General features: G+C 39.9%; 1 protein-coding gene and 1 non-coding gene across 2 annotated transcripts; both read right to left on the bottom strand.

Moving 5' to 3' along the window:
* Nucleotides 1-57,453: 57,453 nt before the first annotated feature.
* Nucleotides 57,454-391,741, bottom strand: LOC126470820 (rho GTPase-activating protein 100F). Its single transcript, XM_050098831.1, has 17 exons — nt 391,736-391,741; nt 351,053-351,187; nt 289,539-289,721; nt 289,135-289,414; nt 287,498-287,666; nt 281,185-281,461; nt 277,571-277,923; nt 268,196-268,479; nt 260,213-260,391; nt 244,587-244,812; nt 242,145-242,318; nt 240,333-240,535; nt 194,342-194,708; nt 152,886-153,005; nt 134,772-134,932; nt 96,222-96,417; nt 57,454-58,192 (listed from the first exon to the last, which is right to left on the bottom strand). Exons 1-17 carry the CDS (start codon nt 391,739-391,741, stop codon nt 57,561-57,563), a joined length of 3,945 nt encoding a protein of 1,314 aa, XP_049954788.1. The 3' UTR covers nt 57,454-57,560.
* Trnat-agu (transfer RNA threonine (anticodon AGU)) lies at nt 220,649-220,721 on the bottom strand. The gene has a single exon. It is a non-coding gene; the product is annotated as a tRNA-Thr (tRNA).
* Nucleotides 391,742-474,438: the final 82,697 nt, after the last annotated feature.

Genomic DNA, 474,438 nt, shown 5'->3' with positions numbered 1-474,438 from the left:
TGATTTGCAGGAGTCAACTAAAATGAAGAATTCTGTCAACAGAAATAAAATACCTGTGTCAACTCCTGTGACAAGTCCAGGGTGCATATATGAAAATATCAGAGCTCAGTCTTTTCTAGACTGACTTAATTAAAATCAAAGTCTCTTTGTGTTGTGTACACAGTTCCGCGTAGTCAGCGCATACACAACTTTCCCACTAGAGCGTGCCCCGCTAAGCACAACAGTGCAGGTGCAGCACTCGCCCCTCTCTGCACTACGAGATGGCGCTGCCGTAGAGACGGACCAAATTCTGCTTCCGCCGATCCGCGTATTAATATGTAACGCAGCCAATGAGATTGCTGCTAACGTAGAAACTTTTCTCCTTGCGGATGACACTCGCGCAGTGATATATGAACGTGCAAGGTATTAAAACAAGTGTACAGACCTCCGATTAGTCAGTCTGCATTTGTCTGTACCAGTCTATAGTCAAGTTTCAGTCTGTGCCTAATAAGATTACCATATTCCTGTACATAGCCATGGAGATAAATGTATAGACACTTTTGTCAAGTATCAGAGCTATATGTGAGAATAATATTAACGTACCAATACCAAAGGAACTTCAGATTGTCAATTGTAAATAGCATCCAGAACCAAGTTAAGTAATTTTTATGCTTGTTATTATTTTAATAAATGTGTGTGAAAATTAATCAAGTTCTGTTTAAAGTTGGTCACCATCAATCTGTTACTCTAAGCGTGCAAGTGGCATTTCTATCGTCTGACCTAACGGCAGAAGATAAACACGCCACGATAAGACCACGAGACACATTGCTGACACTCGCCTACTTCGTTAGAGCGACAAGTCAAATAATCTGATGGTGTGTGTACTGAAGGTCTTACAGTACAGTACAGTTGTTGGTTACTTACACCACAATGATACATGCATGCTATACGAGATCTGTTCAGAAAATTCTGGAACATTAATAATTTTGTGCCAACGATATGTCGGAGCAAAATGCAGTTGGTATTCCTGCACTCACCTGTGTTTAATGTGTAACTGACAGAAGTTTTATCATTGTACATCGGTTACTTATTGTTCAGTGCTGTGTTGAGTAGAACATTGGTTGCCAGTTTGCAAATTTTGAGGTGGCGGAGTTAGAGGAGCAACACATCTGCATTAAATTTAGTGTAAAACTCAAGAAAACCCTTACAGAAACACACCAAATGATGCAGGAAGCTTGTGGTCACAAGTGCTGAAGTTGTACTCGGTGTTCATATGGTCAGAAAGTTAAAGATGTCACTCGTTTAGGACACCCTGTGACGTCTACAGGTGACACTTGTGTCAGAAACGTCAATGATACTGTGCATGCCAATTGAAGACTGACTGTTAGAGATATTGAAGAAGAATGTAACATTTCAGTTGGATCATGTCATGAAATCCTGACACAGCATCTTGGAATGCATCGTGTTGCCACCAACATCAACCAACAGCTCATGAATCACGACCAGAAAGAACTTTGCCTCGCCATCTGTGAAGAGCTTTCGGATTGTGCAGATGAGAATGAGATGATTCTTAAGAGAATCATAACTGGTGATGAGACTTGAGTCTATGGTTATTATGTTGAGACCAAGGTTCAATCCTTACAGTGCATTGGGAAAGGTTATCCAAGACCAAAAAAGCTCCTCAGGTCAAATGTCAAACCCATGCTTGTAGTTTTCTTTGGCTTTAAAGGATTAGTTCATCATGAATTCATTTCACACAGACAAACTGTTAATCAATGGTACTATCAGGACATGTTGCTACACCTGGAAGAAAATGTGAGAAAGAAACAGCCTGAAATGTTGCGAGATGATTCATTGCTCTTGCATCCCGATAATGCACGCACACATTCAGCCCTGTTGGTGCATTACTATTGCACAAAAAATGAAATCACTGTGCTGTCTCCTCCTCCTCCTCCTCCTCCTCCTCCTCCTCCTCCTCCGTACTCTCCAGACCTGGCCCCTGCAGACTCTTTTTATTTCCAGAGTTGAAAACCCCATTGAAAGGATGAAGATTTGCAATAATAGATGAGACAAAAGAAAATTCTCATGATCCAGAAAGAGGCATACCAAGACTGCTTCTAGAAGTGGACACGGAATTGGGAGCTGTGTATCAATCATGGAGGAGAGTATTTGAAAGGAGACCATGCACAATAAGTGAAAGGCAAGCACAGAAAATAATGTGGACGAAGTTCTGGAATTTTTTGAACAGGCCTCATATATCAATCAACAAATTGAACGTAGCCCAAATAAATGGTTTGAGGTGTGTGACCAATATGCACCAAGTTATAGCTCAAATAAAATAAATTTTTAATTGACAGAAGTGGCAAGCAGCAGTGCTGCTGGTGTGCAGTAAGCTATAATTGACAACATTCTACTTGTACTTGAACGTGGGGACAGAGTCATCATATGGTAATTGAGAAAAATCTGTGATTGACTTATGGCTGGTCCTTTCCACATGACTCTGTGAAATACTAATGACCATGATATTTTAATTTACATATTCGAAAATGCGATGGAAATTCAGTTTGGACCGAATTCATGCATGTAAAGAGAACATACTATTTATGCCAGCAACTGTACAGGTCAGTACAGGACAAACAGGCCTTATGTCAGCAGTAGAAGAGATGTTGAAATAATTAAAATCTTGTGGCTCTCTGACTATCATGGTATAACTATAGACACTAGGTAGGATGTTATGTTTGCTTAAATATTTGCGTCTGATATTGCTTTTGATCAGTAAAGAAAGAGACAGGAAACAGTGGATTAGGGTTGGAAGAATTAATGCAGGAACTAACAAGGCTGCAGAGTTATCACCCATACCTCCAAACCCTCCAACATCTCACAATACAGCTGTATCATTTGCAAATATTCATGTAACTGTCGCCAATTAGAATGCTTGTAGCAAAATTACAATATTTATGAGACAGCAAAAAAAAATTTTTTTTGCAACAGAAATTCACAGAGCAGAAATAATGCAATACCTCTCAAATGGTTGAGTCGTGGGTATAAAATAGCAGTACTGAGAAACGATCTGCAAAACAAGATGAGAGAGAAAATTTGACCAGAAAGCAGTAGGCATCAAAGAGCAAGAAAAGGCAACTGAATTCATAAAAACATTTGAAATGTAAACTTTTCAATTTAGTCTCAGTTTAGTTGGGCTCATATTTCACCTACGGCCTACCTAACAAGAAATACAACACTACATCAGCATGTTACGTGTTACAATTTATTGTACACACATATGATAAAGAAGGTTTCACACATGTTACCCTCATATTTTAATGCAATACTGTACTCGTCTCTCTCTGCAGGGAGTTTCAGATTCTGTTAGACACCTCTGGATCACATTGTAAATCTTGAGAAGACTCTGTAAGAGTTTGCTTCTCCATTTCTTCAACATTAGCGCTGTGCACTTCCCTTTTGTAATGACCCCAGATGAAAAAACCAAAGGATTGAGGTGATGTGATTTTAGTGGCCAAGATACAGCCTGGTCGACCTATTGTGGACCAAATAGGTGCATTAGATGTTTTACATAATCAGCAAAATATACTAGTGCCACATCTTGCACATACCATATTGCCCAATGTCACCAGTAGGAACTTTCTGTACTTATCCAAAGCATTTGATTGTCTGAACCATGACATTATGTTACAGAAATTATTGAATGTCAAAAATGGAACAGCATATGAGTGGTTTAAGTCCTATCTACAGAACAGGAAGCAAATGTTTCTTTGTATGGTTTAAATGATTTAAGGAAGTTGCCCACTTCATCTAATTAGGGCGAAATTACATTAGGTGTTCCACAGGGTTCGATCATGGCTTCCCTTCTGTTCTTGATATACGTGAATTACCTCCCTTCTTATCTGAAACAAGAAGCTAAACTGACACTGTTTGCAATGATACAAGCATCATTATTAGTCCAGTAAAAGAAACTCCAAAAGAAAATGATACAAATAATGTCTTTGGAAAAGTTATTATTTGGTTTTCTGCGAATGAGTTTGCTCTGAACTTTGAAAAAGCACAGTGCATGCAGTTTCCTATGGTAAGGAATACAGTTCCTTCAATAAATACAACACATCAACAAAGACAGTAGCCAGGGTTGAGCATACTAAGTTTTTGGGTGTACATATAGATGAGAATCTTAATTGGGGAATTCATATTTTGGATCTTCTAAAGTGACTAGGTTCAGCAACTTTTGCAATCAGAATAATTGCTAATTTTGAGGATATAGAAATTAGCAAGCTAACATACTTTGCATACCTTCACTATCTGAAGTCGTAATATTTTGGGGTAACTCAACTTTTAGGCAAATACTATTCACCACTCAAAAGAAAGTGGTTAGAATAACGTGTGGGGCTCATAGTCACACATCTTGTAGGCGTCTGTTTAAAAGGTTAGGAATTTTTACAACAGCTGCACAGTACATTTACTCTGTAATGACATTTTGTTCTCAACAATATGTACCAGTTTAAAACCAACAGTGACATTCATTATTATAATACCAGAAGAAAAAAAAGACTTTCACTATCCTCTACTTAACCTATCTTTGGCTTAGAAAAGGGTAAAATATGCTGCTGTAAAAGTTTTCAACAAATTACCAGATGAAATAAGATGTCTGACAGACAGCAGTAATAGTTTCAAAAAATAAATTAAAATCATATCTCCATGACAACTCCTATACCATAGATGAATTCTTGAATAGGAATAAATAAATCTATAGGTATAATATATGCATTTTGTGCTATTTAAGGGAATGGGTAGGTAATAAAAATTTTAAACTTTTTTCTTTTTTTTAAATAAACTTCATTCACGTGTGCATTTCTTATGCACTTGACACATTCCATATCATATCTATATCATATTGTTAGATTGATCAGTGGAGCACGTAACTGACAAATCCTGAGCCAAACGTGATATTCTATCGCAAATAGATGGAGGACTTAATCAAAAAGTTTAGGTTGCTGATACATTTGTGCTAGTTATGATAAAACTATACCTTGTAGGGGTGGGACTAAAACATGGAAACACTGTGAGAAATTTATGCTTTAACATAAATGCGGATGTTAGCCAAGCCTGCAGGTTATGCTGTTGCATTTGACCAAGAATTACATCTGTGCAATGTCCTCAATACGTTGAAAGTTTCAGTCATGGTAAGAACAGTGTTCTGTGTAAATTTTGAGTTAATTCAAATGTGAGTAAATTGTTGGTGCTTGTACAATGCGTACATCTGTAACCGAGGGAGCTGAAGTGTTTGGTGTTCCAAGAGACACTGATGAAGATTTATACTGCATACAAGAAAATCAGAAATACATCATTCACTAATTCACAGTGTGGACAAAAGCATGCGTTAAGTAATCATGATGGTTGGTCATTGAAGAGGATTGTGATGAAAAAAATAAGAGGACGACAGCTGCAAAAGTTGCTGAGAACTGAATGTAGCTCTTGCAAACCCTGCCAGCACCAATACAACATGAAGCGAGCTCCATAAGCTGGGAATTGCAGGTGAGCAGGAATCCCAAAACCACTTATCAGTGATGCAAATGCCTGTAACAAAAGCATGGTGCTGAAGCCATAAACCCTGGAGTAAGGAGACATGGAGGAAGTTAAGTGAGTTTGGTTTCACATGGTTTTCAACTTCTGGCTGAGTTTATATCTCAAGAGTGAAATGTGGCAGGGGTTCAATGATGATTTGCACAGAAATGCAAATGGGCTGCATTGTTAATTCTACAAGGTTGCATTACTGCCAAGGTTTATGTGACCATTATGGCTTATCAGGTCCATCCCATGGTACAATGTTCGTTCCCAGGGCTGATGCTGTTTTACAGGATGACAGCTCACATCATCCAGGATTGGTTTTGTGAGCATGAGGGTAAATTGTCACATCTTCTCTGCCACCATAGTCACCAGATCTCAATATTATTGAGCCCTTGTGGTCTGTTTTGGTGGAAGAGTGGTACAAGATTCCATTGAGAACTGTGCAGGACCTGTATTTACGCATTCCAATATGATTGGAAGCCGTTTTGAATGCAAGTGGGGTTTCTGCACTGTATTAGGCATAGTAAAGTCTTTTTGTTTATTGTGTTTGCATATTTTTGTCCAATATACACATAAAATGATACCTTGCTTGTTTTCTTTTCATATACAACAGGAAAATTCACTCAAGAAAACTGATTACAAGGGGAGACAATGACTGGACAGGCATACCTTCAGGAGGTGAATTACCAGTAGTACCCATAGACACATTGAAAAGTGAAAGAGTGGTACGTAGAGGAAGAGAGAGAGAGAGAGAGAGAGAGAGAGAGCGAGCTTCAGTGGTGTGATGTGTGGAACTTAAATAATTGCAACAAGATAAAATGACAGACACCACTGTCCTGTCTTCAGGAGAAGAGGTCCCAAGGATTTCTACCCAGCAGTACCAAATGTGAGCAGAGACATAACATACATATGGTTAGAGTGTTTACCTCTGTGCTTGAAGCCCATCAGTCTGTGCAGGGCTGTTGTAGCCCTCACTACTTAATTGTGAAGCTATTAAGACTCACCCAATGTATACAACAGTAAAGTTGCCCGATAGCATCCCAGATGTGTTCCGCTGGGTTCAGATAAGGTAAATTTAATGGCCAAGACATCAACACGAGTTCACTGTCATGCTCTTCAAACTACTGTAGCATGGTTCTAGCCTTGCAAAATGGACAGTTAGCCTGCTGGAAAATGCTATCACAGTTGGGGAAGGCATCAAACATGATGGAATGCAGTTGGTTCGCAATAATTATTATGTTGCCCACAGCTGTCATTGTGCCGTAGATTGCTACCACAAGTCACATGGCAGACCAGGTGAAAGACCCCCTTAGCATTATACAACCTGTACTGGCCTGCTTTTGTGATGTGGTGTATTTTTCAAGCCACCATTTGCCCGGATGATGGTATACCTGGGCAGGGCCGTGGACCTGTTATAATAAGAAACTTGATTCATCTAACCAGGCAACATGTTTCCATTAATCCACAGACAAATCTAGATGATGCTGTGCCAACTGCTATCATAACTGATGATGTCATTGGGGCAGCTTGGGAACACACAGTGGTTATCAGATGCAGAGCCTGATGTTCAACAATGTGTGCTGAATGGTGTGCTCCAAAACATTTATGCCTGCACCAGAATTATACTCTATTGTCAGACCATTTTGTTTCCCTGTTACAAACAAAACAATTATTAAATGGTTCAAATGGCTCTGAGAACTATGGGACTTAACTTCTGAGGTTATCAGTCCCCTAGAACTTAGAACTACTTAAACCTAACTAACCTAGGGACATCACACACATCCATGCCCGAGGCAGGATTCGAACCTGCGACCATAGCTGTCGCGTGGTTCCAGACTGTAGCGCCTAGAAACGCTCGGCCACTCCGGCCGGCCAATTATTAAAGTGAAATCTTGCATGTCCACCTGATAGACCAGCTCCAAAAAAGTACATTACGAAATTCAGTTTTAACAATATGCCCTTCAGATTTTGTGATATTGGTAAGCAATTTTTCATCACATGTTCATTGCCCGTATATTTTTTTATAACATGGAAACAATCCAACAGTTGTAAAGGTCGTTGTTTTTTCCTGGAATTGTGAAATTTATTTATTGTAGTATGTAATTCATGTCAGGCCATTGTTTAAGCAAATCACCTGAGACGATGAATAAATTTTAGTATTTGGAGGTGGTATAGGAAAAGGTGAAAATTTGTTTCCCATGTAGGCGGTGCATCATTCTATTTAACTGTGCTGCAGTGACCCAAAACAGTACTAAGATACAAGTTCTTCAGGGAAGTATCTCAGTATGAGAGTATTCTTAAAACTGTTATTATGTTTGTTGACAGAGTTTGCATCAGAAGAGGTGCATATCCCATGGCACACAAGACCATTCGACATTAGGGGAAAGTAAGGAATACAGAGATCCAAATGAAATCTGGAAATCTTACAGTAAAGAGCTCAAATATCATCCCCAGAACGATAGATTATACTTTCATGTCTAGTAACAGTGGGTGGTTTATCTAGAAAATTAACTATAGAAGCTTAACTTCCATTTTACTGAGTGGTGTCTCAAAATAAATTTACATCCTATAATGGCACTAGTTACAATGCAGACTAGCTGCCATAGAATTGCATGCAGTGGTAACAACACAACAATACACCCCAACACAAACACTCACATGTAGACTGAACCCATCTTCCAAACCACAGGTGCTGGCACCTGAAGTTCATCTAGAAGGTCATTATCAGTATCCTAAAAAGCAGCTCATTTGTAAATTAGTGCCACAGTTAGTGTATCTTGGGAGTGAGACTAGCTCTGTAGTATCTGTAAAAGGCTAGGTTTTTTGTTTCTAATTTTTTCAGCTACAGTGTGAAAGATATTCATTGATTTATAAGGGTGACTTTATCAGTTTATTCTGATCTGTTCCATTACTAATATTGTTTTAGTTTTGTGTGCCTATTTGGTACAGATTTTATGAAGTCCCACATAATTTTTAATTTATTATTTGAAATACTAATTTTATGTGCATAAAGCATTCTTTGGTTGTCCTGCTTTTATAATTTTAAGATTTTATAAACTCTCTTCTAGTTTAATTGCACTGCTTGGTTTGTACTATACCTTTGTTATTTGCAAAGCTACCTTTTCCTAGTACATGATGATCACACAGGTTTCCATTATTTTTATTTATTTATTTCAGTTTTGTTTTTAACAATCTCTGGGAGAAAATGAATTAAAAAGAAGAATATTTCACATACTGGGAGGTTGTGGGATACTACTGTTCATAGGATCCATTAACTACTCAGTGAATGGCATTAATTGTAACCTAAGAATTTCCACAAATTGCAGTGATATGTATGAGGAATAGGTGTCAGGGAGAGATTTTCATCCTATATGAAATATTCAGTGATTCTACTTTCAGATTTTCTTTTACGTGGACCATTCTGGCCCATTAGGTAGTGACTAGCCATTGTGTTATCACTGGCCAACAACATCATTTGAATGTGGAATGGAGGCAAACAGGCTCAGCACACCGTTGTCCCAGTTATCGTCAGTTTCCCAGACTTTGGAGCCACTGCTTCTCACTCAAGTAGCTTCACAGTTGGCATTACTTGGTTGAATGCCTATAGTTCCAGTCCTCTCACCAAAGAAAGAACATTGACAGTTATGGAAACTGAATCTGGGTCTTTGCATACCAGAGAGAGATGCTGGTCACTAAGCAACAGAAGCAGAATAGAAAAATACAGAGAGATAAATTTCATAAAATGTAAAATTTTAATAGATGTTTACCACATTATCGGTGAGCTACAACTGGAATCAGTCATCTTATACACTGAAGCGCAAAATAAACTGGTGTAGGCATGCTTATTCAAATAAAGAGGTGTGTATACAGGCATAATACAGCAGTGCAGTCGGCAATGCCTATAAAAGACATGTGTCTGGCTCAGTTATTAAATCAGTCACTGCTGCTACGATGGCAGATTATCAAGATTTAAGTGAGTTTGAACATGGTCCTATAGTTTGCGTACAAGTGATGGGACACAGGATCTACAAGGTAGCGATGAAGTGGGAATTTTCCCATACCACCATTTCATTAGTGTACCGTGAATAGCAGGAATCCGGTGAAACATCAAATCTCCAACATCACTGTGGATGGAAAAAGATCCTGTCAGAATGGTACCAATGATGAAAGAGAATCGTTCAACATGACAGAAGTGCATCCGTTCCACAAATTGCTGTAAATTTCAGTGCTGGGCCATCAACAAGTGTCAGCGTGCGAACTATTCAACGAAAAATCATGGATATGGGCTTTCGGAGACAAAGACTCACTTGTCTACCCCTGATGGCTGGGCGATACAAAGCTTTATGCCACACCTGGGCCTGTCAACACCAACATTGGGCTGTTGATGACTGGAAACATGTTGCCTGGTCAGACGAGCCTTGTTTCAAATTGTACGAAGCAGATGGATGTTTACAGCTATGCAGGTAACCTCATGAATCCATGGACCCTGTATGTCAGCAGGGGAGAGTTTAAGCTGGTGGACGATCTGTAATGGTGTGGAGTGTGTGCAGCTGGAGTGATATGGGACTCCCGATACATATAGATCTGACTCTGACAGGTGACATGTACGTAAACATCCTGTCTGATCACCTGCATCTGTTCATGTCCATTGTGCATTCTGACAGTCTTTGGAAATTCCAGCGGGACAATGCAACACCCCATATGTCCAGAATTGCTGCAGAATGGCTCCAGGAACACTCTTCTGAGTTTAAACACTTCTGCTGGCCGCCAAACTCCCCAGACATGAACATAATTGAGCATATCTGGGATGCCTTGCAACATTCTGTTCAGAAGAGATCTCCACCCCCTCATACTCTTATGGATTTTTGGACAGCCCTGCAGGATTCATGATGTCAATTCCCTCCAGCACTACTTCAGACATTAGTCGAGTCTATGCCACGTTGTGTTGTGGCACTTTTGCATGCTCAAGGGCGCTGCACAATATTAGGTAGGTGTATCAGTTTCTTTGTGTCTTCAGGGTACAAATACTTACCACTAACATGTTGTAGCTCCCTGAAAAATAGAACAATGTCATTGGTTAAGATGGTAAGTGGCAGGTTTTAGTTCACAGAAAAGTATTGGGAAAAATGGAGTATAAAATCCACTTATATGACCTATACTGGATGAGGCTGAAGTGTGTGGGCTTCAAATAAGATTTGGCAAACATTGGACATCCAGCATATACAACATAGGGTCGCGTGAATAGTAATAGAATTTTATGATTTGTGAGTGTCACAAATATTCCAAAAAACCTGTGAGAAGGGGAATTCGATTTCAGTGATCAGTGTGGGATTCTCCTACACACCTGTATGTCAACAGGTACAATAACAACACATCATCAGTACATAATGTAGAAAAATACAGTGGTAAAGGCACTGGACTCATGTGCAGTCTACATCCAGCCATGATGGTGTAGGTATCTTCTCCAAATCACTTCGGAAAACCCCCGAGATGATCTCTACAGACAGTCTGTAGCTTGATTCATGCCTCAGGCATGGATGTGTGTGATGTCCTTAGGTTAGTTAGGTTTAAGTAGTTCTAAGTTCTAGGGGACTGATGACCTTAGAAGTTACGTCCCATAGTGCTCAGAGCCATTTGAACCATTTTTGTAAAGCTGACCGTGTGCCCTATTTCTAATATAGACAGATAATGACAAAGATACTGATGGAATATTAAATCTGTCAGGCACAGACAAGTCAATAAGTTAACATGCACTCTTGACAAAATAGTGAAGCACCCGGAATGGGGGCTGGAAATGAAATGAAACTTCACGGGTTGAGAGGGTATGATCACAGTATCATATCATATTTACAAATAAATTGGCTGTATAAGCTTACTTGTCACTAAGGATGTTGCATTCTCTTTGGCGTGGAAGCATGTGCTATTTCTGTTGGGAAGGGTGTCACAAAGTTGTGGTATCCTCCTGAGGCATGTTGGCCCGTCAACTATTGTAACTGGTCCCGCAGATGCTCTACCTATGACAGATCTTGTGGCTTCGGGGAATACCTCAATATCACATACACAGTTCTTAGAGACACAGGCCATGTGTGGGTGAGCATTGTCTTGTTGGAAAAAAATATATCTGACACCATCACATAAGAGGTAACACATTAGGGCGTAGGATGTTTGTGACATACCATTGCGCATTCAGATTTCCATCAGTCACTACCATCCATGGCCAGCTGTGAAGCAGGTATCATTCTGCGGATACTAGGGCATGTAGGAATTTATAGAAATGAACAAGATGACCAGACAGCCAAGGAAGTCTACAGAAACATGGCATGACTCCCCGCATGATAATGACAGGAGTTACACCATTCAACCTCTCCAGGACGTTGGAAGAATGGAACCTACAATATCTCCGTGTACAAGTGGTCAAGGCGCATGCAAGAATAACAGCAGTCAAATAGACTGGTAATAACAACTTGTATATTCTTAATATAATTTACAAGAAGACGTAACACTACAGGTTACTGTCCAGCTCTGGTGTAAGTTATAGGTAGAGTTAACACTAACATGTAATTTCGTGGAAGATGCATAATAAAAACACTAACACAGTCAGGCATTACACGAAGCCTAGGTGTGCAAGTCGGGTCTAGCTAGATGTACTCCACCTTTGATAACCTGGCCCTTCTCGTAGCATCTATATAACAGGCTTTCCTGTCCAGGCATAACTTAATAGGTATATTTTTTGACATTGTGAAGACCTATTGTACTACTTGCAGTCGCAAAGTCCATGGGCAGCTCCACGAATGGGGCTTTTGAGGATGTCTTCCCTTTCACCATGCTATTTTAAATATTGAGTCAGTGGTGTCTCCTCTGACCACTTTGAACAAGAGAATTATGTTCCTCACGATAGTGTTTTAAATGAATGATATTTCTCAGTGCTATTAATACTATGACATAGATAGTTAAAAGTGCTGTCCAGTGTTCTTTGTTTGTTGACAACTTCTCCATCTCTTGCTCCTCCTCTGGAGTTGCAATAATTTATTTGTGGCAAAAGATTATTAGACAGTTTGAGGAAAGGGTGAAGAAGAGAGGTTTTAATTTCTAAACTGAGAAGTCTGTGGATGTTGTTCTTTAATAATTCATGTTCTGTTTGTAACTTTCCTAAGTTAAAGGTGAGGGACACAGTTCTCAATTTTAAAGACCTGTTGAGGTTTGTGTGCGTCAAATTTGATTCTAAGCTCACATCATTGCCACAAATCAGGGATCTGAAAATATGGTTCCTAGGACTGAACCAGCCAGCTCCAGTTTTACAGAGCTTTTGTGTGATCCTGACCTGATTATGTATGCAGAGAGAATGGGTCTGGAAGACTATCTGATTTAAAAATGTTTGACTTGGTGCACCATGAAGCAATTAGGCTGGATACTGGGGATTTAGAATCAGCCCCATACTGAGCCTGTGTGCTGGGGCTGGTGAGCCACTACTTACCATCAGGCAGCAGCTCTCATGGTGTGACAAGCCTGTAAAACAATATTCACACCATAGAAATCTGCATACAATACTATTACTCAGACACCAATGGAAAGGCTTTTTCATTGCTGACATTGAATAATTTGACCCTGTAAGATACGTGTGGAGGATTGCATTTTAGAATGAGGTGTGGCTGGTTTTAACATTTTACTCTGCAGCTGACAGATTTTAAGAATGACTGCATTCCAGATTTTATGTTCCAGTACCTACTTTATAACATATTAGATAGGCATCATGGTTTTAAAGTAGGTACACTGATGGTTCAGAACAAATGGGCTCCCTTGGCTGTGTGTCCCCCAACTGTGTTTTCAGGATTCACCTTCCCCATGAATACACTGTCTTTACCACAGAGCTCCATGTTAAAGCAATGATCTTCAGAGCAAACAGTTTCTTATCTGCTCTGATTCCTTTAGTGCCCTACAATCATTGCAGCAAATGTTTCCAGCACAGAAAATGCTCCAGTTAATACAATACCAACTGTTCTTTCTTCAACAGCTGTGAAGCAGGTATCATTCTGCTGGATACTAGGGCATGTGGGAATTTATAGAAATGAACAAGATGACCAGACAGCCAAGGAAGTCTACAGAAACATGACATGACACAATGTGCAGTTCCCCTGCAGGTTGTCATTTTGCTGATGAGTCAAAGAGCCATGGAATTACAGGAGAAGGAGTGACATCAGTGAGGGACAATGAAATGCACTCAGTGAAGTGAACTATCCAGCCATGACATTCCTCATATTGGTCACACCTGTATGATGAAGTAACCCTGGCCCACCTCCAAAATGGGAGCTCTCCTTTAATGAATGGCTTCATACTCCAATGATGCCTGTGACATACAAATCACTATATGACACATTTTAACTGCATATGCTTTATATTGTGATGAGAGGTCCAAAGCAAAGTTGGGTGGGGATTTGGCACCTATTTTAACTGATGATGAGATGAATGGGGTAAGACTTTAAAATTTTTTTGAAGTCCTGAAATCCAGCCTAACCTTTTACACTCATGATTTTAATGTTTGAAGAGTGTCTGGCTTATTCTTTTAATTCCAGCAGGTGACCAGTCACAGCTATCTGGTATACTACAGGGTTATTACAAATGATTGAAGCTATTTCACAGCTCTACAATAACTTTATTATTTGAGATATTTTCACAATGCTTTGCACACACATACAAAAACTCAAAAAGTTTTTTTAGGCATTCACAAATGTTTGATATGTGCCCCTTTAGTGATTCGGCAGACATCAAGCCGATAATCAAGTTCCTCCCACACTCGGCGCAGCATGTCCCCATCAATGAGTTCAAAAGCATCGTTGATGCGAGCTCGCAGTTCTGGCACGTTTCTTGGTAGAGGAGGTTTAAACACTGAATCTTTCACATAACCCCACAGAAAGAAATCACATGGGGTTAAGTCGGGAGAGCGTGGAGGCCATGACATGAATTGCTGATCATGATCTCCACCACGACCGATCCATCGGTTTTCCAATCTCCTGTTTAAGAAATGCCGAACATCATGATGGAAGTGCGGTGGAGCACCATCCTGTTGAAAGATGAAGTCGGCGCTGTCGGTCTCCAGTTGTGGCATGAGCCAATTTTCCAGCATGTCCAGATACACGTGCCCTGTAACGTTTTTTTCGCAGAAGAAAAAGGGGCCCGTAAACTTTAAACCGTGAGATTGCACAAAACACGTTAACTTTTGGTGAATTGCGAATTTGCTGCACAAATGCGTGAGGATTCTCTACTGCCCAGATTTGCACATTGTGTCTGTTCACTTCACCATTAAGAAAAAATGTTGCTTCATCACTGAAAACAAGTTTTGCACTGAACGCATCCTCTTCCATGAGCTGTTGCAACCGCGCCGAAAATTCAAAGCGTTTGACTTTGTCATCGGGTGTCAGGGCTTGTAGAAATTGTAAAAGGTAAGGCTTCTGCTTTAGCCTTTTCCGTAAGATTTTCCAAACCGTCGGCTGTGGTACGTTTAGCTCCCTGCTTGCTTTATTCGTCGACTTCCGCGGGCTACGCATGAAACTTGCCTGCACGCGTTCAACCGTTTCTTCGCTCACTGCAGGCTGACCCGTTGATTTCCCCTTACAGAGGCATCCAGAAGCTTTAAACTGCGCATACCATCGCCGAATGGAGTTAGCAGTTGGTGGATCTTTGTTGAACTTCGTCCTGAAGTGTCGTTGCACTGTTATGACTGACTGATGTGAGTGCATTTCAAGCACGACATACGCTTTCTCGGCTCCTTTCGCCATTTTGTCTCACTGCGCTCTCGAGCACTCTGGCGGCAGAAACCTGAAGAAACTTTATGAGTTTTTCTACGTATCTGTAGTGTGTCGTGACCATATGTCAATGAATGGAGCTACAGTGAATTTATGAAATCGCTTCAATCATTTGTAATAGGCCTGTATATTATTTATTTCCATTGGTTTTTCCTTTTTTAAAAAGTTTTTGCTCTGGCAACATACATTAGTTTCTTAGGATTTGTGTTTAGTATGGGCACTAAAGACCTTTCTGTTATTCACCCACAGCAGCATATCATCAAGAATTGTCATAGGACAGAATCAGATAATTGTTAGTCTATATCACTGATGTCAAGCTCTAGTAGAATTACAGAACATACACATGTGTGCAAAACTTAAGGACCAAAGTAACCGTCACATGATGTGTCACTGCCAAGTGACATAGCTTGACAAAACTGGGACCATACGTAGGAGTAATTGCAACAGTATAATACGGTACAGTACACTAAAGTACAGCACAGATGGTAACTGAAAGAAATATGCCAAGAGATGAACAGAAATGTTGCTTGTATGCAGGAACAATAATTACAGTAAATTCTCTGCATTTCATGATGGTTGCCCAGGCCTTACAAATGGCAGGACTTGGTTTTTAACAGGGTGAATGATTCCCATGAGCAGTAACAAATGCTCTGTAATGTGCTCCCATGGTGGCCACAAGGCTGGTAAGAAGTTCTTGTGATAGGGTGTTCCATTCCTCTATTGGTGCAGTTGACAACTGTTGGATAGTCATTATGCATGCAGTCGTGGTGCAATATGCCTCCCTAATGCATCCCACATATGCTTGATGGGATTTAAGTTGGGGGAACAGACTGGCCTGGCCATTCACTGGGTATTATCTCATTCCAGGAGCTCCTCCACTTGTGCTGTTCAGTGTGGTCACACATTGTCATCCATAAATATGAAGCCAGGGCTGAATACATCCTTCAAAAGATGTGGAGTACAGTGTCACAAGAACATTGACTAGTGCATGTACTGTGTTCAAAGATTTGGAGGTCAGTACACACAAGCAACGTAACTGAACTGCCAAATCAATCATTTTTGACAATGTTCATGAGTGCATTGTGTGTTTCCACAGCTCACCATATGAGGATATGTTTAACATTGTTGAGCATGTAAAATGTAAACTTTCATGGTCAGAAATGTCACAGTTAATAAAATGTTCCACTTTAGAAACCGACATTTCATTGGATTTTAAAGTGAAATCCATTTGACCACGGTATAGTAGCCTGGAACATTTTATTAATTGTTGTACATGATCATTCTGATGATGCGGGTGTTATGATGTGGTGAGGAATAATGTCATATTGGAAGAAATGCTTGAAATGTGCAGGTGGACGAGCTCTTGGAACAAGAGGATATTTGGCAAATGGAATAGCCTACCTATTCCCCTGACTTAAATTCCATCAGCACATGTAGGATGTGTTGGGAGACATATTGCAGCATGTCTGCATGCACCGATGACCATCCAGCAGTTGTCAACCATGCTGATAGAGAATGGAACTCCCTATCACAAGAACTCCTTACCAAGCTTGTGACCAGTATGGAAGTACACTGCTGAGCATGCATTGCCATTTGTGGTGATCACCCACACCCTTTTAAGAACCACATCCCACTGTTTGTAATGTCCAGGAGAACATCATGAACTGTGGAGACTTCAGTGTAATTATTATCTTTGAATAAAAACATCAGTTCTATTTGTTTCTTTGTGTATTTCTTTCATTTACCTTCTGTACATACTGTTGCAGTTCTTTCTATGTCTGGTCCAAGTTTCATTGAGCTATGTTACTTGGCAGGGACACATCATGCAAAAGTTACTTTTGTCATCACGTTTTGCACACTAGTGACTTTTATGCTAACGTAATATGATTTTTTGGAAACTGAAAAGCTTCTCTATAAAGATCAGCATGGACTTCACAAACAGAGATCTTGCAAATTTACCCTCACATTGAAGGAATCTGATACAGTTCTGCACTGTCATTTGTCTATAAGAAGGTAACAGCACCAGAAGACTAGAAAATAGTAGGAAAACTTGTGTAAGATCAATAATTGGTGCAGGGACTGGGAGTTGACCCGTCACCATGAATAGATATAATGTACTGTGCATATATAGACAAAGAAATTTAATACTGTTCAATTACATTAATGGCATTAAATCACTGGAAACAGTGACCATTGTAAAATACCCATGCATAACCATTCACAGTGATCAACAGTGGAATGATCATGTAAAATAAATTGTAGGAAAAGCAGATACTAGGCTCAGATTCATTGGAACAGTCTTAAGGAAATGTAATTCGTCCGTAAAAGAAATGGCTTATAAAACACTTGTTTGTCCAATTGTTGAATATTGCTAAGCAACATGAGACCTTTATCAGATTGAATTAATAGAAAAGAACCATGAAAGACTGGAGTGTTTCATCAGAGGATTGTTTAGTCAGTGCAAGAGCATTATGAAGATGCCCAACAAACATCAATGGCAAATGCTACAAGAGAGGCATTGTGCAGAATGGAGAGGTTCACTATTGAAATCCTGAGAGTGTACATTCTGAGAAGATATGGGAAACTTGTTACTTCCTTCCACATGTTGCATGAAGTGACAATAATAGGAAAATTGAAGAAATTAGAGCTAATGTGGAGATTTACCAATAATCATTCTTCCCATGCCCCTTTTGTGAATTGAACAGGGAGAAGAGGAAATTTTGTGATACCAGAAGTATCTTCCACCACACACCATAAAGTGGTTTGCAGTGTATAGATGTAGACATAGTTGTAGATCAATTTCTTCTTCTTGGCAGAAGCTTCACTAAAACATCTAAGAAAATAATTTTCTTTATACATGGTCCAGTCATATTAATATGACCACCATCTGCATTCAGTGTCAATGTTCAATAACCACTCAAAGCCACCAGGTGGTAGCAATAGTAGTGGAGGGTATATCAAGTGTGTTGGGTGATGTGGAAAACAGTGCAGTTGTAATGCAGAAATGGAGCAATTGGCATCCAAAAGGGCATAGTAATTGGCTTTTGGGCCAAGAGCAGAAACATTTCTGACATGGCTAAGTCTGTTAATTGTTCACATGCTACTGTCGTTAAAGTATACTGTGCATGGCAAAATGGCACTCTCCAAAACTGGCACTGAGGCAACTGTGGTGTACCTTGGGCCATAGATGGCAAGGGTGAATGATCACTGCAGAGATGTGTGTGGGCAAACAGACATCCAACTGTTGAGCAACTGATTGCCAAGATGAACCAAGGGCTACCGTATTGACAATTTCTCCTCAACGACCTTTCAGCAAACGTTGCTGTGTATGGGCCTCCACAGCAGGTGCCTGGTTCATGCACCCTAAGTGACTGCTGTTCATTGGCAATGAAGGCTGGAATTTCCACACAAGTACCACAACAGGACATCCACTGGGTGCTGACAGATGGAATTTTCATATGAATCATGTTTGTGCTCCCTTTGATAGATGGCCATTGGTGTGTACAGTGTGAAAAATCTAAAGTAAACACTGAGGAAGATTTGTGGTCAGTTGAATGTTTTTGTGACATTACTTGGGTGATCTCATCATTCTGCAAGCCACAATTGATCAACACAAGTAGGTGTCTACCCTTGGGGACCATGTTCACCCCTACATGTAGTTTGTTTTTCCTCAGCATGATAGCATCTACCAGCAGGACAATTCAATATGTCACACAGCTTGCCGTGTAAGTGCATGGTTCAAAGAGCATCAGTATGGGTTTACCATACTCTCATGGCCATCAAGCTCCCTGGATTTAAATACAATTGAGAATCTGTCAGACTATATATATCCATGGGGGTGTTCACACCATGGATCCTCCACCAAGAAACCTAGCATAACTGGCCACAGCACTGGAATCAGCATGCCTCCACATCTCTGTAGGTGCCTTCCAGAACTTCATTGACTCTCTTTCTGCACATGTTGCAGTGGTCTGCACTACAAAAAGTGGTTATTCAGGCTTTTGACAGGCTGTGAACAGTGTATTTGTATCCCTTGCTAATGTAAGAGTCATCATCTCCATGTTTCATAACTGATTTGCAGTCAGTAGATGATAAGCTATAGCCATCAATACTGAGTATTTATATTTCAGTGGCCACTGGAGGTTCTGAAATACATAATAGTTAGTTATACTGTTAATACACTCCTGGAAATGGAAAAAAGAACACATTGACACCGGTGTGTCAGACCCACCATACTTGCTCCGGACACTGCGAGAGGGCTGTACAAGCAATGATCACACGCACGGCACAGCGGACACACCAGGAACCTCGGTGTTGGCCGTCGAATGGCGCTAGCTGCGCAGCATTTGTGCACCGCCGCCGTCAGTGTCGGCCAGTTTGCTGTGGCATACGGAGCTCCATCGCAGTCTTTAACACTGGTAGCATGCCGCGACAGCGTGGACGTGAACCGTATGTGCAGTTGACGGACTTTGAGCGAGGGTGTATAGTGGGCATGCGGGAGGCCGGGTGGACGTACCGCCGAATTGCTCAACACGTGGGGCGTGAGGTCTCCACAATACATCGATGTTGTCGCCAGTGGTCGGCGGAAGGTGCACGTGCCCGTCGACCTGGGACCGGACCGCAGCGACGCACGGATGCACGCCAAGACCGTAGGATCCTACGCAGTGCCGTAGGGGACCGCACCGCCACTTCCCAGCAAATTAGGGACACTGTTGCTCCTGGGGTATCGGGGAGGACCATTCGCAACCGTCTCCATGAAGCTGGGCTACGGCCCCGCACAGCATTAGGCCGTCTTCCGCTCACGCCCCAACATCGTGCAGCCCGCCTCCAGTGGTGACGTGACAGGCGTGAATGGAGGGACGAATGGAGACGTGTCGTCTTCAGCGATGAGAGTCGCTTCTGCCTTGGTGCCAATGATGGTCGTATGCGTGTTTGGCGCCATGCAGGTGAGCGCCACAATCAGGACTGCATACGACCGAGGCACACAGGGCCAACACCCGGCATCATGGTGTGGGGAGCGATCTCCTACACTGGCCGTACACCACTGGTGATCGTCAAGGGGACACTGAATAGTGCACGGTACATCCAAACCGTCATCGAACCCATCGTTCTACCATTCCTAGACCGGCAAGGGAACTTGCTGTTCCAACAGGACAATGCACGTCCGCATGTATCCCGTGCCACCCAACGTGCTCTAGAAGGTGTAAGTCAACTACCCTGGCCAGCAAGATCTCCGGATCTGTCCCCCATTGAGCATGTTTGGGACTGGATGAAGCGTCGTCTCACGCGGTTTGCACGTCCAGCACGAACGCTGGTCCAACTGAGGCGCCAGGTGGAAATGGCATGGCAAGCCGTTCCACAGGACTACATCCAGCATCTCTACAATCGTCTCCATGGGAGAATAGCAGCCTGCATTGCTGCGAAAGGTGGATATACACTGTACTAGTGCCGACATTGTGCATGCTCTGTTGCCTGTGTCTATGTGCCTGTGGTTCTGTCAGTGTGATCATGTGATGTATCTGACCCCAGGAATGTGTCAATAAAGTTTCCCCTTCCTGGGACAATGAATTCACGGTGTTCTTATTTCAATTTCCAGGAGTGTATATGTTGTCATTCTTTCTCAGTTGATACTTCAATGGCATTTATCATGGCCTGCTGTTGTGGCTGAGCGGTTCTAGGCACTTCAGTCTGGAACCGCGCGACCGCTACGGTCACAGGTTCGAATCCTGCCTCGTGCATGGATGTGTGTGATGTCCTTAGGTTAGTTAGGTTTAAGTAGTTCTAAGTTCTAGGGGACTGATGACCTTAGATTTTAAGTCCCATAGTGCTCAGAGCCATTTGAACCGTTTATCATGCAGATTCGAAACTTCTACTTGTCTGTTGCAACAGTAATAAAAAAATCACTTGGGAGGAAAGCAAACTTTATTCTTATCATATAATTACCATTATTTAGTTAACAGTTTATTCATTCACAGTGGTATTACACACACACACACACACACACACACACACACACACACACACACACACCATGCTCTCTTCTTCTTCTTCTTCTTCTTCTCTCTCTCTCTCTCTCTCTCTCTCTCACTCACTCACTCACTCTCACCCCCCACCCCTCTCCCCTGCAAGCCACAAGCCACCCTCTCCCTCCTCTCTGTAGAGTGATGTCAAACCATCAAAATATGACAATATGCCTGCCTCTCCATGCATTCCTCATGCATCGCCTGCTGAACTCAGATCATGGGTGTACATTTTTCCAATAACATGTTCCAATAATGTACTATGAAAGTGTGCTATGCCATAGCTAAGGATGGAGTACACATAGAAATAGTATATAACAGTGAGGCACTTGCTGTTACACTCTGGTGTCAGAATTCTTAAGGGCATCACATGCTGATGACATTCTTTTTGCTAACACCTTTATTCCACTTCAACATGTGGGGAAGTAAGTATAGCCCTCCCTAGTCCACTCTCTGGTATTACTAAGGTGGTCTATATTTGGTCCACGCTGCCAAATATGATTTTGATTACAGGAGCAAGTGCACCCTCATCTATATTATGACTAATGATATTTTGTTCATTGCACAATTATTTGAAATTTATCATAAAAAAATGGTTCAAATGGCTCTGAGCACTATGGGACTTAACATCTATGGTCATCAGTCCCCTAGAACTTAGAACTACTTAAACCTAACTAACCTAAGGACATCACACACATCCATGCCCGAGGCAGGATTCGAACCTGCAACCGTAGCAGTCGCATGGCTCCGGACTGAGCGCCTAGAACCGCTAGACCACCGCGGCCGGCGTAAATTTATCACAAATGCTTTTATTATAACCTTATTGTTGATGAATTCTGGTGGCTGGAAAAAGACAACATGTGGTGAAATTTCTTTCCACTTACCAGTTTTGAAACTATAATGTGTTGTACAATTTAAAAATTAATGATGTGGTGTGGTTCTTGACTACTGTATGATAAGTACTTCAGCTAAACTTCACATTTGAAGGATATTTTCAGGGCACGCAGGAGTTCACATCATTTCTTTCAAAGATTCTGTTTGTTTTATCTTACACTATAGAGTGATAGTCTTTGCTGGAGTTCACTCAAGAAAATATCCCCTTGCTGTAGAAAATTTTGAGGTAACTGCAGAGTCCCAAACAGCAAGGCAATGATCAGTTTCAATCATCAGAATGGGTATGATTTCTAGAGTCAGCTGAAAACATGAGTTGTTTGGAGCTGGGTGTTCCCTATATCATCAGCACCTATGGGTGAAACCTGACCCTGTGAACTGCAAGTGAAGAAATTGTGTTCATTAGTCAACATAATGATCTTGTCTTTCTACACTGTGCCTAAAATGTGGCAGAACTTCAATACATTCTCATTGTGTTTAGCAAGGGACTTTGATTTCTGAATAGTGTTGTAGCAGTTGAATGTAGTAATCCAAACTTCCCATTGACTGTATTCCATAATGCTTTCTATGTTCCATACTCCATGTCAAGTTGATTATTTCTTGTGTGATGAGCAGATTTAGATTGTAATACTTTTTTGATGAACTCAAATTTAGGGAAGGCAACTGTTATGATTAAACTTCACTGATGGCAGTTTTTGGGGTAACATATCGACATTTCTTAAAGTGTGATGATAGTGAACCAACTCTGAAGCGCAATTATTAGGAATGAACATTAGGTTGTTTCAATTTAAAAACAATTACAGTGTATGTAAGAGGCTTGGTCATAGTGAATCTGTCTGTATCATTTATAGAGCAGAAGCAAATTTCAGGGAAGAAATGTGTTGAAACATTTGGTAAACATTATACAGCTAATGTGATGGAGAAGTTGCAGTTTTCATGGAAATCTCATGAAAGAAGTCTGCAGCAGGGGTCATACAGGGACACTGGCTTTCTCCCAGTGTTTTTCAGGTGTCATTTCAACTGTATATACTGCACCTATAGAGTGGGAAGCAAGTGTCATCTCATAGCTGGCCAATCTGGGAGAGGACTGAGCACAGACAGACTGCTTCTGAATATTGGACATAAAATACTGTGACAAGTAACCAGTTTATTTAAATAAATTGCTTAGTTAAATCCTGTCATTGCACCCCTGCCAGCTAATATACCTAAAAATTTTGTATCTGTTACACAAACTAAATAATTATCATGTGCAATGAATGTGGCATCATTATGGTCCCTCTTCAAAGTCAAATTCATGCTGTTTGTTTCATTTATTTATTTCCAGTATTTATTTAATGCTTATTGACTGACTGTAAAGATCTTTGAATGTTTGATTTGTTCTCTCTAGCAAAAGTTATGATGTTTTATCTGTAGTTACAATTTTTTTCTGCAAAGAGAATTTTTCTCTGTGCCTATCATTCTGTAAAAAGATATCAAGGTCTATCAAGAACAGTAAAAGTCCTAAGATGCTGCCTTAACTAACCCCTATATTACCATATTTTGTTTGATGGCCATACTATTTCTGCCCCCTGTAACCTGTTTTTCAGATGTGACCAGAGCCAGTCATTTATTACTATTCTTATTGCCAATGTTGCTATGTTTTCATTAGAATTTTATAGTCTACATTGTCAAAGACTTTTGGTACATCTTACAAATACGCCTGTTAAGCAGTTACCTTTGTCTAGTGTATGAAGTGAAAATGGCTACAACAATAAATGTTCAGTGCAGATCTGAGTGTTTAAGAACTTCAGCATGAAGGAAGAAACTCATTATTGACACAAATTATTTGTGGCAGTGAAGTGGGTTCCTTTTATCATGACTTAGAAATATCAGTCAATGGAATGTCATGATCAGTCACTATCCAGCTAAAAATGTTCTAGGCACAAGTGACCGAAAAACACATGGCAGCTCTCTTCTATGACAGAAATGATCTACTACTTCCCAATTTTTGCCTTATGTAGCCTACTGTAGTTATCTGTGGAGACTTCAAAATAAATCTCATAAATGAAAGTGGTTAAAAAGATCTTTCCTTTAACGCCTTACGTGGGATTAATATATGTACTCACATATATGAACCTACAAGAATAACAAATAATACAAAAACTATGATAGACAACATATTTTGTAATGTAGAATCTGCAGAAGTAGAAATAACAAATTCAAATTTAGGGATATTACACCTCACTGTCTTGTCCTAAAACTTCCTTCAGTACTGATACCAGTGACAAAACAAAAGCAAATTTGATCTGTAAATGAAATATTTCTTCACAGGAAAGAGTATGCACCTAGTTTTCAGGTCCATAAAGCAGATGTTCACCATTCTCCCACCATTCAGTGCATATGCCATCATCTCCTCATTCTATTCTGGAACCTTGTGGCTGTGGGACACTTACAGCTGGAGAAAATGCAGTAAGTCACTGTTGTATGTTTTTCATGCAACATTTGTATAGTTTTGATTGAATGTTATGTGAACCTAAATCTGTGTAAAAATTAGATAAAACTCGTTCATGGAAATAGTAGTTGTAAGCTTCCAGTATCTCCCTTGATCTCCATGACTTTAATTGGGTGTGTTATCTGTAGATTGCCAAAAAAGAAAATAGCAGAATGGGGTAATAGTACACAGGTCTAATGGGGTAGAAGTTCACAGGACATACTTTCACCCCATCAAGAAACTATTTGCAAACCTGTACTCTGTAACCTGTAATTTGTTGTGCAGTCCCTTCAGGTGTATTCAAGCATTTTTGTTGATGTTTGTTTATTTTAGATGTCTCATTATTCACCTTAGAGAGTCTGAATTAATTTTTCTTTCCTGTAATTTTTCTTTCATTGGCTAGGGATTTTTTCAAACATTCCTACCTCTCAAACATGTTTCAAATATAATAACATCTTCCACAGTGGCGTTTCTTCTTTCCAGAAACCGACTAAGAACGTCAACTTCATGGTACAAAAACTTCTTCATTGGAGGAAGAACAAGTAATAGTGCAACACTGCATTTCTCTTAACAAACATATTTGTGACCTTACACTCAGATCATTATGACATCTAGTTTTTGAATTTACAAAAAATGAAGAGTTCTTAGTTCATTTTTTCATGTTTTTATTTGTAAGTACTTTTATTTTCTTCAATTTGGGGTAAAAGTATTTACTGTGTACTCTTACACATGCCCACTTACTTTGCAGGATAACTTTTATTACTCATGTAAAAATAATTAGATGGCAATGAGACTTTTATGCAATGTTATTAAGATGTTAAACTATGTGTTGCATTTGTAGTTGATATAATATTGCTTCAAGTCTTTTAAAAAAGTATTTAGTAAAGTTAAAAATGTGTATTTTTACCCTCACCTATCGAATCATCACTAACAAATAGCGGTAATGCTTATAATGCCTGTTTCTAAAGTTTCATAGCATATTTTGAGGTGTGCATTCTAAAGATGATGTCAAGAATCATATCAATGGTAACACAAAATTCAGTTCCTGGATAACACCTATAGAACTTCAATTTATAGAATATGTTACAAATTACAAGAAGGTGCATACAAAAACACTGTGAAGGCAAAAATTTTGAATTATAATAGCTTAAAAAGCCAGTCTGATACCAAATCAACAGCTATATGGGAAACACTGAAAGGTGAAACAAGAAAGAGATGTGAAGATAAGGAAATAATTCTTGAGAATATAGACAGTTTTTGTATTAAAAAATAAGATGTGACTAGAAACTTACTGATATACTAGAACTGTGTGCCATACTGGGGCTCGAAAATGAGACTTCTGTTTTTCACAGGCAATTGCTCTACAGACTGAGTTATACAATCACAGTTCACAAGCGGACCATTCTCCTTTATTTCTGTCAGTACCACATCTCACACCTTCCAACCTTCACAGAAGTACTATGGCATACCTTGTGGGACTAGCATTCTGGAACACAATGTTAAGATAAGTAATAATTTATTTAACTGTGTGTCTAATAATCAGTGTTCAGTCCTATGTCAGAATGTACAAGGTTTATTTAATAAGTTGGGTGAACTTGAAGTTTTGTTAAGTGGCAGTTTTAACCAAGTATCTGTTGTATGTGTCAGTGAACACTGGTTACAAAACTCTCAAATATGTACAGCAGCCCTTCCTAAATTTAAAATCATAAACAGTTTTGGCAGAAAAAAGTACAGATGTGGAGGTGTTTGTATTTATGTTAGAGACAATTTTAATTCTAAAGAAGTAAAATTAAACAAAGTAAAGTGTATAGAAAAAGAATTTGAATACTGTCTCTGTGAACTGACTGACTGTGTTTTGGTAATTGTCTGTATATATAGGTCACCTTCTGGGAATAGTCTTTTGTTTTTAAAAAAAGTCTTGAAGATCTAATGAATGAATTGAGACTTAGGTCAAAATCAACAATTGTACTGGGTGATTTCAACATCAATTTTAGAAGTAATAGTAATGCACATAAGGATCAATTGCTAAATCTCTTCACCTCATATAATTTACAAGCTATAGTAACTGATATCACCAGGTATGGAGACGGGTGTGAGACAACAATTGATCAGGTGTTTATTAACAAAGAGACCTGTAGTTATGAGGTTGAAATAACAGATACTGGTTTCTCTGACGACAATGGCAATCAAGCTCTTAATAAAAAATATGGTTAGGAAAAAGCATGGCAATGGAAACTATATAGAAACAAGATATATTAATAAAAGTAGGCTTTGGAAGTTTCATAGCATGTTGCATAGTGTTGAACGGGGCAGAGACCCAAACAAAACTGTAGACTCTAAATATGAGTCATTTTTCTCTGATTATAAATACTGTTTTGATGTCAACTTTTCCCTCAAGAAAGCAAAAATCTCTCTCAAATCTAATTCATAGTTAACTGCAGGAATTACAAAATCTGCAGGTACTCTTAGAAATCTGAGTTGGCATTCAAAGCGTAATGCAGCTTTAAAACCATATCTTAGATACTACAGAAAAGTTATTCATGCAGCAATAAAACCAAATCAATTTGGAAATTGGTAAATCCAAAGTGACAAACGATAATCTTATCATAAAAAAGGGAGGAAAAGTTGTTGAAGACCCTCGATGTGTTGCCAATATGTTCAATGACTACTACATTAACAGTGCTCAAAATCTTATCCAGAACCTGGGGAACTCAAAAGGTAGTAAGTCAAAAGTTCCAGCAAATGAAAAGACAATGTTTTTGTACCCAGTTACGCATTCAGAAGTAAGAAATGCAATTAATAAGCTGAAAAATAAAATGTCCTGATAAGGCCATAAAATATAGTGCAAACAAAATAATAATTGAACTAGTTGATATTATTAATACATCATTGAAAACTGGTGAATTCCCTTCTCCACTTAAAAAATCTATAGTAAAACCACTTTATAAAAAAGACTGTCCATATACCATACAAAATTATAGACCATTGACACAACTTTCAGGTTTTGCTAAAATAATTGAGAGGATTATGTACGAGAGACTGTTGAGTTTCCTAAACAAATGCAAAATTCTAACCAATGCACAGAATGGATTCAGGAAAAACAGGTCTACAGAAACAGCTGTATATCACGTCTTGGAACAGGTTTTAACTGCAATGGATAATGAGGACTTAAATTGTGGAATATTTTTAGATCAATCCAAGGCATTTGACGTCATCAGCCATGATATTTTGCTAGAGAAACTGTATTGCTATGGAGTACATGGAAAGTCATACAGCTGGTTTCAATCGTATCTGTGCAGCGGATATCAAAGTGTTGAAATAATACATAATGGCACAAAATATTACTCAACATATCTGAAAGTCATCTGTGGTGTACTCCAGGGTTCTGTTCTAGGCCCTCTGCTCTTCTTAGTTTTTATTAACGATTTTCCTAACCATCTAACAAGAGCAGAATCAGTACTTTTCGCAGATGATACGAGCCTTTTTATTAAGGGGGTTAGTGAAGCTGACCTACAAGAAAAAATAGCTTCAACAATGAATGAGGCAACTGAATGGCTCAGGGACAATTACTTAATTATAAATGACAAAAAACCACTTGGATGAACTTTAGACACATAAGGAACAAAGTAAAAAATAATATAAGAGTAGAAATTGGGAAATGTCTGATAGAACAAACTTATTTTACAAAGTTTTTAGGTGTATGGCTGGACAATAATTTGAGATGGGAAAAACATGTTGAACTATTGAATAAAAAACTTAGTAAATACTGTTATATATTAATAAAACTTAAAGAAAACTGCAATTTGGAAACAGTACTATGTGCCTACTACTCTTACATTCATAGTAATCTAAGATATGGTATTATATTTTGGGGGAATACAGGTTTCGGGAAAAGTTGTTTTAAGCTCCAAAAGAAAGCTATTCGTATTCTGAAGGCTATTGCCTACAGAGATCCATGTAGAGGACTCTTTAAGGAGTTGAAAATTTTGACCCTCCCTAGTTTATTCCTCTATGAATCAGTATGTTTCCTAAAGTCAAATCAAGTATTCTCTTCTCTAAACAGTGAAGTACACGACTATCAGACCAGAAACAGGCACGATTTCCATAGAAACATACATTCAAAATCCCTGTACCAAAATAGTGTGATGTATCTACCCAAAATAATGTTCAATGCCTTACCAAAAGAAATAAAAAGCATACAAAACTTACATATATTTAAAAAAGAATTAAAGAGGCTACTATTAGGTCAGAGTTTCTATAACGTTGATGAATTTCTTTGCTGTCTAAACAGATAGTGCCCATCTTTTGATTTTTCTCCATAATCCTTCATTTTTTTCCAACTTGCATGTAAATAGAAGACAAAATATGTGAAGTTTAATTAAGAAAAATATTAAAGTGTAATTAAGAAAATGTTATTCCCCTTAATGGATTTTTCTTGTAATTTTTTTCTCATCTTTCATGTAAAAAGAAGACAAAATATGTAAAGTATAACTAACAAAATGCTATTTCCCTTAATTGTTAAAAATATAAATCGTGCTCTCTCTCTCTCTCTCTCTCTCTCTCTCTCTATCTCTCTCTCTCTCACTCTCTTTCTATATGACAATTCCTATATCATGTATATGATAAAATGGATGATGATAAATTGAATTGTAGAGTTCACTGATTATTTAAATTTTTTCATAAATGCATCTAATGTATAAAGTTTGAAATCCACTAACTGAGAAAAACCTAAATGCCTGAAAGCTGCTTGTAGGGTGAGGGTAGCTCCCACTAATGAATGTAAAATGATACTAAGCTTGAAACCAAAAATGTTAGCAAGTGTGAATGAAGCATTTCCAATAAGGCTGAAAATCTGAAAAGGGATGCTATTCCTAAAAAATAGTGAAAAGTTCAACGTTATAAAGTACTGAAACTTGTTACTCATTATGACACTCTCCAAAACAGTTGTGACAAAATAAGGCCCCAAATCAACAAATACACTGCCTGACAAGAAAAGTTGAGCACAGAGAACACATTGTCAGATGTCAATGTAACTTGGTACACTTACACAACAGCAACAGGTAAGTAAATGAATTGCAGTTTGCTATGACAGATAGATTGACCACCAGAGTGCATTAGTGTTGTTCATATTTAGTGCTGTTACCAGGTCTGGTATGCTAAATATAGGGCATGAACAGAAACGGATGTTGAATGATCACTGTGAAAGACACAAAGAAGCCAGATATTCAGTTCCTGCCAGAGATTGGAAGAGACCTCAGTGTCAGTCTCCATTTTTCCAGCATGGATGAATCATGCAAAACCCAGTTTTTGAGGTATTTGGATTTGATATTGTCCCGATTTTGGCATGGGAACACGAGGGCAAGCATACTCGTCATCAAGGTGCCAGTCAACCAAATCTGACGAGCACAAGGGAGGACTGCCTTACTGTGCATCAGCACATTGTAATTCCTTCACAGCTGTGTCCACAGCTCATGGTCTAGTGGCTAGTGTTGCTGCCTCTGGATCATGGGTCCCGGGTTCGATTCCCAGCCGGGATGGGGATTTTCTCTCCCCAGGGACTGGGTGTTTGTGTTGTTCTCATCTTTTTCATCATCATTTGTGACAGTGGCTAGATTGGACTGTGTAAAAATTGGACTGTGTAAAAATTGGACTGTGTAAAAATTGGAACTTTGTAAAAATTGGAACTTTGTAAAAATTGGAACTTTGTAAAAATTGGAACTTTGTACGGGTGCTGATGACTGCGCAGTTGAGCGCCCCCCAAACCAAACATCATCATTGTCATCATCATAATAATCATTAACAGCTGTGCCTGTTATCCAAAAACAAATAATGCACTCCCTGCAAAATTCCGTGTCATACCACCCCATCGGTCAGAGACTAGCAGCAACCATATTAGGGAATTACTGCTCTGTGCATAGACTGCTGATACCACAGTTACATAATTGACTGTGTTTATAGTGGTATCATGACTGGGAAGCATGAACTACTGATGAATGAAGTCACATTATATGCAGCAATGAATCATGCTTCTGTGCCTCACAGGATGACTGTAGTCGATGAGTATGGCAGTAACCTGGGAAGAGGTCCTATTCTTCCATTGTTTTGGAGAGGCACAATGGTGTTACTCCTGGTGTCATGGTGTGAGGTGCCATCTACTATGACTTTAGGTCATGCCTGGTAGTGATTGAGGGAACTCTGCCAGCACAACACTATGTCACAAATATCCTGTGTATACATTTGTTATTTCTTATGTGACACTATCATGGCAACCTTCTCTAATAGGCCAGTGCTCATCCATACCTGGAATATGTCTCTATGATGTTCCCTTGACCAGCAAGATCTCCAAGTCTCTCCCCAACAGAACATGTGTGCAACCAGCTTGGACATCAGCTCCATCCCTGTGCAAGTATCCAGAATGTCAAGGACCACTTACGAAAGTCATGGGACAACTTACATTAGGAGAGGACCAAATTAGTGCATGCATCCAGATCAAAGAGGATGCAACATCATACTGATAAGAAGGTTTATACTGCCAAGTTCTTTTTATATTTGACTTAGTTTTCTAATCACTGAAATAAAATCACATATCTCTTAACCAATGAAGTTTCATTCTGTTTCCAAATCCTTTTCTGGGTGCCTCACTTTTACCATGCAGTGTATCCAAATGACTATAAGCTGGTGAAAAGTAACCAAATGGCTTTATCACTTAAAAGTGTAGCAACAACACCAACGTGCTACACTGATCTAATAGTAAGATGTCTATGAAATGAAAAAAGTATAGTACTGTAGTGAGAGACATTTACTCCTCTCTAAAGCATTTGATACTCTTAACCTCTACATCTACATCTATACTCTGCAAACCACCGTGAGGTGCATGGCAGAGGGCACATCCCGTTGTACCAGTTATTAGGGTTTCTTCCTGTTCCATTCACATATGGAACATGGGAAGAATGATTGTTAGACTGCCTATGTGCATGCAGTAATTATTCTAATCTTATCCTCATAATCCCTATGTGAGCAATACATAGGGGGTTGTAGTATATCCCTAGAGTAATCATTTAAAGTCAGTTCTTGAAACTTTGTTAGTAGAAGTTTATGTCTGTCTGCAAGAGTCTGCCAGTTCAATTCCTTGAGTATTTCTGTGATACTCTCCTGCAGATTAAACAAACTTGTGACCATTCATGTTGCCCTGCTCTGTATACATTTAATTCCCCTGTTCGTCCTATCTGGTATGGGTGCCACACACTTGAGCAGTATTCTAGAACAAGTCGCACAACTGATTTGTAAGCAATCTCTTTTGTAGACTGATTGCACTTCCCCAGTATTCTACCAATAAACCAAAGTCTACACCCTGCTTTACCCACACTATTATTCTCATAAAAAAATATAAAATACTTTGTTTCCACAAGATTGGCAACATATAGTGTAGATCATAGCTATGAAACTGGATACAGATTGTAGAACTAATGTTATCATGCTCTTATCACAAAATCACTTTAGTATCAGAAGCAATGAAAATTGTAATAGTAATACTAAAAAGCAAGGTTCCAAATCTCATATTATTTCTCAGTTATACAGGGTGGTCCGTTGATAGTGACCGGGCCAAATATCTCACGAAATAATCATCATGCGAAAAAACTACAAATAATGAAACATGTCTAGCTTGAAGGGGGAAACCAGATGGCACTATGTTTGGCCCACTAGATGATGCTGCCATAGGTCAAACGGATATCAACTGTGTGGTTTCTTTTTTTTTAAATAGGAATCCACATTTTTTATTACATATTCGTGTAGTATGTAAAGAAATATGAATGTTTTAGTTGGACCATTTTTTTCACTTTGTGACAGATGGCGCAGTAATAGTCACAAACATATAAGTATGTGGTATCATGTAACATTCCGCCAGTGCGGACCGTATTTGCTTCGTGATACATTACCCATGTTAAAATGGACCGTTTACCAATTGCGTAAAAGGCTGATATCGTGTTGATGTATGGCTATTGTGATCAAAATGCCCAATGGGCGTGTGCTATGTATGCTGCTCGGTATCATGGACGATGTCATCCAAGTGTCCGGACTGTTCGCCGGATAGTTACGTTATGTAAGGAAACAGGAAGTGCTCAGCCACATGTGAAACGTCAACCACGACCTGCAACAAATGATGATGTCCAAGTAGGTGTTTTAGCTGCTGTCACGGCTAATCCGCACAGCAGTAGCAGACAAATTGCTCAAGTATCGGGAATGTCAAAAACGTCGGTGTTGAGAATGCTACATCAACATCGATTGCACCCGTACCATATTTCTATCCACCAGGAATCGCATGGTGATGACTTTGAACATCATGTACAGTTCCACCACTGGGCACAAGAGAAATTGTGGGACGATGACAGATTTGTAGCACACGTTCTATTTAGCGACGAAGCGTAATTCACCAATAGCGGTAACGTAAACCGGTATAATATGCACTATTGGGAAACGATGGCTGTGACAAATGGAACATCAGCAACCTTGGCGGGTTAATGTATGGTGCGGCATTATGGAAGGAAGGATAATTGGCCCCCATTTTATCGATGGCAATCTAAATGGTGCAATGTATGCTGATTTCCTACGTAATGTTCTACCGATGTTCCACTGCATGACAGAATGGCGATGTACTTCCAACATGATGGAAGTCTGTACATAGCGTGCGTGTGGCTGAAGCGGTATTGAATAGCATATTTCATTATGTGGATACCATGAGCCACACGTTCACCGGATCTTTCTTTCTGTGGGGAAAGTTGAAGGATATTTGCTATCGTGATCCACCAACAACGCCTGACAACATGCATCAACGCATTGTCGCATTGTTAATACATGTGCGAACATTACGGAAGCCGAACTACTCGCTGTTCAGAGGAATGTCATTACATGTACTGCCAAATGCATTGAGGTTCACGGATATCATTTTGAGCATTTATTGCATTAATGTGGTATTTATAGGTAATCATGCTGTAACAGCATGTGTTCTTAGAAATGATAAGTTCACAAAGGTACATATATCACATTGGAACAACCAAAATAAAATGTTCAAACGTACCTACTTTCTGTATTTTAATTTAAAAACTTACCTGTTACCAACTGTTCATCGTAAGTTGTGAGCCATAAGTTTGTGACTATTACAGCGCCATCTATCACTAAGCGAAAAAAGTAGTCCAGCTAAAACATTCATATTTCTTTACATACTGCATGAATAACTAATAAAAAATGGGGGTCCTACTTAAACAACGAAGTTGATATCCGTTTGACCTATGGCAGTGCCATCTAGCGGGCCAACCATAGTGCCATCTGGTTTTCCCGTTCAAGCTGGACAAGTTTTCTTCTTTGTAGTTTTTTCGTTTGATGCTTATTTCGTGATATATTTGGCCCGGTCACGATCAATGGACCACCCTGTATAAATGAAATACACACTACATGTAATGCTGCCAGAGTAAGGTTATTTTTTACAGATAACATTAGAATGATGACAAATGCTCATAAGTAATTCTTGTATACATCTACTGACAAAGTCCACAAGTGTGGTCACTCTCGGTTCATTGCTAACAGGTTGATATTAATTATAGTTAAAGCAAATTACATGCAGTTTCTGAAAGTAAGTCAAAACAGAATTAAGACTCTTGTGATGCATGACAAATTTTTAGAGAAAGTAGAACCAACAAAGCTGCTAAGGATTCGTGTTGCTGAAACTTAAATTGTGATGACCATGTGATGAAACTATCACATAGACATAATTCAGCTTGTTTTTCTCAAAGAATTTTCTGAAATGTCTGCACAACAGAAATGGCCATGAGGCACACCTTTCCATGTATGGATTAATTATTTGGGGTACCACCACTTGCTATTAAGAAGTTTTTTTTTATTATTATGATTATTATTATTACAGAACAGAGCTGTCTGATTAATAACACACAGTGCTCCACAGACACGTTGTAGATCCCTATTCAGATAGATAAAAATAGTAATAGTAACGTCACTATATATATATTAGAGGGAAACATTCCACGTAGGAAAAATATATATAAAAACAAAGATGCTGTAACTTACCAAACGAGAAAGCGTTGGTATGTTGATAGAGACAATAAAAAACACGCAAACACAAACACAATTTTCAAGCTTTCACAACCCAAGGTTGCTTCATCAGGAAAGAGGGAAGGAGAGGGAAAGACGAAAGGATGTGGGTTTTAAGGAAGAGGGTAAGAAGTCATTCTAATCCCAATATCACAATTATCATGGCCAACTTTGAAGATTTTCAGACAATATACATCATAGGTGCAGCACCCAAACACTCCTTCGTATACAGAAAGGAAAAGGAACTCGATGCAAAAGTATGTGAGCATATTGGTTTTAAGAATTAAAATGTTTTGCAGTGTATGTCAAATTGTAAGCAATTAAAAAAAAATATTCAAGAAATGTTTTTACTCTGCAATTATGTAGGTCCGCTGACTTTTGCTACATTTTTTTACATCAAGACAAAACTGAAAATTCTGTGCTATTTATCATTTCAGGTTTTTAATGTGTTTACACATCTAACAAGCAACAGTTGTCTGATGTAAAATGTTTATTGGTAGAGAATCATTGCTATCTATACAAAGAATTTGCTGTTAGGAAGTACAAAGCAGAACAGACTATGAATTCATTAGGGCAGCAGCATATACATGTATTGTATTATTTTGTATGATTTTCATGTAGCTGTATATTAGTTTTTGGTTGAATTGCACTATTATTGTAATGAATTTACACAGAACTGCATATACATTTGGACAACATCCATACAGTATTTACAGTATACAGATGGATAAAGAAGTAAATAAAAAATCATTTTGGAAAGCTTTGAATATACACTATTTCAATGATTAACATATACACAGACATAAGTTGTTGACATGAGCTCAACTGTTGAGAGCACTCTAGCAACATTTTATGTCAGTTATGTGTTGAGCAGTGAAATATTGACATGAGCTCAAACTTGTCACACAACTGTGATTACAAGACCAAGAGTAATCAAGTTGCACAACAATAATGTACTCTATAAATACATTTTTACAATAAATGAAGACACAGACTAGTTACTGTACCAAAAATCTGATATGTGTAAAATACAAGAAATACTGTGTGGACCTGTCCAGATAGCCATGCATGTTAAAGTACCAATTGCAGGATCGGGAGTTGCAACAGCCCCGGATCGAATCTGCCCTCTGGATCGAATCTGCCTGGAAGACTGATTATGAGGGTTGAAGTGCTGGCCAACCAGAATGTGGTTTTTAGCCTGTTTCCTCCACCCCATTCGGTGAATACTGGGCTGGTACCAAAGTCCTGGCTGAGTTACTTGCTTTGTAAACATTTAGAAAAATTTCACACTCTTTCAAATGAATAGCACTACACTCAGTCAGTTGGGGTACACTTATTCTGTCCTGGGGGACAATGGGGTAGTGAAAGGAAGGGCATCCAACCACCCTTCAAATTAAACAAGTCACACCTATTTAATAATGACCATTTTGATTCCATGCCAATGCAGGTCTAAGTCACAAGAAAATGGATAGTAATAAGTACTGTATTTATGTTACCCATCTATGGAATGCTGTTTGATATGCAAGAAAAGAAAAGAAAAGAAAAATAACTAAAAATTCAATCTTAGTGGTAGAAAAGTGCTGCAAATAATTTGGGAAACATAAATAAAGTGTTTTACAATCCTAAATCATTTATTGCTTTGCATGGACCTTGCAGAAAAAAGAGAAAATATGTCTGCTTCTTTGGTCTGTTTTGATCCATCAAGCATAACTTCTTTGGCATTTGTTCTGCACAAAGTACTAACAAATGTTACTGATTTTAACTTCCTGCCAAAGCTGAATTATTAAAATTGGTCCCCAAGTATGTGCATCTTGTACCCTCAGAGTTTTTTCCAATTACCTATACTATATGTGGCAGTCTTCTTCTTCTTCTTCTTCTTCTTCTTCTTCTTCTTCTTCTTCTTTTTTTTTTTTGAGGGCCATATTATTTCAAGCATGTCTTTCAATGAGTGAACTCCAATAATTTTTATTTTTAATTTATACCTGCAATTATTTTTTTAGTGAATATGTAAGATTTTGGGCACAGGATATATTGATATATTTTTATTGATAATGTCATAAAGTAAAGTGTGAGTAGTTTAGATATGACTTTGTATCATGTGTATTGAGCATGACTTTAACCAACAGACATTAGTGGTTTGCTAAATCTCTATTCATACTATTTTCATTTGTGTTAAATAGTTTTTATATCTGTTTTATGGTCTTTATTGTTTTTCTCATTCAACACAACCATTTAAAAACTCCATTAGGAAATCCTTACATGTGCCAGTATCTCTGATTTTACATTGTATCCTTGCATGTCACATTTCTTTTGATTTTCAATTGCAGCTTATTGTGCAGTGTTCCACAGATTTCGGATTGAACATTTCACAATTTATACTATGCATCTTATTAGCTCCAATCAAACAAACAATTGTAACTAATCAGGAAGTTTCAGAACAGCACAAAATCAGCTGATAAGTCCAAGTTCAGTTATTTGAGCTTGCTTAAGTCTGTGGCTAAGCCTCTATGATGTTCTTTCTTTCAGGAGAACTTGTTAAGTCAAGTGTGAAGGAGAGAAGATTCTGTAATGTTTGGAAGATGAGAATATAATACTGGCAGTATTGTAACAGTGAAGATGGATCATATGTCATTCCAGGATAACTTAATCAGTAATATTATTGCCCACAAAAGACAAACTTCCAGGTTTGAATCCTGATCTAAAAAAATTTTTCATTCTCAGAAAACTTCACATTCTGTTAGTGTAATCCATTTTACTATAATGGAGCATGTTTTTGGTTGTGTATTAGTTGTGGTTGATTTCCTGCTTAGATACTTTTATGAAACTTATAAAGTCTTAAAAAATATGTCCAATCAATAAAATAAATGAACTACAAGAATAATATTTCATTCCAGATAAATGAGAGAAATCTTGACACTTTGAAATACAATTTTGTACTGTTTATTTCAACATAATACTCACAGTTCATTACTAGTACTCTATAAAACAAGCTTTGATGGGAAAGAAGCAGGGCACACAAGATTTGTACCAGAAAATAGAAATTTATACTAAATTAATTGTATTTGCTACACAATTTAATTTGTGCATGTGTATTGCCACAACAAGCTAACTGCTAATGGTGTTTGAATCAGACAAATCATTAGTGGCACAAATTATTTGAAAAAATGAGGATGCTTCAGAGAGTCAAATTTGTCTTTTCTCCTTTGAAACAGACCGATTTCTTTAGTAGCACAAAGAAATCGGTACAAACTTAAATAACAACATTTAATTTAAGAAAATAAATGCCACATTTCAATGTTCTGATTAAATTAATTACCATGAAATTTAATACAATCTATTATTTAGTTAGTGAGGATCAAAGAAATAGTAACAAAGATTGAAGACTTTTTTTTGAAAATTTGGGATATAAAATGATAAGTTACATGTTGTTTCATATCATCATACAACATGCATGCTTGTATGCATAGACTCACATATACACACACAGTCATGCTTACATTAGAGGTAAGTTAAGTATTACATAATTTTATACATACTGTATCCACATTCATTCAGTTCAGCATTTTTACATCTCATGTAAAACAGGAAATATACAACATATGTTACAGGCAAATGATCTTGGTTCATTTAGCACCATTTATAAGTAGCATGCCATATAGTTTTGCCAATAATTGTTTATCTGAAACACTTGTTATAAATATCAATTCTACAATAGTGGAAGAAGTCAAGGAAGTAACTTATGATACATTTGTAGCCTCATGGAGGTGGGAGTATACTGCAGCTAGAATACCTTAGTATTAATCTAATACTGAAATATTTATGTTGGACACATGAATTTACCAATGTGAAATTTGTAATGTGTGACAGTTATCATACTGCAGTTAACACATATTACAGGAGCCTACTATGGGAGCTGCAGTTATCCATACATTCTCAGAAGTACTTTACAGGAGATATGAAGATAAATGCAAGATGAATAAACTACAAATTAAAAATTAATTTGCTTGTTACCTATCCAAGCAATCTCTAAATGATTTTTAGCTATACAAACTAAGACAAGAAAGAAAAATGTGAGGGAGGAGAAGACATGACTGTCAATAATGCAGTAACTGGTGCATTATTGAAATCAGAACCACTCCAATGATTTCACCAACATGATATTGTCAAAGAAATGAAAAGTAAAAGTAGCTGTACATTTTCAGAGTGCTGAATACCATTTGCACAAAAAACTGTATTAAAGCAAAGATGTATAATGTAAGTGGTCATTCTGCTTAAATGGATATGTTATACTGGTGATATATATATATATCTACAAAATTTGTCTATGATACTTCATAAAAATTTCATTGTTTGCCTAAATGTTATGATGTGTTAGTTACAAAATGAAACTTATACATTGTAACAGCCATGTAATGCACCAAGTTACAGTATGAAGCAATGATCCATTATTACTGCTAATATGGAAATTCAACAAATTTGCTTCTGTTTACTATTTTTCCTATTATAACTTTCAGGATACTGGATGTAAATTTCATATGGCAGTGATGTTGCATGTGTACTTTCCAGAACACTTATTTCACCAGCCTTTAATACTGTCCTCTTTACTACCATTAATAATTGGCATTACTGAAACATGTTTTTCTTAGAGACTAAACACTGCACACTTCTTTCAGTAGTTGAAAGACGTATTTGCTGCTGTGTAGATGTACTTTTAGAGTTAACATTTTGTTATTTAATATAAAAAGGCATCTGAGATGCAACAAAAATCAAATTAATTTACCCTGTTGCCTTGTATATGATACATGTTTTGTATTGCCATTTAAGATTTTGACCATATAAATGTCATATTCATATGCCACCACACTCAAACATTCATTTTATTTTTTAAGCAAAAGGAAATGTGTTGTGTAATATCAAACTATTAATATATATCTCTCGATTGTAAGTAAATGGAATGGCAACTTTCATAATATATTTTAGAGATACTAACATCAATGTCATTTCTAAGCATCAATGTTGCTTGAATATGACCATATTACAGTTATTTCTTGTTTGGCTTGTAGGTAATGTAAGTATTCACTTTTTTAAATGGACACAAGCTGTAATTAATACAGTCATATTTGCTCATATGTCAGTGTCCAAAAATTTGTTGAAGGTTGCTGGAATGCTTTAGTGGAACCTCTAACTACTGGTTGCTGAAGTTAATAATCATTTGATGTTTTTAATGTGTTTACAATCAATTTTATTTTTGTGCATATCTCCTTGTACTGTTTCAAAGAATGTTGTAATATATTACACAACATTTGATAGTAGAGAGTTACATCTGAATAATGGAAAAAAACATTAGTTTGGTATTTCATGACTCTCAAATGTCTGGAAAAATGAAGAAAATTGAAATTGGAAAGAAAAAAAAGTTTTCAAGACTGTGTTCCTTCTTTTTGGCTATAAGAAATGGAAATAGTCCACCACAGGAAGTACTAGAAGAACAACAATTTCTGGGGAGGAGAGGTGATGAGAAGAGAGGGGAGTTAGGAGGGAATGGGGGTTAAATTCAGTGATGGTGGAGATGTCAGAAAACTGCTATAGTTCGTTCATACAACAAGACAGTTTAGCACCCTTAAGTCGTTTTTGTAAATTATGTCATATATCTAACTGACCTATAGCTGATGTTAATGTTCTTGTACTTCTTCACCAAATAAAAACTTCACAAATATTGTTTATTCTTGCACTGTGGTGAGCAGAAGTACATTTTCTTAAATGATGAATTTATTACAATAGGATATGGTAATGATGACATGGTTCAAACTGCCACTTTTTCACAAAGGCTGTGGGTGAATGTTGATACATTTTGCTTTCTTTTCTGACAATTTGGATATGACAAAGAAATTAATTAGTGCCATATCATACTCACATGCTGTATTTGTGGATTGAACATATTTTACTTCAAAATTAATGTATATAAATGAGTTGGTCATGAAGAAAATAATGCATTTTGGTTAGATAAATGGCCTTTACAGGAAAGTGAACTCAGTGACATGGATGAGTGAATATGCTATATTCTAAGAGTGGTAGTTTCCTCAAAATAAAGGTTAGTTAATGTCACTAATGATTAGGAAACAGTGAGAATAGTTGCAAGTTTCAATAGATTGATAAGTGTAACTAGAAATCAGGGATAGTTCAAGAGATACGAAAAAATATACAGCTACTACAGAAGTATAAATATGTGTATGGTATGGAACATTTTGCAATATTTCATGAAGTAAATGATAATTGGAAATGTAATGTGAAAATATGTGAACATTTGTAATGTTAATATGTAGAAAAACTATCATGGAAAAAGCAAGTGTTTTCCTTTTACACTCACTATTCAGACTGTTTCAGTTTGCAATACTAATAAATATTGAATGAAGAGCAGCTTACCAGAAGAGTTACATATTTATGGTAGCTACCTTTATTAACTCTTTGTAGATGTAAACAAAAAAAGTTTTCCCTTGCAGTGATACTCAAGAATGAAGGACGGAAAAAATGGAGCACGAGACAGTGAGGAGAGATGTGATGTGGATACTACTTCTTTGAAAATGATTTATAATTTGACCAGTGTAACATAAACATATGAAGAGACTGTTTTAGCATTCTGTAATTATAATGGACCACTAAAAAGGAGAGAATATTTGAGAAGTGGTAAAATCTGAACTTGACTTAAAATTTATGCCTTAGACTCCAACATCACCTCAAATGAAGCAGTTAATTGTATAAAGTGGATGGGTGATTCTGTGACTAAAAAAATCTACAAGTAGATTGTTTTATGAATTGAATGGGTAAGGTAAATGGATAATGGGTAAGTATGAACCAAGTGCAAAAATGAAAAAGAAGGTGAAAATAGTGTATTCTAGTCAGAAAAAAGTGATAATGATGTACTACATAACATTTCTAGAACTGCATCCACTGACACTGAATCCGCAAAATGTTGTAAATAAACAATATACTTGTGTAAAAAATATTGTGGTTAGAAAAACCTTAAAGTAACAAGCATATATTAATATTTATGGCAAGACTAAACATGGCAAGAAAGAAAGTAATACTCTCAAATGTTATGGGTAAAAAACCTGCGGAGTTTGACTCTAGGTCAAAAACTGTGTTTCAGATGTGTACCATGTACAAGGACCAAGATGTGTATACCTTCAGAGAAATATTAAGTCAGCCAATAAATTATCCCTATTTAGATGACTTTTTTTTATTGTGAATAGCAGTCATAATCACTTGCCTCTAGAAAGCTATTTCATTTAACATTTGTAATTTTCATTTATTTGTGGGCACAGATGAGAGCCTGGCAAACAGAATTATTTAGTAATGTGCTAAAACAATGTGTAAACAACTGTAGGAAAATTGTTTGCCAGTAATGCATAAAGATTAAACCATGTTAAATATTGATAAGTACAAAGGAAACAAGACAGTTCATATGAAATACTAAGGTGGAGATTTACCCTAACAAAGGAACAGAACACCTACAAGATTCCAGATTGATATCTATTGGCTCTACATTAATGGAAAAGCATATTTGCTCTGCTGATAATTGGTGAAAAAATTGCTCTATGAGTTATGTAATAGTCTAATCAAGAAATGTTTTGCGAGGTGAAACTCTGGAAAAAAGCAAATAAAATAATTTTTAACCATGGAAAAATTGTTCATAATTATATGATTCAGATAAACTAGAGTTCCTCATTTAAAATAAAACCATACTGGTAGTACTTGCGAGACACGGACCTTGTTGGACAGAAGCAAAAGTTGAAAGACCATAACTAGAATATAATGTCTGGGATGGTATCTGTTCATATTTTAGCCTTATTTCATGACTTTAATTTCTTCAATTTTAACCTTATTCTTCACAGGTGATCTCCATACACAAATTTTTATAATACACTATTGATCAAGGTGAGTCATGATACATAATTTACCATTTATCAGCAATGCTTGTTTTAATATCGTAGAATAATGAGACCACAGTATGTGCTAAAAATAATAAATGAGTTTCCCTGAGACAGATTTTATGTAATTAAATTGTGGCTTTACAGTTCCAGTTAGGACAGTTTAATGTAATATGAGCAGGGAAAAATTAGAAATTCATAATATTTTATATTTAACATCATCATTAAAAGTGTTTGCACATTACTGAATCTGATGTTAATCCACCCAACATCATAGCTTTCTTTGCACAACAGAAACCACTTGTGTGATTTTTATCATCAGTACCATTATAGTTAATATTCTGCATTATGAAAGAAGCAGTATATTATATGCGTATTGCATATTATTTGTATATGAGTTTAGGACCACTTTTACATACATCAAACAATAATGCACATTACGTGCTTGTACAATGATTCATCAGTTCATTTTTTATATTTTTCATTAATTATTGAATAATTGCTCACCTCATTCTCAAAGGCACTTACATTTGTAAGACTATTCAAACAAGAAATTGAGAATACCACACTGAAGTTGTGAACCTCAGAAACTTTATCAAGCACAAGCAGTTTACTTTTCATAGTTTTGCATGTACACAGTACATGTCATATACATGGATAAAATATGCTCAACTCTGCAGTTATTTCTGTAATTTAGGATAGAGCACACAACTGGCCATATCTTCATATTATAGCACAATTACAGTTGTAATTACTGGCCAAGTTCTTTTAAAATCACACACTACAGTAAGTTTAAGAGGAAACATCTACTGATACCTGTTATAAAGTCATGAAGCACAATAGTGTTCTATCTGTTGCTCCTTGAGTTTTAACACTGAAACACTTTTGTAACACTACTAATAATATAATAAATAATGGAGAGAGTAAAGGTAGCCACTCACTTCATAGTTGAAGCTTTGAATGGCAGCTAGGCACATAAACAACATTGTTCACAAGCTCAGCAACATTTTCAGTCTTATTTACATGCCTGTTAAACACCCAACACTTAAGCTATATGGTGAGTGATTAACTTTGTTCCTCCCATTATTTCTATTTCACCCAGGACTATACAGTATCATATTAATAATAAAATAAGGCAGTTTTCTCTACACCACTTTATTCCCTCAAGCTCTGTTGAACTACTTATCAAAAAGTAAGATATTTTCTTTACAATCTTGATTTGCAATAGTTATTGACTATTATGATTCTGTACTACAATAATCTAACGAAACTGAAACATTTCTCTTATATCTATTGTGTTCCAGCTTTTTAGTTTTTTTTTTTTTTGTTTTTTTTTTTTTTTTTGTTTTTTTTGTAACAGACTCCCATATTATCTTCCTTTCTTGATCATCTGCTTGTTATGAAGGGCTGTTTGTTTGGAAATGTTTATGATACAGTTGTTATAAATGAGTTAATGTCAACAGTTTTTTTAATAAGTCTGAATATTTAATTACTGTGTCATTATGCTGGAGAAATAAATAAAAAAGTAACTGAGATACCATAAATAAGGATAAATAAGGGAGGTGTAAAAATTTTGGTGCATGCCACTGCATGCTCTCAGTATAAACTCTTATTGTGGGATATATTCCCTTTTAATCTACAATAAATAATTGACAATTCTGATGAAAAGAGGATGACATCTTTCTAATATCTGTACCACTATTAAACTGAACTCATAACATTCAATAAAATAATATCATTGTTGCTGAAATTTTCTCTAAAAAACATGAATATAATATTCATATTCCCAGTTTTTGTTGCTAGACATTTGTGCATTTCATAACAGCAACAGATTTAGAAAATTAGGAACTTTGGAAACCACTGATCATATAGCACCATAAGCGAAATCTTTTCTAATATTTTGATTTTCCCTAAAAATTAAAATATTCAGTAACATAGAAAAGCCATATTTGACCAAATGGGATATAGTAATGCTTTCACAGTCTCACTTGCCTCTACTTACACTGATACTTTTATGTTCCTTCCATGAGAAGGTGTGTAAATATTTTGTGCTGTATGAATGAAGTATAGTGATTAAAGTGAACTACAGCTTTTCAATGTACTACTCTCAAATACAGAACAGCTTCTGAATGCATTCATTGCAATATACATGTGAAGAAGAAAAGTTCAGAACTCAAGTGAAGGAAGTATATAGTATTGATATTATGGTTTTGGCAAATGTGTTACTTCCTACTTTAATTCTGTGTTGCCTTGAATTATCTTCTTTCTTGGTCACACCAATTATAATGCCTAACCCAAATAAAGTGAAAGCTGTAGGCAGTTAATTTGTTTTGCTACTAACAACAGGCACAGACTTGAGGAGGCTAGAATTCTTAACTATAAAGCATTGTTTTAGTGTTAGATAGTCTTGTTAATAAAACTGACTGCTGCTACATGCACACTGTACAGTTTTTGAAGGGACAGAAATTCATGAGAATACTGTCGCATCACATTATCTAATTGGCAAAGTCACAAGAAATGAACATGGCAGAATATTTGATAAATAAATTACAACAAATTGACCATACTAAAACTACTCAATAGAATTTGTTGTAGTTATTTTTCCATGAGAACTGGATAAACAAGGACTAATAACTAAATTCCAGTGGTGTCCTATTTCATGTTGAAATGGATAGGCTGCGTTTGTCTTTGTGGAAAAAAAGTATATAATGTAAAAGCCATGGTTTCAATCATTGACTGTCAGTTCAAGAAACCTGACTGCTGCTGCCATAAACCCAATCCTTATTTATTTACTTCCAACATGTGACAAAACATGCATAAGCTTACCTTATAACATTATACATATACTTTCACATGTGAATTAATATCACAAATTCTTAGTTAATAGCACATAGTCTTGAGTTCCACAGGTACATTTAATATCAATAAAAAAACTAGTAGTACAGCACTTTTAGATTTTATTTTTACTTGAATCCATGATTCATTTCTGGGTCATATGTACACTTGATGATAAACCATTTCTTGAAATCTCTCTTAAATTTTTCGCCCTCTGACTTTTCATTTTGCCTTTCAACTCCTCAGTACCTTATATCTAATTTTCCTTTGCACCCTTACACTTCAAATACTTAGTCTTCAGCTGATTCCTTTCTTCAAAAGGCACTCTTTTCTGTTCTCATGTTACACAAGCAGGTTATGCTTTTTCCTAACTGAATGATTACCTCCATGATTAATTCTGTCTTATTTCTACAATCATAGTTCCAGCTGCTCTGCTATACTCTTGGCCCACTAAAGTCATTGAAATTACTATGGAGGTGTGCAGAATCATAACTGCATCCCTTCCCAACCCATCAAGTGTCTTAATTGATTAGTGGAAAATGCTACAGAAATTTTTAGCTGACAAATGTAACACTTTGATGTACATAACAGACTATCTGAGAAACTTCCTTATTTTATTATTTTGTCATTTATGTAAATAATTTGTAACAGGATACATAATACATAATGTTTCCGAGTATTTTTGTGTACTGATATAAAATCTGTCGACATATTGCAAATATGGCAATAGATTACGAAATTATAGAATTTGAAATAAGAAGAAACTTAAGTTTCTTAACTTTTTTCCTTATTTTTCATAAATTAAATTATTTTTTGTATTGACAATTGGTTTTTGTGGAAACTCAATGTTCACTGGCACTAATTCTTATGACTCACTCCATATATACTAATTAGTGGAAGCAAAATAAAATTAAAATATTGGGGTATTACATTATAACTACAAAAGTTTCAGACCATAATCACTCTGAAAGAAGTATAAATAGCCAGAGAAAATCACTTTCTTTTACTCAGTATGTAACAGAAATAATGGAAAGCTGATAGGTGTGTGTGTGTGTGTGTGTGTGTGTGTGTGTGTGTGTGTGTGTGTGTGTGTGTGTGTGTGTGTGTGTGTGTGTGTGTATCTGTAAGAGGAAGGGGGCAAGGGGTTTCTCCTTGTCATTTGAGCATGGAATTTTTAGTGACATTCTTTTCCCTGTATCAAAATGTCCTATATTATGTGCCTTTAATATGCAAAACAAAGTCTTATTTACAGATTCACTACTTTCTTTTTTAAAATAAAAAATTCAGTCTCCCAGCTCCAGAAGACAGAAAAATAATTTTGTTTATTCATATGTACTTGAGTAAGTAAGCCATTTTTTTTGTCTAATTAGTAATTGAGATAATATTAGTAATTATAATAATCATAATAATATGGACAAGTTTATTTGTTGTTCGTGATAAACTTTCCACATGCCAACAGAACACAATACATACAGTTTCTATAAAGAATGGATTTATTTTCAGCTCCCATATTAAAATCCAAGTATACTGCTGATCAGATTACAACATTTCCATGCAAAATGTTAAGTTTAACACATTTCTGTAACTGATGACTGCATTTTTCCTTCTTCTAATGATTTGCTTTGGTTTCTAACAACTATGTGACAACAACAGTGTGAGAGGTTGAGGCTTAAGTGGAAGAACGAATGCAACAACTAATATTATGGACATTAGCAAAATGACAGAATGCTTCCACACAAAATACACATGAAAGCACATGAAATTAGAAATCTAGGTGATAAGCAGTAAAGACAAAGTGCATACTTTTAAACAACCTGCTTAAAGTCTGCTAATAAGCTGTTACCTATTTCACAAATGAGGATAAATTGTGAATTTTAGAAGGTAAAATGAAAGTTATGAATGATGGCAGGTTCCACTTCTGCCACAGGTGATGAATTTCAAATGGAGATGATAACACATTGTCTAACTTTCTTGTACTAGTATCACATACATTGTTTACCTACTTATGTAATTGTACAGATATGGTTAAAGATAATGAAAACAGATCAGTACAGAGCTACATAATTCACTGTCACTAGAATTTGCTGTATCTAAGAGAATCATTTCATATGTGGGCATTAATTTCAAAATTATTTTACTGTGCTGCAAAGTGAGCCCTCATATTTTTCAATGGAAATCAAGGGTTTTGCAATTGCAATTATAAATAATGAAATCTGCATATAAAGAATCCCTAATACTTCATAGGTAGTGGAAATTAATAGCTGTACAGAACATTATTTTCTTACCTACGCAACCTGAAAGGACGTAGGGAAATCAGAGACAAAAATAAAAGAATGATACATTGCAAAAATGATTTCTTTGGGGAATATGGGAAGGACTCAACAGCTCAACAGATATCTATGGAGGATCACCTGGAAATTGTCTGTAACTGAAAGAATTTGCGTATGATGCAAAAAATGAACAGAACTGGGGAAGCAAACGAAGACCACATTATAAGGTCATGTAAAGGCCACTTCTCCTAGAAGTGAAATACTATACTGAAAAAATACATATTTAAACGGTAGGTATTGGAAGTGGTGCAATACATGACTGTAACAGGGACATGTCTTGTGAGTTGAAAATATATTTTCTAAATGTTATTGATAGAGTGTTAATGTTGAAAGACTGAAGTTTTATGCAGAACGTTATTACTTACACTGCTAATGCACAAATTGCTTTCATGTAATTGCATTTCTAATAGGTCAGTGAGTATACATGTGGATCCAGAAAGACTGGAATATCATGAACATGAATAGGTAACTGACAGAAAGCCGAATAAAATATGCAGAGAAATTCAGAAGTATGTCCAACAAAATGAAGATTAAAGAAGACTGTTGTCAGTTGTTTGCTATTTGATGCAGATGCTGGGAAAGTGCTGACTTTTCCTAGAAGTTTAAAAAAATTCACAGAACAGTATACTGCAAAGTCAGGGGGGTCTACGAGATGACAGCCATAAAAGTAAATTTCAGCAAATCAAGGGAGGTTCTGTGAAATTTCCCTTTTTGTTTTATGCAAACATAGAGAACAAAACAATTGGTGGTGGAGAATAGTGTGAGGGTGCACAAAATAAATTATAGGAATCAACAATTCCAGTATAACACATTAATAATAGCAGGAAGAGAAAATTAAGTGTTAAACACTAGATGTAGTAAGAATATTTCAAATGAGAAAAAAAGATGTCAATGATTCTAATGATAATGAGGTTAAAGTATCTCAAAGCCTAAACTGTAAGAAAATTTGAAGTTTTACAAGTATTATTTAACATTATGGAGTATAACTAAATTCAGTGAGAAAGTGAATGATATAAGGAAGTTAAACGATATACAGAAAATTGGTATTGCATAATTTCTTGGCAATGACACTGTTGGTATACATATCACTAGCAAACCCATAAATCTCTCTCTCTCTTCATGTATCCCACTTCTGTGTGTGATGATATCGCCCATGTCCTGAACACAGTTTTAGTAAAATGTCATTTTCTTTTTATACTTCTGCTTAGAGTTCACCTATTTGAAGTTAAGTGGCCCTAATTATAAATATTAATTGTGAAATTTGAATTCTGATTCAGTAATGTAATTTTAAGGAAAAACTGATGCTATTCACTCATTCGCTCTGAAACTAAATGCTGTTAATGATAAATATAATACTAGTTCCCTGTTACTGATGGATTCTTGATTTGGTCTTTCTGCCTTAAATAACCAAATCAACCAATTTATTACTTCAAGCTCATTCAGAAAACAATGTTAAAAGATGAGTAAGAATCTCCGAAAGTTATAGTCGGATTTTTCAACAAGTAGACAAAAATGCAACAGAATGCAATTATAATGCCCATATCTACTTCATATTCTGATGAAAGCAACAAGTTTTTTATTAAAATGAATTTTGTGTATTGAAGTAATGAATAAATAGTAGGAAAAATTAACCTTAGATTTCATCTATGACTCCGATTTTAACAAAGTTCATATGATATAAGAGAACAAGATCTCAGTTTCCACAATTTATTTGTTGAACAGTTACGTGAACATATGGGAAATAATAGAAAAATAAACGACACAGGTAGTTTTTGATGAGGACAAAAACATTCTAAACATGTGGAGTATAAGTATCTCCTCTCAAAACTAATTAAAATATTGATATATAATGAACATCATTTGAATTAATAAAGAAAGAAAGGATATTATGGAACCACTACAGTAAGATAGTCATGACAGGGAACAGCACTTGCAGCTTTGCTAAACACTGGGAGATCTCGAGTGTAGACAGATCAGATAAAAACAGAAATACCAGAAAGGAGATGACTGCCAATGATTTACATATAAATTTGAAAGAATATTGAACACTGTAATCAGTGATACGTTCTTAGGTCTACGCAGAATCAAAGAATAAAGACTGTGAACTTTTTCACAAAAGGGACTAGGGAACATCCTCTGAAACTGAAGATGAATTGCACTCATAGATCCAGAAGGGGTCAGCAAATTTAAATCATGCTGTTAATAAAGGTAAAACAATTTAAATGAACTTTTATTTATTGGAGGATAAAGACAATGAATTGGACTTTATAGCTTTCGTATGAAAGAAAACACTGGGAACAAAACAGCAACCACTAAGAAAACCATAGGAAACTACAAGTTAGTGACTGAAGGAAGGAAACAGTGCTCTTCACTCCAACAGTAAATACTCATCAGTAAATATGATTAATGATAAAATGTAATAATTCAGTCACTGTGTTACATTTGATGCTGCCTGGTGAGGTCAAAGGTGATGAACAGTCAAACAATACTTGATTAATATATATTATAGTTACATATCCACAGTGTGGATCAGTACTAATAGAAAACTGCTTTTAATTTCTTAAATAGGAATTAAAATTGTTGTTTAATATATAACAAACTCTTTTCCTGGTGATTATTAGGTTGATACATGTATCTTTAAGTTTTCCTCATTTCTTTTAATAACAGGAATCTTTGTGCTTTTTTTTTTTTTACAAGGTTGTTCCTATGGGAGGCAAAGGAAGCAACTCTTTGTTATTTTTAATAACAATCACTTTTAAAATTTATGATTGTGTTGTGTTAAATACAATTTGAACCTTCACAATCTGCCCATTCTCTCTCTTGTTTATCATCTCTACCACACTTATTCTCAAAATTTTTGAAAAAGAAAAGTGTTACATGACCAAAATATTCTCAGTTATTGCAAAAAAAAAAAAAAAAAAGAAAGAAAGTAAGCACTCCAGATGTAATAAAATTTTAGTTGAGGGCTACATATCTGTGACAGTTTTTTACAGTTTACATAATTAGTTATCTATTCCACTGATATAATGAACTATGTGCTTCACTAACAAACACTCTAACTTTTGATGGACTTGCATTTTCTGAGGAATTCACATTGAGTTAATGATTTAGTATTCTGGAATGAAGCACTGCAGAAAAAGAATTGTGGCTCTGGGGACATACAGACTTTTAACACTGTCCCAAGATGAATATTTTTGAACCAAGTTTCTACAGTCATGTAGGATTATTCTATGTTTTCAAATTTGAACAGTATCACAAATTGAGTTCAGGTAAAGTGTGTGATCCATTAATTGCGGGATATGCTAGAGAGTTTAATGTATGATTCTTATGCCCTTATTATGAAAGAACCTAATGTATATCACATGAGGTCATCAGTATGCACTGGAAAGAAGTTTCACACTGGCCTGTATCTTACATATCACTATTTAAAAAGTAATATAATTTCAGTATTGAAATGATTAGTAATCATGTCATTATTATGTGTTGTTATTTTTCTGTAATGATCTTGGTGCTATTAGACATTACAATAAGTAAAAGTAAAATAAACAAATAACCTCTGGTTAAGTGTGCAGTAAAACTCTCATTTTGTCAAATATGACTTTATGTTAACATTTCATTTCATAATGTAGAAACAAATGCAACAAATGTACATTTATAAACAGTTAAACAGACTATAGTTAAAATTTTATGCTGCTTACAGTTTCAAATTAGCTGGAATTTGAACACACACATGTGAATTTGAAGTTGTGATTCTAATGTGAATAAAAGGGATGCATAATTTCCATCAACTGTTCACTAGAAAATGAATACAATATTCGTAAACACATGGCACAGAATGTTTATCAAAATGTATGACAACAATGTTTAGCAACAGGTGATGGACAGATCATATAACTTGAGGTTAATTTTAGTAGATTAGTTGAAATGCTATCTTTCTGCTTGAAATATTCATGTACACACTTAATGAACAATGAAAACTGTTATACTCTGCTGTGTCACTACTCAGATTTCTTAGCAGCTTTTTGCAAAATTTAGTAGGCAAAATGAAATCAGCATCTTTTCACAGCAACAAATATAAACATTCCACTGAAGACACTAAGCAAATAGGAGAAAACCAAATAGAAAACTTCAGGTAGCAGGTTCTTTTTGTTTAAAACTGCAGATAAAAAGAAATAATAAGTGTGATTTGAAATGGATTTGTATGTACTTTTCTTGATTATATGATAGTGGCTTAGCCAAGCATCTCCCACCAGCCATCATTCTGTCTCCACCCCCACCTTCCATCTGATACCACAAGATGCAAAATGTTTATTATATCTCAATAAACTTCACAAACATAATTTACCTTTCATTGGTCTGATTTCAATTGACTACTGTTTTCCCTCATAAAGCTGAATTGTCTGTAAAGGTGACTGAGACAGCAACAGACAAAAGTGAGAAGGATGGTATGTACTGATTTGATAGAACGTATGTATATAAAAGATAGACACTACAGGAAGTAATAAAATGGGCTAAGCTGATGATAAAATAAGTAACCCTTCCCAATCAATGTGACACTTAAAATACTGATCTGCATTGTTGTGACACTGTCCCAGTTCCCCAATTAAAATAACAATACTTTTACCTATTTTAAGTATACTTTGTAGTTATCATTCTGTGTTTATGGTTAGAAAATACAGCTTGAATGCAGCCAATTAATGAAAAACTGCTCCAGTTGCTTAATTAGACCTTCTATTAAATTTACAAAACTGGTTTGGCCTTTATATTGGGCCATTATTAAGTGTCTCTGAAAGTTATACTGTAGAGAAGCAATGTGAAATGAATGTTGACATAGCTTCTCTACAGTGTTACTTAAAGATACACTTGATAATGGCCAAATAAAAGGGCTAAAACCAGTCATGTGGATTCAATAAAATTCTAATTAAGCAACTGGAGTGATTTTTCATTAATTCAACAACAGTTTTGGAATCAGCATCATCTAAAAAAGAGGAAACTAATAATAAAACCACAACTGTCATCAACTGCAATTTCTCTCCATGCAAGAATTAAATCAACTCTGTGCATCCAGTTTCATTTTGTGCAGTTACATTTAAGTAGAAAACTACATTACAGGAATTGTGTGGAAAACAGTGTATCTGTTTCATTGAAAACATGATGTATGATTCATGTATACTTTATATGTATTTACTGATCTTTGCCAATAACAAGAAATCAGAAATAAAAATAGATCATTTATGAAAAATTTATAAATTGAGTTCTAGCAGACACTGAGTCATAACTGCAAGAACTCATTTCATATTTCAGTACCACTATCTGCATTTTGTACATATATATGTTATAAACTTCCTTGTTGACACTCTTCTTTAGAGTTACCAATTTTTTCCTCGTATAGGTCCTTACCTATGCACAGACTGTATGTGTGTTTTGTATAAACATTATGAATTCTATTCTGTAAATGCCTACACATTACCTATTTAAATTCACAGATAATAACTATTAATAGTGCTGATTTTGGTAGAATACCAAATGTTTCAGTCTCAAAGAAGCTGTGTTTTTCACAAGAATCTAGCACACAAATATCATACTGGTTTATTGGTGTGTTTTCTTGACGTGAACTCTTTCTCATTACTAAAATTTTCTGGCTTACTAAAATAAGCAATCAATTCCACAAATGCAAACTCAGGAAATGTTACTAATATTATACAGAAGCTTGTGATTACTATTTATGCTCCCATACATCCCTGCCCTTCTTAACCCCTCCATAGCCAGTGAAGAGGAGTCATGTACTTTGCAGCACATATAACTTTTATCAGTGCAGTTAGTGATGAAGGTTTGCCTACTTTAAAATACCACATGTACTCAATAACTTTGTCTGGCTGTAAGTGCTCTAGTTTTGTTATTGTGTTACTCCATTACAGGACTGGAAACAGCCAGACACAAAAAATACAGTTATTTTCAATCTAGCTCACTACTTAATATTTATTCATGTCAAAATCAGATAAAAGCTGCAATTTTACATCTAAATATAATTTCAGATGACATGTGAGCATAACACCACAACAGTGAACTGTGAAAGAAGTAAAAATATCAGTATTTCACAGACAGAAATAGTAATATTTAAAATAAAATCTGACAAAAACTTTTTTAACCTAATGGAAGAATTAATGGAAGATAGTTCTAAGCAGGTGATAATCTGGAAATCAGTATTATACTTCACAAAACTTAGCAACACCTTTTAAAGCATTGCAAAAAAAGTAAAACTTTTAGAGCAATGGGGAAGATTTGGGTTAACTTCTCAAAACATTCAGTTTGGTGAGTAAGCAGCTCAAATAGTGTGTGTGAATGAATATCAAGCAGTGTCTTAATTGAACATTAGTTTAGTGAAACACAGTTGGATGTGTATCACAAATGTGGCCTTTATCCTGACTGAAGTTACAGTTACTAATTACTATGGCTCTGTGCCACAACCAAGAGAGTAAATATTTTGAAAGTTGTAAACGACCAGAACATGCCTTTTGTCCATAATTATTGCTTTCTGAAAAACTGTTCTTAGTTTTATGAAAAAACAACTGTTATTTTAAATATTCAGTTTCATAATTGTTTCTAATGTTATCAATGTAAATATAAAACATACACAGATAAAAAATGTACAAACAGTAATAAAAATCATATTTATTGTGCAACCAGCCAGTTAACTTGCCAGTACTTTATTTTTCAAAACAATATTAGTGTCTGTTAGTGGTATGCCTCTGATGTCATATGTGATATACTATTTGTTAACTCTCTATAATATGAAAGAAAGGCTCATTGTCATTCATAATAGACCACTCGGTAACCAAGCATTTATGTGGTGTAACTTTTAATCAGGCATGGCTCATAGTTTAAAGGCTGTGACATGGAATCGCTCCAAAAAATATTTTACAATACATTTTATTATTGATGCATTATTGAATTCAGATTAAGAAGAAGCATTTTGAATATTATCCTTATGGGTTTAATTAATCACAGTCAAAATTTTTAGAGCTGTTGATACTGAGTGATGTTTAGGAAATAGTTTTTAAAATTAGTCTTAAAGCTGTACCATGAAATGCTGGTTAGCTCAATCTAGCAGAAGTTTGGAAGTGTGGCTTTTATGGAGTACGTCTCTTGTGGGATTCTAGAAGGCACAACTAGGGGAGACTAAAGGACTCTTATCACAATCTCCACATGATTTTCATATTCCACTGCTTGCATTGAAAGCAAATCAACAGAGTGACTAAAATTTCACTCTTGAACTCTATATCTGTCACTTTCTGTCATGCTTTGATGCATTTCTAAGAGATGTTTAATATCATAGTTTTGATAGTGTTTGGGATACTTCTTTATTTCTTGTATTGGTGACTCTATCCCCTTTATTAAAAGGATGTAAGGTTTATAAATGTTCATTAGTGAACAAGTGTTTCATAAATGATTAGATGAAATCAGGGTGTAAAATATGTGTTCTTACTTTCAGTTACTAAGAAGAGCCTTGCTTGCTAACAGCATTTATTTGATAAAGTGTGCTTTACCTGCCTGTTTCTTTCTGTTTCTTAGGGTACATTTTGAGAGTTTTCATTTTGAGACATAATTGCAGGATATATATACATATGGGACTGTCTGATACAATGAAGCTGAGTACATTATTAGCAGATTCGCAGCCTTTGTTAATACAGATACCAAGAGCCACCTCTGATTTTAATAGAATAAATTAGGAATACTATCAACACTTGGTGAGCTTGTGGGGAGAGTATGTTGCCAAATATGTAAGATGATTAGCTCATACATATGCCTGTATTGTAGCATTGATTAATAAAAATATGACTTTTAGGAAGAAAAGATTACACATTTTGGACAGCATAATTTATGAGTAGGAGAATATCTACTGGGCAATGTCTATAATGCTTTCAGCTATACTCTGTAGTCAGTAATAACAGCCAAGGCCAAATTCTTTAATTTAAACTATGTGGAATATAAGCCAAATAGAAAAGATGAGAAAACTGAAAATATAGAGAGGTGCTAGGCTTTTTAGTCTCTGAAATGACATAAAAGTCGGAAAAAGCTGACAAGCAGGTACCAATAATTTCACAGGCAACAATAATTGTGAATGGTGAATGGGATTATAAACAAATTATATATCACATGTGAAATCTGAAATTGTGTGAAATGTATCTTTGTGTGTGACTTACTCATTTTTTCCATTCTCAAAGTATTATGCAAAGTAAGTGACTGGTTACAAAATAAATCACTCTTACTAATGAGTGCCAAATAACAAATATGTGCATAATAATAAGTCCAGCAGTTTAACTGCATTATACACCACCCAATAATGTCAAGAAGTTGGTGCTCATGGAAGTAGACAAGTAACTGAAATAATTTTCAATCAGAACAAGACAGAGAGCACTCATACCATAATTATCCAGTTTAAACAATATTTTTATGAAAAGATTTACTTAAACAAATTATTAAATTAAACTTTTCCAGATAACATAAATTTTTCCAGAATTTTAACGTAGTACATAAAGGAGTTACCCAAAAATTTACTTCCATGTGCATTTAATTCGATGTACATAAATATGAATGGAAATAAATTTGTAAGATGTTTTCTCATTCTACTGCAGAATGTAAATTATACATACACATAATATTATTTACATAATTCAACTCATTGAAAACAGTAGTAATTGATTGGATGCAATAAAACACTGAAACCATTTAATGCCACAAATTTTCAACTAATTATACAACATTCAAATTTTGTACAGCTAATAAATGTCAGTGTGTTGCATTCAAGCCACATTCTAGCTGGCAAGCAGATATTCATATATTATAATTTATGGTGTGATAAATACTTGTTTTTGAACTAGAATTGCTTTTAATCTTACCACAGTCCTACATAACACATACACACATTAAACATTCAATTATATACCAATAAAATTGTCCATCTCCTCAGTATTTATATTTCCTTACTTAATAATACATTATGGCAGTTTTCATTTGGTCTTTTAAACACTTAAAACTGACAGGCATTATTTATTTTGTGATAACACATGCCTGTCAGCTTCATTAAATTAGTTATGTACAAAAGTATATTCCAACTAAGTTGATTATAGGATTGATAATGAGCTGAACAGTAAACAGTAATTGCCCCTTCACTGCAGACTGTACAACATATGAACCATTAAATCCGCTATATGGAACCAGTTGAACTAACATGTTTAACAAATGTTCCAGTAACTCAATAATTTTATACATAAAATGTCATTTATGAAATAAATATTTTGAGTTAGTAACACAAAAATAGTGTTTGTTCTGCAGATAGCTGTAAATGGCATTGTCAGTCATTTTGATGCATTTTAGTAAAATATGGCATTGTCTGTAATGCAATGAACCATGTTTCACATGAATTACACTAGTATGCAAATATGTACAAATGAATTGATTTAATACAAATAAAAACATTACATAGAAAACAGCTTTAATTACTAAATGAGCATTGTGAATCAATTGTACACCCTGTCCTCTTTACATGTACATTGTGTATTAGAATAAATGTGTACATAAGAACAGTTTTATCTTTCAGACATACTCAATTTCTCTCATTTCTTGCTCTGCTATTCTTCTTCCACTCGTGTGGCACGAATATCTTCGATACACGTGCCATCTTCATCATCGCCATCTTCTTCTTTAACTTCATCACTCCCTTCTTCATCCGCCTCTCTTCCTCCTTCTTTTCTGGAATCTTCTGTTGTTGTGGAAGATGTAGGTGTCTGAATTTGATGTTGCTGTTGGTCTTCTGTTAAATTTCCAAGAGATTCTCCCACCACACTCCTGCCTGCAGGAGTGAGCAAGCTGTCAGCACCTACCAGACTTCCTGGGAATCCTCCAGACTTCTTCACAGAGGAGCTTTTCCGCAACGTGCTCGTCCGTTGCTGAAGTGTTAATGGTGGCACCGCCTTCTTCACCTCTGATTCAGGTGATGGTGAAGGTGACGATTCCTCACTTGTCGGAGAGTCTGGTGATGAGACGATTACTACTTGCTGTTGTGGATGAGATGTCTCTGGAGGTTTCCTTCCTCTTGAGACTGTCGTAGCTCGCACTCCACGACCGAGGGACCACAGGCCCCCTCCTGCTGAAGAAGTGACTGCTGGGGCTGCTTTTATCACTGGCTGGAGACGTGATGGAGGCAGAGATGATGCTTGGGAGGATGCCAGCAGATGAGGTGAAGGCGCAAAGACCTCCCGAACTGTCTGTGGAAATAATTACTGATGATCTTGTACCAACAATAACAACTCTACAAAAATGTATTTATTTAAGAATTAGTGTGGTACATGCAATGCAATGTGAATGATGGCAGATTTTAAGCCATAATGTATGTTAATGCTGTTTCCAGTCAACTGTCTGAATATTGATCTTTTCTTGAATAAATCCTTACTTTTCTCTTAAAGTTACTATTGAAATAAGTGTGATCTTTCCTCCCTTATCATTTCATTTTGTAGTCTTACTTCCTGCTTGTCAGTATATAAGTGTTTTAAATTGCTCAGAGTGTGGGGAAAATATTAGTTACAGTTTTGAGAGTACTGATTCCTTACATAGTCTTGTAATGAAAAGTTGCTGACATAAATGTGAAAATAATATTTTTTTAACTGTCTGGTACAATAAAACATAGTCTGAATAAATGTTTTTGGATCAGTAATGAGGTTGCAGCCATGTGTAAAATAAGGAATTTTGAACAAAAGGAAACAACTGAAGTATATGTTATATCAGTCTAGTGAAAGATAACTGACAATAAGCAGTATTTTCTCACATTATGAAACACAAAAAATTAGTGCATCTGTTGTTCGAGAGCCATAATGACTGCAAATATTTTTATGTAATCAGTTCATCAAATGTAGTTGCTTGTGGCTCGTACTTTAAATACAGTAGTTTCTCCACTGACATAAAGGTTCACTGAACTGTATGTAGGGTTCACTTGACGTGTGTGTGTGTGTGTGTGTGTGTGTGTGTGTGTGTGTGTGTGTGTCTTCCTACTAGAAGAAGAGCAAAAGGTTGAAAGCTAGTGTTAACTGTTTTCTGTTTAGTGTTTCTGTGTGCCACACACCAATCCTCTTTTGGTAAATTGTTGTGTTTCCCTTATTTTATGAATTTTCCCATCTAGGAATTTCGCATAAACATTCCATCTGCAGGTAAAGTCCTTTTTAATCAAACTTTCATAACGTCTACCCAAACATGAAAAAAATTAGAAACGAAATTCAGTCGCCTATTTTTTAAAAATTATGAGGTGTGTTGCTAAAATACACTGGCTTAGGGATTATGATTGTCATGTGTCAAATACTGATAGTCCAGATGAAGAGATCTGTTGTTGGCACTGCTTTGCATGTATTGAAATTTGCAGCATCCAGAAATTTTTGTGATCAGGTTACCTTCCATTCAGAAGGCTGTTGCACGCAGTGACTGTTATATTGACTTGTAAATAATAGATTTCAGCTATCAGTCGTCCTTTTTAAATGCCATTGGCAGATCTAGATTTCAGCTAGAAACTAGACATTCTCAATGCACTATCATTTTGGATCAATGCATGTAAAGCCTGTTGGTTGGGCTTCATCCACAGTTAATTGAATACAAAAATGAAAGTGCATTGAGAATGGCTAGTTTCTAGCTGAAATCTAGAGCTGCCAATAACATTCAAAAAGGATGACTGATAGCTAAAAATCTATTATTTACAAGTCAATTTTTGTGATGTTTAAGATAGCATGAAAAAAAAGTAATGTTTCTCCTTGTGGTAATGTATATTTATAATTTTTATAGTCAATTTTCAGTTTGTCAAATTCATGATTAAAAGTGTCACATGTCTATAAAGACATGACCATGCAGTGCTTTAGTGAGCAGTTTTCCTGTTTTTGTGGTCTTCACCCCCAAGACTAGTTTGATGCAGCTCTTCATACTAGTCTGTTCTGTGACAGCGTCCTAATCTCTGCATAACTACTGAAACCTACATCCATTTGAATCTGCTTCGTCTCTCTTTGCAATTTTTACCCCCCACACTTCCTTCTGTTAGCAAACTGACAATTCCTTAATGCCTCAGAATATATTCTATCAACAAATCCCATCTTTTTAGTCAGATTGCGCCACAGATTTCTTCTTTCTCCCATTTGATTCAGTACCTCCTCATCAGTTATTTGATCTAGTCACATAATCTTCAGAATTCTTCTGTAGCATCACACTTCAAAAGCTTCCATTCTACTCTTGTCTAAACTGCTTATTGCTTACAATGCACTTCCATACATGGCTGCATTGAGTACAAATATCTTCAAAAAAGACTTACTAAGACTTAAATTTATATTCAGTGTTAGCAAATTTGTCTTTTCAGAACAATTTTTTTCTGTTGCCAGGCACATTTTATATATCTTGCAAGTCCTTTGCCATCTCTGATAGAATTACAGTGTCATTGGAAATTTCAATTTTTATTTCTTCTCCCTGAACTATAATTCCCTTTCCAAATTTCTCCTTGGCATCTTTTACTTCTTGTTCAGTGTACAAACTGAGTTACACTGGATATAGGCTACAAACCTGTCTCACTCCTTTTTCAATCACTGCTTCCCTTTGTGTCCTACTCCTATTATAACTGCAAGTTTCCATATAAATTGTAGATAACCTTGGGCTCCCTCTATTTTACCCATAAAAATCTTTTGGTAAATCTACAAATGCTATAAATATAGATTTGCTTTTTTTAAGTCTGTCTTCCAAAATACACTGTAGGGTCAGTGGCCTCATGCTTTCCTACATTTGTCCAGAAGCCAAAATGACCTTCCCCAAGATTGGTTATTACCAGTTTTTCCACTCTGCTGTAAACAAATCGTGTCAATATTGTGTAACCATAACTTATTAAACTTAAGGTTTGTAATATTCACACCTGTAAGTGCCTGTCTTCTGAGGAATAGGAATTGCTACATTCTTCTCAAAGTATGAAGGTATTTCACTCTTTTGGTATATTTGCATGCATGGTAGAATAATTTTGTCATTGCTGGGTCTCCCAGTGATCTTAATAGTTCAAGGCAATGTCACCTACTCCAGCGGACTCATTTTGACTTACATTTTTCATAGTCCTCTCAAATTCTTCTCACAGTACCATATCTTCCACCTCATTTTCATTTACATCTTTTTCTGTTTCTGTAACATCATTGTCAAGTCTGCTTCTCTTATATAAGTCCTCTATGACTTCCTTCCAGCATTCTCTTCTTTGCTTAATACAAGCTTGCCTTCTGAACCCTTAGCACTCACACATGTGCTTCATCTTTCTCCAATAGTCTCTTTAATTTTCCTATAGGGAGATTCTATCTTTCCTCTCATTACACCTGTTTCTAAATCCTTGCATTTGTCTGTGAGCCATTCCTGCTTTAGCAAATTTGAACTTTCTGCCAGTATCATTTTTACACATTTGTATTGCCTGTTACCTGCTTCATTTTCTGCATTTTTATATCTTTGCCTTTTGCCAGTTAGATTCAATATCTTGTGCATTATCCAAGGATCTGCTGCCTTCACTATTTCATCTCTTAATACTACTCATTCATCATCTATTGTATCCCTTACTGTTGTTTCAATCAGACATACCATAATACTCTCTTTGAAACTCTGCAATATTAGGTACTTTCAAGTTATCCAGCTACCAATTCCTCAATTTCCTACTTTTCTGAAATTTATTCAGTTGTAATCTGCAGTTCATAAGTAATAAATTGTGGATAGAGTCCACATCAGTGCATGAAAATGTTGTGCAGTTTAAAATCTGGGTTTAAAATCTGTGTCTTAACAAGATGTAATCTATTGGAAACATTCTGGTGTCTCCAGGTCTCTTCCATGAATAAACCTCCTTTTACGATTTTCAAACCAAGTATTAGCAGTGATTAAATTGTGCTCAGTGCATGATTCTATCAACCACCATCCCCTGTCATTCCTCTCCCGCAGTCCATGTTGTCCTTCTTATCCTTTTCTGACTACTGAATTCTAGTCCTTCATTACAATCAAATTAAATTAAAAAGTTGTATTTGTTGAAGATTGTATAAATTATAATTTCATATTTTACCATCTATGAAATGATATCTGTGTTACTGTGTAATCTGTCTTTCTTTGAAGTTCCTAGTTGTTGTTGTTATTGTGTTTGTGTTGCAAAGAGTAACTTGATGTTGGTTTAACAACACCGAAAAAATCTTTGTTTAAGCAGCATATTTTCTAGCTATTTTAATTCCTGACATGGTAACAGATGTGCGATGTTCTGATACACATTGATTTGATGAATAATTGAGAGATATAGTTCAATAAAGTGTCATAAGAGAAGGGGAATTCAAGTAAACAACCTGTGATTTTATACCACATTATTGTGGGCAACTTACGAAGTCATACATATCTTTGCATGTTTGAAAGAGGACACAGAATAAGAAAAACACTCCACTTGGTGGAGTGGACAAGACAAAAATCATGACTGAATAAAAAACAAAAAACTGAAAAATTAATTGGTGGGAAACCTGAAGGTTATTTTGAGATGTGACACTGTTTGTGACGTGATAAGTGGTATTCTAATCAAACCAGAAACAAAAATTGAAGGTTATGTTGCAAAATTAGCTACTTGACTGGAAGCAAATTCCAAAATGAAAAAATGTCTCATTTTGTCACTAGATACAAAACCGTTACTCTGTGTTACCACATGTGAACCTGCAAAAGATGTATGGGAAAACTTGCACTAAATCTATGATAGTTAATCTGAAGGAAATATCAATGTGTCATGATATAAGTTTCATAATACTGAATGGGAATGGTCAGGTGGTATGCAAGGTCATTTAGCAAAATTTTATGACTTCCTGGCAAAGATATCTTTGCTAAATAAACCATTAGGTGCAACTGATTTGTATGCATATTTTCTTCAGGCAGTGCCAAAAGAATTCGATCACATTTATGTGACTTGGTATGATATTCCACTAGAATACAAAACATAGCATAAACTGCAGAAAATATGTCTGAATTATGAGTTGCAAACACAAGGAAGAAATTAAGCAAGTTTAGCAACTGAATTTTTTTCAAAATCCAAGGGATGTATATCAGCACAGCAACAGGGCAGAAATAAAATGGTTAGTGTGGAAATAGGGCAAAACTGAAGCAAACAAGATGTGAACAAGTGTTTTTCCTATGGTAAAAATGAGCACATTTTGAAAGACTGCAACAGAGGTTTAGTGTGTTTTAAATGCAGAGGTATAGGTAATCTACCCAGGAACTGTCTTAGTTGTGGTGGTTATTGAATGTTATCATTTGTGAAAATACCATCAGAAGTAATTCTAAGAAAGGTGTTGCCTGAGATATCTGATTCAAAATTTAGATATATCAGTGTGTGATAAATGGTACACTGATAGTGGTGCAACACATCACACAAAAAAACCCACTGAGATGGTCTGTTTCATACAGTCCTTTTGATAAACCAAATAACCTGCACATCAAATCATTTGGAAGTGGCCATGTTGATGTCAAAACTTTTGATGGAAAAAGGGAGACTAGATGATATTTTTAAGATGTGTGGTACTATCCAGATGGTACTTGTAATTATTGTCTATCAGAAAGGATGGAGAAAAAGATATTGATCAAACTATTAAAAATGTTGGTAAAATACTGGTATTTTACAGTGACAACATATCAATTGCTGTTGCCCTAACTGAAAGCATCAGTAGCTGCTTTACAATCTGAGCCACCTGGATCCTTCCATCCACCACCAGTTTATCTGAACTAAGCAGATCAGAGTTATCCTTACAACACATCCTCCACTCCCGTGATAGTCCTAGTCTCAATCTCAGGTAACCCACTGCCCTTACACCCTCCACCCAACAGTTTCCCTTACCTCTGGCCTTTCACCCCTGCCAAATTCATGTCCCCAAATTGCCTTCAGCGTGTGCTGCTTCTGCTCAGCCACTACAGTTGTGCCAGTCTGTATACCTGCCACCCTTCCCTCCCACATTTCTAGCCAGAAACCTCTGAGCTGCTGGCCAGCCAACCGCAGTGCCTCTCCCTGTCTCCCGTCTACCTCACCCTCTATCTACCACACCAAATACAACCCACACCACAACTAGTCTGCCTGACAAGAAACAGTATTCACCCTGTTAGTTGAGCTGGTATCATGTAGGGGGTGTAGGCATATGTGTGTGTGTGTGTGTGTGTGTGTGTGTGTGTGTGTGTGTGTTGGTATTTTACTATAGCTTGCCAAAGAATAACTGCAAAAGCTAGCAATTTTCTTTCCTTTGTATGAGCCTATTAACAACTCAATACTTCTGCTTTTTGGTGAGTAGTCTCCTTTGACCCAAACGTATTTACATTCTACAAGAACTTTCCTACAACACTGAAAGCAAGAATGAACTTTATTATTTGGTAGTGAAAGTAATCCAGCAAGAAAAATCTTTTGTTGCAAAAGGAGCTCCTGATACTCTTCAAATGTGGCATGAAAAATTTGGATACCAGAGTAAATGCCGTGTACAATCAGTGTTGACAGTGAATGGTGTTGCTGTAAAAGTTGATGGTGAATTTTATGAAGGTTGTATGCTAGGTAAACATCAGCTAGTTTTTGGTAACTGAGTCTATAAATCAACTAGCACAGAAGAATTAGCCTCAGACAATTTCTGTGGTCCAGTAGAACAAAAGTGTTTAACTGACTATCAATATTTTATGTTTTTAAGGATATTTCTGGTTTTAGGGTGACATATCTTTCAAGGCAAAAAGATGATGTTAGACAGAAGTTACCAACATTTATTGAGATAGTGAAAACACAAGCTCAACTGAATATTAAAGAATTACGAACACATAGTGGCGAAGAGTTTGATAACTGTGATGTAAAAAAGTGTGGTGGGTCAGTTGGGTTGAAACATTCTTTGATTATATCATATAAAAGACAGCCAAATAGAGTTGTTGAACACAAGAACAGATTATCTGTGTGATGGTTCATTCATGCCTTCAGTCAGCAAGGCATATTCCAAAAAGCATTGTGGGATGAAGCTGTACTTGCTGCAGTTCATACTCTTAACCAAACTGGTCCAAAAAAGATGAAAGGGAAAACACCAATTGAATTATTTTTGAGAAAGGGGTATCAATTTTGTCATCTGAAAGTATCTGGGACAGAATGCTTTGTCCAGACTGCAGAACAGAAATGGAAGAAGTTTGCTGCCAAATCTTTGAAAGGCTATATAGCTGGCTATGATGACTGTGTAAACCTTCCAGACAGGTATTCACTTATTGTCGGCTGAGCTGTGAGATTCGGGAATGAAATATTACAACAACCTTTGAAGAGTGATGTTTCCAAATTAGATGACATCTAAACTATGAATGCCTTTACACGAGCCACATCATGTAATCTGAGTGATGAGGATACCTTAGAAGAAAATACTAAGGGACTGGATTATCATGCTCATGATGGAGTGACTGAAGGTGCAAAAGACCTTTCCTTAAATGGAGTTGAAAATATAGATGGACAATGAGTTTTGAAAAATACAGAAATGATTAGAAGGCCAATACATAACCAAGATGAATTTGAGCAAATGAAGATGATGATCCTGAGGGATATTCTGAAAGACTTTAATGAAGCAGTGACGTCTTCAGATGCAGAAAGTTGGTAAGCTGCAATGGATTAAGAAGTGCATTCACATCAAAAGTTTACTACCTAGAAACTAGTTGATTTATCAGCCAGAAGGAGAACTATTAGTAATCAATGGGTGTTTGCAACAAAGTAAAATAATAACAATGATATTGTCTGCTACAATGCATGATTCGTAGCAAAAGGTTGTAGTCCCAGGCCAAGAGTCGATTTTTGTGAAAAATTTATTCCCATAATTAGGTAATGAGGGTTACAGTATGATGATGGTACAGTTCATGTGTGCAGATTGCTTCAAAGCTTATATGGATTGAAGGAAGCAGAACAAATGTTGGTACTGCCTTAAGAAATCAAATTTATGGCACAGCAGAGCTGATCCACGTATGTATTTTAATGAAAATTTAATCCTTTTATTTCATGTGGATGATGGATTCGTGATGGAATGGTTCATAGTTGCACAAAATAATTACAAGAAAAGTTTGATATTATGGTCAGTAAAGTGTGAAGATTAATCAAACTGCATATGCAAAAAGTGTGTTGGTAAGATATGGTATGACTGGTACGATTCCATTATCTTAACTGTTTGAACCTGAATGAATACATGATGATTCACTGCCAAATGCTGATACTGGCACTAACCAAGAGATTATTAATGGCCTCACATATTTAACACTGGGAACGTGACTAGATATAACATATGCTGCTTCAAGAGCAGGAGATTCACCTGCTGAAGTGCACCTTACATTGGTTTAACAAATTCTTCATTATCTGTTCAGTTTAGAAAAAAGAAGAGTTCTGCTACAGAAGCTTCTAGTGGCACTGATCATGCAGGTGAAAAATTGATTAGAATGTTCTAAACATACTGAAACACTTTATCACTATGCACAACAGTTAGTCATTGAGAAAAAGATCAATATAAAATATGTTTGAGCACAAGATCAGGCAACAGACATTTTTACTAAGGATTTGCCAGTGAAGATATTATCAAGAATAAACTTTGATTGGAATGACTTTTGTTAAATCTCTGATCAGTAATAAAATATGAACATTGCTGGAGAGTGTTGCAAATTGTATAAATTACAATTTAATATTTTATTATATATGTGACATCTGTGTTATTGTGTAATTTTGTCTTTCTTTGAAGTAGTTGTTGTTGCATTTGTCTTGGCAAGAGTAGCACGATGTTGATTTTAGAACACTGAAAAAATCTGTAAGCAGAACATTAGTTATGTGTTTTAATTCCTGACAGTATTCAACGATCTTCATTGGCAGCCAATAAGTTATTGACACAGTTTCTCATCATATAATTGTGGCAGAAGCCTTGAAAAGTGAGGAGAAATACAGATTTGTTTTGAAAAAGACAATGGCCAATGGCCTGAATGTAGTACAGCTGTTTTATTGTTCTTAGTGAGTAACAACAAGGGGGCTAGGTTTTCTATTCATGTGTCAGCCTTCCATATTTTGAACATTATTCAGTGGAATATTTTCCTTTTCAAATTTAAGAAAAAAGTCTTCCAAAGAAAACTGATTTTCTGACATAAATGATGTCAAAGAAAATGTTGCACATGTATTTTTGTTGTTCTGGAATTCTGTGTTGTAATTTCAAATTTTTCAGCAACTGTGTCATCCTGTTAGACAATTCATACAAATATCACAAGGTAGAAAAATTCTCTGATAATTCTTGGAAAAAAGTTATTTAATATTGCATTTATGAACTCCTCGTGTGCCCTTAGCAGTCATTCAGTTACATGTCACTCACATTTCCTAGAATTTGCTGGTTTGTTTGTAAACTTCCATTGCCATGTGTTTTTGATGTGATAGGCATTGTATTAAAAAATTTAGGGAACAAAAAATATTAAAAAGTAATGTAAGAAATTGACATTTTTTCATTACAACAGTGGACTTCACAAGGTATGAACAATATCAAGAACATTTTGAAAATTAAAAATATACACACACCCAACATAATGAAAGTATGGTACACCACTTGAAGTCTCTAGATGCCCTATACTTTCAATCCAAAATATGCCAGCTAACTGTGTTCTTTTACCATAATTACAGTGTTTAATCTTCAGGAGAGCTTTCTCTTGTGACTCGCCGATCATTCAAAGTGCCGCCGTGCAATTATGCGCGTCCTGTACATGTGGCGCTGTCTGACAGCCATGCAGAAGCTGCGCCACCTAAGCTGCCAGCCAGCCAGCGGCCACTAGACTTGGACTCAGTGCTCATTTGAATGTCACCATGTTCACATGTCGTGCTTTGTCAACTTGCTCAGTGACTTACAGGTATTGTGTCGTTTTGAAATATATGTGTTCAACTTGAAGTTATAACAATTGGCGACGAGGTAGTGGATTTTTCCTTTTCATCGTTGACCCGCCGGTTTGCATGGCTACTGTAGAGCAACTATTGCAATGTCTCAGTGAACAGCAAACGCTTCTAACATCGGCAATTCGTGATTTCATCGCGGCATCAAATGCGGGCCGTTTCTCATTGTTGTCTATACCTCCTTTTCCTCCTTACGATGAGACGGCGGAAGATTGGTCTGATTACGAAAAATGTCTTCAACAGTACTTCTTGGCAGTTCATGTCACGGACAAACAAACATGTAAGTCTGTGTTCCTTTCATGGATTTCACCTCAAATGTATCGGTTGTCGTCGCAATTGGCCCCTTTGAAAGATCCTGCGTCTTTGTCCTTTGCTGAAATTTGCTCACTTCTGCCCGTCTATTTTCAAAAGCAAACGCATGTGGTAGCCTCTCGTGTTGCCTTTTATTGTTGTCAAAAACAACTGCATCAATCCTATTGCGCTTGGGCTGCTGAACTTCATGGCCTCAGTCAAAAGTGTCAATTTGTTACTGACGTTCACAAAGAATCCTATGCCGATTCCATGGTACGGGATGCTATTATCTGCTCGGCACCCGACAAAGAAGTTAGGCAATGTGCCCTTCAGTTGGCAAATCCGACTCTAGATGAAGTCCTCTCCATCGTGCAGTCTTTTAAAATTTCTCGCGCCACTTTGGCACAAATAGAGGCATGGGGTGACGTTGGGGAAATACAACCTCTGTGCGCTGTTGATGACGCGTGCGGTGTGTCCCCACCGACCAGTACGCTCCCACGCGCAGCCTCGGCCTAGCCGTAAACAACTATCTAAGAAACTGCAGCAAAACCCCCGGCAACTTCCTTCATGTCCGCGGTGTTTAACGAAACAAACACGCGAGGATTGTCCCCAACATTGGGCCATGTGTGTCAATTGCAAAAAGAAGGGTCATGTGTCTTCTGTTTGCAAATCCGATCGCATCCATGATGTTCATGAACATGACACTGATTCTGCTTCTGTGTTGTCTGTCAATTGCACTTCTTCCCTTTCAGGGAAGTTATTCCTCACTGTCCAAATCCTTGATAGGGATGCTCACATGCAGGTGGATACTGGTTCTGCTGCCACTATCATTAATTCTCAGACGTATCTTCAGTTGAGTTCTCCACTCCTATCACCTGTCACTCGGCAACTACGGACGTACAATACACAGAAGATTTCTCTCTTGGGACAATTTAATGCTGAGGTTTCTTACAATTCCGTCGTTCGCACTGTTCCCATATTTGTGGTCGACCAGGGTAATGCAGAGAATCTTTTGTTTCGATGCCTTTCACGTTTTTGGGTTCTCCATAGATGACTCTGTCAATATCATCTCTGATGCTATTCCTTATGCTCAATTGGATTCCTTGTCGACGACATTTTCGTCCCTTTTTTCTCCTGGGTTAGGCCGCGAAAATGACTTTGAATCTCATATCATGCTCAATACCCACTGCTCGACCTAAGTTTTTTCGGGCTCGGCCCATTCCTGTGGCCCTTTGTGATCGGGTAAAACAGGAGCTGGATCGTCTCACTACTTCAGGGGTCTTGCTTCCTCTCACCTCCAGTGAGAGGTCCTCTCCTGTCATTGTTGTTGCTAAGCCAAATGGTGATATTCGTCTCTGTGGTGATTTTAAAGCCACTGTAAATGCTCAATCCCTCACTGACACTTACCCTATGCCCCGACCTGAAGAATTGTTTACTAAACTTGCTGGACGCCAGTATTTTTCTAAAATTGATCTTTCAGAAGCTTATCATCAACTTCCTCTCGACGCTGCTTCCTGGCAGTTTCTGGTCCTTAACACGCCTTTCAGCCTCTATCAATACCAACGTTTACGATTCAGGGTTGTCAGCGCCCCTGCTCTCTTTCAGCGATTTTTGGAACAATTATTGCTGCCTGCCCCTGGGTGTATCAATCACATGGACGACATTGTTGCCACAGGCTCCACCACTGACGAACATCTTCAGAATCTCCGCACACTTTTTCATGTCTTACAGACTGCCGGTCTTAAGTGTAATCTTCAGAAATCGCAGTTTTTTTCAGGCATCTATCACGTACTTCGGGGTCCAGCTCTCTTGGGATGGTATTCGTCCGCTTCAGCAAACTGTCACTGCGATCAATGCCATTCCTCGCCCTACATCCATTAAGGAACTGCAGGCTTTCTTGTGGAAAATAGCATACTATCACAGGTTTTTACCGTCTGTGGCTTCGGTGGCTCAGCCGTTGCATCGCCTGTTGCATAAAAATGTGTCTTTTCACTGGTCCGTGTCATGCGATGCAGCTTTCCAAAAATTGAAGACAATGCTGAAACAGGCCCCGTGCCTGGCTACATTTCAACCTGGCCAACATCTCATTCTTGCCACGGACGCCTCTCAATACGGGGTTGGTGCAGTCCTTGCGCACCGTTTTTCTGACGGTTCTCAACAACCCATTGCTCATGCCTCCAAAATGCTCACGGATGCCCAACAAAAGAATTCTCAAATTGAAAAGGAAGCTTTGGCCATTATTTATGCTCTTCATAAGTTTGGAGTTTTTCTCTATGGATCCAAATTTCATCTTGTTACGGATTACAAACCACTTGTTTCCTTGTTTCATCCATCAACGTCACTGCCTGACAAGGCTGCACACCACCTCCAGTGTTGGGCTGTTTACTTGTCTCGTTTCAATTATGAGATTCATTTCCGGCCGACGGCTCAACATGCGAATGCTGATGCTCTGTCTCGCCTTCCCATGGGTCCTGATCTGGCATTCGATAGGGACGAACTTTTGTGTTTACACCTGGATGTTTCCGAGCAGCAGGTTGTGGACGGATTCCCCATCACCGGGGACCGGCTGGCGGCTGCTACGGGTTCTGACCCTACCCTCTCCCACGTTTTACGCTGTATTCAGAAGGGTTGGCCAGATCGTCTGTCCACTAAAAGTTCTGATCCGTTGTGCAACTACTATGCTTTGCACTATGGCTAGGGATGGTGTTATCCTCCTTTCCACCGACAATGCTTCTCCGCGAGTTGTGGTACCTGCGTCTTTGCGTGCTTCGGTCTTGTGCCTTCTTCACCGAGGGCACTGGGGTGTGTCTCGCACAAAATCTCTGGCGCGCTGTCATGTGTACTGGCCTGGCATCGACTCTGAAATAGCACACATGGTCGCTGCCTGCGGCCCTTGTGCATCACAGGCCGCCGCCCCGAAGTCATCTTTGTCACCGTGGCCTTCGCCTGAGACGCCCTGCTGACTTTGCGGGACCTTTTTTAGGTACTTATTGGCTACTCGTAATTGACGCCTACTCTAACTTTCCTTTCATTGTCTGTTGTATGTTGCCTACCACCGCGGCAACCACAAATGATCTCGCCCGCATTTTTTCTTTGGAAGGCCTTCCCTCTACTCTTGTTACTGATAATTGTCCGCAATTTGCCTCTTCCGAATTTGCGGATTTTTGTGCTCGTCACGGCATCATGCATGTCACGGCCCCTCCGTTCCATCCACAATCAAACGGTGAGGCCGAACGACTGGTCCGCACATTTAAGGCTCAGATGAGGAAACTCCTGACTTCTTCTGCTGCTGCTGATGATGATGCACTTCTCCAATTTCTGGCTTCTTACCGTTTCACACCCATGGGCAACCACAGCCCAGCTGAGCTCTTACATGGCCGACAGCCCCGCATGCTACTTCATCTTCTGCGGCCTTCCACCTCACGGCCGTGGGTGCCTTCGCTTGGCCGGTTCACCACCGATGACCTTGTATGGGTATGGGGAAATGGCAGGCAGCCAAAATGGAATCCGGGCTGCATCTTACGACACCGTGGCTGACACCTGTATGAAATCCAGATGGACATGGGTGTTGTAGTGTGTCATTCGGACCAGCTTCAGCCTTGTGTGCTGGCAACGCCTGTTCTGAATGCCGCTACACCACCTTCGGCTCTACCTGATGCTCGGGATCTTGGCATCTCTCATTGCTCACAACGCAGCCCTCTCACCATCATCTCAGTGCCAGTACAAGAACGGACGCCACCAGGAGACGTGCTCATTCAGGAACCAGGTGACCATCTCGCCTCCTCCTCCTACGGAAACTGACACATTGCCCATGTCTCCTTTTATATCAACCGGACTTGCCGCAATGGGCAGATTGGTGCACGGGGCCCCAGCAGATTCGACCCCTACGTCTCCTGTCATCTCGACCCATTATCATCGGGGACACTTCCGTCCATATGGGAAGCCTCCTCCTCGAGACTTTACAGCCAGTCAAACAACACCTATGGACATTAGCAATCTACAGGCCACCTCCATCAAGACCAGTGCAAAAATTTCAAAGGAGGGAAAAGTGTTGTGACTTGCCGATCATTCAAAGTGCCGCCGCGCAATTATGCGTGTCCTCTACATGTGGCGCTGTCTGACAACCATGCAGCAGCTGCGCCACCTAAGCGGCCAGCCAGCCAGGGGCCGCTAGACTTGGACTCAGTGCTCTTTTGAATGTCACCGTGTTCACATGTCGTGCTTTGTCAACTTGCTCAGTGACTTACATGTATTGTGTCGTTTTGAAATATATGTGTTCAACTTGACGTTATAACACTTTCTCATTCACATTGATACAAAGAAAGTGGAATTTGTCTCAATTCTTCATGAAGCATAGTAGTAATGGTCGCCAATTTTTATGCAAATTTAACTGGAACACAACTGGTACTTCCCATTGGAAGGCTTTGTAAGTGGGATAATCCAGCAAACACACTTGAGTTTGTTAGATACAACAATCCATGTTTTGTGAGCAGGGACATTATCACACAGATACAGAAGTCAGCTGACTACAAGTTGTTCCTTCACACATGCAGGCACCTTTCCTTCATAAAGTATGAGAGCTGTGTGTGCACGTGTATCTGTTAAGTGTAGATGACTATAATAGTGTGTGTGTGTGGGGGGTTGTATTCACTTTGGAGATGATGACAGAAGGGAAAGGGTGAATCCCAGTGCCAGCGCATAGCCTCTTGAAGAGCACCAAGGGGGCCACTGAGCTTAATGTCCACACGTAATGTATGGATTACAGCCAACAGGATCACATGCCCTCACTCCACGAGACACTGCAAAGAGAACTGGAATTTAATCCAGGAAGTTGGTGCAAAGACCAGTGATCATAACACCACCACCTCTCCCATCCCCTCTGTTGTAAAGGAAAAGGGAAAATTGTCAACAGTGTGTGCTGTACCTGGATCGTCACCAATCCCACTACTGTCATGCCCGAGAGTGCTTAACATCAGTGATCTGATAACAGCTGGTGTATCCACCTCAGTATGGCCACTGACAGTTTTCTTATCATAAACTCCTTTATAATATTAATAAAACATGGGAAGTAATTCAAGGATTATTTGAAGATGTAGATACAAAATTGGCAAAATTGTTAGGATTTCATATAGTTTTCAGATGAATCTGGGAGGAAAATATTAGCCATGTCTCCAGGAAAATTGAGTATTTTATCTCATGTGGAAACTGACAGATACAAGCACTGATGAATATCTGAAGAAAGCATACTTTGGTCTTTTCAACTCACACATTTTCTAAGGCATACTTGTATGGTGACATTCCTGTCAGATAAATGAAAATCTGAAAAAAATAGAATAATGAAAACTGTGAATTCCAAGGAACATTGCTATCTCCTCTTGATAAAAACTGAAGATACTGACTGTTGTACACCTTTATACCCATCCTGTGGCATCCCCTTGTAGCACAGCCACCAACCATACACATGTAAAACAAGTTTCCACAGTTTTGGCTCACTAAAGATGCTTCCTCTGGAACTCAGACAAAAATAATCCACTGAAACACACAAATACACTGGGTTCTTTACAACCATACCTCCAGGAGCCACCATGGTGCTGTATGGCCCCAGCCTCACCACCAGAGCAAGGATTGTAGCCGCAACCAGCACTGCTATTTACATCTACATTTATACGCCGCAAGCCACCCAACGGTGTGTGATGGAGGCACTTTATGTGCCACTGTCATTACCTCCCTTTCCTGTTCCAGTCGTGTATGGTTCGCAGGAAGAATGACTGCCAGAAAGCCTCCGTGCACGCTCGAATCTCTCTACTTTTACATTCATGATCTCCTCAGGAAGTATAAGTAGGGGGAAGCGATATATTCGATACCTCTTCCAGAAACGCACCCTCTTGAAACCTGGACAGCAAGCTACACCACAATGCAGAGTGCCTCTCTTGCACAGTCCGCCACTTGAGTTTGCTAAACATCTCCGTAACGCTATCACGTTTACCAAATAACCCTGTGCCGAAATGCGCCGCTCTTCTTTGGATCTTCTCCATCTCCTCTGTCAACCCGACCTGGTACAGATTCCACACTGATGAGCAATACTCAAGTATAGGTCAAACGAGTGTTTTGTAAGCCACCTCCTTTGTTGATGGACTACATTTTCTAAGGACTCTCCCAATGAGTCTCAACCTGGCACCCGCCTTACCAACAATTAATTTTATATGATCATTCCACTTCAATTCGTTCTGTACGCATACTCCCAGATATTTTACAGAAGTAACTGCTACCAGTGTTTGTTCTACTATCATATAATCATACAATAAAGGATCCTTCTTTCGAAGTATTCACAATATATTACATTACATTCTGCTATCGGGGCACTACGCCACTTATAGGGGTTAAGTGCTTTCTCTGGTATTCTTCTGCCAGATGGGTACTTAGGTCACCCCCTGACTACTCTGCAGTCAGTTCACACTCATGGCTTTATGCCAACTGCACCCAGTAGTTCCTCAATCAGAGTTCTTTTACAAATCGCACACTATGCTCTGGGCTGTACGCTAGCTGTGCCTAGTGGTCCATATGTCAGAGTTATTTCACCAAGCACATTCTATGCTTAGTGCTCTATGCTGGCTGCATCTAACAGCCCATCCACTGCAAGACTGCAATGGATGGATCACTAGATGCATCTGGCATAGCTCAGCTCAGCTCACACTACAATGGCAATGTAAATCAGCATATGCACCATTCTTGTTCCTGCAGTGGGGACAAGATTCAAAGTTCACAAAATTTAGTCACAGTCTGCACCTCCAAGATCAAAGATTCAATGTTGTCTTTCTAGCTACAACGGCTATGAGGTTCACAGTTTTAGTCCCAGACTGCAACACCATGGATCAAAGATTCAACATTCTCATAACCTACAATGATGATAAGGATAATGTTCTGTTTAAGACTCCACTGATGTAATAACTGCTTCACTGGTCCACAGGCATCACATCAGATAATGTTGTGAAAGCTCCACAATACTTTGAGACAGCTGCTTGTCATCTTCAGGTGCTTACTGTTGCTGCAGTGGCTCACCAATATATCCTCTGGCTTGCTAGAAGAGCAAAGGCACCAAGGGGATGGGGCCATAATGTCATTGTAGATGAATCATAGAGAACAACAAAATCCAGTGCTCCCTGCCATAGAAATGTGCCATGATCTTTGCATGCATGACACGGTAAAAGTGCAGCCACAAATCTCAGTCCATCGTGCACATTGACGGTGTGTTGGCACCCAATTTAAGTGTCCAGAGTCTGATTCCTCATCTGTGTTGATTCAGATTTGTTTGCTGTGGCCAGTTCAATGCGCAAGTTGCTGAAGTGGTATCACCTCAAAAGACTTGCACCAGGCTATCAGGTCTACCTGCCAGGAGGCCCCTGCCACACAACATTTCAAAATCATTGTGGCCAATGATGACTTAGCACCACCAGTGCTGGTTCCCTTGCCTTGCTAACCTAAAATGCCATGTCTCTATTAACCAGGTCATTACTTATACATATTTTGACCACCTCTTTAATGATGGAGTCCCAGTATGTGCAGGCAGCCGAGAGAATTGTTGTTTCTCTGTAGTTCATATTATGTTTCATGTCAAGGCAGTGTTGAGCAACAGCAGACTTTTCTGGCTGATCCAATCTTGTGTGATGTCTATGTTCAGTGCATCTATCTTTAACAGTGTGATATGTCTGCCCAATGTATGATTTCCCACAGTGGCACAGGATTGTGTAGTGTTGGCAGAAGAGCCAACACTGTGTTGTTAGAGGAGGCCGAAATGCACGCGTTTAATTACACGCTGACTGGCGTGAGGTCTGGAACAGTTAAGGGAATTAATAGTAGCAAATAAAGTACGTAGTTGATGTAATGCTTAACTTTAATCCACAACTGGTGTACATCGCTCTTGACGGTACATGTTATAACCTCAATATCTATTGATAATGGCGCCTTGCTAGGTCGTAGCAAATGACGTAGCTGAAGGCTATGCTAACTATCGTCTCGGCAAATGAGAGCGTATTTGTCAGTGTAGCATCGCTAGCAAAGTCGGCTGTACAACTGGGGCGAGTGCTAGTAAGTCTCTAGACCTGCCGTGTGGTGGTGCTCGGTCTGCAATCACTGACAGTGGCGACACGAGGGTCCGACGTATACTACCGGACCGCGACCGATTTAAAGGCTACCACCTAGCAAGTGTGGTGTCTGGCGGTGACACCACAGATTGTATATGCCCCTGATCTCCTTAGGCCCAGGTTTTCTTTAACAGAACTCAGCATTATTTGCACTCATGCTGGAAGGCATAAGACACATTTTATTTGATGTTTTGTGAAGTTCTCTGTTTCTTCTGACTGTTGTTGAAGTTTAGTGCATGCAGGTTGAAATGCATGTTGAAGTTTAGTGCGTGCAGGTTTAAATGCATTTTGAATCTGCCCATTAAGGATTTTATCAGTGCTGTTGAACAAGGTGTCTTGAACCTTCCCAGTAAGGCTGCTAAAGAAATAAGGCAACAGACTTGCAGGACCATAACTAGGATGCCCACACTAAAATAGAACATCAACACTTAAGAAAGAAAAGTGTTCCATTCCTTACCAGAAGACACAGAAATAGTAATTTTACTTGCTGACAAGAGTACTGTTGTTCTGCGTGCAACATCTTATTTTGGCAAGATGCTGGATTTACTACAGGACCTATTGTATCATCATCTCCAGAAGGATCCAACTGATGCAGTACAATGAAAGATATCTGCCCTCCTCAAATCCAGCCAATGTCCTGAACATCTTGAAAAGAGCTTAAGAGCACAAGTGCAAATTCCACCATGACTTTATGGGCTACTTAAGATACACAAGGAAAGGGCTCCACTTTGCTATATTCGAAACTCAGAATATTTTATACAGTGACTGAAGACTTTGCATCTTGAACCAGCTAACATATTAGTGAGTTTTGATGTGGTCTCTTTGTTCACACGAGTACCTATCGTAGTTTGACTACAACTTACAGTAATTAAGTTGGAGGAGGGCACCTTACATCTATTCAAATACATGCTTACCTCAACTTACATTTTACTTAATGAACAATGTTTTTAGCGTACTGTTGGCGTTGCTATTGGCAGCCTTTTGTCTCCCATGGAAGACTTTGAGGAAAAAGCACTTTAGTCACAGTTTTGAAATCTAAATGTTTTTGGAGATATGTAAACAACATCTTTGTAGTAAGGCCACATGGGGCAGCAAAGCTTCCTACATTTGTGGAACACCTTAACTCCCTCCATCCGAGCATGTGTTTCACCATGGAAGTGGAGAAAAATGGAGACCTCTCGTTTTTAGATGACTTGGTTTGCAGAAAAGAATGTGGTTCCTTATTTGAAGTGTGTTCTGTAAACCAGCTCACACGGACCTATATTTATTAGCTACCAGCTACCATCACCCATGTCAACACAGTGGTGTATTACGGACTGTCATTCATAGGACTAGAGTTATCTCGAATCCAGGGAGCTTATCAGAGGAGCTTAGCCATCTTCACTCTGTGTTTGTATAGAATAAGTACTCTGATAAACAGATTCAAAATGCATTTCCACCTGCATGCACTAAGCCTCAAGAACAGCCAGAAGAAACAGAGAACTCCATGAGGACGGATTTTCTACCCTGTGTTGATGGCATGCCCTTTAAGATCTGCAGGCTGTTCAAGAAACATAAAATAAGATGTGTATTTTGCCCTACAGCATGAGTGATATGATGCTGGATTCTGTTAAAGACAACCTAGGTCTAAGGAGATAAGGGATATTTAGAATCCTGTGCCAGTGTGGGAAATCATAAATTGGCCAGATATGTCACACTGCTAAAGATAGATGTGCTGAATATAGATATCACACCAGACTGGGTCAGTCATAAAATTCTCCTGTTGCTGAACATTGTCATGACACTGGACATGGCAAGAACTATGAAGAAACAATTATCCTCTCATCTACCTCCATGTACTGGGACTCCATCATTAAAGAAGTGGTTGAAATATGTATAAGTAATGACCTGATTAATAGAGACATGGCATTTTAGCTTAGCAAGGCAAGGGAACCGGCACTGGTGGTACTAAGGCACCATTGGTCACAGAGTAATGAATCCAAATCAACACAGATGGGGAATCGGAGTCAGAACACTTAAACTGCCTGCCAACACACCGCCCACATGCATGCTAGGCCATGATTTGCAGCTGTGCTTTTCCCAAATTACACATGTGAATATCGTGCCCCACTTATCTGGCAGGGCGGCTGGTGGCCGAGCGGTTCTGGCGCTACAGTCTGGAACTGCGTGACCGCTACGGTCGCAGGTTCGAATCCTGCCTCGGGCATGGATGTGTGTGTTGTCCTTAGGTTAGTTAGGTTTAAGTAGTTCTAAGTTCTAGGGGACTTATGACCTCAGCAGTTGAGTCCCATAGTGCTCCGAGCCATTTGAACCATCTCTGGCAGGGCACACTGGATGTCATTTTCCTCTATGATTCATCACAATGACATCACAGCCTCACCCCTTGGTGCCTGCACTTTTCTAGTGAGCCAATGCAGAAACATGTCAGTAGGCACCTGGACATGATGGGCAGTTGTCTCATTGAAATATTGTGCAGCTTGCACAAAATTATGTGACATGACACCCATGAATCACTGAAGCAGGATAAATGTTTGCACCGTCCTTGTCCTATACTAAAAGACAATGAGGATGCTGCAAAATTTAGTCTGCAGCACCTAGGTTTGAAGATTCAATGTTCCCAGCCTACCTACCGTAATGATGAGGATACTTGGTGTGAGTGTTACATTCCCAAAGTGATTTCCATTCACACTGCCAGAATTTTAAGCTTTGTGATTGCTCAGAGTAGTCTTCCATACCTGTGAACTACTTTGGACTGTTGTTGATTTTTGCCTCATATTTGTGCTCTCTTTTCAGTATCTCCCTGCTTATTCTGGTGCTCATGCTTATTGCATTGTTCAGTTCCTTAACACAGGTGCAGACCTTGCTACCCTGCCCTATGTCCACTTATGGGACCTATTCGGTCCTTATTCTGGCAATTTTTGTGCTGCAGTGCACACTCTACATTTTATGACATCTTCCTCTACACCTATCTATCCTCCTCCTCACAGTCTCAGTGCTCATCAACAAATTACACATTCCTCAGCACTGGCGATGCCACTCTTCAACACTTTACACATACTGTGATGTCACCCGCACCACTCCTCGAAACCTTACATATTTTGCAGCATTCCCTCAACACCTTATACACATACTTAAAGCCTTCAGCACTTCTGCAACCTCATGGCCTTTCCCCACCCTCCAAGTGCAGCATCTCCAAGTACTCATTAACTCATGTTCTCCCACTATTTTCTTTCACCCTTCCATTGTTCCAATGACATCTTTTCATAGTACCAGCCCCATCCATGGCACTCTTGCTGCACCCATCTGCACCATTGCTGGGACCACTGCCTCTGGCACCATCACCTCAAGCGTCATTTACTCCAGCCACACCATTGATGCCAACCTCATCATCAACTCTAGCTGCACTATTGACTCCAGAAGCAACATAGCCTTCCAACAGTGACATCACCTCTAGCAGTGACATCACCTCTAATGGCTACATCACCTCCAATGGCCCCATCATCTCCAGTGGCACCATCGCCTCAGTGGCACCATCACCTCAGTGACACCATCACCTCCAGTGGCACCGTTGCCTCAATGTGGCACCATCAACTCCAACAGAATAATTACTTCCAGCAGCACCATCACCTCTCTCATCACACCCGAGACCATACATGTTTCTGGTCTTGCTCTCGGGCAAACACATCTCTGACTAGGCCTGCCCTCGACCCACCCTTGTCCGATCCCTTCTGCATCATTCCGTGAGATTTCACATGTTCTTCATCCCACTCTCCTTCCTCCCACATAAGCCACACACCTCATGTGTTTGTACTGATTTCAGATGAGTGACATTGCAAAACACAATGATGACCCACACCCTGAGTCAACCCCCATTTGGTTGCTTTTCCAGGATTCCTCACACCGGTAGTAATGTGTGCCTCTTCAGGGTCCTCTTGCATCATGCAGGGCTGCGGCTGTTCCTCATCTGGACACCCTACTCAGGCCATCAGCAGGACTTCCCTAGCTCTCCAGTTGTACACTCCTGGGACTTTTGATGCAAACTGGGGCTACATTGGCTTCTGTCTCTGTTGCCACCTTTGATGACCACATCTACCTTCCAAGATGATGACTCTGTATGTCTCCCTTTTTCAGGTTTGCTCCTACCAGTACTCATCCAAGACAGATCCACCTTTCACACCCACATTAAAGCCAACTACCACTAGCCAGCACTCCCTGGGATTCAGGGCTCGACCGTAGCAAGCAGTCATCCCAGGGCTACCTTCCTGATTTTGGTGGGCCTCCTCCCTTCAGCAGCCATGTCTTCTTTTAGATGGATATGTCATCTCTTTCCTCAAGAGGGGGATGGGTTGGGAGGGATGCTGCATCCCCTGTTGACACAGCCACTAACCATACAACTGTGTACCACACGTTGCCACAGATCCAGGCCACTGATGACATTTCCTCTGGAGCTCAGATGATAGCAAACTGCATCAACACACAAATATGCCAGGTTGTGTAGAATCAAACCTCCACCAGCTGCCATGATACTACATGGCAAGAGCCCCATTGTCAGATGCAGAATCATTGTTGCAAGCAGTGCTGCCATTGTAGCACTAGCTCGTTTTCACGAGTTGGGTTCCTTCCACCGGGTGAATATTTAGGTCACCACCCGTCCACGCTGCTGTCAGTTCACACTCTGGACTGTGCTTAACAGTCACTCAATTGGAGTTCTTTTGTTAAGCACACTCTAAGCTTCGGGCTCTGTGCCAGTTGTGTCTGGCAGCCCTTCCATTGAAGACCACTGCAGTTACAATTTCATGGGACTTTGTCCCTGACTTGCCTCTGCACATATCACCTCATGGGCCACTACCACCACAGACATCATTCACCCATGAACATCCCCACAAATCAGTGATTACCAGCTATGACAATCCAGTGCAATGTCAGTGCTTACCTGCTAGAATATTCCAGAGCTTCGTTGATTAACTGTACTCAACCAAGTAGCCCTGAATCTCATCTCAAGAACTATTATTGTATTTTGTTTATTAGACTCAAAAAAGTTCTATTGTATTAGTTATCTGGGCACATCAATTGTAGTGTGTTGTTCCCCTCAATCACAAACACTACACCTGTTGTTCTTGTTGTTGTGCTTTTCAGTCTGAAGACTGATTTGATGAAGCTCTCCTTGCTACTCTATTCTGTGCAAGCCTCTTCATCTCTGAATAAATGCAATTTACATTCTTCTGAATTCATTTCTTGGTCTCCCTTTATGATTTTTACCCTCAACATTTCCCTACAGTACTAAATTGGCGATCCACTGATGTCTCGGAAAGTCAGGTTGTGCCACAGATTTCTTTTCTCCCCAGTGCTATTCAGTAGCTCCTCATTAGTTACATAATCTACCCATATAGTCTTCAGGATTCTTCTGTAGTACCAAGTTTCAAAAGCCTCTATTCTCTTCTTGTCTAAACTGTTTATCATCCATGTTTCAGTCCCATACATGGCTACACTCCATACAAATACTTTCAGAAAAGACTTCCTACCACTTAAATCTATATTTGATGTTAACAAATTTCTCTTCTTAAGAAAAGCTTTTCTTGTCATTGCCAGCCTGTATTTTATATCCTCTCTACTTTGGCCATCATCAGTAATTTTGCTGCCCATACAGCAAAACTCATCAACCATTTAAGTACCTTGTTTCTTAATCTAATTCCCTCAGCATCATCTGATTCAATCTGACTACATTCCATTAAACTTGTGTTGCTTTTGTTGCTGTTCACCTTATAACCTCCTTTCAAGACAGTCTCCATTCCATTCAATTGCTCTTCTAAGTCCTTTGCTCTCTCAGACAGAATTACAATGTCACTGGATAACTTCTTTGGATTCCTTTACTACTTGCTCAATGCAGAGATTGAATAACACTGATTATAGGCTACAACCTTGTATCACACCCTTCTGAACCATTTCTTCCCTTTCAGTGCCTTAGACTCTTATAACTGCCATCTTGTTTCTGTAAAAGTTGTATATAACATTTTTCTCCCTTTGTTTTACTCCTGTTACCTTCAGAATTTCAAAGAGAGTATTCCTGTGAACACTAGCAAAAGCTTTCTCTAAGTCTACAAATGCTATAAATGTAGGTTTACCTTTACCTACCTTCTAAGATAAGTCGTAGGGTCAGTATTATCTCACATGTTAATACTTTTCTCCAGAATACCAACTGATCTTCCCTGAAATTGGCTTTACCAGTTTTTTCCATTCTTCTGTAAAAATTTATGTTAGTATTTTTCAACTGTGACTTAATAAACTGGCAGTTCAGTAATATTCACACATGTCAGCAACTGCATTGGAATTATTACATTCTTCTTGGAGTCTGAGGGTATTTCACCTATCTTATACATCTTACACACCAGATGGAAGGGTTTGGTCATGGTTGGCTGTCCCAAGGCTATCAGCAAATCTGAAAGAATATTGTCAACTAATGGGGCCTCGTTTTCACTTGGATCTTTCAGTGCTCTGTCAAATTCTTCTCACAGTATCATATCTCCCATCGCATCTTCTCTACAGCCTCTTCCATTTCTGAAATATTGCCTTCAAGTTCATCTTCACTGTATAGACTCACTACACACTCTTTCCACCTCCCAGCTTTCCCTTTTTTTGCTTAGAGCTGGTTTTCCATCTGAGCTCTTGATATTCACACACCTGCTTTCCTTTTCTCCAGAGATCTCTTTAATTTTGCTGCATGCAGTATGTATCTTTCCCATAATGAAATATGCTTCTAAATCATTACATTTGTCTTGTACCCATTCCCACTTGTCCATTATGCACTTGCTGTCAGTCTACTTTTTTTTTATGTGTTTGAATTCCCTTCTGCATGCTTCAGTTGCTGCACTTTTATATTTGCTCCTTCATCAATTAAATTTGACATTGTCTGTGTTAGCCAAGGATTTCTGCTAAGTCTTGTTGTTTTACCTATTTGAGCCTCTGCTGGCTTCAGTATTTTATCTCTCAATGCTACACATTCATCTTCTTCTGTATTAATTTCCCTCCTTCTATTCAACCTTTGCTTAATGCTCCTTCTGAAACTCTCAACAAGTCCTGTTTTTTTTCAACTTATACAGGTTCCAACTCCTTAATTTCCTACCTTTTTGCTATTTCTTCAGTTTTAATCTACAGTTCATAACCAAGGAATTGTAGTCAGAGTCCACATCTGCCCCTGGAAATGTCTTACAATTTAAAGTCTGGTTCAGAAATCTCTGTGTTACCATTATATCATCAGTCTGAAACCTTTCAGTGTCTTCAGGGCTCTTTGATGTATACAACCTTCTTTCATGATCCTTAAACTGTGTTAGTGATGATTAAATTATGTACCGGGTGATCAAAAAGTCAGTATAAATTTGAAAACTGAATAAATCATGGATTAATGTAGATAGAGAGGTACAAATTGATACACATGCATGGAATGACATGGGGTTTTATTATAACAAAAAAAAAAAAAAAAAAAAAAAAGTTCACAAAATGTCCGACAGACAGCACTGGACAGCAAAACATCAGTGACAGCGCATGACAATCCTGTATAAAACGAGCTGTAATGAGAGAGAGAATCAGATGTGCCAGCAGTTGCAGCATGTTGACGTTACCTGAAAAGGCACTTATAGTGAAGCTGTATTATCAGAATGGGGAATGTGCTAGTTCAGCGTTACAATCCTATCGCCATAAGAAGGGGATTCGAATGGGTAGAGGCCCATTGACAAATGCAGCTGTGGTGAGAATGATTTCGAAGTTCGAAGCCATGGGTTGTTTAGACGATAGACCCTGTAGTGGCTGACCGAGCACAAGGCGTAATGCTGCTGAGACAGTTCAGGAAGAAATGGAGACTGTAGCGGGTTCGTCTATGCACAGGAAAGTCAGCGCTTGTGCAGTTGCATGTCGCACCGGCATTCCATACACTACTGTTTGTTTGGCACTGAGGCGTACCCTCCGATGCTATCCATACAAAATCCATCAGCATCATGAACTGTTACCTGGCGATTTAGTGAAGCAGAGGGCATTTGCGGTGTGGGCATTTCAAAAGATGGCGGAAGATGACGACTGGTTGAGTAACGTGTTGTGGACCGACGAAGCTCATTTCACACTCTGAGGGTCTGTCAATGCCCACAACTGCAGAAGTTGGGCTACCGAAAATCCTAGAACTGTCGTGGAAACTCCATTGCACGACGAGAAAGTCACGGTATGGGTTGCATTTACCACATCTACCGTTATCGGGCCTTTTTTCTTTGAGGAAATGCGTGATTCTAGTTTTGTAACTGCTACCGTGCCGGATGAGAGGTACACCGATATGTTACAGAATCGCATCGTCCCCAGCCTAGCTGATAAACACCTGCTGGAACATACGATGTTTATGCAGGATGGTGCTCCACCCCATATTGCTAGATGCGTGAAAGATCTCTTGCTTGTGTCATTTGGTGATGATCGTGTGCTCAGCTGCCACTTTCGTCATGCTTGGCCTCCCAGGTCCCCAGACCTCAGTCTGTGCGATTATTGGCTTTGGGGTTACCTGAAGTCTCAAGTGTATCATGATCGACCGACATCTCTAGGGATACTGAAAGACAACATCCGATGCCAATGCCTCACCATAACTCTGGACATGCTTTACAGTGCTGTTCACAACATTATTCCTCGACTACAGCTATTGTTGAGGAATAATGGTGGACATATTGAGCATTTCCTGTAAAGAACATCATCTTTACTTTGTCTTACTTTGTTATGCTAATTATTGCTATTCTGATCAGATGAAGCACCATCTGTCAGACATTTTTTGAACTTCTGTATTTTTTTTTTGTTCTAATAAAACCCCATGTCATTCCAAGCATGTGTGTCAATTTGTACCTTTCTATCTACATTATTCCATGATTTATTCAGTTTTCAAATTTATACTGACCCTTTGATCACCCGGTATGTGCAAAATTCTATCAACCAGCTCCCTCTTTCATTCCTTTCCCACCAGTCCATATTCACCTCTAGTTTTTCTTCTATTTTGCATGCTAAAAACATTTGCTTGGTTTGATGAGTTGCCCCAGAATATGATCCCGTATGACATAATAGAATGAAAGTAAGTAAAGCATGCAAGTTTTTTATATTTATATCTCCTATATCTGACATCATTCTCAGTGCAAATACAGATTTGTTTAGGTGCTTCAGCAATTCTGTGGTATGCCCTTCCCAACTGAATTTATTATCAAGCAGAAATTTAACACCATAAACCTCTTTTATCTGCATGTCTTCATGTGTTATACATATGCTGGAAGGAAATCTCTTACAGCTTCTGAACTGCATATGGTGAGTCTTTTCAAAGTCTAATGGCAGTGAATTATCTTTAAAACATCTATTAATATCTTCAAAAATTTGATTAGCAGCTATTTCTAAATCTGCACTTGACTTGCTACTTTTGCAATGTTTGTATCATTTGCAAACAAAACAAGCTTAGCATGTGACAATGTGACGGACAAGGTGACATTAATGTATACAAGAAAAAGAAATGGACCCAAGATGGAAACTTGAGGAACACCACATGTAATTCATTCCCAGTCAGATGATGACTGACTGCTCAGGTATTTTGAAATGACACTCTTTATTTCCTATTGATTACATAAGACTCGAACCATTTTGAAACATTGCCTGTGACACCACAACATTCTAAGTTACTTAAGAGAATGTTGTGACTCAGACAGTCAAAGGCTTTTGACAGGTCACAGAAAATGCCAGTAGCCTTCAATTTATTATCTAATGAATTAAGTACATTCTCACTGTAAGTATAAATAGCTTTCTCTGTTTCAGATCCCTCAAGAAACTCAAACTGTGACACGGACAATATATTATTTGCAGTCACTTGCCTAAGGAGATGCTTGAACACAACCTTTTCAAATATTTTTGAAAAAGCCAGCAAAAGTGAAACTGGTCAATAGTTTGATGGTATCTCTTTATCCTCCTCCTTGTAAAGAGGCTTAACTTCAGCATATTTGATTACACAAATAACTGAAGACAGAACTCAACTGACATGAGCATTCTTTGAGTAACTTCCTTGATTTATTATCATAACCACACAAGCTACTTCCTTGGGAGACGTGAGTGTAATTTCTATTTTGCTGAAATTTTATTTTAAGACTGGTCGCAGATATTCCATTGCACTGTTCACTGAACCTGATAACTCCAATCTGTCACTAACAGAAACAAAGTACTTGTTTAAGAGGTTTGTAATGCTACATGCACTTGTTAGCAATGTCTCATTAATTTTTAGAGCTATCTGTTCCTCTTCCTTTTTGGCCCCACCTGTCTCTGTCTTCACTATATCCCATTCAGTTTTTATTTTGTTGCCTGATGTAATTATCTTTTTCTCATTATAAAGCAGCTTTTATTTCTGGATTACTTTCTTCAATATTTTGCAGTATTCTTTGTAATGCATTACAGTGCTAACAACAGAGCTGCACCGAGCGAGGTGGCACAGTGGTTAGACACTGGACTCGCATTCGGAAGGACGACGGTTCAATCCCGCGTCCGGCCATCCTGATTTAGGTTTTCCGTGATTTCCCTAAATCACTCCATGCAAATGCCGGGATGGTTCCTCTGAAAGGGCATGGCCGACTTCCTTCCCAATCCCTCCCTAATCTGATGAGACCAATGACCACGCTGTCTGGTCTCCTTCCCCAAACCAACCAACCAACCAACAGAGCTGCTCCGAGATAGTAACAGTCTCCTTTGTCCCACATGATATCTGTATTCCTTATGTAATCCACAGTTTAATTTTTGACTTCTGTTTGATTTGAGTTACCTTTAGGGGAAAACAGTTTTCAAAAGTGGAAGTAACTTTATTAATGAATGATTTGTATTTTCCATTTGAGTCAGAAGTATTGTAAACATCTATCCAATTCTTGTCTTTGAGCAGTCTCCTAAAATTCTCAATTTTTGACTGGTTTATTACCCTCATGAACTCAGATTTAATAGACTTTTTTATCCTCACAAGTTTCAACATTTAACACAAGATGCTGCATGTCATGATCAGCTATTCCATTTACTATTGGTTTTGTGATTTTTTTTTTCTAGATTTGGGTACAAAGATGTTATCAGTAGCTGTCTCAGAGCATTTATATATCCTAGTTGCAAAGTTCACTGAAGGAACTAAATTGAATGACAGTGTTACTGATTGCAATAACTGTTCATTGGCAGAGCTTTTCAATAAATCCGCATTAAAATCACCAGCAAGCACTACTTCCTTGTTTTTTGCCATAAGATGGGACAACAGAGCTTCCAGATTTTTTATGAAGAGGTTAAAGCTTCCTGAAGGTACTCTCTATATACTTACTATTATAAACGACTTACTATGAAATACTGCTTCTGTTGCACAATCATCTGAGCACTGCTCTGAGCAAAAGTTATTAATATCATTATTCTTGAAATCAAAAGAGTTTCTGACAAATGTGGCAACTCTTCCTTTCTCCTTATTTTCTCTACTGAAGTAAGAAGCTAACTTGAATCCTGTAACATTTAACATATCTATAACGGTGGTCACATGATGTTCAGAAAGGCAGATTATATCAACTGGTTTGCTCAACTCTAAGTCTTCAACACAATTAAGCAACTCATTAAGCTTACCTCTTATTCCTCAAATATTCTGATCCAATATGGATAACTGATTTTGTGCACTTGCTGAATTACCACTGGATGAAACTAATTTTTGTTCCAATTTTTGAATATCTGTCGTTAGAATCAAAGACTGCCTGTATGAATTGTGTACATTAAAATTTGCTTTCTGAATGCCTGTTTTTATCAATGTTAATGTCAGTTTCAGCCTGTCTCTGCATATCTTTTATTTCTGCCCTCCCGACTCTAAAAAACTACTGTTCTGTTACTTGTAACCACTGACACTTTACCACTTGTGATAGTGCCTCCTACTTAAGTTATTTGCTATTAGCCCAGGCAGTTTTCCCTTCCCCTTCCTGTTGAGGTGAAGGCCATGCCTAGTATAGTCCCACCTGCTGATAGAGTCAACAGGAACCACTCCGATTTGAGATCCCATAGCTGATCCAAGCAGCCATCCCACCTCTAAATTAACTGTCCTAACAGAAGACTTTAAATGAGGCTGGTCATGTGACTCAGAACAGATACAAGCCCAGCACCAGTATGTACTGTTTCTGAAGCTATCTTTACAAGGTCACTCTCAACTGAATAATTAGGGTTCCTGTCAATGCTGATGTCTGTCTCACCCACAATTACCACAGTCTCTTCCTTTGTTAAGTCTTTGCAAGGTGAACCTACATCCTCTATCACCTTACCCAGACTTGCACCAGGTTTAAAAAAATTTGTGACCCTGTGACCTGAGGCTAGTTCATCCTGCAAGAGTTGGCCAACACCTCTAACATGTGAACCACCTAACAACAAATTTTTTTCTTCTTTACAATTTTTCTGACTTTTTACTTCTCAAACACTTTTTGAAAGTTGGTGTGCCCTTTCTACTGCTACATCTACTTGTGGCACATCAGTTTCCAATTGTGACAACAGATGAAACCTGTTTTCAACATTGACAACAACACTGTCTGTGAAAGCCCTATTCCTATTTCTTCTATAACCTGCTGTCACTCCCCACCTCTCTTTTCCCTACTCCCCCGTTAACCGTTCCAGATCTTGTTTTGCTTTATCTAGTTTCATCTGAAGGGCAGCAGTCTTCTCCTTCTGTTCTACTATCTTCCTATCTCTACAGCAAATTCGACACAACCAATGAGCCTTGTTTAATTCCCGAATTCCTACACCACTACAGTCACTCATATGAAAGAAACTGCAAGAACCCTCAGACCAAATCCTGCAACTAACAATCCTACAGCAAGTCTTATACCTCTCACGAATGAGAATCAAATTTTAGCTTTAATCTAAGTTGAACAAGAATAATTTCTTAGACTACTCAGTTAATATATTAAATTTCTTAGAAAGTTTAAGCCCAAGGTTCAGACACTAATTCAAAACTTCCAGAGAAACAGAAATGATTATACCTGTATTGTTTATGTGATGAAATAAAAAGTAAACAAAGAACTGAGCCTACACTATATAAACTTTTCACTTATTTTGGAACTTTTCACTTTGAATACTTACTAGAGAATCAAATGGAATCATGTAACTTACTGTATGCAATAATGTAAACAAATCCTAGTCCAAAATTCACACTTATGAAATGTTTTCTTTTTCCAGAAAACACGCAAAAAAAGTGAAACGTTCAATTGATAGCTACAATAGGTATTAATTTACTTATTTATGATATAATAGTGCCTCAATTAATTGTTATTACACCATTACACACTTGTCTTTATGAGAGCCCTGAATGTACACAACACATCAACCAAAGATGCTACACACATGGACAGATAGGGGATCCCACTTCAACTCACTACTCAGACAATGCACAATAACGAAACAAGGTTATGACACAGCAGTCACAAAACCTTTGTTGAATGATGTGTTTGATTTGTTGTGCCTTGTCTCTGTAATCATCAACCATGATCACTTTATCAAAGAAGAAATCTGAATTCAAATTAGATAAAAAATAAGCATTTATTAGTTTTGTACGTCAGTTTCAATATTAGCAACTAACCAGCCAAAAGTATAGATTACAGGTGACATTTTGTTTGATGATGGCACTACATGAGTTAAGAGAGTAATGCTCACTATGTTATAGAGTTCTCTAAATTAATATTCAGCTCAGTACTACAGGGTGATTATAATTAAAGTTAAACTTCCAAAATTCTGTAGAAATAACACCCTGTATATTGCAAACTTGCTGTAGTCAGAAAGGTAGACAATACACACAGCATAATGGATAACAGCAATCAAGTGATTTATGAAAATGCTAAAGCATCCATTCCAAAGTCATAAGGTAACCCTTAGTGGAGTGTTGAGATCCATTTAACAGTCAGGGGTTGGTTGATAACTGTACAAAAATTCTTACAATGTCCATCACATGACAACCTCTCAGACCTATTTATGACAAAAGCAAAAGGCATTTATTAAGGTAATGGCAAGAATTCTTAACATCATTAGCTATTCACACCAATAATGAAAATATGGTAGTCAGTGAAGAGGATTCATATTGAAGACAGGGTATCTTCTGAAATAGACATAATTGCTGATGATGTTCTGGTAATAATGACACAAAATAATGACCACGTAATATACAATCACAAGCACAGACTAATATCCAATGTTCAGTCATGACTGCATGCTATCCTTTTCACTATTTGGGATTTAGAAGGAACTTTGTGGGTCACAAAACAGCACCATGGTCAGATGAAATACAACATGGAAGGTTGAGGTATATACATTCTACAGCCAATGCATGGAGTGAGTGAAGCCATACAAGGACTGTACAATTACAAATTGTTGTCATATCGCTCATTTCACCAGATGCTTCAGCCAAACATTTATGCAATCAGTCAACTGTTACTTAGCAGGACCAGTTAATTAATTACTTCACATTCCTTGTTCTGTAACTCATATTATTAAGGAAAGCCTTCAGGATTTGGAATGAGTCAAGCTATAGGCCTACATTAACAGGTACAAGAAGTCATTGCAGTCTACGTTTTTATGGAATACTAACAAGCAATTTAAACTAGATCTACTCTACCCGCATTGTTAAATATCACAATTACTTCCAGAATATTAAGCTTTACATGTGTTATAAATCAGGAAATGTATTTTAGTAGAAAATGAACTACTGAAAAAAACAACCCTTCTCAGCTTAGGTGCTGTTTTCAGCTACTAATTGATACAAGACTGACGAAAAATCAAGACACTTTCATAAGACTTTTTGACACAGAAAATGTGTTCAGCAATTTAAAATGGTGCAAGATATTCAAAATACTGAAAAAAATATGGGTAAGATATAGGGAAATATGTACAAGAACCAAGGGGAATAGTAACACTGGAAAACCAAGGATGAAGTGCTCAGATTAAAAAGGGTGTATGACAGGGATGTAGCCTTTCCCCCCTACAATTCAATCTATACATCAAATAAGCAATGACAGAAATAAAAGAAAGGTTGAAGTGTGGGATTAAAATACAGGGTGAAAGGATATGAGTTACAAGATTCACTGAAGACATTGCTATTCTCAATTAAAGTGAAGATGAATTACAGCATCTTTTGAATGGAATGAACAGTGTAATGAGAACAGAATATGAACTGAGAGTAAATTGAAGAGAGATGAAAGTGATGAGAAGTAGCAGAATTGAGAGAAGCTAGATGCTTAACAGCAGAATTAGGGATCATAAAGTAGACAAAATTAGGGAATTCTGCTATTTAGGCAGAAAAAAGTCTATGCTGGAGCAAGGAGGACATAGAGAGCAGATTTAACACTGGTAGAAAGTGTATTCCTGGCCCAGAGGAGCTACTAGTATCAAACATAGGATTTAATTTGTGGAAAAAATTTCTCAGAATGGATGTTTAGAGCACAGCATTATATGGTAATGAAACATGAACTGTGGGAAAACTGGAAAAGAAGAGAATCATAGCATTTGAGAAGTGATGCTACAGAAGAACATTTAAAGTTATGTAGACTGATAAGGTAAGGAATGAGGAGGTTCTCAACAGAATTGGCGAAGAAAAGACTATATGGAAAAGAATGATAAGAAGAAGGGACAGGATGAAAGGACATCTGTTAAGACATTAGGGAATAACTTGAATGGTATTTGAGGCATCTGCAGAGGGTAAAAACTGTAGAGGAAGACAGAGATTGGAATACATCCAGCAAATAATTGAGGACATAGGTTGCAATTGCTACTCTGAGATGAAAAGGTTGACACAGGAGATGGATTCATGGCAGGCTGCATTAAACCAGCCAGAAGATTGATGATTCTTCACTAATCTCAGAGAATGCTATCTGTTGTCTATATAGTGGAACAGCTAAAATCTATTTAGTATGAATATTAATGTTACCCAAAATTTTTATTTCCAGGTCCAAATATTCTGTTAAATTATAGAATGGGTGGCTAATAATACACACTTTTACTTTAGTTTTCTATATTTCAGATTTTGTTGTTCCTACCTGACATCTACCACTAATCTGTTCAAGACCCTTGCACCAGAATACAAAACTCCTGCCTTATCCCTAGGCAAGTAAACATACACAATATCGAGATTATTTTGATTGATTTTTTTATTATTTATTTTTATTACCTTTTGAATTTCACAAGTCTTCCCACATTCATGCTTATTATTAATTGCTAATACTATTAGGAAGTAGATGTACTGGAACAGCGTTTTCGGAATTCCAGGGTCCTGTAAGAGCTTTCTACAAGATATTTGAATTTCTACCTTGCACAATATTGTTACTGCATGCTTCTCTAAAATATGTACTGTTGTGACCTTAGCTGTATTTCCACAGAGGATTATGCAATAGAAAAGTAAAGTATAAAGATGTAGACTTTTGATTAATGTATTTTTGTTATTTGTTTGTTATGTATTCTACTACATGTATAATGTCTTTTTTCACTTTTCTTCTGGTTTTATGTTATTATTTTCCCTCCATTTCCATTGTAAGTTAACTGTACTTTCCCGTGTTACATGTGTTCTATGTAATTTACATCCGTATATATGTGGTACTGCATATTCCATTTTTAATTCATATATTCTTTAAATTGTTTAGATCCTCTTGTTCATAAAATGATTGACAGAATATGTAGAGAAATAAAATGTAAAAGTGAAAGTATGTAAAATACACTACTGATCCCATTTATTGGAATACAAGGAGAGGGAGCGGAAGAATGGATCATTTTGGTTGACATACACATGTGCTGTTTGTTATGCATCAGAGTACCTAGGAATTACACACATGAACTTTCATTTAGTAAGTAGCCATTGAGCTCTACTTCTGGTATCTGTAAGCCTCTTATATTTGTCTGAATTTTCTCAGTGTGAGTATATATGAGATGAAAAGTATGCTGTTTTCTGTGAATCAGTTGTAAGATTGTTCACTGATCCGGTAAGTTAATAAATGACATCCTGTGCAACTAAACAAATTTCAGCATGACTGTACTGAAGGTACCTTCATTATCTGCTGTTAATCCCCCTAAAGATTCCTCAGATTTCATGGGATTTACTAGCATGATTAATCAAGTCCAGTAATTCATGTCATGGTATTTTATTTCCTTGTTTAATTATTCTATTGCACTTATCTTCACTTTCAGAAAGGTCATGAAGGTTGTCTGCAATTTATCTGTAAGTAAACTTTTCCAGTAGCACCCCTCAGCACTGATCACACTCTAAGAGTCATTGCTCCTCCCTTTCCTGAGATGGCCTGATGGTTTTGGCAGCCTGCTGGATCATGCTTGTTATGTGATCCACCTAGTTTCAGGTGCTACGTCTGCTGTACTTTTAGTTTGGTGGCTAGCTTTAGGGCTGCTCCGTCAATTAGACAAAGTTTGAGGGGAAGGTGGTCACTCCAACAGAGGTCATCATTAGCTTCTCACTTAATAGTATTCATATTTTCCTTGTGAGCTTCATATTCCTTGGAACAGGTGTCTCATATGGCTCAAAACTGGCTTTTGTAAAAATTGACGAATTAATCTTTCTTGGTTTAGATGCTGTAATTCGTTTATGGATTCTACAGAGATCCAAACTCCACTGTAAAGTGGAAGCCACCTTATTAGTACCTACAGTTTTCCGTCCCCTTTGTTTTCTATTAAGATGAGATGCCAACAATACACTAGTCACCAAAAGTTAAGCATAATCAAGAAATGAGATAATATTTGCATAATAGGATACATTAAGGGTTACAGGACAAGGTGAAAATTAATAGTGTCGAAAAACTTATAGTTTTTAGTCTTTAAAACAGGTAAAAAGTAAAGTTTTGACATTGAAGTTACACAGTTAAAAATAATGAATTAATGACAGTACAACAAATACTGGAAGAAATGGTTTCCCTAAACTGCCACACATGCTCACCAGTAACATGGCATGCTGCATGAAGTGATCCAATATCTCAATCTTATTTGAAAAAGCTGTGCTAATGTCTGGCAGAGTCCTCTTTGGTGGCAGAGATGCTATAAAACTGTATAAGATGAGTCAATATCTTACTGTATCCTGTTAACATTCATGAAAAGAAAAAAAAACTGTGCTGATGGCTGGAAGAGTCCTACATAGTAACAAAGATGCTGCAACTCATCTTCCCAATTAACCCTAAAAATATTCCATGGGACTAAGACCTGCAGACACAGCTGACCAGTCCATGTGTTGGGATACATTCAATTCATCTGCAAGAAATTCACTCACTGGAGTAATTCGATGATTCATGGACATTAAGTATGGACCACCTGCAGCTGTGAGAAATATCACATGTGGTTGCATTATGTTGTCTTTGTGCCTCCATCAGTTAACAGTAAGCCTCTGACATAAAATTAAGATATTAATTTCTGTACACGATTCTTCATGATACCTTGCTGCACAAACACCCCAACAACATTAAACTGGCCTCTTTGTAAGACATTTCTGATGCTGTATCAGCTACTGCTTTCCATTGAGATATTATCTGTCATGATACTGATTCTGAAAACTGAAGCAGGACTTTTCTATGAAGAGAAAATTCCTCCTGTAATTCAAGGCCCAATCTTGGTATTTCTGATTCAACAAAAAATGAGCCCATCTGTACAGTGTCACAAGGGAGACATGCACTATTAGATGTCTGGCATAGAAACCAATTGCTAATTCCCTCCAACGCACAATTTCATGGAACATCACAAATCCTGATGTTCCTGTAAGCTCTGTAGATAATTCTCTTGATATGACTGGATTTTGTTTTGCAGTTAAAGCCAGACACTGGCACTCCTGTAGAACGGTAACATTACATATGTAATGGACACCTATTTCTATCTTTGAATCATGTAGTTATTCAAAGTTGGGATTACTCCTTACTATACCCAGAGTGATTACAGTACACTACTGACTCACTAAGGATATCCGTCCCAACAACCCTTACCCCTACTACAATGAGATTTGGAATTTAATTCAGTATAGACTTCAATAATCAGCGATTTTTGGCCATATTCTTGTAATGAAATTTTTTCCACCTTCAGGATTAAAACTGGGTAGCTCTGCTCACTTTATGTGTAAGATAATAAATAATAAGTTAATATTTCAGCATTCAATAATCTCTGCCATTCCAGGTTTTGAGAAAAATGCAAAATTTAATTCAAAGAAATCATGGAGAATACACTTCATTTGATTCAAGCTCTAATTATTAACTTTACAGATTGCTTTCATTTAACTCATAGACTGACAAAATGCATCTCAAATTGTGGAAAAGAGTAAATGCTTAAGTGAAAAAAAGTTAATTGAGCTTAAAGTATAAATAAGAATTTAGGCTACTGCAAATATAATAAAATGTATACTACTGCAGGATAACAGACAGGTTTTCATTTTGCCTTGTTGCATTATTAACAAAGAAATGTAATTCATCACAGATTTAATTTAAATTATTATTTAAGAATGTGGATAAGTTTACATACATTATCACACCACAACTCAAAATATTTGTTTTCAACAGCAAATAATTGTACATAATTAATTAATAACATAGTGATAATGTCAGTAGTTATTTAAAGTTATAAATGTATAATGCAATACATGTACACCCAAAATATGTCTTCTATACAAAAAACTGATGTAAAGCTAAATTACCCTTGTTAATAAGTACCCAATGCCCATATATTGCAATTTGTTGGTCAGTTATTTACATGACACAATATAAATCTAAGACTGCCACTGAAATTAATCTTTTTGGCCAAGAAATAATGTATTGATTTTCACACAATGATTGCCATTAAGTAATGCCCAATAGTTCAATGAAAATTTTATTTTATAACAACATGCACTATAGCTCAGTAGTATACATTACCTGACTTGCTTGGCCAAATCTCCAGCAGATATCGTAGAACATTAATTGGTTGATTGAAGTCAAGTTCTCGCCCTTCTTCTGATTGTAGCATCAAAACAGGACCAAAGCAAATTGCTAAGTTCTGAGGAGACATTTTATTACGCTCTGACTGTGACACCACTAATGCCAGGTGATCCATCAAGAAAATCAGAGTGCACTGCAATCAACATAACAGTAATACATTATTATTATGCTAGTTATAATAATATTATCAGTTATATTACCACTACTACTGCTGTTACTGCTGCTGCTGCTACTACTACTACTACTACTACTACTACTACTACCACCACCGATATTTGTAATAGTAATAACCACAATAATAATAACTGGCATAATAAAAATTCATAGTGGTTGTGACGAAGCAAGCTGGGATAATTTTACTTCCCCTCTTGTTTTGCCATCTGCCTCCTTAAATTCGTTTTTTTCACTTTTAGCTATTTACCATTAACATATGTGAATATAATCTGCATTTTCATAAAAGAGAAAGGTTGGCCCTCAGTTTGAAAGAATATAACAACAGATCTAATTTTGTGCTTAGTTTCATGTATGTAATTGATTTTATAACTTATTTTCACTATTCCTAGTTAGTATGTTTAATTATAGGGCAAAATCAGTAATTTTTTGTAAATTAAATTCTATTGTTGATGTATAAACAGATATAAATTCTGTACTAATTATTAGTATCTGGAAGACAAAATGCTAGTAATTTTAAAGTATCTATTTGTCTCTATTCGAAAACACGTTAATTCCAAAGTAATTAACAGTTTTGTCCAAAGTATTGTTTGTGTACTTATATTTGTTAATTTCATGATTTAAACAAATAATTTGGCCTAATTCTTGCAGCAGAAGAAAGTGTTAAAAAGAACCAATGTTTTGATGTATTCAGTTAATTTAATGAGTTAAGTTTTAATTGTAATTTCTGAAAATTTAACTTCGAATAATGTGTAGTTTCGGCCCCTATTATTGTGAGGATATATAGCGGCCTGAATTTTGGTCACGAGACAGTCAGTCCACGGCAAAGTTTCAGATGAGAAACCTGTGTTGGTTAGAACAACAACAATGCTTCAACTTAACTGTGAAATAAGTGTTACACAATTAGGCCATGTGATAAGATAATGACAGTGTCTGCTCCATATGTACCTTTTTCTTCTTCAAGAAATGTGAACTATGTGGTTCGGCTTTTACTGCTCTTAGATATTCAACAGTAAACTATTGTAGCAGTATGTGGATATTTACCTGCTAACTATTAATGAGGCTTATGGGAAGTTAGAACAATAGTGCACTGGCCATATTAAAAGTGTGTATTGGGGGTTGTGAAAAGTGAAAGTAAACTGATGTAAAATGCAACTGTGCCTCTGTTGGCTACATCATTTACAGTAGACAGTAGTTGCACTTTCACCCTCTAATTTTTCAGCCAGTACGTAGACACTGAGGGCAATCAACGAAGAGATAAACAAAGCAGGCAAGCACCATCACAATGTAACACATAATAACAAAAAATACAATGAAATACGGTTAGAACCATCACAACAAAATACTAACATTTCCACATGAAATCATGGCTGCACACATCTCCTGTACCTATCTTGAACTCAGTATTAAAAACTCAGGCTAATTAAAGAAATAAAAAAACTTACAAGAAATAAAAATCTGGGCATTTTGCTATGTATTTGCACAGAATGGTTAAGTAGGTATTTCATGCTGGAGATATGTGTATGGTAACATAATGATTCACGTCAGTGATTTAAAATAACTCTTGGTATAAGAAACAAAGAAATTTTAAAAAATAATCAGATAGCCGAAAAGAAAGTGGATTTTATGCAAGCAACTCGAAACACAATTAACATACCGCTTTTAAGAAAGAATCTCCTAAATGAAACTACAAAATGATAAAGGTATGAAAAGACATAGTTATCAGGTCGAAGCAGTCTAATATTAACCAAAACTGAGAGAAATCCAGGTGAGGAAGAGGACGAGAGCAGGAGCATCTAGTACCCAACTTTTATTGCATTTGGAATTTTTTTTTTTTTTTTTTTTTTTTTTATTCATGTAGCTCTGCTTTAGTTCAAGCATATATTTTTTCCATGTTTATGTGGTTAACAACAAGATGAGTAAACATAACAGACATGTAAGTTTGAAGGCTTCCACAAACAGCATCAATGTGAATAAAATCATTGCAGATATAAGGCCCCTACTTTATGAAAGAACTAAAACAATGAACATACCGACATTTTGACTGACTGTGCAGCAGTTCTGAAGAGTCACATTGATGAGAACTGCTGCAAAGTCAGCCAATATATAAGTATTTCAGTTATTTTAGTGTTTCATAATGATGTGACCTAATATGCAAAATGATTTTATTAAAAATAACTGACATGCATAATTCCTGGGGATAAAAACCTGAATGTTATTTCTTTGGGGTACTCGCTATGACACAAAAGACTCAGACAATATATAATCAGAAACGGGAAATTTCATACTATGTTACTCACACATTTAGTTCCATGTGGAACGAGTTAGTACAAAAAATTAACATAATAAAAGTTAATTATCCATAAAATCAAATTTACATATAATCTATGCATATGACAAGCTGCTGAGTATATAATATCATAATCTATAATATACCTCAGCATACCTCAGAAATTTGCTTTAATTTTTCCAGGAATTCCCTGGTTGAATAGGAGGAGAGAAATATGAGGAAATTCTTTAATGCAGATTGGAAAGTGTGAGGATTACTTTTAATATTAGCTTACTGAAAACGGATGCAGCAGAATGCTGTACTCCTTTCTGCACAAGAGTCAAGGAGGTTTGATCCAAGTGCAAATTGAATTTCTGCCTAGTATTAACTCAGTGAGAATAAGCGCATACAACAAAGAACTATAGAGAACTGTATATTGACAGGAGAGTGTGAGAATTCCTAGATTCTTGAACAGGAGACAACAAAAGGTTTGTGAACTTACACCACATATTGCCCAAACTGCATGTTCCTGAGCCAAAAGTGGACACAGTTACCCCAGAAAATAATGTTGTATGTCATAAGTGAATGAAAACAAGCAAAGTAGCCACATTTACATGTTTTACAATCACTTTTTGCAGATATTGATCTAATGGTAAACATAGCAACATTCAGTTTTTGAAACCAATCCTGAAAATGGGCTTTCCATGACAGCCCACCATATATCTGTACACCTAAGAGTTTGGATAGTTCAGATTCACAAATTATATGCCAATTCTCTGTAACCAGAATGTCAATTTTAGTTCAATTATATGTTATAAACTGTAAAAACTGAGTCTTGATATCTTGTTCTATGATGCATACAATATCCTTCTACACCAAACTAGTGTCATCTGCAAATGTAAATATTTTAGAAACACCCAATATGTTAGAATGTATACAATATTTGTCTGAGAACTGGCCCCTGGGGCACCCATCACTTAATCATGCCCCAATCAGATTGCATCTCACAGCCATTCCCATTTCTGAGGAGAATGACATTTTTCTGTCTGCTTTTAAAGTATAAGGAGAAGAAATTTTGAGCTACTCTTTTTACTCAATAATGGACCAACTTCTGCAAAAATATTTTTGTCATCAACACAATCAAAAGCCTCAGTTAAATCAAAGATAACTTCCTAAGTTCACAACTTTTTGTTTAATCTGTCCACTGCCTCACAGTTGTTGTTGTGGACTTCAGTCCTGAGACTGGTTTGATGCAGCTCTCCATGCTACTCTATCCTGTGCAAGCTTCTTCATCTCCCAGTACCTACTGCAGCCTACATCCTTTTGAATCTGCTTAGTGTATTCATCTCTTGGTCTCCCTCTTCGATTTTTACCCTCCACACTGCCCTCCAATACTAAATTGGTGATCCCTCGATGTCTCAGAACATGTCGTACCAACCGATCCCTTCTTTTAGTCAAGTTGTGCAACAAGTTCCTCTTCTCCCCAGTTCTATTCAATACCTCCTTATTAGTTATGTGATCTACCCATCTAATCTTCAGCATTCTTCTGTAGCACCACATTTCGAAAGCTTCTATTCTCTTCTTGTCCAAACTATTTATCATCCATGTTTCACTTCCGTACATGGCTACATTCCATACAAATACTTTCAGAAACGACTTCCTGGCATTTAAATCTATACTTGATGTTAACAAATTTTTCTTCTTCAGAAACGCTTTCCTTGCCATTGCCAGTCTACATTTTATATCCTCTCTACTTCGACCATCATCAGTCATATTGCTCCCCAAATAGCAAAACTCCTTTACTACTTTAAGTGTCTCATTTCCTAATCTAATTCCCTCAACATCACCCGACTTAATTTGACTACATTCCAATATCCTCATTTTGCTTTTGTTGATGTTCATCTTATACCCTCCTTTCAAGACACTGTCCATTCCGTTCAACTGCTCTTCCAAGTCCTTTGCTGTCTCTGACAGAATTACAATGTCATCGGCGAACCTCAAAGTTTTTATTTCTTCTCTATGCATTTTAATACCTATTCCGAACTTTTCTTTTGTTTCCTTTACTGCTTGCTCATTAAACAGATTGAATAACATCGGGGATAGACTACAACCCTGTCTCACTCCCTTCCCAACCACTGCTCCCCTTTCATACCCCTGGACTCTTATAACTGCCATCTGGTTTCTGTACAAATTGTAAATAGCCTTTAGCTCCCTGTATTTTACCCCTGCCATCTTCAGAATTTGAAAGAGTGTATTCCAATCAGCATTGTCAAAAGCTTTCTCTAAGTATACAAATGCTAGAAACGTAGGTTTGCCTTTCCTTAATATTTCTTCTGAGATAAGTCGTAGGGCCAGTGTTGCCTCACATGTTCCAACATTTCTACGGAATCCAAACTGATCTTCCCCGAGGTCGGCTTCTACCAGTTTTTCCATTCGTCTGTAAAGAATGCGCGTTAGTATTTTGCAGCTGTGACTTATTAAACTGATAGTTCAGTAATTTGCACATCTGTCTACACATGCTTTCTTGGGATTGGAATTATTATATTCTTCTTGAAGTCTGAGGGTATTTTGCCTGTCTCGTACACCTTGCTCACCAGATGGTAGAGTAGTGTCAGGACTGGCTCTCCCAAGGCCGTCAGTAGTTCTAATGGAATGTTGTCTACTCCGGGGGTCTTGTTTCGACTCAGGTCCTTCAGTGCTCTGTCAAACTCTTCACCCAGTATCATATCTCCCATTTCATCTTCATCTACATCCTCTTCCATTTCCATAATATTGTCCTCAAATACACCGCCCTTGTACAGACCCTCTATATACTCCTTCCACCTTTCTGCTTTCCCTTCTTTGCTTAGAACTGGGTTTCCATCAAAGCTCTTGATATTCATGTAAGTGGTTCTCCTTTCTACAAAGGTCTCTTTAATTTTCGTGGAGGCAGTATCTATCTTACCCCTAGTGAGATAAGCCTCTACATCCTTACATTTGTCCTCTAGCCATCCCTGCTTAGTCATATTGCACTTCCTGTCGATCTCATTTTTGAGACGTTTGTATTCCTTTTTGCCTGCTTCATTTACTGCAGTTTTATATTTTCTCCTTTCATCAATTAAATTCAATATTTCTTCTGTTACCCAAGAATTTCTACTAGCCTTCATCTTTTTACCTACTTGATCCTCTGCTGCCTTCACTACTTCATCCCTCAGAGCTACCCATTCTTCTTCTACTGTATTTCTTTCCACCATTCCTGTCAATTGTTCCCTTATGCTCTCCCTGAAACTCTGTAGAACCTCTGGTTTAGTCAGTTTATACAGGTCCCATCTCCTTAAATTCCCACCTTTTTGCAGTTTCTTCAGTTTTAATCTACAGTTCATAACCAATAGATTGTGGTCAGAGTCCACATCTGCCACTGGAAATGTCTTACAATTTAAAACCTGTTTCCTGAATTTCTGTCTGACCATTAGATAATCTATCTGAGACCTTCGAGTATCTCCAGGCGTCTTTGATGTATACAACCTTCTTTTATGATTATTGAACCAAGTGTTAGCTGTGACTAAGTTATGCTCTGCGCAAAATTCTACCAGGCGGCTTCCTGTTTGATTCCTTACTCCCATTCCATATTCACCTACTATGTTTCCTTTTCCTACTATTGAGTTCCAGTCACCCATGACTATTAAATTTTCGTCTCCCTTCACTATCTGACTAATTTATTTTATCTCATCATACATTTCATCAATTTCTTCATCACAGAGAAAATGGAATATAGAATTTTCAGTTGTACAGCCACTTCTAAAACCAAACTGTATGTTTGACAGCAAATTATGTCATCTGAAATGATCTGTTACTCTTATATATTCATGTATCATGATTGAATAAATTTTGCTAACCACGATGGCATAGAAATAGGAGTAAAATTGTATACACCATCCCTTTCTACTATTTTATAAAGTGATTTTACTATGGACTACTTTAATTGTTCAGGAAACTGAGCCTTCCCAAAGAAAAACTACAGATGAGCTAAGTTCAAGGCTAACATATGCAATACAGTGTATTAGTGTCCTATTGAATAGCCCGTTGTATACATGAGAGGCCTTAATATTCAACAATTTAATTATTGATTCAATATCCCTCTTGTCAGTATTACATATGTGTACTTCAGAAAACAGACTTGGAAGGGCATTTTCTAAGAGAGTTCTATGATTCCCTGCAGAAACTGACTTTTGTTTATTTCATCTTCTGTATTTAGAAAGTGATTGTTAAATCTATAAATATGTCTGACTTACTACTATGTATATATCCTAGATTCTGTGCTGTGGGCCTGATGCTTCTTTTATGTCTGCCCATTAAGTTTTAATTTTACCCTGAGAATTAGCTATTTTATTGACATACTACATGCTTCTTGCCTTCTAATGAGATTTTTAAGCACCTTACAGTGCTTTGTTCTGTGCAATATCCTTATCCATTTAGTCAACCACCCAGGGTGTATGTTAGTGCTTGTACCCTGTTTTAATTATACTAATGGAAAGAAGGCTTTTGAAGAGTATGAGAAATATGTTGAGAAAACCAATATATTTATCATCTATATTATATGTTATCAGCCTACAAACATTCTGTCACTCTTATTCTTCAATGTTTCAAAAAGTCACTGTTGCCCCTTGATTAACATTTCTAAATAGTTTGTAGTTATATTTAACATGTATGTTAGTATGAATTTGTTTTACAGTTAAAATTTGTGCATCATGGTCTGAAAAGCCATTTACCCTTTTACTAAAGGAATGTTCCTCTAGTAATGAAGAATGAACAAAAATGTTGTCTATAGTTGTGTTATTGTTCTCCTGCACTCTGGTTGGAAAGAATACAGCCTGCATTAAACAATATGAAGGAGGAGATCTTGCAACATTATTTTTGTTGTACAGTCACTTACAAAATTAATATAAAATCACCATATACAACTGACTTTTGGTACTTTCTATACAGTGAACCAAGCTCTCTCTAGCTACAACAGCAATGTCCCAGTGGACATATAGATAACTATAATTAGAAGTTTACTTTCACTACATTCAACTGCTCCTGCACAACATTTAATGACCTGCACTACATAGTTGATCTTTTGAAAGTTTGATGACAATGCATTGGCAAGAAACTATTTTTTTCAACAGAAAAAATTTTCAGCATACCTTTCTAAAACTCATCTTGAATTGCTATTTATTTTTGTACCATTTGGAAACAAGGTTAGCTTAGTACCTGATAATGTAACTGATAAAAGTTCATTAACACACCCAAGAGAAAGCAACAACCCTTGCAGCGAACACATGAAATTACTTTTTAACTGGATGACAAACAATGACTTGATTCACAGGCCTTTTGCATTGATACTTATTGTTTCCTAGTAGTGACATATGACTTGGATCAATATGAAACACTGTCTGTGTTGTAACTCACACAACCAAACACTTCTGATGAGTCATGGAAAATAGCATCTGCTTGTGCTTGGTAACCTAATTAATGAAGTACAGCCACTCTCAATATTAGAACCATCCAGAAATCTAAACTATTCTTTGAACAGTACTTGTGGTCAGATTGTTGAGAAGCTGTTTATGAATAACCTTTTTTAAAATATTGTAAATACTTGGAAAAGTGAAGCTGGACAGAATTTTGATGGTATTTCTACACTAAAGAGCCAAAGAAACTGGTACACTTGTCTAACAACATGTAGGGCCCCCTTGAGCATGCAGAAGTGCCGAAACATGATGTGGCATGGCCTCGACTAATGTCTATTAAGTAGCACTGTAAGGAACTGACACCTCGAATCCTGCAGGGCTGTCAACAACTTTGTTTAGTCATGCCAAGTCACTGCAGAGTCTGTGATATAGCTCTTTTTGGTTTTTTAACTTTTTAAGAGTCTCATTATATCCTTCCAGATACTCACTACTTTCCCCATGTTTATCTAGGCTGTCTCCTACAATATGTTTATATCCCATAGTGTTCATAATAAAGGTTCTGGAAGAGTGAATACACATATAGATGCTACAGATAAGAGAAAAATTAACAAATGTGGGGCATTATTGAGAGGCAAAAGTATAAAACAGGGCACAGATGGCCGGCCAGAGTGGCCGAGCGGTTCTAGGTGCTACAGTCTGGAACCGCGCGACCGCTACGGTCACAGGTTCGAATCCTGCCTCAGGCATGGATGCGTGTGATGTCCTTAGGTTAGTTAGGTTTAAGTAGTTCTAAGTTCTAGGGGACTGATGACCTCAGAGGTTAAGTCACATAGTGCTCAGAGCCATTTGAACCAGGGTACAGATGGATTGTGTAAATAAAAAATAAAACACTTTCAAAGAATTTGAAGATATATTTGCAGAAATAGAGTGGTTGAAAGAATCATTTTAGTGGTGTATGATGATATGGCACAAACTATGATGGACTATTGTGAAACTTATTAAAATTCTTAGACTGGACTCCAGAAGCTGAAGATGTTATTGAAACATTACTAAAGAAGTTACTTTCTAGAATGTAATGTTACATGTTAATAATTATTAAGGAGGGAAATGAGTTAGTAAATGTGTGATGGTGGTGATGAAATGATTTAGGGCAGTTGGCACTGGGGCCTTTAGCACCCATTTTAAAGAGAGTTGGGAAACATATGGAGCACTGAACACTCAGAAAGAGAAGCTTATGTGGGATAACGTGACAGCAGAGAGTATTCACATGCAATGTACTGAACTGGTGTGGAGGAAAATATGACGGAAAAGATTATTCTAAGGATGATCTTGAATGTCAGCATGCTGGAGATAATGATTCTGAAAATGGTTCAAATATGAACACACTGTCTTGCCCAGCTTATATAAAACCAACCCAACACAGGTGCTAATGGGATGTAAAGCTGGCAGTGCTAATCACTCACAATGGTAAATACATACAACCACTTCTCAGAGTGACAGTGTGTACTCCAATAAGGCCTCTATCTTATTCTATACTAATACTGTTTACAAAAAACCATGTGTGTTTTTGTTCTTTTAAAGTTGCAACACACAGTGTTTTCATAATGAGAAGGACAATCAAACAATTTAAAATCAGAGATGGTAAAATAGTCTATATTGAACTGATTGAAAGACCAAATTTGCAATAGCTGTTTATTATGTTTTCACCATATGGTGACCAGTTTCATACCCTGGAGGTATATCTTCAGGTCATATAAAACTAACACTTCATGTGCCACGAATTTCAAGGTGCTAGTGCACATAAAAACATGTCACTCCTTGGTAAACCTTGGATGTAACAGCAGATGGTTATCTAATCTGAACCATGCATGATCATTAGTACATCTCCAAAACACAGTCAAAAGACAACTCTGGACAGCACATGACAATTCATGGGATGAAACAATTGTCGAATCCCATGGAGGAAACAAAGAATTAAAAGACACACATAGTGTGAAGCTAGCACTGTAATGTGTAGCTCTCTTTGATGTCTGCCAATATTTTAGTACGTTGATGACTTCCAAGGCTTGTGTATCTTTTAATTCTTTGTTTCCCCTGTGTATTTTGATGATGGTTTCATCCTATCGTACATGGATTGTCATGTGGTGTCTGGAGTTGTCTTTTGACTGTTTTTTTGGAGATGTGTTACTGATCATGCATTGTTTTGATTGGAAGCCCATCTGCCATTTTACCGAGAAGTGACATGTTTTTATGTGTACTTGCACCTTGGAATTTGTGCAATATGAAGTATTAGTTTTATTTCACTTGAAGGCATACCTTCAGGGTATGAAACCAGTTGTCAAACAGCGAAAACACACTAAACAGACAATGTGGATTGGGACTTTCACTCACATTAATATAGACTATTTTACCATGTCTGATTTTAAAGTGTTTGATTGTCCTTCACATTATGTACAATTTTTTAGCTGTGGTTGGCCAACCTATAGGATTATTCACAGTGTTTATTTTACAATGATTTGGAACAGTAGAATGCTGGGTACGTACAGTTTTGAAAAGTGAGCACAGTTTTATTTTACTCTACATTCATCCTCACATCCATCAACATTTATTTAGTTTAATCTGGTAGTATACACAACTTTCATGGACATATGATCCCTGTGGATAGTGAATTTGTACACAAACCCTCAACTCTTAATGCTCACTCAACTTACACACAGTGTTCTGTGCTATCCTCCAAGATCTTGTTAGGTAGCTCCCATGGTAGAGGTGTTGGCTAACTACTGCAGGAAAATCTAGGTCCATAGTACCAGGTCACAAACTTTTTCAAGCCTAGTGCAGATCTGGGTCAGGTAACAGAGGATGTAGGTTCTTTATGCAAGGATTTCACAAAGGAGGATGCCGTGGTTATAATGGGTGGTCCAGGAAATAGCATTGACAGAGACTCTGAATATTCAATAGAGAGTGACCTGGTGAAGATAGCATCAGCAACGAAGCATATGAGTGTGGGATTTGTGTCTGTGTTGAGATGCCATGATCGGCCTCATTTGAACTCTTCCGTCGGGAGGGTGAACTTGGAGTTGGAGTGGCTGCTTAGACTGGATATAGGGTCCCATACTAGTTTGATTCCTGTGGATGCTATCGATAGGTCGGACTACACTAGGCATGGCCTTCACCTCAGAAGGAAAGGTAAGGGAAAACTGTCTGGGTTGATTGCAGAAAACTTAAGGGGGGACACTGTCACAAAAGGTAAAATACCAGTGGTCACAGGTGTCAGAGGGATGCCTTTTTTAGGACAGGGAAGGGGGAAAGAAAACGAGTTTTAAGGGAGATTGGCAGACACACTCAGTTTGAGAAAACAAATGAACAGGAGTCAGATTTTAGCATACAGCCTCCATTTAAACAATGTTTAACAGAAAGTAATCAGAAACTGCCAGTTCATCTTCGCCAAAGCAGTTATAATCCCATTAGTATGCAGTATCAGTTATCTTTATTACAGCAGAACATTCCGGGACTCTGAAATAAAGTTGATGAACTACTCATTTGTATTGATGAAATGAATTCATCTAACCAAATTGACATAATCTGCCTCTCTGAACATCAAATGATCACTAGTATAGATATGTTAGACATTTTAGGATTTAAGCTAGCTTCCTACTTCTGCAGAGTAGATATGGATGGAGGAGGAGTTGCCACATTTATTAAAAACTGCCATAAATTCAAGAACATTGACATTAATAAATACTGTTTAGAGCAGCATCTAGAAGCATGTGCAACGGAAGTAGAGTTCCATAACAGATCCTATATAATAGTACCTATTTACCGAGCACATGCAGGAAATTATAATCTATTCATAAATCATCTAGAAGCTCTTTTGGGTTATTTAGCAGGAAGAAACAAAGAAATTTTGATTGCTGGTGACTTTAATACAGATTTTCTAATGCAATCTTCCAGTAAACATTTACTGCAGTTAGTAATGTTGTCTTTCAATCTAACTCACACTGTAAACTTTCCAATTAGGATCAATAAATACTCAAGGACAGCCATTGATAACATTTTTATAGACAAATCAAAGGAACAAAATTTTATCATAAAACCTGTAATAAATGGACTATTAGATTCTGACATGCAGCTCCTTGCTTTAGATGTAAATTCTAAGCAGATTATCAAGACTGCTAAATCCGAGTACAGGAGAGTAGTCAATCAACCAAAAATTGAGTGTTTTAGAAAACTGCTCAAAGATATGAACTGGAAAGATGTTTATAATGCTCATGACATGAATGAAAAGTACAACACATTCATGAACAAAGTCAGTACCATGTTTCAAAACTGATTTCCTCTAAAAGTTACTCAAATTAAACAGAAGTCTATAATAAAACCATGGATTACACAAGGAATAAAGATTTCCTGTAAGACAAAAAGGGAAATGTATCTGTCGACCAAAAATAGCTCCAATGCTGATGATTTAGCTAAATACAAGGAATACTGTAAAATATTTGAAAAAGTAATTCAGACAGCTAAACAGATACACGAGAAGAAAATAGCAATGTCAGGGAACAAATTAAAAACAATATGGAATATAGTGAAAGAGGAGACTGGTAGAACCAGAAAGGAACAGGAGCAAACAGCGTTAAGGGTAGATGACACATTAGTCCCCCCCCCCCCATGAACCATGGACCTTGCCGTTGGTGGGGTGGCTTGCGTGCCTCAGCGATACAGATGACCGTACCGTAGATGCAACCACAATGGAGGGGTATCTGTTGAGAGGCCAGACAAAAGTGTGGTTCCTGAAGAGGGGTAACAGCCTTTTTCAGTAGTTGCAGGGGCAACAGTCTGGATGATTGACTGATCTGGCCTTGTAACACTAACCAAAACGGCCTTGCTGTGCTGGTACTGCAAACGGCTGAAATCAAGGGGAAACTACAGCCGTAATTTTTCCCGAGGGCATGCAGCTTTACTGTATGGTTATATGATGATGGCGTCCTCTTGGGTAAAATATTCTGGAGGTAAAATAGTCCCCCATTCGGATCTCCGAGCGGGGACTACTCAAGAGGACGTCGTTATCAGGAGAAAGAAAACTGGCGTTCTATGGATCGGAGTGTAGAATGTCAGATCACTTAATCGGGCAGGTAGGTTAGAAAATTTAAAAAGAGAAATGGATAGTGGTAATTAGAGAAGTTTGGTGGGAGGAAGAACAAGACTTCTGGTCAGGTAACTACAGGGTCATAAACACAAAATCAAATAGGGGTAATGCAGGAATAAGTTTAATAATGAAAAGGAAAATAGGAATGCGGGTAAGCTACTACAAACAGCATAATGAACGCATCATTGTGACCAAGATAGATATGAAGCCCATGCCTACCACAGTAGTACAAGTTTATATGCCAACTAGCTCCGCAGACAAGGAAGAGATTGATGAAATGTATGATGAGATAAAATAAATTAGTCAGATAGTGAAGGGAGATGAAAATTTAATAGTCATGGGTAACTGGAACTCGATTGTAGGAAAAGGAAACATAGTAGGTGAATATGGAATGGGAGTAAGGAATGAAAGTGGAAGCCGCCTGGTAGAATTTTGTGCAGAGCATAATTTAATCATAGCTAACACTTGGTTCAAGAATCATAAAAGAAGGTTGCATACATGGAAGAATCCTGGAGATACTCAAAGGTATCAGATAGATTATATAATGGTAAGACAGAGATTTAGGAACCAGGTTTTAAATTGTAAGACATTTCCAGGGGCAGATGTGGGCTCTGACCACAATCTATTGGTTATGAACTGTAGATTAAAACTGAAGAAACTTCAAAAAGGTGGGAATTTAAGGAGATGGGACCTGTATAAACTGACTAAACCAGAGGTTCTACAGAGTTTCAGGGAGAGCATAAGGGAACAATTGACAGGAATGGTGGAAAGAAATACAGTAGAAGAAGAATGGGTAGCTCTGAGGGATGAAGTAGTGAAGGCAGCAGAGGATCAAGTAGGTAAAAAGATGAAGGCTAGTAGAAATCCTTGGGTAACAGAAGAAATATTGAATTTAATTGATGAAAGGAGAAAATATAAAACTGCAGTAAATGAAGCAGGCAAAAAGGAATACAAACGTCTCAAAAATGAGATCGACAGAAAGTGCAAAATGGCTAAGCAGGGATGGCTAGAGGACAAATGTAACGATGTAGAGGCTTATCTCACTAGGGGTAAGATAGATACTGCCTCCACGAAAATTAAAGAGACCTTTGTAGAAAGGAGAACCACTTGCATGAATATCAAGAGCTTTGATGGAAACCCAGTTCTAAGCAAAGAAGGGAAAGCAGAAAGGTGGAAGGAGTATATAGAGGGTCTGTACAAGGGTGGTGTACTTGAGGACAATATTATGGAAATGGAAGAGGATGTAGATGAAGATGAAATGGGAGATATGATACTGGGTGAAGAGTTTGACAGAGCACTGAAGGACCTGAGTTGAAACAAGGCCCCCGGAGTAGGTAACATTCCATTAGAACTACTGATGGCCTTGGGAGAGCCGGTCCTGAGAAAACTCTACCATCTGGTGAGCAAGATGTAAGAGGCAGGTGAAATACCCTCAGACTTCAAGAAGAATATTATAATTCCAATCCCAAAGAAAGCAGGTGTTGAAAGATGTGAAACTTACCGAACTATCAGTTTAATAAGTCACAGCTGCAAAATACTAACGCGCATTCTTTACAGACGAATAGAAAAACTGGTAGAAGCCGACCTCGGGGAAGATCAGTTTGGATTCCGTAGAAATGTTGGAACACATGAGGCAATACTGACCTTACGACTTAGCTTAGAAGAAAGATTAAGGAAAGGCAAACCTACGTTTCTAGCATTTGTAGACTTAGAGAAAGCTGTTGACAATGCTGACTGGAATACTCTCTTTCAAATTCTAAAGGTGGCAGGGGTAAAATACAGGGAACGAAAGGCTATTTACAATTTGTACAGAAACCAGATGGCAGTTATAAGAGTCGAGGGGCATGAAAGGGAAGCAGTGGTTGGGAAGGGAGTGAGACAGGTTTGTAGCCTATCCCCGATGTTATTCAATCTGTATATTGAGCAAGCAGTAAAGAAAACAAAAGAAAAATTCGGAGTAGGTATTTAAATCCATGGAGAAGAAATAAAAACTTTGAGGTTCATTGATGACATTGTAATTCAGTCAGAGACAGCAAAGGACTAGGAAGAGCAGTTGAACGGAATGGACAGTGTCTTGAAAGGAGGATGTAAGATGAACATCAACAAAAGTAAAATGAGGATAATGGAATGTAGTCGAATTAAGTTGGGTGATGCTAAGGGAATTAGATTAGGAAATGAGACACTTAAAGTAGTAAAGGAGTTTTGGTATTTGGGGAGTAAAATAACTGATGATGGTCAAAGTAGAGAGGATATCAAATGTAGACTGGCAATGGCAAGGAAAGCGTTTCTGTAGAAGAGAAGTCTGTTAGCATTGAGTATAGATTTAAGTGTCAGGAAGTCATTTCTGAAAGTATTTGTATGGAGTGTAGCCATGTATGGAAGTGAAACATGGACGATAAATAGTTTGGACAAGAAGAGAATAGAAGCTTTCGAAATGTGGTGCTACAGAAGAATGCTGAAGATTAGATGGGTAGATCACATAACTAATGAGGAGGTAGTGAATAGAATTGGGGAGAAGATGAGTTTGTGGCACAACTTGACAAAAAGAAGGGACCGGTTGGTAGGACATGTTCTGAGGCATCAAGGGATCACAAATTTAGCATTGGAGGACAGCATGGAGGGTAAAAATCATAGAGGTAGACCAAGAGATGAATAAACTAAGCAGATTCAGAAGGATGTAGGTTGCAGTAAGTACTGGGAGATGAAGAAGTTTGCACAGGATAGAGTAGCATGGAGAGCTGCATCAAACCAGTCTTAGGACTGAAGACCACAACAACAACAACAACACATCAGTAACCAATGGGCATAGTGTGGCAAATCTATTTAACAAGTACTTTATATCCGTTACTGATAGAATGGGATTGTCAGGATCAGTAAATAATGCCCCTGAATATCTGAAACTAGCCTTTACAAATAGCTTCAGGAGCATGAATATGTCACTCACTTCACCAAAAGAAATAACTTTCATAATAAAATCTTTAAAAACAAAGTATTCTAGTGGTTATGATGAAATATCAACAAAGTTAATTAAGGCATGTTCTTGTGAGTTTAGTACAATTCTAAGTTACTTGTGTACCCAGTTAATTATAACTGGGACATTTCCTGACTGGCTAAAATATGCAGATGTTAAGCCTCTATTCAAGAAAGGGGATAAAGAGATACCATCAAACCACAGACCAATTTCACATTTGCCAGCATTCTCAAAAATTTTCGAAAAAGTAATGTACAGGCAGCTTCTCAACCATCTGACCACAAATTACATATTATCAAGAACACAGTTTGGATTTCTGAAGGGTTCTGATATCGAGAAGGCTATTTACACCTCCAGTGAAAATGTATTTAATTCATTAAATAACAAATTACAAGCAGCAGGTATTTTCTGTGATTTGTCAAAGGCATTTGATTGTGTGAACCAAAACACCCTTTTAAATAAATTAGAATTGTATGGTGTCACGGGCAGTGCTGCAAAATGGTTCAAGTCATACCTCGCTAACAGGAAACAAAGGGTGTCAGTGCAAGGGACTAGTGAATTAAGTCATCATCAGAATGGGAAGAAATTACATGTGGTGTCCCACAAGGATCCATCTTAGGGCCATTGATTTTTCTTGGTACATTAATGATCTCTCATCAGTTACACTGCCTGAAGCAGAGTTTGTTTTGTTTGCAGATGACACAAGTATTGCAATAAATAGTATGTCGAGTGTAGTTCTAGAAATATCTGCTAATGATATTTTCATGGATATTAATAAATGGTTTAAAACCAACTCACTGACATTAAACTTCGAAATGACTCACTATATGCAATTCAGAACCTGTAAGAGGTTTCTACCCAGCATGTGCATAAAGTATGAAGAAGAGCAGAGAGAAGAGGTTGACAGTCTTAAATTCCTGGGATTAAAACTTGATAATAAATTCAGTTGGGAGGAGCACACCACAGAACTGCAGAAACGATTTAACAAATCTGTATTTGCAATTCGAGTGTTAGCTGACATTGGCTACATAAAAATGAAAAAGCTTGCATACTTTTCCTACTTTCATTCCATAATGTCATATGGTATAATATTTTGGGGTAACTCTTCTAGTCAAACAAAAGTTTTCAGAGTCCAAAAGTGTGTAATATGTATTATTTGTGGAGTAAATTCACGGACGTCCTGTAGAAACCTCTTCAAAGAACTGGGTATACTAACTACTGCCTCTCAGTATATTTGCTCCTTAATGAAATTTGTCCTAAATAATATATCTCTTTTTCCAACAAACAGCTCAGTTCATACATACAATACCACGAACAAAAATGATCTGCACAAGGACTTAAAAGTACTTACTTTAGTTCAAAAAGGGGTCCACTACTCAGGAACACTCATCTTCAATAATATGCCAGCAAACATAAAAAAATTAGTTAAAATAAAGATCAGTTTAAAAGGAGCCTGAAAGACTTACTAGTTGCCAACTCCTTCTACTCCATTGATGAATTTTTTAATAGAAACAAATGATGTATTGTATATATTCATACTATTAGTATTGTTATTTCAGCTTAAAAAAAAGTAAAAATAAAAAATAAAAAACAAATTTGACATGTTCCACATCCATGAGGATTTCCTCAGCACGGATCTATGGAATGAAAAACTAATCTAATCTAATCTCATAAAATGTGGCAACAAGCTCAACTACACAGCTGCTGTTTCAGCATGGGTCAAGAATTTCTCATACAAAGAGTTGTATGGCATTGTTGGTTGAGAGACTACAAGGGGCGGAGATTCATCCACATAATTCGAAAGTAGAGATGTGCAGACTCGTTCATTCTTGGGAACTAGTTCACTGGTGATCGATCCTTTTTGGGAACCATTCATTTTTACTTGTTCACTGTTCCTTTGTATGGGGTATATGGTTCTTATGAAAAATTGAACATTAGTAGCATAGCTGACTGAAGGATGGAAGGCGCAAAGGGGGGGGCACTTGCCTCCCCCCTGGAGTACAAGGTTTTTATTCATTACAGAATTCTCACACACTTGTAGAAGTAATTTCCATGATTCTGCAAAACCTCTTGTTTAGCCAACTGTAGCATTATGTGGCTGATCGCAGTGAAATGACATAAGGTGGTGCACGAAAAACTGGCCCCGAGTAGAGATTGCTTGCCAATTATGCATGATTTGTTGACCGCTATGAGCAGAATAGATAAACATGTTATAATTAGGCTGTAAAGAAATAATAAATAAGCTAATGCAAAAAACAAGTTCGAAACGGTAGATGAAGATTGGTGGGTGACAGTGAGCAGTCTAGTACTCAGGCCAAATTTTTGTGTGCCACTCTGTACCACTGAAATAATATTGCAGAAGTTATATTCTCTTTGCAGACCAGACACTTGATTATGGAGGGTGGGCTTTGTTTGGTTATAAGTAGGTCTGCCTTCCATAACAATGAACATGGTGTTTTACCCTGTATCAAAAAAAGACGGAAATTGGCCACTTGGGTGTGCCGTGCCGACTTCCTTTGCATGTTTAATAACAAAAAGCTTGCCTTTTTATAAGTATGGTTCCTGCTGTTTATTGAAATACTGAAGTAAGCTGATGTGCCCTTTTGTTACCTGAAAAGATGTATGTATTACATACAATGGGATTTTTATGTAATTTACATAATTATAAAATACATTTTAATTACCGGCCGTGGACACTGAACAGAATACGAAAAGAATCAGAAGTCCAGAGTTCAAGAAAGGTTTGAAATAGATACAGAATTGGCATCCACAATGAGCAAAATGAACAACAACTCAATACTGAACTAACTAGGAACAGTCGGCAGTGGAACTGTGATGAATGGCCACGCGAAGGACAAGTCCAGCCGAGGGAGATAGAGACAGAGACAGGATCAGGACTGAGGCTGCAATGAGACCGGCTGACATGCCATTGTGGGAATAAGACCGACCGTTTCCCATTCCCGGGAACTATAAGTGGAAAGCCACGACCGAAGGGAACTATGAAAGACCATTCCTTAGAATTCGTTCCTTGCTTCTTCCGTTCATCTTGGTGAACCATTCCTTTAGTTAGTGCGTGAATGACCGATCTCTATTGGAAAGGCTTTTCCCTTCTTTTCCATGTGGCATATTACAGTTGTGTTTTAAGTGAATCTGTTGAGTATAGGTGACTTTATTTGGTGTAATTATAAAATACATTTTAATTACCGGTGTAATTAGGTGTAATGCAGGCTGCTCCATCTACAGTGCCCACCCTTAAGTAGGTGGACACCTGTAGACAACAGTGATCAGGGGTAGGGAATCAGTTGATATGTGGGCAGTCAGACAGCTAGGCCATAGCCTACACAATCATACTGTCCTGGCCAGGTGCCCATGGGCAGGATTGGCCACATGTCTCATGCACATGCAGAAAGTGTCCAATAGTACTCCTGGTGGACCTGCACCTGCACGTGGATGTGATGATGGGCACTTATAGGCACTTGTTCCCCAGGGGGCAGCATTGTTAGATATAATGTAATATTTGTGTTGTATGGTGATGACAGAAGGGGGAGAGTAAAATATGGTGCTGACACACAGCGTATTCCTCTCGAGTAGGATCAAGGGAACCAGGAGGATTAGTGTCCCATCTGACAGATGGATCACTTTTTACTTCATGAGACCCTGGATAGGTTTAGAGTTTAACCCAAAATATTAGTGCAAAGTCCGGTGTTCAAAAACATTATGCCACAACCTCTCCTTCCAATGCTGGGCAAATATTAGCAGTGAAAATTTCTTACACCTTCTGGATTCAAACTGGCTAACTCTCAGTTAAGCAACCACCACTGCCCAGCCATGCCTTAGAGACCTCAGCTAGGGAACAGTTTCTCAAAGTATGGCATTAGCAGTTAATGCCACTGCAACAGCAGCAACAGTAATAGATGGAGCCGACACAACCTCATCTTCTAAAGCAACCATCCTTGCAATCTACATTCAAAATGTTTGACAACATGTAATAGCAGTGTGACACTTTCCTGCCTCATTTTATGTTACACTGTAAGGCAAATAGTGCCAGCAAGCCTAGTTAAAAATGTTCTCTCTTACTGTCTTCCAGTAGTACTTTACACAAAATATTGCAAAAGCAACACAATCTGGTAGATATGGGAGTAAAATAGAATTTTTTGTGAGTTAAAAAAAAAAAAAAAGGTGGTTCAAATGGCTCTGAGCACTATGGGACTGAACTTCGGGTCATCAGTCCCCTAGAACTTAGAACTACTTAAACCTAACTAACCGAAGGACATCACACACATCCATGCCAGGGGCAGGATTCAAATCTGTGGCTGTAGCGGTCGCACAGTTCCAGACTGTAGCGCCTAGAACCACTCGGCCACTCCGGCCGGCACTTTGTGATTTACAGTTCTTCGAGCAGGCGTTTTGTTCAATGCATGCTCTGTGTACCAGCCAGGTGGAAATTTAATCACCACCACTAGTGGTGAGGTCAGTCCTATGTGGCATGGGTCACCAACCTACAAGGCCTCAGCAGAAGTGAACAGTTTTTGGAAGGAATGCAGGTTTCATTCATGGAATCACTGATCAAGGGCATTAGTATTCAGTTAACTTTGGATCATGCAATGTGGTCATAATGATAGACACATTAAATTCCAGTCTTGAAGATGCAGTGATGATTTGACTTACTATTGTCTGTGCAGTAGGAATCAAATGAAGGTAATGATGAATAGAAATGTGATTCAAGGTTTGTCAAGGATATTATTAGACAAAAGCAGGACTGAAACATGTACGAAAAACAATGTGTATGGAAACTATACAATGTTTAAACTAAACTTTGAGCAGTCATTTCCAGAAATAGTGGTGAGGTCAGTCCTATGTGGCATGGGTCTCAGCAGAAGTGAACAGTTTTTGGAAGGAATGCAGGTTTCATTCATGGAATCACTGATCAAGGGCATTAGTATTCAGTTAACTTTGGATCATGCAATGTGGTCATAATGATAGACACATTAAATTCCAGTCTTGAAGATGCAGTGATGATTTGACTTACTATTGTCTGTGCAGTAGGAATCAAATGAAGGTAATGATGAATAGAAATGTGATTCAAGATTTGTCAAGGATATTATTAGACAAAAGCAGGACTGAAACATATACAAAAAACAATGTGGACAGAAACTATACAATGTTTAAACTAAACTGTAAGCAGTCATTTCCAGAAATATCCACATTAACAGCAAAGCCCAGGAGAAGCAAGTGGATAACAGCAGGTATAAGAAGGTCCTCGGCAACAATCAAATATCACAGTTTCACAAGAAAAACCTGTAGTGAGCCAGAGTTCCTAAACTATTGTCAAAGATACAAAAAGTTTTATAGGAAGCTGTTGCTTGCCATAGAAAAGTCAGCAAATGACATAACAGTACTGATTGCTAAAAATAAAAGCAAATCAGTCTGAAAGGTTGTAAAACAAAAAACAGGAACAGAATCACAATAACTTACAGGTAAAGACAAGGGTCAGTTTCATTTCATTTATTTATTCATTTATCTGTAAATGAAATTAGGCCTACCCTTGTCTTTTACCTGTAAGTATGATTGATAAATGATGGATAGAAACTAGTAAAATTTGTGAATGAATATTTTTCAAGTATAGGAGAGAAACTATAACAAAAACTTGCAAAATGGAAATGTTGTTCCAGTAGAAAATCATGTGGCAAGTGATAGGCAGTATACAAACTTCATTGACTGATGTAATAAATGAGTCTTTCCAGAGCATCTGAAACAGGCAATACTTGGGCCTTTGTGCAACAGTGATGATGCAGAAGATATAGAAAACCAAAAGTCCATTCCTCTGCTGTCATCAGTTTCAAAAATAATAGATTCCAGACAGACTAATGAGTTACTTGAATAAATATAACCTCTTCACTGAAGGACAGCTTGGTTTCTGTTGTAGTAGGAGTAGAGAATCAGCCACAGTAGTGTTAACAATAGTAGTACTTGATGCACAAGACAAGGTTGAATGTGTCACAAGTAGATTTTTATATCTACAAAAAACCTTTGATGCCGCTGACCATAAAATTCTACTAAAAGAGATAGAATCATTAGGCATAAGAGGAATTGCCAGTGATTAGCTCAAATAATATTTGAAAAACAGGGTAGAAAGGGTAGAGAAAACACAGGCTTCAAGTAAAGGAAAATTTTTAGTGACACACTTATCACATCCTATGCTGTTTAATGTAAGTGTCTATCAGGACATCATGACAGGACCAATACTGTTTTTGATATACAATGCATCAGTTACTGGAAAAAAAATTCTCTTTGATGGCAACATCAACATTTTAATTGCGGATAAAACACCAGAGCTCTCAGCCAAAAAAAATTGGTCATCATACTGTAAAACGAAACTGAACATAAGAGGGAAAATAATTCTGCAAAAATTAAATGTGAATTAAAATTTCATACATGGTACAGAAAGTTGTCAGCATACTATGCCATTTGAATCCCATCACCGGAATGTAACAGACACTTCCCTACAATTACATAATATTCCTATATGCACTCCATCTTGAGCTATGGAATCATTTTTGGGGATCCCATATATAAAACATGGGAATAGTGTTCAAACTACAGAAGAGGGCCATTAGAATAACAACTAAATATAATAACCATGAGACCTTTAAAGTTCTGTATAAACAGCTGAGGATTCAAAATGCATCACATGAGTATATTTACCAATCTGTTGTGCACATCAAGAAGACCATCAACAGTTAACTAACAAACTGCAACATTTGTGGTCATGGAACAAGAGCCAGACTAAGCTTACATGTAACAAGAGGAAACAAACAAGTTGGCCAAACAGAGCACACTCAACCCAAATGTGGCAGAGTTTGGTTCAAATGGCTCTGAGCACTACGGGACTTAACATCTGAAGTCATCAGTCTCCTAGAACTTAGAACTACTGAAACCTAACTAACCTAAGGACAACACACACATCCATTAGATTAGATTAGATTAGTTTAGATTAGATTAGATTAATATTAGTTCCATGGATCATGAATACGATATTTCGTAATGATGTGGAACGAGTCAAATTTTCCAATACATGACATAATTAAGTTAATTTAACAACATACTTAAGTTAATATAACAACTTTTCCATTTTTTGTGTTTTTTATTTTTATTTTTTTTTTATTTTTTTAATATTCTTTTTTTTTATTTATATCTAAAAATTCCTCTATGGAGTAGAAGGAGTTGTCATTCAGAATTTCTTCTTAAATACTTGTTGGTTATCTGTCACACTTTTGATACTATTTGGTAAGTGACCAAAGACTTTAGTGCCAGTATAATTCACCCCTTTCTGTGCCAAAGTTAGATTTAATCTTGAATAGTGAAGATAATCCTTTCTCCTAGTATTGTAGTTATGCACACTGCTATTACTTTTGAATTGGGTTTGGTTGTTAATAACAAATTTCATAAGAGAGTACATATACTGAGAAGCTACTGTGAATATCCCTAGATCCTTAAATAAATGTCTGCAGGATGATCTTGGGTGGACTCCAGCTATTATTCTGATTACACACTTTTGTGCAATAAATACTTTATTCCTCAGTGATGAATTACCCCAAAATATGATGCCATATGAAAGCAACGAGTGAAAATAGCCGTAGTAAGCTAATTTACTAAGATGTTTATCACCAAAATTTGCAATGACCCTTATTGCATAAGTAGCTGAACTCAAACGTTTCAGCAGATCATCAATGTGTTTCTTCCAATTTAATCTCTCATCAATGGACACACCTAAAAATTTGGAATATTCTACCTTAGCTATATGCTTCTGATTAAGGTCTATATTTATTAATGGCATCATACCATTTGCTGTACGGAACTGTATGTACTGTCTCTTATCAAAATTCAGTGAGAGTCCGTTTACAAGGAACCACTTAGTAATTATCTGAAAGACAGTATTGACAATTTCATCAGTTAATTCTTGTTTGTCAGGTGTGATTACTATACTTGTATCATCAGCAAAGAGAAGTAACTTTGCCTCTTCATGAATATAGAATGGCAAGTCATTAATATATATTAAGAACAACAAAGGACCCAAGACTGACCCTTGTGGAACCACATTCTTGATAGTTCCCCAGTTTGAGGAATGTGCTGATCTTTGCATATTATGAGAACTACTTATTTCAACTTTCTGCGCTCTTCCAGTTAGGTATGAATTAAACCATTTGTGCACTGCCCCACAATACGTGAGCTTGTCTAGCAGAATTTCATGATTTACACAATCAAAAGCCTTTGAGAGATCACAAAAAATCCCAATGGGTGGTGTTCGATTATTCAGATCATTAAAAATTTGATTGGTGAAAGCATAATTGGCATTTTCTGTTGAAAAACCTTTCTGGAAACCAAACTGACATTTTGTTAGTACTTCATTGTTACAGATATGTGAAGCTACTCTTGAATACATTACTTTCTCAAAAATTTTGGATAAAGCTGTTAGAAGGGAGATTGGACGGTAATTGTTGACATCAGATCTATCCCCCTTTTTATGCAAAGGTATAACAATAGCATATTTCAGTCTATCAGGGAAAATGCCCTGTTCCATAGAGCTATTACACAGGTGGCTGAGAATCTTACTTATCAAGGTAGGATTCAAACCTGCAACCGTAGCGGTCGTGCGGTTCCAGACTGAAGTGCCTAGAACCGCTCGGCCACACCGGCTGGTGGCAGAGTTTGTTTCACAGCAGAAAGCATGAGAGAGCAGTGGATCAAGATATGTGGATCATTCAACATCAAGTTACGCAGAGGTCTGCCTTTTCTTTGATGCCAAGCTACATTCCATTTCATTTGGGAGGCTGTGAGACTATAGAGTCCCTGTGAATGAACTTTGTAAATAACTGAATATTCCACTCTGCTTCAGGGTGGGTGTATGGATGTGATTTTGGGATTGAATATGATATATAAAAGATGTTCAGAATGCAGTATTATAACAACCGTATAGTTTCATATCCATTCGTCAAATGACTGCGGAGATATACTTAAATCTTTTTTCCGTTGTGCATTGAAACTTCATTTCTCTGTTCTTTAAATGTCTTTGGATGTTTAAAGTTTATTTAAAATGACTTTCCAATGACAGTATGGTACAGAAGTACTGAAAGTCAAATCTGTTTCTCTTAGTTTGAAAATTTAATTTTTCATTTTTATAAAATTGATTTCACTATAATTATAATAATTATTGCTACTATAGTACCAAAAAGACTGTGTAATTCATTTTATGGGAAAAGTACAAAATAATCTTTATAAAATACTCAGTTATTGTAAGGGTGTGTCTTATTCTGATAGAATCTCAGAACTTAATTTATATTAGCACTGCCACAATTGTGCAAACTTTGAAAATTAATACTAAGTGACAATTTAAGTAAAATTAACTGGTCTTGGAATTGCAGTGAAAATTTGAGATCATACAAAATGTCATTAGATTATGAAGGAAGATACAATCATTTATTCATTTATATGAGCTTGAAAGAGAAGGTAAACTTATGTTAAATTTTTATTTATGTACTTACATTTAAGAGGCCATAACAGTTTGTTGTATCATTTAGGTGAAGAGGTATTTACTTTACAATTATTGGTAGCTATAAATCTTTATTTCACTTTTTTGGTACTAGTTGAAATTTTATGCATTTTAAGATTCATACACAGTGTGCCCTTCGAGTCGAGGGGCATAAAAAAGAAGCAGCGGTTGGGAAGGGAGTGAGACAGCGTTGTAGCCTATCTCTGATGTTATTCAGTCTATATATTGAGCAAGCAGTAAAGGAAACGAAAGAAAAATTTGGAGTAGGAATTAAAATCCATGGAGAAGAAATAAAAACTTTGAAGTTTGCCGATGAGATTGTAATTCTGTCAGAGACAGCAAAGGACCTGGAAGAGCAGTTGAACAGAATGGACAGTGTCTTGAAAGGCGGATATAAGACAAATATCAATCAAAGCAAAATGAGGACAATGGAATGTAGTTGAATTAAATTAGGTGATGCTGAGCAAATTAGGTTAGGAAATGAGACACTTAAAGTAGTAGATGAGTTTTGCTATTTGAAAGTAGTACACGAGTTTTGTTACTAGAGCAGCCAAGTAGAATGGATATAAGATGCTAACTGCCTACTGAATGAAAATCATTTTCGAAAAAGAATAAGTTCTTAACATCTAATACTAATTTAAGTGTGTAAATTGAAGGTTGAGGGGAGAGAAAGGAAAGGGAAGGGAAGGGAAGGGAAGGGAAGGGAAGGGAAGGGAAGGGAAGAGAAGGGAAGGGAAGGGAAGGGAAGGGAAGGGAAGGGAAGAGACTACTGATGTCAGCTGCATCAGGACTTCACGTGGAATCAGCAGTGCCAAGTGGAATTTGGGAATGTGGATCAGCAAGAGGTGTGCTGAGACAGTCACACAATTGCAATAAACACTGTGGCCAGATGGTGCAGCAGCAGCAAATGAAACTGGCTGCCACACATTTTAACTCATTACTGCTGATTCGACATAAAGTCCCAGTGCAGTTGACATCAATAGTCCCTTCCCTTTTCTTTCCTTTCTCTCCACTCAACCTTTAGTTTACGTAATATGTATCACATCGACAGATCCCATATGGTGTCTGTTCTTTCAGACATGTCCAAAAGAACAGACACCTTGTATTCTTATAATAAATTTAATTGTTACAAAGTCTGGGGTGTAGCCTTGTGTAGTGCAAACTTCTGCCACCAATTTATCCGGATGACCAAATGTAGTGGGAAGAGGTAGAAGGCACCGTATTAAGACTCATCTCAGCTTTCCAAGTGATTTATTGTTTCCAGCTACAGTGCTGTGTTCCCCTCGGTCTGTGTCACCGGGTCCCACATTGCTGAGGACACCACTTCACTGTCTGCAAAACAGCTTGGCACAGAATGGCTGCCTCAGTGACCCATGCATGCACTGTGTGTCAGCCTTGTATGCCAGTGTAGTTACAGCATCGTCAGGATGCTGGCAGCTGACTCAGTGGTCTGTGTCTTTGTCGACTCAGCGTCACTCGGTGTGAGCAGCAGGCAGCCAGCTCTGCACTTCTCGCCAGTGTGGCTGAGATCCCTGCGATCTGGTGTCTGAATTTGCGGCCCTCGCCTTGGGATGTCTCCGGCGTGCACATGTCCCTAACTCAACACTGATTGTGTGACTAATTTCATCCTTAACTTACATTATATGAACTGGTGCAATAAACATGACTTTCCTGACCCATCACTGTTGATAACAAAAAATTTAAACAGGAAATCATACAACTGACATCGTTCAACACATACTTCTTATGGCTTTGCCGTAAAATTTACTCCGACGCATTTATTTCTCCAGAACTGCGTTTGATTTCTCCTCCAACAACACTTCACATACGTCAAACGCTACACTTCCCTTTTCAGTGACCTGAGGACAGGGATCACCATCACCCTTCCTCCCTCTTGAAAAGGACTGCTGTCCACAGCAGGCTATATTTGAAAATTCATACAACATATGAAAATACGATGCCTAATTCCTCTATGCAAACCCAATGATAAATGACACAAAAAAAAAAAAAAAAAACTATAAATACTCTACTACTTTCTGGTTCGCAAAGTATATGGTACTTCATGCTGTACTCTATCTTCCTCGTTTTCTCTGTGCTTAGTACCTCTCTTCACTCTGTCTTTCCTTGTCTTTCCTTCCTGTGACATGCCTGGAATCACATCCGGGCAACCCTTAAATGGCTGTAACCACCCAATGTGTACTATCGTTGTTTTAGTTGGCAGCTGAAGCTAACATTAATGAGGGATGTGGTTCCAATAACTTGGTATGGCCCTTGATACCTTGTGAGGAACGTCTTCGTTTTCCCTTTTTGCCTATAGGGCCTGGACAGCATTACCCATTGCCCCACTCTATACTGCAGTAAACTTACTTTCGACTTTACTGCATCTTCCTGCCTTTCCAAAGCCTTTGCATTTGCCTTTTGTATCCATTTCCAAACATCCTGAACTGCCCTTGCGAATTGATGTACAGATTCACCGGTCCTTCCTTTCTGTAGCCTCACCATATCAAACGATGACAGCATTTTTCGCCCATACACTACCTCATATGGAGACAAACTGTTATTCATATGGACTTTTGCATTGTATGCACATACAATATGCTTCAAATACTCATCCCACTGATGATGATGAGAATCCACATAAAATCTCAGCATCTTCCCGATTGTCCTGTGTACCTGTTCTGTCCTTCCGTTGGCCTATGGACACAACGCACTCGTCCTCAACTTCCTTACATTCAACAATTTACACAGTTCCTTCATTAAACCCAACATGAAGTTGGTCAGTAATTACTGTCTCCAGTACACCAAACCTCAAATTCCATTTGTTTACTAATGCTTGCGTGACCAATGCTGCCTGCCGATTTGGCATAGCCACCATCTCCACATTCCTCAAAAAATGGTCTATTATTGTCAGAATGAATCTGGTCCCCGATGGTGTTCACCTGAAAGGTCCTAAGACATCAGTCCCCAACATAGAAAATGGACATGTTGCTCCCAGCAATCATTGTAGCAGTATCTGTTTCCAACTCAAATCTGCTCTCTGCACACATGGTATACAATCCTTGACATACTGATCCACATCTCCTTTCCTACTTCTCCACCAATACCTCTCTGCCACTCTCCTATTTGTCACTCCACACCATCCATGACCAGATAACACGTGATCATGTGCTTCCTTTAAAACCTCATCCCTCAAATTCACTGGCACTATTACCCTTGGCCCTAACTTCGTTTCCCTGCATAGAAGACCGTCGTACATATTAAATTGGGGCTGTGTCCGATACAGTTTACAATCGTCCGCGTCCTGTAATTCTTGCCATACTGCTAGGTCAGAACCTATGACTTCTACTTTTGCCACCTTCCTACTTAGTGCATCCACATTACCGTGCTTCTTCCCAGGTTTGTGCACCACCTTGCAGTCGAATTCACTAAGCCTCATGGTCCATCTAGCGAGTCTAGTTGACGGATCCTTCAACCCCAACAACCACTTCGATGCAGCATGATCTGTCCCTACCCAAAATCTACTCCCATATAAATAACATTTAAAATATGTGATTCCATAGATTATGCTAAGCATCTCAAGAACTGGACTTGATGTTAACACTTCTTTCAGTTTGTCAAACGCTTTCTGACACTCTTCTGTCCATTCAAATTTCATACCCTTCTGTAACAATCGCGTCAACAGCTGTGCTAAATCTGCAAAACCCTTCACAAACTTTCAATAGAAATTGCAAATTCCAATGAATGACTGCACTTCCTTAACTGTTTTCAGTTCCCAAAAATCCCTTACAGCCTGTACCAACCTCAGATCTGTTCACACTCCACCCTTACTGATAATAAGATCCAAATATTTTACTTCTTCTAATTCAAAATGACACTTCTCCAGGCTCAACGTCAAACAAGCTGCTCTTAACCTCATAAAGACTTCCCTTAACCACTGTCTATGTTGCTCCATACTACTTGAAAACACTATAATATCATCCAAATAGACCAGACACTGCCGTGGTTTCAAACCCCTCAAGACACTGTCTAGCAACCTCTGAAACGTTTCCGGGGTGCTTTTCAAACCGAATGGCATTCTAATGTACTGGTAATGGCCTCCAGGAGTAGCAAAAGCAGTTTTTGGATGATCCTCTGGAGCCACCTCTAACTGATGATAACCACTTGTCAAATCCATCGTAGAAAAGTACTGGTGCTGCCCTAAGTGATCCAAAGTCTCTGATATGTTTGAAATGGTATATGCATCCTTTACTGTCTTATTATTGAGGTATTGGTAGTCACAGTAAAACCTGTATTTCTTGGTTCCATCCATAGATTTTTTAGGCACTATGACAATGCCCGCTCCCTAGCAACTATTACTATGCTCTATAATACCATCTGCAAGCTGTTGATCAATGAAATCCTCCACAATCAGCTGCAAATACCTCAGTATTCTGTATGGTTTATGGTAAACAGGTGCTTCATTCCCTGTTGGTATCCTATGTTGAACTAATGGAGTTGCTCGTAACGACCCTTCTGGAAAAAAACAAATCTTTAAATTCCCACAATAATTCTTCCATATGCTTTCTTTCTCCTCCTTTAAAATGTTTAATTTTGTCGTACAATGCAGTTCTGTCAGCAGTTAGCGGTGATCGCTTCGCCTACCTCTTGAACACCAGTCTTCATCATCTGGCACTCACTACACTAAATATACACACTAGGCAGAGATCAGAACCAACCAACACACAGAAGAAACCCACAAAACTAGCATGGCAACACAGGCTACAGATCAGAATAGAAAAACTGAGAAAAGACATCGGACAGCTAACACAATTTATAAGAAATGAAATGTCAGAAAAAAAAACGAAAAAGGTCTCACAACATGAAGTGATAGAGCAATTAGATGAAAAGAAGCAGAAATTACAAGCATTGGCCAAACGACTTAGAAGATACAAAAAAAGTGAAAAGAGAAGGAAACAAAACCAAACATTCAACACAAACCAAAAGAAATTTCACCAGACAATAGATAACACACACATTAAAATAGACAATCCACCAAACATAACAGACATGGAACACTTCTGGAGCAACATATGGTCAAACCCTGTACAACATAACAGGCATGCACGGCGGATACAAGCAGAAACAGATACATACAAGATGATACCACAAATGCCTGAAGTGATAATTTTGCAACATGAAGTCACCCAAGCAATTAATTCTACTCACAATTGGAAAGCCCCTGGAAATGATAAAATAGCAAATTTCTGGCTAAAGAAATTCACCTCAACACATTCATATCTAACTAAATTATTTAACAGTTACATTGCAGACCCATACACATTCCCTGATACACTTACACATGGAATAACTTATCTGAAACCTAAAGATCAAGCAGACACAGCAAACCCAGCTAAATATCGCCCCATAACATGCCTACCAACAATATACAAAATATTAACTTCAGTCATTACACAGAAATTAATGACACATACAACACAGAACAAAATTATAAATGAAGAACAAAAAGCCTGTTGCAAAGGAGCACGAGGATGTAAAGAGCAACTGATAATAGATGCAGAGGTGACAAACTAAACAAAGGTCGCTACACTATGCATACATTGATTGCCAAAAAGCTTTTGATAGTGTACCCCACTCATGGTTACTACAAATATTGGAAATATACAAAGTAGATCCTAAATTGATACAGTTCCTAAACATAGTAATGAAAAATTGGAAAACCACACTTAATATCCAAACAAATTCAAACAATATCACATCACAGCCAATACAGATTAAGCGTGGAATATACCAAGGAGACTCATTAAGTCCTTTCTGGTTCTCCCCTGCTCTGAACCCACTATCCAACATGCTAAATAATACAAATTATGGATACACTATTACTGGAACATACCCACACAAAATCACACATTTGCTATACATGGATGATCTAAAACTACTGGCAGCAACAAATCAACAACTCAACCAATTACTAAAGATAACAGGAGTATTCAGCAATGATATAAATATGGCTTTTGGAATAGACAAATGTAAGAAAAATAGCATAGTCAAGGGAAAACACACTAAACAAGAAGATTACATATTGGATAACCACAGCGACTGCATAGAAGCGATGGAAAAAACAGATGCCTATAAATATCTAGGATACAGACAAAAAATAGGAATAGATAATACAAATATTAAAGAAGAACTAAAAGAAAAATACCAGACAAAGACTAACAAAAATACTGAAAACAGAATTGACAGCAAGAAACAAGACAAAAGCTATAAATACTTATGCTATACCAATATTGACCTACTCATTTGGAGTAGTGAAATGGAGTAACACAGACCTAGAAGCACTCAATACACTTACACGATCACAATGCCACAAATATAGAATACATCACATACATTCAGCAACTGAAAGATTCACATTAAGCAAAAAGGAAGGAGGAAGGGGATTTATCGACATAAAAAAACCTACATTATGGACAGGTAGACAATTTAAGAAAATTCTTTCTAGAACGAGCAGAAACTAGCAAAATACACAAAGCAATCACTCATATAAATACATCAGCTACACCACTGCAATTTCATAACCACTTCTACAACCCTTTAGATCACATAACATCAACAGATACGAAGAAAGTAAATTGGAAAAAGAAAACACTACATGGCAAGCACCCGTATCATCTAACACAGCCACACATCGATCAAGACGCATCCAACACATGGCTAAGAAAAGGCAATATATACAGTGAGACGGAAGGGATTTCATGATTGCAATACAGGATCAAACAATAAACACCAGATATTACAGCAAGCATATTATTAAAGATCCCAATACCACAACAGATAAATGCAGACTTTGCAAACAACAAATAGAAACAGTAGATCACAACACAAGCGGATGTACAATACTAGCAAATACAGAATACCCCAGAAGACATGACAATGTAGCAAAAATAATACATCAACAGCTTGCCTTACAACATAAACTTATAAAACAACATGTTCCCTCATACAAGTATGCACCACAAAATGTACTGGAGAACGATGAATACAAATTATACTGGAACAGAACCATTATAACAGATAAAAGAACACCACAGTGTGATTGGGAGTAGTTGTTATACTTGCATTTGCAGTGCTTGTTTATGTGTGTTTTGTTGTGTTTATTAAAGATGATAAAACATAAAGGCATTTTCAAGAAACAACAATTTAGAGCAAACAAGTCTAGAAAGCTTTCTGTACAAGAGGTTATGTCACCTGGCAATGATGTTTCTAATTGTAATTCTTCAACAAGTGCATCATCAAAGAAGCTCTCACCATTTCAAGAGAGTTACAATGAATTTACTGTAAGTGACAAGGGGCACAGTAACATTATTATAAATTTGAGAATATTAGCAGATGTAATTTCTAAATTTGTACAATGTAGACAGTGTGGTGAGTCACAGAGTGTGAAAATTTGTGAGAGCACCAGTGGGAGAAAAGGCCTACCAATTGCTTTGGATTTAATTTGCACTAAATGCTCAGCTGTGATTTCGTTTATGAGTTCTTCAAAACCAGATTCAAGTGGCCCTTATGACATCAATACTAGATTAGTTTAGGCCTTATGATCCATTGCCAAGGTCATGGCTGCAGGGAGAACATTTTGTTCAGTGATGAACTTACATCAACCACCAAATAAATTTGAAAAACTGACTGCAATATTAAAGAAAGCTGTATGTGAGGTCACTGAGGAAAGCATGAAACTGGCTGATAGGGAAGCAGTGGAAGAAAATGATGGATGTTCAGATATTGCAGCTGCACTTGATGGAAGTTAGCAGAAAAGATGACATACTTCTCTGAATGGAGTAGTGACTGCCACAAGTGTAGACACCAGTAAAGTGTAAAATGTGGAGATAATGTCTAAATATGGCAAATGTTGTAAAGTCAGTGAACATAAAGAACACAGCTGTGTGGCTAATTTTAGAGGAACAAGTGGTTGTATGGAAGTTCGTGGAGTACAACAAATATTTCATCGCTCCGTAGAAACAAGAGGCTTACGGTACACTAAATATTTGGGCGATGGTGATAGTAAGGCATACAACAATGTGGTGAACTCTAAACCATATGGAGATGCCATTATTAGCAAAATAGAATGTATAGGCCATGTTCAAAAACGTTTGGGAACAAGGCTGAGAAAACTAACTGTTGATATGAGAGGAAAAAAATTAGAAGATGGAAAATTGTTGACCGGACAGGGTCGGTTAACTAAAACTGAAATAGAAAACTTGCAGGTATACTATGGGCAGGCAATAAGGAGAAATAAAGAAAATCTGGAGGCAATGAAGAGAGATGTTTGGGCCATATTCTTCCATAAATCCTCTACTGACGATAAGCCATGTCATGGATTGTGTCCATCAGGAGAAAATTCGTGGTGCAAATACAATAGGGCTCAGGCAACTGGAGAATCTTATGCTCACCAGCATTCTCTTCCTGCTCCTGTTATTACAGCAATTAAACCTATTTTCAGAGACTTGGCTCGTCCTGACCTTCTAAGCAAATGCCTGCATGGGCAGACACAGAAACCAAATGAATGTTCAACAGCATAATTTGGAACCGCCTTCCTAAAACTGTATTTTTAGGCATGCATACAATGAAACTAGGAGTTCATGATGCTGTTATTACATTCAATTATGGTAATTTTGGAAAGTGTTGGGTACTGAAAAAGCTGGGAATTAATCCTGGTGAAAATATGATCAATGGGCTGCAACATTGTGATAAAATGAGGATAGCTGATGTAGACAAGTCTGCATTTAATATGGCCAAGAAAGCAAGGCAAACATCCAGGAAGGTGAAAAAAAGCTGGAAGACCTGCTAGAGACCAAAGAAGGGCCATCATATGCAGCAGGACAGTTTTAATTAACTATAAGTAACAAATTTCAAAAGTTTTTTTCTTTAAAGTCAATTTTCTGCAAACTAAAATTTTCAATACATATGCCTCATTACATCAGAAACTATCATAGATAAATGAATGAAATTTTCAGAGACTCTGCATAACATAAAAAACCACCTCTGGTACTACAGTCATTAATATTTACGCATTACAAAGTTCACAAAAAAATATTTTCAGCAGAAAAAACTTAATATTTCTTGTTAATAAATTTAAAAAAGTAAAGTAGATTTTAGTACAGTTGGCGCTATTAGCATCATGTAACATATAGAAAAATATTAAGGTCCTGCATCAAATAGTTTTTTTTTTCAGAAATGGGTCAAATACTTGCCTAAATTAACATGGGTTAGATAGGCAGAGTGTGGTCCCCTTAAATAATTCATACTACAAAGTCAAGGATTATTTAGGTAACATAGGATGGGGCATGGTAAAAACTGACATTATTTAATAATAATCAGTTGTCATTCTACAGTAAACTATCATACTTTAATGATTCTCACTGTAAAATCTTACGTCTTGGATCTGTGATGGACAATTCTAACCTCTTTTCATTTTCTTGCTCAATATTTCATTTTGTTGTGGTGACATGATGACTCAGCTTTTTCAGATGGACCAAGGGTGCTACACAGAGAATTCAGCAGCATGGTGGAAGTATCATTGAGGTCCTGACACCAGCTCTCTCTCTCTCTCTCTCTCTCTCTCTCTCTCTGTCTTCATGTCTGTGTGTGTGTGTGTGTGTGTGTGTGTGTGTGGAGCTGTGCAGTCCAGTGTATTGTACAATGAGTTTGTTTGTAATGTGGGCAGTTACCAGGGATGTCATATAAATGAATGGTGTAAAAATTAGAATTATTTTTTAAGCAGGGCTGTTCATGAAGTGGGCCAAAAATGTCAATATTCAATTTACTTTTTGTTTATTGGTACACCTCTCGGATAGTAAGTTCCCAACGTTTCAGTGATGAAATCACATCTGAAGTGCCTTAAAAATATGTAAATGTGTGATGTGACCTTTGTGCTACACTCACTTTTTTGAAGCAACACATCAGTACTATCTCAGTGAACAATGATCTTGTGAATTAGACTCAAAGGAGAGGATTACATATTGTACATTTTCATGCCCACTTACAAGTTTCTGGCCAATCCTAAATTTCTAAAAAAGTGTGTTCATGACAAAACCCAGATTCCAAATGAGTCTCTAAATTCACTCATTTGGAAATGATGCCCTAAAACCACATTTTCATCTGCTACAGCTGTCACAATTGCAGCTTATGATGCAGTTTCTGTATTTAATCATGGGAATGTAGGGATGATGAAGGTATTAGAGAGTATGGGCTTTAAGATCGGAAATTTCACTCAAGACATCTTGAGAAAAGTAGATTTACAGTACCTCTCTGCAGCTGAAAAGTCAGTTAAAGACCTGTTACAGGAAAGAAGGTGAAAACTAGAAGCCTTGAAGGGAAAGAGTGCCCTGAGTACAAATCTGGGGCCTTCTGAAGAGGTGACAAGAAAAAAACGCTGGGTTAAACTTTGAATTGCATTTCCTGAAAATATTGTTTTTTAAATTTTGATACCCTTTTTTCTGCATTCGTGAAGGTTAGAATATTGAAATTTTGTACACTTATTTCTACAAAACCAAATTCATGTCTCAAGAGCAGATTTTGAAATACCAAGTGTAAGCTGAATATGGTGGAAAGTACTTGGAATTTTGCATGAATTTTATATTATACTCACAGATTTATAATTAACATCCAAGAAGATTAACCAGAGAAAATTTTGTAGAAATATTTTCAACAGTTTCTGGGAGAAAGGTATACACACAATTTTTTGAATTTTTTTTAAATTCCATAAAAAGCTTAAATACATATATTGTAAACAGAAAAGAAAATGTTTCTTGTGACTAGAAGGAGTAGTGATCCAGAAACAGTGAGACATTATAAAAACTACTGCACTGTATTAAGAAAAGTTATTAAAAATTCCAGAAGTATGTGCATCATGTGTGAGATTAGCACATCTGATAATAAAATTAAAATAATTTGGAATATTGTTAAAAAGGAAATAGGGCGATGAAGACCAGAGGAAGACTGTATTTCTATCAAACTCAATGAAAAGTTTGTTAACAGAAAGTCAGAAGTAGAAAACATTTTTAATAATCAGTTTTTAAGTGTTGTAGAGAAAATAAGATCCAGCTATTCATTAGCAAATGCAAGGCAGTATATGGAAGAGGCAATATCTACCCAATTTGATAAAATTGAAATTCAACCTGCCTCTCTTACTGAAATTAGGAAACTAATAAATTCACTCAAAAGTAAAAGTGCACATCAAATTGATGGCATTTCCAACAGAATACTAAAAGCTTGTTCCCAACAGATAAGTAGCATTCTCAGCCACATATGTAGTAGCTCACTGAAACAGGTCATTTTTCCAGATACACTGAAATATGCTCTTATTAAACCATTTGATAAAAAAGGGGATAGATCTGATGCTAACAATTACCATCCAGTCTCACTTCTGACAGCTTTATCCATAATTCTTGAAAAAGTAACATGTTCAAGAGCAGCATCACATATTTGTAAAAATGAAGTGCTAACAAAATGTCAATTTGGTTTTCCGAAAGGCTTTTCAACAGAAAATGCTATGTATGATTTCACAGATTAAATGCTTTGAATAACCGAACATCACGCATTGGGATATTTTGTGATCTCTCAAAGGCATTTGATTGTGTGAATCATGAAAGTCTTCTAGATAAGCTTAAGTATTGTAGTATGAGTGGGGCACTGCACAGATAGTTTAATCCATATTTAACTGGAGGAGCAGAAGGTCGAAATTAAAAGTACAGATAATCTAAAAACATCAGCAGAGTCCTCGAGCTGTGGAGGTACCAAGAATGGTTAGCCACAGGGTTCAGACTTGGGTCCTGTATCATTCTTAATATATATTAATGACTTTAGAAATTGATCACTATATATGCAGCTGATACATCTGATGTCTACTATGCAGACAGTGAGCCCAGCCTTGTTGAAGAGACACATAACTTTATTGAAAAGGCAAGAGCTCACTTTGAAAGAGAGAACTTAAAAGTAAACATAGAAAAAACTAATATTATTCATTTTAAACCAAGTTGACCAAACAGACAAAATACTGTGATTGATTACATTCTACCAAAAACCTGTAGAGATTGTAAATTCTTTGGTTTATGCATAAATGATCGATTTTCATGGCAGCAGCATGGTTTTGGTAATTATGTAAAATACAAAGAGTTAGAGAACATATAAAATAAACTATAACTGATGTTTGGTAAGGCCTTGTTTTGCATGTGACTACTGAACAGTCCCTCTTTATAGAACAAACAATTATTGGTTCTTGACATATGGACACATGGGATGGCTACCTTTTCCTCTACTGGTACACTTAACAGACAAATCTGTTTCAGCAAAGGGCAATTTAATACCATAATGGTTACTTTATGTGCAGTAAATATGAACTCAACTTTACACTACTGAAAAGAAAGTGATGAGCAGACTGAGTGGTCTTCACATTCATCAGAAACTGGCCAAGTGTGATTGACTCATGCTCTAAGGGGTCTGTACAAACTTAATTATTTATATGGATAGTTCATATGTAGGTTTTGAAGAATGAGTTTGCAAGTATCAAAATATGTGACATAAATGGATGTATCTTTTCATTGCATTGACTTGAAGCTTAAATTTTTTATACTACCAAGGGAACATAGACCGTAGTATCTGACATAAATATCAACTTGATAGCTCTACCATTTCTAGAAAAAAGTATCTTCATGGACAGACAACTAAGTGATCCCATAATAGTTCTGTTTTTACCGACTGAGGAATTGAACCCTAAAAATCGTGACTGAATTTCACCTTGTGGGCTATCTAACAGTCAGAATTTAAGGCACAAACATGTGGAGCTTTCAAGACCAATGTCTGTACATGCCTTTTTTATCTTCATTGCATTTTACTCTTTTTAAGTCATATTATTGAATTAATCATGTGAAAAAATTGTGGATTTCTCAAGCATGTACTTACCCTGTTCACTTTTGGGAGGCAATCCAAAATTGAAAACATAAGCTTTGCATTTCCTTCTGGATCATCAGGTAGACACACACTTAAAGCATCAACCATCATTTGATATAAACATTTTGTGAAAAGTGGCTCAGGAAGTTCACGTAGATAGTCTTTAAGAACACCTGTAAGGAAATGGTTTCATCAGTATAAATATATTGCAATTGATATAGAATATATATGTGATATGTTGCACCCTATCGCAAAATAATAATAAAAAAAATTTAAAAAATTATTTTGTCTGAATACAGAGTGCAAAATAAAACCGTTTGCTGATTGATCCATTTTTCAACACTCATTATATGAATTGAAACCTGACCAATTATGAGTATTTATGGGTTTCTTACTTCCAGAACTTAAATGTTTATTAATTTTTTGCTGCCTGTTGGCAAAGAGAAACTGGAGAGGGTGAAACAGATTTTCAACTAAAAAGTTAAAAATCAACTATAGACAACAGAACTATAATATAAAGAATATGACATTCAGAAATCATATAACGATCTGATTACTTCAATATTGTGACCTATTTGCACTTTTTAAAACGTGTTTCTGGTTCATTAATCAGATTTACAGAAAAGTCGTAAACTGCAATCACTGGAAAATGTCTGGTAATCTGCTCCTTTATGATTGTAACAGTATATTTATATCAGCCATATTACACTAAGGAATGAGTTCTAAAATCACAAATGACTGTGAGGAATACATGGTGTCATACATTCACTCATTCACAGATTGTTTTCCATATATCCCATCATAAAACAGAACCATCAGGTATGTGGCATGAGCCAAGTTATATGTTTACAGGTAGAGGCAGCCATTGCACATTACTTCTGTTAAGTATTTTAAAAAACAATTACAACTAGTGCTAATTTACTCACATCTTTAATCATGGGAATTACTTCTAGATACCTTTCTTCATTTACTGCATTATAAATTAGTATATTTCTGTGAAGATTTTGAGCTGATTTTTTTCCTCTATAAGGGGATAGCAACCTCTTGCTAGAGTAATCAAGTGGTGATGCTACCACTTCTAGGCCACCTGACTTGACAGATTTTCTGGGTTTTCTCCCATAGCTAATAAGCTTCAGATATGAGGCACCAGGGACCTACCTTTCACCTCCTCCCATTGGCTACACTCCATAGGAGAACATTGTCCAGGGACCTTGTGGCTTTCACCTTTGAGGACATGGCAGTGGGATAAGTTGGTAGAGCCAAAAAGGAATTGCAGAGGTATTTCTCAAGGTTTTAATATGATGACCCCTGTTAAGATATTACATATATTATCAGAAAAGCACCTACTGTTTTCATCAGTTGCATCATAAGAAGTGTTTATGAAACTTTACTGACTCTGAGGTCTGCTATTTACTGGAAAAATTAAAATCTGCTTAACACAAAAATTTATGTTAACCTGAATTTATATCCCAGAATCCAAATACTCCCGTCAGTTACAGAATGAATGGCTGACAAAGTATGCTTTACTTTATTTTTTAATATCTCATATTTCCAGTTTTCACCCTCATGTCTGGTTGTAAGCTGTCACAGGAAATTATTTTTACTTCTAGCAGTATGATTGTGAATTTCACAGTGTATCTTACATTCACTAGGGATTAAATGTGAGAGACAGTTCTAAATAGAGGGCAGTTTGGACTGAGCTTTTTTTGTTCACTTATTTAAATCCTGGTGCCACCTTGATTCGTTTTCCATCTGGATGCCTAGAAATTTCACATATGGAATTTTATTTACAGTATCCATATTTATGTCTACTTTTGGTACCTGTAAGTAAATAATGAAAGGAGTAAAAGTTGGGTTGAGTTATTGACTGGTCTCCTGGCATATAAACAAGATTAAAAACATTCCAAGTTTATGGATGATGTATTTTATCACAACTACCTAATATAGATATCATACCTACATTGTACAGGTGCTGTATCTCAACTAACGTGAGGGGTTGTGTCAGGTGGAGTTGGTGAGAACGGAAAGGAGGCTGTGACAGGGTAAGAGCAAAGGATGACTAATGGTTGTGAGGAAGAGGCAACAAGGGGCTGTGGTGAGCTTGCCATGGTGCAAGCACACACTGAAGAGTGACAGATTGGGAGACAGAACAAAGGAAGTGGAAGAAGACTGCAGAGGTGTGTGTGTGTGTGTGTGTGTGTGTGTGTGTGTGTGTGTGTGTGTGTGTGTGTGTGTGTGTGTGTGTGGAGTGAGTTAAGTGGAGAAGGGAGTGGGGAGAGGGGTGCATGAAGACAGATGTGGAGGTGCGTGTGGGGCAGGGGTCAGTGAAGATCAAGGATGTGTTATAAGAAAAGTCCTTAATTCCCTTCAATGTAACTTAGAGAAACTGGTGTTGGTAATTGGGGGGAGGGGGAGAAGGGTTGAATAAGATCTCACATGTTTTGAAACAGCCACAGAACTCAAGTAAGAATACTGTAGTCAGTAGTGTTCTGCCACTGTGTGGTCAACACTGCTCTTGGTCACAGTTGGGTGGCAGCCATTCATTTCATTTAGGTGGACAGCTAGTCAATGTTTATGCACACATAACTGAATGTGTAAGGTTACAGCAGAGCTGATATATGATCTGACTGACTCATAGCTGCCCTGTGCCCAGTGGTATAAGGTATGCCTGTGATGGGACAGAATGATACTGGATAATGATGAGGATATTCGTTTGCAGCTAGTTTTTGAGCATGGTTGGGCACTTACTGGCATATGTGGATATGGTTGGAATGATCTGTTTTGCAGGCTAGTTTTCAAGGGGATCACCTGTCTGTGAAGCTCTTAATAAGACCTTCAACATGATGCCAAAGGATTACTAGTCACTACGATGTGCTGCCCATGGGTGGCCATACAATATTGTAAGGACTTTTTATCATAGAAGGGTTAACAGTTATCAAAAGGGTGGCACTGCTGATGGTTAGTGGGCTTGTTATGGGTAAAAGTTTTAATAGAGCAATTGGAGATGTGTAACTTCATATCCAGGAAAGTAACATGAAGGGTTGAAGGAGATCAGGTGAAGTGGATGAGAGAGAAGGTGTTGAGACTGAGGACAGATGGGATGAACTGAACTGGACTATGGCTTTAGGATACTGAGTGGCTTGGAAAGGTTCCTCTAGATGGCCCACCAATAAGTTTCCATGTAACACTGCCAGGTGAGAGCCCATGGCTGTGGGAGGCCATGCATGTGGGAGTTGTGTATGTATGAACGTGAATGTGTTTTTATAAATTTAAAGGAGGACTTTGATACCTTAATCTACTTGTAAATGTACCTGTCTGCTGCTCAGTGATGTGATGTTGTGGGTCTAGAGTTGGTATGTTATTGGGAGAAGTAGTGTTCGACTGTGGCAGTGCCTTGGGAATGAGGATATTGGTGTACAGGGTAACAAATTAAAACTGACTTCCAAAAGAAGGTCACAATAATTTGCTTTAAAAATAATTTTTTTTTAAAAAGTATGTAACTATCACATAGATTGCAAGCAGTTATTCAGCATGGCATTTATTCATAGAGTTGTTTGATGTCCTTCAGAGGGATATTGTGAAAAGTTCTGTCCAGTTGCCACCTTAGACTCTCAGAATCCTGGGATGGTTGGAGGGTCCTGTCCACAATGCTCCAAATGATCTCAGTTTGGGAGAGATACAGAGATCTTGTTGGCCAAGGTAAGTTTAGCAACCAGGAAGACAAATGGCATAGAAACTCTTGTCGGTTGCAGGCAGGCATTATCTTGCTGAAACGTAAGCCCAGGATAGCTTGCCATGAAAGGAAGCAAAATGGGGCATTAAATATTGTCACTGTGCCACTGTGCTGTAAGGCTGCTGTGGATGACAACCAAAGAAGTATGGCTATAAAAAGAAATGGCACCCCAGACCATCATTCATGGTTGTTGGGCTGTATGGAGGGCGATAGTCATGTTGGTACCCTACCACTGTCCAGGTTGTCTCCAGACATGTCTTTGGTCTGGAATCTCTCTGGCTGAAGCAGAATTGTCTTTAATGATGAGACCCCCTTCACACAGAGCCCTGATGACCATTGAAGATGTCTCTGGAGATGCCCCAGACAGCAGTGGGTTACCAACCTGACTGTCACCCTTCATAAGGCCCAACAGCCAGGAATGATGATCTGGGCGCCATTTCTTTTCATATCAGGACTGCTTTGGTTGCCATATGTGGCAGCCTTACAGAACAGCAGTACAATAATGATATTCTATGTGGTGTTTTGTTGCCCTTCATGACAAGCTATCCTGGGTTTAAATTTCAGCAACATAATGCCTCCTGAACATAGTGAGAGTTTCTACATCGCGCAGTCATGGTTACCAAATCCTAACTTAGCCAGCAATATCACCAGATCTATCACCAGCTGAGAATGTTAGGAGCATTATGGGCAGGGCCCTCAGCCATCTCAGGATTTTGGTGATCTAACATGGCAATTGGACACAATTTAGCACGATATCCCTCAGGGTGACATCCATCAACTCTGTCAATTAATGCCTAGCTGAATACATAAACACCAAAGGTGCAACAATGCATTACTGACTTGCTCAGTTTGTGAAGCTCTTTTCTCTTGAATAAAATATCCAATTGCTCTGAAATTGCAATTATTTGTTTTTCTGTAAATGTAAATCACATTTCCTGATTTTCATCTCATTCAGATAAACCCTACCTGATGTGCCCCTTTTTTGTCTGAGAGTGTAATAATTAAAGAAAAACTTATAAATGTTCAGCAAGTAACCATATTTACAAGTTAATTTGTGATGTGAATATAAAATGACTTGTTCCACGTCATTTTGATTTATCATGCAAAAAATGATCCATGGAACTTGAAACTAACAAACTGACCGTGAGATAGACTGTGAGATAGGAGATAGGAGAAATTAATAAACTCATACACAATCCTAGCAAGAGTTTGTTGACAGATTTGGAAAGTGAGGAAGACAGCATTCCCTTCAAGGATATGGAAGGAGTGGTAAAATTTTGGTGAAGCAAAAATCCAAGCAACATGGGCATAAAAGAGGACTGACCAGATTAACGCTTATTAAGTGTGAAGCATGACGGAGGGATGCAATCCCCTTATGCAGATGGTCAGCATTTTTAGTCTATCATGGGCATTTTGTTGGTTGGTTAGCATGTGTGGTTTCCATCTTAGCTTGTGGTGAAGATCTCTTCTGAGGTATCTTAGTGTGAGAGTTGAGTGGATAGGATGGTTGTAGATGGTCCTTTACGGAGAGATCATGTGAGGGAAGCTGTGGATGAGTCATTGTAATAATTATTGTCTGTGTCTTGAAAGTTTGATTTTAAGGAGACACTTAATGCACAAATAGGTAAACTGGTTAAGTCAGAGTTGAAAGGATCAGTGGAGTTTCTGGAGCATTCAGTACACCAAAAGGTAGGCAATATTATTGATGTATTGCAATGGATTGGGAGATGTGAAAACTAGTGTTGTTTGTTATTACGTAGAATGGATGGTTGGTTGGAAAAGATGTAATAAAGTAAACAGAGTTTATTTTAGGTAAATACAACTTAAGTCTGAAATTGAGACCGTAATGCCAACACAGCCATATGCTTTCTCAAGTCAAAGACCACAAAGATGCAAATCTATGATAATTGAGTTGGTGGGATGGGAGATGGATAACATACAAGAGCTGGTAGTCAAAGAAAAAGTTGGAATGAAAGCCACACAGGTTGATAGTGAGAGGTAGTTGCTAGTTTTGGTACTAATGTATGCTTAGGAGAGGATAGATTTGAAGACCTTACTAACATTGCTATGAGGCTGATAGTTGATAGGAGGAGCTGTCACTGGCAGAATCGTTGAGTTTAGCAAAATGTAGGATATAGGAAATTTCCCACACCTAAAGATAGTAGCTTGTGTGAAGGATTGGGTTATAAATATTGACAAGAATTTCTAGGAAGGATTGTGGGCATTCTCTTACATACTGATAGGTAATACAGTCATGACCAGGAGGTACATTTCATTTTTCATATAATGTTTGTATTATGTCTTGTGATGTGTTTGGTCTTTAAATATGTCTGCTTGTGTCTGTATATGTGTGGATGGATATGTGTGTGTGTGCGAGTGTATACCCGTCCTTTTTCCCCCTCAGGTAAGTCTTTCCGCTCCCGGGATTGGAATGACTCCTTACCCTCTCCCTTAAAACCCACATCCTTTCGTCTTTCCCTCTCCTTCCCTCTTTCCTGATGAGGCAACAGTTTGTTGCGAAAGCTTGAATTTTGTGTGTATGTTTGTGTTTGTTTGTGTGTCTTTCGACCTGCCAGCGCTTTCGTTTGGTAAGTCACATCATCTTTGTTTTTTGATAAAGATATGTTTGTGGTATGATACCAGAGTGCCTGAGTGACTTTCAATTAAAATGTCTCCTCTGGATAGGAATATACATAATGGATGTACAAGTGCAGGTTGTAGACATGTGTTTGATGATGTATGGAAGTTTAGGTCAGGCCATGAGTCATGTCAGACAGCCTAACCAAGGTTAGAGCAAAGTCTACAAAGAAGCCATGGATTACTCAAGGAATAGGGGTATCCTGTGAAACAAAAAGAAAACTGTATCTGTCAATCCGAAACAGTTCTGATGTTGATGCTATAGCACATTACAAGAAATACTGCAAAATATTGAAGACTGTTATATGGACATCAAAGCATATGTATAACAAGGAAAAGATAGTCATATCAGATAACAAAATAAAGACAATATAGGATATAGTGAAGGAGGAGAGCAGTAGAACCAGATGTGAAAAGGGACAAATAGCATTAAGAGTAAATGATACATTGGTGACAGACATCTATGGTGTTGCAGAACTTTTTAACAAACATTTTATAACTGTTACTGAAAAGATGGGGTTGTCAGGTTCTGTAGATGCTGCTATGGAATACCTCAGACCAGACATTTCAAGTAACTTCCATAATATGAATTTGACCCTCACTACCCCAGCAGAAATAATGTCCATCATAAAATCTTTAAAATCAAAAACATCTAGTGGGTATGATGAAAATTAAAGAATGTGAGTCTGAGTTAAGTAACATATTAAACTATCTGTGTAACCAGTCATTTATCAGTGGAATATTTCTTGAATTGTTGAAATATGCTGAAGTTAAGCCACTGTTTAAGGAGGGAGATAAAGAAATAGCATCAAATTTCCATCCAAATTCACTTTTGCCAGCATTCTCAAAAATTTTAGAAAAATTAATGTGCAATAGGCTTTATAACCATCTTATCTCAAATAACATACTGTCAAAGTCACAGTTCGGATTTCTAAAGGGTTCTGATATTGAGAAGGCTATTTACACTTACAGTGAAAATGTGCTTAATTCACTAGACAAAAAATTGCAGGCAGCTGGTATATTTTGTGATCTGTCGAAGGCATTTGACTATGTATATCACAATATCCTTTTAAGTAAATAAGAATATTATGGTGCAACAGGAAATGCTGCAGAATGGTTCAAATCTTATATCTCTGGCAGGAAACAAAAGGTGTTATTAGGAAAGAGACATGTATTAAGCTATCAGGCATCATCCAAGTGGAAACTGATGATACAAACTTTGCAATAAATAGCAAATCAAGTGTAGTCTTAGAAAGATCGGCTAATAAAATATTTGTGGACATTAATCACTGGTTCCTAGGCAATTCTTTGTCAATAAACTTTGAAAAAACACACTACATGCATTTCAGAACTTGTAAGGGGTGTCCCACGAGTATATGCCTAACATACGATGACAAGCAGATAGAAGATGTGGACAGTGTTAAATTCTTGGGATTACAGCTTGATAATAAATTCAACTGGGAAGAGCACACCACAGAACTGCTGAAGCGTCTTAACAGATCTCTATTTGTAATGCGAATTGTGTCAGACGTAGGGGATATAAAAATGAAAAAGCTGGCATACTATGCTTACTTTCATTCCATAATGTAATATGGGATTATTTTTTGGGGTAATTCACCAAGTCAAGCTAAAGTTTTCTGGGCACAAAAATGTGCAGTAAGAGTTATATGTGGTGTGAACTCAAGAACATCCAGCAGAAGCCTGTTTAGGGAACTAGGGATACTAACTACTGCTTCCCAATATATTTATCCCTTAATGAAAATTGTCATTAAAAATATATCACTTTTTCAAACAAACAACTCAATTCATGGAGTCAATACTAGAAATACGAATAATCTTCACAAGGATTTAAAGTCACTTACTCTTGTACAAAAAGGTGTGCACATTTTCAATAACTTGTCAGCAGCAATAAAAAGCTTAACAACCAATGAAATTCAGTTTAAGGGAAGCCTAAAGGATTTATTGGTGGCCAACTACTTCTACTCCATTGATGAATTTCTCAGTAGACCATATATATAACTCCTACACAATTTCAGTACAGTAATGTATTCATTCTAAATAAGTGTGTGTGTGTGTGTGTGTGTGTAAGTACAATCTAACTTCTGCACCATTTCAGTGCAGTAATGTGTTCATTGTAAATAAGTATTATAGTAGTTCTATCACATGTTTATTACCTTATAAATGAAAAAAAACCTTTTTTACTTTAAATTCAGTGCATTAGTGTTTGTAAAATGATTCTTTCATATAGTGTTTATTAAAAAAAAATGACGATCATTCTACTTGGGACCTGTGGAATGGTACATTAGCTTATTTGTTTGAGTTGTAAATATTTGTCATGTATTATTGTTTTTCTGACATGCTCTACATCCTGGAGGACCTCCTCACTATGGATCAATTGGGATGAAAGTAAATGTAATCTAATCTAATCTAAACAGTAAGACGACCACTTGCAATAAGCAGAAATTCTGGGTTTGAGTCCCAGCCCAACACAAATTTTTGTTGTTGACATTTCATTATACAGCTGATAGTTGGTTGTCCATATTTGCTACTGAGAATACATTTCATGTATGTGTGTATTGTGTGGTCAATGTATTAAAACTTAAGAGCAAAAGGTGCAACAATGGCATCATGGATTTTAGAAAATAAGGAATAATCAAACTAAGGGTCATCATCAGGGACTGGAACAATATCTGAGAGATAGGATGCAAAGTCTTTAGCTTTATTTAGGTTGTTAGGAAATGCATGATTGTTGCATGGGATTGGGTAGTATACTCGAAGAATGTTACCAGTGGGGTGATTGAAGGCTTTCTAGCACATAGAAGAGTTTAAGGGGAGTGTAGTGTTCAGGTTGCAGCATACTCAGTGCATTTTGTTGCATTTAGTATACTTTGATCAATCAATTGAACTCATAGACAAGATGTAGAGCTCAAAAGGCTTTATGGAGCAATAAAGATAAATGGGTTTGAATGGGATGTGGGAAGATAAGTGATCTGATAAAGTCTGTTCGAAGAAGGAAGATGCATTAAGGATTTCATCACAGTGTTCATTGGATAAAGGATGGCTTCCAATTTGAGAGTAGTATTGGATAAGTTTCAGATTGGTATTGAGGCTGGAAATGTGTGGATGTGAGGCATTCTGTATGGCCCAGTTACTAGAACATAACATCACAAAAGATATGAAATGGAATGAGCATATAAGGTCAGTAGTAGGGAAGATGAGCATTAACTTCATTTTATTGGGAGAATTCCAGGAATGTGTAGCTCATCTGTAAAGGAAACTGTGTATAGAACACTAGTACGACACATTCTTGAGTAATGCTTGAGTGTAAGGGATTCTCACCAGGTTGGGTTAAAAGGAGACATCAAAGTAATTCAGAGGTGTGCAGCTAGATTTGTTACTGGTAGGTTTGATCAACATGCAAGTGTTAAAAAGAGCTTCATGAACTCAAATGGGACTACCTTAATTGAAGGCAATGTTCTTTTCACAAAACACTACTGACATAATTTAGAGAACAGGCATTTGTGGCTGACTGCAGAATGGTTTTACCACTACCAATGTACATTTTGTATAAGGGCGATGAAGACAAGAAAAGAGAAACTAGACTTGTATGGAGGCATATAACCAATTGTTTTCCCTTGCTCCATTTGTGAGTGCAACAGGAAAGGGAATGACTAGTAGTGATACAAGGTACCCTCCGCCATGCACCATATTATGGCTTGTAGTGTATGTATGTAGATGTAGTTGTAGATAAGTATTCACTTTCAATAGGATCAAGGACATCTACACTGATGTTCCCAACGAAGTTACAGGATGTTGGGACAACATCAGGAATGGGTATGCTGTCTGAATTCACCAACTATGAAGCTCATACTTATATAGAGAATGCCACATCTTCTACTGTGGCAGAGAAGTCTCCTTTGAGATCAACACAACCCTACCTGTTGGTTTCTTCTTGGTGATAATAGTGTAATCACACAACTGTCAACCTTCAAATATATTGGGTTTATTTAGAGTGAAGTTAACAGTTTGGAGTTCTCAACACATTTAAGAAGTCACACCACAGATAGCAGGTCCTCTGGCAGAAAGAAGCAGTACTACACCTCATGAAAGTGCACAGTTTGCAGTAAACTGAAGAGCCAAAGAAACTGGTACACCTGCCTAATATCGTGTAGGGCCCCCGCGAGCAAGCAGAAGTACCACAACATGATGTGGCATGGACTTGTCTAATGCCTCAAGTAATGCTGGAAGGAACTGACACCATGAATCCTGCAGGGCTGTCCATGAATCTGTAAGAGTACGAAGGGGTGGAGATCTCTTCTGAACAGCATGTTGCAAGGCATCCCAGATATGCGCAATAATGGTCATGTCCAGGGGGTTTGGTGGCCAGTGAAAGTGTTTAAACTCAGAAGAGTGTTCCTGGAGTCACTCTGTACCAGTGCTGGACGTGTGGGGTGTCACATTGTCCTGCCAGAGGCCAAAGTCCATCTGAAAGCACAATGGACATGAATCGATGCAGGTGAGCAGACAGGATGCTTATGTATGTGTCACATGTTGGTGTTGTATCTAGACCTACTAGGGGTCCCATATCACTCCATTTGCTCCCCACTCCATTATAGAGCCTCCACCAGCTTGAACAATCCCTTGCTGATGTGCAGGGTCCATCGATTCACGAGGTTGTCACCATACCTGTACATGTCCATCCACTCGAAACAATTTGAAACAAGACTTGTCTGACCAGCCAACATGTTTCCAGTCATCAACAGTCCAATGTTGCTGTTGATGGGCCCAGACAAGGCGTAAAGCTTTGTGTTGTGCAGTCATCAAGGGTAAACAAGTGGGCCTTCAGCTCTGAAAGCCCATATCAATGATGATTTGTTGAATGGTTCACATGCTGACACTTGTTGATCACCCAGCATTGAAATCTGAAGCAATTTGCAGAAGGGTTACACTTCCGTCATGTTTAATGATTATCTTCAGTCATCATAGGTTCTGTTCTTGCAGGATATTTTTCCGACCGCAGCGATGTTGGAGATTTGATGTTTTACTGGATTCCTGACATTCGCGGTACACTCATGAAATGGTCATATTGGAAAATCCCCACTTCTTTGCTACCTCGGAGATGCTGCGTCCCATTGCGCTGACTATAACATCATGTTCAAACTCACTTAAATCTTGATAACCTGCCATTGTGGCAGCATTAATTGATCTAACAACTTTGCCAGACACTTGTTGTCTCATATAGGTGTTGCAAGCCGCAGTGCCATATTCTGCCTGTTTATGTATATTTGTATCTGAATACACATGCCTATACCAGTTTCTTTGGCATTTCAGTGTATGATATGTACATTCTCACAAAGTACTTCCATAATGTCTTGGAGGATATTTAAATTAATGTCTTTTCATTAAAACATATTTCAATGATGAATTCACCAATGATTCCACATCATGCATTTACATTCCATTGTTGCTCAAATTTGACTCATAGGAATCAGTGACAATTTGCTACTATATCTGTAAATTTATGTATCCTTAGAATGTGAACTTAGCTATGTCAGCAAGAGAAGGATGTTGATAATTCAGGAGAAAGTGGAGAATATGCTGTAAGATGACATCATTGAACCCTCAGAGAGTTCTTGGTCCTCATGTGGTCCTCTTGAAGAAAAAGAATGGCACATGGCACTTCTGGCATATTTATTGATGAGTGGACAAAATCATGGAAAAAGACGTCTACCCATTGCTCTCATCACAGACACTCTAGACTGCTTGAACTGTGCTAAGTATTTCTCAACTATGGACATGTAGCAGGCTACTGGCAAATCAAAGTTGACAAGGATGACCTGGAAAGGCTTCCTTAATAACATATGTTAGCACTCATGAGTTGAAAGTTGCGCTGTCTGGACTATGGAACACCCCAGACACCTCCGAGTATGTTATGGACAACTTGCTTTGGCACCTTAAATGGACCCTGTGCCTTTGTTGTGTGGATGACACTGTCATTTTTTTCGAAGACCTCTGACAACTGTGTTAAGCCGCATTTACACTGGCTACGGGACCACATGACAATTGGATTTTTTTAATTTGTTATACTTATGATAGGTGAAGTTCAGAATTCATATATCAATTACCCACATCAGTTAGATACAATGTTCACAATTTCTCAAGAAAATTGCCATTTAAGTTTTCCAACCACCTTTAATATGCTACAGTAAGATCAGTTTTCTCATGAGTAGTGTGTCTTCACAATAGAGTGCTCAATTATCAAGTAGAGGGCTTAGGTCTGATTCCCAGTAGATTCAAATTTTCCAAAAATGGTGTGTGTTCGACAAGCATTTCCATGAGGCATAAAATACATAAACATGGAAAAACACGGGTAGCGCTTGAAGATGGTAGCTGCTGGTTGAGTCTTGTTTAGGTCATTATTTTATTTTATTTTATTTTCAATTCAGTTCAAAAAGCTACATCATTTAAATATAAAATACTTCAAAACTATGCTAATTAACACATATTTAATGGTCTTCTTATTTCTGATTATGTATCCTACACAAAAATCCAGTTTTCATTCCAGATATAAACAATTAATTACTGCTCTTTTATAAAAGATTGTCAATCAACTTTGTTTAAAACAACATTACAAATTAAATTTTTAATGTACTTTATGCCACACAGAAATGCTTGCAGAACATGCATCTTTGCTGAAAAATTTAAATCTATGAGGAAATAAATTCAGGTCCCCCCCAATAGCATGGGAGCACTCCACTACAGAGCTACAATGGTTGTCAAAGTTTGTCCTTAATTTAGTGTAGAAAAGATAGTCAGAAAACTTCAATGTCGACTTTCTTGAGAATATTTTAGAGTTGTGTCGAACTTTTTTGGATGATTGATATTTGAGTTCTGAACTTAATGTACCATAAATATAAAAATTATATAACAATCCAATTGCTGTGTGCTCTCTTTGTGAGTATAAAAATGTGTTTCCGTTCACAACATTGTTTGAGAAATTTTTCCATCAAAGTTAGAAACATGTTGGCAATGATGTTTGTTGTTCATGTGCCTGTCTACACTAGTGGCAACATTTCTATGTTATTTATTCACGTAATCTACTATGATGAACTGGCACCAAACTATTCATATTGTGTATTAGCATCAAAATCTTTGCTATGATAGGTGAAGAGCAAGAATTAATGATGTGTGGTGCTGCATTAATAATATTCAACGAAATAAGTAGATGAAGAAAAAAATGTAGTGGTCATTGGTTCAACCCCCCTTCCCCTCAAAATGATGAAAAGAAAAAAAGTTTGTTGCTTGTCGCATTTTTACTGTATAATTATAGGAGTACTTCAGTATCACACATAACATTTTAATGTATTATTTTTTTTACTACTGATTCTATTCACAACACAGTTTGCAGAAAGTATCCACATATACAATTGAATGTGCCTGCAAAATTATATCACTGTGTGACTCATAGTTCAGGTCTGGGCCCACGAGAAAAATAGGTCATGGTGGGTATGTCACAGCATGTGACACTGCAGGTTTTACAAGAGCCAGCAGCCATCTCTGATGGTGAATGAGTAACTATTAAGATGAGTTTAATAATTCTTGACTGTGTGCTTCAATGCATGCAAGCTCTTGATAGCACATGACAAAGTTAAGACCTTTAGTGGGTACCATTTAAATAACATACTGATTTCCCATGGGCCCTGCTTGGATCCAAGCATTCACAAAGTATGGCAGACAAGCCAACTAGTGTGATGTCAAAAGTTTGTTGCAGGGCACATAATTTTTGCAGGCCACAGTTCAGATGTGACATCATAGACATTTAGAAGCATGAAAACTTTGCTTTTGCTTAAAATGCAGTGCTAATTACACAAATTATATGCAATAATTGTTTGATAATGGAAGCACTATGCATCTTCCAACAAATTTCAAGCATAATTTCAAACCTTTTCTAAACTTTTTCTTGCTTACATGCTTAAAGTCAAATATTTAACACATTACCAGTATAGTAACTCATTTGTAAAGTAATCAGATGTTTGAAGAGAGATTGAGTCTTTAAAGAATCAAAGGTTTACTGGCACCATAGATGATGTGGCGGGAATGACATACAGCGTGAGCTGAATCTGGAAGATGATTCTGATGTTCATAACTTCACTAGGATGTCACCATCCAGTTTTGAAATTCTAATGAGTATTATAGGGCCATTTATTAAAAAAAAGACATAAATTTCAGAAAAGCAATTCATGTGAGGTATGCTGTTACTCTTCAGATCTGGCAACAGGATATGAAGGATGCCTATCAAAACTTGCATCTTTATACTAAATATCAAAGCCAGCCATATCTCAAACAGTTCCTGCAGTTTGTGAAGTAGGTCAGAAAATAAACAAACACTAGCCCTGCAAAGCAGCATTTCATGGGTAATAGACCAGAAATAGTATTTCTCTGTTCTGTACCAACACAGTCACTGAACACTGTTTTTGTGCTCCCAACCTGTTAAGAACATTGGTAGCCCAGCATTAGCCATGAACAATGTTGGGAACATTGCTGCAGTACATGTTTTGAACTTAGTGTAAAGGCACCTTTAAGGTGTATTCATGTTGTAGGCCTCCACCTAAATCCAAAAAAGTGTCTCTTTGTTGCACAAGAAATGAAAATTTTGGGGCACCCAATTAATGGTGATGGTGTCCATTTTGATCCAGATAAAATAAGAGCAGTCACAGATTATCTGAACCCTAGGTGCAGTTGTGATGTGAGAAGTTTTCTTGGGAAGTGCTCACACTGCTGATGACTTATAAAGGACTACTGCAAGGGGGCACATGTGTTGCAAGAACTAATGCACAGGGTCACCAAATTTTCCTGGAACAAGATCCAACAAGGATCTTTCCTTGTCCTTAAGGAGGCACTAACATCTTCTCCAGATCTAGCACTGTGTGATGAGAATGCCAAGACAGAACTTCACTCCACAGATGAGGTTATGGGATGAATGCAGCTCTAGTGCTAATTCAGAAAGTGCTGAAATGATGGCAGCTTACACATCATATTACTCTCCAAGTCTGAGCTGAAATATTCTACAACTGGGAAAGAATACATTGCAGTTGTTTAGGCCATCAGGAGATTCTAACCACATTTATTTGGCAAACTATTCACTATTATGATGGACCATAGATCTCTATATCGGATGATGTAGCCCAACGACTGCATCATTTTTGGAGTGCAATGTCACAGTGGTATACAAAAGTGGACATAAACACAAGGATGCCAACTGCTTTTCAAGGAATCCTTCAGTGGAACACAGTAGTGTGGATGAAATCCCAGTCATTACTGCAGTAAATGATATTGCTACTAAACGGAGAGAAGATCCAACACTACTGAAAACCATAGAGGGCCTGGAGGAGGAGGATGCAACCAAAGAAGAATTCCAGTTAAGAAACAGAACATGGTATAAAGGAATTATGATCTGATAGGGTGGAAATGGTTGTTCATCATCCCAGCTCAACTACAACCGACTATCCTGAAGTCTTTCCATGATGTTCCAATATCTGGTCACCTGGGATTTGTGACGATTCTAGACAGAATCAGATGCAGTTATCAAGGCTGAGTTACCTACTGATCTGTTAGAGACTATGTGCGTCACTGTAAAGAATGCCAGCAGTGGAAGCATATGTTAGAGCTACCGCCATGAGATTTGGTACCAATTATGCCTGCAGCAGTGGTATTGCACTGAATTGGAATTGACCTCTTGGTGAGGTGCCTGAAATCAACAAACAGGAATCACTGACTATCTCATCTGATACATAGTTACCAAAGGTGCTCCAACCACCAAAACTCCAAAAATTGGAAGGTTACTTGTAGAAGACATCATTTTGAAGCACAAAGCACCATGTGTAATGATTTCTGATCATGGAAAAGTTTTCCAATCAATATTGGTATCAGAGGTAACTACAAGTTGCAACATTAGCTACAGTATGACAACTGCCTGCTAAACAAGATAAGTGACATTACATAACACTTTAATAGAACATTAGCAGATAAGAGTCTTGATGTAATCAACGGTGGGATACAAAACTGCCCAGCATGACACTTGTGTATAAGACGATGAAGCAAGACACTACACACATCACATCATTCCTTCTGCTTCACAGCTGTGATGCTCTAACAACAGTGGATACACTGTTCACATTTCAACCAGATGATACTCAGGATGACTACATGAAACACTTAATCATCAGAGCTGAAGAAGCAAAGAGCTGGCTCACATACTTACCCTGGATACCTGAGAGGAGGACCTACAGTGCTGTAACACGATGCACCAGCCAGTGAAACACATATCAAGAGATCTGGTATAGATTTTTATGCCTGTGCAAAAAGTAGGACTATCAAAAAGTTACTGAAATGCTACTTTGTGCTGTATCATCTCTTTCATCACTTGTCTGACTTCACAGTTGAAGTTGAGAAGTATAAACCTTCACTGAGAAGACAAAAGTGCAGAGACAGCAACAATGTCCTCCTTATGGAGTCGTACTACAATCCTTAGGCACTCATCAATGAATAGGACTTCCCGTTTGAGGCAACTGAAGACCCACGCATAGATCACAAAGCTTCAGTATGAGGGGCCTTTGAGTGCTGCCATACGAAGGACCATTGACATAATCTAGATTCAATGTGCTGCAGTTGGCTCCACTGAGTACTTCTGAAACAGCAAGTCATCATTTCTCCAGGAGAAGGAGCAATGCTGTGAGTTGTCCTGCATGCAGCATGGCATAGCCTTTAACATTGCTGGTTCATTTGCTGTGGGTTGCCAGTTCAAACACAACCACCAGTAATTATTTTTTATTTAGTGTGTATCACTGCTGGAATGTTCTCAGAATTTATTGTTTGTGTATTATGGAATATTCAATATTTATATAAATAGCAATAGTCTCCATCCAGGAGTGAGATCTATTACGTCTGTAGGTTGGTGTCTACAATAAATATGCTTTCAGCACTAATGTCGAAAATTCACTAATGACCCGGTTTTCAGATTTGGACTCAATTGTGGTTACAACATGACAATATGGCAGTGAAGGCAAAGGAAACAAAATTAAGATGAAAATTTTAGAAAAATTAAGTAATTTTACAATTCTATTGATTTTCCAATGGCTAGTTAATACAAAACTGTTTAAAAAGGCTTATTAGTTAGGAATAAAATTTTGGATACCCAAGAGTGGAAATTATGCTTCCCTCAGCAACATGCTGACAAGTAACTGATTGTTTACACAGAAGTTACAGGACTTATGAACCCAGAAAAATAATTGCAAAATTATGGAAAACAGTGATGTTAAAAAACTTATGGAGCAAGATGTGAGAAAGATTAGTGGCTTTCGATAAAAGACAGGGGGTTAGAGCTTTAATAGTTCCCATAGAGAGCATAGTGCATTCTACATTATCTAGAACACCATGAGAGTTAGTAGCTGTTGACTTATGATGTCATTTGCTTATTCAAACAGGAATTGAAAACATGTTTGTAGAATACTGAATAACTTTTAAACATTTGTAAAATTGCAACCTATAAAAAGAGCTAATACAAAAACAGTAGTAGAGAAGCTACAACAAAACTGTTTTCCAGAGGTGAGGTTTCTTAAAGGGCACTATATCCATTAATAGTACACAATTTGTTTATGAGACATTTATGTAGTGCTTGTGTATCCATAAAAAAAAAATAAATAAATAAATAAAAAATAAAAACTTCTAACTGACTATTTATAAAAGTAACTTCTTACCTGTAATGACATTAATATCAGGAACATTGTCAGGTGACAGATCTACTGTTCTGGCATTGCGTTCAAATGCTTCTCTGAGTATTCTCTTCTTACTAGCTGAACCACATAATCTGTACAAGCCTGTATTGCAAAAGGGATGGAAAATGAATTGAAGGCAAGAAAAAAACAGGTAATTACTCATAAATGATTAATTACACAACTCATTCTGGTTACATATTTAAGATTAATATTTTTGCAGACTCTACTAAATGTTATATTTTTTTGTTACTACAGCACTTTATATTTTAGGACTGTGTTAAACTGTACTCATTATATGTAGTGCCATGTAGACAAGTCTCATTGTATAAATTAAAGTTTTCTTTTTTAATTTAAAGAAGGGAATTAAATAAAGTTTGTTGTGATGAATTAATGGAATGATTAATCAATAATTACTTGCAAATGAGGAAAAATAAGCTGATGATTATCAAATGACTGAGTTGGCATTACTCTTTTTGCATTCTCCCTCTTTTCTGAACATTCATGATATGTTTGTAGTGAATATTATGTAATACATTCCTCTTTATTTCTTTGGTATTAACCATTGGGACATAATTTTCTTTGGTCTGTAGTAGTGTATAAAAACTTTCACATTAATTTTATTGTGAATATTTACAGGACTGTTAAGGATAGTGTCACATAAAAGTGGAATATTCTAAACCAACAAATAAAGGAAAGATAATGTCATGGACTATACATTCAAGAATGAAAAGGTACATAATTTGAAATGCATAACAAAATGTAATACCCAAATGTTGATTATTATCATGAGGTTTTCTAAACCTGCCTATGTGGAACCACATACTTTATTTACTGAGTTATTTATATGTCCACAGATTGAGTTATAATATTTTCTAGAGCTCTGGAACCTAGCTAGTTTTGTGAACTACCTTTATTTTTCTAAATTTTACTCATTTACTTCTTTTTCTGCTGGGAATTACCATGTTTCTTCATCGGAAGTTTTGAAGTCAGTGACCAGCTATCCATAAGTACTGGCCAAATAAGAAGTATGCTGTCTTTCATTATATATTACTGTCTTAAAATGATTATGAAAATAATGGGATCTTTTTTAAATAAGCATCTTCATGAGCTGATACTGCTGAGAAGCCATGAATTTTACCTGATGTTTGTCACATTGTACCCAACCACACATTACATATGTGTCTGTATAATTGAAGACATATATATGACAAAATACTGCATCTGGACATGTTCAAAAGAACAGACACCATGCCTTCATATAATTAAATCTGTCAGTTTAACTGTTACTCTTCAAGCATAAATTATGACGAAGATTATGTGGACACCTTATTGGAGACAGTAGAACTCCAATTTACATAGTTACTATAATGGCAAAGTTTAATGAACAAATTCAGTCATTTGTGTTGCAGTACCACAATTGCTATCCCATTACAAATCACAAAACTGTTAGATGCTATACCATATGATGTTTTGTACAAAACTCAAAACATGAATAACATATTTCAATTCAGCTTTGACTCACTACAGTTAGAACAATCATGTTTCCAAAGCCACTTCCATTATTTTGAAAACCCTCCATATTTACACTATCAGCCCAGGTAACACTACTAATTTGTTTGTCACTGAACATTAGAATTAACACACATATAATTCTTAATAAGGTGACAAAGGGAGCCCAAGACATTTACCACATAAAGAGTCTGTCATTTACTATAATGCCATCATCATCTTCAGTTCAGATTCCTACTAAATTGAGGTTTCAGCATTTTCTCAATATTTGCTTATGCTTCACATGAACTTTCTTAGTAATTATTTCATCAAGTGATGCTTTCTTTTTTTCTACGGAACCAGACAGAAAACAATGATGTAAGAGTGGCTGTAGATAGATGGGTTACCCAACTAGCTCAAATAGATTCAAAGCATCATTTATCATATAGATTGTGACAGAAGACCACTGGCTGACTGAATGAGTCAGACTTAGACATAACTGGACAAGTGATTGAGTATTAGCCATAGTTCTGTTCATTAACTGAGGAAACATTTTTCTAATAATATGTTTAGTATCAACAAAGACAGTCAAGAACTATAATGTGTACTAATGGCAGATATTTGTTGCTATGTACATTAAGGAATAAGAGTGTACCCTTGCGCCAATATGTTCCAAATTATTGTGTTTATTCACGAATATGGTCTACTGAACAACCTCCTGTCCTACCTTCAGCTAATGTAATGGTAATATTAGCAATGACGCCTACTGTTCAAAGAAGGTTTCATAATGGTAGAACATATGAGTGCCAGTCTGTACTGGTCACAGCACATTACTGTAAGAAGCATTTCAGGGGGCATGCCAATTTGTACATGGAATGCAAAGAACTATTCAATTCATAGATGACTTCCAGTTAACTTGCAAAGTAGTAGCTGATGTGTACTGTTTTGTCAAGATATCAGCATTGGTTATCATCTAGCAAATATCCACAAAAAGGATATCTTTAAATAAGTTAGTGTCTGTGCATGCAATGATATATATTTTGTGGATGCACAGACAACTATGTCATTACAAGTGACATTCTGACTCTGCTGGTCTGCAGAAATAAAATCATTGATGCTTATATATATCAGTGATAATTTCTTCCTGAAAGATGGCAACAAAGAAAAGATCTTACAGACAAATAACATCATCACTATCAAATCTTTCAGTTTATATGGTGGACAGCAAAATTTGTTGATGCTCCCTTCATGAGGCATGTTTCTGCTCAGATGCTTCCCATATCAAAAGCAACTTGGAAAAAAAAAAAAAAAAAAAAAAAAAAAAAAAAAAAAAAAAAAAAAAAAAAAAAAAAAAAAGTGTTATAAGTTTTAACATTAATTTTTTGTTAGTAGCTGTGTTTTCGTGGTACATTTATGCTGTGTTATGTTCTAACTTTAGCTAAGATAAATTATATTTTTTAGTTATAATTATTTTTGTGTCTTTTCCTTGATCTACATAATTTCTTTTGAAGCCAGCCTATCTAGTCCAATACTACATCACAAAATTGATGCTACAAAAGGCAAGTGGTGCAAAGAACTGCATGAAATAGCGTAAGTGTGTATTCCTACCATTTTGTTGCATATCGATGGGAAGGTAACGAAATTATTAAAATTGTTCAACAAATATAGTGAAGGCCATGTGGAGTGTTGTTAAAAAAAGACTGATGAAAGCAGAGCATCATGTAAAAATATACCATTACCACAACAAAATAAAAAAGTAACTGAGCCCTTAGAAGTATCTAACACATTTAACAACTTTTTCATACGTGTTCCAAATAACATGATAAAATAAAACACAAACATAAAATATATAAAATAAGCACACATGGAAGGCCAATGTACATCAGTACTGTCATACATCATGAAGTAGCAAAAGCAATAAAAAAGGATTAAAAATCTTTAACTCTGGAGGTATTGATGATGTCTCTGCAACAACCTTAAAGAAGAGTGCTTTAAAACTAGGGGAACCACTTATACACTTATGTGACCTCTCACTTCAAGCAGGCACTTTCCCTGGTATATTCAAAACATCCAAGATAATTCCAGTATACAAAAATGTCTCGTTTCTGTAGCTAAAACACAAGTCCTGTAAATGATGTTGAAAATAAAGACAAAACTTTAATGTGGGAGAAAAAGCCATGAAGGCCACATTTGTATGGCCAGAGGATTGCAATGTGGGAGGCCTATAAAAATAAGTTATTTGACAAGATTTATGAGGCAAAGCCCTTAGATGATAAAAGGAGGAATGAGGTGACAGAATCTATGAGGCAATTTCCTTAGATATTAAAGGATAAATAAGGTGACAGAATTAATGAAGCGAAGGCCTGATTCAGTAAAGGATATAAGATGGCTGAATTAATGAAGAAAGGTCCTTAGGCAATAAAAGATCAATAACTGAAACAGAGAGCAAATGTTGTAAGAGAGAAGGTAAGAGAGGCTTATGGTGGGGACTAAACTATTGCATGAAAACCCAGAGAAAGGTTTAGCACATATTCTGCAGCAATATGGGGAATGGCTTTCTATCCCCTCCATTCAGCTTCAGAAAGATTTCTCAAGAAGAATTAACCAAGTTAGACAATAACTTGGTGTGAAGCCCCTTGAATTACACCATGTCATTGACAGGCAGGGTCAAAGGGAAAGCAAAATGAAACTTACTAGCCTAGTACCCGGAGAGAGAGAAGTTGGTGAGCAGATGTTGGCAAAAGTCAGATATTAGACAGCACGAATCAGAGTTACAGGCTGGAGTTCGATAGCTACAAGGCTCTGTTGATCTGAGATTTATGCAAGAATTTCTGTAATCAGATGGAACAGTGCTAAGTGCTAACAGTCTTGTGTAAAGAACTTGGTTTTAGTGTGGAGGCACCTCTTTTATGAAAGTCACTTTATAATTTTAACTTCATAATAAACTTAGAAGTCACTTGTATCTCCTGAGTTGCTTAGTTCTCCTTGTCATCTTCCAATCACCAATGTACACCTCAGGGAATTTAAATCACTTCAGTCAATTGCCTGGGTTTCTTTTAGCATAGAACCTTGTCACTGGAATCCCTTGCAAAAATCATGCTCAGAATGTGACATAATAAGTTAGGTGCCTACTGTAGGCTTGGTCACGTGATTTGGAAATGACAGGCTTTGTTGCAGTGACTGTAGCACCGGCAGGAAGTTGTTGCAACTCACAATTTTCTCAAGTAATGGAGGATAGGATAACAGCAGCCAGTAATTGCAACAAAAATAGGTGCATGTAGGCACCATTCTGAGTAGGCACCCGAAATGCCTCCTGATCAAGCAGTGCACTATGCTGATTGCAAGCTGCACCAAGAACAGCAAGTGGTGACCATCACTGGAGACAGCCAGACATCCCAGGTTGAGATGCTGGGTGTCAAAATTTTGCAGCAACAGTAACCAGTAACAGTGAATCTGAGAGCTAGAGCAGCTGCCACATTGTAAGTGACATGGTTGATTCAGTCCAAGAGGTACAGCGGCAGACGCATCACAACATGTAGCAATGCAGTTCAATGTGACTTTTCCCAATGTGACACAGCAACAAGGTAAATTAAAAGTGTAACTTTTTAGAATAATTTGTCTAGATTATTTGATCTGGTCAAAATGGCTCCAACTATTAAAGTAAGCTCTTCAGCTAGTGGTAGAATAAGTGCCTCAGAAACTTTGTGTATTAAACAAAAATATTTTGATGGTAACAAGTGGGACCTGTGGGAATTTATCAAAAATATTGCTTCTGCATTTGAACTAGTGAAACAAGATGAAAACAAAATTTTACAAAAATTTTTAAAAGCAAGAATCACTGAAGAAGTGAGGTCAAGGTTACAACTGCAGTAAAGGACAGGTACTTGGGATGAAGGAAACAGGTACTAGAAGAGAACTCCTCTAACAAGAGAACTATTGACTGTTATCTATGTAAGAAATTTCAAGCTAGGTAAGTGCCAGGGAAACCAGATGAAATGTGGACATAAAGGGTTGATGAAATGCAAAGGGACTGCAGAGAAGCTGTTGGCAGGGTGGCTAGCAGAGGAAGTCTGAGGGGAGTGCTGAGTGCAGTTAATGGAAGTAATGGCTGTAGATTCTAGCACATTTAAAGGGAACTGTAGGAATACCAACAGATTAAGTACATGGAAATGCCCTCAATGTAATCTGCTAAGTAAATGTGGACTGTGTACAAGAGCAAAAAAGGTAATGCTCTTTAAATGTATGAATACAGGGCAAAACATCAGAGATAGCTGTGAAGGTGCATCACATGCACAGAGAAAGTGCAGAGTGCCAGTGCCAAGTAGAACTGGGAAAATTCAGGAAAACCAAGAGCTGACAATGACACAAAGTCATGCCATTGTCACATTAAATAAGCCCACAAATTATGTAATAGACCGAGCCACAAAATGATGTATTAGTGTTGAGCTGTGTAGAATTAAGAAATAAATTGTGTTATTGATAAAACATGGGTGCAGTTATGCCTACTAAAGAAAATGAGTATTCCTGTTGACTGTACAGCTAGAGTAAATGAAGCAGAAAGGCTTTGGCTGAATGGCATCACCAGCAAAGTGGTAAGTACAATTTTTACAGTGAAAGTACACCTAAATGTGAAAGGTGCCGGGTATTGCACATATAATTTTCATGTTTATGGGTCAGGGTAAGGAAATTCCATAAAATGGGTTGGTTGGTACAGAGTTTCTAACACAGGATAAGACTAAGTTAGATTAATTATGTGGGAAAAGTGGTAAGAATAGTTAGTAGTAGAAGAGAAACAAAAGATTATGGTTTTGAAACTGATCAGGATTTCAGTGGGAAAGTAGGGAAAGATAATGTTGTTAAAAGTGGATGGTAATTTACTGTGACATAGTGAATGGCAATGAAATTGTTATCTCAAAACAGGAGCCTGTACATGGGATGCAGCAACAGAGTCATTAGTGAGAGTGTGAAATGGCAGGTGTATAGTGACAGCAATGAATTTATTGAAGGACAGTATTCAGTTGAGGAATATCAAATTAGTGATGGATGAATTAGAGTGGCTGGTGAAAATACACAAAACAAAGTACTTCTTGATGCAACCATAGCATCAAACATTGGTGGATGGTAAGGACAGAGAAAAAATTGTGTTCTGTTGAAACTACCACCATTATGAGTATGAGCAAATGAAATGAGGCCCTGGATAATTCCAGTGGCTGATGAGCATGCTTGTGGCAGATTTACAAGGGCTTAATGTTTCGTTTTTCTAGGTGGTACAGTGTAATATGGAAGGAACCAGCAGGAGCATTATGAGGAGCTCTGCGAAATCCTCCATATGCTGTAAGAGTGTAATTTAAAGCTGCAACTGGAAAAGTACATTCTTATGGAAGGAAGTGATTTGGCCACTGCATTACAGACAAGGAAATTACACCATACAGCCAAGAACAACAAATAACTAAAATGGTTTTTAGGCTTAACTGGTTACTACCAAAGATTTATTGCTAAATTTAGCAAAATTGTGAAGCCACTTCACAAAATGTTAAGGAAATGAGCGGAATGTGAATAACATGAAAGAAAAATAATACTTCCAAGAAACTGAAGGAGAAATTTGTTAATCCACCACTACTTCAGTATCTGGACTTTGAAAAGATATTCATAGCAATGATACATGCAAGTAATGAAGTTTTGGGAAGTTTTGTCAAAAGGCTATGGAGCTGGTGAGGAAATGCAGTCACAGCATACACTTTGATGAACAAGGTGGAATAAAACTATAATATCACAGAAAAGGTACTGTTGGCTTTAAGAATTCAGTGGTAACAGACAATAAACTGTCAGTATGAATCTTCAACATAAATGAGCCACGTTTGAGACTCCTGAAGAGGTGACTGAATCATGAAAAGTACGATTATGAGGTAATCTACTAACTAAGCAGATCTGAATGGCAATGCAGATGCTCTTAGTAGAATAATGCTCAGAGAACAGGAACAAAGAGATGAGAAACAGATAGTCTGCAAAAATAATGATGCAACAACAGAGGAGAGTTTGTAGCAAAAGCAAGCAGGGTGAGTAATCCCATGAGTGTATAACAAGCACAAGTAGAAAGGAAAACAGACAGCAAAAAGGAAATTAATCTCCAAGAGAAGGAGAACATATTAAGAGAGATGTGTGATACTCCACTGGGAGACACCAAGAAATGTGTAGGATTCTCAAGAGAATAAAGTCATATAAACACTGGTGCAGATTTAAGCATTACATTTTGTAACTGTGGATAAAAGTCCTTGGGATAAGTGGATACCACATCCAATTTATGTGTTTAATATCACACCACATGACAAGAGAGAGTACAGACCATTGCAATTACTGTATAAAAGAAAAGCACATACACCAGGAATACTGCGACAAGAGCCGACGTGGGTAATTTAAGATTATGAAACATATGTGAATAGATTAAGAGTAAGAATGCAGGAAGCACGCTGAATAGCTCAAGAGTTGATATTAAAGAATAAGGAAACCAGTAAAGAACAATATGATACAAAACAGAATCCAAAGGAATTTAAGATGGGTGACAAAGTACTGCTCTTCGATGAGACATAACATGTGGCAGATATAGAACTCCAGATTCACAGTGTCAAGGGCCACATGAAGTAGTAAACAAAGATACTCTGAATGTAGTAACAAATATTAAAAGAAACAAAGTAATCAAGGTACATGCAAACATATTTTAACAATAATTTTAATTTGAGGTATGGCACATGCAGGAAGAACATCACTACTACTAGTAACAACAGTGCTACATGCAAGCTCCAATGTAGCATAAATAACAATGAATTTTGAAGAAACTAAAATACATAAGTCTTCAGGACTGTATTATAATAATCTATTGGAAGCTGAAACTTACAATACTAACTGTAGTATTGTAGCATATGCAAATTTAGATTATATAACCAAATGCTTTCAGAATGCTGGAAAATTAGCAGAGTAGAGATACACTGAAAGAACTGAATATAGAATTAATAGAGTGTCACCTGTTACACAAAAAAGTACATGACACACACAGAAAGTCACACAGCTACAGTGACTGGTACACCAGCTGATGAGCTATCATATAAGAAGGGAGAGAGGTCTGTTTAACTTTGTTGAGAAGGTATGTAAAATACTATATGGGATCCTAGATGGATCTGGTGTTTTAGAGGGTGGACAAAAATATGAAAACACCAAAAACACAACATATTACCATGTATAATACAGTGTGGGAAACCTGTTGACATTTAAAACAGCTTCCAGTCATCTTGGTACGGATAAATACAGATTCTCTAAAATTTTCAAGGGAATCTTGTATAATTCTTCCTGCAAAATAGTGGCAAGTTCAGATAATGATGATGGAAGTGGACAGCAATCATGCAACCTTCTCTTGAAAGTAGACCATAAAGGCTCAATAATATTTGTATCTGATGACTGTGGTGACCAGAGCAGATGTGACAATTCATCCTCACACCCACACAACCAGTCCTGGATGATGGAAGCTGTGTGAATAGGGATCCTGTCATCTTGTAACACAGAATCACTTTTGGGTAACATACATATACCATGAGATGTACCTGATCAGCCAAAATGGCCACATAACTCTTGGCAGTAATGTTACCTTGCAGGTAACCATGGAGCTCATGGATTACTAGAAAAATATGGTTGTCCAAATCATCACTGAACTCCACCACATTTCATTCTTGGGATGAAAACTCAGTTAGGTGGTGGAAATGGAGTGAAATAAGACTCTTCTGACCAAATGATATTCTTCCTTTGCTCCATAGCCCAGGTTTTAAGGCTTCTGCACTATGCTGCATCACTGTTGAATGGATTTGGAATTCCAGCTCACCCTGCATTTCCCAGCCTATGAAGCTCCCTTCATGTTGTTTTGGAGCTGATAGGGTTTGCAAGTTCAGAATTCAGTTCAGCAGTAAATTCTCCAGCTCTCATCCTCTTATTTTTTGTAACAGTCCTCTTCAGTGACCACAGACTTTCATCAACATTGTGACTTAGTGGATGATGTTTTTCTGCTTTCCTTGTATGAAATATAAATCATTAATATGGTGCCTCTTGAAACACCAAACACATTGGCTCCATTGGTTACAGAAGCTCCCACCATATGAGTACCAACAATCTGCCCACATTCAAATGCACCAAGCTCTGACATAATACACTAACAATTACACAGAACACAGTTCTGAACATGACTTACAAATGCAACATATTGAGGACATTGCACAGGTGTTTTTCAGTGTCAGATACAACAGTGCAACCCACAGGCTTAGCTAGCATCTCCATTTAAGTTCAAGCACATATTTTTCATGGTGTTTTAATATTTTTGTCCACTTCCTGTATGTATTATAAAGAACGCATGAAGGCTATGGAAAGGTATGCAGGAGGACTTTCAAGATTAACTACTGAACAAGTGGCAGCAGTAAGAGCCACAATATCCATGTAAAATAGAGGAATAAGTGCAATAAAAGAAAGTGAAAACATTGCAAAGTCAGGAATGGAAAGATTGAAAAGATTCATTAAGTAATATTCTAAGGAAACAGACATGGAATTCAAAAGGACTGCAACATTTGTAACAATATGCAAACAAGTGTTGCAACTGTCCGATGTATCTGGGGAAATAGAAGCAGAATCTGAGGAAATAATAAATGCCATTGTTAACACACAAAAGGTAATATTGCAGCCACACATAATAAATCCCATACAAATTTTTAAGATTTCTAAGTTTTGTAAAAGATGATGTGAAAGACATGATGTTTCCTGATCCTCTAGCCGAATCATCAGGATACCTCTTCTTAAAGTTAACTGATGTAAATCCAGTAATATCTGGAAGTATATTATGTTATGTAATAAAGGTTCCTTCAGTTGATAATAATATGTTAAACTTGTGTAGAATGTTCCCACCCACAAAGAGCTTCCTCAATCAAAAGGAAAGTATATATACTGATGGATAATAATTAGTACACCTGGAAACAATACATTGATTCTGATACAATGATGAATATGCCACCTGGGGTACAGTAAATGTCCTGATAATGGTTTCAATGTTGTCTATGAACAGATAGCATAGTCATAATAGCTACCAGTGTGCCATCTGTGTCTGCCCTTTAATACAGATTGCTCACAGCTAGAAGGCTCAGTGTGGTGCAAATATGTCAAGCAAGCAGGTAACCTTGCCATGGAGATGCACTCATGCTTCTTACAGCGAACTGAACAAGTTTGAAAGGGGTCAAAATGTGGCCTTCTGAGTGATGAGATGGTCCTTTCAGAGAACTGCCACAAAAGTTGGATGTGCTGCATCAGCTGTGCAGTGATGCTGGTATCAGTGGATATGTGAACATTGTACACCTATAGATGAGGTTCTAGATGTACATGCACCATAGACACCTACCAGAGTCATTGTGTTGTTAGGGCAACAGTGGCAGATAGTACAACTACCACAGCACAGATAAGAGGGCTTGTGAGCCTAGGCGTGTCAACAGAAGCTGTTGCAAACCTGTTATTAGCAGTGGTATTATGGGAACACACACCTCTAGCCTGTCCCCCACTCACACTAAAGCACTGATGTGCACAGCTCAACTGGTGCTGTTAGAGTACCTCTTGGAAGATGGAATGGCAGGTCATGGTCTTCAGCAATAAAAGCAGATTCTGACTGCATGCAAGTGATGGTAGTTTGCATGTATGACGTAGACCTGTTAAGTGCTGTCTCATAAAGTGCATTCATCCAAGACACTCTGGCCCCATCCAAGGCCTTCTGGTGTGGGATGCAATAAGCTACAACTCTTGTTTATATATGGTGTTTCTTGAGGGGGTGGTAACCACTGCTTGGTATGTGCAGAGTGTTGGTAGACATATAATTTTGCCATTCTTGCTACATTAAGGTGATGTGTTGTTCCAGCAGGATAAAACTCACCCATACATTGTGGATAAAACTCAACATGCTCTGCAAGACATGCAGCAACATCCCTGGTCACCATGGTCTCCAAAATTGTCTCCAATCAAGCATATGTGGGATATGAAGTGGCTCGTGCGACTAGCCAACAAACAACTCTTACAGAATTACATGAACATATCGAGCAGGTATGGCATAACATATCCCAAGATAGTATTTGCCATCTGTATGAAGGACAAGATGCCAGAGTCAGTGCCTGCACTGCCACCGGTGGAGGCTAAACCACATACTGACACAGGTGTTTCAACATGGTGTGATACCTGGTACCTCAGAACCGCTTGTGCTGTTGATCTGTAAATGTAATCATTGCACGTATTCACTAGGCACTGTTGCAACAATGAATCTTGAATGAATGGGAAATCTCTAAAAGAGTGTACTAATTTTTTTTCTCGAAGCGTTTTTCTCTTTTTTTTTGTCAGGTTGAGAAATAATTTTTCCTAACTGATGAAGCAAAAACACAGTATTTTTCCCCTTTATTGTTATTTCATCCCTCCTTGCCCCAAGTAGGTGGGGGTGGGGGGGTGGGGGTGGGGTGGGGTGGGGTGGGGTCTAGCAGCAGTATAAATAACTCACTCTTCAGTGAGTAGAACTTAACATTAACTTAGATGCCAAAAACAAAAAAAGGAGACACAAGTACTATGAATTTAAAATAATTGAAAATGTGACATTAATGGGAGAAATATAAAATACATAATGCTCTCTTCATGAATTGTATAGAAACATGATAAAAATGTGGACAGACAGCACAGTTAAAAATACTGGAGAAATACTTGAACACTTAACACTTGAATAAATACTGGAAAAACACTGAACACAACAGAAGATACACTGGCTACTAAAAATGGAGCAATGTGCACTTCCACTACAACTGGTAAAGGACTGCCCTGGGACAGTGTATTTTAGATGAAAAGAAGTGTGGATAAGAATGGAGATAGCGGAGTACTGGTGATGAGGATGGCAAACTGGGAAGAGGTGGTGACAGACAGGTGGCTGTGGGGGACAAGTAGACAGGGGAAACTGGTATTTGGAGCTGTAGATTGGAGAGTAAGAGGGGGTGGGGGTGGCAGGGAAGGGGAAGAGGATGAAGTGTGGTAGGGTGAGATGAGGAAGGAATCCTGGGAGTGGGATAGGATAGGATGGGTTCAGAGTTGGTAGCTCGGGAATATGTCGAGGCGGAGGGTGGAGTTTCTGGTCTGGAATAGGGTCACAGTTGAAATCTCTTTGGGAGAGGATGTGGAGGGTGTGCAGGTGAAGAGTTGATGGTATGTGTAGGTACAGGCATGACAGCACACTAGGATTGGAAAGGAGAGGGAACACAATATGGATGGTGTAGGTTATTCAGAGGTGTTCCCTGTGAGCAAGGAGAGGTGGGAATTTGATGAGTTGGTAAGGTATCCCTGTGGAGTAAAGTAAGTGCATGTGGAAAGCAAGGAAGAGAGCATGGCGTTCAAGGATCTGGAGGGACTTACAGAAGTTAGGAGAGCTGCAGATCCATCTAATATTTGCATAGCAAAGGATGGGGCACATCAGGGACTTGTACATGTGAAGGACTGTGGAGTGGTGTAGTCCAGATGCTCAGTGAGTTAGTAGTTTTAGGAGTTTTAATATTGATGTGTCGACAGAAGTGCCGACACAGTGTGGTTTGAGGGGACTGCAATGCATGCTATAAGCTCACGAAGGATGGCGTGAGGTCTGAAACAGGATACGTAATGAATGCTATAAAGAAAAGTACATAGCTGCTGGAATACTTAAGTTTAATCCATCCTTGTTGTACATCGCTATTGACGATACAATTGAGACTCTGTAGTTTCAGGCAATAAACTACTAATGGCGCCTTGCTAGGTCGTAGCCATTGACTTAGCTGAAGGCTATTCTAACTATCTGCTCTGCAAATGAGCGAGGCTTCGTCAGTGTGCATCGCTAGCTACGTCATCCGTACAACTGGGGCGAGTGCTAGTCCGTCTCTCGAGACCTGCTGTGTGGTGGCGCTCGGTCTGCGATCACTGACAGTGGTGACACGCGGGTCCGACATGTACTAATGGACCGCGGCCGATTTAAAGCTACCACCTAGCAAGTGTGGTGTCTGGCGGTGACACCACAAATATATTGTGGGCTTTCTGTTGGATGGTTAGCAGCTGAGGGTTCTGCTTAGACTGATGACCAAAGGTTAGTCCAAGGTATTTTAATGTGTTAGTTAGCTGGATGGAACGGTCGTAAATGGTGAGATAGAAATCATGGAGACAGAAGGTGTGGGTGTTGCATCCTACAATTACTGTCAGTATTTTGGTGGGAGAAATTGGTTGCACCAGGAGGTAAACTGACAGATGTGGATTTGGAGGGACTGCTAGGATTTCTGGTAGGACAGAGGGTGAGGAAATTGATTTAATCCAATTCAATTCAATTCATCAGCATACTGAAGAAGGTGGATGGGAGGAAGTGGTTTGGGCATATTGGCAGTGTATAAGAAGTAAGGGAGTGGGGAGAGAATGGAACCTTGGGGCACTCTGGCAGTGGGGTGGGAGGTACAGGAACTGGTTGGTTCAAATGGCTCTGAGCACTATGGGACTTAACATCTATGGTCATCAGTCCCCTAGAACTTAGAACTACTTAAACCTAACTAACCTAAGGACATCACACAACACCCAGTCATCACGAGACAGCAGGAACTAGTGTTGTTAACAATGACACATGATGGGTGATTGAAGAGGAAGGATGTAATGATATGGACATAATTGATCACAAGAGCGTAAGTCTGGAATTGGAAAGGCAGACTGGAATGCCTTACGTGGTTGTATGCTTTCTCTAGATCAAGCGAGACAAATATGGTAGATTTATGGTTGTTAAGCTGTTGGGGATAGGAGATGTGTGAGGTTCAGGAGTTGATCATCAGCAAAAAGGGAGACAGTATGTAAAACTATCAGCTAAACACTTAATCTGTAAAGAATTAAATAAGAAAAGATGGCTGTGCAGACAAACATTTGCAGTCTTCTCAACTTTTTCTCAGGAAGGGCATGAAGCAAAATTGCTTTAGCCACTATATGAAATTCTAAATGATAATGTAAAATGATGGTAACTTTAAATCAGATTGTGGTGACTGCCATCTGTAATTGCCAAGCACAGCCAACCACAACACCATGAAATTACAGTGCAGGCTGAAATGCAGTGCAGTTAGGTTACATAGCCAAGCCATGAGCTTACAGTGTCTGTTACAGTATGGCACTGTTAGTGTGCAAATGAGACAGCTGAAATAAAAGCACAAATACAGAACCATAATGACATAGTTTGCAAGTGTGGCATCGAATTCCTACCAACTGTAGTGTTGTCCTACTATGTGTCCGATTTAGGAGACCAGCGTGATTATGAAGCAGGGAAATCAGATGCGTTCCATCCACTGCAACCATGCGGGACTGGTATAATACTACACACACACAGATGCACAAGACACTATCCTTGCTCCTTTGTTGATGGTTTCTATGTCGCATACAATGATAAGGCCCACTTCCCTATGCTTTGTGTACACACTTGTTTGTCTGTGTAGTCTGCTTGTGTCATCGAGATTTTCTTCTGTGTGTTATCTGTGCATCAACTAGTCTTTCATTCATGTGTTATTTGTTTCATACAGTATTTGATCCATGTGTTATTTCTGTCATTGAGTCTTTCTTCCAGAATCATCACTGCCACCATCTCCATCTCGCTGCTGCCGACGTCATGTGTTTGTTGCCTCCACCTTATCACATCTGATGTAACTGCTTCCATCCCTATCACATCAGAGACATTCTCATAATTCGCAGCTCCGCCACAGCTCATCACCATCATCCCAATGCTACTCCAGCAGCCACTCACCCCACTCACCAATCCTCACCACTGTTCACCATGATCGATCATCCCACAACAACTATCATCTATACCTCTCCTTCTCTTGCTCTCACCATAGCTACATGGAGCACATCCTCTTACCCATCCCCCCTACATCTATCCTCCCCCACCTACAGTATCCTACCCTATCACAGCATGCATCTCTCTTCATCTTCAGCTCCCCCTATATTTTCTCTTTCAGTCACAACTTATCATCTGCCACAAGTGCAACAGCCTACTGACCAACACTTGCCTCAGATGGCATCACCTCATCCAGCCTCACTGTACCAACCAACGCACGTTGTACTGAAGGAACAGTACAACTCTCAGGTGACCCTTCACAACATAACATTCAACCACCCCCACCCCTTCCCCCACAACCATCCTCCTCTCTAACAGGCAGTAAAAAACCAACAAAATGCCTAAACACCAACATCAGTCTCACTCACTCAAAAAAAAAAAAAAAAACTGATCCCAATGACACCCAGCCACAACTCTTCCCCCTCCAATATCTTCCCCTACCATCCACACCTCCATCCTCTCCTACCCACATCCAAAATTCCTCAAATCCAACTCCCTCACCCTCAAAATCAAGAAATACCTATCAAGTTTCCACATACAACAAATTCCCTAGAAAAGATTGTATTACTTAAGTCCCCAAATCCTAACCTCTGCAGAGACCTTCTCTTCAAAATTCCTCGCATCACCTTTGGTCCTAAGGCCTCCTTAACACCCCTTACTACCCCATGCCAAACAACCCCAACCCCCCTGCCATCATCCCACCCTCACCGGCATGATCACCAAAGTCGACCTTGAAATCACAGATGAGGAACTGGAATTTGAACTGAACAACAACCTGAATTCATAAGATCAAAAAGCCCTTCAGATCAACAGTGATTGTGTTTCCACTCACCTCATCCATGTCTTTACTGAATCCATCCGCACCATAGACTCTCTCCTTAAAGATCGAGCCCTGATTTACAAAACCACCATAAAGTCAAATCTCCAAAATCCAGTCCTCAGTCCTATTGCTGCCAAAAGCATTTCTGCTTCAGTGATCCCCTAACCACAGATTGTAGACACCCACCCATTTGTCTACATTGCAAAGACTCCCATTTCCTTAAACAGCGTTCTAACCTTGCTTCCCTTCCTATCTGCAACACCTGCAATGACTCCCACCCTACCTATTCCACAAAATGCAAAGCCAAGCCTCAATCATCTAAACCTGATCTCCCTGCCCCAATCAATTCCACTGATACCCCCATTCATTCCAACAATTCCCTCCCCCAATCCTCATGGCTGAAGCCATCAACAAATTCACAAGGTTTGTCTTCCAAAACATTCATCCATTTCAACGTCCACACACCCTTCAACAAATCTTGCTTGCTGCTCACTCTGTCCTCCATCTCAACATACAAGACATCTACCACCACAACCAGATCCACTTCCTCTGCACCCACCTCGACACCCTAGTCTAAGCTCTGTCTAGTCCTCAACCACACACACCACTCTTATTCCTTATAATAGCATGACAGCACTACAAAATCCTGTACCACAATATCTGCTCCCTACCCACCAATAAACATCTTCTAATGCATACCCTGTCCCAACTCAATGTCTGCAGTTGGCCACCTCAAGAACATCCATGCTCGGCCACAACGTTTATACAATACTTCCACCAAAAACTGCATCCTTACCCTTTTTTTCCAAACCTTAACCATTATCTGTGCCACCATCTACATATGAGCTAATCACCCTATCCCTATGACTTCCTCACCCACATGTACCTTACCTTTTCCACCTATATTATTGCCGCTGACCTCAACATCCATAGTAGATACCCTGCAGGTCTCCAGTGGTGATGTTAGTTTACTAACTCCCGGTAAGGTGATATTATTTCCTTCCCAAACCACACCTGTCCTGAAAGCAACACCACCTCAGATGTCGTCCTAGCATCTACCAAACTCCTTGGATGCCTCAGTGCAGAAATCCTCAATCTGATTGGAAGTGACTACAACCTGTACTTCTCATCATTGCCTACGCAAAACACCATCCCCAACTCCATCAGAGAGTTATCCAGGACTATTCTCATACCAACTGGAATGCCTCCAGGGAATCCACAAAAACCCAGATTGAAAACCACCTCCTGACCTTCCAACAATCTGATGATATCCCTCATGCCACATCATTCCTGCAGTAGACTTTGTCAAATACCATATACACCCACTTTCCTACCAAGACCACACATCCTCATCATCCCACCTCCCTCCACAAGCCCTACTCCTCCTCCAGAATCCTGTCACATGTACCACTCCTTCCTGCAAACTCGGGACTGGGATACACTCACACACCACTGGCAAATAGAGTGACACATCAGGTATTTATTAAATGCAAAAAAGAAAAGAAAGACGCTGGGTTTAGCACGAGGTATGCTGGAGACTCAACACTACACTCCTCATAAACTCTTCCAAGTACTGGAAAGTTTTCCATTGACTCACTGACAATAACCCCATATCTCACTACCTGATCCTCCAAAACCACGATCCCTTACCTGACAACTGGAGCATAGTTCACCACTTTGCATCCTATTCCTCTGACATGTTTTCTATTCCTGATGTCCGTCAATTTAGTTACTCATTGTTCCCTACCATCCACAAACATACTAATACTGCTGTCCCACTCCTATCTCCCAGGTTCCAGTATTTGTACAACATACCAAAAACAGAATTAAATACACCAATCACAGGGTGTGAGATAAAACAAGTACTTCACATAAAATGTAATACATTTCCTGGTCATGACCGCATCACCTGTAGACACCTTAAAGAATGCCCCCTCTCCTTTCTAGTTACCCTTGCAGCCATTTATAACACTATTGTCTCCACAGGTTACTATCTTGAGCTGTGGAAAACCTCCAAAATCCTACTTTTCCTCAACTGCTCGAGCTTAACCACTGATACCTTCTCCTACCACCCCATCAGCCTCATTTCAGTGTTCAGCAAAGTCATCAAATCCATCCTCACCCAACACAGCCATCAACACTTGAACCAACACCACCTTCTTCCTGTTAACCAGTGTGGCTTCTGTCCCAGTTTCTCCTCCGATGATCAGCTATTGCACCTCACCCATCTCCTGTCTCTGTTGTCTAAGGAAGGTAATGGCCTTCAAGTTGTTGATGATCTTAGTGATCCAGGAATCTGGTCAGATATTATGAATGATAATTTTAGGATAAGAGCAATTAAGGAAGGTCCGCAAGACATTAGTGAAAAAATGTAAAATTTCCTGTAGATGGCGGGACAAGAAGGTATTTTACTATTTTTATTGTTTCTGTTATCTGGTTTAATAGAATGAAAAAGCCTTACAAAAATTCTCTCTAACCATGAACTGTCCCGCAACCATACTACTGAAAAGTGCCAGTGGAATGAGCTTTTGTAGATAATTAAAAACACAGAAGTAATGGATCAGGCAACTAAACTTCAAACTGATCAGAAGGTGGAGATCAGCTTTGTTAAGGTTATTTTTGATTGTATGTTTTATTGTCAAAAGAACTAAGAGGCAACCCTGAAATGTTGGGAAATCCACCGGTACTAGTATGGGAAATTTTTAGGACAAGTAGAATTAATAGCCAAGTTCAGCCCCATGTTAGATGATCATATTAATCGTACGTCTAAATGTGGAGGATTGGTTACTTATGGTACTTAAGTAAGAACGTACAAAATAAAAGCATTACCATAATTTCTGATGAGATTGTATCTATCATTAAGAATATCACATTCAAAAATAAATATGCAGTAATCTTGGACTGTAGACCAGTTTTAAGTCAGAAGGGGCAATTAAACATGGCTTTACCAGGGGTACACATGTTTTCCAAACCAGCTAAAACTGATTTTTTTAAAGCAAGTATTACTACTGTAAAAGGTCTCACATAATTGTTGCTTCAAGAACTACATCAAGAACTAAGAGGCAACCCTGAAATGTTGGGAAATCCACCGGTACTAGTATGGGAAATTTTTAGGACAAGTAGAATTAATAGCCAAGTTCAGCCCCATGTTAGATGATCATATTAATCGTACGTCTAAATGTGGAGGATTGGTTACTTGTGGTACTTAAGTAAGAACGTACAAAATAAAAGCATTACCATAATTTCTGATGAGATTGTATCTATCATTAAGAATATCACATTCAAAAATAAATATGCAGTAATCTTGGACTGTAGACCAGTTTTAAGTCAGGAGGGGCAATTAAACATGGCTTTAACAGGGGTACACATGTTTTCCAAACCAGCTGAAACTGATTTTTTTAAAGCAAGTATTACTACTGTAAAAGGTCTCACATAATTGTTGCTTCAAGAACTACATCAAATTTCCGTACTGCTTGCAGATTGTCAGGGAAAATCCAAGCATTCATTATATTGCTTTCTGTATTCACAGCTTGAACTTGGTTGTTATTGATGCAACAAAATCATCTATAATTGTGCTACATTTTTTCATAGATTGTTAACATTATTATTTGCTTCTGTGAAGTGCAGGAAAGCAGTCAAGAATCATGTAAACTTGACTCTGAAACAGCTGTGTCATACCAAATGAGAGGGTAGGACTGAAAGTGTTTGGGTTGTCAGAGCTGAGCTTAAAAATGTGATTTAGATTAGCTGAGTTAAGGAACACATGCAAAAATGATCCAATGTGTTTCATTAAAATGCCATATCTAGAGTTTTTAAGGAAATCACAAAATTTAAGTTTTTATGTGCTGTGATACAGCGTGTGTTCCTCGCATTGTCAACAGAGTGAATAAAGGAGTTCAGTCAGAAGGTATAGAGTGACAAATATTGAACTGTATGAAATAAAATCACCACAACTTCTGAATGGTCTGCATTAGGATATTCAAACTGCATCGTTGGCTGTGGGTAATGATGGGAATTAGTATGCACATATGGTTTGGTTTAGCAATGAAGCCCAGTTTCATTTGGAAGGGTTCATCAATAAGAAAAATTGGCGCATTTGGGGGACTGAGAATCCCCATTTCAGAATCAAGAAGTCTCTTCACGCTCGAAGGGTGACTGTGTGGTGTGCAACGTCCAGTCATGGCATAATCGGTGCGATATTCCTTGATGTCATGGTGACTACTGAACAGTATGTGAAGGTTTTGGAAGATGATTTTATCCCTCTTATCCAAAGTGACCCTGATTTTGACAAGATGCGGTTCGTGCAAGACAGAGCTCGACCCCATCAAAGCAGGAGATGACCAGGAGGAGCACTTTGGGGATCGCAGTCTGACTCTGGGATACCCAGAGGCAACTGGCATGGGCCACAGTTGGTCGCCATATTCTCTGGATCTGAACACATGCGACTCCTTTTTGTGGAGCTATATTAAAGACAAGGTGTACAGCAATAACCCCAAAACCATTGCTAAGCTGAAAACAGCCATTCAGGAGATCATCGACAGCATTGATGTCCCGACACTTTAGCGGTTCATGCAGAATTTTGCTAGTCGTCTGCGCCGCATCATCGCCAATGATGGCAGGCATATCGAACATGTCATAACCTAAATCTGAATACCTGTAGTTACGTTTACATGTTGAATAAAGCATATAGTTTGTATCTAATTTATGTTTTTTTTCATATAGTTAAATAATTGCCACACTGTACCTGTGTAATTAGACAGAAGAGTAAAATTAATAAAATTGACACATAGTGTTGTTGAAGAGTATAGACCAAACGGTTTTGAAAAGGGTAAGAAGGAAGTAGAGGACTTGATTGTAGCTTTAGGAAATGTTGTTGTGTTAACAGAGCACCGATCTGCAACAGTTAAAAGGCAGTGTTTTTACGAAAGTACGGATGAACCCTTCCAGGTAAAAGAACCGCTGAAGAGTAAACTTCTTCTATGTTGTGGTTGACACCGTTAGTATGTTTTTGAAGCACCTCATTAACTGTTGTGACGTGTTATCTGTGGCATTATGAACTTGGCAACAAAGAAATACGATCTCAACAGAGGATGCAGGAATATTGCATATGCTTTGAGGGACCCAAAATGCAGTCAGGAGACAAAAATTCGCAGGCTCTTGTAAATGAATTGGTGCTTTTTTTTTGTCCCCTTTGCTTCCCCAAACTGCCAACGCATGTTTAGAAGTATTTCAGTACATCTTTGAAAAGAACTTGCAAGACGTTTTCCCAAACGCAACAACTACGTTAAGAATATTTTTGTTCATGCAGAACATAGCTTAGCCAAGTTAAAGATCATTACAAACAATTAGCCAGGGAAAATTATCCCAAAAAAGGCCACGCTGGTCAATAAACATGCACAAGCTGAAAATAATTTTAATCGATGTTAGGCATCTCAAATAAGAGTTAAATGAGTTTACAGCAGTTTCTAATTTGTGCTAAACATTTATAGGGCCAAAAAAGCGTGAAATATTTTGACTTCTCAGTTTTTTGCATATAACTCAAAAGTGATTCATCCTACAAAAAATGATGGTACCAAAACATCAAAATAAAAGATTATACAATGTCGCATAGAATGACCTACTTAATAGTTAAAATTGGTTCAGCCGTTTAACCACAACTGATTGGCAATTTTTACCAATATGGCTGAAAAGTGAGTTGCGGTCATATTAGATTGTCTGTAACTCAAAAATGGCTACTCCCAGTGAAAAATGTCATACATGAAAGTTGTAGAGCATCCCAAATTTTAAAATTAACTCACTGCTTTACAAAGATACTGATAAAAATGTGAAAATATTCAAAGCGTTCAATTCCTGCTAGCAAGGGAAGCTATGGTATCTCTCGACGAGAATTTGCAAGAGACTTTCAGAAGTGAACCAGCATGCAAAGAAAACAATATGTGCAAAATATGGCATTTCGCAATCACTCGCAACTCCCAGACGAGGACATGCAAAGTATGTTAATGATACAACAAAGGATATGAAAAACGCATATCAACAAGGGCAATACGAATAACACATTGTGCATGTACATTTCATGTTTGTGTATACCCCTATATTAAATGCACAGCAATAGATAGAATGATACCACAGGTCCAAATAACATGGTTTTTGTACTTTTTACAACTGCCCACAACACACATTGCACGGAAACAAAAAGTACTGGCATTTACTCCTTTCTGCTTGCACTACAAACATTGTCAGGAGCACTCCTTGCACAATATGTCCAAATCTTAATGCGACAACCTCCATCAGAATCATGGGCAGAATGCCAAATCAGATCAGAAAAAAATAAATCGTCAGGCACACACAACCCATACATCAATGCAACAAATAAAAGTACACCATAGAAATCACATACAACCTATGTTACTCCATGGCATAGTAATGTAGTGGGAGAAGGCAATGGCAGTACTGTAAGCAAAGCGGCTACGTACAAGAGAAACACATCACGACGGCACTCGAATCACAGTCCAGAGCGTTGTACATGTCAACTGCAGCAAGGTTGAAGTCAAACACATTGTGGAATGGCAGAGGTGTATCCTGTGCCACGTATCAAGAGGCTTTCCATGTATAGTGAAGCATGGGTTAATACTGTGATTCACAGAACTGATAATATATGAAAGAATGCGACCTGAAAATGAAGAGTCTGTCATGCAGATTGATGGCATGATTCTCATCACAATGTATATACTCCTCCATGCAACATACAAATAGTTTATATTGGCAAAAGATGTCTACAGCCAGAGGCTGGCAGTACTTTGTAGCTTTCAGTGGTATGATCACTGTCTGCAGCTGTACATCTCTGTTGCCGAAGACTTTGGTTGGCAGACTCATGTCAGTATGACCTGACTACAAATCCAACAACAAAATGGCTGGACCCATTATTTCCAGTTCCAATGCCTTCCATATCCGAGACAAAACACATGTTGTAAACATCTTCCCACTAGAACTGCAGTCATTTTATATGTTTGGTGGTTTGTTGTGTTGCAGCATTTGGGACACACATTTGCCAAACTTCTCACTCAATTCTTGAAAGCAGATATACACTGATGAGCCAAAACATTATGATCATCTGCTTAATAGCTTGTCTGTCAGTGTTCAGAACGAAACACATCACTGATTCTGCATATCAGGGATTCAACAGATTGTTGGTAGATTTGTGGAGGTATGTGGCCATAGATGTCTATGCACAGGTCAAGTAATTCACATAAGTAATTGGCCGCTGATTTTTGTATGCAGCGACCCAGATGCGTTCCTTAAGATTTACATCAGGCGAATCTGGTCACGGAAACATCAATGTGAGTTCGCTATAATGCTCCACAGACCACTGTAACATAGTTCTGGCTCTGAAAAAAGGAAAATTACACAGCTTAAAGATGACATCACCATCAGGGAAGTCATAAAGCATGAAGGGATGAAGGTCATTCGCACTTGTCAGCGTGTCTATGATTGCTATCACAGGTCCCATACAAGTGGGGAAGAATTTATATCATACTGTAATACTCTCCCACTATCTTGAGTCTGTGGCATGCTGAATGTTTCAAACTGCTGTTCACCTTGATGACAGCGTTGGTGGAGATGACCATTGACCTAGTGTAGTAAAAATGTGATTTACCGGAAGAACCAACACATTTCAATTGATTGATGGTCGGATCCAGATGGTCCCATACCCACTGCAATCATAGCTGATGATGTGATTGGGTCAACATGTGAACATGTAGGGATGGTCTGCTGTGATCAACAATGTACGATTAATGGTGTGCTCTGAAACACTTGTTTGTACACCAGCATTGTGCACTTTCAGTAGAGATGCCACAGGTCACAATCTATCATATTTTACAGAACAGACAAGCGTCTGAACTCTACGTTCTATGAAGAGTTGTGACTGTCCAACCATTTAGCGCCTAGTGGTAGTTTCACCATTCTTCTTCCTCTTTCCATAGATGCACATGACAGCAACATAATTATAATCTGCCTTTTCTCAAAGTTGCTATTCTCAATGGATTTCCCCATATACAGAACACAAAAAACCACAACTGTGAAGTAAATGTGACATTACACAGTGGCTTCATTCATCTTCTCTCCAGTCACTGATGGTGTCTGGTTTGCTGAGAATTCATACTCAAACTGACCAGCATCAGTGTCATTGGCAGTAATATAGTCCACCATCTCTTGCACAAATTCCAATGCTCTCACTCTCACTGTTCTGTCCACAGTAATATCTCATTTTGTAACAAATGATGTGATCTAGTGTGATGTTATTTTATAGCAGCGTTTGAAGTGGTGACAGATACAGGTGCTGACCTTAGAATTAGGGATGCCTAGAGCTATAGCTGTTTGCCTCACTAACGCCTTTAAATGGCAACAGTGAACTGAGAGCCCCATTGGACATGCCTCCTGGAATTTGGTGTACACATGCTGACGAATTCTTGCAGTTTTGTGTTCCATAGTACTGCCAGATTCAAGAGCTGTAACAATTTCCTGCGTGTTCTCTGGTGTTGTCTTGTGTTCGCATGTGGTTGCTGCTAGAGATTTGTGCACGACCTTCACTTTGTCATAAATCCTCTGCATAGTTCTTAGATCTTGGTGTGAATTGCTTGTGAATGTATGGATGTCACACTCTGGGGGGTTATGGGGGCAAACTTGATTGATTTATGAACTCCTACCCTTCCCCTTAACCTATTGTTATGCTAATTGACTTGATTTATGAACCCCTAGGAATAGTCTGTTGTTCTGAGAACACCTCACCCCTCCCCCTTCTCCACCCTCTATGCTCTGAGAAATCTTCAATGCTCTCCCTTCCCCCTCTCTGACACAAGCACACTTCTGATACCAAATTAACTGATAAATTAATGAAACTGATCAGTTAACTACTCCCTGCCTCCTCGAAAATCCCACAGCCCTCCCAATCTAGAAAAAAATTATTGGGAAAATTGCTCAGTCTGTGCAGAGCAGTTGGTGTGGAAGTTGGAAGTATTTCCCTGTCCAGCAACTGCATGTCTTAATTACTTAATTACACAGCTGCAGATTGTAGGTAATGTTTTGTTAGAAAATTTTCGGTGTGCGCTCACCTCGATGAGCAAGGATCAACTGAGCTAGTGCACAATGCCACCACCAGAGGACGACCCACCCACTCCAGAAAAAAATGGTGAGAAAAATCGCTGTAATAGTTGACTCTAGGATCCCATGACAGGAAACTCAACCATATTGCAGAGGGTACAATAATATATAGTTTATTTATAATATTCAATTTGCATGGGGTGGGTTTCTCCTTCATTTGGCAGGGAAAGCTCATCATTCACCACTGTTTTGGGAGATGCAGTTCTTGTAAAACATATCGAAAAGAAGTAACTAAATGGGGAAATGTTCAGTCTGTGCTGAGCTGTTGGACTGGAACATGCAAGTATTATCTTGTCCAAGAACTATATGTCCTAATTACGTAATTACACAGCTATCATGGCTGCAAATACTTTGGCAATGGAATCATATGGCACACACCAATGAAATTTTGATCTTGGACTAGGCTACATATTTTTCATGAACCTTCACTTTTGGCTAACATCAATGAGCCAATCCTGGGCACGGATTTCCTTGGACACTACTAGCTGACATCACAAACATCTGGCTGATAGACGCAACCACAAGTTTGAAGATAGCGAGACAGTGATGGAAGGGGACTTTCTTCAGTGTAAAACCTGGTAAGTGCCCCAGACTATACCCCAACACCCTTGACAAATTTCCAGAGATCTCTTGCCCACCTGGTGTTCCTAGAGACCTGAAATATTCGACAGTCCACCACATCATAACTACGTCCAGTCCTCCCACTTCATGCCATCCACATCGACTCACACCCAGCAGGATCACTGTGGCAAAGGCTGAGTTTAATGCCATGCTGTTACAAGCCATCATCCAATCATCAAAGAGCCCATGGTCCTTTACCTTGCACTTAGTCCCCAAAAGGACAATTTGTGGTGGCCATGTGGACACCATCGTCCCTTGAATTCATTAACAGTGCCACACTGATATCCTGTACCACCCTTTCAAGTTTTAAGGCTTTGTTTGGTTCAATAATTTTCAGTAAAATTGACTGTGTGAATATGTTCATGCAAATTCCAGTGCACAGGAAGGTTTCCTGCAATCGTTTGGATTACTACCAAGACCTGGCAGCGTTTCTTGGATGGCATATTTGTGCGAGGTTTATCATGTTGTTTCACCTATCTTTGGTCTTCTTGAAGTTGTCCAAGCTCCACCAACACCACCTACAACCATCTTTCAGCACCTGAGTTAACCCCCTGAAGTGCATATTTGGTGCCACAGAAATAGAGTTTTTAGGATACTTAATCACACTGAGCGGATCCCCAACACTTCCTGACAAGGTACAGGTGACCTTAAACATGCTGCACTCCCATACACATAAAGAGTTACACTGCTATCTTGGCATGCTGAGCTTTTATCAGCCCCATGTCCCTAACACTGCTGCTCTGCAGGAGCCACTGACAGCAGCTCTGTGTGGCCCTGCTGTACAGGGAAGAACTCCTGTTCACTGGACAGTCCCAATGGAGAAAAGCTTCGCTGAAACCAAATGAAACCTCATAGAAGTGATGCTGCCTGTGCATCCAGTGAACAACACTGAAATGGCCATGGTTGTTGATGCTAGACATCTTGCCATAGGTACAGTGCTTTAGTAGCACATCGGCGGTAGCTGGTAGTCACTCGGTTTTTTCTCATGGAAGTTACTGACATTCCATCATGCTAAGAGTGCCTAAGACCATAAGTTTTTTGTGGTGTATGAGGTGGTAAAATACTTCTGCACATTGATAGAAGCTCGCTGCTTCGGTATTTAACCGAGCACAAGCCCATCAGCTGCACCTGGCCATGGTTCGTGCGGCTTCCCCCATCAGAGGTTCGAGTCCTCCCTTGGGCATGGGTGTGTGTGTTGCCCTTAGTGTAAGTTAGTTTAAGATAGATTAAGTAGTGTGCAAGTCTAGGGAGTGATGATCTCAGCAGTTTGGTCCCGTAGGAACTTACTGCCACTGCACGAGCCCATTACTCACATGTTTTGTATTAACAATGTTCACCATGCCAATCCTGGCAGTTGGAATACATGTCATAGTTCTCCACAGATATTTGCCATGTTTCCAGCATAGACAATTATCGCTGACTGTTTGTCCCACGCTTGCACCATTGTCTCTACTCCTGCGAACTTTGAGGACGTTGCCCAAGAACAGGAGAGTGACAATCAATTGTACACTGTCTGTCATGATACCTACAACTGCCTAGACTTGAACTAGGGCCCATTCTTGACTCCACCTGCAGTATTTTGTGTGACAGATCGATGGGCACACACAACCTGTTTCTCATGGAGAAATTCTGATGCAGTGCTTTCGACCACATCCATGGACACCCTGGGGTTGAAACAATCATGTCGCTAATCGCAATGTGTTTTGTGTGGCCAAGACTCCAAAAAGACTGCTATCAATGGGCATGCATCTGCACTGCATAATAACATGCCAAAGTCAGGAGGCATCTCTGTGCACCTGTCAATGCCTTTCCCGATGCAACATGCCACACTGTGCATGTCCACATGGACACCCTTGGCCTACTTCCTCTGTCCAATGGCATGCAATACTTGGCTAACAATGATGGACTGTTTCACTTATTGGCCAGAAACAATGCCCACAGTGGACATCACTGCTGAGACTGTCACTGCCACATCCAATTCAAAATCCATTACACACAGAAACATCTGAGGCACTGAAAACCATAAAGGCCCAAACCACAAGCAAAGTTTTGAGAAAAATAGATGTTTGTGAAAATCAGATTTGTAGGGAAACCACCAGTCTCATAAGTCTAAACTGTTTTTTAACCATGCCTCAACATCCTACAGTTGCTATGAAAAAATAATGTACCCACATTTTTATCAAATATTAATTAATATTTAAAATTATATTTATTATCCCTGTTAATTCACAAAATTTCCATTTATAGGCTACTGACAATCATGTCATTTGACTGTTGTAAAGTTTATAATTAGTATAAAATTAGAATCAGAACATTTGCCTTGAGAAATGTTTCAAAAATTATTAATAATGATCAGATTTTAAATAACACAGTTCTGACCTATTCCAGAACTTCATTGTCCTTGTTATCATCATTTTCATTAAGCACATTTGGTGGCTTGAGGTTGAGATAAAACTGTCTGTACACATCTGATTATTAAGTATTACTACTATGTACATGATGCAGACAACAAATTACATTGTCAACCCTAAATGACAGTTGAGCAGTGCAGATTAGAAAAATTACAATATGTCCTTTGGGCATTATGGAAATGAACATCCGTGAAATCAGTGAAACAGTTTTTCATGGATGTTCATGCACTGAAGCACCAAAGAAACTGATATACATGTGCACAGTCAAATACAGAGATATGTAAACAGGCAGAATACAGCACTGGGATTGGCAATGCCTATATAAGACAACAACTTTCTGGTACAGTTGATAGATCAGTTACTGCTGCTACAATGGCAGGTTATCAAGATTTAAGTGAGTTTGAATGTGGTGTTATAATCAGCACAAAAGTGATGGCACACAGCATCTCTGAGGTAGTGATGAAATGGCGATTTTCTCATACGACCATTTCATGACTGTACCGTGAATACCATCAAATCTCCAATATCATTGCAGCCGAAAAAATATCCTGCAAGAATGGGACCAATGACGAATGAAGAGAATCGTTCAGCATCACAGAAGTGCAATCTTTCCACAAATTGCTGCAGATTTCAATGCTGGGCCATCAACAAGTGTCAGCGTGCAAGCCATTCAAAGAAACATCTTTGATATGGGCTTTCAGAGCCTAGGCCCACTCATCTACCATTGATGACTGAACAACACAAAGCTTTATGCCTTGCCTGGGCCTGCCAACACTGACACTGGACTGTTGATGACTAGAAACATGTTGCCTGGTTGGATAAGTCTCATTTCAAATTGTATCTAGCGAGTGGACATGTACGGGTATGGAGCAAACCCCATGAATCCATGGACCCTGCATGTCAGCAGGGAACAGTTAAAGCTGGTGGAGGCTCTGTAATGGTGTGGGGCATGTGTGGTTGGAGTGATATGGGAATCCTGATACATCTAGACATGACTCTGACAGGTGACACATATGTAAGCATCCTTTCTGATCACCTGCATCCTTTCATGCCTCAAATGGTTCAAATGGCTCTGAGCACTATGGGACTTAACTTCTGAGGTCATCAGTCCCCTAGAACTTAGAACTACTTAAACCTAACTAACGTAAGGACATCACACACATCCATGCCCAAGGCAGGATTCGAACCTGCGACCATAGCAGTCGCGCGGTTCCAAACTGTAGTGCCTAGAACCGCTTGTCCACTCTGGTCGGCCGCATCCTTTCATATCCATTGTGCATTCCGATGGCTTGGGCAATTTCAGCAGGGTAATGTGACACCCTATATGTCCAGAATTGCTACAGAGTGGCTCAAGTAATACTCTTCTGAGCTTAGACACTTCTGCTGGCCACCAAACTCCCCAAACATGAAATTTATTGAGCATATCTGGGATGCTTTGCAACATGCTGTTCAGAAGAGATCTCCACCCCATCACACTTTTACAGATTTCTGGACAGCCCTGCAGGATACATGGTGTCAGTCCCTCCAGCACTACTTCAGACATTAGTGGAGTCCACACCATGTCATGTCGTGGCACTTCTGCTTGCTTGTAGGGGCCCTACATGTTATTAGGCAGGTGTACCAGTTTCTTTGGTTCTTCAGTGTATATACAGAGTGGAGCTAGAGGTAGAGATAGGTAGGGAGATAAAACTGGTTAACCATAATATCAACAGATGTCAGGAGAATGCACATATGCTACAATCTCAGAATCAATGATCGTGTGCTTTAGGCCCTTATGGTTGTCAGTGCCTCATTTCTCTTCGTTTTTCTTGTGTTCACAGCACCAGATTTGCACCTGATTGTCAGAATTGCAACTAATTTCTTTCCAGCATAAATTGTTTCCACATTAACACATTAGAATATCTACCAAGTTTCAATTCCATATGATAATTACAGCCCACACTGGACCTCTGGAAGTAGCTGTATTTTAACTGTAAGCACCCAGTACATGAACTACATCAAAACATCAAAAAACATTTAGGGCTTAAATTGCTCAATAGTGTTTGATGGATACCCTGAGGAGGGAGCTGAGAAAAGCAGAAAATCTACTGAAGGTACATGAAGAGCTTACACTATGTCATCTGTTTCTGTTTATTTCATGAGAGGCTGTCATCTACTCTTCCAAAAGAATGTTTCTTACCAAACAAACTTAAAAATAAATATCTCAATGTTAGCAGAAAAATTATGTGGGGAAGGGAATTAGCTGAAGCAGGCCATTGAGGATGGAAACCCCCTGGTTGTTGCAGCATCCATATAAAAGTCGAAACTGGCAAGCAATGTTTCCATTGCTGGGGAAGACACTCATTTGTTGATCCTGTTGACTGGCCACATAGCTGATAATGCAAGCAGGAAGAACCAATCACCAATAACTTCCTTATGACACCTGTAAAAGGCAGCCAAGACACATTCATTTACACCCCCAAACACTTTTAAGCTCTCTAAAGAAGCCAAAAGATGTGTTATTTACTCACAACTCACACAGCCTTAACATTTTTTGACAGGACAAAAACAAATTTATGCACACATTTCAGATGAATGAGAACCTCCAACATATCTCCTCAGCTTTCATGGATTCCAACACCACTTTTGAATATGTTACTAAGGCAGGAGTGAAGTTCACTGCGTATTTGTATACAGGTGGCAGCTCGAAGCCTTTGAATGAAATTTGTCTGTACCTGTTCCAAAAAGCTTCATCAAAAAACAGTAAAGTAACACCATCAAATAACAACATCATTTCAGCTGTCAGCTGCCAACAGTTCATCCATCGCCATCTATGGTGTGTATACGACACAACTGGACCATGATTTGCCATGCACCTTCAGACAAAATTTCACCATCACAGACATCACTGATCAAATCATTGATGTTGATTTATTAACACATTTTTGGCTCCTCCCTGGCAGTGTTGGCTCTGTTTCATTGACAAGGACTCTGGTTGTTCAACTTTTGTGTTCCACTGTATTGTGTTCATACTTGCTCTTGTCACAGATAGTACCAGGACCTTCTTGACTATTTTTTAGCCACCACATGGCCACCCAGAGCAGGACAGGAGGTATGGCACAGCACAGTCCACCATATCTGCACCATGCCTGGCCCTCCAGTTTTTGGCAGACCATGATGATTTGCACTGGAGTAACTTGCTGCTGCTAAAGCCAAATTCAAGGTTATGCATTATGATGACATCATTCACTATTTGGAGAGCCCCTGGCCCTCTCCTCTTCACCTTGTGCCAAATAAGGACTCATACTGGTTCAAATGGCTCTGAGCACTATTGGACTTTACACCTGAGGTCATCAGTCCCCCAGAACTTAGAACTACTTTAACCTAACTAACCTAAGGATATCGCACACATCCATGCCCGAGGCAGGATTCGAACCTGCGACCGTAGTGGTCGTGCGGTTCCAAACTGCTCGGCCACTTCGGCCGTCTCTCATACTGGTGACTCTGCAGCTACTGCCATGCTCTTAAGGCATGCACCATCCTGGACAGTTATCCAGTTCAAAACCTTCATGACTTCAGCATGTCCTGTTTAGCATTTCAGTGTTCAGTGTTCTTGGCTGCATGGAGGCATTCACCTCATACCAAATGACTCATACTGGTGACCCTGTAGCTGCTATCATGCTTTTAAGGCACACACCATCCTGGACAGATGTCTGGCCCCAAACCTTCATGACTTCAACATGTCCTCTTTAGCACTTCAGTGATCAGCGTCCTTGACTGTATGGAGGCATTCAGACAGATATCAGCTGCCACAGAAGACATATCCAACAGCCAAGAACAGCCTTGCCAATAATGCACTTCTGGCTCACCCGGAACATGACACCCAGTTGGCACTGATGGTCAATGCCAACCAGCACACCTTAGGTACTGCCTTGCAGCAAAACTTCAGTTGTTCCTGGCAACTGCTGGCCTTATTTTCAAAGAAGCTCACATCTGCACAACACCAATTGGTGCCAATTACAGGAAGCTGGTTGCCATGTATGAGGCAATCTGCTGCCTTAGACCATCACTAGAGACCAGGAACTTTATTATATTTACTGACCACAAATCCATCATGTATACCTTCCAGCAGATGAACAATCACTGCTCACCTCATCAGTTCTCTCAGTTCAGCACAAAAATTCAGCATATCTCTGGAATGGACAATATTGTTATCAGTTATCTGTCATGTGTTACCAGGGTCACTGGTTGCAGCCACACTTGCTGCATCACAAGAGGTTGATACAGAGCTGGACTCTTATCACCAAGACCTAGACACTGGCTTCAGATTGGAGCATGTCTTTATTCATGGTGCAGACACAAAACTGTTCTGTGACACCTCCATTGGCAAGATGTGACCTTCTCTACCAGCTGTTTTCTGCTGGCAGGCCACTGACAGCATTCATAACTTGCTCCACACTTGCATTAAGGCCACTACCAGGCATGTTACCCATTACTACGTGTGGCCTGGAATCTGCCCAGGCTGCTGCAGTTGGGCACAATGTTGTGTTGCTTGTCAGTGTAGTAAGGTTGGCTGCCTCATCCATGCTCCTGTTGGTGATTTCCCTGATGCTACATGAAGGTTTACCCATGTCCATCGCGTTGCCGGTCCCCTTCTCATCTCTGATAGCCAGTGGTTATCTCTTGACTATCATTGATTATTTCACATGCCGGGCAGAGCCAGCACCAATTCCTGTCATCTCAGCTGAAACTGTGGAATGAACATTCAAGAGTAAGCGAGTTCTCATTTTTGTTCCACACTCCACATCACCACAGATTGCAGAATACTGTTCAAATCCCAGCTATTCAACAAGCTTGCCCAACTCTGTGGCACTCACTGTCACCACACCATTGCATACCACCCTGCCAGCAATGGTATGGTCAAGCAAAAGCATCACACTTTAAGGACTGCTCTACTTTGCCATGATACAGCATGAACTACTGCACTCCCCACTTCTTGGCCTTAGTACCAGTTTCAAGACAGAACTCAGTGCATCAGTGGCCGAGCTGGTCTAAGGTGAACCCCTTTGGATACCTGGAGAATTTGTTGAGCCCTTTGCTATTACTTCTGCCTCCAAGATGCTGGCCTTCCTGGATGGGTTATGCTCCCATATGCACACATCCATCCTCAACCTGGCTCCCAGCAAAGCACCTCACCTTCCCTCATTCATTCACTACAATGCACATAATAGTTTTGACTGGGGAAAGAGGGTCAGGGGTCAGGTCTGATGTCCAACTCCCACACTCCGATTGATGGATAAGGTCACCACACACTGGAGGCTGCCGTCAATGGTAAAACTCAGACAGTGTCACTGGACTGTGTTAAGCTGGCCCACACCTTCCCATCTCAGCCTGCCTCTATACACTCCTCCCAATGCCAACATCACTACCACTACCACTACCACCACCACCACCACCACCACCACCACTGCCATCACCAACAATACCACCAACATCTTCCAAGGCAACACAACTACTAATTCAAGAACATTAGTGCTGCTCTCGACGACAATTGTGCATGCCAGCTTGATTCGCCTCCGTGCTCCGCTACTAACATGGCTGGCCAGAGTACCACCATCTGTTAGCCTAGACATGAAATTACAGCATATACTGAAATTCAGTTGTGCTAGCTTGCTTAGCCAGCCTGCAAGCTTACAGTGTTGGCCACAGCATGGTGCTGCTAGTATGAGAACTGGACGGCTGACATAAAAGCAGAAATACAGAACCACAACAATAGAGTTTGTGGGTGTGGAATCCAATTTCTACCAACTGTAGTCATCCCACAGTGTGCCCGATTTGGGATCCCAGCAGGTTCATGGAGAAGAGAAATCTGATGTGTCCCACAGACACACACACAAGAGAGCATAATGGTATTTTATGTTTGCTGTTAAAATGCTATGGTTTCAGTGGTTGCTTTTGCTATGAGAAGTGCTATGGTTTCAGTAGTTGCCTGGGCAACAGGTTGTGTACTGCGTTCAGGGGCTGCTAATGTGATGGAATATGTCAGTGGTCATACAAGCAATGGATTCTGCACAGTGTTTTCAGTGGTCGCTCATGTGACAGGCCTTGTTCAGTGACTAACTGGTTGCTGTGTACAGTGTTTACAGTGGTTGCCTATGTGACAAGCCTTGTTGAATGTGTAAGTGGTCACCCCTGCGATGGGTATTGCTTCGTGACAGCACTATGTCTGTGACTAGTTTCTTATACCAAACATGCAATCAATAAATGTTTGCTTTGTAAGCAATGGTGTCTTTCATGTGCCAGAAGATGCCTCTTCTAATTCCTACATAAATGATCCCAAATGAATGTTCAGACACACTTAAATAATAATGAGTGTTTATATATAGTTCCTGAAGATGAAAGTCTGACAGTGCTATGAGGAAACAAGGCTACAAAGAATGTATTGTTGAACGGAGTTGGAAAAGTAAGTTTCTGTAGTAAATGTGAAGTGTGTGGAGTGAGCATGTTCATACAGTCAGCCCAAATTATACATCCAAATATGACTGTGAAAGATATAACACTGCAGATAAATCTGGAATTTGCCTGCCATTTAATAAGTAATGAGAAGACTAAGATTTCCTTGTTACATTAGAATTATCTTCAGATCATGTGGTTACATAACTAAATGACCTGCAAGTGTTGGGAAAGAGATGAAATGACGAAGAAAGAATGGTTGGTAAGCTGCAGGAGAAAATGAGACACTCCAGATATGTAACACATTTTTCATTTATAACATATGCAAGCATTACATCAAGTATATCAGTAATATTGACATTCTGTTGAAAATAATATACATGCTGAAATATTAATGTGCTGTTCCAAAATATATAAATGTTGTAAAGACTATTTTAAAACTATATATGGAACTGTTTTTATAATAGTGATTGTTGAGGAAAAATTTGGAACAGAACTGTCGCAGCAAACCAGTGTGTAGAAAATGCATTATACCTATGATCTCTTAATAGAGGTACAAATGAATAGTAATTTATGAATGGAGCCTAAGGACCATGGCTTTTAGAAACAGATGTTTTGTTCAAAAGAACATATTGTAATATGAATATTGTAAGCCAATGCATTAACTTTCAGAAGAAATTTTGGTAAACATTTTTGGAATTCAGTGATCAATTAATTGTTATATTTAGATTAAAGTTCAGTCTTGATCACGTTATGTCTGTTTTAATGAGTAACCGGTTTCGGTTTTTTCTATAAAACCATCATCAGACCCATTGGCTCCCTTGGGTTGGTAGGTGGAGCTCTCCTTGCTGCTGTGCATCAGTTGACTGTCTGCTTGTGTCTGTATGTGTGGATGGATATGTGTGTGTGTGCGAGTGTATACCTGTCCTTTTTTCCCCCTAAGGTAAGTCTTTCCACTCCCGGGATTGGAATGACTCCTTACCCTCACCCTTAAAACCCACTTTCTTCCGTCTTTCCCTCGCCTTCCCTCTTTCCTGATGAGGCAACAGTTTGTTGCAAAAGCTTGAATTTTGTGTGTATGTTTGTGTTTGTTTGTGTGTCTATCGACGTGCCAGCGCTTTCGTTCGGTAAGTCACCTCATCTTTGTTTTTATATATAATTTTTCCCACGTGGAATGTTTCCCTCTATTATATATATATATATAACAGAGGGAAACATTCCATGCGGGAAAAATATATTTAAAAACAAAGATGATGTGACTTCCCATACGTAAGCGCTGGCAGGCCGATAGAAACACAAACAAACACATACATACACACAAAATTGTAGCTTTCGCAACCAACGGTTGCCTCGTCAGGAGAGAGGGAAGGAGAAGGAAAGACGAAAGGATTTGGGTTTTAAGGGAGAGGGTAAGGAGTCATTCCAATCCCGGGAGCGGAAAGACTTATCTTAGGGGGAAAAAAGGACGGGTATACACTCGCACACACACACATATCCATCCATACATATACAGACACAAGCAGACATATCTTGGGTTCAAATTAATGATATGAATATAATAGAGGGAAACATTCCACGCGGGAAAAATATATTTAAAAACAAAGATGATGTGACTTGCCATACGAAAGCGCTGGCAGGCCGATAGAAACACAAACAAACACATACATACACACAAAACTGTAGCTTTCGCAACCAACGGTTGCCTCATCAGGAAAGAGGGAAGGAGAGGGAAAGACGAAAGGATTTGGGTTTTAAGGGAGAGGGTAAGGAGTCATTCCAATCCGGGGAGCGGAAAGACTTACCTTAGGGGGAAAAAAGGATGGGTATACAATCGCACACACACACATATCCATCCACACATATACAGACACAAGCAGACATATATATATATATATATATATATATATATATATATATATATATATATATATATATATATATATATAGTTATAATAGAGGGAAACATTCCACGTAGGAAATATATATCTAAAAACAAAGATGATGTGACTTACCAAATGAAAGTGCTGGCAGGTCGACAGACACACAAACAAACACAAACATACACACAAAATTCAAGCTTTCGCAACAAACTGTTGCCTCATCAGGAAAGAGGGAAGGAGAGGGAAAGACGAAAGGATGTGGGTTTTAAGGGAGAGGGTAAGGAGTCATTCCAATCCCGGGAGCGGAAAGACTTACCTTAGGGGGAAAAAAGGACGGGTATACACTCGCACAAACACACATATCCATCCACACATATACAGACACAAGCAGACATATTTAAAGACAAAGAGTTTGGCTTGTCAGTCGAGGCAGAAGTGCAGAGGCAAAGATGTTGTTGAATGACAGGTGAGGTATGAGTGGCGGCAACTTGAAATTAGCGGAGATTGAGGCCTGGTGGATAACGGGAAGAGAGGATATATTGAAGAGCAAGTTCCCATCTCCGGAGTTCGGATAGGTTGGTGTTAGTGGGAAGTATCCAGATAACCCGGACGGTGTAACACTGTGCCAAGATGTGCTGGCCGTGCACCAAGGCATGTTTAGCCACAGGGTGATCCTCATTACCAACAAACACTGTCTGCCTGTGTCCATTCATGCGAATGGACAGTTTGTTGCTGGTCATTCCCACATAGAATGCGTCACAGTGTAGGCAGGTAAGTTGGTAGATCACGTGGGTGCTTTCACACGTGGCTCTGCCTTTGATCGTGTACACCTTCCGGGTTACAGGACTGGAGTAGGTGGTGGTGGGAGGGTGCATGGGACAGGTTTTACACCGGGGGCGGTTACAAGGGTAGGAGCCAGAGGGTAGGGAAGGTGGTTTGGGGATTTCATAGGGATGAACTAAGAGGTTACGAAGGTTAGGTGGACGGCGGAAAGACACTCTTGGTGGAGTGGGGAGGATTTCATGAAGGATGGATCTCATTTCTGGGCAGGATTTTAGGAAGTCGTATCCCTGCTGGAGAGCCACATTCAGAATCTGATCCAGTCCCGGAAAGTATCCTGTCACAAGTGGGGCACTTTTGTGGTTCTTCTGTGGGAGGTTCTGGGTTTGAGAGGATGAGGAAGTTGCTCTGGTTATTTGCTTCTGTACCAGGTCGGGAGGGTAGTTGCGGGATGCGAAAGCTGTTGTCAGGTTGTTGGTGTAATGCTTCAGGGATTCCGGACTGGAGCAGATTCGTTTGCCACGAAGACCTAGGCTGTAGGGAAGGGACCGTTTGATGTGGAATGGGTGGCAGCTGTCGTAATGGAGGTACTGTTGCTTGTTGGTGGGTTTGATGTGGACGGACGTGTGAAGTTGGCCATTGGACAGGTGGAGGTCAACATCAAGGAAAGTGGCATGGGATTTGGAGTAGGACCAGGTGAATCTGATGGAACCAAAGGAGTTGAGGTTGGAGAGGAAATTCTGGAGTTCTTCTTCACTGTGAGTCCAGATCATGAAGATGTCATCAATAAATCTGTACCAAACTTTGGGTTGGCAGGCCTGGGTAACCAAGAAGGCTTCCTCTAAGCGACCCATGAATAGGTTGGCGTACGAAGGGGCCATCCTGGTACCCATGGCTGTTCCCTTTAATTGCTGGTATGTCTGGCCTTCAAAAGTGAAGAAGTTGTGGGTCAGGATGAAGCTGGCTAAGGTAATGAGGAAAGAGGTTTTAGGTAGGGTGGCAGGTGATCGGCGTGAAAGGAAGTGCTCCATCGCAGCGAGGCCCTGGACGTGTGGGATATTTGTGTATAAGGAAGTGGCATCAATGGTTACAAGGATGGTTTCTGGGGGTAACGGATTGGGTAAGGATTCCAGGCGTTCGAGAAAGTGGTTGGTGTCTTTGATGAAGGATGGGAGACTGCACGTAATGGGTTGAAGGTGTTGATCTACGTAGGCAGAGATACGTTCTGTGGGGGCTTGGTAACCAGCTACAATGGGACGGCCAGGATGATTGGGTTTGTGAATTTTAGGAAGAAGGTAGAAGGTAGGGGTGCGGGGTGTCGGTGGGGTCAGGAGGTTGATGGAGTCAGGTGAAAGGTTTTGTAGGGGGCCTAAGGTTCTGAGGATTCCCTGAAGCTCTGCCTGGACATCAGGAATGGGATTACCTTGGCAAACTTTGTATGTGGTGTTGTCTGAAAGCTGACGCAGTCCCTCAGCCACATACTCCCGACGATCAAGTACCACGGTCGTGGAACCCTTGTCCGCCGGAAGAATGATGATGGACCGGTCAGCCTTCAGATCACGGATAGCCTGGGCTTCAGCAGTGGTGATGTTGGGAGTAGGATTAAGGTTTTTTAAGAAGGATTGAGAGGCAAGGCTGGAAGTCAGAAATTCCTGGAAGGTTTGGAGAGGGTGATTTTGAGGAAGAGGTGGTGGGTCCCGCTGTGACGGAGGACGGAACTGTTCCAGGCAGGGTTCAATTTGGATAGTGTCTTGGGGAGTTGGATCATTAGGGGCAGGATTAGGATCATTTTTCTTCGTGGCAAAGTGATACTTCCAGCAGAGAGTACGAGTGTAGGACAGTAAATCTTTGACGAGGGCTGTTTGGTTGAATCTGGGAGTGGGGCTGAAGGTGAGGCCTTTGGATAGGACAGAGGTTTCAGATTGGGAGAGAGGTTTGGAGGAAAGGTTAACTACTGAGTTAGGGTGTTGTGGTGCCAGATTGTGTTGCTTGGAATTTTGAGGTTTTGGAGGGAGTGGAGCTGGAAGTGGGAGACTGAGTAGATGGGAGAGACTGGGTTTGTGTGCAATGAGAGGTGGTTGAGGTTTGCTGGAAAGGTTGTGAAGGGTGAGTGAGTTGCCTTTCCGGAGGTGGGAAACGAGGAGATTGGATAGTTTTTTTAGGTGAAGGGTGGCATGCTGCTCTAATTTGCGGTTGGCCTGGAGGAGGATGCTCTGAATAGCCGGTGTGGATGTGGGAGAGGAAAGATTGAGTACTTTTATTAAGGATAGGAGTTGACGGGTGTGTTCATTGGCTGAGTTGATGTGTAGGTGAAGGATTAGGTGGGTGAGGGCAATGGATTGTTCGGTTTGGAACTGGTATAGGGACTGATGGAAAGAAGGGTTGCAGCCAGAGATGGGAACTTTAAGTGTGAGGCCTTTGGGGGTTATGCCAAATGTCAGACAAGCCTGAGAAAATAAAATATGTGAGCGTAATCTGGCTAGGGTGAAGGCTCTTTGTCTTTAAATATGTCTGCTTGTGTCTGTATATGTGTGGATGGATATGTGTGTTTGTGCGAGTGTATACCCGTCCTTTTTTCCCCCTAAGGTAAGTCTTTCCGCTCCCGGGATTGGAATGACTCCTTACCCTCTCCCTTAAAACCCACATCCTTTCGTCTTTCCCTCTCCTTCCCTCTTTCCTGATGAGGCAACAGTTTGTTGCGAAAGCTTGAATTTTGTGTGTATGTTTGTGTTTGTTTGTGTGTCTGTCGACCTGCCAGCACTTTCATTTGGTAAGTCACATCATCTTTGTTTTTATATATATATATATATATATATATATATATATATATATATATATATATATATATATATATATACACACACACACACACACACACACACACACACACACACACACACACACACACACACACACACATCAAAGCAATATATGACACAAGTTATGGCAGAGTTTATAATCATGGGCAGACCTGACAGAAGTATTAGCAAATAAGCAAATACCATCATAAACAGCAGGTGGGCTCTACTTAAGAACAACTGATGCCACTATAAAGTAGTCAGTTATTTCAAACAATAAAGGTGTAAATCTCACACATGATTTGCATGACATGACAAAGATTGAAATATGAGGATATTTTATAAATTTACGTCACATTTGTAATGGTACTCATGCTTATGTTATTAAATAATATTAGAAAAGTAAATGAAGATCCACCCAAACAGCCACACATATTAACGTGCCACTTTTTCAGGCTTTGTGTAAGCACACCAGCCCTGGATCGAATTTGCGCAGCAGATTAAGGATGAAGGCATATATTGGGCAGCCTGGATCAGGTTTTTAGATAGTTTCCAATGTGCAGCTAGGTGAATACTGGCTTCATAGCCATGCCCCTCCTAAGTTACATGATTTACAAAATTTTGGAAAACATTCCCATACTTTCATGTGGGGTAATACTAGATGCAGACAATTGTGATATAACTTTCTGACCCAGGCAGGGGGTGGCAATAGGAAGGGAAGCAGGCCACTCTATACCACTAACATGCCAAATAACAGACCAGCCCTGAGTAGATATGGGATAAAGACCAAAGAGAACGAAGAAGAAGGAGGAGGAGTAGGAGGAGGAGGAGGAGGAGGAGGAGCAGGAGGAAGAGAATAATTGTACAGGAAGAAAAGCAGCAAGGCATATTCCAGTTGAGTAGGGGGAGGTAAAGGTGGGGGGGGGGGGGGGGGGGCATGTTCACTTGGTCTATTACAGGAAGCAAGAGGGTAGTTTTTAAAATTGAACTTGTCTTGAATGTCCCATATGTATGGCTACTGATAATTCTAATGTATTATTTCAGAGCAGAAGACTAAATTACCAGACTGAAATACACATAGAAATTACCAGACTGAAATATACATTGTATAACGTGTAACATATAACTTACCAATGATATCTAGACCTCTTCTCTCTACTTCCTCCACACATCGCCGGATGATTATGGGAACTGATGAACTTGCTTGTGTGGCAATTGTCACGCTTGTAGCTACACCACCAGGCACACCACCTGTTAGATTTTCTCGGTTAACAACTGTCTCCAGATCTGCTCCAAACAGAGCTCCTGAAGTTGCTCCAGACAGAACTTTGCCTCCAGGACGGCCGAGTAAGTGCAGGCCAACAGGGCCACGCCGTTTAAAAGTCTGGTGAGGATCAGTATGTCTCAAGCGTAAGTACAGTGTACCACGAGGTTCTATTTTTAAGGCTAGCTGGTGGATTGGAGATTCTCGTAGGAGTGTTGCCAAGTGAACAGAGCCCTGAAACAAATGAAATTTTTCTGGGTAACATTCACTTACTTCTCTTCCTATTTTTGTTGCACTTAATCTTATCAGGTTCACAGTCATCAATCTGATCACAAATTATTATTATTATTATTACTGCTTGCCGTGAAGAACAGAAACATCAGTGGAACTGCTTTAAGAGATTAGTGACATATTTGTGTAAAGATAATGAGAGTTAAATATTCTACCTTCACACCCCATCAGCCCAAAAACTTTTGAGGCAGAATTAATAAAAAAATAAAGAAATGTTAAGATGGTGGTTTTAATGCTTCAGGTGTTCTACATAGTCTCCCCACAGTTGAGTACAAAGCACAGAACATTCATATGACCAAGTGCAACTGCCTGAAAAGTCATTCTTTTGGATGTTTCTCAACTCACATATCTGAGTTGTTGAATGTTTGTTATGTCATCAAAGTATTGACCCTTCATGTGAATTTCTGCATTTTGATATTTTGTGGTAGGTTCAGATTGATAACACCAAGCCTCATCACCTGTGATGATTTTTTCTAGAAAATAATTGTTTGCATTTTGCATTTCAGCCATGTTGTGGCTGGCACCCATGCATCACTGTTTTTTGTTTGGGAGTCAATGTGTGTGGATTAACTTTGCACATACTCCAAAACATTCTGGAGAATGATTTAGAGATGTTACTCCATTGCAATTTGTGGCACAACAGCATTGACTCACTGTGGTCACACATTAACTACTTAACACTGCCTAGTCACAGATGACTGATCAATAGTACATCTTTTATGAAACTGAGAATGTTGGGCACCAGTTGTCAAATGTGTGATATATTTAACACAACATGTTTGGGCCTATGTTATCCCATTATCAAGAGCTTAAAGAATTTGTGCCATTAGGCAGCATCAAATGTAAAAATCCAGCAGCAAATATGCATTGTCAAACATAAAACTCTTCGATGAACATCTCACATTGGCACATCACACTCTCAAAAGGGCCAGTTGTGCCTAATGACGTAGACTCTTCAGGCACTTGATAAGGGGATAATGTAGTACTATAACATGTTGTGGTAAATATATCACACATTTGACAACTGGTGAGTGATATTCTCAGGACTGATTCATGAGACAGTTGTATCATTGCCTCACAAAAGGTAACCTGTTGTTCACAGTTGATTGTTCAAGCTGCCATCATAATTACTATGCTGACATTGCTTACAAACCAGGAAGAAAATCAGCCTCAGAATTTTTTGGATGGATGGTGCATATTTTAACATTTATGGAAATTGGTGCAACCATAAATAATAATGGAAAGCAGTCACAACTTGTGGATGTGTAGAAAAAGCTCACCAGCAATAAGTGATTTAGATTTCAGAGAGGTAATGTACAGAACTATCACTTTTGTGATCAGAGATTCAATTCTTACACCAAACTCAATAAAAGAAGAGTTATTTAACAAAGTTCAATGTGAAATCATGCACTAATATGCTTTGTCAATTTCAAAGGCCACAGTACCAACAAGTAGTGAGTTCAAATGACCGAGAACGACTGGTCTCTGGGAAATGTGTCTGTCACACAGTGAAATTTTGACATGTACCAGGCATTCAAATGTGGAGCTAGAGTAGAGAAAAGGCCACATTCAGCAGTGAGGAGCAACATCTGGTGACCATCTTTTATTCATGGCTATGATGGACCATACATGTACATCCAAAGTGTTACCTGAACCTGTCATGCAATGAAGGTTGTGTACATGTTACGAGATTACACAATGCTAATTATCCAGCCTGCAATGTTGAGTGTGTTAATAGAAAAATGACAAGGTTGATTAGATTAGATTAGATTAGATTAATACTAGTTCCATGGATCATGAATACGATATTTCGTAATGATGTGGAACGAGTCGAATTTTCCAATACATGACATAATTAGGTTAATTTAACAACATACTTAAGTTAATATAACAACTTTATTTTTTTGTGTTTTTTTGTTTTTCTTTATTTTTTATTTTTATTATTTTTTATTTTTTTAATATTTTTGTTTTTTTTTTCTTTTTTTTTCTTAATTTATTTCTAAAAATTCCTCTATGGAGTAGAAGGAGTTGTCATTCAGAAATTCTTTTAATTTCTTCTTAAATACTTGTTGGTTATCTGTCAGACTTTTGATACTATTTGGTAAGTGACCAAAGACTTTAGTGCCAGTATAATTCACCCCTTTCTGTGCCAAAGTTAGATTTAATCTTGAATAGTGAAGATCGTCCTTTCTCCTAGTATTGTAGTTATGCACACTGCTATTACTTTTGAATTGGGTTTGGTTGTTAATAACAAATTTCATAAGAGAGTATATATACTGAGAAGCTACTGTGAATATCCCTAGATCCTTAAATAAATGTCTGCAGGATGATCTTGGGTGGACTCCAGCTATTATTCTGATTACACGCTTTTGTGCAATAAATACTTTATTCCTCAGTGATGAATTACCCCAAAATATGATGCCATATGAAAGCAATGAGTGAAAATAGGTGTAGTAAGCTAATTTACTAAGATGTTTATCACCAAAATTTGCAATGACCCTTATTGCATAAGTAGCTGAACTCAAACATTTCAGCAGATCATCAATGTGTTTCTTCCAATCTCTCATCAATGGACATACCTAAAAAATTGGAATATTCTACCTTAGCTATATGCTTCTGATTAAGGTCTATATTTATTAATGGTGTCATACCATTCACTGTACGGAACTGTATGTACTGTGTCTTATCAAAATTCAGTGAGAGTCCGTTTACAAGGAACCACTTAGTAATTTTCTGAAAGACAGTATTGACAATTTCATCAGTTAATTCTTGTTTCTCAGGTGTGATTACTATACTTGTATCATCAGCAAAGAGAAGTAACTTTGCCTCTTCATGAATATAGAATGGCAAGTCATTAATATACACTCCTGGAAATTGAAATAAGAACACCGTGAATTCATTGTCCCAGGAAGGGGAAACTTTATTGACACATTCCTGGGGTCAGATACATCACATGATCACACTGACAGAACCACAGGCACATAGACACAGGCAACAGAGCATGCACAATGTCGGCACTAGTACAGTGTATATCCACCTTTCGCAGCAATGCAGGCTGCTATTCTCCCATGGAGACGATCGTAGAGATGCAGGATGTAGTCCTGTGGAACGGCTTGCCATGCCATTTCCACCTGGCGCCTCAGTTGGACCAGCGTTCGTGCTGGACGTGCAGACCGCGTGAGACGACGCTTCATCCAGTCCCAAACATGCTCAATGGGGGACAGATCCGGAGATCTTGCTGGCCAGGGTAGTTGACTTACACCTTCTAGAGCACGTTGGGTGGCACGGGATACATGCGGACGTGCATTGTCCTGTTGGAACAGCAAGTTCCCTTGCCGGTCTAGGAATGGTAGAACGATGGGTTCGATGACGGTTTGGATGTACCGTGCACTATTCAGTGTCCCCTCGACGATCACCAGTGGTGTACGGCCAGTGTAGGAGATCGCTCCCCACACCATGATGCCGGGTGTTGGCCCTGTGTGCCTCGGTCGTATGCAGTCCTGATTGTGGCGCTCACCTGCACGGCTCCAAACACGCATACGACCATCATTGGCACCAAGGCAGAAGCGACTCTCATCGCTGAAGACGACACGTCTCCATTCGTCCCTCCATTCACGCCTGTCGCGACACCACTGGAGGCGGGCTGCACGATGTTGGGGCGTGAGCGGAAGACGGCCTAACGGTGTGCGGGACCGTAGCCCAGCTTCATGGAGACGGTTGCGAATGGTCCTCGCCGATACCCCAGGAGCAACAGTGTCCCTAATTTGCTGGGAAGTGGCGTTGCGGTCCCCTACGGCACTGCGTAGGATCCTACGGTCTTGGCGTGCATCCGTGCGTCGCTGCGGTCCGGTCCCAGGTCGACGGGCACGTGCACCTTCCGCCGACCACTGGCGACAACATCGATGTACTGTGGAGACCTCACGCCCCACGTGTTGAGCAATTCGGCGGTACGTCCACCCGGCCTCCCGCATGCCCACTATACGCCCTCGCTCAAAGTCCGTCAACTGCACATACGGTTCACGTTCACGCTGTCGGGGCATGCTACCAGTGTTAAAGACTGCGATGGAGCTCCGTATGCCACGGCAAACTGGCTGACACTGACGGCGGCGGTGCACAAATGCTGCGCAGCTAGCGCCATTCGACGGCCAACACCACGGTTCCTGGTGTGTCCACTGTGCCGTGCGTGTGATCATTGCTTGTACAGCCCTCTCGCAGTGTCCGAAGCAAGTATGGTGGGTCTGACACACCCGTGTCAATGTGTTCTTCTTTCCATTTCCAGGAGTGTATATTAAGAACAACAAAGGACCCAAGACTGACCCTTGTGGAACCCCATTCTTGATAGTTCCGCAGTTTGAGGAATGTGCTGATCTTTGCATGTTACGAGAACTACTTATTTCAACTTTCTGCACTCTTCCAGTTAGGTACGAATTAAACCATTTGTGCACTGTCCCACTCATGCCACAATACTTGAGCTCGTCTAGCAGAATTTCATGATTTACACAATCAAAAGCCTTTGAGAGATCACAAAAAATCCCAATGGGTGGTGTTCGGTTATTCAGATCATTCAAAATTTGATTGGTGAAAGCATATATGGCATTTTCTGTTGAAAAACCTTTCTGGAAACCAAACTGACATTTTGTTAGTACTTCATTTTTACAGATATGTGAAGCTACTCTTGAATACATTACTTTCTCAAAAATTTTGGATAAAGCTGTTAGAAGGGAGATTGGACGGTAATTGTTGACATCAGATCTATCCACCTTTTTATGCAAAGGTATAACAATAGCATATTTCAATCTATCAGGGAAAATGCCCTGTTCCAGAGAGCTATTACACAGGTGGCTGAGAATCTTACTTATCTGTTGAGAACAAGCTTTTAGTATTTGCCATTAAATTCAACATGTGAATTAGAATCCATAACAATGATCACTACAGCATGGTAGTTTTAGAATTCATTGTACTGCCCCTCCTTCAGGCAATTTCATGTGTCATGTTTCAGCAGGACAATGGCAAGCCATATATGACATTCTTCAAAGAATGAAAGTTAATATCACTGCCCTGACCAATGCAAACACCTGTAATGTCATCCATAGGACATGGCTGAGATATTGTTGATCAGCAGTATGTTTGTGACAGGCCTTTAACAACTGTAGACATTATTTCAAACACATATTATTTAAAACACATGCCACAAGACTCCCAAGGCTTGTATGGGGCGTTTTGCAAAGTAATGGGTTCTCAGAATTGGAGGTCATGAATACTTCTGTAATCTTACTCATTTGTGTATTGTAACGTAGCACAACTAAGACAGAGCATTCACTTCAGTCATAAGTATTCATTTAGGTTTCTAAATTTTTACAAACATTGTAGTATGTTATATACTCATCATGTAATAATGTATATTATAAACAATTGGACAGATGACGCCGGCCGAAGTGGCCGTGCGGTTAAAGGCGCTGCAGTCTGGAACCGCAAGACCGCTACGGTCGCAGGTTCGAATCCTGCCTCGGGCATGGATGTTTGTGATGTCCTTAGGTTAGTTAGGTTTAACTAGTTCTAAGTTCTAGGGGACTAATGACCTCAGCAGTTGAGTCCCATAGTGCTCGGAGCCATCTCAATTGGACAGATTACTTTTTGCATAAGAATAGAAATATACACAAAATGTTTGCATGCCATAGGAATTGTAGATGGAAGTGAAACTCCTCCCACCCTCTCTCTCCCCTTCTCCCTCCCTCCCCGTTCCCCCCTCTGTCTCTATCACACACACTCACTAACACACACACACACACACACACACACACACACACACACACACACACACACACACACGGCACACACAGTGTCTTAAGCTCAATTCCAGAAGGGCATTTCCCCTAAAAATACCATTTATTAATTCACACACCCCACAATAATATGATAAAATATTACCAACTGTTTTTGTATTATATCTGATTAAAGACATTTGACTGCACAGATCCCAAAAAGAAACAGGAAAGACATCAGCAATCAGTCACAGTTCAATCAATATTTTATTGCAAATCTAGATTTCCGTTACAGTATAGCTATCAATAGTGCATATGAAGTGAGTCATGTAGCCTCAATAGGCTTGTAAATGCACATGTTATTACACATCAGCATGTGCATAACATAATTCAAAATGTGTAATAACTTGTGCATTTGTTACTCACTTCATATGCACTCATGAAATCTAGGTTTGCAATAGAGTACAGATCGAATTATGACTGATTGCTGACTTAGTTCCTGTTTTAATTACATCACAGGTGGTATGCCCAATGGCTCCAGTGGAATCCAACTTGACCCCAACATTGTTTTGCTGGAACTAAAACACTGATGACACTGAAGGAACAGTTCATAAGTCATTTACTTCATGATTAGCTGATAGACAGCAGGGACTCATGTAAGACAGCTTTATCACTACAATTAAGGATTTGATCTCTGACTGGGAATTGGCAGACCATAGGATTTGATGCTGGGCCCACTAATGTTCTTATCCTATACAAATGTCCTCTCATATTATATTGATAAAGCATAAATAATTTGCTTTGATGATGAAGATGATGCAACTTTTGTAATCAAGTTCACAAGAGATTTGCACCAACACAAGGAGAAAGTACATGAAATTTGTTTTCTGTAAATTGACTAGGAGAAAATAATTCATGCAGTTCTGTACAAGGCAGGAAGAAATTTCAACAGTAATAGTTAAACATGGGAGAACAGAAATATGTAACACTTAAGGGTCAAAATTTTTTGGATTTGCAAACATTGATAATTTATTACACACTTTAGTTAAGGGACATTTGCTCTGCTTATGATTACTGATTTTGGAAATTAAAATACAATACATTAATATGTATTTCATTGTCAATTAAATGGAAGAGATAATAATATTCTGGGGCAGTTGTACATTTAGGCATAAGGTGCTCATTGCCTAAAAAGTGCACTAAGTATAATGAGCCTTTTTTAATTTATTTATTTGCAGCATGCTCCAGTACAGTATTTGTAATACTATATGTATGTCTTGCGTGTATGCATTCGTGTGTGTGCAGTGTAATGTAATGTTTGTGTAATACAATGATGATGACGAGAGAAGGGAGAGTGTGAAACCTTGTGAACAGCACCAAGGGAACCGCCAAGCTTGACTGCCCCATCCAAAAGACATATCACCATCAACATGCCATCACATCATAAGACACTGCAGAGAGGTTTGGTATTTAAACCAGGATATTGGTGCAAGGCCTGTTGATCAGGAACTTTATGCCACCACGTCTCTTCCCCTTGCCAGAAAAATACTGGCAGTGAAAATTTTTACTACCTGGATTCGAACCAGCTTACCCCTGGCTGAGTGCCACCACAGAAATATGTGTTAGTGACCTTGGCCACAGAGATGGGCTCAAAATGAGTACTGTTTATTTTGAAACTTCGTGTGAGCAACTAGGCATGCTGACAACAGCTTCACACTAATTTACTCTCATGTTAAACTTGTTATTAACAACCATTTAAATTTTCAAACAACAAAAAACAGAAAGATCAAAATGCATCAACAGAAACAACTGATAGTGGATTAAATGTAATAAAGGAACCATCACACACAGCACCACAAAAAGACTGTGAAATACATCAAAGTATGGCTTTGATAGGTCGTATTGACCGTGATTTTGGATTCTGATGGCTCTGCCAAGCCTCCATGTTAGTTTTTAGTTCTGTTCTGTATCGCAAGCTGTGTACACATGTATGACTTACTGCGAAATATATCTCTATATGGAATTTAATGGGGATAGTTATTGCATTCAACCGATAATCGTATCCCGTTCCCATACTGGTGACCCCGAAGTTTCTACGTCTTCCGCGACTTCCGTGCCGGGTGTTGTAAATCAACAGGTTATGTGCACGACGCCACGGCTACCTCACCCAATGCTTTGTTCAATGATTTGGAAGCACAACAATGATCACTGGACGTCTTCATTCCTTTGCCAATGACTGATGCTACATTAATTCACAGTGATTCGTGATCTCCAGCCACGTTAACTTCAAACTTTGTCACTCTACAATGGTTGAGTGCTATGCCACTAACACAAACAATGGACTCAGTTTTCGTGTTGCTGGACTGTGCTCGCCAACATGTAAAGTGTGAAGAGAATAATATTCAGAACTGTGTACCTACTGATCGATCGTATAATGCTCAAAGTGATCTACATTCACACACATACTTTGACTCTCAACAGACCGCAACAACAGCTACTGTTGTGCCATGTGCAGCACTACCATTATTGCAAAATGCACCCGGCCACTATCAACCATGAGCAGTTACGGTTTCGCCTCATTGGCAAACTAATCAAGAACATTTTAGTGCGCACAATTCTCCATGCTCACTTAAGAAGAACTTAAACTTTGGTCATATGAGTTACCACCCCCCCCCACCCCCCCCCCCCCCCTTCCTCCCGCATTCGCATGGGACCCTGGTTTTGGTCGCTCAGCTGCTTGCCTCTCCCACAGCACCACCTGTGTCTGCCGCGCTGACCTTCCGCGTTATGTCCGGGGTGGGTCAATTTAATTCAGTACCTGTAATCTCCGGCCCAGTTTACAGGACCCCCGCACGTATTGCACAACCACTCATTCCATGGTACCAACTGTGCCAGCCGTGTCGTGTTTTCGCGACACGTCAAGGACAACACAACCCACCGTTGCTACGGATGTGCTTGCCAGTAACACGCCTCCACATATTGTGCCGGTCTGCTGTATAGCCTCTCCTACCATGGACCAGCTGGATTTCCAAGGGACACCGAAGCCGCCTTCATCCCCTCCCCCTGGTCATCTGCCGAAGCTTCCTCCTTTATATGAGGGCAACCATGTATCATGGTTAGCACTTGTTGAGCATCTTTTCGAGTTGCATCATGTGTCTGATGACAATTCTAAATTCCTGTGTCTCATCACGCTCATCCATGATCACTCAGACTTAATTTGTGATCTACTCCTCTCACCACCGTCTCCACCGAAGTAGGAGTTCATGAAGAAAACGATCATGGTCTGACTCGCCTGCTCAACACAAGAATTAATTATCAAGATCTTGTACGAGAAACACCTGGGGGGCCAAACTCCATCACAACTCTGGCACCATGAATGAGCATACAATGCAGGATGCCACTCTGGGCAGTATGGTCTGCCAAATTGCCTACCGACCTACAGATTCACCTGCTACAGCACTCCTTTGAGTCAATAGGCTCTCATCTCCACATCGCAGACCAGCTGTATGCATTGCTATGACAACACCAACCAGCTCACCACTCACCACTGGTCAGCACAACTCCTCCTGTTTACTGGCCGGCTGCTGGCAGAGGCAGAGCTCGCTCCCCATCCACGCTTTCTACACCACCTGGCAGTATCTGCTCGCTCTCTCCACCGTCCGAATATTACAGGATCACCCATGCCCCATATGTGCCGGTATAAACGCCAGAACAAATCGACGAGGACAAGCCTCCTCCCCTGCCGCAGTCACCAGCAGCACCACATCTGGCTCATCCATACTGCTGGTACCACACAATTTTCAGCGATAATGCTAAGAAGTGCTGGTTACCTTCCAGCACCCAAGCCGACCACAGGACTTAAAAGACGCCGAGTAAAAGTGATTTCAGGTGTGCCGCAGGGGAGTGTCGTAAGACCATTGCTATTCACAATATATATAAATGACCTTGTGGATAACATCGGAAGTACACTGAGGCTTTTTGCAGATGATGCTGTAGTGTATCGAGAGGTTGTAACAATGGAAAATTGTACTGAAATGCAGGAGGATCTGCAACAAATTGACGCATGGTGCAGGGAATGGCAATTGAATCTGAATGTAGACAAGTGTAATGTGCTGCGAATACATAGAAAGAAAGATCCTTTATCATTTAGCTACAATATAGCAGGTCAGCAACTGGAAGCAGTTAATTCCATAAATTATCTGGGCATAGGCATTAGGAGTGATTTAAAATGGAATGACCATATAAAATTAATCGTCAGTAAAGCAGGTGCCAGACTGAGATTCATTGGAAGAATCCTAAGGAAATGCAATCCGAAAACAAAGGAAATAGGTCATAGTACACTTGTTCGCCCACTGCTTGAATACTGCTCAGCAGTGTGGGATCCGTACCAGATAGGGTTGATAGAAGAGATAGAGAAGATCCAACGGAGAGCAGCACGCTTCGTTACAGGATCATTTAGTAATCGCGAAAGCTTTACAGACATGGCAGATAAACTCCAGGAGAGACGCTCAGTAGCTCGGTACGGGCTTTTGTTGAAGTTTTGAGAACATACCTTAACCAAGGAGTCAAGCAGTATATTGCTCCCTCTTACGTATATCTTGCGAAGAGACCATGAGGATAAGATCAGAGAGATTAGAACCCACGCAGAGGCATAACGACAATCTTTCTTTCCACGAACAATACGAGACTGGAACAGAAGGGAGAACCGATAGAGGTACTCAAAGTACCCTCCGCCACACACCGTCAGGTGGCTTGCGGAGTATGGATGTAGATGTAGATGTAGAGTCCTGGAGGGAACCTCACAGGCATCCCCATACACTGCACTCTCTCCACTTGTCCACCCAGCCGAGCGGTCGTTTATAAGTGAATGACATTTCGTCACGGCTTGTTTTCCTAGTCAACACTGGTGCTGATGCTGACATGTCTATCATACCTACTTTGATGCTGTGGAGCATGAAAATCCTTTGTCTCATCCCATGGTGCTGTTTTCTCCAACCAATGATTCGTCGTCGCCATTCGCAGGTTTTCCAGGCACGTCACCATCCACCCCACGTGCAGGTTTCACCGTCACTTCACCATCTGCGGAGACTCGCTCTCCCACATTCAACCTGTGCTGCAACATGCCACCACACTGCTTGGATGACATGTTGATCATCACCTTCGATGACTGTGTGCTCAGGCTCCTGACAGACACCACGGCCTTGCCATCCAACGGGCAGTTAAATGTCAGTGTGGTGCATAGCCTGTCCCTCCCTGTGAGTGCAACCCGTCAGAAATCCGCGCATTCGTCTCATGGGGCAGACACACCTGCACCACACCACAGGCCATTCCACATGCCTGCTCTCGGGCCAGTTGACGCATCGTCCGCCCCTGCTGGTTGACTGACTACGAGGTGAACCTGCCACCAGTCACTCCGCCTCTGCACTCTGCCTTGACCGAGATAGAAATCCCGGTTGTGTGCCTGCCAACTCGCATGACTACTACCGACGCCGACGCCCACATGACCTCTGCTCAAGCCTCACCGGTGGTACTCTGTACTGCAGGGGGCAGAGGTGGGGTCGGTGGTGGAGGGGTGGGGGGGGGGGGGGGGGGGGGGAGGCGTTGTGCAGTGTTGATAGGTCGTATCGACCATGATTAACACTATCTTTGGACTCAGAGTGCTCTGCCGAGCCTCCATGTTACTTTTTAGTTCTGTTCTGTATCACAAGCTGTGTACACATATATGACTTACTGCGAAATATATCTCAATGTGGAATATAATGGGGATAGTTATTGCATTCAACCAATAATCGTATCCCGTTCCCATAAAAGCATACAACCAACAATTTCAAAAGATTTTATTCCACAGCCAACAAAAGAGAAGAAGGGCAAGATAAATAGTAATGAATACAGCATCATCACATATCAAGCTATAACTACAACATATATTCATCAACCCAGGACTCATAAAGAGAACAAAAACATTAAAATCTTGTACCAAAATACTCAGTACTTAGGCAACAAAAACCTTGAAGTGGAAGTGGGCCTGAGTGAAACACAACCAGATATATAATGCATCAGTATGCATGCACTAAATGAAGCAGAACTTAGCAGCCTAATAATAAGAGACTATGATTTGATTAATTATTTCTGTAGATCAAAACAAAGGCGAAGGTGTTGGTATATACAAGAAGAAAATTGGAAGTCTACAAGAAACTAAATACTGTAAATATTTCCAGCTTGCATTGAAAAAGATTTTGAAATTACTGGTGTAATAAGTGAAGAGCTCACAAATATCTGTGTATACATGTCTCCAAGTGGTAATATTACAACATTTCCAAAAAAAAAAAAAAAAAAAAAAAAACAACCTAGTGGTAATATTACAACATTTCCAAAAAAAACAAAAAAAAAACCTAGTGGTAATATTACAACATTTCCAAAAAAAAAAAAAAAAAAAAAAAAAAAAAAAAAAAAAAAAAAAAACCTAGAAAAATTAAAGATGTTGTAATATGTGGAGACTGTAACATAGATATAGGTAAAGAATCAAAACCAAAACAAAAACTGAAAGAGACATTATTACAGTGTGACATGAAAACGATAATAGATGTACCTACAAGAGTAGGTAAAATAGTAAATGTGAAGCAAAAGTTCTACAGACACCAATCTCTGACCATCATGGGTTAATAATTCACAACCACGTAAATAGGAGCTCAAAAACAGAAGAAATGCAAGATAAGAAAGAAGTCAAGATTATCTATGTACAAAACATAAACATTTTCAAAACAACACTGAGGAAAAAAGAATGGGCCAAATCAATGCAAGCACAAGGTACAAATGAGAAATATGATGCATTTCTTAACACACTAATGCATCACTTTCATGGTCTTCCACAAAGCAGCCTATCAGAAAAAGCAGGATCACAGTAAGAAATGGATTACAAAAGAAATAATTGAATTCAGGACTAGAGCGACGGAACTCAGACAAGCATGGAATATGGAGAAATATAAACAATATCAGAAGAAGTATAGGCAATTAATAAGAGAAGGAAAAGCCATTTCAGTAAACAGAGTCATAGCAAATTCAAATCAAAAAAGTAAAACAACATGGGATATAATCAACAGTGAAAGAGATAGCCAAAAAAGTGAAAAAATAGCAATATTATTAAGTCGATGAGAATGGATGACAACATAGTTATAGATGGAAAAAAATTGCTAATATACTAAACGGCAACTTTATAGATGCCGTACAAAATTTAAAAGGGGAGACAAATCATCAATGGTTGAAGCAGGCTACAAACTTGGCCAACCATCCCACTCAGTGTTCCTGGAACCAGTCACAAAAACAGAACTCATAAAAATAATCCAGAAATTAAAACCCAAAATGTCTGCAGGAGATGATGAACTATCAAATTATTTCATAAAACATGTGAATGAAAAAATAAGCAAATCTCTTTTGGATACTGCAAATTACTGATTTAGAGGAGCATTCCCAGAAAAATTAAAAGAAAGCAAAGTAGTACCAATATTTAAGAAAGGAGACAAAAATGATCCAAATAACTACAGACCAGTGTCTTTAACTTCTGGTTTCTCAAAGATACTAGAGATGCTCATGCATAGCAGATTGACCACATTCCTGGAGAAACACAGTATTCTGATTCCAGCACAACATGGTTTCCAAAAAGAGAAATCTACAGAAACTGCCATATCAAGCCTAACAGAATCCATTATAGATGCGTTAGACAAAAGAAACTCTGTATCTGCTATGTTTCTGGATTTGTCTAAAGTGTTTGACACAATCACCCATACTACACTTATTGAAAAAAAAATTGAAAGCTATGGTATTTGTGGACATGCAGCTAAGGGGTAAAATCATACATCAGCAACAGAAAGCAGTATGTGGAAACAGAAACTGGATGCAGATCTGAAATCAGAAATATTAAGTATGGAGTGCCTCAATGTTCTGTACTTGGTCCACTTCTGTTCAACCTATTTGTATACAATATTGATGTCAGTGAGAAATACAAAAAAATATTATATGCAGATGACTAATGAATGTAGAAAAAAAAATGAAAGCACTGGAAAGAAGTGCGTTTATGTTGATAAATAACACAGCACAGTGGCTTATACAAAAGACTTAATTTGAAATATAAAAAAGACAATGTTCATTATGTTCACAAATAGAGAAAAGGAAGAACACTCAGATATATTCATAGCTGAAACAAGACTGGAAGAAGTTACCACTACTAAATTTTTGCGGATTACAGTTGACAATAAACTCCAGTGAAGTCAACATATAGACCATGTTTGCTGTAAATTAAGCACTGCAACATTTGTTATGAAACAGCTTGTACTTCAGGCCAACAAGGAGCTTCCACGTACAGTGTACCATACTCTATTTCAGCCATGTCTATAATATGAAATTACTGTTTGGGGATTGGGAAAACTCCAGCAGCAACACTACAAAAAGAATATTTACAATGGGGAAAAAAAAACTGTTAGGACCATCTCGAACAATAAAAAAAGAGACTCATGCAGAACTGTTTGCCATAGTCTAAAAATACTGACATTTCCGTATCTATATTTTTACAAAACAATAATATCACTAATAAAAGGAAATGCAGTACTAGAAAGAAATGCAGATGTTCATACATATGAAACAAAAAATAAAGGCCAGCTGAGAAGTATACAACACTGATTGAGAGTTGCTGAAAAAGGTCCTCACTACTTGGGTGTCACACTTATAAAATGCCTTTCAAAGAGTTTGCAGGACAATATGAGCAAAAAGACATTTCAAAAACTTGTAAAGAATTATTTAATGGAAAAAGAATTTTATAATATAGAAGAGTATATGTATCAATGAATGAAAATGCTACTATTATGGTTATAGAGGTACTGTAACTAACTGAACATATTATGATATGTAAATAACATGAGAACTGAGAGAAAAATGAAAATATGAGTATAATGTAGTATGTAAATTTTTCAGGAGCTAAAAAATGAGTGAAAAATGTATGCAACGTTATTATAAGTATTGCCACTTTGATGTATTAAATTGTAATAAATAGGTGAAATATTGTAAGAAAATAGGTTTATAGTAAAATAATGGCAATAATACATTGAGACATTGAAAATCATTTGAAATGAGATCTGAATGTATCTAATGACAATATGAATAACAGTAGGGTAGAATGTTGAATGTAGAGGATAATGCACCAAGAAACACAAAATTTTTCTTTTCACAGGTTATCAGCCAAGTGGTGTCGTCTTATAGTCACAACATTTCAATGGATTGCGTATCCATCATCTTCAGGCGAAGTGTCAGGATGCTGTCTGTCATGCACCTTTGTAGCTGCAGTAGTACAGCCTTCGTAGTCCAACATTTTGCCTGAAGATGATGGATATGCAATCCATTGAAATGTTGCAACTAGAAGGCGATGCCACTCAGCTGATAACTCGTGAAGATTTCATAGCTGAAATATGCTGAGAAAGCCTGCAATCGCATAAAACATTTTTTGTTTGATACTTCAGTCAGTTCACTGAGTTTAGAATCACATGAAGAAATATTGATCACCATATGCAGTTTCCACCATTTTCTACAGTTTTTTTTGTAGTTGTTAGACATAAGATTGCGTTTTCACAGCATTTGTAAATATTTCACATTTACACTTTTAAGTGTTGTATAATATATTAAAGCAGTTTGGAATATATTGTTAATTCTTCAGAAACATAATTTTATGGTGAATAAAATGCTATATAGAGGGTGTTTATAATTAAAATGTCATTATTTCAGGTAGTGTAGACAGAAAACTTTTACTACATGCATAGCAAACATTATAGGGATGATGTTCAAACTGTGTGCTGCAGGATTTGCATTGTTAGTAGTGTTAGTGTCATGACTTTGCACTAGGTGCTGATGCCAGCACAGTGATGTAGGACTTAAACACAAGCATCAGTGTTGCAGACAGTCAACACGGGTCTAGACAAGGTGAGCAGGGCTTTACACATGAAGCTGTTTTGTCAAAACAACAGTAATAGTACTACTGCTCTTCATGAGTATCAACGCATATGGAGAGGTTCTCTCTCTGCATCAGGGTTGAAGAACATGATATGGAAGTTTGTATTAACTGGTGACTTGGGAATTGCTCCTAGGAGATATCAATGGTCAATTGCACCACAAACTGTTGAAGAAGTTACTGTTGCCGTGATTGGAGTGCTGGACGCAATGTGCCATCTTCATGCTGTGCAGGAGCTGTGTCATTACAGCTAAACAGTCCATAGTTGACTGTTCAAAAAGTGCTGCAAACAATTGTGAAATGTTATGTATAGTGCAGTTCCAGGCTGAAATGGATGAAGATGGTGAATACATTGAGCAGTGTTTGAACCCGGAATGCCGAGATGGTATGCCATTAACAAATGTTACCCTCTAATTTGGATATTAAAATATGTTTCTTTCAATTATTTATTTGTTATTTCTCTTAAAGGTGTCCTTACAAGTGTTTCCACAAAGTATCATTGTCCTACAATCACTGGTTTTTCATGGGTGCTATCTTAAATTGCAAAAGTTTAATTACAAACACCTTGTATTTTTAGAACTATTTATATAATATGTGGACAATTAAACCATACTTCATCAGTTATCCACCAACTTGTACATTAAAACAAAATAAAATAAACTGCAGTCCTCTAATTTTTGAATAATTTCACCTGCCTTGAAAATGTAAATTTCTAATAGTTTCCAATAGCTTCTATTTCAAAATGTGTTTACCTTGTAACTACTACTACTGTTGTTACTGCTGCTGTTGCTACTAATAACAACGTTGCTTAGCAGAATAATTTTATTGGGTTGACTTAAAATGTTATTAAAGTTCTAACAGGCAAGCTCGGAACAGGGAAAGTTAGCACTAGGCTGGTGTGCCAAAACCTACATCAACATGACAAACTGCTGATGCAACAGACCCAGGAACAGGGTAACTGAAATTCAAGCAATGCTGTGCCAGTTAACAAGGTGCTGTTAGGCAACACTATTTAATTTCACTAACCAAGCGCCACTGCAAAGTCAAATGTAGACAGAAAGAATTGAGCTCAGTGACCCAGAATCACTGAAATTACCACAGTAAGGCATGGAGTGTTGCTGGGTCTGATAAACAGGGAAAAATATGTTTATACAACCAGAGACACTATGTCATAGATGCAGAGGCTTTCAGAGCTCAAGAACACATTATGTCATGCTGCAAATCTGTCTGCATCAATAGAACCAGGGAGAATGACAGTTTGTTGCATTTCAGTGGAACCACAACATGCTGATCATTGATGGGCCAGCCTAATACCTGCTTGCTAACTTCAACACTGAGAGGAATGCAACCTGATGCATATTGCAGACGTCGTCTGCCACTGCTGCCTATTGGTACACTGCAGATGAGAGGACTAGTGAGCAGTCAGCCCCTCTCCACTACTGGATCATAATGGATGATCTGTGAGCTGCCATCTTCGCACATTCCAGGCAAGGCACAACTGTGCTGCCCCCTGGTCAGTTCATGAGCATCTGTTGCACTCTTGGAAAATCCCTGGTAGGTGACAGGGTTCTAATCTTCATGTTAACTGGCATCCCAGACCACAGTTGATAGCCATCACCTGAGCACATGATGCGCTTTCTTTGAGAGCACTGAAATGGTAGTCACACTAGGTCAAAACAGTATGTCTTGGTGGGCTGTGCCTCCTTCACCCCCCTCCCCCCTACCATTGCCAGCACAGCATACAACCATGCCACTGACCCGCGGCAGTGATATCATGACTCGCTGATGAGACGTCAGCATTCTTTCGCCACACATGCACCTGTGCGCAGCTGCCGCATGCACCTCTGCAGACAGTTATAACTGCGCAAACTCTGCTTGACCAGAAAATGTTATTACAGATAACACTTTATCATTGTGCACTGGAACACTCACCCTGACTCTTCGCTGAACCTCCTAATCACAACTTTACCCCAGTCCTGGGTCGCTACAACTGGTAGGTTGTAGAGTGTACACCCTCCCTTTCCTCTTTCGATCATTCAGCAGTTACATTAATAACGCCTTTTTCTGACAAGTCAGCAGAGAACATAATGGCATTCATTGAAAATGTTAGGGCTACCACCACTATGAGTGGTTGGTCAGACATGATTACTCTCCACGTGACTATTTTACACTGAAGCACCAAAGAAACTGGTATACGCATGTGTATTCAAATACAGAGATATGTAAACAGGCAGAATACGGCACTGCGGTTGGCAACGTCTATATAAGACAAAAACATTCTGGCACAGTTGTTAGTTCAGTTACTGCTGCTACAATGGGAGGTTATCAAGATTTAAGTGAGTTTGAATGCGGTGTTAGTCAGCGCATGAGCAATGGGACACAGCATCTCAGAGGTAGCAATGAAGTGGGGATTTTCCTGTATGACCATTTCATGAGTGTACCGTAAATATCAGGAAAACAGAAAAACATCAAATCTCCAACATCACTGTGGCCTACAAAATTGGGACCAATGACAAATGAAGAGAATCATTCAACATGACAGAAGTGCAACCCTTCCACTAATTGCTGCAGTTTTTAGTGCTGGCGCATTAACAAGTGTCAGCATGCAAACTGTTCAACAAAACATCATCAATATGGGCTTTTGGAGCAGAAGGCCCAGTCGTATACCCTTGATGACTGCACAACACAAAGCTATATGCCTTGTCTGGGCCTGCCAACACCGGCATTGGACTGTTGATGACTGGAAACATGTTGCATCTGAATACGTCTCATTTCAAATTGTATTAAGTGTATGGATGTGTACAGGTACAGAGACAACCTCATGAATCCACGAACCCTGCATTTTAGCAGGAGACAGTTCAAGTTGGTAGAGGCTCTGTAATTGTGTGGGGCGTGTGCAGTTGGAGTGATATGGCACCCCTGACATGTTGAGATATGACCCTGATAGGTGACACATCTGTCAGCATCCTGTCTGATCACCTGCATTCATTCATGTCCATTGCACATTCCGATGGACTTCGACAATTCCAGCAGGACAATGTGACACCCCACAAGTCCATAACTGGTACAGATTGGCTCCAAGAACACTCTTCTAAGTTTAAACACTACCGCTGTCCCCCAAACTCTCCAGACATGAACATTATTGAGCATATCTGGAATGCCTTGCAACATGCTGTTTAGAAGAGATCTCCACCTCGCAGGGGTCCTATACATTATTAGGCAGGTGTACCTATTTCTTTTGTTCTTCAGTGTACAATTAACAGGCAAAGCAAAGACACTTGTATTGTCCAAAAAGTTCTCAGTAAAACAGAGACATTCCAGAAGTTAGCTGATGGATTATGACAACAACAGAACAGTACTATTTCCAGGAAAAATTGAGGACCTTGGCAAAAGAAATATAAGATGTTGGTAGAAACCTTTCTGGACAGGATCCAGAGGATCAATGCACAGAAATACTAGCTGACACAAAATGTGGATGTAGATAGAGTCTGGCTGTGGGAAGCTGGAAGTAGAGCTTTGGATGTTTTTCTGCATGGTAGTTCCACAAAAATGTCACACAGAGTAAGAATGGAAAATTCTGGGGATTTAGCTGAGAGTCTTGGGGTCATAGTGCAACTAGAAGCAGTTGATGTTGGGCCACTGTGTTTTTCTGTGGAGGTGTAATGTTATAGGTGCAGATGTGAAGGTCACATACAGAAGTAGTGTCAGTAACTTGAACGTTTATAAGTGTGGCCAAACTGGACACTTGAGCACAGGATTGTGGGAAGAATAGAAAGGGAAAGCAATTGCAACAGAAGCAGTCATTAAACACAAACAGGTGTGCTTTGACCATTGGAAAGCATTCTCAATAGGACATAAAATTGCACAAATAGATGCACAGATGGAATGTTGCTTGTCATGTTGTGTAAAAGGCAAAGAACATCATCAGTCTGGTCCTCATACACAGGAGGAGATGGATCGTCCACATTATAAATTGTGTGGAATGGGTGATAACTGTGATCACAGTACTCATGACTCCAGAGGGTACCACCACACCAGAATTGATAATCTGTGCACAAAACACTCATAGTGCAGCAGCTGTATGGGTTGGCAGTACAAACCACACTGAGGTCCAACAGGGGCTGCAGCTGCCCACCCATGGGCATCACATGTGTGGATAGCAACTGGTTGATGCCCCATTAAATACCAGAGCATTGCGCTATGGTGGACTGTTCCCTTCAGTGTGCTGAGTGGTGTACAGTCTCCAGTTACTGCCAAGTCTACAAGCTGCAGTGTTCTTTCATCATCTCTGAGATTTAGGCTCCTTAGGCATTGTAGGTCAGCTCTGGACACTGTGAAGGCATCACTCAGAGGCACAGTGACAGAACTTTAATATCTTAGAGGACTTGCAATAATTTCAAATCTCTAACTGTGCTTGACATTTCACAAGAAGAAGCAACATTTAAGTTGAGTATTTCTTCATATTTAATAAATATCATTTTATTACTAATTGCTGGGAGTTTTTCTGATTGAAGATAACCTACACCATCCTTCTGGATTCCCAACAATTACAGTTTAGAGTAATTGAGTGTGATGTTCCTCAGTTACACTAGCGAAATTGGGGACTTCTGGGAGTATATGGAAATGTTACCATATGTAGGTGAAGGGTACTCAGTAGTTCTTGGGCTAGATTTTCTTGACAGACATCATGCCAAAATTGATCTTTTGCAGTATACAGTAGAACTCAGTGGGAATTTTTTTTCATTGTGGGATACAACTGCAAGTGAGACAATGTTGCAAGGTGCACCCTTCAGGATGGAGTTGCCAACTAAACTGCAATTGCATGCACTAAAGATTGGCTCTCATGATAAAATACCAGCAGGTATGGGGAAGTTAGTATGAGTTTCTGTTGATACCAATTTGCCATGAGCGGCATTATATGTGGCAGAGCCACTAAAGGGAAATGAAGAGTTAGATAGAATGCACTGCTTTGTGCATAGAAGTGTAGCATGCATAAGTAATATTAATGGTGAGTTTGTGATTCCTGTAAGCTTGGGTAGCATCAGTATGGACATGGTTAGTCTACTGAAGGGCCTAATAATTTTCACATTAAAGATAACAGATAAGGAAGATATTGATGGGTCAGATGATCACCAGAGCCACAAGCAAAATGTCGATGCAGCAGCATTTCGAGAAAAGGTGGGTCACTTGCAAGGCAGCAATTAGCAGGCAATGGAAGTTTAGTTACTATTGTTCGAGGATTTATTTAACACAAAGGGACCTGTATCAACAATGCCAGTTGCCAAGCACTGTATACCTACACATAACAATGCACCAGTTTATAGGAAGCTGCACCACATAGTGAGTCATATTTAACCCATAATGGATAAGTTTATAAATCAGCAGTTAGCAGAAGGTATTACAAAGTACAGTGGTAGCCCATGTGGTGCAGATGTTGTCATCATGCCAAAAAAATTAACAGATGGTAGCAGGAAGTATTGCAGTTACCACTAACTAAATGCAAAGAATATGACAGATGTATATTCAGTTCCCAATAGTATGGAAACATTGGACAACCTAGGGCAGTGCCAGTATTTTACAATAATGGGTGAGACATGTAAACCCTCTCTTCTTTGGTACTGGTTTGCTGGAAACCCATATATTTTCTGAAAGCCTATGTCACAAGCAGAAAAACTGTGAAATCTTAGGGCCAGAGGGAAAAGCATTTAGGAGCTATAGGACCCACAAAGTATCAGTTAAGTGTGTATAGATGGACATATTCCTATCATGATGTCTCTATTTCTTGTATGTTCCCATATGTTGCTGTCAAGTACTAACAGTACTTCTTACATTGCAGATGGATCATTGTGGCTGCCTTGGTCTCCCAATTCAGAACAAGGAATCGGTCTTCAAACATCCAGGTATTGGAGATGATAAAACACATAACTACTCTCCTGTAAAATGATATGGAGATAGTGGAGGAGATCTGCATGTTAGGATTTGCTGGAGGCAATGGAGAAGGATGGGATGAGCAAATGGACTTCGGAGATGATGGTGTCAATAAGGAACAGCAACGCTCGTCACAACAGTCGCCTCCCTCTACTTTGAGTTCATTGGCATCTGAGTATGTGTCTTCACCCAAAAGACAAAAACATGGTGGTCCAACAGATACTCAGACAAAATGTCAGTTGCATACATCAGTAATGAATCAGTTCAAGAAAATTAAGAAAATGAACATTCTGTACAATTTGGAGAAAAAAATGAATACTCCATCTTCTTCTTCTTCTTCTTCTTTCACTTGTGCCTCTGTTCCACAATTTTTGCAGGGTTGGCGTGTTTACGATCGGATTTGGCATGGTTAATTGAAGGGGTGGATGGATGCCCTTCCTGTCACCACCTGACACCCCTCAGGATGGAATCAGTGTGCCCCAGCTGTTTGCGTCTAATGTAAATCATGAAATAGTGCAAACGTTTTTCAAATGTCTGCGAGTCGTGCAACTGAGGTGGGACATGGGGACCAGCCTGGTATTCACCTATTGGGATGTGGAGAACCACCTAAAAACTACATCCAGGCTGGTGTGTCTACCTGAGTCCAGGAAGCAATGCATTAGCTCTCTCGGGTAACCTGGTGGGTCAAAAAAATGAATACTCCATCCTTCCAAAAAATCAGTCAGGCTGTCCTGCAGAAATTAAAAGAGAAGGAAACAGAAGGAGCAATTATTCATGACCAGATGTTGCAAATGTGGATAGTGGTGGATCTGCAAAATACAACTGATTTTAAAGCTTTTGATTTCTGGGTATATTGCTTCAAGAAGCAGAATAACATTGTTGACAGAGCAATAACCCACACAGTCAGCAGGGTTGGCAGGATAAGGAGGAAAATTTGTCACAGGCATGCAATGATTTTGTTGTGAAGATTCGCAACATCATCGTTACAGAAAACTTCCCACTGACACATGTCTTCAATGTTGATCAGAGCAGATTTGCCAAAGAGTTACACAGTCATCAAATCCTGACAACCAGAGGAACAACAGTTGTTCACACTGTTGTTGGATCAGTCTCTGCAACACAGCACAGTTTAATGATTATGCCTGTGGTCTCAATGGAAGGCAAAATATTGCAGCCAATGTATGTGCTGGTATCTGAGCCATCTGGAAAATTCTGACTGTCAAAGCCAGTAGATCCTCGATATATAAGATCATATGCTGGAAAAACAGTGAGCACATCAAAAGCAGACCTCAAACTGTTCTTTCATGACTTATTCTGGCCAGGTACACCTGATAACAGGAAGAAAATTCTGCTTTTAGTGGCTTGATAGTGTTCTAAAAAAGATCACATGTAGTTTGCTTCTGAAGTAACTGATGGTAAAGTCCTGCAAAAAAGACTGGTACCACAAGGATGTAAAGGAAGGATCTGGCCTCTGGATATTCATTTTTCAGACACCACAAATCTTTTGTTCCTTACCTAATGGACATAATCATTATCGAGGCACAGTAGCACATTTGGCATCATGACAGTTTTCTGGCCTTGCAGTCCTTTTGCCTGTATCAGTTCAGCACTCCTTGTTCCAAGAACATTATTAAGTATGCTTTTTGTAATGGCAGATACTTGAATGAGGAATCTGGCATGTTGACTGCACCACTGGATTACTGCTTCAATTCACAGACAAATGGGGAGTGTGCAAAGTGTGAGACTACTGCTTTTCTAAAATGTGCTCATTATGAACTGTGCTTCTGCTTGTCTCACTGTTTATTTGCTGAATTGCACCTTGATTGTGTCTTGTAATAGTCACATTTTCAGCATCCCAGTGTATATTGTTTCTTTTCAGTGAGTTGTTTCTTCCTTTATGTTGAGATCTCTAACTTCTTACCATATTATTAGTTGATATAAATACATGAAACATGCATTTTAGTGACTTTTGATGTCATGTTTCCAACACTTTAAAGATACTTTGTGGGTCCAATAGGTCCTAAATGCTTGTCCCTCTGCCCCTAAGATTCCACAGTTTTTCTACTAATGACATAAGCTTTCAGAAAATGTATGGGTTTCCAGCAAACTGGTATCAAATAAGAGACGGTTGACTTGTGAGAAGCAGGCAGCACCAGCTGGAGGTAGTTCGAGAGGATAGAGCAAAGACTGATTTCACAGAACAGTGGAGACATTAACAGTATAAACGGATGCCATTAGGGCTGAAAAGTGCACCTGCCATATTCCAAAGGTTGTTAGATGGTGTTCTACAATGCGTGAAAGCCAAAAACTTGCACATTATATTTCGAAAATATCATCATATTTTTGAAGGATATGCCTGAGTATGTGAAACGCATGGAAGACATATTTGGCAGGCTACAATCTACACATGATTAACATAGACAAGAGCCATTTTGTGCAAACACAGGTAAATTATGTTGGACATGTAATTAGCAGGAAAGGTCTTCAAACTGATCTTGAACTAACAGAGACAATCTCGAACTTCAATGTGCCACAAACAAGAAAACGACTACTATCAGTCCTGGATTTATACTACTGTTATTGCAAATGTGTAAAAAATTTTACACAGACTACAGAACCCCTGGATCAATTGTTGAGGAAATGCATGAAATTCCAGTGGTCAGCAGAATTTCAAGCAGTGTTTGAGGCACTGAAACAGCATTTGTGTCTGACCTTTTACTGGTCTTTCCTGATTTTCAGAAGGAATTTATCCTCTCCTGTGACATCAGCAATGGGGCATTTGGTTGTACTTTGAACCAGAAGATCAGTGGTCAGGAGCAGTAGCATGAGGGTCAAGGCAAATGAACAAAGCTGAGTGTAATTACTTCACTAAGGAAAAAGCGATGTTGACAGTGATATGTGGGATAGCATATTTTTATTACTATTCGTATGGATGTAAGTTTAAGAGACCATGCTTCATAAAAATGACTGTTGAAGCTTAAAGAAATGTTGAGTAGGTTAAAAAGATAGGCACTCAAACTCAGCGAGTCTGATTATGAAGTGTACCACACACCACGTAAGTAACACACAAATTCGAATGTGCTAAGTAGGAAAGTTGCAGTGCTAAATGTGCTAGACAAAAGTTTAACAAAGTGGCAGAAAGCACAAGCGGCTGACAAAGACTGTCAGGAATTTGGGTCACAACCACAGTTTGTGATGCATGTGAGCTTGCTCTACATATTGACAAAATGCAGACTGTGTGTAGTAGTTCTGGCACTGTTCAAGAACAACATGCTGCATCAAACATGTGACCATTAGTTGTCAGGTCATGCAGGATGCTGAACAAAAGACAGATGTGTAGTGGAAAGATTCTGGTGGCAAATAAGAAAACGTGATGTTGAGCAATACATAAAAGACCATTTGCCTTGTGCACAAAGAGTTGAGCCCTGTCATTAGAAAATCCCTTTGCAAAGACTACCACAGGCATTTAAATTCTTTCAAGTGGTTTTACTTGATATTTTAGGACCTTTTAATAGCACATCCACTGGAAATAAATCTATACTGATAATCACAGATCATTTTTCAAGATTCTGAGCTATGGTGGCTGTTCCTGACCAGCAGACTAGCACAGTTTCCTAGGCTTTAGTTAACAACAGTATACTTAAATTTGGTGTAGCTGACATCTAAATTATGGATCAGGGCACAAATTTTGTGACACACTTGATGAAACAGTTACGCCACATACATAATGGAATTACAGACATTAGCTGCAAGTATTGATTTAGATCAAAGGGAAATATTGAAAATCTGTGCTGGATCAGGGTTCAAACCTGGGTCTCTTACTTACTAGGCAAATGCTCTGACCATTGAGCCATTTGGTCACAGTGATCATCACAACTGAACAGACTACCCTAGCATGCTCCTGTCAGACCCAAATTTTTGACTTATCCACAGAATATGAATGTAGTGCCCCTTGTCCATTATCTCGATTACTCACAGCATTTCACGAATTCCCCTAAGAGTTTGAGCCTAGTGTCCATCTGCACTGAAGAGATCACTGACAATCCTTGCCTTAATTGTATATGTGGTGTCTGTTCTTTTGGACTTGTCTGAAAGAACAGAAGCCAGTGATCCAGCAGCCATTATGAATTAAGACACAAAGGAATTTTAGACAATGGCTGTGAGTGGGCACTGATTTGAATCAGTGGGAAAAGTTGAAAATTTGTGCCAGACTGGGATTCAAACCCATGTGTCCTGCTTACTAGGCAGATGCTCTGACCACTGAGCCATCCAGACAAAGTGGTCATCACACTGCACAAACTACTGTAGCACACTTCCCATCAGACCCAAATTCTCAACTTATCCATACACTAAGCAGAGACAAAATTTGGGATGAATTTTTTTGAAACAAGGGAGGAATGTTACACAGCACAATAATTTTTTGGGGGATGCATAAAATGCGAGCTTGAAACAGAATAAGTTAGTGCTGTGGTGCGCCAATCATTATGTCAACACAGCATATTGTTGATGCAACAGACCTCAAAACAGGATAGATAGAAATGCAAGCACCACTGTGCCACTTAACAAGACATTGTGAGGTAACACTATGCAACTTCACTGAGCAAGTGCTGCTACAAAGTCAAACACAGACAGAATGCCCAAGCTCAGTGACCCATAATCATTACTGAAATCATCACAGCAAGGCAAGGAGAGATAGTGGGTTGATAAATGGGGACAAATGCACTCATATAACCATAGCCAGTAGGTCATAGACACAATCTTAACCCATTAAACAAAGGGGCTTTTGGAGCTCCAGAACATATTATGTCAAGCTGCCATTCTGTCTGTGTTCCTAGAAACAGAGAGAATGACAGTCTGTAGAATTTCATTGAAACTGTAACAAGCTGATCAATGACGGCCAGCCTGCTACTTGCTTGCTGACTTCAATACTGAGAGCTGCCCAATCTGATGCATACCACAGCCTTAGTCTGCCACTGTGGAGGCAGATATACATACAGTTGTCATACAATTGCACAGCATTACTATTACATATGTTTACAAACCACCAAAAACAACATGGCCCGATTTTGTCCTACACACAGCAGAACATCCTGCAATTTACATAGGAGACTTCAATAGTTACCACAAACTTTGGAAGTACTCTCAAAATGATGAAAATGGGAGCATGCTTGCAGAATGGGTCGAAGAGAATAATCTTCATCTAGTGTTTGATGCCAAAGATCAAGGCACTTTCAGGTCAGCTGCTTGGGACAAGGATTCAAATCCTGACTTATGCTTTGTTAGGTGCAACAAAACTGGCTTTCCCATCAGCACCACAAGGAAAGTGATAGATGCCTTTCCTCACAGCCAACACAGACCTGTAATAATAAAAATTGGCTGCACGGTTCCTGTCATATGATCAACTCCGCATGCTCGATGGAATTTCCAGAAAGCTGACTGGATGAAGTTTCCAACGGAACTGGATAAGACCATTCGATGGATACCTCCATCACATGATAACTATCAACTCTTCATTGGTGCAGTAACAGCAACAGCTAAAAAGTGTATGCCAAGAGGATACCGAAAAGAATATGTTCCAGGATGGAATGATGAAAGTGAAACACTGTACCAACAGTTCCAGCAAAGTGGTGACCCAGAGATAGCTACGGAACTATTGTCCAGCTTGGACATGTCTCAGAGGCAGAAATGGGCAGAAACAGTCGAAAATATGGACTTTACCCACTCGAGCAGGAAAGCATGGAGTCTTCTGAGAAAACTGAGAGGAAGTGCACCAGCATACAGAAAAAAAATTCCAAAGTAACACCAGACCAAATTGCTTCCCACATCATTACTACCTCAAGAGTACCTCCTGACAAGAAACATACAAGACATTTCAGACGACAGCTTCGTGACCTGAAAAAGAAGGCATCTCCCTCATCTGAGTATATCCATCCCTTCACAGTTTCAGACATTGACTCTGGACTGAAGGACCTCAAACCTGTTAAGGTGCCTGGATTTGATGGTATCCATCCAGAATTCCTGATCCATATTGGAGGAAAAGCTAAGAAATGGGTGGCAGAATTCTTCACTGACATCCTGCTGACTAGATTTTAAAAAGGTGAAGATAATATCTGTTCTGAAACCTGGCAAACCCAGCAACAAGGTAGAAAGCTATCGCCCCATTTCCCTACTCAGCTGCTGCTACAAGCTTTTTGAAAGGCAATATGTAACAGAATAAGCAGTGCTTTCCTAGAGAACATTCCAGTTGATCAGGCAGGCTTCAGACCAGGGCGTAGCTGCTGCGACCAAGTATTGTCTCTCACATCCTTCACAGAGTCAGGATACCAAATGAAGCAGAAAACATCTGTGGCATTTGTTGAGTTAACTGCTGCCTTCGACACTGTGTGGCGGGAAGGCCTTATCTACAAATTTCACCTCATCATACCCAGCAGAATAATGGCTCAACTGATTAACAGCATGCTAAGTGATTGGAAGTTCCAAGTAATCACTGGAAGCAACATAAGTACGGAGAGGAAGCTGAACAACGGATTTCCTCAAGAATCAGTTCTCTCACCCTTACTGTTCAACCTATATCTATCTCATCTACCTGACACTTCATCCAGAAAATACTGCTATGCCGATGACCTGGCTCTAGTTGTAAAACACCAGGAAATGAAGACAACAGAAGAGATTCTAGCCAATGGCCTGTCTGCATTAGATAATTATTTCAAAATCTGGAGACTCCTACCCAGTGTGAGTAAAACAGAAGTGTGTTGCTTCCATCTAAATAACCGGTTGGTGAATGTAAAACTGGAAGTAAGTTTCAGAGGCAGAGTTCTTTGTCATAATTGGAACCCAAAATATCTTGGTGTCATCCTGGATCATACACTATGCTTCAAACAACACCTTCTTAACTTAGCTCAAAAGTTGAGGACTCGAAACAACATCCTCCATAAGCTATGCAGAACTACCTGGGGATCTTCAACAACCACCCTGCGATCTTCAGTTCTGGGCTTGGTGTACTCAAGTGCTGAGTATTGTGCACCTGTTTGGATGAACAGTCATCATACAAGGCTTGTTGATACCCAGCTGAATATGACAATGCGCATAATACCTGGCGCAATCAAATCTACTCCAGTTTACTGGCTTCCACTGTTAACCAGTATAATGCCTCCTGACCTACGTAGATGTACTGCCCTTATGAGAGAATTCCACAAGATCTCCAGGAATTCTAACCTACCCGTGCATAGCGACCTGCCAGTTTTAAATCATAAGAGACTGAATCATGTCACCCAACTCTGCGCGATGCTGCTGACTGGTTGCTAAGGATTTCAAACCTCTTGAAGAATGGAAAGGTCGGTGCGAAGCAGTGACAGATGTGCACCTGCATAACATCTTCTCAGGTGCTAAACTTCCAAGTGGATTCGACCTACCACGCAAGACCTGGACTACTCTCAACAGAATCCATACTGGCCATGGCCGATGCAGGGATGCTCTCTTTAAGTGGAAGAAGCTGCCTGATCCAGCCTGTGACTGCGGGGCTCCATACCAGATTGTTCACCACATTGTCAGTGAATGCAGGATTTGAGCCTATCACGGCGCCAAAGAGGACTTCCTGCTAGCAACTCCAGATGCAGTGCGCTGGATTGAAGGACTGGATATTCAGTTGTAAAGACAAACTTAAGTTTCTTGTGTGTCAATATGTACATATGTATATGTAATTTAATTTCATGATATGTCTGTATTAGTCATACGCTAAATAAATAACAAAATTCTGCCACTGCTGCCTACTGGGAAATGATGTATGAGAATACTGGTAAGCAGCCAGCCCTCCTCCACTACTGAGTCATCATGGACAAACTGCAAGCTGCCACCTTTGCCATCTTCACACCAACCAGGCAAAGTGCATCCACACTGCCACCTGACCAACTCATGAGCATCTTCTGTCGACTTGTTCAATTCCTGGTGTGTGTCCTGGGTCTAGTCTTCATGACAATCAGCATCCAGATCACAGTCGACAGTCTGGCACTGACCTGCGGTGGTGCCATCATGACCTGCTGTTGAGGCTTCAGCATTCCTTCATGGCACATGCATCTGCACCTCAATGCTGCCTGCAGCTCCAAATACAACTACACCTTTGTAAAGTCTGTTCAACCACTAAATGTTATTACAGATAATGCTGTTTCACTGATGACTCCAGGCCTGTACTGGACCACTCTCCTTCACTCTTTGCTTGTCCTCCTGATCACAATGTGACCCCAGCCTTGGGTCATTATAGTAATAATAATAGTGGTAGTAGTGATAATTGTAACATTCTAGCAGATTACTTTAAGAAACTACTTAATTGTGATTTCCCTTAAAGCCCAATAGATGCCAATGAATCCATTCTCCAGTGGCCAGAGTCCAGACAACTTGACAAAGATGAAATCAAGTGCCACATCACCCATCTTAAAAATATCAAATCACCTGGAGAAGACTCCGCTATTGCAGGATTGTGGAAATATAGCCCAGAGGAATCAGTTGAAATATTGCAACACCAATTTTTAAAAAAATTGGATTGAGAAAAACCTATCCAAAAACTGAAAACCAGCCCTAATCCATCCACTGCAATGAAAAACATCAACATGTACAGAGGAATATCTCTACTACCAGTAACCAATAAAATTCTCTCATTTTCCATCCCTGAGTGTTTAGAGGCCCTAGTCAGGCATCAAATAATAGAATAGCAAGTGGGTTTCAGTAAAGGTCATTCAACAGTCAAACATATCCACAAACTCAAAAGCATCATAAGATGACGTTTTTTAAGATTTAAACAGTATGTGACTGTCTTTGCAGACTTCGAGAAAGCCTACAATTCAATAGCCCGTTAAGTCCTGTTACACACCCTTAATGAATCTGAGTTTGTCTTTAAATTTCTGGCATTAGTTAGAGCCACACTGATGGATACAAACTTGACAATCGAGTTCGTAGGATTCCTCTCAGATACCTCTGAGGTCAAGACAACAGTCAGATAAGGCGAGGGGGTGTCTCCAATGCTTTTCAAGTGTTCTTGAGAAAAATTATTAGAATCTGATGAACGAGATTGATGGAAACTGACTATAGAACAAAGTGAATGGGAACTAAATCCTTGGGAATCAGGGCAGACTGTCTAGCTTTTACCAATGATATAAGAAATATTTCAACTGACATAGAAACTATTAGGATCTAAATCAGACTGTTAAGGAAACCGCCCAACAAACAGGCCTGCAGATATCATTTGAAAAAACAGAAATAATGATTAACATCAAAGATCCCCCACCCCCCCCCAAAAAAAAAAAAAAAAAAAAAAAAAAAAAAAAAAAAAAAAACCAGACAAAATATGGCAACATCAGCAGAGTACAAAAATTTAAATACCTAGCTAAGATCAGTACGAAAAACAGACTCGACAAGAAAGCACTGAAGGAATGAATATGTAAAGACTCGATAAGGAATGAATATGTAAACTTGAAATATCCTACTAAACATCACAGATGATCTACCACAAAAATACCTTTAGCAAAACACTAAAATACACCATGAAATGATTTTGAGACCAGTAGTTATGTTTGTAGCTGAAATCCTATATCTAAATGCAAACACAGGCCTGTTCGAAGAACCCAAGCAAAAATGGTGCAGAATCATTAGGGTAGTCATGGGACCCAATTACAAGAATAGCATCCACCAAGAAAGTTTCAACAAGGAAGTTGATGGCAAAATAGAGAAGACTGTTGACACATTCCACAAAAAATGATTATGATTTTACAGTCATCTCAAACAAATGGACAGGAACAAGCTGACAAAGAAGATCTCCCACTTGTTTTGTTCAAACCACAAAGCCATAGTTCCACTGTTTAGAAATACAAACAAGGCCTCCATCTTCAACACATCAAACCTGCATATACATGTGACAGGGACCTCTTTCCCAAGAAGATCGTGACATACAAGCTACACTAAGATGAACCACCAAAAAGAAGACACAGTGCCCACCGGATGCTTGCCCACTCACAAAGAATGAAGGAAATATGGGCTCGAAAGAAAGCAAAGTTCACTGCCAAATGTAAAAGATTTAATGTGGCCCTTGATGGCCCCAGCAAGTAATAATAATAATAACAATAATAAGTAATAGTAGTAAGACTAACAATAATGATAGTGGCAGCTAAAAAATTTATTTATTGATGTAAAAAATGGTATATTCTGACCTAGTGAGTAATGTGGCACAGACCTTGAGATAGACTACACCAGCTAAATACTATGAGAAATAAGGAAGGTCTGGTGAGAAAGAAGAGTACTTATTTGTGATAGTGTAAGGGATATGCATAGCACAAAGGCAAAAAATTTTATTTTAGGGGGTATGTCACTATCTCTCTCTCAAAAATGGACATGCTATTCAGCTCTCTGGTATAATATCAGTCAGGGAGATCATTGCAGAGTTTGGATCCTGCTACTGAAAAGGACTTAGAGTTGATGGCTGAGTGACTGTTGGGACTGAAAGGATAAAGTTATGATGGGAATGAGTGGTTCTGCTGAGTTGTTCAGACAAGGGTTTTAAGGTTGAGGAGAGATACAAAGGTAATATGGCAGAGGACATGGACTGTGTGGAAGTATCTGCCCTTGTCTGCACATAGCTAAGATTGCTGCAAAGATGATGAAATATGATCTAAAAGTTGAATGTCAGAAATATGTTGTATGCAAGCATTAATCACCAGTTACAAGTGCCATATGCTTTCCTGAGAAAGATTTTGGAGGATAATGTCGCTATAATCAACAATATGAAATACACATGTGTCTTCAGGTCAAAAGGGAAGCGCATTTTAGGTAGTTAGTTTTGTAAAATTAATTTGTACATATGGTTGCATTCTGAACATTTCTAAGCATTTTTTTAGAAAAGAAAAAAAGATATACAGATGTTGTGAGTTAGTAAGTCCTACCCACCACCTTCTACATGTTACAGTAATAGAAATTCTTCTATGGAACAGAAGGAGTTGTCCACTTTTCCAATTTGTTTTCAAATTTTAGATTACTGTCCGTCAGATATTTTATATCACTGGGTAAGCAACCAAAAATTTTAGTTGCAGCATTGTGCACCCACTTTTTGGGCTAAAGACAACCTTAAAATGGAGTAATGAATGTCATTTTTCTTCCTGGTATTGTAATTATGTACTTCATTGTTCTATTTGAACTGCAGTGGATTATTTACAACAAACTTTATGACGGAATAAGTATACTGTGAACCAGTAATCAGAATTCCCAGCACCTTAAACAGATGTCTACAAGATGATCATTGGTGAGCACCACACATTATTCTAATAGAAAATTTTTGAGCAATAAACACTTTCTTTCTTAAAGGTTAGTTACACCAGAACATTATTCTATGTGACATTATTGAATGAAAATAAGCAAAATGTGTCTACTTACTAATCTGTTGCTCCCCAAGATTTGCTATGATTTTAAGAGCAAATGTGGCTGACCTAAGTTGTCTTAAGAGTTCCAAAATGCACTTTTACCAGTTTAAATTCTCAGCAATATGGACACCTATGAAATTTTGAAGTTTCCACCCTGTTTATTATTTCCTCACTATGTGTTACATTTATCACAAGTGTAGTACCCCTAGATGTGCGGAAATGCAAATGTAGTGTCATTTTAAAATCATGGGTCAGACCATTTGCAGAAAACCGGTCAATGATAGTTATAAGAACTTTGTTTACCATTTCTTCTGTTTCTGTATGTATGCTCAGATTGTTGACAATATTAGTGTCACCTGCAAAAAAAGTACTCCTTTTTGATGTATTTTTGTAGGGAATGAACAGATTCTGAAGCCTTCTGGTCCACTGCAGCCACGTGCATATCAGAGTTGAGGTTTTCATTGACTGTTACTCCTAGACCTTTTGCTGAGGGTTAGGTCTATATTTGTACTATTTAAGATTAAAAATGGTAGGGATTCCAGATAGTTCAGACAACTGAGTCTAAAATGACAAACCGGGACTGATTGAGTTTTGGATGCACTGAGCTTCAATCCTGCGTTCTGTGCCAATTTTGATAACACACAGAAGTCAGCACTGACATTCTTGTTCAAATAACATACAACAATGCAGCCAGGTGACGTCTTTGGGCAGTTGCTGAAGACATCATCTGGCAGCATTCCTGAAAGTTATTTGAGCATTTCACAGACTGTGAGAAACTGATGTTTCACATTGTCACTCTTGATAGCTGTATTCAAGTTGATTGGCTTTGCATTTTGGTATAAATGGAGATCACTGTCACATACTTAATAAGCCAAATCATTACGACCACAGTCCACTGTAAGACTAAATGCCACCTAGTCAAATTGCAGGCATGTGGCAGAGTAAGGGAAGTAAATAAGTAGAGCAGAGACCTACGGGGAATCATGCTAGTAATGATATGGGTCACAGATTGGAAAATACACTGACATAAGTAACTTTGACATATGGCAGACTGGTGTGGTCCAGTGCCTGGGAACAAGCATCTTGGAGATGGTGAAGCTAGGCAGCTAGTCATGTGCAGCTGTAGTGAGCACCTATGGAAAGTGGCTGAAGGGTGGTGAAACCACAAATATATGATGAGGTGTTGGAATCCACCCTTCAATGCAGAATGTGTCACTTATGCACTCTGTAGAGCAAGATAGACTGCAATTGTTGGACATCTGATGAGAGAATAGAGTACTGGTGCAGTCACAAGTGTTTCAGAGCACACTGTTCAGTGCACATTATCAAACATGGGTTTCCACAGCAGATGACCCTTCCATGTTGTCTTTTTGACTCAGTGATATCATCAATCATGATTGCAGTGGGCACAAGATCATCAAGACTGCACCATGGATCAATGAAAATGTGTTGCCTTGTCAGATTAATCATGTTTTTTGTTCCCCAGATTGATGGTTGAGTACAGAAACTCCGTCATTCAGGTGAACTGCTACCTGGAACATTCAGTTGCCATGAACACGGGCCACTGGGGGCAATAATGTGCTATGAGGGACATTTGCCAGGGCTTCCATGAGATCTGTGGTAATTATAAAAGGCACCATGTCAACAGTGGACTACATGAACTTTATAGTGGATCACCTGCTTCCCTTCATGCTTGATGCCTTTCCTGACAGTGATGACATCTTCCAGCAGGACAAGTGTCTATGTCACATTGCCAAAATCATGCTAGTGATTTGACGACTGTGGTAGTGAATTCATGTTGATGTCTTCGCCACCAAATTCACCTTATCTGAGCCCGATGGTACACTTATGGGACACTTATCACTCACCAGCTCCAAGCCCACAAACCACCAGCTCATAATTTATGGGTCTTGTGTGATCCCTACACAGACATCTGTGTGCCACATACTTCCAGAAACCTACTGTGCCATGTCTATTGCAACTGTCAAGAATCTTCTTCCACCAATTTGACTATAAGTTTCATAGAGCTTGGCATCCTACATCTCACTCTATGACTTCTATTGATATCATTTAGAGTCATCTGCATGCCTAGCTTGTCTCAAGCAAGATTTATCATTAATTTGTCTACGTTCTCTCTCACACACAAATAGTCTGAGATTATTCCTATTCTGCTAGTTTTCAAGCACATGATTTTTTTTATTGGCTTCTATTTGAGCATTCACATCCTATACACAGTTTCTTTTAAAAATTTGTTCTCGGCACAGATATAATGCTCCATATAAAAATGTAATCCACTATTGATGATATAACATGACTTTGAAATAAAAATGGACAACTTATAAGGCCATAAAACAATTTGATGACGTTTTATATAAAAATTGAAGAGGTCATAGGAAGACAGTGCTCACTTTCAATTCGATAAGGATAGTCTGATCACATTTTATGTTTTTTTAATGTAGTACTTGCTGATAACATGTAGCCCCAGATGTAAGGGAGGAGTGGGAACAGTGAATGAGCGAGAGGAGTTTATCTCTGAAATTTTGGTTTCATTATTGGTACCTACTGTGGATGTGTTAACAATTATCGTCTATGGCTTGGCTTTCTGTGTTTCAGCCTCAATGTTGTTCTTGTATTCCATTGTCAGTATTGTTAGTGCTCAGAAATAAGAAAAGTAAATTTTTACAGTATTTAAGTTGCTGGTTTCTGGGTAGACCATCAAATATTTACAAAGCTTTTGACTTACCACTCAAAAGTTCTGTCTTTCTAGAACACAGAAATGTTGGTGTAGGCTGTTGTTATCAGGAAACATTTTGTAAAAAAAAAGTCTGCAATTGGGAACAGCGAGACATGAATAATGAGGATACAGTGAGACATGTCTCACTGTTCCTAACACTTGTTCTTTATTCCTGACAATATTTGCTCACTTTGTGAATTCAGTACTTTTAGTCCGAAAAAACTACTTTTAGGCCTTACAATGCCCAGGAGAAAGATGAGTAATAAGAAAATAGGAAGATTTTCAGAAACTGCAATGAAGGAAGCCATCACAATGGTGATCGAAAATAAAAAGAGCATCAGGAGTGCATCTAAACAGATTGGCTTACACTTGCAAACTGTCAGTAGCTATGTTAAGAAATCATCATCATCATCATCAGTTATCTGCTATATTAGCAGGTCCTTTGCCTCTCCATTTTCTGCGATCCATTGCTTCCTTCTTAAGGCTGCTGTATGTTGTACCGTCCATCATGTCATCCAGTATCTGGAATCTCTTCCTTCCTCGCTTCCTTTTCCCTTCTACATAACCTTCTAAAACTGTTTTTATCAGTCCGTCATTTTTTCTTAATATATGCCCAATCCAATTTCTTTTTCTTCTCTTTATTACATCTAGTAACTGCCTTTTCTCTCCCACTCTTCTCAGTACCTCTTCATTTTTTACTCTGTCCATCCAACTTATTCCTTCCATCTTCCGCCATGTCCAGATCTCAAAAGCCTCCAGCCTTTCTCTATCTTTTTTCCTCATAGTCCATGTTTCAGCGCCATATAGAAGAACACTCCATACAAGACATTTTATGAGTCTCTTTCTGAGTTCTCTGTCCATACCGCTGCAGAAGATTCTCCTTTTCTTATAAAACGCCTCTTTTGCCATTGCTATCCTTGTTTTAATTTCTGTGGTGCACTTCCAGTCGGTGTCTATCCTGCTTCCAAGATACTTAAAATTTTGCACCTGTTCTAGTTTTTCTCCATTCAGCACAATTTTTAGTTCCTTATTTCCTCCTATTGCCAATACTTTTGTTTTATTTGTGTTAATTTTCATTCCATATTTTTTTCCGTTAGTTGCAATGGTGTCCACCAAATCCTGTAATTCTTTTTCCCCTGTGGCTAGAAGGACCATGTCATCAGCAAATCTCAAGCACCCTACTCTTCTTCCTCCAATTTCTACTCCTTTGTCATCTAATGAGCATTGGTCAATCATATTTTCCAAGTACAGGTTGAAAAGAGTAGGTGATAAACAGCATCCTTGTCTTACTCCTTTCCCTAGTCTGATCCAGTTTGTACTTTCTCCTCTCACTTTAACTGAAACTTTTTGATTAAGGTACAATGAGTTTATAAGTCTTCTGGTTTTCCAGTCCACTCTCTTTTCCCTCATAATAGTCGCCAGCTTGTCCCAAACCACATTGTCAAATGCCTTTTCTAAATAGATGAAGCACATATATAGGTCTCTTCCTTTTTCAATAAACCTTTCTCCTAAGATTCGTAGGAGCCCTATTGCATCTCTGGTGCCCGTATTCCGTCTAAAGCCAAACTGCTCCTCGCCGAGATTCTCCTCTATTACTTTTTCAAGTCTTTTATTAATTATTCTTAACATCACTTTGGCTGCATGTGAAATGAGGCTGATTGTCCTGTGCTCGCTGCATTTCTTGGTTCCTTGTTTTTTCGGCAATGGAATCATTACTGTTGTCAAAAAGTCCTCAGGCCATTCACCACTGTCATATATTTTATTACATAACCTCAATATTTCTCTTATTCCATTGTGGTTCAAGCATTTTAGTATTTCTCCCGGTATTGTATCTGTACCTACTGCTTTGCCATTTTTCATTGCAGCAATAGCAGACTTTACTTCTTCCATTATGATGGTCGGTCCTTTCTCTTCATCACTTACACTGTTGTGTTATTCAAGTTCCAGAGTTTCTGGTTTGCTATTTGTGTCATATAGCTCTTTTATATATTCTTCCCATCTCTGGAGGACATCGTCACGATCTTTATACAGTACCTCTTCATCTTTACTCAAAATTTCCATAGTAGCACTTCCTGATCTGTTTTGTTCCCATGTCATAGTCTTTACTCTGTTGTATAGTAAGTCGTATCTTCCTTTCCTGTCCAGTTCTTCAATTTCATCACATTCCTCTTCTAGCCATTTTTTCCTAGCCTGCTCTGTTTCTCTTCACAGTTCGTTATTTAACCTTCGGTATATCTTTCTTGCATCTTCAGTGTTCTTGTTTTTCAATTTTCTTCTCTCCTCCATCTTGGAAATCATTTCTTGTGTGACCCATGGATTTTTTGACCTTTTCCCTTTTACATATCCTATATTTTGCTGTCCTGCTTTAATGATTCCTTCTTTCAGCATATCCCAGTACTCGTTGGCATTATCAGGTGCTTCTTTGTCTCGTAATGTGTTTAGAAAGTCCCGAGACAGCATTTCTGTAATTTGTTCTTTGTTGGACCTTATCTTCTCTAGATCCCATTTCTTCACCATTGTCGCCTTTTTCAGTTTTTTCATTCTTATTTCTATTTCTGCCATAAGTAAGTTGTGGTCACTATTAATATCTGCACCTGGTAATGTGTGCACCTTCTTGATTCCATTCCTGTATCTTTCTTCTACCAGTATAAAATCGATTTGGTTTCTATATTTATCCCCTGGTGATTTCCAAGTGTAGAGCCTCCTCTTATGGTTCTTGAACCATGTGTTTGCCACTATCAGCTGCCTTTCCCTGCAGAAGTCAATTAACCATTCACCTCTGTCATTTCTCTTTCCAAGACCATGACTGCCTACTATGTTTCCCTCTTTCCCTTCTCCCACAATGGCGTTCCAGTCTCCCATTACTATTTTGCAGCATTTTTTATTTTCGTCCATTATTCTCTCTATTACATTGTACGTTTCCTCTACAATTTGGTCATCATGTTCTGAAGTTGGCATATACACCTGGACAATCAGTAAATCCTTTTGTGCTCCTTTCAGCCTTACACCAATAACCCGGTCATTTGCATACTCTACATATTCCACACATTTAGCCAATTCCTTTGTCATAATCATTCCTACTCCATTAATTCCTTTTACTTCTCCTCCTGAGTAGTAGAATACATATTCATCTGACTGCAACTCTTCATGTCCATTCCATCTTACTTCAGCAAATCCTACGAGGTCCATATGATTCTTTTCCATCTCTCTTTTAAGGTTTTCTAGTTTTCCTGCTTGTAGCAGAGTTCTGACATTCCAGGTACCAATTCTCATTTTGATTTTTTGCCTCCTTTCAAGTTGTCCCCCCCGGAGATCCGAATGGGGGACTATTTTACCTCCGGACACTGATTTAACATGAGAGGAAGCCATTTTTTGTGCATAAAATGGAGACTGCATTATGCAGGGAAGATAATCTGCGGTGGTATTCCGTTGCCTTCCGCAGTTCTGGAGGCCGCCCCTAACATGGGATACAGACGCCTTTTGCAGCTGCCCGCTCCGGGTCAGACGCTGCATGAGAAGTATAGGTTGGAAAATGAAAGACCCCTAGCCCTCGAAACCTAATAGCGTCAGGGTCGGAAAAGAACAAGAGCTGGCCAAGGGTGGCCAGATAGGAAAGATAAGAGTGAGGAGCCTGGCATAAGTAAGTGGAAGCAATGCCAGGACTCAGCTCGGGGCCCCGTGGTCGCCAGCCACGTATCACTAGGTGTGACTCCCTGAGGTGATGTTAAGAAATAATTGTATGGATAATGCTTCAAAAATGTGTCCCATTTGGTGAATTGCATTTCCCCATCAGAATTAGAGTTTAATTTGTGTGATATTCAAGTGTATGCTATAAAATGTTTTATTGATTTATTATGAAAGACTGTCATAACCTAGCTTATGAATTAGATGTTAAAAGTAACATTGTTGTACCCAAAACATGGACTGAAAATTAGGAAGTGTCCACTGACTGGATGCAACTTTTTTGACAGATATTTCCCCAACTGTCTCTTCAAACAGTAGAAGAATTCAGTTAGCCTAGAACTATAGGTTTTAATAAATTAAGTGTGTCAAACTTCTTTGATAAGACAAAAAAGTTATCAAATATCTTCCATATTTTTTCTGCTGGATCACACATTTTCAATATAGATGCAACTGGAACAATAGTGGACAAGTCATAGCACATTTTGGTCTTAATGGGTTTGAAAAAGGTTAACAAAACTATCAGTCCATAACATGGAACATTGGTCACAGCGTGTATCATAAATGCTCTTGGGAACAGCCTACCCCCACCCCCACTCCCAACGATATGTGTGAATTACGAAAAGCATGTGACATTAGGTGACCTGCTGGCACAGTAGGTCTTGCCACTAAAGGAGGATGGATGTACTCAGAATGTTTTTGAAGTCCATTCAGCACTTCATCAAGTTTTCAGCCAACTCAAAGTCAAATCCAGATTTGTTACTTGTGGACAATCATGAGAGCCAACCCTCAAAAGAAGCCATAGATCTGTGCAAGGACAACATGAAATCGATTATGATGATGCTACATCACTGAACCAATAAATTTACAGCCTCTTGAAGTCAGCATCATGAAAGCATTTTGCATATTTTATGATGCTGCTTTAGATACATGATTGATATAGCATCCGGGCAAACCATTTTCAAGTTACAATGCTGATCATTTTGTGGAAACAGCATGTCCCTAAGGGATGACTCCAGTTAATAACACTGCTGGATTTAAGAAGACAGACATTTTTCCATTTGATTGCCATGTATTCAGTAAGGATGATTTTCTATCATTTTTTGTTACTGACAGGCCTCGTCATGGAAGTCTGGAAACAGACATTGCACCTCACAAAGGCCCTGTGCCTGAAACTGATATGTCATACTCACCACATTTTGATAGTGAAATACTGTCTGCAGCAACTAGTTCTTCAAAACCACAAGAACGATTTATACCTATGACTTACCTCTCTCCAGAAGATATACAGGCTTCCTCAAAGGCTAAACCAAGAAAAAATTACACTCATCAATGACCTATGCAAAGAACAATGATTGCAACAGACATGTCAGGAAGGAATGAATTACAAATGAGACAAAAACCAAAAGGCATTAAGAGACCTAAATCAAAATGAGAATTATTTCTGGATGATGATAGTGATTTGGTGAAACAGAATTAATTTTGCAAGATTCTTCTGATGCTGAGAATTATGATTTGCCACAGGCGTTTCAAGAGTCAAAACTTGTTGACTCTTAAGACTCAGATCACTCACTCAAGTCAGGCGATTCTGTTTTAATAGAATTTTATGCAAAAAAGAAAATTTATTTTGTAAGAAAACTCTTTACTATTATAGAAGAGTCATCTGAGTGTAAATTGACATTTCTCAGCAAAAGTTTGGAGTTAGACAACAACTCAAGTCAGGTGATTCTGTTTTAATAGAATTTTATGCAAAAAAGAAAATTTATTTTGTAAGAAAACTCTTTACTATTATAGAAGAGTCATCTGAGTGTAAATTGACATTTCTCAGCAAAAGTTTGGAGTTAGACAACAAATTTATGATGTCTGTAGTAACTCATATTTCTAACAGTGACAAAAAAATGTATAATACTGTTACTGCCAAACCCTACCACAACACAAATCAAGATAAAATGACAACAATCACTCTTATGATGACTGCTAAAATTTGAGACACTGTCTCACTTCACCCACCAGTAAAAATTCATAGGTACAATCAGACACTTTCAGTTTTTTATTCTTTTTAAATGTAATAAAATGCTGCAAAATATAAGTGTGCCACTCTGCACATATTTAAGCACTTTATACATCATTATGATAAGATAGTATCCTAATCATTTTCTTTTTTGGAAAGTGTAAATTGATTCTCAGTCTTTGCACCTCACTGTTCCCTTTCCTCCCCTACTGTGCTGTAGCACTGTGCTTTTCTTTACTTCATCTTTTCTTTATTTTATTGGTGTCCTTGTCTTTGAATTTAAGGAAACATTTCTTCTGAAGACCCCCCTCAATTTTTGAATAGATAGTGTGTGCATATGTAGCTAATGTTTGTTTTTGTGTAAATTACACCCATAGTTATTAATGAGCTAAAATACAGATTAAAAATTATATAAACACAGTCTGAAGCATGTGAATAGTAAGCACTTAGCCATCTTGCCACTGAGGAAATAATTTTTATCAATTTGACAATAAGTCCACAATAAGCCCACCAATGTTTGTAAGTGGTGCCAAAACTGTCAGGGTATAGAATATATATCCTGTTGGATTTGCTACTTGGGTGATTTACCAATTATTTGAAGCAGTGCAGCCTTGGCTGCTTCATACTTGTTTAAAGGCAGTGGGAAGGGAATGACATCACTGACGGTAGCTGTATAGTCACCTATGTGCAGTGTGCGATTTGTTCTTTTACCAGTGGGGGGGATGTCTTAGGCGGTTAGTACAATTATATATGTTACTAGCTTGGACCGTGGTGTTACCCATGGTTAAACAGTTATTTATAAATAGATGTTAATGCCGAAACTCACTATTCACGAGTATGCACTATCAGAAAAGCCATCACTTCTTATATCTTTAAAAGTACATTATAGGTAAAGCTTATTTACAAAATCATTGTACTTATTCTGATGATAGAAAACTGAAACATGCGTTATTTTTCTACATAACCTCCCTGGAGTTCAATGCAGTTTTCCCGACGTTTTACGAGTTGTTTTTTTTTTTTTTTTTTTCATCAGAATATACGTTTATCGGTTGCATCTGTAACCAATTCTGCACCGCAGCAATGACGTCTTCATCACTTTCAAATTTTCTTCCCTGTAGTGCTTCCATTAACGGTCCAAACATGTGAAAATTGCTTGGAGCCAGGTTTGGACTGTATGGTGGATGTTCCAGAACCTCGAATCTCAACTTCTTTATTGCGTCAGCTGTCCATTTGGCAGAATGTGGGTGAGCGTTACCTTGTTGCAGGATGACACCTCTTCACAGTTTTCCACGACGTTTGGATCTATTGCAGGTTTTAGTTTCGCACGCAACACATCACATCCACCATACAATACAGACCTGGTTCTAAAGCCTCGTTTACGCTGGGACAACGTCTTGCAACATTGTGGCATGCTACGGAAATGTGGTGTGCGCCGTCTTGTCATTTAGTTCTAAATGTTTTGAAATGCTTAACTACTACATAACACTTTTTCAAAATTAATAAACAAACATATTAATAGTAAACTTTCAGTGTTCGGCTATACAAATTTAAATTATATGTAAAGTTTTACTCCAGTGCTTGGGAAATAAACATCCCAGGTTGGGATGCATAAACTAAAACCAGAGAAGGGGATAGTTTGATGCAGAGGGGGGGGGGAATCCCCCCCATCCCCCCCTGCAAATCGCACACTGCCTATGTGGCACAGTAAAGTGAAGTACTTTGCAGCATCAGTGAAAATGTTGTTAGTAAAGAGAATTGATTTTCTGACCACAAATCAAGTATGTTGTTGATCTGATAAGAACTGTGGAAGATTTGGTGGAGTGTAACTGTTGGGAAAGCGTTTGTAAGGCACCAACATTATTGCTCTGGGAGGTATCAGCAAGCGGAAACCTGTTGATTGGCCATGATATGGTAGCGACCATGGAAATCTTATGGCACGTCTCAGCTGGCCACGCTCCATCAATGATTAAAAATGGTTTTGTCACCTGGATGTCCAGTGCGATAGCACACATTGCAATGGGAAGAGTAAGGCATTGCTGCCACACTTGTATACTGGTATGAAGTGTGGGTTCTGCAGCACAAGTAAATATAAACCTCTGATGATTTTCCATCAAACAAAAGTCAATCAGGTCAATGGAAGGCTGCACTGAATGTTTGAATGTGGCGTCAGCCCATGCAAGAATACATGTGGCAAGCAGTTGGAAGTCACTTACACTCACATTATCAGACTTATGTGGTTCCATACAGTTTGGTGCACCATGCAATTGGAACACGCCATACAAACTGGAAAAAGGCCGTAATAGCTTCTCATGAACTTCAGTATCCATTGCATAGGTGAGAAGCTGCATGGCATGTTCACTAAGTTTGTAAAACATAAACCATTATCATGGGTCACCAATGTAGGGATTCATATGGCAGTGGGTATCAGTGATACTCAAGCACTGAGACCACAAATTATATACTTTAACACTTTATTAACTCTCATAAGTGCAATGTAATCAGAGCACACTTTACAACATAGCATGAGATGCAAGAAAAAAAGAGGAACAGGACAACAAAGACAATTATTTCCAAAGAAGTACACTTGTTCATTGTTTTTTGTGTTGATGTTGACAGTTGCTGTTGACATTGGCAGTTAGCGCTGCCACATATATCTATGCCTGATGTCACTGAATAGCATATACTGAACAGAATTTACATATTTGCTTAGGGCCTATACAAGAAGATACCTTTTAAAAACAGCATATTTTGTCTTTATGACATAAATAGCTGTATTCAGCTTAGGGTGAGAGTGGTTTCATATCTTTAGCATTCTGGTTGATCCATTTCCCTTAAGCTATAATAAACTGAACCACCAACCTATGTTAAGGAACATATAAAACACAACCTATAATAGTAATTACATACACCTAAATATTTACATTTCTATTCTCTTACTCACTTTAATATGTAGCAGAGAGTCACACAATTCATTGAAAATTTCTTTAGAAAAGTGTTCAGTTTTCAGGTTTTCAGGAATGGCTACTATACGATATCAAATATGTAAGGCAACACAATTACAAGATAACAAGTTTACTTATGGGACCATCATGGATTAAATATCAGTCTACCCATTCTAAATTGCATTTCCTATTACTTCTTCAAATAACTTCAAGCAAATGCCATGGTTGTACCATATTTTTTCATTGTAAATGCATGGAACCAAAATCTCTATGAAGCTTGATGCAAGACATACTGGGTGTCCCAGCAAACAAATGATGCTTAACTACCAGGGGGACCTTAATCAACATGACTGCCTTTCTAGTAACTTTGTTCATTATGAAGATATCAACAGCAGTATATCTTTTTTTAAATAGCACCCAATATTTTATGTGATAATCCACTTCCTCTTCTCAAGACCTGTCCAAAAATTCACATAAACATGATGTTATTGAAAACATAACACAAAATTAATTTTGACTTTCATGTACTTGCAGTGTGGATAAGTGGGGTAATGTGAGTTGTCCATTTGCTGAAGTTGATGGTAAACAAATGGAAAGACAAGGAAAATGAACACCAGTCATTCAGTCAACCATCTTCAGTTGAAAGTTTTGTTGGAGTGCAATGTACACCAATGAAAATAACGTGGAATTTCTACCTGCATTGTGTGCCACTACAGGAGAGTGAAAGTCAGTTTCATGTTACATTTTTAATAACATCATTTTTATGTGAATAGTACATGGTGAAACATTTTTATGAACAAGTATTAAGGAGGGTAAGTTAATTACTGAATAAAAAACATAGCATATTATTTTAAAAAGACATAAAGCTTTTCATATGTTTATAATGAACAAAGTTACAAGAAATATAATCATGTGGCTTAATGTTCTCCTAGTAGCTAAACAACAATTGCAGGGTACAGTTTTCTTCTTGTTTCTACACAAAAAGTTGTTTAGGGTGGTCAAGATAAACAGGACACCCGGAATACAACAACAATACATAAAAATATTAAATAAACAGATGAAGAAAACTATTCAAATAAGAGTACAATTTTTCATTTGTTTGAATTTATGTTTACTTACCTTGTAGCACAGCTTGTGCCTATACTGAGGATCCCATGAATATATTAGGAAATCTAGTTCTCTGTTGTCAACCAAATCTAACTCAAATGTTTCGTCCCAGTCAAACACAAGATCTCCTGTCCTTACAACAGTTCTTGCTTTATGTACCCGATCACACTCCAGAACACAATATAAATCTCTCAGTCCTGAAGTAGCATTGCCTCCTGGAAATGAAAGTTGTAATGACTTGAAAACATAAATTTACGTGTTTTACATGAACTATCTCAAAGACAGTTAAACAAGAACCAAAAAAGGCATATCCACCGAAAGAACAGGGTGTAATATTAACTGAACAATGCAAAATAAATGTTTTGAGAAAATTGTTCTATAACATACTATTAACATACTTTATTTTTCTCAGAAACAGAAGTTTACAGAGATAGAGTATGAATTATAACATAATAGTTATTTATTGTGTCTTCCCTTGTGATTCACACCACAAGGTCTCATTTCTGAAACTTTAATTCCAGTTTCAAGCTTCATCATACAAGGTACTTTTTCCTTGGAATTTCAGTGATATGAGATATTTATTTGCTTAAAATGTAGCAATAGATTCTGCTAGAGGAAAACAATTATCCTTATGGAAAAAAAAATCTGGTGCTTAAAGTAAAATTATCAGTTTTGATATAAGAATGATGTAGATATTTGAGGGAACTTTAGTAGAAAATAGGCAGATGTAACTTACCACATATCTTTGGCCTACATTAGAATGTATGTAAAATTATTAAGATTTGTGTAATGTAATACATACTGAAGGAAACTGTCTGAGAAACAATGTGAGTCATTTTATGATTTAACTATATAATTTGGTGCCTGATAAACCAAAACTTTGTATTTCACAGGAAATGTTCTTAACAGCTGAATTATTATGTGATCATGACCCACATTACAGTTTGAATCTGCCTGCAACATTTATTGCTTGTTTTCCTTTCCAGACAACACTGTACAGTGTAAAAGTAAGCCACAGCAAATTGCAAAAACTGTCAGGTACAGGCTGTGATGGTACTATGAAGGTATCACATTAAAAATGAAGGGTGTAGATAACTGTCATTGTACAAAAATTAATTTACAAGAACATGTTGTAATGCAAACAGATGAAGCAGAAAGTTAAACCAACTTTATATTGGTCTGCTTTTCTTGTTCTACTGTAGATCTCTTGACTTTCACAATCACATTTTAACTTCTGTTCATTGTATTCTGTCCTGTAAAATATGACAAGTATTATAAAATGCATAGAGTGCTTCTCACTGTACAGAGATTTTGAGTCACTGACAGGCATAACAAAAATACTGCTACATATTTTACCTTTTGCCCAAAAGACCTTCTCCTGAAGTAATAAACACAATGCATTCCGACAAGTAAAACTCAAACACACATGACCACTGTCTCTGGCTGCAGTGACCAGAGACAGTGGCCATGTGTATGTGATTTGTGTGAATGTGCATGTTTTGTACTTCAGAAGAATGACTTTTAGGTGAAAGCTAAAATGGGTAGCAGTCTCTTTGTTGTGCCTGTCTGTGACCCAGTGTCTCCTCTATATGGTGAGTAGCAATCTATCCTTTTCATAATATTTCTATTATACCATCCACAACTTTCCTTGACATCACAAGTAATGGTCGTTAAAAGCACGATGGCTACGTAAATCATCAATTTTGCGGTTTAACTGTCACAAAAGTACTCCATTGTGTTTACCCATACACATCTCCATTTCACATGAAACTTACAGTGCAAGACAGATTGCACTAATTACACCTGGTCTGCATGAAATATTACCAATAGCAGAGGTCCCAGATGGCGTCGAAGCAGCTGAGGTTGAGGTAGTGGCACGGAGACCTCTGCCAGCCAGAAGATGTACCCAGAGCAGTCCACTGATTCCAGGCTCTGCTGGGGCATTTGGTTCACTGCCAAGAGCGGTGACTGGTTTGTCCATTTTGTACTTAAGAAATTCTGAAATATCAATTATCAGCATTTGTTTAAAATATAACAGAAAAATTAATTGAAATTAAAATATTTATTAAATCACAATTAAATATGGAATATTTGTTTATAAATTCATGGCCACATAATTAGTATTATAAACAAACTGTGTGATGTAGAAAATTCAGTAAAGACAGAGAATGTGGTGTCTTTGACAAAATTCCTCTCTTTATTAGAAAAGAGTACTGTTTGTCATTAGTTAAAAATTGCATTCACCAGTACTACTTTACTTATGCTCAAAAAATAAATCTCTAAAATTAATAAAAAATTCTTAACAAATTGTAACTCATATGCTTGCACCTCTGACGTCTGGTGCACAGGAATGCAACCTTAAGTCAACATGAAATGTAAAATTGAAAGATGGTTGTGACCTCTGTAGATTAGAACCAAGCACAAAAATCTAGCATTCTCCTAAATAGGAGTAGTTTCATTCTATATAAAATCAGTAAGATAGTTATGGATGATTTCTCAACTTGGATATTTTAAGGCTCCTTTTTTTGGAGCAATAAAAGCAGGAGGTAAGATAAAAATTTTGTTCAGTGTAAGGATACAGTTCAATGTAAGCAAATTGTTACTGTTCTAATTTGATCTTGAAAATACTCATTTAGCAATGTGAAAAGCCTCATTTCTTTTGTGTAATGTAGTTTAATTTGACACACCACAATTTAATATCCTTGTCAAAATATCCTTTCAAAAATAATTTTTCCTTTTGCAGTGGAGTAAGCACGGATTTCAAAATTCCTGGCAGATAAAAATTGTGCACCGGACCAGCTCATGAGTCATGCTTAGATAGCTGAGTTGGCAGAGCACTTGCCCTCAAAAGACAAAGGTCCCAGGTCTGATGTCAGCTCTGGCACACATTTTTAATCCGCCACGAAGTTTCAGATTAATTTGTGTTGTCCACATCCACACTTATTCAGGCTTGACAACATGGAGATGTTTGCTCCCTCACCTCCACTATACTTGAGCAAACCTTCTCCATGCTTTCCTATCAGTCACTCTTACTCTCTCTCTCTCTCTCTCTCTCTCTCTCTCTCTCTCTCTCACTCACTCACTCACTCACTCAGCCACTCGTTCTCTGTCAAAAGGGCTTTCCAACATGTTATGAACAGACAATAATTTTACCTCTGTTTTTATACAATATTGATAATCACTCTACAACTGACAATTATAATATGCTCTGAAACCAGCATTATGGTACATAATTTAAAGATATTTATTATTATCAATGACCTGAGTTTCAAATCACTCTTTAAAAAGTGTAAAAACTCTTCATGTTTTGTCACAAATATTTTAGAACAGCATTGTAACTTTCTATTAGTAGTAGTAGTAGTAGTAGTAGTAGTTTTACTCATCTGCAGATCTCTTTTTAGAAGGATATAGGACATGTCAAAGTACTTACAAGGTTAGATCAATTTAAAATAAGCTAATTTGTATACATATATATTTACAGACTTCTAGTTAGACATAATCGTTAGATTTACTCCTGGTATCCAATACTTTTTTTACAAATAACTTATTAAAAGAATGTAATACCACACCGTTCACTCATATCTCACTATCAGTCACTGCACACACTACACACACATTGTTTCATAACACTTCACTCACTACACACTACAAAGTTTATCTGTTAAATTTCTGTGATTACAAATTGTTGTTCTGGAAGGCAGGTTTAGCTCTCATGTTGTTCTACTGTTATTATTTATTTATTTATTTTTTATTTAAGAGGTCTATAAGAGTTTAGCAAATTTTTATAGCTTGATCAATTTATAATTGTGATATTTTCTGAACTACTTTTTTAAAGAATTGTATGAGAGTTTCAGCTGTAATTTAAATATCAAAAATCTTTGTCCTAATGCGAGGCTTACTCTGGACATTGGAATCTGGAATATACTGTTCTGCTGAACTGAACATGTGAGGTCATTTCCTATTAAGTGTAAATCTCTATTTTTACATAGATGTCAATGTTTGTTCAACTTTCTTCTCCTGCAAAGTTTTACATGTCTGTTAAAAGAAATGTTTCACACCATTCTGCATAATGGAGCTGTAAAACATTTGTACAAAACTGCAAAAAGCTGATTTGAATGATACTTAACTTGACTAGTAATCTCGGTTTGATGAAGATTATATTTTGTGTTCTTAAGTTTATTACACAGTAACAAAAATTAAAAGCAGTGATATTTGTAGTGACAAATCAAATACATTTTCATAATTTCAGAAGCTATATTACATTACCTGCAGGATTTATATCCAGCAGATGAGAGCGAGGATCTTGAGTTCTTGTTGGAGAGGGATTTGGGATATGTCGTGATTCCAGATCCAACAAATGACGCATGCGTCGCATGGAACTGGCACGGCCCGTGGACGTACTGAGACCTGTCCCACTACCTGAACGTGATGAGTACTGATGTCTATCCAATGTGCTTGTCACATGAGGTCGATATGAGTAGTAAGGTTGTTCCTTGGGTAAAAGAAATATCTCATAAAGTATGGTTTTCACATTTGTTTAGCAAAATAGCTCTATTTCAGAATTAAAGAATCAAGACAAACAGTTGCATAGCTCCTGTTTCTTGTATTTTGTTTTCAGAACGACTTTCTGCAAATGTATGCTGCTCTTGGCACATTAGTGTATTCCTAGAATAATGAACAAAATTGCCAAAGATCATTTATTAAGATGTTCAAAGTAATGTGGTCTCTATAATCTACTATTTTTATGTTGGATATTTTTGTCGCTTTACATCTAATAACTTAATTTTGAAATTTAACATATTTTATTATAATCCAAGGCTAACAGAGAAATAAGTCATTTGTTGGTATATTTCTTACAATGATACAACTTCACTCTGATATTGTCCAATCAGAAGTATATCAGAAAAAGTGCTGTATTATCATTGTTATTTCCTGTGCAAGGTTACCTAGTTACAAAACAAAAACTCATTATAAAGGTATTTTAAGACTAAATAAAATACTAGCAAAATGAATTTTACTGGATCCCTAGTAGAAATTTGGTACATCTACATTCAAATTCGTTATTTTGCTCTTCAAAACATAAATTTTATGATATGTGTACAAAATAGAACAGTTTTAGATACACTGTACTGCAATAACATATCAGACATAGAGATAAAGTTAAGATTCATTTAAATTCTGCACAATGGGTTTCTACATATGATAATAAAAATGACTCCAAACTTCTAGAGATTTATGGCTTCCTTAAAGCACTTATGACAAATAATAATACAATCTCTTCAAAATTCTTAACAAATTCCATGGATTTTTTTCCCAGTCCTTGTACTCTGAGTTGTTATTCAGTCTAGCATAGTGTTAATATGGCTAAAAATTTTTCCTTCATATGAATTACTACTTAATAAAAAGTGAAAATTAACTAATAACAGCTTGTTAGTGAAGGTGATATCTAGCGTCCTGATTTCTATTTCAAAATCTTTCCTTCTTAAATATATTTATTTTAATCCTTTGTGTTATCTACTTTTTCAGTCTACAATGAAACATACAAAAGTAATTTCATATAGCATACTGACTACAGAATGTGTTTGTAAAGTTGTGCTTTTATGTTATTGTCAAACATTTTAGCTGACTCAAACATTTTTATTTTTTGCACAAGCAGGACCCCACAGCTCAATGACAAGTTCAGTGAACACTGATGATTAAAATTTTTTACAGAAAAATAAAAGTCTTGTTTAGTTTATCTTTTTGTAATTTTTAAACTATTGTTTACAAATTTCCATGCTGTGTACCACATCATATATTTTGAATATTTTGGAAGCTTGCTGTCACAGAAATACATTTCAAAAGAAATAAACTCTTATGATTAACAGTTGTGTACTAGACAAATTATGGACATTGTATGATATTTCGGCTGTTGTATATATTTGATTTCAGTGCACCTTTTTACGATTTGTGCTATTTTTCACTTTTATTGCCTTTTGTGGTAACAAATCTTAAGTGTGATCTATTTGTTACCAATATATTCACAATGCTAACATTTTTGTGCCAATAAAGTTCACTTTGTGCCAGTAGCTGATTCTATCGTGCATCTTCCTTTATGCAGTGCACATTTCTAAGTATGGTGTTGTTCTCTTTCAATTTGTTTCACTCTTATTGTAGGCTTATATTTTATTCTGCTCTTACTGCTATGTGAGTTTATTTATTTAGTAGCAAGTAAATATATTAAAAATCAGCAGCAAATGTTGTTTCCTGGTGAGGGTCAAAGGAAGAAAGACAAATTTTTAACCTCACTTTAATGGCAAGATTGTTAGAGGTTGACAGTGGGGTTTGGGTCAGTTGCTCTTGTTACACAGTTAAGATAATGAGGTTATGATTTTGTGTTGCGTGTGTGTGTGTGGGTGTTTTTTTTATGTGGGTGGGTGGATGCATGCAAAATGATGACACACCAATAAGGTACATGTACTACAAATGCCCTACAACCAGAGCTACTGCAATGATTGTCTGAATTGGCAATACCTCTTACTCAATGTAATACACATCTCCCGTTGAAAAGCTTGCAACACACACTACTAGGCTAAAGAGAAAGCAGAGGGGAAAGGATCTAATAATTATCAGCAATTTGCAAATGCAGCAAATACAAACACTACTTATGGAAATAGTGGTAATAAGTGGTGAGGACTACATTATGGTCACAGCATGTATGCCTGGGGTTCTCATTCAGAATGACAAAAGGATCATAACGGCAGCCCATGATGACAAATTACATTGTATGAGAGATGGTTTATTTCATATAAGTGAGGAGAGTTTGAATCAAGCTAGCATACAAATTGTATAAATAAATACTGCAAACACTAAACAGACTGCAACTGAAAAACCTAGTTCACTGGTATGTTTGTCCCCAAATCATGCGGTTATACATGAAAAAGACTGTATCAAACTGCAAAATTAGGTTCTCACAACTGGTTAAACATGACATTCTCTGTGAAACTGTTCTGACAGTCTATACCCGAAAATTAACTGGACCAGATTGTTAAAAATACCACTCATAATCTAAATTGATGTGATTAATTGGGAATAAACAGACCTGATCACAATCAGGGCATTCACATACTGAGTGGGATTAGTTAATTTAATGTGGCTGCACCATGATACAAAGAGCTACAAAAATAAGAAGTAAGCCTAAATTTTTAGTGCAGTGGATGGCACAGGTAAATTATCAGAAATTATATAGAAATATTTAACTTAGAAAAGTAATCAGTAACAGTACTTCAGCTCAAGTTTAAGTAAATAATTAAGCTAAGTACCCAAAGATATGTACAAAGGAGAATAATTAAATAAGGGAGAAACAGCACCCTCTCTTGGTATTAAAATAGTGCCAAGAAGGTTCTCAAGAAATGAAAACTGTTGTACAGTACTTAAAAATTTTGGAATAAGAAATGGGAAGATGTTAATCAAAATATGCTTCTCTATGAGATGAACAGCACCTACAGCTGTCAGACATACTGCAGCAAAATAGGATCATTCAGCAACACAAGGATTAGTATCTGCAAACTTGTTGATAAAACACTGCTCTGTACAAGGTGCCCCAGGCTCTGAACATGAGTAATTTTTATTATTTAAATTTTACAAAAAGTCTGCCTATTCTGTCCATAGCCTTTCAGATGATGTGACAACAATCAAACAGTTCACACTGGAATAGGCTGAATCTTTGGTATTCGCACCTGCCAATAACGCAGTGGCAATGGAGGATGCAGAACCAGCAATATTGGCAGCTAGCAAACTGGGTACGATGTTTGTCGACAGGGGGCACCCATGCTGTGTGTACTGGAGAGAGCCACTGGTTTCTGAGGAGCCAAGTTAGGCAGCTGTCAACTCAAGTCAGTTATGTGTTTACTAGCTTAGCATCTTGACATGTGGATATTCAGTCTCTTAGATGTCTGCAAGTGTTTACCAAAATCTCTACTGTTTGATCTTGATTATGTGGGTGGTTGATGTTCTGGCTTGTGTTCTTGTCTTGATTTGGTTTTTGCTCTTCAGACATTATAATGCCCACTGCTGATAACTTGTCATGGATAGAACAGTACAGATTTGTCATCAGCGAAGCTCGCTTGCCAATCAAATCATGTTGCACGATCACCTGACTTATGAGACTGAGGTCTTTTAGACCCTTGACCAAAGAACACCTCTTTCCTCTGTTCCAAGCTGCTGCCTAGAACAAATGCTAAATGGCTTAGTTCTTTCATTTTTTAGTTTTTACCTTCTCCTCCAAGATGAGTCTGAGGCTACTGGAGTTTTCTTGCCCACTGGCAAGCCTCACCATGTAATCCCCATGAGCAAATAAACCTATACAGATTCTTTTTCTGAACATGAGTACTGTCTATTAAGTACAAGTCCACACCACTTTCCAATCCTGACCACATCTCAGAGAGGGTGTGAAAAGTGGCATCAAAATTGGGATGCTGCATTCACCCTGTTTTTGGCTTTGAGATGCTGCATACAAATTATTGAGCAATGAGCAGATGCATGAAACCATCGCGCAGTGCCATCAAGATATGTGCTGCTGCAGATGCAAGAGGCCAACCGATCTCACCCGTCATTTCTGCCACTTTCACACAAGGTGACATCTTGGATATGGAGACCTAGCACCACCCAATGTCAGGCACCAATGTCATCTTGCTGTATAATGCCGCAAAGCCATTTGTCAATCAACAAATGTAAGTCACGAACTTCACTTTTAGGGATAAGATGCCACTGTGTCCAATATTGCCTGAGCTGTAACCATGAGCTGCCGCCGAAGACTTTTGTGTTTATGTGTGTGGTTTAAAATGATGTCTCTGGCTAGGTAACAGGAACAGCTGGAGAAGAATCCTTACAGGTAAACAAGGCCTGAGTAACTCTGGATGAAGAATGATGAACTGCAAACGTGCCTTAATGAGACATTAGTAAATGCGACACTGCAAAGCAGCACTGTTCCTGTAGCTAGCCTTGCTTCCCCATTTCTGGGGTTCCCACAGCAAGTTCTACCCCAGCCCATAATTAGTGTTGCAATGCGTTTACTGATTCCTACCTTCAGAGATGAACAAGGCAAAAATTTCCACATTTTCATACAAAGTGAAATAGCTGTAGGGAAACTGTTTGCATGAAGTGATGAAGTGTTGGTAGGAGTCACTCACCTTTAGTTGCAAGGAGAGGCATGCATTTATGTTAATACCATGGAAGGACTCAGAAATACCAAGGCATTTGAATCCTTGTACAATATGGAGATAAGCATAGCATTAGCTACTGTAGGGACCAACTTTCCACCCTATGCCAAAATTCCAGAAAGGATTTAGAGCACTTTGCTGACAGAACAAGAGCTGTGTCATGTCACACATATGTACTATGGGAAAGTAATGAAAAGAATGAAACATTTATCAGAGAAGAAGAGGCTCACTGTGTTGATGTATTTGTTCGTGGGACTGGCCCACAATTAGGTGCTAAGGTAAAGTCTGCTTTTCTGAATAGACTAAGGGAGGCTATATGACTCGCATTTCTGCACAAGAGGTCTCGGCAGTTCATCCAATCTTCCACCAGGGTAGATGGGCATTCATTGCCTATGTGTGCTGTACTCATTGCAAATGCGCAGGTTCCAAAGCTCCTAAGTTTTTGGCTCTGGCATGTGCCTATTGTAGAAAGACCAGACATGAGAGAGAGACTTGTTGGTCTCTACAGCATCACTCAGCTAACCAAATGGGTTACGGAGGTGCTCAAAGGAATATGAATGTGGGAAATGCATACAGGAGCAGTTCTGCCACTATCCATCATTCCCCATCCGAAAAGCGAATCCAGTATGAGAGGTAGGATTCATTCAGCTGGGAAACGTAACTTTGCAAGGTAAAAATCAATGATAGGCAAGCTACGTTTATGATTCATACAGGCACACAAGTCTTTTTTTTTCATTTTTTTTCATTAAATCTACTCACAATCAAGAATTAAAACTACCACATTGCAGACTAAGAGGATTGGGAAAAAAGAGTAATTTACTCAATAGATTCACAATATGTGGAACTCTGGAAATAGATGGAAAGAAGTACCAGTCTATATTCAAAATAGTTTGGAAGAATGGCCACAATTTTTATGCCATTTTAGGCCATAATTTCCTGTGCCATTTTCAAGGCATAGTTAACTTCCAAACAGAAGAAGTCCAATTTGGGGGAAATGTCCACAATTTTGGCATTTTTTCCTGCTATAAGGACACAAGGGAGTCCAGAATGAAGGACCGCATTCCAACAACACACTAAACCAAATACTACAGCGTTGAAGGTTTTTTTAAAAAAAAAAAAAAAAAAAAAAAATGGAGAAAATATTGGGCGGTAAAGGGAAAATTGTTTGGACAGAGCTAAATAAGGTTTTTTTAAGAGGATATATTTTCTTAGTAGATGCATTAACAAGAAATGAAGTTTTAGACAGTAAACAGAAACACTGAAGTGCAGTTTATCTTGAATGAACACAACAGAAGAGTGTGTTTTTTTAACAGTGAGTATAAATAATTTTGGAAACAGAGATATAAAAATTCTGCAGTGTACTGCACTCGCCATTGTACATGAAGTAAATATTGACAAAATAAGAGCATGCCAAGAAAACGAACAGCCTGAAAGAACAGTTTGCATAAATTCTATCTCAGTTACATTCCCCATGAAAGCAGAAATTCAAAAGAAACTTGAACATTCATGTAAGGCATTTTGGTATGTGTTGTGCCCCATTCTAGCTGAATTTCCAAGTTTGTTTGAAGAAATGAAACAACTTCTGGCAACTTCTTTAACGTGCAATGAGATTCTTACAGGTGATGCTAGGCCTATAGTCCAGAAACCTTATCATTTACTATATCACTTGTAGCCCATAGTAGTGAAAAATATCTCAGATTTTCTAGAAGCAGGAGTAATTGAACCTCCTTTCAGCCCCTGGTCTTTACCTATAGCAGTTGTCCCAAAGAGAACCAGTAAAGACGAAAAGGCTTATCAAGTTTGTGTAGATATGTGAATCAATAATGTCACAAAACTGGACACCTATCCCCTTCTATAGGTTGATGATACTTTTGATCACCTTGACAAATGCAAATTCTTCACCACCTTATTAGATATGCACTCTGGCTACCATCAAACTCCTGTATCTCCAAAATATCAGGAAAAGACAGATCTTGTTGTGCCATCCAGGCATTACAAATACCTAAGGATGCCCTTTGGCCTCCAAAATGCACCTGCTACATTTCAACACTTTGCTGATTTACTTTTCCAAGATTTAAAGCTGACCATATGTCTCATATACCTGAATGACACAACTATCTTCTTAAGTACTATAAGAGAACATGCAGAATGACTGACAAATGTGCTAACTCATGTTAGTGATGCTAATCTAAGTTTGAAATTAGTAAAGTGCAGTTTTGTCCCATCACAAGTGCACTATTTAGGCCATATAAATGTGGAAGATGGTGTACACACCAGTTCTGTGGTTAACAGAGGCAGTGAATGATTTTCCAGTGTCAAGGAACATTAAATAATTGCTACTGTTTCTTGAATTAACAACTTACTATCATCATTTTGTAGAGAACTATCCAGCCACAACAAAACCGCTCACAAAATTGCTAAAGAAGGGAGCTCCTTTTGTTTGGACAGCAGAGTTGATCATTAATACTGAGAGAAATTCTTATAAGTTTACCTGTCTTCACATACCTGGATTTTGCTCTACCTTTTAATGTGGCATGTGATGCTGGCAATGTAGCTGTTGTCTTCATTTTGAGTCACATACAAGATGGTGGGGAAAAACCAACTGGTTACACATCACATCAGTTGTATCAAGCTGAGCAAAACTATAGCACTACCAAAAAGGAACTTCTGGAATTTGTTTTTGGCACCCATTACTTTTGGTGTTACCTATGTTGATGACAGTTCATAATAATTACAGATCATGCAGCTTTACAATGACTTTCGAGTTTAAAAGATCCCAGCAGCTGACTTGACATATGGGCCTTAAAACTTGATGAATATGACTAAATAGTCAAACACAAGCCAGGCAAGCTAAACCAGAAGGCAGATGCCTTGAATAGGGAAATTAAGATCCTGCAAGTGGATGATATGCTTACAGAGGAATTAAGAATGTCACAAGAACCTGATGCTGAGTGTAAGAAATGGGCCATCTCACCAGATTTTGTACGCGAGACGACGTTTTATATAAGAAAATATGTGTTGGAAAACAGATAGTAGTGCCAATGCCTATCTGTAAGTGAATATTGCAACAATGCCATGATAGCATACAAGTGTGTCACAATGGGAAAAGCACTACGCAAGCACACATCGCGGGCTGTTATTGGTGGCCACAGTGAAAGATGTTGAAAAATAATACGTTCAAACTTGTCTCCTGTGTGCTAAGAGAGGGCAAGGGTGAAGACCAAATAAACCTTTCAAAAGCCGCAATCACAGACCTACTTCCTATGCTAGTCATGTCCTTCCTGGAAACTGTTTGGGTATGCTTTTGCTAGGCATGCACTTAACCAGCCATCCAGCCCACAGCCAGCCTGTCATTCTGCCATTTCCAAAACAAAGTCATTCTGTGACCTCTGACGCCAGCCATATCTGTGAGCAGCCTAATCAGCAGCACCATCATTTGCAGTCAGGATGGACTTTGTCAGCAGCATGCTCTCGAGCCACCTCAACATCGTTCCAAGTAGTCCTTCCTTGCCACTGACCACAGTCTTGTGAGTCCAGTACGTTACGCTCCACAAGCCACTACACCATCACCACACAGCTGCCACTCACATGCCAACCATGGCCTCACTGGATGGATGTTGCCATTGTTCACCTCAGACCCCTGCATTGTGGGGCTTGTCAGTTACAAATACTCTGAGGCAATCTTACTTCAGTGATTAAACTTTAACTCTGGCTGAACCTTCTTACTAGTGGATACTGTGTAACCTTATTTCTTGCTGTCCAGAAGTGACTCTTTATTTTGTTCTTGTCATCAAGGGGTCACCCTTTAATTTTATATTACTCATGTTCCATGTTTGCTGACTTAATAAATTGTTTGTTCATCATTACCAGTGGCACATCAGTAAGTGTCCTCTCCCCTTGTGGTCAAAGACATAAAAGGGGGAAACAGTTCTGTAGTCAAAAGAATGCTAGAATCCCACTAGACCTAGTAGGAGATTATGTAATGATATGACATATCATCATGAAACCATGCATAACTAAGAAATTTACATGCACCTCAGATGGAACACTTCAGATATTGCATTTTGTGTCACATCTCAGTGCTGAATTACAGCTCCCAGACTGGAAAACTGTACTTCATTTTTATTGCTTAAACAAGTATAAAGGTAGCAAAATACCATCTGCTGTAGTGGATTCATCAAAGCTCAGAAAGAACCATTCAGCACAAAAGCCAATGTGCACTAATATTGTTACACAGTAACTGATGAGTTCACATTGCTATTATTTTCATTCCGCCTCTCTATATGATTTATAGGCTAAAGACTGAGAACAAATTTTATCTTAAGTCTTAGGTGGGAGGCAGAGTTAGTATTTTATATGCAAATCTGTTTTTTAACCATGTTGATGATTCTGTTTTGTTTTTGCCTCAATCAGACCCTGATAACTAGTATATTTTGCTTAAGCGTTGCATTTGTGTCATTCTTGAAAAGTTACCTATATGCCTTATAGCTTCTTTTAAATATGAGTTCAATATTGCTATTGCCTGTGCAGTACCTCTTCTCCATTGGATTGATACTGCAGACAATAGCCTGTCCTCTATGGACATCTGAACTTTGTCAAACAATACCATCCACACAGTTGATGCCTGTGCGCCACTGTGTGTTCTAACAGGGCTCCACATGACTTGCAGACCCCTGTGCTACTAATACATCATTACTTTTACATTTGTATGTTACATGGTCTACATTATCCCAGCCTCTTTTATTCATTCCTCTATATTTTATTATCTGCCTCTACTATTGAATAGTTTTGTCATATGTTGGCATTATATCACTATGTTGAGACATACTTGCTACATAGTTTTCACCATTGTCTGGTGTGGCAAGGTCATGTTCAAAGTTTATAGAATATGAAAACTTGCATTACAAAGACGCAGATCACAACCCATCATCTTGGAGAAGGCTGCAATGTCGTTTCGAAGGAATCTGCAGAAATAAGATCCCACTCTGCTATGAAGCAAAACACCTATTGTTCTACCACCACAGAACAAGTGCAATCCAACATTGCACCACATGCCTGGTCTGCAAGTAGATATTGGCAGTGAAATTCAGCAGATTTTGTGGAATCCATTTTTTCTTGGAACATACTGAAGATAGTTTATCTAACATGTAACATATTCAACTGATCCCTGACTGATAGTCAAATTAATGCAGTCTTTGTTCCATGGCATTAGAATCAGCTAGTTCAACACAGTCCCATACTCCATTCTGGTTTCACCCATGTGTTCCACCTAGAATTTCACTCCCCACACATAGCAAGTAATGCTGCATAATAACAGACTACTATTCAAAGCATTCCATTGCTATATCCTGGGACCTGAATTTCGGCCCACCGCACAGCTGAAAGAAACTCTGAACATCATTACTGAACCACTCCTGTTATGCATTCCAGAATACAACTTCTCTCTCTGTTTAAATCCTACTTTTTTAGCTCTTCCAGATACTACACACTGGACTCGCATACGGGAGGACGACGGTTCACTCCCGCGTCCGGCCATCCTGATTTAAGTTTTCCATGCTTTCCCTAAATCGCTTCCGGCAAATTCCGGGATGGTTCCTTCAAAAGGACATGGCCGAATTCCTTCCCCATGCTTCCCTAATCCGATGAGACTGATGACCTCACAGTTTGGTCTCTTTCCCCAAATGACCTAACACTCCCCCCCAGGTACTAACAACAATGAGTATTCCTTTCCTCGGAGTAACTGATGGCACAAAGACACCAACAAATTTCACTAGATGGAGCTGCCATTCATATTGCAGCGTTTTGCCGTATTTTACTTAATATAACTGTTCTTGCAGTGACTCTTGCCCTGCTTGCTATTCCAATACTGAGTGTGACTATAGACTGATGTTTCACATGAGAAGTGTCCCATTTTGCAGTTGTCATTTTACAATTTTGTTAATCAAACCTATTTAATTTTATACATCATCCTGTTTGATATTCAGAAAGATTTAATCAAGTATTTGACTTGATTCCTCCCATGTATCAATACATTTTCAGTTACTTAGTGGACATAAATGGTGATGACAATGAACTCAAAATAAATTTGATTTACAATGCTTCCATCCTCCCTGATCGCAGCTAAAACAGACTGTTGCATTTCAAATATATGTTCTGTGACTTCAATCTGCCTTATCATTAGGTTGTCACTGAAATGGTGCCACCCTGGTGGTTACCTGTTCACCATAAGGATGTTGAACACTGTGTGTTCAAGTTATTCTAAACGAAACCAACTGCAGCCTGACGAGGAGGTCTTTCAACATCAAGCAGACCCTGTTCTAATACAGATCACATTGTGTCCATTACCTCTTCTAATAATACTAGAAACCTATCATTCATTTGCTTTCTTAATTGTGAAAATGATCGACCTTAAACATGTACTGATTATTTTTACTTTATATCCTAATCCTTCTCGTACGAGTGTTTCAGTTGCTTGTACACCTCAATGCTGTTTCTGAAACCAGCTTTGGCTACTTCTGTAACACCACTGCCACCACAGTCCTGCATTGACAACTGTAGTCACCACATATAACAATTATACTCACCTACCAAGATTTGAATTGTTAAATGAAATTAAAATATTGCATTTTAAATAAAAACCAAATATTGTTATCCCCTAGATTTAGGGCCCCATTTAGACTGTTATGTTCACCCATGGTGAACTCTTTCAGGAAGAGGGGACGCAATGTACCACGTGCCCCCAGGCCCCAAACGTAAGAAATTTTAATTATTTGAGTTTTGCAAAGAATCTGCCTATTTCATCCAGCACTTTTCAGTGATGCTAGAACATTCAAATGGTTCATGGTGGAATAAGTCAAACTGCTGTTAGCAAAGGAGCTTGTCAATCAAATAATGTCACAAGATCACCTGATTTGTGAGGCTGAGAACTCTCAGAGCCGTAACAGAAAAACATCTCTCTCTTCTGTTCAAAGCCACCGCCTAGGGCAGACACTAAAGGGCTTAGCTCCTTCACCTTTGAATTTTCCTCTCTCCTTTGATTTGGCTGGGGCTACTGGAGTTATCTTCTCTCTTTCCCCTGGTAATCCTTGCCATGTAAAGACCATGAGCAAATAAATCTATACAGTTTCTTTTTATAAACCTGAGTACCCTATATTAATTACAAGCACACAACACTTTCCAATCCTGACTACTCCACCAAAGAGCTGTACAGCTCAAAATTGGCAACAGTAAAATGGAAGCGGAGTTTTTTTTTTCAGATAGTCCTTTAGTAAGTAATGCAGACAGCATTCATTTCTTATACAAATGCAAAGATGAGTGGTATGGACCTTAGTACCTGTGGTTTGCATGGATTGAAAGATAGTACAAAAGAAGGCAATAGGAATGACTCATAAAAGTACTGTTTTATATCACTCTCTTGTACCTTAATGGAAGAAAAGGAAGGAGGCTTTAAGTTCAATAAGTGTCATTGGTGATTTAGTTACAGCAGATGCTATAGTGGAGATCCAGAACATTTTGAGGTAGAATGCAATTGCCACCTCATACAAAATTTCCAGCCTTTTCCATCACAACTGGTGTACATTCTAAAAACAACACCCAAATGAAATGTAACTTATTTGTTTTACAGGTGCTCTCTTGTGGATTCATGAAAGCAATCACGTAGATTCCACTTTTTCCACTTCAGAATAATTTATGACTTGCTAACAGACTGTTGGTTATCACAGAGAATGTATTTTCTCAGGATATTTATATATCTTAATATGATATTAGAAAGTCCTGCCTAGACTGCAAGTACTGTAGAAAGTAACCATTCTCTGGATATTTGAGGCACTGAGCAGTTGATAGCTACGTTAACAAGATTGAAATTATCACTAAGTTTTTGAACAATGACTTGCCTCGAAGTCAGGGGTTGTATCAGGTAGAATGGGTGAGGAACAAGGAAGAGACTGCCAAGTGAACAGAATATGAATGTGGCATCAGTGAATCCACCCTGTCACAGACAGAGAAGTTGGAAGTGGCGCATAACATAGTGGAGGAAAGCACTAGGAGAGGTCTGTGTGTATAAACCACAGATGGAACTGTGTGGGTGTAGTTTCATGGAGTGAAGTGAGAGACTTGGGAACAGTAGAGGTAGTGGATGTGAGACAGGGGGAGAGGAGATGAGATCAACAGGAGGAATGCAATGTTGAGTCCTGCCACAATGGATCCACCCACAAAAGTCTAAAATAACTTCCAGCACTAACTCAGATCCTACACTCATCCCTATATTACTGTCCTGGAGGGAAAGTGGTCTTCTCAAAGCATTAATTTTGATACTGTGGAAAACTGGTGATAAATACCAGTCATATTCTACATATGGAATTGCAAGCAACAGGCAATATACACTGTTATGCACACAATGGGTCTGATTATGAAGTGAACTATGTTATTAATAACCTGACGTTGTGTAAATGACTTTTTCATGGTCGGGAGGGAGGAAATGATCCAGACAGAAGGGATAGAGTGTGGTGATTGCAAACAAATGTAGATAAATACAGTGGAGGATAAATACCAAGATGAGTTATTCTCCACCCAGACTTGTCTGATTTGTATTTTAAACTTCGCACTGCACTTTTCTCTTGGTCCATTCCATTCCAACTTCTTTTTTTTTTCTTCTTTAATGCCTTTGCCTTATAGCCTTTTTTTCCCTCTTTGCTTAAAAGCTATTGATTCTCTTATTTCAACCACTCCATAGTCTGTGAATGTATCTTCCTCTATCTCACATGTATGTAAGGTAGAACTAAGGAAGAGTTATAAGCCATCTTTCTGCAATATGATTCATCTTTAATTAAGTAATGTCCTTTGATTTAACATCCCACCACTAACAACCTCACTTTAGTTAAGCCAAAGATCAGTTTCATGACAAATCTGTAGATACAGGGTGTTTCAAAAATGACCGGTATATTTGAAACGGCAATACAAACTAAACGAGCAGCAATAGAAATACACCGTTTGTTGCAATATGCTTGGGACAACAGTACATTTTCAGGCGGGCAAACTTTCGAAATTACAGTAGTTACAATTTTCAACAACAGATTGCGCTGCGGTCTGGGAAACTCTATGGTACGATATTTTCCACATATCCACCATGCGTAGCAATAATATGGTGTAGTCTCTGAATGAAATTACCCGAAACCTTTGACAACGTGTCTGGCGGAATGGCTTCACATGCAGATGAGATGTACTGCTTCAGCTGTTCAATTGTTTCTGGATTCTGGCGGTACACCTGGCCTTTCAAGTGTCCCCACAGAAAGAAGTCACAGGGGTTCATGTCTGGCAAATAGGGAGGCCAATCCACGCCGCCTCCTGTATGTTTCGGATAGCCCAAAACAATCACACGATCATCGAAATATTCATTCAGGAAATTAAAGACGTCGGCCGTGCGATGTGGCCGGGCACCATCTTGCATAAACCACGAGGTGTTCGCAGTGTCGTCTAAGGCAGTTTGTACCGCCACAAATTCACGAAGAATGTCCAGATAGCGTGATGCAGTAATCGTTTCGGATCTGAAAAATGGGCCAATGATTCCTTTGGAAGAAATGGCGGCCCAGACCAGTACTTTTTGAGGATGCAGGGACGATGGGACTGCAACATGGGGCTTTTCGGTTCCCCATATGCGCCAGTTCTGTTTATTGATGAAGCCGTCCAGGTAAAAATAAGCTTCGTCAGTAAACCAAATGCTGCCCACATGCATATCGCCGTCATCAATCCTGTGCACTATATCGTTAGCGAATGTCTCTCGTGCAGCAATGGTAGCGGCGCTGAGGGGTTGCCGCGTTTGAATTTTGTATGGATAGAGGTGTAAACTCTGGCGCATGAGATGATACGTGGACGTTGGCGTCATTTGGACCGCAGCTGCAACACGGCGAACGGAAACCCGAGGCCGCTGTTGGATCACCTGCTGCACTAGCTGCGCGTTGCCCTCTGTGGTTGCCGTACGCGGTCACCTTACCTTTCCAGCACGTTCATCCATCACGTTCCCAGTCCATTGAAATTTTTCAAACAGATCCTTTATAGTATCGCTTTTCGGTCCTTTGGTTACATTAAACCTCCGTTGAAAACTTCGTCTTGTTGCAACAACACTGTGTTCTAGGCGGTGGAATTCCAACACCAGAAAAATCCTCTGTTCTAAGGAATAAACCATGTTGTCCACAGCACACTTGCACGTTGTGAACAGCACACGCTTACAGCAGAAAGACGACGTACAGAATGGCGCACCCACAGACTGCGTTGTCTTCTATATCTTCCACATCGCTTGCAGCGCCATCTGTTGTTGAAAATTGTAACTACTGTAATTTCGAAAGTTTGTCCACCTGAAAATGTACTGTTGTCCCAAGCATATTGCAACAAACGGTGTATTTCTATCGCTGCTCGTTTAGTTTTTATTGCCGTTTCAAATATACCGGTCATTTTTGAAACACCCTGTAAAAACACGACAGCAGAGCACATAGAGCATCTTAGATGTTAATACTATTTTATCTGATTTGGAACAGAAGTGGCATTTTGATAGAAGTTGATGACTTGCTATTCTTTTCAGGACTTTCTTTTTTCTCACACACTTTTGTGAAAAGTGGATAACAGACTCAGAACAGAAAATGTAAATTCTTTTCCTACTAAGTACCCGGCAATGTAATGTTCGGTGTTCTTTCTTCTCACCTGTCTTGTTCTATCTAACAAATTTTCTGCACTATATGTGAACCTTTGTGCTCGCTGTGCTTGTAGAACATCTCTGCTTGCCCTGAGACGTTCATAAATTGCACTTGTAGATGGTGTGCGTTGCAACCAAGCTCGATATTCATCAGCTGTGAACACACTTGGTGAGGATGGAATACGCCCTGAAATAAATTTTACAGTTTGAGTTATCTGGAGGAGACACCATAAGCATTCCTTTAAAATTAGATCAACAATGAAAATTTATTAACAAAGTTGAATAACTTGCTAAAAACTTTCTAAAGCCAAGATCACATAAAAATTTCTTTATTCACAAGCAACCAGTATTGATAGACATTTCTGTCATTTAATATTGGAGACACAGAAGTTTCAGTTTGGCCTTACAAAAAACAGAAATTGAACAGTTCATTTCCATATCTTCAAAATTTTTGTTATAAAATGCATTCATTTTGAATTGGACCTTAAGCCAAATCGTCACGTAAATAAAATGTAGTACATTATATAAATGTTTGTCATAAATAAAACATTTAAAAGCAAAAAGCAACTTGTGACATGGGCCATGTCCATATTTGTAGCACTTAACAGATGATTGTTATGGCACAAAAAAACACAGTAATGACAAACTAAAGCTTCTGTCTCAACTTTTATGTCAAAAGTCATAATATTAGATATATTCCATGTATAAGCACTATGTTACAGACCTGAAGATGACAACAAAGTCTGTCAAAACAGGATGTTTGTAAATAAAGAAATTTTTATGTGATCTTGGCTTACAAAGTTTTTACCATGTAAGACAGATTGCTTCTTCTGATTTCTCAAAATGAGAAAATTCAGTCAAGTTAATAACACTGCAATTGTCTAATTTTGTTTAAGAAAATATATTCATGTATTAAACACACCATGAACAAATTAATTTTCCAAACATCAAAACAAAATACTTTATGTAAGAATGTTGAAGATGGAAACAGTTATTTGAATGTTTGTATAATTTTGTGACTGGATTCAGTTTCTATAAAATTTGTTTATGCTGTAGCCTATGTCAAATTGTAAAATGAGGAACTAATGCTTAACCACTATTGAAAATGGCTGTCATCAGAATTTTTACATATAATGTTGGTCCTTTATTTTGTAGTATGGTGTGAGCTACAAAGCAGAAGAATTTTATGAAAACTTTGGTATTTCTAGACAGACCCCACAGAATTTGTAGCAAGGAGAGGAAATAGTATAATGAATAAACCTATTAATATGGAACCAAGGATATTTCATTTGTCTCTTAGACCGCACTGCTAGTCTGTACTAACTGCAATTGCGGGCTATGGTTTCAGTGTTTGGTTGCCTGCTGCTGCAGTGAGAAAAGTCCAGTGAGGACTTCTACTACGATGCTGTGGAGCCTGCAGCACTGTATCTACAATGTCCCAGCCTTATTGATTGGTGTATGTCCTGGACCTACATGCAAGAAAAAAGGTTGCCACCTATTTGCTGAAAAATAAACAATATGAAAAATACATGAAATTCTCGGGGAACTGGCAAAATTCCATGAGTTGGAATTCCACAGACACAGGAAGGAAAATATTTGAATTTCTTCCTGATGTGAACAAAAGGCTTCAGATAACACATTTTGAGCCAACTAGGGAACTGGTCCACTACCTTTCCAGACACGAGCTATATCCTACACATTGTGTCATTGAGATACTGAAGTGCACTTCTCACAATTGGCACTATCACCAAAACTGCTATGAGAAACAACTCTAATTAACAGGTGTGGTACTGTTGCAAGGGCAACAGATTCAACAGCTGGTGCAGTGTGTCACTCAACTTACACAAATACTTGCAATGGCAGCTGCATTTCAACAAACCACAACCACATCCAATATCCAAGAATTTCAAGGCCAGCAAGATGATTGGGCTGAATACCATGCTCAACTTGAAGTACTTCTCTGCCTGTGGCATAACAAGTATGAGTCTTGAAGCTCATTACCTTTCTAATGTTGGTGCTGAAATGTTTAGGTAGTCTGTCAGATTGTTTCTGGACTTTCAACAGGAGGACACTAAGTACGAATTGTTACTGCAGAAGTTAGTTGAGCTCTTCCATACTCAAATGCACTTAACAGTTGCCAGATACAAGCTTTCTAGGTTTAGGAAGCAACTGGAGAAGACAATTAACAGTGAGTCACAGAACAAAGAGGTCTTACCACACACTGCAAATTTAAGTGTTCGTGTGGACTATCCTATAGTGACATCATGCTTTATGACACAATTACTTATGCACTCATCTGCACTGCTATTTTGAGGGCTACTGAATCCTCCTTTAGAAATTGTGCCTTCTATTATTGGATCTCATACTACTGTAGATGTCACAAATGTAAATACACTCCTGGAAATTGAAATAAGAACACCGTGAATTCATTGTCCCAGGAAGGGGAAACTTTATTGACACATTCCTGGGGTCAGATACATCACATGATCACACTGACAGAACCACAGGCACATAGACACAGGCAACAGAGCATGCACAATGTCGGCACTAGTACAGTGTATATCCACCTTTCGCAGCAATGCAGGCTGCTATTCTCCCATGGAGACGATCGTAGAGATGCTGGATGTAGTCCTGTGGAACGGCTTGCCATGCCATTTCCACCTGGCGCCTCAGTTGGACCAGCGTTCGTGCTGGACGTGCAGACCGTGTGAGACGACGCTTCATCCAGTCCCAAACATGCTCAATGGGGGACAGATCCGGAGATCTTGCTGGCCAGGGTAGTTGACTTACACCTTCTAGAGCACGTTGGGTGGCACGGGATACATGCGGCGTGCATTGTTCTGTTGGAACGGCAAGTTCCCTTGCCGGTCTAGGAATGGTAGAACGATGGGTTCGATGACGGTTTGGATGTACCGTGCACTATTCAGTGTCCCCTCGACGATCACCAGTGGTGTACGGCCAGTGTAGGAGATCGCTCCCCACACCATGATGCCGGGTGTTGGCCCTGTGTGCCTCGGTCGTATGCAGTCCTGATTGTGGCGCTCACCTGCACGGCGCCAAACACGCATACGACCATCATTGGCACCAAGGCAGAAGCGACTCTCATCGCTGAAGACGACACGTCTCCATTCGTCCCTCCATTCACGCCTGTCGCGAGACCACTGGAGGCGGGCTGCGTGATGTTGGGGCGTGAGCGGAAGACGGCCTAATGGTGTGCGGGACCATAGCCCAGCTTCATGGAGACGGTTGCGAATGGTCCTCGCCGATACCCCAGGAGCAACAGTGTCCCTAATTTGCTGGGAAGTGGCGGTGCGGTCCCCTACGGCACTGCGTAGGATCCTACGGTCTTGGCGTGCATCCGTGCGTCACTGCGGTCCGGTCCCAGGTCGACGGGCACGTGCACCTTCCGCCGACCACTGGCGACAACATCGATGTACTGTGGAGACCTCACGCCCCACGTGTTGAGCAATTCGGCGGTACGTCCACCCGGCCTCCCGCATGCCCACTATACGCCCTCGCTCAAAGTCCGTCAACTGCACATACGGTTCACGTCCACGCTGTCGCGGCATGCTACCAGTGTTAAAGACTGTGATGGAGCTCCGTATGCCACGGCAAACTGGCTGACACTGACGGCGACGGTGCACAAATGCTGCGCAGCTAGCGCCATTCGACGGCCAACACCGCGGTTCCTGGTGTGTCCGCTGTGCCGTGCGTGTGATCATTGCTTGTACAGCCCTCTCGCAGTGTCCGGAGCAAGTATGGTGGGTCTGACACACCGGTGTCAATGTGTTCTTTTTTCCATTTCCAGGAGTGTATTTTAGGCTCTGTCCACTTCTGTAGTTTAAAGTGCACAACACACTCATTTCTCTATGAAGTCAGAGGTTGAGATGTAGGCAAAGCCCTGTGTTAGAAACAGTCAATGATGCTGTGCGTGTGTCACTTTGCAGTCTAATACAAAGAAGTTGCGCCCCCAGTGTTACACAGCACACACCTATGGATGGTGCCCATGCAGGGAGGTGAAATGTTTTTCCTCTGGCAAGTACTGCCATATTCAAATAATCTGGATTTTGATTCAGTTGAGGATTTGTGCTTCCAGATTGATTCATAGGGTCTTCACATCCATCACAGTTTTCCTGTAGTCTATCAACATACTGTACAGGAATCTGCTTCAGACCCAGATCTTTGAGTGGTCTTGCAACATGTTTACAATGGCCTCATAGCTTAAAGAAGTCCAACACCCCTGGGCATGCCATTACTTTGTGCATCAACATGCGCTTTCTGCACAATGGGTGTCCTTCTTCTTCATACTGAGAATGATGATGTACAGGCCACTGTCGCTCAGTCCTTCCAGTGGGAAGTGTTGAAGCTATTGCATCCAGGTCATCGGGGAGTGGTATGCACCAAGCAGCTAGCTGGGCGCCATTGTATGTGGCTGGGTACGGATACCCAAACTGAACAGATGGCTTAAAATTGCACTACCTGTGCAGAACACAAGTCCATTCCACTGCAATGGTTTTGCCACACCCAAAGGGACCCTGGCAGTGCTTACTTGCAGATTCCACAGGAACCCACTGGAACACACCATGGTTGCTGCTGATAGATGTTTATAACAAGTTTCTCTTTATAGTCCCAATGCACTTCACCACTATTGTCTGTACAGTGTCAGCCCCAACCTCCATTTTTTTGATTTGAAGATCTGTTAGACATCATCATTTCTGACAATGACCCGCAATTCATGTTGGTTAATTTCAACAATTTTTCAATGACAATGGCATCCAGCATATCACAATGGCACCATTTCATTCACGTTTTGTATGCACATTCAAGACACAAATAGAGAGAAGCTGCATTCATTCTATACACAGGATCAAGGCCCAAGGGGACCTTTGCCTATCTACATCTCTTTTCCACATGACACATGACAGTAAGTCAGTGGCCCAAACTCTTACATGGCTGAAATCATCGTACTCTTCTGCATATCTTTGTGGCTAATGCAGAAGCCATACTTTCTGCCAGTCCCTACATGACTTCAGCCTCAGAACAGTGCCTTTTTCAGAGTATTTGGCACGGGTAGGCATTGGGAGCAGGGTGCCATGAAAGAAGTTTTAGGCAGATCTTTATAAATCATTCAACATCTGATAGAGCTGCACCAGCAACATCAGAAACAGTTGCAGTGTTTCTGGATTCATGCCCTGCTACAGCCTTTTGGTTCACAAACACGGCATGCGGCAGGGATCCACAGCAGTAATCACTATCTCTGCCTTTCTACCCACCTCAGTCATCACTTCTGGTTGAGACACCAATGGATTCTGGTTGAGATACTAATGGTGATCGACATGAAAAAGGTGCCTATAGTGTCACCACCGATCCTGCAGCATGTGCCTATGTCCATGAAGGTGCCGTCTCCAGGCATCCACCAGATCAACACAGAAGATTTTGCAACTATCATTGGCATCCCATCCACAACTTTGGGGTCCCTGGATGCAGAGAAGATTTTGCAACTATCATTGGCATCCCATCCACAACTTTGGGGTCCCTGGATGCAGAGGTGCACCCTGTGGTTGGCATGGTGTTCCCGGCCACTCTCAAAGAGTACACTGCATATGGACAGGGGTCTAGCATCGGCAACAATTGCAGACCTGGTCCCATCTCAGACATCTGCATTCAGATATTCCCCCTGTCATCATTCCAGGAACCAGCAGCACATGATGGCAGAGCAAAGGTTTGGGAGAGGGGAGGAATGTGGTATCAACGAGATCCAAGTGCACACTCATAGTTGGCACCACCAGCGAGACCACTATGAGGAAAGTTACTACCAGGCAGAGTGATCAACCATGATGCAACCTCCAGCTACACCTTCAACAAAGTTCAGTGCACTGCCACTGCCAGTGAGTATTTACATTCATCTGGAGAGCTGAGTTGCCAATCTGTGTTCAGCTGTGAGTCAGATTATTGCAACGCCTGCTCAGTGTGCTACAGAGTTAACAACAAGCTTCAGTAATTCAGTAGAATCTGTCTATTCCACACAGAAGGACTCTTCACATTATTGACAGTGTCAGTGACAATGACACTACATCCTTTGTACTGAGATTTGATGTTTAGCTCACTCATGTTTGCACCATTTTTTCAAGTTTAGTGCCTTAATGAATAAAACATACTGCTGCGCCATGAATAAGTACAAGCACGGATTTGGGGAATTCTTGTAATCTCATGCAGCTATGGCTGGAAGGTAATAGTTAAGGCACAGCAGCACAGGGCACTGACATGCTGTGAAGAACACATACACTGCAGTTACAACAGCACCTAATGACCTGTGTGTAGGGGCTGAAGTGGGCTGAGGGAAGCTGACATTGTAATCATCAAAGAGCACTCCACTTGTTCCCTCCAGAGGAACTACATTAGAGGCATAGGGAAAAGATGTATGAATAAGTGAGCCTGGAGCCTCAAAGCAGCAGTCATGTTGCCATTTTGTCCACATCTAGAACTGGAGAGAATGATGATTGTTTCAGTCACTGGTCAACCATGATGACCTTCTGGTGATGGATACTGGCAGCCAACTGGCCTGCTGAAGCTACCTACAACATCTGCTGCATGGACACATCATGCTGTGGCTGAGAATGTCACACCTTGCAGCTGTACCAGTGTACCTCACTGTGAGGAGTGAGAGGGATGCTAGTCTCTGCTCTTTGGGTGGCATTGTCTGGTTGACTGCAAGCTGCCATCCACAGGTGAGGGGCTCAAGCACAAACTCGCGGCCTCCTGGGTGTGGGGATGTCTATGGGCACTGAATGAACTGACCTGGGTGAAGAGCTGGAGCTGCTTAGGCTCACTACAATGATGGCTATCAGCTGCTTCCATTCAGCACTCTGCATGGGATCCACGAATCGAGCTTGAGGGAGCAGTCAGCCGTGTTCTGGGCTACAGGCACAGTTAACACATGTGGCAGTCACTTAGCTATGGTGCTAGTAGAATCACTACATCCGCAAGGCTGGGCAACTGGATGCCAAAGGCACAGATTCTGGCATTCACTTTGCCACTGACCCACACACACTGCATGGTGCAATCGCTGAGTTCAGTGCAAGGCCAGCTATCTACCTTTGATGTAACAAATTCAATGACGCACTTGCCTGTGTTTCTCTGCATGCTTTTGCATGAGTCATCCCTCTCTCCCAAACAATATACCTCTCAGTTGTTGTGACATATTATGACCCCTGAGCTTGGATGATTGTAACAATTTGATGTCAGGAAGTGGTCATCTCACTTTCCAACACAATACGTTTCACTGGAAAGTGTCACCCACATGCAACACTATGTTTTGGTGAGAGAGTTGGTTTTGGTGAATGGTGAGTGAGGCAGTGGTATTTGATATAGGTCCAGCTCAGCACAATGTGGTGGCATGAGTCTAAGTTTTATTTATATTATTTTTTATGTCTGCTCTCATGATTTTGTTTAGAGGTCATAGTGGATGGGATAATTTAGTGCCAGTGGGGTGTCCATTTTGCAGTTTGTCTGGGCATGAGTTCAGGTTACATAAGATGACCTGTAGAACAGCCCTGTGGGCTACTACCTACTATTTTCACTCAGAACTATCATGAACATTATGGGAGAAAGCTCATTACAAAGAGCCAGTCAGCATGCCATCACATGGTAATGAAAAAAGTATATGTTATTGTAAGAGGCTCTTTCTTTAATGCACTGTTATGCACCAGTGAAACTTGTATATGTACCTAGAATTACACTGTAACACAGTTTACATTTTTTGCCTGTGTTATCACTTTCACATTTTGTATCAATATCATGTATAATATTTTGAATCACCTCTTATTTCAAGATGCAACCAAGAAGTACTTGAGTGATTTACTTTTCTCTCTAGTCAGTACATGTGTGTCATACTTCAGTTCAATTGTCTCAAAAGGGAAATTGTACAAACAAACTTTTTAAAATTGCATGAAACAAATACAGACTGTATGTAAAAGAAACAGGAAAAATACCTCTCTCTTTCCTGGTAACCGGTAGTTCTGGTGCAGAGACTGCACCATCACTGTCTTCCTGATCAATCAGTCCTGTGCTGGAAGGAGCCACCCTGGAGTCCCTTTCAAAGTGTACCACATGATGCCTTGCCTGCTGGGCAGTGTGATGACTTCTCCCTCTATGGTCTCTTGGCAGTGAGTTTGATCTCAAAGCAGCTGAGACTGCACCTCCTACTACAGCTGTTCCAGTGTGCGCTCGAGATAATGTTGGTGTTCTTGATGTAGTAGGAGTGCTTAATCCCTGCCTATTAACAGTGTGAACATATACTGTCAATTTACACTTACTAGTTTTGAGAAAAAAGCACAATAAGATCAAATGTGATTAACTTGATAAAAGAGTAGAAACTAAAGGACAATAAACCCTTCCCTGGTGTTGACCTATTTGCACATGTAAACTTGTTAAATTGATAACAGGTTAATACACATCTACACTACCTGACAAAAAAAGTGAAGCACCCAGAAAACATAGTAAGATGTCAATGCAGTTTTGTACACATACACATCATTGGCAGATATGTAAATGATTAGAGTTGCAATTCTCTATGACAGGTAGAATGGCCACTAGAGTGCATTAGTGCTCTTTGTGTTTGACGTTGTTTACCAGCCCTTATAAGGTATATAAATGGCATGACCAGCATCAGATGTTGTGTGATCACTTTGAAGGACATAGAGGGGCAGGTACTCATATAAGACAGTGTTATCAGTACCTGACAAATGTTTATAGGGTCCTCAGTATGGATCTGTATTTGGCTGACTAGCTGAATCATAAAATATCCACTTTCTGAGACATTCAGATGTGACAGTAGTCTGATGATGGATTGAATGGGAAGATGAGGGAGACATACTCGTCATCAATGTCCCTGTTGACCACAGCTGACCATCAAAAGGGAGGATCACCGTACTGGGCACCAAGCACATCATAAACTCTTCACATCGGTTCCTGCCATCTGATAAGAAGTAATAGATTCCCTGCAACATTCTAAGTCACATCACACAATTGATTGGAGACTAGCCACAGCCAGACCAGGGAATCACCATTCGATCAGTAGGCTGCCATTAACAGCACAACAATAACAGTTGTAACTAGAGTGGTGCCATGACTGGGAAGCAAGGACTGCTGAAGTATGATGTTGTACTGTGTTCAGCAATGCATCACAATTCTGCACCACCGTGGTTGATCATTGTTGGCAGGCACAGCAATGGCCTGGTGGGAGATCCCAGTCTTTCAATGTTTTAATGAGGCACAACACTAGTACTCCTGGTGTCATAGTGTGAGACACCATTGGGTATGACTTTGTGTCATGGTTGCTGGCTCTTGTGGGAATGCTGACAACACATCCTGTGTCATCATGTGTTACTTCTTATGCAACAGTATCATGTTGCCATTTTTCAACAGGACACTGCTCATCAACACATGGAAAATGTCTCTATGAATTGTCTGCATGATGCTGAGGTACTCATGTTGACCAACAAGATCCCCACATCAGTCCCTATCAGTACATTTGTTGAAGTGGCTTGGATGTCTATCCCATTGCCACTATCCAGGATATGAAGGACTATTTACAACAGTTGTGGGTCAGCTTGCCTCAGGATTCAGATTCAGATTCTTTATTACCCATTGACCCCATGTAGCAGAATGGGCTTTACACTGATATACAATAGCAATCATTATATTAGTTACTGTTCATATTGGACATACAAATAATTTATCCTATATTAAAATGTAGAACAGAATTTTAATCATAATCCTAAAACTCAATGTCTACACTGTTAGTATCTAAGAATTCTCTTAAATTGTAGAACAGATTGTTTATTAACCATTTATACAACCTACTTTTAACATTATTGAAAGGTGTATTGATTGCAGAATGTGGCAATTTATTAAAAAATTTCAAACAATTCACTTTGTGAGAGGTGCCTGTTTTAGTCAACCTATGCCTAGGAACGCCACTAATCATCTTATTTCTAGTGTCATGACAGCGTATGTTCTCTCTGGTGTCAAACTCTGCTATGTTGTTTTTTTGGATATATCAATAATGCACAGATATAAAGATTTATCACAGTCATTATTTTGGTCATAGTGAATAAAGGGTGGCAGTGTTCTCTTGGACCAATTGTACATATTATTCTTAGCCTTTTTTTAAATCAGTTACACATCACTTATGTGATGTGAGTGACTCCATAACAACAGCTCACAGGATATGTGAGATTGAAAAATTCCAAAGTAAGCTATCCTAAGATATTCATTTCTCACTAGATCAGATAATTTCACGTGAGGCAGGAAACCCTTGACATTTTTCTGCAGACATGATTAATATGGATTTACCAGTTTACTTTGGAATCAATGTGTTCCAAGCAGTTTTACATATTTTGCTTGTATGACTTTAGCTAGTCCCAGCAGCAGGTGCTGAGTTTTCTCTCTACTACACATAGTTAATCAGATGTGAACCAGTTTAGCATTAGGGAGAGAGTGTCCTGTGATTTCTGGTGTAACATTAACCTATATAATTGACTGAATCCCAAAATAATGTGTCAAATCATTAACTGCAACAGTGAAGAGGAACAGTCCATGGACAGAGCCCTGAGGCATGCCATAGGTGACTTCCTTCAGGGAAGAATGGTTATTTTGAATTGACACAAATTGCCTCCCATTATTTAGATAAGAATTAATTATTTCTAATGCTGTATTAATTATTCCATAATACTGTAGTTTAGCTAGTAAGATGTCATAAGGGATACAGCCAAAAGCCTTACGCAAATTGCATTGCAAAAGAGAGACCATATTCTTATTATCAAATGCAGTTAGTGTCTGATTAACAATTTCAAGGATGGCAGAAATAGTGTTTTTTCCTTGTTGAAAACCATGCTGTTTACTACAAAGAAGGCTATGGTTTTCAAAATAGTTACTAAGTTGTACCTGAAAAATTGCTTCAAATATTTTGGAAAAGATTTTAACAATAGACACTGGTCTGTAGTTCTCATGGAGGTGCTTTTCCTCTTTTTGTATAAAGGTATAACTTTTGAAATTTTGAGCTGTCCAGGCATTTATTCATAATAATAGCAGGTGGTTTGCAAATAAGGTGTATTTTACCTTTTGTTGTCCAGTTAGAGAGACAGTAAGCAGTCCATTCTTTTTAAGTTAAAAATTATGAAACAGCATTTACTATGGCTATGAGCACACGAAGATTCCAATGAAATTCTTGCACTCTAAGAAGCTGATCAGCAAGTATTTAAGTGATGATGTGTTTGACTGGTTAGTTTTAGACTTTAATTCATTTACTAGAGTAGTAAATATTTATTGAGCTCTTCTGGCTCAAGCAGAATTTCTTTATAGATCTCTTGAGAAATCAGCTATAATATTGTCCAAACAAGCATTCCCACATGTTAGGCTATCGTTAGTACAACATAAATTTAATGATATCAGTAGGTTTGAAAACGTTTTTGAGTTGGGCTATGTTGGAATCACCGCATACTGCAACATTTGTTTTGACTTTTAAATTTTTTCTCGCCATTTGTTCAAATTACTCAAAAAATAATTTAACATCACTATCTGGAGAATTATAAAAATCAACAATTATGATATTTGGTTTGATCAGTCTTATGCAACTAAATTCTCCATGGATTATTTTCAGCTGTTTCTTGACCAGTCCACTCTCCAATAGATTTTGGAAGGAAAGGAACATCTAAATCTTTCTGTGCAGGTGGTAATTTCCATTATTTTATTAAAATGGCCATTTTTCTGTATGTATGTGAGAGTCAAAAAATATTTTTGCATTCAGAGGAGAAAGTCAGTGATCAAAATTTGTGAAAAGATCTCTCAGCAACAAATTAACGCTTTGTTTTAGTGATGGCCACCTCCACTTGCACATTACATCCATGACAATCTCTCCCATTTCTTTATATATAATACAAAACAAGCTATATTTATTTGAACTTATCTTATGTCCTCCATCTATTCTATTGGATAAGGATCCCATACCATGCAGCATTACCCCAGAAAAGCTAATATCGACCAAATCAACAAAACACTGTCTTAGGTTCATCTTCCCCATGATATTTTCTATGTGATGGTTCCAGTTTAAGTTGTTTCTAATTGTAAATCCTAGATATTTCATTGAATTAGCAACCTTTACTTTTGTGTGATTTAGGCTGTAACCAAAATTTAACAGATTGTTTTTGTAGTGCTCATGTGGAGGACCACATATATTTCATTGTTAAGGGTCAATTGCCACTTTTTGCATGAAACAAATAGCTTGTCTAAATCATTTTTCAATTCATTTTGATCTTCTGCTGACTTTACTAGATGGTAAATACATCATCTGAATCAATCTAAGGGGGCTGTTTGGATTCTTTCCTACAGTCATATCAAACTGGCTTGCTGAACCATGTACTAACAGACAGAGCTGTATACCTCAGTTTTTCAGAGTATGGAAAGGCAATATGAAACAGTGCTTTATTTCACTTTATGTATGTGAATTTTATTATGAGAAGAGATATTGACAGTTGACAACTATACAAATCAAAAATTTTGCACTAGACGGTGAGGACAATTATTCTCATGACAACCAAAACTGACTTCTGCAATAATTTAAATATCTGAAATTACATAATAGTTATGATATGTGTTCCACTGAAAAAAAGAGTTATTTTGTAGTACACTGTGTAAAGGAAGGGAAAAACATTGTTCTGAAAAGATTTCTAAAAAATCCTCTAATGTAGATTTTGTGAAAACTGGTCATTTTAGTCAGGTTGTGTCATATCTCTCTTCTTTTCCATTCAATCCAGTACCTCCTCACTAGTTACGCGATCTACCCATTTAATTATAAGCATTCTTCTGTAACACCACATTTTAAAGTTTTCTGTTCTATTCTTATTTGTAATATTTACATCCATGTCCCAGTTCCATATAAGGCTACAAAGATTTTGCAGCTGAAGAGCTGTGTTTCACAGTGTTGAAGATGAATAAATGCTCATAGCTCGTAAGTGCATTTTTGTGACCATGCTTACTAGACTTTTTTGCTTGTTTTGGTCCATACTATCAACTCTGAAAGCTTGTCAGTGGAACTCTGGCTCAACCTGAATACTGAGAACGTAAAAATTAACAGTTAATACCATAATTTGAAGCTGAAGAGTCTAGTGCATGTAAGTCAAGAAGAATACTCACATGTCATCTTTTGCACAGTTTTTAAGCTGCTTTTATTAAATTTATGTCAGTTTGTCATTCAATGATGACTGATCCACTTTAGAGCCTACACCCAACATTCAGCATACATTTTAACATATTTATAGCAATTCACAGAATAATCAGGAAATCTACAAATTAAATCATCACTGAAATGCTTAAAGTTTTTATTTAGTTCAGATACTCAACTAAGCTCAGAAAATTTGATGAAGATGTTATTGTTACTTTGTTACTTTGGTACACTGGATAATCAGCATCAAATACCAAAATCTGTTTCTTCAAAACACATGCAGACCAATTTTGACTAACATTGATAGCAACATCTGTCTTAATGTATTGCCACCAACATACGACAGATATATAACAGTCTAGATGCAATCAGAAATGGGATGTGTGACTTCAAATTGTGTAACAAACACAACAATTACACACACACACACACACACACACACACACACACACACATACATTCAGAATATGGAATCGGTCCATACTAAATAGTTTGCATATGGTTTCTACTCATGAATGATGACAGGCAAGAAAGCAAAGTAGAAGCAAGTAGAACTTTCAGTGCAGATCTACTGGGCAAAACTTGCTAGCACTTCTAGGATCTCTGTAACACCATCAAAACTTCAGGGTTGTTAAGGGTTTCTTACCAAACTTCATATTCTGTAGTACACTGAACTAACTTTAGGTCTCATTTAATTACTTGCAGTGTGCTGAATGGTGTAAGCTACCCACCTTTTTGCATCACAAGAAAATTTCTCTCTGTCACCCTGTCCTAAGTGCATTGAAGAATATGAAAACAAAGTTTTTTGTCACTCAAACAGATACATAGTGTTCTACAGATACCATCATGAGTGAAAACACTCAAGGCTATGGAACAAGTAAGATACCGGTATTGGTACAACTGCTTCAAATACATCAGATTTTGACTGTTACACATGGTTGAGTGAAAACAGTGCTTGGATAAGTAATACAGTTATTCAGTGCAGTTAATGTAACCAATTATAGAAAAACTAGCTGATACTGCAAGCAAATCACAATCAAAAGAACTATACTGTTCACCATCACAAATCTTGTGAGTGATACTAGAAAAAAGAGAAACCTCCCGTATCAGACACCAGTGTCTAGCCTTTGCAAATGATTTAGCAATATTTTCCAAAAACATCAGTACACCAGCTGAGCAAATCAACCTGTTGAAAGTGACAGTGGATAAGGTAGCATTACAAATTTCTTTTGAGAAGAAATAATTCATAATAAACATTAAAAGTGCTCCAAAATTCCTAAGCACAAGATATGGTAGAATCAACCATGTGAATAAATTTAGGTACTTAGGGGATAATAAAGCCAAATGTTCTAAATAGAAAATCAAACAAAACTAGAGTGCAGGAAATGGCAATGGTTTATCTGTTTATCAGGGACAGCTACAGTTTTAAAAAAACCACCCACAGTAAAAAGAAAAGTCCAACACAACAACATTATAATAAAACTGGAGTGGCTTTATGCAGTGGAACGTTTAGTCCTCACCTAAAGGAGAGAAACTGAAGATTTGGGGGAAAAGGAAAGGAAGGTAGTATGAAATATACTCAGTACAAAAAAGTTGAGAGTATGTGAATGTAAATAAGTAATGAAGAAATTTACACCCAAATTGAAAAACTATCTGATGCGCTCAGGGAAGGGAGAATTTTCTTTTATGGTCTCTTGCTTCAAATGAACTCAGGAAGACTGACTTAACAAATATTTGACCATTTCAACAAAAATCCCAAAATACAAATCAGTTGGGTCAGGAGAGTAAAAAATTACTTAGTAGAAATCAACATTACAAGAGCAGAAATTCTAGACAGACCAACTTTTCAGACCAAGATTAGAAATTTTGGAGGTTTCCAGAAAAAGGTCAGAAAACATATCTTTGTATGGAGAGATGAAAAAACTAAAGAAAGCAATGAAAGAATTAAGAAATACTGGGAAGACCAAAAATCAGGAAAGAAGATAACTTCATGAAGAAGTTACTTTGCTTGGCCCATAGATGGCCGAGATCAAAGAAATGAGGTGAAGTCAGGGATATTGAGTGATGAGCACTTATGACAAGTTAAAAGTCATGTTTCAACACAACTGATGCACAGATCTTTATCTTTTGTGGACAAAGTTCCTCCAATTAATTTCCCATATAACCCCATGAATAACTTTCAGCCAAGAAGAGTTTTCTGCATTTTTGTTGTTTGTAAAAGTGTAACATGATAAAACTTGTACCATTCTTATTTGCTACTCCAGTATTTTACAGCATTGTTTCTGAATTAAGCTGTAACAACAGCCTGATGTGATAACCACCAACTTTCTTGTATATATTATCCCTACATTTTATGTATTAGGACTAATGTACACAAAGATTTGATGTCGAAGTTTTTGCCACGGATTATCAGTAATCCAATATGAAATATTTGGATACATTTCCACTAACTCACTTGCAAGTATCATTCCTGCATATTGTGTTTTTGGTGTATGTTCATTAAAATCTGGTCTCTGATTACTGCCACAGATATCCAAAATAACTGTATCTGTTAGTAGTGTGGTAAGACATTAACAGATACATAAACTTAAGTCAAAAGACACATAGTAAATTTCAGTGTTAGTGTAGATGATTTCTCTGTCTGAAACTTAGGTAATACAAATTAAGTGAAAGATTTCCACTTTGACTTCAAACTACTACCACCAGCAGAGATGCTGGATAATAGAAAGGTATTCAGACAAGGTGGAACAGTGATTATCTTTTTAAAAGAGTCCTTCTTTTGCTATAGCTATATACATATTATAATTCATCTGGGATTTTTAATCATAGAAATACTACAACAATTATTCTCAAAGGGGCAAGCAATGGCTATGATGATGTTGCCCTAAGTTGTCAGATACCAGTGCTATATAGATAAATTATACTACTGAACTATTTGCTAAATAAACCTTTTTAACTAACCTAGCATTAGGGGAGACTGCCACAGCTTAGCTGAAAGGACCAATGAATAAAGGACTTCAGATTGGCAGTGATTATTTGAGGTAATATACATCTAAAAAGGAATTTTTGTGTGCTCTGTGACTGTAATTATGCATAAATTGTATGCACACATTTTCTTGGCACTTCAGAGGGCAACAGAGAGTGCAAAGCAATTTCACTACATCCCACTCTATTCGAGTCATATGGTGTAGTAGGAAGCAAGCTATAAATTCCACATAATTTTGCCAAGAGATATCAAACTGATCACTTTGTGCTGACTATTTACAAAAGTAAAGACAGAAAGAGCTGAGCTGAAGAATGGCAACATGTTACCTGTAATCAAATTTGCCTTCTAATCTGACAGATGTGCATCATTGTAACAAAAATAAGTCCTTACCAAAAATAGTTTTAGCAGTGATGCCTGTTACTAAAGTAAATTATCGTTTTCCTACTAAGGAAAGTGTCTGTTGGCACAGCTACACTATTTGCTTTTGACTTTCAAACGTTGAGGATGAGGGAGGTAAGAAACAATGAGACAGTAAGGAAACAGTATTTATCCCTCTACATCGTTATTTATGAAGTAACTGCTACTGTCATGAAACCACGGACCTGCTCACCAGGCAGTCAGTTACAATGAGGAATAATATACTAATAAGAAAATACTATTAAAAAACTCATAGTAAAGTTATTAGACTTCTAAATGCTGCAATAGGGCTGGTGCAGCACATGAAATGGGAACCAGGATTTTTATGCTAATATATAAGATATACACTATTTGTTATTTGAAAATTATTAGAATTATTTATATTAAGCTCATAAAATTTAATCTAGACTGCCTGTTTACATTTTATAATGAACTTTCTGAGTGCCTAGTTAAAGATATTACTGGGCTCAATGAATCAAAGGAAGCTCCTTACAAAAATGATAAAAAGTTGTCTTGCAGTCATTACACCAAACTTTTTATAAGAGATTAGAAACTTTACTCAGGGAACTAATCAAATGTCCTGTGTCCAATGACTTGGCAAACTGATGGGCACAAACTAATATATGTAATAAATACCTTCCTGGAAAAAAATATATATACGACTGTAACAAAGATCTTCTTGGAGAAAAAGATATTTGAGTAGAAAAAATATCTATACATAACACAACACTTGTAAATTACCTGTAATAAGAGTAGGAAGTGCGAGGTGAAGAAGTGCAAGTAGCTTCTGTATCTGATGCATAATCAAGAGAGGGGCGGTGTCTCCGCGTTAGTGTCCCAGCCGAAAAAGGCTGTTCACTGCGGTAACGGGAGGCTGAGTATGAGCTGGCTGCACCTGCAGTGCCTGCCTTGAGACTGGAGCGCAAGAGAGTGTGTGGTGTGCTAGATAGTCCATACTCTACTCGAGGCAAGTGTTGATCACTTCCTGAGCGTGGCATCACCTTACGGCCACCATAATATGAACGGGAAGGCTGGGATAAACGACGTGAACTGCCAGTTGCAGGCTGTGTGGGTCCTGAATAGAATGCATGCACCTGAAACATATTAATTATATATGACAGCAAACCTATACATTTCAACACATATATAATTTGTCAAAATATATTACAGACAAATTTTGAAGTGCTAAAGAATATATGTAACAGTCTAGAAATTTTGTGCTGTTAATTTGTACTTTGGCAGATGATGTTCATTTCTTGATCCTTACAGCAGGCCAGTTTGTGATGTGACTACTTATGTGCATAGACTTGTGAGTAACATTTAATAGCTCAGTAAGTCGAGATCATTAAAGGCAGAAATATTATTTTTGTGTTGTAGACATGCATTTGCACGCACAAATTTCATACAAGTGATTGAGAGATTTGCACCATGACCAAAATATAGAATAATAGTGGAGACATTTATTATTGAAAAGATTCTGTCACTATCCTTTTTTAAGTGCATATCATTTACATGCCTTAAGAACCAGCCAGTGACTTTACAGTTAACTCACAGTTGCAACAATAAAAGAATTCACCTGATTGAAAATAGTTTTGCAAGCAACAATAAAGTAATGGTACAAACAAAAAGAAAAGTGTTGTTTGAATTAAAGCCCTCACTACTGAAATTAAAATTTTCAGTTTTATTGCTAGAATACTAAGTCCATATTTAGAAGTATGATTCACATCTATGTCTGGCCATACTGATTTAGATTTAGAATTACTTCAGGTGATTCCTATCATCATTCCTTGAATGATGCCACGCTGATATCTTTCTCCATCCTTTTAAAATTGATGAAGTGCTCTGTCTCTAATTAGTGTGTCATCTCTAATTAGTGTGTCACTATAAGTTATCAAATGTAGAAACAAGAGCACTAAAATGGCCAGCATTAATATCATGCATATATTTGAATTAGAATTACATGACACTGGGTACTTCAGATGGAAGCCTTATTGAGTTGATCCATGAGGCATGCTGGGATAGTTCTGCTCTTGGACTATTGCCACAAAAAAGCTGAAACTAGATTTCAAGTTCTGATCTGGCACATAGCATCTGTCTATCCCACAGATGTTTATTTCACAAACACATCACCATATCCTACACTCAGCTGATTTATCCATTAATTTTCACTCCTTTTTATGGCTTATACTTAACCAACATGCACTTGAAGTATGGAGTATAAAATGAGTATTCAAGCTTAATAATTAAAACTCAAAATGCATAGTACAAAAAATATTCCAGCAATGAAATAAAATATTCCAGCAATGAAATGAGATAGATGAAAAGTACCTACTTACCAACTGCTGAAAGTGGAGGAGCTGGGTTAACACTGACAGAAACGTGAAAAGGTAGATGGTACTGAATTTTCAACTTTCAGAAATAGTAATTCCTTTTCTAGGACTTTAAGACAACATTTCAAGAGAAAAGACATAGAAAACTGATACAAATAGTGGAAGACATCTATGTGTGGCACTCGGCATTCCACAGGACGTACGACACACAATGTAGAGAAGTAACAATAACTATAACAAAACTGGTTACTCTTCCCAAATATTGTAACAGGGCTGCAGAGAACAGTACTGATGATAGTTAAAAACTGAGAAGTAACATAAATATTGAGATAAAAATAAAAGAAACAAGCAAACACACACACACACACACACACACACACACACACACACACACACACAAACGCATTAACCCTCACCAAGAACTTAGAAGAATCAAAATAAAATAAATTTAATACCTCTATATTAAGAGACTGAAAGGATATAAAACACTGTTCAGGCATGGTTGAAAGAATGACACACTCATCCAGCAGTGCACAAAGCCCACTTTGGTAAATGAATAAGCTATCAATTAGCATCCTTGATAAATTGCTGTGAGATGTACAGATTAAAATCTGTGACATTAATCAGATTATCTGCATTACAACAGTGGATATAAATTATATCTGAAGAACTAACATGGCAAGCCAAGATAAATAAATCATTTACAGGGAACTGAGCAAATTTAAAACGTGTTTATAGGATTTACAAAAAATTCTTTGTTAATTTTGTGACAGTGTGTAATGGCTGAACATTTTTGAGTTTTTAATAGTACTACTATCCACAATTAACTGTGAGAAGCAAACGTATATGACACCACTTTGTTTCTACAGGAAGAAACTTTTCATTGCCTGGCATAAAACTACATATGCACTATGTTTAGATGTAATGTCATGATAATACAAATGTCCCTTTATAGTAGGAAACTGGAAACAGAAACTGACAAGTAAATATTATTAAAAATATGAGAGAAAATTAAGAGATGGATCCGAAGTGACCACAGAAAATGCTGTTTCCTCATAATCCACAATGCCACATGTTAACAACATTTTTCTGCCATCTTCATGAGCATTGGTATCTGAATAGCTACTTTACACCCTCAGTATCAACTTTCTTGCTCCTCTTTTACATGCTGGTATTCTTCTTTTTGCAAAAGGGCTGTTCATTCAATTGAAGGTTTTAATGCCAGAAGAAGATTCTTCTTTTGTTTGACATTATTAACTTTAGAGGGGGCAGAAAAAATTTTATGAGGTTTCCTTAGCAATGATAAGGGAGGTACATCAGGAAATTTTCCTCTACAAAAAGATAATCATGATTATTTCATATGACTATGAATGCAAAATTAAAAATTCCACAGATGTGATCAAAGGATTCTTGATCATAATTCATGAAGGATATGAGCAAATAAGAACAAAGTTATTACAACTTCCACTGTTGGGCAAAAGGTAGATTTTTGGGATTCTCTAATACAATTTTTCTATTTATCATACTAATATAGGAAATACAAAAAATTTTAACAGCTCGCATTTTGTCTCGCAGGGTATACATAACCAGAATACGTATATCCTAAAAATGAAAGAAAATCTTAGACAGTATTATAATTCAAGCTGTTTTAAATTCATCATTCATGAGCTACACACCTGCTGCATAACCACCAATTGAGCAATATAGGAAGTTGAAGGCATGTTGCAAAAAATTCAGATGTTGGGGCCTATATGCTACCTTGCTATCTTCTAATTTCTTATCAGGTTTTCAGATTTATTCTACTGAAATGCTGTGAATTTTGTTGTAAGTCAGTCAACACACCCAAGAACATTATAAAGACTTTAAAGCAACTGTAAAGACCTTTCTTTTACATTGTTTCAACAGAAATGCGGGATGATGAGAAAAGTCTCAAATGAATAAACTGCATTAATTAGCATGGTCAAAAGTGAAGTTGACAGTCTCTTTTAAAAGTATTACTATTCTGAGGTAAATTATAAAACTCACCTTTTCTGCTAATGATTCCAAAGTTTTTGGGTAACCCCTGTCATATGGCTGAAAATGCTGAGGGATAGAAGAGGGTTTGGGTTGTTCAGTTATCACAGGTGGTGGTGGGGGCTGGTATGGCCAAGAGGCAGTTGCTGAAGTTTGATCTGTTGCATGCTCAGGCCGTGAATTGTAATACAGATCTGCTAACCCTAGTCCATTTGCTGTGTCACCATTACTCTCGAGTGCCAGATCTTGAGCTGTGTCCAACCCTGTTAAGCCAAGTCCCAAACGAGATCTGAAAGATAGGATACACTTCTGTAACAAACATAGCTCTACTTACTGTATGACTAATATAATTTAAATTATTTTTGTTTTTGTTTTCAATATTTCTCACTATTAAAAGGCTTCTGTTGCTGTAAATACTACACTCCTGGAAATGGAAAAAAGAACACATTGACACCGGTGTGTCAGACCCACCATACTTGCTCCGGACACTGCGAGAGGGCTGTACAAGCAATGATCACACGCACGGCACAGCGGACACACCAGGAACCGCGGTGTTGGCCGTCGAATGGCGCTAGCTGCGCAGCATTTGTGCACCGCCGCCGTCAGTGTCAGCCAGTTTGCCGTGGCATATGGAGCTCCATCGCAGTCTTTAACACTGGTAGCATGCCGCGACAGCGTGGACGTGAACCGTATGTGCAGTTGGCGGACTTTGAGCGAGGGCGTATAGTGGGCATGCGGGAGGCCGGGTGGACGTACCGCCGAATTGCTCAACACATGGGGCGTGAGGTCTCCACAGTACATCGATGTTGTCGCCAGTGGTCAGCGGAAGGTGCACGTGCCCGTCGACCTGGGACCGGACCGCAGCGACGCACGGATGCACGCCAAGACCATAGGATCCTACGCAGTGCCGTAGGGGACCGCACCGCCACTTCCCAGCAAATTAGGGACACTGTTGCTCCTGGGGTATCGGTGAGGACCATTCGCAACCGTCTCCATGAAGCTGGGCTACGGTCCCGCACACCGTTAGGCCGTCTTCCGCTCACGCCCCAACATCGTGCAGCCCGCCTCCAGTGGTGTCGCGACAGGTGTGAATAGAGGGACGAATGGAGATGTGTCGTCTTCAGCGATGAGAGTCGCTTCTGCCTTGGTGCCAATGATGGTCGTATGCGTGTTTGGCACCGTGCAGGTGAGCGCCACAATCAGGACTGCATACGACCGAGGCACACAGGGCCAACACCCGGCATCATGGTGTGGGGAGCGATCTCCTACACTGGCCGTACACCACTGGTGATCGTCGAGGGGACACTGAATAGTGCACGGTACATCCAAACCGTCATCGAACCCATCGTTCTACCATTCCTAGACCGGCAAGGGAACTTGCCGTTCCAACAGGACAATGCACGTCCGCATGTATCCCGTGCCACCCAACGTGCTCTAGAAGGTGTAAGTCAACTACCCTGGCCAGCAAGATCTCCGGATCTGTCCCCCATTGAGCATGTTTGGGACTGGATGAAGCGTCGTCTCACGCGGTCTGCACGTCCAGCACGAACGCTGGTCCAACTGAGGCGCCAGGTGGAAATGGCATGGCAAGCCGTTCCACAGGACTACATCCAGCATCTCTACGATCGTCTCCATGGGAGAATAGCAGCCTGCATTGCTGCAAAAGGTGGATATACACTGTACTAGTGCCGACATTGTGCATGCTCTGTTGCCTGTGTCTATGTGCCTGTGGTTCTGTCAGTGTGATCATGTGATGTATCTGACCCCAGGAATGTGTCAATAAAGTTTCCCCTTCCTGGGACAATGAATTCACGGTGTTCTTATTTCAATTTCCAGGAGTGTATTATGTGATATTAGATGCCTTTTGCAACTCAACTATGGAGAAACTGCTAAAAATGCAATTTTTCTCCAATGAAGCAGCAGTAATGTTTCACTGAATGTAACATGGATGATATTTATCAGAATCAGAACTGTTCAATTATAATTTTTTGGTGTTCTAGCATAAGCAGGTACACACATAAAATACTCATTTCAAGAGTAAGATTAAATTTATGTTTATAGCTCATAAACAACTAAAAGTGTAGTAGAAATATTGCTTGGAGCCCACTTAATATATTCAAAGGAAATAGTCATCAGTGAGGTAATATGAGTCGCTTCAAATTAATAAAAACAACTGGTTGTCGTCATTGCAGATATTATTCATAACTGAATTGTTGAAAACTACAAGTTGGTCTGTTTGTATGATATGTATTGTTAAGTATCCCCACCATCAGATTTCACAGTGGAGGCAGGTGAGCTGGCACTGGTAGAACAGCAAGGTAGTCAGCAAAGTAGTTCAGCATGGAGGGCACTCGCCTTGTGTCATATGAGCAGACCCACTAACAGAAGCGTTTACTTGTGAGCGGCAGTAAGTGGAGCAGGCCAGTGCTCCTGCAGAATTAAACCACTGTGGACCTTGCCTGTCACTTCATTCCAGCAATTGTCATGTGGTCAGTCCTTAGCTGCCCATACAGCTGCATGCTACACATATTGCCATGTGTGTATCAAGATGAGTTTGGACACTTCGCTTCAGTAGTTCAGTTCACCTGATGAGTTCATTACGCTCATGGGGTTCTGTTCAATGGCTTTTACCAACATGTCATTGGTCTGTGAAATACGCACGCTGAACATGTCGAGGAGCGGTGTGGTCATGCCTTCTGCAGATACTAAAGAGCCAATGAAGGATGTTATTATGCATGTGACACTCTATTTTTTTTTAATCCATTTTTCACTTTGTCTTATCAAGGACCTGGCATTTCTGCAGTGCTGGCAGGAACAGTTGCACCTACACAAGAAGCAGCAGCAGCAGCAACAGGGGCAGATTCAGGCACTGATAACCCAGAATGTGGACTTCCTTCACCCCCTAGCTTCACCAGTAGGCGGCCACCCACTCACGGTGCATTTTTCTTCTCTGCCCCCAATACCCCTGATGACCTTTTCCAGTTTCCATGAGTCTACAGAGAGGTGGGAGGTAAGGCGTATCATCAAATCCAGTTGTTATCATCCAGAAGGACAGGCTTATATGATGTTGTCCAAAATTTGAAGCCCTCTATTGAACCTGAGAAACTTCCCTTTGATGAGCTTTGTCAGTTGCTTATGCAGTATTTTGGCCTCCAAACCCATGTGGTGCCAGCATGGTTGCAGTTAACCAGAGCTGCAAGAGCTCTGGAGAGTCACATGCAGCCTCAATCACCAATTTGCAAGACCTCTCAGGCAAATGTCATTTTGAGTGTCCAAAATACCTCTCATACAGACTCACTAATTTGGAATGTGACTGTTGTCTGGTTAGCTCCTGATCCTGAGATTCAGATTTGGGTATTGTTCTTGTCAGACCATTATTTAGCCAATGTTGCTGAATTTGTGGAATCACATGAGATTGTGACGGCAGCTCAGGACATCCTTTCTGATAATTGACAGGTGGCAAAATGGCATGATCAACAGTGCCCGGTGCCCCGTGGGGTACCTGAAGTGGCCTCGCATCCATATGAGTCACCATGTGTTGCTGCCATTGATGACTCTGGTGCAACAGCACCTCGGCAGTGTGCACCTTTGCCCATGCCAAGCTCAGTGAATTCATGACACTTGCAGCTCCATAATTCCTACCCATGGTGATATTCAGGCCCTTGATGTCATTTACCTTTCACTCACTGGCTGATCCACTGGTCCTGCTCCGATTGTCAGTTGTTCATTTGCTGCATGTTTATCAAGACTGCCCTCACATGGAGGCCATGTGTGTGCCATCAGATAGGATGTTCAGCAACTGTTTGTGACAGTCAGCAGCTACAAGTCACTTGTCAGGTAACCTGGTGTTATCCCTGGACTGTAGGGCTGCCTCCAATGCCCCGCACGTGTCACCCAGAGTTGCAATTGCTGCTCAATCAGGATGTGTCTTACAGTAAACAGTGCATTCCCATGTGAGGGAAATTCTCCATCTCTTTGTGCTACAAAAATGGGGAATGGCAACTTACACTGCTAGTGGTCAATTTACCAATTGCACAAAATATCTTTGGGAGCTTTGTCTTTTATGTTTTTGACTTACAGATTGTTGACAAAGTGCATTTAGTGTATCAACCCATTTCTTTTCATGATTTGGACTCCTTACAAGCCACTGTTTGAGAATACCTGAGGCTGGGCAGAAAAATTTCGAGGCACATGTTTCTCTTAAGCCATCGGGAGTCCTGAAATTTTGTTGTCCCTGCACCATAACCTTCTCCATGTGTGACAGGGTAAAGGCTCAGTTGCAACACTGGCAAGTTAAGGTGTCATTTCTTCTACTTCATTGAGTCAGTGGGCCAACCCTTTGGTGGTGATTCAAAAGCTTGATGGCACCATAAGCCTTTGTGGCAATTTTAAACACATGATCAATTTGCAATATGCTGTGGATTCATATCCCATTCTATGGCAGATGGAGTTGTTGGAAAAGCTGTTGGGGAGCTTTTTTATTTGTTTATTCATTATTTCTCTTCCACATTTCCACATATGTTTCTACAAAGTTTCATTGATCTACAGTCACTTGTTTTTCATGGGAAGCTTTCAAGTTGAACCAGCTCCAAAATGATCATCACATGTGACAGTAACATGCAAATACTGCAAGCACATTCTTGTGATCACAACAATGAGCCCAGTACACTTGGTCATTTTGAATGGATATTCAGGAAGATAAAACGTGTGAGATAAACAATTTTAAACTGTCTAGAAAGTGAAGAGGGGAAAAAATTTCATTGTAAGGCATGCCATTTCTATTGCCTGGGAATGAAAAATGTAATTGTACACTACTCTCTGTAAGAAATTACATAATATGTTTAAAATCTATCATTTCAACTACTAAAAATGTGTATTTTATAAACAAAACAATGGAAAGTTCAGGATGGAGAACAACAATATGAAAAGGATAGATTGCTGCTCACAACATAGAGGACACATTGAGTCACAGACAGACACAATTATAAGACTGCTAAACCTTTAGCTTTTGAAGAGAAAAGTCCTTCTTCAGAAGCAGAAAACACACACAAGCCCAACTCCCAAACACATGACTACTGTCCACAGCTGCTTTGGCCCAAGTGGCTATAGTCACTATCCGTGTGTGTATTTTATGCTTATACGAGTGTGCATATTTATTGCTTCTAAAGAAGGAATATTTTGTCCAAAAGCTAAAGGCTTAGCAGTCTTTTCTTTATGCTACTTGATGCCTCCTCTATGTGGTCAGTAAATGAAACATCTTATATAATTCTGCAACTATGGGCACTATGGCCACATGAACAAAGACTTTAGGATATATTTGAAACACATTGCTCATTACTTTGAAAAATAAAGAAATAGTGTAGGAAAACAATGGTGTCCATTCTACTGTGTTAGTGAATGAGGGCATAGATGGAGATCAGAAGGGGGTAATATGTAAAAATGTTCTAAAATGATCTGTCGGTATTTCATTCTTGTAATTAGTTGACTCTGAATGCTTTAAAAGTATGAGGTGCAAATTGTGTCTTAGTTGTACCATTCAGCCTGAGCACTGCAGCAAGCCAATAATCTCGTCAATGTGTTTTGGGAACAAATCTCATACCACATGGGGAAATACCACAGATAAATTTAAGACCATCTCTGGAATCATATGTTGTAAACCAGTAGAGAATCAGACATATTTATTTACAATATATGGGACATACATGTATACAGGTGAAGCCATGGATAAAAAGCTATTTACAAATACAAGAAACACAAATAACAGCTCTTGCAAAACAGTAAGGGGCAGTGTAAACAACAAGTGAAGTAAAAGTAAAGTTTCTGGGACTTCAGACAGATGATAACATTTCTTGGACAACATATTCACAAAATTATATGTTGCAGTCTTCACCATATGAGTAATTTCCAAGTCTTATACTTATTCATTCATTGATTTATTCCTTCTGAAATATGCAATCTTCCTTGCTTTGGTTATTTGCTATCGTTTTTGTCCTACAAAACCATATTTTGGGTAAAACTCTAGTCGCTAAGAATATTATTACCTCAGAAGACGGTGGTGTGGACATACTGTTATGGCTGTCTGCAAACTTTATGTAGGTTGTTGCTCTAGTGCCTTTGGATTCTTATCATGCCACCCCTGTACATATACTTGTGATTAATAATATGGACTCATACAAAAGTAAGTACAGTATTCACTCAGTGAAAAGTTATTTGCAGTTGTATAATGTTTTCTTAAGCATGCTATCTACTGTCCAACGGTATTTCTATTTTACTGGAACTTCCCTACAACATGTATAGGTATAGATATAGATACATATGTAAGTACCTAGAAGATGGCAACATTTCCCTGCCATCACCACCATGCCTTCTTGAGCTTGAATCATCAGCATCATCCATTTCATCATCTTCTCGTAACTCTTTCTTAATGACTACAACAGGAGGTGGTTTATGTTCTGAACGGGGCTGCAGATGTGGTGAGACCACACCACCTTTTCCTGAACAACAATGATTGAAAGTAATGTTAATATGAATATCCAATACCTAGACATTAAAAGCAAGTTTTTTAAGTCTCTTTGATGGCATATAATCAATATTTTCTGTAATGTATACTAAATAACTGTACTAACATTTGAAACAGAGTTTAAAAGTACATATGGATGTTTTGGTATCAAGTAATGTCCATCACTATAAGGGACTACATTTCAAACTAAACTTTTACAGTGTGATGAAACTACTGCGCATACAATACTTAAGTAGCATTTCAAAGAGACTGAAAATGTACATGTTATAAAAGTTACTTCTACATCTGCTTTCTTCAGGAGAAAAGGTACAAATTAGAATTTGAAAAACAGTGTGCTATCATTCTATAAGACAACAAATCATTCCCCAGTTATTCAAAGGCTATGTTTGCCACTGTTGATTATTTTACAGTGTTCATAGGTTATATGTGTTTGCAGGCTTTCTCGGAATATTTCAATGATAAAATCTTCTTGGGCATTTAGAGTATTGAGTGTGAATGTAGGATGCAGCAAGTACGTCAGACAGACACAGTGATGCATCTCACAGCAATGCATGGAACACATCAAAAACATTCGACTAGGGTAGATGGACAAGTCTGCGGCGGCAAAGCATAGCTTTAACGAGGAATATACCTTTGATTTTGAACAAATTAAGAACCTATGCAGCGCCAATGGGTTCTGAGCCTCAGTTGTCAAAGAGGTGGTAGAGATACATTTGCACAACACCGTAATAAACTAGGATAGCAGGTTTCAACTCAGCACAGTGTGGGAGTCTGCGACTATGAAAATATGACAAAATGATCTGTTCTGAAGGCAGTGGCATCTGTGGACAGAAAGGACAAACACCAGGACTTGATGCCCACATCAGGACCATGCCACATTCCCCCACCACTGGCACGGCACCCTTTCCTGGAGGCATGTGATTGGCCCACACAAAGAAGAGATCAGTGGTCCAATGGCTATACAGATATGCAGAACACAGCATTCTGACATTTTGCCTGAAGATGATGGATACAAAACTCATTGAAACACTGCAACAAGATGACCACCACTCAACTGGTCACCTGAGAAAATTTTATCATATATAGGTTATATTTGTCTTTGGTATGCTATCTTGCAGTAGACTTATAACATACCTGTTATCATGTGATCCACTGTTAATCAGATTGTGGATTTAAACTAATTACCACTCTCAAGCATTGCTGCTTCTTGAACATCTTTTTATTCTGTTTATCCTGTGATTGAATTTCTATGATAACAACATTTTGATATGCCACCTATACAGTGACAAGGTAGAATCAATGACATTCATGTAGAACTATGTTATTTGCAATACTGAGAAATGTAATATACAGTAGATATGAAAATATCCAACTCAGGAATTCTTTGGAATTACCTTGTATGTTGATATGAATTATATTACATTACCTCATTCTAAACTCACCTGCTTTTCTCTGTCTTGTCACAAGCACCAGCCGCCTAGGTATCGACATAATTATGACTACATCATCCAGACTCATCCGAGTCACATCCACCATGTTGACAGCTAGAATTTCATCACCAACTTTGAGGCATCCACTGTTGTATACAGCTGATTCAAGAGCAATTCGAGATATGAATACTCCATCAGAACGTTCAAGCCCATTACCCTCTCGGATGTACAAACCCAGAGTTTGACCAGGGCGCTTCACAATTTCCACAAGGTGGACAAAATGTTTGGCATCCTAAAAACACCAAATTATTCTCTTTAGGAAACACCTTTAATTGATAGTTAAATTATACAGCTCTTATGTTGTGTGCTAGAAATAATTTTGCTGTTAATATCCATTGTTTAATATTAATACTTGCCTGTAAAGCTAAGAACTTCTTTGCCGCCTCTGCAGCTGCTCTTCCCAAATGCCTTGGGTCGAGAAGCCGTACAACCATCTCTCCTCTTCTTTCCACAGCTTCCAAGGCTGCTGCAGTTGTTGCATCATGATCATTTTCTACTGTTTCAATTTGCCTAAAAATCTCTGTTGATATACCACTGACCTGGTGTCAGAAAAACAGTAAATTAATGACCTGATATGACCTATTCTATCAATTTAATTTAACATAGTAAAACTCTGAAGACTATTATTTATTTACCATATAACAATTAATAGTCTTTTCATTTTCAGACAATTCTTTCAATACTAGTCAGCTATCAAATGACAGCCATAAAATAGCTGTTGAAGTTATTTGCATACATACTCCACAATACATCATGCACTCTGTGGTGGTATAAGCATAATATACTTAAATAGTACTCATTAATAAGCTGCAAAAGAAAAAAAATTAATGGTCACAATGAAGTGGGCTACAAGAATTCTGATGCAACTACTAAAACAAAATGGCAGTAATGAACATAAAAGTAAGCTATCTTTATGACAGTATGTTAGAAACTACTATTCAAACATGTCATTAAGTAGGTGGAAGCATCTCAAATACCATATCTATATCTATATAAAATAATGCAGTGTAAATACTCAAATAATGGAACATGGCAGTTTTTTTAATGTTATGAAAATAACGCAACCTAACTCTTCAACAGGGTTTGATTTGAATCACAAAAGAGTACACAAATAACTGAAAATGTAACATAAACATTTAACATAAATGTAAATGAATGGATGAAAAATTTTACACACACATTACATTCTACATACTCCTAAGTGAAACTCAATGTCAATCAATATTTCTGTTACTACTGTAAAGTTACAATCAGGAATTTACTGGAATGAAAATACTGTGCACAAGATGTGCACATGTAACATAAGAACAAAGTATCAGATAGAGTGAAATGAACAAATCTACAAACTACACTGATCTTTGACATAATCTATGACACTGTTCCAACAACTGTATGTGAATAGAATTGTAAACATGTGCTGCTTGAATTTAATCCTATTGCTTGGCTCTGTACAGTTGAAAATAACTCAGTATGAACTAAAACAAGAGCATTCTGTGAAAATAACTGACTTTCAGTACTCTGTGTGTTATACTTGCACATTTTATTCAGTGAAGTGAATCATATTTGTAACAAACTGACAATAATCTGTATTATGGGAAAATTTCAGAACAAACTATGCTTATTAACAATACAAACTTTAATTTTTTATTGCATTACAGGAAGTTTGCTGAACACATTCCAAATGATCTATGAGTGCAACAGTTGCTCTTCAGTTTTTATTTCCTGTTGTATCAGTTAAGATAAGGGCAACACTATTTTATTGCATTGTGAGGTAAATGTTAATTTTGAGTTCATAATAATTTGGATTTCATACACTTGTTTTCTACAGAAAAACACCCAGAAAGGCCATTGATTGTGGCACTGCTCTAGAAAATTGAAATAAAACAATATTTTTTCATAGAAACCAAACAAACCTACAGTTAAAATGGTAGCAAGTGTGTCTTTCCATCTCATATTCCATTGTACTGACAGGAATATTAAGAGATTATTCTAACATTCAAAGGTTCCACATGGTAGTGATGTCCTCAATAAATTTCACCATGAAATGAAATTTACCATGAAAGTAGACGAAGACATCTATCAAGCAGTCCTTAAGAATTTGGTTTGGAAGAAGATAGATGGCATACTGTATACAGGGAAAAGACTCAATTGCATCTCTATTTACATACATCCAGCTGCCACCATCCAGATTTATCGAGGACTCTTTTGAGAACTCTGATACACAGAGCTTTGGCCATAATTAACAAGGAAGAAGACATCAATGCTATCTTCCAACCAACACAGTGAACTGCATCTACTGCACTCAATGCAACTGCAAGTAGCCTTATGATAGGCAGTAAAAAATGTTGTGTTCTGCAGCACTGCTGGGAGTATGCCTGTTATGTTTGCCTAAGACAAAAAGATAATCTACAATCATTTAACACACCTTGTACAAAGACCGTTTGTTCCATTTCAAACAGACAGGAATGCTGTGCAGACATGTGGATTGTAGGACAATATAATAAATGAAGCCATTCAAATTAGGAGTGGTAATGGCCTCACAAGCAGAGACAGAAGGTACAAGCTGAGCTCTGTTTGGGACTTGTTACTCACCACAATATGCTGTAACCATGCACAACTGAGAGACATCAACACAAAACATGAGGTGGGACTTGGGTGTAACCTAATATCTCTTCATCACTCTACTCACCAAACCATTCACCCATAACATGGAGAGGGGCTGATCACTTCCTACTTTCACCTACTTAGAAACAACATGCATGTGATCTTGATACTTTTCCAGAAGATGATGAGAGTGGCAGTCTTTGGCTTGTGCAACCTCAGCTCATCCACCTAGACAATTGACAATTTTATACTGTGTTTATTTGTAAAAACTCCACTGATGTTCATGAATCTTATCTCCTCAAATAATAATTCCTTTCATCCAATCATAGTTTGTGTATAACTACACACTTCATAATGTGAGACAGCTATGGTCAAAATGACACTAACAACATTGTAAGGGCTTTGAATACCTATTATGGCCTCTCAAGAATGCCAGTTTGATCTGCCATGCATTCCAGTTTGCAATGCCAAGGAATCTAGTTCTGAAATGACAGAAACTGATGTAGTGATAAAGATTTTTGCCTGCAATTTTTGCACAGCAACCAAATTCTTAGACAGATGTATTAGAAATTATTGACCACAAATTCCAAATGTAAAATCTGTAATTAACAAGGAAAATGACAGTATTGTTAAAGGCTCATATGTTATATACAGAAAACTATAAATGTTTAGTAATCTGGGTTGTGCATTTTTTATTTATGGACACATTTCCTTCAAGCGTATGGTAAGAGTAGATTTTTTTATACAAAAAGAATATTTTTGTAGCACTACTGTTCACTCAGACACAAATAATGGTCCAACGACATTCACCACTTACATTACATGTGTCATAAAAATTAATCTCTTTTTGAACATATATAACAAACAGACTGTTAACAGCAAACAAAGTTTTACACTACACAAATTTACATCATACTGACCAGCTGACTGAGATTTCTGTAAGGTGTCTTAAATTACTTTGTTGTAGTACTCTTGTATAAAATGTGAACAATAATTTATAGCAAAGGCTACATTGGCATTCTTCAAGATAGTGGAATACAAATAAAGGTATACCATGGCCCAGATTACTTTTTTATTTTCTCTAATTTCTCTGCCTTCCATGATTATGGCAGGATCAGATGCAAATACTGTCACCTATTCCTAAGACACTTTTACAAATTTGTTACTTCTTGCCATCAATCTTTTGTAATTCCTCAAGCTCAGTCTTGTAACTTTCCAAATGACATTGTTCTTAGAACACATAATTAAAATTATATGTTGGTGACAAGTCACCAATTTTAACTCAATGACAAAGAAATTTGGTATGAAACTCAATAATTTTGAAAATGAGTTATAGGATAGAACTACTCACCAAACAGGACGCAAATATAGGCATGGTAAATACAGACATTCATGGGGAAAATGAAATCTTAACCCTTCAGAACAATAGGTTTCTATATTTAGAGCATGAGGGAAAATAGGGCTAAGAAGAGAAATGAAGAGGTTGGGAAGGAAAGAAGAGTATGTGCCAGAAGCCATGTCAAGAGAGACTTGTTATATTTTGGTTGCAGATGGAAAGGAAGCGAGAATCTCATTGCTCAAAAAGAAGTGACAACCTCCTGTTTCTGGATTTCCTTTCCCCATGCACCTGCTGGTCTATCTTGACCTCAGTCCTGTTTCCTACATTTTTTCCTTTTTTCCTTCACATCCGGATATCTGCTCTGTGCCCCTTTTTTTCTCCAGCTCCAAAAGAACATAAGGCTGTGTCATTCACACCAAGATTTACATCTTGTTTGGTGAGAAAAACTAAAGATCTAATCATTTGCAGTATGAATCACTCTTATTTTAGTTTTTGAGTGCCTTATATTTTGAAAGTAGACATAATGGTAATGTATATGACTGAAAATTTCGTTTCACACGTTTCTGTGTTATTGACATAACTTCACAAATTCTGACCAAAAAATTAGTTTTATACACAATGAAGATTCTTGAAATGAAACCCATTTGCTATTGACCTAATTAACAATACTTTTAGCAGTGACTTATCTATACCTAACAAACCAAATACTGCGTGAAGTGTGAGAAATAAAGTAACCAACTTCGCAACTGGCTGAAAAATATCCTGGTACAAGAGGGAACTATAAGAATCATGCACATTTAAAAAAATAAAAGCAATCCTGCAAGCTCTTACCTATAAAACAAAACAATAACCCGTGTATGTAGAGGACTATGGGTGTGTGTCACCGACTGAGAAGGTTCTTGCGGCTGGTGTAAGGTTGCTCTGACAGAGTAGGTTCTTGCAGTCATCACTGGAGGATTCTAGTGGACCATTTTGGTGTCTGTGGCTCTTAGGTGGTGCAGGCAGCATCCTCAGTTCATATGATCCGCCCACAATGTAGCTCCCGAAAACTAATCTAGCAAATAAAAAAATACCCGCCATGTAGCAGACCTTCCCAAATAGTTATCAGCTCGTGTACAATACTGACCTTTCCACAGAAAACTCATGAATTAAGTTTTCATAAGTGTGTTATCCTGGGTAGGTACATCACATATGCTTCAGTTTAGTTTTCACAGCCTATAAAATGTTGTGGCTTCAGATACAGGCTGCCATAATATGATTCATTATATCAAAGCTTAAATGATCTGCCATTTAAGAGCTTGGAGGAGTTATGTTTCTGACACCAGTCATAGGACATTATTTTAGAAAGCCACAAGCAATGAAAACTGTTGTATGGAAAAGAACTGCCAATAAAAGTGAAAGAATTTGATGCAATTAAGCTGAGAAACTTCATGTGCACTTAGCATAAGTGAGTGAATCTTGTATTTTGTGCACAACAGCTGCTCCGTAAGCTGCTGTTTCATATCTGTGTTGAATACTAGCAGTTCGGTGAACAATTTCAATACGTGTCATTTGTGTGGTCAGCTATCAGAGTTAACTTTTAGTACTGTCACAATGAACGGTTTGTTACTCAAACATCAATGAATATGCAGATGCTTCATAATTCATTTCAGAAATTTCTAACCATTTTTGGGGAGTAAGTGGAAACAGTATTGGACTAAGCAACACAGAATCACTTGCATCAAACATGAATTCCACACACACATATATAAATATATAACATATTGTTATTCTGTGATGCTGTGTGTGACCCTAGCTGGTAGAACAATAAATATTTGGAAGTGGGTGCTACAGGTGATAATGATGGAGACTTGTTGAAAATCGCATACATTACCACACTAGCTGTAAAGCTGTGTAAAGCTGAAGCAAATCATGCATAATATGTGCTTTCAGTTCCAAAATAAGTATGTCATGCCATTACCATGCAAATGTCATTCAAAATTACATTTTCAGAGAATCCTAATTCTAAATATTAGTGCAGATAGAATAATTAGATATAGGATTGTAATAAATAATCTATAAATAAGATTTTGTTACAATATGTGGCAGCTGATTAGTGGTTCTATTAAGTCAAGTGTCTACATCACCTATATCAGCAAAATTAAATCTTCCTCAATATATTATATCCATCATAAATACAGTAATTCTTATATATCTTAATAACATAGGATGATATGTGTGTTAGAGAACATAGTACATTTTGTAAAGCTTATAACTCTTCCATTTTTTTTTATTTTTCTCATTTAGCTGCATTTAAATTTTATTTTAACCCCAATGTAGCTTTATGTTCAATCAACAGTAAAACATTTAGAAACACAGAGGAAAATATTCAGTTATTAGCTAGTTATTCTAAGGTGGTGGTAACTGCTTTTTCTTAAAATTGGCATCCCAACTATTTCCGCATTCACTAATACTGATGTTCATAATTGAAGAAAACAAATCTGCTCCAGTATTACCTTGCCAAAAATAGTAAATCATTTCAACTTCGCCAGCAAAATTTCACAATTTACAATAAATTATGTCAAAGTATTTCCTAAAACCACAGAACAATCTCAGATATATTAATTTTTGTATGACTGTCTCAAATTACATTAATGGTGGTACCCCTCTTTCCATTTATTTCCTCATTAATTACTTAAAATAAGATGTAACACGGCTCTGGATTGCAGGATTAATCATCTCCAACTTTTGAAGGGAAATATGTTTAAGCCTGTCATTAATGGTGCCAGCTTAGTTAGCAGAGTATTCAATAGCAAAAGTACAATGTGTAAAATAATATGTAGATCAACACATACTAAGAGGTTATCTTTAAGAGACCAGACAGTTTCTTGCTGACTTTCAACATCTGTCACATTTTTCAGTATGGACTTATCTCTGGAGAATCATTACTATAAAACAACAGTCCAACTGAAGGAAGCATTGGCCATCCCACACAAGACAGTTCAATAATTCAAAAGTCATTGTAAGTCTGTTAAACATTACACTCAATTACAATATTTCATAAGAAATAAAGGAATAAAGAAGTCACTTAACGCAACTTGTTATACTTGAACACAATGCTATCGACCTTTGTGAATAAAAATTAAAACAAAAACATGCCAGTAAGTTAAATCACACCCCAATATCTAGAAGAATGAAGTGACAAGCAAACATGACATCTAGGCATCACCTGACAATAAAGTGCACAGAAGAAAATGTTAGTTTCTGACTGTAGATTGTTCCAAAGACTTCAGTTATAGAGTGTGGTGTGAGAAATAGAGGGTCCTAGGATACTCTAATCATATATTCAAAAATATTAAGGTGATGTCTAAGGTAATGCTGAAATAGCATTTTAGAAGAGTGAAGTTCAAAGCCACATCAGGCCATATAAATTCATATTTTCAGAAATATCCCTAAGACAAAAGTTAATTTCTCACATCCTTATCCAGTTGCACTACTGTATAATTTCCAATGATCTCTATTCCAGTAGGGTATTAAACATTGGTCTTCTCTTTTTCCTAAGGAGTAGTCCTTCTTCCTTCAAATATTGGGCTATTTAATCTGTTACAGTTCAACTTTTTAGTGATAATGATGACTTCATATTTTCCTTGGATGTGCCAATGATCATCATCCAATTATATGGTAAGCACATATCTTTTTGGGAAAGCAACTGTGGTTAATTTCATCTAAATGATTTGTCCATTTTGTTCTGTAGTGCTTTATGCAATCTCCTTTAGTTTTTTTATACATTTTTCTGTCCTCATTTATATGCTACATGCCTTTTCTTGTATACCCTATTGTTCTTTACACCAACCTATTTTTACTGTCTTTAAGCTTCATCTTTTTTCAGGAACTATTCCTCACTTTCATATCCTGGAGTACGTATAGCTGTAGTTTTGTAAAATTTCATTCCAGTCTCTCTTCCTATGCATTTTTTTAATTTTTATAATTCTAAAGTGTATATCACAAATGTAATTAAATCTTCCTACTTCCTACATTGCTACCAATGTCCACCTCTTCTGGGAAACATATAGTGTACCCTTGGAAATTTTTATTTTATTTTCAGTTACTATTTGGAAAGAGACCCCATTCAGCCAATGCCCTATCCATACAGGCAGGATTGTTTACTTGCTGGCGCTAGCTCAGCTACACATATCACACAAATATCAGACAAGGAGCCAGACAAAGGTGTCTCACAATGACCTGTCTTCACCTTCCACCTTTAACACTAGGAGGTTTCTGATCAGACTGAGTATCTTAAAGGTTCCTGATATCTATCCTAAATTTATGGTGATATCAACTAAAACAAAGCTTGTAAGTAGTAGGATACACTGAATGGCCTTTTTAGTGTGTGTGATGTCAGCATCATGGGGCACTTCAAATGAGTTCATGTATTTGACTCCTCCTCTGACAAATGGTCAGGGATTCTTTGTGCTTCCTTTTGTACAATTTTGCCTGGAGCAAACTGGAACATTTCCCTTATCATGATATCTGCATATGACATTTCACAATACACTATTTCATGTCTCTGCTGATAATGGTTAGTGAGACTTTGTAATTCTGTGACCCACTGCTAATATGACTCACTTACATATATGTTAGTCACCATTCAACAGTCAGTTTCTAATGGTCTTAGATGACACTCTTGGCGCAACATTTGTCCTACTTTGTGATGTGTTCAGTATATGGTCAGCAACGGCTGTGCATCTGAAGCAACGGTATGATTCTATAAGCTGGTGCCACAATATTACATGTATGTGAATGTATCTTTGATTATCAATATGAACAGGCTGGGCAGTTTTCCTGAAGGACCATCCAATGTCCTGGAAGTTCACAATGAAAACACTCTCAAAATCTGTGAATTGCTTGAATTGTGTTCCTTGCACTGTCATAGCATTCAGTATTTCAGTATTATGCTCAGAACTACAAACCACTCTTTCAGAAAGTGAGATACATCTATTATGTACTCAGGCATGGTTACTAACTGTCCACAGAATGCTGATTTGAATAATTGACATTACTACCCTCCATCTACACCCAAATAAAAACAGGGAGTTTCTACATCATGCCTTCAGAGGTGTTAATTATTATCTGTGATTAATGAATCTGTTTACAAACAGCTTAAAGAGTCTTGATTTTAATGGCAAGTTGAACTGAGCTTTCCAGACAAGGAAAATTACTAAAAATGTTCAATATTTTGATAACAGGGACTGTCACCATCTGTACTGGAAGAACATTATCACTTGAATAGCTTACTGTGAAGTGCATCAGTGTATATTCATTCCTGTTAAGAGGACACCATTCTTGTATAAACCATACTTACATATTTCATGTTGGCCATACAGGATGTAATGTATTATGGCAACATGAAAAATTCTTGGCCTGACAATGAAAAACTATATTTTAATGTAAAAAAATGCACTTAGTTTTTTATATAGCCCCTTTTCAGGTCAATGCATGTCATTTATTGAGCTAGTAAATTCTGTTCCTTACATGAAAATCTGAGACATTTTCTAATTATCCAGTTAGATCTGCTGTAACCTATACATTCAATTCAATGTCTTTCCTGTCACAAATTTCTTTCGATGTGGGATAACTGGGAATCAGAAGATGCTAAATCTAGTGATCAGGGAAGATGCTACAACAATTTAGTACTTCAAGTTCCTCAGCTTTCTCATTATAAAAGCACCTTTAAGTGCCCGGATTAAACAACACCCTTTTCTTTTCTTCTTTTACAATGCAAGTCTCTTCATGCATTATTTTTGCAGGGAGATCTGTGACATATTTGTGAGCTGTGTGGCATGTTCCATTGTCCTGCTGGTAGATCCCATTGTTTCAAGGAAAAAGAAACTGCATGTAGGGATGGACATGATCCCCAAGGATATGTGTATACATGTGTTGATCCATTGTAACTTCAAGAATGATGAGATCAACCAGGGAATGCCACAGAAACATTCCCCAGACCATGTCACTCCCTCCTACAACCTGGATCCTTCCGACGAATGTTGCAGGGTATTTGCTTTCAGACGTTTCACCACACACACAGCAACGACCATCTGTCCGATGGAGCATAAAACATCATTCATCTGAAAATGTCACCTGTCATGTGTGGCCTTTGGTGCACCACAGTTTTTGGTAGCGCCATTTTGCTATGCACGGTATACCTTAGCCATGGCAGCATGCAAACAGTTTACAAACTTAGCCATTTTGGTAATGCTACCACCTTGGCTCAAAAGCCAATGATTATGCCCTTTTTGATGGTAGATAAATAACTCCATTTCAGCATTACAGTGACTGCACTGCTTTCTGCATCCCCCCCTCCTCGACATGCATTATATACCATCCACTGCTAGTGGTACCACTTGCTGTCTGTGAGTGGTTATTGCACATTGAGACTGAATGTAGGCAGTGGTCACATTAATGGGACTGGACCATGTATAATGAGGTAATATTGTACCTTTACAGATGTAAGGTGCTATATCTAAAACAAAAAAATATGCAGCCTATGTGCAGTTAGTCAACATAACAACACACACAATATACTGAAAAAGGTCAGAATTTTTATTGATACAAAACCATACATGATGTGGTCAACATCTTAAGAGTCAATAGCCTGATAGGCTAAGAGTTCAGGAAAAACCAAATCGTCAACAATACAAAAAGCCACAATGTGAAAAACAGATGAGGCACTTCATATACATTTTTTCCATAAATTTTCTACAGGTTGTAGACCACACCATGTTGTAAAATGTACCAACATTTAAGCCACTATTGCAAATGACCCTCCTCATGCTGTGTAACAATACATGGGCAAGGCAAGTTATATATATATTATCATCATTTGGCCCCTGTGCTGTAATTAATATATCAAAGTGCAAGACTCACAATTGGCACCACCACCGACACCACTAGGGAGATAGTTGCTGCCTGCAGGAGTGACCAACTATGAGACAGCCTAATTCCTTGCATTAGAGGAAGCTTCAGCATGCCACTGCTGCCGGCAAGTATTTATTTTTGTCTGCAGAGCTGAACAGCCAGTCTGTATTTGGCCTGAAGTGTTATTACCATGAAGCTTATTGAGTGTACTACAGAGATGTCAACAAGCTAAGTGGGCTCAGTACAGTCTACCCATTCCAAGCAGTGTCCGCCCCCAGTAGCTGAGTGGTCAGTGTGACAGACTGTCAGTCCTAAGGGCCCGGGTTTGATTCCCGGCTGGGTTGGAGATTTTCTCCGCTCAGGGACTGGGTGTTGTGTTGTCTTAATCATCATCATTTCATCCCCATCGATGTGCAAGTCACCGAAGTGGCATCAAATCGAAAGACTTGCACCAGGTGAGCGGTCTACCCGACAGGAGGCCCTTGTCACATGCCATTATTATTATTATTCCAAGCAGTAGGACTCTGCATATAACTGAACATTTACCAATGACTTGGGCACTCCATCATTTGTACAGTATATCAATGTGACAACCGACTCACGGGCTTCTAAGCCCTTGCAAGCTTAGTGTCTTACAGAATAAATGTATTCAGCTAAGATTGTGTCACCATTATTTGCTGTTTTAGGATTGCCCATTTCTACCTCTGAGCAGTGACACAACATTGGCAATCAGACTTTGGAACTTATGGTGCTGAGTTGTTCCACTGTCAAGTGTGATATTATTAGTAATTTTTTTTTTCTGCATATTATCATGTCTTTATCACCACAAGAACTTTCTCTGCTAAAAGTGGTCCAATGCAGGGGCAATAGTTTCAACAACTGGTACAGAGTGTCATTCAACTGATGCAAGTACTTGCAACAGCAAATGCACCTCAACAAACTACTGCTGCACACAAATTCTGAGAATTTCACAGCCAGCAAGAGGACCTGGGCTAAATATGATGCTCAACTTGAAGCAAACTTCTCTGCCTATGACATGACAGGTACCAAGTGAAAATTTTATTTAATTTCTAATGTGAGGGCCAAAGTGTTTCAAGTGTGTGGGCTCTCATCTGGAGGATATTGCTTATGAGTCATTAATTTGTTAGTTATATGAGCACTTTGTTGCCCAGATGCATGTATCAGTTGTTTTTGAGGCTTATGAAGCAGCTTGGTTAGACAAACAAATAGTGAGTCACAAAACTGAGAAGGCATATCAGATATTGCAAATGTAAGTGTTCATGCGGAGTATCCTACAGTGACATTGTACTCCGTGATGCAGTTACCTAAAATGTATCAGATGAACACATATGTGCTGCTATTTTGAAGGCACCAAATTCTAATTTATAAACTATGCTTTCTATCATTGTGTCTCAGACATTGTAGGTGTGTGTGTCAAAGGTAATATTTAGAGACTCAGGCCATTTCTGTAATTCAAAGTGCACAACACACTCAGTTCTCTAATCAGTCAGAAGGCAAGCAGCAGACAAAGCCAAGTGTTAAAAAAGTCAGTCACTCAGTGCATGTGTCACTTTGCTGTCTAATGCAAGGAAACTGTGCCTGCAGTACTAAACAGCAAATGGCAGTAAACAGTGCCCTTGCAAGGGGGCAAAATTCTTTTCCTGTGGCAAGTACAGCCATATTCAAACAGCGTATTTGCAAAACTGCTGTGATAGGTGGCAGTCAGACTCTAGTTCACAGTGTATTTCAGTACAAGTAATGCAGTATCAGCTGAGGTAGTGCTAGGGGCCCCATCAGTGGCTCACCCTCTGAACAAACAGAAATGTTCACAAGTGATCAAATGGCAGAGAAATAAGCTATATGTACATTTGCATATGGCTCGGCATTCTGTGAAACTATAATTAGGTAAAGTGCTTCCGTAATGTTGCTGAACAGAAACACTTGAGAATTGTTTGATCGCCCACTAAAGCCACTCTGTCAGCATAGAATGGGCACCATATTTCAGTAATAGGTGCATGCAGCATGCCTGAAACATTTTGTAATGTTAGTAAATCTATGTTATTTCATGTCTTGTGTTCGTGGGACAGCCCAAATATTTTTGGTGTGGACTCATTAGACTTATCTGACATGGACATTCAGGACACTGTGGTTCAAATCAATGCTAATGTCCCTCAAGATTGTGTTAATAATTTGTGTGCAAAATGAAGTAACCTATTTCAAGAAGATCTTGGAAAAGTTAAAGATTTTGAGCTGGACATAACTTTAAAAGGAAATGTGCAAACACATTTTCATCATGGATGGCCTGTCTCCCCTGCTATTTGTGATAAGCGTGTTCAAGAATTGAGACTATGGCAAGACAGTGGTGTTTTTGAAATGGTTTCAGTAATTCAGTGCATACACCCCCACCCCCCTTGTAGTTAAAAAACCATCAGCCAATTTAAGGCTATAGTTCCAGTACCTCCCATTCAGCAGTGCATTAGCTCCCGCGATTTTTAATGTCTTTTAGCATTAATTAAATGTTTGGGGCATATTTTATTAATTATTTAAAAAGCAACATTTCATTGCCCCATTGAACACTTGTTTCTTATTTTGTCTCTAGAAATACAGAACAAGGGTTCAAGTTAACAGCAAAGGATCCTCCATGTGCAAACTATTTACATGTTGTAGTGTCCATCTGCATGTCAATGAAATATTTAGCCAACTTAGAGTTTTTATTTCAAGTTCTTTCTGAAGCAGGCCTGGAGTGAAGTTAAGTGAAGTGCATGTTTTTCTGTGCAGAAATTGAATATCTGGATCATGTAATTAATGCACAGGGCATACATCCAGCACAGTCACACTCATTAGGACTCAGGGATTTTCCAGAGTCCCATAACATTAAGGAGTTACCAGCCATCATGGGAAAACTTACTTATTACAACAAGTTTATTCCACAACACAAATTACGGGTTCACTGAATCAACTGCACAAGAAAGGTGTTCTCTTTCTGGAGTCAAAAGATTGTCAGGACGTATCTCAACAACTTAAGGATGTTCTCTGCAGTGATTGTCGTTTGGTCCACTTCAACGCAGACAAGCCCATTTTCTTAGCAGTTGATGTGTCTCCAATGGGTCTGGTTTGATGTTCTCCCACAGGATTGGTTCCTCTGACAAGTTTATTGGTTTCACTTCCAAAACTTTTAGCAAGGTACAGTGTAACTACAGTCATCTGGAAAAAGAGGCACTCACCATTATTTACGTAGTCACTAAATTTCACCAGTATTTGTGTGGGTAACGTTTCTATATCATCACCAAGCACAGGCAACTGACGGGTTTCTGCAGCCTGTCCAAGCCTGTCCAGACACAGACAGCACCAAAATTACAACATTGGGTCCTGTTGTTGTCACACTAGTGGCATAAATTGTTGTACAGGCCTGCAGCTTAGCATTGAAATGCTGACTGGTTTTTATGGTTACCAATTGGTACGGACTTTTTGTTTGATTAATCTGGAGATTCATGCTTCCAGACTGGTTCACAGGGTCTTAACACCCTTCATGGGTATCCAGTACACTACCAGTGTATTGCACAGGAATCTGCCTCAGAACCCACTCTTTGAGTTGTATTGCTATCTGTTCACAATGGATGGTGTCAAAGCTTAAAAGAAGTCCACCACCCCATGGCATACTATTACTTTGTGCATCAGTATGTGCTTTCTGTGTATCTGAGTGTCCTTCTCTTTCATACTGTGAATGACAAGGCACATCTGTGGTCCCTCAATGCGAAATGTTGAAGTTGTTGCATCTGGGTCATTGGGAAGTAGTATACACCAAGCAGCTACCTCACTGCCATTGTGCGTGGATGTACATGGATGCCCAAATTCAATGGATGACCTCCCACCGCACAGCCTGTGTGGAACATGATTCCAGTCCACCACAATGGTTTTTTTAGTGTCCATGTCCAACAGGACCATGGAAAAGGTTAAACATAGATTTTACAAGACCCTATTGGAACATGGAATGATTGCTGGTGGTTGATGCTTATAGCAAGTTTCCCTTGCAGTAGTTAGCAGTTAGCAACATGTTCCATGGATCATTTTGTACAATAGATTGTAATGATGTGGAAGGAGTCATTATGCATTCACATCACAAATTAAATTGTACTTATGGTTAAATTCTGAACATTTCTAAATTTTTTTAACAAAAAGAAAAAAAAGATATACAGATGTGAGTTAGTAATTCCTACCCACCACCTTTTACACATTACAATAACTGAAATTCTTCTACGGAATAGAAGGAGTTGGCAAGGAGAAACTTTCTCACTTTGTTATCAAATTTTACTTTGTTGTCTGTCAGAGATTTTATATCACTGGGAAAATGACCAAAAATTTTTGTTGCAGCTCTGTGCACCCCTTTTGTGCTAAAGACAAGCTTAATGTGGAATAATGAATGTTGTTTTTCCTTATGGTATTGTAATTGTGTAACTCAGTGTCCCTCTTGAGCTCTAGTGGATTATTTATAACAAACTTCATGAGGGAATAAATATACTGTGAAGCAGTAATCAGAATGTCCAACTTCTTAAATAGATGTTTACAAGATGATCACAGGTGAGCACAACATATTATTCTAAGAGTACGTTTTTGTGCAATGAAGACTTTCTTTCTCAATGATGAGATACTTCAGAACATTGTTCCATACAATACTATTGAACGAAAATATGCAAAATGTGTAAACTTACTGATTTGTCTCTCCCCGAGATTTGCAATGATTCTAAGTGCAAATGTTGCTGAACTAAGTTGTTTTAGGAGTTTCAAAATATGTTTTTTCTAATTTAAATCCTCATCAACATGGACCCCTAAGAACTTTAAAGTTTCAATCATATTTCTTACTTCCTCACCATGTCTGGCACTTATCACTGGTGTAGTACCTTTAGACGTGCAGACCTGAATATGTTAGGTCTTTTTAAAATTGAGGGTGAGACCATTCACAGAAAAATAGTCAATGATACTTTTACAAACTTTGTTTACCATTTCTTTTGTTTCTGTATGTGTACTTGGATTGATTACAATACTAGTGTCATATGCAAAAAGAACTAATTCTGCTTGTTGTATACTAGATGGAAGAATGTTTACATATATGAGGAACAGTAGTACACATAAGATTGAATCTTGGGGAACCCCATATGTGATTTCTCCCCAGTCACAATTATGATCATGGACTGTATTACTTGAATTACTAAGTACAACTTTCTGCATTCTTTTGGTTATGTATGACATTATCCATTGGTTGGCTACGCCTTCAATCTGATAAAATGTTAATTTATCTAGGAAAATAGGTTGATTCACATAGTCAAATGCCTTCGTGAGGTCACAAAAAATATCATCCAATGCTATTTTATCCTTTAATGCTAGCAAAATCTGGTTAGTGAACATATGAATGGCATTCTCAGTGGAGCAACCCTTCTGAAATCCAAACTATGATTTGCTTAGGATACTATTGTTGCTAAGGTAAGACACTATTCCGGAATAGACCACCTTCTAAAAAATTTTGGAGAATGATATTAGCAGTGTAGTCCCACTGAATTCCACTACAACAGCCATTACAGTGTCAGCCCTTACCTTGATTTTTTGTATAGAAGGATTATCAGTGGTTGTTGTTTCCATCAAAGGATCACAGTTTATATTTGCTGACTTTCAACAATTTTGTGATGACTATGGAATCCAGCATACAACAATGGCGATTTGCCCATCATCAAACAATTAAGCTGAAAGTTTTGTACACACATTCAAGATGTAAATGGAAAAGCTGCATACATCTTGCACATGGGATCTGGGCCTAAGAACATTTTTGCATGCTGCAGCTTCTTGCCTCGAGACATAAAGTCACTGGTGGAACGCTTATACGGTTGACATCATTGTATTCTTCTCCATCTCTTGCAGGAGTCATACATTTCACCAAACCCTACAAGGTTTCATCTCCAGGACAGTGTCATTTCCAGTGTGTTTGGCAAGTGTAGGTATTGAGATAAGTATTAGGCAGATCATCTTATACCGTTCAGGGTCCAATGGGGCTGCATTCGTAGAACCAGAACCAGCTGCAGCTTACTTGGATTTGTAATCTGCACAGAATTTTTGTTCACAGACCCAGCACATTGCAGGGATCCACGGAAGCAGTTGTCACCTCTGTCTCTTCTCCCAGCTCTGTCATCACCTCTTGTCGAGGCATCAATGGAGGTTGACATGAAGAAGTCATCTCTAGTGTCACCGCTGGTCCTGCATCCTGAGATGATGTCTGTGGAGATGCCACCACCAGGCATCCACCAGGATGTCCTATAGGATCTTCAAGCTGATACTGATGTCCTGTCCACAGCATCAGTACCCTGGATGGAGGCATGCACCCTGTGATCAGTTTTTGCCAGTGTTCCCACTGCCATTGGTCCAGGAACTAGCTGTACATGATGATGGTACAAACATTTATGGGGGAAGGGAAGGGAGGGAGGGGGGAGGAATGTGATTTTGTCAATATATCGAAGCTCAAGTCTCACAGTTGGAACCGCCATCGAAACCATGAGAAGGAAGTCGCCATCTGTCAGAGCAACCACCATGATGTGGCTTACAACCACACCTCCAAGGAAGTTTCAGTGTGCCGTTGCTGCTGGTGAGTATTTGCTTCCATCCACAGAGCTGATCAGCCAGTCTGTATTAAGCCTCAGATCTGGTCATGACAGAGCTTATCAAGTGTGCTACTGAGTTGTCAACAAGGTACAGTGGACTAAGTACAGCCTGTCTATTCCACACCAAATAACTCTCCATATTATTGAACAGTTGTCAGTGATTTGAGTGTTTGACTTGGTAGCTGGGGGGGGGGGGGGGGGGGGGGGGGGCAGCATGGCTGAATGGTAACCAAAGAGGGCCATGTTCAATATCCAGTCAGTGTAAAAGGCATCCAAATGGTGTCACATAAAAAGACTTGCATTTGGCAGCGAGCCACCACACAACAGAGAGAGTGATTTGGACACTGCGTCCTTTGTACATTGTATCAATGTAATGACCCACCCATGGGGCACACCCTATGTCTTATAGAATAAAAATGTTTAGTTAAGGTGTCACTGGCTCTGAAAGCTTGCAAAAAATTTCCTTATCCTTTATATGCATGTGTTCTCTTGCCGCTGCTTGATGACTACATTTTTTAAGTATCCAGTTGCAGTATACTTTCAAAAATTTATTATTTTTGTTGAAATAAAATGTTTGTTTCAAATAAAAACAGCCTGACGTAGGAAAAGGAATGTTTCGAGGAATGTGATGAGTTATGAACCCAAATATAAAAAAAGACTATTGTGTTTAAACTTGGCTAATACATCATTATTGCATTTTCATTTGGTCATGATCATTTTGTTTTTCCTAACAATCCCATGACATCACCTATTTTATACACGTTTAATTGCTGATCATCAAATATCATATAATGAACTTTCTTCATATAACTGTACCGAGCGAGGTAGCGCAGTGGTTAACACATTGTACTCACATTTGGGAGAATGATGGTTTAAACCTGCATCCAGCCATCCTCTTTTAGGTTTTCCATGATTTCCCTAAATCACTTGAGGAAATTACTGGGTGGTTCCTTTGAAAGGGCACAGCTGACTTCTTTCCCCATCCTTCCCTAATCTGATGGGACCGATGACTTTGCTGTTTGGTCCCCTCCCCCCAACCAACCAAACAACCAACCATAAAACTGTTGTCTGTGGTAATAGTTTTGGAACATTCTTCTACAACATCAGCATCTATATTCCACAAGCAACTTTATAGTGTGTAAAGGAGGGGCATGCTTCAAATACCACTATCATTTTCTACATTTCCTCTTCTTTTCAAGAATTGTGCATAGTCAGAATGACAGTTAGTATGCTTCCATATGAGTTTGGTGTTCTTTAATATTCCAATCAAGGTCATTCTGCAGGATGTATGTGGGAGGAAATTTATTAATTTTATTACAATATGTTGCCTGACTGTTTTAGAATGGTTCACTCTCAGAATATGAACAGTAACCTCTCTTGACAACATATCTCGTGTAAAGTCTGTTACAGAAGTTTAATGCACATCTCGATGACACGTGCATACTTACTAAATGGACCTATTATGAAAATACAACCATTCTTTGAATATTCTCTATTAATCCTACCTCATAAGTCTCCCAGAAAGGGCATCCATACTCCAGAATGAGGCAAACAAATTTTTTGTAAGCTACTCCTTTCACTGGTGAATTACATTTACTCTGCATTCTTACAATGCTCCTCTACAACTAGTTTTCTGTGATCGTTTCACTTTAGAGCTCTCCAAACACATACTCCAACCATATGAATTTTCTTCCATAGAAGTACGGTCTCATTTGAACTTCTCCCCCTTTTATTAGCTTTTAAAACTTATGAAGAATCACAAACCTTCATGCACTTTCATAGACTGACGACAAGATGTCCAAACTAAAGGCTTTTATGATGACTTGATATTTCAGTTCATCCATTTGAACAAAAAACAAAACTAAATGAAAAATCTTTAAAACAAAATTATTCATATTTTATTAACATTATTATTCAAAATAAGCAAAGAAATCATTAACATCAACCCTACCTCTGTATGAGGCTGGGAAATTTTCACAGTCTATTACACATTGATGTAATAATTCAACCATACTTTCCCTAATAGATAAGCTGGTCATGGTAACGTTGTTACGTGACCACCTACATCTACTTATGAGATCATATGTAGACAGAAGTCTACAGAAGGAAGATGGATACATGAAACAAGGTCACATTATGGACACTACCATCTTCATAAAGGAACACAGAGCTGCACTAAGACAACAAATGCAAAATGTTGTTTATTGTGAAATGTTGAGAACGTTTTAGAACTGTTGTAAATTTGCAAAATGGCAAATAAATTACAATAAGTAATGCAAAACAAGATTCACATAAAATTTAATCATTTTTAATGACAATTGTATCAAAAATCATGGCTGTGTCTTGATATATTGTTTATTTTCATACAGTGTGTGCTGTGAAAAACATATTTTGTGCTGTAGCATCAGTTGCTATCAACATTTGTGCTTTATACAATTTTAGTAGCAGTATCTTCATCCAAAAACTTGTTCACTCTGAATATACATAAATAAATGAATATATTTGAGAATTTTTGGAAGTTATGAGTGGCGTGCACTACCTATTTCCTAGTAAATCAGCATTTGTCATTTAGTTACTGTAGCACATATTATAACTAATACATTGTGTTACAGTTAGTTTTACCTTTTAAGAGGGGTGTGTATTGTCTGGATTTATTGTAATTTAATGCAGTTTTGAAGTTTGCTAGCAGCTATTACCCAAAAAAAGTTTCAGATGATAGTATTTATTATCCAAGGATTTTCTGCTTTCTTAATAGAACTTTCATATTGCCAACTAATTGTTTCAGTTCATAAAGGGAATTAGGAATATTTTTAGCTTAACAAATCAAGAAAGTAAAAGAGAATCAGCAGGTTTATTAAAAAATTATTTGTTTACCTTTCAGTAAGAATTGCACCAGCCATAATACAGCTCCCTAGTTTCTGAATCTTGGTCATTAGGTCCAAAAGCTGTCTTTCCAAATGGGAAAGTATGTCATACTACAGATAAACTGACTGAACATGATAATCTTTATTATTTTTTGGCCATAGAAGCCATTGCTTTGAGATTTACATCTCGACTACTTGATGGCTCAACACAAAAGTTTTGTCTCAAGTACAGATAGTGTTGAGGATCAGTGGACAAAGTTCAAAACCATCGTACAATATGCGTTAGATGAGTATGTGCCAAGCAAGATCATAAGAGATGGAAAAGAGCCACCGTGGTACAATAACCGAGTTAGAAAACTGCTGTGGAAGCAAAGGGAACATCACAGCAAACATAAACATAGCCAAAGCCTTGCAGACAAAACAAAATTATGCAAAGCGAAATGTAGTGTGAGGAGGGCTATGCGAGAGGTGTTCAATGAATTCGAAAGTAAAGTTCTATGTACTGACTTGGCAGAAAATCCTAAGAAATTTTGGTCTTATGTCAAAGTGGTAGGTGGATCAAAACAAAATGTCCAGACACTCTGTGACCGAAATGGTACTGAAACAGAGGATGACAGACTAAAGGCTGAAATACTAAGTGTCTTTTTCCAAAGCTGTTTCACAGAGGAAGACTGCACTGTAGTTCCTTCTCTAGATTGTCGCACAGATGACAAAATGGTAGATATCGAAATAGATGACAGAGGGATAGAGAAACAATTAAAATCACTCAAAAGAGGAAAGGCCACTGGACCTGATGGGATACCAGTTCGATTTTACACAGAGTATGTGAAGGAACTTGCCCCCCTTCTTGCAGCGGTGTACCGTAGGTCTCTAGAAGAGCGTAGCGTTCCAAAGGATTGGAAAAGGGCACAGGTCATCCCCGTTTTCAAGAAGGGACGTCGAACAGATGTGCACAACTATAGACCTACATCTCTAACGTCGATCAGTTGTAGAATTTTGGAACACATATTATGTTCAAGTATAATGACTTTTCTGGAGACTAGAAATCTACTCTGTAGGAATCAGCATGGGTTTCGAAAAAGACGATTGTGTGAAACCCAGCTCGCGCTATTCATCCACGAGACTCAGAGGGCCATAGATATGTGTTCTCAGGTAGATGCCGTGTTTCTTGACTTCCGCAAGGTGTTCGATACAGTTCCCCACAGTCGTTGAATAAATAAAGTAAGAGCATATGGACTATCATAAAAAATCATTGGTTACTTGTGTTTCAGCAGGAGCACGCATCTCTCAGGGCAAATTAGATAGCTATTTGTCTATTAGTTCTACTTTGGTCAGCAATTTTTTGACTCTGCATGACTCTGCTTCTTCAGATTATTTGGTAAAATGTGTTTTTAAGTCTGTATTTGAGGAATCTGATAATGGTTTGAAATCTGAAATAAGCAGAGCAACTTCACTATCAAGAGATCCCAAGACATAACGATAATGTGTCATCTTGTTGCTAATATTTGCAGTAATAAATTGTGATTCCACTTACAAAACCATATCTGTACTTCTGTCACAGGAAAGGTGGTATTTTCACCACCACATGTGATATTCCTGTACCAGTGTCATTTGATGATGAGTTTACATTAAAAAACATGTTTAAATTGCCACAGTAAAGCTTAAATAGTGACTGGAGTGATCCTTGTGCACTCACTATCACATCAGACTCATCTGGGCTCTGAGGTCATACATGGATCATTCCAGCAACTGGCAGAGAAAGTAGGGAAGGCCTGCTTTGTTCACAGAGTTTCAATAAAACGTAATTTGCAGCATTACTCATAGAACTGATCATGGCACCTGCTCCTGAGTCAAGTGGATGGATTTGAATCAGAGTCTTTGAAGGTTCTTTGACAAGTTAGGCTGTGACTTCCTGCAATGTGCCATAAGATTAAGAAATGTAGGATCCCCTAAATGGGTCAGGTGTGCACTACACATCAAAGACTGCTACCCAGGTAGCTGTCTGTGTATGAAGTGCACCCAAGGTTTCTTTAGATTAGTCAACTCTCCATCCAGTCCCAATAATGAAAGCTGTATTGGACCTATAAGTGTCAGTATAAGATCCAAAGTAGTACCCACTACAAGTGAAAGTATTAAAACCATACTAATTAACTGCTGAAGCACTCACAACCAAGTCCCAGAGTTTGGAGCATTCCTGAAAAGCTTTGGATCTCACATTATATTAAATAAAGAAAGCTAGTTTTAACCCAAAAATTTATAGCAGTGAGATATTTTGGGACAGTTTAAGCGTATATCAAAAGAATAGTTAATGGGAAATTGAGACTGTATATTGTCACAGTAGACAAGAAAATTAGATCCACCATGATAGAAACTGAAACTACATACAGAAATACTTAATATCAAGGGTGGGAATAAACTCACAGCTGGATTCTTCTATCAGCCATCAGTCTCACTTCCCAATGTAACTGTAAACTTGAGAGGAAACTTACAGAGTGACAGTTACTGAACAATATGAAATAAAATTGTCATAACTTCTGAACAGTTTGTGTTGGGACATTCAAACTGCACAGTTGGCCACAGGGCAAGATATGAATTACTATGTGCATGCATGGTTTGGTTTAGCAATAAACCCCATTTTCATTTGGATGGGTTTCCCAATAAGCAAAACTGGCACACTGAAAATCCGCATTTCATGATCAAGAAGTCTCTTCACCATCAATGGGTGACTGTATGGTGAACAATGTCCAGTCACAAAATAATCAGTGTGATATTCCTTGATGGCACGGTGACTACCAAATGGTACGTGATGGTTTTGGAAGACAATTTCATCCTCATTATCCAAAGTGATCCTGATTTCGGCAAGATGTGGTTCATGCAAGACGGAGCTTGATCCCATCAAAGCAGGAGGGTGTTTGATGTCCTGGAGGAGCACTCTGGGGACTGCATTCTGCCTCTGGGGTACCCAGAGGCCACTGGCATGGGCTTCGCTTGGCTGCCATATTCTCAGGATCTGTACACATGCAACTGCTTTTTGTGGGGCTATATCAAAGACAAGGTTACAGCAATAAACCGAAAACCATTTCTCCATTGCTGAGCTGAAAACAGCCATTCAGGAGGTCATTGATATCATCAATGTTCTGACACTTCAGTGGATCATGCAGAATTTCACTATTTGTCTGTCCCACATCATCGTCAATGATGGCAGGCGTATAGAGTGTGTCATAACTTAAATCCAAATATCTGTAGTGACATTTGCATGTTGAATAAAGTGTGTACATGCTGTAGTTTGTAACTAATTAATGTTTTTTTTATGTATGGTTCAATAATTGTCACCCTGTAAGTCCACTAGCACACAAGTTTCCCAGTTATACTGTCATCATTTGAGGAGACTTTTATCATCCAACAACAATAATCAATTGAGAAAATTACAGTTCTGTGAATGGTGGGCATGATAAGACATCCTGAAAAACATTTCTAAATGCATTCTCTGAGAACTACCTAGGTCAAATTGTGTGAAAGCCTGCTTGTGATGGAAATATATTGGATATAATGGAAGTTTGAATAGAAACTGCTATCATTGACCATAAAGCAGTTATAGCAATAAGATTACACAAAGGGTAACTGAAACAAGTAGAAGAATTTATATTTTCAGCAAACTAAATAAAAAGGCAGAAGTGTCATATCACAACAAGGAAATCAAATCATTTAGCACTTGAAGGGAGGATTTAGAAGAACTGTGGCACAGGTTTAGAAGAATAGTTGACCACACACTTGATATACCTGTATCTAGCAGAACAGTTCATGATGGGAGCAATCCACCTAGTTAAAAAAGTCACTGTAAAGAAACTTTTAAAGAAACAGAGACTACTGCATAATAGGTGTAATAAACCATAGGATTGTACATAGAGAGATGCTGGATGAAATGTTCGGCTGTCTACAGAGCAATGCGTGAAACCTTCAGTGACTATCACAGCAGAATATTGCCAAATGATCTTTAACAAAACTCAAATACATTCTGGTCATATGAAAAGGCTATAAGCTGTACCACTGTTAGTGCCCAGACACTCATGGACAAGACAGGCACTGAAACTGCAGCTGGCAAAGCAAAAGCAGAAACAATGAATTCAGTTTTTAAATGTTCATTTCTAAGTGAAAATCCAGAGGTATTGCCTCAGTTTCATTCCTCCATCACTGTCAAGATGAGTGATACAGATTTTAGTGCCAATAATGTAGAGAAACAGCTGAAATCACTAAAATTGAACTAAGCTCCAGGGTTCGACGGAGTCCCTTCCAGATTCTATACTGAGTTTGTGGCTGAGTTAACACCACTTTTTAACATAATCTACTGTATCCCTCAAACAAAAATCCATGCCCAGTAGTTGGTAGAAAGCTAGATCACACTTGTCTACAGGGAGAGTAACAGAAGTTATCCACAAAGCTATCATTCAGTATACTTCACATTCATTTGTTGTAGAATCCTAGAACATATTCTGAGCTCAAATGTATTGAAGTAACTCAGAGATAATGAACTCAATGCCAGCTAATATGGATACTGAGAAAATCAGTCATGTGAAACCCACCTTGAACTTTTATCACATGGCCTCTTGAAAGCCATGGGAAGTCAAGGCAGTCAGGTAGATGCAGTATTTCTTGACTTCCAAAAGGAATTTTACTTAGCACCGCACCTATGCTTATTATAAAAATTACAATCAAATTGGGTATGAAGCAAAATTTGTGGCTGGATTGAGGATTACTTGATAGGGAGGATGCAGCATGTTACACTATGTGATCAAAAGTATCCGGACACCTGGCTGAAAATGACTTACACGTTCGTGGTGCCCTCCATCGGTAATGCTGGAATTCAATATGGTGTTGGCCCACCCTTAGCCTTGACGACAGCTTCCACCCTCGCAGGCATACGTTCAATCAGGTGCTGGAAGGTTTCTTGGGGAATCGCAGCCCATTCTTCAAGCAGTGCTGCACTGAGGAGAGGTATTGATGTCAGTCAGTGAGGCCTGGCACGAAGTCAGCATTCCAAAACATCCCAAAGGTGTTCTATAGGATTCAGGTCAGGACTCTGTGCAGGCTAGTCCATTACAGGGATTTTATTGTCACATAACCACTCCACCACAGGCCGTGCCTTATGAATAGGTGCTCGATCGTGTTGAAAGATGCAATCCCCATCTCCCAACTGCTCTTCAACAGTGGGAAGCAAGGAGGTGCTTAAAACACCAATGCAGGCCTATGCTGTGATAGTGCCACACAAAACAACAAGGAGCGCAAGCCCCCTCCATGAAAAACGATCACTCCATAACACCACTGCCTCTGAATTTTACTGTTGGCACTACACATGCCGGCAGATGATGTTCACCAGGCATTCACCATACCCACACCCTGCCATCACCTTACACCAAGCGAGGTGTTGTTTGGCAGTTACTGGCATGATGTGTGGTTTATGAGCACCACTCAACCATGAAATCCAAGTTTTCTCATCTCCCGCCTAACTGCCATAGAATTTGCAGTGGATCATGATGCAGTTTGGAATTCCTGCGTGATGGTCTGGTTAGAAGTCTGACTGTTACACATTACGACCCTCCTCAACTGCCGGCAGTCTCTGTCAGTCAACACACGAGGTCGGCCTGTACGGTTTTGTGCTGTATGTTTTCCTTCACGACTAATGACCTCAGAAGTTGAGTGCCATAGTGCTCAGAGCCATTTTTTTCCTTCACGTTTCCACTTCACTATTACATTGGAAACAGCGGACCTAGAGATGTTTAGGAGTGTGGAAATCTCACATACAGACTTATGACACAAGTGACACCCAATCACCTGACCACATTTGAAGTCTGTGAGTTCTGCAGAGTCCCCATTCTACTCTCTCATAATGTCTAATGACTACTGAGGTCGCTGATATGGAGTACCTGGCAGTAGGTGGCAGCACAATGCACCTAATATGAAAAACATATGGTTTTGTGGGTTTCCGGATACTTTTGATCACATAGTGTATCTTGGATAGAGAGTCATTGAGAAGTGTAAAAGTAAATTCAAACGTACCCACCAAAGGTATGTTGAGACCCTTGCTATTCTCATTGCTTACTGATAACCTTGCAGACAGTATTAATAATAACCTCAGTTTTTCACAGATGATACAGTTATTTATAATGAAGTCTTGTTTGAAAAAACTACGCGAACATTCATTCTCATCTTGATATGATTTAAAAGTGGTGAAAAGGTTGGCAATTTGTTTAAATGTTCAGGTGCACTTCACAAAACTGAAGAATTTAGTATCTGGTGTAGTGGTCTTCAGTTCAGAGACTGGTTTGATGCAGCTCTCCATGCTACTCTACCCTATGCAAGTTTCTTCATCTTCAATTAACTACTGCAACCTACATCCTTCTGAATCTGCTTACTATGACAGTATCAACAAGTTACAACTGAAATTTTTTAACTTGTGTTTTGGCTATATGGAATAGAACAATCACAAAGCTTCAGTTGTAGAAAGACTTTGATTCATTGGTAGGAGACTAGGGAAACGAAATAAATCTATAGAGGAGATTCCTTATAAACCGCTTGTGTGACACATCCTAGAATATTGCTTGACTGTCGGACCCGTGCCAAATAGGAATAAGAAGGAATATTGAATATAGACTGAGAACAGCATCATGAATGGTCACAGGTTTGACCTGTGGCAGAGTGTCATAGGGAAGCTGAGGAAACTGAACTGGCAGACACCTGAAGTGAGATCAAACTGTTCAGAGATATCCTACTTACAAAGCTGCAAGAACCAAGCTTTATGTGACAAATCTAGCAAAATACTACAACTTCCTATAGTCTGCTCAGACAGGGACCGTAAGGAATAGATCACATTAATTATAGAGTGCACAGAAGCATTTAAAGAGTCATACATGAATGGAACAAGAAGAAGTTGCAAAACTGGTGTAATGAGAAGTACCATCTGTCATGCACTTCACAGTGGTTTGCAGTGTTTGAATGTAGATGTAGAAATAAGAAAAGAAACCACTCTCTTACTGATGATAAATCGTTACAAATATTTGAAAGTGTAGATGTAGATGTAACCATTTTCTTAGTCATAATAAATCTCCGGGTGGGGACTACTCAGGAGGATGTTGTTATCAGGAGAAACAAAACTGGCATTCTATGGATCAGAGGATGGAATGTCAGATCCCTTAATAGGTAGGGTAGGTTAGAAAATTTAAAAAGGGAAATGGATACATTAAAGTCAGATATAGTGGGGATTAGTGAAGATCGGTGGCAGAAGGAACAAAATATTTGGTCAGGTGAATACAGGGTTGTAAATACAAAATCAAATAGGGGTAATGCAGGAGTAGATTTAATGATGAATAAAAAAATAGGAGTGCAGGTAAGCTACTATGAACAGCACAGTGAACATATTATTGTAGCCTAGATAGACATGAAGCCCACGCCTACCACAGTAGTACAAGTTTATATGACAACTAGCTCCACATATGATGAAGAGTTTGAAGAAATGTATGATGAGATAAAAGAAATTATTCAGATAGTGAAGGGAGACCAAAATTTAATAGTCATGGGGGACTGGAATTCGATGGTAGGAAAAGGAAGAGAAAGAAAAGTAGTAGGTGAATATGGACTGGGGGTAAAGGGACAGATGAAGACTCTGACCGTAATCTGTTGGTTATGAACTGAAGAGTAAAACTGAAGAAACTGCAAAAAGGTGGGAACTTAAGGAGATCGGACCTGGATAAACTGAAAGAACCAGAGGTTGTAGAGAGTTTCAGAGAGAGCATTAGGAAATGATTGACAAGAATGAGGGAAAGAAATACAGTACGAGAAGAATGGGTAGCTTTGAGGGATGAAATAGTGAAGGCAGCAAGGATCAAGTAGGTAAAAAGACTAGAGCAAGTAGAAGTACTTGGGTAACAGAAGAGATATTGAATTAAATTGATGAAAAGAGAAAAAAAAATGCAGTAAATGAGGCAGGCTAAAAGGAATACAAACATCTCAAAAATGTGATCGATAGGAAGTGCAAAATGGCTAAGCAGGGATGGTTAGAAGATAGATGTAAGGATACAGAAGCGTATGTCACTAGGGGTAAGATAGATACTGCCTACAGGAAAATTAAAGAGACCTATAGAGAAAAAACAACCACCTGTATGAACAGCAAGGGCTCAGATGGAAAACCAGTCCTAAGTAAATAAGGGAAAGCAGGAAGGTGGAAGGACTATATAGAGGGACTGTACGAGGGCAATGCACTTGAGGGCAATATTATGGAAATGGAAGGGGATGTATATGAAGATGAAATGGGAGATATGATATTACGTGAAGAGTTTGAGAGAGCACTGAAAGACCTAAGTTGAAACAAGGCCCCAGGAGTAGACAACATTCCATTAGAACTACTGATGGCCTTGGGAGAGCCAGCCACGACAAAACTCTTCCATCTGGTGAGCAAGATGTTTGAGACAGGCAAAATACCTTCAGATTTCAAGAATATAATAATTCTAATCTGAAAGAAAGCAGGTGTTGACAGGTGTGAAAATTACCAAACTATCAGATTAATAAGTCACAGCTGCAAAATACTGACACGAGTTCCTTACAGATGAATGGAAAAACTGATGGAAGCCGAATTCGGGGAAGATCTGTTTGGGTTCCATAGAAATGTTGGAACATGCAAGGCAATATTGACCCTATGTCTTATCTTAGAAGATAGGTAAAAGAAAGGCAAACCTACATTTCTAGCAATTGTAGACTTAGAGAAACCTTTTGATAATGTTGACTGGAATACTCTCTTTCAAATTCTGAAGGTGGCATGGGTCAAATACAGGGAGTGACAGGCTATTTACAATTTGTACAGAAACCAGATGGCAGTCATAAGAGTTGAGGGGCATGAAATGGAAGCAGTGGTTGGGAAGGGAGTGAGACTGGGTTGTAACCTATCCCCGATGTTATTCAATTTATATATTGAGCAAGCAGTACAGGAAACAAAAGAAAAATTTGGGTTAGGAATTAAAATCCATGGAGAAGAAATAAAAACTTTGAGGTTTGCTAATGGCATTGTAATTCTGTCAGAGACAGCAAAGGACCTGTAAGAGCAGATGAATGGAATTGACAGTGTCTTGAAAGGAGGATATAAGATGAACATCAACAAAAGCAAATGAGGATAATGGAATGTATTCAAATTAAATCCAGTGTTTCTGAGGGAATTAGATCAGGAAATGAGACACTTAAAAGAAGTAGATGAGTTTTGCTATTTGGGGAGCAAAAGAACTGGTGGTGGTTGAAGTAGAGAGGACATAAAATGTAGACTGGCAATGTCAAGGAAAGCATTTCTGAAGAAGAGAAATTTGTTAACATTGAGTACAGTTTTAAGTGTTAGGAAGTCCTTTCTGAAAGTATTTGTATGGAGTGTAGCCATGTACGGAAGTGAAACATGGGCAATAAATAGTTTAGACAACAAGAGAATAGAAGCTTTTGAAATGTGGTGCTACTGAAGAATGCTGAAGATTAGATAGGTATATCAAGTAACTAATGAGGAGGTACTGAACAGAAGTGAGGAGAAGAGGAATTTGTGGCACAATTTGACTAGAAGAAGGGATCATTTGGTAGAACTTGTTTTGAGGCATCAAGGGATCAGCAAATTAGTATTGGAGGGCACCGTGGAGGGTAAAAATCATAGAGAGAGACCAAGAGATGAATACAGTAAGCAGATTCAGAGGGATGTAGGTTGCAGTAGGTACTTGGAGATGAAGAAGCTCGCACAGGATAGAGTAGCATGGAGAGCTGCAGCAAACGAGTCTCTGGACCAAATACCACAATAACAACAACAACAACAACAATACTAATAATAAATACACAGCCAGAAAAAAATAGTATACCTGGAAAAACAATGTCAATTTTCATTCGATGATGGCATATGCCACATTTGGGATAGTAGAACGTACTGATAATGGTTTCAGTGTCATCTGCCAACAGGTAGCATAGGGGCATAGCTACCAGAGCGCCATCTGGTCCACCCTTTAATAGGGAATGCTCACAGCCAGAAGGCTCAGTGTGGTGCAAACGTGTGAAGCAAGCAAGCAACCATGCCATGGAGGTGCACTCATGCTTCCTACAGCCAAATGAGTGAGTTTGAAAGTGTCATATAGTGGCCTTCCAAGTGGTGGAATGGTCCTTTCAGAGAACTCCCACACAAGTTGGAAGTGCTGCATCAGTGGAGCAATGATGCAGGTATCAGTGACTGTATAAACATAGTCACGCCCAGAGACAAGGTTCTGGACACCCACACAGCACAAATGCCCACCAGGATTGCTATATTGTAAGGGCAGAAGTGGCAGATCATACACAGCACATATAAGATGAGTTGTGAGAACATATGTGTCAGTTCAAAGTTTTGAATCTGATAGCAGTAGGACTATGGACATGCACACCTCTAGCCCATCTTCCATTCATACCACAGCATCAACATGCACGACACCATTGGTGCTGTCAGAGGATCACTTGGAAGATGGAATGGCATGCTGCAGTCTTCAGTGATGAAAGCATGTGCTGCCTGCATGCAACTGATGACCATTTGTGCGCATGACATAGTCCTGGCGAGTGCTGTCTCATAGAGTGCATTTGTCCAAGACACACTGGCCCCACCCCAGGCCTTGTAGTCTGGGGAGTGATAAGCTGCAACTCTCATTGGGGTACTCACTTCAGAAAAATAGTCATGGAATACACATTTAATTGATGGCTCCTGTTGTATTGCACCAAGCTTTGTGGTACATACATTCACAGTGTGCACAGGGCCCTGAGAATGGCACCAGTGAAGTGCCAAAACTGGTAGGTGGAAAAAGTAAATAACAACTGATTGAAATATGGTTGTTGTTTAGTTTTAGTTTTACATACAAAATATTTTGTGATTGTGTCAATTTTTTGAGTCCATACTCCAGCCATAATGTGAAATAACATTCTGACAAATTATAGAGAGTATCTATATATAATCTGAACAAGATAGGAATATGAGACTGTAAATGTAAATGAGTGATTGCAGCACTTCCTTTAGCAATGCCTTTTGATGCTTAAAAAAATAGTATCCGAAAGTTGCAGCTCTGAAAGGCACAGTGACATTTTAAGTGAGACAACTAACTCTAGTTACATAGAATGGTGCGATTAAGTAACATCGCTCTTTGTCATATTTTCTGTAGTATCTTCTACATTTCAGCAAATTTCTCAGTTTTTACAGTGACTATGTCTCTGGCTGTGATATATTTTCTCTCTCTTTTTTTTAAATGCTAATCTTCCATTTCATCACTTAGTCATTGCACATGAAGGTGCACCTTTAATAGTATTATACCATTAGTCTTATGTCCCTAATACACATAACAATAACTGACTTGAAATTTGAAAATGAAACAGTTTTTCTCTTAACTTTTGGTGATGGTGATATGCCTTGATATTTATAGCCAAAAGCTTCCAGGTAATATTGTTGTTAACTTACAGATACACAGCACAGCATTAAATAAATATCTACATAGGTGTATATTAAAGCAAGCTGTGATTCCACTAACACAAAAAAAAAGAATGGAAGAAAGGAAAAGTGAAACTTAGGTCCCAGCACATACTGTAAACTGACTTTTCATATGCAGTTTGTTATTTTTGTACTCCAGAGTTCATTTGCAAAATATATTGTAGTGATGTGAAATAAAACATTTTGTAGCCTATTTAAAATAATTCTTTTTTTTCAATCTACATGTGCTGTCCATTTGTACTTTTGTTTATACATGTGTGAAAATTACTTCAGTTTAATAACAAAAATAAGTATGTTACTCTTCTACATCATATGTGTTGGAGAACCTTCTCACTGATGGAATAGAAGAAATTGTTGAGACAGACATTTTTTAAAATTAATTTTGTCATCTTTCAGACATGTATAACTGGAAAAGTCACCCAAAGCTTTGTTTTGATATCTTTAATGACAAGTAAAGAAGAAATTTTGTTTGTCTCATATTGTCACAAGGGGCATTGTTTCCTTTTTTAACATTAATGAATTATTTCTAAGAAAATTCATTGGAGACTATATGTACTGCAGTGCAGCAACTAAAATGTATATAATTTTAGTACAATATTATGAAAAGGATAGTTACTAATCACCATACAGTGGAGATACTGGGTCGCAGATAGGCACAACAAAAAGACTGTCAGAAAGTGAGCCTTCAGCCAACAAGGTCTTCATCAAAATGAGACAACACACACACACAAATGCAACTCACACACACATTACCACAGTCTCTGGCAGCCTGAAGCCAGACTGCGAGCAACAGTGCTTGATGAGAGAGGCAACTGGATGGTGGGGTTAAGGAGAAGTCTGGGGTGGGGAGGGGGAGAGATAGCAGGGTGTGGGTAGGGGACAGTAAAGTGCAGCTTGTGAGAGTATACAAGAACAAGGTTAGTATGTGTATGTTGGCTACTTTTGATGAAGGTATGTTGGCTGAAAACTCACTTCTGACAGTCTTTTTGTTGTATCTATCTGCGACTCAGCATCTCCACTGTATGGTGAGTAGCAGCTACCCTTTTCATCATGGATTTTTCATTGTTTAATTTTAGTACAATGTTTACAAGATTGGCTAGGGATGAACTTATTATTATGGAACACTCATGTGTGTTGAAGCTTTTATTGCCTTACAATGAGTTGCCACAGAAAGTTATTTCGTAAGCATATTTGCTAACGAAAACAGGAAGTATGTGTTGGTTTATAGACTGATTAGTCTCTGAAACTTGCAATAATGGAAAATGCAAATATTTTGGAATTCACTTGCTTAAAAGTCTTTGTAATATGTTTAAATTTAATATTTATATGTTCATCCATTCTGTAGTAGCCACAAGAAAGATCGCAGGAGGCACACATCGGCACGGCGTGTCACGGACAGTAGTTGCTGCAAGTAAAGTCCTGTCCACCAGAGGGCACGTGAGAATTCGGCTGCACCCTCTGCCAGCAGAACAACAACAACTCAGGCAGCACGGGCTGTGCCCAGTTCAGTTCACATAGGGCATGCCTAGCAGACAGTTCCTGGTCTACACTATGTGAAGTGCGACGGAAACGTGAATCGTGTTACTACACATTCATTTTGATTCTGCTCCTCTATTCAGTTTCTGATACTATACTATATTTATCATTTATGCCATTCCCACTGATACATTAAATTGAGTATAATGGATTTTTAGTAAATCAGGACGATAAAGTTTGCAGAAGAAAACATTTTGTATGTCTTTCTCTATTGCTAGAGCTCTGTTACAACTGATAGGGTGACTAAGGCAATGCTCGTTGTCAATGGAAAGCACAAACAAAATGCCAGTACTGCTTGAAGTGCAAAGTCATTTATTTTGCAATGACAGTGAAACATGAAGTAAAATCTGTAGTTAGTATGATTACAGTGCTGCAGCACATTGTCCTCATGGCACTGCTACACAACAAATGTAATCAGTTAACATCTAAGCTGGTCACACACATGTTCTATTGGGGGCAGATATGGAGATCTTGCTGGGGATGGGAGTACCTCGACATAATGCAGGCAGTTCATAGAGACACTTGCCATGTGTTGATGAGTGTTGTCTTGTTGAAAAATGGCACCATGATACTGTTATCTGAGAGGTAACACATGAGGACACAGGCTGTCTGTGACATACCTTTCTCATATTTTCAAAAACATATTGGGAAAACAGCAACAAATTTCACAGTTGTACTTATAAAAACAACCTAGATCCCACAAACCACTTATTGGTGACTGGTTTCAGTCCAAAGGCAGACTATTTTCAGAGCATACTGCAAAGTTGATCTGTGAAGACGAATCAAAACAGTGACCAATAAATGTGATTTTTGTGATATAGACTGTTTTTCTAAGTACATGTTGCTCTCCCATCAGGTTTCCCTTAGTCACTACCAGCTGTGACTTGGAGTCATACCCGATAGCTACCCAAACCATGACACCGGGAATAACACCATTGTGCCTCTCCAAAATATTGGCAGAAATAGAAAATTTATCAACGGGTTTTCTGAAAAGGCAGCATTGCTCAATCAATTAAGCCATAAAGGATGTAAATTCAGTTGTGTTCCTTATCAAGAAGCTGTATTCCAGATACTAAAACAAGTAGTGCAGTCAGCACCAGTGCTAGACATGCCTGATTTCAATGATGAGTTTATTCTACAGATCAACACATCAGCCCATGCAATATGAGTCATTCTATTGCAAGAGAAAAGGGGCAATCGGAATGCAACTGCATACATCTCTTGAGGATTGAATGAGTTGGAGAAGAAATATTCAATTTATGAATTAGAAGCTCTTGCTGCATGTTTTGGAATGGAAAAAAGTTTAGATATTATCTTGAACACAGATACTTTTTCCTAAAAACTGTTGATCAAGCCATCAGCTGGGTGATGGCACGACCCAAAAAAACTGGGCACATTGCTAGGAGAGCAACAAGGATCCTGACTTTCAAGTTTGATGTACATAATATTAGGGGCTCTCAAAATGTGCTAGTGAATGAATAAAGCCAAATGTTGGAGCAGAATGACAACAGTCAAATTGATAACCCACTAACGGGAGAAGATGATCATAGAGAGTGTGTGTTGCTTCCATTCTTACCCAGATCTATAGTTTGTTCCAGCATCTTATGGAGTTCCAAGACCATGACCAATGCAATTATGACATTAAGCAAAGGCTTCAGAAAGGTGAAACCATATATTTTAAAAGATCAGGTAGTGTGTTGTAGGGCATGTCGGGGGAGGGGGGGCAGCCTAAGATAGTCATGCCCAATGAACTTATACCACTGATATTTCAATATTTCCATGAGTCTCCTGTAGGAGGCCATTTGGGTCTCTAAAATACTTGGAAAAAATCCAACAACAATCAGTGTGGCCCAAAAGGGATAGTGAAATGCACAAAAATGTGGCAAATTGTGAGGTTTGTGTGATTTGCAAACCTGTTCAGAGTAGCAAGATAGGGTACTTGGCTTCTAGAACAGTCAATAGACCTTTCCAATGTATGTGTGTTGATTTTGTAAACCCACTGCCAAGATCAAAAGCAGGCAACAAATACATTTTAGTTTGTGTTGATGCATTCTCTAGGTCCATATGGTTGCTGCCCATCAGGCAGTGATAATCCAGGAATGGAGCAGAATTTTTGGAACCTTTGGACCACCATGGTTGATAGTCATGGATAATGCGAGCACATTCACTGCAAATAGCTTCAAGCAATTTTACATAGGGATGGGAGAGCAGCATATAACAACAACACCGTATTACCACAATCCCTCCTATGCCAAATACATTAATCAGAATCTAAGATTGGCTCTTATTGCTGATCACAGTAAGGACCAAGATAGCTGGGACAGTTCACTTCCCTTGTTGACCATGACTTTTAATGGTGCTCGCCATGAGAGTCAAAATAGACACTGGCCAAGTTACTTCTGAGATATCAACTGGCCACTCCACTTTGTAATTTATGGTCATTAGAGGACCTTTTGCCTGAAGGCAAGGATACACATCAGGTGACTGCTCAGAGGAGATTAGACAAGAAAAAAAATTAAGAGGCTCACAGGAGGGAAGCAATGTTGGGTAAAGAGAGTGCCAGCCAAGTTCTTACTGACTTGGGGAGGAGGTCTACATTAGGAACTTTCAGGGCATCAGTAAAGCCTCTGAAGGGGTTACTAGGAAATGTTACCCAGTTATAAAGGTCCCTTTCAAATAAGGAAATTTCTTACCCCTGTTACAGTGCTGTTAAGGACTTATGAACAGGTAATAGCTTACCTTACTCAGATTAAGCTGAATGCTAAAGGTCAAGTGGGTTGCTTTGGCTGATCGCAGGGGTAAAGGTGGGTGAGCATGTGCCTTGGTTGGCACTGTTCCAATATATGACATAAGTTGGCAATACTTCCACTGTAAGTGGTTCATGAGATTCCTGCCAGAGAGAGTGTTTATCTGTGGGACAGCAAAGAGGAAGTGGACAGAAACAGTACAGAACAGGAGTAGGAAGCAGACAGTTGTGGTGGCTTTTCTTGTAATCAGACATCTACAGCTGGTCTGGCATGTGCCCTTAAGTTTATGTTCTGAAATACTGTATAATGAACATTGGTATCCTGCTGGGCCTGTATCATGGAAGACTGTGCGTTGGTGGTGTGCATAGTGAGCTCTGGCTGTGCTTGCTCTTTGTGCTAAAAGATATTGTCATATTTGCTGAGATCCATCTTGGATGGAAGTGTGCTGTATTGAGTCCACTGACAGACTGTGTCCCTGTACTGAAGCACACAGGGTGTTTCTTTGAATGCTGACATATCTGCTTGCTATATTCTGAATCCTAGCTGCACTCATGCGATTAACTATCAGTTACTGGGAGTGTACTGATATTTACACTGACCAGCAGCTGTAGTGAAAGTAAGAAGTGGTGAACTGCCTTGATGTTAAGAACAGTGATTACTCAATATTGATTATAATCTGTTGCAGGTTCAATACCTTTTACATTTATTACTTCAAAGAACTGATGTGCTAAATGCCTGTCACGTGTGGGAAGGAGAGTGACACTGGTGCAGCACACAGTGAACGAGGGAAACTAATGTTGTTTATTCCTTATATTATAATGAATGTATCGTATTATTATAACAACATTTTCTAATGTTAGTTGGCTGTGTTGAAATATAGTTTTCCTTATGATTGTTGTGCAGTTTCTTTCTGTTGGAGAATCACTAGTGATTCTGGGACAGTTCACTTCCCTTGTTGACCATGACTTTTAATGGTGCTCGCCATGGGAGTCAAAATAGACACTGGCCAAGTTACTTCTGAGATATCAACTGGCCACTCCACTTTGTAATTTATGGTCATTAGAGGACCTTTTGCCTGAATGCAAGGATACACATCAGGTGAGTTTAATTATATGAAAATTAATTTCCAAAATGAAAATACAGTTACTGCTACTAACCAAACAGTTGTTGTGGTCTTCAGTCCTGAGACTGGTTTGATGCAGCTCTCCATGCTACTCTATCCTGTGCAAGCTTTTTCATCTCCCAGTACCTACTGCAACCTACATCCTTCTGAATCTGCTTAGTGTATTCATCTCGTGGTCTCCCTCTACGATTTTTACCCTCCACGCTGCCCTCCAATACTAAATTGGTGATCCCTTGATGCCTCAGAACATGCCCTACCAACCGATCCCTTCTTCTGGTCAAGTTGTGCCACAAACTTCTCTTCTCCCCAATCCTATTCAATACTTCCTCATTAGTTACATGATCTACCCATCTAATCTTCAGCATTCTTCTGTAGCACCACATTTCGAAAGCTTCTATTCTCTTCTTGTCTAAACTATTTATCGTCCATGTTTCACTTCCATACATGGCTACACTCCATACAAATACTTTCAGAAATGACTTCCTGACACTTAAATCAATACTGGATGTTAACAAATTTCTCTTCTTCAGAAACGCTTTCCTTGCCATTGCCAGTCTACATTTTATATCCTCTCTACTTCGACCATCATCAGTTATTTTGCTCCCCAAATAGCAAAACTCCTTTACTACTTTAAGTGCCTCATTTCCTAATCTAATTCCCTCAGCATCACCCGACTTAATTAGACTACATTCCATTATCCTTGTTTTGCTTTTGTTGATTTTCATCTTATATCCTCCTTTCAAGACACTGTCCATTCCATTCAACTGCTCTTCCAAGTCCTTTGCTGTCTCTGACAGAATTACAATGTCATCGGCGAACCTCAAAGTTTTTATTTCTTCTCCATGAATTTTAATACCTACTCCGAATTTTTCTTCCCAACCACTGCTTCCCTTTCATGTCCCTCGACTCTTATAACTGCCATCTGGTTTCTGTACAAATTGTAAATAGCCTTTCGCTCCCTGTATTTTACCCCTGCCACCTTTAGAATTTGAAAGAGAGTATTCCAGTCAACATTGTCAAAAGCTTTCTCTAAGTCTACAAATGCTAGAAACGTAAGTTTGCCTTTCCTTAATCTTTCTTCTAAGATAAGTCGTAAGGTCAGTATTGCCTCACGTGTTCCAGTGTTTCTACGGAATCCAAACTGATCTTCCCCGAGGTTGGCTTCTACTAGTTTTTCCATTCGTCTGTAAAGAATTCGTGTTAGTATTTTGCAGCTGTGACTTATTAAGCTGATAGTTCGGTAATTTTCACATCTGTCAACACCTGCTTTCTTTGGGATTGGAATTATTATATTCTTCTTGAAGTCTGAGGGTATTTCGCCTGTTTCATACATCTTGCTCACCCGATGGTAGAGTTTTGTCAGGACTGGCTCTCCCACGGCCGTCAGTAGTTCCAATGGAATATTGTCTACTCCGGGGGCCTTGTTTCGACTCAGGTCTTTCAGTGCTCTGTCAAACTCTTCACGCAGTATCGTATCTCCCATTTCATCTTCATCTACATCCTCTTCCATTTCCATAATATTGTCCTCAAGTACATCGCCCTTGTATAGACCCTCTATATACTCCTTCCAACTTTCTGCTTTCCCTTCTTTGCTTAGCACTGGGTTTCCATCTGAGCTCTTGATATTCATACAAGTCGTTCTCTTATCTCCAAAGGTCTCTTTAATTTTCCTGTAGGCGGTATCTATCTTACCCCTAGTGAGATAATCCTCTACATCCTTACATTTGTCCTCTAGCCATCCCTGCTTAGCCATTTTGCACTTCCTGTCGATATCGTTTTTGAGACGTTTGTATTCCTTTTTGCCTGTTTCACTTACTGCATTTTTATATTTTCTCCTTTCATCAATTAAATTCAATATTTCTTCTGTTACCCAAGGATTTCTACTAGCCCTCGTCTTTTTACCTACTTGATCCTCTGCTGCCTTCACTACTTCATCCCTCAAAGCTACCCATTCTTCTTCTACTGTATTTATTTCCCCCATTCCTGTCAATTGCTCCCTTATGCTCTCCCTGAATCTCTGTACAACCTCTGGTTCTTTTAGTTTATCCAGGTCCCATCTCCTTAAATTCCCACCTTTTTGCAGTTTCTTCAGTTTTAATCTACAGGTCATAACCAATAGATTGTGGTCAGAGTCCACATCTGCCCCTGGAAATGTCTTACAATTTAAAACCTGGTTCCTAAATCTCTGTCTTACCATTATATAATCTATCTGATACCTTTTAGTATCTCCAGGGTTCTTCCATGTATATAAGCTTCTTTCATGATTCTTAAACCAAGTGTTAGTTATGATTATGTTGTGCTCTGTGCAAAATTCTACCAGGCGGCTTCCTCTTTCATTTCTGTCCCCCAATCCATATTCACCTACTATGTTTCCTTCTCTCCCTTTTCCTACACTCGAATTCCAGTCACCCATGACTATTAAATTTTCGTCTCCCTTCACAATCTGAATAATTTCTTTTATTTCATCATACATTTCTTCAATTTCTTCGTCATCTGCAGAGCTAGTTGGCATATAAACTTGTACTACTGTAGTAGGTGTGGGCTTCGTATCTATCTTGGCCACAATAATGCGTTCACTATGCTGTTTGTAGTAGCTTACCCGCATTCCTATTTTCCTATTCATTATTAAACCTACTCCTGCATTACCCCTATTTGATTTTGTGTTTATAACCCTGTAGTCACCTGACCAGAAGTCTTGTTCCTCCTGCCACCGAACTTCACTAATTCCCACTATATCTAACTTCAACCTATCCATTTCCCTTTTTAAATTTTCTAACCTACCTGCCCGATTAAGGGATCTGACATTCCACGCTCCGATCCATAGAACACCAGTTTTCTTTCTCCTGATAACGACATCCTCTTGAGTAGTCCCCGCCCGGAGATCCAAATGGGGGACTATTTTACCTCCGGAATATTTTACCCAAGAGGACGCCATCATCATGTAATCATACAGTAAAGCTGCATGCCCTCGGGAAAAATTACGGCTGTAGTTTCCCCTTGCTTTCAGCCGTTCGCAGTACCAGCACAGCAAGGCCGTTTTGGTTATTGTTACAAGGCCAGATCAGTCAATCATCCAGACTGTTGCCCTTGCAACTACTGAAAAGGCTGCTGCCCCTCTTCAGGAACCACATGTTTGTCTGGCCTCTCAACAGATACCCCTCCGTTGTGGTTGCACCTACGGTACGGCTATCTGTATCGCTGAGGCACGCAAGCCTCCCCACCAACGGCAAGGTCCATGGTTCATGGGGGGGAAACCAAACAGTAGCAAGCACAAATTTCAAACAGAAAATATTACACATTATATCCTTTGGAACCAGAGATTTCCTCATGGGTGAAAGGGCAATGAAAATATGACAAAACAGGATTGTTCAGAGATTAGCTAAGGAAATCATCCAAGGTAGCAGACAAGACAGACACCAAAGTACAGGATAACAAGGAAAACAGTGAAATATTTGCAAATTTAAAAGCTTCTTGATTTGTTAAGAGTTCAGATTCCATCCATCCACTAAAAGTTTATATTTAACACTAATTTGTTCTGTATACATTTGTCTAACTTTCACAACTAGATAGTACTGTATTTTAGTACTCCAAGCATATACAGGGTGGTCAGAAAAAGTCTGAAAAGCTTATAAAGGTGTTTTACAGTAGGTTGTTCTGAGAAACAATTGTTAAAAAAAATTGATACATTGCATAATTTCCAAGTTAACTAGCATTGAAGTTAGTCAGTCAGGCTGTTGCATGCACAAATTCAAGCATGCTGTCAGATACAATTAGTGGCAGTTGTTCTCAAATGTACACGATAGTACATGAGACTGCTTAGCCTTTGGCTTGGGTTCAGTACTTACTACCATCCCATGTCCAATTTTTGTATGACTCTCTTGTTCAGTTTTAGGAAACCAAATGAAGAACACATTTGGTAACACCATCTCTGGCAGGCCACTTGAATTTGCATGTGCAACAGCGCAGTTGGCTAACTTCAATGCTAATTGACTCATAAAGAGCACAAGGCACTGAATTTTTTTCTTAACAAATTTATCTCAGCACAATCTACCCTGAAATACCCTTACAAGCTTTTCAGACTATTTATGGCTGCCCTGTATATTAGGTACCTTCAAAATGAAAAGAGCCAGAGGCTATAAAATAGAAACCACTGAAGAGATCATAATGCTGTTGCCTAAGGAAGAAGGTATGGTCCCTGTAAGAGTACTGAGGCCAAAAACTTGCCATCAGAGGGACACGGATGCACACCCATGGTATCAACAGAGAGAGCATGTGCTTGCATCCACAATTCACTGTACTCAGTAGTGCTGAAAACAGAGAAATGAAGGCTTGGAAAGAAGAGCAAAGGGTTGTAGTTCATTTTCTTGCTGTGGAAGGAGTGTAGGAAATGGAAAGTCATCAAAGAATGCCACAAGTTTATGAAGAGCAATGCATATACATCGCAATTCTGATGCTCAATCTGACCTCTGGGGCAATGGCTGCCACCTTAACTTGCCAGTCTTCACTAATAAGGTCATCCATCTGATGGACAGCAGTATCAGTAATGTGGTGTTGTATTCCAAAACATATGTCATTGGCCAATGACCATCTCTCCTTGAATCACTTGTGCCATGCCTTGACCCTTGCAATAGATATGCAGTGCTCTTCATACACATGGATCATTCTTTGATGAATTTCCATACCCCAGTCTCCTTCCACTGTAAGGAAATGCACTACACACCTTTGCTCTTCGTTTGAAGCCTCAATTTGTCTATTTTTAGCACTACTGAGTGCAGTGGGCAGTTGATGCATGCATGTGCTTGCAGTGTTGTCACATGGATGTCTGCCCATATCCTTCTAGTGGTGAGTTTTGGGCCTTAGTAATGTTATATAGAGAACACTTTCTTCTGTACATAATGGCACTAGAATTGTTTAAGTGGATTTTATTTTTCAGCCTCTGGCTTGTTTCTTTTTGAATACACCTTATACTTTCTGTGATCACTTGCTTCTTAACAGTGGAATTTCTTTGTAAGAGGAGGAAGCACATGTTTCTTGGCCTAATGCATGTCTGATGTCCTAATTGCTTCATTTGATCTCTTTTAATGTAATTGCTAAGCATTTATTATTGCTTCACTAAGATGAACACTGAATTATTATTACCCATATTGATTTCCTAATTCCTTATTCTGGTGCAACAGATACAAAATATCTCTACCAACACTTACTATACCTTAACAGTCATTGGGTTAAGTAGCACATGTTACTAAATATCTCACTGAACAGCTGTTTTTCACTAAGTTCTTCATCCTCTACTATTATATATATTTTTATTGTAAATACTGTACTCATATATCTTTATACTTCAAATTTTCTGCCCTTGTGATTCAGCAGCATTAATTGGTTGGATCTCATGGAAGTTCTTTCTATAGTATAGCACTCAAGTACACAATTTTCATTCCTTTCTCTTAATTTTCATTTCTATTACCAAACTCATGAATCTTTCTGAAACTAAAATGCTAATTTGCTAATTTATCACAATCTTATTTTCCCCTCCTATTTTTATGATATTGATAAATTACTCATTTACTGAGACTTAGGGTTCATTATGTTCAATGATCTACTTAAAAAATATAGGAAGGAATATGAAAAACTATATGGCGATGATAATCGTTCACCATATAGAGCAAATGTTCAGTAGGTTACAAGATTGTCCAGCACCTTTAACAAAAAGTTATGTCACTGAGAATGCACTAAACCCTCAGCAACCTCATTTTTCTGAATTTACTGTTTTCTGATCACATTGGATCCTTTAGCATTTCATTATTCAATTTCTACAATTTTAGTTACAGCAAGAAGCTTCTGAGAAACAGCCAGTTATTATAAGCTATTCTCTACCACATTAGTCATAACTGGACCCAAAATCTGTAAACTGTAGGTAAATAGTGAAACTTGAATCTGCCTCAAATCTCTGGGGCTCATTTCATATTTTTTATAAATTTTGCTTAATGAGTATTTTTTTATCCACGTCAGAGAGATAACTTGAAATCCTCTGAAAGTGCTTAAAAGGTGCTAATACTGAGTCAAGAGCAGATGTTGCAATTAGTACTCCTGATCACATTTTCAAACAATGTCATTTCCACTCTGTTGCAGAGTGAAACTTTCATTCACGGAAAATGCCCCAGGCTGTGGCTGAGCCATGTCTCTGTAATATCCTTTCTTCCAGAAGTGCTAGTCCTGCAAATTTCACAGGAGAGCTTCTGTGAAGTCTGGATGGTAGCAGATGAGGTACTGGCAGCGGTAAACCTGTGAGGAAGGTTGTAAATCGTGCTTGGGTAGCTCAGTCGGTAGAGCACTTGCTCATAAAAAGTGAAGGTCCCAAGTTGGAGTCTCATTTCAGCAAACAGTTTTAATCTGCCAGGAAGTTTCATATCAGTCACACTCTGCTGCAGAGTGAACATTTCAATCTGGTAACAGCCACCAGGCTTTGGTTAAGCAATGTCTTCACAGTATTCTTTCTTCCAGGAGTGCTAGTGCTGAAAGCTTCACAGGAGAAGTTCTGTGAAGTTAAGATGGAAGGAGATGAGGTGCTAGTGGAAGTAAAGCCATAAGGATGGGTTGAGAGTCATGCTTGGGTAGCTCAGCTGGTAGAGCACTTGTCCATGGAAGACAAAGATTTGAGTTTGAGTCACAGTCCAGCACACATTTACATGTTTTTTACAATATGAGTAGGTACAATATTCTATTCTATATTGTCACTAGAAAGCAGCATAGCCATTATCTGACAGTAGAATTTTAAATTTCTTTCCTGCCTTTGCCTAATGTTTCCACATTTGATTCAATGTTTCAATACTGACTGCTCAAACACTTGACACTTAAATGCTTATGATTTTGATATTCACATTTCCACTTTGATATTCATTAAGCAATACAATATGTTTGTGTAACATTCACTACATTAAAGGGAAAACCGAATATAATCTACTGTAATATGAGATACATAGATTTCTGTTATAACAAATATCAGCCAAAAAGATTTTCAGTATGTGATACTTGAAAGTTTGATAAACTTCTATCTAGACACTGTTACTGATTTTCAGAATATGTAATCTCTTCAGAATTACTTGGTGCGTATTTATGTTTACAAGCATTTATGCTACAATCTTCCAAAATCTATGTCTTAATTCTACCAAATCTATAATTTCCTTACTATGGACACAACCCCTGATGTAACATGACAGGTGCAGGGTGAGCCACGATAACATTTATTTTCTCTGAGCTGGGCATTGGTAAGTCACATCTTCCTAATTTTTAAAACTACTCCAGCACTAAATTAACCTGCTTCCTTTTTGAGATTTTTTCCCACAGGCTGTGTACACACACTGTGTATCACTTCATCTTATGATGGAACGTATTTGAACACTTTAAAATAGCTGAATTTTGTACCTCAGTATCAGTGAACTAATGTGATACTCCAGAAAATTGAACTTCCCATAAAATTTAAAATTTTGTTAATTACAGTTAGTTGCGCTCTACCAAAACTATGGTTCAGTAGTTTTGGCACAGTACATAAATGACATAGGAAATGGCAGGATTACCAGTAGTATTGGTAGGCAAAGAAACATTAATGACTGTGTGAGAGAGAAAGTGGGAGCCGAAGACTTCTCTTTGCTTTTTCTTTGTTTATTTGTTTCACCCATAATTACAACCACACATTGTTCAGTGTTAGTCCATTGTGTAACTTATGTACTTAGAAAATATAAATTGCATTTTATAAGTAATAAAAATTAGTTGATGGCATAGCTTCTGCATTTTTATGTAAGCAATTACTTTTGATGCAAGTACAGTTTACATGCATAAACAAAAGAAATCTATATAATTATTGTTGTTATTTTATACTCAAAAGAACATTCTTCATCATGATCAAAAGCAAGGGTGTCTTGTTATTATTGCTATGTGTGATAGTTGTTTATGAATAACAGAAACATGTTTTATATAAGCTCCCTGAAGTATTGAATTAATGTTTGATATGTTTGTGTTTTGTAGTCTTTCTTTAATTGCCCCCACTCCCCTTCCCCCCCCCCCCTCCCCCCCCCCCCCCCATTTTAAGTAATTGCATTTTCTAGTGCTGTATGATACATCTGCATTGATTTTACCTTTACTCCAAAACCCATCTGTTTCGTGTTACAAATCAATAATTTTTGAATAAAACCTGCATTGAACACACAATTTCAATCTTACTATAAATGCTCTTTATTTTTAAGTAACAGACAGGAGGATATTATGTAGAACAAAAATGTTCTGTAGGTTATGTGACCCTTTACGTACATTCACTCAATTTTTTGATCATTCCAATTTCTAGTGAAATATATAGTATGACATTAATCACATACACAATCAAAGTGACTGAAATGAGGTAACACCCAACAGGTATGCAACATACCTAACATACAGGTAATGTGGTTATGAACTTAACTGCCCAAGGCTACTAGGGAAACTATACCATAGTCTATGCTTACTTATGACTGTTTATGGTAGTTTTACAACTATGACCACAATACATGTTCAGTGCATCTCCATTTGCTCTGACATGACTTCCAGATTAAGTAAATTCTATTTTTTTTTATTTCCAATTTAATTTCAGAAGAAGCATGGTAAATACCAAAATTAAAAATTCTTGTTAGTCAAACAGTAATTTACGTTTTGCTGGTTCTAGGGGTGTACTTAGTTTTACCGAGGAAATTCCATTTCACAGTAGAAATTCTTTCTTCTTTGAGGTCACTACAGCTGTCACTGCATTCCACATTTTTCTTTTTCTCATGGCCTCTTTTACCCCATCTAACAAGGCAACTTCCTCTCCTCCTTCTTCCCTGAGAGTGGTACATCAAGGTTTTCTGTAGCCAACTGGCATCTGTCATTTGTATTGTATGACAATAATAGGCAAGCTGCTGATCTTCTGTTCTATCTGTGATGCTTTCTGATGTTTGGGTCATTTCCTCAGTTGTTATATTTCTTACATAGTCTCACTGAGATGTTCTACACAATCTTTAGAGATAGTCCATTTCTGTAACTCTCAATTTACTTTTATTTTTTCCAATAAGCTCCCAGCACTCACATGTTGATACGTAAAATTTCATAGTACCATGTGCTATAAATATTTGAACCCCACCGACAAACTTCTGTTGAAACACTGGCCTATAATGATTTTAAAATACTGTTCACTATTTATAAACACATCTTAGCTATTCCCTACATACAATAATTTGGTAGTTACTTAAATTTTCTGATTTAATTGTTTACATAAAAACATAATACTGTGCTGTTAATATTTGGAGCCAATCTTCCTCAGTTGTTGCTTTGATCCTGTATATCTTCCAGATAAGAAAGACTATTACACATATCTTACAACTGAACTTTTATTTTATTATTACTCATACACGTTTCACCTAATTGTTTTATACATATTTCATGTCTCCTAAGTTTTATGTGTGTCTCCTAAGTTTTACGTATGTCTGTAGGGTCTTTTGTAAGCACGTCTGAACTCAAACTTATTCAGTAAAACATTTCATAGAACTGCAAGTCATAATCCTGTTTTTCATTGTCCCACCACACTTGACAGCACTGATAAGAAGCACTGGTAAGATGTTTGATTTCTTCAATGTACCAAAATGTGTTACACAGGGTTGTGTTCTGTCCCCCCAACTGTACAACATCCATGTAGAACATATAGTTAGGAAGACATCTCAATTGGTGATAAAAGTATTAACAACATCTAATTTGCTGATGACACAATGCCTTTAGCCAGCAGTGAAGATGAACTTACTAAGCTACTAACAAAGGTAAAGGATATTAGTCTGTCATATGGATTGGACCTCAGCCGCAGTAAGTCAACTGATCGAGGAGCACAGGTTCAACTCACAGGTCAAATTAAAGGAATTGAAATCATGCATTCTTTCATTTATCTTGGGTTGACCACTCGTGACATGGGAAGGATGAGACCAGAGGACTGATCATGCTAGGGCAAGTGGCCATGATGAAGCCCACCAAGATCTAGCAGAACAGAGTAATAAAGAACACCTCAAAGGTCCAACTTGTTGAAACACTAGTGTTTTCTGTCTTCTTTATGGTTGCCAAACATGAATTCTTAAGGCCAGAGACAAGAAGTGTATTGATGCATTTGAGCTTTGATGCTGGCACAGGATGCTACACATAAAATGGACTGAACGAAGAACAAATGTGTCCATTATTGAGCAACTTATTATTTCCAGGCACCTTTCTTCTCATGTCAATCAAAAATTCTCCATTTCTTTGACCATATTGTGAAAAGAGATGGAGAAAACCTAGACAAAATAATCAGGGAAGGGAGGACTGAGGGCAAGAGACTGATAGGAAGAGCAGTGAACAGGTCTTAGATCAAATCAAGACGATCTCTGATCTGTCTCTTTAGCAGGCTCTAAGAGAAGCTTGAAGCCTGTCAGGATGGCGACACATCATTCATTGGGTCACGATGTTCAGCAATGAGCACAATGTCTTATGATGAAGATGATGATAATGAGAATGATAGTGACAATGATGATGGTGATGAAGGACATGTACAATGAACAACTAAGTTACAAAATGCAGTTAAGTGAACATTTCTATCAAAGAAACCTGGATAACTGGGACCACTCTGATGGAAATACACATTGCAACTTTTTTTTTTACATTGTGGGCCAGCGTTTTGAGGTACATTTTACTATTCTCTATGGTAAACAGTTAAACATTGTCTTTGAATGTGAGTGAAATAAAAGACAGGAACAACTTGGTTAATAGTGTTGCACAGGAACCAGTACACAATAAAATGAAGTGGGAAACAGCAAACTGTCAAAAATGTAATGACAGTCATATTACACTGCCTGACAAAAAAAGTGAAGCACCCAGAAGGTAAGGAGGAAACGGAATCAAATCTCATGGCCATGATGAAGCCCACCAAGATCTAGCAGAACAGAGTAATAAAGAACACCTCAAAGGTCCAACTTGTTGAAACACTAGTGTTTTCTGTCTTCTTTATGGTTGCAAAACAAGAATTCTTAAGCCCAGAGATTACAAAATCATGTCAAAATTACAAAGAACTGGACAGTATGAGCACACTTATCAATATGATGGTGCAGCAGTTCTGGCTAGGATGCATGCAATGATTCAGTTGGAATGGTGTCATATAGCTATTGTATCCTTTCCTGAGGCAAGCTGGCCCACAACTATTGCTACTGGTCCTTGATGTTCTGGACACTGGCTGTGGGATGAAGTTAATGTTGTCTGAACTGGTCCCACCCATGTCCTATTGGGGACAGATATGGAGATCTTGCTAGCTACAGGAGTACCTCAACAACATGCAGACAATCCATAGAGACATGTGCTATGTGTGGATGAGCACTGACCTGTTAAAACCAACACCATGACACTGTTGAATGAGAGGTAACACATGATGACACATGGTGCCTGTGACATACCTTTCTGTCATCTGAGTTCCGTCAGTCACTACTAGCTGTGGCATGGACTCCCACACAATAGTGCCAAAAGTAACACAATTTGCTTCCCTAAAATACTGGAATAATGGGACCTCTCTGAATATCATTGTTATATTCGCCAATGGTGGTCATCCATGGTAGTTCAGAAGTGCAATTCATCACTGAACACAACATGACACCATTCATCAGCAGTCCATGCTTTCTGGTCACAGCACCACTCCAGATGCAATTGTTTTTGTTGTGGTGTTAATGGGACTGCAATTCCCTAATCTGGCCCCTACTGTCCTCTGACCACTGAGACGGGATGACATAGAATGTTGTTGGGAGTCCAGTGCTTGGTCTCAAATGGCAGGTGCAGATGCAACACAATTATGTTGTGCATGGTGTGCAGTTGTGGCGATCCTCACTTGTGAGGGTCAAACATGGTTGACCAAAACCTTGACAACAAGTATGGTTGCCTTCATGTTCCCATGCAGTCCAATATCAGGTCACTGTCACATCTGCATATTCCACAAACCTGTACATTGCATGATCTGACCATCCAGCCAAATGGAGACCCACGATGGGGTCTATTTCAGACTCTGTCAGGTACTGTGAATGCTATCTCACACAATTACACACCATATCTGTATCCTTTGAGTTATCACTCAACAGCTGACACTGTTCATTACTCTTATTGCCCTGCCAGGACTGGTAACAACACTAAATGTGAACAATGCTAATGAACTCTGGTGGCCATTATACCTCACCACAGATAATTACAACTTCTTGTATCCTTCTGGGATCCAACTAATGCTCCCAGAAGTGTGCACTGTGCGCTGCTGCCTCTCTGGCTGCTGGCAGCACAACTGTGGACGATCGCAAGAAAAAGCACAACAATATTAAAAGCACAATGAGTTGTTAACTGCATCTCCCGCAGCTGCAGTGGTAACACATGATGACAGCTTTGACACTAGTAGCACCATAGTTGCCACAATCAGCATTGCTATTGTGGACACTGATCCTTCCTTTCCAGATCATGTTCCCACTAAATGTCATGTCAGTATCCTTCCCCTGGGCAGCTATTAAGGTCGCCATCCAGCTGCTCTGCACCAGTTCACACTGAGGGTTGCCCTGGGCCAAGTGCTGACAGCATTCTGCCAGTCCCTCAAACGGAGCTCTCTTCAGCCCAGTGCAAACATATGCTCTGAGCCTCATCCAAATCTTAACTCCAGGTCTCGTCCAAGTTCACCATACTGAGCCCAACTTTGGCTGCACCTATGGCTTGTCAGTGCACAGCTCACGTCACTCCTGAATTACACCAATTGCATCCTTTGCCTGTCCAATGGAGCCATCTCTCTGACTGTCCACAGCAGTCAAGCTATATCTGACCCTACAAGCTTCTGCCTCATAGGGACCTCTCTCTTGGACTGCCCTTGAACATGACCATTAGTCACCGATATGGTTGCACTGACATCACCTTCATAAGAACTCTGTCAGTGCAATGTCAGTGACTATCAGTGTGTTGGGACCAAGTGGTACAGATTCACATTCAAATAACTGTGTTGTTGTATTCAGTTTAATAGTGGAAAAAAAGTTAGTCCTGCTACCTGGGACACATCAACTGGCATGGCTCTCTTGGCCACATAACAAAATTTGGCAATAAGGAGTAGATTTCATCCCACCAGTGACTGTTAAGACTTTTTTATACTTCGTGTAATTGTCCATTGTAGCTAACCATCTCAGGGCACTACCTAGGACAGTCGATGATTTTTTTTCCCTTTACATATGTGTATCTTATTTCTTTAAGGCCTTGCTGCTTCCAACTGAATCAGCACAGCTTGATGCCACTGCCGCTGTTTCCAGCAAAGCCCATTAGCACCCTCCTGATGTCCCATCAGGGCATCATCATCCAGTAGAGCCCGTTGACTCCCTGCCTACTTCCTTCTGGCCCTTTACCCATCTGGTTGAATCAGTTGGTAGCTTGCCCATGTCCAACTGTGCCATCACTATCCAGCCAAGCCCATCAGCGTCCTGTTGATGTCGCTCCCACCTTTTGCCTGTCAATGCTGGTCCTGTCAACACCAGGCCTCTTGATGACAGTTCCTTTGCAACCTGCTGTGTTGCTGCATTGGTGTCATGTTGGACACTTGCAGAGGTGCTTTCTTCTCCACTGCCCCTTAGACCAATTGTGGGTTTCAACAAGACTCTGGCTGCAGCTGTTATCACACTGCTCACTGCAGCTGGCCCCACTGCCACCACCTCTGCGGCAGCACAACCCCTCCGTTGCTGGCATGACCTCCTCCTCTGCTGGCATGGCTCCTCTTGATATTACTGTTGTGTCCTTTTTTTCTGTATCACTTTTTCATTTTCTGTATCACTTTTTCATTTTCTGTATCACTTCCTTCTTCCATTCCTGCTTTTTTTGCCTTCTGCTGTACTGCCCTTGGTTCATTCATCATTCCTGTTACATCTCTTCTGCTGTCCACTTTACTGGGCATGTAGTGAGATGTTCATGGAAGTTCTGATGCACAACCCTGGCCCTTACCTGGTCCCATTACCAATGTTGCCAAGAGGCTCAATGATAGCCCTGCCCATCTGTTGGTTTTTAGGTTCCCAACTGTGGTTGCCTTTCCTGTTGGCCACATCAGCACCACACTGGAAGCATTGCCAGCCTATCCACATCATCATATCTTGGGCTGCCACCAATGGTCCAACTTCACAACCCATTGGCTGCCAATGCCTGCTGCCACTGCCACCAGGTCACCAGTTCTAGGACACCTCCTGGCAGCAGCCGCAGAACATCCAAGCTGGCTTTGCCACCTGTTCTTAAGAGGGAATTGATAGTTTATCTGTCTGGGATCCAACTATTGCAGACAAAAATGCAGCCTGTCACTTCTCCAGCCACTGGACACACCACTGTGGGAGGGCACAGAAAAACAGCATGACAATAACATAAGCACACCAACTTGTTGACAATTGCACCTTCTGCAGCCACAGTGGTTAACACATGGTCCCAATTTTGCTGCTAGTGTCATCATAGTTGCTGAAATCAGTGCTAACACTGTAGGCAATGATTCTTCCTCTGCAGATCACGTGCCCACTAAACATCATGGCAGTATCCTTCTATCGGGCACCTATGGAGGACTCTGCCAAGCCACTCTGCACCACTTCACTTCAAGAGTCACTCCAGGCCATATGCCATCCTGCTGTTCCCACAATTGGAGCTCCCTTTGCCCCAGTGTAGCTGTACACACTGAGCTTTGTTCAAATGTTCACTCTGAGTATCACCGAGTTCACCATACTGGGCCTGATGTCGTCTTCACTTGTGAGTGTGCCACTCACCGTTGCTCTGGATTATACCAGATACATTTGAGGCCCATTATACACATCACCTGCAACAGCCAAGCTATTTATGACTGGTTCCAAGCTTTTGCTGTGCTGGAACCTCTCTTCTGGACCATCCTCAAGCATGACCGCATCATTGGTATGGCAGTACCAATATCACCCTTGCAAGAACTCCAGTACAACATCAGTGACTACTGATGCATTGGAAACAAGTAGTGCAGATTCACATCTGAATAACTGTGTTGCATTCAGTTTGAGAGTATAAATGAAGTTAATTTACTTTTGCTACCTGAAGCAGATTAATTGTCATGGCTCTTTAGGACATGACACAAAATGACTCAAATCATTTATGTACCCACTGTTGATATATACACTGTAAGGGTACTGTTATCGATACCCTTACTAATAACTGATCACAACCATCTACTGCTGGTGAATACTATATCATTGGCCTTCTAGAAGGTTCCAGAAGGACCACTTTCACACTAACAGGTGGGCAGTCACCTATTACATCATGTGCACTTTAGCAGATGTGGGAAAGATGGCTCAGTGTTGGAAGTTTAAGTTACCAAAGAAATATGAGTTTGATCAATATTCTGAGAAGTACCACAAGTAGAGCAAGCATCAAAGAGGTTTTGTGGAAAAAACCATTGAATATTACGTTGGGGGCAGCCACTGATGCTACATCAAAGTTTAAATGTTCTGTCATCATTATTGGTTACCAGAAGAAGTCAAATTATTTAGTGTGTGAGCTAAAGAGATGCTTAAATTTTTTGAAGTAATATTTGCAAGGTGAATCTTTTCATTGTGGCTAGACAGGACTAGACAGGATGAGTGCTGTGAGTTGTGTGAGACAGACTAGGGATTATTTTCTTGTCTTAAGAATAATAATCTGTGTTTCAGTTGAATGATTTTTATTGTTCTGGTAATATCATTAAAGATAGATCCCTATAAGAATAGGAAGCAGTGGGTAGGTTGTTTTCAGCATGTGGTAGACTTCAATGGCTGTCTACATATCAGAATGTAATCACCATCCCTTTTTATTCATACAATTGCCAAATAAATAGTTCAGTTTCTGAAAATAAACATTAAAATAAATAGGGGGCAATTACATATGGTTGAGGCTCATGTAATATTACGTGATCCCCTTTTATACTTATAGGTTTTGATGCCTCACTTAAAAATGTAAAATCTTCTTCCATGTTTACCACAAATACTTCCTCTACTCATGGTCCTCCTCAGAATCTTAATCAAACTCTTATTTCTTCATTGACATATACTTTTGCTGGCAAGGGAACTGCTCATGACTGCCACATTCAGCCACTCATCCAACATCCAACATTTGACTGTCTCCCTCATATCTGCTCTACCTTCCTCGAACTAATGAGTACTTCTACCTGTTAATGTGAAACTGTTCCTTCTGGAACCTTCTAGGCGGCCAAAAATATAGGTGTAACTGATTATCAGTAAGGGCACTGATAATGGTACCCCTACAACATGTATGAAGTTACATTGACATATGACCACATCTTCTAGATGTTTCACTTTTTTTTGCCAGGGAGTGTAGTTTGGTCAGTGTGTAATGAACTGAATCACATTCGAAATCCTTTAATGATATCAGTAACTCCACTTCAGCACAATAATGTGGGGAGCATAGAATAGCGCAAAAGTCTTAAGCTAGAACTTGACAGTAAAAGATATATTAAATGAGTACCCACTGCTAGTAGTAGTAATATTGAGTTAATAGTATTTTTAAGAATGTTACACAAACTAAGTAGTGAAACCAATCAAAACTGTAATACTTTGAAGGGTGAAATGAGAGAGACCAGTCTACCAAATTCCATGCAAATGCATTAAGGCATATATCGGGCAGACTATACAGACAATCGAAGAAAGGTGCAAGGGACACAGGAGATGCACCAATCTTAAGCAACCCACAAAATCTGTGGTTGTAGAACATTGCATGGCTATGGGATGCTGTGAAAAACATGTAGAAACAGAAGTGTTGATACAGACCTCATCATTTTGGGACTGCATTCTAAAGGAGGCTATTGAAATATGGGTGGCCAATGACCTCATCAAAAGGCTGAGGATGTACGGTCAGTAAAGCATGGGACCCAACATTCAGCCATCTGAAGTCACAACGACTGCTGAGAGTGACTTCTGCACCCAATGGGGGCAGCAGAAGTACTGAGTTGCCACTCAGCATTCAGCAATTGCATCCTCCATGACTCCACCTGACACAGAGTGTGACTGGGTCCTGGGGGAATGGGTGGAGAGAAATAAAAGCATAAAGAAGGAAGTGTCACCAAAGATGATGGCAAGATACGCTGTCAAAATATCACATTACATAAATGAGTGCATGTGGCTGGACACCCAAGAACAAAACAAACAGTCAAAATATTGATAATTTCAAAGAAACTAATTAAAAATGTCAATAGTTTTAATCTTTCAAGATGGCATCCAAGTCTCACTCAAGCATTTGCTATGCCACTCCATGAGTGAGGCTTGAGAACCATCTTGAAAGTATTAAATAAACCAGAAAATAAATGAAATCAGTTGTGGTGTTCATGATAAAATCAGTTTATCAAAAAACTGTTTGGAAAGCAAGTTAGAAATATCAATAAACTGTTTGGAAAGCGAGATACAAAATTTAATTAGAAATTTTGAACCTAATATAATTTTAGTCAGTGGTGGATGTCTGCCAAGGGCACAAAATGTAGATACTAGTTATAAGAAATGAATGTAGATTGTTGTTCTTTTATGCCAAATTAACTCAGGAAATAAGAACAGATTGTTTGAAAAATAAATTTGATTTGGAAGCCAAAATTGGGCAAGTTCAATCTCACTTATGTGGTAAAATAAAGAAAGATAATTAAAAGGCAGAGGTGAATATGTGCAAATTGTGACTGAAAGGACTGAGAAAATTGCTAAAGCTCTAAACTGAAATTGCATTGTATTGTATGTTAACCGGGGGCCAAGAAATGATGGAGAGGCTCCGTCCCCACCACAGCCGCAGTGGTCCACAATCCCACGACTACTACCGTAGTCCACTTCACCCCTCAGCCACCCCACACCGAACCACTCTTTCAGGGTTATTGTGGGGTTTGGCCCCCCGGTGGACACCCCCCCCCCAGGGAACGTCTCACACCAGACAAGTGTAACCCCTATGTTTGCGTGGTAGAGGAATGGTGGTGTATGTGTACGTGGAGAACTTTGTCTGCACAGCAATCGCTGACATAGTGTAGCTGAGGTGGAATATGGGGAACCAGCCTGTATTCACCGAGGCAGATGGAAAACTGCCTAACAACCATCCACAGATTGGCCGGCTCACTGGACCTCGACACTAGTCCGCCGGCAGATTCATGCTGGGGACCAGGCGCTCCTTCCAAATCTGAAAAGCCGCACGTTAGACCACACGGCTAACTGGGCGGCCCAAAACTGAAATTACTTGTATCTGAAAGTAAAGTTTGGAATGTATCTCCTAGTGCATGAACTATTTCAGCTGGGATTACTTTTATTAAAAGCAAAAATTTCAGTCATTTTGAGCATTCTATAGCTGTTATAAGGGAGTTTATTATTTTGTCAAGCACCTGGCCTGAACAATGGGCAATCTCGTTTGTCAAAGGTTATTTAAGGGAGATGTGTACAGATGGGCCTCTAATATCACTTCCTCCTATACAAGAAATTAATATATGTTGTTTAAGGGCATATGTTTGGAAGAATGTTGGCCAAACAATGAGCAATAATGTGTTCTGAGTGAATTTTAAGGAGGAAAAAGTTATGGCTACAGAAATCTTAAATTAAGTAATTTGGCCAATGCTGCATCATGAAAAGAGCATGGATTAAACATTGTGTCAATAATCTTGCAATTAGATAATAAATTATGACAGTAGCTGTTGTTTCCTGCACCCAGAAAAAACATTAGCAAATTTCTAAATTACATATCAAGAATTGAAAGGAAAGAGAATAGTTCCTACAATTAGAAATGTAGGACCACAACAAAGAAAGGAGTATAAAGTGAACAGAATAGGTAGGCTGTAGCAAGAGAATGGTTTTGAGAATGACTGAATCAAGAGCCTAAGGAAGTCACATAACCAATCAGTTTCTAGAGAACTCAACATGTCATTCTTAATGGGACAAAATCAATAGATATAAAAGTAATTTTCAGTGTTCCCCATGGGAGTGTCAAAGGACTGCTAAAGTTCACAATACATATACAAATCATCTAGAGGATAATGTTGGTAGTTCTAGGGCTCACTTCATGGATGATGTTCTTCTTTATAGGAAGGTAGCAACACTAGAAGACTGTAGCAACATTCAGAAAGCCATGTGCCAGATTGAGGATTGGTGCAGGGGCTTGCAGTTGATTTTGAATGTAAATTAATGTAATGTATTGAGTATTAATAGATGAAGAGATCCTTTACTGTCTAATGTTGGTAGTGGTGTTAAATCACTGGAAACAGTAACACGCATAAAACACTCAGGAGTAACTGTTCAGAGTAGCCTAAAGTGAAACATTCTCACACAACTAAATGCAGGAATGGTCAATGCCAGAGTAAAATGCACCAGAATTGTCAGGACGTTTAGTCTAGTCATGAAGAAGGTTACTTACAAAACCTTCATTTCACCAACTCTTGAGTATTCATCCTCAGTCTTGGATTCTTATCAGGTCAAATATGTGCAGGCAGACATGATGCAATGAAGAGCAGTGTGTTTTGTCCCAGAGACGTTTAGCAAGAATGAAGAGCATTATGGAGATGCTCAACAAAATCAAGCAGTAGATGCTACGGAGATTTTGTGTATCACAGAGACATTCAGTGCTGAAATCCTGAGAGCACATATTCCAGAAAGACTCAGGAAACATATTACTTCCTCCCTCATGTGTGTCACAAAATGAAGATGGTGAGAATATCAGAGAAGTTATAGGTCATACAGTGGCTTACCAACACTGATTTGTGCTACATATTGTTCACAAATGGAACAAGGAATGGGACAAATGAGAGTGATGCCAAAAGTACACTATGCCACACACCATAAGGTGGCTTATGAAGTGTAGATAAATGAATGTTCAGTTTCATTCAGAAGTGTGATAATTTTGAGATATTGTTTACAGAAAGGATGGAAATGAATGAATACAAATGAATGAATAAAAATAAATGGATTTGCAATTTAGGTATTTGTCTAAGAATGTTGGCAACCATAATGCACAAGGGCCTAGGGTTAAAAAAAATTGGGTGACATTAAATGTGTAAATAGAATATCTAATGGAGAGCAACAGGATTTGAAAAGTGTATTACCATGGCATTGTACAGTGCTTTTAGATGAGCCAGGATTGGCAAGAGATTTTGAATTGAAACAGACAGGAGGTAAAATCCCATAAGCCTTATTCTTTGCCTTTTTCCAGAAAAAAAAAAAAAGATGAGTTGTGAATTATTGAGAGATCCACAGAAGGTATAATAATTCGTTGCTATCAGTATAAAGAATGGTGTTAAGGTTGATATAGGTGCAAGAAAATTACATGAAACAGTAAAATGAGAAAGTGATGTACCAAGAAGATTAGCTAAAATATTACGGAAATTTAATAGGACCATGTGGGGTACCTCATGTGATGTAACATATCGTTACTGGAACAATAAAGAGGAACGAGCATTCGTGGGATTTCTGCATGAAGGTATATGTTACCTTTTGTAATCCCACAGGATGTATCGATGGCTCACTCGGTATAATTATGCATATGTCTGGGGAGGTCACTAGGTGTGTCATGGAAGGATATATCTGTCAGTGCTAGGTCATGTGCAAAACCAGCTGCAGCAGATTTAAGGGCTTCTGCACTGCCAATGTTTATAGCAAGCTCTACAGAGAAGCCATTGACAAAGGCCCTGTGTTAGTTTTCTCCTGGACTTGTTACCTACTGATGACATTTAGCTAGTACACAGATTTGAATGTATGCATAATATGGGACTGCATCTGATCATCATTCACTCAATCATTGAGTTTTCAGTGAACAAACTGATGGTGTATGGAGGTACTGAGAGCACATGTTTTTAGCTGAGTGTTTCCCAGTAGAACCTACAAATAGTGTTCTCCAGCATAGGTGGTGAGTTATTCCACAAACATTCAGAGTACTGTATTGACCATGAAATATCCACCTCCAGTAGTCTTTTTTGTGTATATCGGATCAGTTAGGAACTATTACTTTCTGTGATTTAATTGTAAGTTGTCCTTAATAAAATCTGCAGACTTACAACATTAACAGTATTATTTTGTTTTATTTGGTACTAAATTTATCTTCTTATGTTAATGCATATGGGCTATGGATTAAGTGTTAGGGGAAGAAATTATTTAACAATGAAGTGTTAGGGGAAGACATTATTTAACAAAGTAATGGTGTATGTAGATGACACTTTAATAACTAGGGATACTTGGAAAAACACTGAAAAACTTGAATTATGCATTGAAGGCAGTAGAGCATAGTGGCATGAATTTAAAACTGAGTAACTCAGAATTTGTTAGGAAAGACATTTCATTTATGTGTCACTTTTTTAATGAAAACAGAATGCAACAAGTTATGGAAAAGCTAAAAGCTGTTGAAGAATGAAAATAAATTAAAAATGGTATCTGGGTTATTTTTTTCTAGAATGTTTGTAACATTTTACAGTCATTCCTTGAATTATTTATTAAAGAAAATTGTGATAAAACCTTGGGCAGAGGAATGAGAGATGGTTTACAGTAAATTAAACAGTGAATTGATCAACAGTAACACATTATATCACTCAGACTTTTCACTGCCTTTTTAAATGTCTGCTGTTTCTATCCAATTTTTTGAATTATTTTACATAGTGTAAACAGAAAATGGAATTGTAGCTAAAGCCTTTTTTTCCACGTAGAACCTCACATTAATATGGGTGGCAGTATTATATGTCAGAGGAAGAAGCTCTATCCATCATGTATGGAATTCAAACATTTGAATGTTACAGTTACTGGAAATAGTGAGAGCCATTAAATGTTTAGGAGCTTACGTATAAAGTGATTTTTATAACTGATCAGGTACAAGATTTTCTGCCTATTTATGTAGAATTCATTACATTTGTGTATGTTCATGGTCAGCTGCCCATCCCAGACCAAGTGTCAATCATCTACATTTTACTACAGTATTTTGCACTGCAACAGCATGAACTATGAGAGAAATCTCATGAAGATAACAACATTATCCACTAGATCATTCATGTTATTCTGAACAGGAATGCTTTGCTTCTACATTATGGCCTTGCAGTACATTCGAAAATAATTTGAGGCATGATATTTGCTCTCCATTAAGAGACCGAGCGAGGTGGCGCAGTGGTTAGCACACTGGACTCGCATTTGGGAGGACGACGGTTCAATGCCACGTACGGCCATCCTGATTTAGGTTTTCCGTGATTTCCCTAAATCGCTCCAGGCAAATGCTGGGATGGTTCCACTGAAAGGGCACGGCCAACTTCCTTCCCTGTCCTTCCCTAATACAATGAGACCGATGACCTAGCTGTTTGGTCTCTTCCCACAAAAAAACCAACCAACCATCTCCATTAAGAATGACATGGCATGTTCAGTTTCTTAAGGACTCTCTGATCCAGTCACAAAGCTGTACTGATATGCCACTTGCTCATATCTTCTTTTTAGGCAACAGTGAAGAACTGTATCAGATGCCTTCTGGAAGGCTAGGAAAATGACATAAACTTGACTGCTGGTATCTACTACCCGTGCAGTGAGCAATATAAATTGAATTTCAGAAGACTGCTGTTTACAGAATCTATGTTGACTCTTGCAGAGGAGATTTTAAGCCCCCATGAAGGTCATAATATAAATTTTTTGAATCACTTTGAATGGTTCATTCCAACAGCCACATATGTGAAACTGCTGCTAGAAAAAGAGGAAGCTCTTTTGCATTATACCTGTAGAATCATATAGATATCTCATCAGGTTCTGTTGCCTTTTCTTTGTCGAGTGTGTTTTGTTTATTTTCTATTGTGTTGTTATTTATCTGAATTTATGTTATTTTGGTGATTGTGAAACAACTGACAGGAGAAATCATAGTATGATGTTCCTCAGTGAAACAATTTTGAAAAACAATATTTATTATTTCAGGCTTCTCTTTGTTATTCTCCTTTTTGGTGCCAGTACAGTCACTGAGAGTTGGAATAAATGGGTTTGATCAGTTTATTGCCTTAATGTGAGACAAAACTTTCCTAGGATTTTTTGTCAGATTAGCAGATGGAATTTAACTTTTGAATTCATTGAATGCATTCCACATGGCTCTCCATACATTCATTACATTCATTTGGATTTCAACCCCTGCCCCACTTCTTTTTTTTAAAAAAAAAAAAAAAAAACAAGGATTTGACTATATTAAAACTGTGGTTATATTTCCTTTTCTTTTGAATGAACTTTCTTTTTGGACTGTTGAACTATGGTAGCTCTTCCCCACCTTTCACAACTTTCTTCATCACATACAAGTCTAAGGCATATTGTATGAACTATTGAATTTTGTCCATTTATACTCAATATTTTCAGTCCCAGAGGTGAATATCTGATATTATCTGCTCAGTTAAACTGATATCTGTCTCTTGATGTGCTAACTAAGTAGAGATATGTTCCTATATTGCTTACAGTTTTTACCGACACCTGTAGTTGGTGATGCTGCAACAGTGTTACGATCATCAATTTCCTGCCCTGCATCAACTGCATCAAAAAGTTCAGTCCTGTTTGTAACTTGGAGATCTAGGATGTTTCCCTCAAAAGCTGGTTCTCTTAAGGTAATTTTCAGGCAAGGCAATTTGAACAACATTACGTGAATACCTTTTCCTACCACCCAAATCACTTGAGTCTATTACTGAGAGGTAAAAAGAAATGTGTGTTAATTATATTATACATTAATTAAAATTGTGTTAGTATAAACAGTATGAAATGAACTTTTTTAAATATATATGCTTCAATCTAGAATCTGTATAGAACAATGAAAGAAAGTGGAGGGTGAGTTATCAAACAATATTGTCAGTAGCATCAAGTAATGCTCTGTAAGTAAATGAGATGTAGCAGTTTGAATTATGAATAGCACTTGCCACTCAGTGTAAAGTAGTCTGTAACAGCTTGGTAAAAGTCTTTGTAATGTCCCTCACCAGAATTCTGCATAAGAATTATGTGGCAGTAAATTAATATTTTTGTATGAACTGTAACTGTTACAGTGAATTAGGTTTTGGACAGTTATCCATCAATACACCCATTATACAATAAATGCAGTAAAAGGAAATGGTTATGGAAAGCTTCACCAGAAACTGAGAAACTTATTAAAATGATGAAATTAGAACAGTAATTGAACAGCAAATTGCAGAGCATTATGAATCTGAAACATTACTAATCATACAATCCGTTTACTATTAGGACCCCTTGTGGTTTTGTGTGTAGGCCTACTCTTTTCCTAATTCTCAGGCTTCTTTATTTCAAAAATCATGTGTGTACCTTTACTTAAGGGCTGTAACATCATCATACTTCAGAAATAAATGAAAAGCAAAATGTGTTAACAGGATTCTGTGCAATTTAAAAAACTTATTATTGACACAAATCACTTTGTTTTTTTGTCATGTTATCTCTCTGTTGGACTATAATGATTTTAAAAAATATATCAGCTTCTCTGTGTTTCAGTGTTATTCACAGTTTCCAGGTGCAAATTCTTCTAGCAATTTCGCCCTTTATAGTTGGCTAAAAGTACAACTATATTCTTAGAAATAATATTTTCAACTTCTGTGGCCATGAACTTTTACCTTTCTAAAATCTCCCTGCACAACCATGGGTGGTGGCTCCTTAGGTCGAACTCCTGCTGCCATGGCCGCCCCAGACACTTGTGATGCCTGGCGCCGTGGGCTCGTGGCCATCTCGCCCGTTGACTCCCGACCCTCCTGCAAGAGTATAATTCATAAGAATGATGATCATCACTGTATGCTGTTACTATACTGGTTTTGACAGTAAAGTTGATGGATACGTCATGAAAATTTCTTCAGCTCCAGAAGAGCACAGCCAATAGAATATTTGTGTAAAATTAATAGGTCAGAATTAAAAATTATAGGAAACATATAGAAAATTCCTACCTAATGGACTAGTGGAATGATTAAAGATAGTCATATTCATATAGTGGAGGTATAAACACACAAACAAGATTTGAATGTAGGTAGTCCAGATTACAAACTTGCACTCTTCTTCAGGGCAGTCTAAATATAGTTAATGGATTCTGCAGTGCACACACACACACACACACACACACACACACACACACACACACACACAAGACAGAACAGAAGCCAAGAAGGAGGCAATTAGGAAAATAATGTAGAGGAGGTTCTATTGAGCTACAAATGTAATTAAAGTTATGAAAAATAAGAGGAATAGAGGAAGAATTGGATGAGAACTGGAATATATATGAGGATAGGAGACAGACTAGTGCAGAGTGAGGTTACTTTGTCTCCTGAATGCTTTGTATATGCATGTCATCAGCCATGTGCCTTTGAAAGCAAATACCAAATATACACTGCTTACCATTGAAATTGCAACACCAGAAAGCACAGCAAATTATAAAATCTTACTTATTGTACATCTACAATACAATAATAGGAATACAAGATTAAGTATGTAGCTATATTGTGTCTGAAATATAGTACTCAGAGCTGCCACCTCTTGGAACAACAATGGTCCTACCTGGTCCGGAAGAGAGAGTCGAAAGTTTGAAATTCATGTACCGTACCAGCATTGTAGTTGCTTAGACAGCAGGTTGGAAAACTTTCAGAGGTGGGAGTATTGACCAAAACAAGAAAAAAGGTCCAGTAAACATGGGCTCGAAAACCGCATATGTTAAGAGCTATGAGCACCTGTTCATCTTTGACATTGTGAAACACATCTCTTCTACTGCAAATTGTTTGGTTTCCATATTTTTGATGGAGGTAGTATGGACCAAAAGAAGAAAAAAATGTTATGTAAATATGGACTCTAAAATGCAAAGCTTAAGAGCGATGGGCGCTTGTTCAGTAGAAGACATGTGTTTCATAGTAGCGAAGATGGGCAAGTGCTCATAGCTCGTAAGGTATGCATTTTAAAGCCTATGTTTACTAGACATTTTTTTATTGTTTTGCCGGCCGCGGTGATCTAGCGGTTCTAGTCGCTCAGTCCGGAACCGCGCGACTGCTACGGTCGCAGGTTCGAATCCTGCCTCGGACATGGATGTGTGTGATGTCCTTAGGTTAGTTAGGTTTAAGTAGTTCTAAGTTCTAGGGGACTGATGACCACAGATGTTAAGTCCCATAGCGCTCAGAGACATTTGAACCATTTTTTTATTGTTTTGGTTTATACTATCACTCGTGAAAGTTGACTATCCTATACAGTCTTAGCAGCAACAGTACCGGTACATGTTTTCCACCGTCAGAGGTATCAGAACGACTGTCGCTTATAACGTTCAACTCGGTCGTTTCCGGAACAGGGTCCCTGACGTCAGTTGATACATTTATCCTTCTCCATTATCCTTGAAAGTTTATTACATCATCACGAAACCATTCCATATATGACTGACAAGTTTTCCTGGCGAAGAAAATTTCTGGTGACAGTGTTCCAACGTTGTGTTGTTACATCAGCAGTTCAGTTTCACATTTTGAAATATTCTTGACAGCCTAAATAATTTTCTGATGTTTGAAAACATTTTTCTTGTTTCTGTTTAACTTGAAATGTGATATACATAAAGTCACTTGAAACATTTAATAATTTACACCAAATTTATTAAAAAATTCAACTAACAAATCTCCATTCGTACAGTAGGGATTCAGTTCAGTTTGTATAAGGTCAGCGTAAATGGGGCAAGGTTGTAATTTCGGGGAATCTGCTTCATTATGCGACGTGAGGTAGTGTGGACGAACAAGGATGGAGATCCCGTTAAGCGGACCAAAGAAGGTAACGACGGGGAGTTTGTCAGAGAGACAGTCGAAACAAAAGTATGTTTCTACGGATCTGTACCCCACAGGCGCAAGCGGTCCGTTAGGTACGCGACCAAGACGTAAGACTTTAGGTTCTCTCGGCACATGACATACAGTACTAAGTCACTAGGGGACTGATGACCTCAGAAGTTAAGTCCCATAGTGCTCAGAGCCATTTGAATCATTTGCTGCTCGTATTTGGCTCGGGTTCGATCCTTAATACCGTCCCATGTCCAATTTTTGTGTCACTCTCTTGTTCGGCTGTAGGAAATCAAAGAACGTTTGGCGACACCGTCTCTGGTAGGCCGCTTCACTCGGCGCGCCCAACGGCGTTATTGGTTAACTTCGATGTTTATTAACTAGAAAACGTCTCGAATTTTTTCTTAACATTTATTTCTCAGTACAACCTACCTTGCAACACCCTTACAAGTTTTTCATATACAATACGGCGCTCCAGCAGGTATATAAAAACACGCGCGTATTCGAACGCAACGTTGTGTCAAAATTTCAAAGGAATCGGTGAAGAACTTTCAGAGATTTCAGATTTTGAAGAAACGACCATGAGATTTTTGGTAACACCGTATCCATTTCATATATTCTCTCACTCTCTCTCTCTCTCTCTCTTTCTCTAAGAGTGTATAAAGCATTGCAGGGGACGCGGAAAACAGTGCAGTCGTTGTAATGAGACGGAGCGATTTATCTGACATCGAAAAGGGCATGATCGTTCGCTTTAGGGCCAAGGGTGGAAGCATTTCCGAAACGGATAAGTTTGTAAACTGTTCGTGTGCCGCCGTGGTTAAAGTATATCGTGCATGGCAAACTGGCGCTATCCAAACCGGCTCCTAGGGGACTGAGTTGCACAGCACCATTGGCCATAGGTGACAGAGGTGAAGAATGGCTGTAGAGATGTGTACGGGCAAACAGACGTGGAACTGTTGAACTCTTGATTGCCCAGATGAACCAAGGGGCTACCAAGAATGTCTTCTCAACGACCGTTCAGTGAACGTTGCTGCGTATGGGACTCCGCATCAGGCGCCTGGTTCATGCACCCCATTCTTCGGCGACGAAAGCTGGAATTCACTTTTCAGATGAATGCTTGATCGGACTGAAAGCAAACACCCTGCAACACCCGTAAGAAGGATCCAGGCCGGAGGAGGAAGAGTTATGGTCGGGTGAATATCTTCCTGGCATTCCATGGGTGAGCTCGTCATTATGGAAGGCATAATGGATCAACACAAGTATGAATCTATCCTTGGGAATCATGTCTACCCACACATGTTTTTATTTGTCACGATGGCATCTACCAGCGGGACAATGTAACGTGTCACACAGCACGCAGCGTACCTGGTACCACGTGGTCCGAAGAGCACCAGAATGAGTTTACCGTAGTCTACTGGCCGGCAAACTCACCGGTTTTCAACCCAGTCTAGAATCTGTGGGACCACCTTGATCGGGCGTTCGCGCCATGGATGCTCAACCACGAAACATAGCGCAGTTGGCCACGACATTGGAGTTGGCATGGCCTCACATCCCTGTCAGTAACTTCCGGAACTTCACTGACTCTCTTCCTGCACGTCTCGCAATGGTGCGCGTTGCAAAGGCCGGTTAGTCAAGCTTTTGACAGGTGCTCACATTAATGTGACTGGACGGTGTAAAAACACGCTCGTATTCAACTGAAAGGTCGCGTCAAAATTTCAAAGCAATCGATGAAGAAATTTCGGAGATTTAAGATTTTGAAGAAAGGAACGTGTACTGCTATATAAATAAAAATGTAAATGTTCGTTTATTCAAAATCTTAAATATGCGAAAGGTCTTTACTGACTGCTTTGAAATTTGACAAAACGTTCCATACGAAGGCGTACGTGTTTCTATGTACCTACTAGAAAGCCACATTTGTAAATATATAAACTTAATATTTATGGGAGAAATCTATATAAAAATGTAAATGTTTCCTCCTTCAAAATCTTATATCTCTGAAGGTTCTTCGGCGATTGCTTCGAAACTTTGACAGAATGTTGCATTCGAGTTCAAATGGTTCAAATGGCTCTAAGCACTATGGGACTTAACATCTGAGGTTATCAATTCCCTAGACTTAGAACTACTTAAACCTAACTAACCTAAAGGCATCACACACATCCGTGCCCGAGGCAGGATTCGAACCTGCGACCGTAGCAGCCGCGTGGTTTCGGACTGAAGAGCCTAGAACCTCTCGGCCACAACTGCCTGCTGCATTCGAGTACACGCGTGTTTTATACACGTATTTCGTAAATTACCAAAAATCTCGAAAAGTTCTAGGCCAATCTACTTCAAATTTTTACACAATATTCTTGTGAACTTTCGGACGCACATAAGCAATATATTTTTAGTATATATAATATATAAATACATACAAAATAATAACAGTGAAAATGTGTTAGCAAACAGGAGAATTGTATTTATTGCTTATCGGCTTATGATTAGAATATTACTACAGAATCTGAATTTTTAATAATAATAAACAAGGCTTAAGGTCAGAGGTAGGTAGGAAGAGGAGATGGAAAGAGAAAGGGCGGACTAGGTTAGAGGGCGAGAGAGGGGATAGGAGGAAAAGATAGACAGGGATGGGGGAAAGGAGGTCATGGACAGAGAGAGAGGGAGGAGAATATAGGCAAAGACAGGGGGAGAAGGATATTAAGACGTATATTCAATTCCCACACATTTTAGAAACGTGTGCTTTCTCTTTTCTCCCTTCTCCATTCAACCGGACGGAGCCACAGCAACAAGTGGCCGGGAACAGCGAGTGGCGAATAAAATTAAAGAGCTAGTAGTTTGTTTTTTTTTAAGAGCATATTTCGCTGCACTCCTCTTACGGCCATGGCGGGCATGACCAGACTCCTGACCCGTATCCTACGATTGATGTCAGAATACTATTATGGTAAAATTTTGTTAAATCTGGTGGCAGGTGGAAACGTTTATGTCCGATTCCAATCAGGTTATTAAGTGTTTCTAGGGATCTTTGCGTCACGGTGTCAATGTGTGATGCATAATTCCACCTCTCGTCGACGGCTACACCTAGATATCTGGCCTCACGGTGCCGAAGAACTGGTGAGCCATCTATTCGCACTGTTGGATTCCTTACGAGTTGCCCCGTAAGTAGTAGGTATATGGACTTTGCTAGGTGAGATTGTCAGTTTGGCTGTACGGCACCATGTTGGTAGGATAGATATTGCTTGACATTATTCCAATTGAAACTATCCAGTTTAGAGCCCAGTGCGAATTCGTAGACTCGCTTCGCCACACGTCCCTCGTCCTCATTGCACCTCGCAGCTGCGACTACGCGCCACAGCAGCAGCGAGGTTGCAAACGAGACCGGCTCTGACGCAAACTGTCACCTGAAAGCCTACTTACAAATATCATGAACCATCTTCAAGAGGGGAACCCAACCATGTACACTACTGGTCATTAAAATTGCTACACCACGAAGACGACGTGCTACAGACGCGAAATTTAACCGACAGGAAGAAGATGCTGTGATATGCAAATGATTAGCTTTTCAGAGCATTCATACAAGGTTGGCGCAGGTGGCGACACCTACAACGTGCTGACATGAGGAAAGTTTCAAACCGATTTCTCATACACAAACAGCAGTTGATCGGCGTTGCCTGGTGAAACGTTGTTTTGATGCCTCGCGACATTGTTGCTCGCGTTGGTCGAGATCCAATGACTATTAGCAGAATATGGAAACGGTGGGTTCCGGAGGGTAATACGGAACGCCGTGCTGGATCCCAACGGCCTCGTATCACTAGTAGTCGAGATGACAGGCATCTTATCAGCATGGCTGTAACGGATCGTGCAGCCACGTCTCGATCTCTGAGTCAACAGATGGGGACGTTTGCAAGACAACAACCATCTGCACATCTGCACGAACAGTTCGACGACGTTTGCAGCAGCATGGACTATAGGCTCGTAGACCATGGCTCCGGTTACACTTGACGCTGCATCACGGACAGGAGCGCCTGCGATGGTGTACTAAACGACGAACCTGGGTGCACGAATGGCAAAACGTCATTTTTTCGGATGAATCCAGGTTCTGTTTACAGCATCATGATGGTCGCATTTGTGTTTGGCGACATCACGGTGAACGCACATTGGAAGCGTGTATTCGTCATCGCCATACTGGCGTATCACCCGGCGTGATGGTATGGGGTGCCATTGGTTACACGTCTCGGTCACCTCTTGTTCGCATTGACGGCACTTTGAACAGTGGACGTTACATTTCAGATGTGTTACGACCCGTGGCTCTACCCTTCATTCGATCCCTGCGAAAACTTACATTTCAGCAGGATAATGCACGACCGCATGTTGCAGGTCCTGTACGGGCCTTTCTGGATACAGAAAATGTTCGATTGCTGCCCTGGCCAGCACATTCTCCAGATCTCTCACCAACTGGAAACGTCTGGTCAATGGTGGCCGAGCAACTGGCTCGTCACAATACGCCAGTCACTACTGTTGATGAACTGTAGTTTCGTGTTGAAGCTGCATGGGCAGCTGTACCTGCACACGCCATCCAAGCTCTGTGACTCAATGCCCAGGCGTATCAAGGCCGTTATTACGGCGAGAGGTGGTTGTTCTGGGTACTGATTTCTTAGGATCTATGCACCCAAACTGCGTGAAAATGTAATAACATGTCAGTTCTAGTATAATATATTTGTGCAATGAATACCCGTTTAGCCGGTCGGTGTGGCCAAGCGGTTCTAGGCGCTTCAGTCTGGAACCGCGCGACCGCTACGGTCGCAGTTTCGAATCCTGCCTCGGGCATGGATGTGTGTGTTGTCCTTAGGTTAGTTAGGTTTAAGTAGTTCGAAGTTCTAGGGGACTGGTGACCTCAGATGTTAAGTCCCATAATGCTCAGAGCCAATACCCGTTTATCATCTGCATTTCTTCTTGGTGTAGCAATTTTAATGGCCAGTAGTGTATTACAGTATCCTACGCTCCCTTAGGCATCACAAATACAGAGCGGGACTAGCTCATAGAGACATTTAAGCAATCAGCCTTCAGCGCTCCACACCTTAATGGAACGGGAAGAGGCCTTAATAACTATTGACATGGGAAGGACCCTGTGCAACGCACTTCTCATTGGCTTGCTGCCCATAGATGTACACGTAGATAGATTGTTTCTACCCCCTGTATTCAATTTTGATCAGAACCAGTAATTAATTATGTAAAGAAAGTCATTCTGAAGACACCGACAGCTGCTAAGAATTACAGTGTTATTTTACAGCAAATGTCGATCATAACCGATGATCCTCAGGTACAGCAACATCACCTTCGTATTACTATGTGTAAACGATCATGACGTTGGAAATGACCGTTCTGTTCGAATGAGATATCTGAAACGCATTAGTCGAGTGGTGGACAGAGACGGCTCATATAACCTTGCTTTTGATTAATTTTATCGAAACCCGTTTCATGTTTCTGTCGGTTGATAGATGACACCGGTGATTGCAAAGATCGAGCCATTAACACATTTCTTAATTTCGCTCTGTGTCTGTAGTTAATTGCATGTCCTGTACTTCTGCTGTATGAGCTAGATGGTGTCTTGGATGGGTTCTCCTCATGGAAGGAGGGAAGAGGAGCCACTGCCAGGCAGCCCCTGAGGTACTTATGGAGAATAGGCAGCTTCTCAGAACCGAACCGCTGGCAGCAGGGGCAGTGATCTGGACGCAGTTGCAGGACCTTGCGTTGTCCGGACAGGCGCGGGTGGTCAAGATTGCAGCCACAGACTGTGAGGTCCGCGAGTGGGTATAATAAACGGTGTCACGCGTCTGGCCAATGCAAAATAAATTATTTACAAGTCGGTCTCTCTGTTCAGAGAACACCTTAATCGAATATTGTTTGTCACCGGTAACGAGTTTCGTCCCTGCTTTCTCATGGGAAACTCGGCGGCTGTTAATTGTTAACATTATTTCTTCTCCGTTGTGGGGGAGAATTACGACGGCCGCCGGCCGCGGTGGTCTAGTGGTTCTAGGCGCGCAGTCCGGAACCGCGGGACTGCTACGGTCGCAGGTTCGAATCCTGCCTCGGGCATGGATGTGTGTGATGTCCTTAGATTAGTTAGGTTTAAGTAGTTCTAAGTTCTAGGGGACTGATGACCACAGAAGTTAAGTCCCATAGTGCTCAGAGCCATTTGAACCAATTACGACGGCCAGACTTGGCTCCACGTGGAGTAAAGACTTCTGTCTCTCGCAAGGTGGGGAGGAAGCCCATTGGCTGTTTTAAAAAATTATCTGTAAGTGGGAGTTCAGAATGTCGTTTTCTAGAAATTTCAGACGCGGGAAAATAGTCAACTGTGCCACGTAAAAATCTATCTTTGAAGTGGGAGTTTGGAAGCCCATTTGATAACTTATAAGACAGTTGCTAGGTGGAGCGTTGGATCGAGGTTTTAAACAATATCTTATTGGCCAATGTTTAACGAAGCCTTCTGATTGGTAAAGTATTTCTTTGTGTGGGTTTCCTGCAGAGCAGAGAGGAAAGATAGAATTCTTTTGACACGCTGGATGAGCAAGTGAAAGTGAACACTCTGTATGAAGACTCGGAATCAGTCGCTCGGGGCTTGGAGACGTGGAGAAGCGGACGTTCTGACTTCGGAGGCGCAGCGGAGGACGAACTTGTATTTCTGAGGATCAGCCGATCACACGTCGGCTGAATGATTAGCGGCTGGGAGGATGCGGGACTCGACGCTCCGACTCATCAACTATGGTCAGATTATTTGGCAGTGTAGATTCACCGAGAAGGAGAGCAAGTAGGCGTTTTTCGGTCCGTTGCATTTAAACTTGATAAGGTTCTGTTATTTAGATAAGATATTGGAGGGCTCATCCGTGACCTAGAAGACTCCTTTGCATGCGGATTTCATATGAGTTTCTGCCATGAAATGGGGTAATTAGTGCACACCCGTCTACGGTGATTCTGGACTGTACAGCCTTCGAACGAAAACTTTTTGATCGCCCCTTATAACTTTAGAAAATTGTACTCTAAGACGTGTAACAACATTGTATTTGGTGCAAGATTCTTCACACTACGTGGCCAAAAGTTCTCAGATACACACTTCTGTTTGTACCAAAGACGCCAGCCACGTAACCAACAAACAACTCCTTCTTTTGACTCTGTTGCAATTTATCGTGTGGGAAAGCGTTACAGTAAGTTTCGTTATACTGAGGACAAATTTTGTTTCCCTTCTTCAAGAACCACGTTCAGTAGTCGTTGCCGTGTGTTTGTTCAAATAGATTCGGTACGCAACCACAGCTGCAGTATGATTAGCTTCAGCCAAAGGCGTGGTTTAGAGTGAAGCTTTGAGCACGCGAGTCCAGCGGGTCCGTCTGATTTCCTTGGAACCATGATTCAATGTTACTGGGCTTGTGGGCATGAGCTTTATCATGACCGCATAGGGAATTTATCACAACAAAACAAGAACGAAGTCCGTATGCAAACATCCGAAAATTATTCTTTTTTTGAGGTGTTGATGAAGTAACATTTTGTAAATTCCTGAAATTAAAACTTGTCTTTCCTTCTTTCTGCAAACACATGCACTTGTTGAATCGTGGGCTGTCGCACCCATTGAAACACCACCGGTTTCTGTCAAATGAGTTGGCAAGTTTTCTTTGCATGTTGAGGAAGTGTCCCTTCATTAGGAATGTTTGATTCATAATTTTCTTATGTGGTCCTACATAAAATAACCCAAAGGTCTGAAGTTGCGGGAACTCACAGGCCATGGAATCGGCGCTTCTTTACTTATCAGCCTCATCAGGTATATTTAATCCATTGCATCTCGAAAAATGTGCGAATCTTCGTACATAAACTTCATTTTGCCTTTTATTTGCAGGATCACATCCTTTAACAAGTCTGAAACAGTTTTGTGAAGAAATTCCTTATAGATAGCACTAGTAAGAGGCGTTGGAAGAACACATGAACTTATCATAAAGTTACCTACATTTTCTGGCTACATGCTAAACTGCAATTGGTGTCAAGAGTACAGTGAGTACATAAGAATATTGGCTTATAGGAATAATATCGCTCAGTTACCTAACAAAATAAATTTTTGTCATTGGTTACAGATTACTGGATTCTTACCTCTTAACGCATTGAATATAAACATTCATTAATAGCTGAAAAGGCATGTATTTTCGCACATGTGTTGGAATGGGACATTTTCTTACTGGGCGAATAATCTGTCCCAGAAACTAGCAAAAGCATTTATGATGCGCCATCTATTGGCGACAGAGATAACTAGAACAGAACTAATTCATGAAATCCATTTCGCCTAAGGATCAATCATAAAGTCACTACTTTAAGCTATTTTTGCGACATCGGACTGTGCGCTTACTTGCAAGGAGCATCACAGAAACGGTGAAGTTGGTTGAAAGTTCACGGTCAGTAGCGGAGGAATGACACAGACTGATGCCAGACGTTATGACGTCGGACGTTCCACACTACCAGAGAGTCGGTTTTGCAGGAATACATGCGAAACAGTTAGGAGTGACAGTTGACTGTGATTTCATTAGACATTGCAAGTGCCTTTTTCTAGGATGAACTAGGCAAGAAATCTAGGCACATTTGAACAAGGCCAATTGATCGAACATCGGTTAGATACAAGTAGCACTCATTCTCCAAAGTTGTGTAGTCACTGGCTTTTCTAGGATCACAGTTTAAAATGTCTACTGTTAGTGTCTCGACTCACGTAAAACCGCAGTAGCAAGATTCAATTGTTTTGGTGAATGAATTGTGAATGACAAAAATCGCCCTTTCCTGGTTCAGGCAGTAAAAACCAATAGATGAACCACAATGTAGTAGAAACTTCCTGGAAAATTAAAATATTGTGTGCCGGACGTAATTTGAAGTGAATAAATCACCTGTGATGCCGGGTCGTGAGTCGTGGCTGGATAGCTCAGTCGGTTGAGCACTTTCCCGAGAAAGACAAAAGTCCCAGGTTCGAGTCCTGGTCCGACACACAATTTTTAACCTGCCAGTAAGTTTCAAATCTGCAGGGTGAATACTCGTTCTGGAAACACAACGACATATATATATTCTTGTGCCCCATTGACGTTTCTTTGAGAAGGGCTGACTCTGTTCTCCTGCACCACTCGCCACGTCCCAGCCGACAGCCGCAAAGCCCGGATATCAGACATCCGTCTGCCGACCTGACGTTGTCACCGTGCCCGACACGCATTCGCAGCAACTCGGAGGCAGCGCGAAGCTGGTGTTCCACCAGTACATCTCTCTTCTCATGAACAGTCGACGGCTTTACAGTTTTGTCGTCACACATACATATCATCATCATCACGACCATCATCACTGTAACTTGCATCTCTCTAACCGTGGACAAAATGACCTCTTTTAGGTATTTATTATTCACACCACCTTTTTGAACATCGGCTTAAATTTTGTTTTATTCTGACGTTAGAGTACTTTGTAACTTTGAGCATAGCTGCTAAGGTTCAGTGACCGTGTCAGAATTATATTGGAACAAATAAGCCCTCGGTCACATATATTAAGTCAAAATTGACCTGGGTTCGACGCTACTATGAGCGTCGTCTTCAGAATTAGACTAACTGTGCTAAAACATATTAGGTATATAGTACATTAATAAAATTAAACTTTGTACTGACTCGAAAAGATGCAGTACTTACAAGTCACATATTAAAAAAATCTAAGCCGGAAAGGCGACGTCATGAACAGTTGTGAGATGGCGAGCCGCTATGGGCTCCTCGTACAGTGAACAAGGGTTGCAACAAGAGTTGCAACTTTTCGAGTCAGTACAAACTTTAATTTTATTAATGTACTATATACCTAATATGTTTTAGTACAGTTAGTCTAATTCTGAAGACGACGCTCATAGTAGCGTCGAAACCAAGTCAATTTTGACTTAATATTTGTGACCGAAGGCTCATTTGTTCCAATATACTGCCAAAATAATTTCATAGTTATTCTATCTACCATCCCTTGAACTTTACTTATACAAACGAAGAGCCTAATCATTATGACCTTTACCCACCGCAAGACTGAATGCCGCATGGTTTTACATCACCGCGATACGTCTTGCAATTGTGTTGCTATTGTGACTGTTCCTGTACCGATCTGAAGTATTAACCGACCACGATATTACTGCACTTGGTCTCCTGTGGCTGTTGTTGAAAACTTTCTTTTTACCTTCGTGTTCTGCCTTACGGCAGGTCTGGTCATGGGGGAAGCCCCGTCAGAGAGGTCCACCGCATGAGCGTCTAGGGAAGTGATTCCAGCGGTGGTTACCCGTTGCCTTCCACTGATGATGATGAAATGATAATGAGGACAACACAACACAACACCACACCCAGTCCCTGAGCGGAGAAAATCTACGACCCAGCCAGGAATCGAACCCGGGCCCCTTGGCGGGACAGACCGCCGCGCTGACCACTCAGCTGTCGGGGCGGACTGCAGGAAACACGCTGTGACGTTACAGTAAACAAGTACAGAAGTGAGTAAAGAAAACGCATACCATTGTAAATAATTTCAAGACAGTTCTGCATATACCGTCAAGTGTTTCAGCGTGTTCTCGTGAAATATCACGATAAAAACTCACAGTAATCCGACCGAAAGACCCTCAGTCCCAGGTGCAATAATATTGTGGCCAACTAATACGCCCATGACGTTACTTGTAAACGTACACGCAGTTACCACGAGCGCTACTTATGGGCAGTACGCTGCAGTCGAATGGACTGCAGCATTCCAACTGAAAGTAAAGCAGCACTAGGTGCGCATTACAGACGTCTATACATCAGTAGAGTCAACATCCGTCATGCTACAAAGGAGAATCATGACCAATGGTCGGGTCCGCATTATCACTCTACGAGCAGAAGGCTTGTCAACGAAGGAAGTTGCTCAACGTGTGAACCGGAGGGAAAGTGATGTGCGGACGTTGAATCGCTTCCAATTTACAGCTAGTGTTGAGTACTTACACTCCACGTGCGACAGGTGAACAGGATGGTCGATGTCTACGACTTTTGAGTCAAATAAACCGTGGGCTGAATGCTCCAGAACTGATTTTGGAGAAAGAACAGGCTACGGGGCGTCCTGTAACCGCATCCTATTGTTAGCAGACGATTGGATAACGCAAATCTCCTTTCCCGACGACCATGGCGAACACCACGTTGTACACAACGCCATGGACTCGGTTACAGATGTGTAATACATCATACAGAATGGACGGTCCTGGATTGGCGTCGGGAATTGGTTACGGACGAAACGCAGATCTGTTTATAGACTAATAATGGCAGACATCGTATTTGGGGACAACCCAGTAATATCAAACGAGGTTTTCTTACAGGTGGCCGAGGAAAACATTTCAGACACGTCGCCGCTCAGAATCAACACAAAAAACCCTCAGGAGACGGCATAAAAGACTTCAATGAAACCACGCCTACATTTGAGCCGTTGATTCCCACACATTTCGCGATCAAAAACGACAGTTTGTAGTGCAATGAGGAAAAGGACGACGTTATTAACAACGTTCAACGCTGATGACACCTTCGCACGATTCAGCCCTACTCTGATGACGTCTTAGGTCTACAACCCAACTGAAGTGGTCTTAGCCAGCCGGTGTGGCCGAGCAGTTCTAGGTGCTTCAGTCTGGAACCGCGCGACCTACGGACGCAGGTTCGAATCCTGCCTCGGGCATGGATGTGTGTGATGTCCTTAGGTTAGTTAGGTTTAAGTAGTTCTAAGTTCTAGGGGACTGATGACCTCAGATGTTAAGTCCCATAGTGCTCAGAGCCATTTGAAGCATTTTTGAAGTGGTCTTACCCGTTTGGAATGTAGTGCAACGGCAATTTTCGCTCTGGTATACAGGATAGAGTCACTAGGGACCGTTCAGTCGAAGCAGCAAAGGGTGTTTAAGCTTTTCCAGCCTGGGAGGAGGGAGGCTGTGAGGTAACATTGACATATGTGTGGACAGATCGGCGAAGGGTCCCTTTAGGATCTTCCAGTACGGCAACACCTTTGTTGAGCACTTTAAAAATTTATCTACACAGAGAATCCGACACCCAATCAGCGGAGTGGTATCTCACTACTGCCCTATTGCCCGATGACTGGCAACCCATTAGGTGGGGTTGCCTGCCCTCAAGCACTAGAGCAGCAGTGGAACATCAGTCAGCCGAATGGTTGTCCAAGTCTCTGTAGTGATACATTATTAAAGAGCTCAACATGTTTTCCTCAGGCAACCTGTAACGCCGGAAATGCATAACCTCCTATTTCCATCTATTGCACTGCAATTTTTCCCCTTATTTTGTTACCTGAAGATATAACGTTTCTGTGTCTTTGTATATTGTAATTGTTTTACTATTTGTGTATATATGCATTTATGTCGATGTATAATTGGTTTGTTGTGTAAAGATTATTTGTATTTTTACGCTGGGTCTGGCCTAGGAAAACTATGCTATCGAACCATTACATCGATAGGTCGTGTGGAGAACCAAAGTGTTTAGGATCTTTGGTAGTGTTGACTCTGCCGCGTGGAGCGCGGGCAGAGCAGAGGGAGTCTGGCTGTGGTGGTGAAGTGGAGCAGGTGTGTTGTGTGAAGTTCCCGCAAGTTGCCGCGCTTTCGGGGTTTGGCAGCATGTAATTGCGCTCGACTGGCGATAATAGTTTCTGACATGGTGTCGCGGACGGGAAGCATTAGCTGGCGCACATCAAGAGCCCGTTTCGTCTGGTGACCGTGTCGAGAAGAAGGCGCGCCAACATCCAGCTTCTGCAACAGCGACGGCCGACAATGAGTGACTGTCGCCACCTCCTCGATCGACGGCTTCAAACCTTCAATCAGCCAACAAGGAAGACTGGAAGCACGTAAAGGTTTAGAACTGTATAGCAGACCTCAGCTTTTCAAACTTTTAAAATTGTTGCATCACAAAATTACAGCAACTTAGCATGAACCTTTGTTGCTCATTGTCCCAATTGCATTGCGAAGCAGTGTCCCTTCCTTTTCCGAAATGAGCCCGAGTGTCGTTGAAATTCAAACGTCAGCATCATTCGATTTCACTGCTTTAATTTCAAAGTTCAGTTAAGGTATTCATAGCTGGCTACAATATTTAGATTGCACAAGCACAAATTAAGAGTGCGAGTTTTGTTACCGTATTTTAGTTACCTGTGACTGCAGCTCAGCTTCGTACGTACTAAGTTTTACTATTGTTAATTGTTCAGAATCGTTTAATTCAAGTTCAAAGTTAAATCTCTTATTTCTAAATTGCGTAGATTCAAGTAGCTTTTGAAATGATTGTTGGGGTAGTCCAAGACTAACCTTATTTTACTGAATTTCGATGTGCTTCAGAAAGAAAGCTCACTATTAACTTCAGTCACTAAATTAACTTTCGATTTTCCGGTTTTATTAATTCTTTTGCTAAATTAAGTCAGAGTGTAGCGAAATTTATTACTTCTGACAAACTTTCAGTTTTCACACTACACGTGTCAACCTTCAGTTGCCACGCTTCTAGTGCTAATTATATGTGTAATAACCTTTCTTTTTTCAGTTACTATAGTAATTGTCCTTAGGACTGGCGACCGTAATTTCCCCCAAATCTCAAATATCTAATTACCGCTAGTTAATTGTTAACGTAACGGCCGCACATTTACTTTCCTTATTAACTTTACCCCTTTTCAAAATTAATTTCCTCCAGGTTCATTTGCATCTTTCGTTTCATTTAGATGTAACCCTTTCCTCCCTCTTTACCGACAGATTAACTTCGGTGACGATAGCTTTTCCCAAATTTCCATTAGGTACACGCGGTTTAATTTTTCACTGTCATTAAGGTCGATAAGCGAGGGGGAGGTTACAACCCATAAAAAACCGCGTGATTTTAACGCTGGGTGTCGCGGTTCTGACCCCCATCGCAGTGGCGTCAAAAGAAGGGATAAAATGTGGGTAACAGGGGTCGTGACGATCTTCCCATCGTGTGATACGTCCACGATGGCGTTGGCAGAATTGTGGTGCAAAAGGGTGCCAATGCGACATCATTAACGCTCATTAAATCTCACATGAACTTCAGAGCTCTGGCCTTTTTTCGCATGTTCGACACCATGCTGTTTGGAAACGTTGCCGAGGCCGACGGAGACGTTGCAGGGCGCTACGCGTTTGCACCATTGAGCCAAATTCCAAACTTATGCGTCGCAAGTCGAGACACTTACACGGTTTCTAAAAGGTGGTCCGTTAGCTTTGTTGTGTAATGTCTATGCACTGCCGAAAACAAAAATGCAGGACGCTCACGGACTGTGTTTAGTGGCACCAGGCTACAATCTGTGCATACTGAAGGGTTGTGGTGTTAGTGATTCATTTGTCACCGTCATCGGCGATCAGATGGCGCTCAGGAGGCCAGTCTGTGTACCCTCTGTTCTGACTCTGCAGGCAGTAATTCTACTGAGTTTACAGGTAAATACTGTTTGCAACATTCATTCTAGGGTGCAATCATGCCTCACCGACAAGTACGTACTCCTGTTGAACAGCGTAAGCCATTTGAAAGGAGTCGCATTGTGGTCCTGCGGGAAGCCGGATGGACGTCTCGACAGAACGCTGCACATGTCCGGAACAAAGTCAGTGGTGTATCGCTGCTTTCAAAAGTGGTCTGTGGAACTTTCTCACATTTGTCCACCAGTCTCTGGACGTCCGCGACGTACAAAAGCACACCAAGATCGACGCGTTATGCGAGCAGTCGTGGTCGAGCGAACGTCAACCAGGAACGAAATCCAGGTACATGTTGCAGATTTTATGTCATTAGGGACCACTGTGAACTGACTGCTTACCACAGGATCAAGATAACGTATGCCAGTGGCCAGGATGTCACTGATACTACGACACCGTCAAGCATGGGTACTCTAGTGTCGTGAAAGAGTTGACTGGAGAATGGAAAGGCCCACTGTTGTCTTCATTGATGAAAGTAGGCGAGCTGTCTATTCCAGAGTGCATTCGCCTGCAACATTCAGATCCCCTGCCTGTCTCCGTGGTGTGAAGCGCCATCAGTTGCAACTCGTGGTCACATTTGGTGTTTCTGCAGGGTAAAGTAAACAGTGCCCGCTACAATGCACAGGCTCTTATCCCATTTGCTACTGCCATTTCTTCAACAGGAAGGTGATGTGCTTTTTCAGCTGTACAATGCACATCCACATACGGCTGCCGCTCTTCCTGGTGTACAACGACTGGTCTGGCCAACAAGATCACCAGATCTCTCGCCAATTGAACACGTATGGGACATGATGAAGTAGAAACTTACTTGCTCAGCAGGGCCTGCAAGAACCAGTGCCGAATTGCAACAAATGTCTCAAGACGCTTGGGACAATTTATCGTTTGATGCCATTCAGCACTTTTGTGATCGATTGCTTGCATGCGAGAATATACGCCTTAGTTGCCGTTAGAAATGGAGGGAGGGGGGGGGTACACAGTATATTGAAGGGGTTTCCAGAATTCTCGAAACATCCCCCAGGCTGTGGCTAAGCCTTGTCTCCACAATATCCTTTCTTCCAGGAGTGCTAGTTCTGCTAGGTTCGCAGAAGAGCTTCTGTGAAGTTTGGGAGGTAGGAGACGGAGTACTGGCGGAATTAAAGCTGTGAGGACGGGACGTGAGTCGTGATTGGGTAGCTCAGATGGTAGAGCACTTGCCCGCGATAGGCAAAGTTCGAGTCTCGGTCCGGTACACAGTTTTAATCTGCCAGGAAGTTTCATAAACTACTATTCTTGGAGGTATGCATGAGACAGGCTTGAGTGCTTTTATGATGCGGCAGACATGTCCATTTAGGCAGTGTTTGTTTCAGAACCCGTATTACTTGCTTATATTACACCCAGATAGAAGGCAGAGCTGAAACACTTCTCTATCGCTTCTTTACTGAGTTATACTAACCTATCATGCAGTACACAAAATGAATACTGGTTAAATGACGAGTGAAACTATTAATAAAAATTCGTTTCACTGTAACCTTTGTACAATAAAACTGTCGCATTTCGTGAAGTGCCTACTTACGATTGAAAAATAAACACCACTTTCGCAAGTTCCTATATACGGGCAAAAACTAATAAATAGGCACAAGTTGTTACTGCATAACAGCCATATTTGTAGACATTAGTATCGAGTTCGTAACTCATTACATTTAAAATTTACGGCCTACCACGTAAGTTTCGAGCCACGTAAGTTTCGAGCCAATTTCCGTATAATGTTACATTTCAATTTTTCTGTTGTATGAAAAGGGAATTCTAAATATACACATTAATTTCTATTCGGTACACTTCATACTTGCAATATGAAATATTTTATAAGAAACATTGTAAAAGTCGCGTGAATATGTTACCCACCTACAACGTAAACACTTCCGAATCCTGAGAGCTGGGGAAAACATGGTTGACGTTTCAGTCTATTATATAGGAGCTCTAGGGCAGTGGATGACAGGAAAAGAGTGATCTGGAGTGATGAATCGCAGTATACCGTATGGCAATCCAATAGAAGGGTTTTGAGTAGGCGAATGGCTCAACTACCTGTCATCGTGCGTATTGTTAGTAGTGATGTATGGGGCAGGTGGTGTTAAGGTATGAGAGTGTTTTCTGTACTCAGGATGATCGGTTTATTGCGCTTAAGAGAACGCTAAATGCGGAAGGATATGGTCACAGTTTACAGCATTGTGTATAGCGTGCACTAGAGGAACAGTGCGGAGGTGACGACTGTCTACATCTACTCTACACCTACATCTACGTGATTATTCTGCTATTAACAATAAATTGCCTGGCAGAGTGTTCAATGAACCACCTTCAAGCTATCTCTCTACCGTTACACTCTCGAACGGCACGCGGGAAAAACGAGCACTTAAATTTTTCTATGCCAGCCCTGATTTATCTTATTTTATCGTGATGATCATTTCTCCCTATGCAGGTGAGTGCCAACAGAATGTTTTCGCAATCGGAGGAGAAAACTGATGATTGAAATTTCATGAGAAGATCCCGTGGCAACGAAAAACGCCTTTGTTTCAATGACTGCCACTCCAATTCACGTATCATGCCTGTGACACTATCTCCCCTATTTCGCGATAAAACAAAGCGAGCTGCCCTTCTTTGTACTTTTTCGATGTCATCTGTCAGTCCCACCTGATGCGGATCCCACACCGCACAGCAATACTCCAGAATACAGCGGACAAGCGTGGTGTAAGCAGACTCTTTAGTAGACCTGTTGCACCTTCTAAGTGTTCTGCCAATGAATCGCAGTCTTTGGTTTGCTCTACCCACAATATTATTTATGTGATCGTTCCAATTTAGGTTATTTGTAATTGTAACTCCTAAGCATTTAGCTGAATTTACAGCCTTCAGATTTGTTTGACTTACCCCGTAATCGAAATTTAGCTGATTTCTTTTAGTACTCATGTGAATAACTTCACATTTTTCTTTAGTCAGGGTCAATTGCCACTTTTCGCACCATACAGATACCTCATCTAAATAATTTTGCAAGTCGTTTTGATCATCTGATGAGTTTAAAAGACGGTAAATGACAGCATCATCTGCAAACAATCTAAAACGGCTACTCAGATTTTCTCCTACGTCGTTAATATAGATCAGGAACAATAGAGGGCCTATAACACTTCCTTGGGGAACGCCGGATATTACTTCTGTTTTACTCGATGACTTTCCGTCTATTACTTCGAACTGTGACCTTTCTGACAGGAAATCACGAATTCAGTCGCACAACTGAGGCGATACTCCGTAGGCACGCAGTTTGGTAAGAAGAGGAACGGTGTCGAAAGCCTTCTGGAAATCTAAAAATACGGAATCAATTTGACATCTCCTGTCGATAGTACTTCTTACTTCATGAGTATAAAGAGCTAGTCGTTCACAAGAACGATATTTTCTGAATCCGTACTGACTATATATCAATAAATCGTTTTCTTCGAGGTACTTCATAATGTTCGAATACAATACATGTTCCAAAACCCTACTCCAAATCGACGTTAGTGATATAGGCCTGTAATTCAGCGGATTACTCCTACTTCTCTTTTTGGGTATTGGTGTGACTTGAGCAATTTTAGTCTTTAGGTACGGATCTTTCTCTGAGCGAGTGGTTGTATATAATTGCAAAATATGGACCTAGTTTATCAGCGTACTGACTGGTATACAATCTGGACCGGAGGCCTTACCTTTATTAAGTGATTTAAGCTGCTTTGTTTGTCTCATCATGGAAAAACACCCTGTCATAAAGCAGCATCCTTGAGCAATGGTTAGTGGACAATAAAGTTGCCAGAATTGACTGGTCTGCCGAGAGCTCCGAAGTGAACCCAATGGAACACTTTTGAGATGAGTTAGAACGTCGACTTCGCTCTAGACTCCAGGGTTTAGGCTTTTGAGAAAGAATGGGCTGCCATTCAAATGGTTCAAATGGCTCTGAGCACTATGCGACTTAACTTCTGAGGTCATCAGTCGCCTAGAACTTAGAACTAATTAAACCTAACTAACCTAAGGACATCACACACATCCATGCCCGAGGCAGGATTCGAACCGGCGACCATAGCGGTCGCTCGGCTCCAGACTGTAGCGCCCAGAACCGCACGGCCACTCCGGCCGGCGGCTGCCATTCCTCCACAGACATTCAGACACCTCTTGGAAAATATTCCACAAGAGTTCAAGGCGCCATAGAGGCGAACTGTGGGCACACCCGGTATTAACGTCCAGATAATTTTGATCAGAGAGTGTTCGTTCCCTCTCTCTACAGATTTCGCCGGACGCCGCAGCAAGGCCGCCAGCAGCCCGAGGCAGCTTCGTGTGGTCGTCTGTCCGCTACGAAAAGCTTTCTCGTTCCTTTCGTGGCATCTCAGATAAGAAACACGCATCGTGTGAAGAAACGGAGCGCTGCAAAAACAGCACGGCACGCATCCGCTTGGTCCAAATCTTCGAGCGGCTCAGCGCATTCCGTCCCTTGGTTTAACGAACAAATTATCCGATATGCTGATTTTCAGGAACTCTTTTTCTTCGTATAGCGTCCAATCCGTCCAGATACCTTCCCGCGTTCCAGTCCAGTACATCGTAAGTAATATTTAGAACCAACTACTGCGAGATCCAATTACAAATTATTGCCAAGCGTGCGTCTCTTCAGACCGCAAGCAAATAGAGTTTGGTGTTTAACATCTGTCGAATAAATGGTCTGCAGAGATTGACGTATTGCGGTCATGTATGATAGGATGTCTTTGTTAATCCACGAACGACATTTATTTATGGTTATAATGGGGCACCGCGCTCAGTAAGCGTAGTTCATAATAGACAAATGAGGTACCTAATACGGAAGGAGCTATCTCTCAAGTGACCGTAAGTAAAAAAAAACACTGTTTTACAAGAATTTATTTTTGTAAAGAAATTTTACATTCTTACTCATTTTTTGTATTCGGTATGTCCTCCACATTCCATATGGCAGTTATAAGAGTCGAGGGACATGAAAGGGAAGCAGTGGTTGGGAAGGGAGTAAGACAGGGTTGTAGCCTCTCCCCGATGTTGTTCAATCTGTATATTGAGCAAGCAGTAAAGGAAACAAAAGAAAAATTTGGAGTAGGTATTAAAATTCACGGAGAAGAAATAAAAACTTTGAGGTTCGCCGATGACATTGTAATTCTGTCAGAGACAGCAAAGGACTTGGAAGAGCAGTTGAATGGAATGGACAGTGTCTTGAAAGGAGGATATAAGATGGACATCAACAAAAGCAAAACAAGGATAATGGAATGTAATCTAATTAAGTCGGGTGATGCTGAGGGAATTAGATTAGGAAATGAGACACTTAAAGTAGTAAAGGAGTTTTGCTATTTGGGGAGCAAAATATAAGAGAAGATATAAAATGTAGACTGGCAATGGCAAGGAAAGCGTTTCTGAAGAAGAGAAATTTGTTAACATCGAGTATAGATTTAAGTGTCAGGAAGTCATTTCTGAAAGTATTTGTATGGAGTGTAGCCATGTATGGAAGTGAAACATGGACGATAAATAGTTTGGACAAGAAGAGAATAGAAGCTTTCGAAATGTGGTGCTACAGAAGAATGCTGAAGATTAGATGGGTTGATCACATAACTAATGAGGAAGTATTGAATAGGATTGGGGAGAAGAGAAGTTTGTGGCACAACTTGACCAGAAGAAGGGATCGGTTGGTAGGACATGTTCTGAGGCATCAAGGGATCACCAATTTAGTATTGGAGGGCAGCGTGGAGGGTAAAAATCGTAGAGGGAGACCAAGAGATGAATACACTAAGCAGATTCAGAAGGATGTAGGTTGCAGTAGGTACTGGGAGATGAAAAATCTTGCACAGGATAGAGTAGCATGGAGAGCTGCATCAAACCAGTCTCAGGACTGAAGACCACAACAACAACATTCCATATAACCATAACGTGCAAGAAATCAGAAAGAATTATTACTTGTACTTTTTCAAACCAAGCCTTTAAGAACGACATCAGTGTTACAAAGTGACAACATCGAGACAAAATCATCAAAATAGTTGAAAATACTGACTGTTAAATAATATATGCAATATTAACTTTTTTAGCATGTTCTTAGGAATCAGCCCCGTCTGGTGCTGTTAAAATGAAAGATCTCACGAACTTCAGAACATGTAGTTTCAGTACTGCAATGTCTTTTCATTCCCGAAGTTCAGCCACCAGCATACTAACATAAGAAGACAAGCTGTAGGATCACTTCTTCCAGACATCTTCTTCAATAATTGCATTTTCCTCCACTCCTCCAGCTCCAATGTGGTATTTTTGTACATTTAAGCTTCACCATCTTCTCAGTAGTTTCCCTCGTGTTTTTGTTTCTTTACAACACTAGCTGTAGTATTTAGATAAGATTTACATCTCAATTACGGGTAACATCAAGGTGTCTAATGTTTCAATCTTATGATTTTCATTAATATGCTGAACGGCAGCTATACAGACATTCGATAGTATAGTGCCGTAAAATTATGTTGAAATCACGAAAGTGTAGCTTATAGTTTGCATTTTAGTTCTGAAAAATTGAAAATAAGTAAGTTAAAAGATCATTCTGTTTCCAGTAATGATGTTTAGGTGTGGGATAGTTCCATGAGGCACTAAAGTCTCACCAATACAAAATGAGTGGCTTCACACAAATTATTGTAGATAGCAGGTGGAACATATCAGCGTATGTCAGCATACTGGATCAAAGATTTGACGTCTCCACAATATCTATGGAGTCATGACATGAGCCTGTTAATGGTGATCCAACGGCCAGGTGGGAATGTCTTTCTCCTTTTGGTAAAGTGTAGACTATACGGCGGTGTAGAGATAAACTCTCTCCCTTGGAATTAGTCCATATTATAGTGAGTACCTTGGAATGACCGTCAAGATGCCCTGATAGACGAACATATTCCCCAATTGCCGGTAGTAGGATATCTAGCAGCAGATCCCGGCCACAAATACAGACTCAGAAACAGTAAGCATGCATTTTAATAACACAGTCTAGGATCATGAAGGCAGAATTCTCGCGCTCCTACGCAGGTGAAATAATCCATAAGTGGTGATTTCCTCGCTCCATCCTAGAGGGCGAAATTTATGGTTTGTATTCGGAGCCCCCTAAGTACACTTTGTGGTAAAAAGTGTCCGGATACTCTTACGTAATGCGGAATTGACCACTAGATGTCACGACGGGCGGACCCTCCAGTATAAAAGGAGGCGGGGAGTATTCTGTTGTCAGTAGAGAAGCATTAACTGCAGAGCGGGTCATTCAGGAGAGCTCAGCGGCTTCGGACGTGGACTAGTCATCGGAAGTCACCTTAGTAATAAATCCATCAGAGGCACTTCAACGCTTCTAAAGCTACCCAAATCTATTGTTAGTGCTGTGATTATGAAACGGAAACTCGAACGAACAGACACACCTGAACACCACCAGGCAGACGTCATGTAATGATGGACATAGACCGTCGAACACTGCGGAGTGTGGTTGTAAGAAGTCAGTGGGAAGAATCATTGCGAGTTCAAAAGTGTTTCCAGGAGTCCACCAAGCAAAATGAAGGGGCGCATGTAGTTAAAAAATGGGGTACAATGATCGAGTACCTCCTCATAACCCACACTTTTCTGTAGTCAATGCTAAGTGATGTTCGATGTAATGTAAAGAGCGACGGCAATGGACAGTCGATGGCAGGAAGCGAGTGATTTGGAGTGATGAATCACGCTATGCCGTGTGGCAATCCGACTTAAGGGTTTGGGTTTTGGCGAATACCTGGAAAACATTACCTTCCATCATGTACAGTGCCAACAGTGAAGTAGGGAAAAGGTGATGTTGCAGTATGAGAGTGTTTTTTTGTGGTTAGCGTGTGATCACCTTATTGCTCTTAAGAAAACACTAAATGCGTAAGTATATGATCAGATTTTACAGCATTGTGTACGGTAGAGGAACAGTTCGGAGACGACGGTTGCTTACATCAGCATTCTGTGCACTCGGCCCTAAAGCAGTATCTGTTAGGTAATGATTACTGGTCAATAACGTTCCGAATATGGCGTGACCTGCCCAGAGTTCTGACCTGAAAAGGAAAAAGAAGATTGGATTTAACGTCCCGTCAACATCAAGGTCATTAGAGACGGAGCAGAAGCTTGGATTGTGCCAAGGATGGGAAGGAAATTGGCCATTTGCCAGGACCGATTTAGAGAAATCACGGAAAACCTAAATCTGGCTGGCCAGACGCGGATTTGAACCGTCGTCCTCCCGAATGCGAGTCCAGTGTGCTAACCACAGCGCCACCTCGCTCGGTGTTCTGACCTGAACCCAACAGAAAACTTTTGGGACGAGTTAGTACGGCGACATTGCTCCAGATTCCAGCGACGGCCGGTGTGGCCGAGCGTTTCTAGGCGCTTCAGTCTGGAACCACGCGGACCACTACGGTCGCAGGTTCGAATCTTGCCTCGGGCATGGATGTGTGTGATGTCCCTAGGTTAGTTAGGTTCAAGTAGTTCTAAGTTCTACGGGACTGATGACCTCAGATGTTAAGTCCCATAGTGCTCAGAGCCATTTGAACCAGATTCCAGCGTCCAACGTCACTACCTCCTCTGGTTTCTGCTCTTGAGAAAGAATGGGCTACTATTCCTCCACAAACATTCAGACACGTCAATGAAAGTGTACCCTGCAGAGTTCAAGCTGTCATGAAGGCGAAGGGTCGGCACATCCCACATTAATTACCACTAAGGTGTACCCTGATAGTTTTGAGCACATAGTGTGTGCTGTTTTAAAAGAGCAGAGTTCCATCAGTCACTACCAGCCGTGACCTGAAGTCGTAACCCGAATGTACCCCAAACCATGTAACCCGAATCTACCCCAAACCATGTCGCAAGGAGTAACCGCTGTGCCTCGCCAGCACATAGCAAGAATGGTACCTCTCTCCAGGTCGCCGCATATTCGCCGACAATGGTCATCTGGAGTTGTGCAGATGCGCGATGCTACCACTCCAGACGCAGCCGTTTATGGTGTGGTATTAGCAGCAGGCTATGCATGTTACGATAAATCTGTAGTCTGTCTGCTACTTATCTGCGCCCAATGATGCGGAATGAACAAAATGAAGCAGGGAGTCCATTATTTGTCGCCGTATGGCGGGTGCAGAAATGAAAGTGTTACGATGTGCCTGGTGCACAATACTGCGATCCTCCCTTGTCTTGGTTACATGTGGTCGACGGGAACCCTGACGACGAGTGTGCCTGCCCTCACATCCCCACGCAGTCCAACACCCGGCCACTGACACATCCAAGTGCACCACATATCTAGGTATTGCACGATTCGACCAGCCGACCAAATGGAGACCCACAATAAGGTCCATTCCAAACTCTGTCAGGTGCTGTTAACGCTGTCTCACACAAGTGTGGGGCATTTCTTGTCCCTCACAGGGATCACCCAACATCTGACGCTCTTCATGCCCTTTCTGTACTCTATCTGACCAGGTAAGAGCACTAAGGCATTCTTGTGGCCGTTCTACCTCTCCACAGAGAATTTAAACTCTAATCTTTTACATACACTATGTCATCAAAAGTATCTGGACACCCCCAAAAACATACGTTTTTCATATTAGGTGGATTTTGCTGCCACCTACTGCCAGGTACTCCATATCAGCGACCTCAGTAGTCATTAGACATCGTGAGAGAGCAGAATGGCGCGCTCCGCGGAACTCACGGAATTCGAACGGGGTCAGATGATTGGGTCTAACTTGTGTCATACGGCTGTACGCGAGATTTCCAGACTCCTACTAAACATCTATAGGTCCACTGTTTCCGAGGTGATAGTGAAGTGGAAACGTGAAGGGACACGCACAGCACAAAAGCCTACAGGCCGACCTCGTCTGTTGACTGAGAGAGACCGCCGACAGTTGAAGAGGGTCGTAATGTGTAATAGGCAGACATCTATCCAGACTATCACACAGGAATTCCAAACTGCATCAGGATCCACTGCAAGTACCATGAAAGTTACGTGGAAGGAGAGAAAACTTGGATTTCATGGTCGAGCGGCCGCTCATAAGCCACACATCACGCCGGGTAATGCAAAACGACGCCTCGCTTGGTGTAAGGAGCGTAAACATTGGACGATAGAAACGTTGTATGGAGTGAAGAATCACGGTACACAATGTGGCGATCGGATATCAGGGTGTGGGTATGACGAATGCACGGTGAACGTCATCTGCCAGCGTGTGTAGTGCCAACAGTACAATACGGAGGCGGTGGTTTTATGGTGTGGTCGAGGGCTTGCACCCCTTGTTATTTTGCGTGGCACTATCACAGCACCGGCCTACACTGATGATTTAAGCATCTTCTTGCTTCCCACTATTGGAGAGCAATTCGGGGATGGCGATTGCATCTTTCTACACGATCGAGCACCTGTTCATATTGCACGGCCTGTGGCGGAGTGGTTACACGACACTAACATCCCTGTAATGGACTGGCCTGCACACTCTTGACCTGAATCCTGTAGAACACCTTTGAGATGTTTTGGAACGCCGACTTCGTGCCAGGCCTCACCGACCGACATCGATACCTCTCCTCAGTGCAGCACTCCGTGAAGAATGAGCTGCCATTCCCCAAGAAACCTTCCAGCACCTGACTGAACGTATGCCTGCGACAGTGGAAGGTGTCATCAAGGCTAAGGGTGGGCCAACACCATACTGAATTCCAGCGTTACCGATGGAGGGTATCACGAACTTGTAAGTCATTTTGAGCCATGTATCCGAATACTTTTGATCACATAGTGTACTTGCCTATTGTGTGTGTTTATGGGTACGTAGTTTCATTGACACTCGACCATCTCTTCAGGGTGCTTCTCACGTTTTCGGTCACGCAGTGTAATAACAGTACCGTATCTCCAGAATAGTATCGGTTTTAATAAAGCAGAACATTGAGCCTTTTCCTAAAGGTACACCATGAACACATTGACAACTAAACGCATCTGTCCAAGCAACATTGGTCTGGTTTTCAAAGCATTCTCACTCCGAGGGTTTTTAGAAGGTATGCAGCTGAAATATCAGTGCAGTAATGGCTTTCAGGGTGGAGAGGGTGAAGGTCACAGTTTGTTATGGGGGTTGGGGATGCTGCAATAGACTCTAATCCCCCATCCAGTTCCCTCAAATTTCCTTATTGTCACACCCGCTTTTAATGGGCGTCAGAACGCTAAAAATATAATAATAGTGACTTTAAAATATATAATTGTTTCAATACAATAATAATAATAAAATAAATTTCTTTACTCAGGTACATAGTACATCGCTTAAACATAACTTATATGCAATTATAATTAAGAGAAATATTTCGTTTGAAGAGCACAAGTCCGAAAACTGGAGAAGGACATGTGTCATACAATCAGTAAAATGTAATAGCAACATGCTTTTTCACGTTTGACAAAGCATCAAAGTTTACACCACTATCACTGTGAACACAGTCTGCAGATTACTGCTGTACGACTGGTAAGTGATGTGATTATTGTTTCTTTCAGTAGTTTCTCGTTACCGTCGGGGAAACATGCTTCCTGCTGTATTTTTCTTAGTTGTTGCGGGATGTGGTCCGGGGGAGGGATCTTTCCCTTCTGTCTTGGCTTACTCAGCTTCCTGTGGTTTGCTGGTTTTATCTTCAGATTCTGGAACCGTGTCGGATTTGTTGACGGCAGCAGGCTTGATCAGGCTGTCAGGGGCTCCTTTACCCGGCACGAATATTCTGCGAGAGCAGTCAGTGCGCAGGCCCATGCACATAGGCAAGAAACTGAAAAATATCCGGCGTTAAACACAGATTACAATTTTGTACAATTCCTTGCCATTTTCGGTATTCTGAAGTTTTCGTGTTCTTCATTCTTCAAAAGATAACTGAAAAAAGAAGGGGGTGGGGGGGGGGGGGGATTACTCAAGACTCCCATGATGACCCTCGCTCCCTTGCTTCCACGCCTGTAAATTGCACAACTGTACACATTGAATCTCATTGAGTGCTGTTAATGTATTTGCTTGCAATGTAGTAGATTTTAGTTTCTGTTCCGTCGAGATATGGATTTATCATTGACGGTGATGCTGAAACGGAAAGAACAATATAAGGTTCCGGAATTTACACTGCAGGCCAAAAAAAGAAAAACACCCAGAAGATATGGTCGAATATCAATGTTACTTCGTACACATACACATCATTGGCTGATACGTAAATGACCAGAGTTGCTATTCTCTGTGACAGGTAGAACGGGCAACAGACTGCATTAGTGTTATTCGTGTTTACTGTCGTGACCAGGACTAGTGGGGTATATATAAGGAGCGTAAATAACATCACATGTTGAGTCATTACTGTGAAGGACACGGAGATGTCACGTAATCGTGTGAGACAGTGTTATCAGCATACGACAGAGTTTAAAAGGGGACTCATTGTAGTTCTTCATTTGGCCGGCTCATCGAATCGGGTGGTTTCCAGATTTCTGGGGCATTCGGATGTGACACTCTCCCGTAGTTGGACTGCATGCGAAAGTGATGGGGTGGCAGGCATACTCGTCTTCAAGGTTCCGGTCACCATGTCTGACCGCCGGCCGCGGTGGTCTCGCGGTTCTAGGCGCGCAATCCGGAACCGTGCGACTGCTACGGTCGCAGGTTCGAATCCTGCCTCGGGCATGGATGTGTGTGATGTCCTTAGGTTAGTTAGGTTTAAGCAGTTCTAAGTTCTAGGGGACTGATGACCACAGCTGTTAAGTCCCATAGTGCTCAGAGCCATTTGAACCATTTGAACCATGTCTGACCACACGGGACGATCATCGTTTTGTCCAACACTCACATTGTAGTCCGTTAAAGTCACGGCTTGTAATGACTGAGGGAACTCTGATGGCACAACGGTATCTCACGGACATCATGCGACAGTATCGAGATGTCGTTTTTCAGCAGGATAATGATCATCCACACATAGCACGTGTCTCTAAGAACTGTCTACGAGGTGATGAGGTACTTCCATGGACAGTAAGATCTTCATATCAGTCCCAGAGAGAATATGTGACGTCGGACGTTAATTCCTTCCCGGATATCAGTGACCAGTTACGACAGTTGCAGGCCAGCTCGTCTCAGGAGAGGATACAGTGGCTTTATGACATCCTTCCCGTTCGAAACACTGCATGCATCCAGGCCAGAGGGTTACAACGTCAAAATGATAAGTGGGCGTATACTGCCAAGTTCTTTGTAAATTTAACTCGATGTTGTAATCACTAAAACAACAGCACACACCACTCGTACCCACGTAGTTTCATTTCGTTCCCTCCTCTGCATTTTTGTGTACTGTGATTTTCTTGTCAGGCAGTGTAGAATTTTCGCTTTTCGTGGTTTGAATGCGTTGCAACAGTATATTCGTCGTTATAACTAAGTCAGAGGATGATTTGGAATAGTTTAGGCAGAGAGAATACACGCCCTAGGGATGGCTGCGCCCCAGTATGAAGCGGAGGCATCGGTCTTCAGCACTGGCCTACGTATAAACAGAGGTGGTAAGCCGCTTCGGCCGCTGGAGCGTGGGCCTGCCCTAAGTGCAAGTTAGGACGGCGCGCCGCAACAAGGGCAGGGCTTACTGGTAAGCTGACAGGCGGCCGCCCTGCCACGCCGCCGCCTTCTGCTTCAGTGATTACCCACGTTATGTGCTCGCCCTCCCGTAGATGTTTCGAATCTGATGGATCGTCGGCCTGCCAAAGGTACGAAGCTCAGAATTTTAACGCCCCATTGATTTCAGTTCCTTTGAAACTGAGCTCAAGCTCGGATGGACGAGGTTGTGTGAGTGAATCGCTTATGTCCTTATTTGAAAACCCACTTTAGCAACCGCTTAAACGATTTATGGAAGCCTCGGAGATCACAAATTAGGATAGCCAGGCGATGATTTGAAACCATCTCCTGCTGGATGCGGGACAATTCTCTTAAATGCCGCACCATTTTCTTCTTCCGGTCTGTCATGCGGTAAGGTTACCACCTTCACCTGCCAGAATTCTGGAATTATTCCAAATTCCTTCTTCGTAAGCGTATCTAACACTATTTGTTGCGAATCGTAAATCGGGGATCAAAACAAACAAAAGATACACAAAAACAGTCGCTGAATTTCTTTAAATCAAACGGCACATATCCTAAATCGAATGAAAGAAGGCTGACGATTGCACTGCGTAAACTTACGACAGTGCTGCCCGCTGTGAATGAGTTGTGTTTTTGAATATGAATTCCACGGGAATGCATTCTGCGAACTACACTGGTGCACAAAAGTTAAGGACAAAAGTAACTGCTGCAGTATAGTACTGAAGATCATTGCAATAAATACGGAATGAGACGAACTGAAATAACACTTTTATTAAAAGACAGTAATTATACTGACATCAGCGCGATTTTTGATGGTCTCCCGGCCATTAAAAAAGATGAGGCACGGCTCTTAATAGGATGCGTGATCACAACGGACGGTACTGCATACTCTGCCACGTTCTCCCATGCCTGTTCCTCAAGGTTCGTAAAGAGTTCTTTTGGTAGGGTGCGCTATTCCTCCAACAGTGCTGTTGACAACTGGTGGTTGGTCGTCGGCGCATGTGGACGTGCTGCAGTATGTCTTCCCAACGCATTCGCCGGCCGAAGTGGCCGCGCGGTTCTGGCGCTGCAGTCTGGAACCGCGAGACCGCTACGGTCGCAGGTTCGAATCCTGCCATGGGCATGGATGTGTGTGATGTCCTTAGGTTAGTTAGGTTAACTAGTTCTAAGTTCTAGGGGACTAATGACCTCAGCAGTTGAGTCCCATAATGCTCAGAGCCATTTGAACCATTTGAACCCAACACATTCCACACGATGGAATTTAAGTCGCGGAAACGGAAAGTCCAATCCATTCGCCAAATATCCTCTCGTTCCATGATCTCCTGCACCTGTGCAGTTCGAAGTGGTCATCCACAAAAATGAAGTCAGGGCCGAATTCACTCCTGAAAAGACGCACATAGGTAAGAAGTACAATGTTACAATAACGTTGACCAACCAGTGTAACTCTTTCACAGATTTGGAGACTGGTATGCTAGGCAACATTATGTCTCCCACACCGTAATATCTGGACCACCAAAACGATCCCATATTCTCCAGTGTTCCTCGGTGCATTACGTGTTCCAACCTGTCACCATATGAGGGTACGTCCAGAATCACTACTGAGATTGAATCTCCTCTCATCCGAGAGTTTCTATGCTCCTGGTACCATCGCAGATGGCGCTGCAGATTTTGCGGATGTCAACGGAATACAATGTGTGGTATCGATAGCTACGATGCCACGGCTTACGTACCAGTTAAGTTGGCACTACGACACCGACACCGATGACAGCGCCCTCTAGCCGACGCTGGAGAGCTCTACGAGCTCCGCCACAGATTCGCCCCATTTCATCAGGTGCAGCCAGCCCGGAAACTTCGCTTCAGCTTTGCTCTACATACGACGGATCTAAGACTTCGCATTTGTACAAAGTTATGTACTCTTTCTTGCATCAGTAAACCATTTTTACTCACTGCCGTACCGACGTAATTTTCCTGCTCCTGCTCCTACCCATGCGCCGCCTTCCAGGCGGTATACAAAACAATGTACTGGTCGTCGGGCAAAGATACCACCCCCACGCAGTTGCCGCGCTACAGTGGAGCGTGATATTACGCGCCTTGCATTCCTGTTAACTATGGTTGTAACTGCACCCGTTATTTGACCCAGATCCCTTTTTGCCTGTCCCACAATATAACGGTCATCTGCTGCTATAGTTGGCCATGGTCGATTACGTCCTCTCATTCGGCCAGCAGTGCATGTGGTTTGGAACGCACCGCATGCACGTGAAACAATGCTGCGTGCGATACCAAATTCCTCGACTACACTCGTCGCAGTTCGTCATTCGTCCAGTTTCCCGATGGTTCTTCCTAGTATGAAGCCATTCAAATGTTGTCTCTTGGCCATGTCGTAATGAAGAAAACCACCACAGTGCAACGTCACTGCTCGGCTGATTGATATACACTGTATACTGTTTTTTCCCGTTTCTGCAGTTGCCTCGTGTTGCGAATTCAGCCCCTTTTGGCGCTATAGTCACGCAGATCTCACGCCATGTGACGTCCAACTGTTTGTGTGCGACTAGGAGACCTCTAGCAACATGTCCCCGCACTTTCATTCATTTCCACCGAGCTGTTAATATGTTTGTGGTACTTTATCTACCTCGTTTTATGTTTTCCAGAGCAGTGCATCCAGGAAGCCCCAGGAGGAATGGTCAGTATTCGGGTATATGACAGGAACAACCATTTGAAGCACAAAACTTCATATGAACATTCGCCCTAATCCGAATAGTTCCCGAGATAGAAAACATTTAATGTACATTGTTATTTATTTTCTGTATTATTCAAGACATTGTCAGGTTTACATATGTACAACTGTTAGCCAACATTAAAACATGCGTCTTACAAAGTATCAACTGAAAAATACGTATTTTTATCACATTTCTCTTTAAGAATTATCGTGCAAGTTCACATTACAGGTGTTGTAAAGTTCACAATAAATGTTCGAATATCCCACCGTCAACTTCAGCGCATTTGTGCACTCTTGGCAGAACATGGCTTGTTTCTTGTCTGCGTACCTCTGCACATTCCCTAATGAGGACAGCAGTGTCCATGAGACGACAAAGTAGTCCATCTCGCTAATCCACCTTTCGTTTATACATTTTTACTTAATCCAACACCATAAACAAAAATCTAATGGCGTAAGGTCTGGATATCTTGGTGGCCAGTTAATTGTACTGCCACGAAAAATCCAGCGATTAGGGTAAGTGCGATTGAAATATTCCCTCACACACCTGGTAAAATGTGGAGGATCTCCATCTTGCTAGAAGTAATTTGCAGTTCGCAGTGCTCAAGATGCACGTGCAGAAAGTTTCAAAAAAAAGCGAGTAATGCTGTCACTTCATTAGCTCTTCTTAACTGACAGGGCCTATCAACAAGTTACTGATCATGCCGCACCAACATTGATCGAACAACGAACTTGGAAATTCGTTTCCACTTTAGTGTGTGGATTTTCCTGCGAGCGTCGATATTTATTACGTGCGTTGTTGATTCCATTCCGTGTAAACGTAGCTTCATCAATGAATAGTGTAAATGGAAACAAATGACGACTGTCATTTAACGGGTGACTAATTTCAAGTCGTTTGGCAATGTTGCCGATGTGAAGATTGTGGACACGCTGTATGTGAATTGGGTACAAGTTTTTCCCGTGTTCGTGGGACACTGTGACGTGCAGGAAGCCGTTGTGAGCTGGTGGTAGAACTATGCTACACCATTTCAACAACTGCACAGGTTGCTGAACTACGCGTTCCGAAGAAAAATGGTAACTTCAAAGAATATCTGTTTCACGCAGTGTGCATAATACTCTGGTAAACACTCTAGGATCAGGAACTGCCCCGCTTCCGTCGCCGGGGTCGCTAGCGCACGCCTGTACGATGGCGCCCGACCCGGAGGTAAGCCGGTTCGAATCTTGGTGGTGGATGGAATTTTCACTGTCAGTACTTGGCTGGCAAGGGGAGGACAGGTGGTGGCATGAAGTTTCTGATCACCAGTCTTTGCGCCAATGTCATGGATTCACTTCCAAACCTCTCCGCAGTGTCTCATGAAGAGAGGGCATGTGTCACTGTCCATGGTGATTCGTCCTTCGGATGGGGATGTGAAGCTCGGTGGTCCCCTTGATGGTCTTCGAGAAGTGTAAGTTATGTTTCACCTTCTACCATTTTCTCATCATCTGCAACACGAAAATGACACTGCACTACATAACAGTCACCCACACTTAACAGATACACTTACGCACACAGTTCTCATACGTCGCGAAGGAAAGGTGCCTACAGGTGCGAAAGATAGGGAAAACCTTCCCAGTTATGTAGCCGAACCTGCCCTTCGGTATCTCCTACCCATTCATGGCATACGATTTTACTTTACCTTTTTATCAGGAATTCAATCTGCCGGAAAGCGCCGACTGTATTTTCCGACAGTAGCAGGAGCACTATCATCGCACAAGCGGTAAACATATGGCAAACCTTCATATTGTAGTATACATGTGTGGCATTGTACCAGCGCGTATACAGAGACTACTAACCGATGCTTCTCTCTGATACACTCTCGATCCTTCGCACTACTTCACTTACAACTCACCATGGACAACTGCGCATTCAACGGGCTAGTTTACTGTCAAAAAGACATCCAGAGCAAAGCGGTATAAAGCAACGAGGTAAGTTAGGCCAGAATAAACTGCGAGAGAGATCGGGTGGGTACGACACATACTTGCGTGCCACTATCCCGAAAACAAATGTACATCAAATGTGTTCTATCTCGGAAACCATTCGGAATAGGGCATATGTCCATATGAAATTCTTTGCTTCAGATTAGCGTTCCTGTCACATCCCTGAATGTTGACCATTCCTCATGCAGAGACTCGGTCAATGGTCAATAACGTTGAGTGAGATAGCCTCATGGAGTTTTATAAAATCATTTAAAAGACTGATATCCTTTTGATCATGGACAATGAAAAATTGCGTAAATAGTGCAAATGTAGCTCTTGGCGAGCAAAAAGGATCACTCAGTGCAAAGCGAAGAATGGCCAGCGTTGAACGATTACCCACGGTTCTTCAGTAGTTAGTTTCAGTACGGCAGCTGTTAATTTAAATTACCGACACTGCTCGAGAAATATGCACACCAAAACTAACCATATCAGTGCAGATTCTCTAGCCGACGCTAGCCATATTCAGTTTGGAATCGAAGCAATTTGACCTCGTGTATGTATCTCTGTTTATATGGAGATAAGTAATGCACTTACCACAGTAGACGGTTTTCACTCTTGGACTGGAGACGCGTGAATCGGACCGTGCCCATGAGAAGTAGCAGCCAGTCTCCTTAATACATGTGTTAAAAGTATTCTGCCTAGACAGTCAATCTAGAGGGCTGCTCATCAGAAGGCAACGAAGGACACGTTATCAATTGCCCAGAATCATCGGAAGAGGTTAAAACGCGATGTGGTTCCCATTGAGGAGGGTTTGGGGGGGGGGGCGCTTTTTCGGTCGTTATGCCGAAAAATTCGTATATAAGTGGGGCGGAAAAATGATCCTCCAAGACGATAGTATTGAGTTTTTATGGCCAGTTCTCCGAGGAGAAGAATATCAAATGAACTGAGCAGCAATGTTTCCAGACCTTGTGCTGTATTGACAACACGAGGAAATCTAGATTCCTGCCTGGTCTTCTCCATTTTCCATTATTCCTAGAAACTGCTCTTTAAAGACAAAACTAGACACTGCGCTAGCTAATTCGGACCCTTATTAGGAGCAAGCAGGGTCTTTGGAACTCTTGTAATGCTGTTTGTAGCGATAATATTCCATTTTATTTTGTATTCCACTGTTGTCATATAAGTTATTTTTTGTTATGTTTCGTTTGAATACATGGTGATAGGTCCTCGGCATGTCTCGCGTGTCATTGTGGGTGATTCCACACAGATTACAAGTTACACGAAAATAACAACTACATTAATAAACTACAATTAACCTAGATATTATAGAACGTGAACTATGATGGAGCTTCTGTCGATAGAGTGACAGTAAAAGAGGGATAAGGGCGTATGAAGGAGGTAGACTGGGGTGGGAACGGAGAGGTTGGGGGGGGGGGGGGGGGCGAAAGTGGAGTTCGCAGATTGTAAACTGTCGTTGCATTTTTACGTCTTCAGCATGTGCTACAAATGTTACAAATAAGGATTGCTAAAGACTAGAGAAATAAAACAAATGAGCAGTAGCAGTTGTTGGTGTAAGAAATATATCTACTAGCTGAAAATAAAATAGAGACCCATAAAATTGGGAAAAAGTGAAATGATGTATATCATGGAACATTATAATGCATGGACAGAGTATTCTGAACAAAATAACAGAGTTTACGAGCAACGTTTCCTATTACCTTTAAGTTAATTCTAACGTAATAGGTTTGGGGTGCATCAGCAAAAAACCTAAGACAGTTCAGCTATCATTTTTGTTCTCATAGATGATGACAGAATCATCAGTCTGTAGTCCGATCGCAAACAGTATGTCTGTCTTATTTTGCTACAGTGTTCACATACAGTCATAACGCAACGACCGACGTGTGTGCGAAATAATTCTTTCGCGTCAGTGGTGAGCTGTTCAGTGATGTGGTGTAGTGTTGCATACAAGCGTATAACTCGACCAAGCGAAATGTGTGCCCGGCGATAAGAGCACCATTGTGCTTTGACGTGCTTCCGACGGAAGCAGACGGAGCTTTTTGTGCATCAGACCAAATGGAAAATAAAACACAAACTATGTCGTTTTACATTCTGCATCATTCTTTTCACGGTAGATGGAAAACAAACATAATAAGGAACAAAAGACTCAGTGAATATACTGCATTTCACTTCGTTCCAGACTGCACCTCTGTCCTTCCGGGCGCACACGTTCCGCGAGCGGGCTCTATTGTGGAGTTACTAGGAAGAAGTACGACGCAAATGAATCAGTGAAATGTCAGTGCATTAAGCGATACATTTGTCATGTTAAGAATCCGCTACACGAGTACTGCATGATAGTATCTAGTATACAGGGTGGGCAAATATGTAGGCTCGGAAAATATTTCATACGCCTTAAGATAGGTAATCTAACTTACATGAACCATCCCCGCTGCGAATGATGTTGGGTTGCTTATCTCAAAGTGCACGAAATATTTTCCGTCCATTTTTATTATGCGCACCGTATAGAAGCACCTTTATGCTGTCCATGCAGGAAGTTTACGGTTTAATGCTGCGTCGATAATGAGGTCGTTAGAGTCAGAGGTCAAGTTACGTTTGGAGATGGGTGGACAACAGAATTAGATCCTTTATTTTTCAAAGGAATCGCATCCGCATTCGCCTTATTATATTTGTGAAATAATGAAAATACCTAAAACGGAATGGATGGACAATTATCTGAACGTTGCCTGTTCTGAATGCGCTTGCAGTCTCTTAGCCACTGCACTGCCTCGTTCTTTACTCCGAGCCATCGTGGCTGTGTCGTGAAAATCTACAAGCGAATAGAAGCAGCACACTAGCCGCACCACCACCGCTCGCATCTGTAATCCTAGCTTCTATGCACCCACCATCCCTCAGCGTGTCCCTTCTTCACTCATCAAGAAGAGATCGTCCGTAATAGCTTATACTCCACAGTGTCCCAGTTAGGCGTACTTTATTTAACTAACATTTATTTTTGTACAACTTGTAATCTGTAAGTGGTCAGGCCTGAAGAGGAGGAAAACTAATTAGAATCGCGTAGCTATTCACTGAAATATAACATAAAGTGTACAGTAAAGCGACTGGTAGCATTGTGGTACAAATAAATACTTCACGACAGTCTTGGTATTTATATTTAGGAAATATGGAAACAATCAGTAGAAATAGTCCTTAATACAACTTCACTGTATCCTTTCCGCTACATGTTCATATTGCTCTCAATATTCTGGAAATTTTTGCACCACATGCAGTTAATACACTACATATGCATATCCTAGCTTCAGTAGCCTCGATTACTATAAATTGTGCTCCAAAGGAGTAAAATTCGTTCCCAACAGTCCTGGCACCGTGATCCAGAAGATGCATTAAATTGCAATTTATGTTTAAAGGTTAATTCACAGTTATACAATTAAACGTTTAGTGTAGGCGACAGCAAAACAAACCACATGATAACACAAAACTGTCTTAGAATGCTTTAAGTGTTAGCCGCTGCGCGACGTGCAGGTAGAGAGTCAGTGAGGTTCTGGAAGGTGCCGACGGGGGTGGGGGCATTGCTGACTCCAGTACCGTTGTCAGCTGCGCTAACTTTCTTGGTTCAGGATCCAAAGCGCGAACAGCCAGATCTAGATGGTTCCACAGATTCTCGTTTGGTGGCCAGGTTCAAAAATGGTTCAAATGGCTCTGAGCACTATAGAACTTAACATCTGAGGTCATCAGTCCCCCAGAACTTAGAACTACTTAAACCTAACTAACCTAAGGACAGCACACACATCCATGCCCGAGGCAGGATTCGAACCTGTGACCGTAGCGGTCGCGCAGTTCCAGACTGAAGCGCCTAGAACCGCTCGGCCACTCCGGCCGGCTTGGTGGCCAGGGGAGTGCGGTAAACTCATCTTGGTGCTCTTCGAATCGCGCACGTACACTGCGAGTTGTGTGACACGTTGCGTTTTCCTGCTGGTAGATGCCATCGTGCAACGGAAGAACAAACTGGATGTAGGGGTTGACTTGGTCCCCAATGATAAATGCGCAATTGTGCAGAACCAGTGCACCTTTCCTAGTGACGAGATCATCCGGGGAATACCACGAAAACATTTCCCAGACCATAACGCTCCCTCCTGGTTGCATGGAGTGTGCTTTCAGACTTTTCACGCCGTACACGCCAACGGCCAAGTCCGATAGAGCATAAAACACGATTCATTTGAAAAGGCCAGCTGTCGCCACTCAGTGGACGTCCAGTTTTGGAACTGGAGTGCGAATTCCAGTCTTCGTCGCCGATGAACAGCAGTCAACATGGGTGCATGAACCGGCTGCGGAGCCCCATACGCAGCAACGTTCGCTGAACGGTCGTTGAGGAGACACTGTTGGTTCACCTGGGCGGTCAGTTGCTCAACAGTTGGACGTCTGTTCGCCTGTACACATCTCCCTGTCATCAATGGCTCCACAGTTGCCTCGACGCTGGTTTTGGATAGCGCCATTTTGCCATGCGTGATATACTTTAACCACGGCGGCACGCGAACAGTTTACAAACTGCACTGTTTCGGAAATGCTTCCACCCTTTTCCCGAAACCCAATAATCACGCCCTTTTGGACGTGACGTAAATTGCACTGTTTTCGCATTACGACAACAACTGCATTGTTTTCTGCGTTCTCCCTCCTCTGCTGGTGCTGCCACCTGCCGTTATTGCACGTTGACGTCGAACATAGACGGTGGTCACATTGATCTGACTGAAACGTGTATATACGAGGGCGTGCTGAAAAGTTATGCTTCTGAATTTTTTTATGTGAAAACTCTTCAACATTTTTAAATAAAACAGACTTTATTAACATTCTATATTTTTAGTCTGCATGCCTACACATGTATTGCTCAACAAAGTCACCCTGATGACAAACTCATTTCTCCAAACAACAGACCATTTTGTTGATGTTTGTGAAGCAGCAGCATCTTCCCTTGTCGCACCATTCCACAATAGTGATTTTCGACGGAAATGCAGTCTGAAATACATTTTTCATTCTCCGATGGGTGGGTACCGGTGTTCGTCCTTTAGCAGCCAAGAAAAGAATAACATCACGTTGTTCCTGTTTAGACGGATTAGTTAATAATGTCGCTATAGTTCATGTTTCCGCATTTACCGCACACAGGTCATAAAGACACGAATGTCATACTACTCCCTTGCCTGCCTGTGTGAGCTTACATTCCCGCATGGGAGCAGGGCTACGTGGCTTGTACACTGCAGCAACGCTCTCAGACGGAAACTTTTTGACCGCTCCGTATAAGTTGGCGGCAGTAAAATCGTTCTACAGTGAACTGCCGGTTCTCTAACTTTTCTCAATAGTACTACGCGAAAAGAACGTCGCCTTCCTTCCAGGGATTTCCATCTGAGTCGACGAAACATCTCCATAATACTCGCTTGTTGATCGAACCTACCGGTAACAAATCTAGCAGCCGGCTTCCGAATTTCGCCGATGTCTTTCTCGAATCTGACCTTGTGGTGATTCAAACACTCGAACATTTCTCAAGACTGGTTTGCACTATTTCTATACGCGGTCTCCTTTACGGGTGAACCCCACTTTCCTAAAATTCTCCCAATAAACCGAAGCCGGCCATTTGCCTAACCTACTACCATCCTCACGTACTCGTCCCATTTCATATCGCTTATCAACGTTATGCCTAGATATCCTACATATTTAATCGACGTCACTGTGTCATCCAGTACACTACTAATGCTGTATTCGAATATTACGGGATTGTTTTTCCAACTCACCTGCATTTTCTTACATCGAGTACAACGTACTAGGTTCTACACTGAAGCGCCAAAGAAACTGGTATAGGCATGGGTATTCAAATACAGAGATATGTAAACAGGCAAAACACGGCTCTGCGGTCGGCAACGCCTATGTAAGACAAGTGTCTGGCGCAACTATTAGATCGGTTACTGCTGCTACAATGGCAGGTTATCAAGATTTAAGTGAGTTTGAACGTGGTATTATAGTCGGCGCACGAGCGATGGGACCAGCATATCCGAAGTAGCGATGTAGTGGGAATTTTCCCGTACAACCATTTCACGAGTGTACCGTGAATATTAGGAATCCAGTAAAACATCAAATCTCCGACATCGCTGCGGCCGTAAAAAGATCCTGAAAGAACGGGACCAATGACCGCTGAAGAGAATATTCAACATGACAGAAGTGCAACCCTTCCGCAAATTTCTGCATATTTCAGTGCTGGGCCATCAACAAGTGTCAGCGTGCAAACCATTCAAAGAAACATCATCGATATAGGCTTTCGGAGCTGACTACACGACACAAAGCTTTACGCCTCGCCTGGGCCCGTCAACAACAACATTGCACTGTTGATGACTGGAAACATGTTGCCTGGTCAGCAGAGTCTCGTTTCAAATTGTATCAGCGGAGGGACGTGTACGGGTATGGAGCCAACCTCATCAATTCATGGATCCCGCTTGTCAGCAGTGGGCTCTTCAAGCTGGTGGAGGCTCAATAATTGTGTGGGGCGTGTACAGTTGGAGTGATATGGGACCCCTGATATATGGTTCAAATGGCTCTGAGCACTATGCGACTTAACTTCTGAGATCATCAGTCGCCTAGAACTTAGAACTAATTAAACCTAACTAACCTAAGGACATCACACACATCCATGCCCGAGGCAGGAGTCGAACCTGCGACCTTAGTGGCCGCTCGGCTTCAGACTGTAGCGCCCAGAACCGCACGGCCACTCCGGCCGGCTGACCCCTGATATATCTAGATACGATTCTGACAGGTGACACATATGTAATCATCCTGTCTGATCACCTGCATCCTTGCATGTCCATTTTGCATATCGACGGACTTGGGAAATTTCAGCAGGTCAATGCGACACCTCACACGTCCAGAATTGCTACAGAATGACTCCAGGAACACTCTTCTGAGTTTAAACATTTCCGCTGGCCACCAAACTCTCCAGACATGAACATTATTGAGCATACCTGGGGTGCCTCGCAATGTGGTACTCAGAAGAGGTCTCCACCACGTCGTACTCTTACGGATTTATGGACAGCTCTGCAGGATTCATGGTGTCAGTTCCCTCCAGCACTACTTCAGAAATTAGTGGAGTCCATGCCACGTCGTGTTGCGGCACTTCTGCGTGCTCGCGGGGGCCCTACACGCTATTAGGCAGGTGTACAAGTTTATTTGGCTCTTCAGTGTATTACTTAAGATGTCTTCGAGCCAGTCACATACCTGGGAACCTAATCATTATGCTCGTACCTCCGTTAACAGCCTGCAGTGGAGCACCGTGTCAGATGGTTTCTGGAAATCTAGAAATATGGAATCCGTCTGTTGCCCTTCATCCATAGTTCTCAGTATATCATGTGAGAAAACGGAAAGCTGAGTTTCGAACGAGCAATGCTTTTTAAATCCGTCCTGATTTGAGGACAGAATTTTTTCCGTCTCAAGGAAATTTCTTATATTCGGACTAAGATATGTTCATGAATTCTGCAGCAAACCGATGTTAAGGATATTGGTCGTTAATTTTACGGATCAGTTTTTTTTTCCCTTCTTATATACATGAGTCACCTGCGCTTCTTTCCAGTTTTCTCTGGGTGGAAGATTCGCGATAAATGCAGGCTACGCACTAAGGAAGACTTTCGCGATAAAAGCAAGCTAAGTGAGCAGCCAACGCCGTAACGTTCTTTCTATAAACCAAATTGGGATTCCATCAGGACCTGATGATTTATTTACTTTCAACTCTTTCAGTTGCTTCTCAATGCCATCTGTCTGCGCCTAGAGTAAATTCTATATGCAATAGTGAGAAAATTTTCTAAATGTGAGCGTAGCCGGTATCTGACGTGGGCCGTGGTTACCAGCTCGGTATTCACCTACTGGGATGTGGGAAACCACTACCACTTCCAGGGTGGGCGGCAAACCGGTACTTGTCGTTAATCCGCCGGGCGAATTCGAACCAAGGCCGACCCTCCTCCCCGTTCTGGAAGCGGAAACTTTAACGAGCATACCTATCAGGGCGGATCTGTGTATCTCGTAGCGAGGAAGTTGTTCTGGGTGGCATCTCTGCTCATCGGCTGTTCTTTTAGAGAAATGGATTAGCGAGCGATTTGCTATACTTACCACGGTACACCCTTGACACACAAGCCCATGAAAGGCCCATACCGCAGCGTCGATCTGACGGCCATTGAATGCTCTGGTATCACATCTTGTCCATACTGTGCTTGACTGTGATGCCGAAGGCTACTATATGATCAAACGACAGTCAGTGACTTAATATACCGTTTCATTCGCTCTGATGATAGGAACGCATTCCTTCCAATATAGCAACTTCGTCTAGTTAATATTCTCATTAGCGTATTTTCAACGGAGTTCTAAGAATACACTAACCGTGGTAATCTTGTGACACCCACGTCTCGTAGCTTCACACCAACTGAAACTTTATAGGTCGAGCCTTCACGTGTAAGTTGCAAGAAATAGCTACTAAAGAGAAGAAAAGTCTGCGAAATCAACCTTCTCTCAGAACTGAAAGATTTCATGATTCGTTGAGAGTAGGAGGAGATATCTGATTTCATCTCATATTATTGGTCACTCCTTGTATTGTGAAGAAAAAAGAAAGAAACTATTATGTGGCAGCCATTTCCGTCGATGAGACTGCGACGTTGAGAGGCATGGCTTCTCGGAGAGACAATAAAAAAGATCTTCAGTTTTTAACAAATATTTCTCCTCCTGCTCTCATTTACATAATACCAGGAAAGATACGAGGCTGGTTTTGAGTCTCTCCTTAATGATCATATGAAGGTAATATAGTAACTGTTTCAATGTTAATACACTATTATAATAATAACACTTATTTAATCAAATCATCTTAATACAGTGCGGTATGCATATATTTAGTGTATTAATGTACCAATCACAAAGAAATTTTTAGTCTTTATTAAATAAACATCGGTACAAATTCATTTAATTTCAAACTACTGTTCATTCATATACTGCCACTTAACGTATAAAATACCAGTTACATGCACTCGTCAAAATTTAGTATAAAACATGCAGCTATCTCGACGGTTGCATATGAATTGCAGTTGACAATGCTGGTGAATTTGTGCATGTATTGGTCTTGGGCTGGAAGAGCAAATAGAGATATCTCTAGTGGATCACTTGCTATTCATGTGCCCAACACTTACTGGGTAGCCTTTGGGATAAATTTAAGCAGTCGGCTTCAGCTTTAAGCAAAGTCTCAGTAAGCAGTTTTTCAGCTACGAGCATTTGCTACTTTGAAAGACTTCTTAATGTCAAGGCGATGATTCTGCTGTTAAAACAAGTTTATCTTCCTGACCACGGTTTTTTTTTAAACGTTTCCATGACCGTTAGGAGCACCTCTTGATCCAAATACTGTACTACTCTTCAGCTTGCATGCTGTTTTGAAGCTATAAATACAAGATGTCTTCCGTGTTACTCGATTCACTCTCCTTAATTTTCGTTAATGGTGTTGTATATCTGTCTTTCTTATTTTTTCGTATATTCTTTACACCTTGTCTGTAAAAGGAAAGGTTCAAACCCGTTCATTTCGATAAATTCTTCCAAGAATCAAGGATAAATTCTTCCAAGAATCAAGGAAACATTACGAAATTCGCTGATGACATATAACACCCGCAGATCTCGCGAAACCTCAAGGCTAAGCCACACTCGACAGGTTTAAACTATACAATCGTGCCTGAAGTCAGGTTGCAAAAATTTTTCCGACTGCGATTTTGTGTACTATACACGCTGTTTCATGACAAGCAGTAAATATTTCTAGACTAATTCGAATATAATATTCCATATCACATGTGTCCTAGTCTTATTGTACAGAGATGCAGCTGCGATAATTCTTCAGTTTCATCGTTAGTACTCCAATTTCTGTGGGTTTATTTATCGAGTGTAATTTTTGATTTGAAGTTAAAGTTGTGAACTATTGCTTAAATTTACATAACTGAATTTTTCAACTGTGACTGTGATTTGTTGGCTAATTCTACTGTGTTGTTTAAGCATGTCGCAAGTATTTAGAAATACTGAAATTTCCGATGTGGCACTTGTATACGGCTTTGGAATGTAAACGCTGTTGCTGCTTATAGACAACACGGTAGACGATTTGCTATCAGCAGAGTAGCAGATTCAAGAGTGTTTACTGAACTGTGTGAGACTGATGCAGTGCCTAGCAGTCATATTTCATCAGAACGTTCAAACGAACAGAGTGTGATAGAAGCAGTAGATATTATTCAGCTGGTTGACCGTAGTGCTTCAATAAGCACACGCAGAATTTCTGCACGTATCGGTGGTCCGACGAAAACCGACGTGTCTTTAGAGAGACATATTTCCAAGAATTTCAAGTGGGACTGCAGCTGAACACGTATTACTTGAATAACGATGCCAAAACCAGCACCTGTATTTTAATCTAATGTCGTTTATTCTTTTTAAACCATGCTACCAGTTTCGACACCACACTGTGTCATCTCCACGCCCCTAGCGCAACCTTGCGTCCAGACCGTTTTCATGTACAATGAATAGAATCGTCTGCAGTGGGCCGAAGGTAACTGGATTCCGTACCTTCCGTGGCGATAACAAGACCGGCTTGGTCGTTTGACGTTTGCAGTACTGCAGTTGTTACAAACGTCATTGTCTTAGAATTCATGTGTCAAGCAGTGTACAATTCTATATACTGCTGGCTCCACAGTCTACTTTCTGGGGAACTAAGGCGGCTTTTGCTTTACTACCAAAATTTCGACTCATGCTAGGCACAGTTCTTCAGTTTTTCTTTATCCTTACACGTTTTAGCAATTTCTGCGTCTTTTGCTTCCAGTGAGTTACATTTTATCTACGAGAAAATTGAGGCTATATAAAAAAAATTATATGGTCGCACATCTTGACTGAAACATTGTTTTTACAAACTTCAGTACTGATACGATTTCCAGAGAATTGGTAGACAATATGCTGCTTGATATTTTATTTTAGTATATAAGTACATGTACAAACAATCGCATTTATTTATATGTTACATAACGTATACTTTATATAGGTTATTTACATTTCTTGTTGTACTCACGTCTTGTCTTTGCCGATGGACATCGGTCAGCTTTGAGTAAACTACTATGCTGTCTGTAATTGTTGGATGTAATATTTTTTTCCAGTACCGTTTTAAGGATGTTCGATAATTAGATGTTGCACGTATATTATAATACGTTATTTATTATTTGGACAGTCTTATGAATTCAAGTTTGACAGCTAGTTCCTTACTCAAGCTTATTTACTTTATTGTGGGTCATGTATTTATGGAACTGTTATTGATGTGTTTGTAATCTCTGGTGTTTTGGTTTCATATTATCCCGATATAAAATTTCAATAATTTTTTTTAACTGTATGTGCTTGAAATCGTTTTTTTTTTCATTTAGTGTGTCGTAGGGATAATCCCTAGTGTGTATGCATATTTCAAATTCCTCCAATTCATTCGTGTTTGGACCTGTTGGGATTTTGTGCAGGATTTGTAGTGTGGTTCCAACGTTGCCAACTCCCTGTTTTTCATTTCTGATATGTGTAAGGAAGGTGGATTGGTTGTTATTTGTTTCTCTCGTGTGTGCTCTGAATCGGAAGATGAAATTTCTTCCAGTGTGTCCTACATAAAATTTTGTACAGTTATTTCAGTTAATTTTGTAGATTCCACAGTTTGAGTGTTTGGGGAGCAAACAACTTGCTGTCAAACTTGAATTTCTACGAGTTTAAAAAAATGAAAAATAAAAAAATGTTATAATATACGTGCAACATCAGATTATAGAACAACATTAAAATGTCCCTGAAAAAAATGTTACATCCAAGAACTACAGACAGCAGTAAAAGTTTGTTGAAAGCTGACATATGTCCATTTACAACGTCAGGACATGAGTACAACAAGCAATGTAAAAAACCATTATAAATTATGTATCATGTAAAATATGAATAAATGCGATTGTTTGGAGATGTACTGATGAAGGTAATAAAGTAGAAATAAGCTTATATACTAAAATAAAATATCAAGCAGCATATTGTCCACCAAGTCTTTGGATAATGTCCTACTGTGGCATAATACATGCTACTGGTCCCACAGTAAAGAAAAGATACGATTTCCCTTCGAAATGTACAGTTAACGTCTGTGACATTAACTTACGTAGGAAGTGGTATACCATGCTTTGTTTTCGTCTCTTTTTAGACGTTTACAGAATTTAGTGACAGAAAACTATCTTTACAAATATCAAAATATTTTTAATGTCAAAGGTTATGTAGTGATAGCCTGTGATTTACAACAGCTAAAATATTTGATTTTTCTCAAGTCTTCAAACTATTACTTTATGACTGTTCGAAAACTTATTTTCCCGTCGACGACGAGAATAGGGAAGGCGAAATATTAGTTTGATCGGGTCAGCATGAGGAAGAGAAATCCAACTGTGGCCTTGCTGAAGGAAAAATTGTGCCCCCGAGGCAAATGTGTGCCCCGGGAAGAATGTAGTTAGAAGTATTCAAACTAGATGTAAAACTCGGTAAATGTAACTACTGCTCTGATTCATTTTGCAAACAGTCACAGCAAAACAGTCTACAAGAATGAGTGTTAAAGAAAGCGACGGTGAAATTTATCTTGGAAATGAGCTCACAAGGGCTGCGTACGTAATGACCTGGCTGTCAACGAGCCCAAAGGCGCGCCGCGGGCCCGAAATGACGGAGCGGCTCGTGAATGGGGCGCGCTCAAATAATCTCGCTTTTAATCTGCACAGTCTACAGTAATCGCACGTTTTGCTCTTTACTATTTCTTATGACCAACAACTCCTGAAATAAACACAAGAAGAAGTTTCTCAATAATATCCGGCTGTATTTCCTCCTGTGTATGATTTACAATTTTTCAACGAGAAATTGCAAGAAAGGAGATTACATGTAACATTCCTTTCTGCACTTTCAATAAATAGATATTTTGTGAGTGTCTGTCTCTGGAATTTTTAGAATGACACTACACCACAAGCTTTGCTACAATACATACACAAAAATGAGTCCGAAGTGTGGCTGAATTTGCAGATAATTTGTTTCCATCTTTCGCGACATTTTCTCAACGACCAACAACATTTGGTATGTTAAGCTCTGCTTGATACAATATCAAACACTGCAAGTGAATAAACAAAGATCTTGTGTAGTCTTATGCAAAACTGGGGAAATAAATTCTGTGGTAATGATGTCTTTAGAGTATATCAAATTTTTTCAAAGGATACCCATGCCAAAACAAACTTGACGTGTTCCAGTGGTGTGCGTGACATTTTCGAATATGCCTTTCGCCGTATTAACGAGAATTTTTTCGAGTACTCAGAAAGTCGTTCCAAAGGGAGTAGGGGCTATTTATTTTCACCTCATAAAATAAATTAAGTTTGTCTTGACTCCAGAGACGCAGATGATCAAAGGACTGCGAATTCTTATCTCATCATTAGCATGGCTTTCGACTCTAATGCAGCCGATTGGATCGTGGTGATGATAGAACTATCGGCCCCAATTTTTGTGCCGGCAGCGGGAACTGACGAGGCTTCAGTCAAAACTGAGACAGGTTACATCTGACCCTGCTCTCACTGCACAAGCGTACGTTAGCGATCTGGGTTACGGAAGCAGCCATATTCTAAGGAAGTTTTTTTTTCCTTCCCTTTTCGATTGGGTTGTCAGTCTTCTGACCGGTTTGATGCAGCCCGCCCTGAAATCCTCTCTTGTGTCAAACTCTTCAGCTCAGAGTAGCACTTGCACCTAAAATCTTCCATTATTTGTTAGATACATTCCAATCTCTGTCTTCCCCTACAGTTTTTACCGTCTACAGCTCCGTCAAGTATCAGGGTCATGTTCCTCTCCTCGCTGATTCTGCGTAGAACCTCCTAAATTTCTATCTTATCATCCATATAATTTTCAGTATCCTCTATAGCACTACGACACGAACGCTTGGATTCTCTTGTTATTCGGTTTTCCAGCAGTCCATAATCAACTTCCATACAGTGCTATGCTCCAAGCGTGCATTCTCAGAAATTTCTTCCTTGAATTTCAGGCACTGTTTGGGCGTAGTAGACATTATTTGTCCAGGAACGACCTATTTGCCAGTACTAGATTTTTTTGTGGTCTCCTTGCTTCGTCTGTCATATGTTATCTTCCTCCAAGGTGGCAGACTTCCCTCACTTCGCCTACTTCGTCGTCCCTAGCTATAATGTGAAGTTTACAGCCAATTTCATTTCTGTTAGTTCTGATTACTTTTGTACACTTTAAGAAGAAGAAAAAGAGGAAAGACGCACCACGAAGGAATTATCTGAATGGCATGGAAAACGGTATATGTGATGTACATGCACAGACAAACAAAAGATTGAATTTCAGAGAAATTAGATGATTCATTCAAGATAAAGAACTTCACAAACTGAGTAAGTCAAAAACGTGTTGGTCTACCTCTGGCCCTTACCCAAGCAGTTATTCGGCTTGGCATTCATTGATGGAGTTGTCAGATGCCTTCTAAAGGAAATCGTGCCAAATTCTGTACAACTGGCCCGTCACATCATCAAAATCCCGAGCTGGTCGGAGGGCCCTTCCCATAATGATCCAAACGCTCTCAATAGGGGCGAGATCCGGCGCCCTTGCAGGCCATCGTGGCGTTTGGCACGCACGAAGACAAGCAGTAGAAACTCTCGCAGTGTGCGACCAGGCATTATCTTGCTGAAATGTAATACTGGGATGGTTTGCCGTGAAGGGCAACAAAACGGTGCTGTAAGGGTGCCGCAGATGACAAACAAAGTGGTCATGCCATGAAAATAAAGGGCACCCTAGACCATCCCTCCTGGTTGTAGGGCTGTACGGCGGGCGAGTCAGGTTGATATCCCATTGCTGTCCGGCACGTCTCCAGACACGTCTTCACTGGCCATCGGGGCTCATTTTGAAGCGCGACTCATCACTGAAGACAGTTCTGCTCCAGACAATGAGATTCTAGGCTCAAGACGTGTCTGGAGACGTCCCGGACAGCGGTTTAATCACGAACGGTGCACACCTTGTGCCTTCCGCCTACTGGTCAAATACACTTAATGACAATTTCTACTACCATGAAGATCACAACTGGCTACCTCTGCCTTGGACGCCACAGTGGTGTAATATTAGTTACCGTATTGTCCATGTGTACGGTCTGTCTCTAATAATCACACTCCTGGCCATTAAAACTGCAACAATGGGATGACGGCATGCAACAAACGTCAAATTATCATGAAGTGTACAGCGTGCAAGGCTATGCAAATTATTAGTAATTCAACGCATATGCACAAAGCAGTACCGTAATAATGTCATCTACATTTTGTATACAAGTAAAGATTACGCAGCAGATTTCTCATTCAGAAATCGCATTTGACTCTGTTTTTTTTTGTGAGAAGGTCATTTTCAGACCGCAGTTTATCGTTCCAGTATATTGTTGCCCGTGTTTGTTGAGATCACATGACAGTCATGCGAATATGGAATCGATTGGTATTGGAGGGTTATATTCGGTGGCACGCAAGATCTCAGCGTCCCCGCAAGACTAGCACCCGAGAGATTGGAAGTATTGTTCACTCAGCCGTACAGGATCGTACAGCCACATCACGTCTCATACCTTGGTCACTGAACAGATTTGTATGCAGCAAGATAAATATCCACATGGGCAGTGTTACAACGTGTGGAGCAACACGGTTTCCCGGCACAGGGGACATTACTGTGACTTTGTCTGACGCAGCAATACACGGAGTTGACCCAACGCCAACAATTGATACAGTATGTCCCAGACAAGACCCGGTTCTGTTGTTTTCTACATAAAAAAATGTTCAAATGTGTGTGAAATCTTATGGGACTTGACTGCTAAGGTCATCTAGTCCCTAAGCTTACACACTACTTAACCTAAATTATCCTAAGGACAAACATACACACACACACACACCCATGCCCGAGGGAGGATTCGAACCTCCGCCGGGACCAGCCGCACAGTCTATGACTGCAGCGCCTTAGACCGTTTTTTTTAATTTTTTATTTTTTTTAATCTCACTTTTGTTCGTTGAATCTGCTTGGGGCGGACGTCGGAAGACACCCGTTTCAGTTCGCCGTTGATCCATTAACTCAGTTTTTTTTATTACAGAGGGCAGCTAACCCTCTGACCGAACACGCTGAGCTACCATGCCAGCGCTCGGCTAATCCCGCGCGGCTTTTCTACATCAATAGCCAGCGAATACTAAAGCTTAATGAATTTAACACCAAACTCAACCTATAATTTATCGTCCTATGGGAAATGTGAATGTGAATGCACTGTAAAGTGTACTGTGTCTTGTTTCTTATAACGTACCCCTGTTGGCACGCAAGTGCCTGAAACTTCTGGTGTATATTTTTAAATTGAGCTGGTTTTAAAATAGAGCCAATTGTGTTTCAATAAATAATTTTTAATTAAGTTTTATTCTGATAATCAAGAATAAAATTATATTTTTCAACATTTATTTGCGGTTTAAACAGCAAAAGGTGCAAACTACTGTTAGTTTTACGGAGCAGTTAACACGAAGATCGATCACCAAATGGTTAGAGACTGCCTTTTAAGTAGCGCCTTTGTTAGCTACTTTTAGGAATGTTTTTGTACGTTGTATTTAATGTTTTCCAAATATCAGCCAAAACTGTACGCACAAGGCCAGTAAATTCTGTAATGTAAACTACATACGTATAGAGGGCTCTGCACTCCATTATGACGTATACCGAGGTTAGCTGTGTAATATTTGTAAACAGCGACCTCGGTGTGAACTGAAATACTGACGTGGATAGTCTAGTAGGGGCTATTTGTATAGACAAGCATTAATGATAATTGACTGGCATCTTACCGGTTATTTACTTTATAATTTACTTATGTACAAAGCTTACACAACCAGAGTATCCAGTCACATCGCGGGCCGCGGTGGCCGAGCGACTCTAGGCGCTTCAGTCCGGAACAGCGCCACTCCTACGGTCGCAGGTTCGAATCCTGCCTCGGGCATGGATGTGTGTGATGTCCTTAGGTTAGTTAGGGTTAAATAGTTCTGAGTTCTAGGGAACTGATGACCTCAGATGTTAAGTCCCATAGTGCTCAGAGCCATTTGAACCATTTTAAACCAGTCACATCAATGTGACCACCAGTCAAAAGCCTGGGTACCACTTTTGCAGCGCGAGATGTGCAGGAAGAGAGTCAGTGGGGTTGTGTAAGGTCCCCGACACGGATGTGGAGTCATGCCGACTCCAGTGCTGTGGCCAGCTGCGCTAGGTTTCTCGGTTGAGGACCCATGGCGCGAGCGCCCCGATCGTAGTAGTCCCATAGATTTTCGATTTGGCTTAAATCCGGGGAGTTTGGTGGGCGGGGGAGTACAGTACACTCATCCTGGTGCTCTTCCGACCACGCACGTACATGCGAATTTTGTGACATGTTGCATTGTCCTGCTGATAGATGCCATCGTGCCGAAACAAACTGCATGCAACGATGGATATGGTCCGCAACGTTATATGCACTATGGTGTTGATCCATTATGGCTTACCAAATGACGAGATCACCCTGAGAATGCCACGGAAACATTCTCCAGAGCATAACACTCTCTCCTCCGTCCTGGACTCTTTGCTTTCAGGCGTTTCACGCCGTACACGCTGAAGGGCATCTGTCTGACGGAGCAGACAACCTGATTCTTATGAAAAGGCCACCTGTCGCCACTCAGCTGACGACCAGCTGTGATATTAGCGTGCAAAGTCTAGCCTTCGTCACAGATAAATAAAATGTAAATGTCGTGTGACTAGGGCTCCCGTCGGGTAGACCGTTCGCCGGGTGCAAGTCTTTCGATTTCACGCCACTTCGGCGATTTGCGCGTCGATTCGTTACCGATGAACAGCAGTGTGAGTGCCTGAACCTGGCGTCTGCCGTGGAGGCCCTATGTAGCAACGTTTACTGAACGGCCGTTGAGGAAATGCTGTTGGTAGCACAGTTAACACGTCCTGGTGGTCTTCACACTACGCACGTATACCACGAGCTGTGTGACACGCTGCATTGTCCTTCTGGTGGATGCTATCACGCCGAGGAAAAAAGAAACTGCATGTAGGGATGGAAATGGTCCCCAAGGATAGATGCATACTTGTGTTGATCTTTTGTGCCTCCCAGCATGTTTTCAGATGTTTCATACCGTACTCGCCTACGGCAATCTATCCGACGGGCCAAAAAACGTGATTCATCTGAAAAGGCCACCTGTCGCCACTCAGTCGACATCCAGTTTTGGTACTGGCGTGCAAATTCCAGCCTTCATCGATGATGAACGGCAGTCACCATGGGTGCATGAACAAGGCATCTGCTGAGGAGTCTTGTACGCAGCAACGTTCGTTGAACTCTCGTCGAGGAGACACTGTTAGCAGTTCCTTAGTTCATCTGGGCGGCCAGTTGCTCAACAGTTGGACGTCTGTTAGTCCGGTCCGTACACATCTCTTGTAGCCGTCGTTCACCCCTATCATCTCCTATCCTCCCGTGGTCCACCTCAGCTGCCTCGGCACCTGTTTTTGGATAGCACCATTTTGCCATGCACAGTGTACTTTATCCACGGGAGCACGTAAACATTTTACAAACTTAGCCGTTTCGGAAATGATTCCACTCTCGTCCCGAAAGGCAATGATCATGCCCTTTTGGACGTCAGATAAATCGCTCCGTTTCCACATTACAACAGCGACTGCCCTGTTTTCCGTGTCCCTCGTCACGCTTTATACACCCTCCTCTGCTAGTGCAGCAACCTGCCGTCTGCGAGTGGTTATTACAAGTTGACGTCGAACGTAGACGGTGGTCACATTAATGTAGTTGGATCGTGTGTAATATGTTTTGATTCGTGTTCATGTCTTGTTGCAATTTATTTTTATAAGTTTTTAACACTGCTGATAACCACACAGTGGTTGAAATCTAGATCTGTAATAAATCGATTATTAGCGACTGACTGCTGTACATTTTCTCAGTTTTAGATAAACGCAGTCTCTGAGCGCATCCCTTCCATATGGAATTAAATCTGATTTCTAACGTAATAAGGCCAGTGTGTGTGCTTTGTCGTCGAGATCTTCGTGACGTTATTTTCCAACGTCATAAAGGAAGACCGCATGTTTATCGTGCTGTCCTGATGTACCTCGCTACAGGGGATGTGCGAATGTTGTCATGGCCAGAACGTTCTCTTGGCCTTTCACCAACTGAAAAAAATCTGGTCTTGGATTTTCTAGTGTCTAGCACGCTACCACTTGCCAGCCACTACAGTTGAACAATAGCATCGAGCTGAAGCAAATGAAATGATTTACTAGTATATGTGATGGAGTTTCAGTTCGACTCGATATCCGGCCATGCTAGAGTCATTGTCGCTGCCTCTTTGCACGCGATATATATACCTTCAAATCATCTACCAATTGTCCGCCCCCGGTAGCTGAGTGGTCAGCGCGACAGAATGTCAATCTCAAGGGTCTGGGTTCGATTCCCGGCTAGGATGGAGATTTTCTCCGCTGAGGGACTGGGCGTTGGGTTGTCCTAATCATTATCACTTCATCCCCATCGACGCGCAAGTCGCCGAAGTGGCGTCAAATCGAAAGACTTGCACCCGGCGAACGTTCTAGCCGATGGGAGGCCCCAGTCACATGACATTTACATTTATCTACTAATTTAATTATGTTTTCTTCCTATTATATTGGCGGTAGTGGTCTTGCGGGTAGAGCACTATATTGGGGCCCTCATGGTTCCAGGTTCAATCCTGTATAGGGCCGGGAATTTTTTCCTCGTTTCAGCCCTTCCAGGACGGCCCCAGGTCCACTCAGCCTAGTATCAAATGAGCACCGGGGATCTTTTCCGCCGGTAAAAGGTGGCTGGGTGGAGGGATGGGAAGAACCGACCGGTTAAAACCGATACTGGTATTTTAGTTATGAATAACTGGTACCTTTCGGTATTTGTTTGATCTCGGTTATAAAGGTATTTTAAGTTTTTGCTGTAACTTGGTATATAACTAATATATTAATTTGCTATAGCAATGGTGTTAAAATTTTTGGTTTTTAATTTTTTTTAATAAGTTTGACGGGAAGTTCTGTTGCTTCTGAAAGATTGGTATCGTCTTTGAATGATATTGATGAAAGGAGTCAACTTGCAGATCAACACATGATAGAACGATTATTTATGAACAGAATGGACCATAAATATTGGCCACTATATTGATTCATTATTGAAATTTTAACTATTGACGTTTAATTGTTCCTGGTAAATGCTATATTTTGTCTACTACCTAAATTGTTCATTCGAATTTTTTGAATGAGCACTTTTGGTTTTGTCAATAAAAAACCATTGCATTCAAATTCCCATGAAAAATTAAAGATATATATTTAACTTATTCGGGTTTTTGATACGAAATAATTAAAGAAAAAGAACGCTATAAATTTTACAAAAAAGTTTATTATTTGTCGGTCATTTCCATGAAATATTAAAAGAGAAAGGAAGCTATGGCAACAATAATTAATTAAAAACCTAACAATTCATTCTAGTGTACAATAAAAGCAGAAAGCAACTGATCTTCTGCCTGTGTCTACATAATATGACTTTATCTGCTTGTAAGCCGGCCGCGGTGGTCTAGTGGTTCTAGGCGCGCAGTCCGGAACCGCGGGACTGCTACGGTCGCAGGTTCGAATCCTGCCTCGGGCATGGATGTGTGTGATGTCCTTAGGTTAGTTAGGTTTAATCAGTTCTAAGTTCTAGGCGACTGCTGACCTCAGAAGTTAAGTCGCATAGTGCTCAGAGCCATTTGAGCCATATCTGCTTGTAACCCTTGGAAACGCCAAACCCAAAGCGAAAAACATAGTTCTCCAACCTCAGTTTTCAGCCTTTAGCGCTGACTATTCGTAAAGACGAAATAGTGCTATTATCTTTGATTACAACATGGTTTTTTAGCAGAGATTAAAAAAAAAATTTGAATCAGCAGGAGAGTGCTATGGGTTTCTTTGTAGTATTCATCTCCTCATTACTTTCGAGAAAAGGGTGAACGATGATCGGACTAATTTTTCTTTTATTTACCAATTTATTTGGTGTTTTGTTTCTGTGTGTCTTGGAACTTATAATGTAAAAGTCTAAGCGAGTCTTAGAATTTTTCTGGATTTATTCGATGTCTGCGTTTATTTTTGGAAATATTAGCACTAAAAAACAGACAACTGGTTATCAAATTATAAATAATGTAGCAACCAGTCGCGGAAACATAATTTATTTGTCTTGTTGCAAATCGATTTCGACTGATATCTTTCTGGTCGCTGCACAGAAAGGGAACCTTATGGAGCCCAAAAAAAAAAAAAAAAAAAAGAAAAAAACTGGTTATTTCAGAAACGGTTACTTTGAACGGTTTCAACAGCCGTGTTAAAATGGAAATGAAAAAACCGGTAGAACCGTAAACCGGTTGTTTCAGTGATAACTGCCACCCCTAACTGGGCCGATGGGCCAGCACCCTCTTCGTGCTAGTGTCGCGGCGAAGAAAGTATGAACTCTGCGTACGTACAATCAGGTCAATAGCCCGTCACGGCTTTGTGCCGCTGACGTCCTGTCGTACCGTATAAGCACAACAAGTAAAATCTGTTATTTATAACACATGACGGTGTTATAATTTTAATGACAAGCAACGTTTCTCGAGGTTGTGCTAAGAGGGAAGGCAGGTAGTGTCATTCGAGACATCACGCTTAGGAGTCATACACAGTTGACACAGTGACGTTCCAGGAACGCAGCATCACAGTAAGACGAGGTTATTTGGCCAAAAATTGCCAAAGTGGACGGGCAGCCTTTGTGGAGCGCCGACACGTTACAGCAGAGTAAACACCGGTCAGCTACGCACAGCGGCGGATCACGCGAAGCGGGGAGGAAAGGTCAGCGCGCAAGGCGGAGGCGGGCGAGGAGGCGTTGGCGGCCTAAAAGCCCGGCACTGTCACAAGACTCCCACACGAGCAGGGTCCGCCGAACGTGCGGAACACAAGGGGCAGCAGGAGAACCTCCTAAAATACACTGCTCTGCAAAACGCAATGATGAGATAGATGTGCTTGCTGCGGAGGATGGCCACGCAAACAAATTATTATAACGTATTAACAACTTGTTGGAAATGAATGAAAGTCTGGGATGATGTTGCCAGGGGTGAGATGACTGAGCATCACATGGAGTGAGGTCGGCGTGACTATAGCACAAAATGGGGCTGACCCTGCAACTCGAGGCAGTTAAAGAAACTGGAAAAAGACAGTGGGTGACAATAGAACATGGCCCATAGACAGAATGTGGATGACTTCACACGGGGAAGAATCATCGGGAAATCTGAAGAAGGATGAGGTGTGACGAGTGTAGCCCAGGAGTTTGGTAATGCTCACAGTATTGTTTCACGTGCATGGTGAGCGTTCCGAACCACAGGTCAATCAGCAGCTAAATTGTGCAACACAGTAATGGACATATGTCAAACAGCGGGTGCAATTGCAACCACATGTAACAGGACTGCAAGGCACGCAGTCTGGTGAGTCGCAGTGGTACGGCGATCGCATGGGGGTGGTCACTTTGCCAGACGACCTATACTTTGTGCTCCGTTGACACCGGCACTGTTCGGAATGGTGCCAAGAGCACAGGGACTGCACCAACGAGGGGTGGAGTCGTGTGTTCTACTTGGATGAGAGCAGATTCAGTCTGAGTAACGATTCTGCAAGTACCTTATTATGGCATGAGGTGGGAACACGTAATACACACAACAACATCGATTTCGTGGTCCAAGTATTATGGTGTAGGAAGCCACAATGTTGCACCGGGATACTGACCTCCAAATATTTCAAGACGGTACACTCAGCGGTCAACATTGTTGTGTCATTTCATGGGTGCATTGGGCGCGAACTTCATTTTTATGGGTGACAATTCGCTACCGTATCGGAGAGCACAGGTGAAGGAACTTTTGAAACGAGAGGATATTCGACGAATGGACTGGTCTACCCGTTGCCCCCGACTTAGATCCCACGAAGCACATGTTGTATGCGTTGGAGAGACGTATCGCCGGCCAGCGTGGCCGAGCGGTTCTAGGCGCTTCAGTCCGGATCCACGCGACCGCTACGGTCGCAGGTTCGAATCCTGCACTGGGCATGGATGTGTGTGTGATGTCCTTAGGTTAGTTAGGTTTAAGTAGTTCTAAGTTTTACGGGACTGATGACCTCAGATGTTAAGTCCCATAGTGCTCATAGCCATTTGAACGATTTTGAAGAGACGTATCGCAGGACCTCCACAGGCACCAACGTCCATCCGGCAGCTATCAACCACGCTGGTGGAGAAATGGAAACCCCCACCACAAAGACTCCTTACCAAACTTGTGGCCAGCATGGGAGCACACTGAAGGGAATGCACTGCCCTCGGTGGTTATCACACTCCCTAGTAAGAACCATGTCCCGCCTTTTGTAATGCCCATGTGATGATCATAAATCGCGGTGGCTTTAGTGTAATTAATGTCTTTAAATAAAGGGTTGGGTTGGGTTGTTTGAGGAAGGAGACCTGACAGCGGGGTCATCGGTCTCATCGGATTAGGGAAGAATGGGGAAGGAAGTCGGCCGTGCCCTTTCAGAGGAACCATCCCGGCATTTGCCTGGAGTGATTTAGAGAAATTACGGAAAACCTAAATCAGAATGGCCGGACGCGGGATTGGAGCGTCGTCCTCCCTTTAAATAAAGGTGTCATTTCTTTTCCTCTCTTTACGTATTTCTCTCAGTAAACTTTTGTACTATATTGTGGCAGTTCTTTCTCTGTATGGCCCAAGTTTGATCGAGATAAGTTTCTGGCAGTAGTTAACAACATCTGGAGGCTTCTGCAGTTCATGAATCCGTTTCCACCAGCGTCGTAAAAGTACCGTAGGCTACCGTATAATATCACAAGTGAGCGTAGACTACGGAAGCTTTCCTAGTAGCCTTGCTCAGTTACGTTTGTAACTACATTACCTGTATGTAGATATTGTCTGATACCTATTGATTAATTAGTTCGCGTATGTGATCAGTATCTTATCAGATTCCACTAGAAACTGGAACCGTCTAGAAACTGGGTGAGGGTATGTAAAGGGTGGCGTAACACAAGAAACATTTTTGTTCTACGTAGTTATCTTCCTGACTGTTACTTAAAAATAAACAATATTTCACCAAAATTAGAACTGTCAATGTTTAATTCAGGTTGAAAATTGTTGATCTGTAACGTGAAACACTGATTTTGAAGCAAAAATAAAAGCAATACATATTTATTGTAAAGCTCCAGAAAACGCAATTTCCTCAAAAAAAGAAAAAAAAGATAAATTGAAGAAAAACCGCAAAACAAAAATTTGTCAAAAATAGCTTCAGTGCTTCGTCGAGATTATACAAAACATGTTTCTGTTATTCATAAACAACTATCAAGAGTATCAGTAACAACAGGAAACGCTTGCCTTCGATCATGATGAAGAGCGTTATACTGAGTACAACATAACAATAATTATACAGACCCTTTTATGTTTATGCATGTAAAATGTATTTGCATCAAAGGTAATTGCTTGCATAAAAGCGCAGAAGCTACGCAATCAACAATTTTTTTTTGCTTACCAAACGCAATTTATATTTTGTAAGGATATAAAATACACAAGGGACTAACACTGAACAACACGCGTTTGTAACTATGTGAAGAAAAAAAAAGAGAGAAGTCCGCGGCTCCCACTTTCTCACAAAACTACTGAACCGTAGTTTTGGAACAGCGCAACTCTAGTCTCCACACATCAACTTTAGATTACGGTCTGAAGATGGTTTGCCTTTTGGTTGAGCTGGTCACTAATAAATGCGACTTTTGCAATGTAGACTGTTTTTCTAAATAAAATTGTGAAAATTAATTGCTGGTTTTTACAAAATGTTTTCGAAAATGTTAAAGTCATTCTTTAATTTTATGGTGATGAATCTAAAGTCGTCAGCCTAGTACATTCTGCTTATTTTCTTGAATTATCCAAAAATATTTCACAGATATGACTGAAATATGTGACATCTTGTTGAAATATACACAAGAAGTTTCTATATGCTCTCAATTCTCCCATAAGTAACTTTGCGTGTGTCTGAGCTAGGTAGATATATTCATCGACTTGTGTCTTAAAAAAAAGTTAATCTCTTTCCTCACTGGTACCACTTTCAATATTTGTACATCTCTACGATACTTTGGATGATTTAAACTTTTGGATGATTTGCTGGTTTAATTTAATTCTTGACTACCAGTCAGTATCATCCATCAAAGGCTTCAACAAAAAATGATAACACATAATAAACAGATAAGAAGTGTGTTTAAGAAAGTAAGGTTTCATACTAATTTCAGATATCTATAATTAATTAAAATAACAGACTACAGTATTGTGCTGGTACAATAACTGCAACATCAGTTATACAGAATGATTTCCAGTTCCGAAATAAATTAATTTTGACAAATTAACTGAATATTTCTGTCATTGAAAACAAATCATCATGGACAATTGTAGTTGAGAGTAATCTAAAACTGGATTTAAATATTGTAAAGAGTACTGAAACTGTTAGAATTTTGCAGATCAGGTATTGCACCTAACGCGAACGTTAGTGCAAAGAATGTTCCTCAAGAATTTGCCTTGGCTGATGACATGTTGAAGGCCAGTTCTGATAAATGATCGCACGAAGATTTCCTCTATGAAATTTTTAATTTGGTTCATCCCCGAAAGTTACATTAAACTTTTGATTAACTTATACAATTTAAGTACATTCCTCAATAGAAGAAAGACATTGGTATGAGGCAAATTACTTTCATAAACAATCACATGTTTTATATTGTCAGTATGACATGTAGCATGGGTATTGTAGCTACATAAAACACTAATATGAAGCTATTCTTTCCCATATTCTTTATGTTCAATATAATTTCTGTCAAATCTTTTATATGTACAATGCTGATTGAGCGGCACTCCCATCATCTTTGTCAGATGTGTTCGTCGAAATGACTCAACATTTCCGTGTGTGTCACTCCCATTATATTTTCTTTTGAAAACAGACCCAAAAAAATCAACTCGTTCTCATATGCACACAAGTATGAAGCAAATTCCATTTACATTATACAATAAGCAAATACACTAGGTTTCACAAACGAAGGCAAATCACATAACTAACAACTCCAAATGTTATAAGCTAAGAAGACAAAGTTTTGAGTTATAGCTATTTATGTGATTTGCATTAATTTATGAAAACCGGTATTGTAGCTATGATATTGAATGAGGCGACACAGAGCTAAGGTACTGGACATATACCGGAAGGAGCATGATTCAGATCCTCGATGCACTATACTATTTTAGATTTCCTGTTGCTTACCTATATCATTTCATGAAAATACTATGACTGTTCTATAAAAACTGAATGACCATTTCCTTTCCATCATCTGTTTCCAACTAAGAAAGAGTTCCCTCTGCATCAATCTCGACCCCAGCGATGTCACGTGACGAGTCAGGCCAAGGAAAACTAATAGCATTTGGGAAGAGAAGACTACTTGAATGGTCGTTGTAATATTTGGAGGAGCGTCATTCTACAGAAATACAGCTCCAATAATGCATTAAAGGCTGTTAACCTTCTCCGTAGCAGTGGTTGCTGTTGATATTACCCGCAATGTGGGACAGTTAGTAACATCTGCCTCATCTTATGTTGTCCCAGTCCATAAGATCATGTGTTCCTAAGTTATAACATTGAAGAATGCTCTCTAACAAGAGGATCGCGCATACTCGTCATGGTCGATTTCGGTCAAATTTTGGTATAAGCAGAACTTGGCCAGAAACGAACGTAATAGATGTGTGAGCTCGAGGTGGCCAAGCTTTTAGAAAGCGTGAGCGAGACGTGAGCCATTTACGTTAGCACAGCTACAAGGCAGTGGTTGTCGCAGCGGAAAGACTGCAGAACGGTAATACGATTGTCGTGGGGGCGGATATACAGAAACTTTCTTTTCACTTTCAATGTTCACGTTACTTACACTCCAAATATATCGAAAATGAACAACGTAACTCACTCGTATACAACGCAATATGCTATAACACTCCCTGGTAAGTTATTAGCAACGGCCTACACGAGAGCACTGGCTCTTTTGGACCGAGGATTGAAAAAGTGGTGGATGAGTATGCAGAAAAATGTAGGAATGTCGTCAGTACTTGTTAAAACTGTGGGACACTTACAACACCCGCTTATAAATTTTTTTGAATGATGTGATAAAGCCCTACGTGTAGGAGAACAAATTTCTTCTGTTAACTGACTCGTGGGAAAGGCAAGTAAATCCTCAATTATACGACGATATTTTTGAAGATGAACAATGACTGCCATCGTGCAATATTAAAATCACTCGTCCCAAACGCATTCCGCTAGTGTCCTGCGATGTCTATTTTTATTGTCAGTTAAAGAATTTGATCAAAGAGCTTCAAAACTGCTCTTATCCCATCGAGAAAGGAAAAGAAATCACATCTCAAGAAGACTGTATCAAGACACATTCAACTGTACGTCAGCAGCTATCCTCGCCAATATTTGGCGAAATAATGAGTTATGTGCGGTTTTCTGCCAACTGTGCGATGAGAACGAACTTTTTATGACTGAAAACCAAGTTCGTTTTTCTATACAAATTTAAAACAGACATGTAACTGTAAAAATGTGGTGTTTATAACGTGTGCAAGATACCAAGAACATTACTGCTTCCTCTGCTTTTACGATGAATATTACCCCAGCACGTGTAAGTCATAACTGTAAAACAATAAAAGTATCTAATTTTACGGACGGAGTTCTCGTGTACACCTTATAATCCCGTCCGGAAAATTTATTTCCAATCCCAGATTTTCCTTTATTTTTTCTTTTCACTAATTTTATGAAAATATTAATAGATACGATGTATTTAACATTTTTTCGTTTTATTTTCAGTGAAAAATCCGCAGAGAGACTCGACCCCACGACCCTTGGACTAGCATTCTACACTCTTTCCTCGGAGGCAGCTGGTGTCTAGAAACTACGCTAGCATAAATGACTGTAGCCTCGCCAAAAATGCAATTTTCTCTCAGCGTTTGGTCATCTGGAATTTCCACTTTCGTCACTTTTATTTCTGGCTAAGCCCTGCATGTACAATAAATCTGGACGAAATCGGTGATGACGTGTAGGTGCAGTCCCCTTATAAAGGTGCATTTACACCTGTGCGACTTGCGACCAGTCGCTGTGTGTCTGTAGCTTGCCCCTCGCTGATGTAGAGGCGCCAGTGTGAACACAGGTGTGAATGGAATCAGTTCCACGTACATGTTGAGCAACAGACATGCAACATACACGCGCTCCTCTGCTTGCGTGTAGGGCAAGCACAGCGGCACGGTGCCTAGGCGCAAGGTGCACAGGTGTAAATGCACCTTAAAGACGGGACGTGGATTGCACCTCAAGAATACTAGCCCATGCGTCACTGCGTGTATTGAAGAGCTCCATTGTAGCAGGAGACGCCTTCGTTGTTGCGTCACGCGTATTCTGCGCAAGGAAGGTTCAAATGGTTCAAATGGCTCTGAGCACTATGGGACTTAACATCTATGGTCATCAGTCCCCTAGAACTTAGAACTACTTAAACCTAACTAACATAAGGACATCACACAACACCCAGTCATCACGAGGCAGAGAAAATCCCCGACCCCGCCGGGAATCGAACCCGGGAACCCGGGCGTGGGAAGCGAGAACGCTACCACGAGCTGCGGACGCAAGGAAGGTCACTGGCATACCTTCGAAGTGTCTATCATGACATGCTAGCGTCCCATTGACCACTTCCGGTTCAAAAATGGTTCAAATGGCTCTGAGCACTATGGTACTTAACTTCTGAGGTCATCAGTCCCCTAGAACTTAGAACTACTTAAACCTAACTAACCTAAGGACATCACACACATCTATGCCCGAGGCAGGATTCGAACCTGCGACCGTAGCGGTCGCGCAGTTCCAGACTGTAGCGCCTAGAACCGCTGGGCCGCCCCGGCCTGCTGACCACTTCCGAGTTTATGACTTCTTGTGTGCTATTCGCTAACCTCATCGAGACAGATATTACTGTAGGTACTTTATGCGTTGTGTGATACGTAAGTTCAATCTAGGATTAACAACTTTCTCTAAATAACGGCAATTCTTCCCCGTCTAACACCGTAACATTAAAGCGCAGCGACGCCATATACAAATTTTACCATCTGACAGATAACTATGCAATAAGTAAGACACTCCAGCGTTAAACCCTTTCTTCCTTCCTTCTTAAGACAACCTTCTCAACTGTTTGTGTACACGGATGTTACTTCTACTGAACCCACAGAAATGCTGTCACTTTTAAATTCTAATATTTACATAACGTACTTTGATTTGAATGTTCTTCAAGTTATTATAAGTTTTACTCGTCATTTATGGCGTTACACATTTCACAAACAGCACAGTTCTTGTAGCTTTCGTTGTCGTTCCCAAACTGAACAGTGTGTTTTGCTGAGTTTTCTTCATGCCTTGACCAATCAGGCTTTTCCTATCCTGTTAGAGAATGGTGTTGGAGTAATGACTGTCTCTGTAGCTCTGTGCGTGCCTTAACCTCTCTCATTTTACACGCTGCGGTCTGTATAAGTTATGCAGATATATCACTGAATGTTTTTTGTAGCAATAGAACTGAGATACAGAATGTTGACGAAAGCCCGGACGACAGGTCTGCTCGGACGACTGTATGCCTTGGTTACCATTTCACCTTTAAATAAAAGAGTCGTTGACGCAAAGTAAGCCTTATTCCGAAAGGGTGTAATTGTCTTTGCCATTATACTGAAGGTCAAAAGCGCTTACTGCAAAGCTGGTCACCTGGCATACAGTTCGGCATGTCGTCAATACACTGAATGGGTCTAACGGAAAGTAAGTCTCGCGTTCCCTTAGTATGTAAAATAACCGTTCCAAATTAACTATTCAGAACATTTGTTTTTACACATTCGCCATGGTTCAAATGGTTCAAATGGCTCTGAGCACTATGGGACTTAACAACTGTGGTCATCAGTCCCCTATAACTTAGAACTACTTAAACCTAACTAACCTAAGGACATCACACACATCCATGCCCGAGGCAGGATTCGAACCTGCGACCGTAGCAGTCGCACGGATCCGGACTGCGCGCCTAGAACCGCGAGACCACCGCGGCCGGCACATTCGCCATGTAAATGAAACAGTTTTTTTGTGCCAACAGCAGCATTTAGGTTGTAAAACCTGCGTAAAGGTGTTCTTCCATTTCGAGTATGAGCACAATAACATTTAAGTCGCTTCCACAATAAGGTTTTTGCAACCTTTTCTCTAGGATTTGTAGGGGTGACAACGCGCTCGCCGAACGACTTTCTATGACCTGTATTCGACACAAATGATAAAAGGAGCAACTCATGAGAGGGTCTATCAATTGACTAAATGCCGGCAGGTGTGGCCGTGCGGTTCTAGGGGCTTCAGTCTGGAACCGCGTGACCGCTACGGTCGCAGGTTCGAATCCTGCCTCGGTCATGGATGTGTGTGATGTCCTTAGGTTAGTTAGGTTTAAGTAGTTCGAAGTTCTAGGGGACTGATGACCACAGACGTTAAGTCCCATAGTGCTCAGAGAGCCACTTGACTAAATTTGATGTTTCACCGGGCCAAGTGGCGCAGTCGTAAGATACTGGCTTCGTATCCCAGAGGACGGAAATTCCAATCCTCGTCCAGGTATCCTGATTTATGTTTTCCGAGATTTCCTTACATCGTTTAAGTCTACTACCGCGACTGTTCCTTTCAAACGTACACAGCCCAATTCTTTTGCTATCCTGTTCATATTTGATCTTGTGCTCAGCTGCCGGCGGGACATAAAACCTTTACCTTCTTTCCCTGAATCTGATGCTTATTACCTAATTTCTGTTCATATTACACAGTCTGAGTTGCAGTAATACGTACTTCCGAAAAGTAGAGTGAAAAGTGAGGTGCCTGTCTCTTAAACGACCGTATGTGAACAGAGGTCCAGAATTTCCTTCTAAATGTATCATATAATAAGGACGTCCACAGCACGGTCCTGTTAATCTGTCTATCACACGATGTAGCAATCGGGCACCTGTCACTCGCAGTAATTACATTGTTCCCGTCGCGATTCAATTGGTTACATAATAGGTTTTGATAGTTACAAAGACAAACGATGATGCAATAAGTAAAACCAATTACAGCCACTGAAGTCCTCTAGCTCGTAATAAAAGTGGAGATCCCCACGTGTCAGCCGGCCGCGGTGGCCGTGCGGTTCTAGGCGCGCAGTCCGGAACCGCGGGACTGCTACGGTCGCAGGTTCGAATCCTGCCTTGGGCATGGATGTGTGTGATGTCCTTAGGTTAGTTAGGTTTAAGTAGTTCTAAGTTCTAGGGGACTGATGACCTAAGATGTTAAGTCACATAGTGCTCAGAGCCCACGTGTCAGAGTGAATCGAAGAGAAAATCCAGCAGCCATTAGCCAAGAAGACAGCGAAGAGCTCGGAAAACGTAGAATCGTCAGTTGTATAGTTCACACGTTCCATAAATTATCCGCGCCCTATACAAATACTGGCGTCATATCGAATGAGGATATTTAAGAAATTTCTTTCTTTACAGGTACGAAATGTACACTTACAGATGAGTGTCTTCAACAGCAAAAGAGACGTAAAAACAGCAAAAATTACAGGGTGGCAAAAATAAAACTGAAATGCCCCAGAAAATGTTTGTAATTTATTGCAGTTAATGAACAATTGGTTCAATTGGTTCTGAGCACTATGGGACTTAACTTCTGAGGTCATCAGTCCCCTAGAACTTAGAACTACTTAAACCTAACTAACCTAAGGACATCACACACATCCATAGCCGAGGCAGGATTCGAGCCTGCGGCCGTAGCGGTCGCGCGGTTCCAAACTGTAGCGCCTAGTACCGCTCGGCCACCCCGGCCGGCACTGGCTCAGTTAGTGAACAGAAGAAATACTGTTGTAGAGAATACTGTAAATGTTCCATTATGTGAGAATTATTTCAGTACAGATAGCCCTTCAATGTTACCCATTAAATAAAATCGTAGGATTTACCTAGCTGTGAAACACGCATAGCAACTCAACCTAGAAGAGGGCATCAGTAGCGTTTCCGATGTCCTGGTGTAGCTGTTCCATTGTGTGAGGATTATTTTAGTACTGATAGCCCTTCAATTTTCTCCATTAATTAAAATCATAGGATGATAGGTCAGGCTATCTTGGGGGTCAGTAGATTTTCACTGCTTAATGTTATGCTTTCGGATGTTCAGCCGATTTGCTGATTCCACTTTTCTGCACGATATTTCGAAGAGCGGCCCAGTCGTATTCTTCAGATGCTGCAAGCAGTGTTATTACGCGTAATAAGACAAATCACAGCACCTGAAGAAGGTGACTGTGTGAGTTGTTGAACTATCTTCCAGTGAAATGGAATTAACAACTGGGCTGAATATCCAAAGCACACCATTAATCAACATTCTCTCGCTCGCTATGCGTAAACTATTAGTCCTTCAGAAAAAGTGAACAGGACATTTTTTTAGGAAATTTAATGTAATTAAGTTTTGTAGTGGGACAAGTTTTCGCTGGAGGCTACAGTTTTCGAGTTATTCAGGAAACAAGTATAAAAGTGTTCCTCAAACGTACCTCCATCCCTCACTCATCACAGTCCGGATTTCTACTGCGTTGTCCGTGGCACTCCCCCCATCAACGTACAAAAATTTCCAACTACACGAACTATTTCCGATATTCGATCTTTTTTCGTCTCTATTGACTGGGCTATTACGCCACCATAACAGTCGGCTGTTTCGTTAACTTTATTAATTTAAACGTGCCGGCGAGGGTAATGAAAGGAAAAGACTTTTGTAAACCTTGCGCTAAAAGTAATTACGTTGACAGTTCGATCCAAACTTAACCCTTACAAGCACAGTAGTTTCGAAGTCAGAATCCTGACGAATATAACGTTGTAACAGTTTATTTTATGCTGTTAAAATTCACTAAACTATTAGGTAAAATTTACACGAAAGTCAATTTTACAATTTGTAAGTGCTCGACTGAGCCGGCGGGGCAATAAGGCCAGTCACTGAAGACAAAAAAGGTCGAATTTGGGAAATAGCTGGTGCAGTCGCATATTTTCGTACAGTGCCATGAACAACATACTAGAAGTCCAGACTGGTTGGGGCTGAGTGTGGGCGTAGATGTGGTTTTCAAGTCCCTTTTGTACGTTTTTCGTGAATAACTCGAAAACTACAGGCACTAGCGAAAACGTTGGCCGGTACAAAATTTAACTGCATTAAGTTTCCTACAAAAAAAAAGGTCATGTTCATTTTTTTCTGTAGGACTAATAGGGAAACACGTAGCAAGCGAGAGAAAATGAAAATCTCGCGCGTGGCTTTTGAAGGCCAGATAAAACATTGTGGGTTTTATAAAACTACAGCGACAGAAGCATCTGAATCATCCTGCATATATATTAAACGTTTCTAGAGAAACTCTAGAGTGAATTCGGAAAACATTCTTTTTGTGAAAGCGTAGCATCTCTTCTGTGACTTTTCATATTTAACAGTTTGCGGATTGGAGATGTGAAGCAGGTATGTGGAATTATCCAGTATTTCATTCAGGCTAGCCAGTGACGCACACCCTCAGTCGGTAAGCCGAGGAGCGCATTCGAACCACGTCTACCTCACTTCCGTGTTCCTCAATACAAGCACAGCTAAAGTTGTGCTCTATCAAAACGATGGTTCTGTAGTTTTGGTACAGTACACAAATGAAGTTGTAAATGGTAGGATTACCGGTAATGGTGGTAGCGTTGGTAGGGAGAGAAACATAGGTAACGTGAGAGTGAGACAGTGGAAGCCGAAGACTTCTCTATTTATTGATTGTTTATTTGTTTTGCACATAATTACAACTGCTCGTCGTTCAGTGTTAGTTCAGTGCGTATTTTATATCCTTACAAAATATAAATAGCCCTCCATGATTAGTAAAAATTACTTGTACGCGTAACTTCTCCGCTTTTATGCAGACAATTACTTTTCCTGCAAATACAATTTATATGCATAAACATAAAAAATTGCATAGTCTGTTGAGTACGAAATAACAACAATAACTATATATTATTGTTGTTATTTCGTACTCAACAGACTATTCCTCATCATAAGCAAAAGTAAGCGTTTTCTGTTATTATCGATACGTGTGATCGTTGTTTACGAATAACCTAAGCATATTTTATACAAGCTCGAGGAAGTATTGAAGTGATGTTTGATAATTTTTTGTTTTGTGCTTTTTCTTTAATTTTATCATTTTTTATGAAATTGTGATTTCTAGCGCTACACGATAGATCTGTATTGCTTGTTATTTTTACGGAAAAATCCATGTTTCACGTCAAAAATCAACTATTTTCGAATAAAACCTGAATTAAACTTCGACAATTTCAGTTTCACTATAAATACTGTTGATTTTTAAGAAACAGACGGGATGATAACTAATTATAAGTAGAACAAAAATGTTCTGTAGGTTTCGCAGTCCTTTTCATACCTTCACACAGTTTCTAGACAATTCCGTTTTCTAGTGGGCTCTAGTAAGACACTGATGACATACGCAAACAAATCGACCAAAATGAGATAACGTCCGAGAGGCATGCAGCGCACCTAACGTACAGGTAGCGCAGTTAAGAACGTAAGTGACCGCAGCTACAAGGAAAACTACCGTAGTTCAAATGTCTCTGAGCACTACGGAACTTAACATCTGAGGTCATCAGTCCCCTAGAACTTAGAACTACTTAAACCTAACTAACCTAAGGACATCACACACACCCATGCCCGAGGCAGGATTCGCGCGGTTGCAGACTGTAGCGCCTAGAATCGCTCGGCCACTCCGGCCGGCAAACTACCGTAGTATACGCTTATTTATGATAGTTTATGGTAGTCTGCGGTAGTTTTATGGTTCTGAGCACAGAAGATCGAGGCAGGGAAATAAAACTCTATAAAACCAAGGTAGCTAATTCTAATACTAATGTATAATTTATTTTAACATTATATTTACAACGTTTTCTATTTCAGATTACCAGCAGATATTTCACAACTCACTATACCATTTCAAGCAGCACAATAACTATCTGTAATTTGTTAATCATTTTCCTGCAATATTATTTTGACGAATTTTAAATCACCGTTCTTGATATACATTCATTTATTTGCCAACACTTCTATGCCTATGGAACGACAAATAAATAAATACATCTACCGGTGAAATTTATTAGTTCAATATTAAAACATCTTTTTATTAGCTCTCTACATAATCAACATTCAGGCATAAATATTTAGCATTACTCTTAACGAGTAGATAAATTCCATCTGCATAACATTCTGTCATCTGAGATTCCAGTCAGCCCATAGCGAAACACGTTAGCCAGCTGAAAATATTAGAGATGGGCTGTCGGAAGAGATCAGCAAGAATTTCATGAGAAGAAAAAGTAAGAAACAATGAAATGTTAAATAGAATGGATGTGAAAGAAGTGGCATACAAAGTACCCTCTGCCACACACCATAACATGGCTAGCGGAGGCTTGATGCACGCACAGAGAGATGGAAATCACTCGGAGCCAAGTCTAGACTGTAGGACGGATGTTAAAAGACGTCCCATTTGAACTGACGCAACAGTTTTTTTTCCTTAAAAATGGTTCAAATGGCTCTGAGCACTATGGGACTTAACGTCTGAGGTCATCAGTCCCCTAGAACTTAGAACTACTTAAACCTAACTAACCTAAGGACATCACACACATCGATGCCCAAGGCAGGATTGGAACCTGCGATCGTAGCGGTCGCGCGGTTCCAAACTGAAGCGCCTTTCTTGACAAGCAGAGTGTGGCTGAACGTTCTGGAACCCACTGAGCACAGAACTTGTGGTACCCTCGCTGTTTGGTCCCGATCTCATGTAAAACACACTGGGACATCTGCGAACATTTGTTCGACAGTTGAGATATCGCAAAACATTGCTTTTCACTAAGTTTTTCGCCAATTTTCTGCACTGGTCCGTTAGTAGTTACAGACTGACGGTCACTTCTGTTTTCGTAATGAATATTATTAGTCCACTCACTCTAAAAGTAACGGCGCCATTGACACATAACATATTCAGCCCAATGCAGCACAAATTTTGCGACGAATGTCAACACGTCTCAAATTTACATAATTCCAACATTGTATTGGTAACAGTATCAGCACCTCATTATATTTCTAATTTATTAATTAAAGTTTCCGTCAGAGTTGCAAATAATATTTTTATTTGTGACTAATTTAGAACACTTTCATCCATTCACAAACCCTTACCTACTTGAGAAGGTACAATGTTATTACCGAAACATGAAATACAACATTTTCAAACAGTTTGTGTGCATAGATTACAGCAGTACAATAAATCTCTTATGACATACCTGCATTTGTAATGTTTCACTGTACATAATACGCCGGTTTTCCATGTTCGAAACAAGTCACTTATAAAAATATTATTTGCAACTCTGACGGACATTTTAATTAACAAATTACGTCTCAAATTTTCTAAAGCTGAAAACTGTATTATAGAATGGATTTCATATTTTCCGGAACTTTCTATTGCATGGCTCGTATTGAACCGAAATTGTACGCGAACGAAAAGCAGTGTATCCTTCTCGCTATTATAGCTATAAGCAAAGTGACCTGCCATGTAAGGCAGTGTGGCGACTGTTCCCATGCTTCCAGAAAACGGAAGTTGTTTTCCGCATACTCTTTGCAACACACAAAGGTAAAGCAACACTTTCAACAAAGAAGCCATTTGGAGAAGTACAAAATGTCGTGATTTAAAATAAATAGTAACTGAACTTCCGAAAGAATAGCGAGTCAGTTACGAAAAGGTATAAACTGCGTTTAATTCTTTCATGGTAGACGTACTGACGATTCTTGGCAGAATATACTAGACATGATAGCGAACTTAATAATAAAATTAGTCTGTTCTCACTTCAATAGCGTTTCTACTTCGCCATTGTACATTTCGGAATCACAGCTTCATCATCAGGGCTTACGTTGCTATGTGAATATTTTTATTACGATATCTACACATCAAAAACGTGTATCTTCGAGTTTTGCTGATATCTGTTGTATGTGACATCACAGTGAAGTAAATTCCACAAACAAAATTCGCAGATACGCGTTTCTGGCGTGCTGAAATTAAAAGGAACGTTGTTACATTACAATTTGCGCCCTGTTAATGAAATTGTGACATCCAATGTACAATGGTAAATTAAAAACGCTATTGAAAAGACACTGGGGGATTTTATTATTAACTTTCCCACTGTGTCTACTATTTAAATTCGATGGTAAGCTTTAAATAAAATCAGTGGTAAAAAAAGTCTCGCGAGAAAAACTGTGACACAGGAGCTGGGTGGCCGGTGGGAAATGCTGTGAGGCAGTGATAGAAGCTTATTACGAGATATCCACAATTTAACGGATGACCCTAAGCACGAATTGGCAACGACCTTGCCGCAGTAGGTATACCGGTTCCCGTCAGATCACCGAAGTTAAGCGCTGTCGGGCGTGGCCGGCACTTGGATGGCTGACTGTCCGGGCTGCCATGCGCTGATGCCGTTTTTCGGGGTGCGCACAGCCTCGTGATGCCAATGAAGGAGCTACTCGACCGAATAGGAGCGTATCCGGTCAAAGAAAACCATCATAACGACCGTAAGAGCGGTGTGCTGACCACACGCCCCTCCTATCCGCATCCTCAGCTCAAGATGACACGGCGGCCGGATGGTCCCGATGGGCCGCTTGTGGTCTGAAGACGGAGTGCTTAGTGGGAAAACTGAATTAGAGGTAGGAATGGCGGTTACCGCTGAAGCAACCGGTTTCAGGTTACACCTGGTTTTTTCCACATCAGTTTAACCTGACAGTTAAAACCTCTCGAAATAAACTGTTTTTTACTCCAGATATTTCCTGTAAAAAAATTAGAAATTGATCAGGCGTTGAAAAATTCTGTCTCTCTCAGGTTCAAGATACATCGAATCAAAATATTAATACAACAGGCAAATAAAAGAAAACTTAATCCGTCTACCGTTTGATGCTTTTCACGAAAAGTGATAAGTGGTCGAATACTACAAAAATCACAAGCATTCTCCTGTTGATTCTAATTTCTTCAAACTCTGCTCAAAAGTCATGTCGCAAGCGGGCATCAAATGGTTCAAATGGCTATGAGCACTATGGGACTCAACTGCTGAGGTCACAAGTCCCCTAGAACTTAGAACTACTTAAACCTAACTAACCTAAGGACATCACACACATCCATGCCCGAGGCAGGATTCGAACCTGCGACCGTAGCGGTCACGCGGTTCCGGACTGAAGCGCCTAGAACCGCACTGCTACGCCGGCCGGCCAAGCGGGCATCAAGCGTCTATTTGGGCATTACGAATCGCTTGTGTTAAAGGATGAAAACTGAGGTCGAAGAACTCTTGTTTTGCGTGTTAATTTGTCCGTTTTCAAGCAGATAGAGGCAAGCAGATAAAGGCATGTTATGTAGACACAGCCAGTAGATCAGCTACTTTCTATTTTTATTGTGTGCTATGAATCAACTGTTGTAAATCATTAATTTATTACTGTTACCGCCATTTCCTCCATCTTTTATTATTTCATAGAAATGACAGACAAATCTTTAATCTTTTAAAACAAACGAAGCATTGTAGTTTATGGCTACGTCAGTTCGCAAATATATTTCTAGACTAGGGTTGGACTGTGCGGCTGGTCCCGGCGGAGGTTCGAGTCCTCGCTCGGGCATGGGTGTGAATGTTTGTCCTTAGAATAATTTGGGTTAAGTACTGTGTAAGCTTAGGGACTGATGACCTTAGCAGTTTAAGTCCCATGAGATTTCACACACGTTTGAACATTTGAACTAGGGTTGGGGCCATTCTGCAACACAGCGGAAGTCCGGCGACGACAGGGAAAAACTGGCGTATAGACCAGGTTGGGGATGTCTTTCACGCTGCACGTACACGCGTACCTTAGGCACAGCACACGGCAACATGGACATTATTGTCTCAGCAACGCTGTACCAGTTCTTCTGTCTTGCGGTTGTTGCTCATTTCTGTCGGCATTGTTATTAAACACTGATCGGTTTTCCATTTTTTATAATAACTGATTATTTCAAACCAATACAGATTTTACGAATTAAAATTACTCATTTTTTTTTAAAAAAAGTTTATTTAAAAACGAAAAATTTTTGCACTACTGTTATGGCTATTTGATATTTCGGTTTTTTACTCGGTTATTAGTAAAAAATAAAAAGAAACGCTTGTTATAAGCGAGGCCAAACAAATACCCAAAAATATCGGTTATTCAGACCTAAAATACCTGTACTGATTTTAACCGGTCCGTTTTTCCGATCCCTAACTAGAGGTGAGGGGCACGTGACGTGTGAGGAGAAGTCTGAAGGTTAGGACAGTTCAGGTGTGCCGTGTCAGGCAGGAAGAGAAGGACTGACACGGAAAGGAAGGCTGTGTGCGGGGCGGGGCGCCGACGGCGGCTCACGTGTTGCTCCGCGCGGCAGAGTCGCTATGACGACGGGACGGCCACGGCGCCTGTTGCTGGCGCGCGGCTCGATACGGCCGCACTGATTCACGTTCGCATCAAATGCGCGACCCGCTACAGCCAGCACGCTTTAGCTTGTCCGTGGCTTCCAGCGCCTGCTCTGACCAGCAAGTGCCGGCCTCGGGCATATTAATTACCTCTGTTCGTCTTTTCCTAAAGAAAAAAATGGTAAAAATAAACAAAATCTAAAAATATCGAGGCGGGGGTGAATTAGCGGTACGCGTTGAATCCGTTCAGTTTTCCTCTTTACACAGTGACTGTTCAGTCTGTGCGTTCTATTCGCACTCGATATAAGCAGTCGTAAAACATAGCAGAGCAAGTGAGCGTAACAAGTTCGCGAGCGTAAATGTAGGAATAGTGGCCAAAAGCGAAAATATTCCGTGCAAACGAGGTACGTTAAATTACGCCGACAGCTCTTCCCGATGTAGGTTTAATGTGGGCATTTGAAACCGCAGCAGATTACAAGGCTAGTATACGGACATTAGACCGAAACATACACGAGATTCAGGATAAGGAGCTACAACTCGCAGTAGGAGAGGCAGGTGGTAGTACGGAGGTCTCGTGAAATGAGCACAGCAGGTGAAAAGAGGGCTCGTGACGAAAGGTTACGAGAAGAAGAGGGACGACGGCTGTTTACTTATTTACAAACAGTGGCCGTTATCTAGGAATGGACGTTACGAGGAAAGGACTGTGGTGGGTGGAATTCGCTGAATGGCGCATCGCAGGATCCACGACACAAGCGCCGGAGTAAGGAAGCGCGCTCACCGAGGCAACACAACAGGTCACTCGTCTATTTGGTTTACATGAGTCCTCACGTACAGTCTTCGATGAATAATCAATGGCACGATATTAGGTGTAGATGCCTCGATCTCGTCAAAGGTTAAGACGCGACGATGAGCTCAGACATTGGTCCCGGAACGGAAGGCGTCAATGCCAAGGGCTTTGAGGCAGTCCAGGAGGTGTGTACCTATATATACCAGCAAAAGGTTTCTTTCTGGGTTGAGCCCTTTCCCGACTCACAATACTGAATTGTTAAGTGTGATCAATGGCAGAATAGTTTCTATAATGGTTAACATGACAGAAAAGCGTGAAAAGTGATACTGCATGGGGACGGTGTTAGCAAAACGGCATAAAAGTGCGCACAGGTGACTAGATGGGGACAAGCATTGATCTGCCCGAACACTTTCTATCGCACATTAGGAACTCACCGAAGCGATCCTCCTGAAAACTAAACTCAATCTGACCAGACGAGAAAATTCAGTTTTCCTTACCTCACGCGCTATCAATAACGCGGTGAAAAATGTTAGCTGTGCAAGAAATGGATTTTAATGTAGTGGACAGCATAAAGAGCACCTTACTTCGTATGGCGGTACGTCATTAGCCAAGTTCGATCAGGGACGACTCACAATACGGCGGGGAGGAAGACAGATATAACTGTCAACATAAAAAAATACAGAATGTTTTTCTGTGACATAGAAAACACTCTGGTGTTAACAGTTTTACTAATTTATTGCTGATGGACTGTTGACAACAACTAATGCATGTCCTTCTACACAAAATTTATAGACCCGAGAAACAACACCCGGAAAATAATGACATAAACAATTCTAACAGTAGCAGTCTCGCCATCAGCTTCATACCTAAGTTAATGCCTATCATTTCTGCGAGCCTTCGCATTCCTATGAAAATTAACAATTCATCTGACGTATACTTCGTGCGCAAATGAATAATCGAAATCAGAAACACAAATTTCTTCGGCTATCTTATGAATATTTAATTTCCTATCTCCATCTTATGAAAAATATTAATAACAATTTATTTCAAGTTTCTGCTACCAGTCACTTTTTCTTTTATGTTTAATCTAACATAATGCAACGCGTTTCGAATATGTTTTGTTCATCTTCAGACGTTTTTATCCCACCCACTCACGGTTCACAAACATAGCCATTATGGCTGAAAATAATGTTAAAAACGTTATACCGAAACAGATGATTTTTGCTCCGATATTTTTCGCTGTGTTTCTAACGGCATGACTGTGGGTGCGTAAGACACTTATAAAGGTACGAACATGACAGTTAAGCAGGGCAACAGAACAGATATTTGGTCCCAAGTAGCTTGAAAAAAAAAAAAAAAAAAAAGCGGAGGAGGTCTGTGGTTAACGATAAAATGAAACGATTATTTCGGATTCGTCTCGAAATTTCATTTTAGCTACAATACTCAAGACTTCATGGTCACGCACAGTTTATTTATTTACAAAGCTCCGAAATGACACTTGAGTCACGAATGCTACCCGAGAAACGTATCTATATTTTCTGGGATAAAATAATTAAAAGTCAGAACATTTTATTACAAAATGTCACTAGCGTAAAAATCTCTTCTATTCTTCAAATTTAAATACTGTGGCTTCTATTGTATCAATTATAGACGTTCAAGACGAAACAAGGTGATGAACATAATTTGTATGCCTCTTGAAGTCTATGTTCTAATTTTACGCCGTGTAATATATAGTTTATTAGTTATCTAGTAATCGACCAGAAAAAAACGCGCGTATTGTCCTGGGCCTAAGAGAGTACATGTCACAGGACAAACCAGAGAAACCGTCCGAACCCGATACGCTTAAAATTGCGCCGAACATGTATTCGGCAATAAATTAAATTAGCAAACTGCCGAAAAAAATATCATTGTACTTTATATAAAAAATCGTGTGGGATTAAGTAAATAAAAAAAGAAGAAGAAAGAATCTCGAAATACGCATACGTCAGTTTCAACACCGTGCAGTGAACAGACGAATTCTAATATTTTTGGTAAACGAGAGAAGGCAATATAACAACAATGATCACACGTACTTAAATAAATGGTTATCGTAATATAGTCAAAACAGCAAATATTGGACGCGGGAAAAGTTGCCCGGGCTGCGTGCGGCGGCCCGGCGTGCGCCGGTTTTCAAAAACTGCGCCGCGGCTTCGTCCACGGGGCCGTAATACGGTAGTAGCGCCGTGCCGTGCGTAGCGTACGCGCGCCACTCCGCTCCCGCGGCCGTGGCACGCTTTCTCGCCACAGAATAAAAATCGTCTCATTCCGTACTCCGCTGTTATTCCACGGCGGCGAGCTACGAGACGAGTAACAGACACTCGCAAAAATCTCGAGCAAAAGGAGAGGGTGTACGACAGCGTGGAGGGGATACGGAGCACAGCAGCCGAGTGGCCGGCCGGGGTGAATGACCCGCCGGCGGCGGCCGACCGAGAGGGGAGCGCCCCCTCCCGGCATTCGCGAAATTGGACGGCACGGCTTTTATAAGGGTTTTTATTAGGGGCGGAGGCGACAGCAGCCGCGGGCCGGCACGCCGGGTGGCGCGCCCGCCGCCGCCGCCGCCCCCGCGCCGAGGCGCACGCCGCCGCACGGCCGGCTGCAGGAGGCTTACCTTACGCGTAAAGAAACATCCCGCGCCGCCTCTATCGCACATAGTTGAGGTCGACTGAGGCGGGAAGCGCGCGGCACGGCGCGGCTTGGCGCGGCGGTGCGGCGCCGGCGCCCGGCCCCGCTACATATCGACCTCTCGCCGCCGCCGCCTCCCGCCATCGCCCGCCCGGAAATTACGTCATACGTACACCGATTGATCCGACCAACCGAGCAGGACGGCTGGAGGGGAGGGGCAGCCCCGGCCCGCCCGCCGGCGCCAAATTCGAGCGTAGCGGTCGCGCTGCGCTGCTCCACTGTCGCCGTTCTACATTTAGTCCTTCCAGACGAATAACTTATTTACCGTACCCAGTCAGCAACGCTTTACTCGGGCACTGTACGCAGCGTTTAGAGACTTTCTGTGACCCACATCCGAGTACGCGATCTTTTTACGATAATTGCTCCCGAGTTTTCGTCTCTAACGGCGGTAATGAAAATCTCAAAGAGCCAGAAACAGCTAAGTAGTAAATGACAGCACAGTCCGGCAGCTAAACACACGAAAGCAAGTAAAGACTGTAAAATGACTGTACACTCGAAAACGCGGCATTAAAAACCTGGAAACTCGTCCTACAATGCGTAAAATTCTCTTGACGGGTTATGGAAAACTTCCCTTTATTAATTTGTACTCAATCACTCACTGAAGTTGTAATTCTAAAAGTTTCGAATTTGAATTACTCTTGTCATTCTGTAACCAGTCGCTTTATTTTACGTTCCCGCGACGAATTTGTGGGCAACCTGTAGCAATCGTCGCACGTGGACAATGAACCCGTAAGCAATTCGAGACTTTCTGTGAGTCACATTTGGGTACGCACTCGCTTTACATTAATGCTTTCCGCATCTTCGTCTGTAACGGCGACGGCGAAAGTCTCTAGGAGACAAAAACTGCTAAGTGACAATTGAAAGTAAACAGCTAAACAAACGTAAAGAAGCAAACAAGGTAAAACGAATGTGCACTTGAAGATGGGGCTGTAAAAACACGGAAACGCGTCTTATACTGCATAAATAGGGCTCTCTCATTATTAATTTATACATTTAATCTTATTCATCTTTGGAAGAACGATAAATAAACTTTCAAATCTGATTTGGTTCGTCTAGCTAATTCGTAATCACTCACATTATTCCACGATAATGCAACGATTTTGTGGTTAACTTGTGGAGAATAATTTCTTATACACAGAAGGAACATATAAAAATGTTATTTTTTCAAGATGAAGAATTTTCTTCTTGTAACCAATCATAAACGCTTTACTCGTGCACTGGCGAAGCGTTTCAGGACTTCCTATGCCCCACATCCGCGTCGCGCTCTTTTTTTAAGTTAATCTGTTCCGTGCGTTCGTCGATAACCGCGAACCTAAAAGCTCTATTTTCAAAAACTGCTAACTGACTATTGAAAGTACAAACAATAGTTAGACGTGAAGCATAAGTACACTTTCTGAAACGACTGTGCACTTTAAGATGGGACCATAGATACATGGAAACGCTTCGCACATGGAATAAACAACACTCTCTTGACAACTTGTGGAAATCTGATTATTCCATAATAAATTTACTCTCATCTAGTCGTTGGAGATGGAATTTAATTTTTTTCAAATCCGATTTCGTTTACCCATTTGTGGACAACCTGTGGCAATCCTTAAACGTCGACAACGGACTAGAAAGCGTTTCAAACGTTCTGTATCCCATCTCCGGGTACGTACTCTTATTACGGTAATCCCTTCCGTCTGTAACAGTGACAACTGAAAGCTGTAAAAGGCAAAAACAGATAGATGACGATTACAAGTACAATCAAACTGAAAACCATGCATAAAGAAGTAAATACTATAAAACAAATGTGCACGTGAATATGGGGCCCTGAAGATATGTACACCATTCGTACAGTGCATAAACAAAGCTCTCTTGACAGATTATGAAAATCCGATTATTTTTTTATAATTTGTTCTTATTTGTGAGACATAGAATTCAAAAAGTTTCGAATTCGATTATTTTTTTGTTCGTCTGTAACTTCACTTTATTTTACGATTCTGCGGCAATTTTGTGGGTAGCCAGTGGTAATGCCTTTACGTGGACTGCGAAAGGGCAGAAATAAAATGAACAGATACTATCAGTTAATTGTTTTTTTTCAAATGTTTTTTTCCATTCTTGCAAACAGTCACAAACGCATTACTCATCCACTATAGGAAGCGTTTCGAGACTTCCTGCGTTCTGTACTTGGTTACGCGCCCTATTTACGTTAATTCCTTTCACACGTCCATCTGCAGTCGTGGCAATGAAATGTACTAGAAGTCAAATCGAGCTGAGTGGCGACTGAAGGTATACTTTGACAGTAAAACACACAGAAAGAAATGAACATTATAAAACTCGTTTTCATTTGAAGATGAGGCTCTGAAAACTTCCAACTGCATCGTACAATGCTTAAATAAGTTTCTCTTGACAACCTAAGGAACTTCCATTGCTCCTTTATTAGGTTCATTCCACTCAGCCATACAGATGGAATTGAGAAACGTTCGTAATTGAATTCCTCTTACCATATGTAATCAGTTACTTTATTTTACGACTACGCGAGATTTTGCAAGCAACCTGAGACGACGTCTGCATTTGAACAGCGAAATTATATACATAAAATGAACAGATAGGTTAGATTCATTTTGACTGACTCCTCCTGACGATGGATGTATATTCGGAAAAGTATCGACAAACGTTAAAATAAAGTGATTGGTCAAAGGTATTTGTGCATTTCAAATTATATTCTAAATAGTCACAGTTAGCAGAGATGTAAAATGATCGCAAATACAGGTAACATTTATTAAATTACTATTTATTCTAAAAAGTTTCGGTATGTTTGGAGGACTGAACAGCTCGCCTGTGGTTGGGAATGAAGCTAATTGCGAATTGATTGGGACGTAGCAGCAGCGATCTAACGTCAATGTGAACACGTCGTTCATGTTTTCTATATCGTATCCGGCAAATGCCGACAAGATTGCTTCGACTGCGCTGTGGCCGATTTGATGGCTGTCTTTCTTCAACCGAACGGTGCATCGTCTCTAGACACTTCTCAGTTCTTTGTTCCTTAGTTTAGTAAGAAAATCAGCCGTAATCGATTGATATTGTACACTGGTACGCAAAATTTGAGGACGAAACTAACTTTCACATTAATTGTCGCACAAAGTGACATAGCTCGATGAAACTTGGACCATACGTAGAAAGAACAGCTACATTATAGTACAGAAGGTGAATGAAAGAAATACGCAATGAGACGAACAGAAATAACACATATATTAAAAGGCAATATTTAGACTGGGGTCACCGCTCTGCAACGTGCTCGCATGCTGGCAACAAGGCTGGTGACGAGTTCTTGTGTCAGGGCGCGCCATTCCGCCAGCGCGGCGGTTGACAACTGGCGAACGGTCGTTGCTGCATGCAATACGTCTGCCCAGCGCATTCCACACGTGCTCGATGGGATTTAAGTCGGGGGAACGGACAGGCCAGTCCATTCGCCGAATATCTTCTCGTTCCAAGAGCTCCAGCGCTGTTCGATGCGATCGCATTATCATCCATAAAAATGAAGGCACAACTGAATAAACCTCTGCAAAGACGCATACGGGGATTAAGTACAGTGTCACAATGATGCCGACTGGTAAGTGCACCGTATTCAAAGATTAGGAGGTCAGTACCCCCATGCAACGTTATGCCTCCCCACACCGTAACACCTGGACCTCAAAATGATCCATGTTCGACGATGCTGGACGTACCCTCATACGGCGAGAGGTGAGAACACGTAATGCACCCAGGAACATTGCCGAACATGATACACTGCTGGCCATTAAAATTGCTACACCACGAATATGACGTGCTACAGACGTGAAATTTAACCGACAGGAAGAAGATGCTGTGATATGCAAATGATTAGCTTTTCAGAGCATTTACACAAGGTTGAAGCAGGTGGCGACACCTACAACGTGCTGACATGAGGAAAGTTTCCAACCAATTTCTCATACACAAACAGCAGTTGACCGGCGTTGCCTGGTGAAACGTTGTTGTGATGCCTCGTGTAAGGAGGAGAGAAGCGTATTACCACGTTTCCGACTTTGATAAAGGTCGGATTGTAGCCTATCGCGATTGCGGTTTATCGTATCGCGACATTACTGCTCGCGTTGGTCGAGTTCCAATGCCTGTTAGCAGAATATGGAACAGGTGGGTTCAGGAGGGTAATACGGAACGCCGTGCTGGATCCCAACGGCCTCGTATCAATAGCAGTCGAGATGACAGGCATATTACCCGCATGGCTGTAACGGATCGTGCAGCCACGTCTCGATCCCTGAGTCAACAGATGGGGACGTTTGCAAGACAACAACCATCTGCACGAACAGTTGGACGACGTTTGCAGCAGCATGGACTATCAGCTCGGAGACCATGACTGCGATTACCCTTGACGCTGCATTGCAGACAGAAGCGCCTGCGATGGTGAACTCAACGACGAACCTGGGTGCACGAATGGCAAAACGTCATTTTTTCGGATGAATCCAGGTTCTGTTTACAGCATCATGATGGTCGCATTCGTGTTTGGCGACATCGCAGTGAACGCACAATGGAAGCGTGTATTCGTCATCGCCATGTTGTCGTATCACCCGGCGTGATGGTATGGGGTGCCATTGGTTACACGCCTCGGTCACCTCATGTTCGCATTGACGTGACTTTGAACAGTGGACGTTACATTTCAGATGTGTTGCGACCCGTGGCTCTACCCTTCATTCGATCCCTGCGAAACCCAACATTTCAGCAGGATAATGTACGACCGCATGTTGCAGGTCCTGTACGAGCCTTTCTGGATACAGAAAATGTTCGACTGCTGCCCTGGCCAGCACATTGTCCAGATCTCTCAACAACTGAAAACGTCTGGTCAATGGTGGCCGAGCAACTGGCTCGTCACAATACGCCAGTCACTACTCTTGATGAACTGTGGTATCGTGTTGAAGCTGCATGGACAGCTGTACCTGTACACACCATCCAAGCTCTGTTTGACTCAATGCCCAGGCGTATCAAGGAAGTTATTACGGCCAGAAGTGGTTGTTCGAGTACTGGTTTCTCGGGATCTATGCACCCAAACTGCGTGAAAATGTAATCACATGTCAGTTCGAGTATAATATATTTGTCCAATGAATACCCGTTTATCATCTGCATTTCTTCTTGGTGTAGCAATTTTAATGGCCAGTAGTGTAGTTTTGGTGGTCCAAGGTTTTATGAAATGAGGAGACATAATTTTGCGTGGGCCTTTTGTTATCCAAATCTTTGACCACGGAACACTCGTGGGTCAGCGTTATTGTGACACCGTACTACTTCCCCGGGTCTGTCTTTTCAGGGGTACATTCGGTTCGGACTTCGTTTTTATGGATAACAATGTGCGATCGCATCGAGCAACGGGGCTGTAGGAGCTCTTGGAACGAGAGGATATTCGGCGAATGGTCGGCCTACCCGTTCCCCCATCTTAAATCCCACCGAGCACGTGTGTGATACGTTGGGGTGACGTACCGCAGCGCTTTCACACAAGCAGGTGTCAACCGTGCTGGTGGAGGAATTTAACGCCCTACCATAAGAACTTACCAACCTTGGAGCCAGCATGGGAGCACGTTGAAGAGCATGCACTGCCGTGCGTGGTGATCACAATCTGTATTAAGAATCACGTCCCGTCCTTTGAAATGTCCAGGGGGCCATTATAAATTCTGGGGCTTCAGTTTAATTATTGTCTCCGAATAAAAGTGTTATTTCTGTTCATATCATTGCGAATTTCTTTCAGTTCGCTTTTGTATTATATTATAGCAGTTCTTACTATGTATCGTCCAAGTTTCATCGAAGTAAGTTATTTGGCAGGGACACGTCGTGCGAATATTACTTTCATGTGTAAGTTTTGCACGCCATTGCACAAAGTAAGTGTGCCGAAGCTGCGGATGATGTAAGTTGGTTGCCTAGTTTAAGGTGCATAAAATGTTTTCCGTGCCAGTTTTATTTTTCCACCCTGTATGTGGATAATTGTCTGTGTTACCGTTAAGGGTCGGGTGCGAGTGTGAAGGGGTCACATGTCAGAATAACTGAAAACAAACTAAACCACTCAAAGTTTTGCACGACCCTCAGTTTGTGTGCTTTTTAAAAAAAAATCGGAAACATTTTCTATTTTGACCACAGGAAATCGCTATGAACAGCCACCCGTATAATGGAGGTAAAAGTAAACCTACATAATATGTATAGTTCAGTTGAGCACGTAGCAACTCGAATCTTGAACGGTGCAATACACTGCTCAGTCCGTCAAAATACCTCAGATGGCTATTTCAAGCTTAACCCCTGCGCGCGTTGTCGCTTTACAGCGAGAACAGTTTTCAGCACGAAAAACTGCTGTCGAATTGGCGTACACCACAGCGATGTCATCTGAACATTCAGCCGCTGTCTTGAGACATATGATATTGAAGGTCTGCCGGTAATGGTTTCCCGTGGTCAACAGCAGCAGCTTATTACAGTTACCTACAAATTGCGGCTCGTAGGTACGCCGCGGAGGGCGGTAACAGCAATGTGCGTATCTTTTATGGAGGCAAGCGCGAGGGCTGTGTCAACACAGACAGTACGATCAATTTGTCCTCTACGTATTCAGCAGAAACAACATTACATACCACCACCACTGCGTTGTGTGAAAGGGGTGGGCAAGGGAAGACCTGGGATCGAAACTGGATCAATGACGTTGGGTTTCCATTACTGACGAGTGCAGGATTTTCTAACGCCTCATGTTAATTGTAAAAGAGCGCGAAAACGACCGGATACCTAAGAACATCAACAAAAGAAAAACAAGGATAATGGAATGTAGTCTAATTAAGTCGGGTGATGCTGAGGGAATTAGATTAGGAAATGAGGCACTTAAAGTAGTAAAGGAGTTTTGCTATTTGGGGAGCAAAATAACTGACGATGGTCGAAGTAGAGAGGATATAAAATGTAGGCTGGCATTGGCAAGGAAAGCGTTTCTGAAGAAGAGAAATTTGTTAACATCCAGTATTGATTTAAGTGTCAGGAAGTCATTTCTGAAAGTATTCGTATGGAGTGTAGCCATGTATGGAAGTGAAACATGGACGATAAATAGTTTGGACAAGAAGAGAATAGAAGCTTTCGAAATGTGGTGCTACAGAAGAATGCTGAAGATTAGATGGGTAGATCACATAACTAATGAGGAAGTATTGAGTAGGATTGGGGAGAAGAGAAGTTTGTGGCACAACTTGACCAGAAGAAGGGATCGGTTGGTAGGACATGTTCTGAGGCATCAAGGGATCACCAATTTAGTATTGGAGGGCAGCGTGGAGGGTAAAAATCGTATAGGGAGACCAAGAGATGAATACACTAAGCAGATTCAGAAGGATGTAGGTTGCAGTAGGTACTGGGAGATGAAAAAGCTTGCACAGGATAGAGTAGCATGGAGAGCTGCATCAAACCAGTCTCAGGACTGAAGACCACAACAACAACAACCTAAGCGTCTCTCAGACATGCAGACAAAAGGATTCAGCAGACAGATGGGTCGCCCATTTTATGCACCGGTATCATAGACGAATGTCAGACGTCATTCATTACTATTGAGCGTAATCTGAAATCTGTACAGCATCGGGACAGGATTCTCCAGTAAACTGTCCATCGCTACAGTCAACACTTACGTACTGAGTTTGTCTTGCATGAAGATAATGCACGAGCACACTGCAACTGAATGGAATCTGGTGGTATGGCTCGACCGAGCGTGTCTGAACTATTAGCGCGGCGTCGTAGGATCGCACGCACACATTGGCTGACTTTAGGAGGGTTGTTGTCAGTGGAACACACCTTAGTAGGAATGTGTGGGCCACTTTTCGGAAAGCATGCAAGGAGGTTCCAAGTATGTCGCAGGGGACGGTGGGAGGAACACTGTATTGAGTGTCACCCAGCAGAAGATATTCATTTGTCAGCTCTACAAAGATGTGCACTTTTGAACAAACTGGCTTTATTTTGATTATTATTTCTGTTTTGTCATTTCCATAAAGATAATTCTGTAATTCATGTTTCTCTTGAAACTTAGCCCACATACGTTCGAAGATATGTAGGTGGTGGACACATTGTTGAAAAGTTTGTATTAGTGACGAATCCAGGGTTTTCGGGATCGTTAAGCTGACTGGTGATAAACCTAATCACATTTAGTTCTTAGGAAGCACAACACTAAACGCATGGACTAAATTCAACCGAATTTTGTACATGGAATAATAACTACCTCGCAAAAAGCCTGTCAGGTACTGATAATGCTGTCTCACTCGTGTACGCAGTATCTTCTTGTCCTTCTACATCTACACGTCTGCTCTGCAATTCACACTTAAGTGCCTGGAAGATAGATCTTTGAACCCCCTTCAGACAATTTCTCTGTCACTCCACTCTCTAACAGCGCGTAGGATAAACGAACACTTAAATTTTTCCGTACGAGCTCTGATCTCTTATTTTATTGTGATGAGCAATTCTCCCTATGTAAGTTGGCGTCAATTAGGTATTTTCGCGTCCTTGACAGTCATCACTCAACATATGACTCTGTTCGTGCCTCTTATACACCACCCTACTATGCCTGGTAACAACACTAAAATTCCCGGCGGGGTCAGGGATTTTCTCTGCCTCGTGATGACTGGGTGTTGTGTGCTGTCCTTAGATTAGTTAGGTTTAAGTAGCTCTAATTTCTAGGGGACTGATGACCATAGATGCTAAGTCCCATAGTGCTCAGAGCCATTTCAACCATTTGCCACAACACTAAACACGAACAACACTCACGGACTCTGGTGGCCGTTCTGCCTGCCACAGAGAACTGCAACTCTACTCATTTACATACCCGCCGATGCTGCGTATGCGTGCCGGCCAGGGTGGCCGAGCGGTTCTAGGCGCTACAGTCTGGAACCGCGCGACCGCTACGGCCGCAGGTTCGAATCCTGCCTCGGCTATGGATGTGTGTGATGTCCTTAGGTTAGTTAGGTTTAAATAGTTCTAAGTTCTAGGGGACTGATGACCTCAGAAGTTAAGTCCCATAGTGCTCAGAACCATTTGAACCATTTTGCGTATGCGTACGAACTTACATCGACATCCGACTAAGATTTCTGGGTGTTTTTAACTTTTTTTGCCGGGCAGTGTATGTATTATCAAGTTATGTGTTAAATTAACATTAAAATTAATTTGTAAAAGACGTTAATTCGCAATTTGTGTACAGTATTTATACTTACGAAAATGTATAAATAAACGAAGATTGTTTCTACTTTATAGACACCTCCCATTGCTTTTCGTATCTAATATAAGACTGGGACGGATGAGTGTCAGAGGAGGTCAGAAGATGAGCTACAATTACTGCAACAGTTGCATAACGCAATGGTAATGCCTTAGCCTCAAAGATTCCAGAGTGAAACTGCAGGTCTGTATCGACGTGTGAATTCTAACGAACCTGACTGACGGAACAGGACTGTCCGTCGTGTTCGCATGTGTGATTTAAATCTGCGGTGAGCTTTTGTTGTAAAGCAAACATGTGCTTGATGTGTACTTCAACATTTTATATTTAACTATCACTATACCGCGTCACTGGCGAAAACGCTATATCTTCAAACATCAGGATCAGGTCATCGACGAATGACAAATACTGCTGTATAATTTCAGCGAAGACTCAAATGTAATGTGAAACAACCATGCTCCATACTGTCGATTCGATCCCAATGTTTCCATATTGTAAAATGTGTTTTTTGCAATATTTGTCGTCCTTTTTTTTTAAAAAAAAAAAAAAAAGGGGGACGAGGCCCGTAGGTCACATCAGAATCCGGCCAGCTAGTTAGGAAACTAGGAAACAAAGTAGAATTACATGCAATCTAAAACAGCCCCCCCCCCCCCCCACACACACACAGCTAGAACTGATCTTCTTGTTGTACGCACTTCAAAATGCTTTTAATCCCGGTGCATCTCTGAGTGAATCTGAAGTCGTAATCCGGAGAAACGGGCAGGAATCCCTATCTCAACACGCTCGCTTAGATTTTCAGTGGTTTCTCGTAATTAGCTTTAAGGGAATTCAAGAATGTATTGCGTAAGAGACCATGGCAGTCATTTCTTTCGTTCTACTTTGAATGGTCTACCGCTTCACATCTCGTGGCTTGCCTCTCGACGGACATTAAGTTCTAGCTTTCTTCTCGCAGCATACACGTGTGTGTGATGTCCTTAGGTTAGTTAGGTTTAAGTAGTTCTAAGTTCTAGGGGACTGATGACCTCAGAAGTTAAGTCCCATAGTGCTCAGAACCATTTGAACCATACACGTGTGGCCAACTGAAATAGATACCAGGATAGCAGAGGAAGGCAGTGACTCATAACGCGATGGACTGCACAAAGACACTGACAGTGTTGGGGCTGCTCTACCATCTATTACAAATGAAGTTAATTAGCCTACCTAATCTGTGTCGAAGGTGCGTATATCTCGCTCGATGGCGCCCCAGACGCATTAAATAGTTTTGTTATCCGGTGATCTAGAGGTCGACGAATCCTAACGTTCGTGAAGGGATGTGGTATTCTATTGTCTTACTGAAGGTGCAAGTCATATGTGGGGTGCTGCAGGCGAGCAAAGGGATGCACACGAATGGGAGGAAGATCTGTGCTTAATGTCTCGCCGATAACGGGGTCGTTATAGATAAAACAAAGGCTCGAATTGGGGAAGAACGACGAAGGAAATCGGCGATGCCCTTTCAAAGGAAGCATCATGGCATTTACTTTAATTAATTTATGGAAATCACGGAAGGCCTAAATCTGGATGTCCGGATGAGGGTCTGAGCCACCGTATTTCCGAATACAACTGAGAGCGCAACTGCGCCACTTCATTCGGTGGATACAACGAAGAATACCTAACGACTGGAAAAACCGCAGGTCATTCCACTTTTCAAGGAGGTCCGTAGAGCAGATGCACACAATTATAGACCTATATCGTTGACATCAATTTGTTGTAGAATTATGGAATATGTTTTACGCTCAAGAATTATGACGTTATTGGAGAACGAAAATCTCCTCCATACAAACCAACATGGATTCCGCGAACAGAGATCTTGCGAAACTCAGCTCGCTATGTTCTTCCATGAGATCCACAGGCCAGTAGACAACGGAACTCAGGTTGATACCGTCTACCTTGATTTCAGGGATGCGTTTGACACCGTCCCGCACTGCCGTTTAGAGAAAAAAATTACGATCTTACCGAGTATCGGACCAGATTTGCAACTGCGTTCGAGACTTCCTTACAGACAGAACTGAACACGTAGCTCTTAACGGAACAAAATCGACATGTGTAGAGGTAATTTCCGGAGTACCTCAAGGTCGTGTGATAGGACCGTCACTGTTTACAATGTATGTAAATAATTTAGTAGAAAGCGTCGGAAGCTCCTAGAGACTGTTCGCAGATGACACTCTTGTCAATAAGGAAGTAGCAATGCCAGAAGAGAGTATCGATTTGCAGAACGACCTGCAGACGACTGATTAATGGTGCAAGCTCTGGCAGTTGACCCTGAACGTCAATAGATGTAACATATTAGGCATGCATAGGAAACGAAAGCCACTACTGTACAACTACACTATTGACGAGAAACTGCTGGAAACAGACCTACAGCAAAACAACTAAGAGTAACTATCCAGAGCGACTTTAAGTGGAATGACGACATAAAACAAGTAGGACGAAAAGCAGATGCCACACTGAGATTCAAAGGAAGAAACTTATGGAAATGTCATCCATAGACGATGGAAGTGCTTTTAAGAGGCTTGTTCGTCCGAATCTTAAGTATTATCCATCAACATAGGATCCTTACCAGGCAGAACTGATAGAAGAGACACAGAATATCCAACGAAGAGCGGCGCGTTTCGTCGAGAGGGCGTTTCGTCGGTACAAGAGCATTATCGAAATGCTCGACAAAGTCCATTGGCAGACGTTACAAGAGAGGCATTGTGCGTCACGGAGAGGTTTAGCACTAAAATTTCGAGAGAGCATTTTCCGGGAAGAGTCGGACAACATATTACATTCTCCCACAAACATCTCACGTAATAGCCACAACGAGAAAATTCGAGAAATTAGAGCCAATACAGAAGATTACCGACAATCGTTCTTTCCACGCAGCATTCGCGAGTAGAACAGAATATCAGGGAAATTCACAAGAGGTACCCTCTACCACACAGCATGAGGTGGTTTTAGGAGTATCATGTAGGTGTAGACGTAGCTGTAGATGTAGATGCCCACGATCAGATAGTGGGTTGCTATATCTTTTGCCGATGAGGTAACGGCAGGAGTAATCGGGTCCCCATTTCATCCCATATAAACGGTCCCGACACGATAATACCACCGAACGGTTCGCTGTTGGCAAGTGGATTGCATCACCTCACGCTGTTTTCGACGAACTGTGTGTACCGACGTTTAATTCTGCTTTGAAGTCGAAGCAATGTTGTCCACGCTTCGAGCGTCACGCCTTGTGACGTACGGCGAGCAGAGGTGTACACATGAGCGGTGGCTCTTACACCCCACAGCTGGGAGGTGGTTCTGAAAGGTGTGACTGCTCACCGGTCGTAATTGTCCAGCACTGAAGTGGCCAGTGATTTTGTGCCCTGTGGCCCACGGCAGTTGACGCCGGCGGCGGCAGTTTTCTTCAAAAGGGAGGTGAGGCTGACAGTGTGGCTCGTGTACAGTCCAGCATCTGCCCGACCTCGTTCGTCTTCCTCAGCCTGCACTCGACTGTTATGCCGATGGCCAAAAGAAGATCTTACGACATCTCAGCCTCTCTCAAATTCAGCTGCTGAAAAATTTATATGGGATCTTAAACTTGTTAGCTAGTGTACTTGCTTCAGAAAATGTGATTGTGGCATACGATATTAATTTCAGGACTTTCAGAAATCACTTTATCCATGAGACCTACTACTAATGGTACCTACGCATATCTTCAGTTATGATGACACTTCATTTATTTTCTGATGCGGAAATTTATACACTACTGGCCATTAAAATTGCTACACCACGAAGATGACGTGCTACAGACGCGAAATTTAACCGACGGGATGAAGAAGCTGTGATATGCAAATGATTAGCATTTCAGAGCATTCACACAAGGTTGGCGCAGGTGGCGACACCTACAACATGCTGACATGAGGAAAGTTTCCAACCGATTTCTCATACACAAACAGCAGTTGACCGGCGTTGCCTGGTGAAACGTTGTTGTGATGCCTCGTGTAAGGAGGAGAAATGCGTATTACCACGTTTCCGACTTTGATAAAGGTCGGATTGTAGCCTATCGCGATTGCGGTTTATCGTATCGCGACATTGCTGCTCGCGTTGGTCGAGATCCAATGCCTGTTAGCAGAATATGGAACAGGTGGGTTCGGGAGGGTAATACGGAACGCCGTGCTGGGTCCCAACGGCCTCGTATCAATAGCAGTCGAGATGACAGGCATCTTACCCGCATGGCTCCCTGAGTCAACAGATGGGGACGTTTGCAAGACAACAACCATCTGCACGAACAGTTGGACGACGTTTGCAGCAGCATGGACTATCAGCTCGGAGACCATGACGGCGATTACCCTTGACGCTGCATTGCAGACAGAAGCGCCTGCGATGGTGTACTCAACGACGAACCTGGGTGCACGAATGGCAAAATTTCATTTTTTCGAATGAATCCAGGTTCTGTTAACAGCATCATGATGGTCGCATCCGTGTTTGGCGACATCGCGGTGAACGCACATTGGAAGCGTGTATTCGTCATCGCCATGTTGGCGTATCACCCGGCGTGATGGTATGGCGTGCCATTGGTTACACGTCTCGGTCACCTCTTGTTCGCATTGACGGGACTTTGAACAGTGGACGTTACATTTCAGATGTGTTACAACCCGTGGCACTACCCTTCATTCGATCCCTGCGAAACCCAACAGTTCAGCAGAATAATGCACGCCCGCATGTTGCAGGTCCTGTACGGACCTTTCTGGATACAGAAAATGTTCGACTGCTGCCCTGGCCAGCACATTCTCCAGAACTCTCACCAACTGAAAACGTCTGGTCAATGGTAGCCGAGCAGCTGGCTCGTCACAATACGCCAGTCACTACTCTTGATGAACTGTGGTATCGTGTTGAAGCTGCATGGGCAGCTGTACCTGTAGACTGCATTCAAGCTCTGTTTGACTCACTGCCCAGGCGTATCAAGGCCGTTATTACGGCCAGAGGTGGTTGTTCTGGGTACTGATTTCTCAGGATCTATGCACCCAAATTGCGTGCAAATGTAATCACATGTGAGTTCTAGTAGAATATATTTGTCCAATGAATACTCGTTTATCATCTGCATTTCTTCTTGGTGTAGCAATTTTAATGGCCAGTAGTGTAAAAGTGATACGCTCATTTCGCGAAGCGCTCTAGCTTGCAAGACAAGGTGTGCCGGACCTGTTGACCTGGTACACTGGTCTTCCTGAGTGAGGTTTTCCATTCTCGTTTAGATAAATGCTGGGATGATGGTCAATCTCCGCCTCATAAAATACAATACACAAACAGTTAAAATGCGATAACACGCAGAACAAAGTTTACACTATTCAGCGACAGATGTCGAACACCGCTGCCTTCCTTTAGAGATACTGCCCTGTCTTATGGCAACTTACGACAATGGGGACAGGAATGTCCACAAAGTTAAAATGAAAGAAATTTCCAAATCATAAAAAACAGGGCCACCGTGCGACGAAATAAATGCTAGGGGCAAGAGAGAGATTTATAAAAATGTGAGGTGGGTCTCCTACTACGATTGAAACTGTGCCTGATGTCATGCGTCTGGTTCCAAAAGCCCGAATTCCAATACAGATTTATTCGACAACTGACGCTGAAGCGAATTCATTCCTCAGCAAACCAGAAATAATGTCTTCTAGTTTTCGAAAGCGCTTGCTCTGCATCGCACTTTGCGATTTGCGATATTTAACAGCAAAGTCTATTTCCTGAAAGTTTAGTTTATATATTTCAAATTACGTTCATCTAACTGAAGATACCGAGAAAGGAGTAGTAGTTTTTCACACCCCATCGAAGACGATGTCAACAGAGAAGGACAAATACTACACTAAGATCTAAATTGATGTAAAGAGTTCTTCCTCATACTGTTCAGAAAGATAGCCGTAAGTGACTGGAGCTATTATGTAGAAAACTTGGAATACCGTGCAATGAAGTGGATATTACGGTTGCTACAGAGTCTTTGGATCTCTGACTCATTTATTATGACATCGTCTTGTCTGTAGACTGTCCGTCGTTTTGCATATTATTACTCACTTGCCATTAAGATATGGAATTCGAAGCGCAGGGAACGTGTGGAATAGTTCACCTTTGGAGATGGTTTACTAGCGCACAGGATATGTGAAAAGAATGTAAAACTTAAGTTGTCCGATTAAGGAGATTCTTGTTACGACTTTTTTGGTTATTTTGTAGCAATAACAACCAAGTTCTGATAATCCCATATATGTCACGGAACGATGTCCACATATCTGTAAAAAAAAAAAATAGGGCTTAAAAGAGGAGAGTCAATTACACATTTAGGGAAGGTTATCTGTTCAACCGCCGGAATTTTCAATCAAGCCAAAGTATCGCGTTCGGTCGCTCTTAATCTGGTACAGAGACCTGTGGGATTCGCTTCAGTGCTTCTATAGTTGTCTTGATTACGCGAGGGCAGCGTTGATTAATATCGTGTAGATAATCGATTTTGGGATTACCGCGGCTGAAGCATCAGCGCTGCCATTGTGCTCCCGAGGCTGCACGCTTCACAGTTATTTACAGTAATAATTAAGTTACGATGCTGCCCCTGCATGATAGATGAGAGCTTATTACACCTAGATCATCATCGCATAACAAAAGATGATAGTATATTGTGTAACACATTCAGGTGTAGGTTTAATTTGTACGTATAAAAATATTTTAACCAGTCCTTTTTCCTTGAACGTAAGATATTTAGACATAAATTGTCCAATGTATTGTGTTCACTGTTCGTGAAGCTAGTCATTTGCATCAATATTTAGAGCTATGTTTTGTTTTGTTCTACTGGGCGCACGTAAACTCGATCTCCCTGCAATCTCAGTCATTCTTTACCAATACGCTACCCATATATCTTTGTGTTTAAATTCATTCTCGCTATTCTTCCTCGGTGACCTTAGTTTATTAAAATAATTTTAATATAACTAAAAATCATGGCAGTAAATATTGCTTTGTGGCTGCCGTCACACCATTTTGCTACACTATAGAAAAAATTTGCCAAATCCTTGTTGATGCCAAAAACCTCTTTTTCAACTTGTTAAGTTAGAGATAACTGCTGGCGTTAACCTACTGCGCACCAATAGTTTATTTGAATTCCATTTTTCCTGGTGCATCTACATCTACTTATACTGTCCGCAAGCCACCTTGTGTAGCGGAGCATAATTTGTGTAACTCTGTTACTTGCACATTTTCGTGTTCCACTCGCGTATGATTTGCGGGAAGAACGAATGCTGGTAAGCCTCCACCTGGGCTCGAATATCTCTAATTTTATCTTCGTGTCCTTTTCGCGAGATATAAGTAGGAGTAAGCAATATATTGGTTGACGCCTCTAGGAACGTACACTCTCGCAATTTTGACAGTAGACCATACTGTGCTGCAGAGCGCCTCTGTTGCAGCGTCTGCCACTGCAGTTGACGGAGCATCTCTGTGACGCTTTCGCGCTTACAACGTGGGCCTGTAACGAAAGATGGTGCTCTTCTTTGGATCTTCACTATTTTCTCTAGCAATTCTATCTTGTGCGGATCCCAGAAGACTGACTGATTGTTTTGTAAGTTACTTCCTTTCTCGATGCACTACATTTCCTTAAGATTCTTTCAGGAAATCTCAGTCTGGCACCTGCCTTACCTAAGATTAATTTTATATGGTCTTTCCACCTCAAATCGCTCCGTACATTTATTCCTGGGTACTTTATAGAAGTAACTGCTTCCAGTGATTGTTCTGCAATCGTGTAGTCATACAATGAAAGGTCTTTCTGTCTACATTACATTTATGTTTAGCGTCAATTGCCAGTCCCTGCACCAAGCGTCAATCGTCTGCAGGTCGTCCTGCATTTTGCTACAATTTTCTGGCACTGCGACGTTTTCCTATGCAAAAGTGTCATCTTCAAAAAGGCTCATGGATCTGTTGGCGTTATCTATTAGGTCATTTATACACAGGGTATACCAAACTTGGAGGGTGTGTAGAAGGTGTCTTGAGGAAAAAATCGAGGATAGGAACCCTTGTCTGGAAACCTCATCCAATGACGCTACAGAGCTTCGAAGCTATAGACGCTGGCGCCTGCCTCTGGGCTACTCCTTTGGCAGCAAACGTGACTTCATACGCTGGACAGACCCTAAGCGGAATGTCTAGCAATATTGTGTGTTATTTAGTGATCGCAGCTGATTGCCACGATCGCCAGTGGAGTACATGTAGTTAACTGCTGCGTAGATAGGTCTTAAGACCTTGTCTCCTATGAGTGCGATCCTGTGTTTTCTTGTTGGATGACAGTTTCTGACACAGTTTTCATCTGCTGTTTATTTTTCTCCTGTGTATCGCAAATAATTGGAGATTTTGGAGTGTCCCATGAGAAAAATAAACTGCGGGTGGAAACCTGTGTCCAAAATCGTCATCCACTGAGACATGGCCTCATCTGCTGTTTATTTTTCCCCTGTGTATCGGAAGTCATTGGAGATTTTAGAGTGTTCCATGAGAAAAATAAACTGCGGATGGAAACCTGTGTCCAAAATCGCCATCCACTGAGACAAAGCTTTCCTACGCAGCAGCTAGCTCCACTTCTCCAATAGCTTTCCTGGCAATCAGTCGCGATCACTTAATAACAGACAACATTGCGAAACGTTCCCGCCTACGGATCGTCAGCGTACAAAGTCACGTTTGCTGCCGAAGGGGTTTTTACTGGCAGGTGCCGCTTTCGGCGCTCTGAAGCGTCGTTGGATGAAATGGGTTCCTATTCAAGATTTGTTCCTCAAGACACCCGCTACAGCCCCTTGAAGTTTGTGAAAAGTATAGCAACGAGACTTCAGCGAGAAGTACGCCCGCGGATTGGCAGTCTTAGTTATGTCGTCTTAACCGTGGTGTAATCTGGAACTGAGTGCGTATTAACTAACAATACGTCATTATATGACTGAAATATAAGCCCACTCACAGGCTATTAGTTACCCCCTTAAAAGAGGACACTGGTCACTTGGGAGCGCTGTAGATGCTGTAGAACTGGTACCAGGCAGTGATGTCACTCTCCGTGGGTGCCATTCGATCGTATGAACTCGGCGCAGTAAGATTAATCGATGTGGATACGTGAGAGAATCACAGAAAATAGCTATCGTATTTCGACGTGCCCATGACAAAACCGTGAATGAAATTGCCCTATTTGTCTGAGTATTAGAGTGGACTGTCCATCTTATCTACAAGGAATGGTCTGCCATCAGCAGCCATATAACACGGCCCAAAAAGAGCGGTTGTTAAAAGATGCCAATCGACAGGGACTGGAGATGATTGTCGCGTCTTCACGCGATGGACACTTGGAGCCGGGTACCTAGCAAAAGACCCTTCCTCATAGAGGCACATAATGTTGCGCGTCTTCAAGGGGACAAAAACACAGAAACTGGACTCTAGCTGAACAGAGATGTGTAATGTGGTCCGCAGATTAACGATTTTGCCTCTTTTCAAACAGTGCCAAACGTCAAGTGTACCGACAGTAGAATGCGGCATTTAATCAGGAGTTTGTGGATAGTGTAGCTAAGGCTGGAGGTGCGCACTATCAAGGCTGGAGACGTGTTAGTGTGATGTCTCCTGGGTACGCTAATTATTTTTTTGCTCAGTGTGCTCACAAGGCAATCAAAAGTAAGCTTTCGTTCTACAGTGGAGCGCACACTGTATAAAGAGACGTGCTGTCAGACTGAATCTGTTATTTGTGGAGTAACTAGAGCTCCGGTGGATTGGACAGTCTTGTGAAGTACTTTGAAACATGTTTTCCGAAAACTGTCTTCAGCCGCTAGTTCGGCAGCCCACACTCAATGGAAGTATCATGGACCTTGTAGCTACAAAGAGGCCGGACCTTATGGACGATGTCAATATAGAGACAGGGATTAGTTATCATGATATCATAGCGACTATGGTTACGAAAGTTAATAAATCAGTCAAGAGGGCTAGGAGAATGTTTCTGAACAGATAAGCAGCTGTTAGCATCTCACTCAGACAGTGAAATGCAATCATTTAGCCACGTATGTGCCTAATAAGTGGATTAAGAACGGAAAAAACCCCACCGTGGTTTAATAACGAAATTCGGAAAATCTTGAGGAAGCAAAGGCTGTTGCACTTTCGATTTAAAAGAGGACGCCCAAATTACGACAGGCAAAGATTAGTAGAGATTCTTGCGTCTGTGAAAATATCTGTGCGTGAAGCATACAACAACCACAACCGTCATACCTTGGCTAAAGATGGGGAGGGGAACCCGAAAAATTTCTGGTACTATGTAAAATCGCTAAGCGGGCCTAAGGCTTCCATCCAGTGACTCGCTGACCAGTCTGGTTTTGCAGTAGAAGATAGTAAAAGGAAGACCGAAATTTTAAATTCCACGTTTAAGAAATGGTTCACGCAGGAGAATCGTGCAAACGTACCGTAGTTTGACCATCCCGTATAGATGACACCGTAATAAGCGTCCCTGGTGCAGAGAAACAACTGAAAGAGTTAAAACAAATAAGTCGCCAGGTCCGGATAGAATTCCAATTCGGTTTTACAAAGAGTACTCCACGACATTGGCCCCTTCCTTAGTTTACATTTATCGCGAATCTCTCGACCAGCGCAAAGTTCCAAGCGACAGGAAAAAAGCGCAGGTGACTCTTGTATATAAGAAAGGTAAAAGAACGGACCCGCAACATTACAGACCAATATCCTTAACATCGATTTGCTGCAGAATTCTGGAGCATATTCTGAGTTCAAATATAATAAATTTCCTAGAGATCGAAAAGCTCATGTCCACGAACCAGCACGGCTTTAGAAAACACCGCTCGTGCGAAACCCAGCTTGGTCTTTTCTCACATAACATACTGCGAACTATGGATGAAGGGCAACAGGCAGATTCCACATTTCTAGATTTCCGAAAAGCATTCGACACGGTACTACACTGTTGACTGCTAACAAAGGTACGCCGATGCGGAATAGGCTCCCAGATATGTGACTGACTCGAAGACTTCATAAATAATGGAACCCAGTATGTTGTCCTCGACGGCGAGTGTTCATCGGAGACAGGGGTAACATCAGGAGTGCCTCAAGGAAGTGTGATAAGACAGTTGCTATTTTTGGTATACATAAATGATTTGGCAGACAGGGTGGGCAACAATCTGCGGTTGCTCGCTGATGATGCTGTGGTGTACAGGAAAGTGTCGAAGATAAGTGACTGTAGATTGATACAAGATGCCGTAGACAAAATTTCTAGTTGGTGTGATGAATGGCAGCTGCCTCTTAATGTAGAAAAATGTAAGTTAATGAGGATGACTAGGAAAAACAAACCCGTAATGTTCGGATAGAGCGTTGGTAGTGTCCTGCTTGACGCAGTCAAATAGTTTAAATACGTATTTGGGCGTAAAGTTGTGAAGCGAATTGAGAAGGAACGAGCATGTGAGGATTGTGGTAGGAAAGGCGACTGGTCAACTTCGGTTTATTGGGGGAATTTTAGCATAGTTTGGTTCATCTGTAAAGGAGATCGCATATAGGACGCTAGTGCGACCTATTCTTGAGTACTGCTCGAGTGTTTGTGATCCGCACCAGGCCAGATTGAAAGAAGACCTCCCAGCAATTCAGAGGCGAGCTAGCAGATTTTTTACCGGTAGGTTCTATCAGCATACAAGTGTTACGGATATGCTTCGAGAGCCCAAGTGTAAATTCCTGGAGGGAAGAAGACATTCATTTCGAAGAACACTACTAAGAAACTTTAGAGAACCGGAATTTGAAGCTGACTGCGGAACGATCCTGCTGCCGCCAACATGCTTTTCGTGTAGGGACTATGAAGATAAGGTACGAGAAATTAGGGCTCACACGGAGGCATATAGACAGTCGTTTCTCCCTCGCCCTGTCTGCGACTGGGTCAGAAAAGGAAACAAGTAGTTGTTGTATAGGGTACCCTCCGCCGAGCACCGTACGGTCAAGTCGGTGTGCCGGAGTTGGTTTCTAACATGAACACTCACACGAGGCTATGTTCATCAGATATGACGCTACGTAAAGCTTAACTAATTCCTCTACCCTACGAAACGATTTTTTCTGGTTCTGGATGAATAGCCAAAGGCGAAAGAAGGAATATTAGCGTTTAACGTCTCGTCGTCGAGCAGGTCATCTGGATTGGAGCAAAAGTTCGTACTGGGAGAAAACTTGGAAGAATATAGGACTTTTCGTTTTCAGTAGCCTTAAGTGATTTGCGGAAACTATAGAAAATTTGTCTCTGGATTAACGTATAAGGAATCGATCTCCGACCCTCCAGAATTCAACCACTGACTGATCTCACTACGTGGAACAATCTTTACGATAATTAAAACACTGACCTCGTACTCGGGAGAACCGAGTTCAAATCTCCATCCAGCTACCTCGATTTATGTTGTTCGTCGTCTCTCTGAATCACTTTTGGAGAAACTCAGGATTGTTCTCTCAAAAAATCTGGGGCAGTTTCTTATCTTCTCCCTGTCCTTATGGAACTTGTGCTCCGTCTGTAATGGCCTTAACATAGTCGGAACGATAACCAATAAACTAGCGTTATTACTTTTTTGTGGTATGTTCTTTTTAAATAGTATTATTTGCCGATGGACAATGAAAAGATTTGATGTAAACGTAGAACAGGGAATTTATCACGAAACTAACGTCTTCGCCGGGCAGATTCATGCAAGATTGAGTAGAAATGATGTCAAAATCTGTAACGTCGCAAATAATACCGTTGACTTTTATGGTTGGACGTTTCAACGTGTTGTTCATATCGAGTCACCGATAAGCAATGAAGATATACACTGCGCTCAGTACCGAGTCTTCCACAATCATTTCGTTTATGTAGTGGTGTTTTCACTCAAAATGTAAGAATGAGCAAGCAACGTTCTCGATATTTTGCGAGTCAGATCCTATTACCCCTTCCTGCAGTAATTTTTTGTCGAAACAGGATTGGACTGCAATTTATTAATGTTCTTCGGCAAAGTTCACGATTAACTTCGAAGCCAGAGAGCATTGATATAGGGTCCCCAGCCTGCCGAGAAATTTTTGTAGGGCAGCGCGAGCAATTTTCTCCGCAGATAACATCTAGCAATGAGGTGTTTGGGATTCCGCTGCAGCTAGCCGGACTTAAGGAGTTGTCCGCCCTTCTCTAGCGCCGGGAGAGGAGATGCTGCAGGTAAAGCCATCGGGCTCATATTCGGGAGGAATGGGGTTTAAAATTGCGTGCAGTTATCGAGACTCAAGTTTTCTTGGCTTCCCTGAACCATCAGAGCTGTATTATGAGATGGGTCTTTATACACACCAATGGCTAGTTTTTCCTTCATCCTTATTCAGTTGATTTAAAGGAAGAAATGAAGAAAGATTAGCGCACAGCGCCCCGTCGACAACGAGGTAGGTAGAGTCCATCAGCTGAGTAAGGATTAGTGTGATAACATTGATCTCAATACAACGATAAACTCTAACTTACTTCTTTCTACTCAACGATGGAATATCACTGTGCATGGAGAAGATGTAATGTGTCTGAGTATCTAAATTGTTCAGTATTTCTCTAAGTTTCCATAGTAAATATCAAACGTGTGACTATTTTGATACCTAATGTGCACGTTCATTATTACCACTAATCCCGAACCATAAAGATCACACCACGTATTTTCAGGCAAGATCCATTCTAAGAAAAGTTTTACTTGGTATGTATGATCAATGTTGCAAATAGTTTAACGTACCGCCGATAGCGTGGTCATTAGAGACGAAGCACGAGCTCGTATTTCGAAAGGATGGAGAAGGAAATCGGCCGTGCCCTTTTTAAAGGAACCATCTCGGTCTTTGCCTGGAGTGATTTAGGAAAATCAAGGACAACCAAAATCTGGCGGCCCTTACGAGGATTTCAGCCGTCGTCCTTCCGAATGCGAGTCCACTGCGCCGCATCTCTCGGTAAGATCGAACGTAGAGCAGGGCCTTCTGTCAAGGGATCGTTTGGTCGGCGGTGGAGAGTCTCAACAAACTCTAGTGGCAGGAGCTAAAAGAGAGGCGTTGTACCATACTGCTGAAATTTCGAGAACATACGTTCCAAAAAGAGTCGGGCAACATATTACTTACTCCCATGTACATTCAGCGAAATGCCACGACGAGAAAATCAGAGAAATTATAGATTCACTGAGGTTTACCTACACTCATTTTTCCGCCGCGCACCATTAGCGAATGGAACAGAAAAACAAGGGAAATATAGTTGTACCTGAAGACCCTTTGCCACACACCGTAAGGTCACATGTGGAATATAGATCTAGATATAGATGTTGACATATTACTTCCACTCCCGTGAGTCACTTTGGTTTGCTACATTAATTCTCTTTAGCTTTGAGATTTACCTCTGGAACACGGAAGATTAACTTACTAGCAGCTGCTCACGTGATTAACATACGTTGAGTGGTGGCTGCTGTATCCAGAATGTGAACTGTGGCAACGCATGTTGGATGTGTGGTGACTTAAAGTGTAACAAGTTCGTAACAGAAACCTCTATCAGGCTCTCCGCCTTGAAGGGAACGCCTCTCTGACGTTGAAATCTATCATACAATCGATCTTGTGATAGTCTCCTCTTTCCACCATTATTCGGCGAACATATCCTTGGTGTCTATTTCGGGTGGACCATTATACACTTGTAGCTTGCCAATTCGAACGCAGGATATAAAATACTGTTGCATCAGGTGATTTCCGGCAAATGTCCGTTACATTTTCTGTATGACTATATGACCTGGGGCCAGAAACCAAAACATATAAAAACCATAATTCGAACTGTTTAAATCTTAAGCATTTCATTAAGTTACACTTTTTTTATTGTTGTAGTCAGAGTTCATTCACCTGTTCCCATCCAGAAGGCGGAATCTCAGGTTTGTGAACTTTAACAAACTCCTCCTTCCAGGAACGACCGCTGCGTCTCCTGAGCTGAAATGTTCCCGGTTCGTCATGGACATCTCCTGCGCTTCCCCTTGGCCAGCACTATCGAGGACCTTGCTTATTGACGTAAATACTAAGATATTTCGTAAAGCATTCATACAATAATAGTGCGAGATGACCTGCTCTTCTTTCTTTTTTTTAAAAAAAAGTTTAGGTACTGTGTGAATTATCAAATACGTAATGGTGACTGGCCCCAATATGCTTCAAATGAATTTCATTCTTAAGACTAATGTCAGTAACTTAATGTAAAGGAGTACGAGTAAGTTTCTTTACTTCATCTCTGAAGACCATAATGTAGACAGCATTTTGTTGGCTGGCTCCATGCCGTTAACCACGTCTCAAATTGGCAGTAGTTAACGGACTGGTAGACTGCATTTTTTTCTTCATCATAATCTCCACACATGTAGGCTACTATTAAAAATGTCCTCAAATGAACGACTTCCTAACATCTTACTCGTTGAGACTAAACATTTTTAGATAAGAAATTGGACTCGAAAACTGAATAAAATTAAAATCGCCGAGTGCCGTCCTGCCTTAGATGTTCGGAAGTTTCACCAAATAATATTTCCTGGAGCGTCTTTGCCCAAATGTAATAATATTCCGTCTGTAATGACCTCAGTGTCGACGTTAGTTAACCGCTACCTTGCCTTCCTTCCTGTTCTGAGTTACGAGGTAATTTTTTCCGTGCATGGAATAAAATCCAAGGTGCCACAAACGGCCTATTTTACTCCATCAACGTAAACGCCTGCCTCTTGTTGAAGAAGTTTTCATGAGAATTATATTTACAAGATATTTAATTAAAATTCTTATTTATGTCTAGTCTAGATTTGTTGTTAGTTGTTGTGTTGTAAACATAAAAAATATTTCGATTTCGGATATTTGGTCTCATTCGCGATCCAACACACGCAAACTTACGAAAACAAAGCGAGCAATAAAAAAAGGCAAAGAAACCATAAAATTACAAAAACCATTACTATAGCATGAGTAAGCGTGACGATAAGAGGTTAACTTAAGATGTTAACAGATTACGGGCTGGACTAGATCACACAGTCACGCGAAGCTACCGACCCGACAATGTCAAAACTTTCTTCCAGAGAATCCCTGGCGATGAAGTACCGAGCCGATTTATTCTGTCGACGGTTGGTAAGAGTGCTGCCTTTTCAAATACATTGTGGAATGTTTTGAAGTGGCATCAAGAGTGAATCGACCTTTAAACTGTCCCGCGGATCTCAATCGGCAGTGTCATATGCCCTCATTACACGCGACACTGTGCATTAAATTCGAAAACCCTCCGCAAAGTCTAGCGATCAAGAACTTCACACCACCACCTCTCCTCCCCATGGCAACTGAAGAATGGCAGTGAAAATTTCTTCCACCACAAGGAAGAACTGGTTCCCTCCGAGTCGAACGCCACCACGCAAGTGTGCGTTAGCAGCTTCTGCTGCCGAGGCGAATTTCGCGTGCAATTAACATTGGCGCTTTTTCCACCGTTATTAAACATGTCTTTATAGCATTAATAGCTAGGACACCCGCGAGGGAAGCTTAGCCTGCGAAATGAAACGTCTGTAATCCCGTGCTGGCCGAAAGCGTGGAATTCTGCGAGCAGGCCCATCCCATCTGAATAATCAACCGAGTTCGGGTTCCTACGGTATATCGCAGTAGCCGAGCCGCAGTGTATTCATGCTATACGGGACGTGAAAGAAAATGCGTTGCCGTGATTTAAAATGGAGGGTTAGAGTGTTTTCTTATTTACCTGCCAGAAGTACTGCAGTAAGTTTCTCCTTATATGAGGATTTCGAACTCTGGCTGAATAATACTTCGAATTAGTCGGGAACTGCTCAAAAAGAGCCTCGGCTTAAACAGCGAAAATTTAGTCCATTCGTCGATCTCTCTGCCGGGTGTGGAGAAGAGATGATAGTAACGAACAACCAATTCAGAAGTTATAGAGCCAGAAACGACGGGAAATTGTTGTTTATTTGTCTTTTGATCGGCTACTGATCGCACGACAATCAACAGAATACCGCAGTGCTTGTTGTTAACCGACAACCAGTACTCATGAACGATTTCACGAAAACTTTCGAAGAGGAAGAGAATGAAATACACGCGTTGCTGACAGCTCTGCACGTGCGAGGGAACTGGAAAGGTCTTAAACACGAGTTGGCCGATGATGGGAAAAGGAGTACGAATGTTATTCCTGGTGGCCGGTTACAATAGAGACAAGTGATACCTTTACCCCGTTTGTGAAAATTGCAGCACCCAGAAAGAGCTGCCGGAATGAATCCCAGCATAGAGGATGTGTATAAGTGTGTATCAGAAATAAACGGTTAAGCCCGCTCAGGGTTGCATGTATGTAGGCCCAAAAGCCTTCTCTCATCTGTGACTGGAAAGGTCAGTGTTTCGCCAATCTCAGTATGCGAATAGCCAACAAAAGAAGTAAACCAGAGAGTCCCTGTACAGCTTTTCGATATCAAAGAGCGCTGTATTAGCGTTTAACTCGGTTCAGCTACGCTATAACGATCGTTCTTCGAAAGTAGGGTTACTAGTAAACCGACATTTCGTCTAGTACAGGGATAGAGTTGTGGACACAGTGGAGAGAAGAATGCCACACGCAGCCGCATCGACGAGAGAATACTGTACCGCTCAGGGTAATCGTATCACGGCATGACCACTATGTTGTCAGCGCGGCCGTAACCAACCGTAAAACTTAGTCCACAGCGTTAGCTTCATCCTGGAGAATATCAAGATGAGTGGAACTGTTTGCATTGACGGTTGAACACAGTCTTCTCCGGACTATACTGGTGGTCCAAATGTCAGCGTGTCTGTTGCAACTGTCCAGAAACGACAATGTTTGGTGACTGCAACGAACACGTAACGCCATCACCGGCAAGATGAGTGGCAAATTGTTGTGTTCTCAACATGTTATAGGGTCGCTAGAGCGATGAACGGTATCTTGCAGCCAGAATTACTGACCGAGGTAGCGAAAAAACGATGAGTGAATAATTTTGAATGTTATGAAACACAGCATGCCATATCGATTCCTCTGAGGGCCATTTGAACAGAAACTCTACATCGGGGAGGATATAGAGCTCAGAGTAGTGCCCGACATGTTTCAGCGGAGCAGTTCTCGCGTACATGTGCCGAGCAATATGCAAGCCTTTTGAAGAAAAAGTGTCACTGTTTCGCTGGGCTAAACGTTCGCCTAACATATCATCCATCGAAGTCATGGTATTCCAGCAACCATAGTTCTACATCTACACTACATGTGCACTCCAAAAGCCATCTTCCATTGTGTAGCGGAGGGTTCTTCATGTACCACTGCCACCTCCCTCTCCCCTTCCCCCAACTTTCCTGTTCCAGGCGCGAATGTTGCGTGACAGAAACGCTGTTGGTAAACCTCCACATGAGTTCGATTCTCAGTCATTTTACCTTCAAGGTCTTCTCCTGAGATGTACAGTGGTAAACCAAACCATTATGACTACCTAATTAATAGCGTGTTGCTCCACCTATGGAACCTAATACAGCAGCAATTCCGTGCGACATGTATACAACATGTCCTTGTTAGCTTTCCTGAGTCATGTGGTACCACGTATTGATGCACAGGTCACGCAGTTTCCGATAGCGTCCCAAATGTGCTGTATTGGCCTCAGATCAGACGAATTTAATGGCCAAGACATCAACGTGATTTCACTATCATGGTCGTCAAACCATTATAGCACAATTCTGGCCTTGTCACACCGACGGTTGTCGTGCTGGAAGATGTCATTACCGTGGTGGAAGACATCAAGCACGAACCGATGCAAGAGGTCCATAATAACGTTCACGTAGTCCACAGCTGTCATAGTGCCTGTCATTACTACCATAGGTTCCATCAACGCACAGGTTAATCTCCCTCCAGCAAAATACTGCCAACATTGCCCTGTGTTCATGGTGCGGTGCATGTTTGGAGCATCCGTTCGCCTGGATGAGGCGTACCCGGACATTACTATCGACCTGTATAACACGAAAAGTGATTCGTCCCACCAGGCGACACGCATCCATTGATCCACGGTCTGACGTTGATGGTCCCGTGCCCACTTCAGTCGTAATTGACTATGTCGTTGGGTCAACATGGTAACAATAACGGGTCGTCTGCTGAAGAGCCGCATGTTCTACAATGTGCGCTGAACGATCTGCTCTGAAACACTTGTGCCTGAGCCAGGATCGTTCTCAGTCGTCTGATCTGCCATAGATCCCCACCTGTCCTTCTTTTCAGGGTGGGCAAGCCTCAAAATGTCACTATTCTGTGACGAGGTGTGGGCGTCTCAAGGCCGTATTACACGATGCACCTCAGGAGTACACCTCTGCATCAGCGCCCCAAGTGTACGTGTTTGGAACTGGTCACTTGTTCACTTCGCCTGATTCCACGATACGCGCAGGATAATCATGGTGCGAAAACTCTAATGGGGAGGTCTGATTTTTGGTACAGTCGTTGGTCATTCATATTAAAAGTTTCTTGGAAATCATTACTCCCATTTATTAAGTAATTGTTGTTCTCCTGTGGAGCTCTCAAGCAGTTATGTAATTACTGTATTGAACTATGGGATCATCTATCCGCTTTATGTCATGACAGCTGCCTACGCAAACATTTGTTTACTAAATATACTTTTATGCAGTATTTTGCACATGGTGGACACAGTTATTTTTGCAGTTATTGCCCTGACAGTGGACAATGGAGAAGGGCAGATCGACGACGGCGACGAAAAGGGGGATGTAGTTAGGTTCGACACCGGCTAGGAAGAAGGGACGAAGGTAAGGACATACGTCCACATTTAATGAAGGAGCTGAGGCCTGAAGATCCGCACGAATTTCGGAACTTAGAATGGACGTGGCTACTTTTGACAAGCTGTTGTCTATGATATAGGAAGGGATTCGCTCAAGTGAAACAGTAATGAAGGAAGCAGTTTCACATTGTCAGGAGTATGAAGAAAGAATTAACTATCTCAATAGAGTTTCTCGAAAAGATCTTCTTTGTGTATATATTTAGTGATCTGATTCTTTCGCCGACTATTCCTAGCTTCTCCTTTCTGGAATGCTGTAATAAAATAAAAAACGCTATCAAATCAAACGTGAATTTACATCAATAAAGGAGCTACATACACAAATCGGAAATCACATGTGTAAAGTGTAACGAGAAACAAATGAGTGCCCAAGTACGTTATTATGATGCAGCGGGTCGTGAGGATCATACAGACACCTCTCCTCGCTAGATGCCTGGATTAGCATGCTCAAGCCTTGTTTGTTCCATTCCATTCCTAAGATATGAATCAATCAGTACGAAGAGCACTTTACGCAAAACCAATACATAAAAAAGGAAATCTGCCTGCAAATAATGCATTTGTTTTGTTACTCCATTTTTAAATATTTTCTTACTGAAAAATGCGAAAAAACTCCAATAATTGAGCATGAAGACAGGCTACTGGCCATACTTGTCAAAAGAAAAGGTAAACAATAACAATCAGAAACTACATCCTGAGTACCCCCTTCCGCGCATGCACGCGTTATTACCATCTAGTGCGCATGCGCTGTTTCATGGCAGTTTAAAACTGGTCTATTTCCGCGCACCGATGATGAGTCTGCTAATTCTGTTGGTTCCCCCAGTTCTACCGATATATGGCCTCCTATCTGTTTCCGCTCACCGATAATGTGTCTGCTAATTCTCTTTGTCCCATTCGTTCTACTGCCAGATGGCAGCCGCTAGACCTGTTTCGTTCATGATGAATCGTCGTGTAAAGTACGTATAACTCCTTGTCGCTTACTCGTAATTTCACGGTTCCTCAAGCACTTACGAGAGATGCACACGATAGTAGCACGCTAACAGCCGACCAGAGTTGCCCTCACTTAGATGCTCGTTCCTAGGCGCCGGGCCGTAACAAACTGCCGTTTGTCAAAGTCGTTAATGTCAATGCATTTCCCGATTTGCGGTCCGAAACGTCGCTATGATGACCCCCATTCGTCTCTACTGCGTGTACATATTTTCCTTACAGCAGTTACGTGCCCACAATGCGACATTCAGTCCGGTGGTGGACGGTGATCAAAACGTTTTCTCTCATCAGTGTATGTATAGAGAAGCAGTATGTTGCTTGTCTCTTCTAGGACAGTATGCTCTTCGAATATTAACTGTAAACCACACCGTGATGCAAATAGCCTGTCTAGCAGCGTCTGCTATTGAAGTTGACTGAATATCTCCGTGAACACTTACTGATCGAACCTGCGACGATACGCGTTGCTCGTGTAGGGATCTCCTCTATTTTTCTCTATCAGCCCTAGCTGATTTACTTATTTTATTTAATCGTGTCCAAGCCATAGACAACCCACATATTACATATACACACAAATACAAATACAATACACATATGTATAAGTAAAACAAACCCAAAATGGGGAGTCACATTACAATATAAAGACAAACGTAGTATATATATCATATCACGTCCCGCCAAAATTCAGCGCATTTAACTGCCACTGCCGTAGCGTTTGCCAGATCTTCTTTCCTGCACACTTCCCCCATGTTGCTGCATTCCAGGAGGTGGTCCATTGTTTGGGTCTGTCCGCACTGGCACGTGTCCGTCCCGTCTCGGTATCCCCATTTACACATGTTTACGTTGCATCTGCCCACTCCAGTTCGTAGGCGGTTGAGGGTTCTCCATAATGGCCATTTTAGTTCATTTCCAGAGGCCAATTGTTCGTTGGGTGAGATTAGAGGTGCCTGGTCTCCCGTAGGCAGTGTTACTTTCCATTTTGACAATCTGGCCTTTTGTTTTGAGGTTTCGATCGGTTGAACTGAGGTGAGGAAACTTCGTCTTGATTTTAGACGTGTGTGTGGAGGGTTTTGTCCGAAGAGAGGATGGCGTTGGTCGCGCAGCTGCTTGAGGCGCTCTGCTTCGCTTGCTATAGCTCGTCTGATGTTGGGTGGAGCTATGCCACTAAGCAAATAAAGTTGGCTAACCGGGGTGGGTCTTAGGCATCCCGTGATTACGCGACAGGCATTGTTCAGCAGAGGATCCACTCGTTTCGCATGCGCTGATCTTTCCCAAACTGGGGCAGCGTATTCAGCAACCGAGTAGCAGAGTGCAAGTGCCGACGTACGTAAAGTATGTGGGTCGGCACCCCATTTTGTGGAGATGAGCTTACTCAGAAGGTTGTTTCTTGTTGATAGTTTGCCCCTGACCTTGTCTACATGATGTCTGTAAGTAAGTGTGCGATCAAGGGTGACGCCTAAATAACAAGGAGTGCTGCTGAACGCAATCCGTTGGTTGTTCCACGTGATGTTTAGGGTATGTTTGGCGTCTCGGTTTCGAAGATGGAATAGGCAGGATAATGTTTTTGCTGCATTGGGGCGTAGGCAGTTGGCTTCGTAGTATGGCGTTAGACCGTTGAGGGCATTCGTAAAGCTAATTTCTATGTCGTTAAAGTTCCGACCCTGCACGGCTATTGCAAGATCATCCGCGTAAGCAAAGCTTCTAGTCCCTGGTGCAACTGGTTGATCATTCACATATATGTTGAAAAGAGTGGGTGCGAGGACACTGCCTTGGGGTAGTCCATTTTTCTGGATACGCCATCGGCTTCGCTTCCCTCCTAGGTTTACGATGAACCGTCTGTTGCTGAGAAGAGTTGATATAATTTGTATCAGCCCGAAATCATTAGTCATAGCGTATATTTTAGTGAGCAGCAGTTTGTGATTTACAGTGTCGAATGCGGATGAGAGGTCGACAAGTACGGCTCCAGTAATTAGACGGTTCTCGTACCCATGCTCTATAAACTGGGTAAGATTCAAGACCTGTCCAGTGCAAGTTTTCCCAGGGCGAAACCCCGCCTGTTCCGGAATTATCTGATGATCAATATTAGGCACAAGTCGATTCAGCAGCATGCGCTCGAACACCTTGTACAAGCAGCAAAGTAATGTTACCGGTCTGAAATTTTTTGGCTCGTCCAATGGTTTGCCGGGTTTTGGAATGGCTATGACCTTGCCCTTTCTCCAGATTTTCGGGATGTTGTTCAGCCGGATACAGGTATTGAAAAGTAGGAGCAGCCAGTTTTTCGTGTACTCGCCAAATTTAAGGATCTGTTCATTCCTAAGGTCGTCTAGCCCTGCTGCTTTGCCAGGTTTCAGAGATTTCAGTGCGGACTCTAGCTCTTCGATGGTAAATGGACGGCTGTAGTAGTTCGTGTCACTTTCGCCACTTCTTATTGGGATGGTTTTTGCTGGAGTCTTCGTTTTCCCATTAAGAACGAGTTGGTGCGCTATCTGGTTGGCTGTTACTCTTGGTACTTCCGTTTGCTGCTTAGGGTCATTATTTAGCTTCTTAATTGTCTTCCAGGCAATCCGGCTAGAATGTTTCATGTCTACACTTTCAATCAGATGTTGCCATTCTTCTCGGCGCTTCTCGATTAGCTGGTCGGTAAGTGCATTTGCAAGTTCAAGAGTTTCTTCAGAGAATGGGTTCTCCTCATACTTTTCCTTATATGCATCGTATAGTTGCCGGCTGTCTTTCGTTAGGCCCGGTACAAACTCCGTTCTGCAGCCCCTAGGGATAGACTTTCTTGATACGTTCTGGACGATTTCTATGAACTTATCGTAGTTGCTGGGTGTTGGTTCTAGAGTTTGCAGCTTTTCGTCGATTCCAATTGCGAAACCTTCCCAGTTTGCCCTCTTCAAATTAAATCTTCGTCGAAATGGAATCCGCACTGGCACCACTGCTGAAGTAACTGTGAGTTTGATGGGTCTATGTTGGGAGTGTGGAATAGGACCCAGGACATCTTTCACGCACTCAGTTACCAAGTTCTGGCTGACGAAGACGAGGTCAGGGTTGTATCCCCTTTGCCACCTGCCGCTGTTAAAAGATGGGGGGAGTTTGGCGTCGTGTATGAGACAGAGTGATTCAGCATCTGCCCATGTCTCCACCTTGAGTCCGTCTTCATTAGATTCATTGTATTCCCAGCGTGTATGGTGACTATTGAAGTCACCTATTACAATACTGCCCGTGGGAAGGGGAATATTGCGCGGCAGGTCATATTCGAATGGCGTATTTGGAGTCTTATATATTGATGTTATTGTCATATGATTAGTCTCAACTCTGAGAAGTTCAATGTTGTTTTTGTCTGAAAGTTGAAACCCGTCGTAGGCTACTCCCTCTCGTATGAAAATTGCACTTCCGTATTGATCGTCAGGCCGTTCGATTGCCAGTTTCATGCCCGCAATTTTAGGTCTATTGCTGTTTGGGCCTCGGTGCGTTTCCTGTAGGCATAGGACCATAGACTGATAAGGACCATAGACTAAGGAGTAAATCTAAAATGTCGGTAGAACGGAAGTGTTGCGAACTACGTACTTCGTGCGTGGTCTATGCTTTCTGAGGATGCTTCCAATGAATCTGTCTAGCATCTACCTTTCCTATTATTAGTTTTATGTCATCGTTCGACTTTAAATCAACCCATACGCGAAGTCCCAGATATTGAATCGATAGGGCTGACTACTGTGATTGCTCAGCAATCGCGTAATCGAATAATAACGAGCGGAAGGCATTGTGTTGAATGCCTAGTCAATGAGTAGAATGTCTACAACTTTTTAGCAAGGTGTTTAATTTAATTTTAATACTTTTCCTAGATAATGTATAAAATGACTAAGTGTTATATAAAATGAGAAACAGACGCAAGAAAAATACAAAATTACAATGAAATAACATATTCAAATTAGAAATTAATGTATTTAAGGAAACTTAAATGAAAATTGTCATTATTACGTGTGTCTGGACACTGGCTTATTCTGAAGTATATATGTTTTAATATTTTTTAACAATTCTGATATGAAACAAACAATTAAAAACAATTATTCAAATGACAGTCACAATAGTATTATTTATTTTGCCGCCAACCGGTTTCAACCCGCGATGGGATCTTCAGGGCAATACACACCATTTGGTCGCTCGCTGGAGTCGTCACCCTGTCTGTGCACGGTTGGTAACAGTTTTTCAGAAATTATTACAAATTTTTAATAAACAACAACTAAAAATAAATTTCAGTTTTATATATTTAGAAGCTATACTTCTTTTATGCTCTATTTACAACAGCAAGCTGAATTGAAATGATATTTTGAATTGCAAATATCTTTCCTTTTTACACACAAACACCTGAAGTTCTGGTATTTATTTTTGCACATGCACTTCATGAATCCTTATGTAGTCCCGGAAAAATGCTGAGTTGCAGCTGGTTGTTTCTTTTCCAGTCTTAGCCGTATTCATGTCCCTTATTATTTCCTTATAGCTATCGTCCGTTACAAAAACACTTTTCTTGACGAATATCTTCCTCGTTATCTGTAACTCTCTATAAGACTTTCGTTTCATTGCATTTGCGCCATCGTCAACTGCAACATTTTCACAGTCATCACGTGCAGTATCGACTTTAACGAAAATAGCACACAGACACAACCGAACTCCAACCTAACTGGACTGAAATTGTTACAACAATGATGTCTGGTAATCTTGCAACTGTGAAAAAATTTAAATTATCTTTTGCTTTGCCTTAAATGTAACCAGCATTCTATTAAATGTCTAGACAATGCATTAAAAAAGATGGATTTCAGTGCCCAACGCTTTTTGGTATTCTATATATTGCCTAGACATTCCATAGCGCCAGATATCACAGTTTGCCAGTAACATGTACAATTACAGTATCCGCATAAAGCCTAATGGAATTTCCGACGTGATTCACTAGGTCATTTACATATATAGTGAAGACTGTAACACTCCCTTGTGGTACTGCTGAAACTAGATTTGCGTCTCAAGACTTCTCTCTGTTAAGAAACGATGTTGAAGCTTCATGGACTCGCTAAAAAGGAGATTCCATAGGATAGTATATAAGCCCTCTTTGATTACCGGTAACGGCCTATAGAGGCAAAATTCAGACCATTTGTATATAAACATGTATCGAATATTTGGTGTAAAGTTAATTTAATGAGAAGTATCATTCTTGGTATTTCAGTTTTCGCAAAAGTAGTGTATTGTTAACTCAACTGTTTCATTATTCAAGACAATAATGCAACACCGTGATGCGTCATGACTTATCCGTAAATATGGCATGAACGAATTGATGCAGCAGCTATCGAAACCGAGATGTTGAACAGCTGCTAAAAAAGCCAGAGACGAAATGCGAGGCGATGTGCCTCACTTCTTCTCTGGAATGACCATTCCACCGATATGTCAAGGACTTAATCAGTACTGCACCATGCTGGAACGAAGCGCTATCCGTCTGCGGGAAATCGCAGTGCTTTTATGTCACGATTTCAGTAGTATGTGGATCTGAGCACAAGGCACTACTCACTAACGGCTCATGTCCTGCATTAAACATGGACAGAAGATTCCAGGAATGGACTCAGAAATCCTCCCTGTTTCAAGTAGGCTATCCGAGCACGTTACACTGAAGAGACTGTAATGCTGTCTTCTTTGTAGTCGCCGGAGTACTCCAATTTGTAAGAAATATCGTTCTTGAAGTAGCCTGGTTAAGCCACTCTCCGTAGCATAGCTTTAAGACCTTTATAATTGGCAGTAGAGCTTCTGCGAAGACTAGAAAAGAGTGGGGCAAGTAGGAACATGCTTGTTTTGCGCATCACTCCATGAAGAGTCCTCAGACAGCACAGTGCGAAGCGTATCTGCTAAAAGACTCATAAACACGGCATATCACAAATTTTGCTAAGCTGAATACCCACTCCCTACTTTGGCAGTCCATTAAACACTCTGATCATTTAATGTTTAGATATCTTCTGTAAAAATTAACTTTTTGCTTGGCTGCAAAAATCCATTGCTGCTTCTCGGCCTCGCAAAGATATGTTATTTCTAAAGTTATAGTAAACTTCAAACGTGGCACGCCGTTTTCGTGAGAACAATGCAATACTCTCCGCGAAGCTCATTAAGTCTCTTAAAACAGGAATAGCGAAAAATCTATGGAAGCGACGGCGGCGAGAGGAAAGGACGGACGACAAAGGCAGAGGCAGAAGTTGTCTGGCTATGTGTGTGTGTGTTTCAGGCCGCAGCGCAGGGCTGCGCAAAGTCGCGCTGTGTGCGCGGCACATGCAAACAAACCAAAACAATACCAGATGGCGCTTTATTGTGCACTACCCGAAAATATATTTCCGAAACCGGATTCGGTTCTTGTAGATGAAGTTAACAGCAAATGCTGGCGAAATATTCATAACTGGTGCACGAGCAACAAAGAGCAACGGGCAGTCGCTTTACGGGCGGATATGACAACGGAAAGGCTCACACACACGTCCCAGTAACATTTCTAGTTTGTGGGTTTACAATTCCTTGTTAAAAACTAAATCGTTAAAATACCTCGAAGTAATTAGAGACCAGAAGCTGACCTTGCACCCCCAGTTACTAACCATCCAAAAGATTACGTAGACATACAATACATTCATGTGTTCCATACTCACCTTTGCAAATGGTGCATGAATTTCCGTCTCTCCCAAGTTTTACTGTTCTCTATAAGCCCTTGAACATCATCCACATCATATCGCTTTCTGCATCTATTTACACCCTCCAACCCCTTCTCATACAAAATTTCCACATCTCCACAAACACCCTGAATACCTTCACTACACCTATGTCTCCCGAAAAATATCGAATCCCCTCCCATATCTCCTCACAATCCATGTCCTTTCTAAGTGTAATTTTAACCTCCTTCCCTCTCTGACTATGGAATCAGTCCTAAGATCTAGCCATTGTACCAACTATAGTCAACTCTACCTATTCCTTTTCCAAATTACGGTTCCACTCCACAGCATAACAGCAGTCCTACCCTTCTCCTACCACCTATATCACGTCACTTGACCTTTCCCAATACTCATCCCACATCCTTTCTTCATATCATTTCCTCTTCAATGTTATCTGTATCCAGATCCCTCCAGCTGCCCACAATACAATCGATTTTAGAAGTCTCAAGATCTTTACATATTTAACTATTTTAATCAAACGCTGAATAGCCTCTAACAGAAGTGAGTATTTAAATAACAATTACATAAAAAACATGGCTCAAGAGTAGTTCCATCCCTCTTCTTTTCTTTTCAGATTAAGGAAGTGGCTCAAATGGATCAAATGACTCTGAGCACTATGGGACTCAACTGCTGAGGTCATTAGTCCCCTAGAACTTAGAACTAGTTAAACCTAACTAACCTAAGGACATCACAAACATCCATGCCCGAGGCAGGATTCGAACCTGCGACCGTAGCGGTCTTGCGGTTCCAGACTGCAGCGCCTTTAACCGCACGGCCACTTCGGCCGGCGATTAAGGAAGTAGTGGAAACATCAAAGAGAGAAATATTTTCTATGGTACTCGCTAAATTCATTTAGTCACTGTAAAGTAAGAGGGAAAGATTAATGTCTTGTCAAAGAAATCGTCATTAGAGATGGAGCAAGATTGTGTAAGGAAATAGGCCGTGTCCTTTACACGCTATTCGATTTAGGAAATCAGCCGAAAACCTAAATGACAATACATGACATGTATTATTTGGGATAGAAAAGTGGTGAAAGTATTACATGAAGGGTCATAACAAAAACAAAAAAAGATATTAGAAACGGAAGAAAAGTGACACAACTCAAAGAATTAATGAAAAATTACGTGATAACACCTCGCATTCGATGAAAACAGAACTAAATGTGCATATCACTGTTGTAACGACTATAATGGAATTTACTGGAAACTCTCATACTACATCAATATAAGTTTTATAGAATTCTTTAAGCCGATTTATCTCAAGTCGTTCATTTTTTAATTGTGTTACTGTTGTTGCCGGGGAAAGATATGTGTGGCAAAAAGAAGAATACGAAGCAGAATTAAAAATATTATTTATTTTTCTACTGAGGAATATAACAGGGAGGAAATTCGGTTGGAGGCTTTACTATAAATAACAAAATTAAAAACAATATTACAGGCACTGAACGAATCTCAGACTGTAAAGGAACACTTGGTTTTAAAATAAAAAGATGTTGCATGGAAGTCATTCTAGTCATTTCACCAACGTTGTCACATTCTGATGAGGAGGAGACGTCTACAAAAGATAGCAGAAACTGCTGAATGACGGCAAATCATTTTAATGCCAATGTCGCACAAAAACTAAAGGATGGCTCGAAAATGGGAAATTAAAGGCGTGATACCAGAAAGTACAGAGGTCATACGTTGGTGAAATTTACCGTGATGAGCAATCTGTTTGTCGTTACTTAACACATGCTTCCAGAAGAGACAACTAGAAAGCAGACATGGAGGTGACCCATATGGAACAAGATAGCTATTGAAGAGACGGCGGAAGTTTCGACTAAACATCAATAGAATAATGATAGAATACCCTGCATTAAATAAAACAGTTGAAATGTGTGTCTGACAGCATGTGAGAAAATACAATAAAAATTTCGCAAGAGAAACAATAGAAAATAAGTGGAGTAGTAAGAAAATAAAACATAACCTTGTGTTGAGTAGACCCCACAAATAATCACTGAAGATGGCAGGGAGCGTAGTAATTAACAACAGAGAGAATGTTATATAATCAAACAAATACTTCTTTAAATGTTTGGGCAGCTCAAGAAAAAATCACAAACACAGATAGTTAATAATAAAGACAGTAATGAGACTCCGAAGTGTTATGAGAAAGGTGTACAGTGTCAGTCCAAAAAGTTCGAAAGCTGATTTTATTCCTGGAATGTAAGTGACATCAATTCAGTAACTACGGTGGCAGCTTGAACTAACGACTGGATAACAGAAAATACGTATTCGACCAGTCACTTGCGAGCATAGGCTGTGTTAAGTAGTGGACGTGTAGCGGTATTGTGTCAAAGTTTTTGTGTCACAAATCGCAATAGAGTAACATATCTAAGTTAAGTGTTGAAGACATTCTCCAGAATGTTTTGAAGAAGAGAAAACTGTGTACAAAGCTTCTCCCGCCCACCTTGGCTCTCGAACAAAAACAACGACGCGTAGACGTCTGCCTCGAATTGATTAAAATGCAAAATGCGTAAATTCTTTTTTGTGATAAATCATCATTAGTGACGAGACTTGATATTACCACCACGAACCTTCTACAATGACACAGTACCGTACTGAAATTCAGTGAAGACATAACCGACATTCAAGCCAACGAAACGAGGGAGTTGAACAACATACCAAAACTCTTTTCTGATATTTTCACATGATTGTATGAGCGTCCTATGCAGTGTACTCAAGTGGGGAGAGACTATGTAGAACACCTGGAGCATTAAAACTGCCATCTTAAATTTTTTCTGTTTATTATCTCGAAACAATTTTGGACTGACGGGGTATGGGGGAACTCTTTAAACAGGCAGCCATATAATTTTTGATTTGTTAAATGAAACATTAGGTTGCTGTGTAATTCACTCATTCAAGAATCTCTGCAAAAGAATTGTAGTAGTATCTACTTCTACAACAACTTAATAGTAACAAAACACACCATGAAGTTACTGTAAAAATGTAATAATTTATTTACAGCTTAAAACAGAGACGAAAGAAAGGCGCCTGGCTATAAAACTATTTACCTCCTTTCTTAACGAAGAAGTTATTAACTGAAATGATCACTAACCGCATAGAAAAAAAGAAAAGAAAAACATTGGATTTTAGTCAGGCTAAGCCTCAAGCTTGCTTTAGAAGAGAAATGGATACAGAAAAAAGGACGCTTTGCAAATAGTGAACCAAGCTAGAGGCCGGAGCAGTGATCACGAATTGCCGCTTTTCTATGGACTCAAAGTTTCTACGAAAGCATTTGACTCAATTTCAGTCAGATCTACACGAACAGTCGTGGAGAAACAAGGCATTGATTCAACATAGGTTAGTATACTGAACCGGCCGCTATGGCCTAGCGATTCTAGGCTCTTCGGTCCGGAACCGCGCTGTTGCTACGGTCGCAGGTTCGAATCCTGCCTCGGGCATGGATGCATGTGATGTCCTTAGGTTAGTTAGGTTTAAATAGTTCCAAGTCTAGAGGGCTTATGACCTCAGATGTTAAGACCCATAGTGCTTAGAGCTATTTGAACCATTTAGTACACCGAAGAATAAATACATCAGTTCTACAACTTCCACAGTCTTCATTCAGGATGATGAGAAATTCGGGCTTGAAAGAGATGCCACCAAAGGAGATTCCATATCCTCTCAGCAACCATTGAAGTTTTCAGATCTCTAAACTGGGAAAACGAAAAATGGTTAACTGTTAATAGAACATGTCTAAAAAACTTTTAACTTGAAAAGCATTCCAATCCTGGGGTTTCTCAGCGAGTGATAGAGAGCATTTTGAGAGTTACTTGAAGAAAAAAAATTAATCGGAGAATAATTTGGACTGAAAAATGTAATTCTAATTGTAATTAAAGAGAAATGGAGAAGGCCAGCACATGTTGTCAGGCGAATGGATGGTGATGGACCAAGGAAGTTCCAAGAGGTGAAAGAAGACCAACATGACGGGCTAATGCACGACTGCCAGAGGATCTGTGCTTGAGCAACGCCAACCATGAAACTTACGGGTCTAGTTGGCGTATCTACGTTAGCAGAACGGCCCTTTCTACTTCTTTCGTAATACAGTGTGGTTTAAATATAACGCTTTCCGGACATAGTATTCTTCTAAGAATATATCAGAATTTTTGCACCGCCCTCTATATGAACATTTGGGACGAGTTAACTTTGGATACTGCACAGAATTCCAAATCGATTTTGACAGTAAAATATCATAACGTAATATCCACGCACGCCTCGCGAAGCAATTTAAAGTCATGTCTTATCACTCGTTAATATTTCATACCATTATCTATCCCTTCGTATTTCACATTTGGCTATTGTATCGATACATATTGAAGGAAGTGAGCCATCTGTGCACTGTCAAAACGAACTTTATTTTACAAAAAATGGTTCAAATGGCTCTGAGCACTATGGGATTTAACATCTGAGGCCATCAGTCCCCTCGGAACTTAAAACTACTTAAACCGAACTAGCCTAAGGACATCACACACACCCATGCCCGAGGCAGGATTCGAACCTGCGACAGTAGCGGTCACGCGGTTCCAGACTGAAGCGCTCAGAACCGCCCGGCCACTTCATTTTACAGGTGCATCATTTCTGTGTCTGTCTTTTGTTACATTCAAGCGCAGACCTTTTTAAAATAAAATACTAATCAAGTGTCGAACTGCAAGAAATTAAGTAGATGAAACTTCCTGACGTTCAACGATCAGCTGTGAGTGCGGCTAAAGCCTGTATGCGGTGAAAGGCACGTTGAGATGAGCACGTTTTCCTCCTCTGCACTCAGTATACAGTCCCTTTCGCAGTCAGAACGACTATTTGTCGCTATCTTGCGTCGAAAGCTCACTCTTACAAGACGGCAGCGGGCTGGTGGAGAACATTATATGCAATATCGACGTGGTGGAAATTCGGCTCATACATATTTACGACGGTTTGTGCCTCTTGATCGTCGGCGCCGTCAGCAGAGTGACGGCGCGAGCATCGCACCGCTCCCACATTTGCGTTGATTGCTTCCACAGTAGGAACAGGCCGATCTTCACATTTCAAACGCGAGCTCCCCTTCGACAATCGTCCTCACTATGACCCTAACTATCTCACCTTGTTTGATGCAGTCTTCGCGCGCTGTCTTGTGTGTTGGAGATTTCGTGTATTTATTGACGTCCGTAGTGCATTAGAATTTTATCGGACCGTGTTAATATTAACTCTGACTTTTTGAAAATGATGCAGTTATCTACAATGCTGATAATTAAAATTGCAACACCCAGTACTATAGCAATTAACGAAATTTTATTTGTTGTGCGTATTCGGTGCAGGACAAACGAACATGATTAAATTTGTAGGCGATCTGGGGGCATACAGGGTGCGCAATATACACGGTCCAGTCACATTAATGTGACCACAGCCTATCTTTGACGGCGACGTGCAAATAACCACTCACAGACGGCAGGTGGCAGCACTAGCAGTGGAGGGGATATAAAGCGTGTCGGGGGCGGGGGTGTCACGGAAAACAGTGCAGTTGTTGTCGTAATGAGGAAACGGAACGATTTATCTGGATGGGCATCATCGTTGACTCTCGGGCCAATGGTGGTAGCATGTCCAAAACGAATATGTTCGTAAACTGTTCGCGTGCCGCCGTGGGTAAAGTATTCCATGCACGTCAAAATGGTGCGTTTCAAAATCGGCACCACGGGCAATAGATGACAGGAGTCAACAACGGTTGAGAAGATGTGTACGGGCGAATAGACGTCCTACTGTTGAACACCTGACCGCCCAGATGAACCAAGAGGCTACCAACAGCGTCTCCTCATCGGCCGTTCAGTAAACATTACTACGTAAGAATCTCCACAGCAGTTCCCAGGTTCATGCACCCACGCTGACTGCTGTTCATCGGCGAGGAATGCTAGAAGTTGCACGCTACTACCACAGCTGTACGTCAGCTGAGTGGCGACACGTGGCCTTTTCAGACGAATCAGGCTGTATGCTCCATCGGACAGATGGCCGTTGGCGTGTACGGTGTGAAACGTCCGAAACCAAAGAATCCAGGCCGGAGGACGCAACGTTATGATCTTGGGAATGTTTCCGTGGCATCCCGTGGGCGATCTCGTCTTTCGGAAAGGCATAATGGATTAACACAAGTATGCATATAATGTTGCGGAACATATCAATCACTGCATGCAGTTTGTTTTTTCGGTCCGGTGGCCTCTACCAGCAGGACAATGAAACGTTTCACACAGTTCGCAGTGTACGTGAGTGGACTGAAGAGCACCAGGATGAGTGTACTGTACTCCCCCGCCCGCCAAAGTGCCTCAGTTAAAAACCCAATCGAGGATCTGTGGGACCACCTCGATCGCGCTGTTCACGGAATGGATTCTCAACCGAGAAACACGGCACTGAAGTTGGCATGGTTCCACATCCCTGTCGGTACTTTCCAGAGCCTCGTTGACTCTCTTCCTGCACGTTTCGCACCGGTCAGCACTTCAGTAGGTGGTTATTCAGGCTTTTGACAGCTGGTCATAATGTGACTGGATAGTGTAATAAACCGGAGCTGCCACTGCCGACTTAATCCCGGCTAGGGATCGATTCGAACTGAGCTTGGATGACAGATACGGTTACAGTATTACATGCTTCTTCAGCTCTATGCTGGGGCTCATCAATGGTAGTGGCTGCCTAGTGGTGGAGTCCTAGTCTCTCTGAAATCCATGACCAGATATTCTCAGTGGTTGCGAGGTTTGGCGATGTGCTGGCCAGGGCAAAATTCAAACACCCTCTGTATCAAGGTAGGTCGGAACTTGTGTTATCATGTTGGAAAATAACGTCACGTAGATTTAGAAGGTACACTGGCCTTAGCACATTACAAATGTAGCAGTTTCTGTCCAAATTACCGGCTATAAGAACCAGACAGAGGTGATCGTGTTGTGTACCCAATGCCTCCCCCCCCCTCTCTCTCTCTCTCTTCTCCCATACCATCAGGCAGGGCGCTGTGCCAGATTGATGATGACGAATTCGATCGAGCAACGTTAGTTCTCTTCGGATCTTCCACGCACGTACACCTAAATCGTGATTCTGCACCCAAAGCCGGCCGGTGTGGCCGAGCGGTTCTAGGCGCTTCAGTCTGGAACAGCGCGACCGCTACGGTCGCAGGTTCGAATCCTGCCTCGGGCATGGATGTGTGTGATGTCCTTAGGTTAGTTAGGTTTAAGTAGTTCTAAGTTCTAGGGGACTGATGACCTCAGATGTTGAGTCCCATAGTCCTCAGAGCCATTTGAACCATTTTCTGCACCCAAAACGAGGTGGTGCCGCTCCTGTTTTCCCTGCGAGTACCTGTGTCAAGAGACATCGCAACAATGTTCGCCGTGCTCACAGACTGTGGTGCTTCAGATGTCGTAGCATTATTCGCATGAATACTTGCTTGCTGCGAACAATCCCAATTCCTGATTCGAGGACTGTGACTCAGCCGTACCATCCCGCACAGCCGAGCGAATAATACAGTATACCAACATTCTCACGCGCTAGACCCGTGGGGCAATTGAAATCCTGCATGGCATTGAACATGAGTCTCCTGAACCCATCACTTGCGTATTCGCAGTCGTGGGTTCCCCACAAACGCTAGCACGGAAAGATAAACTGCAGTCTCGAGAGGTCACGATCCTGCAGGTGTCAAATTCCAACATGTGCTGATAGACGTCCTCACGTATTGCGTAACACGGTTCTCTAAAAAGAAAACCAACCAAAATTCAAATGAGATTGCCGACGAGAAACCCTCTGTGTAATTTTTCCTCATACGCGGAACAATATCAAGAGCGTTACTTTACCTACTTCGTGCAGTGTCACTGAAATGCTAATGATTTGAATTTCTAATGGCCAGTGGTCTATAATAAACATGCTATATAAAAAAAAAGCTACACATATATCCCATCACGTTTTGATAAAATTTCTAAATCATGCAAAATATTGACAACTTTGTTTTAAATGCCGGCCGAAGTGGCCGCGCGGTTCTGGCGCTGCAGTCTGGAACCGCGAGACCGCTACGGTCGCAGGTTCGAATCCTGCCTCGGGCATGGATGTGTGTGATGTCCTTAGGTTAGTTAGGTTTAACTAGTTCTAAGTTCTAGGGGACTAATGACCTCAGCAGTTGAGTCCCATAGTGCTCAGAGCCATTTGAACCATTTTTTTGTTTTAAATGTTCATAAATATAAAATGCTCCGCTTAGCCAAAGTAGAATCACTTCAATCATATATGTATATTTGAGTGTAATAATTTTTGTGAATATGAAAATGAGTAATCACATAGGCTCCAACGAAGATAATGCAGGTAATAGATATCTGTTTAGTGGTTTTGCTGTGAAAACGAAGGCAGGTTACAAAGGAGACTGCTTACAGAACATTCGTCCGGCACTTACTGTAATATTGCTGAAGTGCTTGGGAATCTTACCAAATGGGACTAATGTGGTCATTAGACGTATAGAAACAAGTCCAGTAGGAATGGTCACAGTTTTGATTGACTCGCTGGAGAGTGTCGCGTAAATGCTGAAAAACTTGAACTGACATGAAAGAATGACATACACTCATCAACAACCCTGCGAATCTATTTACAATGAGCAACAGCAAAGCACCGCGTTCT

The sequence above is a fragment of the Schistocerca serialis genome, chromosome 3, assembly GCF_023864345.2.
Source record: "Schistocerca serialis cubense isolate TAMUIC-IGC-003099 chromosome 3, iqSchSeri2.2, whole genome shotgun sequence".
Classification (NCBI taxonomy): domain Eukaryota; kingdom Metazoa; phylum Arthropoda; class Insecta; order Orthoptera; family Acrididae; genus Schistocerca; species Schistocerca serialis.
Note: the sequence above shows the minus strand (reverse complement) of the source record. Positions and strands in the feature narration are given on the sequence as shown.

Coding starts and splice junctions, on each gene's coding strand:
- LOC126470820 (XM_050098831.1), bottom strand. Junction 289,722..351,052: donor TGCAGGGAGATTTTAGAAAG/GTAAAAGTTCAT, acceptor TTCTGACACCAG/GTCAGTGGTATATCAACAGA. Junction 287,667..289,134: donor GACAAGACAGAGAAAAGCAG/GTGAGTTTAGAA, acceptor ATTGTTGTTCAG/GAAAAGGTGGTGTGGTCTCA.